This window comes from Tursiops truncatus, chromosome 7 (genome assembly GCF_011762595.2).
Source record: "Tursiops truncatus isolate mTurTru1 chromosome 7, mTurTru1.mat.Y, whole genome shotgun sequence".
Classification (NCBI taxonomy): Eukaryota; Metazoa; Chordata; class Mammalia; order Artiodactyla; family Delphinidae; genus Tursiops; species Tursiops truncatus.
In genome coordinates, this window is record NC_047040.1 from 11,124,034 (window position 1) to 11,603,862 (window position 479,829).

The window sequence follows — 479,829 nt, forward strand, 5'->3', positions numbered from 1 at the left end:
TTTGCAAGGTCCTCTAACCTAAAATTTCCAGTTTAGGGGCTTCCCTGGTGGCACAGTGGTTGAGAGTCCGCCTGCCGATGCAGGGGACATGGGTTCGTGCCCCGGTCCGGGAAGATCCCACATGCCGCGGAGCGGCTAGGCCCGTGAGCCATGGCCGCTGAGCCTGCGAGTCCGGAGCCTGTGCTCTGCAACGGGAGAGGCCACAACAGTGAGAGGCCCGCATATCACTAAATAAATAAATTAAATAAATAAATAAATAAATAAATAAATAAATAGATAGATAGATAGATAGATAGATAAATAATAAAATTCCCAGTTTAGGATACTGGACATCTTATCTGGAAAGCCTGGTAATTCCTCTCTTCTCTGAGGGAGCTACCCAAATATATTTAGTAAATGAAAAGAACAATAAGGCTTGAAAGGAACTGTACGGTTCTAAAATCGTTAACTACTGTATTCTATAAGTTTACAGTATTCTTCGGTGATAGCCTTATAGAAATTTAGTCTGAATTGTTATTTATAACCATAAGCATTAAAATGTTTGAAATTCTATGATTCCACAAAATTTTACTTAGTTCCCTCATCAAAAATTCTCTTAAAAACCTTAAAGGTTTTTAAGAAGAGCATACTGCAGAGATAACATTTGAAGATAGAACAGTCAAGAAACTTGCAGAACTGGTAAAAAGAGCGATCCAGACTCAAGAAGCACATCAAATTCCAAGCACAAAATAAAAATAAACACCCATATCCAGACACATCGTAGTGAAACTAATACCCTGCCTCGCCAGGCCCCCACCAATAGCCATTTCTAGGTTGCTATGTGTCGCAACTACAGGGTAGGGAGAAAAGATGAGCTTCTGAGCCTGAATAATGATCAGTTCAACTAAAGTATCTGAATACATTCATCCTTCTCTAACTAGTTTAAAGGGGAAAAAAATTATGGAACTAAGAGGAAATTTCTAGATTTGAAATTCCATTACAGATGACGTTATTCAGCCTGAAAGTTAAATGACATTATTAACAATAGAAAAGTCCTTGATTGTGCCTCTGTAATTTCATAACGATATACAATGTAATAAATAAAAATACAGATTTAGGTGATCCAATTAATAGTTCTAAGTTAACTTTTAGAACAATTCATAAATGAGAAAATTCAACTAGTAAACTATGGTAAAATCAACCCCACCAATAAATAAAGGCATTATTTCATATGCCTTAAATTAGCAATCATTAAAAGGAATTCCCTGTGACAACTGGAGACTGAAGAAAGAATGGCCCACATGTCTTTTTCGTATTTATAAATATTAAAATAATCCCTTTAAACAGTAATTTAGTTGAGAGGATAAAATGTTAATCCTTATAAGCCATCAGTGTGATTTTTTTTTCAGAATTTATTCCAAGAAATAACACAAATGAAAGGTTATATACAGCAAGGTACTCACTTAACATTAAACTATGAAAAATGTTAAATGACCATGAAGACTACATAGCAATACAGAAAATATGTGAGACGTACCCAAGTTCTTAAGATGTACACTCTTCACTCAGCAGTTCCATTTCTAAGAAGCACGAGGCCAAACCCCAAGTGTGCAGAAGAATAGGTAAAATTTCTGATGTTGAAAAATTGGAAACAATCTAAATGTTTATCATAGGGATGAAACATCACTGTAAGAGAATACAGATCTACATTTGAAATTGAAAGAAACCCATGATATACTGAGGAAAATGTTACAAAGTAGTAAGCATAGCACAATTCCATTCTGGAAGAAGTCTTTATATTCACTTATACATGGAACAAAATCCAGAAGTACTTACAATATACCTGCACAGGATTATAGTTTTTTAAAAAATAATTTTCTGTATTTTCAGATTCTTTACAGTGAGCATATATTATTTTTACAATCAGGAAAAATAATAAATGTAGTTCCAATTCGGAAGAAAATTATCTGGGAAAAGTACAATATTAAAAATTAACCAGCTATGATCACAATGCAAAATTTCATATGGGCAAAAAGCAAATACGGAGAGAAAAAAAACAAAACTAGATCGTTGGGGATAAGAACGCTGAGTTTGAGTTCCATTAAATGTTTGTGAAAGTTCTTTTTTTTTTTTTTTTTTAAACTCACACTCTTCTTATTAAAACTGCTGGAACTAAGAGCTTCAAGGGGGGGAATACAATATGAGAGGATGAATCTTAAAGTCAGGTAGACTTCTAGTCCTGCCACTTACTAAACAGCTGTATAATCTCGGCGAAGTAGACACCTAAATGCCAATTTTGTGACAAATACTGCCTGGAAGTTGTTGTGGCCATTAAATGATATCAATTATATGAGGTGCACCTCACTAAGTTGGTAATTAACAAATAGTGGCCACAACATTAAACTATATGATGTTGTTGATACCTGGTACTTTCAACCTACAAAAACACAAGTTTCTTATGTTCAACCGAACAGCTGTTATTCTGAAATGTCTCATTCCAAACTCCAAAGCTTAACTGTTCTCTAAACATGTATACCAAACGACTGACGTTCTACCATGTTTTACCATTTGGAAGAGATCTCACTTTAAAGCTGGGGAACTGACATCTAACTTACCTGCTTGAATGCCAGTTAACGGCAGAATTTAAGACTGAAACACAGGAAACTTGACTCTGGTTTAGTACTTTCCAGAGTCCCAATCCTAAAGTTCAGTTAAAAAAAAACAAAAACAACCATTAGCATACTACTTAAGAAAAAAGTAAGAATTTGAATCTTTCCTCATTAAATAAGTGAGACTAAAATAAATATTAGTTTCCCCCTGGTGGGAGGGGAGGGAAGAGTGGTGGGAGTGGTGGTGGAATTACTGATTCTAAGGAAAGTAAATTTTCTTCTGGGTTCTGGTGATGATTAATGAAAATAATTTAAACAACAAAAATGATAGAATAACTGAGACGGATATAGAAAAAATAATGGTGACTACTACCAGGAAATAAGATTAGGGGTGTGAAAAACTAAAACTAGTTCACTATTTGCCTTTTAAATTTCAATAGGTAGTAGAGTAACTAAAATCCAATTACAAAACATACTGTCTTAAAACCAAGCTAGACCAACATGGATTTCGAGAACATCGAAATATATGGAAAAATAACCAAGTTAAACAAAGAGAACCAAGTTATAAAACCATACATTTAAAATAGGGAGGACAGTAAGAGGCATTTAGAGAAAGAGGTATATAAAATAAATGTTAACATTTCTGAAAGACTATATAAAAACACAAGAAACTGTATTTCTCTGGGATGTGGGAATCAAGTCCCAGGAAGGAGGCATACTTTTTCACTTTGTATACTGCATACTTTTTAAACATCAAAAACATGTATTATTCTATGGTAACATATAAAAAAACCTTTAAAGTCTTTAAAAAACCTGATTGTACCCACAGCATTCTATGAAACACTGTATAACATCAATTCGCAATCCTCTGCTGCCTTTTACTTAATGGTCATTTAGTCAAAATTAGAAGGCTCCTTGGGGTGTTTGCTTTCTCTGTCCCTCCACTCAAGATTGAGGGAAATGTTGAGAATTTAGTTTAAGTTTTAACTCTCATTGCCTAAACTGTAATTAAAAAATTAATCAATGGACATCTGAATCGCCAATTTTATCTAGGATCACTTTTCCTTGTTACAAAAGCCTGAATCAGTGCACTGTTTTCATTAAACTCTACAGCCCTGTGAGTTGGACAAAAGCACAGATTTCAAAAATATAGGTAAATATATATTGAGTTTTTATCCATTGGCATAAAATAAGCAAAATACATAGAGGTTATCAAGTTTGAAAGAAAAATACATTTTTGGCAAGAGTCTTCACCAGAAAATATCATCATAAATTCAAATCCTACAGGACTGACTCCAAAATTAGAACAGCTAAGAGGTGGCATAAGAAGAGCCCTTTTATGTCTACTCAGGATTTGCCAATTCAAAGGCCTTAAAACACGTTTGAACGTTTGAGGCTCAGAACACTGTGAGTGGTAGGCTAGTGGCCACCTTGAGAGTGTGAATACCCTTCAAACTATATAAAATCGGAGTTTTTAAAACACTGTGATGGTCAAACAAAACCCAACTGCAGACAGAATTCAGAGTATATGCCATGAATGTGCAACCTCTACATTAGCACAATAACTGGACTTTTTAAAACCAGAATTCACAATACTTGGGTCTTTCCAGATTAAATACTTCAGTGCCCAGTACACTTCTAGAAGTAAACTAGTGTTCAAATATTTTCTGGATTAACAACATAAAACAAAAGGTTCTTCAAATATTGGATACAATCACCAAATAACCAGTATATTTAATGAACTGGGTTGTGGGATTACACATCAGTGCTGTGTGCTGGAGCTGGCCTGCAAAGAAAGACTGGTGTGTGTCTCTTTCTAACACCAAATTTAATGATATCAGATTGGAAGGTGAAATCAGCCATGGTGAGAGTATTTATAACCACAATGTCAGTAAACACTACAAAACAGGGCACTTTTTCATAAGAGAAAAGCATTCACCACCACAATATATGACCAGTACATCTTGGTCATATTTTCATGTGTTCAAATATACTACATAAAAATTTTAATGAATGACGTTTTAAAATATACAAAGAAAAAATTTTAACTAATGAAGATAAATTCAATACAACAGGCTAATGTAACACAAATGTTAGTAACAGCATCCTTTCAAAAGTAAATTTTACTGTCTAGGGCACAGACTTTATCAATAAAGTTGAAATGTTTCACAAAATAGGAGTCCCTGTGATACTTCAGATGTCTCTTTAGTTTAAAACCTGATCCACTAATTATCCCATTAATTTACTTGTGAAGTTTAAATAAAATCCTAGAGAATAAACCATACTGATATCAGCAAATTATGAAGAGAACCCAAATTAAAAATAATTAAGTTTAATTAGGTATATAGGATATAGAAAGCAATTCTCTCAGAATTTCCTAAGATTTTGTAAAAAATTGACTCACACATAAATGTAGACAGCATTTTAATCCAACAATATTATATTTGCTCCCCAGAGCAAAAGTTCTGTCATTAGCCTGTGCCTTGCTTCTTTCATCCTTAAAGTATGAGTCCACTTTAAGGACTGTATGAGATAATACACGAAACGCATTTAGCAAGTTTCTGATACACTGAAAGAGCTTAATAAGCCACACACTGTAATACCACCACCAGGTTCTTTTCAAGTCATTATTTTTGAAGAAATATATCTTTATAAACTCCCCTAGAGATTAATTTTCTGATGTAAGCCTGAGACTACAAGTGGAGGTCAAACATGAGGTGAGTCATTCTGAACATGAGTTCAGCAGAGGAGCACAAATGTATGGACAAGGAGGCCCCAGAGGGAAGGCACAGGCCTGCCTGAGGACGGCAGCGTGTTCTGCGGTGTGTTCCAGCAGCAGCAGCAACAGAGCCAGAGCTTTCTGTGGTGCCTATGTACCGTAAGTTACCTTTTACAAAGTCACTCTGTCTTCAAAAGAATTTTAAAACATTCTGTTTCAACGAGAAGCAACAAGTGCTCTCTCTAAAAATGGACAAGGTATAAAAAAAACACTGGGGGATAAAACCATAGCAAACCTCCTTCTTAAGAAGTAAACACATTCCTTTAATTGTAGCCGACTTCCTGGAGGGTAGTGATTTCTGTTAGAGAAATCCAACTTTCATTTTATATATATACATATATATATATATATACACACACACACACACACACACACACACACACACACACACACACAGACACAAACAAAGCTAAAATTCTTTGTTAACTATAAGCATAGGAGAGAGAAGAAATTATTCTTCGTTTTGAACTTTCTTTAGCAAGGTGTTTCAATTTTTAAATAGCTATTTGATACTCCCCCAAAACAATTTCAAAGCGGTCAGAATAGTAAAAATTCCTAAATAAACACTCATAACCAGGAGTCAGAACTTGTAATATCCCTTTTAAAAAGGAGCTATTCACTAATTTCATCATTATTGAAATACGGTCAAATAAAAAAGAAAACCCAGAAAACAGTGTTTAAAAAGTTTACAATTTCAAATGAAATTTCAATTCTCCCCACCAAGCCAACAAAAACACTTAGAAGTTCAGGGAGTAGTATATTTACCCTGAAACTAAACACTGTTGTTCCAGAAAATATAAACGTAAAGTGTAGTGTGGTCTCAGGACCCTTGAGGGTCCTCCCAAAACGCAAGGTCAAAACTATTTTCATAATACTAAAATGTTATACGTCTGTTTCACTCATGGTTCCACAAGTGCACAGTGGAGTTTTCCAGTGCCCACATGCCATGTCACATAAAAAGAACTGTCATGCAGAAGTAGTATGAGAATCCCACTGCTTCTATTAGGCCAGTTATTAAACAGATGTGCAAAATGTAAAACAATGGTCTTCTAAATAACATTTGTGGAAAACAGTAATTTGTCATCAAAAAGGGTATTTATGTTAACATGTAATGGGTTTATTATCATTATATTTAAATGAATAAACATGTTTTTAAAATATCTCAGTATTAATTTCTAATACAACAAATTCTGAGCGATATAAGTTACATAAACAAAAGCTCTTTGGGGATCTTCAATAACTTAAGAGTTAATAATAGTCCTGCGACCAAACGGTTTCAGAAGTCTTGGTACTGTGACAGGAAAGCAGCCAGTTAGTTACTGCTTCCATTTTACCAATTGACAGGAACTGTACCAACGAGGACGTGTACTGGGAGCAGGGCAAGTCACAAGTAAAGAAAGCACCGATGTGCTTCTTCACATTTACAGAAAGAATTATTCGACAGAAGAAAGTGATTACCTAATCTCTATTTTCACAAAAATGAGAGAAAAATATGCCTTTAAACTTATCAATGAAGTTTGTCACCCTAAAAGAAAAGAAAATTTTCTTTCCTCAGCAAACACAGGAGAGAAGACCTGATTCAACTAGTAAATCAGGAAACTCGAGTCTTCATCCTTACCACCTCTGAGTATTTTCTCCTCTTCAGTGCTCAACACAATTCTGACGGTCTGTGCAAAACCAGAAGCAAATCTGAAAGTCTAACTGAAGATTTTAATCCACATCAAATCTGGATCACTTCTTACAATAAGCATTTCAATTTCACAAGTTTTCATTTAAAGTCAACAAGAGTTCCCACTTAATTACAAACCTCAAGATTTACCCAGAAAAAAATAGTCTTTAAAATTATTTTATTAACAACTGTTTAATTTACTTGTTTCTCAGATGGAAAGCCTGGTAGGTTAATTGAATAATGGCCTACAATTTTATAGCATAACTTTGTACATGAGTTGATTGGGACCCAATACAATCTAAAACACAGGAATTCAAAGACATTTCTTAAGAATTCCCTCCATGAGAAGGGGTCTGGAAGGACACCCCAAAAATGCAGACATTTCAAGTATACACCAAGACACACCCAGACCTTTGCAGCATTCATTTAATTCTAAGAGGCATACTGCTCAGAAAAGGGGCAGAGATTTCCCAATTTTCTTGCTTATCAAAATAGTTCAGATAACCATACGTTCAGCTAGATATGCACTGGACAGCAATGTTTCAAGAAGTCTGGAACTCTACACAGATTTTAATATAGTATGAAAACAACTCCTGTAGTCACCATTCGAAAAGGTATTCAACATGAATAAATAATGTTTGAGGAAACTGATGTTCACCTCTTTTAATACCAAGCTTTAGAAACAATTTAAATCATTATAAGAAAATTGTTCAAACATGTATCACATATTTATATACGTAACCTCACCTTTTCTTGATGACAAAGAGTCACAGTAATAGACAATTATCAGAAGAAGATGTAATATACTGATGCCCTCTAAGCTGGGCTGGCTGTCCCTACACTAACTGGTCTTTGACAATATATGCTCTTTTGGTCTGGGAAATCTATTAATCAAAACTTCACATAAAGACAAATGCATGAGCTCTAATGTATAGACATTGTGACTTATATGGGCTGCTCAAAGGCATTTTTTTAAAAAAAATATTACAAGTTTCTCAGTTGTGTTCTGTTTTGATGAGATTGCCAGATTATCGCTGGATGAATGAGGCATTATATAAATATTTAAACAGGTTCATTTGAATATTAACATAAAGTTATAACTAAACATTAGTATTGTTGCCTTTTTAAACAAAGTATTCTATAACTTTAAGGTAACACTGGGTTCCAGTTTCTTTCCCCCTAGAAATGAACATAAACAAATGTCCTATTAATATCAGTTTGTCCAAACAAAGAAAACTGAGGTGCAATCATGTCACAGTTAATGCATGTCTGCTTCCAATACATTCAAAGACAGTATTTAAAAAAAAAAAAAAAAAATCAATAGTTAAAATAAGCCTTTTGCAGTCTGAGAATTCAAGATACTTTAAAAAATTTGTAAATACACATACATGCAAATTCTTCATATATACAAATTTTCACAAAATTAAGAAGTTGCAAAGAAATCAGAAGGATTACGGTGAATCTAACAAGCTACATTTAAATGCTTTACCACTGACATATTCCTGAACATAGCAGTTTTAATAAATTTTCTACATGGCCTTTTTATAAAATTTTCTCTTTTAGACATAAAAGTTAGTCACTAGAAGTCTTCTGAAATTCTAATTTAAGAATTCAAGATGTTCTCAATTCACTACTGATATTTAAGGCCACTTTGGTAAAGGCATTGCAGCAAGAACACAAAAACAATAGCATATTTTCTAGTATTTATTTTTTTTCACCTGCAAACTGTAGCAAAACATGATCAGCTTTATTCTGCAGACAGGTATCCCTCTACATTTTTAAAGAATTTAGGCATGTATAAATAGAAGAGCTCTTTAGAAAGGAAAAATTCAAGAATGAATAAAACCTTCCAATTCTGACTCTGTAACTTTCCAGAAGCAATGGTTAAAGTGAGTTCAGGTCATTCATTCCAAGATATATGACAGCACCTTAAAAGTGGCTGATCTATTTCCCCAGTAACATTTCTCACATAACAATGTGTTAAAGTTACAAATACTGATATGCACAAATAACTAATTTCTAAGAAAAATATGTACAGTACTGCAGCATAATGAATGTGGTATCTGCAATAACTTAATATTAGCCAATTTTTAATATACATGATACCGCTACTTTTTTTGCCAATTCACAGGTTAAAAGTTGTTACTGGAGCCCTCTGTTTTGCACATATTTCCTGGTGTTTAATACACAATGCAGGCTTTTTAAAGACTTCTCTTGTGTTTAAAGCTAAAATCAGTGAAACAAGACAACAGTGCAAGAGGCGGAGAGATGTAATGTGACCATGTAAAAGTTCGTTCCAGTAAAGTGTCTATATAAGGCTATAAGAAAGGATTGGTTGATGAGCTTCCTGTTGGAAATTGTCCTGTCGGTGCACCAGTCTAAAGGAAAACATAAGACAAAATAAATAAATAAGAGTGTGTGGAGAAAATATGAAAATATTTAATGTTATTTAATTAAACTAGATTTAATTAAATAGTATTTAGATTAGGAATTATTTCATAATTATTGGCGATCATATTTATTCATTATTGTTATTAGCAATATACTGTAATAAAGCGATAGGTATCAGGCACTGTGTTGTGCCTATTTATATCCATTATTTCATATAATTCTCATAATAGATTCTAAGAAGGGACCTGGCCCTAAGAAAATGCATTTATGATTCAAACCAAACCTGACTCCAGGATTCCTTTTTCACATTGTTCACTAAACCTACAGCCTCTCATAAAGCATTATTTTGACTAGAAAGCAGACAAGTTTCATGTCTAAAATAGCTTATTAACTGTCAGTGCTTTAATTTGCAACTGATTAATGTGTGATTAATGTGTTTTCTGGGGTATTTTTTTGAATTTTATTTTTTTATACAGCAGGTTCTTATTAGTTATCCATTTTATACATATTAGTGTGTACATGTCAATCCCAATCTCCCAACCAATTCATCACACCACACCCCCAGCCCGCCACTTCCCCCCCTTTAATGTGTTTTCTTAAAAAGGGATCGTGCACAATGGCTGCCTCGGATCTGTATAATCTTGCAGAATACCAAAGAGCATCTAGGAGGAATCACATCCTGCTTTTCCCAATTTGAAAACAATGCAACAACTTAGAAAGTGCTTAAAATTGCATCTCACTTACCATAAAAGGATTACTAGATACTCCAGCAGCTGCAACTTGACCAAAAGGGGTTACCACTGGCTTTGTTTGTCCAAATGCTGCAAAACCTGCACCTTGTTTAAAAAAACCCACCAATTATAACCATACCTCTGAGACAATCTGATGCTTATAAAGCTTCATAATGAGTTTCAGAAAAATTCCTACCAGAGCAACAATAATAAAAAAAATCAATGTTAAACTGTTGAGTCTCATGCTCTTTCAAATAGCAGTTAAACTTCCACTGGCATGTCTTAAAGAACTTACATGGACTCTCCAGAAATGGTTAATTCCAGTTTGTCTCAGCTACGTAAACTGCTGACAAAGGATTTAATGAAGAGATAAGCTTGTGACTATTTGAGAAGGGCTGTGATCCAGGTATTTCAAACTTTAGCAAATGAGTGAAATGGGCTCCCCCCCCACCAAAAAACAACAAAACCCAAAAAAAACACCCCAAAAACAAAAACTGGTCTCTAGTGAATTTTCCTGAAAACAAGTAACAAACTCCAACCACAACACAGTCACCTATTTAGAAAATGAGTTTATGTCACCAAAAAACCCCCAAAACAACAACAAAAAACGTACACAAAATGGAACAAAAACAGTTCTCCAAAACAAAACACTCTAGGTCTATAAAGTTTCCTTTTAAAATCAAGAGGCATATTAATAACACAGAAGATATAAGAAAGACACTGGAGATTCTGAGTAAGAAGAGGTACTCTTTAGTCCCTGATTTCTCCTAAACCTATAATCTGGTCACAAAAACTACGAAATCACTCAATTTTCTGTGGCCCAAATCACCAAAGGCTTTTCTATATTTGTGTAGTAAACATTCAGCAGATAATGCTACAGCATTCTCTAGGTAAGTCTTTTTGTCCAAACATTCATATTATGATACATAAAGGATACCTGCAGTGGACCTACAGCTAGCCAAATGTTAGATCTTACCATTGGGCTGTTGAGAAAAGGCTGTCTGCTGAGGGAAAGCTGCTTGGGCTGGGAAGGCAGGCTGCTGGAAGCTGCCACTAAAGCTGGTGGGAAGACTGTAGGGCGTGGGAGTCCCAAACCCCGCAGGCATGCTCATGGATGCCGTGCCGAAGGTCGCCGCTGGCAGGAGAAAAGAAAGGCTGGTCACTTACGAAGGGTAGGTTTTCGTATATATACGCATTCTCAACGTTATGAAACAGACATCATTTACCTTAAAAACAGTATGATGTATTTTAAACTCCAAAACTCCCAACAAACTTAATAGTAAGTTTTAGCTCCAGTTTAACATAATCTATATTTGTTCTCCTGAAACCAATGACCAGAATGAAACTAATAAAGCTATCATTTGAAATCACAAGAAAACTTCTCAGAGTAATTATATACAGTTAGAGTCTAAACAGCAGTCTACTTTTTAAAGTCCATCATCATGCTATTCACATGTATACTCGTATATACATTTTTAAGTTTTGTTTTGCTATATGCAGTAAAATAGTCAAACATTTAATTGTATCCAGTGAATTGTCTGCTATAATGTAATATATGTGTTCCTGGAAAAACATTTAAAACCTCTGCAAAATAATTCACTATAAATAAAACTTACAGGAGAAATGCGGTCACAGGCAGGCCACTCAAAACCTATGCAGCTTTCTAACCCAAGGCAAAAAAAAGGGGTGGGGTGGGGGGCGGTCCTAATAAAAACATTAACACAATTAAACTGAAAACATATGGACTCCCATTCCTTTTTTGGAAAGTAAATGAGCACTGCTTTGGACAAGGGGTATAAGGAAGGTTAGGTTAGGACTGATGAGTTATAGAAACTGGGGCAGAGTACATAAAAATTGAACAGAAAGTGAAATAAGCATTCTTACAAGAGACAAAGAATGTAAGGCGAATGACACTGTGTCCAATAACTTCTCCATGGCTTGCCATGTCCAGCCACTATAACTCGATGGAATAAAGCATTCATTCACAAGTTGGGGAAATGCGTGTGTGAACTACAGCTATATATATACATGGTATGCTGCCATCACTCCCCCCATTTACGAATTACTTATGAACTAATTCACATTATTACATTATCATATTATTATATTATTTATATAAACACACATAGTAGCAGAACAGTATATTACTTTTTGCTAGTGAAGATTCAAAATGGAACCTTCCAACTATATGTTGTAGGAAAAGCCTAAGTGAAATAAGAGCCAATAATGGTGCTTTTAATACAGAACACTAGAAATTACATACTGAAATATTTTCAGCATGATGCTATCAAAAAACATAACTCACTGAATTTCCTGATTTTAAGAAAAAATTACCAACTTGATTGCTGATTTAAGGCACAAGAAATTAATACTAAAAGTGCTACACATAATTATCTTTTATTTAAAAAAAAAACTAAAAATCATGTTACGGATGTTGCCCAACATAATTCTCATAATCCTAGTTTTTACAACAGTGCAATTCTCCGCAATGAACCTAATTAGATTTTCCAATTTTAAATATTACTTTTTATTATTGATAAGAAAAAAGGGGAACTAAGCCACTGGGAAGCAAGTGAATTAAAGAATAATAAGCACACTGCAAGGGAAACAGGAGGGTTTCAGAACAGACAACAATGCACTGACATAACTTTGACAAATCACTTTTTAAGAAAGCAGTATAAAGCAAAAGTTGGATACAGTTAAGCAAAACCAAACTCCATGGAATAATGTGGTAAAATGGTTTGGTGCATCGAAAAGGTGTGTCACTCAAAGTACTATGAATTCAAACTTAAGAAAAATAATTGAGAAAGCCATTAACATTCTAATGTTACCATGGAGGTAAAGCAATATGCTTTTCAGTATTAAAACGCCACAGAAGATTTTCATGTAACTTTAAATATAATATATTCCCAATGCCACACATCCATGACCACTCCATTTTAAAACATGGAAAAAACTTAATTCCACATGCAGGGATCCAGAACACCAGCAGAAGCTTCCACAAGCAGGTAGACAAATTGCCACACAAATCTAGATATTAGTTGTGGCCACCTACCAAAATGAGCGTGAGGAAACACTTGAGAAGGCATTGCTCCAGAAAGGCCTTATGGAAAGCCATAAAGAGACCAATGTCAATTAACTTATGAATAGCTACTGGCAAAATAAAAGTAAATTTGTTTCATTAAAATGTTCTAAAATTAGAATATACTGTTACAAAGTAGATAGCATAAGAATACATAATAAAGACACATCCAGCAGAGTCTTTTTATTTCAACTATATTCATGACAGTAGTATTTACACTGTCTGAAATAAAGGGGAGATTAGAATACCAGAAAAACAAAATATCAAATGAAGAAACATTTAGGAAATCCACCTTTTAAACAAATAACATTTTTTTCATGTGAAGATACAATAATACCCATAAAAAGACTTTCTAGGCCTCACCACTTACATCCAAAAATGCTATTCATAGGATCATCTAAAATGATCTAGCATCTACCTTTAGCATCTAAAAATTCAAATCTAAAAAACTAAAAATAAAATAAAACTCAAATCTTGGAGAAAGCACTTGAATAATGTTTGATTGTTTTATTTATGACTCCATACATTAACTAGAAAAGCCTAATGATAACTCAAGTGAATTAAATATTACGCAGGAAAAATTATTCAATGTAGTTCATTAGAAAGGCGAGCAGCACTTTCAGTTTAAAATATGATGGCTAAAAAGAGAAAAGAAAAATACATCTTGTGCAGATCTTACCTGGCATGACTGAGGTCAGACAGGTTACATATAAATAAATGTAATTAACAGAAAACAAATTTAGGTTGTTAAGTACCAGAACCGCTGTTTTAACCATCTGGAGTGGGGTTGTTTCTAAAATATATGGCCATGCATTTTAAATTAACATACTTAACACCAACTAAATTTGGGGAAACAAGGCGACTGAGAGATTAGAGTGGTTCTGTCTCGGTTCTGTAGTTTTCTACTTACAGGATACCACAACTTCTTTAAGCCTCAGTTTCGTCATTTGCAAACAGGGGGTGGAGGGACAGGGATAGTATAATACATATCTACTTTACAAAGCTGCTGTGATTAAAAGTGCTACAGGGTAAATATCCAAGGAGTGTTATTTTTTCTTGCTAACTTAAAAAGATGTTTACAGCGTGTTCTAAATTCAACAAAAGGCTGACTGAGGGGGAAGGGTTTTGAAACAAGCTTGGTCACTTTATCTCCTTTCTTAGAGCACTTTATAAGCTCTGAGAAATCATGCATTAATAATACTGGTTAAATTTTGTTTAACTCAGCATTTCCCATATATATTTGGGCATAGAATCCCTTTCCATGAAGCACTGATAACACCATCTCAGGACACATGTTCTACAAAATAGGCTTTGGCAAAAACTGACTTTTAGTCCACAGTGATTGTTAACCAGTATTAATTTCTGTACCTCAATCTGCAACAATGATGCCTAGTCCTGGGCTGCTATAAAAATATTTTAGACTTGTTTTAACAACTTTTTGATAATATAATTCACATATCATACAATTTGTCCACTTAAAAGGTAGAATTTAGTGTTCTTTTTTAACATTATTCACCAGGTGTACAACCATCATCACAATCTACTTTCAGAACATTTCATACCCCCCTCACTAAAAGAAATTCCATACCTATCAGCTCTCCATTTTGCCCCACCTACTTTCTATAGATTTGCCCATTCTGGACAGATTATAAATGGAATCATACATTATATGTCACTCTGTGACTAACTTCCTTTATTTAGCCTAATGTTTTCTAGGTTCATCCGTGTTGTACCACGTATCAGTACATGTCATTACTTTTTATTATCAAACAAATTCCACTGTACGGCTATACCACATTTGGTTTATTCATCCATCAGTGGATGGACACCTGGGTTGTTTCCACTTTTTGGCTATTAGGAATAATGCTGCTGTGAACATTTGTATACAAGTTTTTGTGTGGATATATGTTTCATTTACTTTCCTATGACTGGAATGAGCGGAACCAGTGGAAACAGTGCTGGTTTAGAAGCACTCTGGGTACTAACACTAGATTAGTCATTGATTAATTTTGGACCCTTAAGGTGGGGCAGGGGGGGGGAATCTTTTAAAATCATTTTTTCATTAAATGAATATTAGAAAATAAAGGTACTCATTCAGGGACAAAGGAGAGATTTAAGAGTTATAAGAGAATTTCCTAATAACCGAAAATTATATTAACTTTATTAATTAGATTTAAGGGCTCAAGTGCTCTGGAAAAAGAATGCTAATTATAGAATCCTAAAATAAAAAAGGTCTTAGGCCACATTGGCTAGTCTACTGAAGGTTTCTATATAACATGGTAAAAGAAAGCCCAAAAGCTTTGTAAATGCAGGAAAAAAGTTATTACTAAAATGTGTATTTTAAGAATGAAATACATCAGTAAAACTTTTTAAATAGTTCACATTGAACTATTATCAATACCCTCTTTCAAAAGCTACCTCAAATGGAATTTAACAATACTAATATATTTAAGAACACAAAATATTTCTAAAAAACTAATATTAATTTTGATGGTATGAAAACACTGGAAATACCTAAGCACAGTGTATTTGTCAAAGTGTTATTTATATTTCAGCTTCAGCAGAAACATGTTATATAGTTAACATTTACTTTGACTTAGTCAATTCAATAATAACCTAGTAAAGATGATCAATGTGCTAAATCAAAATGGTTTATAAGGGGAAAAAATTTTTTACCTTGAAATAAAAATTTGTGGACACAGTAGGTTTACCTTTCAATAAATTTTGCTTAGGCTAATATTAAAATTATATCATCTGAACATACTTTGTACACTTTATATTATTTCACATCCCATGTAGAACCTTAACTTTAAAGGACTTTCATACTCCAAATAATTGGGGCGGGGGGGGTGGGCCCTTAGCTCTAATAACAGAACCAGTATGGAGGTACAGTCATGAAAGGAAAATAATAGAAATGATTTACCAAGTATACACAATAATGCAAAGACCATGCATGGTGATTTCCATCATCTAATTCTCACAACATCCCTGCCAGAGAATAGTGTTCACATTTTACAGAAAAGGACAACAATAAGGTTCTGAGGAGTTACATCAACATAACCTTGGTCAAGGTATAACTTGAGTTTCCATCCTTCAGTTGTCAAATGGGGTTATAATAGCTATAAACATCTCAACGGTATCTTGCAAATAATATATCTTCCTATCACTTTTCCTCCATTCATTAAAAAAATAATATACAGAAAGCATTTTTAGGATTACCTAGCAAGTAAATCTAAATCAGCATTTGAACACAAATCTGGCTGTACCCAAAACATACGCACTTAACTTTTCTGAGCCTCAGTTACCTCAGCTGTCAAAGAGTGATTAAAACATTTATTTGATGAGAGTTAAGAGGACTAAATGAGAAAACGTAGAAAACCCTGTGTCATGAGACATTTTATAAATTCATTCCACGAAGTCAAAATAATATGCTTAGAAACAGAAATATTACATATATCACAAGTGATGTATAAATATTTTGTCCAAAACACAACAGAAATTTGAAACAATCACTGATTATGTATATTTGGATTAAAATAAACAATTTTTAAAAATCAAATTATGTGCAAAATTCAAAGTTATTAAACATCTACTGTGTGAGATATCAACAGATTATGACTGAAGACATTTATATGAAAAGGAAAGTTATGGTTCAAACTCCCAATATCACATATTCTCAAACCTTGCCAATGACAAAAAGATATGCTAGTAATTACCAATTCTAAATGGTGCAAATTTATTGTGATGTTACAAACACCTTATTCTCTCAAAATATCACATCAACAAAGGCTATAACTGAAGTTCAAAGCTTTAGTTGTAAAATTATCTAAATCTAAAAACAGAACTGACAAATTCAGTTTAATGGGTATTGGGCCATACCACATGCACCTGCTAATATTCCAAGGTACTGGCAAATAACTCTGGTGTTCAGGGTAATAAGACAAAAATCAAGGAGGTACAATACAAGAAATATGTAGCTGGCTTACACTGTGAACCAAAAAAAGGGGGAGCGATAAAGAGGATTTTTAAAAAATTATCAGAAGAGAAAATACCCAAATGTTATACCACAAATTAAACCAGTTTCCCACAACCTAAAACAATGTGAACACCTAAAAGAAATATGTACTACAAAAAGACCTCATTATTAAGATCTCATGTTAATAATAGCCATCTATTCCTTGCAATCCCATGAAAAGGAAAAAAGCAAAAAAACTTACACATTTTTTTCTACTAAGATTGAGTTATAACCAATAATTGTGAAACCAGACCAACAAATAAGTCAGAATTACAATGTTCAAGTACCATCTCTGTCATATACTGGCTGTGGGCTTTAAGGCTTTAAGTCTCATCTCCATGCTTGGGCTTCTGCACCTGAAAAACGAAAGCTTTGAGTGGTGGGTGCTAGATAACTTCTCTGGTCCATTTTCAAATATTAAATTGAAGGATTTTATAAACTTTCAGCTACTATATGTCTTTACGGACAAAACTAATCCACTTTACAGTCACTTCAGTAAGAAAGGAACCTTATTTTCTGATGCTCTTCACATGGTGTCTTTGCAATATATACCTTTTCCAAAGCTTACTGTTCTATAATTTATATTTATTTCTTACCTGTTGCTCCTCTGGCATTGGTCTGAAATGGATTTGTAGAAGATGCCACAGAAGGACCAGCAGCAGCAACAAATGGATTTGTGGAAGGTGTAGCTTTAAAAAATTATAAAATACACTATAAAATCCTAACGCATTTGTATTCAATTATTTAAAGTATTTGTTCATATATTTCTGAAGATAGAAAACTAGAGCTTTCTGATAATAAACTGGTGCTTTGATTGTCTTCTGGTATCCCTACGAAAATGCGATACAATATGTATTAGGGTTCTTTATAAAAACCAGTATATATATACCAGAAACACGTACCTCCAAATGGAGCAGGCACACTTGAAGAAGCAGGCTGTGTCTGTGCAGAAGCACCCACTGGCACTGTTCCAAAAACATTACTGAAAACAAGTATTGAAAGAGTTCATGTTTTGAGGGGGGAAAAAAGCAACGGTAATCTATCTACAAGGTTGCCATAAAATATGGAAACAAATAATATTGAACATATCATGTATCACATCAGTTCTCAAACTTTTAAGTCTCAGAACTCATTCACATTCTAAAAAATTATTGAGAACCCCAAAGAACTTTAAGTTGCTATATTTACCAATATATATTTGTACATCAATTAAAACAAATTTAAATAATTTTATTCATTTAAAAATAACAATAAAGCCATTACATGCTAACCTAAGTAGCATTTTCATAAGTAACCATATTTTCTAAAACAAAAGGAACCTAATGAGAAGAGTAACACTGATATTTTTACAAATCTCTTTAATGGCTGGCTTAATATATGATCAATCTCTTGTGATATGTTGTTTAGGTTGATGCATATGAAGAAAAACTGGCCTCACATGGTAACATAGTTGAACAAAACAGGAGAATTTTAACACCTTTTCCAGATAACTGTGGATATTTTCCTTGACATCATACAAAAAACACCAGGGATAGTTTCCTAAAGGTTAGTTGCAATATGGAATTTGAAACCATATCAATGGACTTTTATGTAAAGTAACATCCACTAGTCTATCTTACACTTTAAATGAATCTTTTACTAACTTTATATCATTTGGAAAATAGTTGATGCAAATCTTCAAAATGTCAACATATTTCCCTATGCAAAATAAAAAAATTACAATCATTAATATCACCATCCAGCTCATCAGAAAAGTAATGGGAAGTTTAATTTTAAGCCCACGGTGGCCCCTAAATTTTCCAAAATTCTACTATTTGCTTGAGAGTATGTATTTTAAGTAGTTATTTTCCTTAAAGTGACAGACTTAAAATTTCATTTTTGAGAAAATGTCTACCAAATATCGAAATCTGAAAAACCATAGTTTGTCTATCAATCATACTTTCAAGAAAAAATGGTGTTCCATAAAACAAGTGGCTGGTTTATTCCACAACTCAAACAACCACACAAACTGATTTTACTCAAGACAGCTTTATACTTCAGTACATAGCAGAACTACCTGATGCATACCTTACTTCAACACACAGAAAATTAAGAAGACATACTTAAAGGTCAAGACTTAAATTCCTTTACTGCTTCATACAGCATATTCATAATAAAAACTGCATCAAAAATATTCCTAAGTAAAACTGAATGTGTGGTGGTAAGGAATATAATGACTATTAGATGACTATTTGTACGGCTTGGTGCCAAAGCTGTAAATCAATGCTAAGGCACCAGCAAGTTTTACCTGTCATAGTTTTTGCACCATCAAAACAAATGTCAATTACTGAAAACACAAATAACCCCTCAGAATTATTATGAATTTAGGTTTTAACCTCACAGACCTTTTGAATGGGTCTCAGGTACTTCAAACATTCCATGGGTTACACTCTGGGGGACCACTTATGATGATAATGTAATACCAATAAACCATTTCATTACATATACCTGTCTATGTTTCCAGACTTTACGACCACATTGCTATAGTCCACTATTATATATGTGTAATGTAGACAACATTAATAAAGCAAAAAATATATAAATACTCTAAATTTTATTCTTTGGATTCAATTTTTCCCATCTGCCATATAGAAAATTTGTTACTGAAGAGTGAGCCAAACTAGTTAATGTTACAATCCTACCATTTCTCTCTGGAAAAGGTGCTAAAGGGAAATAAAAAGCTACTCAGATAACAAAAAAGAAGAGACAATCTGTAGGAATGGAAAACTAACAGATGGGTAAGACACTGTACAGGTAAGTCACCTGTACTTCTAGGTCTGCTTCCTTGACCCAAAGATGAAAAAGTCAAAACTAGAAGAGTTTTTAAAGACCGAACACTGTTAAAATGCAGTAGACTTTCTGCTGCCAAGAATTTCTTACACCCGATCTATCTGAACACAGTAACAGATATGTCTGTTTATAAATACCAGTATGACAAAAGAGATACAGAATTGGTCTTGGGTTCTGGTGCAAACATTTCTAAAACTGCTTATTTACAACTAAGGCTATAACATGCTACTTTAAGTGTTTAATCTTCATGACTGAGAACTGTACATTAAAAGCAAATAATTCTGTAAATGGAGTCTCTGCTGAGTACAATTAAATTTGTATATGACTATCCATTTCAAGATGTGTATATACTCTAAATCACATTTTAGTGTTCAAGGGAAAAAAGTAACAAAGCCTTCGATTAAATAAAAAAATAAAACTATGGCACTTAACTCAAGGATTATATTTTAATTAGAAAATTTAAACACAGTTTCCTCAAACTTACAAAAATATTCAGGAATCTTTAAGCCCCAAATGGTCATTACTTAACAGCATTATTATTCAGCGTTGCAAAAAAGTTTAAGAGATAAAACACAAAGCAGGAACACAGACTAAGACAAGCTACCTGCTAGCATTACTTGTGGAAGAATATGCGTTACTGGAGGTGGCCGCGGAGCTGAAAACGCTGTCCAGTTCTGCCAGGGCTGCATACTTGTCTGAAGATGCACTTGACTGACTGGGAACTGAAACCACAGAACCAACAGGAGCTTTACCTGTGGTCCCAAACCCACTACCCTGATCACCACCTGTGAACAAACAAAAACATACTACATCAAAACTTTTAACTGATGCTTAACTTAATGCTTTCAACTTACAACCACATTTGCCATGAAACACATGTAAATTTAAAACCGATCTGGAGCTTAGCAAATAAATGGACATGATTCTAGAGTCTTATCCAATAAATAATCCAGAAAATATTGGACAAGATTAGTGCTATACATACCACTCTGATAAAGACAGCATACTGTTTCTGTAACAAAAACTAAGACCCAGTACCAATAACATGTCTAGATTACACATAAAGAAGAAATTCTCAAAGTGCTACATTAAATCTGCAAGACGGGGACATCTCATTCAAGTGAACATATACACTCATAAAATGCTTGAACTATGTGAAGAGTCTATTAATAATATCATTTTCCCAGGGTTGTTCATGAAAGAATTAGAGATAGTAGTAAGAGAAAACATTCACAGAGCACTTACGATGTGCCGGGCACTGTTCTAAATGCCTCCCATGCAATAATACATATAATACAACTTTTTAAGTTCAATGCTATTACTATTGCCCTCGTTTCGGAGGGTAGATGAGAAATCAGGCTCAGAGATTAGGATGCAGAATCCAGTCTGAAAGTAGACCCCTGCTGTTCCCCCACTACACTACGCACTTTGAGAGGCAAAAATACTAGCCTTAAGACCAAAACTAGTTATAAAAATACACTGTAAATATCTTGTTTCTTTAAATAAATACAAAAATATTAATAGAACATAGTTCAAAACAAATATATCACAGAACCTACCAAATAATCCTCTAGTCATCTCTATTAATAGGATTTCTTGGCCCTTTATGGCCTTAGAACAATAAAGCATGGTTTCTAAGAAAAAATTAAATTTTTGTCAATTATTTTCTTTTAAATCTAGACGTTTACAAATAGTTTCTAGGCCTCCCATTGTGTAGTTATTTCAGATCCAAAATGTGCCAAATAGTCATGAACATTTAGTTTAAACTAAACATCTATACAACTAAGAAAAGCACATCCTCAGATTTTAATAAATACAACCAAATTTAGAGGACTGTTTAATATACAAATTTGTATTCGTCTGTTTAAAGGTTGATACCTTGCCCGGCACTGAAGATATTGTCTAAATTAGCAAGTGCCGCATATTTGTCTGTAGTCTGTAGACCAGCTTTGTTCGCTGAAACTTTACTAACAGCTGATGCTGTTTGATGACTCTGGGAAGTATTGAAGGTTCCAAAATCAGCACTGGAGGATTTGGGGAAGTTATCAAAATGAGCAAAATTAGCATTTACTGATCCAGCACTTCCACCTGTAACAGAACAGACAGAAAACTTGAAATTGCTAGATTTTTCCCAATATCCTTTGATAAAGGTTATATGATCATTTCTTCCTAAATTAAGTGTTCTATAAACAATCCTAAATTCTTAAAATTAAAAACTGGCAAATGGCATTCAACTTTTATTATCTACACGTGACTTTCCATAATTTACAAAACTAGATTTTCAAAGGCCCTGGCAACATACAGGGCAACAAGTTTCTGTGTGTAATTTTCTATCCTGGAATGAAGAAAATAATTCACAGGAGAGCGTCTCCATGCTACCTAATTTGAAACTCAGTTACTTCATAGAACATTCAGCTATGTATACTATGACCTTTTACCAATTCTCCCTAAACAAACTCTGTAGGCAAGATGCAAAATATCTTACACTACAGAAGTTTTGTAGTTCCAACAGAGATCTGGTTGAAACAAATCCCAGGGTAGAGATTTAAAATGTTTACAATGTACTACTTTGATCCAAATTTCTTAAAAGGTGGTTTTTGAGCTTTAGACTTATTTTACTTGAAGAGCTATTACTTAATTCCACATAATAATTTAATGTACACACAACACCACAATGTCTTCAGTAAAATTATGCCCTAATATATAGCTCAAGGAAAAAATTATTACATCAACTTTATCCTGCTAAGATTTTAAAGACTGTTCTGTATTCTAGAGAACTCCCTAAGGTACTACTAAAATACTGAAACCAGTATATATTCATTCTACACTGTTGGTGCTACACTTTTGATGTTGATTCTTTATGCCTAAACATTAGTCTTAGCAATCAAGATAGTAGATAGATATAGATATTTATATATTAAAGTGAGAGCAAAGCACACTTATAGGTATTTCAGAAACAAAGGTTACACCCTATTTTTTAAAAAACCACAAACACTTTCCATCAATCAGTTTTTTATGCATTCTAAAACAAATATATTTCTTTAGGAATTAAACTCTAGTTGTTTTCGATTAAAACTAAGTAATGTTTGTATTTAAAAGACTGTGATCTGTTACAAGGAGCTGATGAACAAAGTACATACTGAGCTTTCAAAATCTGTATGAAGAAATTTATTTCAAATTAATAAAAACTGAATTATTAAATCAACTAACTCTGTTATGGTATACTACTATGTTCTCTGAGTTTAGCAATAGTGGAGAGAGAGTAAAAGTGAGACTTTCTGAAGGATTATCGTTAAAAGATGATTAACATTCTATAATTGAAAAACCTAAAAAATATAGCACAAAACATACAAATTAGTAAAAGATGCCTACGTGACAACAGAACTTACTGTTGGAAGCCTGGAGAGGAAAAGCTGAAGTAAATTCACCAAAACTGCAGCTAGATGAAAGCATTCTAAATGCTGGACAGCCAGATATTACGTAAATGATGAAATTTAAAGAAAAAAAAGAAAGAAAATTGAAAGAAAAGGCTTTAAGACAATACAGAGTTAAAAGCTGAACGAAAAATAATCAGCCAAAGATCTAAACAAAGGTTCAATGAGTTTCTGAAAACAATACAGTTTATGGGAGAGTATTCAATTTTTAAAGACCAATTCCTGCACAGAAAACTATTTAAAGTTTATTAAAATGACTGTTAAATAATCTACTCAACTAATAATATTTATTTTCTGAAGCTTGTTGCCCTGAAAATTACTTAACGTTTTTAGTTCTATGGAAGCAAGCAATCAACTAGCTTCCTTTATTCAGAGCTTAAATCGTAATGTGTTTTGTGAACCGAAAAACTTTTAGTACTTTAATACCTCTGTGCCTAAGAAATTTAAGGAAGATTCATGTGCAGGAAAAGGAAAATAGATGTGAATTAGACAAAATACTAGCGTTCAGAAAAACGAACAAAGAAAAATATAAAGATTTCAGGTTTCCCCAGAGCTTTGTAAGACAGAACTAATTTAGAACCAGATAACCACAGAATTTAAGTTTAGAGTAATGTTCCAAAACTACCTCTAGAGAGTTTTTTATTTTTTGAAGTAAACATTTAAGCATAATGCTGGAGAGCTCTACCTGTAGATTGGGGCTGAAAAGAAGAGTGGCTTGCTGTGGGGAAACCTCCAAAATTACTCGAACCACTAGACTGTCCAAATGCATCAAAGTTTGCAAAATCTGCATTTGCAGAATTCTGAGCTGTAAATGGTAAGGAACAATATATGTTAATGAATATGAAAATTATAAATGAAAAATATGATAAATGAATTTAAGAATTTTATGAAAGTTTCTATGTCTCACAACTTACTTTAAAGAAAACTCATTTAGAAATCAGATTTTAAATTCTACCAGTGTTTATCTCACCCAACTTCAAGCAATTTATTAAAGGGTATCCAGGAATTTCCAAAAACGCTTTGTACAATGATAAATTTGTACACAACAGCCTTTGAGTGACCTCAGGAATAGTAAAGTGCCTCTATTAAAGGAAACTCTGAATTAAGAGCACTAAATATTTAGTTACAGTAAAGCAGACAGAGATGCAGGATACATGATACATTTGGAAAATTCAGATTTAAAATAGTGATAAGTGATTCATCAGTTATGTGAACCTAAAATAATGATACAAAGATGGCTTAATTACATTAAATCTTTTGGTTGCTTTTTGAGTTTACAACGATGTCACACCATAGCATATTTAAAAAAAGAAAACTCGAGTGTATAAAAAGAAGGACATGATCACCAAATACATTGAAGATACTCATATTTTATTAGGAGGCTGCCATTTTAAAACACATATTAAAACTTAAGAAATGATAAAAACGTAAAAATCATAGCATAAATGCACCTCATACCCAGTGAAAAAGACCAACTGGTATTTCCCAACTGGTCACCAACCTAAGAGCAAAACTCCAGGCTTCCCTAAAGTTAAAATATGTAAGTAAAACGAAATAACTCAAAAGACTTTTTTTAAGGCAAAACAGATGCTGGATAAGATTTTTATAGAGGATAAGATAAGAATAAGAAGTGGTTGGTATGCAGGAAAGGGAATGCTAAGTGGTAAGAACAAAAAGCACGTCCAAAAGATGGAGAAAGATTATAATATGTCACCAACAAAGTGAGTGAGCCACTTAAATCCTCTGCAGGCAATTCTACTTCTAGGTAGTTTTTGTAAAGAGATAATATTGCAAATGAGCATGGCTGAATCTAACAGCTAAACAATGTGTTTTTTATAATAATGAAAAACTTAGAAACTCAAATGGCCGACGAGAGATCACTTAAATATATTATGGAACATCATACAATGGAATATAATGCAGTCATTTAAAAAATTCATGTAAAAGAATATTTAGCCCGATACAAAAATACTTACAGTTAAGTAAGTAAGATAAATAGGTTAATAAATTCCAGATACATTTTCATCTGCTAATTTCATTAAACATGGCATCATGTGCATAGAAAATCTGCATTTTAGTTAAATCAAAGTAGTGAGATTTCAGGTAGGTATCATTTCCTTCTTTGTTTGCCTGAGTTCGCTAAGCTTTTTCAATGAATATGTACTCTACTTGTAAACAAAACAAAAGAAGTCACTAAGCAAAAAAATTTTCCATTAACAAAGTAAAACATTATTCTAGGAAGAAAATCAGGAAAACTTAACAGTATTTCATGTAATTGCTGTTTTATCTATCTAAATGGATATGACGGGGGCGGGAGAGGAATGTACCTAGAGTAACCCCCTTTTCCTACACACATGTACCACTTCCCTTCTAGTGTCTTCACACCTACCACTTCTGACGAGTGGAGTGCTATCCCCACATGTCACTGCTCACACTGCGTTCTTGAAAACCTTTCTGAAACACATCTGACCTGGCCCTTAAGCACTACACACTAGAACCTAAATTAAAAGGCTGCTTAACAATATTGCTTAACAATATAAATTCTGTATTCTGGACTCCCTACAATATTTTGTCTGTTTTTACTTAATATGATAAAATTCAACTTTTTTACAGGCTGAAATTTTACTCTCCCCAAAAGAAATATAATGAAAGAAATACTAATAGATAAATAATAAATTTTAAAAATAAATTTCCTAAAAAATATTTTGAAAGGAATATCTATACCAGTTTAAATATAAGTTTAAATAGTTACCATTTAGCATTGCTGAGAACACCAGTAAAAAAGTACAGTTTAGTGAAAAGGGAATCTAAGATAAGAATCAGGGAACTCCATCCTAACATAAGTAACTGTAAACCATTGGACAAGTCCCTCAATTGTTCTGGCTCTACCAGTATTCTCACTAACAAAATGAGAAGATTTGCTAGATGGTCTCTACTAGCAAAACCAACAAACACTATAATTCTACAACTTATGAAACAACAGAAATAAATGTCTTAAGAGCTTTGAAATACTAAGCCAAAGAGAAGAAAATTCTACTAAAAGACAAAATAAGTTTATTAAGGCCAAAATAGGTAATAAATAGATAATATAACTATAAACCAAATGAATAGAGAACACGATATAGGAAATTCTCAAATTTAGAGTGGATTATATTCCAAAATGCAAGTTTCCAAGTTTTTTGAACACTTAGCTGTACAGTTGAGAACAACAAATGAAACATCTGTCCCTTGTAGAAACAAGAATTGGTCCCTAAGCTAGTTTGTGGCTTATAACCTCGAACATATGTGTAGCCTATAATAATACATATTCTACATGTAACTTGTATTTAGAACATCATATGGGAAAATTTTACATTTAACGTGTTTCAAACAACATCAGGGGAAAAAAATCAGTTCAATGCAGGCTTCCCTGGTGGCACAGTGGTTGAGAGTCTGCCTGCAAATGCAGGGGACACGGGTTCGAGCCCTGGTCTGGGAGGATCCCACATGCCGCGGAGCAACTGGGCCCGTGAGCCACAACTACTGAGCCTGCATGTCTGGAGCCTGTGCTCCGCAATAAGAAAGGCCGCGATAGTGAGTGGCCACCGCTTGCCACAACTAGAGAAAGCCCTCGCGCAGATACGAAGACCCAACACAGCAAAAATAAATTAATTAATTAATAAACTCCTACCCCCAACATCTTCTTTAAAAAAAAAAATCAGTTCAATGCAATCCATTTTGTTGGGCAAGCCTATTTTATCACATTTATATTTTCCCAATGATTTCCCACCAGAGCACCAAACACACTCATCAAATACCTATTCACTATAGCAAGACAGGGTTTTGTAATACTTCTATCCGTTTTTATTTGTAGACACTGAATCTACTGTCTTCAACAACTGATTATAGTAACTTTTTAAATCTGTAAAGGGTTGCGGAATGAAACTGATAAACACAACTTCGGAAATTAAACACTAATAAATTCAGTAAACAAAAATTACTATCTGGAACCTCAAACAATCTCTACACAAAGAAATCCAAACTAAAAAGAATGTGACAAAATAATAAAGATGCTTTTTACACAGTCTTATTCAAAAAGTACAAAGGAGTCAACTCAGAATTTAGAATTTAAGGCACCAAGTTAATGAGCCTGAATCTTGCCAAGAGTTGTCTTTACTCTTCGGTGAGCAACAGATACTCATGAGAAAGGAAAAAAAAAAATGTAGAGGCCAGAGGATGGAAACAGGCAACCCTCATCAAATTCAGCTGACAAACAGACTTTGTTTCACCTATATGATAGTTTATTTTCATTAATTCCTAACATTTAAAAAGAGAGCATTTCACATTACATAACAAGTTTTCATACTTCTCTTAAAAGAAAATCGGTGTATTTAGTAATCCTGAGCCTGTATTTTCATGTGGCAACAGGAGATTATAGACCATCCCCCTTTGAAAGGGGCACTGCATTATATTATTCATTTGTGTTAACTGGGTGGCAAGGCAATTGAGTTTGACATCCCTCATATAAGGTGTGGCCAAAATCAATTACAGTTTACAGTTCACAGGTTTTGTGATACGTTTATTACCAAGCAAAATAACTATTACATGCTGTAGTAAATTATGTTTCTAACTGCATGCCTATTTCTGTAGAAGATGACTTTTCCTGAACATAATACTGACCCCACCACTGACACATATCCACACACACACCAACTCAGCCAGAATGTTCAAATAAAGAAGGGTAAAGACTTCTGGCTTTTAACCCACTGAACTATCTGCAAAAGAACAGTTTTCCCTTTAAAACAATGCCGGCCAGATTGGCGTATCTGAATAATTACTGTTTGCTATTAAAAGTTCCATTTGTCACATCAATGTGTTCAGGAGAAAATTTTCACCTAATGTATTTTTTTTTTTAAATGATAAGTTCAGGGTAAAAACTCAGCTATCAATGACTTTGTATCTATGAACCATGTATGGAAAAGTAAAAATTCAGAGTGCTTGCAAAGGCTCTGGAAAAAGACATTTCAGATTGAACTGTGACACCAATTTAAAACTTACTTAAGGTAAAATGTGAAAGATGGCATCAACTATACTAGAAGGGAAAATAAATGAGTAATTTTATTAGCTTGTTCTTGCAATATCCATATATATTTTATGCTCCTGGGATCAATCAAATGAAGTAAGAAAAGAGTGATCTGAGTAGTCATCTGTAAATACAAAAGAACTTCAGGCTAAAAAACTATTACTCTCAGGCAACCTGAACTAATCTACATGGTTATTCAACTAATTCCTCACAGACACATCTGTCCTACCATTTCTGCCATATGTGGAAAAGAGACAAAATAGTTAAGATTTACTATCTTCTATCAATCTGATAAAATCATACATTTCTCTCTCTCTTAACATTTTCTACAATTAAATAATGACAATTATTTTCAAAAAGCATTTTAGGGGAGTTATTAAAAGTATGAGGGTAATCACGGTACAAATTAGTCTGTGGAGCTGCACTGTCTTGTCTATTTTTGGCTAATATGATTACACAGAAAAGTGTAACATCAATTCCCTGACTTGCAAATATTCACAAATTGCGTTTAGAGACAAAAACACAAAACAAAAACACACATACACACACACAAGGGAAACATGAAATAAGTCATGAAATAAGCTGAAAATTTACAAAAGAGTTTGGCAGTTACTTTACCATCATTTCAAATTACATTTCCATAAACCTAAACCTGAGATAAATGCAGAATACTCATAAATTACAGAAGGTTCACTCTCTATTCACTGAGTCTTCCACCACCAACTCTTTTGGCCACCATTCGAAAACCAAGAGGGGGGACAGAAGCTAGGGCTCCTGTCTGCTCAGAGAGGGAACTGGCTTCCCACCTAGAGTATGAAGGGAAGAGTCTCCTCAGCCTCCTTCTGGACTTCTGGGCTCAGCCAATGTAAAGCAGATGGAAACCTACCACAGCCCTAACAGCGCGAGCCTCCCGATTTCTTACCCTTCTCAGTACAATCTCTCCTGAAAGAAATTCTCATCCTAGAATCCCTTTTGAAAAGCAAACACACACACACACACAAACATACATAAATCACACCACAACTTCCTTCTGTAGCATATTCTTAGAAAATGTTTCCACTGGTATTTAAAACAAAAAATTCCTTCAATGCTTGATAGAAATAAATGTGGCTGAAGAGCAGGTTTTCTATAATTTTCCAAACTATCTCAAAAGGCACATTTCTGGATGCATATATACATGACATACTTTGTACCATTATTATCCAACTATAAGCCAGGACGTGAAATTGAAAGGAAAAAAAATAAGTGGGATAGCATCACAATTTCATAGGTGAATAAAAGAAGGTAAAATAAATCCCAAAGTACTAATAGTCAATTCAGTAAGCACTGGCTTCAGTTATGCTTAAAAAACAGTGAAATATATATATGCAAAAAGCAGAAAGCAAAGTTTCAAATTATCAAATAAAACTGCTTCAAAATGACCAAATCAATTCTTAAATTAGTGTACAATATTTAATTTGATGATTATTCAATCACTCTGGCAAAAGCTGCTGGGAAAAAACTTACCTGCATGACTGTTGAAATGTGCAAAGTTTGCAAAATTGGCTGCAGCTGTTGACTGAGGTGCTGGAGCAGCAAAGATGTCTGAGCCAAGATCACTTAAAAGGTCAAACTGCTTCTTTTCCTGCTGCTGCCCTTGAGAGCGACCTACAACAGGAGACTATAAACCACATATTAACTATAAAGAGCTTCCAGTCAGATCTGCTGAATTTTTATACCACTACTTCCAATTCACCAAGCTTAAAACACAGTTTAAAGATTACATAATCTTCCATTTGTAGAGTTTTGAGTTCTTTGATGTTTTTTGAAAAGCACAAATTTTCAACATCTATTCCCATATTATCTTTCAATGTTAAGTACAGAGTCAAAAGCAATGAAATATAATTACAACAGTTGTTACACCTCATGACACGAGACAGACTTACTGCTAAGACAGTATGATGATAAGGCTTTCATAGAACAAATCTTTTATCCATGGGAAGAGTTACAATATACTGACTTTACCCTTCTCTTCATTTTCTACTCAGACCTTTGATGAAAGTGGAGCAACTTATCTAGATGCCCTAGTATGTGCATTATTTTAAAAGGTGGAATTTAATTCAAATAGTACCATGCCTCAGAATCATTCTTGTGTAGGACAGACATTATAATGCCACATAGTAACAGATCTGTCACAGCTCGCTGACTATCACGAAGTACAGAAGCATAAACTCTAGACACCAACTGCTGAAAAGACTTCAGTTTTTTAGAATATGCTATGTAATGCAAAGCCACCTGCGTTTCAACGATAAACATGCTTCACAATCAGGATGGAGAAAAAATTCTATGCTTGAGAAATCCTTTCCTGTAAAAGAATATCACAGAGGCCATACTGTTCTAACTCTGATGGTCACCACAGATTCATGTTTTACCACTGCATGTTATATGATACGTATGATACATATATGTTGATAGATAGCTATAACAATGTTCCTGTACAGCTTTACAAACTCGTATTCACAATAGCATTCGCAATAGCAAAAAGAACAAACATAGACACATTCCAACCACTTAACCAAGTATCTTTTAATGTATTATAAACCATTAGGACACAATGCTACTGGTATATAAGGTTATGCAACTGTCTTAATGAATTCCCAAATTCATGGTACTCAATCCTCCTTAAGTAGAAGCCTCTACAAAGACTTAAAAACTACTCACCTGACTAGGTGTGCCCTTATTTAAATGCAGTGCTGGTGCTGAATCTCCTAAAAGAGATTTCAGTGGTTTGACCTCAGGTGTGCTGCTTGTGCTACTGGCAGAGGACCCTGAAATAGATGCATGAACTGATGCCACCACTTTGGCTTGTTCTGGTGGGACATACCTAAAACATACGAAAAGTTAAACAGGCAGTTAACTAAGGAAGATGTACGGAACACTAAGCTCAAAATGATAAGCTTAATTCTAATTTGTACAAGACTGTTTTGATATTAATCTTATTTCAAAACCGTCTTAGAACTGATAGCTTAAGACTACACTTAATTAAAATATTCAGAGAAAGGGTAATAAAGACTAACCACAAAACTTGTTTCGATTATTTACTTACAGTTTTTCTAATAAATACAATATATTAAATAACTGCTTTTTTAAAAAAAGAGGACTCGTAGTTAATCATGATGATAGTTAATAACTCTAATTTTTAAAAACCAAAGTATCGTATGCTCATAAATAACGTTTGAAAACAGAGAAGGAAGGAGAAACATTTATTATATTACACTTAGTAGCACAAAATATAAAGGTCTATTACAAATCTATAAGATTAACAACACAATTTTTAAATGGACAGAAGCAATTCACCAAGGGAGACAAAGAAATGAAAATACTTGTAACCGAATAAAAATGTAAATTAAAATGACATTCGCATTTGATCTGAGTATAAACTTTACAAACTGTGTTACTCTCTATTAAAATACATAAATAGGTATACTCTGTGCCCCAGAAGTGCCATTTCTAGTAACTTATCCTTAGGAAATAATTGACTAACTGTACACACATAAATGTATACGTAGGTTATCACAGCACTCCTTAAAATTTTAAAAATTGGACAATAAACCAAAATCCACCAGGAGAAAAATGCTTAAAAGGATTATACTAACATCTATATAATAAAATAATACATAGCTACTCTGTCTTGACATGCAAAGATGTCCATAAGACTTTACAGGTCTTTCACGTTTGATCTCAGTCATGTAAGAATTCACAGGATCAAGGGAGTAAAGGAAGGAAAGAGAGGTAGTTAAGAATATACTGCCCAAATATTGGCAACGCTAATCTCCAGAGCTGGGATTATGTGAGAGCTTTTCCTCTCTGTATTTCTGGGGTTTGTTCTACCTACCCTCCTTCCCCATATTACACAGGTGGGAGAAGTAGAAAAACAGAGCTTTTCTACTCTGTTCCAGAATCTGAGTTCAAATCCCAACTCCATCACTCGATAGCTATGAAACGTAGGGCAAACTACTTCAACTCTCTGTGCATCCAAATTTTCTTCTAAAACACTGACATATGGTTGTTATGAGGTATAAACAAGTTAACATTTATGAAGTACTTAGAACAGTTTTCTGGTACAGGTGTTAGCTACACAAGTGTTGGCAATTATCAAATTATATAATAATCACGAACAATAAAACTGCTTTGTTTTTTCCAGTATATGGGAGAAAACAGGAAGTCACACTTTCCCATAATTTGGCCTATCAGTGATAATGCCAATTTCTGAGTATAGCCAAGTCTTATTAACGGATAAAATCAGATAATAGTCTTTGGCTCAAAGGCTTGCTTAACTAAAAGTAAAACAGCTAAGCATGTATAGCATAGGAATTGAGTCTGAAAACTGGTTAAAAGAACAATTTCAAAATCCCTTTAGATGACAGCAACAGTCTCAATGTTCTAAGTGCAGTTGCCCAGTGAGGCTTTTTAGGGAGAGTGCATTTGGATAGTGCTTATGCCCTGTTAAAAACCCACTGCCCCACTCCAGTGACACGTCACAGGTATGCAGGTATGCAGGAGTGTGAGTTTAAAATGCACAGGTCCCAGCCTAGCTGAATGTTGGTCACTCCCTCTCCCCTACCCAACAACTGAAGTTTTGGGTATTTCTCTTATTAACTATCCTTATTTGTATTGTATTTCTCTTATTAACTATTTCTCTTATTTATTAACTATTTCTCTTATTCTCTTATTAACTATCCTGTTTCTCAGGACAGAAAAGATAACACAAATTATAATTATTTGAGGTTTACAATTATTTGCTTACTGTTTGAATGAATTATTTTTATTTTGTTATTATTATTAATGTGGGGGGGGTTCCTGGTTTTAATTCTATAAACCTTATTCACACACACTTTTCTCTTAGTAGTTGAAGCTAAACTATTTGAAATCCCAGCTAAGTCCTATTCAAACTAACTCTGAGCTGGTAAAAGTAAAACTGTTGGGAAAATCAAAAATTAGGCCAAGGCTATCAAGCAGAAATGTCTTAACTACAGGAAAGGGTCTAGGAAAAGGTCTAAGAAATTAAGAATTAAAATGATAAAAAGATAATTATACACTTCATTTTAAGAGAATCATTTATGGCACCATGTTTTTACTATCACTGCATCTTCTAAGTTTTTTCTTTCCTGAACTAAAATCTCACTAATATGTTTTCTTCTACATTCATACTTAATGTTTCTAGTAATGCTGAATATATAGCCCTGGCAAAAATTAGTCTCCTCTAGGGAATACAAAGTTCACAGAACATACAAATCAGAGCCACTTCTTTCTACCATGCTCACTTAATGTAGGTAGAGATATCTCACTCATAACCATGGCAAGTATTCCCTCAACCAAAACAAGCTCTTGAAGATATCCTCTGGGTTCAAATACAGCTCCTCAGGGAAACAAGAGGCCATGTACTTCCTCATTACCTATTCCTTCTATTTGTGACTCTCTCTCTCATCTTCTTAACGTCCCAAGAAGGAAAATATACACTACTGAATACGGATAAAGAAACAACCAAGAATTCATCACTGAGTTTCAGTAAACTGACTTAAATTGTACTCATACAGGTAAAAATGAAGAGCTCAAAGTAACTGAACACTACTAGTTCTATGAATATACCCCCTGCTCTGCTTTAAAAGGCTTACTAGCCAATACATACCTGTCTTAATTCCTTTTTAAAAATTAACATCTGACAGATTTAGTTAAAAAGGTATAAAATCTTCCTTCTTAAACAGGTAGAGTAAAATGACTTCTTGGTTGGGCAGTGAGTGATATTTTGAGCAAAGAATTACTACAACATGCAATTAAGTGAATGAATAGATTGCTTCATGAGTGCTTTAGCATAGTGCCTAGTATATAAAAGATAGTAAATAAACACTTGCTAAATGAAGGAAGATTTCCGCCCCCTCAGTGGAGCTGGCAGAACATACACATTTATTAATTTTGCTCTTACATGGATGCAGTTCGTGGTGCCCAAAAAAATTACAATATTAAATCAAAGATCACTGATTACAGATCACTGATTACAAAACACCATGACAGATATATAAATAATGGAAAAGTTTGAAGTATCTGAAGAATTTCCAAAGTGTGACAGAGAGAAATGAAGTGAGCAAATGCTACTGGAGAAACAGCACTAAGAGACTTGCTCAGTGCAGGGCTGCCATAACCTGCAATTTGTAAAAAAAAAATCTGTGAAGTACGATAAAGTGAAGCACAGTAAAATGAGATATGCCTGTATATTGCACTTCTGTCATTCCCAGAATTGTGCCTGTGTCCCTTTTCAACCAATCTTTCCCCATTCGCCAACTGAAAAACATTTGAGTTATTCCCACTTTTTTTTTTTTACATCTTTATTGGAGTATAATTGCTTTACAATGGTGTGTTAGTTTCTGCTTTATAACGAAAGTGAATCAGTTATACATATACATATGTTCCCATATCTCTTTCCTGTTGCGTCTCCCTCCCTCCCACCCTCCCTATCCCACCCCTCTAGGTGGTCACAAAGCACCGAGCTGATCTCCCTGTGCTATGTGGCTGCTTCCCACTAGCTATCTATTTTACATTTAGTATATATGTCCATGCCACTCTCTCACTTTGTCACAGCTTACTCTTCCCCCTCCCCATATCCTCAAGTCCATTCTCTAGTAGGTCTTTGTCTTTACTCCTGTCTTACCCCTAGGTTCTTCATGACATTTTTTTTTCTTAGATTCCATATATATGTGTTAGCATACGGTATTTGTCTTTCTCTTTCTGACTTACTTCACTCTGTATGACAGACTCTAGGTCCATCCACCTCACTACAAATAACTCAATTTCGCTTCTTTTTATGGCTGAGTAATATTCCATTGTATATATGTGCCACATCTTTATCCATTCATCCGATGACGGACACTTAGGTTGTTTCCATCTCCTGGCTATTGTAAATAGAGCTGCAATGAATATTTTGGTACATGTCTCTTTTTGAATTATGGTTTTCTCAGGGTATATGCCCAGTAGTGGGATGGTAGTTCTATTTTTAGTTTTTTAAGGAACCTCCATACTGTTCTCCATAGTGGCTGTACCAATTCACATTCCCACCAGCAGTGCTAAAGGGTTCCCTTTTTTCCACACCCTCTCCAGCATTTATTGTTTGTAGATTTTTTGATGATGGCCATTCTGACCGGTGTGAGATGATATCTCACTGTAGTTTTGATTTGCATTTCTCTAATGATTAATGATGTTGAGCATTCTTTCATGTGTTTGTTGGCAGTCTGTATATCTTCTTTGGAGAAATGTCTATGTAGGTCTTCTGCCCATTTTTGAATTGGGATGTTTGTTGTTTTGTTATTGAGCTGCATGAGCTGCTTGTAAATTTTGGAGATTAATCCTTTGTCAGTTGCTTCCTTTGCAAATATTTTCTCCAATTCTGAGGGTCGTCTTTTGGTCTTGTTTATGGTTTCCTTTGCTGTGCAAAAGCTTTGAAGTTTCATTAGGTCCCATTTATTTTTGTTTTTATTTCCATTTCTCTAGGAGGTGGGTCAAAAAGGATCTTGCTCTGATTTATGTCATAGAGTGTTCTGCCTATGTTTTCCTCTAAGAGTTTGATAGTTTCTGGCCTTAAATTTAGGTCTTTAATCCATTTTGAGCTTATTTTTGTGTATGGTGTTAGGGAGTGTTCTAATCTTATACTTTTACATGTACCTGTCCAGTTTTCCCAGCACCACTTATTGAAGAGGCTGTCCTTTCTCCACTGTACATTCCTGCCTCCTTTATCAAAGATAAGGTGACCATACGTGTGTGGGTTTATCTCTGGGCTTTCTATCCTGTTCCATTGATCTATCTTTCTGTTTTTGTGCCAGTATCATGCTGTCTTGATTACTGTAGCTTTGTAGTATAGTCTGAAGTCTGGGAAGCCTGATTCCTCCAGCTCCGTTTTGCGTTCTCAAGATTGCTTTGGCTATTCAGGGTCTTTTGTGTTTCCATACAAATTGTGAAATTTTTTGTTCTAGTTCTGTGAAAAATGCCAGTGGTAGTTTGATAGGGATTGCACTGACTCTGTAGATTGCTTTGGGTAGTAGAGTCATTTTCACAATGTTGATTCTTCCAATCCAAGAACATGGTATATCTCTCCATCTATTTGTATCATCTTTAATTTCTTTCATCAGTGTCTTATAATTTTCTGCATACAGGTCTTTTGTCTCCTTAGGTAGGTGAAGGAAGATTTTAAGAAAGGAGGCTTTATAAGACTAAAATGTCTAGAGAAGCTAACAGGGATAGAGATGGTTTATAAGGAAGAATCCCTAACTTCCCCCAAAAGGGTAGGAGGCCTGGTGATAAGAAACAGGCTACTGCTAGGCACAGATGAGTTAAGATAAAGCAGAAGTAAAGGTCTGTGGAAACCAAATTCAATAAAAAGCCAAAGTATAATGAGTATCTACCTATTTCCTTATTCCCTATCTACCTACCTACCTACTTATTTCCTTCCTCCTATACTAATCTTACCCATAATTAATGTGATTTGGGGAGGCTTTGCTCTAAATACAAACTATTCACTCACCATCTTTTCTTTTCATATTTTTCTTGTAGGAACTCTTTCACTTTTTGTGGATCCCTGAAGTCTGGAATTGCTGAAGATCTATCATCAAATAATCCTAGCCAAATCTGTTTACAGACCTTTGGAAAGAATTAAAAAAACAAAAGTGTTAAATTCGACATCTTAACTTAATGAAATTTTAAGATAATTAAGATTCTCTCAGAAAGATAACCTACTTAATTTTAATAATATTGCTTTCAATGAGGATATTTATCACAATGATCAATGAAGAAGCAACAAATGAAGGAACTAAATTTATTTTAATGTTACATAATGCAGTAAAATCTTATCAACAGTATCACAAAGAACAGCTCCTCACAGGGAAACAAACAGTGAAATGGCATTTAAGAGGACCTCAGATTGTTTGGTCTTAAAATAATCATACACTGTAAACAATCAGCAAAGTCATGTAACCTTTATGAACCTCAGTTCCTTCACCCCGTAAAACAAAGGAATTAGACCAGTGAGTGGCAATTTCCTGAATCCTTGACAAGTTTAAAAATCAACCAAAAAGAATAAATAAAAAGTACTAGAATCATAAGTAATTTGCTATTAAAGTATAACAAAACACAAATACAAGGCAGATACAACTCTAGCTTTATAATTACCTCCTATGCTTTTTTCCTTAATGGCTAAAAAATGAGAATCTGAAATTTAAGTTTTCAATAAAATCAAAGAAATGAAATGATGCAGAACTCAAATAAGACACAAAACATAAAGAGAAGTATAAAGAAAACATTTATACGGTGGGCTTCATCAAAATTTACAACTGTTGCTCTTCAAAACATTTAAATGAAAAGGCAAGCCATCAACTGAATAAAGGTAGTTACAAAATGTATAAAACCTTGAATTCTTAAAACTCAGTGATAAAACAGACCCCAAATCAGTATTTTTTTTAAAAGACTGGGCAGAAAAGTTGGCCACTTCACCAAAGAAGGTATACAAATGGCAAATAAGCATCCCAACATCATTAGTCATGTAGAAAATGCAAATTTAAAAAACACAGACCCCACTACACAGACACCCATACATACCACTAGAATGGCCAAAAACAAAAAGACTAAAGAAAGGCAAAGCAAGGCTTTTTTCATGAACTATGTTAATCAAAAATGCAATGGAGGGCTTCCCTGGTGGCGCAGTGGTTGAGAGTCTGCCTGCCAATGCAGGGGACACGGGTTCGTGCCTCGGTCCGTGAAGATCCCACGTGCTGCGGAGCGGCTAGGCCCGTGAGCCATGGCCGCTGAGCCTGCGCGTCTGGAGCCTGTGCTCCGCAACGGGAGAGGCCACAACAGTGAGAGGCCCGCGTGCCGGAAAAAAACAAAAAGAAAAAAAAATGCAATGGAGAAAATGCTTCATTAGAATTTCCCCTAGAATAATTTTCTTTCTCTCCTCTATAGACTATTACCTCTCTTGTGCCATTTGTAAGTTTTTTTGATACATAAGAACTTTTGGAAGTTCTTATGAATGAAATGTGTATGATTATTGAGGTACTTGGTGTTTTGACAAATATTTATTAGAGTCATCCAGAAATAACTATTCTAACCACCTCAAGTTACATTGGATGGTTATTTCTGAAATAATAACGGTTCTAGCCAGGAAAAGAAAAAAAGACTGGCCATATCATATGCTGGTGAGAATGTGGAACAACTAGAACTCTCAAGAATGTAAAAATGGTACAACCAGTGTGGAAGACAGTTGGTAGTTTTTTAAAAGTTAAACATATACCTACGATATAATCCAGCCATCCTACTTCTAAGTATTTACTCAAGAAATATAAAGGCACATGTCCATACTCAGATTTGCACACAAATGTTCACAGCAGCTTTACTGCTAGTAACTCCAAACGGAAAACAACCCAAATGTCTATCAACAGGTGAACGGATTAATTGTGGAATATCCAAGTAAGATACTATCCAGCAATAAAAATGAACAAATTATTGGGCTTCCCTGGTGGCTCATTGGTTGGGAGTCCGCCTGCCGATGCAGGGGACACGGGTTCGTGCCCCGGTCTGGGAAGATCCCACATGCCGCGGAGCGGCTGGGCCCGTGACCCATGGCTGCTGAGCCTGCGCGTCCGGAGCCTGTGCTCTACAACGGGAGAGGCCACAACAGTAAGAGGCCCACGTACCACAAAAAAACAAAACAAACAAACAAAAAAAATGAACAAATTATTGACACAAGAAACTACGTGCATAAACCTCAAGACAATTATGCTGATTGACAGACCTCAGAACCACCCCCTACAAAGTACATACTATGTAATTCTATTCATTTAAAATCTTAGAAAATGTAAACTTATCTATGGTGATGGAAAGCAGATCAGGAGAAGCATTACAAAGGGGCACAAAAAACTCTTGGGGATGATGAAAATGTATGTTATCTTGTTACTGTAATGACAGTTTAACATATGTCAAAACTCAAATTGTACACTTTAAATATTTATTATAATTAATTATTCCTCAGTAATGCTATAAAAACACATCCACAAGTTTCTAAAATTATATTACTTTAAAAAATAACCAGTTGTAACACTGCGAAAAGAAGGCAGTATCTAACTTCAAAAGCCTGACAAAGATTTGAGAAATCAGAGACAGAAAGGTAGCACCCTTCTCAAGCTTATGTCCTCACTGAAGTGGGTAAGAGAGAAATAAAGATCGGAAAAAAGGATTCACCCTTTTCCTCTCTTATTATGTACCCCAAGCATGTTTCAAAACAGCATTTCTTGTGGTTCCTTCCTACTCCAGGCTCAGTACAGATACTACAAAGTCATTAAGGCAGTAAAACTGACATAAGTGAGGCCTAGGTGACGGCACAATCTCATTATAAAAACATTTCAGTGGCAAAGCCCAAGAAGTTCAGATACCCAGGAACGGTAATGCAACTTACGCTAGAAATTCTATATAAACCCTGTAGAGGGCCAGCTTCTCCAATAAGTATTTAGCTACTTTTAAAAAACCACATGATCCAAAAGTACACATGCACCCCAATGTTCACTGCAGCACTATTTACAATAGCTAAGATATGGAAGCAACCTAAATGTCCATCAACAGAGGAATGGATCAAGAACATGTGGTATATATATACAATGGAATACTACTCAGCCATAAATAAAGAATGAAATAATGCCATTTGCAGCAACATGGATGAACCTAGAGATTATCATACTAAGTGAGGTCAGACAGAGAAAGACATATATCATATGTCACTCATATGTGGAATCTAATTTTTAAATATGCAAATGAAGTTCTTTACAAAACAGAAACAGACTTACAAATATTGAAAACAAACTAATGGTTAAAGGGGAGGGGCGGATAAATCAGGAGCTTGGGATAAACAGACACACACTACTATATATAAGATAGATAACCAATAAGGACCTACTGTACGGCACAGGGAACTCTACTCAATATTCTATGATAACCTATATGAGAAAAGAATCTAAAAAAGAATGAATATATGCATATGTATAACTGAATCACTTTGCTGTACACCTGAAACTAACACAATGTTGTAAATCAACTATACTCCAATAAAATTAAAATATTAAAAAAAAAAACAGGGCTTCCCTGGTGGCGCAGTGGTTGAGAGTCCGCCTGCCGATGCAGGGGACACGGGTTCGTGACCCGATGCGGGAAGATCCCACATGCCGCCGAGCGGCTGGGCTGGGCCCGTGAGCCATGGCCGCTGAGCCTGCGCGTCCGGAGCCTGTGCTCCGCAACGGGAGAGGCCACAACAGTGAGAGGCCCGCGTACCGAAAAAAAAAAAAAAAAAAAAAAAACCACAAAAACCCACATGAGACTCTCCTTAGGAAAAGATTCTGTGGCTTTACAATTACATTCATAAAGCGAGAACTGGTAGTTTCTAATTCTTTTATTTTAAAAATTCCCAAGTGAGAAAACAAGAGAAATTTGCTCAAAGACTTATTGACTGTAATTGACAGAATTAGTTTAGGACACTTCATGACATTTAGTCTTTGTATTCCAAAACCCCTATTAACTAACATATACAATTTTAACTAAAAACAATTAATGAATAGTAAATAATAAACATATTGATACAAACAAATAAAAAGGAGATGGGTTAAAGACATCATAAAGTTACTGTCTTGGCATTCATCATGGGAATACAAAGCAAAGATGGAGTGCTTGATGATAAATTTTATACATATATGACATTAGCAGCCTGTAGGAGTCACTCAAAATTCTGTACTAACTGCTGGTGGTTCTGATCCTTCTCTGACAGGTCAAACTGCTAGAGAAAATCATTAAAACTCACTGATTGGGTCCACTACAAATTCCTGCTATCTTACTATCAAAGTTCCATGATGTTGTTAGTCAGCTCTTATTTCTTCTGACTATGCTATCCCATAATAGCTATTTGCTATATTGCTCAAAATCCTAACTGTACCTGCCACTCTTGGCAGCTGAATTCTTACTCAAGTGAAGTGACTCTCAAAATGGGATTCCCCAATTTCCTGGACTGGCAGCATCAGTGTCACCTAGACACTTGTTGTAAATGCAAATTTTTAGGAGCCACCCAAGACCTATGAAATCAGAACCTCTGGAGGTGCTACCCAGCAATCAAGCCCTTCAGGTGACTGTGAAATAGGCCGAAGTTTGAAAACTAATGATTTAGTAAAATCTAGGCCAGCAAATGGAAACTTCCTTTCCATATAAATACTATATATAGTTTTCAGCACTTCTCAAATTTACTTAGCCACTAAACCTCTTCTTGAACAAGATTCATTAAATAAAAACAGTGTTCCAGAGATACATCTGGGAAAATGTCACAGTCCCTATCTCTTCTGATCCATTCACATTTTAGTCCCTGAAAAGTTGGCTTCTGCTCCTACCATTCTCCTGAAACTGCTCTTTCAGGTTTGTAGATCTGCTGATAGGAAAGTATAAAGTTCTCCTTTCTCCATGTTTGTTTTGGTTTTTTTTTTTCTTTTAAAGTAAAATAATAAACACCATCAACTGAAAAGGGAGGGTTTTTCAGAACTGAATAAAAATGGGAGAGTGAACCAACTAAAACTGCAGACAGCACTAAGGTTTTGAGGTCACAAGTATTTAAAGTGAAACTAGTCAAGACAGTGGTGTGTTTTCCACCAGTCTCATCTGGTTGTTTAGGTACAAAGTAGGTAGAGTATTGGCTTTAATCAGGTAAAATACAACAGGAGTTAAAGTGAGTGGTTATAACAACAGAACACAGAATCAAAGCTAGCTTAAGAAAAATGAAAACACAGTAAGGATGATACACAACAAAGAAATTTAGCCTCAGTGGACTGGAGGTCTCTTATGGTTGTCCCAGAACTGCTGGAGTACGAAATTAGAGGGAATGAGCTGGGAAGAGAGAAGCAATGATGGTCAGAGAACAGGATGCTTACACTTGAAATCTGAGAAGTAATACAGTTACTGATAAATAAAGTCTAAAACAGAAGGAAGGATTACTGGACATAAGAAGTCAAAGAATTCCAGAGGCTGAGTTATCTGTGTAGACACTGGGATTGGCAGAAATGGTTAACACTAGTGGAAGAAAGACACTCACTACGTGAAGTGCTGAAATCTATATTGAATGAGGGGGGCTAACTCGTATGACTGCAACAGGATGACAGAGCAAGTGATAAATTCTACTGGCAAGAGGAACACAGGGCTGCAGGCCTTGAAACATCACTGAGGAGCAACGAGGATACCTAAAAGCCATCATTTGAAAGGGCTGCATATATGATGGATTTATTTTGATGATCTCTCTGGAGAGGTGGATAATTAGTTTTAATTAGAGAATAATATTGTAGGTATGGTAGTTATGAGCCTAGACCAGGAAATAAGACTGCCTTAATGTGAATTCCAACTCAGGTAAGAGAACCTGCCTCACTGAGATGTTGGAAGGGTTAAATGAGTTAATATGTTGTCTACTCAGAACAGGTATATATAAGTGAATTTTAAATAGTATTAGTTATTCTTACTTTGGAGCCTGGTATCTTATGTGGTTTGCATTGGTGTGTTATGGGGTGATGAAGTAAGCAAGGACTGGGAAATACAGGCCTTACCAGAAACACAGGAAACTGTAGGTCTCTCTTCAGTCCTGCTGCAGATGGACTCAAAGTGGTCTTAATGGAACAATCACCCTCTCTGGACTACTATAGCACTTGTAATTCTCACATGAAACTTACCACAAACTGCTTTTTATTAGAATTACTGAGCATGTGTCTCACCTACTTCTGAATTCCCCACAATGCTTAAAACAATGGGTTGTGCCATATTAAGTGTTCAGTAACCAGGCCAATGCTACCCAAAACCACATCTTATGGAGGAATTAAAAATAAAATCACACATCAACCAACAGAATAAGTTCATGAAACTGTCAGAATAATTTTCTCCCTTATTCTAGTGCTAATCCACTTTAGAATTGCAATCACAATAACCACTGACAGAATCTAAAATACTTTAAAGTACATTTATCAGTCAGGGTTGCCTTAGGAAACAGATGGCACACTCAATTTGGGTAATTTGAGAAGTTTAATAGAGACTGTTTAAAGCATAGGTAGGCTGTAAGGAAATCACAAGTGAGAGTATAGTGTCCCAGGATTAGCAACAGGAGGACCTACCACCACCCGTTGGCAGTGAAGGTAGAAGGAAAGGAAGTGGTTGGCAACCTTAAAACTAAGAGGGCTACTTGATGGGAGTTTTGACCTTCAATGAAAGGAGGCAGCCAGGCTACAGAAATCCCACATGAAAGAAGTTAAGAAAGTAAATATCTTAACCTTTCCCTCCTTCCTTTCTTTGGTCTGCTGACAACGTTCTCCATCAGCTTGAATGAACCCCCCACCCCCACCCTGCCAGAAGCCAGGAAGCAAGAAAGCCCATTTGCGTATCCAGACAAACCAGGTGCTTGGAGACAGAGCTAGAAGGGCAGCTGAAAGCGATGCAGCACTGAACCTAAATCATGATAGTAAATAACATGCAGTGCAAGCAGTTTAACCAACTCAATTATGAACACCAAAAATAGGGAACATCCATACTAATTCTCAATTACTCACATATAAAAGGAAGAGTGAGAAAACAGTGTTGCATCCATCAGACAAATAGATATGAATAGAGATAACATGTTACAGTTTTATAATCCTCTCAGGGACAACAAAATAGAGTGGAAACTTGCAGGAATGGATACTTACCTTTAAGATTCAGACAACCCCTTATTTTCATAAAAGAGATACAAAGAATACACAATGTGACATGATCCTGCTTGCAACCTCTAGGTCCAAAGATATAAAAATAAGGAAAGGACAGAAAGATTCTCTGGAAGTAGAGACTTTTTTCATTAAGCCAACCTATACACATCAACTAGAGTTCAGACTCCTTTCTGTCCTTTCTCTCCTCAGTAGAGAGATGGAGTGCCTTCTTCTGTAAGATAAAATTACAGCAGTTAACAGTACTGTCCATAAAATATAGGAACAAATAGGAGACTTAAAGAACTGAAAAAAATTCATGAGCAAGTAACTAACATCCACTTTTTGGAAGCAGAAAGAAAAATTTAACAGAAATAAATATTAACATTAGAAGTTCTCTGGAGAGTTACGATAGACCTACACAAATTCTATCAGCAACATAACATTTTTCCCTAAAAGGGAAAACAAGGGTTTTTTTTTTTTTGCCTTATTTTGTCCTAAAAACTAACAATCAGAAACAATATCTCATATATATGCCATGATTTAAGTTAAATACTGAAAAAACAAGTACATTATTAAAATTTTCTACATTCACCCAAGTCTACATGAGCATGACTATGCTAGTATTTCTAGGTCAACAGCTGACAGGTATTTCTCAGTGATGACCTATCTATAAAGGATTTATACTCATTAATAGTGTTTAAAGAAATAACACTATCCATATGCCTTAAGCAAAGAAACAGATAGTCCTGCAATTATTTACATCTTTTGAGGACTGTATGGTATATTCCATCTTAAAATTTGGTTTTACAAAATGTTTTAGCAAGAATTAGAACATATGCAACTGAGTCATTGAAAACAGGCAATCACAAGCTGCATGTGCAGACCACCGAGACACCAGAGCCTTTGTGAACCAGACAGATAATTTGGGTATGTGAGGGAGTATCAGATTTATGAGACATCAAATCCAATTTATTTAATCCTAGTTTGTTGTTGTTGTTTTTTAATTTAAGCACAAACTACTTTATAATGGCTTCCTCAGCCTAAGAATCAAATTCTTCATCACCACCTGTTTAGGCCCCATAGGATCTCACGCCTGATTAACTCTCCAAACTCATCTTACATCATCGCTCTTTCCAGCCACAAAGGCCCCCTCATAAAGTCTTCCCTGACCACCATTCCAAAGGGGCAACATTCCCCACACCAAAACTAATATAAACGTTATCACAATGTATTATTTATTTTCACAGACCTTTATCTCACAACTTCTAAATGTAAATTTCACGTGGCAGGAACCTTCTCTCCGATTTGCCACTATCTGTATTCTCAGTGCCTGCCAAACATAGAGCAGACACTAAATAAATACCTGGTGCATGGGTGGAAGCAACTTCCTAACAGCCCTGAAATATATGTACAGTGGAAATTATCTTTTTTTCCCCTTCGTTCTGTCTAAAATATACATGCTGACCTAGAACATTCAGCTTACCAACTTACACAGAAGTAATAAATTCACTGATCCAAATTCTCAAATCAAATTTAGGCCAAAGGTTAGCAAATTACACCTCCCAGGCTAAATCTGGCCTACAGCCTGTGTTTAAAGCTGAAGTTTCATTGGAACACAGCCATGTCCGCTTGTTTATCTATTGTCTAGGGCTGCTTTGCTAGGTAGCTGCAACAGAGACTGTATGATACAAAAGCCTAATATTTACTATCTGGCTCTTTATAGAAAAAGCTTGCCGATGCCTGAATTACATGCAACGTGGACTTACTATGATACCATCCCAGCATCCAAGAATAATAATGATTTAAATAGTATAATAAATAAAAGCCTGTTTTTGAGGTCTGTGCTATAATGTGCATGGGGAATAACAACAGAGAGATGAACATAAAATGAAAGAAGCCCTTCCCTGCAGGAAGAACTTTCCAAGAGTGAGGACTATCTAAGGGCCAATTTATTATACAAACCCATTCACTTGAGAATAAAGGAGAAAAGTACCAGAGTTTGAGTTTCAGGGAGAGAGTAACACTTTTCAAAATAACTGATAATTGGGGCTTCCCTGGTGGCGCAGTGGTTGAGAGTCCGCCTGCCGATGCAGGGGACACGGGTTCGTGCCCCGGTCAGGGAAGATCCCACGTGCCGCGGAGCGTCTGGGCCCGTGAGCCATGGCCGCTGAGCCTGCGCGTCCAGAGCCTGTGCGTCCAGAGCCTGTGCTCCGCAACGGGACAGGCCACAGCAGTGAGAGGCCCGCAAACCCCAAAAAAAAAAAAAAAAAAAAAAAACCAAAAAAACCCTGATAATTACAAAGAAATAGAAAAGATAAAAGAAGAAAATATTTAGGATACTAAAGAGAAATTAAATGAAGTGGAAATAGCAATAAACCTTAACTGCAAGTGTTTGTGAGTTGTGAAGGAGACCGGCAGATCTAATTCAAACACCTACGGTAAGTCAGTATATACAACTCACAGCACACTCCCATGCCTTGTTTCATTTAATGTCTCTAATGTCAGAACTGCATTCCAGGTAGGTTGCAAAGAACCAAAACTCAGCCACATTTGATCAGATAAAACAAGTTTATGCAAAGTGAACAGTAACACTTAAAACATGGGAACCTGCACTGCAAACAGGAAGCCATCTGGGACCTAGGCAGTCTGATTACCTGTTTCCAAAGCCCTTCTCCACACCCCGCCCCCTGCAAACACATAGTTTATCACTTTTGTTTCTCATACTATGTCTAATCCCTGCTCTTGCTTATCTTAGTACAATTTTTTTTTTCCTGTTTACTTGTTAAGACTGCACATGGCCCAACTACATACTGCCTTTTCGGTTAAGTGATTCACCTTTTCAGTCCAGCCTCTGTGAACCTTAATTCAATTTCGTAAAAGAGAGGATCTGATTAGTCCCTGGCCCCTAGGGTTAGGCATCCATTCTTAGTCCAAACAGCTGTGTGTTTTGTGTGTTTTGTGTGTGTGTTTTGTGGTTTTCCCAGGAGAGGGAGCCTTCCCGCCTTTCTTCAGTAAGGAGCATGAGCTTGCTAGGCTGCCCCCCGCCTCCTAAACACACATCTATTCATGAATGTGCTTTATAAATTATAAACAGCTTTAAAAATGTAAGATTTAGTATATTAGCAAAGGGACAAGTAGTTTGGGGAAAGATTATCAACTGCCCTATTTTATCAAACTAAGATGACATACGTAAATTACCCTGTACCCGGTATTGCTCTGTCTTTCAATTTTGTATGCCATGTCTTTAGTAAGTTTCCATGTTTTAGCTAAATTTGCCATTTTTACTTTTGTGATTTCTTCCATTGCTTTTAGTCTATAAAGTCTCCACACATTTAAATGTTAAATATGTAGTCAGCTAACCTTAAACACTACCATTTAGTTTTGCCTGCCTTTTAGTTATGAAATAATCTGTTATACAGAAAAGTTGCAATTGTAGTGGAAAGAAGTCCCATGTACTGTTTACCTAGAGTCTCTAAGATTAACATTTGCTTTATCATTCTCTCTCCAAAAAAAGTTTTGGAACCATTTAAAGGTTCAGACATGAACCTTTCACCTCTAAATGTGTATCTCCTAAAAATGAGGATATTCTTTCCTATAACCGTAACACAATTATCAAAATCAGGAAATTAACACTGTATACTATTACTATCTAATCCACAGACTAACCATTATCTTAACAGTATCCTTAACAGCAAATGGAAAAAGTTCTCCTGGTACAGTATCCATAACTGTCTTGTCTCCTTTAATCGGGAACCTTTCCTTAGTCTGTTTTTGTCTTTAATGACCTTGACATCTCTGAAGAGTACAAGTCAGTTATTTTATAGTACGTTCCTTAATTTAGGTTTCCTCATAATTACATTTATGTTACGCATTTTGGGAAGGAATACCACATAAGTAATGTTGTATCCTTCCCAGTGCATCATATCAGGAAGCACATGATGTCAGTTTGTCCCATTCCTGGTGATGTTAACTTTAATCACTTGGTTAAAACAATATAGGCCAGATTTCTCCACAGTAAAGTCACTATTTTTCCCCTTAAGATTAATAAGTATCTTGTAGGGAAATACTTTGAGACTATTTTCTATATTTTTATGGCTTCCTAACTCTAAAATTTTTCTGAAACTTATCTTGGCGTACCATGTCAGTTAACATTCTAATTGATTCTCCATTTATTGAATAACGAATTCCTTCCACAGCAGACTGATGAACTTAATTTATTTTATAATAACTTCATATACATATTTAATATACATAAGGATTATAGTATATCTCAGGATCTATTCTACAGATCTAGTCTACTAGGCCCTGCACTAGCTTCAGATTACTGTAATTAATTACTTCAAGTTTACATTGCAAATTACTGCCTATAAACATAGAGACACATTTAGTATCTACTAGAGCCAATCCTATTTACTCCTTGCTTTATAAATTCTTTCCAGCTAGTTTTACTTTTTTTTGAGCTTTTGGATAAACTTTAGAACCATTTTCTAAAATGGTATTAAAAAAAAAATTCCCACCAACGTTTTGGTTCCATTTGTTCTAAACTTAATTTGTGAAGTCTCTTAAAGCAAAGCATTCTCATTCCCTAAGACAGTATGAATCTGATAAGCAAGCTTGCCAAGAAGGAAAAATTACCAAAGGTTTATGTTTCTCTCCCTACAGGGCAAGTTTTACATTTTTTACATTTTTCAGAATATAACAAGAATAAACACAGAGGTGAGCAAGGGAGAATTGGGCAAGTTGGTCTGATACTTCATTTAGAACTGAATATTAAGAAGTTTTATTTACTTGTCTTGATATGAAGAACTGTTCGTGGATTATCAATGGTTTAGGGATAGCATCAATACCAGAGCACCACCTCTAGCATGAACACTACTCATCCACTGTTTAGCTTCATCTAAGGCTCAATAATAGTGATTGATTTGGACTGACATTCTATTGTCTGGTTGTCCTGGTGACTGAAGGCATGCATTTGCCAGGCACTTGACTAAGGTTGGGAATGTAGCCCTTGGCAAATGAACAGAGAGATTAACTGGCCCAAATGCAAAACAAGTCTCTGAAGTAAACGTGATCTGTACCATATTCTACATAAATCCATCATGAGAAGAAGAAACATTTAGTTTTCTTTGAATATTTGAAAATAGACAGATGGCTCACAGGTTAATATAAGAAGAGGAAAAGGAAAATTTAGGGAAAGCTCTTCTAAGTAAAAATGAGATTTGCAGAAGTTATAGTAGGTTTCCAAAACAGATTATCTCATTGTCCAAAGGGGACAACTGAACATCAACAAGAATAACTGCTACTGACTGAAATAAGTCAAATAAACAATTTCACAATGATATCTATACATGACCAATTTATTGTATACACACACACACACATACCCTGACTGGTCACTGTGAGAGATGCTACAGAACTAACTCATTTTGAAAACAGTTAAATGTTGAGGACCATAAATGGCTTTGTTTATGTGCACTCTACTGATATTTATGAGAAACAGTTTTAATGTACTTCTTTTTTACTTTTTAGAAGCTTTATTGAGATATAATTTGTATAACATATAATTCACCTATTTAAAGTGTACAATTTAATGTTTTTAGTACATTCAAGAGTTGTGCCACCAGCACAGCTCAATTTTAGAACATTTTTATTATCGTCTAAAGAAATCCCATATCCATTAGCAGTCACTCTACATTACCCCTACTCCCACATCCTAGGCAATATTAATGTACTTTTAACAGCAATAAAACTATTGTATGTTAATGTAACTAACTTTTAATTGTAAAAATAGCTATATTTTCTAGAGCAAAAATTAGTGAGAAGAGTGGCACTGCTTTATATTTTTGCAAATTTCATTAATACCTGTTTAAATAGAAGACAGCTGATTTCTGATCAGCTTCTGCATTGTTATGTTATGTAGCTTCTGGAAAACTCCACTGTATAATCATGAGACTGGGAGTAAATACAGCAAATCAAGTCTTAGAATTATTATTAAAAAAATTTTGACCTCAGAGAACCCCTGGAAAGGTCTCAAGGATCCCCTTACAGGTTCCCAGACTAAGTTATCACCATTTTACAATCCCTACTAATGGACGTAGGCATAGAGTATCAGCCACCCCCTCTCAACACAGACAAAAACACGAAAATGTGTTTCTCCACAAAAGAACACACCATCTAACCTATGAAACACTGAGTCTTCCCTCTTCCCCCAATTAAATGTGAATCTTAGGAAGCTACTAGATCCGACTATCAATTTATAGGCAACTGAGATGACAGAGGAACACTGACACTGCATGGATGGAATCAGCAAAATCGTGATAGTGGGACACTACTGAAAAATGACTGAGTTGAGAGAAGGAAAAAGGGAGGGGGAGAGAGAAGAGAAATAAATAACTGAAGGGGAAACTTATAGAATAAAAAAAAAAGTTAAAAGACAAGCAGAGCAGGTTCCACTTCCAGTAACGTCAGTGTAGCTCAAATTAAAACCCAGCTCCCAGAAATTAACAACTATAAACTCAGCACACATTATAAGGATTATCAGAAGACACTAGAAAGCAACCACAAGGTAAACAGATTCTGGAGAAGAGTCAACACCTGTAAGAAAGAAACAGCACTAAGTATCTACTCTTTTTTTTAAAGATCATCATTTGAAAGCAGACCTCTGCCAAGCAGAGCTGCCAAAACTCAAGGAGAAATACACAAATCTAAAAGGTTAAAGACAGAGTGCACAACCACAGCAACTGTAAAGTGAAGGGTATGTCCAAGAAGGGAGAGCTGCAAAACTTGCATAACAACTTTGCACAAATCTCTGGCTCACCCTTGATCGAGGAATGTACAGGGACAATTCAAAGCAGTTCAATTAAGGACTAAAAGAACTAAACAGAGATTTCAACTGGCTCCCACCAGGAAAGGCAGAGTTTGCTAAAGTAAAAAGTGAACAAAACAAACAAAACGAATACTTTCTGGACAAACAAGACAGAACCCAGAGGCTCTACAACCTACCATTTGCTGATGCTCTAGATATAATCCAAAATCACTAGATACACAAGAGAGTGTGATCCATAATCAAAAGAAAAGGCAATCAGTAGGTCCTTGCTGATTATCTATTTTATATATTGCAGTGTGTATATGTTAACCCCAAGCTCCTAATTTATCCTTCCCCCTCACCTTTCCCCTTTGGTAACCATAAGTTTGTTTTCTAAGTCTGTTTCTGCTTTGTAAGTAAATTCATTTGTAACATTTTTTTAGATTCTACATATACTTGATATCATATGATAAGTCTTCTGATTTACTTCACGTAGTACAATAATCTCTAGGTCCCCCATGTCTGCTGTAAATGGCATTATTTCATTCCTTTTTATGGCTGAGTAGTATTCCATTGTGTATATGTATCACATCTTTATTCATTCATCTGCTGATGAACACATGTTGTTTTCATGTCTTGGCTATTGTGAATAGTGCTTCTATGAACATAGGGATGCATCTATCTTTCTGAATTATAGTTTTGCCTGGATATATGTCGAGGAGAGGAATTGCTGGATCATAGGACAACTCTATTTTTAGCTTTTTGAGGAACCTCCATACTGTTTTCCATAGCAGCTGCACCAATTTACCTTTCTACCAAGAGTGTAGGAGGGGTCCCTTTTCTCCATACCCTTTCCAGTATTTTTTATTTGTAGAACAAAAAAAGCATTCTTAATTATTTTCTTTATACGAGTATGAATAAAAATCAAAACAGTGGTTGCCTCTGGAAAGGGGAGGGACTGAACAGGAAGAGATGTTAGGGGAACTCTGGGGGAATGATGGTCATGTTCTATATCTTTATAGGACTTTGGGTTACCAAACTGGATACATTTATCAAAACTCTTCCAAAGGTACAATTATGACTTTTACATTCACTGTGCATAAATTATACCTCAAAAAAATCTTAACAAATATCGAATTCTAATTAATGATATATATAAGATTTTAGGGGTGATATGAACTAATGTTTGCAAATTACTTTGAAATGCAAGAAAAATATAAGGTGGATGACCAAATGGAGACACACACAGATATTTGCTAGCGCAAATACAGCACCGTGTTTAATGTGCCTGCATAATTTTTAAAGTTTTATGTATTTCTCATAATAAAATGTTGAGAGGTGAGGGGGCAGAAGACAGCCAAATATGGCCATTGTGTTGTGGCTTTGAGCAGCCTCTGCCGGAGACAAGATCTTGCTATGGCCATCCATGAGAGGGGGGTATGAGAGACAACTTAGCAGATAACCCAACCAGGCCCCCCTCAAGCAGAGCAGCTACAGCGCTCACACTACCAGGAGGCCTTGCTCACCTTCAGTAAGACTTATGGCACCATACTGCAGTTAGGCGGCACAAGGCAGGACAGGTTCCAGTGGCAGAAGATGACTGCTCACAGCCACCCCATCCTTGGAAAAATCCTAGCATCACAGGCCAGTAAGAGATCATCCCTGGGGAACTGGTGGAGCCCATGGTCTAGGAGAAAACTGACAAAAGATACCATCTAAATCTCTAAGAAGTTCCTGCCGGGCATGGCCTATGGCTACTACTACCCAAAGATGATCTTGCCTGTGCAGGATGGCTTGAATTTCATGAAACAGAACCAAAAAACCTTCGATGTCATCACCATTTCGTCAAAAATCTATGGCCCCAGAGCTTTTCTTAAGTTCCTTCTTACCAGCTCATTAAGCACCCTGCATCCAGATGGAATCTTCTGTTGCCAAGATGAATGCCAGTTGTTGGCTGTTGGTTGGTCCTAGCAACCAACTAGCATTCCTGCTCTATAGTAAGAACCCAGCATTGATTTTCAGCAGCCTGGTAGCAGGTGATGCTGGAGCAATGGAAGACACATGTGAAAGACTACAACTCAGATATGTACCGGGAGAACTTGTACTATGAGTTTGACTGCAAAGCTTGGAATTCACCTCAACTGCTATGTTTCCCAGGGACTTGAGCTGGAAGGGCCCCCAGTTACAGTGTATCCAGCCCCAGAGTAACCACCTGGTCTGAGGCCCCCACTGTCCTGGCACAAACCTGACTCTATCCCACAGACCAAGTGGTTGGTACAGGCCCCAGGAAGTTGCCTGGTCCCAGCCAGGCCTAGGCAGGCCAAAGTCTGACCCATCCAGCCTCCAATCCTTTGTCAGAGTTTCAAAACCCATATTAACCACTCATAACACGTGAGCCTTACTTGCATCTCTATTCAAACACATGCTTAAGGGAAGAGAAAAAAGGAAATTTATGAAATAAAAGGAAACTTGAACACTGGCTATGTAATTAGATTACTATTAGCTTCTATGGATATGAAAACGATATGGAGTTATATATTCTTTTAAAGTCCTTTTTTAGAGATCACATCTAGTTCCTGAATTTACAGAGGAAAATTGTATGTCTCAGATCTGCTTCACATAATAAAAAAGGGACAGGAGTTTGGTACATTATTCTGTCTGCTGTGTAGATATATGAGCAGCTCCACAACAAAAAGTTTAAAAAAGAACAAAAAGAATGAATAATTTTATTTTTAATTAGATTCAAGTAAGATTTAAAAAAAAAAAAGATAAAATACTTAATGGCAAGAAAGAAAGAACCAAAAGCTGAGAGATGAGAGGAAGCTAGAATGGCTGAAGCAAAGAGTTAGAAGGAAATAAATAATATGACCTGGGATACAAATGCAATAAAAAGTTAAATGCTCAGAGTAGTTACAAACTACCGTCCAGCTCCTTCTACAGTACTCTTGAGTTTTCAGTCATCACTCAGAAAGATCAACAAGCTACAATATGTACAAAACAAAGATAACATTTCCAACATTCTTTTTGTTAATTAGTATCATTAGATATTTCTCTGAAAGCCAACAACTAATATCAAAGAATGCAATCTGAATATTTTAAAGATTACTATGTCATTACTGATTTGATTCAGCAGAATTTTTAGAAACTTAACACCTCGCCTTTCTTTCAAAATAGAGGCCAGACTTTAAAATATGTGTTTCTTCATAAATATGCAGGAGTTAAACAAATAGCCTCTTTAATACAGAACATGCTTCGATATTTTAGCTAGATGGTTTTAAACCTCAAATATCTCACTAGGAAGCTAGTCTCTCAAATAATTACATATTTTTAGTTAAAATTTTTTGAAATGTTACTATTATTATTGAATTAACTTTTCATACTGATTAATACCATCATATTGACTGTAATTCTGCAAAAATCTCCCTTAACTAAATTCAGTTCAAAGCACACCATTTTCCTATATACTTTTTTCCCCCTGAGCTTAGAAGTCAATGAAAAAGTACATTTGCACTTAAAACTGACATCTTACATCTACATAATACATCAGTTTTCAAATGTTTTCACACGTACTACCTTCAAATCAACCTCATCAAATAGGCAGGACAGGTACTTCCCATAGTGTACAAAGGAAAATGAAGCTCAGGGAAAAGTAGTTTCCCCAAGGTAACAAGGCTTATCAATTAGTGGTGCCGAAACTAGACCACAGATTATTTTGAGTCTAGACTGGATGGAGCCTTTAGTTACTGTACTGGTTCTCTCAAAAGGTGGTCTGTAGCCATCAGCAACAGAATCACATGGGGCTTCTGGCTGAAAATGCAGACAGACACTCCTCTGCCCCACCCCACACCCAGGGTCAGAATCTCTGAGGAGTAAAGCCCAGGAATTTTTACAAATATAATAATAATAAAACAAATAAAATTAAAATAAAATTTAAAATAAACACATTTACATATATGTACACACAAACACACACATTCATACATTCTCACTGCTCTAGGTATAATGAAGAAGTATATAAGATTATGCCATGGAAATGTCTATAATATTTTGACGGTAATAAGACCAATACAGAAGAAACTATGAGAGCAATAAAAAAAAAAATTGTGTAAAATCTTAGAGTCAATGCTATATTAAAAAAAAAAGCTTAAAGTATGGGGGACAGGGGGGTGTTAGTCCCTGTGGGCTAAAATACTCCTGAAAGACTTGATGGAAGGGTAAAAACTTTGATAGGTCTTGAAAAACAGATTCAGGATAAATGATTCAGCTTGAGCAAAATGGCAAGAAAAGTGGGATACAGAAACCACTGGCATTCAAACATTTCTATTGGTAATGAAGCAAGAAAAAGATTAACTAGGAAAAGAAGCAAGGTTATAAAAGAATTTATATTGAGAACTGAAAACTTTGGAATTCCATAGACCAGGAGTCTATAATCAACCACCTGCAGATCAAATTTGGGTCACTGGCCTATTTTTGTACTGCCCCTGATCATTTGGTTTATGCATATTTAAAGGGTTACTTTTTAAAGATTTTTTCTAACAAGAATATACAACAGAGACTGTACGTAGGTGGCCTTCAATATTTACCATCTGGCCATTTACAGAAACAGTTTTGCCAACCTCTGTACAGACAGCAAAGTAACTGTAGATCCTGGATTAATGAGTATGTAACTTAACTCTGCCACTCAATAATGACATTTAATATGCTGTTACTAAAATAACTGCCAAATTTTACTAATATTATTTAAGCTCAGCATATAATTAAAATGCTCCAAGAGTTTAAATACATAACCTAAAATTAATGTAAATGATGCTACTGTATTCTAAGAAAACTGAAAAATTCCCCTAATGAAACCACTCTGAACAAAAAGTCAAAAAAAAAATATTGATAATCCTCTATACCTTCTACTATCTTAGATTCTGATTCAACAAACATCTGAATATCTATATTATTCTATAAGAAATATGCTGGGAGGGCTTCCCTGGTGGCGCAGTGGTTGAGAGTCTGCCTGCCGATGCAGGGGACACGGGTTCGTGCCCCGGTCCGGGAAGATCCCACATGCCGCAGAGCGGCTGGGCCCGTGAGCCATGGCCGCTGAGCCTGTGCATACGGAGCCTGTGCTCCGCAACGGGAGAGGCCACAACAGTGAGAGGCCCGCGTGCCGCAAAAAAATAAATAAATAAAAAAATAAGAAATATGCTGGGAACTTTCACAGGTTGCTTGAGCTCAAATTATTCTAGCCTTTCTATATTAAGATACTGTTATTATTTTACACTTGTAGAAACTGAGGCTCAGAGGCATCTTGTCCATCGTTCTCAACCTTCCAAGTCCAAATCCAATCCTTTCTGCACAAGACCACTGCACTTCAAGTACTCTTTTAATAGGCCCAGCCCAAATTTTATCAATTTCCCTAGAGAGCTGCAGTTGGGTTAGATTGTTTAGTTTTTAATCAAACTTAAAAGAAATGAATACAACACTTTGAAACTACCTGACAGCTCCATGCCCTGATTCAGGATTAATTCAAAAGCTCATTGCCTTTACTATGGTAATGGCCTACGGGCTCTTTCTGATATTGGTCTTCTACTTTACAGAGTCCACTGTTCTGTATTGAGAATGACCATCACTTATTATAAGTTTATAAGACAGGATGATTTAGGAAATAACCACTAGTGTCCTATTTAACAGCATAATAGATTGAGTATAACATATCATAAAATGATACCTGAATATTCCAGCAAAACTGTCACAGCATGTGAATTTGGAACTCTAAATTTTTTAGGTATCAAAATATTTTTCTTTGTGGCAATGCTTGTTTCTGATTATAAAATAACTCCAATCTTCCCAAAGATGCAATTTAACTACACAAAAGGCCTAAAGAGCTGTCTCATAAAACAAAGCCTATTTAAGCCATAAGTATAACTTCTTGAAAAAAACTGTCTGCATAATCCCAAGCATTTACAACTCTAAACTGAAGCCCTTTCTCACTCTTATACCAAAATGGAACTGAAAAAAATGATTTTTACTGTCTCTCTCCCCTAGTAGACTGTAAACTTTACCTGAGGGCACGAATCACAGACAGTATCCCTAGCACCCAAGGACAATCCCTGGCACATGGTAGATGATTAATAAATCTCTGCTTCAAGAATGAAGAATGGGGCTTCCCTGGTGGCGCAGTGGTTGAGAATCTGCCTGCCAATGCAGGGGACACGGGTTCGAGCCCTGGTCTGGGAAGATCCCACATGCCGCGGAGCAACTAGGCCCGTGAGCCACTACTACTGAGCCTGAGCGTCTGGAGCCTGTGCTCCGCAAACAAGAGAGGCCGCGATAGTGAGAGGCCCGCGCACTGTGATGAAGAGTGGCCCCTGCTCGCTGCACTAGAGAAAGCCCTCGCACAGAAACGAAGACCCAACACAGACAAAAATAAAAAATAAATAAATTAAAAAAAAAAAAAGAATGAAGAATGAATCAATTATGAATGTTAACCAGGGAAAAAGCACACCTTACCTTATGGGTCTACTGTTTAAGAAGGATTTTTTTAAAGCTTTAGCTTCTGGGTTGGGGGTTGTTTTTTTTATCTAGCATAAAGATGATCAAATACTGTCAATGAATGCATGATTTTATTTCTACATGTAGATTTTATGCCTGTGGAGCATCAGCAGTAACCCTTTTACTCTCAGTCCTGAAACATAATTAGGAAGATTAATTTATTACTAGAAAAGAAAAACTGTATGGTTCAAAATAAAATTACTTCTACATTTTCCTTTTACTGAATTATCTATAGCACTGTTAGCCAGCCTTCCTTCCATTAAGTTTGATAATCAGAAGTTAACCCAATAGTGAAATTCCTTCAACTAGAGGACCATGGTTGACCCACAACATCATAAAAGAGGACATATGGAGCAAACCACTAAAGATTTTTTTTAAGTAACATCATGATACAAACGAAAGCATTACAAGATAAATATGTGGAAATTTTTTGTGAAATATCTGACTTTTGGAAAAAATGTCAACACCAATAAACACAAAGTGCTTTGTTATAAAATATTTTACTAACATCTGGCAAGTATGTTCTATATCCTGATAATGTACGTATCTCCTCCAACGAACACACTGTAGGAGTCTAAGAATTCTAAAGCAATATTCAAGTAACTTGTAAACTACATCTGTAGATACTAATGATATGTTATAAACATCAAGGGTGTCCGTGATACATATTTATAAATACTAATAACATCATCTGCTTACCAGTTACCAACTCAGACCAATTCAGATGTACTTTATTAATGACTCAAATGCCGTGAGTAGTGCTGCCATCAGTTTTGTGACTTGCCAAAAACAGTGAACAATTCTTAGTAAAGTTCTCAATGAAAAGTGAAATCTTTCCCAGATATACAAATGTGTCAAGTCACTGCATCGACGGTCTCAATTAATGGCTTCCTGTATCCAAGCCCTCTGCCCTGTAACTTGGTAGTCCCCTCCCACACTTGATTCTGGACTTGGCAGCATGACTTCTGGCAATAAGTTGTTCACGGCTATTAATGAAAGCATATAAAACAGATTTAAGTTATACATGCAGACCGACTGTAAAAAGGTTTTTCCCACTTATAAAGGTCTGGAGGAACATCCAAAGCATATGGAATATAGGTTAACTCTATTCAACACCTTGTGAATCATCCAGCAACCATGGTGCTTGTCTGCTTAAGCCAGCAACGTTCCCTAATCGTAACAACCAAACATGCCCCTCAGAACGTTAAAACTTCCTCATAGGGGTAGAAGATCCAAGACTTCTGGCAGTTAATATACTTTTTGATCTTTTAACTTCAGGCATGAACCCATTCATGCACAAGATGTATGACAGTACCTTCTTTTTAATCCAAAATTTATATGATTGAGTATGGTCCTTTTCAGACTACTGAGAGAGAACACACAGTGCAAATATGGCAACATAATTTGAAACAAAAAATAAAGATCTGTATTTTTTCTCTACGCATGTTATACTTAAGATTTAAATGTTTAAATAAGATAAACTGATAATAAAGCACTTGTACTTCAAGTCTGTAGTTTTTTATTAAGTTGTACCAATCATCCTGCATTTCATGATATCAATCTTCACCTTCTATACATCTCTTGAAATTTTAAGAACACAGATATTGCTAATATTGTAAAGAATCAAATATACCTAGTCCAATACTTTGGTTCTAAGATGTCCTTAGGGACACAAGAAAGTATGTTTTTCTCTCCTAACAAGTAATTAAATGGTTGGTACACTTTCTAGCAGTAAGAAACATTGCAAATTTCTCTTTTTCTTTGTGCACTGTGTTTGCTCTGCCTGCAATATCTTTTCCTGCCAGCCTAAGTCCTAGTCACCCTCAAAAGCCAGCAAATGTTCAGCCCCCTCTGTGAGATCTTCCCAATCCCCTCCTTTTCACCAACAGATTGAGTCCCTCCTTCCACATTACTTCTGAAACTTCTTATTCTTTATCAGTAATTATCTAACACACTGTTGTAATTATTTGTTACATACCTGTCTCCCGAACTAGACCATGAGCCCTATGTCAGCTAAGCCTATGTGACATTTCTATAACTGTATCCAAGTACCTAGTACAGTGACTGCCATGGTGAGGGCTTTAAATGGCTTATTAATTCGCATGACTCTTTTTAGGATTTAAGATTCATAAATCCATTCCAGTCATCTCTATTGTTTGTATTTTGTTTCTACTATTTGATATAATGAGTTACCTAAAATTTCTTTTCATATATTCTAAATTTATTTTGATATTACAGCCTTAATAACTTCCTTCAGAAATCCTGTCATATGCAACAGCACGGCTGAACCTTGAGAACATTATGCCAAGTGAAATAAGCCAGTCACAGAAGAGCAGTACTACATGACTCCACTTAAATGAGGCATCTAAAACAGTCCAACTCACAGAAGCAGAAAACAGAATGGTGGTTGCTTCAATGGGTATAAAGTTCAGTTATGCAAGATGAGTAAGTTCTAAAGATCCATTTACAACACTCTGCCTATAGTTAACAATACTACATTTTACACTTAAAAATTTTTTAAGAGAGTACATCTCATGTCAAGTGTACTTACCACAATTTCAGAAAAAAAAGGTCCTTCAATCGTAGTATTCTGGAACCAGTCTCCACCTAATCTTATCTACTGACAGGTTTGAACGTTTTTTACTTACTTCTCCAATGCATTGTTTGTTACCTTTCCAGTTCTACTACTCTGACTTTATCTACTGTCAGTTGATTTTTAATCTAAAAACAGATAATATTTTTTCATTTCTGACTCCATTCTGATGTCCAAAATTTTGTATAGAAGGCCAAAATTCTAAGGAAGTAATTTAAAATATGCACTACTAGGCTAATCCCAAACTTTATACAAATAGTTCAAATTGTCTTTTAATCCAAAAATATATTTCTACACTTACTGTCATTACACACCTTCTGCCCTTTATCTTGCTTTAGATTTTCCTGTAATGTACCTACATCAGTCTGGAACTTGATTACTCAAGATAATTTTTTATCGGCAAAGTCTGGAAACTTCAAAGTGTGTGCTCAATTCTCTAAATCATGTATTTAAAAATATTTCATAATCTTAAATTTATACTTCTTTACTACTTTAGAACCATATACACACATGAATCACAAGTAGACAAGCAAGTTTAAGATGCTACTATCAAACTGTTAGGGAAAAAAAGAGGCAGAGTACAAAACGCTTGTATATCTCTTCTGAGGGTGAAAAAGAAGATTGAAATTAATAAAATCTTAAGACTTAAATTCTTTTCTGTGTCATATCAAAAACATGCCAAAAAAACCCAAAAAAACATGCAACCACTGTAGTACAACTAAAGTAATATTTCCTTTCTAGGAAGTGATTAAAGTGTCTATTAAATAATAATGGCTATTACTGATCAATTGGGTTGACTGGCTCATCCTTGCCCCAAGATTATAAAATATGCTTGCTTTCGCTGTTAATTTTATAGTTTTTTTTTTTTAAATAGTAGACCACCAATTTTACTAAGAAAGCAAACAAAATGGGAATTCCTGAAAGCCCATTAAAGCAGAGTAGAAAGAAAAGGCTCCCCTGCTCATCTTTACTGAGTTCCTCATGACGCTAGGCTGCCCCCTCAGCACTACTAACCTCCTCCCTACTGAGCACTGCTCAATATTAAACATCACATACATCTAAAGTTAAAAACGTAAAAAGCAAAGAGGGGTCCTCAAGTGAAAGCTGATCACACAACAGCCTAACAAAAGTTTACTACAATACCACAATGTTAATTCCCTTTCTCCCTCTCTTATTTTGTCTTTTAAAGCAAAAACTAACAGTTACTCCAATACTAGATGTCCTCCAAAAATGCCTTTTATATTCAATACTGACAAAGTTTACACACAGGTTTCATCTCAGGTTTAAGGTAAAATATTTACGTAGTAGACATTAATTCTAAACACATTATTAAATGAGTACTTTCTACAACATCTAAATATAGAATACAAAAATAACTTTTTAGACAGTGAAAATTCACCATTCTAAGCAACTTATTAAATCTTATTAAAATGACTACCAACAAAAAAGTTGAAAATTGTAAAAAACACTTACTTCATTTCCATGTTTTTGAAGGAATTCAATTTCCTGTTGTGTGAATGTTGTCATGGAGATGGATTTCACCCTGTGTGGTGGATTTAACCCTCGCCTGAAAGATAAAATATTTTACAGATTTACTATTACAAACTATAGTATTTTAAAAATTATGTATCAGATAATTCAAAACATTTTTAATTAGCACATTTAAACTTGGAACAGTGTTTTCATTCCATAAACTACAAATATTTAAAAGTTATCTTAAACTATTAATCCCCACAATAGTTATGTCAATGTAAATTTAGTCAGACCCACACTAAATAATATATTTAAAGATAAATTCAAGTAACCACCTAGTTAGAAGCAAACAGTACCTGTAACACATGAGCTTCTTGGAAACACAAATATTGCTTTAGTGTATGTCTGATGGAAGGAGAATAATATATATATGAGGGGCTCAATGGTAAAGAATTCAAAGTTATTACTTAAATATTTTCATATTTCCTAAGAAAGTGACAATGATATGTCAGGTTTGGACGTTATCTGTTTCACATTTCGAAGTGGAGAAACGTTAAGTTAGGTTTTGTTGTTTTGCTTTAAGTTCTAAACTAATAAATTACTTTCCTTCCAGCTCTTGGTAAGTTATAAAATACAGTTATGAAGATTGCACAGTAGGAGAAACTGAACACAGCAATTTCATCCTAGTAAAACTTCCAAACTTAACTATGAAGAAACAACTACCATATGAATTACTTTCAAGTACCTTTACAACTAGCAATCACAAATTAAGGCTTTAACGATATCATCTAAATTTCCAAAAGTGAAAATTTAGCAAAGTCATTATTATTCCTTTAAAGCAGGACATTTTGTTTTCCAATTCATCTGTATTATGAGAATAAGACTAAATTCATCATATTCACAGCTTATTCATTTATGATATTTATCCTAACAAGTCCTATCTTGTTCCAAAACAATTTGAAAAGGAATTAACTTATTATTGTTCTCTCAGATTCCTCTGCTCCCTCCCTCACATTTAGCAACTTTGTCTCTCCTTATTCCCTAATACTGCCTCTACCCTTGTTCCAGCCAACCCTCTACCCTTCCATCTCCCTTATAGTATCCTTTCAATAAAAAAAGCAAAGGAATAACTTTCTAACAAGGAAATGTCAAACACTGCTACAAGGGTGTATGTTTGAATAAGAAAGTTTGGAGCAATGAATTATATCCCTGTACTTCTCAAATCATCAAATGAGGGAACCCCTGACTCCTAAAGTTACATACAGATGTAATCTCATGAAAGCACTGCACTGTATAGCTTACTCTCTCATACATCTCAAGGCCCTACCATACCACAATGCCCATTTTTGCATAAAGAAGGTATTCATATTACTTAAATAAGTGAACAAATTTTCTCACTTATGAAACAAACAAAACCATAACATACTCATAACCAAAATATGACAGGACATTTTCCCACTTAACAAGAAGACCTATTACAGAGCTTCTTTAAATGCGCTCTCAGGGCACTTAAAATAAGATTCAATTTACAAAACTGGTAGACACAATTTTGCAGGTCAGCAGATTACTTACATAAATTGAGTAACTCCAAGGAAATTTTACATTTGTTCATATTGGTTTCTCTAATTACTCTTTTATATTCCATTAATTCTGGTAGATTAACTGTATCTTCAGTGCAAAAATTTTTCCTTTTTTAGCTTCCAAAAGCTTTGTATGTGGATATAACATGACTATAAAATAGTTTGGTAAAAAAATAGAAGGCTGACTCTATCAATTTCCTAAGAAGAATGCAGACTGATGAGGCTGTAGTAAAAAATGTAGTCTCATACACCGATGACAGTAGGATAAATTCACCAACCTGTGAATAACCTTATTCATGCGTTTTGACCCAGTAATAACCTTTTAGGAATCTATTCTAAAGAAGGAATCTGAAACTTAACTATGTACAAGATGTTCATCAAACATCACTCATACTAAAAAAAAAAACAAAAAAAAAAACTTCATTATCAAAGGGGAAGTGATTAAGCGACAATAAAACTGTACAACTATGCATACTTATGCTTGGTTTTAAGATGAAAATTATATAGTATTCTCAAAGCTATATTAAAAATATCTGCAAAGAAAACAAACTAAATACCCCAAAATGTTAACAGTCTTTGCTTATAGATTATGGAACTGAATGATTTTTTTTCTATTTATAATTTTCTATTCTCTCCAAGTTTTCCACAATGAAAACTTGTTACTTATTCTGTAACAGAAAAAAAAGAAACTGCAAGAAATAATAAACAATTCAATTTAACTAGTAGTAGTCAAAAAATTTGGACTTTTAGTCCTGGCTTTATGGATGTGAATGTCTGTGCTGAAGAATTACAGAAAGTAAACGAGAGAACAGTTGTTAAGGCTTTCTTTCAGTTTTTCTAAAAAACCTGGAAAACTTTCCTCCCAAATATAGCCACCAGCATCAACAATGTATCTTTACCTCATTTCTCTAAATCAGGCACTACCGACATATTAGGCAAGAGAATTCTTTACCATGAGGGGGCTGTCCTGTGCACTGTAGGAGGTAGGGCAGCATCCCTGGCCTCTACCCACTAAATGCCAGAAGCATGCCCAACCCAGTCGGAATAATGAAAAATGTTTCAAGATACTGATAAATGTCCCTCAGGGGTGTGGGATGGGACAGCAGAGTCCTTCTACTTGAGAACCACTGCTCTAAATATACCAAATATGTTAACTACCAAGTGAAGAAAGAAGCAGAATTCTTTTGGATCACTACTGAGATATAAATTCTACCTAGGTTCAATCTTCTACAGAACATTCTACACATTTACCTCATATACAACAAAACACTTAAATTTTCCCATAAATTTACTATTTCCAGAATAGCAGAAAATAGAAACCCTTAGAAGAGATTAAAGAAAGTGTCCACAAAAAGTAACCATATGATGTCAAGCACACTTACACAAATTGGTAGGCAAAATATAATTTAATAAGACAGAAGGAAATTAATATTTTTAAAGTAACCTAGATTGCCACTTTGCATATCTAATCTCATTAATTTCTACTTACAATAGTAGAGCAGACTAGATATTTTAAAAGGTTCCTCTGCTAAAATATGACACCCCATAAATTATTAAAAAAAACCCTAATTGTTAACATTTCTAGAAAGTAAGGGGGCTCTCAAAGAATCCCCCCTTCCCAAAAGAAAAGACCAAAAAAAGAGTGAGCTGAAACCAGAAGAGTGGCCCATGTCATACAAAAAATTCAGTGTTGCTCAGAAGGCAAATACCAACAATAACTAAGACAAGATGAGAGGTAAACCTGAGATATCCCTGTTAAACCCAAGACCCTGGATGGAGAATTAAGTAGCTTCAGGGTGGTAGTATCCCTAGATCACAGGAGAAGAATATACAAATCCTCTCAAGAGAAATGCATTTCTGGACTTCCCTGGTGGCGCAGTGGTTGAGAGTCCGCCTGCTGATACAGGGGACACGGGTTCGTGCCCTGGTCCGGGAAGATGCCACATGCCACTGAGTGGCTAGGCCCATGAGTCATGGCCACAGAGCCTGCGCGTCTGGAGCCTGTGCTCCGCAACGAGAGAGGCCACAACAGTGAGAGGCCCACGTACCTCAAAAAAAAAAAAAAAAGAGAGAAATGCATTTCTAATTTATAAATTATGCTATCAGGATTTGAAAATATTAATTTCAATAAAAGATGAGATTATAATAAAAATCATCACACAACAAAAAAACAAATCACTGAGCTTGAGTCAGTAGAAACAAAAGCTTTATGCCACCTCTTCCCAAGACTTTAGCCATTGGATTTATCAAATACAAAATACAAAGTAAATATAGCATGTAGGAAATGTTAAAACAAACAAAAGATGGAATAAAAATGAACAGGAAATTGTGTAATTATCAGAATAACAGTTAAATTTAAAAGTCAGAACTTTCAGAAATGAAAAATTATAAATGTGGAAATTAAAAATTCAACAAATTAGTTAAAGAGCAGATAAGACACACCAAAAGAGAGATTTGGTGAATTAGAAAACAGAAATAAGAAATAACCCAGAAGGCAGCACAGATACTTAAGGAGACGGAAAAAAGCAAGTGTTTTTAGAAAAGGAAACAAAACAGGGGTGGGGGTGGCTATTCTTGCTTTTGAGAGACAGAATTGAAAGAATGAAGGAGAGGCAATATTTGAAGAGCTAACGGCTGAGATTTTTTAAAATCCAATGGAAGTCATGCGTCTACAGATATAGGAAGCACAGCTTATCAAAATCAGGACAAATAAAATTCATACTTAGAAACATTTGGGTGAAACTTCAAAGATAAACAGAATATCTTAAAAGCACTCAGGGGCTTCCCTGGTGGCACAGTAGTTGAGAGTCCGCCTGCCGATGCAAGGGACAGGGGTTCGTGTCCCGGTCCGGGAGGATCCCACATGCCATAGAGCGGCTGGGCCCGTGAGCCATGGCCGCTGAGCCTGAGCGTCCGGAGCCTGTGCTCCGCAACGAGAGAGGCCACAACAGTGAGAAGCCCGCGTACCGCCCCCCCCCCAAAAAAAAAAAAGCACTCAGAAAGAAAAGACAAAGGAAACAAAATCTGACTGAAAGACTTTTCAATGGAAACCAGAAAATAGTGGAATATTATCTTTAAGTAGTTAAAAAAAAAGTTGTTAACTCAGCAAAAATATCTTCGAAGTCTAACATCAAAATGACATTTCCAGATAAACAAAAACCAGAGTCTACCCCCAGGAGATCTTCACTAAAGAAACATACAGTTGGCTCTCTGTGTCCCTGGGTTCTACATCCAGGAATTCAACCAACTGCAGATGAGAAACACTGGGGAAAAAAAATTCCAGAAAGTTCCAAAAAGCAAAGTTGGAATTTGCCATGTGCCCAGCAACTATTTACACAGTATTCACATTGTATTTACACCTATTTACATAGCATTTACACCTATTTACATAGCATTTACATTGTACTTATGACCATTTACATAGCGTTTACATTTTATTAGGTATTATAAGTAATTAGAGATGATTTAAAGTAAACAGGAGGATGTGTATAGGTCATATGCATCTTACATAAGGGACTTGAGCGTCATCAGATTTTGGTATCTGTGGGACATGCTGGAACCAATCCCCCAAGGATACTAGCGGATGACTGTATACACTTTAAGAAAAAAAATAACCCCAAGAAGGTTGTGCGATGCAAAGGGGTGAGCAAAAAAACTGGGAAACACATTGGCAAATCTAAACAAATAGCATCTGATTTCAAAATATCCTATGTATGGTGGAGAGGAAGGGGCAAATTTAACATTTTACCAAAAATAGCACTTAAGTGAGAGTACTCTGTATTTTTAAAGACTTTGTATTATTAGGGGAAGGTTAAAATACTGATTAAGTCTAGAATGTTAGGATGGATAATAAAGTTTCAATGGTGACCATAAAATAACATAGAATTTACAGTTTCCTAACCAGTATAAAGGGGAAATCAAATCAAAACAACCAAAAACACTGTCTTTTTTAAAAAAAAAATTAAACATACACTTACCATAAGACCTAACAATTCCACTCCTAGGTATTTACCCAGGTGAAATGAAAACTTGTATTCACCAGAAAATCTGTATATAAATTAACTGTATGAAACAACTGGGTTGTTTCATATGTAACAAAAACTGGAAACAACCCAAGTGTCCCTCAAATGAGGAACGGGTAAACTCCCAAGCAATGAAATACAACTCAGCAATAAGGAGAAATGGACTACTAGAATATGTATTGGGTGGGCCAAAAAGTGCCTTCGGTTTTTTAAGTAAAAATAAAAGACACATCTTTCATTTTCACCAAGAACTTTATTGAACAAGGTATTCACCCTTTTGTTCCACTACCTTCTGCCATTTTTCAGGCAACTTCGTAATTCCATCTTCCCAAAACTCTTTATCTTTTTGAGCAAAGAACTGTTCCAGGTGCCTTTTACGGTCTTCCAGGGAATTGAAATTTTTTCCATTAAGAGAATTTTGTAAAGACCGAAATAAATAGAAATCCGAAGGTGCAATGTCTGCTGAGTACGATGGATGAATCAGAACTTCACAGCCAGGGCTTCCCTGGTGGCGTAGTGGTTGAGAGTCCGCCTGCCGATGCAGGGGACACGGGTTCGTGCCCCGGGCCCGGGAAGATCCCACATGCCGCGGAGCGGCTGGGCCCGTGAGCCATGGCCGCTGAGTCTGCGCGTCCAGAGCCTGTGCTCCGCAACGGGAGAGGCCACAACAGTGAGAGGCCCGCGTACTGCAAAAATAAATAAATAAATAAATAAAAATTAAAAAAAGAACTTCCCAGCCAAGCTGTAACAGTTTTTGCCTGGTCATCAAAGAAACATGCAGTCTTGTGTTATCCTGATGAAAGATTACGCGTTTTCTGTTGACTAATTCTGGACCCTTTTTGTCGAGTGCCGCTTCAGTTGGTCTAACTGGGAGCAGTACTTGTTGGAATTAACCGTTTGGCTTTCCAGAAGGAGCTCATAATAGTGGACTCCCTTCCAATCCCACCATATACACAAAGTCACCTTCTCTGGAATGAAGACCGGCCTCTGGTGTGGTTGGTGGTTCATTTCGCTTGCCCCACGATCTCTTCCATTCCACATTGTTGTAGAGTATCCAATTTTCATCACCAGTCACAATGTGTTTTAAAAAAGGAATGTTTTCATTGCGTTTCAGTAGAAGATCGCATGCGGAAATATGGTCAAGAAGGTTTTTTTCACTTAACTTATGTGCAACCAAAACATCAAAGTGATTCACGTAACCAACCTGGTGCATATGATTTTCAACACTTGATGTGGATATTTTGAGTATGTCAGCCATCTCCTGCGTGGTATAACATCAACTGTTCTCAATTATTGTTTTGATTTGATCACTATCAACTTCAACTGGTCTACCTGGCCATGGAGCATTGTCCAATGAAGAAATCTCCAGCGCGAAACTTTGCAAACCACTTTTGACACGTTCAATCAGTCACAGCACCTACTCCATACACTGCACAAATCTTTCTGTGTGTTTCAGCTGCATTTTTACCATTTTTGAAATAATAAAACATAACATACCGAAAATGCTGTTTTTCTTCCATTTTCAATATTAAAATGGCCAATTTTGATAAGTCTTTTTAAATGCATGCTGATATGACAGCTGCCACATACAATCTAACAAAATTGTGTCAAATGAAGTTAAAGACAACTAAGTGCTACTAGAGCCATCTTACAGAAAAAACGGAACAAACCTTTTGGCCCATCCAATAACAACTAACCTGAATTAATCTTAAAAGTATTATGCTGAGTGAAGAAGGTAATCTAAAAAGGTTATATACTGTGTAAATGACATTCTCAGAAAGAAAAACTATAGTTGTTGGAGAATGGATCAGTAGAGGCCGGGGGTTAAGGAAAGACAAGGGTTAGAGAGTCTTGAGGGGTAACTGAACAGGTCCATTCCATGTTCTGATTGTGGTGGTAGTTACATTAATCTATACAGATATTAAGACTCCTAAAATTACACAACAAAAATGTTGGTTTTAATGTATGTCAACTTAAGAGTCCATGTTACTATCTATAGAAACCACAATTTTTACACAAACTAAATTTTTTTCATCGGCAGACTACCTTCTCCATCTACCAAATTTGATCACTTAAATGAATGAAATCCTCAATCAAATCTGAATTACTCATTTATTTAGTTATTTTCAAGATATATTCCTGGAAGCTGCTGCCACTTCCCCTTTTCTGCTAAGCCAAGTTTAGCTATCATGTGAATCCAGTGTTTATAAAACACTTTACTGTAATGACATTAGTCATAACTATTGGATGAAAGTGTTAGGCAAGTAAACCACATCATTTTTACAGTGCCAATACTGAAGTACCACCCATTCTGGATCCTAAAATACACGTTTTAAGTCTCCAGTTTAGTACAAAAGAAATTTTTTTAATGACTCATTTAATAACAGCAGTATTGATATTTTGAAAGCATGTTTGTCACTTAATTGGTTTCAAGAAGTTCCAAAGTCATCTACTGGTGGAGCCCAACATGCTTCTGCAGTATAATTAAGTCATATGCAGATTCCCAGGAGTTTTAGTTTTAACGACCACCACCCAGGTATGACTGCAACCAGATGGTGTGACTCATTCCATATGTCCATCAGTATGCTACTCTTAACTACGCAGCAAACAATCTTCCAAATAGCCATTTGTCAACTCAAATTACAATGTGTGCTAGATGAATAAGTAAGAAAACTTATTTAACTAGTTTTATTAATTGTTTTTCTCCTGCTGGGGGAAAAGCTGGTTAAAATATTTTACTAGGCTGTGGAGATTTAGGTGGTTGTTAATGTTGGCATAAAGTAATAAAGCTAATCTGGCATTTAAATCTATTCCAATCTTAGTTATTTAGTAAAAATATTATATACAATGTTTCATATTATAAAAATTATACATTTAAGGGCTTCCCTGGTAGCACAGTGGTTGAGAGTCCGCCTGCCGATGCAGGGGGGTCCGGGAGGATCCCACGTGCCGCGGAGCGGCTAGGCCCGTGAGCCATGGCCGCTGAGCCTGCGCGTCTGGAGCCTGTGCTCCGCAACGGGAGAGGCCACAGCAGAGAGAGGTCCGCGTACCGCAAAAAATTAAAAATTAAAAAATTAATAAATTATACATTTAAAATCTACAAATGGAAGATGCCTTTAACAGGTTATCAAAAATCTACAGACTTTTGATACCAAGATATGTATTAGATAGTCCAGAATGTTAGTTTATCCAGAACACAACTTTAAAACACTGAAAATACACACACACACACACACACACACACACACACACACACACACACAGTGCAAACTATAATTGTTATTTTGGGTTTTTGTTTTTGAAAGCCAGAAACACTACACTCACTGTAAGGTCCTTGTAACATTTAGGGCAAGCACCTAAAAAATAACACCCAAGTAACAATTTAAACCTAATTAAGGTATTCTTGCTAAAAGTGGACAAAACCCAAGTTTTAGAGAGTTTACTACCTCTCTAAGCTCTACTGAAATGACAGCAAAGGAATAAAAAAGCATTAACCCACAAAGAGAAGAACAGAGAACAAAGAAGGAACCCAAAGGCATACCAAAATCTAGAAAATTACCAGCAGTAACTGACTGTGCAGACTAAAGAAAGCCAAAACAGATGCTCCTGTAGAGGTGGGAGAAGCCAACTAAAGATGATTCCCACCACAGAACCCCTGGAAGATTCATGAAAGGAATCAAGCCACAAGTTGGGGAATTTACATAGGGTCAAAAATAGATTCCCAGTTTCCCTACTTCCATAAGACTACCCCTAAGAAGTCCTAGGCAGAAGTCTGAAGGAAAATCTGATCTGGAGAGGCTATTCCAAATAGGCTCTGGACTCAGGCACAGCTGAGGATCGCTACTGGGTACTATGCTAAGAAATGGAAGCCAACGGGACAAGCCACGACGGCGAGAGGCCCGAGTACCGCAAAAAAAAAAAAAAAAAAACAATTCACTATAGGTTCAGAATAGTAGGGATAAAAAGATCATACATACTCTCAAAGAGGGAGTGGAAAATAGGGCACAAAGAATGAGTAATAAGAATAGAATCAAACTTCTCAATAGCAGTACTGAAGGATTAAAGACAATTAAGCGGGACTTCCCTGGTAAGAGCAGTGGTTAAGAATCCACCTGCTGATGCAGGGGACACAGGTTCGAGCCCTGGTCCGGGAAGATCCCACATGCCGCGGAGCAACTAAGCCCGTGAGCCTCAACTACTGAGCCTGCGTGCTAGAGCCCATGCTCCACAACAAGAGAAACCACTACAATGAGAAGCCTGCGCACCGCAACAAAGACCCAACGCAGCCAAAAATTAATTAATTAATTAAAGACAATTAAGCGATGCCTTAAAAATTCCAAGGGTAAAGTATTTTCACCTTTGTGAATGTGAGGGCAGAATAAAACACTTTCAGCCATGTAGCTCTCAAAAATGCTCTCCCATTAACCTTGAATCAGGAGGCTAATGGAAATGCGGGGGTCCTGGAAAAAGAGGTTGCAACACAGGTTAGGCATGACGGGAATTTCCACAATGAAGGCAGGAGAAAGTCCCAGGATGACAGCTGCGGAGCAGGCCTAGAGAGCAGCATTTCCAGACCAGAGGCTGACAGAAGTACCCAGGAAAAAAAGAAGTACCTGACATATCTGGTCATATTGAAAACAGTTATATACCTCAGCCAGAGATAATTTATCTGGGGATATAATAATGATACACACATGGAAAACAATGCAAATGAAGTAACCTAGACAATTACAAACTTCAGGGGGAAAAGGTTGTACAAGAAAGAAAATGTAGTAGTAATATACTGTATGACTTAGCTGAGAACAGTATGTATATAATGCAATAAGGTAAATACTAAATAGTGATTTAACCAAAAATTGTGATGTTATATTGAAGGAGTAGAAGCAGAGTATAGGTGGAGAGTGAGAGGAGTGTTAAGAGGGCCAAAGCCTTATCTTCCCTCTTGTACAGTAGAGAAGTCAATAGATAAAAGCAAAAATTGAAAAATTAAAAAAATAGCTGTAAGCATGCTAGCCAGAAATACTAAGGTAAGTAAAGAGAAAAAGAACCGACTGTCTATGGTAATCAGAAACAGAGAAAGGGAAGAGACGACTGCTGCTGCTCGTTATAAGTCTTGGCCTTTTTAAAACTATGTGCATATATTCTTCCGATAAAAATTAAAATTCAATTAAAAACTAAACATAAAAAAGAATGGAAAATAAATGGTTCTTTCCCTTCAAAATCAAATTTAACTGACATATATGTAGGCTGGTTTCTTTGATGAAAAAACATTCCTAGAAAACATGAGGAATTCTTAAAATTTTAAATCCCTCCTATTTCAAAAATGCCAAGTCTCTTTACTAGACACTAGCAATCTTTTTATAGAAGTACCTACTGAGCACAACTGTTCCAAGTTAGAGCCACCAAGATTCACAGAGTAAGAGATAAAGATTAGAAGAGAGAAATGAGGAAGTTTTCACATCTTCCCACATTATTAGTTCTGCTGATTTTCATACTTCTCCCATCAAAGATCTTGCAAAATTTAACCAAAAAGTGGGGGAAGAAAAGAATTTTTAGAATCTGACACTACAAGGAAAATTCCTCTTCCTTTTCTAAACATGTATGTTTCTCTGTAACTTCCATACCTGGTCTTGTATCTCCCCCTACAGAATAAACCTATTACCTCTTCCACATAAATGCCTTAATTTACCCAAAGACAGTGACTAAGTGAACAGCTCCCCACCCTCACTCTCTAGTTTTTTCTTCTTTAAGCTAATAACACTTCTGGTCCCTGCAAATATTCCTCTCATACAGAATTTCAAATCTCCTTATCCTAACCAACTGCCTTACACCATGCTCCAGTTTAATTCATCTCTTAAAATAAGCAACTAGAATAAAAGCAAAGTGTTAACTATGACTTCCCGCCCTCGAAAAAGCAGTTATGGTACCAATCAAAGAGAGACCATGTCTTACTCAGGAGTCTTTGGAAAAATATGTTCTAACTTAAAAACAAACAAAAACTCACTCCCCATACATAGAACAATTCAAATAAGGTTCCTATCCCTCCTATAAGTTAATAAATTTCATTCTCATCATGTCTAATCAGGTGTCTTTTAGGGCAACAGCTCTAATGTGTGAGGCTGTAAAGGATGTCCCAAGGAACCTATTAACGAAGTACCCAAAGTTATGAATGATTTATTTTAATATACATTAGAAGAACCAAAGGTTTATATTCCTAGATAATCATCGATTTGACCATGTGGATTGGGAAATGCATTACTGAGTGGAGGAAAAAACAGGAAGGGTAATGGCACCTAGTCCTGAATATTTCCACAGAAGCTTCTCAAGAATGTAAGCATTATGCATGTTGCATAGAGAAGACTGAAAATTGTCAGTCTGAGGATTTGCTTATTTTCCAAAGAGTGTACTGAAGTTAGATACAGAGCTTTCTAAAGAGGCAATAAATTTTAAATTGAGGTCCAGAGATCAGCAAGTTCCTTAAAAGAATGTTTTAATTCTTTTTATTTGTAATCCAACTCACAAAATTTTAATATAGATTTAATCTAGATAAATTGTACAACCAGTACTTTGAAACTGACTAAAGGTCAAAGTGTTTACAATCACACTGATCCAAATTCACAGACAAATGAGAGAAGAACAGATACGAACTTGATATAAAAATGCCTTGGTAGCAAGTTATAAATGCCTTGGTACCTATGTGCCAAACTCAAAAAAATCAGTATCAGAACCAGTCAGCACCATATCCCATTACACTCACAATACACAACAACAGTTTCTAAATAAGTCAATGAACAGACATTTGAAGCTAACTAAAACTATTTAAAGAAAAGCATGACATAACTATAAAACAAAAATGTGTGATACATCCATAAACTACCTGTCCTGCCTCTTAAAATCCAATGAAGTAAAATCTACCATTTAAATCCCTCAAATATAGAATTCACAACAATTTACAGCAAGCATTAAGAGTGTAAGCTACATTTTACAATTTAAAGTTGTGGAGGGTAACAGTACTTTCCTTATATGATTGTTACTAGAATGATGCCTGACACAGAGTGAGCAGTCAGTAATTCTAAATAGTAGTTATTATTATCTTATTTTTCATTTCTTTAATTTTTGTTTCCCCAACACATGTACTAGTGCCTGGACTTAATGAATATTTGTTTAAAAAGGGGGAAAAAAAGGAAAAAAAAAACTCTGCCCTTCACAATTGAAAAAGTTATCAGTTTTCCCACTCACACTAAATTGAAGTTGTACTACACTGTCAAAATATCTCCCTGAATGTAGCCATGTTAGAGTACTAAAAAAAGTGAATTAAGGATATAAATCACCGCCAACTGTGAGCTCATGTGGTACTGAATATTATAAACAGAGTTCCAAAAGGGTATTTGATTGCAATCCACTCAAATGTTAATGAGTGTATAAAAACAAATGCCTCTTTTCATCTGTCCAACTTTAAAGTCAAAATTCTTATAAGACTCACCAAAAGACTCAAAATGCACACAAAATTAATAGAGTATAAGTTACTATCTGTTTACATTTATCCTCCTGTGAAATTCCAAGTTTAAATGCACTGTTCACATAAAAGGGCTGGTATTAAGTGGGACACGGTGTTTCTCAAATGTTATTTTTTATTTTTATCTAAACTCTCTCTGAAAAGTTTATGAATCATTTTTAAAGGATAAAACAACTCTCATATTATTTACTGATTACACAAATGCTAAAACTCTCCACAAAATAAATAATTTGGTCTAAAGCTAGTCTTTAACTGTAAGTTCTTTAACATGAAGGTAATATTTTATGTTGGCTGTAATAGAATGCCATTCATAATTCTAAATATTTCTGTAGACAGAAGCATAAAGAGTGACAAATCAATCTGTTAGAACAACCCCATTCTACCTCAGTGACAGTTTAATACATCTATCTCAAGTCTATTTTAAAGTTTCACAATCGGAATTCAGTTACATATTCTAAATAAGCATCATACAAGCACAGAGTGCAGTCATCTGAAAGAAAAAAACAGGAAATAAAAGATCAGCTCTGGGCTTCCCTGGTGGCGCAGGGGTTGAGGGTCCGCCTGCCGATGCAGGGGACACGGGTTCGTGCTCCGGTCCGGGAAGATCCCACATGCCGCGGAGCGGCTGGGCCCGTGAGCCGTGGCCGCTGGGCCTGCGCATCCGGAGCCTGTGCTCCGCGGCGGGAGAGGCCACAGCAGTGAGAGGCCCGCTTACCGCAAAGAAAAAAAAAAAAAAAAGATCAGCTCTGAGTCTAGTAATATTAACAATAAGATACTTGTTCGATTTATTTAAACAAAGATACTGCTAAATATATGATAAAAGGCATGTGACTATCCCAAAATTTTAAATTCATGATAGTAGATACCCTTTACTGTGTATCAGCATTTTTTAGGCACATCAAGGTTTCTGACCAGCAGCTAACATGACTCAGTTCATATATGTACATCCACTGCTTAGCCCCATACTCAAAAATAATATATGTTAAATAAATATTCAATGAATTGTACCATTTAATCCTCAGAACAACCTTAAGCTATATATTACCATCTTTTATCACAAATAAAGAAACTGAGGCTGAGGGGATGGGTTCAGGCCAACCTACACATAGTGGCCTTAATACTTTGCCCTAAGTCACAAAGCTAGTGGCAGTGTCAAAATCTGACTTCAAAATTCATATTCTTTCAATTATACCATGGCATCTAAATAGCAAAGACATTATTATTAAACTCAATAGTTATATTATTCTTATTTTCCTATATTATTGCTTTCCAAAGAAAAAAATCCTCAGGAATTACTGTCCTTTCAGTATTTCTGCAGCAGACATTTGATTCAGGATCCATTCTTTCCTTCACAAGTATCCCAGATTTCTGAGTTGGGAACCCTATCTTGGAAATCCTTGTTGTTCCAATAACGTCATGATAGAACGCATCCAATGAGGGCACTGGTTCTACTTAGCCATATGACCTAAGCTAATCCAGACTGAATCACAACTTCTGGAAAAGTTGTAACAATGATATAAATTAAGGCAGTATGTAGCCTCAGGAGCTGGGAGCAGCCATCTTTGGATGAGGGAAATCGAGGCAACATCATTAACCACTGGATAAAGTCTTATTTAAAAACACACAATAAATTCCCCTCATATTTTCAAAGATTTTTTGATGTGGACCACTTTTCAAAGTCTTTATTGAATTTGTTACAATATTGCTTCCGCTTTATGTTTTGGTTTTTTGGTGTGGAGGCATGTGGGATCTTAGCTCCCTGAGCAGCGATCAAACCTGCACCCCCTACACCGGAAGGCGAAGTCTTAACCACTGGACAGCCAGGGAAGTCCCTCCGCTCATATTTTTAAACCAACTTGAGTCAGGTTTTGAGTTACATCTAAAGAATCCAAACTGATAGATTTTTTTATAAAGCTGCTTCTCATTTCAGCATCCTTCACATATTGTTCCCTACTCATGGAATATCCTGTCCCCCTTGTTAATAATGCCCCTCATATATTGGGGAGCTTTTGATATTATATATCCCAGGCATCATGTGAGATGTCAAACATACACTATCTCTAATATTGAAAACTAATCTACAACCCAAATGTATAAGGTAAACCTTATCCTCACCTTTTCATAGATGAGAAACTTCAAACTCAAAGAGACTGACATTCTCAGTACCACACAGTAAGTGGAGCCAGGATTCAAAACCAGGTTTATCTAGCTCATAAGTATTTGTTCTTTCAACTACATGAAGCTACCTGCCATGTGGATCTTGTCTTTAAAGGTCTTTGCTCAGGCATCAAATCTTCTGTGAAGCTTTCCCTATTCATTTACGTATTTCAGGGATAGCTCAAAGCTATGAAACATTACAGTGTATCATAACTATGTTTACATACTTAGAATGCAAGCTCCTTAAGGATAGTGGGATCCAAGTAGGACCAGTGCCTCCCACAGTACATGACACAAGCCAGTGAGCAATAAATATTTGCAGAATCACCCCTAAACAGAGATATGGAGTCCTATCTGTTACAGATTAAATTCCAATAAAATAAACAATTGTCATGTATAATGAGATATCCTTTCATATATAATGTTTCGGAAATGTGACCTCTAGAAGAAATTTGTAAATATTTTTCATATTACACATTTGCTGCAACAAAGTAAATTTATACTTGCAAACGGCTACACAGAAATGTCAGAAATCCAGAAGAGTAAATATATACATACTTTCCAAACTAAATACTTGAAATGTATCAAAGGACCTTGTGTTTAGTAAAAACACTGGCATACTTATTATGCACATAATGCAAGTATACTCAAAACAAATTGGACTACTGGCTTCATTTTAAAACCAAAAGTTGCCCACAAACTAAGTCTTTATTTGTAAATGAAAAGAATGAACCAGACTATCTCCTAAATACTACCTAGCTCTAGGATTGTGTTGTACTTCAGTAACAACACTATCAACTTCTCAGAGTGCTTTCTTGACTCTACAATCTAAAACTAACCTCTCCGGCTTCCCTGGTGGCACAGTGGTTAAGAATCCACCTGCCAATGCAGGAGACACAGGTTCAAGCCCTGGTCTGGGAAGATACTGAGCCCTCTGGCCACAACTACTGAAGCCCGCACGCCTAGAGCCCATGCTCTGCAACAAGAGAAGCCACCGCAATGAGAAGCCCATGAGTTGCAACCAAGAGTAGACCCCACTCGCCGCAACTAAAGAAAGACCGCGCGCAGCAACAAAGACCCAACGCAGCCAAAAATAAAATGAAATAAATTTTAAATATATATATATAAATAAAAGTGACCTCTCAGAGAAGGTCTCTCCTATCATACTATTTTAGTGCATACTTGCCCCTGACATTTTTCTCATTTGATTACTTATTATGTGTTCCCATCTCCTCCACTAGAATGTAAGCACCAAGAGAACAAGGATTTTGCTCTAATCATCAGCACAGTCCAAGGCTTTACAAAGAACCTAGTAGGCACCCAATAAATGTTTGTTGAAGAAATAATAGTCATGGAAGAGTAATAATGCTTCTTTGCCCAACTTAAGAAGAAAACAAAACAAATCATACTCTACTAGGCATACCTTGCATTTTCCAAGAATGAGTTTTCTCATATACCCATTGCCTCAGTATTACTCTTACAAAGTTTTTTGGGGGAGAAGTGGGGTACCAAATTACTTTATTTCAAAGAGTGGTACAAGTGAAAGAACTTAAGTAGATATTTGGTAGACCAAAGGTTTTACGAACATTTAGTAACTACCACTTCGTCAATAACTTAGTGAATACAAAATAATTTAGCATATAAAAGCAACTTATTCAGTTCCAAAATCATCCGCAAACTCTCCAAAAGAAACCTTCAATCACAGCAACAAAAGTCTTATGAAAACGCAGCTTAATGGAGCAAAGAGGAAGAAATACAAACCATCCCAGTAATTCAAGACGGTGGTCTCCCTTTTTCTGAAACAACGCTGTCTTTCCATCTCTCCTCATTTCTGTACACAGCCAGGACACTTAGCTATTGACAGAGAAATCTTACAGATACCACTACCCTATTTACAATGACACAGCTCCGAGTCAATTCCTTATTTCCACTAAAACTTCCCCCAAACTCCTCAAGACTCTCTTTGGACCACAGAGCTAAAGCCCCGCAGCCTCACATCTGCTTTCTCTGCCTCCCTCTCCCGCAATTAATCTTCTCTAACTTTTCCCTTGGGAATCACATCTCTGCCATCACGACATTTTAATCCCGCTACTATTCCTAAGTGCCGGCTTCCTCCCACTGACCTAGGTACTCTTGACCCGAGGAAAAAAAACCCAAGCTAAGCGTCCCTGCTCTCTCCCACCCCAGCTTCTCCCCCACCCCCCAACGGCGCCCGGCAGGTGTATTGCTCGGGACCGCCGCGCCCCGGAGGAGAGGCGGGGCACACAAAGGACCCGCACGGCCGTCCCCAGCCTCCTCCCGTCTTTCCCCTGCAGTCCCGTCGGGTCAGCGCCCAGGAGAGCCGAGACTCGAGGGAGGCGGCGCCGGCTCCGCGAGGACCAGAGATGCTCACGCCGGGCGCCCCCTCCGGACCCCAACCCCGCCCACGCCCCACCCACAAAGGCTGCCCCGGGCCTGGACCCTCGCCCGGCGAAATCGAAAGCGCATCCCCAGCCCGGCGGCCCGGGCCCAGCGCATCCCGGCCCCTGGCCTCGACCGCCCCACCCCGCGAGCCCGCGCCCCAACCGCCGCCGCCGGCCGGACCCCCACAGGACCCCCCACCCAGCCGCCCGCTCCCCACGCCCGGGGAAGGGCCCCCCGCCCGCCCGGCGGCCCCGCACTCACAGGCTGCCGGAACAGGAGGTACAGACGAAGGAGCCGACCGTCATGTTCACGTAGGTGGGGCCGCGCTGGTCGCAGTCGAAGCACTTTCGGTTATGCGGGAGGCCGGTCATGTCCCGCAGCATCTTCAGGTGCTTCTCCTCCTGCTTCCGCTTCGCGCTGGCCGCCATGGCTGCGGCGCCGAGAGAGGAGGCCGGCAGGGCCGGGAGCCGGGCGGCGCTGCGCCGGGGACCCGCGGTCCCACCGGCCGCCCTGGCCGCGGCCGCCGCCCTCCGTCAGCGCGCGCCGCCCGCGCCGGACCCGGCCGCCGCGGCGGGACTCGACTGGGCTGGGCGCGGCGCGGACGCTGCGGAGCGCGGGCTGACTGGCCACACCAGCCGGCCCACCTGGGACAACCGCCACCACCACCACCACCGCCACCGCCGCCTCCGCCTCCGCCACCTTCCCGACTTCTCCTGAGGGGAAAAGACGAGGAAGGAGGACGGCAAGAGGAAGCCCGCCCCGGGCGGCCGGAGGCCAAGTGTCGGCCGGCGCCTTCTGCTGGCCAGGAGGAGTTACTGCGGCCACGCTTACAGGGCTAAGCGCATTACTTGGGTTACCTTCCCCCGCTGCCTAAAGCTCTCCAAGGGCTGCCCACTGCTTTGGGGATAATTCCAAGTTCCTCACCGTGTGCCCTAAACAGCGCTCCATCATCTAGCCCAGGCTGCCTCTCTCACTTCATCCTGGGTTATTCAGCCACAATGGATTTCCATTTGTATCCGAACACAGCAAGCTCCCTCCTGACTCAGGACCCTTGCCCTTGCTGTTCTCTCTATAGCGGGGTTTCTCAACCATGCCACTGTTGACGTTTTGGACTAGTTAATTTTTTGGTGTGGAGGCTATCCTGTGCGATGTTAGGATATTGAGCATCATCCCTGGCCTTTATCCACTAGATGCCAGAACGACCTCCCCACCCTTCCCACAGCTGTGGCAACCAAAATTCCCCGGACATTGCTGTATGTGGAGCGATGATAGAGGGAAGTGAAATCAACGGGACTGCGGACCATTGCTACACGTGAAAGACCACGGCATCCATGCATCCATGCAGCCTGGAAAGTGCAGTATTTCCATGTGAATATTTCCACGTTCCTGGAAAGTCACTTTCCATGAAATGGCTGTGTTTTATTGTCTTCAAGGTTCTAGCTGTTTAAAATCCTACTCCTTTAGTGTTTATTATGTTTTATCTGGGATCTCCCTTTAGGCTCCAAAAACAGCCTACACCCCAGTGTCTTCTTCACTACTCCACCCTCTGCCCCTCCCAGAGCTGGAGGCTAGGTGCTCAGTATTTATGGAATGAATGCATTAAGTACCTCATTTAATCTTAACAAGATCTCTTGTTAAGGTAAGCATTATTGTTCTTTCCATTTTACAAATCTGGAAGCCAAAGCTCTGGAGGATTAAGTAATTTACCCTAGGATACATGTGGGTTGGCCCAGATAGTCAGACTGTCGGACTCAAATCTCTTAATCACTCCAAAAATCCACAACCAGCAGGACGTTAAAAATCATCCCTGCCCCTCATTTTCCAAAAGAATACAGGGAGACCCAGTGAGTCCAAAGTCATTCAGCCAGTGAATGACTGAAAGTAAGATTAGAATCCAGGTTTCCTAATTGCCAAGGCCAGCCTCCAGATCTCCCATGAAAGTGACTGGATAAATCAACCGAATGAGACTTCATATTAATATAATACTGAGAAATGGAATATTGCCTGCCATATCAGTAAACAAAGAATGTCACTGTCATCAGTGATTGCAGCCACAGCCGATGGTGGGCTGGTGACCCCTGAGGAAACTCAGGAAGGAAAGAATACCTGCCATCTAGCAGCCATCAGACGGCAGCCACTCCCTGCGGTGAGCCCTGAGGGAACTCAGGATGTGACAACATGGGATGTCGGCCCCAGATAGCTGAGGTGCCTATCAAAGGAATGATTTCAGTGAGCCCAGACTCTTGCATCTTCTCATACATAGAAAAGCGCTAAATTCCTTAACTTGAGATGTCTGGTTTTCTTTAACAATAATCTTTTGATGTTCTGACTACCTGCCCTTTGTTGCAAAACTCCTATATAACCTGGTTTCCCCCCTCACCTCACCTCCTTGGAGCAGTTCTCTCAGGGTTACTTGAGATGCTGCCTCCCGGGCTTGAAGTCCTAAAAATTCCCGCTGAATAAAACATAACTCAGTTTTAGGTTGTGAATTTTTTTTTTCAGTCAACAATACTATTAAAAATAATCTTTTTTTTTTTTTTTTTTTTTTTTTTTTTTTTTGCGGTACGCGGGCCTCTCACTGTTGTGGCCTCTCCCGTTGCGGAGCACAGGCTCCAGACGCGCAGGCTCAGCGGCCATGGCTCACGGGCCCAGCCGCTCCGCGGCATGTGGGATCTTCCCGGACCGGGGCACGAACCCGCGTCCCCTGCATCGGCAGGCGGACTCTCAACCACTGCACCGCCAGAGAAGCCCAATAATAATCTTTTTAATATTAAAAGAAAGGGATCAACAGATTTTGGATTGGCCAATGGATTTTTTAAATTTATTTATTTTTTGAACTTACTTATTTTATGTATTTATTTTTTTGGCTGCACTGGGTCTTCATTGCTGTGCACAGGCTTTCTCTAGTTGCGGCTAGCAGGGGCTACTCTTGGTTGCGGTGTGCGGGCTTCTCATTGCGGTGGCTTCTCTTGTGGCAGAGCACGGGCTTCAGGTGCGTGGGCTTCAGTAGTTGTGGCTCACGGGCTCTAGAATGCAGGCTCAGTAGTTGTGGCACATGGGCTTAGTTGCTCCACGGCATGTGGGATCTTCCCAGACCAGGGCTCGAACCCGTGTCCCCTGCATTGGCAGGCAGATTCTTAACCACTGCGCCACCAGGGAAGCCCCAACTCCCAAGTCTTTTTGACAAAACCCTTGAGTTAAGGTCAACTGGAGTGTCATTGCCGCAGGATCCCTGGCTGTTTAGGAGAGGAGAGTACTGAAATGTTCAATCCTGGACTGATCAAAACAAGGCTTACTCAGCCCCCCTCTGACTAAACGTGACACCCAGCAGCCTGTTATTCATCACCAACAAATGCACTCAACCCACAGCCAATGGCTTACTTGTTTCTATGTTTATAACGCTCGCTTGTCATTTGTATGTTTTCTGTTTGTTCATCTGTACATGGTCTATCGTCTGATAAATGCCAAAATCAGAAGGCGCGACTGTAGCCCTGTTACAAACAGTTTAATACATGGTTGTTGTATTATTGTGTTGTTGTTGAGTCAGGAGAAGATACTTCCAGACTGTCGTTCTATAGGAAGGTGAAGTCCAAAATGTTTTCTCCAAATAAAGCCGAAAGTGGTTATGACCTGCTGAATTTTAGCTTTCTTATACCCCATATAATATCAAAGTAGGCTTCTACTTTCTCAGATCCCAAGGAGAGTTTGCAGCGTGTCAAGCAAAACTATTTATTTTCTTTAATTTTCTTAACCCTCAAAACAATGCAGAAGGAGGTATTATTATCCCCATTTTATATACGAGGAAGCTGAGGCTCTGAAATGCTGGCTGGCCCAAGGCCTCGCCATAAGTGAAGCATGAAGCTGCAATGCAAACCCAGATCCGGCTGCAAGGCGCCAACTTCTTCTTCCAATAACTGAATACCGATCCTGCCTATTGGATTTGCAAAGCAGAAGTTACCTTCAGAGGAGTTAGCTCTGCAGCCAGAGTGATCTTTCCAAATGCAAATATGATTCAGGCATCCTCAGTCTCCTCCCCCTGCCTTTCAGAGACTTCCCATTGCTGATAGGAAGATAGAGACCCTAGGAGACCCAGAGGCCCTGTGGTCCAACCCCAGTTCCTGTGCCCGATGCACAATGAAGCCAAACAAACTGAAACGTTGAAGTCTGGAGCAGAGAGAAGTTTATTGCAAGGGCCACGCAAGGGGAATGGGTGGGTCCTGCCCAAAAGACCTGAACTCTTAATGGTTTACAGGGAAAAGTTTTCATAGGCACAATTTGGTGGGAAGTCTGCAGGGTGCATGATCTTCCTCTGATTGGTTGGTGGAGAGGTAACACAGTGGTGTTCCAGAACTCTCTATCATCAGCTTTCTGCTTCCTACCAGCCTGGGGTCCATGTGCTGTATTCAGCCTGAAGTTACCATCCTCCACGTGGGTGGTGGCCTTAGTTCCTGTAGAAGAACTCAGAGATTCCTATCAGATTGTTGTGCATATCCCTTAAGGAGGAACTAGGACCCTGCCCCATCACTGCAGTATTGTTTCTGACTGCCTTTCCCTTGTTTCTGCATTCCCTCAGGCCTCTAATTAATAACAGCATGAATTTGCCCTTTGGAACTCAGGAAAGGTCTAGGAGGCTGAAACCTTTTCCCTACAAACAAGGAATAGGGGACAAGCCAAGGCTTTTGTGCCCCGTAGGGTCCCACAAGGTCTTGCTGGGTTTCAGCCCTGCACAGGCAACCTCCTTCCTGCTACCCATGCTGGTCTCCCCGACCCTGCCCCAGCTCCACCCTAAGTCTCCACCAGTCTGCTCCAAGCCCTCTGCCTTCTAAGTTTTTTATATTCTCTTCTCTCCCACTGCAGGGCCTTTGCAAATGCCATTGATGCGTCTCAATCCCTCTCCTCTTTCCCTTCTCATTTCTCAGATCCACCTCAATATCTGTTTTTCAGAGATCCTTGCCTGTCCTGCCTAATCAAGTCAGACCCCATAATATGTGCTCATGGTACTGAAACAGGAGGGCAGGGCACAACATCTAAAAGAGTGACATAGCTCTTGAGGATACGACATAAACTGGTTAGAACCTACTAGGTCCAAGATGGCGGAAGATTCCACTTCCAGTGGACCTTGAGCCGCATTATGCGCTCACTGCTATACATTGCGTCCAAATTACATGCCTACAGGTGCCATGACAGTTCCTAGGCTAACCATAAAAGGTCAAAAAGTGGGCAGTAGCCCAATTCCTGGAAATCTCCGGCCCTTCCCCCAAACAGTTGGAATACTCCTCCCAGTCGTTAGCCTGTGAAATTACCCAGCCCATAAAAACTAACCACCCCATATTTCAGGGCCTTTTGCCTTCTGAGTGGCCCATACTCTGTGGAGTGTGTTTCTCCCAGGACCGCTCTTGCGTTTTTAGACAGACTACGTTCTCTCTATAGAATGTGTATCTCTCTAAATAAATCCACTTCTTACCTATCATTATGCCTCTCGCTGAACTCCTTCTGTTCTGAGACATAAAGAACCTGAGCTTCATTTAGTCCTGAGACTAGGTGTGCGATTTTAATTAAAAGACAGTGGGCGGCTTCCCTGGTGGCACAGTGGTTGAGAGTCCGCCTGCCGATGCAGAGGACACGGGTTTGTGCCCCGGTCCGGGAGGATCCCACATGCCCCGGAGCGGCTGGGCCCGTGAGCCATGGCTGCTGAGCCTGTGCATCCGGAGACTGTGCTCCGCAGCGGGAGAGGCCACAGCGGTGAGAGGTCCGCGTACCGCAAAAAAAAAAAAAAAAAAAAAAAAAAAAGAGTGGATTTGGGCTTCCCTGGTGGCGAAGTGGTTAAGAATCCGCCTGCCAATGCAGGGGACACGGATTTGAGCCCTGGTCCAGGAAGATCCCACGTGCCACGGAGCAACTAAGCCCGTGCTCCACAACTACTGAGGCTGCATGCCACAACTACTGAAGCCCACGTGCCTAGAGCCCTTGCTCTGCAACAAGAGAAGCCACCGCAATGAGAAGCCTGTGCACCGCAACAAAGAGTAACCCCCGCTCGCCGCAACTAGAGAAAGCCCACTTAGCAACGAAGACCCAGTGCAGCCAAATATTAATAAGTAAAAATAAATAAATAAATTTATTTTTTTAAAAAAAGACAGTGGGTTCAAGTCCCAGTCTGGGTTTCGGCTGGGTTCGAGTCCCATCTGAGTTGTGCGGTTTCAGTACCACGTACCTCTCCTTTAAAGTGTTTGCAGCTGTGACTGCTTTGGGATTATTTTCAGGTAGGGTTCCTAGCCCCCCTCTCTCCCCAATACACTGTGGGCTTCATCAGGATGGGGATCTGGTCTGTGTTTGCTCAGCACTATTTCTCCAGCTCTTAGCATGGGGCCTGGCACTTAGAAGGGGCTCAAGTCAGTATTGGTTGAATGAACAAATAAATGCAGCAATGGGAGTCAGAGAATAAAGCTTCCCTCAGTCTTATGCAGTGGGTTCCACGTTCTGTTTATTGCTGTCTCCGCTGCTTTGGCTCCCAGAATGACTACAGTTCTGCCAAAGCTACAATAGTTTTGTTAAGGCGCTTGCACATTCTGAAATCAAACCTCTGAGGGTAAGAATCTAAAACCTGACTTGCTTAGAGGCTCCCGCCTGTCTTATCACCAGGGGTGACTCAGAGAAAATGTCCTGAACAAACCCTGGTGTTTAGAGAGGCCCCATGGAGCCAGCGATAGAGCTGCCAACTCATCCTAGGCCGCCCCACCCTCAGGGCCTGTAGGCGAGGCCCAGAGAGGAGGCCCCTCTGAGTCTTCTTGGGAGCAAAGCAGGACAAGCAATAACAAGTATCAGAACAGCAGTGGCTTGGTCGCTCAGGGTATCTGAGTGAGGAGAAAAGAGTCCCCCCATTTTTATGTGAAGGACTCAAGTTTAGACTACTGACAATATACCTGAGTTACACACAATGTCGAGGAGACCTACTGACAGAATAGAAAGAAAATGTTGCCGGAGACACACGCATGGCCTGTGTGCCCCTTCACAAACTGCAGCGCACTCTGAATTCATACTTTTAATAAGTCCTGGATTTACCTTGTGAATAACACAATTGCTTTGTTTGCTTGTATATTAAAAGTGCTAATCTGTTGCGTGTAATTATTTAAAAATACGCCGCAGTTTTTGTGGTCCTGTTTGTTTTTTTTTTTTTGCGGTACGCGGGTCTCTCACTGTTGTGGCCTCTCCCGTTGCGGAGCACAGGCTCTGGACGCTCAGGCTCAGCGGCGGTGACTCACGGGCCCAGCCGTTCCGCGGCATGTGGGATCTTCCCGGACCGGGGCACGAACCCGTGTCCCCCGCATCGGCAGGCGGACTCTCAACCACTGCGCCACCAAGGAAGCCCTATGGTCCTGTTTTGACAGCTTTCCATGTTTTGATATACTGGGAATTTTGAAAAACTTGAAGCGGACGTGAACCCTCCCTGAAGCGAGCCCCCTCTCTCTCCAAAGCCCCCAAACCCTCAATCGGCTCTGCCCAGCCCCAAACCTCAGAAGCTCCCCAATCCTCCCTCAAGGCGGCGCATTTCTCAATGCTTGGGGTCTTCTGATCCTCCTTCCCCTCAGGATCCCTTGATGCCTGAAGCTGATTTTCTTTATGGAGAGGAGTTCCCTGATAGCTGTGATCATTTCCAAGGTAGGAAACTGGAGCTGTGGGTCTTCCCCTTTTATTAACACTCTTCCCTCTCCAGAGGTCCGGCTTGTGACCGAGGAGCCAATGCTAATTTTTATGGCCCATTTAAGTAATGGCAAAGGAAAGTCACAGCGGCCCATTAACTCCCCCAGACCGCGGCAGGTTTCACAGAGTGAATAATCACAGGGCCTGGGTACAAAGCGCTGTGGAATAATACTCAACTCGATTTTTTCCCCCTTTTCTTCTTTTGATACCGCCTTCTCTTAGCTGTGGTTTGATTATTTTTACATTGCTTCCTGACTTGCTTTTTAACTTGCAAGAAACAGCAACACAGAAAGGGAAGAGGGAAAGAACCTACAGAGAACAGGCAGTTGGTGCCTACTTCCTGGAAACATCGGCGTGGTTTCTGGGTACACTCTGCACAGAGCCCTGGGAAACCACGCACCTGAAGGGCAATGCTGTGGAGCTGACAGGCAATCGGTCACCTGGCCTCCTTCTCCCGGGAGATCCGCCCCCCAGCTGTCCCCACCACCATCGAAGCCCTGCTCCTCTGTCTGGGTTCATTTTACTCTGTCCTTTGTGAGCTTTGTCTCACCAGCTGAATGGCATCTGCCCATACAGCAGGTCCTAAGCTCTGTGTTCCTAGTTTGCCGGGCCACAGAAGGACTGTGCCAGTTGGTTGACCGCTCTAATCTCAGGCCGCTCTGGAAACCCAGAACAATTGCAACTAGACTTCAGTTATCCATTTATCAGAAAGGCACTTTCTGGATGTTAGAGAGAAACCAGAGGCAGTTTTCAGACATCATTCACCTATTCATTCATTCATTCAATTAATATTTCTTGAGCACCTACTCTGTGCCGGGCACTGGGGACTCAGCAATGAATAAGACAGAGTCGCTACTCTTCTGAAGCTTGTGTTGCCCGTGAGATGGAGACCAGACAGTATCTATGTTAATAGAAATGGGCCAGGTGATGCTAAGTGCTCTAACCCAAAGTGAAGCAAGGGAAAGGAATAGGGTGTGAAAGGAGAGGATGCTGCCGGGTGGTGGGGCAGGCCCAAAGGTTGGTGAATCAGGGAAAATTCTAGGATGTGCACCTGTCAGAAATCACAGGACGAATATCATATGATATCGCTTATATGTGGAATCTAAAAAAATGGTACAAATGAGCTTATTTACAAAACAGAAATAGAGTCACAGATGTAGAAAACAAACTTATGATTACCAAGGGGGATTGAGGGGGGAGGGATAAACTGGGAGATTGAGATTAACATATACACACTACTATATATAAAATAAATAACTAATAAAAACCTACAGGGAACTCTACTCAATATTCTGTAATGATCTATATGGGAAAAGAATCTATAAAAGAATGGCTATATGTATATGTATACCTGATTCACTTTGCTGTACACCAGAAACTAACACAACATTGTAAATCAACTGTACTCCAATAAAAATTAATTAAAAAAAAAAAAGGAAACCACAAGTCATAGGGCCTGGTGTGGAGACCCTGCAACCGAGCAGCCCCCTTCCCTTTGTCAGTTTGTGCCAGAATCAGGAATCCTGGCCTCCCCGGGGTCATCTATAGAGAACATGAGTCTTCGGAAACCAAGGGAGAGAAAAAAGGTCCCTGCGTCTGCAGCAGCAAGAGAGTCTGGGGTAAGAAACGCTCCATTCATGGCGTCAATGGAACGTTGTTCTTGCCCATTACTGAAAAGAGAAAAGGGACCTTCCCTTCTGGTCCAGGGTAAAGAATGGGGCTCCTGTGGGGAGAGAAACCTGCTCTGGCTTCAGAAAAGAAACACCAGCAGGGCTTGCAGGGCTGCCCAAGAGGAGAATGAACCCTAGCTGCAGCCGTCCATTTTGAAGGGGTTAGACGGAGATGTTGTAAAAGTGGGTCTCTAAAAACACTCATCTTCTTCCTTTTCCTTTTCTCACCAAATGCCAGCAGACAGGTGATGGCTCCTATGACACGGGGTGATCTGAGCACAGAGCATATCTCTTGAGCCCAGCTGACTGGCGTTGCCATCACACCCCAGCCCCTGAGAAGGGAAGCGATCGCACAGAATTCCCTGTTGATGCCCAGTAACGATGAAGAACATTTCCTGGGACAAAGCACCAGACACTATGCAAAGCACGCTCTGCAGAGTGACTCCACTTATCCTCACACCAGCCTTCAGCGGTAGGCTGTATTAGTTATGCCCATTTTACAGATGAAGAAACTAAGGCTGACGAGTGGAGGACCTTGCCAAGGTCCTACGACTGGGAAGTGATGGAGCTGGGATTTGAAGGTCAGTGGGGTGACTTCAGAGCCCAGGATTTAATGTCTACAGTCAGCACTTCGCTGTCTGTTAGATGCTCTTGTCAATCAAACCTGGCCCTACGTGAGAGCAGGAAAAGACAGGAGTGTGTGCCTTCCTGGTCTTGATCTGGCCTCTGGGGGTACAAACTCCCTGGAATACAACCGGGCTGGTCTAGCCCAAGGTTTCTGCTTTGAGAGGATGCCACCCCACCTCCAGAGCTTCAGGCTGTGCACTTGAAGGACGTATTTTCATTCAAGAAGTTATTCAGATGAGGGAAATTACCGGAAAGTTATACACACTAAGCTTCCCCCAGTGAAAATGTCCCAAATATTCATTTAGGTAGTTGTTGCAGTACAGATTTGTCCTCACAGAATGTGCAGACAGCCACAGAGCAAAGTTCACTTCAGAGGTGGGAGAGCCCCTGGAGCAGGTTTACAGGAACAAGCCTATAGTCATTTTTACCATAAAGAAAACCTACTGTTTTATTACTAGTCACCCTCCCAGACCTGGGGCCAGCGATGATTCAGAAGGTTTTCGTAAGGATTGAATGAGAAAAAATATTTAGCCCAGCACCTGACATTTTAATGTAAGTACTACAGTCATTCTTATTATTTTAAAGATGCCTATTAATTCCCTTTTCTTCACTCAGTGAGTATTGCTTGTGCTGTACAAGTAATGCAGTTTAGCTGCAGTTCACTAGAAGCTACTGTAAAACTGTAAGTGAACCCCCCTTGGGTACTTGGCTACTTTGACCAGAGCGACATTGCACTCTGACTGGTTGAAATCACTTGTGGTCTGAGTGGTCTGCAAGGCAGTCGGTGATGCTCATGGACATCTATATTTCATTCAGTTCATACTAGTCTTTGTTTGTTCTCAGTGAATATCTGACAATGTCTAGTTCAATGGATTCTGCAGATGCAATGCTCCAAACACATCTAACCATAGAAGCAACATGTTCCTTTATTATTATTGGATTTGGAGGGAGATGGGGAGGATGTGGGTCTGTGTGTGTTTAGGTGACTGGTTTCTTGAATCAGACCCCTATCTCCCATGTCTGTCTGCATGTGAAGAGACAGTACAGCAAGGGCTGTTATAAGCACAGCTTCTGAGTCAGACTGTTTGGATTCCAATCCTGGATCTCCCCTGGGAGTTTAGGCAAGTAACTTAAGTCTTCTGTGCCTCAGTTTCCTCATCTGTAAAATGGAAATGATTGTATCACCTACTTCATAAGGTTGCTATGAGATGAGGTGATTTAGTATATAAAAAGCACCTAAAATAGTGTCTGTGTCTGTCAGATAGTAAGCACTCTATAAGTGTTAGCTGTTATCATAATATTCCTCTCTCTTCCCATCAAACACTTCCCCTACGATCCAGCCAGAGTAAGCAAGCAAATGTGTGTGTGTGTGTGTGTGTGTGTGTGTGTGTGTGTGTGTGTGTCTTCTTATAATACACTTTGCTGTTGTTGTTTACTTTTGTTTGTTAAATTTATTTATTTATTTATTTGTTTGTTTATTTATTTTGGCTGCACTGGGTCTTCATTGCAGCACGCGGGATCTTCATCACAGCATCTTCAACGCGGCACGCAGGATTTTTAGTTGTGGCATCCCAACTCCTTATTTGCGGAATGTGAACTCAGTTGCAGCATGCATGCAGGATCCAGTTCCCCGACCAGGAATCGAACCCGTGCCCCCTGCATTGGGAGCATGGAGTCTTACCCACTGGACCACCAGGGAAGACCCTCCATTTGTTTTTTAATATCCTAAGTAATACATGGATACAACCTCTTTTTTTAAAAAAAAGGAACTTCAAACATTACTGGTACAGTGGCTGAATAATGTCCCCCATTCACCCAGAACCTCAGGATGTGACCTTATTTAGAAATAAGGTCTTTGAAGATGTAATTAGTTTAGGATCTCGAGGTGAGATCATCCTAGTTTAATAGAGTGGGCCCTAAATCCAATGACTGGTGTCCTTGTAAGACAAGGGGACACACACAGACACACAGGGAAGAAAGCCATGTGACAACAGAGGCAGAGATCGGAGTCATGCTGCCACAAGCCAGGGAATACCTGGGACCACCTGGAAGCGAGGAAGGATCCTTCCTCAGAGACTTCGGAGGCAGCTTAGCCCCGCTGACACCATCATTTCAGACTTTTAGCCTCCAGAGCTGTGAGAGAATCAATTCCTGGTGTTTTCAGCCACCTCGCTTGTGAACATCTGTTACAGCAGCCCTAGGACATGAATACAGCCGGCACAGCAAGCGTTCTCCTATCCACGGCACGTGGCCCCCACCCACGTCCCTTCTCCCAGCACAGTGTCATTTTGTTACCTTTCCAGACCTTCTCCCATGCCCTTATACACATAGCCAACATATTTTGTCTAATTGACAACAACATTTGGCAACTGTGGCTAACCGTGTTCATAACATTCTACAGCACTGATTGCAGCCGAGCGGCTGGACCACATCCAGGATGAGGACTGCTGCTGTGCTGCCTCTCCCAGGGGACCACAGGAACCATCTCCTGTGTCTCCCCTGAGCATTGCCTCTGACTGACAATCATTAAAAGACAAGGGAATCCTCTAGAACAATGTCTCCTTTTTCCTAACTCATGAGCTCTCAGGGAAATTTTTAACAACCTACTTCCTCTCATGCAGGTTACATTTTTGTCTACCTTAGTCACCTTCTACAGATCTGATGAATATGGGTCCATTAATATTAATATGGGTCCGTGCTCTGTAAGAACTGGAAGTTGCCGTTTGAAGAGTGCTTTGCCATATCTTCAGCTGTGAGCATGATACAGAGTTATCAATTACATGAAAAGGGATCTTCACATACAAAGTTTCAAGTTAAAAGAATATTCCAAGACTCCTAACTCTTAAGAATCCTATAGGGATTTCCCTGTGGTCCAGTGGTAAAGAATCCGCCTTCCAGTGCAGGGGACGTGGGTTGGATACCTGGTCAGGGAACAAATATCCCAGGTGCCGCTGGGCAACTAAGCCTGCGTGCCACAACTACTGAACTCGTGCGTCTCAACTAGAGCCCGAGGGCCGCAAACTACAGAGTCCACGTGCCCTGGAGCCTGTGTGCCACAACTGGAGAGAAGCCTGCATGCCTCAACGAAGATCCCGCGTGCTGCAACTAAGACCCGACACAAGCATAAATAAAATAAATAAATAAATCTTTTAAAAAGAAAAAAAAAAAATCTGATAAAGATGCCAACCCCCTCCCCTGAACTGTGCACCAAACATATAAACTAGAATCTCAGGCCAGTCCTTGCGCCCAGGTTAAAGTCCCCCTCATTTTACAGTTGAGAAAAATCAGACTCCGAAAAAATAAAGCAAAAAAGGTCTCAGAGGGATGTGGTGGTAGAACCAGGATAAGAACCCAGATTCTGCGTGACCTACCATCTCCCTGTGACTCTATGTTTCAGTCAGAAGACCCATTTGCCAGCAGACAGGACAAAGGTGGGGAAGAGGGTATTGTGGGAAGGAAGACCCTGATTGAAGGAGCCAATGGTCAGAAGCAGGAGAGAGAGTTCAAGGTCTCCACACAGATGGTGGCCAGGACACCACGGTGGGTTCCTCAGACATGGCATTCTTCCAGTGTCCACCAAGGCCAAGTCAAAAGAAAAGAACTTTACATTAAAGCAGCAAGGCCTTAGCTAACACAAGGAAATTTAATTTTAAGTAACTATCTTTGCATTTCTAAAAGAAATTTATATGATGTCCTCTGCAGGCCTCAAAAATAGAATAGCATCTCCTCATCTATCTAAGATGATTTGAATGTAGATAGATATGGAGACAAGAGGCTGGTCAGGAATGTTAAATACATTGTCTGGGCACACCATTCCTACCTCCTTAGCCCCAAGCAGACATCACTCACCCTCGTTGTACTATTTCTAAACCAACACCAGGTGTGGCCTCGAAATCCTTCACAACTCAGTTCCTCCTAGTTGGCAATAAGGTCTACAACCTATATGCCATCCTATGGCCAAATGACCTTCCAATGTTCTTTCTAGTCTCTTGTGATTAGGGATTTCCCTGTAGGGATTTCCATTTAAACTTTCTGATGGCTTTACTCAGTTCAGCAGTGGCCTAGGGACCTCCCTTTCTAGGGCAGGAATCTCCCCTAGGATTTCTTCTAATAGCTGTACTCCTACATTATCAGTCATGTGAAATAATTAAGAGAGCCCTAAGAATCCTTGCTTATAACTTATGTTTACCTAGTCCACAAAGGCAGCTCTTTAAAAGTTTCAAGTTCAATATTATTATTGCCTGTAGAGCTTGGGTCTTGATTTCAAAACCCTCTTTTGTATCAGTGCTCCCTGTCTACCTCTCTCTCTCTCTCTCTCTCTCTCTCTCTCTCTCTCTCTCTCTCAACTACATCCCTTATGTTAGATTTTGAAAAAGAAACAAGTAGACTGACACAAATCTAAGCTGCATCATGAAGTTCAAAGACAATGACAGGGTGAGGTACAGTGTAGGATTTTACATCTTGTCACCCTAGACATTAAAAGGGAGCTCTCTGCATACATGACATTGATTAGATACATAGAAGGTAGAGCCCAGTGCTGGGCCCCTTTCTTGCCTCTTTTCTTTGCTTGCATCACCAAGCATTCCAGAACTACTTCTGGAACTTTCCAACCTTGTGCTTTCCTCAGTGCCCCTTGACGTGATGATTTGTCTTCTGCAACACAGCAGTACTGCCCTCGAAGGGAACAAGCGGGCTTCCCTGGTGGCGCAGTGGTTGGGAGTCCGCCTGCCAATGCAGGGGACACGGGTTCGTAGCGGCTGGGCCCGTGAGCCGTGGCCGCTGAGCCTGCACGTCCGGAGCCTGTGGTCTGCAACAGGAGAGGCCGCAACAGTGAGAGGCCCGCGTACCGCAGAAAAAAAAAAAAGGAACAACCAAGTTAACTTATATCTCCAAACTGGAAGAAGCCATGTGCCAGGAATGTTGCAACCTGTGATGGGAGGGTGGTCAAGTTCTCTGTGCAAGAGAGGGACTGAACAGGAGGTCGTGTTGTGTTGTGTTTGGTTTAATAGTTGTAAGTCTAACGTAAACCAAGAAGGTTTTAATATTTTGTGATGTGACTTTGAGAAATCCTTTCGTCCCCCTGCTTCCACACTCATGTTCCTCTACTGTCCATCCTCCACCCAGTACGTGGGCGGGGGGGGGGGGGTGTCCTTTTAAAACCGTAAGTCGTACCACGTCACGTTGCTACTCAAAATTCCATAATGCCCGCCTCCACGCCTGGCTACCCCTTCTACAAGGCTCCTCTTCTTCCTCTCTCTGCCCAGCCATTCTGACCTCGCCACATGGGGAAGGCAGCAGGCTCCTGCCTGGGGCGTTTCCTCTAGCTGTCGCCTCTGCTTTAAGCCAGATGTTTGTTTGGCTAACTCACTCATCTCCTCTCTCTATCTCACTTTCTCAGCAGGGCGTGTCTCGATGACCCTATTTAATATGGCAACCAGCCTCACACATACACACCCCAGTTCTCCATCTCCTTAAACTTGCTCGCCTTTATTTTTATTTTATTTTATTTTTTTCCAGAGCACTTATGAACTTCCTAAATACTATATTGTTGTTACTTACCATATTTATTGCTTATTATCAACTATCTCCCATGAGAATGTAAGCTGGAGGGGGGGTGGGGTGGCAGGAATGTTTTACGCTAATTGTCTTTTTCACTAATGTATTCTAGGTGCCTTGAATTGTGCTAGGTAGTTTAGGTGCTCAATTAATAGTTGATAAATAAATGGTTGAATGAATAAAGAAATGAATCAATAAAGCCTTTGTTCTGGGATGACTGCCGATTAGTAGCATCTAGAAACCTCACCTCTAACAGCGTTTCTAGAGTAAGGAAGGGGTGGGGGTGAAATCAACATTGTAGAAAAGTCTGAACACGATGAGATGATCGATAGCATTTATTTCTCTGCGTAATACATACTCACTGGTGGTGGTGACCTATTTTTATAGAAGCAAAACTGACACAACTTCCAGCAGGTACTTTTAACAGTAACTTTTTTATAGAGTGGTGATTTTAATATTTGATTTTATTTTATAAAAGACGGCTGCAGCAGTTCTCTGGGTCTTTCTGGCAAAAAAAAAAAAATGGTAGCCTGGACTACTCTAATAGCACTTCAGGTTTTCCTTCATTGGACAGAAAGCAGAAATGCATGGTGCAAGGAAGTTACTTAAAAGGCATGAATATTTTGCCAAAAGAAAGATGCTTTTGTGGTCGAATGATGGGATAATTTATGCTAACTACCTTTCAGCGACTCTATTTTTGCATGTGGAGGTGAGCTCATGTCACCAGGAGCCAAAAAGCCTTAGTAAGACATGCTCTCTGGACGGTTAATGAAATGACAGGCCGAAGGGTACCACCAAGGCAGTGCAATGCATCATTATCAAATAACCATCATCCCATCCAATTAACTTTTACAGAGGAAGCAACCTTGAATCTAAATGCTAACAATACTGGGCTGTATAAAGACAGCATGATTCTATTGAAAAGAAAGTTGACACTTGAGGCCCAATGAAACCGTGTCCATAAGACTCTGAATTTGAGAGAGGAGAGGAAATATGCAAAATAAGATGACAAAGTAAATGTACCCTGAGTCTGTATGCTTCAGAAGGAAAATGTGCATTTTTATGGCAATCTGGGTTTTAAAGACCCCTTTAGGGTGTTTATTGTTTCCTTCCATGTACTTTGCAGAAGTGCTTTTCACAATCTAGATGCCGACATGATTAATTAAACATGCACACAATGACACTCTACTGTGTGAGCTTAGAAAAATTGCAAGGCTAACCTTTTTAAAAAGTGCACCTAACTGCTAACACCTAATGAGAGGCGACACCAATGAAAGATTTTCAGATGAATCTCTGGTTGAAGTCAAAAGTCACCAGCGTTCCGTGGGCAGAGAAGGGATTAACCTTGGTTTCTTAGACAAGAGAGCTTCCTAAGAAAACCTAATGCCGAAAACTCAGCCTCTGTGGACCAGTGCCGAATCAATTCCTGCAGACAGATTCTCAGAGACAGGTGAAGTAGAAAAGAAGAGCTTTTTTGCTTTGCCAAGCAAAGGGGGACACAGCGGGCTCATTCCCTGAAAAACTGTATGTCCCAACCTGGGAGGATTTGGTGAGGAGTTTTCTAGCTATGGTTCAAGCTCGGGGCTGCTGAGTGTGCAGGGCCTGCACTCCTTTAATCTGGCCTCAGGTGGTCTCCGAATGAGCTTCTCAAGGTTATCAAACTGTTCCTTCTCTCTGGAACATCTTCCATTTGGCGGGGGTTTTAGTTCCGCAGAAGAGCTGAAAGATATTGTTAGGTGTGTCCCTTGAGGCCGAACCAGGACTCTGCCCCAAGGCTGCACTATTGTTTCTTGACTACTCCTCCCTTTTCTCTGTATCCCTTCCTGATTAGCAACTGTTGAAAGGCTTCCACCCCAGGAGCCCCACAGCATCCTGCTCGGTTTCAATACTAGCCACTTGCTACCATTTTCTTCAAAGGCAGAAATCGATTTATCCTTCAAGCCTCAGACTCGGTCTTAATCTTCTGTAAAACCTTGCCAGATTTTTTTCAACCAGATGTAATGGTTCCTGTTTAGTTATTTGAACCCTTGTAATACTAGGTTGGCGCTTTTCCTATCCCCTTGGAAAGGTACCCCTTACCAGGTAACTAGATATGTCAGGTACTGAGCTCAACACTTCATGTGTATTGTCTTATTTGCTTTTGAAGAGCATGTATTACTACTTGCATTTTACAGATGAGGAAACCCACCCTCACAGAAGATAAGCTACTTTTCCAGATGCACAAAGCAAATGTGACTAAACTTATGTGTCTCCTTAACTTCACTTCTAGATTAAATGCTCTCTGAAGGCAAAGTCAGCATCTCTTACTCAACTTTCCACACCCTGTGCCTCACTTGGAGAAGGGGTTCATAAACACCAAGCATTGTTGATTTGAAGTGAATGTGTGGTTTGGATACCAGAGTCTAGTGATGTAGTAAAAAGACACAGCAAACATAGCATTGTACGCTTTCCAGTGCATTTTCACATACATTATCTCATTAAGACCTCTCAACAATTCTGTAAGATATGTATTGTCTCCATTTCTCAAGTGGAAGACTGGGAAGCTAATTGGCTTTCCTCAAACCAAACTGTCAGTTGTGGCAGAGCAAGGACTCCAATTCAGGTGTCTGTCCATATGCCATTCACTAGAGCAACATTACCTCCCCGCTAGTCCCATCTAAAACCCAACCAATGGCACAATATCTTGGAGGCAAAAGAACCTTTATATGAACCTCAAATACTGCAAAAGAGGCAATGACCACAAATTAGCAGAAAACCTGAAACTGTTTTGCCAAAGTTCAGTTCTTTAGAAGGAAGAAGGTAGATAAACCCAGAGCCAGGCCAAATGCAAGAAATCTAATTCTCATTCTGTGGGAAGAAATAGTCAGCTCAAATAACTCCTTTAATCTAGCTATGGATTTATATAAAGTAACAAGACAGCAGGTTTTTAGGAACTCTGAATGTTGAACATTCTCATTTTTAAGAATTCAGTTCTGGAGCATTCTTCCTTTTCTTTCAGGAAGGTCAGGCGTGTCATTTCAACATGTCCCTGGCAGTGGTAGCCTCACAAAGGGGTTGGGCTAGATGATGTAACCATTTTTATATTTCTAAATATGAAAGCACAGGTTGGTGTGTTATACAACAGTGAAAGAAAAAGAACGGCTGTGTCTTTAGTAATGTGTCCCATTTCAAGAAGCAGCCAGGGGGCTTCCCTGGTCGCGAAGTGGTTAAGAATCCGCCTGTCAATGCAGGGGGCACGGGTTCGAGCCCTGGTCCGGGAAGATCCCACATGCCGCGGAGCAACTAAGCCCGTGCACCACAACTACTGAGCCCGTGTGCCACAACTACTGAAGCCCACGCGCCACGAGCCCGTGCTCTGCAACAAGAGAAGCCACCGCAATGAGAAGCCCGCGCACCGCAACGAAGAGTAGCCCCAACTCGCCACAACTAGAGAAAGCCCGCGTGCAGCAACGAAGACCCAATGCAGCCAAAAATAAATAAATAAAAAAAATAAATTTATTAAAAAAAAAAGAGAAAGAAGCAGCAGCCAGGGTTTAGTAGGGAGTTTGTTCACCATAGAAAGAAAGAATGGAAACAAAAACTGCTGACACACATTTGCAAAGGGAACGATTGCAACATTAGTCCAGGGAATGGAACTATAACTGGACTTTGTCTTTCTTCAACCTGATGGGGCTGGAGAGGAGCTTGATTGCATTATCTTGCTGTCCAGAAAGACTTCCTCGGGGTAGAACAAATATCAGACGTGGACTCTGTATCTAAAAAGTCATTTACTTAACTTGTGATCTGAATGCCGTGTACAAAGTCCTAAGTCACATGGTATAGGAAATACAACAAGGAAGTAGAGGCAGATCCTCCCCTCAAAGGGTTTTCTGGTTAATAGGAAAGGAGCATAAATGACCTCAAAGCAAGACAGAAAGGGAAGTGTCACAAGAGCGGTGAGATACTGTGCTAACGCAGTTCAAAGGAAGGTGTGATTCCCTCAGTCTGGGAGAAGAAGGGAAAGGAGACTTCACAGAGGGGTTGGCAGTAGAGGTGGGCAGGATTTGGAGGGCACGTGGCCCTGGGAAGAAAGAACATCCCAGGCAGAGGAAACAACCCGGGCTAAGGCTGAAAGTAGGAAATACAAGAGGCAGAGCCAGAACAGAGAATTGACTTCGTCCATGATGTAGGATGCTTGAAGGTCAAACTTCTTCTAACAGTAATTTCTGTTAATAAGGCTTAGAAGGCATGATGAGGCTGTCTTTCAATAAAGTGAAATTCTTCTCAATTACCCAGTCACTTGTCTGCCCCTCTCTTAGCAATCCTAGTAGAAGAAGATTTTTTCACACATTTAAAGCTACATGGAAGGAGTAGCCAGTGGGCCAGGCACCCACTAGGAAGCACTTCATGGAATAATATTTAGATTTTACAACCAAGTACCTGTCCTTGGTTCGTACAATATGAAAAGCTCTGCAAGGTTCAAGGAAGCGTGTAAAATGCACACTTCTTTATAGAACTTGCTAAGGCAGCTGTTGGATTTTAAGTGTTCAATTGAACATTAACACTGTGCAATACTTGTACTGACACATCCATGCCTCATGCTTGATTTCATAATCCAGATGTGTTGAATCAACTTTTCTGTTATGCATGAACACTGTAATAAGAAAAAAAAAAGGGAAGGAAGGAAAGAAGGAAATAAAGAGGGAGAGAGGAGAAAAGAACATTGGCTTCCTTTGTATCTCCAAGTCTCAATTTCTGCATTTCATAATTCAGCTGAATCTAGGAAGCATAGTGTGATGCCTTTCCCAAAAAAGAAAGAAGGTATTTTCCTGCCAAATTGAATATATAGATTTGGATATGATGTTTAAGCCACGTGGTAACATATTTCAAGAGTTCTCCTTTTGTGACTGTCTATTAGCTCCATCTATACACAAATGTGTACTGGACTTCACTACCATAAAAAGGATACCTTTTTATTTCATCCTGAATCTCTAACTTTTTCTACCTTATGAAACATGTACACTGCAATGTTGTGTTTGGCTCAGTCTACTAAAAAAAACCAAAATCTTTCTTCAGGATAATCTGACCCTGTTCCCACTGTTTTCTCAGCATGTTTTCAGCATCAGCACATGGATTGTGCTGTCATTAGCCAGAATACTGAGACAGGAAAGCGATCTATTAGATCATCAAAGTCCATTCCTGGAGTGGGCCTAGGTCTCCTGGGAGCGCCTGTGACATAGCATCTTAAGCAGATGACCAAGGAGAATGTAGAGGCATGTAAAAGTTTACCTGCTACAGTTTTTAATTTTTGAAAGTTTCTGAAATAACTCCCAGGGACTGAAACAACAGCTCAAGCTGAATTTAGGTCAGTGGTTCTCAAGTGGGGGCAGTTGTGGCCCCCAGGAGATATTTGGCAATATCTGGAGACCTTTTTCGTTGTCACAGCTGGGGTGGGGGGTTGCTACCGGCACTTAGTGGGTTGAGGCCAGGATTGCTGCTAAACTTCCTACATTGCACAAGACAGCCCCCCTACGATGAAGCATTTATCCGGCCTCAACTGTCAATAGTACCCAGGTTGAGAAACCCTGGTTTAGGTCCTTTTCTAACTCTTTTTTCCCTGAAGTTTAACTGTTCACTCAGCTCCAGGCAAGTCAGATTGCTTGACGACGTGGCACCGAAGAGCACACACTGTTCTGAAATAAACTATTTCAAATAAAATCCCTACTAATTCCTTCTTCTTCAGCATGCAAGCAAGTATTAAGAATCATACGGAGAAAACAAAAGCACCTTTTCTAGTGATTTCAAGAGTTAGACTGTGTTGAATTTCAGAAGGCTCCAGATCTGGTAAATAACATTCTAGAAACTTGAGGCAAAGGAACCATTACACGCTTTAGGAAAAAGAAACCATCATACTTTCCTAAATCATTAGAGCCTTATTGTTCATCAGAAGCTTATATTTTTGTTTCTACATAGTCTTCAAATGTTTATAGGCAGAGTAGATCTTTAAACTCAAAACCTTAGGTGAAAAACTTTTGGTAACAAACAAACAGCTCAGAGTACTCGACAGATACCCTCCTGCCCTTACCCCAAATCATATCCATCATTCATTCTTTTTTAGGAAGTAAAGAAAGGGAAAGAAAATATAAGATAGAATGGAGGGATAGAATAAGGGCAAGGTAAGGAGAGGAAAGGAGAGAGGTAAACCAAAGTTTTGTTTCTGCCGGTTCAAATGGACCTTGGCTGACAGAAACTTCCGGGTGGGTTGTTCAACACCCAACTTTCTGTGGGACGTAGCACCGGCCTTGGCCTTACCTGTAATGTAGATTTCAATATTGCACATCAGGGAAGTTTGTAAAGGGAAGAAATGGGTAAAACATTTAAAACAGTTATGAATTGTTAACGAAATGCTAGCATCGAAAAAGTAAGCAGTATTACAAATATATCAGCTTAAGCTTATCCCATGTCATAATATTTTCGCTTGCTTTGTGTTTCTAGTATTGAGAATCTAATTTGAGTTAATATTTTCAAAGACCGAAGGAGTTGTTACAAATTCCAGATTAGCTCAGAGGCTTTGAAAGTGTGAGAAGCAAGCCAGATCCACTGAAAATCCTTTTTAAATACATGGAGCTTTGTTTAGCTCATTGATTTCAATAGCAAAATGACACCTGTGCATTTGAAACATGAAAGCCGTTTACTCTTTGCCTATTATGGAGTCATTCCTTTTTTGAAACTGTGCCTTGACTATGACATTCACCCTCCTCCCCTGCCCCAAACAGAATCAAGGTTGAACCTTTCTGCACTATTAGGATAACTTGAATTAAAATCTGTCACTTGTGTTCAGTTACAATTCTGTTGTATTTCCTAATGAACTGTGTCTGATCTTCCTGCATTTCCTAGGGGATGTATGAGAATGGTGCAACTAAGGCTTAGGAGAGACTTCATGGTGCTATTTAGTATGTGAAGCATCTTTACAAAGCATACAGTCTAGAATCGTCATTCTTTCTTGTTATTAAAATCAGTCACCCACACTCCTCTCCTACTGCATGAGTCATGCCCAGGATAGCTCAAACACGAATTCTTCACAGGGATAGGACTGATCGTAGCAGAACTGGGAACTGATAAATCCAGTCCTGACTTTCTCTATAAACCAGGAATACATTTAATAAACTCTTTTCCTTTCCTTTTATTTTACTGAACTTGTACAAATTACAACAGTCATATAAGCTCATGATAAATGAAAAAGTGTCTACCACACAGAATGGTAGTGAAAACAAAATTTCCTTTCTCTATCTGCCCAACCTCCAGCCCCATTGCTCAGAAATAGGCACTATTAATAGTGCTTCTTCATGTGTTCTCCTAGAAGTTTTCAGAGACAAGAATAGAGAAAAAAATTTTTTTTCTGTGCTCCAATTCCTTTTTTTTTAATTTAAAAAAAATTTTTTTTTTTCAGAGCTCACAGTACTTTATATCACCACTAAATCTTTACCAGGTCAGTCCCATAAATATCTCAGGCAATTCTAAATAAATTAGAGAGCTAATTAAAGAAAATAATTTCTTAATATTAGTGGCAGACATTAAATAACATTTTCCCCAGCCTTCAATGGTTTCTCTCTCTGTTTATCTGTTTTGTTTTGATTTTTTTTGCGGTACGCGGGCCTCTCACTGTTGTGGCCTCTCCCGTTGCGGAGCGCAGGCTCAGCGGCCATGGCTCACGGGCCCAGCCGCTCTGCGACATGTGGGATCCTCCCGGACCAGGGCACGAACCCATGTCCCCTGCATCGGCAGGCGGACTCTCAACCACTGTGCCACCAGGGAAGCCCTTTCTGCTTTTTAATTCAAGTCCCCAAGTTCATTTTGAATTTTGTAGCTGTTTTCTTTCATTACACAAAGGGCTTCATTTAGTGAAATTAAGTGGAGACAAACTAACATTGATCCTGCAAACCCATGAAGACAGTGTGGAAATAGGGTATTCATTAGCAGGCCCACAGATCTGAATGTGGTGCTCTGATAGTCCTGAATATCTTGTTGCTTCAAGATGCTGTACTCTCACTATTTTTATTAAATCCTGAAACAGGAATGCATCACGCCCCTGGTCTGTCTTCCTGGCCGATTTCCTGTTCTCCCTGGACATATCTTGAACCTTTTATGTTTTTAAAACACATACCACTACTGTATCTAGGTTTGACCCCAGCCTTTTTGTTGAGTCATTCTGGCCTCGAGACTACTTTTAGGGAAACTCACCAACTTCCCCCAAGTCACTAAGGGGCTGCCACTAGGTGATAGGCCCCTGTCTTTCTATTACCTGCGAGGCACTCGCCACAGCATGAGGGAGAGCTGACAGGAAGATCAGGATGGATTTTATTATTAGCCCCCATCACCCCTCCTGAAGAACCCCAGTTTTGCTCAGGACAACCCTCAGGTCCTTGGGAGCAGCTGAGCCTCCAGGATGGGAGAAGGGCCTGGCTGGTCTGTCAGGAATCCCATCCCCTCCTCCAGCAGTTGGTTCAGTGATGGGCTTGTGAGAGGAGAGGTTTCCTGCAGCATCCTGCAAAGTCTCCTCACTCTAAGGAGAAAGGGAGAGGAACTAAATACTAACTAAACTAAATACTAACTAAACTAAATACTAACTAAACTAAATACCAACATTGCTGTTCTGGTCTTTCTCTTCCTCTGGAACGTCTCAATATTCGCCTACAGATGAGTTCAGCCCACAGGGGAATGCAGAGCCCAAGGGGATGGAACTAGAGCCTGTGGATTCAGTCAACCCTGACCGTGTCCTATCAACGCTCCAGTTGTGGGAGCCAAGACAGTTTCTCATTGTATAAGCCAGTTAAGTCCAGTATGTGTTACCGGACACCGAAAGTGTTCTAAATGATACAAAAATAGGGAAGCCAGCATCAAAGGAACAAAAACAGAATTTCTACCCCACAAACCATATTTTGTCCTCTTGGGCAAAGTAACAGCTTTGGAAAAAAGCACACTGTGGGTACTTTTTAATACCCTTATGGTTTCTTTGAATTTCTATAACATGTATTTGTTTTGGCCTGCTGTGTTTTGTTTTCTTTATGAAATGAAGACCCAAATTGTGTGGATTTTTTTTCTTTCTTTCTTTCTAATTTAGAACCATAGGACACAGCTAAATGTATATATATATTAATATCAGTAAGAATAATAATTGCATTTAAAGCACTGGACTAAATATAGTGGTTATGGAAAGAGGTATAAAGAAAGATAAATAACATTGTGCTAGACTTAAGATGTTCTCATTCTAGTCCTATCCCCAAAGAATCATGGAGAAAGAGCAGTTAATGTAATTCTAACTGACAATAGCCTTGAGCAGAGGTGACATTTGACCTGAGCCTTAAAGCTTTTTTTTTTGCATAAAGGAAATTCAAACATAAAAAATACAGAGAATTACGTACTAAGCACTTGTGTCCTCAATAAACTTTTTTTTTTTTTAATAAATACTAACGTTGCTGTTCTGGCTTTAGATTCGTTTTTTAAATTAATTTTTAAATTTTGAGATAATTGTAGATTCATATGCAGTTGTAAGAAATAATACAGAGATTGATGGGGTAAGTTACACGTTAAGCTTTACTAACGGCCAGGGAGATTGGCGAAGAATACCAATTCCCCAGCCTCGTGTCTCTATGTAAAGGGAAACTGTTGGAAATTATAAGATGCCTTGTTTTAACAGTTGTGATACCTTTAATAAGAAATAAAACAAATTCAAATTAAAAAATAATAATAATACCAAGAGATCCCCTGTAGTCTTTCCCCAGCTCCTCCAATGGTAACATCTTTTTTTTTGGAGGGGGGAGGTATAGTTGCTTTACAATGTTGTGTTAGTTTCTGCTGCACAATGAAGTGAATCAGCTATAAGTATACATATATCCCCTCCCTCTTAGGTCTCCCTCCCACCCACCCTCCATCCCACCCATCTAGGTGGTCACAGAGCCCTGAGCTGAGCTCCCTGTGCTTTATAGCAAGTTCCCACTAGCTATTTATTTTACACATGGTAGTGTGTGTATGTCAATCCCAATCACCCAGTTCATTCCACCCACCCACCGCCCCCGCCATGTCCACATGTCCATTCTCTACGTCTGCGTCAGTAGTGGGATTGCTGTGTCATATAGTAGTTCTATTTTTAGTTTTTTAAGGAACCTCCATACTGTTCTCTGTAGTGGCTGTACCAATTTACATTCCCATCGCAAGAGGGTTCCTTTATCTCCATAGCCTCTCCAGCATTTATTGTTTGCAGATTTTTTGATGATGGTCATTCTGACCAGTGTGAGGTGATATCTCATTGTAGTTTTCATCTGTATTTCTCTAATAATCAGTGATATTGAGCATCTTTTCTTGTGCCTCTTGGCCATCTGTATGTCTTCTCTGGAGAAATGTCTAGGTAACATCTTGTAGATGTAGGTAATACATTACCACAACCAAGACCTTGACATTGATACAGTCAAGATATAGAACATTTCCATCCCCCCAAGGATCCCTCCTGGTGTCCTATTATAGCCACACTAATATCTCTCCTATTAGGACCCTCTCCTTAAATCTTGGAAACCACTATTCTGTTCTCCATTTCTACGCTTTTATCATTTTGTAAATGTTATTTGGATGGAATCATAAAGCATGCAACCTCTGGGATTTGCATTTTCACTCAGCATAATTCCCTGGAGATTCATCCAAGCTATTGTGGGTGTTAGTAGTTCATTTCTTTTCATTGCTGAGTCATATTCCATGGTACAGATGTGCCACAGTTTGCTTAACCATTCAGTTTTTGGTTATTACTAATAAACTTTATTATTATTGCTACAAATATTCATGTACAGGTTTTTCTTTTACATCTTTATTGGAGTATAATTGCTTTACAATGGTGTGTTAGTTTCTGTTTTATAATAAAGTGAATCAATTATACATATACATATGTTCCCATATCTCTTCCCTCTTGCGTCTCCCTCCCTCCCACCCTCCCTATCCCACCCCTCTAGGTGGTCACAAAGCACCGAGCTGATCTCCCTGTGCTATGCGGCTGCTTGAACATGTCTTTATTTCTTTGGGGAAAAATGCCCAGGACTGCAATTGCTAGGTCATAGTACTTGCATGTTTAATTTTTTAAGGAACTGCCCAATTGTTTTCTAGAGAGACTGTACCATGCTAGATATCCACCTGTAGTGGATGAGTAATCAAGTTTCTCTGCATTCATACCAGCACCTTGAGTTGTCACTATTTTGTAGTTTAGCCATTCTAATAGGTGTTTAGTGATATCTCATTGTGCCTTTTTTCATTGAAGTATAGTTAATTTACAATGTGTTAGTTTCAAATGTACAACAAAGTGATTCAGTTATACATGTATATATATTCTTTTTCAGATTCTTACCCATTATAAGTTATTACAAGATACTGAGCTATAACAGTAGGTTCTTGTTGTTTACCTGTTTTATATATAGTAGCAGGTATATGTTAATCCCAAACTCCTAATTCTCATTGTGGTTTTGATTTGCATTTCACTAATGAATAATGATGTTGAACATCTTTTCATATGCTTATTTGCCAACTGTATATCCTCTTCTGTGAAATGTCTCTTCCTGTCTTTTACCTGTTCTTTAACTGAATTGTTTTTTGCTTGTGTGTTTGTTTGAGTTTAGAGAGCTCTTTACATATTCTATATACCAGTCCTTTGTCAGATATATGGTTTGTGAGTATTTTCCCTCATTCTGTAGTTTGTCTTTTCATCCTCTTAACAGGGTCTTTTGCAGAGAAAAAGTTTTTAATTTTATGAAGTCCAATTTATCCATTTTTCTTTTCAGGGATTGTGCTTTAGTTGTCAAATTTAAGAATGCTTTGCCTAGCCCTAGAACCTGATGACTTTCCTATATGTTTTCTTTAAAAATTTTTGTAGCTTTATGTTTAACATTATGTCCATGATCCATTTTGGGTTAATTTTTTATAAAGTTTGAGGCTTACGTTAGGTTTCATAGTTTGGGCTATAGATGTGCTCCAGTACATCTGGAGCTCCAGCAACATTGGTCAAAAGGGCTATATTTCTCCGGTTGTACTTTTGTCAGACATCAGCTGGGCATATTTGTGTGGGTCTATTTCCGTTACCTTGATCTCTGTGTATATACTTCCACCAATACCACACTGTCTTGATTACTGTAGCTATATGATCAGCTTTAATATCAGTTAGGCTTCTTTCTCCTACTTTATTCTTCTTTTTCAAAACTGTTTTAACTAATCTGGTTCCTTTTCCTTTCCATATAAATTCTAAAATAATCTTGCCTCTATCTATAAAAAAATCTTACTGGGATTTTGATAGGAATTGTGTTAAAACAGTATCCCAGACCAGGGTTCGAACCTCAGACCCTCAGCAGTGGAAGTGGGAAGTGCAGAGTCCTAACCACTGGACCATGAGGAAATTCCCCATCATTATCTTAAGTATTCCAATTCATGTACACAGCGTGCCTCTCATTTTTTTTAGATTTTTAAAATTTTCTTTCATTAGCAGTTTTTTCAGCATGCAAGTACTGTACATGTTTTGTTAAATTTACATTTTTTAATCTATTGTGAATGGTATTGTATTTTTAATCTCAGTGTCCATGTGTTCATTGCTAGTATATGGAAATACAATTGATTGTTGTAAGTTTATCTTGTATCCTATGACCTTTCTAAATCCACTAATCACTTCTAGGAGGTATTTTTTTGTTTGTTTTTTCCCTGCAATTTTCTACATAGACAATCGTAGGATCTTCATGAGACAAATTTTGATATGTTGTTTTTCCATTTTCATTCACATCAAAGTGTTTTTTTTTAAATTTCCTTAGAGACTTCTTTAACCCATGGATTATCTAGCAGTGTTTAGTTTCCAAAAGTTTCAAGATTTTCATATTATCTTTCTATTTTTGATTGCTTGTTTGATTCCATTGTGGTTGGAAAACACACTTTGTATAATTTTGATTCTGTTAAATTTTTGAGGTCTGTTTTGTGGCCAGGACATAGTCTATCTTGGTATGTGTTCCACTGGTACTTGGAAAGAATGTGTATTCTGAAGTTTTTAGGTGGAGTGTTCTATAAATGTCTGTTAGGTCCTATTGGGTATTGGTGTTGAGTTCTACATCACTGCTGATTTTTTATTTAGTTGTTCTATCAATTGTTGAGAGAAGAGTGTTGAAGTCTCCAACTATAACTGTGGATTTGTCCATTCCTTCTTCCAGTTCTAATGTTTTCTGCTTCACATATTTTGCAGCTCTTTTGTCTGGTGTGTATACATTTAGGATTGTTATGTCTTCTTGGTGAATTGGTCTCCCCCTTTCTTTTAATTATATAATGCCCTCTTTATCTCAGGTGATTTTCCTCTGAAGTCTATTTCATCTGATATTGCTATAGCCACTCCTGCTTTTCTTTGACTAATGTTTGCATGACATATTTTTTCCATCTGTTTACTTTCAATGCTTATATCATTATATTTCTAAGAGCATACAGTTGGGTCATGTTTCTTAATTCAAGCTACCAATCTCTGTCTTTAAATTGGTGTATTTATATCATTTATTGACATGTTAGAGCTTAAATCTGGCATTTTGTTGTCATTTTCTCTTTGTTCTATCTGTTTTTGTTTTTGTTTTCTTTTTTCTATCTTCCTGTGGGTTACCTGAACATATTTTAGAATTCCATATGTTTTTGAGTATGTCTCTCTGTTTAGCCTTTTTAAAGGTTTCTCTAGGTGTTGCATTATATATAGTAACTTATCACAGTCTACTGGTGTTGTCATCTTACCAGTTTGAGTAAGGTGGAGATCCCTAACCTCCCTTTACATCCATTTCACTCGCTGTTTACGTTATTATCTTAAATATTTTCTCTACATACATTGCAAATATTAGACAGTGTTATAATTTTTGTTTCACTTGAAAAACATAATTTAGAAAACTCAAGAGGAGAAGGAAAGACTCTTATATTCACCCATAGTTTATTTACCACGTTCTTTCTTCCTTAAGTTCCAAGGTCCCTACTTTTATCATTTCCTTCCTTTAGTCATTCCTTTAGAGTAGGTCTGCTGACAATAATGTCTCTTAGTTTTCTCTCATCTGAGAATGTATTGATTTCCCCTTCATTCCTGAAGGACATTTTTGGTGGATATAGGACTTGGGGTTGACAGTTCTTTTCTTTCAGCACTTGGAAAACATTGTGCCTTTTCTTCTGTCCTCCATGGTTTCTGGTGACAAATATTCTGCCTTTCAAATTATCTATCCCCCTATAAGTAATGTGCCATTTTTCTCTGGCTGCTTTCAAGATTTTTTTCTTCATCTTTAATTTTCAAAATCTTAATTATAATGTGTAATGGATTTCTTTGGGTCTATCCTATTTGGGATTCAGTCACCTTCTTGAATCAATAGGTTTATGCTTCTTGCCAAATTTAGGGAGTTTTCAGCCACTGTTTCTTCAAGTATTTTTCAGCCCTGTCTTCTGTCTCCTCTCCTTCCAGGACTGCAATGACATGAATGTAGAAACTTTTGTTATAGTTCTAAAGGGTCCTTAGGCTCTGTTCATTCTGTTTTTTCAATCTATTTTGTCTCTGTTATTCAGATTTGGTCAGTTCAGTGTTCAATCTTCCAGTTCACTGATTTTTTCCTCTGATCCCCCCATTCTGTGGTTGAATCCATGCATTTGGGTTTTTACATTTTCAGTTACTGTAATTTTCCCTTCTAAAAGTTTTATTTGGGACTTCTGGGTGGCATAGTTGTTAAGAATCTGCCTGCCAATGCAGGGGACACAGGTTCAATCCCTGGTCCAGGTAGATCCCACATGCTACGGAGCAACCAAACCCGTGCACCACAACTACTGAGCCTGCTCTCTAGAGCCCCACGAGCCACAACTACTGAGCCTGCACACCACAACTACTGAAGCCCGCACACCCTAGAGCCGCATCGCAACTACTGAGTCCACGTGTTACAACTACTGAACTAGAGAAAACCCGTGTGCAGAAATGAAGACCTAACACAGCCAAAAATAAAGAAAGAAAGAAAAGAGGTAGCACAAGGCAATGTGTGTGTGTGTGTGTGTGTGTGTGTGTGTGTGTGTGTGTGTGTGTGAGAGATGAAACTCTTTTGTATCTTGATTGTAGTTGTAATGATATAACTGTATGCATTTGTCAAAACTCAGAACTGTAGGGACTTTCCTGGCAGTCCAGTGGATGAGACTTTGCACTTCCAAGGCAGGGGGCATGGGTTTGATCCCTGGTTGGGGAACTAGGATCCCACATCCCAAATCCTGCATGCTGCATGGCACAGCCAAAAAACAAAACCAAAAAAAACCACTCTGAACTGTATACCAGAAAAGAGTGAATTTTACTATATGTTACTAAAAAGTAAAGAAAAAAGTTTACATGAGTGTTGTCATCCTTCTGCAACATTCTTATTCACTCAACATTGTTTTATATCCAGATCTACCTATGTCTTGGAAAAATTCCAGTATGTAGAAGAATGCATTCCAAGTAGTAGGACTATTAGGAACAAAGATTCAGAATTGATGTGACCTTGGAGCCATCTATGCACTTGATTCTAAAATGAAAAATATCATCAAATGGAGCAGGTTCAGATGATCCCCTGGGGAACATCACTTTGACAAGAAGGTTGACAGAGGTTATCCATCATAAGCCATTGACTCTAAACTTAAAGGCTGTTATTCTCAAAAGGTGAATTCTTCCAGGGATCTCAGCTATTTCAACATTAAGTAAAAAACATGAGGGAACTAGTCTCTACATTTTCTCTCATTTGTTTTTTTCCAATCCTGTAAAAATCAAAGTTATTTATCCATACTGCATTGGAAAAAGTACCCTATAAGTTCTAGTCCTATTTTACCAGCTAAATAGTTGGTGATGTTGGCAAGTCATTTAACTACTCAGAGTCGCTTTCCTCTTCCTTAAAAATTTGCATTGTGCTAGATTATTTTAAGTCTCTTCCACCTATAAAATACTATAGGATATTAATCAAACCTCTGAAGTATTCAATTGTCCAGTCAACTGCCTGATGTGTCTCAGGAACTTATCTAGGTGCCCTAGATACAAATAAGAATAAGGAAGAGTCCCCAGTTGAGTGTGGACAACAGCACAGCCATAGAACAATGGGTTGGTTGGTCAAGGTCTTGGGGGAGAACCACGAAGAGAGCAGTTCATGGCCATTTTGAGAGTGGGGAGAGGATATGAAGGATGAGAATGCCAAATAAGTATCCAGACACCCTCAAATTCACTGCTGCTTCTCTGCTCTCCACCTCTGATTTCATTTGAGAAAGGAAGAGGACTTTCCTCTGCTTCCATTGGTCTGTCCATGGATGTAAAGGAATAAGAAGCTACAGACTTTCAAACGTACTTAATGCCCAGATGTATATCCTCTCAAATCTTCATTTCTTACTTAACTAAACATATAATGAAAGCATCTGAAACTGGAGGACCTAGTGCTTCAGTAAATGTAACGCTCTAAAAGCTTTCCCAGTGATGAGTAAGCATTTAGAAGCTGGTCATTTCGTTGGGGTTTTTTTTGTAAGTGGTAACAGCCTAGCTTTGAGAAATGTGTGTAGCACATTTTCCCACACATCTTTTAAAGAAACAACAAAATAAATAAATATTCTGGAAGATGATTTTAGAGAATGAATATAATTCCTGCCCTTTAATTACCACATGATTTGACACCAGGAATGTTCATTTAAAAACAGTTAACCCAGAAGCTTAAGTGACAAGGAAAATTATTGTGATGAAAATCTAATGGTCCATTAATACAATCTCACATGAATGTGGAAAAGCTTAAAAAAATTAAATATGGAATAAATGTTACATTAATACTAGGAGTATATTTGTCAAAGATTAAACAGGGTTTCTGTGCATGCTAGAGAAACTCCGTTAATCAGAAAGCTTCCATTCAAATTTAAATAGGAAATGGGAAAATTTTTTCTACCACTTTTACATCTATTGTTGAAACTCTTTCTAAAATATAAAAGCTTTCCTTACTTTCTAAGCACAGAAAAGTTATCACAGTTGAGTTAACCCTTGAAGATTGACATATTGAAACATCTGTGATGATGGCTGAGTACAGCAGATGCCAGGATTGAAGACCAGCCCTCAGACCCTCAGGTGAATCCTAGAGAATCCTTTTGGAGAGATGAATTCCTGATCCCAGCTTTAAAGCATTAAGTTCTCTCCTTTCACCAGGGTGTAGGGATCCAAAACCTAAAGTTTGGCAAAGGAAAACTTCCACTTCATCGACCCTGGCCAACTGAGATTTTACTGTCTTCAGAGAAGAAAAGCTCATGAGTTGAGATGCTGAATAATGTACTGGATCTCAAAGAATAGTCCCTCCAAATATTTTTTCATTATAAAGGCTAAAATAGTAACTTTATAGTGGGGAAACCTGCAAGATAACACCTTAACCAAATGACCAAAGATAACCTTGCAGCAATGGAACAAATGTATAGCATGTGTCTCCTAATAGGATACTCTAAGAAGAGCTCAGTATCACTCCTGTGGGATTCTTGTCCAAAGTATGTTACCTGAATCTAGTCATGAGAAAACAACCAACAAACCCGACTGGAGGGATGGTCTACAAAACAACTGGACTATACTCTTCAAAAATGCCGATGTTGTAAGAAAGAAAGACTCAGGAAACCATATCTGATCCTAGGAGACCAAAAGAGACAAAGAGACAAGATGACTGAATTCAAATGTTGGATAGTTTTTACTATAAAAAATACTGTTAGGGACAATTGACAAAAGCTGTAGATTAGATAATAGCATTGTTTCACTGTTAATTTCCTGATTTTGATCATCATCCTATAGTCATGCAAGAGAATCCATGTCTTTAGGAACTACCAACAAATATTTTGTAAAAATAGGGAGTAAAATGTCATCATATCTAAATTTACTCTTAGGTAGGTGCAAGAAAACTTTCTGTCTGACAAAAGAGTTCCATATCTTTTTTTTTTTTTTTTGGTACACGGGCCTCTCACTGTTGTGGCCTCTCCCGCTGCGGAGCACAGGCTCCGGACGCACAGGCTCCGCGACCATGGCTCACGGGCCTAGCCGCTCCGCGGTATATGGGATCTTCCCGGACCGGGACACGAACCCGTGTGCCCTGCATCGGCAGGCGGACTCTCAACAACTGCGCCACCAGGGAGCCCGGAGTTCCATATCTTGACCGTGGTGATTACAATGGTTACATGAATGTATTTATTTGTCAAAGGTCATCAAACTTAAGTGCATGAATTTTATTGTTTGTAACCGTATCTCAATTAAGCTGACTTGTTAAACTGCTGTTCATTTTGATATTGTATAGTATTGTTCGTGAAGTAGTTATATAGGTAATAAGTCATATGAACTAAGTTTCTGGTTTTTTATGTGTATGGTTTCGTAATGATTGATTGATTGGTTGCCTAATCTGAGGCATGAAATTCACTAAGATTGTCACTGAACTTTTTACAAGCCCACCCTCTCCATTATGTCATTTTGTGTCATCTATTTTAAGAAGTTTGCAACTACACATGCAAGTTCTCATTCAAATCTTGCTTGCTTTTTATTTTTTATTTATTTAATATATTTATTTATTTTTGGCTGTGTTGGGTCTTCGTTGCTGCACAAGGGCTTTCTCTAGTTGCGGCGAGCGGGAGGTACTCTTCACTGCCGTGCGCAGGCATCTCATTGCAGTGGCTTCCCGTTGCGGAGCACGAGCTCTAGGCGCATGGGCCTGGGCTCAGTAATTGTGGCACAGGGGCCTCAGTAGTTGTGGCTCGCAGGCTTAGTTGCTCCGTGGCATGTGGGATCTTCCCGCACCAGGGCTCAAACCCGTGTCCCCTGCATTGGCAGGTGGATTCTTAACCACTGCGTCACTAGGGAAGCCCTTGCTCCCTTTTTTAAAGATCTGCAAATATTTTCTATCTAAAAACATGTCTTCTTGTCAATAAAAGGTATCTCCAACCTAAAACAATTCCTTTATTTTGTTTTATATAAAAGTGAAAAAAGAAGAAAAGCATGTTGGCTGCTTCAAAGGAAATGAAAACTAGGATTGGGGCCATTTCTGATCATTAAATAATAGGCACAGGAACTTAGCTATTAACTCAACTTAGGAAGAGGATTGCAGAACAGACTGCTTCTTGTTGGGAAGAGATTCTGATGCCTTTACATGGCAGCACCAAAGGCTTGAAGAAAGGTGAACAGCCAGGGTCAGCAAACACCATAGAAATTGGCTCTCAAACCTCAGGAGGGAAATCGTGAGCACAAGTTGAAGCGATTCTGACCGACACGTGGATTTGGACCTGACCCACATTAGCAAGGCAGGGGGAGGCTGCAGCCTGCCTCCAAGGGCCAGAGCTTAATGAGAAGTGAGCTGAAAAGGTGAAGGCTTTCCTTTGTCCTGGCTCTACCGGATTAACTGAGCGTCCTTGTACCACGTTCCCTCTCTGTGCCTCAGCTTCCTCATCTACAAGATGAAAGGCTGCAGCAAATGTTCTTCACAGTGAGCATCCTTTGATTCTGAATCCCAGCATCTTCGATGTGGAACACAGAGGCTTTTTTCTGCTTCCTAACTTCTGCCTCTTCTCTCCCCTTGCTTACCAAATCTGACAACATTGTTCATGCTCATTGTCTATAGTGCTGCTTGGGACATTCTTGGGATGAGAGGAGACATTTAAATTGTTTCCATTGTGGTTTTTGCTTACTGGGAGATAGAAAATATTTCTCTCTTTGTTTTTTCCCACTAATTCCTGGGAATATCCATAAAACCGTCCACAGCATGTACAGACATGCTGAGGAATGGGTACAAACACAGCTAAGAAATAGAAATAATTTATGTTTGCTTAACTTGCATCTCCCGGAATTTCTCAGTAGTTGCGTAACCTTAACCGGCTGGTAGTAATATTATCTATGTGAAGGAGCCTATAGGTTCTCTTATCATCATTTACAAATTAACAGATTCTGGATTTGAAATTGAGGTACTGGATGTGGGAATATTCTTAGAATACAATCAAGAAACGCATCGAAAAAACCATTCCAGGCAATGTAAGAGGCCAGTTCAAGATCCAGCTTAGACTTCACACAGCTCTACCTTATGGTGAAAATGGCTACTTTAAATATGCACCAGCTTTTGAAGCTGAAAAGTGTTGAAGGGTACCGAAATCTGCCACCCCAAAATATGACTCTTTGGCATGTGGATTATTTTAAGAACCACAGATGCAGGAAAAACAGGGCACACAGCTTTCTTTTGTAAAGGAAATTTACATTTACAAAGGAAACTTCCATTTGTAGAGATGTTTCCCTCTGCTGCACCAAGAAGAAGGGGACTCAACTTGTATCAGTGGAGAAGGCCCCATAATAAATGTCACAGCCCTTGTTTTTGCCTCTCCATAACTTGTCTCCCCTACCCAGAAGCCCAAGACCCCTTTTTCTCGGTTTGGCCTACAATGCTTTATAAGTCCAAGTTCTAATCACCCCTTTGGGTTACTCAGCACTGGCTGCTCCCCTGCATATGCGTGATGCGCACGTTAATAAATTTCTGTTTGTTGTCTCGTGTTAATCTGTCTTCAGCCAGTCTAATTTCCAGGCCCCTGTGGGAGAACCTAAAAGGGGTGGAGGAAAAGATTTTTTTTCCTCCCCTACAGTGCTAGAGTATTAGACTAAAATATTAGAATAAACATTTTTAACCTTAAAGAAGAGAAATGTGCCCAGACTGATGGAAGAAGCCACTTTTCGTTCCTTTTGTGATTGCACTGGGGCACTGTTTGTCAAAGTGTCTTCCTGAGAACAACAGCCATGGAAGATAGATGTGCAGAGAAAAAGATTCTGAGATCAAGGAGACAGAGAAATACTGCATGCTCTACCCAGTATGGGAGAGTCACAGTCCACACTGCCCATGCAAGGCTCTGAGATGTTCTGTATTCATTAAAATACAATTAACTTTATCATTAACGTGGAGCATTTCAAACCTAAGTGACCTCAGAACCCTTTCCTGTTTTGCAGAACACACTTTGGGAAACCCAGCATCAGGGTTCATTTTACTAAGAGTCCACTCGAGATTTGGTAATAAAATAGGGTTGCTCGTGGAATTTGGGGTTGGGCCCTGAGTGGGTTCTGCTTTTTCAGCCTTTTGAAAGTCATATATTACAATCAGGGAATATGTCGAAAACTGAACTCAATTTTCTTTGCAATATTGCTTCTTCTGTTCCTCCCCCGCTCAAGCCCACCTGGCCCCCTTTCTCACCTACGTCCTTATACACATATACACCTGTTAGAAGTTTTTTTAAAAAATATTTTTATTTATGTATTTATTTGGCTGTGCCGGGTCTTAGTTGCGGCATGCAAACTCTTAGTTGCAGCATGTGGGATCTAGTTCCCTGACCAGGGCTCGAACTCAGGCCCCCTGCATTGGGAGCGCGGAGTCTTAGTCACTGGACCACCACGGAAGTCCCAACCTGTTAGAAGTTTTACCGATAGGAAGAACGTGTGGCACACAATTTACAAATATAATAAAACACGCAATAGTCTTTACTGTAGATTCCATGTGGTCTATCTATTCTTAGCAAATGCTTTCATTGACTTTTACTGGCTTCTTGTAACCACAGCCCTCCTATGGTACAACTGCTGAAGGAGTGTGGCTCTGTCACCCATGCTATGCAACCCAGGCCCCAGGCGCAGAAACGGTGTTTTCTTTTTTTAACCATAAAAGCTAGTTGTGTTTTATCAACAGGATGCCACAAAGGCCCGTGACAAAACCAGGCTGAACCAGCTAGATCCAAGATGGCGGGCAAAGCAGGCTAAAGGTCCCTGCTTTCCTTGTCTTGATTTATCTCTGTGTTTCCATACCAACCCCTGAGAGCTAAGGGACACTTACCCTGATTTATTTCTGTGTTTGTTTTCAAAAATACCTGGTGTCTGGCAGAGATGCTTTGCAGCTGTACTTTGAGACACATGCATTGAGAGATATAGGATGGTCAGCTGCCTCAAACCACATCTGACTTGACCACAGGAACGCACCTGTGCAGATGAAAGCTGGAGGTGTCCGAGAGTTACCTTTGCTTCATTACCATGCTACGATCTCCACCCAAAGCGGGCATTTGCACTCTGCTAGGCACAATTTGTGTCGTGTGCAAAGAAGTGTGGAAGGCTGTGCTTGCCCCTTTCCTAGAGCCCTGATGACCTGTCTGCCTCCTCACCCTAAAAATTCCCTTATTCCCATCCCGTTTGGGAGAAGGAGCTTCTAGAGCATGGGCTCCCCCTCTCTATCCTCTGGCCATTGAATAAAAGCCTGTCTTGCTAGCACCAAACTCAGTTTCATCCTTGGCACTGTAAACCTGAGAGGGAAAGAACTTCGTGATGGAGCTGACGGCCTTCAGTCCAAACAAATGTTGGCTAATATTTTTGTTTATAACAGTGAATATGAAGCAGAAGGCGTATATTGAACTTCACTTGTTCATCAGTGATGCAACTCACTTCTTAGCTGAATCAGATAATAGATCTAAACATTGGAAGAATATTTCAAGTTTTTACACTATTATGTCATGGCTACAGACATAAAACCCTTTAGAGTTTAACTTACATTATTAACACTTTCTGTATCACTTTCTAGTCTAGAGCAGGAACTGGCAAACTGGTTTGTGGGCAAAAAACCAAAGCAAAGGGCTTCCCTGGTGGTGCAGTGGTTGAGAGTCCGCTTGCCGATGCAGGGGACACGGGTTCGTGCCCCGGTCCGGGAGGATCCCACATGCCGCGGAGCGGCTGGGCCCATGAGCCATGGCCGCTGAGCCTGCGCGTCCGGAGCCTGTGTTCCGCAGCGGGAGAGGCCACAGCAGTGAGAGGCCCGCGTACCACAAAAAAAAAAAACACAAAAAAAAAACCACCAAAGCAAAAAAACTGGCTGCTGCCTATTTATATCAATAAAAATTGATTGGAACACAATCAAAGTTATCTTTTATGATTGTCTATGGGCACTTCCACACAACAACAGCACAGCTGAATAGTTATGACAGGGACTGTGGAGCCCAGAAAGCCTAAAATATTTTCTATCTGGACCTTCATAGTAAAAGTTTGGTGACCCTTGAGCTAGAAAATCAACAAAACAACAAATTGAGCCCTAATTTGTAGCTTTCACCAACTTTTGTGTTTATATATTTCCACCATGGCAGATTTCAAGCTACTAGGGTGACATCAGTGATGGAGTCAGGAAGAGAGACGCAGAAGTGCACCAGGAAATGGTAAGTCCATCAGACAGATATGGTAGATGCACGTGACCTCCAGAGCTTGGAGAACAGTAAAATCTAGTAAAATAATTGAGGTGATGACTTCTGAGAATGTGTTACCATTGCTTTTAATAAAATTAATTTTATTGGGCTTCCCTGGTGGCACAGTGGTTGAGAGTCCGCCTGCCGATGCAGGGGACACGGGTTCGTACCCCGGTCCGGGAAGATCCCACATGCCGCGGAGCGGCTGGGCCCGTGAGCCATGGCCGCTGAGCCTGTGTGTCCGGAGCCTGTGCTCCGCAACGGGAGAGGCCACAACCGTGAGAGGCCCGTGTACCACAAAAAAAAAAAAAAAAAAAAAAAAAAAATTAATTTTATTGTAAATGTATTTAATGTTTAGTGACGGCAATGTAAACTTACAATTGGATCACCTGCTGCTTCCAGCAGGCCACTGCTGAAAGGACACGTGAGTACCCCACCTCCCTCATGCCAGCCCATCAAATTGGTCCCCAAGTCCTGTAATTCCATCCCCTAAACCTCTGTAACATCTGTTCTCCTTCCTCGGTGCTAATGCTTTTTACCTCTGGGCATCTTCGTCTCTTGCCCAGACTATTATGATACTTTCTGAAATCCTCTCTTGAGTCCAGGAGGCACGCCTCCAACCCAACTTCTAGACAATGCTTCTTAAACTACGATATGCGCCTGAGTCATCGGGATCCTTGTTAAAATGCAGATTCTGACTCAGCACATATGGGAGGGGCCTGAGATGCTGCATTTCTAACAAGCACCTCGGCAATGCTGATGTTCCTGGTTCTCAGATCACACTTTAAGGAACAAGGCTGCTAAACACTCCTGCAAAAATGTGAATCTGACCGCATTACTCCCCTGTACAAAGCTATGTATAGTTCTCCAGACAGAACAGGCTGTTTCACACCTCTGTGCTTTATTAATATTGCTCCCACTGCCTGAAATCACTCTGCTCCCTCCTGCATCTACCTGGGAAACGCCTTCTCTCCCAAAGCACAGCTGTTTGGCAGCCTCTTCTGATGAGCACCCTCCCCTCTGTCCCCCTCCCCCATCCCCGTTCCAGTCAGTGCATCCATCTTCCTGACATTGTTGCATTTATTTGTTTGCATGAGTCTCTCCCTCATTAAACTCTGTCAACCAAAATTCCCTAAGCCATATTCTGACCTCAGCTCAAATGTCATTTCCTCAGAGAGTTTCTCTGACATCCCCAAGAAGCCCTCCACCCCCTACCTCGTCACTCTTTACACCCTGCCTGTAGCTTTTAGAGCGCCATTCAGAGCCTGTGATTATTAGTTTTTAGTAGAAGCAGCCTTATTTGACACAATTGATACCAGTAGTTGGTAAGTTGATTAAAAGTTAGACACTAAAATTGGGGAATCATAAAAAGTGACATATGCGTATGTTAAATATTTTTGTGAAAATATAAATAAAGGCACGTTCATTTACCGTGGTTTTAACCTAGAGCCAAGACCATCACCCTGGATGGAAGTTTGTTGATTCAAGTTCAGCATCATCTTTCTTACATAAACTATATCCATAAAGCATTATCTACAATTTCCAGTTTCAGTTTCTTTAAAGTGGAGCATGAACATAAGGAAACTTGTAAAGCAAGATTGAAAAAAAATTTCCATTAATTTCCTAATTTTACCAATTAAGTCTTGCCCACCCCTAATTTAACAGCATTGTTTAAAAGCAACCCATCATTATCTAATCTTCCAAAGAGTGTAATTTAGCACTTTTTTTTAAACAAACATTTTATTTGGGGGTAATTTTAGATTTACAGATAAATTGCAAAGATAGTACAGAGAGTTCCTGAATACCCCTCACCCAGTTCTCCCGGTCTTTACCGTCTCCATTTGTCAAAACTAAGGAACCAACATTGCTACATTATTATTAACTAAACTCCAGGCTTTCTTTGGATTTTACCACTTTTTCTATTGTCTCTTTCTGTTCCAGGGTCCAATCCAGAGTGCCACATTGCATTCAGTTGTCACGTCTCCCCAGTCTCCTCTGGTCTATGACAGTTTCTAAGTCTTTCCTTATTTTATTTTATTTTTAATTAATTAATTAATTTATTTATTTAGGCTGCTTTGGGTCTTCTTTGCTGCGTGCGGGCTTTCTCTAGTTGTGGTGAGCGGTGGCTACTCTTCGTTGCGGTGCACGGGCTTCTCATTGAGGTGGCTTCTCTTGTTGCGGAGCATGGGCTCTAGGCACGCGGGCTTCAGTAGTTGTGGCGCACGGGCTTAGTTGCTCCGTGGCATGTGGGATCTTCCCAGACCAGGGCTCGAACCCGTGTCCCCTGCATTGGCAGGCGGATTCTTAACCACTGCGCCACCAGGGAAATCCCAGTCTTTCCTTATTTTTCATGGCCCTGACAGTCTTTAGAAGTACTGGCCAGGTATTTGTAGAGTGTCTCCCACACAAATATGATATCTAAACTAGTAATTGTGAGAGGAAGAGAGTACAAATGCAGGATGTTTGAAATTCATTTGAAATTAAGAGATCAGCAACCTAAAACAATCATGTTTATTTATAGAGAGCTATATCAAAACCTCATGGTAACCACAAACCAAAAAATCTATAATAGATATACACACAACAAAGAAAAAGGAATCCAAACACAACACTAAGGAGTCATCAGAGCACAAGAAAAGAGAACAAAAGAGGAAAGGAAGAAAAAAATACCTACAAAACCAAAACAATGAACAAAACGGCAATAAGAACATACATATTGATAATTACCTTAAGTGTAAATGGATTAAATGCTCCAAGCAAAAGACATAGACTGATTGAATGGATAAAAAAAACGAGACCCGTATATGTGCTGTCTACAAGAGACGCACTTTAGGGCTTCCCTGGTGGCGCAGTGGTTGAGAGTCCGCCTGCCGATGCAGGGGACACGGGTTCGTGCCCCGGTCTGGGAGGATCCCACATGCCGCGGAGCGGCTGGGCCCGTGAGCCATGGCCGCTGAGCCTGCTTGTCCGGAGGCTGTGCTCCGCAACGGGAGAGGCCACAGCAGTGAGAGGCCCGTGTACCGAAAAAAAAAAAAAAAAAAAAAGAGACCCACTTTAGATCTGGAGACACATACAGACTGAAAGTGAGGGAATGGAAAAAGGTATTCCATGCAAATGAAAATCAAAAAAGGAACCTGGAGTAGCAATACTCATTATCAGACAAAATAGACTATAAAATAGACTGTAGAATGTCTCCCAATATCTGATGTTTTTCTCATGATTACACTGGAGTTATGGATTTTCAGAAAGAACACACAGAGATGAAATGCTCTTCTCGGACACATCATACCTTCTTGCGTCACTATTGCTTGTAACCTCCACGTAATTTAGTTTTTATAAAATAATGCTCATCCTTTGAGCACTTACGTTTTATTGGTTTACATGTGATTTCATTGAATAATGTAATCAGAGACATAAATAAAAATGGCAGACACGGGATTGGGAGCAAACACAACTGACTCTGGATCACTGTGGTTTCCACAAGTGGGAGCAGAGCGTTTGGCATCGTGGCTGTCAGCCTGACAAGGGTATCCATCAGTGAGGTTTATGATGATGTGGAAAGCAATGGCTACTTCAATTTTATAAATTCATTGAGAAGCTAAAGGAGCATTAACCATTTACATTAGAAATTAAGAGTTTAAATCTCTCCCTGCGGTAAGTGGAAGTGCGTTAAGAGATTCCCCATGCTCGTTAATTGCGTTTATCTCTCTCCCCACGAAGCCAAGGAACTTGTCTGGGTTATTCATCTCAGCATCCCCAGGACTTAGCACAGTGCCTGGCGTCCGGTGGGAACTGATTACATGCTTGTTGAATGAATACACGAACAGAGCAAACTTTAAGAGTAAGTCAGTCAGGTTCCAGTTAAGAAATATTTGAATTGAGAGGGCTTAATTGTTAACAAAGTACAAATCTGTAGACTAGAAACCAGAAATGGCAAAAAGATTGCACCAAATTATCAGGGAAGTAGCAACTGTAGGAAACAGCTATGACCCCTAGGGCTTGGAGAACAAAGAGACGAGGCTGAAATGATCGAAACTTAGATGCTTGGAGGAAAAGCCCCACAGAGCTGCAAACCAACCCTCAAAGAAGGACGCCAGCTGGCTGGTGCTGATGTCTCTGAGGGCATGTGATGAGACCAGCTCTGTAAGTGTTGAAAATACCGCAAACTGGATTTGGTAGTTGCCATGGGCAGGAATTGCTGCTGCCGGGGTGAAGAAGCGTCGCCGAGGTGCTGCCCCCAGGAGCAGGAAGCAGTCAGGAGGGAGCATGACCTTCTCCATCCTCCTTGCAGTAGCCCCCTAGGATCCCCCCACAGGCACAGCTTTACAGGAAGCCACCTCCAAAGCAAAAATGTGGTTTGCAGACACCCAGCCCCAGAATAACAAAGCAGAATGGAGAAGGTTGGCTTCGGAGCCGAGAGAAGATAGCTTTAGTGATCACCTCGGTACAAATTAGTTTGCAGTAATTTATTTTGGGGGGGCGGTGGGGCATGCCGTGTAGCTTGCGGGAAGTTCCCTGGCCAGGGATCGAATCTGAGCCCTCCACAGTGAAAGTGCCTTGTCTTAACCATTGGACCATCAGGGAATTCTCACAGTAATTGTTAATACAGCATTTCACTACCTCAGTTTCCCCTTCCTACCCATGCCAATGCAGGGCATCAACCTTATTTCTTGGTTCCTCTCCCTTCTGGTATCTTGGGGGTCTCTAGACATGTCTCAGCTACTGTCGGAAGATTTCAACCCTGCCCTTGTCTCCAGGTCAATGACCAGGGTTATGATGATCCTGGCCAGTCTCATCTCATTCCTCCCATTACAGAGCCATTCCTCCTCTTCTGGGTTCTGCTGCCTTATTTAAGGCAGCAGAAATGAGTTACTTGGACCCAAGATGTAACGTGGTTAACTACACTATTCTTTTCTTTTCTTTTTTTTTTTTTTTTGGCGGTGTGCGGGCCTCTCACTGTTGTGGCCTCTCCCATTGCAGAGCGCAGGCTCAGTGGCCATGGCTCACGGGCCCAGCCGCTCCGCAGCATGTGGGATCTTCCCGGACCGGGGCACGAACCCGTGTCCCCTGCATCGGCAGGCGGACTCTCAACCACTGTGCCACCAGGGAAGCCCTACACTATTCTTTTAATTCTATATAAGGTCCTTTCCTCCCCAGGCCATTGACACACCTCCATTTTCTGACTGGGTCAGGTATAGGCTCAAGGACAGGCGACTCCAGATTTAGGACCTACTTTCTTTCTGGATAATAGTCACAAATGGAACAGGCTGAAGTCAAACCTTGACTATCTATCCCACTTCTGGAAGCCCATTCAAACCATGAATCTATAGACATTTATTTTGACAATAAAATAAAATCCAAGTTGATGCATTTGTAAACAGTTGAGAATGTGAACCCACACATTTAATATAAAAGCTGTTTGGCAAATGTTTTTGGAGGAGATTTTTCTTAATTGAGATCTCCTAAAATATAAATCCAGTAGACTTTGGACTGAAGATCCCTTTTTTTTTCCTGGTAAATCTGCTCAGCAAATATAGCTGTTACTCACTGCAACAAGGACTTTCCAATTGAATTAAAAATTAGGATTATCTTTCTTGAAAAAATATAGGATTGTCAATATGTTGAGCACCAAGGCTTCCAAGTATTTTGAATGGTAAATGCTGGGAGAAGGGATGGGAGGGGAAGTACTAATTCCATGAAGTTCCATGGCTTCACTAATCCCTCGCAAGCTGTTTCACAAGGTTAACTGCCTAATGCTATTCAATAATTTTAGTAACCTTTGGAGGAAACCTTCTTGGTTCCTATATCAGAATCTGCAGTTTCTCCCTGAACTCTGCTGGTGATGCCAACTGGTTCACTTCCTAAAATGATCAAATCATTCTTTACTTGGGCTACAAACATTTTAATGAGCCTCTTCTTAACCATTTCAAAGTTAAAAAGATAATGCCGATAGGCAGAGCACAGAGGGTCTTTAGGGCAGTGACACTATTCTGTATGATGCCATCATGGTGGATACATATCATTATATATTTTCATAGAATGCACAACACCAAACGTGAATCCTAATGTAAACTACGGACTTTTGGTGATAATGCTGTGTCAGTGCAGGTTCATTGATGATAACAAATTAACAAAACGGTGTGGGATTTTTATAGTGGGGAAAGCTGTGTGTATGTAGGGGCAGGGGTATATGGGAAGTCTCTGTACCTTATGCTCAATTTTGCTGTAAATAGAAAACTGCCTTAAAAAATAAAGTCTAGGGAGGGATAAATTGGGGATTGGGATTGACAATATGTACACTACTATATATAGGATAGATAACTGAAAGGAACCTACTGTAGAGCACAGGAAACTCTACTCAGTACTCTGTAATGACCTATATGGGAAGATAATCTAAAAAGGAGTGGATAAAAATATATGGATGGATGATTCACTTTGCTGTACAGCAGAAACTAACACAACATTGTAAATCAACTCTACTCCAATAAAAATTAAAATAAAGTAAAATAATGCCTTTGCTGAAATCATTTCTTGGTTTACAGGTATCCACCATGATGAATTTTTCTCCTAAGGAACCCCATGGTTTCTCTTTTCCTTTTAAATTGTTATTTATCCTGTTATGCCCTTTGAATAAAGCTTTTTAAATTCCCATGAAATCAGTAAGTATACGTGTTTTAGAGAAACTGAAATGGGAAGGTGTGAGGTCTACTTCGTGCTGCATATTGGAAGCCACACCTTCATGAGGAGACATGGTTTCCCTTTCAATTTAGTGTCTATTGTTCACCTCCACCCTTCCAAGCCACATTTATCAGAACTAGGAGGTAATGGCGAGGGAGAAGGGTCATGTATATAGGAGTTGTGGTCACCAGACAAACTTTAGCTTTTGACATCTGGGAACCCATGTCACCATAGGCCTTTCAATGGTAGAGGCCAGGTCTGATTTATCTTGGCTTTCCCATTACCTAACATAGTGACCAGCACATATCACTTGCTTAATAAATGTTTAATGAGTGACCGAATAAATAAACAAACAAGAAAAACAAATGGAGATTCAAGAGTTGAGTAGAGGCATTTAGTGGAGAAAAGCTTTGAAGGAAAAAGAACGGAGAGATGACAAAGTTTATATTTTTAGTATCCTTTCTTCTGTTCCTTGGCAACTCTGATGTGAAGAGCGACAGAGATTGAGTCAGGAAACCTCACTCCAGGTTTAGAAAACATTGTCAGGGTGACAGAAAAAATCTAGTCGCATCCTTCCTGCTGGTCTAGCTCAGCCTGATTTCTTGCTTGGGAACACGCAGTTCAGAAGCTGACATTTCCTGCGACAGCAGCTTAGAGAACCCCAAGAATTTCAGTCTCCAGAAATAAAGGGGAGAGAGAGAAATTGGGTATGAGGCTGGATGGGTCAGATACAGCCGCAAACACACACGTGCAGACCCCACCCAGAAGCAAGGTTTTGAAATTGGTAATGACGAGCACACGTGAGTTCAGAGCAGTTTTGACCTTCAACTTTGCAATACAGCCTGGCCAGGGCAGGAGTTGCAAACTGGGAGCCCATGGCTGGATCCAGCCCATAGACAAAAAAAAAAAGTCTGGCCTGAGTGGTTTTTAAAAAAAAATTGTAGTACATTGCCAAGATTTAGACATTGGGAAATTTCAGATCAAATCTGGATTTCCGGCTTCTTGTGAAAAAGCAGATCTGGGAAGAGCTGGCCCGAGTTTCCTCAGGGCCTCATGTGCTAGTGGGGGAGGGAGCGTTCACCTGACTGGCCTTGTTCTTGACCCCAGCAGCCTGGCCTTGTGGACGCTGGCATTTGCGCACACACACACACACACACACACCCCACCGCCCCTGCCTCTCTGGGTTCTTCCAGGGAATGAAGCTGGTGGTGAGGGCAGACATGTGTGATATATTCCTGAAAGGATAATATTACACTGATGAGCCATTCTGTTTAGTAGGAATCGAAGCTTCCTGGAGCCTTTCAATTATAAGCTCAAATGGAGGCTGTCACAGGGTCATAAGCGTATTGGGTGATTTAAAGATACAAAGGTCAAATTCTGTAAAGAGGACCCATGGCTCCTCTCTTTGCTCTGGCCCATTTGACCTGTTCTAAATGGCAGGAAGAATGCCTTCATTTTTATATCACATCTATACCTGGGCCAAAGGTCCAAAGGAAGGTAAGTTTCTTCCACATTGAACATTCCACCCTCTTTCAAATTAAGGCAAAATTGCTATGAGAAATAGTCTAAGAAATTGGCTGAATTATGAAATTTGCACTTATTTGAAATACCATTTCCTACTGACATTCCCCTTCTGGCTGCCTTGGCATTAATGTAAGAATTATTTATGACTCAGCATTTCCCCACAGCAGCTGCCCATGGGACAGAACATGAACTGAGGAAAAGGAAAACACGGCTGACTCCACTCTCTTGACTGAGAAGAGACAGCACCCGCCGGGGGACGGGGTACAGACTTCAGGGGGGCCAAGCTGGGTGCAAACCCTGACTTGGGAACGGACCAGTTCAGTGACCTTGAAACTGCTGTCTACAACAGGGGTCAGCCAACATTTTCTGTAAAGGGCCAGCTAATAAATATTTTCCACTTTGCCAACCTTTGTAATTTCTCAACTCTTAGCAACTATCGTAGCCCCCAAACAGCCAGACATAATATATTAATCTGCTACTGCTGCCATAATGAAGTACCACAGGCTGGGTGGCTGAAACAACAGAAATTTGTTTTCTTACAGTTCTGGAGACTAGAAGTCCAAGATCAAGATGTCGGCAGTGTTGGTTTCTTCTCAGGCCGCCCTCTGTGGCTTGTATATGGCCATCACCTCGCTGTGTCTTCACATGACCGTCCATCCCTCTGTCTCTGTTGTCTGCGCCCTAATTTCCTCTTTTTATAAGGACACCAGTCATATTGGATCAGGGCCTACACTAATCAGCTCATTTAACTTAATCACTTCTTTAAGGGCCCTATCTCCCAACACAGTCACATTCTGAGATACTGGGGGTTCAGACTTCAACATATGAATTTTGGTGGGGGGGAATACACACACAATCCAGCCCACAAAAGATAGCAGTATATCCAATAAAGATGTTAAAAAAATTATTAAATTAAATTAAAAAAAAATAGCAGTATGCGGTTGAGTAGGTGGCTGTGTTCCAGTGAAACTTTCCAGAACCAGGCCTGCGGCCAGATTTGGCCTGTGGATCCAGGTTTGCAGATGGCTGGTCTCCACTGGCTTCATTCCCTCCCTTCCCACCCCCTCTTAGCCAGCTCTCACTGGACTCTCACTCACATCACTCCATCTAAGACCTCTCCTAAGGTCACCCTTGGCCTCAGCTTTCTTGTCCCTCAACAGTGTCAGTTCACGCAGGTGACTTCCTATTGAGCCTTTCCTCCCTGGACTCTAGTGAGGCTGCACTCCATGGACTCCCTCTTATTTCTCTGGCTGGTGCCTCCTCCCCTTTCCAGCCACTCAGTGTTAGACTGTCTTAAAGCTCAGTGCTGGGCTCCTTCCCTTCTTGCTATATCATTTCTTCTAAGGTGATCTCATCAACACCCCCAATTTCAATTACCCTCTATAAGATGAAGACTTCCAAATATATAGCTCCAGCCCACACCCCTTCTCTGAGCTCCTGCCCATGAATCTAACTACCTCCTTCACATTTCCTCTTGTCACTGTTCCTGTAATTTTTTTTTTTTTTTTTTTTTTTTGTGGTACGCGGGCCTCTTACTGTTGTGGCCTCTCCCGCTGTGGAGCACAGGCTCTGGACGCGCAGGCTCAGCGGCCATGGCTCACGGGCCCAGGTGCTCCGCGGTATGTGGGATCCTCCCAGACCAGGGCACGAACCCCTGTACCCTGCATCGGCAGACGGACTCCCAACCACTGCACCACCAGGGAAGCCCTCCTGGGCCTCTTAAGATGCCCCCAGTGACCAAGAGTCCCCTCTTGGAGTACAATCAGGTGGATCTCCAGCTAGCTTTTTCCCTAGATTTCAGTAACAAAAGAACTCATCTTAAAAAACTCTATTCCTTTATTTTTGAGAATTGAGGCTTTTCCCTCCATTTCAAAGGGGTATGACTAATAGCCATAACTAAGAAGTGATGAATTGGATATTAAGGGATAAGAAACATGCTGTATCAAGAGGAAAGGGGTGGGGAGGATAAATTAGGAGTTTGGGATTAACAGATACACACTACTATGTATAAAATAGATAATTAACAAGGACTTACTGTATAGCACAGGGAACAATAGTGAATATTTTGTAATAACCTATAAGAGAAAAGAATCTGAAAAAGAATATATATATTATACATATATATAACTGAATCACTTTGCTGTACACCTGAAACTAACACAATATTATAAATCAACTATACTTCAATAAAATTAAAAAAAAACAGGAAAATGCCGTATCAGACTCCAGAGTACCTAAAAGATTTCCAGACTGATTACAAGTTCAGTCACATTTCTGTTAAAGCAATTAAAACAAAAACCAAACAAATTATGTGGTCTAGCCTCAGGGCTTTCATTGGACAAACCATTTTGGTACATTTATTGTATTTTAATGTATCTTTTATACATTGCTTGCAGAATGCACCTGAATTTAGAAAAAGATACTTTCAAAAGCCATACAAAGAATATCTCTGCTAATTTATAAAGAGATCATCTCTAGGAAGATTTAAGACGCTGCTTCTATTGAGGAACCAGGTTCCTGGAAAACAGGCGATGGGAATGTGGAGGTTCCCCCCATACTCACATTTGAACTTTTTGAATTTTGTACCATGTATACAGATTACCTACTCAAAAATAAGTAACTTTTTATTACACATGAAGAAAAAGCTATATATTTATTTTTGTCAAGAAGTCACTCTCCCACCGCTTTTCTTCTAAAGAAATTCTCTCAAAGACTGAGGAAAATGATGAATTAAACTTTCTCTGACAGGAAAGGCAAAGTCTGAAAATTATGCCTGATGGAGAGAAAGAAGAATCCTGGCAACAGACACGGTGCTGACAGACGAAAAAAAGCACGTCTGACAGAATTTGGACTATACACGGAAGCTGAGCTACAGCCAGAAAGCGACACGTGTTTAGAATGACATCGTCCTTCTAAGTGTCAGTTTACTCAAGTAACCAACCCACTTTTGGGTCATGGCACCTAGTCTTCATCCTCTTCCAACTAACTGTGTCTTTTTTCATTTCTTCCAAACTGATGGACACAAAAGTTGAGTCCCATTTTTGGTTGGAAACACAGTGCTGTCGGGATGCATTTTTCACTGCACGGTGGTTCCCAGTGCCCCAGGGGTGAGCTGTGAATGCCGCTGTCCCAAAAATTGGAAGATCGAGAGATGCGACAGAAAGTAGAGGAAAGGATTAGCAGCAGAACTGCCCGCTGTAACACGTGGCGGGAGGAGAGAGGTGTGCTTTCCTAGGACTGTTTGGCAGAAATGTGCAAGGTTTATGTATTAGGTCACAGCTAATGCGTTGTTTTTGCTGTGCCCTTTGATCCTTTTTGGAAGGCGAGCCACATGCCATCAATGACACACCCCGAACTTGAACATGCACACCCCAAACTTGAACTCAGAAGAGACAGCGAGGTGCTGGGCATCACGGGGCCCTATGGGCTTTGGGCTTGCACCACTCACGGTACAATGACAGGGTTTTCATGGGGAGGGTCCATGGTATTACCATCTAATGGGTGTTATCTGGGTAAGAGATGGGGGATGGTTTATGTAAGAGATGTAGCCTGCTTCTCATTTCCTCAGATCCCAATTTTTCAAAGAGATAATGGCCGAGCAGACTCCAGGACACGAAGAAGCTGGCAATGTAATAAAACAGGATGCTACGGGCTGGGATCTGAAATAGCCATGATCTCCCCCAAAAGTTCCATGTTGTATGGGATGCGAGGCGTCAGAGTTTGCTGCTGGATAAATAGGTTAGGGACAGCTCCATGCAAGAGGGAGTAAGCATTGTTCACTTTGTTGAGTGAACCGTCAAATCATTTGAATGCAAATAGGGGAGGCCAGAGACCACCTCTACGGCAAAGACTGAACACTTCCATCATCCCCTCTCATTTGGTAGAATGTTGTCGCAATCCCCACTCTCTACTAAACAGTCAGATCACTGCAGCCAGATGGTATCTCTAAAAATGTGGCCCGCAGCCATGCTTGGGAGTCGAGTGTGTGACTTGCACTCTCTCTCGGAATAAGAATACATAATGTAACCTCATTAAAAGCTTTTGTGCAGCAAAGGAAACCATCCATCAACAAAATGCAAAGACAACCTACTGAATGGGAGAAAACTTTTGCAAATGGTCTGACCGATAAGGAATCAATATCCCAAATATGTAAACAGCTCCACAGCTCCACATCAAAAACACGAAGAAGCAGATTTAAAAATGGGCAGAAGACCTGAAGAGACGTTTTTCCAAAGAAGACACACAGATGGCCAAATAGGCACATGAAAAGATGCTCAAAATCACTAATTATCAGAGAAATGCAAATCAAAAGCACAAGGAGGTGTCATCTAACACCTGTCAGAAGGGCCATCATCAAAAAGGCCACAGATAACAAATGTTGGCTAGGATGTGGAGAAAAGGGGACCCTTGTGCACTGTTGGTGGGAATGTAAATTGGTGCAGCCACTGTGGAAAACAGTATGGAAGCTCCTCAAAAAACTATAAACAGGGTTACCATATGACCCAGCAATTCTACTCCTGGGTATATATCTGAGGAAAATGAAAACACTAATTTGAAAAGATACATGCACCCCAATCTTCATAGAAGTGTTATTTATAATTGCCAAGATATGGAAGCAACCTGTATGACACACAGACACACACACAAAGGAATTTCAAAAGAGAATGAAATTTGGCCATTTTCCACAACATGGAGGGACTTGGAGGGTATTATGCTTAGTGTCAGACAAAGAAAGACAAATACTGTATGTTATCACTTATATGTGGAATCTAAAAAATAAAACAAACTGGTGAATATAACAAAAAAGAAACAGACACACATATTGAGAACGGTTATCAGTGGGGAGACGGCCATGGGGAGGGGCAAGATAGGGATAGGGGATTAAGAGGTACAAACTGTGTGTAAAATAAATAAGCTACAAGGATATATTGTACAGCACAAGGGATATAGCCATTATTTTATAAATGAAGTAGAACCTATAAAAGCATTGAATCACTCTGCGGTACACCTGAAACTTACATAATATTGTAAATCGACTATACCTCAATTAGAAAAACAAAAACAGATAATGTAGACAGCGCTGGTTGGGAGCGGCTGAGAGAGAAAAGAAACTACAGGATGGGACACTATGTGACTGAGGTTACTGATTCGTGCCCTTGTTTGCTCATCCCTCCCTCCTATTGGAAAGTAAGCTTCAGGAGGGCAGGGCTGGCACTGTCTGACTCAGGGCTGCATTTGAGCCCCTTGACTCATGCCAGGCACATAACACGTGCTCGGTAAGTTTTCCTCAAATGAATGAGGGGCTTTCTCAGAATGTTTTCTGTGATCGGGGACAAGACAGCGGCAGATTCTCTGCAGTCGTGAAGTCTATCTTTTCTGAATATCTCCACAGAGGCCGTGTCTTGATTACAACCATCGTGAGCCTAGATTGCTACGCAGACGGCCACGGTTTCAAACACAAGGATGAGAATTCCTCCCAGCTCCTGCCAGGCTGCCTCCTCACGCTGACTTTACGTTCGGGCCTCTTTGATTAGGTCTGGGGCCAATCTTGCCCCTTGCAAACGTTATTTTATGGGTCCCTTCTAGGTCCAGGAGTTAAGTCAGACATTCCTGCAGAGGGTGGATGGCTCACCCTCGCCCAGGTTGACTCCTGAGAACACACCGCCCTCTTGTGTCTATGATGCATTTGACAACATAGCTTCCAAGGGCCGCTAAAGCGCAGCCAGATGAAGCCCTTTGTGGCTCTTGGCAGAAAGACCTCAGTATTAAGGGGGAGGGAGAACAAACACGCCCAGTTGCCGTGAATGTCCAGAATGTTTTGAAGATGCTACTAATTCAGAGCTTTGAAAATGAAAACAAAAATCAGGCATGAGAAAATTCAAATTCAAGAGCTCATAGACAGAAAATTCTACCTTCTAACGGGGCTGGGCATTTCCATAAACTGACACTTAGACTATGAAGTAGAAGCATGAAGCTGCCCTCTTAGCATCTTCATATGCCAATGTATTGCCTTTTGAACCATCTTCCACATATTTTGTGTGTGTGTGTTGTCCATTCACACCACACACAAACACACACACACGCTCACATATGCAAGCTGTGTGAGGGTACAAATATACCCGTTCCATGGGTTCGTACACCCAATCACAGGGTAAGACTGTTCATCTTACTCGCACACCTTGTCTCGGGGAGAGAGGACCTTGGATCTCTACTGCAGCCTGTCCTCTTCACTCCAAGCCTTTCAGCAGGTGCAAGGGGGGCTTCTGGCACAGCCAGACAAACACCTGAATCTGAAATGCGCATGTTCACTGCCCAAGTGTGGTCTGGGTGAGACTGGTGAACTGAGCCTCTATTCTATTTGTTTTTAAAGTAGAGGCTAGAATGAAAGACACTTCCATCGTTGACATTATAAAAATCATCTTCTGAACACTCGATGGTACGTGGTCTTGGGTTACATACTGCAAAAAAAGAGTAAAAAAGACACACTTTGTGTTGTAGGAATCTGCATTCTACGGCTCCACCCCTCATACAGGTGCACCTCACCTTCAGAAAACTGCAGTTAGGGCCTCTGCAGGAGGCCCTGGCTGCGAAATAAACACCCCCGAAGGTGTGCAGTGCACAACCTGAACATCCTTACCAAGCAACCCTGATAAAATACCTTCTCTAACAAAAGAGCACGAATGTTTAGACTATGCCTTTAAAACCCCGTTTTGCTCACTACTCAGAAAATTCAAGAAGTAAGTCAGGACTGGGCTTTCCTACCTCCCCTCTTGGATTCTCATCCCACCGGTACTGTGTCTTTCCTTATCGATCATTATGCCTCCTCCATCCTTTGTCTTTTTTTTTTTTTTTTTTTTTGTCTATTTACCTTCATTTAGGTTACAAAGGAAGCCCATAGTTTTTCCAAAAAGTTCAGGGAATATAGTAACGTAGGGCTTACACAGTAAAAGTCTCCTGTGTTTTACTTCCAGAGAGAATCTATTTATATCAACAATATGGCATATATTGCCCAGACCTGAGAGTACTAACGCATGATATCCACATAAATACAACAAAAATGCTGCTATTCACCTTCTCTTCTACAGATTGCTTTTTCACTTAACAATACTCACAACTGACTATACAACCTGATAATTTTGTAAATTATACATGCATAGAAAAAATAATAAGGGGAAATATAACATAATGCCAATAGCAATATTCCCTGGGTGTTAACATTATAGAAGAGTTTTTTCATTGTATACATTCTTTGCCTTCTGAATTTTCTTCAATGGAAGTAGTACATTATTATTTTTTTTTGGAGTATAACTGCTTTGCAATGTTGTGTTAGTTTCTTCTGTACGATGAAGTGAATCAGCTATATGTATACCTATATCCTCTCCCTCTTGGACCTCCTTCCACCACCCCCATGCCACCCATCTAGGTCATCACAGAGCACCGAGCTGAGCTCCCTGTGCTTTATAGCATGTTCCCACTAGCTAGCTATTTTACACATGGTGGTGTATACATGTCAGTCCTAATCTCCCAACTTGTCCCACTCTCCCCTTCGCCCCCCCGTATCCACATGTCCATTCTCCACATCTCTATTCCTGCCCTGCAAATAGGTTCATCTGTACCATTTTTCTAGATTCCACATATATGCGTTAATATACAATATTTGTTTTACTCTTTCTGACTTACTTCACTCTGTAGGACAGACTCTAGGTCCATTCACGTCTCTACAAATGACCCAATTTCATTCCTCTTTATGGCTGAGTAATATTCCACTGTATATATGTACCACATCTTCTTTATCCATTCCTCTGTCGATGGACGTTTAGGTTGCTTCTATGTCCCGGCTATTGTAAATAGAGCTGCAATGAACATTGTGGTACATGTCTATTTGAATTATGGATTTCTCAGGGTATATGTCCAGTAGTGGGATTGCTGGGTCATATGGTAATTCTATTTGTAGTTGTTTAAGGAACCTCCATACTGTTCTCCACAGTAGCTGTATCAATTTACATTCCCACCAACAGTGCAAGAAGTTTCCCTTTTCTCCACATTCTTCCAGCATTTATTGTTTGTAGATTTTTAAAAAAATAAATTTATTTTATGTATTTATTTTTGGCTGTGCTAGGCCCTCACTGCTGTGCACAGGCTTTCTCTAGTTGCGGCGAGCGGGGCCTACTCTCCGTGGCGGCGCACGGGCTCTCACTGTGGTGGCTCCTCTTGTTGCGGAGCACTAGGTGCGCAGGCTTCAGTAGTTGTGGCATGTGGGCTCAGTAGTTGTGGCTCGCGGGCTTCTAGAGAGCAGGCTCAGTAGTTGTGGTGCACAGGCTTAGTGGCTCCACGGCGTGTGGTATCTTCCCGGGCCAGGGCTCGAAGCCACGTCCCCTGCATTGGCAGGCAGATTCTCAACCACTGCGCCACCAGGGAAGCCCTGTTTGTAGATTTTTTGTTGATGGCTATTCTGACCCATGTGAGGCGATACCTCACTGTAGTTCTGATTTGCTTTTCTCAAATAATTATTGATGTTGAGCATTTTTCATGAGCCTCTGGGCCACCTGTATGTCTTCTTTGGTGAAATGTCTATTTAGGTCTTCTGCCCATCCTTTGTCTTTCAAGGTGCACCCTGCTTCTAACAGGGCACAATCCCTTACCTCAGAGGAAAAAAGCTCTGCTGGTGACCAGCAGGTAAGGGAGGTATTTGGGGTAGCATGACATTTCTGATAGCCCTTTAAGCAGGCTTTCTATGCCTGTCTCTGTCATCTCTGTGAAGAGAAGCCTCTCTTTCTCTCTCTCTTTTTATTCTCTTATCCCAGTCTCACTGATCAAAGGACAGTTGGCCCAGTTGCAGAATAGATCTGACCTTTCCCTCCAGGGGCTCGAAAAGGCAATAGTGATCACACCAGTGTACCTAGGATAAGCGGAGTGTTGTTTGCTCTGAGCTAAATTATTCCAGGAATTGTTTTTTCTGATTTCTCTTTAGCGTAAATTGAGGCTAATGGTAAAGGGCAGGGCCCTTGGGTTCATAGTATTCTTCTGTAAAAGGGATTAGATTAAAAACATAACAACAATTTCGTCTCCAGGCTGGCTCATAAGGTGTAGGGAGCCCAATCGGGTTGGTTGATTGGCATTTCAAAGTGGCTCCTGAAGACAGTTCCCTTTTCTGAGGCCTGAGAGGGGGCTCTTGTTGGGTGAAGAATCTAAGAGAAGTCTCAATATACCACTTGTCTCCATTCTTCAGCCCACACTCGTCAAGCCCACCACACCATCCCACGGCTCCTTCCTGGTCTCCACGTTGCTAGATGCTGTGCACCATGTCTGGCCTGCCTCACCCCTGTGCTCTCAGCGTTGCCCACCATCTCCTGAAGACTTTCTCTTTCTTTGGCACTGGCAGCCTGCCTGCCTGGTTTTCCTGCCACCCCTCTGCCTCTCCTTCTGTGGCTCCTATGAAGCCTCCTTCTCTCTGGTTCTCTTCTGGTCCCAGGCCTGACCTTCCCACAGCCTGCTTGATATCGTCATGCAGACGATGCACTGGTATTTCCAATCCTCCGTGACTGGCTCGAACGTCACAATCTTGCCCTCACCCCAAACAACCCCAGCAAGGAAACGGTCTTCCCACACCTGGTCACTCAGAACCTGGAGCAATCTTGACCCTGCCCCTCCCTCCTTTACATGTCCTCCTAAACATGTCCTATACCCATTCACTCCTTTCCAGAGCAATTTCCTCCCCTAAATCTAATCCATCCCACCTGCCTGCCTATCGCAGTGGCTTCCTTTCTCCCCATCTCCACCCTTTTCCATCCCATTCTCCACATGGCAGCAAAGGGGCCACTCACTGCCAGGCTGACAGCATACCCGCTGCCCCCAGGAGAAAGACCAGGATTCTCACCGATCCTGCAATGCTGGGCAAGACCTGCTCCCCACTCTCCCCCTGCAGTCTCACTGCAACAAGTGCCCCTTCTTTCTCCACAATCCACATCCTCCAGCTTTCTTTCAAGTCCTCTAATTCCAGAATGTTCCTACCTGAGTCTCTGAACCTGTTCTTGCCTTTGCCTGGAATGCTCTCACTCCCACACGTTGGTGGCCAGCTCCTGTTCAGACTTCAGCCGGCAGCTGTCTCTTCCTGGGGCACCTTCCCTGACCCACAGACTTGGTTAAGATCCCTCTGCTATAAGCCTCTCCTTCCCAGCACCCCTCACCATTGGAACCAAAATATATCTTTCGTTCTTTGTAACCACAATTGCCTTCCAAGGAGGGCAGAACCTATGACACTGCTGGATATCTTAAGGAGTCTGACTGTGAGAGTGTACGGGAAAACTAAAACATTTTACCTAATACAGTAACAATGACAACGCTGGATTTCTCGGAGGTATCCAGAAACAGGAGCAATGAGGGATGGAGGGGTGGATGCTATGGGACAAAGGGTACAGAGAGGGCCCAAGCGGAGTGACTGGAAAAGCCCTTTGAAGAACAGAGTTAGCATACTCTTAAAACATTCTATTTACCCAGGACTACATCAACAGATCTACCTGTCTGTGTCAAAGACTTCTCCCTGGGTAACTTAACTCCTATTAAACTTGAGTCCAGAAAGAATGTTTTTTCCAAGTAACAAGGACAGCTGTGGCAGGAGAAATGTCTGTAGGAGCTGACATGATCAAGACAGACTCTGTGGGATGGATGTCCACTCTACCTGACCATCCTCCTGCAAATGTCCACACGGCAGACTTGGTGGAGGAGGGTGGGGGAAGGGTGGGGGCAAAACAGGAAGTAAGATAACTGGGGCGGCCAGGTGCAGAAGTGGCCAGCAGGGAGGGGCAGGCAGGGCGGACTCCAGCCTGTACCCCGCTTTCGTCAGACAACAAAAGCTGTAAATATTACCTCGGAAATTCCCCAAGATCAATGTTAGCTGAAGCTCCATCCAGTGTTCCTGAAGAGCTGCTGTTAAGGCCTATATGTAGCTGATTTATATGTCCCCAGACCCACCCAGGAGCAATAAATCCCAGGACGATGACGGAGGTGAATACGGTATCGATCCCACGTCAGTTTCTCAAGACCTATTCGACTGGCTCACTTGTCCCTGTTTTAACAGTTTCTGGAAATTCTCCCAGAACAATAATCATGTTTTCTTAATTAAGAAAAACGTTTCATTCTAATCAATCAAGTAAACCACACAACAGTGTAAGGGAGATTAGACCTTTAGAACAGCATCACAAACTTCTCCTGTCAAGGGGCAGGTAGTAAATTAGTCAGGCTATCTACCATCTCTGCTGCATATTTTAATTTTTTCTTATTTTTACAACCCTTTAACAATGTAAAAACTATTCTGAGCTTGGGGACAGTACCAAACCAGACCAAGGACAGATTTGGCCTGGGGCCATAGCTTGCTCTTCCTTTCTTTAGAGTAAGGAGAAACGGTGACAGGGCCATTTCACAATTTTTGATGCCCTGGGAGGGAGTTCAGATGGAGAAGCTGAGCTCAGAGACGTAAAACAATTCCTCCAAGTTCTATAACCCGAAAAGACAAAACCCAGATTCAAACCTCATCTCTGTGCCGGCCTATAGCTTCCAAGGCTCCTCTCGCCATGAGGCTGTGAGAGGCAGGCCATAAAAGATGACTCAGCCACCACAAGCACGGGCAGAAGTCTCACTTGTGAGCAGCCGTCCAGACAAAGGAGTCCTGAGAACACGGCCTGAGGCACTCAAAATCCACACTCTTCGCACAGTTCGTCTACCAAGCTTGTGCATCTTGGAGAAGTCAGTTCTGACTATGTGGACTGCCTATAGAATCCTCCAGATGTGGCTCTGAGTAGGGGCTGGGAGAGGCACTGTTTATCCTGTTTCTGCTCTATGTCAGGCACTGTTGTGGGCACCGGGTCTACACAGTGAGCTCAGAGTCTACACTGTGTGCACGATCTAAGGTGCGTGCGGAGTCTACAGCTGTGAGGCGTCCTCTATCACTGCAGGGTAGATATACATATGTATGTATACGGGAGGCCCATATGCTTCCTCTATGGGGCAAGGGGAACGCGTGGGCTTTGGCAAACGCGGGGCTTGGCCTTGCATGTGTTGCGGCTCAGTTTCCCTGCCGGTCCGCCCCCCCCCGCACCCCACACTTGGCAGTTGTGCCCATCAACAGCGGTTCCCTGATCCCCCTGGTACCTGATGCTCAGCTGTGGCTGCAAAGCTAAGAGCAGCCATCCCCCTCCAATCCTTTCATCCGACGAGTCGAAACCTCTGAAGGACATCTTTCTCTCCTTCAAAAACAATTGCTAGAGGGGCTTCTCTTTTCCTGATTCGATTCCAGCTGACAAACACAGTGAGTGCAAAGTCCTGAGGTGGGAACACATGTATTGCAGAGAGAGAGAGGCTGGCAGGGCTGGAGGAGGAGAAAACGATGCCGGAGTGGGGAGAAGCCAGAGGTAATTTACACCCACCCGGAGAAGGGCCCCGTGAAGCATCCTAAGAAGTCTGGATTTTATTCTGGAAGCTCTGGAAAGGCACTGTGGGGTTAAGGCAAGGGGGGAATTAAACAGGAAAGGGGAGAAGTGGGCAACACCAGACTGAAGAAACAGAACTAAGGAAATATAAATAAATAAATAAAATAATGAGACAGAATAACATGTTCTGGAAAAGAAAAAAGTGACTAAAAGGTACTTTAGTAATTATTTGTCAACATCTGAAGGGCTCTTTTTTTTTTTTTTTTTTTTTTTTTGCGGTACGCGGGCCTCTCACTGTTGTGGCCCCTCCCGCTGCAGAGCACAGGCTCCGGACGCGCAGACTCAGCGGCCATGGCTCACGGGCCCAGCCACTCCGCGGCACGTGGGATCTTCCCGGACCGGGGCACGAACCTGTGTCCCCTGCATCGGCAGGCGGACTCTCAACCACTGCGCCACCAGGGAAGCCCTGAAGGGCTCTTTCTGATTTTTTACATTTGCCCCATGTTTTCCATCTATTCCAAAGACAGAGGAAGGCCAGCCAGCCTCAAACCATAGAAGCGTTTAGGTTAGTGACACGGGAAAAAAATCCCCGACTGTAGAAAGAGGTTGAATACCCTCTTTTCTTGAGAATGTACACAAATAAGATAGACAGCTAGTGATTTTTAGCTGGGTGAAATCCAATTTGAAGACAGTTGTCGCGTGTCCCTAGCAATTGGATCCACACAATCATGGATCATTTGGTCTCATGTTTATATTCACTCTTGGAAAATTTAGCCTTGCTTCTAACACTGTGTGTTGGTTTACTCTCTGTGTGCTCAGAAAGGCTAGTTTCTCAGTCTTCCATAATAGACAATCTTCATGTTAGGGAAACAAAGTCTGGAAATTACCTTATAACATTGTCATGACTCTGTTATGAACTGTGTTAACAGTGATAAGAAATCACCAGTCATTGCATCTTGAACATGTGAGAGGTCTGTGGCAGGAACCCAGGTAATGGGGTATTGGGACCCAGAGGCAGGCAAGGATCAAGGGAACAAGGTAGCCACAGTCGTCAATAACCAGTCAGCTCTCCCACTGACGCAGGCGCTCGGCTGAGGTCACAGCCTTAAGCTAATCACGATGATGTCACAGGAACAGAATATGGGACGTGACATCCAACCCTCACACACCCCTCATCTGTCAGCTCTGGGCCCAGAGGGAGAGTGGCGCATTCGAATCAGGTCCCACCAGACTAGTGGTCTCCACCTTGAGTTGGGAGGGGTGGGACTTGAGAGAGAGACAGAGCATTTCTGCCCTGAAGGTAGAAGCCGGGAAAGCAGACCTAAAACTGGACCCCGGATCCTGAGGCCAAATGGAGTGGGAGGCACAGGTCTGGGAGAGAGGATGAGAAACAGGAAGGGGAACAAGTCCTAGAGCAGGTGGGCTGGAGCAATGCCGCAGGTGCCGGCCACCCCGCCCTGGCTTCACGCCCAGAATGGACAGAGCCTGAACCTGACATCACTGAGACCTGGCCTAGAACCCCGGCTCTAAGTCAGCACTTGGGGGATGTGGGGCAAAGTACTTGACCTCTTTGAGTCTCAATACCCTCCTTTTTAAAATGGGAATACTGGAGGTCTTCATTATCTAGGGATAATTGGTACAGGGGGAAAAAACTTGAATCTATTTAGACAGGAAATAAAGTTTCACAGCAAATAATTTAGTAACATGATTGATTGCAACCCTATCTTTAAAAATGAGGCTAAAAATGATGCATATAAATTATTTTGTTTTATGGTTAATAAAATATAGGTTATGATTACCACTGTGTGCTCATTTCTAGAATGACAAATAACTCAGATTTGATTGCAGGGTTTTGGCATATTTTTCCTGACAACATGTTGGAGGGCTCCATCATTTCCTCTAAGCATTTCTCCTAATATTTTGATAGGCAAAGAATTCCCTCCCCATGATGTGGCATCCTATTGTCAATATATTCCTTTCAAGAACGGATAGGGAATGAATCAATTAATTGTTTTTAACTTTAATTTTTTATAGCTTCTTTAAAAACTCTATTGATCATTTCCATTTCTGGCAATATGGTAGGCTAGATACCCCGAAAAGCCTTCTGTCTCTGCAAAACAGTTAGAGATTCTGCACAAAATATAACAAGCTCCCCTTTAAGTGTAGAGTTGGCTCAGGAGAGTAAAGGCAGCCCCGAGGGGAAGAGATGCAAGAGGGCTACAAATTTGACATGCAGCATCCTTGGGCTGGGCAAAGGGGAACTGAAGCAGAGGCCCCTGTGGGAAGTGTGGACCCTCTAAGTGTCACCCTCAGTGAAAGGAGGGCTTGGAAAAAACCCACCCAGGACAAAGCAACCTATCTAGTGTCTGCAGCGGTTTGGGTGGTGGGTAGATGGGAGATTCGCAGAAGCGTGTTTTGGTGTATATCTCTTCAGATCTTTTCAGACACACGCACATACACGTCTAAACGAATTTCTATTGTTCTGTAATTTGTTTTTTTCCTCTTAGTTTTAGAGAGCTTTCAATGTGTACTATATGCATTTATCTCATTTTCTAAAAGCTGCATAATAGCCTATATCATGGCTATGGTTTAATTTGAAATTACAAAACCACACCACGTTTGTAATTTTCTTTTACTTTTCCGTTGAACTTAGCACATTCTAATGTACTCAATATTTATCCATTAATATTTATTTTCTGTTTCCTCCCATGAGCATGGAAATGTCAGGTGGCAAGGATTTGTGTTGGGTTTATTCACTGCTGTATCCCATGTGCTTAGAACAGAGCCTATCACACAGTAGATTCTCAAGTAAATACTTGCTGGATGAATTGAATTAAGCAGTGAGTTGTACTTCAACCAATTCCCCCATGACTTATACGCTTTCATGACTCTAAAGAATACGACAAACATCATCATATACGCTTCTACATACACAAAACCGCAGTCAAATCCTCTACATCTAATCTACGCTAGTTTAGAAACTATATGGAAAACTACCTCTATGGGCAAAACAGCTCGCTGTTATTTTGCTCGTGATTATTTATTGCAGATACATAATAAACAACTCTATTAGAACTGCTTCTCAGATCTTTTCCTGGAGGTTTTCCATTTTGCTCTGCCACAGTCGAGGCACACGACTCTAAAAGAGCTACTCATTTACTCCCGTTTTCCCCTTCGCTCTAATACAGAGGTATGTTCCTCTTTCCTCTGGGATAAGAAGGTGGAGAAAGCAAGCTCTTGTCTGCTTCATTTTTATTGCTCCAAGTTGAGCCTATGGGCAGAGTGGAGCACTTTAGGAAGTTGAATGTCAAGGTTCATGGTGACTGTGGACTGAAACCAAGATCCCATTAAATTAACAATGTTTATTTTAGCTTTCTATTTTATAGATAATAGTGTGTAAAATAGGTAACTGATAAGGACCTACTGTATAGCACAGGGAACTCTACTCAATACTCTGTAATGACCTATATGGGAACAGAATCTAAAAAAAAGTGGATATATGTATATGTATAACTGATTCACTTTGCTGTACCGCAGAAACTAACACATTGTAAATCAACTACACTCCAATAAAACTTTTAAAAAACACACTGTTTATTTTCTGTGAGAAAATATACCACATCATAGCAACATGAGACATGAAGAAGAAATTGTTTGTGAGAAAGACACATGAAGCAGAGGGACCTGCATAAGCCAGACAGCTGGAGGGGCCACCTCACATCACCAGTGCATTTTCCTACTGCATCATGACTTCCTTCCAATTTCACCTTCCACAACATTTCCCCGAAGGGTGTTCAACCCGATAGCATCCCATGAACAAACAAGGAATGACCAGATATTCCGTTTGAAAGAACACACTCTCTTTTAATATTTTTTGTTGCCTCAGGTGATGTAGGGAAGAACAATAATCAGTCCCCACTTCTTTATGGGGCGGGGGGTGGCAACTCCACATGAAAGCAAGATTTGCAATGAACCTTTCCAAACCCTACCTCCCATCCTTCGACTGAAGGGCATCTTTGGGTTTCCCTCCCAGTAGACATGGTTTTGAGCATCCTAACTGACTGCTCTGCAGGAAGAACATCTCACCCATCCCCTGGACTGCTGGGACTTCCTCCTCCCACACCTAACTTTCCAGGGCCGCCAGTCCCCACGGGATGAGCACAGACAGTTAAGAGTGGCTTTCAGGCCTCTCTGGACTGTGACCCCTGCCACCCCAGCCCCTCACTGCTCCTTGGACTCCAGCCACACACACCCTGACTATCCCAAGCCTGCCCCATTCTCCGTGTGCCTATTTTGTACTTCGGCTCGGATGCCCTCCACCTTTGTTTGCATGCATCCCAGCCCTAACGTTTGCAGGGCTGAGACTTGGGTACAAATGGAATTGCAGACTGTACAGTCTCAATACTATAAAGCAATAAATCATGTTAACAGACTGTTACGATGTGCTCTATCCTTTTGCCTGGTCAGATATACCATCATAAAAACCATATGAAAGGGCTTCCCTGGTGACGCAGTGGTTGAGAGTCCGCCTGCCGATGCAGGGGACGCGGGTTCGTGCCGGGGTCCGGGAAGATCCCACATGCCGCGGAGCGGCTGGGCCCGTGAGCCATGGCCGCTGAGCCTGCGCGTCCGGAGCCTGTGTTCTGCAATGGGAGAGGCCACAACAGTGAGAGGCCCGCGTACTATAAAAAAAAAAAAAAAGAAAGAAAAAAAAGAAAAAAAAGAAAAAAAAAAGGAAAAAATATGTATAACTGTGTGACTTTTGGCAAAATGCCAAAGACAACTGAATTTAATCACTACTGCATTGTGTCTGGGTATTATGTTGATGGGTCAGGATGTCGGATGAGTAGTAAAATAGAGATACACATAATTCATAAATTATTATATGTTTATTACAGAGTGTTTTTCCTTACCTTCATTTCAGCAAATTATTAACTATTTGGAATAATAAAGATTAAAAAATAACTTCTAATCTATTGACAGTAATGATCTAAAGGTTTAAAAATGAAATGTAAAAGTATTCAAACTGTACAAAATTTAAATATATTTTCATCAAAAAAACAGAAAGTGTAAAAGTAAAAAATTTAAAGTTTTTTTCACATGCTTAAAGCTTAACTTTCTTGGAAAAAATCTTCAAAATTACCTATAAAGTTAAAAGATAAAAATCAAATTATAATTAATGAACATTTTAAATTAAAATTATTTAAGTAAAACTAAAATATTTCTTTCAAAAATATGTAATTAAATTTTAGCAGATACATTATGAGAGTAAAAGCCATCACAAGGCTAGTGTTTAATGTCCATGTAGTGCCACAGTAAAGAATCAATAGCCCATTTCATGCATGTAAACAAATGTAGGGAAAATCTGTGTTGTTTAATACTGTAAACACTGCTCAGCAACCACATGCAAATGTTGTGGACACCACAGGGACATGTGAGTATCTCCAGGACAAGGAATTAGAACACAAAAGAAGATGCAAAAAAATGGATGCTTGCCACTCCTTACGGAAATGATACTTTATGATACAAGAATATTCTGAGGAAGCATTTGACAAGTCAGTCAGACGCTTCTCTTGCCTAAGTGTCTCTCCATCCCACAAATCCTCCTCCATGCTTTCTGAAGCAATCAGCCCACAAACCTCCACAGCAGTCGTGAGCCCCTGTTTCCAGGACATAGGGCAAGGGCTGTGGACACCATTGCCCCAGGGCCCGAACAGTGTGTCATCTCGCAGCAGCGAATGTTGAGGATTACGGGCCAAGTTCTGGATCCTACGTGGCAGAGGGGCCCTTGTATTCTTTAATAGATTTATGTCCATATGCTTTTGGTATGTGGGACCCTAACATGCAGGGCCTCAGGCCTCTTGCCCAAATCTAAGGGTGCTGCTGGGTGCATGGAAAACTCCTGTGATTATTGACGAATCACCCCCATGGAGACCTCCTCTGGGAAGGAGGGACCACCACTGGGACTTGACTCTAAAACAGGACTCAGCATGTGGCACTGAGATGGCTTGTTTGTACATGAGCTCTCACTCCCCTGCAGTCTCCTTGAGGGCCCATAGCTTAAAACCAAAATTTACTGGTACTTTGCTGTGTTTCCAAGGTAACACATACTCAATTTGCCAAATACAAAATTATACTGAATCTGTTTTTCTAGCTACTCCTGCCATCCTGTTTATGTGGCCGGGTGGAGAGCCACCATGCTCTTGGAAAGAGGGTGTTTCGTGTTCCGGGGCCGACAGGTCCAAACGTGGGTCTGTCTACAGGATCTGATTCATGCTGTGGGATTGCGTCTGGTTTCTGTCCACCAGCTGGTTCATCTAAATATCAAGTTTACAATTGAACAGAAAGACACCCGACTGGAAGTTAGAAGTCCCAGCCTAACCGTGAGTGAGTCACCTTAGCTCCCCTGAATCTGACTGTCTTACTTCTCATCTATAAAATACTAAGGTTGAGCTGAGAATCTCTACAAGCCTTTACAGCTTTAGCAGCACAGGAGTCTACTGAGTTCTCAAAATTAAATCCACAGGTTCTCTAGCCCACAGACTCTTGTATATACTTTGGCTACAGTGGGCATTAAAATTTGTTTATGTATATATAAACAACTCTCAATCCAATATGATCCATCGGTCAAAATCTGCCCTGCAACACAAATAGGTCACAGCCTGGTTCTGAGGGTGCAAACATTCCCACTAATGGGGTCAGCGGAATGAAATGATACTTTTAAATATATTTCATTCTTTTGAAACATTTACTTTTCTGTTTGTGGAACTTCTGCACTTGTATTCCTACTTATATTGGTTATATACAGTAAGTATATAACCAGTACAGTATATTTCTTACAGTTTCTAATGTTCCCTAATCTTCCTAATTTCTGAATAAAACTCTAGGAAAATATGGTATCTCAGTGTCTTGTTTTGATTTGTTTTTTTATTTATCTTTGGCTGCATTGGGTCTTCATTGCTATGCGCGGGCTTTCTCTAGTTGGCGGTGAGTGGGGGCTACTCTTCATTGCGGTGCACGGGCTTCTCATTTTTTTTGATGTTTTTGAGGAGGGGTGGAAATGATGGAGTTGACTTTCAGCAATATGTTGCAAAGGTCTGGAAGGTTTTGAGGTGAAAGACAAGGGACACACTGAATTCATTGGGGTAATGCTAGCTACTCTAACATTGACACAAAAACATACTATGAAAAACATACAATGACTTAACATAATAGACATTTATTGCTTGTTGATGTCAACTATCCTGAGCAGTCCTAGGTGGGCAGAAGGGGCAGGGGTTGGGGCCTCTAGCTGGTACAGATTTAGGTCCGTGGAAGCTGATATTTTCAGCACATGACTTCCAGAGTAGCTTGGTTGTCTCCAAACTATAGATGGAAAAGAAGAAAATGGATGCCCTCCATCACTTTGTAATCTCCTTAGATGAAAATAACTTCCCATTGGTTAGAAATAGTTACATGGCCCAACCCAGAGGCATGGGTAACTGGGAAATGTAGTCCGGGGCTGGGTGGACACTTCTCAACCACTCTACATGAAATGTAAAAACACAAATGTTAGTGGAGAGTTAGCCATATCTGTATATAAAGCCCAAGTTTTTCAGTCAAATCAGCCTCAACTGATTTGACTGAAGTGTGTTTAGAAGAGGACGCCTGACATAACATGGGTGAATGTTTAATACCCATTCATATCACATGAATTCCTCCTGGGGTAGTACGGTCAGGCATACTCAGTGCATGGTTGGGGCTACTTAACTCCAACCATGGAGTGAGCAGAAGACAGTAAAAGCTAGAGAATTTTAGGAAATGTGGTCCCTGGTGTTTGACTACAATCCTTACTGCTCCTAGGTCCGTGGTGTGCAGTGGGCTAGGAGAAGCAGCATTAGGTCGGGCGGGGGGAGGACAAAACAGAGTGCTTTTGCTTTACCTCTTGTTTTCACCAATGGCACAAATATGACTTGGCTGTGACTCCATTCTCTCTCATATATTAAGTCCTACCCCTCGAAAAACCATATTTTTCTAATATGTTTTCTTGAGATGTGTTCTCATGTGAATCAAACAGGTAGTTTTAACTCGTTTTTAAAATGTTACATGTCATCCTAGACATGTAAGTATATCTAGACATTCTAGACATCTAAGACATGGAAGAAACACAAACATGACTGAAATCACTTAAAATGGTACATAGTAATGGTAATCCCAGCTACTCTAGAGAAAGATTTTTCCATACAATTTAAATGAAATCACCCTGGTGAATTGTCTTCCTCAATATTCATTTCAATGTCATTCTAGTATAGCTTTCGGTACAGTAGAGACTGGAATGATTACCAACTACATTTTCCAGGGACTTCCCTGGTGGTCCAGTGGTTAAGACTCCACACTTCCAATGCAGCGGGCATGGGTTCGATCCCTGGTTGGGGAATTAAGATCCCACATGGGTGGCAAAACTACATTTTCCAGAATACTCTACATCTAAGTCTGGATATTGCAATAATTAGATCAATCCTTGAGCGATATTGAAACGGAGCAGGACCCTGCGGTCCTTGCCTGCCCCCCACCCCATGTCCTTAGCCTGCATTTTGTCTGTAGAAAAACTTTAGAAAAGAGTAAGTTTAATCAGAGAAGTGAGAACATGCAGCAACAAAGGAAAAGAGTCAAAGGAGACCAAATAATAATAGTTTGGTCATTAAGCAAAGTCAAGGACGTTTAGTTCCTCCTCAGGGGCTATAGATAATATTCTGAGCCGTATCCTGTGAGCTGTGTTATAGATACTGAAAGCCCCATCAGGTGGAAGAAGTTAACTACGTGATGACCAGGCTGTAGCCACGACATAAGCTGCCACAATTCCGAGAACAGGTCTCAAGGCAATGGGAACAAACCGACCCTGGAACTGAAGATTAACTGTACTTAAAACAATCAAGATGACCCTGGTCAGACCACTGAATGACCAATTTCAAGATGACTCTCAGAACTGACTGTGCTTTTTCTGCATGTAGCCCCCAGCCTCCGTCTATAAAAGCTCTTGCCCACTGATTGTCAGTGGGGTGGGGAGTCGGCCTTTGGACAGGAGTCCGCCCTCCCCTCGGCAAATTTTCCTTTCCACCAACATGCCTCTTTATTGGCTTCTGAGTGGCGAGCAGCCAGACCCCACTTTCAGTAACAATATGGAAGACAGCAAGGAGGTAGAGGCCCTCTTTCTGCTGCTTCTGTCTGTGGCTGTGAAGGAAGATGGGGGGCAGGGGTTTTGAGTTTTCTGCACAGCCGCAATGTTCCTGGGTCCAGATACTACTTTCACGGAAGCTAAGAAGAAGTTGCAGTGGCAGGAGAAGTCAAATTCAGCGTTCCAGGGTCCTGTCTACCCTTGAGGTTGTGGAGGGGCAGTGGCAGCAGCAGTGGCGGTGGGTTCCTGGACTGCGGCTGCCGTGGTGTATGCATCCCAGAGGTGGCTTCTTGATTTCCCTGCCTTTGTGAGGACTGCAGAGGCAGAAGTTCCCCTGGGGCCATTCAGCAGTCATGTCCTGGAAGGCATTCCTGGAGACTGCCCCTCCAGCCCTCCCAACAGTTTTGTACTCGATTCCCCAATTATCCTTCTTCCAGCTTAGCACAGCTAGAAGAGTTTGGGTTTTCTGCAACTGACAGTGGTACATGAAATACCTTTCTGACCATCTTTTTGTGTCAAATTCTAGCCATCTTCCAAAGCCGAGAGGAATCCTGCTTCTTTGCCCATCTTGATAGAATCCTTCCGTTTTCTTGACTCCTTTTGCTATTTTAGTATGGCAAGTTATTTGTATACTTTTCTATCCTTGGTTTTAGTAACTTTGGCTTTGTTTTCAAAAAAAAAAAAGAAGCCCACTTAAAGTACTAATAGGGGGATAATTTATTATGAGAATATAGAGGCATCTCACAGTAAACAGACACAGGACCAGCAGTCAGTCTTCATAGGGTAGAGACCAAGAAGTAGAAAGCCTGTTTTGTGTGTGTGAGCATACAGCCTGAAACTGAACCCTAACATTTTGACTAATCAAGAACATTGGCAGTAGAGAAAATGTTTTCTCCCAATCTCATATATATTCATTTTCTTGTTGAACCATTTCAAAATAAGGATCTTCCATAGCTGGTAATAATATCAATACAACAAGAAAAATAGGTTATATTAACTGGATATTCTTGTTTTTACTTTTTATATGGCATACTGGTATAATGTAAAATATGTTAGAAGGGTGTATTTTAAACCCATTTTTCTTATCTGCTGATTTTCATGTATAAATTTACCTAGTAGCAACCACAGATTTTTTTCCCACCTACCTTCCCCACCCCATGGTAACGTAAAATCGTCCTTACTTCCTGCAATACTCCTCATAATAATGTCCTGCCCTACTGGACTCTGAACTCATTTCTGTAATTTTTTTTTTTTTTTTTTTTGTAAGTGCTGAGCTTTAACTAGAAAGCTCAGGATAAAAGGCAAGACAGTGCCACAAAAACAGCCACCCTGACAGGGTTTCTCCTCGAACCAGGGGGTGACCATGACCTGCTGTGAAGGATGGACAGCCTGCAATGGATTCAGCCTGCTGGTTCTACTTCTGTTTGGAGTAACTCTCAATGCAATACCTCTAATTGTCAACTTAGTGGAGGAAGGCCAAACTTTTAAAAACCCCATCTCTTGCTTTGAATGGTTGTTCCCTGGGATTATTGGAGCAGGTCTGATGGTGAGTGAAATTTATTTGACTTGATTTGGAGCTATTTTACTGAACACGGTCTAAAGACCATCTTGCAGCCTTGCCGTGAGCTATGTCTTGGCTTAGGATATAGTGAGGATCAGTGAGTACGGTATTAATTTATATTGGCATCAGTGAAGAACAACAATTTAAATGAACTGTGGTACAGGCTAGGGAGCTTGGGCAAAAAATAAGATATTGATAAAAATTGGGCTTCCCTGGTAGCGCAGTGGTTGAGAGTCCGCCTGCCGATGCAGGGGACATGGGTTCGTGCCCCGGTCCAGGAAGATCCCACATGCCGCGGAGCGGCTGGGCCCGTGAGCCATAGCTGCTGAGCTTGCGCGTCCGGAGCCTGTGCTCCACAACGGGAGATGCCACAGCAGTGAGAGGCCTGCGTACCGCAAAAAAAAAAAAAAAAAAAAAAATTGGTTGGGTAATTACGTATCATACTTCTTCGCATATAAGGCTGCTCGTCCAAGCTTCATAGTTAGTGTTCGGGACTTTTTGAATTTATTCCCTCAGCTTTCCTTTGCCAAAACCAGCTCTGAGTATTCACAGGGAATACGGCAAAAGCGAGAAGTGCTCAAGAGGAAGGGCAAGAACATTCCACGCCCGATGAGTCTCCTGGATGATGACGGTGAGGCATGAACATGGCATGGCCTGCACCGAGGGGAGCTGGCCCGAGAGGTTGGGGACTTGAAACCCTGGCTTTCTGACCTCAGGGATGTTTTGATTCAGATCTTTTACAACCCGTACATCATGGTGCTTGTTTAATGTTCGATCATTTTTAACAGGGCTATCTTTGTTGAAGTCCGTAGCAGAGCAGTGTAAGATAGAACTCCCCAAGGTACCTGGTCATAAGCCACCCGAGGCACCTGTAATACGTGCAGATTCACAGACCTTCTGGGAACTCTGACTCAGTAGGCCTGGGTGGTACCCATGGTGTAGAGCAATAAATCCTGTTTTCAGACATGACAGGATATTGAGATATTCTGGTTGTATATTCTCCAATATACTACTGTTAGCAAATCATTTATCCTGTGATTTTGTTTCCGTATCAGTCAAATGGGGATGTAATTGAAGTTTGAAAATTCAGCATTCAAGAGCCTTGTTTTTGTGATACCACTTGGGTGCTAATAACACCCACTTGTGGTCTCGTTAATGCCAGAGAAATGCGCCTTTGCTTGGATGTATGTGTGTGTGTGTATGTGTGTTACAATGACGATCAGTTATTGCTTCTAGTCTTATTCTAGTCTTATCTCCAGACTTAACATGAAAACACTTGTAGGTCATTATATATGAAAGAGAGACCACTGTTAAGTGCTAACCACTGGGTTCATACATTACACTATCTTATTTAAATGCTATAATAACTTGGCTGAGTAGTTATTAACATTTGTATTTTAACAGACCAGCAAACAGAAGGTTAAGAATGTTAACAAGGTCACATAGTAGGTGTGAAACCCAATTCCAGATTTATCTGACTCCAAAGCTCTGTTTTCCACCAGTATTAGCAACATAATCCTCATCACCTGTCTCAGGCTGACAAAGGGGAAAGACAAGATCTATAACTTAACCCATAAACTTAAGTGACCAGGAAACTGAAGCATAGAAAAATTATATAAATATGAAATCGTTTCAGAGAATCTGGACTTTTTTTTTTTTTTTTTTTTTGCGGTATGTGGGCCTCTCACCGTTGCGGCCCCTCCCGCCGCGGAGCACAGGCTCCGGACGCACAGGCTCAGCGGCCATGGCTCACGGGCCCAGCCGCTCCGCGGCATGTGGGATCCTCCCGGACCGGGGCACGAACCCGTGTCCCCTGCATCGGCAGGCGGACTCCCAACCACCGCGCCACCAGGGAAGCCCTGGACTTTTTTTTTGCAGTACGCAGGCCTCTCACTGTTGTGGTCTCTCCTGTTGCGGAGCACAGGCTCCGGCCCGGGGCATGAACCCGTGTCCCCTGCATCAGCAGGCGGACTCTCAACCACTGCGCCACCAGGGAAGCCCTGGACTTTTCTTGTTCCAGGATTAAGTTTGCTTTATCACCTCAATAAATATTAACAATGTGCTGGTATCACGCCAGGCTCTTACTATTACTCGGTATTGTGGAATATCTTCAAAGTATCACACAACCCTTTGAAAAGTTCAATAGACATTTTATAGCTAGAGCCTCAAACTCTAGACTAGGCTCACAAGCAAATAAGTGGGTGATAGAAAGGTTATTTTCTTGATCCTTGGCTATATATAGAATGTGGAAGAATATCTTTTTTCAAAGGGAATTGTGTCCTTTACATCTATCAAAATACTGACTTAGTTCAAAACATTGAACTCTCAATATACTTGTAAATACACAGAAAAGTTAATGAAGAAATCACTGTCGTGATAAGCACTTTTGTCATAGTTCTTGAAATCTTTCTAATCTGTAGCATTTTAAATTAGTATTGTTTCAAAAACAGGGAATTTTGCAGGAAGTAGTCAATAATAAAAACTATGGAATTCATTATCGATTACTCCATAAAATACAGTCATTTTATGGTTTTATGATTTACCCAAAACAGAGGTGAACCTTGTCATCTTTGAAACCATAACTAAGAGTAAAAATGTTACGTAATTACCTTCACCTATTATCTGCTAAATGGAAAAACCCATACACATTCTTTTTCCAAGTCCTGAAAAAACGACTTGAAACGTTTCCTTGAAATGTTTCCTCTAAAAAATAAAGACCATTTTATTTTATAGATTAATTGTAAGCCTAATCTTAATCATGCCTATTTACTGAGTTCACTTATTGTGTAATAATTCACCAATTATTAAAACCTTAACAGAGAAGAAATTGTTGAACGTTACATTAGAAAATATTATGTCTAACAAAAATTTTCAAAATAGATTTTATATAATGAGCCACTGTTTTGTTACTTTCATGTTCAAGTACTTAGAGGAACCCTGAAAGTTTGAATTCTATTAGAGTTGTAATGGTCTAAAGCTCTTCTGTACTTCACTGATGAAATCATATGCCTTATTTCTAAAACTGGATGAAAATATGGATTTCTGTAAGGAAAAATAAACAGTGCTACTTCTTTTCTTTATAAAAACAAACGATTATCAAGAAAAAGTTTCACAAAAACTCATGCATTCAAATGTGCTTAGGAATTGAAGAGAAAGATTATTCTCAAGATTACTTACTTGTGCAGGAGATTATCTGGAAGACTTATAATTCAGTCACATACACACACACACTTTCACATTTTAATGTTCATCCTATAAAGAGCCCCTCTAATTTCCAAAGCTCTGAATAAGCAAAATGCTTGAAATACAGAGTTATCAAGTTACCCATAATGATGTAACAAAGATGTGTCAACATGCCATGAAGTCAACCAGGTGAGGATTCATACATGATAAGCTATTATTACTTTATAAAATTCCTTTGCAAGAGAAGCGAACTATGAAAGTATCTCTTTCAGCATCTCTGAAATAAATTAACCTTCAAGAAAGTTAGCAGAGTTTAATTTACATCAATAAGGAAAATGGAATGATTTATCCATTTTAATTATAATTTAATGTTGCTCTTTCTTTTAACAGATTAAATTTCTAAATCAGGGGTTAACACGTTTTTTTCTGCGAAAAGCCAGGTAGTGAATATTTTAGCCTCTGTGAGCCAGTCTCTCTCACAATAATTCAACTCTACTGCTGGTGCGCCAAAGCAGCATGGATAATAAGTAAGCGAATGGGCATGTCTGTTTTCATAAAAGTTTATAAAAAAGAGGCAGTGGGCCAGTTTGCCAGTTCCTGTTCTAAATGATTTGTTCCTTAAGCTCAGAAGGCAGTATCACTTCTAAGTACAACAAAAGAAATTTAGCCCATGAACACTGACACCTATTTGGGTACATACATTTCTTTTCCCTTTTCTTCTGGGCTCTCAGCTATGCCTTGAATGGCTAGGCTGCCATACATACACGTGCCCTTTGAATTATAAGAGTGTTGGTGGTCAAGGCAGTATGCAAGCAAAGCTTGATAACAATACAGTGTTTTCCATACGTGACACGGAGTCAGCACATGGTCAGAGTGGGGTGAAGTCTGTCAGGAAAGCTGCCTTGTAAGGCTGTTCAATCCGAGACCTGCTCTGAAAGGACAAAGGTGGACATGGTCTTGGAAAAATGGATTGGGGAAGGAGCAATTAGGAGGAGGACAATGAGATGAGTGAGGGGGTGATGGTGGTGGGGAAGATGAGAAGGTGCAAGCTCTAAGGAGGAACAGAGAATTGCTAGAATCGGCCAGTGTGACTGGAATAGTGGTTGAGTCTGGGCTCTGGAACCCTAATGCGCAACTGTGACTCCCAACTCTTCCACTTTCTTAGGCAAGTTACTCAAGCTTCCTGTGCCTCAGTTTTCCGACCCAGTAAAATGGGGATAATTGGCACCTACCTCATAGGATTTTTTTTTTGTGGTACGCGGGCCTCTCACTGCTGGGGCCCCTCCCGTTGCGGAGCACAGGCTCCGGACGCTCAGGCTCAGCGGCCATGGCTCACGGGCCCAGCCGCTAGGCGGCACGTGGGATCTTCCCGGATCGGGGCACGAACCCGTGTCCCCTGCATTGGCAGGCAGACTCTCAACCACTGCGCCACCAGGGAAGCCCTACCTCATAGGATTTTTACGAGGCTGTGAATGAACTAAAACACGTATAGCACCTATAACAGTGCCTGGTATGTTGTTAGAACTCAGTAAAATGTTAGAAAACAAGAGTGGAAGGAGAGAGAGAGAACTACTCAAGGGCAGCTGTGCTGAGACGGCAAAAAACTTATGGCTAAAATATCTTAAGTGTAAGGAAGTAATCGACATTCAACCCTTCAATGATACAAAACTTCTTTCATGAAGAATTTCTAGTTATAGCTGCTGACTAGTTATTAGTAGAAATTTTAACCTAAGGCCTGTGAACATGGCATCATTTCTTACAGCTTTCCCCAGCAATGTGTGTTCCCTTGACACAGAATGTAATACAAGATTTCTAAACATCAGTGTGAAGTGAGATCATTCCATACCATGGATATAGGAGTAGAAAGGAGAATGTAGAACTAAAAGTAATTCTCAAATCATAAGTTTGGGGAACTACTGAGCTGGTGGTGACCCTGGGAGTGAGAGGAAAGTTAGGGAAGTGGGAGAAGGGTAGTGACAGAATTCTTAGCTCCCAACTACCAGGCAGACAAAACCATCGAGTTCCTTTCTGAATCCTTGCCAGATTAATTCACACTATTTTGGGGAAATTGGGTAAGTGGTTGCAGATTATAGTAAAAAAAAAAAAAAAGTGAATTTTGGATGATGCAGCCATTCCTTCAGAAACATTCCTCCAAAATAATGAATAAATAACTTTATTTAAAATCCAAGTCTCTCTAATGACTCAAAGTAAAAATGTAGATGGAAGTTTTAAATTGCTATACTGAAATCCCCCATCCTTTCCCCCTTTTTAATCTTTATGGTCCAAACGGGGATCATTAAGGGTCACAAGATCAAGGACATTGTCACATCTCCTTTTTATTCTCTTAAGCCTCTTGGCTTCCCACAACTGCTGGCAAGTAGAAAGTGAAGATTATTGCTTTATCAACTGATGAGAAGTAATAATATTCTTTGTTCCTGTTGATGTAATTTCCAGGTCATTCCAGCAACAACGATGTCCTTAGCGGCGAGGAAAAGAGCATGCTGCAATAACAAAACCGGGGTGAGCACAGCACAGCTGGTCTGGTGCATAAGCAGTTACCGGCATCTCAGCAAAGCCGCCGAGGCGTCAGCATCTCCTGAATCACCGTGTGGCTCCAGTGGCAGGGCTGGTCCTAGAAACACGTTATTTAGAATAATTTATATGATAATGCTGAAAGTGTGAAGTTTGTCTTTTTGTTTTCCCATAAAAATTTGGTTTTGGAGCGAGCTTTCAGACCTCTCCTCAATCTTCGGTTTCAGTCTAAAAGTTTTCAAAGAAAGGAGATTTATGTCTGCACTCAGGGCTGTAATCAATTTCGTAATACTCAAATACTTGTTACTTTTGTGGTGTGTATAAAATACTTAGGGAAAAAGTATCCTCAGTTCTCTTATGCATGTGAAAGACTGGTTTACTAGGAGCAGAATGTTAATTGTCCTTATCCAGTTAAGTTAAAGGAGACAACACTTATTTTTTCAAACATTTGGCATGTATAAAATTGTAGCTATGTTAAAAGTAAAGGAAATTAATATTTATTAACCTTCTCTCACTATACTCAGAACATTTTCAAATACGCTATCTTATTTTTCTGAAAACCCATACGTTTTATGATCTGTTTTACTGAGAAACTGATCCTCAGAGAAAGCATATAACCTGCCAGTGTAGCACAGTTATTAGGTAGGTTTGTATCCAAATCCATCAGACTCCAAAATTCCCAGTCATCATACTTTTTATGCCATGAACATTGTTACGAAGTAACACTGAGGGCTCTCATAATTCTTTAAGGAAGCAGGTAGATCAATAAATAAGAAATCACAGTAAATATTCCTGACTGAGCTTGAGGTTTGAAAGCAATGGTTCTCAGCCTGATGGGAACATTAGAATCACCTGCGGAAAATCTTAAAAATACCAATGCCTGGTGGCCCCCCTGAGATTCTGCATTAGTATCTTTCAAAAGCACCTTGTGTGATTCTCATGTGCTCCCAGGGGTGAGAGCCACTGTTTAAAAGGGTACATATTTATAGCCATGAGTTTGATTTATTTTTTAAATTACCTTTTCCTGACATTTGGTATTCATATAGGATTATAGTTACTTTGCTAGTTATTTACAGTCTATCTTTGTTCCTGACACACTGTAGTGGTCCGTTGAAATGGACAAGGTTCACGTAGAGCATAAGAGTTCAGGTTTTTCAGAAACAGTGGCAAGACCAATGATCTTTTAGCAAGTCTAAAGAAATGGCAGGCACTCTGCCCTCTGCCTTCTTGTGTAAGTCACACCTAATCAAACTGTGATCTTAAGATCTAGGACTGTAAGGTGTCAGCAGAATGGCAGCAGCTGATGATAAAGACTGCATGTGCTGCTGAAACTAGAAACAGACAGGCAACATGTAACAACATGTGCAAATGTGCCTACTTTATTTTTCAGATGTTTCTTTCATCACTTCTGAACGTGATCACAGTCACTGGAGCTGCATACTGCCTGACGGTGTCCATCCAGGCTCTCGCGGAGGGCCCTCTCATTTGTAACTCTCAAGGCAACAGAACTTCCAGTTGTGAATTGTCATTTGAAAACTTAACGTGAGTAACCTTTTGCCGTCTTACACAGCTGCAGCTAGTTAGGTTAGGATAGTGTGGTGCTGACCCAGTGCCATGTTATCTGGCGTGGGACAGATTCTTAGGTATTTAGCACATTAATCCCAATTGGCCCAATCGCAGAGAAATGGAGGAATCACTGCATTCAGAGTGCTTTGGGTATGGTCTCCTCTAAAAGGAGTAGTTGACTTAGATGGATTATCCTTGTCCTTTAAAAATCTACAGCTGCATATGTGCATGTATATTAAAAAGTTCTGGAAATATACACCAAAAACTTAACTTTCATCTTTGGAGAATGGTAATGGAGGATGCCCTGGGGGAAGGAAGGGAGCACTGACTTTCTCCACTTCTGATCTAATTTAATCTGTAGACCCTGGGACTTCCCTGGTGGTCCGGTGGGTAAGATTCTGCGCTCCCAAGGCTGGGGGCCCGGGTTTGATCCCTGGTCGGGGAACTAGATCCCTCATGCATGTCCCAACTAAGAAGTCTGCATGCCGCAACTAAAGATCCCGCGTGCCACAAGGAAGATCCTGTGCACCGCAGCTAAGACCTGGCGCAGCCAAAATAAATAAATAAATATTTTAAAAAATTGTAAGCCCTAAGCATATATTACCTTTATAATTTGATAAACTGAATAAAAACACAATAAGTAAAAAAAAAATCTAGAGGCTTACCTATAAGCCTTAAGAAAGAAACAAAGCAGCAGCCAATGGAATCATGCAAACATAATAGAAACACAGTCAGCATGACAATGAATCAAAAGTTTAACTCACAGAGTAACAAATAATGCTGAAGAGTTACATGGAAATGGCTCATTTCAGTCTTGTAAGATGGTTCTGGGCCTGAATCTAGGCACAATTTGTAAAACTGGAAGAAAAGAACAACCTAATTCATTCGTTACCTATATATTGTTCAGTATGGAAAATAACTAGAATTCACTTTTGTAGTTACATGAAAATTTTTTTTTTCCCTTTTTCCTTATCTCGCTGCATTAAAAAAGAAAAATCTCTCAAAATTTGCCTACCACAGCTGTTGTGGATCAAAATCCAAAGAAACTCCCTTTACTAGTAGAGCTGGAGTAGAAAATTAGAGATTTCAACCACACATGCTATACACATTCAGTCCTCAGCGCATGGCTACTCACCATGTACCAGGCGCCAGGCCAAGCTGGAGGTCACAGCATCAAGGTATTCCCACTCTAGGTGGGGAGACAGACAGTTACGGAGAGTAAACAATTACAGAAGAGTGACCCTACGCTCGCTGCAAACTGCAATGAGCATACTCATATTCCACGTGCTGACATGCTGTTGTTCTTCCCAGGCTGCACATCAGTTGCTGGTATGCAGAAATGCAAACTCTCTAAGAACACTTAGTCCTACTGTAGAAAACCAAAGATAAATCATGTCAGGACAGATGTGTTAGGGCTAAAAGTTTCTCATTCTCCATACCTTGTTACAACAAGGTTTTAACCAGACATATTTGAAATGCCTTTTGTGAGTAAACATTGTACATCGGGTTTAAGAACAGACGCAACACACCAGTTTTGCACTAAGAACTGAGCTCCTTGAACGGGGGAGCTTGTTTTAGTTTCTTTAGCCAGTAGAAGAGTGCCTGCATGAATAGGTGCGACCACAGGAAACTTAATATTCAACCCTTTCTGACATAGAAAATTTCATACAGTTCAACCTAAGAGTAGATCCTCTGTAGATGCTTGTTGAGTGATGGGATATACGATGTCAACGTTTTACAACTGTTAAGAGTACAACGGCACATGCTCAGAAACCCTCACCTTAGCTATAGTTTCTGGGCACGATGTTTCAAAAGCACTTTCTGTTTTACCATACATGTCCTTTTCTAGGCACAATGCTGCATTCTTTAGACGGTCAGTGGTATTCCTGGATATCTTATCATTATCATTTCTTTCATTTTGTCCAGTGCCATTCATCCAGAATCCTTCGATCTGCAGTGGTTCTTTGACGACTCTTGTGTTTCTCCTACGGATTTCAATAATCCCTCCAACAACAACACAACAGCCAGTAACTGGAGAACATACAGCTTACACTTCAATTCTATGGAAAACAAGCATAGGATTATCCATTTCTCAGTATTTTTAGGTCTACTGCTTGTGGGCATTCTTGAGATCCTGTTTGGGCTCAGTCAGATACTCATCGGCTTCCTTGGCTGTCTGTGCGGAGGAGTCTCTAAGCGAAGAAACCGAATTGTGTAGTTTAATAATAATAAAATGGAAATACTAGTTTGAACCATTTTAGAATGACATTTACAAGACATGCTTTTAGAAATTCAATAATGGAACATTATCTAGAAAGCTGTGGATGAGTCAGTTTAATCCAAAGGTTGTTTTTAAAGTCACCTTTGATGTACTTAAAAAACAAGTCAAGCTTCTACACTGAAGCATGTTGGTAAATGCACATTTTCATATGGAAAGAAAAATATCATCAGCGGTTGACTTTGGGGAAAAGTGGAGAGAAGCTTTCAATTTGTTTTGTGTCTTTCTGTACTATTCGGATTTTCTAACTATGTTCTCATATGTGGAGAAAGGAAGGGAGGGAAGGAGGAGGGTAAGCAGGAACAGAAGTTATACTGGAAGCCAAAGTATGGGACCTTTTTATTGCATTTCTTTATACTTCAAAAAGGTTAAATATATACAGTTGACCCTTGAACAACACAGGTTTGAACTGTGCAGGTCCACTTATAATGCAGATTTCTTCCAAGAGTAAATAAATACTAGAGTACTACACGATCTGCAGTTGGTTGAATCGGTGGGTGCAGAGTCCTGGATACAGAGAAACGGAGCATATGGAGGCCCAACCAAAAGTTACATGTGGATTTCTGACTGCGTGGAAAGCTGGCGCCCGTAACCCCTGAGTTATTCAAGTGTGAACAGTAATCTAAATACAATCAAGTTTTTAGACCTAATTCAGCTTACAGAAAATCCAGGGAAAGAGGACATTATTCAGACAAATTCAAAAGGTGGGACAGTAAACAGTCAATGGTCCCCTGTTTTCAACAAGAAAATGTAGTATAAGAAAAATAAAAGGTTGGATGGGTGGAGGGAACTATTCTAGATTAAGAGAGCAAAGAGACAGACATGATTCAACCAAATAGATTACGTGAACCTTGTTGGGGATAACTGGGGGAACCTGCACAAGGACTGGTTTAGGTAATATTAAGGGCTTACTGTTAGTTTTTTTATGCCTGATGATGGTTTTATGGTTATGTAGGAAAATGTCCTTATTTTTCAGAAATGAATATTTATGTGTTTGGGGGAAAATGCCATTTCAGTTAAAAAATGAAGCAACTGAAAAATGTTACGTTTAGGTGACAGGCATATGGCAATTCATTACACTCTTCAATTTTCCTATGTTCGCATTTTTCGCAATAATTAAAAAAACAATAAATATCTAGGGAAAAAAATCAGTCTTTCGAAATCTGGCTTATATATATGCCACACTTTAAGACAGGATAACGAAACAGCGTATTTACCATATTAAAATGTTATAAAATAGACAAAACTCAAAATCTACAATTTTCTGAATATGATCATTCCTGCTTTTTTTTCAATTATTTATATTCACTGGGCTTAAGATTTTAGAAATAATTTACAATACATATATTATAGCTGTCCCCCTCCCCCCAATCAGTAACATCAAGAACTTATAGGCATTTTTTTCTGAACCCATTTACTGTATAAAGACCTTCTTCCTATACTCCTATAAATACCTATTTATCCTTAAGGTCTAGCTTAAAAATCTACTATTTGAAAAAGCCTTCCCAGAGTGCATGATTTCAACAAACTAAGTTAGCACTTACCCAAACCACGATTATCATACCTGTCACAATGTAACGTAAATATTTTTGTTTATAAATCCATCACTTTAACACAATTTAAGAGAACAGGGACCATGTCCTTCTCATCCATTTATTCATTAGCTCTTTCCTTCTTCAGGTCCTCAGCAAGGCCTCTTCTCTGCCCAGCTCCCACCTCTCACTCCCACCTGTCTAAGCTCTGGCTAAATCCTCTTCATCTTTCAGACTTCAGCACAAGTATCACTTTTTCTGAGGCCTTCCCTAACAGCCTAATGGAAGGCAGGCTTCCCTTTACTCTCTCCTTTAGCGTTCTTTCATTTACAGCAGGGGTCCCCAACCCCCGGGCTGTGGACCGGTAGCGGTCCACGGCCTGTTAGGACCCGGGCCGCACAGAAGGAGGGCAGTGGGCGCGCGAGCGGAGCTTCAGCATCCGCCGCTCCCCGTCGCTCTCATTTCCACCTGAACAATCCCCCACTACCCTGTGGAAAAAACATCTTCCACGAAACCGGTCCCTGGTGCCGAAAAGGTTGGGGACTGCTGACTTAACAGTACTGATCACAATGGCAACAGCATTTTAATGTGTACTTGTTCCTTAAATTTCACTCTCCCCCATAAGACCATAAGCTGCATGGGTACAGGGATATTTTTCTTTTATTCACTCCCGGGAGAGTCAGTACCAAGTACCGTGCCCGATACAAAGTAGGGCCACTACGAATATTTTGTTGAATGAATTAATCCTATCTTTAGTACTCAGCTTTTAGCCAAGACTCAACACTTACTAAATGAATGTCAAACTGCCAAGAGCCACAAAATTAAAACGCAAGTAAAATAAACACGACAGCTCACTGTATTTGACTGAACAAGTCAATGACAGTGCATATAATCTTCATTAGCCTGGAAATGGGTGAGAGATGACCCCAGTTTGCTACAGGGTCATGAACAGAGACGTGAGCCTCTCATGTCAGAGGGCAAAAGAAAGGATGGTTGGCAGTAGCACAATCAGCTGAAATAGCTGGCAAGTTAGTTCTTTGCAATTTTGGTCTTGTGGAAACTGCAGCCTTGATTAAATGCCTAAAGCCGATGGGCCACTTGTGGTGAGGTGGCTCTTGGGGACATGCCATCTCCACCCCGGTACCTAAACTTACAAATGCACGTCTATACACCCCCCCCCCCCCACATACAACATGCACCTAGTCATCTACAAAGCTCATTGTTTTTTATTTCTCACTTCCATTCCCATGTTCAATCTCACGTTGGAATCTTTATACTTTTATTTTTTTACTGCATCCACCATCTGAAACACTCTCTCCCTGTTCTTGGGCATATATCTCAAATTCCTTCTCCTTCATAAAATTATTTTTATAATCCTCTACTTCTTTAATAAGCCTTATTTCCCTCCTCCTCCATTAATCTGTCAATTCCTTAAGAGCAGGGCTTGTGGTGCATCTGCTATAACCGCTTACTACTGAGGTCAGTGCTGTGCACACACGACTCTCTACTTACTGACACGATAATACATTGTAAGTAAAAGAACAAGTTACGGTAGTTACATTTTTCCAAACTTGAGGCCAGAAGAAGTTCAATTTCAGTATCAAATATGATCAAGAAGCTGGATAACAGACATTCATGCAGGAAAAGAAGGAAAGCTCTCTTGCAAATATATTTTCATAAAATTATCCCTCAAAGTGTCAATAACCAGCAAATGCTTCAACAAGTATTCCTAGAAGTGAAAAACGCCCAACCATTAAACAGAGTTCCGAAAGTAGTGGCACAATGTACTTGGCTACACTTGTACTTGCTACTTAGTTGTATGGCACTAGTGAGTATGGTAGGTTGATTACTGTTACTGGCCCTGACTGTATCCTTTTCTTCCACTGTTCCCTGCATCTGGAATCTTTTCTTCATTCTCTGCTTGTTGAAATCATATATTTATTTATTTCAAGGTTCAGCTCAAATATCTAAGAAGTATTTCTTGACCATCCTGACCAGGAGTGAATCTGATCCTCTCAACTCCCAAACCACTTTCTTACAATGATGAAAAATGACTTCTAGGGAAGGGAGGCTGGCATAGCTGGACTTGGTTTTGGAGTTAGAGAGACTCAAGCTCTTTTGTTTTTAGATCTGTGACAAGGTGAAGACATGTTTCTTTGTTGTCCCCTTTTGGTTGCTAAGTTGATTTCTCATTTACCCTTTCACTGAGGGTGTAGTTTTCTGGGGTTTGAGTTTCATGCAGGAGTCTCCTGTTATAGCTAATGCCTGCCTAGGAAGACATGTAATTATATCTCCTACCCCCGTATAGCCATTAAGAGAGAAAGTTCTAGGTCTCCAGTGTTTGGTAAAAGTCAATAGGGAGAAAAATAGCTTTTGTGCTTATCTCCTGGAATTCCTGCTCATGTTCATTTTTGACTTTTATGGAATCAATCCTTTTCATGTCTGCCCAACAAAAGAGGTGTTAACTTTATCCACTATTCTTTTTAATTTAATTTAATTTATTTATTTTTGGCTGCGTTGGGTCTTCGCTGCTGCATGCAGGCTTTCTCTAGTTGCAGCGAGTGGGGGCCCCTCCTCGTTGCGGTGTGCGGGCTTCTCATTGCGGTGGCTTCTCTTGTTGCAGAGCACGGGCTCTAGGCAGGCGGTTATCAGTAATTGTGGCTTGTGGGCTCAGTAGTTGTGGCTCGCGGGCTCTAGAGCGCAGGCTCAGTAGTGGTGGCACACGGGCTTAGTAACTCCACAGCATGTGGGATCTTCCCGGACCAGGTCTTGTACCCATGTCCCCTGCACTGGCAGGTGGATTCTCAACCACTGAGCCACCACGGAAGCCCTTATCCATTGTTTTTTAAATCATTTTTGTAGTTTCAATTATTCACAGAAATTACCTTGAGATATACATATAAAGATAGAATATAATTAATGACATCATTAGGATATTATGAAAGTCAGAAGACTTTCATGGGTAAAAAAAATTGTCACCAAACTCAGGATAAACCCTAGGAATTAAAGAAAAGAATCCTTCCTCCAAGTATTTTTTTTTTTTTGGAAGGACAGGAGAGAAGCAAGAATAGAACAGTTCAATATACCTACATCTAAGGAATTTCCCCTAATTGTCTTTCTCAAAACTCACTGCCTTGGTAGAAAGACACTGAAGATGTATGGAGAATACTGCACCTAAGTAAAATTCTATCCATTTCTGAAACAAAAAAAGGAAAAAAAAAGTTTGGGAACTAAAGGTTCCCAGCACTTGGTTTCATTGATGCATTTAATCTCATCAGATTTAGTATATCAGCTAAATACAATGGAAAAAGCAACACAACTGAAGGTTTTTTTTTTTTTTTTTTTTTTTTTGCGGTACGCGGGCCTCTCACTGTTGCGGCCTCTCCCGTTGCGGAGCACAGGCTCTGGACGCGCAGGCTCAGCGGCCATGGCTCACGGGCCTAGCCGCTCCGCGGCATGTGGGATCTACCCGGACCGGGGCACGAACCCATGTCCCCTGCATCGGCAGGCGGACTCCCAACCACTGTGCCACCAAGGAAGCCCAACTGAAGGTATTTTTAGCTGAACCACTTTATAGACACTACAAATTACAAAAACAGCTGTAACAAAACCAGCGCCTACCACTACCAGGACGAAGATCTGAAAGGAAGCAAGTGGGTTCTTACTACCTGCCAAGTCATTAATTGCTTTCCTTGCTCCAGAGCCGGGAAAACTTAGGTGCATATAAAGAAACATAATATGGAATATAGCTCACAGCACAATATGATGAAATAAAATCTTTTGATACACAAATATAGCTTTGGTTGACAGTTTATTAAATACACTACATTTGTACCTTATTCTGTAGTTTTTTAAATCATTCACACAAGGACTTAGTAAAAATGTACTTTATAGAAAACCATCTGCAAAACTAAAATAAAAATAAAAATGCACATTTTGCCCTCATCTTAAACTGCTGAAAATGTTAGGAATTATTTTATTGAAGGTGATCCTGAAACATGAGGTGACTTGAGTTTATTAAATCTGACACCAGACCATGACTTCAGTAGTGTTAATGTTGAAATGTGGATGCAAAAATGTCTATTAACTAAACTGTTTAATCTAACAGTGTTTGAGAAACAGGACAATATAAAGTATTATTTTTCCTTTACAGACACTTCTCTAAATCCATTTTCTGTACACTTTTTTCTCTCCCATTCATAGAATTAGCTATGCAGACTGATGAGGCAAAAACAAAACAAAACAAAACAACAAACAAACTAGGTCCTATTTACAAAACATGCAAACGGAGAATTTTAAGTAGGTGTTATGGCAGAACTGGTTAAAACTAAATACAGTCGAGTGACAGGACATACCTTTACTTCTGCAAATACAAGTCTTTCCCCCATCCTTTCTGGGAGAAATACATTTTCAGGGTGGGGACTGTAAAACGGCATACAATGCAAAGACAGAAATAAAGAGGTTTGCAAATTCTTTATATTTCCAGCTGTTGAGACAATATTTTTGAGAGTTGAGGTTACCTCTAGCGGCGAAACCAGAGCCAGCTATTAAGCAGCCAGAATGCTACTGTAATTGAATACATGACCATTTCTCTTTTAGCACGTTCTTTGTTCTCCTCTTCCAGAAGTTGTAGACGTCTATTTAGTTTGATTATCTAAGTAAAAAACAACATCAAAAAATGAATAGAAGCTTCAATGCATGATGCAATCAGATTCTTACAAAGTAGTTTAATTTGTAAAAAGAATGATTACAAACATGAAGAGTTTCATTTGGAGCAAAATAAAGAAAGCTATATATAGAAAAAATGTTACCCACGACAGCTTAAATTCACTTAAATTCTCTTCTCTTATGAGCTTCTGTCACTCAGCTTCAGTTTTTCACCTTTAACCTGCTTTAACTGTTTTATGCCTTCTCTGAGTTACTAAAAGGATCCCAATAATTAACCTACTATAGTGGGCCCTGTGACCTGCCACCCTTCAGGACTAAAAGGCTAATTCTCTACCTGTTAGGAGTGTCACTGGTTGACAGCACTGTCCTCGGCTTTGGTCCCTACTGTGAATAGCTCTGGGCTGAACAACTGTCTTGCCCAAGTTCATGCTCCCTTATGAAGGCAGCATGAATCCACCGACTGGTCTGTGATGGGGTTAAAAGGCCCAGGCCGCTTGCTCCAACTGTGAAGGGTCATCTCAGCTTCAGAGCAATTTATGGATGCACTGGTTTGCTTAAAATGTTAGGATTCTTTGTTATTGGCTAGAATTACGTCAATCCATTTTGGTAATACTGCTTTATGCTGATCAAAACATGTAAATAGTAGTTTAATATGTCTTTAATCAAAATGGGAAAGTCAATTATGGTTTAATAAATAGTTTGATAAAATATTTTAATCCATGGGTTCCACTGGACAGAAAATGATAAAATGTTAGGAACTACCACTTTAAATATTATATGAATATAATTTAGGATTATATGGTATTTGGTACATTAAATACCTGTCGTCTTAATGAAGCTGCATCTACAACAGTCATGTCATCTGAGGTTCCTTCAATCGTTGTATCTATATGTGAAATGCCATACCTAGCAGATAAGAAATAAAAATATGATTTAATATTAGAATAGAACTAAAAGTACCTGGCAAGTCAAATCATGTAATATATTGTGTAATGCTCAGAGAACTGTTAAAAAGACTGGTATTTAACAGTACAAATTACTAAAATATTTACCAATCTGAACGGGTACTAACAAAGGAAAGGAAAGAGCTTAGCTTAACAACTACCTAGAATACTAGGAAGGTGTCCTGAAAGTTTGAGAAAGAGAAGAAACCCTGACTAAAGATATAAATAAGGAGACACTTTTCAACTCAGAGGGATGGGCAGTGTTAAAAAGGATACCTGGCTGAAAAGATTTGAGAGCTGCTGTGCTAGCATATAACGAAATACAATTCTCCCGCCATCTGATGTCTGTATGTGGTTCCTCAGAAGTCCCTGCTGAGACTCATGGCAGGGAACACAAAGTAAACAAACTCCAGCTGAAAAAGGAAGACTCTGATCATGTTTTATTTCTCCTACTCTTCTCAGTGCCTCTTCTCTTGCCATTTCCACTCTTCACTTCTTATTTCCAATTACTTATTCTCTACTGTGTCTCCATAGAAGCAATTATAAAATCACCTGAATACATCCTGTCACTACATTCAGATCCAGAATTTAAATACTATAATTAAGAAGCGGTGTATAAAATAATACTGGAAAGCCACTAAGACAAACCTTAGAGAAACATTAAAAAGTATTTCTTGTTCAAATGCAGTTACTTCTAAAGGCGCACCGATTTTTAAATGAATGACAATAAACTTCTGAGATACAAATGCACACAAATGCTATTATTCCTCTTTGCCCAGATTTCCACTTTTAAAATATATTTTAATTAAGATACAATTCACATACCATATAATTCACCTCGTATATTTATATCCTTACTATTTGAATCCTGTATGGTTATTTCAGTAAAATGGCACATTAACTTTTCCAAATGAGTGGATCATAAATAAACTGAATTTAAAAGTTACTCCTATGTAATCTACAGAGTTGGCACATAGAGCGTAATATTGATATTTTTAATATTTCAAGCAAGTCCCTATTACAAAAAGCATATTACCACACAAACGTGTATGAAGAGAATTATATTTTTCCTCCAGACACGTTAAAGACAAGTCTATTCAGAAAATCCTTTTGTTACAAATGCCACTGAAAATAATTCAAAAATACTTTAATAAATAACATAAAACAATTTTTAATTGTATAATCCTGCAGTGTCATCATTCTGAACGCTGATTTTAATTACACAGGTTGCAGTTTCAATGATAGATGGTATGTACTGACTTTAGATAATCTAGAACAATCTCTAAATGTTCTTTTTAGGGCTAAATTAACTTACTTTCTCCTAATCTGCCCCTTCCTTCATGGGAACACAGCAAATATACTGGAATACCGAGAGTAACGGCATCAGATAGAGAAGTTAGCTACTAAGTTGGTAGGTGCTAAGAACTATGGCTTTACAAACATCTGAGTTAATTATTCCTTTGAACATTAAGCAGAATTCTTAAACAATTAGTGGAAAACATAAGGGTTGAAGATTCCTCTTCTCTACACTTTATCCTCAAAATAAAACTCTTCTATTTGTGAGGTCATACATGAGATAAATAATTGGGAAAAAAACAACAAACAGTAGAAGCAATTGCTTCAAAGGTAAAGGGACCCAGACTGAAGAGAGAGAATGAAGTATAACTGAAAGGGACTCCCCACAATTTAGATCCTGAACTAACTAAGGTTTTAAATATCTGTAAAGGAAATCTTCATTTGCTAAGAAAGCTAAGGATATGACAAAAGACTTTACTTGTATAATTTGACTTAAAACTAAAACCTGTATTGATCAGAGCTAAAAACTCTGTAAGAAATCTAAGTCAGATCACTGCCTGAAAATACTTTCACAGAAAAATAAAAGGATCACAAACTTACGAGAAATACACAAGGAAAAACTTAAAACGGACTGAGTTAATATTGTAAAAAGAAACAAGTCAGCGGAGTGGAAAGGGACCCCTAAGGACACACTTTTCAATTTTCTAACCTAAATTCAGTATTAATGAGAAAACAGTATTTCCCTCTTTTCTTGCCTAAAAATGAACGTGCCAGCTTGCTTCCTCTCATCATAGAAATAATGCTGCCAGTTTTTTTTGTCTGTTTTTTTCTTTTGCGGTACGTGGGCCTCTCACTGTTGTGGCCTCTCCCATTGCGGAGCACAGGCTCCGGACGCACAGGCTCAGCGGCCAAGGCTCACGGGCCCAGCCGCTCCGCGGCATGTGGGATCTTCCCGGACCGGGGCACGAACCCATGTCCCCTGCATCGGCAGGCGGACACTCAACCACTGCGCCACCAGGGAAGCCCCTGCTGACAGTTTTAAATCTACTGCTACAGATAATCAATTTCTGCTTAAAATAAATAAAACTGGCTCTGAAAAAATTACAGAAATGCTATCTGTAAATACTAACCAATTTTTTTTTTTTTTTTTAACCCAAGAAGTTGGGAAATGAGATTTTGGCACCTGAGAACCTCAAAGTATTCGTATGTGCCATTCTATCTGTCCTTGTGCATGACAGGAAGAAATAACTACTCAGGCTAAGCATATCTGAAAGTGTGAAAGGGACAAAAATAAGAGAGAAAAGCTTAATCAACGGATGACAAAAATTCTTAAAACTAAATTCTCTTTCTAAACATTTAACTTCTCAGGTTACCAATGCTGATTTAAGATGATGCTTTACAGACACATTTATCTACACACTGGAAGTGACATTACAGACAATTAACAACTAAAAAGGAAATGCTGGACAGAACCTCAGGCAACAATTAAAATGATGCACATAAAACAAGGTTTAAGATTATTTTTTTCTGTGTTTTAGTATGACCGCCAATAAGCTATTAAAACCATGTTTAAATACCCTGTCTCTGATGTTCCCATGATAATGTATCATAACTATTTTTCTTTATACTCTTTTGGCCAAATGTCATGAATGATTAGACTCACTGTTCTCAGAGAAAAACAGGATGTACTCAGAGAAAAGCTGTAGAGATTCAAGCTATAATATAAAGGCGTGGCTGCTACATGCATTACGTCCTGCAAACTACACGTTCAGTCAACTCTCTACCCTGGTAATTACAAAGTCTCAAAGTTTACCTGGCGTTGTCATGATGAGGGTTAGAGGTGGCGGCAGCAGACCCACCACGCAACACAGGTCTAAGGCGGGTTTTTGCGGGAGAAGGCACAAGACAGAATCAGGAACCAGAGAGTAACAAGATAAAAGCAAAAATAAGACAAAAATAAGACAAATAAATGTCAAATATGTTTGTATGTTTCAATATAATATATTTCAAACACTTCAAGTATCTTTGTCTCACTGTCCTCCACTTTATGATTTTCATAAGTTTAGTATCTTACAATGTGTTAAAAAACAAAGGGAACCTACGTTTTTCATAACAAAATAGCACCAGCATATACTTTTTTTGGTGCTTATATTTTGATTTATGAAATTCAAGACAGAGGACAACTCTGTTCAAAATGTACACTTTCTCTCTTCTAGTTGGAAAAAAAAATCACCAGCAACTTTAGAAGCATGTCAAGAACTGGTTAGTAGCACCTGCATCATCATGGTTGCTCATCTGATATCAAAGCTCTATCTCAAAAATTTCAAGAAACTCCCATTTCTCACAATTCCTTGCCTCCCACCTCATTAATTTTGCTTAGTGCCTGATACCTTAATATAGTTGTGTCTCATTCAAACCCTCAGCTCTCAAGAGCAAAACTGTAAGCCTCAGCTCTGGAGCTAAGGAGATCAGGGACATGCTCTGAGGGGCATACTGCAGCACATTACAGGAAGTGCAATCAAATATGTGAGTCTGACCTTGAGACAACCAGAAGCGACATACAGGACTGCTGAAAATGAAGATTAAGGTGCACTGGATTTTCACCGAGTACATACTTTGATTCTAGAGGACAATTAGTTCTCTACCTAGGTAAGCAGTAACCTTTCCAATAAATTTTGTTTTATTTTTTAAATCAGAAAACAAAAGCTCTATGTGGTCACTGGTCAATTCCCCAAAAAGTAATCAGCAATATTTATAACCAGAGAAAGGAGACTGGGGTATAGAACCCATATAAGGATTTGAAGAATTATTACATTCTATTTTGAATGTCTCCTACTCTACAGACAGATCAGGTTTTGTCTGAATTTAAGTATCAAGACAATTCTTACAGTAAACACTTAGTACCAAATGCACTATTTTTTTTCTGCAAGTTGGCACAGCTGTAGAATTTTGGTTACAATACAAATCACTATTTTATGTCAGGTCAGTTTATACAAGAAAATTTTAATGTTTAGCTTGTATGTTTCCTAAAGGCACTACTGGTGCTTAAAGAAAATTTCCAGAGCCTACAGGATAAGAGACTTTTGGGTCAGATGTTAGACTTCTATTTTGTTGGCTAAAGAACAGTGAAAAATTACATATGCTTGAGACAGGTTTTCAACTCATCCCATCCTACTAATTAATTTATTCTGTGACATTAGGAAAACTTACTTAACTACAATCCTACACTACATTAACATAGGAAAGGTTAAAAATGAAGCCACCGCTTTGTCACCTAAAGCTTTTTCTAAAAAAATCATACATTGCTCAAAAGGAGCTGCCATATTCAACATATTCCACCACAGAGATTCCCCTTTTATGATGCAGAGCCAGAAAATAACACAGTTACCTTTCACAACGTATTTCATTTTGTCTTCTCACACTGGCAATTGACACATATAATATAAAGGTAAATTAGAGAGGTATTTGGCAAAGTTAGAAACTTCAAGTACCACTTTCTACTCTAACTATGACTTAATACATTAAAAAATCTTTTTAAGTTTGAAAATATGTTTTGTAATTAAAGTGGCAAAAGGGAATGAGACTCAAGGCTCTACAAGTTCCCGCATTAACTTGTATACTGACATTTTTGAGTAAATAAATGGTCTGACTTAGTAGAATATGTTTCTTTGCTAAAAAAAAAGGAAAACTTCTACAGTAAGTAAACAGTTTGGATGTATCAGGAATTATATGAATATTTTAAAAATTAAAAATTTAAATTTAAAAATGATAAATAACAAACACTGTTTCAACTGCAACTTTGCATTTCTAGGTCTTCCAAATAATATATTTATATGGATACCTGCAAAAAATATAAATTATTTACATACTGGTTTCTTATTCTGTTCATTCAAAGCTAGTATAATCTGTTAAAGAAATAATCAACCCCCCCCTTTTTTGGGTCATGCCACGCAGCATGCGGGATCTTAGTTCCCTGACCAGGGATCGAATCCTCGCCCCCTGCAGTGGAAGCGTGGAGTCTTAACCACTGGACCGCCAGGGAAGTCCCTCAAGCTCCTTCTAAAAGTAAAACTTAAGCATGCTGAACATGACTCATCTGTCAATACTTAAATCATGTTCTTTCATAGGGACTAACGTTAATACGTTAAAACGTTAATATTTTGCATTGGCGAGTGAGATACAGAGCTCTAGCAGGTGTCAGAAGACATGAGCATCTCATAACCAGCAAGGACTAAACAGCATTTTAAATGCAAAGAACACACCTGGTGCTTGTCCCAGGTGTTTTGGTGAATTTTTGACACCTCAGTTTTCCAAATGCACAGCACTTGGAATGTAAATAAACCTTTGTAAATAAACCTTTCTAATGTATACCTAGGATTTAACTTTGTTTTCAGATGAACTTGGTTTTAGATCATGTAAGTGCTCAAGATGAGAAAACAAAAATACATAAACCTTTCAACAGTGTCCCTCAAAGTATAAACTAAAAATAGTTCTCATGCCAAACAACTGTGAAAATGCATTATTTTATGATAATAAAACAGGCAGACAGGTTTTTTTCTTTCATTCTGCCACATAGTTCTAACTTAATTTAACTATACCTAATGTGATGGCTTAAGACCAAAGATAAGATATTGCATTAGCATAACAGCCAGGAATAAAAAGCAGAAAGGAAAAAATATGATGTACAGAGCAAGGGACATAAAAGCACTTAAAACTTTATAAGCAGTATTATTTTATAGTCATGCAAATAGAACATTATCCAAATTTCACATTCCTATTTCTTGTATCTGGTAAGTCATGCTAGACAGTTCTCGTAGTAGAAATAAAAATTGATTTGGCACTTACAACTCTGATTAAATCCTGCTGAACATCTGATCATAAGAGATTTCAGTGCAACGGGGAAAAAAAAACTTTCAAAATTGAAAGCATCCAATAACACTAATGAGAATCTAATCCTCCAGGCTCCAAGGTGTGTATCCAGGAGCAAAGAATTATTAATACAACTACTTTATGAATTTTAAAAATCTCATTTAAGTGAATAAGAAAAGATACTTCCTTCCCAAAAAAGGGAATTTTTGTTATCAATTTATTACAATTAAAAAAAAATCACTTAAAGCTCAAAATAGTTTTTTTATAAATAAAAGAATACAAAGTAAATTTTATAATTAGTAAGATTTTTGTACTTGTGAGCTTGAGGCAAAATTTTTCCATTAAGGAGTAAAAAAATCCAACTATGTTTCCATATACTGCACTGAACTGTCTATATGTAGGGGGATGGGACAAATAATTTTAACATACTGGGGCTTTGTCATCTAGCTTTTAATCTATATAGGATTTATAAACATCTTTCTCATTCAGATATTTTCACTATAATAGCATTTGATATGATGTAATTTGACCTAATAATCCAGTCTCTTCTAAGGACCTATTTTAATTAAAAAGTTAAAGAGGATACCTGGTGAAGAATAAATCTATGTTAAGGAGGGAGGAGAAAACAGGGCTTTGGAAATATTAGTCAGGTGCCAGGTACTTTATATTCAATATCTTTTTAAGGATCTCCCATGACACTAAATAAAGAATTTGAGTCCATTATCCCTATATCTTAAATAAAAGCAGGAGGGGGGGAAGATTCCTCATAAGAATCCAGAAAACTAGGTTAATATTAGTATTACCCTTCTTTTTTAAAAATAGATGAAGAAAATGAGGCCCAGAGAAGCTAAGCAATTCGCCCAAGGCCATCATATAGCTATAGCTGTTCAGTGGGGTGGATCAAGATTAAATCTGACCCCCTCCCTTGATCCATATTTTTTTCTTCTGAACCATGATGCTTCTTACAGGCTCCAAATATCCTAAGATAGTCCTTGAAGCTTCAAAGAGATAAGAGGGACTCTATACCTTTGGGGAGGGATATATATATATATATATATATATATATATATATATATATATATATATACACACACACACACACACACACACACACACACCCCACATGCATACACACCTATACATGAATACATATGTCCATAGATGTATATATAATTTTCCCCCTGCCATGAGTTTTCTCTTTTATGCTCTTTCTGGTACAGCTTTAAGTCCTTGGACCCACACGTATGGGAGCCCTGGGAAGGGTCAGAAACACTAGTTGAGCAGCAGGAGATGAAACACCTGGGGCTTATGTGAGGGTCAAAAGCACTTAATAAAAAGTTTGTTCAGAGCAAGTCATAAGACATATCAGTTCCTAAAGTAACAAAAAAGGTTTACTGAAGGGCCAGCTGAATTTATTGGGAATTCTTCAAAATGCAAAATTAACAGTCTAAAAAAATGATCATGAAAATTCAAACACTGACTCACAGAGTTACTACATAAAATGTTTAGAGTTGAAGTGAAACTGACTGTACCTTCCTCATACTATGCCAAAAAAGCTCCCAAATTCCATCTTTTTAAAACACCATCTAGTAATGAAGCAAGGAGAAAAAAGTATTTGAAATAATGGCAAAAAATTTATTTGAATGAACAAAGTCTAAGTATACACTACTAATGATTTTACTTGGAGATGTTCGAAAGTTAGATACACTATCCATACTGAAAAAAAATCAGCATTAAAAAGACAACAGCACCTGGGATTTTCAGTACAGGTGTGGAAATCCCTAGTTAAGAGGAAAGAAAAAAATCGTCCTGGCAGCTACACTGATATCATCTTCTCAGATTTGCTTCCTAATCCAACCACATTAGTAACATAAATGAGTGAATCAAAAGACTTACTGAAGAAAATGAGTACAGTTCAGTCCAACATCACACACTCAATCCAAAAGTACCCCTCAGCATATCCAAAAATGGAATCAGGTACTTAAAAACAGGTCAACAAAGTCTTGGGAAAAAACCCATTATACTTCCTGTGTATAATTAGTTATTAACTGAATTCCCTCCCTGACTGAAGAGAAGCTAACAGAACCTTGTGAAATGTGAATTTTGGACAATAATTTCAAATTAAAAGAAAGCAAAGCAAGCTGTTTTAAACCGCTGCATCTGAGAAAGAGACAAAGGCGCGAACATAAAAGGAAGACACCACAGTCCACTCATGAGGAGCCAAAAGACAGGCGGTAAAGTTGGCGCGAATCACAGGGCCGATCACCTGCGGCTTTCATCCAGCACATCCAGGATCTGCTGGCAAGCCCTACGAGTGGAAGACTGGATAAGCGACAAAATGCCACGAGCGGAGGAAGGATTAGCTCCATCTTCAGGTAGCATACGGGGAGGACAAACCCGAACCTGTTGTGGCGATGGTGTCACACTGTTTACACAAGCACAGCAAATGAAGAGAAAAACACTCAAGTCAGATTTGTATAAAACTTCAGCTCAGCAGTTTCCCCAAAATTTTAAGAATTATTAAAATTCTTAATTTTATAATTATTTAATTTAATAATTATTAAAATTATTAAAATTTTAAGAATTTCCCCAAAATTTCCCCAAAATTTTAAGAATTATCGTTTTCTTGCCCATTTTTCCCACCCTTCATTTTCCCCCAAAAGAGTCAAGCCAAAGAAGTTAATAAACATATTAAATTGCTTTAAAAAACAGGCTACCATGCAGTATCTGTAACTGTGGCTTTAAACATCAAATTGAGCAAACTGAATATGAAAGAACAACTTTAAGAGGGAAGAGAACTACGGCAAGGAGTATATTTAACCCCCAGCTTCGGAGAAGCGGCATTCTTTGCTTTGTGTGTATATTCCAATTCAGTAAACCAAGCCTCTAACAAACAACACTGCACTGCAACTTATGGATGGGCAGAACAGTCAGATAGAGAATTCTATATAGGCGTCAAGGTTTACACACATGAATCCAACGTGATTCCATGAAAATGCCATTTCAAATACTTCACAAAGACAATGAAGCAATCTGAGTTTATGAGGAGTAAATTTAAAGATGAATTAAAGTTTCAGAAAGCTAACAAAAGCATTTTGATTACTTAATTACATTAAAGCATATGTTCCCTAGCTAAATGACTGAAACATAAAACTACTCCCAATTCTGTGAATACAGTGAAAAGGTAAGGATGGATGTTAAACAGCTATTTCTGGGTTGCTCAGTGACAGGGATCTTAACCATTCTTTCACACGTGAGTTGCGATTCACAATTTCTTTGGCTCCCCTGACAGCACCTCCTAAAAGCTGAGAGCATTTGAATGAAGCAATTTTACAATTCTAACCTGAACTCTTTACTTTCAGAGGCCTGTCTAATGTTAGAGCATGATCAGCCATATGAGGTATCTAACTGATATATGGACTTGGCATCTGGTTTGTTGTAAGAGGTTTTGTTACAAGAGGACTATGGGAAGTGGGCTCAATATTTTTTCTCAGTGTCAGGGCAAGAACGCCTTAGACTAAACCTCATCCTTTTGTATTCTGCACAAAAGGGTGAAAGTGGAGCAGACAGTGAACAACTGAAAAGATAAAAGATTTTATTTTGATTTGTGTAAATCTTTTCTAACTTAACATGTATTTGTTTGGGAACCACAAAATAAGTGCAATAATGTTTGAAGGGGTAACTGTCGTCTAATATTATTCCCAGAGTCCCAGAAAATTAAAAACAAAATCTTCTCCACGATTTTGTGAATAACTTTCAATGTCTTGATGATCCAAAGTGAGAAGTACAATAAACATGAAAACCATGTTTTCCAAAGACTACTTAAAAAACAAAGATGTAAGCCAAATCTTGGCATACTGAGAAATTAATCTGTCAGGGTTGATTCACCATAGGAATTAGGCCTAATCGTGTCAAGATAAATGCAATTTTTCAGACGCAGGCTCATGGATGGTTACCTTAAACATCTGTCCACAGACTAGGAATCTTCTGTAATATATATAACGTATCAACAACAGTATATATATATATAGCTTATCAACTGACCCACGGTACTTGGCAAAACCCACCCTGCGTGTCCAAGAAGAGTAAAAGAATCAGTATATCTGGGACTCAAAGTCTAGGTACTAGCCTTGCACTCATAATTCTCTTTAGGCAGCATGGAGAAAACCTGAAGCTCTTGCTCTTTGTGAGAAACCAGACTGAATTCATGTTAGAAAAGTGTCACCAGAGGCAGGAATGGAGTGGCCAGTTCTGCGTCAACATAAACAGGCAATCCATCTTACACTCTTCTTGATAGCAGTGACAACATACCTGGATAAATTTATACTTAAGCAAGTTTTAAAACACTAATCAGTACAATATCTATTGATATAATTAAAGCATTTGTCTTCGTATTTTGGGGCTAAATTGAACACTTCACATATCACTTTGTACTAGTAAATAAATAACCTACATACATATTAAAGTCTATAATGATCAATATTTAGAATTATAATCTTACAGCAAAAACGCCGACAAACAATCCAAATCCATGAAAAAAGTTTGATGCATTTTTGCCCATTAAAATTTAAAAGGAAAGAAGGCTTCCTTTTTTTTTTGCGGTATGCGGGCCTCTCCCTGTTGTGGCCTCTCCCGTTGCGGAGCACAGGCTCCGGACGCGCAGGCTCAGCGGCCACGGCTCACGGGCCCAGCCGCTCCGCGGCATGTGGGATCTTCCCGGACCGGGGCATGAACCCGTGTCCCCTGCATCGGCAGGCGGACTCTCAACCACTGCGCCACCGGGGAAGCCCAGAAGGCTTCCTTTGATAGAACTCATTTTGTCAGAAATAAGCAGTAGGAATTGTTTATTTAAGTTCTAAAAGTACAAGTTTTTCCTGTCCCTGCACAGGAAATCAGGTAATCTAGAATAAATTATTTTCAGATTAATTGCAAGGAATTCTTAACATGGAATGCACAGAAGACTGAGTTTTAAAAACAGTCTATAAGATCACTTTCAATTCTAAGATTCTATGATCACATAAAACTGGAATATGGTATTAAATGGAAAAAAATCCTACCTGGTCTGTAATTGTAACTTAATAAGAAAACATGTTTATGAAGAAAGATAAAAGTTAAATTAAGTCTTCATCAATACTAGTAAAGATATTTCATCAAAGACTAATATCAAAAACATATTTGGACTTCAGGTTGTTTCTGAAAAGAAATTCGTTTCAAAGATTAGTAAGAAATCTGACTTTTCATTAATGTACATGGCAATCTTTCATAAACAGCAAAAACAGGGTAGGAAGCATTTTATACAACACTTTAGGCAGTGTACATATAGATTAAATGCCCTTGATTGTTAATATTTATTTCTATCTACAGATGAACTGAATGATTAAATCATAAGATGACCACAGTTCACCCGAATTAGAAGAAACAGTCTAGCAATTCTTTCTTCTTCAAGCTTTAAGCAGTCTTGCAAGTCTCTTTACAAATAAAAAAATTTAAACTCAGCCATAAAAAGGAACTAAACTGGGTCATTTGTAGAGATGTGGATGGATCTAGAGACTGTCATACAAAGTGAAGTAAGTCAGAAAGAGAAAAACAAATATAGCATATTAACGCATATATGTGGAACCTAGAAAAATGGTACAGATGAACCGGTTTGCAGGGCAGAAATTGAGACACAGACGTAGAGAACAAACGTATGGACACCACGCGGGGAAAGCGGCAGGGGTGGTGGTGGTGGTGTGATGAATTGGGAGATTGGGATTGACATGTATACACTGATGTGTATAAAATGGATGACTAATAAGAACCTGCAGTATAAAATAATAAATAAAATAAAATTCAAAAATTCAAAAAAAAATTTAAGATCGAAAAAGAATAAGCCCCATTTTAGCAACTGGTCTGACGCTAGCTGGGATGTCCAGCACTGGCATCAACTGTGACAGGAAACAGTTCAGAGTTGAGTTTCATCTCTGTCCACGCATCCACCCAACCAAAGTGGACTGACTTTCTGGCTTTTTTGTTTGTTTGTTTTGACGCATGAACTACTGTGAAAAAGTAAACATATTGCGAAGGCACTGAGATTATTTAAGCAGAAGGTATAATATTAGTAATTTAATAAAAATGCATGTTGATGATAAATTGATCCTAGTAATGTTATAAAACAGCAAAATCTGTTTTATCTCTTTCTTTCATAAAAGATAAGGACATTTTCGGGCTTCCCTGGTGGCACAGTGGTTGAGAGTCCGCCTGCCGGTGCAGGGGACGCGGGTTCGTGACCCGGTCCAGGAAGATCCCACATGCCGCGGAGTGGCTGGGCCCGTGAGCCATGGCCGCTGAGCCTGCACATCCGGAGCCGCCTGTGCTCCTCAATGGGAGAGGCCCATGTATCGCAAAAAATAAAAAAAAAAAAAAAAAAGGTAAGGACATTTTGAAGAAAGCACTTACATTTACCATGCTATTTCATTAGTAATAGTTCTCTCTCATGCTTACAGGAAATCTTACTACACAACTGCTGAGTAAACAACACTAGCCAATGTCAGAACTCAAACTTAAAAGATTTACTTGGCATAATTATGTCATTATTACAAGGTAAGTCCAAAGTCAAACACCTCTTTCTGCGTGGGTTGTCATAGGAACAGTGTTTCTCAAACTGTGAGGATTATCTCTTTGGTGAGGGTCCAGCCTCTTCCAAAAATACAGTAAAGGTAAAACAGTAAAATGGGGGAGAAAAAATTCTCACTGAAACACAAATTCTGTACCATTATGGTACAAATTCTGTACCATAAAATTTCTTTTGAAATTTTAAATAGAGAGAAAGCTTTAATTTGTTGCCACTAAGGTAACTGACTAGTTCTTAGAAGCATAACAAGAGAATGAGAACAGGAGAAAAATCATTGGTTGCCAGAGTGGCTTCTGATACTTGAGAACTACATTAGCTGATGAATCTTATACTGCACGCCAAAGTGCCCCCTCCCCTTAGGAGGCCAGTCATTCCCACACCTAGTTCTAGCACATGTACAGAAAGAGTGGGTTTAATGATCTCAAAATATTCTTCCAAAGCATAATTTTAATCTATGGAATTTAAAAAAAAAAACTTAATGACAAACTACACTCAGACTCTTTGTCCTTCTGGGTGAAAATGAACAAGAAAAGATAGTATGCTAAAATTTTCAAAAAGATTGGGATCACTGAACCTCGTTCAACTGAATCTATAGAGGACTAATGTGCCAACCAGAGCAAAATGAAGGAAATGTAAAAGGATGCTTGGTGTAAATTATTCCCTTTTACTTTCACCCTTATACCCAAAATCATACATAACTTCCTTGGTCTAGTTATTTCTTTTCTTGACAAAGTGTATGATGACAGCTTGAGAAATCCTGAAACAGAGGTACTAAAAAGCCAAACAGTAAAAGAATTAGGGCATTACATGCCAATTACCTGGTGAAATATTAGTATAACAAAAAGCCTGCAAAATTAGAACAACTCCTATTTGTGAAAAGCAGAGCAGATAAAATCTTACGTGTACTCCGGTGCAGAAATCGGTGCCTGGAACCTTGAAATTTTATTTCTTGGAGCAGAATCTGATCTGTGCCACCTTAAATAATAATTATGCTTCTTTTTATATATTCAGCTTTTATAACACAAACAGAAAGCTAAATACGATTCTACTGGTTAATCGTTTCTGTGTCAATAGCTGACAATAATCAATCCTATTGTCTCTTGCAGGTAAATAAGAAAACAAAGGCCAGTGTTTCTGCTCTTATACCCATATAGACTTCTATTCTTAAGGCCAAGGAATAAATAAAGTGGAGGCAGGCAATGGTTTGTGCACAATGACACATAAGTAATCTCACATTACAAAGAAAAGACTACAGAAGGTAAAGACAGGAAGAGTCTAATAATTACTTTGGTAGAGGTAAAATACAGCCATGTTATATTAATAGTTTCTTCCTTACCACATTGCCAACATTAAATACATGATGTGCTCATTATATTAAAATTCTAAAGTTCACTCAATGTAGATTCTTAAAGATGAATACAATTATAAATGATAAAATTAATAATGGTAGGAGAAGAAAGGGCAAGGTTACATTATTAACAAAAAGATGGTTAAGTATGTTACCAGGTAACGGTAACATAAATAACTACTAAAACAAAAAGTATGGTTGAGTAATGTAAGCATTTCATTGCAAAAATTGTATAGTTAAATATTCATGTTATTTTTACTACCAAAAATTAAAACATGAGATTCTGTTTTATTTAAAAATGCCATTAAGGCAACTTAAAGAAACAAAGAATTCAAATATTAGTTAACTTTGTTAACCTTTTCTGTTATGAGGACTTAGATTATAGGTAACTGCAAAAATATCTATGAACTAATCATTTACTATAAATCATACTTCACTGGGCTGGTTTTTATATATAATAGAGCTGTTTCCTTTCTCTTCAACTTAACTCAGCTATCAATAATATATACTTTGTGGGGAAAAAACCCAAAAATGATGCTATAGTAAAACAGTCCTGTTTTTATTTCACTAACGGGAAGTTTCAAAGTAATTACGGACCTAAACAATAAGCCATATCTTTATATAATAGGAAAGTTTATTAGAAACTTTTGGTGCCTAGAAAGTATTACAAATAGAAAATAACAAAAGCCCTCAGGTGTAAGTTTAATCATTCTGAGAGGGTACTAAATATCAAGAAGCTACCTTCACCATAAATTATATGGTCTTTTCACCATTTGTTAACATAATCGAATATATTCTAGAAAAACGGATTCCATGGACTGGCTGACATCACTGTAAGCCAGGTACCTTCAGGGAAACATACAGTTATCATAAAAACTTCATATTAATAATGGTTGAACCTTGCAGATAGGCCTTCCCTGAAGGAGACATATATTCTTTTAAACTTACTATCTTCCTATATACCCCTTCAGAATAACTCTAACTACTTGAGGAGACATTTAAAGCTTCCCCAAGAAATGAGAACTGTTATAGTTCTCCTTTGCACCTAACACGAAAAAAGAGAGATCCTACCCCTATCAAAATCCCTTCTGCATCCTTATACTCTTTAGTCAAGTCTGAATTAGAACTTGATATGGTTTAACAGAAATAGTATAATTGCATTGTGCTCTAGTTATTTTGTATGTAAATTTAAATGTTTTGCTTTTACCTAGATTTGCAAGCTCTGTGAGAGACGTATCATCTGATTCTTTGGCCGTTCCCAGAGAAACTAATATGGACTTTCCTGGTGGTCCAGTGGTTAAGACTCCACATTTCCAAAGCAGGGAGTGCAGGTTTGATCCCTGCTCAGGAAACTAAAATCCCATGTGCCGTGTGGCCAAAAATAAAAGTCAGTTTGAGAAGCTAATATGATGCTTGATATCAAATATGGTTCATGGTGAATGAGCTTATGAAAACTGACTGAAAATTTAATGAGGAAGAAACATTAATTTACATTAACAATCTAAATCATCAATGGCTTTGAGACTTAAAATTCTGACCAGTTTTTTAAAGGGATATTTTATTTTTAAAAACCCATTAATTTTAATAAAACAACAAAAAGCACTTGCCCAATTTAAAACATCTTATAGAGGGGTAGCTTTAAGATCAGGGTATAATGTAACCAAATGAGCAAGAAAGGTTGACACAAATAGTCTGTTAATGTATTTAAATTTTTGGAAAATGAAAGGGATCCAAGAATTCAATGACTCAGTGGCAGAGAGCTAAAAATTAATCCTGGAAAGTAAAAAAGTTCGACTTGCTTACGCTACATTGTTTACCATGGCTCATAAGAAGCAGAGCTGGAAAGGGCTAATCCTGTGATAATCTTATGACAAACTGAGTAACTTGAAAATAAAGATGCTTCCTTAATAAATTGTTTTCCTTTTATTTTATATTTTTCCCCCCAACCTATATGCTAGATAAGCATTTTGGAAGGCTACATAGAACTGAGCACTTACTTTTATCAATTTTTCTTAAGTATACTTTATAGGAGATTTCCAAAATAAGCAAATCATATTTATAGAAGACTATCATACACATAGAAGAGGATAACAGGATTGAAAATTTCTCACAACTAACAAAATGGTCAGACTTTAAGGCTATAAAGAGTATTGAAAAAATATAAAGTTGATGTAAATGTATAGTAGATTTCAAACACTATTAGAATTATTTTTTTCTCCAGGTTCTTAGGCATAAAACATACACTTCCTCCTCTTTTTTTTAATATTTGAGTTTAAAAAAGGAAATACATTATTTAGAAAAGGATAGGACAGACAGTATATGGAGAAAACTTAATGAAGGAGATACAATGCTTAGTGGTTCTACTCACATGGAGTCAGTCCTGACCAGCTGTCCATTTTGGCGAACAGCATTTTCACTCATAGAGCGTTCTCTTTTTAGCCTGCCAACTGCACGGATCTGTTAGGCACAAAGAAGGGGAAAGGAATAGAGAATATTCTTAATAGCCTAGTAACTGCTTAGCATCAAAAGGACCTTTATCAAAGACTAGCCACAAAATTTACAAAGAAATAACCAAGAATTGCTACCAGGTATGTGTATTATACGTAGACATGTTAAAAAAAAGAACACCCTACTTATTATAATGCAGATAAACTTAGGAATGCTTATCTTCTTTACAAAAAAAGTTAATTCTAGTTTCTTTTTAAGTATCAATCTTACTTGGTACAATTATTAATATTTTTATTTATCATAATTTATACAATATACTTACATTATTTAAGAACAATTTACAATAGTTTTTAAAGGCACAAACACTATAGGACATGGGATATATTTGTACTCAAGTAAGTGTTCCTGGCTTCTGGGGTTAAAACAAATTCAGATTTGGTTGGATATCTGAAAACTAGACTTAAAAAAAGTTTTACTAGCTTAAAGGTTTTAGCATTCTAGAAATAGCCACAATCTTCCATCTCACACGCTCTTCTTACAAAATGTTATCACTGACCTCTTTCCATTAAGGAATAGAATCTATGTTCCCTTCCCTTGAAATTGGGTACTCTAGTGACCGCTGCAGAGATGATACAATGTGACTCCTGAGGTTAGGTCATAAACAACAATAAGGCTTCTGCCTTTTTCCCCTTCCCCAGGGGAGCTGTTTGAGATTCGAACAATGACACCATGACGTGAGGAAGCCCAAGCAGCCACACAAAAGGCCATGCGTAGGTGCACCAGCCAATAATACTGGCTGAGGTCCACACAACAGGTAGTATCAACTGACATGTGAGTGAGTAAACCTTTAGATGACTGCAGCCTCAAGCTGTGTGAGTCATAAACAGCCTTTGATACTTCCTAGCCTAGGCCCAGATAATATACAACAGAAATAAGCTTTCCTCATTATTCCTGATGCAAATACCTCACCCGCAGAATCCATGAGCAAAATTATTTGTTTTTGTTTCAAGCCACTAAGTTTAGGGTGGCTTATTAAGGGGCAATAGATAACTAGAACAATGGTAATCATTAACTTCACTTCTTTTTTAGAATTTTTTTTTCGTCTTTTTTTTTTTTTTTACTACAAACACCCATGGCAACTTAATGGTTAAAGAAAAATTTGAACTTTACTGTAAAGGACAACTGGTGTGTGAAACAATGGACTTGATAATTAAGATTTTCAAAATGCACACCCAGTATCTATTAATGCTCAAAGACTTGGGAATAGATTATCAGGTTATAAGCACCATCAAAGCAGATTAAATCCTGTATTTCATGCCAGCAAAACTTAAAACTACTATGCAGCACATAATTTCAGAGACTGGTTTAGATTTGGTTATGGTTGTAAACCATTTACCCATCCAAACAAAAGAAAAAAAAAAACAGAAAAGGAGTCGGTTCAGAGCCTACTGCAAGAGTTCTTTACAGTTAAACCAAAAATCAAAATTACTTGAAGGCATTTATATATAAAAACTAGCACCTCCACAATCAAATACACTTTACTCATAGTGAGCAGTACTGGGTTGCTTTGTGAGAATCCCACTGATGCTTGCCTGCCTACCTACTGCACAGTTGTGCTTGCTTTTTCTAGAGAACTGTTCTTCCACGTTGTAGGGATCAAGATGAATTTCCTACTATATTAGAACTGTTCCTCCTGCTATGTGGTAAGAACTAACATTCAGCAGATAGGAAGAGACAGGACAAGACAAATTAGTCTATGACTCCAACATAACCTGACAAAGTAGAGGATCCTAGGTCTGTTATTTTCGCCATTTGAGACCCGATTTAAATTATATCTTAACAGGAACATTAAGCTCGACATTACTAACATATTGAGGAAAAAGACAACATAAGACAAAAGCATATATTTGTTATGCCTTCATATGACCAGCCTGTATACTGTAATACCAAAGAACTTTGATACTGCCTGAGGTGATAAGCAACACGGTGATCTTTAAATACTTTCCCCTTTAGTTCACAATCACGATGGTTGTTTTTTTCAATTCAACGATTTTTTAAAATTAATTACATTTGTTCCCAACATTATTGAGATCCAATTGACAATTCAAGGTTTTAAAATGTCATTCAGAACCATCCTGCATTGATTACCCATTATAAAACTTACATGCACTCCTTAGGCTGAGAAATAAGTTTCCAAGCTTCAGGTAACTTCCTGGAAGTTAGGTCACAGGGTCTTCTGTGTCTAATTATAGGCATAAAATTCTCCTCTAATGTGCTTATACTCTGAGTTACTTTCGATTGTTCACAGAATCCTGGACAAATCAGTGTCCCCGAGGTCTTTGTTTACTGGTTCTCTAGATTTATCTAGAGCTTGTCTCTCCTTCAAGAATCTGCTCAGATGCCTCAGTATTTTCCCCTATACTGGTCCCTGTTTTTATTTTTTTATATAATTTTTAAAAGTTACACTCCATTTAGTCACTACAAAATGTTGTCTATATTCCCCATGTTGTACAATACATCCTTGTAGCTTATCTTACACCCAATAGTTTGTACCTCTCACTCTCCCATCCTCATATCCCTCCCACAAACTGGTAACCCTAAGTTTGTTCTCTATATCTGTGAGTCTGCTTATTTTTTGTTATGTTCACTAGTTTATTGTATTTTTTAGATTCCACATAAGTGATACCATATAGTGTTTGTCTTTGTCTGGCTTATTTCACTTAGCATAATGCCCTTCAAGTCCATCCATGTTGCTGCAAACAGCAAAATCTCATTCTTTTTTATGGCTGAGTGATACTCCATTATGTGTATGTGTGTATGTGTGTGTGTGTGTGTGTGTGTGTGTGTGTGTGTGTGTGTATATATATATATATATGGCACGTCTTCTTTATCCATTCATCTACTGATGGACACTTAGGTTGCTTCCATATCTTGGCAACTGTAAATAATGCTGCTATGAACACTGGGGTGCATGTATCTTTTTCGTATTGGTGTTTTTGTTTTTTTTCGGATATATATACTGATTCCCGTGTACTCCCTTTTTTAACAAGACACTTGTTTTACTTCTCAACACATACAAAATAAAAAACTGTAATTATATTAAAACAACCAGTAAGTATTACAAGCACATAGATCCTACCATAGCCTAGTTCTTCATAACCACTGTGATTACTAAACAACCCTCAGAAAATCTGTAGCAAAAACTAAGATTGAAAACTGATTTCTGAAATGTTTGTGTTATGCCTTTCATTTAGGCAGTTTTTTATTCTTTTTAGTATTTTTTAAACAATTTTACCTTTTTAAGAAAAGGATTTCTTTTAATTCTGTCCAGAGAGAGAAAGGGAAATCCTCCATTTAATCATTTGGTATAATCTCAGTGAAAAATGGAGATTTATCCTCAAATAGTATGTAAGTTAGTTGCATTTTCAGTTAAGAAATAAAAAAATATAACTATTGAATAGAATTATTCAGCAAATTAATGGATACTGATCCTCTTTTTAAAAATAATAGTTCAGAGACATTAATCTGTGAATTGCTGTGGGACTTTTATTGGAAGAGGTAAAGCAGAGTTAAAAATGTGGGCCAAACAATCGGGGTGAACAGTCTTACCCCCCAAAACATATTCACTGTCCAAAATTTAAAATAATAAACTACCTGGAAAAATAATTAACCCAATGGGAAGGAAACATGGAATACATGTGTCAGCAGTGAATACAATGCCCATGCGATAGGGCCATGAAACAGTAACTGCACAAAGGATGTGAGTGCACATCTCTGAATCTTCCATGGATGAATGTGCATACATACATACAATTAATTAAGCTGTTCTTTTTCCTCTTCTCTCCCTTTTGCTCCATTCTACTCATCACAGCCCCAGCTCCTCTTTCCACAGGAGGGGAAAGGAAAGGGAGTTAAACAAACCATCACCAAATTGTGATCAGACCCACATTCATCAGCTTCTCAATTTTCAGAGCTACTGCCAGGACCCTTTTAAGTCCTTCTGAGTGTCCGGGAGTCCTTCCGCATTTCTTTTTCGTTTTTTAATTTTTATTGGAATATTGTTGCTTTACAATGTTGTGTCACTTTCTGTTGTACAGCAAAGTGAATCAGCCATATGTATACATATATCCCCTCTCTTTTGGATTTCCTTCCCATTTAGGTCACCACAGAGCACTGAGTAGAGTTCCCTGTGCTATGAAGTAGGTTCTCATTAGTTATTTATTTTATACATAGCAGTGTATATATGTCAATCCCAATCTCCCAATTCCACATTTGTTTTAGGACGTGCCATATGGCTAAGTCACTCATTACACTTCAGGTCAACTATGTACTTTCACTTCACATCCTAGAGGTTGTCATGGCAATTGAACTGGACCATCACCCGGCACTGATAACCACCTGCTACGTCCTTACAGACTGTTGGATTACAGATCTAGAGCCCTCTGTTAGACACCCATGGCCTTTGTGTTGTCCTTAATGACAGCTTCTAGAGCAGCTGCTTTCCAAGTGTATTCTTTAAAGCAGTCAGTTCTAGCTGGATATATTTCCTCCTAGCCCTTGAGCTAGACACTTTGTACATGGTTGCTGTAGGATTTGGCATCCTGTGTAAAGCTTGCATGGCCTGGATACACTTCCTTTTCTGAAAACATTCATTGCCTTTGTTCTTTTCCAAAACCAGGTCAGGGTTTATACAGACCAATCTTCCCAATTCTTGGGACATTTGGGGTTCACTGCTGTTCCAGATTCATTGCAAAAATGAATGGCTTTCTCATCCTTCTCTTCTTTGAAGTAGAAGCTGCCAATTCAGGCAAAAGCTCTTATAACCTGTCTTTAGTCCAATTTGTTTCCTCTTCCCACTTCAGTGGTCTTCTCACAAAGCTCTTGGCCATTTATTGTAATTGATTTTTTCAAAGAAAACCACTGCTTGCGTGATGGGATATACTGATGGAGTCCAAATTTTTTACTGGGTCACACTGCTTCAAAGCTGTGTCAAGTCCTCATATTTTTCCAACTCTTTTTCTTTACAGTTCTTCCTTTTTGTTCTCTGCAAGATCTTCTCTCACGGGCTCCCATCTGGAGGTAGTGTCAGTGTCACAGCCTCTTTCTCCTCATTCACACTGCCTAACCTATTCTAAGAACACTGAGAGCTGTCATGATTTGTGTACTTTGCAGTTCATAGCCAGATCAGATGGTTTATTGCACAGTTGCTTTATTAGTTCCCTGTAGGTAGAATCACCAAGCAATGGTCCTTCCGAATATTAGCAGAGATTAGGCATATTGAAAGGTTCATCAATTTCCTCTACCTCCAGATTTTATAAACCCTCTCTGAGCTAGGGGGATTATATGCTTCGTGTTTTAAGGCCTCTTCATATGTTCACTTGGATACTTCAAGCCAGTTTAAGAAGTCAGTACGTTATTTTCTGCAAATTTATTTCTTGTATCAGTCAGGCTTTTAAACAAAAATCGTATAGCGTTCCTCGTAAGTCACCTTCAGGTATTCTTCTTTCTTGCCACAGGCCAGTGGTTCTCAACTGGGTGTGATTTTTTCCCTCCAAGGGACATCTGGCAATGTATGCAGATCATCTTTTCTGTCTTTTTATTGTGATAAAATAGACATAACACAAAACTCACCATTCTAACCATTTTAAAGTATATATATTATACAATTCAGTGGTATTCAGAACATTCACGGTGTTATGCAACCATCACCACTATCTAGTTTCAGAACATTTTCATCCCCCCAAAAGGAAACCCCAAGATTACGCAGTCAGTCCCAAGTACTCTCTCCCCTAAACCCCTGTCAACTACTATTCTGGATATTTCATGTAAGCAGAATCATACAACATATGGCCTTTTCTGTCTGGCTTCTTTGACTTAACACGTTTTTAAGGTTCATCCATGTTGTAGCATGTATAAGTACTTCATTCCTTATCATAGCTGAATACTACTCCACTGTATGGATATACCACATTTTGCTTATCCATTCATCAGCTGAAAGGCATCTGGGTGTTTCCACCTCTTGGTTATTTGAGACATTTTTGATTTTCATGACTTGAAGGATGCTACTGGCGTCTCGTAGATAGAGCTCAAGAATGTTGTTAAATATTTTACAGTGCAAAAGGACAGCCCTCACCACAACAAAGAACTATCTAGTCTAAAATGGCATAGTGCTGAGGTTGAGAAACCTTGGCATATGTTGTAAAATGATTATTACAGAATAAATGATTTAGGGAATCTTACTTGATATATTCTAAGTAGCATCCGAATGAATAATCAATGTTATCAGCACTCAGGGCCTTACTACCCTTCCATTTCAATCCATTTTGTAGAAGCTACCAGAACTCTGGTTCCTTCCCCTTTCTCCTCTGCTCACTAGTTGATTGCCTCTTGAGGGCCACCTGACCCTTCTATGGACTGAAGCACAGATCATCACCTTTGCTTTCCTTTTAATAGGGAACTAGTACTAATATCGGAAACTCCTCTCCTACATCTCAGGATTTGGCCCCTGCCAAAGGTTTTTTTTTTAAATTGAAGTATAGTTGATATACAATATTACATAAATTAAAGGTATACAATATAGTGATTCACAATTTTTAAAGGTCATACTCCATTTATAGTTATTATAAAATACTGGCTATAGTCCCTGTGTTGTACAGTATATCCCTGTAGCTTATTTTATACATAACAGTTTGCACCTCTTAAACCCTTACCCCTCTACTGCCCCTCCCCGCTGGTAACCACTAATTTGTTCTCTATATCTGTGAGTCTGTTTCTTTTTTGTTATACTCACTAGTTGTATTTTTTAGATTCTCAGACTTACTTCACTTAGCATAATACCCTCCAAGTCCATCCATGTTGTTGCAAATGGCAAAATTTGATTCTTTTTTATGGCTGAGTAGTATTCCATTGTGTGTGTGTGAGTGTATGCCTGTATGTCACATCTTCTTTATCCATTCATCTGTTGATAGACACTTAAGATGCTTCCAAATCTTCTGCCACAGGATGTTAATTTTCACAACAATGATACTTGTACCTATTGAACTTTTCACATCAATTAGAACATGTGCTAAACATACTACACATATTATTACATTTAATTCTCTCAATAATCGTATGCAGTTGGCATTATTCTTATCATTATTTTAGAGATGAGCCTTGGAATTGTTAAATAACTTGCCCAAAGTTATGTGGTTAATAAGTAGCAAAGTAGGCCTTCAAAATTAGGTTAATTCTCAGCCTCAGCTTTTCACTCCAGTGCTATACACTTTGGACATTTATCACATTTGACTATATATCAATTACAGCAGGAGTAAACCCCACATGGGCTTAAAACCTAGGTCTCCTGAGAGACAGTACTCGTCTTGTTTTCAGTTGGTTATTCACACCAAGTAGGCACAAGTGTCTAAAATGGTGGGAACATAAAGATCAGAAGACAGACAAAACCTGAAGAATATCAAAGGGAGGGTTTCTCTCCTGGCAGAATCCTCATTCCAAGACAATATTATTCACAGACCACTACAAAGGAACCATGTCTCACTGCACAGTGTCTTACACAAAAGCTCAAAAAATGTCTGTTAAATAAATATCAGTACAATTCTGCAGGTACCTTAGTGCCTCTTCATCGTGTGAACATTCAAATTTAGTACTCTTCACCGAGTAAATACCTAGAATGTCTAAACTGGCACCTAGGAGTGTATTATCTGAGTCACCTCAGCTCAAACTTCCAACCTAAGAAAAGGTCATACCTAGTACTAGGAAACTGCACTCCCGTAGGTTATATGGGTGATTTACCCTCTTAGGAAAGGATTATATGAAAAATGAAAGACAAGGGCAGTTCCATTATCAATAAAAACACATCTTTGCACACTGTTTTATACTAGCATCATGACAACACAGGAATTTAGAAGTTATAATGAAAAAGTTGCAACTACAGAAACCACAGAAAAGGAGTCTTACAAGATTGGCCCTGAATCAACAGCAAAGGCAAGATTTGAACTTTGCAACTAATACCTTATTAGTCCATATACTATCATATTTAGGTCAACAAGGCCATTAACACTACACAACACGGTAACTAACTCAGTAGAAACTTTCCAGCAAGCAGGGAGAATAGGTAGTATCAAGGGGAAAAAAGAGCTTTCTCTGCCATTTGCCAGACTGCTTTTATAACAAAGTGATGCATTAATTTTTTCCCATGCTAAACTTCCCAAATTTTTCTGTATTGCTTAAAGTGTAACTCCCAGCCATAAAAGCTCATCCTTCAAGACCACATGAATGTTAATGATTTCCACAAAATTGTCATTTTCCTGAAATATAATATTTAAATTAAAAAAAACCCAACAGCATAGTATCTCATTTGGGGTATTCATAAGCCAGAATTTATAGTAATCAATGTTCCATGCAAAAGGATTCCATTACATATTACCAATGATATGATTTATAGCCTCTTAACTCCTCTTTAACTTTTGCTTCTGTCTCTATTACTTCAAATTCAGATGATGTTAAAACTCTAGCACTTACTTCTTCACTTTGAGGGGTTGGAGGAGGTTTTTCTAAATCCAGAAAATCTAGTGGTCTCTCACTTAGCGTAAGTACACGAGGTGGTGTTTTTAGTGCCAGAGGTTTGAAGGGAGTTGACTGTATAAGGTCAAGATCTGCTGGCCTTGAAAATGGAATGTCTTCATTATTTCCTAAGCGTAGGGGGGAAAAAAAAAGGAAAAGAGGGAGATTTTTAAAAGACATAGGTTTTATTAAAATGTATTTGCCATTACACACCCACTAGCAATAGCTAAAATTAAAAAGACTAACAATACAAAGTGTTGTTGAGTGCAAATGAAACTCTCATATGTCACTGATGGGAATATAACAGGGTACAACCAATTTCAAAAATAGCTTGACAACTTTTCATAAAGTTAAACGTCATAACTTATAATATGATCTAGCAATTCCACTCCTAAGAGATATGAAAACACATGTCTTCATAGCAGCTTTATTCCTAATAGCACCAAAAAGGAAACAACCCAAATGTCCACCAACAGGTGAATGTATAAACAAATTGTGGTTTATCCACACACTGGAATATTAGAAATAAAATGGTATGAACAACTGATACAGCAACAATATGGAAGAATCTCAAAAACATTACATTAAGCAAAAGAAGCCAGACCCAAGAGTATATAGTGTATCAGTCCATTCATATGAAACTCTGGGAAAGACAAATGTGATCTCTGGTTATAAAAAGGAGATTATGGTTGCCTGGAATTGAGGGGTAGGAACTGAATGAGAAACCTTTTTGGCGGGTAATGAATATGTTCTATATCTGGACTGTGGTGGAGGTTACATAGGAGTATACATTTGTCAAAACTCATCAGGCTGTACACTTTAAAATTAGACCATTTTATGTATGTAAATTATATCTCAATAATTAGTTGAATTATTAAAAAATACTAGTTGAAATTTCAGACTATTGTAATTTATAAACTTTTTGAAGAAAATGTAAAGTTGCATTTCCCAACCCCTTTTCTAAGTAACATTTTGAAAAATCCCAAAAGTTTTCATAAAAATATATAAAATACATTTATCAGGCAACTTTATAAACAAATATAAAATACCTGCTACAACAATTCTCTCTGGAACCTGCATAATCACACTAGCATTTGAAACTCCTTCTTGGAATCCTTGTTCCAGGTCAGCATTTGGTGGTGCTACCTTTAATTTTTCCGGGACCCTCATTCGCTGACTAATACCTTCGGTGTATTCCATTTCATATTGAATTCGACTAATTTCCGCCATCTCAGCAGCACTGGGAGAAGGAAATGCTGCCCCACTCACTCTGCGGGCAAAAAATTTAGACAGGGTGACTGAGTGTTAAAATGTCAGTCTTTTCTATGTAGTGAAGTTAGGATATCTTTTAGAAAGAGCAAAGGAGACTTCTCATTTGTGAGTACTGAATACATCCAAAGGAAAAATAAAAGATCAAAGAAAATGTTCTCCTCAACATAATACCTTCTCACTTAGTTGAAACTGCACCTTGAGGATATTGCTTAGGAACAAATTTTTTAAATTATTGTATAACCACAAGACGAATGTGCACACACATACACTCTCTTCCTCCCTGCATAAAGAGATATGCATGCTGCTTACATAACTCAAAAAATGCCTAAAATAAAACTTAAATAGAAATTTCCTAATGAATTATATGAAGGGAAGCTGCTAGAACTTTATAAAAATGAAATTAGAAATTCCGGTCATGCATGGAAAAAATAAAACCTTTTAATGACGAATATCAGATTCATATGGTAAATAATGTTAATTCTAAATTTACTAAAAAAGAAGCAACCCCCTGAATTTCACAAAATAAAAATGAAAACTTCTCTTATTGAATGTATATCTGATGACTGAGATGAAATGAATACCAAATATAGAATATACACTAATAAATCCTTAATGTTTGCATTCATTTTGAGGAACTATAGTGTGAAAGTTTCACACTATTAATTTGTACTCAGTATCATATTTACATGTATATTTTTAAAAAACATGACATGCCTTCAAACAGAAAGACAGGACAAATGCATTGAGAAACCTAAATCAGAGAAGGATCCATGCTCCAGGGAAATGCAGCAGAAAGGAAGTTGCCCCAAGATACAAAATGCTGACAGAAGTGTAAAGGAACAGGATTAGCCTATGGGCAATCAGCTTTAAAGCAACTATGTCTCAAACCTATAATGTCATCAGCTCAACTGAATAAAATGTCACTGACCTTCCTAGTGATGTGTCATTGCTTGTTCGTTTACTCATTTTTAATACAGTAAATACACGTTTATAATAGCTATTAAAGTACTGCCTCCCTGTAGTTCAGTTTATTTACACAACAATTCCCCTAAAGATCTGAATTTTTTTGGAGGTGTACATAACAACACGGAAACTGCTTTTCCAGCTGTAAAAAAGAAAGAATAAAAATCAGTATTTCAACAATTCATTTCATAAGAAAACTATCAATAAAAGTAAATATCTACTTAAAATTATTTTTGGATTTCGACCAAAATCAATTTCCAAATCTCTCCTAAAAAGAGTTATTCTATACCTCAAAAAAATATAAAGACTGTTTTAAGCATAGTCACTGTATTATGATTTTGCAAACGGGATAAAGAAAAGCTAATCAAATGTATATACAAATGTGAAGTCAGATTAAAAGAAAACATTTTGCCATAAAACTCCTCTAATTATTATATTCTAAAGGGGGAAAAGATCCTTTTCTTTTTCAGCCTAAGTACAAATGAAAAAATTATGAAAATAATGTAAAGGGCAGAAAAATGTATTTGAAGTAACCTAATATTTGATGTGTAAGTAATGGTTTCTTTAAAAGGAAATAACTTTGAAAGCCAAATTACACTACATTTTCAGTAGAAGGTATTATATATAAATCCAGGTCAATAAAAAATTAAAGACAGTATAAATGTAAGCCATAGCTGGGACATTTCTTAAACTCCATGTCAGAGATATATCACACATTTTAAACTCCACCTTACTGACATGCTTTGGAGGGTTCTTAGAGGTTGCTAAGGGGCTAAGCCCTGACAAATGGTTACTTATGACTGCTAACTTGCACCCTTCATTCTTTACCAAAATGTGTGAATTTTCAGGATTTGCATACAAATGGTTTAAAGACTAAGAAAACAGAGCCAAAAGAAAATTTTTACTCACAAAAGTGTACCAACTACTGCTTGCTTTTTGGCATTATCTGTTTCTGTGCTTCATATTAAATCCTTTAACTTGCTTCAATATGCATGTGCTGGATTTAGAGCCGCTTTTGTCCCTGGGGGAGAAAAAACAGGAGCTAACTGAAAAACTAGATGATACTACCATTAGGGATTCATTGCTGGAAATACTCCAAATAATGAAAGTCACCAAAGATGTACAACCTTACCTTAAAAAAACCAGTAAAATAAATAAAGAAAAAATGAACAAGCTTACCACCAATTTTAGGCCTAGAGACAGAACCCTACAGCCATTCATTAGTTAATGCAAGATAAAAGACAATCATTGTTTCTGATTTGAAACAAAGGAAAACATACCTGGTGAAAAATACTTATGTTTAAAAGAATCTTAATACTTATGTGTATAAATAAGTGTATATATATACACACAAATTAAGGAGGAGCAAATGCATTGGCTAAATTTTCATCCAGCTATTTTCATTCAGTATTTAATTTCATATTTGTTTCATTTCATTCCCAACTTTAATTTGGTATTTAATTTGAACCAGTAACACACGCACATGGTACAAAGTACACAAGAACACACAGAGATGTAGGGCCAGAAACTATAAAACTTACAGGAAAACATAGGCAGAACACTCTATGACATAAATCACAGCAAGATCCTTTTTGACTCACCTCCTAGAGAAATGGAAATAAAACCAAAAATAAACAAATGGGACCTAATGAAACTTCAAAGCTTTTGCACAGCAAAGGAAACCATAAACTAGATGAAAAGACAACCCTCAGAGTGGGAGAAAATATTTGCAAATGAAGCAACTGACAAAGGATTAATCTCCAAAAGTTACAAGCAGCTCATGCAGCTCACTATCAAAAAAACAAACAACCCAATCCAAAAATGGGCAGAAGACCTAAATAGACATTTCTCCAAAGAAGATATACAGATTGCCAACAAACACATGAAAGGATGCTCAACATCACTAATCATTAGAGAAATGCAAATCAAAACTACAATGAGGTATTACCTCACACCAGTCAGAATGGCCACCATCAAAAAATCTACAAACAATAAATGCTGGAGAGGGTGTGGAGAAAAGGGAACCCTCTTGCACTGTTGGTGGGAATGTAAACTGATACAGCCACTATGGAGAACAGTATGGAGGTTCCTTAAAAAACTACAAATAGAACTACCATACGACCCAGCAATCCCACTACTGGGCATATACCCTGAGAAAACCATAATTCAAAAAGAGTCATGTACCACAATTTTCATTGCAGCACTATTTACAATAGCCAGGACATGGAAGCAACCTAAGTGTCCATCGACAGATGAATGGATAAAGAAGATGTGGTACATACATACAATGGAATATAACTCAGCCATAAAAAGAAATGAAGTTGAGTTATTCGTAGTGAGGTGGATGGACCTAGAGTCTGTCATACAGAGTGAAGTAAGTCAGAAAGAGAAAAACAAATACCATATGCTAACACACGTATATGGAATCTAAAAAAAAAAATGGTTCTAAAGAATCTAGGGCCAGGACAGGAATAAAGATGCAGACGTAGAGAATGGACTTGAGGGCACGGGGAGGGGGAAGGGTAAGCTGGGACGAAGTGAGAGAGCAGCACTGACATATATATACACTACCAAATGTAAAATAGATAGCTAGTGGGAAGCAGCCGCATAGCACAGGGAGATCAGCTCCGTGCTTTGTGACCACCTAGAGGGGTGGGATAGGGAGGGTGGCAGGGGGACACAAGAGGGAGGGGACATGGGGATATATGTATACGTATAGCTGATTCACTTTCTTATACAGCAGAAACTAACACAACATTGTAAAGCAATTATACGCCAATAAAGATGTTAAAAAAAAAAGAAAGAAAGAAAAGAAAAAAAAAAGAATGCACAAAGAAAATAAAGTGTCCCACCAGATCCTATCCTATAACCACCTAGGTCCCCATAGGCAATCTCTAATCAATTTCTGTGCATCATTCTAAATGAGATACTCTTCTTATAATTGTGCCTATATATCTGAAGCACAGTAAAAGCTTACAGTTAAAACTAACACTGAAAAGAGATACCTCAAAAGGAGTATAGCCTCGGGACATCATAAACTGAAACTTTATAATAATAAACAAGGGACACAATTGCTAGAAAAACGTTATCTCCCTGAAATGTGCTATTCTCCACATTCCATTTACTACATTTCAGCCTTCTTATTAACTTTCCACTAGTATATCCCACGGGTCTCAACATTTCATTTTACAGCAACATCTTCTCTTACAAGACTCTCTGAGTTTGCAAAGTACCCCAGACTTAGATCATAAAGGTGGACAATGAAAAGACAACTTCTGGAAAAAGTCAAATTCTCCTGTAGCCAATCTGAGCTACTGACAAAGTAGATGGAACTTTTCTACTAAGATTTAACATTGTACTGTTCCAATTACTGGCTTTTCTGCTTAAGTAAAATAGATCAAAATCTAATTTTTTTCTCCCTCATTAGACTGTGACATTTTTGTTAATATCTTTTGGCAATAAAGAAAATAAATTTCTCATTTGGAGTTAAGATATTAACTCCAATTTTGTCACTTACAATCTACTAGGCAACAAGTACATGAGTCTCTGTGATATAACTAAGGAGACAAAAGTCTGTCTCAGAATCATAGATGATCTTATATCTCTACTTTCTAAGCCCGGTGGTTTCCAACCATCAGTAACTTACCAACTTCATGCTTTTTTTTCCCATACTCACACAGTACGTTTACGCTCAGCTATACTTAATCTTTTCTTTAACTCAATTTTTAAAAACCTTAAGTGTATTTTAAAAGGAAATTTTACATTACTATTTTATTTTATTTATTTATTTTTTGGCCATGCAGCTTGAGGGATCTTAATTCCCCACACAGGGATTGAACCTGGGACCCTGGCTTTGAAAGTGCTGAGTCCTAACCACTGGACCACTAGGGAATACCCTTACATTACTTTTTTAAACCATGGACTTAATGTACATATATAAAGACAGGTAACAAAAACATAACTCTTACAAAAAACCCTCATCTGCAAACCACCTAAAGTCAAGTCACATCCCACTTGTGGAAAATGTCCCAATTTGGGGACACAATGATTCAAGCCTGACTTTCTTATTTTCTATATCAGAACACTGGGATGCAAAGAGGTAGCCCAGGAAGTCACAGAAACAACCTGGGTCAAACTGACTGTGGTTGCAAAGATTTATATAATTCTCCAATTACCAAAAAAAATGTTGGGTTGTTTGTCGCTTATTATGTGGACCTAGTTCAAGGCTTTTATACAGTCACCCTGTTTCAGTTCTCTTTTCAAGCAACTATACTTAAAGAATGGGTGTATGAGAAAATCACAGTGTAGTACCCAGGATTAATTTTAATTTTTAAAGAAAAATCACTGAAAACTTGGAAAAATACAAATTAACGAATTTTAAAATAAGGTTATCGATCCACAGAAAACAAGTTTCAACACAAGAAGGGAGGACAGTAACAGCTAAACTTTGTAATCATAAAATAAGGCAGCCCTATCAGACAGGAAGGGATAGAAAACACAATTTCCTTTTGGAAAAATCCAGCAAAACCAACTCACGAGTGCTTGAAACCAAATAGATAGCAGGTCCCACCCACAATTTAATTACAGGGGAAGAGACTACTAGGTACAACTAAATCGCTCTAATTGTTTCTGAATCTATCCTCCTCAGGGTTTTTCCTTTGGGATATCAGACACGGAAACAAATGTTTTTCATTTAGGGTGAGAAAACATTTAAAATCCTTCAGTTAAAGTCTCAGTGGGGTGAGAGGCCTGTAAACAACTGGTTCTATATTTGGGAACAAGGGCCCTAAAGCTTTTATCTTTTGCAACTAAAAGACGCCACCACTTTTGAAAGCATTCTCCTCCCTCGAGAATGCCCCCTGCTCTAAAGTTGTAGGCCGCACCCGAGGGTTTTCTTCTAAATACCATATAAGCGGAACTGCACCTGCAGACGAAGGTCAGAGGCTTGTCGGAACGGGAATCCGAGCTTTCCCCATTTCCCAGCTCCTGGAATGAAATCTAGGAGCATCTCCGGGCATCCACACCTGCGAGCAAGGATGCTTACACAGCGGCCCGACCAGGGACCTCCCCGAGGTACCTGGGCTTCCAACAAGGCCTTTCTTTTCGAACACGTTCTTTTCCACAAAGTAAAGACAAAACAAACCAAAAACTACTTTTAAAGACGGCAGGCATCGGGTTCAAGGTCATACTAAAAGGTACCAGGACCTTGGCTGAGAAGGATGAGAGAAGACTACCAGCCAAACCGCGCTTGAAGCTCTCAGGACGCCCTAAGGAGGAGGAAAGCCCAGGGTTGAGGACAAGAGGCTCTGGGGTCGGGCCTCCGGCCAAGACTACGCTACTAACGGGCCGGGGCCGCAGCGGGTCCCTCCATCAACGGAGGGTCAGAGCCGCGGCGCTAGGCCCGGCAGCCGGCTCGGGCCGCGGCTCCTGGGTCGGGAAGACGTCAGTACTCACCCCTGGGCCCGCTGAAGGTCCCTGGCGAGGACCGCCGCCCGCCGGCTCCCGGGGCGCTCGGGTGGGCGCTGTCAGAGACCGTTGGCCGAGCGCACGGAGGCGCCCGGGCAAATCACCGGCCAGAGAGGCCCGCAGCGGGCGGGAAAAGACGCGAGAACTTCCGGGACTGGCCCCTCCCAGGAGCCGTAGTTGAGGCAGGTTTGTGGTCATGTGACTCAGGGAAGGGCGGACGTACGGCCCACGCATAGGAGCGGGGGCAGTACGACGCCGATGAGGCGACATCTTTGTTATGGGCAAGGTGTGCCAACCGCTTCTCCTGTTTACAAGGTAAACCTTCAATAGCTAGTTAAATAACTAGTTTTCAGGACTGTCTGCATCAAAATCAGGACTGGTGTGAGGCCTAAGAATCTGCATATTTCGCCAGTTCTGCAAGTGATTCTTAAACACTATAGTACAATTTTGACGACTTTTCAAGCCCTCTATGTCTTCCTTAAACAGTGACCCCTGCCCTGACTGGATCCACTGATCCTTAAAGATGAGAATCACCGAAAAGGAGAAGTTAGGGTTCACAGTAGTTAGCAGCCTTGTTTAGCTTCCAAGAATTGTCTACATCTAACCACTTAACCACTAACTTTCCGGGGGAAAGTCAGTGCCATGCTCATCAACGTTGGGAGGGACTGAAGCCAATTCACAGAATACTTTGTGTGCCTCGACGTTAACAAACAGCCAAAGACATACACATGAGTAGGTACTTCGCTAGAGTCTAAAGATACTCCAGAGATGTTACCATTCTTTAAAACCATTTAGAAAGTCCTCTGAGAATTTCGTTTTGGGGCCCCTTCTTAATAGTGACAAATCATCCTTTAAGAATAGATTGATGGGCTTCCCTGGTGGCGCAGTGGTTGAGAGTCATCCTGCCAATGCAGGGGACACGGGCTCATGCCCCTGTCCGGGAGGATCCCACATGCCGCGGAGCGGCTGGGCCCGTGAGCCATGGCCGCTGAGCCTGCGCGTCCAGAGCCTGTGCTCCGCAACGGGAGAGGCCACAACGGTGAGAGGCCTGCGTATCGCAAAAAAAAAAAAAAAAAAAAAAAAAAAGAATAGATTGATTTTAGGAGTGATCAGACATTACAAGCCAAACTTTCGGGGGGAATTTAGAGACCAAGCTGAATAAGCCCACTATGACCAAAATCTTTAGAAGTGAGGGTCTTCCTGCTCCACTAGTATTAATATCTTTCTATATCTTAATTACTTGCAGTTTGGTTTTTACTCCTGTCCCTTACCCTCCAGGAAAATCGAATTCACTTTCAAATGAGGATTGTGATCCAATTACCAAATCCAAAGTCTTCTCCCTTAATCTTGATAATCCATAATCTTCCTGCATCAGTTGATTCTGTTAAATTAAATTAGACAAGATTGTAGTATCAATACATGAAAGCACCTACCAGTTACACCTAACTGGTAGTAAATTCTAAAAGAAAAAAAAAAGACTCTTTCTCTCCCTTACCTGGAAACTCTGCTCCCTTTTTTTTTTTAAAGTAAATTTAGTTATTTAATTTACGTATTATTTTTGGCTGCGTTGGGTCTTCATTGCTGTGCGCGGGCTTTCTCTAGTTTTGGCGAGCAGGGGCTACTCTTCGTTGCGGTGCACGGGCTTCTCATTGCAGTGGCTTCTCTTGTTGTGGATCACGGGCTCTAGGTGCATGGGCTTCAGTAGTTGTAGCGTGTGGGCTTCAGTAGCTGTGGTGCTCGGACTTCAGTAGTTGTGGCTCGCGGGCTCTAGAGCGCAGGCTCAGTAGTTGTGGCACACAGGCTTAGATGCTCCACGGTATGTGGGATCTTCCCGGACCAGGGCTGGAACCCATATCCCCTGCATTGGCAGGCAGATTCTTAAGCACTGTGCCACCAGGGAAGCCCTGCTCCCTTGTTTTTTGTAATAAAGCTTCATGCTGGGTCTTCTGTCTCTTCTGTCATTAATGTGGGCATTCCTGTTTATGATTCAATCCATCATTGACTGTCTTTTCACCCACAGTTGCCTCAAATCTTTTGTGGGAAAAGGTGGTATTTAAATCTAAATAAAATTAACAGACCATTTTGTCTCATCCTGTTACAGTAGTTCTAGCCATTTCTTCGTAAGTGTCCCATTGGAGCTTTGATCCCAACAGGGTTTCCAACTCAAATTTTCTCCCTCTTCCTAATCCAGATAACTTCTGAATTTCCTTGTTCAGTTGATGGCAAGATATTTTTTACAGTCACCAAGATTCAAGATTCTGAAATCACCTTTCACTGTCCCCCATCCTTTATATTCTCCCACCTCGGGGCTAACTGTCCGCTTTCTCTGTCATTTCTCTTCCCGCTACGAGACCATGACCAATCATCTGGACTGTTACCCTTTTAACTGGCCTCCCCATTTCCAATATTTTTCTTTCTCTAATTATTCCTGGATATTGGATCCACAAAGAAACTATTTTTACAATTTGTGACAAAGACATCCCAAATTTGAAGCCCCAAATACAAAAATAAATTGATGACTTATAGTTCTCCACAAATTCAAATGTCCGTACAGCAGTACAGTAATTTTTAAAAACACTTGAAACTGGAAGGGTAGTATATGAAATATTGGATCTTCCATGTTACCATTTGTATGATCATTCTACTCTTTGGCTCAAAATCTTCAGTGGGTCTCTAATGCCAACCAATGATGTGCAAGTTCACTTTGGTGTTCTAAACCCTAATATGGCCCTCACCTCCTGCTATGCCACTTTATTTACCACTCCTTGTGTGTGTGTATATGATATATATGTATATATTCCATGTATTCTTGACCATTAATTGTTCTGTGAGATTGCTTCATGCTTTCCTAAGTACTTACTTTTATCTATGCTATTTCTGCCACCTAGAATGCCATCCTGCCTCTGATCACCTTCTGTTTCTTGAAATCCTAACTGCCCTTAAAGGACCACCTAAAATGTCCTCTCTCTTATGATTTCCTGAGGGCTCCAACTTTTGAACCACTGTTTGTTGACTCTTACAGTACTTGTCATATTCTGTTCAGTATTATAATTATCTATGTATTTGCCTTATTTTCCCTTACCAGATGGTAAGTTCCATGTTTGAGACCAAGGTCTTTACCTCACTCATCTCTCTATCTTTATGGAGCAGCCATATTGAGCATGTTGTAGGTCTTGGGTTTAAAGTAATGAGATCTATTTCCCTGTTTGACTGATAAATTGGAATTAAAGATAATTCCGAAGCAATAGTTCTAAACAGGTTTTGAGCAGTGTTAGCATTTTTAGAAACACCATAGGGCCTCCAAAAACCTAGAGAGGGTCATATTTATCTGAATGTTTAAGTTGAGCCCGGTTATTCAAAATCAGTTACGTTTCCTCCTGTGTTTGGTTGTCTCTTAGTTTCCAGTAAGCAGAGAAGGGATTAGGGTGAGGTGAATTAGGCACTCTTAGTGCTCTGCAAGTGCCCTGTCAGTAAGTTGCAAAGAATCCCTTAGAGACTGATCAAGATTCTTCTTTTTAAACAGGCTTGTAAGTAGAGAGAATGAACTCAAATACAGCACTCATTGTTCTACTTGTCAGCAGTAAAAATAAGTTCATTAAAATAGATGAGTATATTTTTTGACTCAAAATGTTTTCAAATTAGACTTTTTTGTCCCAATTATGAGAGTGTTTCTAAATATTTATTTGAGCAACAATTTTCTTGGCTTTCTTAGAATTATTACCCAGCATCACTATTCATTCATTCTGTTTTTTCCTTTGATTGTACCTTTATTGTCATTTAACACGGCCCCAAAATTTCTTACCTATGAGAGTTAAGATTTTGTGTATTAAAGGCATTCATCTTTACCAATTCTCTACCTTTGAAATTTTATGACTATTTTTCCTTGAATAAGGAGTATTTGCATTATAAATGGGGAACATTTATCAAAATATATGACCCATAACTTCTGTAATCTGTATGTTTTCCTATTGACTTGTAAAAACTCCTTAAATATCTCAATAGGAAATGATAAAGATATTAGGCCTTTCACAGTAAAAAAACAAAACAAAACCACGCACTAATTAAATATACTAAATTAAAAAACCCAGATACTAATTTAAAGTGATAAATATTCAGCCTCACTGGTAATGAGCAAAATGTAAATTAAAATGAGACAGGCAAAATTACAAAAGAATATCCAGTATTGATAAAATCATAAGGAGATGGGTGTTTTCATTACATTGTATTGATGCAACTGGAAATTCTAGCAATGTTCCTGGAGAACATATATATATATATATGTATATGTATATATACGTGTATATATATATGTATATATATATACGTGTATATACATATATATATATATATATATATATATATATGTATCTCTCTCTCTCTCTCTCTCTCTCTCAAAGGCCTAAGATTGCAAGTCCTTTGATTCTTCAGTTTTCCTCCTAGAGATTTATCCTGAGTAAATAATTGGACAAATGTAAGATAAAATGTGTATAATATGTCCATAATAAAACTAAAATAAATGTCCATCAATTCATTGATTTATGTAGGAAATCCATGTAAATAATGATTAGTTCTTATCTATTGATGTGAAAATATGTCCACAGTGTATTAAGTTTGATTAAAAATTTTAGTTTCAAGACAGCATGCTTTTTATTCCATTTTTGTTTAAAAATATATTTACAAGAAAAAAGTTGGGTGGGGCTGAGGGTTAGATCATGGCAATTTTTATATTCTTCTTCATAATTGCTGTTGTTTTTACAGTGAACATATACTGCTTTTACAATCCAAAAAAATTTGTTTATATTTTGAAAAAAATAAGACCAGATATAATTTTTTCAATTTTATTCTTAGACAATACAATAAAATAATACTTAAGTTGTAATTACAGAAATATTAGTACATTACAACATTGTAATTTTGTCAAGATATAATATAAAATATTCAATATATTTTAAATATATTTCATTTGGTTATAGAGTAAATATTAAATTAAGTTTAGTAGCAGTAAGTTACATTGGATGCATAGAAAAATCTTTGTAAGTTAAATTAGCAATAAAATTCAAATTTAGAATTATTGTAATACTTTTATAAATAAGTTACTTAATAATGTTTATCTTGTAAAAAGACCTTTGAGAAATCCACTATTTCAGCACACTGTGAAATTCCAAAGTTGAAGCCCGAAATTTAAAAGAAACAAGTTATTTACATTTATCTACAAAGTTAAATCTTCCTAACCTTATAAACTACTGATAGGTATCTGGAAAGGAATGCACATGAACTATCTTTTAATGCTCAGTCTTAGAAGTGGGACTGAGCAACTGTTAATATGGCTTCATTGGAATTTAAGGTTTTAGCATCACTTGTCTTCCTCAGAAGTTAAACACTGATAAGAGGGCAAGAAAAGATGGAGGCTTGGGGACAAGCAGAGGCCAGTCATTTGGCATTAGCACCAGTATAGAGCATTTACTTATTAGTAAAATTAGATGACCTTAAGGTCATTTGTGATTTTGGACTTTAAAGAGAGGCATGGATGGAGCAATGATACTGGCAGTGAACCAAAGCCAGCTGTACCTGGTAACTGTCTGTAGAATTGTTTCTTGAGTGTTTGCCTAGAGCAGTTCTTCCCAATCAGAAATCACCTGGAGGGTTTGTTAAAACACAGATTTCTGGGCCTTACCCCCAGCGTTTCTGATTCTAAAGGTCTAGGATGAGCCCTCGAATTTGCACTTACGGCCAGTACCCAGATACTGCTGATGCTGCTGGTCTAGAGACGACATTTTGAGAATTGCTGACCTACACAGGGTTTGTGGAGATCAGCTAGCCCTATGCCGTGATAGTACAATTAAGAGAGTAGGATATTTTTAGAGCAAAAGAAGTCTTAGTATCAGATGAGTCTGAAAAAAAAATGAGTCTAAGTAAATAAGTAAAATGCACTTCTCAGTTTAAATGTAAAAATGGCTTGACAGTAGTCACATGAGCAGTGAAGGATGCCAACCAAGGTCACAGTCTGTGCTGTCCTCTGGGGTCACATCTTCACTTACAGAGCAACTGAGGCTGAAGCAATAACCTGAATTTAAATATCAGCACCACCAACTCCACCTAGGTGGATCAGGAAGCATAGTTGACATACAACTGCCAAACTATACAATTCGTACATCAAGATTTTTACACAATGGACTCTTTCAATGGTTTGTAAGAATATCAAAAACATGTTTTTACAAAGGAAGAATTAGACAGTTAACAAGGGAATAAATCTCTGAACACCCAGTTTAAATGGAATATTTAGAGCAAAGGAAAAATATTCTGAGCCTGATCAGCTAACAAATGACTTTTCTTCCATGGATTGCTGAACTACTATTTTATAAGGTATGCACCAAGATTTATAGGGATGGGGATAAAGTGCACATTTAGGAAGTAGTGTCCTTGTTATTTGTGTGGATGTAATTAATTCACTAGGGTAAAAATTGTATCTATTTGAATATAAGCAAGCTATATTGCTGCAGTGAAATGAATTCAATGGACAAACAAAAATATCTTTTAAAAAATGTAAACCAAAACCAGACAGTATTTCCCAGGCTATTATGATTCCACTCAGAGCAACCCCCTTTTGGCCATAGTCTTGGGTATGTTTGAAAAAGCACTAGAAAAATCCATAAACCTCAGTTCAATTCTGGTTCCCTTAGGCCTTAGGTTACTCACCAGGTTTGAAAGTCCAGTTTATTCATGATGCTCTAGTATTCCACTTGTCTCCATCCCCTTCCCTACCCTGGGTCTAAAGCTTTAGGAAGCGGGTGGTTGGGCAATCTAAAACAGATTTAGCCTCCCTGAGTCTCAAAGACTGGAATAGAAGGGGGGCAAATCCTGGGAATCCAGTAGACCAAATAGCTCTTAACTTGTAGCATCAAACTTTATACAGTCACCATTTACTTAGTGCATTGGATACAAATGGAATACAATTTCAGTGATATTTTGTGAAAAGTCTACTGCCTTGAGTTAGGGAACTTTGACACAGTACAGATTTAGAGAGCAGTATCACAGAACTAACTTAAAAGAATGCTTTGTTGTGTGGGGAAACAAATAGCAACTTTGTACTAAGCCATCATAGGGCGATACTGTTCGGTTAGAGAAAAATACTTAAATAACTGCATGTTCTTTATCATTACTTGGTTATTTAGGATGAAAAGTCACAGTTCTATTTTTTCTTTATTTCTTCAATGTCTCCTCTTCATGCACACCTGACAGCGACTTATTATCTTTTCTAACTCCCCAGCTTTCACAGTTGACGGAATAGGTTTTCTGAAATAAAAAACAAAACAAAACTAAAAAAAAAAACCCACAAAAAGTTTCATCAATTTATAGATAAAAGGGAAATACTTCCTGGGTTCGAGTTTTATTAATGAATATTGTAGCTCATCTAAACTTTATTATAGGGAGGTATATTTCTGAAAAGGTATCTATGTCAGTATTTTAGTTGTATTTAGTAGCAACTTGCAGGTGCAAACTTATGGATCATTTTTTCTGAAATAAAAACTACTCCTATCCTTTCAATACTCTGTATTACTCACAAGTCTTCCAATACAGTAAATTAAGATTAGCAGATCATTTAGTATTGACAGTTTCATTCAGTAGTCTATAAATTCATATATAAATATTAAATACATTTAGTGATGACAAAAATCACTTTTTTTTGGTCTTTATTGGTACAGTAGCACAAACCAGGGCTACCTGTTGACTCTAGACCACTTGTAAACTGGATTTTATTGGCTCAACAGGCTAAACAGGATTTTATTGGCATGGGGAGATGTTTTAGATGTGAGTACGTCAACACACAGGGCATGAAAATCTAACATAGGCAAGCTTTGAATCGTTATGCAATTGAGTCATCACATTAAACGTGACTGTGAATAGTTACCTGAACATTCTTCTGGGGTCTAATGAAGCCAACCAGAAACTGTAGGAATTTGAATAGTAGTTGCATGTTCCTCTTCCATGACATTCTATAAATGGACTGGCTCGGAATTCTTCTAAGCAGGAGCCAGGGGATGCCAGTGCCTGCCCAGCGCCCTCTGAACCTGCACTTGTGAACTATCATAATAAAAGTATCCAAATAAGAATTCTTTGCATACTGCTCACATTTTCCATGCTCGAAAATGTTCTTTGTTGTAATAGAAGACAGTAAGAAAAAAACCCAGAAGGATGAATTAAACCTCTTGTGCTTCTTTACCCAAATTTACTAACACTCCAGCTACCTTCCAACTTGAAGGATAGCCATCAAAAATAAAATAAAAGCTATTTATTTTGCCTGGAATGCTCTTTTCCCCAGGTCTGACTGGTTCTTCCTTGTCATTCAGGAGTCCGCTTAAATATAACCTCCAAAAAGATTTCCTCGACTTCATCCCTATCAGTCTCTCCCCTTATCTTGCCTTATTTCCTTCCTAGGACTGTTCACCGCCTGAACTCATTACTATTATTGTTATTTTGTCTTCTTGTTTATATGTCTATCACTAGGATATAAGCTCCATGAGAGCAGGAACTTTGGTTCGCTGCCAGTATCCTTAGTACCTAGAATGGTCAAGGCATATAGTAGGTGTTAAATAAATATTTGTTGAATTAATGATTGAATGAATGGACGTCTGTGAGTAAAGAAGGGGGAAGAGTATATCATAAATGATGCTACACAGAATATGAATGACCACTAGCCACGTTTGTGCAGGTATCAGAATCACAAATGTTAATCCCTAGATTTCTTCACTTAGTACTTACATCTCGGGAATTTTTCTTTAAATCCTATGAAGATGGGAACTAAAAGAAACAGCCTTTAAAAGGCTGTTCAAAGTTCAACGGGTCACAGTATAAGGCACAAAGATTTTGGAGCAGACAGGCTCAGATTCAAATCCCAGTCTTACCACTTACTAGTTGTGAGGCCCTGAGGAAATTTCTTTACTTCATTCTTACTTGTAAAACTGTAGATGATAGAAACTACCTTGCAGGGTTTTCAGAAGGCTTTTGGAGGATATATAAAACAGCTGCCACATTTTTTAAAAAAGGCATTCTATTACCAATATGGTAGCTACTCTTCACTTAAATGTCTTACTTAGAATTTGTGGGTAGTCTCTTTCTGAGAAGTCTATTTTTTAAAATGCTCCATTATTTACCAAAGAACAACTTACTTGAAGTAAAAAAAAGTATATTTGCAGATTTTCAAGCAAATATCCACAGCACATTGTGCATATTGATGTCAAGCAATATTCCTGGGGCCATGTCTCATCCAGCCCAATGTAAGATTCCACAGATTATCTTTACTATGAATTTACTGTTCCTTTTCTCCTTACCATGATGAAAGAAAATCCTTTCCAGAGAGAAATCCAGCCAGGAGGACATGAGGGGATATCAGTAGTTTGGCTGTGAACAGCTACGGCAATCGCAGGACCTTCACAGACAGTGCATCTGTAACACGGAACAAAGAAGGTGGCAGCATCTCCACTTTCTGCACCATGACGTGCTGCCTTACATTCCATTACAAACGAAGTGATTCAACTGCTCCCATCACGAAACTAAGGGATTGGGATTTTACCTGCTAATATAAGGCTCCAGGGCCCGGCCAGTAATTGGAGCCATGTCCACTGGCATCAGAGCTGGTGTTGACAGCCAGTATGAATAATCGTTTCGAGATGCGAAATTACATACGTCATTGATATTGCAGAATAAGAATGGCATCGTAGTAAATCTCTGCAGGCAGCTCCCAAGAGTTCCTAATAAAACATCAGACTGGGTGTCACCTTCAGTAAGTTCAAATTATTTTGATTATCATTACTAGACAGAGGCTAATTAAAACACAACCTATGGCAAAAACTGGAGAAGGACAACACAAAAGAGCTATTTACAAAATGTGTGATTGAAAAGTTTTAATACTGGTAGAAATTAAAGATCCAATAGGGAAAGAAATCCTCCTTCGTTCTTCCACCTTTAACACTTCCTGTGGCCGTTTCTAATCAGTCTAGAATTTAAGGACTAGCAGAGGTTGCTTGGAAAAATGTCTGCTTCAAAGTATTCCCAGTTCTTCATATGTATATGCTAGCCAATAACCAGACAAATCTTTAGAAAAGATGTTACTTTGAAGATTAAAAAGCAGACAGGTATTTTAGTGAAAAGTCTTTGCGTTGCACAGGATGAGCTAGATTGACATTCATGAGCCAGGCTCCTTCTAGAGCTAACATTCTGGAATGAATATTAGACAGGCCAACATCCTATTTACTCTCTTTAAAAAGTGCTGTGAGATACTCAGGTTGTTTATACTTAACTTCAGAGGGAAGTACCCCATGCCATAAAAATGTAGAGTCTGCATGTGGAACAAAGTAGCTAGAAATGAGAATGAGGGCATTACCCAGGTCCTGACCATGGGCTTGTTCATTTCCTTGTACAAAGAGAAGAGAAAACCCACTATAGAGTGGTTCTGTCCCTTCTGGACAGGAGGGAATCGCCGTGGTCTGGCTGTGCCGGGTGAAGACAAAGCCCCTCATCGTTGTCCCCCTTGCAGGTGGTCCAGTGTCTCCAGGTTTCCCCTTCAAGCCCGGCAGGCCATCGGATCCAGGCGGTCCTTTAAAAAACACATTAAACACGTTGCAACACAAATGAAACCTCAAACTTGTCTTTCCAAAATAAGAATTTAAATGTTTATATATATTGATTAAGCCTCAAATACAGAAAGGAGTCCTAAAGAATAATGGTTTATAAAATGGCCAAAGAATATTCTTAAATGTTGACTATTTTATTACAAATGCCTCTTACGATAGATATTTGTGTATATCTGATGATGAGTCTTTTGAGATCACGTTTTCATCTTCGTATTGCCCTGTGGTGCCTGACCTCAAGACAAACTCTGTCTACTTGTGAATAATTCTCAGCACAGTTTGTGTTGTTGTAGCCTTGCTCTTGCTTTGGCCCCATTCTGTAACCCAGACTTGGTCAGTAAAGTTTTTCAATTTATGGGATTATTAATAAGAGTTTTATTTTTTACCATTTTGAAAAACACATTTTTAAGGAAAGTCGAATGATTAATAATGTTTTAAAGCACTCAGGACAATTCTAAGTCATGAGTGATTATGCAGTTAATATTACAATTAATATTATTAGTTAGCATATTTAAAGACAAATCTCTAGTCTTTACAGTTGTATTATAGTAGATCTGGGCATATGTCAATGAATTCGAAATCACATTTAGAGTTTTCTCTTACTTTAACAAAGTCAGCAATCCTAAAAAATAAGATTTGGAGAGCTGGGTATTTTCTAGAAAGGTGCTTTTGAAACTTTTGCAGAAGGTAGGTTTTGATCCGGGCATATCAAATTGACACATATAAGTTTATGTTCAGACTAAAGTACTTAAAGAGGCCCCCTTTTGGGACACGCACATGAGTTGTTGAGTTAGTATTCAAGAATGGCAAAGTTAAAAGACAGCTTTCCTAAATAGGGATACTAAGTTGCTCTTCTGTTCATATCAAGGTAATGTTTTTCCAGCTATGTACTTAGGTGCTACTCTTACAAGTAGATATTATCAACTAAGTACACAGTATCTGCTTTTCTGAAAATAGAACTGGTGTTTCATTAGGCCTGTGTGTCCTCAGGTTAAAAATTTGAAGTACATTTGTCCAGTTAACAGATAGGAAGAATGGTTTATTCCAGTAACTCTTGATTTTCTGTCTTCTTCCGAAAGAACATTTTGCCCCGGCTTTTCGTCTAATCTGCACAACACAAATTGAAAGATCTAGATCTAGATCTTGATCTAGATCTTATAGTCACAAATTTGAACAAGGCTCCTTTCTCTGTATATATATGGGTAATAGCTCTCCTTCAGTGAAGGAGAACAGCCAGCTGTTTGTTTACCTTGCTCTCCTTTACAACCTTTGTTGCCTTTTTCTCCAATTGGTCCAGGGGTTCCTGGTAGTCCATCCTTGCCTGGTTTACCTCTTGGCCCACAGGGTCCTAGGCAAAAAAAAACAACATTGTATTGAATGGATCATATAGAAAAAAATGCAGGGTGGCCGACCATCCCAGTTTACCCAAGACTTCTACAGTTTCAGCAATAAAAGTCCTGCAAAGAGAACAGACTGGGCAAACTGGGACAGCTGGTCATCCAACATGTTACACTCTACTTCCCAGGGGGGAAAAAAAAAACCCTGAAAAGTGAACTAGGAGTACATGAAATACAGCAGTTTAAAATTGTGCTACCATTTTGATTTATGTCGCTCCAGAATTCACTATGCCCTTTTATTGATCAAAGTAATAAATCGTCTCTCTCTTATCTCCCAGGTGATTCAGGCAAACGTAGAACACAACAATTCCGTTCAGAAGTCTATTACAATATGCTAAGACTATAAAAAAGGGTTAGTCAATTTCCATGAACCAATATTTTGAAAAGATTTCATAATATTAAGCATACATTTGCATTTACTACTCTTCCAAGTACTGTACAAACTGTTAGAAAAGTATAAATACCTGAAACTCAGGTTTATTTGGGCAATCACTTATAAATAGTCAGAACTCTAAGAATGACAGTTGTCAGAGAAGATAGACTTCATACTTTTACCTTAACCAAAAAAATCCTGAGTTTCCTAAAGTGTATTTGTTCAAGTTTATACTATACACAACAGTTTTCAATAGACTCAAAAGGAGTTTTATTTGCTGGTCAAGAGTAAAATGAGCTCAATGCTAAAGCTGATTATTAAAAACACTGTAATGTGTAACATTTTCTGAGAAGTTGTATCATTTGTTTCCAAAGCTCTTTACAGGTATTTTGGTTCAACTGCTTCCTAGTGGTCCCAGTCAATGCTGCCAGTTCCACACCTGGGTTTCCCGGTAGCCCCGGGGGCCCAGGTTCTCCTTGCATCCCTGGTTCTCCAGCTGGGCCAGGTGGGCCTGGGCTTCCTGGAAGGGAGATGATCTTCACTGTGCCAGGGTCTCCACGTACACCTATTGACATGAACATATAAGAAGATGATGGCTTTCCTGATGAGTTACTGTTTCTTCATGGACAGCAATACTAAAGAAATCATATTTACCAGGTGGTCCTTTTGGCCCAATTCGCCCTGGAGGTCCACTTGGTCCCAGAAATCCTGAATTACCCTTCTCCCCTTAATAAAAATAAAAAGGCAATGTGATTCCACATAGAACAATGGGTTTCCTAGCTCTTTAGGTTGATGGTCGACTCTAGATAATGGCAGTTATGACCGGAGGTCATGAGTTCTGTGACAATGGCTGCAACTTAGTTATATTTGTGTGGGTTGTGGAATTTCATTTGGACCCAATTAGCCATGTAGCCATGTTTAATGTCTATTAAAAATATATTCTAGAAGTAGGCATTAAGAACTAGTATTTTAGCATTGAAGGGGAAGGATTCCTAAGAGTTCTTTTTAAGTTCAGAAACCTATTCAATTTAATATTTAAGGTAAAATATGAAGTGACATTAAAACCTATTTTAGCACTTCCTAGTGAATTATATTTGTTGTCAATAGTTATCTACTTTATCAGCTTATTACTCTAGCTTTACTAGTAGCCCAAAGTTAGTTATGTCAGAAACTCTCATGAGCTCATATGGAATATCTACTTTGACGTAAACTATGAAAGTGGTAAGATTTCTCTCCCAAACAGTCTTTGACATGAATGAAATGTTACCAAGAACCATCGATTGGGAGAAATATTCTCTTTTAAAAAATCTTGACAAAATGTAGACATTACATCTGATTACTTAGAAAGAACTTAATACTAAACATGATATTCATAGCAGAAATATAATAAAACAATTATATTACCCAAAGGTAACTGGCAACTACACTATAAATTATCCACTGGATATCAGAACTTGAGGATAGTGTTAACATTTGCTTACATCTACCAGAAGAGGCCCAAGTATTTTTCCCTTTGGGGATTAAAAATTTCCACATAAAGAACTGCAAACTCATAGGTAGTGCCAGATGACAGACAGTCTTATTCTGGAATCTAAGAGACTAATTGAATGTGTTTCATGGAACATATTCCAAAGAACTGATTTTACGAATCTTCCCTCTATATACCTGTAAATATTTCACCAGAATATTTTTTTCTTTAGTGGGGCCTTTCTATAAGTTTTCAAGTCTTAGCTGCTCCTGTTCTGAGACTCGGGGCAGTGGCAGGTGCACACCTTTTCCCCAGGCTGTCTGACAGTGTTCACCAACCCAGTGTCTAGGGAGACTCCTCAAAATCACTTGCTTTGATTTCTTCTTTGCTATTTTGCTCCTTGAAGAGCCAGTGGTTGAAAGCATTGAAAAGGCTCTCTTTAAACTCCAGCTTGTCCTCCCTCAGATCTGGAAAAGTTTGTCTTTCACAGAAACATGGTTTTGTTCACTTTGGTTGAAATTCTTGTGTAGCATCTATTTAGTCTACGATAATAGAGTCCCTGCACACACAAAACAATAGCAGTGGATTTAACCAGCTAAGACAACACATCCAATATTCAAAATGTCATTTGAGGTCATAGCACCCTTATGGAAGATTTGAGAATTATTTTCTGAAACCTGAAGTTTAAATTTATGTGTATGAACATTTTAAACTTAAAATCTCCAAATTACATGTCTTCTCTGATTAAAAACATAATACATGTGCCCCATAAATAAACAAGTGCTTGAATCTGCATATAAAAATTTACTTACCCTCCCCCATTATCAGCTTGGTGAATATTCTTTTAGATTTTCAGCTTCTTAAAATTATCACACATACACAAAGCAAAATAAACCATTCAAAGCAATACTGTTGCTGCTGACGTAGTCCCTTATCCCCCAGCCCGACACACATCAGTACTCTCAAAGGTAACCACTTTAAACTGTTCCTGTTTTGAGTTTTTCTATAGTTTCCATCCTTAAGGTATGGTTTAATTTTTAAGGCCCCTGGGGTTGTGTGCTGGTGAAGTCTTCCTTCTTCGTTCATACTGAGGTCCTATTTGTATCCCAACTGTCTGTGGTGACCGTAGGGGTTCAGTAAACATTTGTGTACCCTAAAATATGAATCATGGTCATTGTCTTTGCATCCAAAGAGTAGTGCACAAAAACAGTACCTTTCATGCCCGGAAATCCATAGAATCCAGGATCACCTCTGACCCCTGGCAGACCTGGGGCACCTGGTACTCCCTATATTTTAAATAAGAAAGAGCAGAACAACAGACATATTTTTAAAATCACAGTACTCACTACAGTTTGTTTTTTTTTTAAAGCATATAGGATATAATACTATGTTGGGTCAGAATGAGTTAAAGTTGTCAGACATCATTTTTACATTCCAATCCAGTATTTCACCTCCTGTAACTCCTGTGCCACCTACCTCACCTTATGACTGTCATTTTCAATAAGAAAGAAGTAAAAACTACCCTTAAGCCCAAGAGCCAACATAACTTCTCCTGTTAAAGTGTGTCGGTGTGAGTATTGGATACAATTGGATATTCTGTATTCTAAAGTGAACTGCCCAGTATTTGAAGATCTTTCAGGAAGAATAGGTACCAGATTGCCAGGATGAAAATTATAATTTGTATTTGTAATTCTTGCAAAGGCAACAGAGTTGCTGTTGAATTGTAGCACCCACCATCATTCTAACTAAGCCATCAGGGTTATAACTTACTCTGGTCAGAGTGACAGAAGTAAAGGTTCCAGGGATGGGAGCATGAAGGGGTTGACAGGGGAGTTTTGACATGCATGTTTGGCAAAGATGCAGTGGTCTGACCGGGCAGAGATGCTCCCTCCTTATGAGGTTCAGACTAATTGCTGAACCTCAAGCAAGATGCTCAAGCAAGGCCATCGGAGGAGCAGGGAGGAAACAGGGCTTCCGAAAAGAGTTCTATGTCAGAATGTATATTGCATCTACTCTTATACTGTCCATATGAATGAGACAGAATGCTATTACTTGAAAACAATGAATTGAAGGTCATGGAAAATGCCGACAATAACAAAACTGGTCTTTCAGCCTGCTGTCTTTGGAGCTAGAAGATGAAAGAAAGAACAGTCCTATTTCTTAGATAAGGTGGTGTGAGGTTAAAAAAGGAGAGAGAGGGCTTCCCTGGTGGCACAGTGGTTGAGAGTCTGCCTGCCGATGCAGGGGACGCGGGTTCGTGCCCAGGTCCGGGAGGATCCCACATGCCGCGGAGCGGCTGGGCCCGTGAGCCATGGCCGCTGAGCCTGCGCGTCCGGAGCCTGTGCTCCGCAACGGGAGACGCCACAGCAGTGAGAGGCCCACGTACCACAAAAAAAAAAAAAAAAAAAGGAGAGAGAGAAAACAACCATGTGATCAAGGAGTCTCAGGCTTCTGAAGTCTGGCCTGTTCTCCAGTGGTAAAGATAACCAGGGAGGAAGCTCTGGTGCCAGGCCCTGCCCTAGGGTGGAGAAGAAGCTGCTTCCTGCAAGGAGAGAGCGGTTAAGGGCAAGGAGTCAGTTTAGATATCCATCAAGAAGAATTTTCTTTCAAGCGCAAATGTAGAAGCCTAGACTAACCTTGGAGGCACAGGGGATTTAAGAGGGATCGCATTTCCAAACCAGACTTTCCACATCCCAGTGTCCTTGGAAGGACTTTCAGTGTGATCATAGGATTAGTGTTTGCCACTTTCAAAGAATCACGGAGAACATGAGAAATACCTAAGACTGGAGTTGGGCAAATATCTCACTTAAAAAAAAAGTTTTAAAAAGGTAGATTCTGGAAACCAAATACCAAGAGAGCTTAAGAGAGTGTAACATGTTTCCTGACAAGAAGCCATGCTGAAGAACCTCATTACCCATCACAAGGAAACACAGAACATCTCTGACATAACCGATTTCCTCATTAGTTTCCAAGAATTTGATGTAAACAGAGGGATCAGGTTTTTCAAATATGCTGTTAAGAGAAAGCTAGGGAAGGTGCCATAGTGTTGAGTGAGATGCTGTGAATTGAGAGATTTTAATAGGCTGGAAACATGAGCCTGAAGGAACAAGATGATAACTAAGGAAGGTAAATGTGTAAGTTCTGCCCTTATGTCGCAAGTATACAAATAGACAAGACAAAAAGTAACGGAGAGGGCTTTCCTGGTGGCGCAGTAGTTAAGAATCCACCTGCCAATGCAGGGGATGCGGGTTCCAGCCCTGGTCCAGGAAGATCCCACATGCCGTGGAGCAACTAAGCCCGTGAGCCACAGCAAGTGAGCCTGTGCTCTAGAGCACGCGAGCCACAACTACTGAGCCCACGTGCCACAACTACTGAACCCAGCGTGCCTAGGGCCCGTGCTCCACAGCAAGAGAAGCCACTGCCGTGAGAAGCCCGTGCACCGCAGCGTAGAGTAGCCCCACTCGCTGCAACTAGAGAAAGCCCACGTGCAGCACGAAGACCCAACGCAGCCAAAAATAAAAATAAAAAAAAAAGTAATGGAGAGAACTTAGTAGCAGTTCATGAGGAAAAGGCACAAGGTCTTTCGTTGACTATAAGCTCAATGTGTGATGACTGTGTGGTAATGAGGCTGCCAAACAGCTCGTGGAATTTTAGGTTGGATTATAAAACAGAATGTTCAGGATAGTGAGACTCTTCCATCCTCTAGCCACTCCGTGGGGTACTGAGTTCTTACTCCTGTAAGGTGTTTGTCCCAGGGGCTGCATTTTTAAGGTATTGACAAACTAAGATATATTCAGAATAGAGGCAGAACTGATGACATCTTAAACTGAATTTGAGAGAAAAAAAAACCATGTATTTATTGAGAAAGAAAATAGAAGGAAATGGCAGTTATTTACAAATACTGGAAGGTATGTCATGGGGAGAAAATAAATAGACATTTAGGGGATGGCAAAGATAATTTTTTTTTTTTTTTGGCGATACGCGGGCCTCTCACTGTAGTGGCCTCTCCCGTTGCGGAGCACAGGCTCCGGATGCGCAGGCTCAGCGGCCATGGCTCACGGGCCCAGCCGCTCCGCGGCACGTGGGATCTTCCCGGACCGGGGCACGGACCCGCGTCCCTTGCATCGGCAGACGGACTCTCAACCACTGCGCCACCAGGGAAGCCCGGCAAAGATCATTTTGAAAGCATATTAATAGAGAAAAATTATGTTGTCATCTAGAATGGAACTGTTCAGAGTCTAAACAAGAAAAGGTCGGGAATGACATAGAGAAGGGTCCCATATGGACCAAACTTTCAGAGGCCTCTTGGAGACCAAATCTGTCCAACTCTTAAGATTCTTTGAACCTTCTGGACTCCATCTTTTTTGGGGTGCACTACACAGAAGCATCACAAGTGGGAAATTTTTGTTGCCTCCAGTTACATCTGATCCTGGCAATCGATTTAGAAGAATCTAAGACGTCAAAATAATTTTCCACACTTACCGGATGACCTGGTGGCCCCATGTCTCCTACAGTTCCAGGCGGACCTCTTGGGCCAGGTTGGCCCATAAATCCCTTGTCTCCTTTTATGCCTTCTACGGGACCCCCTTTAGGTCCAGGGGGACCAGGCTCACCTGAATTTACAAAAAGCCTGTCAGTATTGCCACTCAGGGGGCTTTGCAGCTCCTGTCAGTTACCCTTTTGAATGAAGAGCAAACTCTGTACTTTATCGTTACAGCGAACATACTTTGCCTCGTGGGGTGTGACAGGATTGTGAATGAGATAATGCCAGCCAAGCGCCTGGCACAAGGCAGGAACTGCTTCTCCCTGATGATGGTCTGTTAGAGCAGGGTCTGTGTCTAACCCAGTACCTTATACAGAGTAGGAACTCAATAAATATTGATGAATGGATGCATCTCTCTCTTCCAGGCTCATTAATTTGGTATGTACTAATTTTTCAAACAGGTCCCTCTGCCTCAACACCAACAGCCTTACTGCACCCCATGTGAGGACAGGTGGGCATGGGAAGCCAGAGGAGACCAGAGGGGGAAAGAAGCAAGATGGTCACGAGAAGATTGAAAGACATCAAATGTTACTTTCACTCTTTCATCGTATTTAGAAGTAGATCCTCTACCTGGGTTTCCTCTTCTGCCAGGTGGACCTCGATCTCCTTTTTGGCCAGGGATGATTGAACCAGGAAAGCCTGGTGGCCCTTGAGGTCCTGTCATGCCAATGGGCCCTCGAGGCCCAGCATCTCCCACTGGCCCTTTCCTGCCAGGGAGGCCCGGCAAGCCTGGGGCTCCCCTGTCTCCTTTGGCTCCTGCAAAGAAAAACGCCTGGTAAGTTCCTGTAATGCCCCTATATATGGTGTTATAGTTTGTGATTATCCCTAATAATGTAGGCACTTTGATTAAAGGTGTTAAGCTTCACAAGATAATTTTTTTTAAGAGGCTGACAAAAGAGATACAGGTCTACAAGGACTGGGTCTAGACTAGACTCAATTCTCACTCCACTTAGCTGTTTGATCCTGATAAAGTCTCTTCACTGTTACAAGTCTCCGTTTTCTTATTTAAAAAATGAAGGTGAGGCCTCTGGCCTTCCAAGATGGCCCACACTCTGTCTATGGAGTGTGTATCTCCCTGAATAAACCTTCCTTCACTTTACTGTGTCTTGCTCTTGAATTCTTGCCTGCACAAAGCCAAGAACCCACACTGGGCGGCCATCCCAGGGACTCGGACATGACTTGGGATGTGACCATCCTCTCGCACCCCACTCTCTTTCCTGTAGCATCTTTTCTGGCACCCAGTGTGGGGCCTCCAAGGCCATAATCTCCATCCGCCTGTTGGGCTATGGCTCCCCTCTGAAGGGTGGCTGGGCCTTATCCTGAGCCACGTAGATTCGAGTAGCCCGTTAAGGGGCAGCTGACGTCACCTGCAGGATCTGCCAGAGACCAGTTCTCTGGCTGTGAAGAAGCGCACTGAGGCCAAGGCTTTTCCCCCTCAGTCTTTCTCATTCTCCTATTGCTCTATCTCGTGAAAAGATCCACCCAGATGACCACCAAACATCCAAATTAAGACTGCGCGGCAAGTAATTGACAACTTGGCTGGGTCTAAAGAACTCCTGCCAGGGGGCTTATCTGGTGGCGCAGTGGTTGAGAATCCGCCTGCCAATGCAGGGGACACGGGTTTGATCCCTGGTCCAGGAGGATCCCACATGCCGCGGAGCAACTAGGCCCGTGAGCCACAACTACTGAGCCTGTGCGTTTGGAGCCTGTGCTCTGCAACAGGAGAGGCTGCGATAGTGAGAGGCCCGCGCACCGCGATGAAGAGTGGTCCCCGCTTGCCACAACTAGAGAAAGCCCTCGCAGAGAAACGAAGACCCAGCACAGCCAAAAAAAAAATAATAATAAAAATTAAAAAAAATAAAAAATGAAGGTGATATCTGACTTAACTCAGTTTTTTAAATATCAAGTGAGAGAATATACAGATGGAAAAGCATGGTGTAACCTTTAAAGTACTCTGTCCATGTAAGCCATAATCATTATTATCTGGTGATATTTAATTACAATGATATTATTCAATCACTGATAATTCAATAGAGCACTAAAAAGCTAAACTTCGGGACTTCCCTGGTGTCACAGTGGTTAAGAATCCACCTGCTGATGCAGGGGACAAGGGTTCAAGCCCTGGTCCGGGGAGATCCCACATGCTGCGGAGCAACTAATCCCAAGCCTGCAAGCCACAACTACTGAAGCTCGCGCGCCTAGAGCTCTGCAACAAGAGAAGCCACCGCATGAGAAGCCCACGCACCACAACGAAGAGTAGTCCCCGCTCGCTGCAACTAGAGAAAGCCCGCCCACAGCAACAAAGACCCAAGCAGCCAAAAGTAAATAAATAAATACATACATACATTAAAAAAAAAAAAGCTAAACTTCATGGCTGGTTTGTGCATTTAAAGTGTTGCCCAGACAAACCCAGAAAAAGGAACGACAAAGTTGCCATCCCCATTCTGTCCTCTGATTCTCCCCCATAACACAAACACTAGTCTGGAAGGGACAAATGTGGCGAGAGGTTTGGATTTACCAGAGAAGACCCTGCAAAAGGTCACAACTTAATACTAATATTTTTCATCTCAGAGAACTTTCAAGAAATTGTGCTTTGACATTCATAAATGGAAGATGTTGCTTGAATTGAAAATAATCTCTCCCTCTTCTCTCCCATCTTTGTGTTATTCTAGAAGTGGTAAATGGCATGAAAATGGGAGACAGAAGAAAGGAAGAAGGACAAGTGAGGAGGGGGCTGGTGGCACAGGAAAGGGCTTTATGCAGGGAAGGCTTAGGAGGATGATGAAAATAAAAGTGATGACTATTGAATATCTAGCCCTTTGTCTATCATGTTCTTTAGCTTTTTTTATGCCTGCAATTTATACTTTTAAAAGAAAGTATTTAGATGATTTCAGCTCTCTTCAAGCTCTGAAATGCTGTAATTGTACGACAGGGTCTGGCAATGGTCTGAGGCACCAGGATGTTGTCTTGAGTTGTATATTCCATGTCCATGAAGATGCTTCCTTGTTTTACAATATGATTTCTTTTTGGGATTTGGGAGAATTAAAACTAATTAAAAGGATTCATACCTTCCAAGTATCAATGACCTCGTCTCCATATTTATTTATCCTAGAGGGACTGAGGTGCATAATCATTTGCTTTCATAGTTAGGCTATTTGTTGTTTTTAAAGGCTTTTTAATTTAAGATTTGATCGTTTGGTATCAAATTTTATTTCCAATTAAATGCTAAAGTGTCCTCATTACACATGGTTAAACTGTGAGCTTAGCCTAGGAAAATGAACGGAAACTCCCCTTTTGACCATAATTCTAAAACTAGGTTATGAAAAGCCTTTATGTTCACGAGGGAGGGAAGGGTCTGAGAGACGTGCAGACATTGAGCTCAACCAAAACGACTATCGCATCATCCAGAAACAGGAAAGAACGGCTCTTGTCTACTTTCACGTTGAGCTGGGAGGTCAGAGCAGTTCCTGCCCCGTGGGGTTTCTCTGTAGCATCAGGCTACTCTTTGCTGGTTCTTTTGAGCATCAATAACCAGAGGCCGTCACTGGGCTTAGGAATCTTTGCTAATAAAATACTCCTACCTACAGGACCTACGGCTGAGAAGGGTCAATAAAAGGTACAAACAATCTAGTATTTCTTCTGGCAGGTTTCTATACAAAATGGAAAAAGTTAAAAGAAGCTGCTTATCTTATGAAACACTGGCATGAGAAATCCAGACTGGCAGTCTGTCAAACAAAAACTTGTATATTCTTTGAATGACATATTCAGTAAGTTGCCGTGTCTGAGACGCTGAGAGAGTTACCGGGAATCCCTGAATAAACAGTAACCCGAGCCACAAGCTGGCTCTGGGAGGTTGGAATCAGACCTATGAAGATAACAAGGTGGGAAAGGATTAGTGTTATTACTGCATTTCAGAACAGCAGGGAGAGGAAACTCCTTGAGAAGCTATCAATTCCACCTCCAACTTTTTAGGAGGTGATACATTTAAACCATGCTAACAACATCGAAGCAAATACAGAAGTCTTTTTCATGTTTAAAGACCTTCATGGAAGGAAATTCCAAAATTGGATCACAGTGTTTAGTTTGTTCATTTCGTGGTGATGGTAATAATGAAGCATTTTTACTTGAACACTAAGAATATACATATGCTATATTACCACTGGGACTTCTTTAATTCAGTATGCTAAGTTTATTTTATCTATCAGGCATATTAAATTAGATTCTATCCTTGAAAATGTATATCACCAGGTTCAGGAAGGAAGAACTGCTCACCTTGAGGACCAGGTTTCCCTCTTGGGCCTGGAAGTGCTCCCAGCAAACCTGAAAGAGAAAATTTTGGCATTTTAATATTCTATACATACAGTTAATTTATATATACATATAAAAATGTATATGTATTTATATATATAAATTGTGAAACTGACCAATGTATATAAAATTTATTCCACTTGGTCAATTTCACTTTGGTTACAGAAAGAATTATCACATACCCAGAACACATTAAATATCATCAGTTCCGTCAGGGAAGAATTTCTAGAGCCATGAAGGATTACAGTGACACTAATTATTCTACGAAAAAGAAAACTAGTGTATCCAAAATGATGAGCAAGTGGTACCTGTTTCTCCTTTTTCTCCAACTGGACCAGGAATTCCATCACGTCCTTGATTACCTCTCTCACCCGCTAGTCCAGGATTTCCTGGGAATCCTGGAGGGCCTGGAAAAAAAAAGCCATTCAAAGAGAGGACTTACTTCCTATCAGTGGCCTAATGTGAACCCCAGATGTGTGGAATTCTGCGAAATGTGTTCATTTTTCAGAACTGAAGCTATATGAAGCTAAATTCACAGTGAAAACCATGGACAGGTTAGTGCTACCATGAGGATTTTTCACTTTGGAACGTGTAGATCAGCTGATCTTTGAATTAGATCCGTATAATACCTAACCTCACTTTTCTGCATTGTCGTCTGAAGACTGGGTAACTGGGAGCTACCTTCTAAGGAGCAGTCATGGGTCAGAGGTACCGGTAGACAGAGATTCCAGCCTCAGAAGAAAATATGCTTCCCTCACAAAAGGGAACTAGACAAAGTACAAAAATGGAACCTGGAGGGCCTTTTATTCCTGGAGAGCCAGGGAAACCTTTGATTCCTTTAGACCCCAAATCACCATCAGGACCGGGCTTTCCTATAAATGAAGAGAGAGGGGAAGGAAAAAAAGAAAACCAAAAGATAAATGATTCCAGCAATGGCTGAAACAGTCAGCTCTTACAGTCAACTGCGCTCAAGCTGGCCTTCAAGGGGCACTCCTGCGACCAGTCACTTCAGGCTGTTATTTCCCCAGAGAAGCACAGCAGAGACATGGCCAATCATTTTCAAAGGTGTGCATACCCCAGCCCCTTGGACCGCTCAATATCTGATTTATTACTTTAATTGGGAGTTAGCAGCAAAGCCACTGAACCTTTCCGTGTTTGAAAAGATAGTTTAAATATTGTCTTTAGGTAAGACTTGAAGCTGCAAACCAGTGGCCTGGCAGTTGTTTTTGATCAAAGTGAAAACTTCAACCCAAATAACAAGCAAATAAGGAAGCAAGCCGATGTTTAAACTGGAAACAGCAACAACAAAACCCTTAGAACAACAGTGCTATGGGTTAAATTGTGTTGCTCCCAAATGCATATGATGAAGTCCTAACTCCCTAGTATTTCAGAATATCACTGCATTTGGAGGTAGGTCTTTATTGTCTTTTTGTTTTTTCTTTCTTTCTTTTTGGCCATGCCACACGGCTTGTGGGATCTTAGTTCCTTGATCACGGATTGAACCCAGGCCCCTGGAGGAGTCCTAACCACTGGACCATCAGAGAATTCCCAGGTAGGGTCTTTAAAGAAGCAATTAAGTTAAAATGAGGTCACCAAGGCAGTACCTAACACAATATGACTGATATCCTTATAAGAAAAGATTGGGACACAGACACACAGAGGAAAGACACCTGGAGAAGGTGGCCACCTACAAGCTAACAAGAGAGGCCTCAGAAGAAATCAACCCTGCCGACACCTGGATCTCAGACTCCCAGCCTCCAGAACTAGGAGAAAATTAATTTCTGTTTAAGTTACCCAATCTGTGGTATTTGCTTTGGAAGCCCTGGAAAACCAATACAAATATAAAGTTGGACAACAAGCTAACATTTCAGGTCTTTAGGCTGAATTCATTGAGGCAGCACCCCCGAAGTTTTGTTTACAGGAGGAGGTTTTTAGATTTCAGGTCACCAAAGTCGACTGAAATGGGCTCCTTGCGATTCATTTGCCATTTCTTAGTGTCTTCGAATTTGAAGATCAGATTCGAATAAAATCAATTGCAGTACAAAAGCCTAAACTGCTTTCCATTTACTATTCTAGGAGGCAAGGGCCATACCACACTTCTCGCTTGCAGCTTTCGGGTTGCAAAACCAGAGCTCACCTGGGTGGCCAGGGCTTCCGGGATTCCCAGGAACTCCCTCTGGTGCAGCAGGGCCCGAACATCCAGGTGTGCCAGGTGGCCCTCTACCTCCTTTCTTTCCCATGTCACCTGGCAATCCTGGATCTCCCTTAAATTCAGTCAAACACCTTTAAAATTCTCATAAGCAGGATATGTGATCAGAATTAAGTATAAACTAGGTTGGTTTCTATTTATGTATTTATTTATTTAGCAATTCATGGTAAGTGTCTGCTGTGTGCTACCACCCTGATAGCTGCTGGGAACAGGATGGCTACATAATTTGTGGGGTGCAGTGCAAAATGAAAATGCAGCTCTCCTTAAAAGAACTTTTAAAAAGTAATTGAAGACAGAAATGGCAGAGCATTAAACCAAACATGGAGTCCTTGTCAGCACGGGACCTCTGTGGCTACACGAGTCCTGTGCCCAAGAAGCCAGGAATATAATAGTAACCATGTACGAATATGTGATGGATACAGTCCCTGCCTTCATGGAGCTTTAGAGACCAGTGGGAGATAGACACTAAATAAGGAGGTCAGAAAGAAATAGAACAAATGGATGTGTGTTCTTCATATACTCTGCATGCAGATAAACGTATGTCAACCACATGTAAAAAAAGAAACAAACAAAAACACAAACTTCCCATGGTTTAATATTCCTTAAATCTGTACTTCACTTTTATGATAAGCCAGAACATATGGATTTCATAGTAACTTACAAAATCTCGATGGTAGCTGACTAAGATTCATTATTCTGTTACTAAGATTTGCCAGCATGATAAAACCAGCACATTTTGTGTTCAACGCATAGTTTAAAAAATTTCTCCTGTGGTTATGAAAACTTTAAATGAAACTATTCATTAATTGAATGTGAATTAAGTCAAATATGATTCCTCACTCAGGAAAAATTTCAGCGGAAGGAGTCTCTTTCTGGTTTTCTGAGGACCTCGTTAAAAATAAAGGGCAAAGGAAATTTGTTTGAACTCCAAGTAGTAAAGGGTTACTTTCTCGGGTCTTTGTGGTTTCTAAAAGTTTTCTTTCTTGTTGTTTTACAGCTGGAGGAAATCTTTAGGAAAGGTGGTGTTTTATAGGCTCAAAAGAGAGTCAGGGAGAAAGTCTCCTAAGTAATGATTTTTATACTTTTTGGAAGTCTGATGAAAAATAACAGACTCCTAAAAAAAACAAAAACAAAAACTGTATCCAAACAATTTTCATTCGATTTCTTTGGATACAATAGTCTTCCCCAGGGATCCATGGAATCCCATGTGAAGAACCCCGCTTGTGGGAATTTCTGTTAATTATTCTCTATCGCTCTAGCTCTGGCCCTTGTGTAACTGCTATATGCAGAAAGGATGGAAGAAGATAAACCTAAAAGAACAGCTGAGCCACACTGAAACGTTTGGTTGCTGCATGATACCACATTCAAGGGAAGGCTTTGGCATCCAGTCTCTTAGTTGACAGAGCACAAGCGCTGAGAACACTGTGACAAGATAGAAAATCTTCTGTGTAATGCAACGACAAGAAACTTTTAAAACGATTAAGAAAGATAAATGTATATATCTTAGGATTTTTTTTGGTTTTGCTTTTTAATAATGCTCTAAATTTATTTTATTTTTCACCTTTTATTGTGTTTAAGAAGACAAGTATTTTTTATTACAAAGTTGGAACATTTATTTTTGTAAGCCTGTGTGAGATGAGTCTATAGCAGAGACTGGCCACTTTGTAGCACAAGAAAAACAAACACTGCCCCGGCAACTTGTATGGGCTTGTGGTCACTACCTCCTCCTGGTAGCACACTTAAATTGCAGGGTTGGTTATGAGAAATTCCTTGGGGGTTAAAACTGGAGGGAATAAACTCAGAAATTGAAGTTGTGTGATAGGCATCCTTAGTTATAGAAAGAGGGGAGAAAACCTCAAATAACTGTCTGAAGATACAGTAATATTTTCAATTTTCTTTGCCCACAATGTTGATATTTAAAGGGACTCATTCCACCACCAAAACATAAATACTTCAGTGGCCTATATACCTTTGGTCCTGGTGGTCCTGGCCTTGTACCTTCTGAATAACCTGGCTCTCCCTTATCTCCTTGGGGACCATGAGTACCCGGGAGGCCTGGTCTTCCAGGTAGACCTGGGAATCCCATAGTTCCCTTCATTCCTTTAGTACCTGAAATTAGGAAAGAAATCAGGTAGATTAGTAAAGGCAGAGATCTTGAAGGGTTCTACTCCTCACCTTTTCACAAACCACCTTTCTCCCAAGAAGCTGGTTTTTCAGAAGCACTGATGTGTCAGATAGTCTTTTTTTTTTTTCAATTTTTTAAAAATTGGAGTATAATTGCTTTACAATGTTGTGTCAGTTTCTGTTGTACAACGAAGTGAATCAGCTATATGTATACACATATCCCTTCCCTCTTGGACCTCCCTCCCACCCCCTCATCCCACTTATTAGAGAAATGCAAATCAAAACTACAATGAGGTATGACCTCACACCAGTCAGAATGGCCATCATCAAAAAAGATCTACAAACAAAAAATGCTGGTGAGGATGTGGAGAAAAGGGAACCCTCTTGCACTGTTGGTGGGAATGTAAATTGCTACATCCCACTATGGAGAACAATATGGAGCTTCCTTAAAAAACTAAAAACAGGTAGTCTTAATGGATGATTTTTACACAATGTAAATGTTTATTTTGTTCTCACTCATGTTCTGGTTGCATACAGTATATTTGTCTAGAAGCAAATCTAGTTGTTTCACACCAACTTTCTACCAAGTAGAAAACCAAAATGACAACACAGAAAATCTAGAATTAGGACCCATCTTGAGGCTGTAGGCTCGTAACAGGACATTATGCATTACCTGGCACCCCCATGTTTCCCATGCTTCCTGGCACACCACGTGGTCCTGGCTCACCAGGATTCCCAATGCTGCCTGGATCTCCTCTGGAGTCTTGAGAACAAATAAATAGTCATACGCTCTGTGTAGTTCCTGGACATAGTAGACGCTCAATAAACACTTGTTGCTTGCACAAATGAATGAATCCAGCGCAGCCAGACCATCTGGTTTAGGTACTTGTTTAGCTGCATTTATGCCTTCAAATAAGGAAGGGACTGGTGACTCAGAAAATGTAAAATTAGAGAAAGTTAGATTTTTGTCAGCAGGCCTGGATTTCAAACATCAGAATCATCCTAGGACCAAAGCCAGCAGGAAAGAGGGGGCTCCTGTGACAATATAGTAACAGATTTTCCAATGCAATATGGAAATTTTATTACAATGCAATAAATTTCATCACAGATGTGGTCACGGGGAATGGGGGCTACATTATTTGTTTAAAAAATGACTTTGCAAACTCAATAACTTGTTTAAAATAGAAAGAGGCAAATTTGAAAACCTCTAAAGCATTATCTTACTTTCTTCTAGGATATATGAGGTTGTAATAAATTATAGTTTAGAATACATATCAGCTATTTCAAAATAAAATTTTGAGTGCAAAGCAGAACTTCACGTAGGTTAACATTTTTTAGTTAATACAGGCTGACTACAATTTGGTTAAATTATAAGAAATATAATTTGGTTAAATTATAAGAAGCAAATTTCTGTTGGGGCAGAATTCATATTCTAGAAACACATTTTTGTTACATTTAGATCTAGGAAAACTTAACACCTGATATTTCTATTAGAGAATCAGCTATACCTGGTGATCCTGGTGGTCCAGGTGGCCCTTGGAGTCCTTTGAAACCTGGTAATCCTGGAATGCCTCTGTTTCCTTTCTCACCAGGCTTCCCTGCAAGTCCTAAAGTTAAAAACTATGCATTAAAAATACAGGTTAGAATTTTATCAGGCTTATCCATGTCCTGATTAAAATTTTTGAGCTATTATTGAAATACAACATAGCATATTTGTTAAGAGTATGGGCAGATTTGGGCTTATATTTTATTTAAAAGGAAGATTAAAAGAGGTAATACATGAAAAGCATTAGCACAGTGCCTGGCATGAGTTAGTTCTCAAAGAACTCTAGCAATTTTCATAACATTTACACTTTGAACCAACATTTTAAGAACTAGTGGCCTAAATACAGGCTTCTTTTTTTTTTTAAATAATGACAGAGGATTATCTACTACTATTCTTGTCTGGACTATTTCATTCTTAATCCATTTATTACAACTATCATTTATTAAGTAACTGGTTTATGGAAGACATTATTTCCTTTTATTTATCTTATTTAATCTTCAGGCAACCTCAGTGTATTCTTGAGCCTTTCCAGATAGGGTGTAGAGATGAGAAAATTGAGACTCTTTAAGAAGTCAATGAAATAATATAGAGTCACACCATCAGTTAGTGGTAATGCTGGGACTTGAATCCAGTTCTGCAGGCTAGAAATCTCATAAGTTTCCCACAACACCATCCTCCCTTCCCTAAAACATGGCTTTGATCACATTCTCCTGCTCAAAAATATTCATTGAACCTCTTTTGCCTACAGAGTAAATGACAGACTCCTTTCACTGGCACTTGAAACATTCTACAACCTATCCATGGCTGCAACTTGTGCCTTTTCTCAAGCAGATTCACTTCCCTTGGCTGTTTCCCTGCTTACATATTCATTCATTGACATACGTATTGAGTACGTAATTAACAGACAGCTCTTGTTCTAAGTGCTGGAGACATAGAAAAATCAAGTTCTCTTTTCCCAAGTTTTTAGTGTTTAACTGGGGAGACAGCCAAGTAAAAAATTACCACCAGTGAGATAGTTTCTGTAACAGAGTTGGGCACAATAGGCTACAGGGAAGAATTTTGAGAAGAGGGGATTTTTTTAAATTGTAGTGTGATTGCTTTACAATATTGTGTTAGTTTCTGCTGTATAGTGAAGTGAATCAGCTATAGGTATACATATATCCCCTCCCGCCTGGACCTCGCCCCCCATCCCACCCATCTAGGTCATCACAGAGCACTGAGCTGAGCTCCCTGTGCTATACAGCAGGTTCCCACTAGCTATCTGTTTTACACATGGTAGTGTATTTATGTCAAACCTAATCTCCCAATTCAGCCCACCCTCCCCTTCCCTGATTGTGTCCACATGTCCATTCTCTACCGCTCCGTTTCTATTCCTACATCACTAATTATTAGAGAAATGCAAATCAAAACTACAATGAGGTATCACCTCACACCGGTCAGAATGGCCATCATCAAAAAATCTACAAACAGTAAATGCTGGAGAGGGTATAGAGAAAAGGGAACCCTCTTGCACTGTTGCTGGGAATGGAAATTGGTACAGCCACTGTGGAGAACAGTATGGAGGTTCCTTAAAAAGAGGGGATTTTTTTTTTTGCGGTACGGGGGCCTCTCACTGCTGTGGCCTCTCCCGTTGCGGAGCACAGGCTCCGGACGCACGGGCTCAGCGGCCATGGCTCACGGGCCCAGCCGCTCCGCGGCATGTGGGATCTTCCCGGACCGGGGCACGAACCCGTGTCCCCTGCATCGGCAGGCGGACTCTCAACCACTGCGCCACCAGGGAAGACCAAAGAGGGGATATTTATAAGCTCAGTGTTGAAGAGCAAGTGGGAGCTAGCTGGATGGAGAAAGCATGGAGTGGGACAGAATTCTTAGGCAAGAAAATAACATGTGCAGAGGAGTGGTGAGTAGCAGGGAGTTAGAATATTTTCTTTTGTAACTTTTGGTTTTTTTCCATTTATATCCTTTATCATAACCTAAAAATATAGATCACTTAGTTTACTCATTTGCTTTGGTTTTTAAGGGGCAAACAACCGCCTGTGGGCCAAACTTGGCTTGATGTTGCATGGCTGGAGAGCTAAGGATGCTTTTCCTATTTTTAATGGGCTGTAAACAGACAAACACACACAAAAGAAGAATAGGCAACAGGTGTCATATGTGGTCCACAAAGCCTAAGATATTTACTACCTGGCCCTGGATATAAATTGTTTACAGAGACATTATTGTTTCTTTCTCTTATTAAGCTGTAAGTTTCCTCATGACCAGAACACTACCTCTGCTTTGTTCACCTCTGTGTCTTCAGGACATAGTAAAAATGTCTAGTCATAGGTACTAAAAAATAATTGCTAAGTAAATAAAGGTCATGTGGCTGGAGAAGTAGGCAAAGGGCAAGTGATAAAGAAACCTGGATGCCAGTCAAAGAAACCTGAATTCTTTTTTTTTTTTTTTTTTTGCGGTACGTGGGCCTCTCACTGTTGTGGCCTCTCCCGTTGCGGAGCACAGGCTCCGGATGCGCAGGCTCAGCGGTCACGGCTCACGGGCCCAGCCGCTCCGCGGCACGTGGGATCTTCCCGGACCGGGGCACGAACCCGTGTACCCTGCATCGGCAGGCAGACTCTCAACCACTGCACCACCAGGGAAGCCCAGAAACCTGAATTCTTAAAGCAAGGGGAGACTTGGAAAGATTTTAAGCCGAGAGTATCCCTTGCTCATCGGAAACCTACTCATAATTTAAATCCTTCTTCATGGAGGCTTCTCTTTCTTAAAATTTATTTTATTGAAGTATAGTTGACTTACAATGTTGTGTTATTTCTGCTGTACAGCAAAGTGATTCAGTTATACATGTATAAGTTCTTTTTCATATTATTTTCCATTATAGTTTATTACAGGATACTGAATATAGTTCCCTGTGCTCATGGAGGCTTCTTTGACTACCCTGGTTGAGGTGTGTTCTGCTTTGCTCATGTCCCACAAGGCTCACTGCCAGTGGTACCCAGCTGGCAGCACAGTGAGAAGGCTGAGTATGGACTTTGGAACCAACAACATCAGTGTGAGGTCCATCTCTGCACTTCCTATCAGAGTGACACTGAGTAATGTGACCTTTCCATTTCCCATCTATAAAATGGGATGACAGCAATAACCTACTCCTAGGGTTGTTGTGAGAATTAAATGAGTCAATATTTGTAAAGCTTGGAACAGTACCTGCATGTGGGAAGGGCTTCACAGGTCTTTGCTAAAATAGCATAACAGTTCTTTTGTATTATTCTTTACCTTTTTGTACATATGTCTAAATCTTCCATGCAGACTCCTTGAGGAGAGGACGACTTTGCTTTTCATACCTTCAATAGCTCTTCCACATTTGCAGTGGATGTCTTTAAGTCAGAAACTCAGACGATAAATGAATCATATAGAAATTAGAGAGGCCTAGATAGTATGATCTTTTGTTGTTGTTGTGGTCTATCTCTGCTCCTTGGTTGTGGGTTTGAAAAGCCAAAAGGAAACATGTAGGACAGCTTCCATGCACCTTGTACTTTGCTAGAAGCATAAAAATAGCATGTGTCCCTATATATTTTACAGGAACAATTCTTTAATTGTAAATTAGTACCCATTGTGCATTCATGATGTTAGAGTCAAATTTTAGTTTATGTAGGCACAGATATGCTATTCATATTTTTTTTCAAAATGTTTGCAACACTACCTAAATCATCTAGAATAATCCAGTGAAGTGGTGTCTGACAGTTTATGAAGACTGGACACTTGTGTCAGTATTTTTTTTTTTTTACATCTTGACTTAGACCAGTTCTAGCAGAATTTTATAAAATTCATACTACTTTCTATTCTATTGTTAAAAATGTAATGCAGTCTTCTGTTCGCACCCAGAACTAAACCATCCCTTGGACAGCAGATTAAAGGGGGACTACCCAAAAGGCCTTTACTTGCTAGTTTTCCTTTATAGAAAAAAATCTGATTCTTTTCCCAATGATTATCCTTTTATTTATTTATTTTTAAAGTTTGTTCCATTTGAGGAATAGCAAAAGGCCAGAATGGCTATTTTATTTTTATTTATTTTTTAAAAAATATTTACTTATTTATTTATTTGGCTGCATTGGGTTTTAGCTGCGGCACGCGGGATCTTCGTTGCGGCTCATGGGCTTCTCTCTAGTTGTGGCACGTGGGCTTAGTTGCCACTAGGCATATGGGATCTTAGTTCCCCGACCAGGGATCAAACCCGCATCCCCTGTGTTGGAAGGCAGATTGGATTCTTAACCACTGGACCACCAGGGAAGTCCCTGATTATCCTTTTTTAAGTTAGCAAATTAGTTGGATTCAATCACTCTCCAGAACCCTGCTCCAATGTCACCTCTGTGAAGTCCTTCCTGATTCTGGGAGAGACAGCTATTCAGTCTTGCCAGCCTGGTCTACAGAACTCTATCCAGAATTTTTAAAGCAAATCTTACAATCTAACTTCTCAAAGTTGATTACAAATTATTCAAAACTTGATATGGTTTTGCAACTACAAACACATTTTTCTTTTATTCTTCCCTGCTATAGAAGTTTGATCTGCAAACATTTAATTTTACCCAGAATTCCTTTGTTTTATTAAAGTTACTTGGGGTTAGGCTGGATCAGGAAGACCGCAAGGCAAACCTTAAATTTTGATTTGATATTGGCTGTATTGATCATATAAAAAAGCCTGTCATACAAAGTGCTTAAATAACTTGAAATAATTTGAATGGGTTTGAATTTGAGCTTAACAGCTCAAATAACAGCATTGTTTTGTTTTTTTTGTTTGCTTGTTTGTTTTGTTTTTTGCGGTATGCAGGCCTCTCACTGTTGTGGCCTCTCCCGTTGAGGAGCACAGGCTCCGGACGCGCAGGCTCAGTGGCCATGGCTCACGGTCCCAGCCGCTCCACGGCACGTGGGATCTTCCTGGACCGGGGCACGAACTCGTGTCCCCTGCATCAGCAGGCGGCCTCTCAACCACTGCGCCACCAGGGAAGCCCAAATAACAGCATTTTTAAGGCACTGATTTGTAATCAAAACATATTTTCTCTTTAGTAATTATACTCCAAAGGATTCTGAGTGTAAGAAGCAGTTTTTAGATGCAATCAGAAAAATTCACCCTAGCAGCTGATAGAATAGAGTTGAATTTGGGGTGGAGTTTTCTACTCCAGCCAGGGAAGTTTTTTATGTGGAATTTTCTAAAGGTTTAATTTTCACCATACTTGGCAAAAGGGGGCTTTGAGGCTTAGAATTTAAAGATTGGCTAGTGAAAATTTAAAGACAGCGGACCAAAATGAAGAATTAACTTGGAAATAAAAAGTTACGATTTAAGGAGGCAACATATTACTGTTCAAGGCACACAAAACCCAGTTCTAGTCCAACTCAGTCACCAACTGGCTTTGTGAGCCTGGGCGGGAAATTAAACCCTGGTCCTCACTGTTCTCTTATGTCAACTAAAGGGATTTTCCTGGATAATTTCTTAGTCCCAGAATCAGAACGTTTGTACCTTTGAGTCCTGGTTCCCCTTTGTCCCCGACTAAGCGTAATATTCCAGGAGGCCCTGGAATTCCTTTATCTCCTTGTTCCCCTTTGGCACCTGGGGCTCCTCTCTCGCCTTTTACTCCTGGAATTCCAAAGCTCCCTAAGAGACAGATGTAACAACATCAGTTCCTTAATTCTTTAAAAGTTCATGAGGATTCAAAAGTTAACAGTGCTTACCATAAAACAAAACAAGACAGATAAACCAAAAAAGGTTAACAGGGCTGAGAACTTGATAAATAGTTGCCCCCAAACAGGCAGCCACATGAGGGTAGTTGTCTAAGCCTGTAGGGAGAAAATATGACTATTCAAAAGGGACAAAGGAATACAGAAAACTGCAAAATCAAATATAAGGTTTTCTCAGAACTACTTTCTCCTCAAAGAATAAAATATAATTTATTTTTCTGCTAATTAAATGAACATTGTTCATGCCTCCTGATAGCTGGAAAGATATTCTATCACTTACCCCTCTGTCCCAGGGTGCCTGGCTTCCCAGGAGGCCCCGGAGGGCCAATGTTTCCGGGAACCCCCATCATCCCAATCGTTCCTTTTTCACCTATGGAAACAAATTAACACAAGGCAGCACATGCTGTAAAGAATGAGAAAAGTGAAATACTCCATAAAATAAAATGAATTATACTTAGAAAGAGAGAAAGAGTGTTGCAAAAATGGTTTCTGTAAACAGGAAAATAATCCCACTTGTCTAGGGATGGGTCAGTAAATGGTCTTTTTTTACATCGTGGATGTGGAATTTGGTAGCAAATCACAATTGTGGATGAGGAGAAAATATGCTGAAGGTTTGGAGCATTCCCTCGTCCCAACCCTTGATCAATAACTTTGTTATATTCCCTTATTTTACTTTCTTCATAGCATTTGTCACTAGATGAACTTAGCTCTTAAATGTGTTTGTTATCGTGTTCCCCATTGTTCGAGGTGGAGTCTTATCCACCAATGTGTCTCTAGGGTCTGGAACAGTGATGACATATGATAGTAGCTCAATAATATAAATGAAAGGTTAATTAGCAGATTAAGTTCTTATTCTGGACTCTTCTCTGGAGGAGAGACCAGTGAGGTCCTTATGCCATGAGAAGACTATTGAAATATTCTCCCCCAAACATATAAACCATAATAAGTGATGAAATAAAAGAATTATAAGGGAATACTATGAACAATGACAGGCCAGAAAATCCAATTCTTAGAAGAGGCACAGATTACCAAAATTGACTCAAGAAGAAACAGAAAATCTGAATAGATCTATAAGAAGCAAAGAGATTGAATTAGTAATTTTAAAACTTCTCTCAAAGAAAACCCAAGCCCCAGGTGACTTCACTGGTGAACTCTATCAAATATTTAAAGCATATCAATTCTTCACAAACTCTTCTAGAAAATACAAGAGGAGGAAACACTTCTCATCTTGTTCAATAAGATAGCATTACCCTGATACCAAAACCAGACAAAGACATCACAAGAAAACAGACCAGTAAGTATCCCTTATAAATATGGATGCAAAAAATTTCAACAAAATACTAGCAAATACATTTCACTAGTAATATATTAACAAGATTATACAGCAAAAATAGTCATATTGTGGGTAATTGTGAAATTTGACCATCCCACTACCACCAGTTCCCAGCCCTCTGGCTCCTTGCAAATAACTCAGAAGAAAAACTTATACTAAATGAAAGAGAAGCTTAGAGTCAAAAGCCGATGCGGGTCTCTAGTTTACACAGCTACCTTAAAAGGAATATGTGGAAGAACAGAGAAGAAGAAAAACAAAAGCACATAAAGGGTACCTGGTGGCCCTAAAAATCCTGGATTTCCTGGATATCCTTTTGTACCAGGTGGTCCCATCTCCCCTCGATGACCCGGCATTCCTGGTGGTCCAGGTTCTCCAGGAAATCCTGACCTATCCAAGCCTGGAATACCTGGGTCTCCCTTTGGCCCCGTTTCGCCTCTTCTGCCTATATATGAATGAATGAATGAATGAATGAACACACGATTGCTTTCCACAGCAACTCCAGATATATTTTATGGCTGTAAATATTTAGCTCTGTGATTGTGGGCAAACCACAGACTTTTCTAATTGATAGATTTAGGTCCCCTTTTGTAAAATTCTAAGATCCCTTCTGGATTTAACATTCTGTGTTTCAATGATTCATGAAGTAATGATAGTGCAGAATTTAGATTTATTTTCTAGTCCTGCAGGCACATCTTGGGAATGCACTTTCTGACCGTGGCGCAGTCTTTAACTGGCAGAATTCATACAGAGCCACTCACGTGGCGGCAAGCCACCAGATGCTTCTAGAAACAATAGCAGCACCACTACAACAATTAACTTCTTGGCCAAAATTTTGTTTGTGAACATATAAGAAGTATAATAGGCGAGTTCTAAAGGATTTTTTACCCAGAAACAGTTCACAGATCTGGTTGAGAGGAGCGAAAAAGAGGGTAAGTTTCCCATGACCGCCTAGCTTTCATAATTTAGATTTACTTTCATACCCTTTCTTTTATGTTGCTTGTAAAGCAACCAACTATGTATTTTAGTTTGTAACTTGTGAACATATACCTTTGCATACATTCACTCTGTTTCAATAATAAGGATACATTTACCGCTTTAATATACCTATGAAAGTATTAAAGATAAAAGTTATTTGAGAGTTTATATGTATATATATATATATATATGTAAGTATACATCTGTATATATCTTCATTGTTCATATTTTCTTGCATACAAGACACAAACCAATCTTACTGTAGTAACTTCAGGTCTCTTACTCTATAGTTGGTATTCACTGCAACAAGTTCGTGACAACAGGTTTTTGTTTCTGAAATCACTTTTCCCATTGAACAGTGGTCAGGACTTGTTACCGGATAGTTCTCATGTGAAGCAGCAAAACTCAAAGCAGGAGTCCCATGTCATCTGCCCGCCTGGTGACTGGTTTCAAGGGCCTCCCCCTACCTTGTTGCCCTTTCAATCCATTTAAGCCTGGAAGTCCTTGAGCTCCACTGAGACTTTCTTTGCACCTTCCTGGGGGGCCTCTTTCTCCAGGTGGTCCAGGCTGCCCTGGATCCCCTGCAAAATAGAGTCCAAGAATACAATCGGGTGGCAAAACTCAAGGTCCTAGTATTGCTATCCCAGTCATTCTCTTATAACTTTCCCTCCTGAATCGAACTTAGAGTTAATACCATTGATATGTCTTATAGAGAGGACACTCATTAAAAAGGAAAGAAGGAAGAAAGGAAGAAAGAGGGAACAAAGGTAGGGCAGCAATGGAATGGAAATTTGAATGGAAAGTTAATTAAGGCTCGCAAGTTCAATTTATTGAGCTGGAAGTTTGAGAAGAGTTCTTCACCCCTAGAGCACCTACACATTCAATCTGCAGCATTTTAGCTGAGCTCACAGTGGAGAAAAGCAATCACACTTGCTATTTTACCTCGTGGTCCATCAAGCCCTCCAGTTCCTGGAATTCCAGGGAGACCTGGAAGTCCAGGGAGTCCACTTTCTCCCTTTTCCCCAGAGTTGCCTCTTTCTCCTGGCAAACCTGGTGCTCCTGGCTCTCCAGGCATGGCTAGCCCTGGTTCTCCCTATAGCACAGAAATTACGTTAGTTTTACTGTATCATGCTTGCAAATCCTTATCGACTATTGACCGGTCTTTAGGGCTATTTACGTGAAAATAACGTCTCCATGATGGAGGTTCTATGTCCCTTTTGTACAGTCACCACCATTCCATCCACTTTCCTTTTTCAATTGTAGTTGCTGACTTTTTAAATAAAACTGTGCTTAGTAATTCTTCATAGCCTCCACTTTTTAAGAAGACTGTGGAATTTTCTGTAAACAGTCTAGATGTCTCTCCTTTTGATAGTTTTTCTCATAGATATCCACGTCTGTTTCTAGAGTTTTCCCATTTTAAGTACTCTGAATGTTTCTGAAGATTAAGGAAGAAATAGAGAGGCAAATTGGTCTTCTTACACCTTCTATTCTCCTTTCTAAAGGGGAGTGATGGTTCAGAGAAACTTTTAAAAAAGTCGGCATCTTCATCATCTACAAATATATTGACAATTTCTACACACAAAGCATCCTAACTGACTGACTGTAACTGCCCCTCCCCTCCCCTCCCCAATTATCAGTCTGAATTTTAATTCTCAAAGACCTTGACTCCTGGGAGGCCTGGCTTTCCAGGTAACCCTGGCTTTCCCATTTCTCCAGGACAGCCTGGTGATCCTTTTGTTCCTGGAAAACCTCGGTCTCCTACAAAGAAAAAGATAACAAAGGTTGTAAGACAGGTCTTAGAAGATTCTGAACAGTAGCTCTTAGATATTTTTATGAAAGTTTAAATGATGAGAATGCCAACCGCTAAATTAGCACTTTAAAAAAGTCAATTCCAAATCAGATTAAATTGGTTCCCAGTTTAAAAAATTACCTTCTCCACTCTTGTTGTTTAGCACCACTAAAGTTTGATTGAGCAATTCTTTAAACCACTGATACCGAATGACCATTTGGGTGCCTTTTTTAAAAAGTGTATTTTGCATACTGTGTACAGCCAAATGAATTTTTAAATGTGTCTATATATCTACTCAAGCATGACCCAGATCGAGATATAAAGCATTTCCAGCATCCAGGTAGCCTTTCTTAACCTGGGTTGCTCAAGAGAATTACTTCCTAAAGCTCTGTAATAGCCACTGAACATTAACTTCTCTTTTACGCATTTATAATAGGAGAGTTGAGAAAGGAGTTAACACACATCTTTTTCTCCGGTCTGTGGTTCAAAAGAGGAAAGCCTGGTAGAGCAAGGCTGCGTTCAAAGAGTTCCTTTGTGCCCCTAATTTGACCAGTTTCATTTATTTATTTATTTTAGCCATGTCGGGTCTTAGTTGCGGCACGTGGGATCTTCTTTGTGGCATGTGGGCTCATAGTTGTGGCATGTGGGCTTCTTAGTTGCGGCATGCATGTGGGATCTAGTTCCCCGACAAGGGATAGAACCCGGGCCCCCTGCATTGGAAGCACAGAGTCTTACCCACTGGACGACCAGGGAAATCCCTAATTTGACCAATTTTAAATTCACAGTTATTTCATGGGATTTATTAGGTTCAACTGGGAAATTCTGAATCTCCACTTTCAAGAAGCCCTTATGCTAGTTCTGTTTCCCATAGTTTACAGTCTCCTCCCAGAAGGCAAATCCATAGGGTGACAAGCTAGGATGCAACGTCTCAAGGCAGGGTCCACGAAGCACCTGGCTAAAACATGGGCCAGGTTGCATTACTTCAAGATCACTGGGAAGAAATCTAAGAAACTGGAGTCAAAGCCATTCTTGGGACCATGTGAGAAATGTGACTATGTTTTCTATTTCAAATACTCATAAACTGAGATCAATATTCCTATATTTGGGCAGAACTGATGGGTGATAAACATTGCTGACATGTTAATGTAAGAGTTGAAGCACCAAAAAATGGATTATATTGGGATAAGCACTTTCAACAATATTGAAACAAACATGAAATTATCATAAAATCTGAAGTTCTATGGGACATCGCAGGGACTGAGATGACTCATATGCCATCCTGGACAGGACTTTGATGTATGTGTCAGCAGGGAGCCTCAGGTTACTGTTTGAGTTCTTAGCATCTGGATTTCTTTGGAGTGTTTTCCCGCTTTGATGAGAAACAGCATTTTTCCCTAAAGGAAAATAACTTCCATAATTTATTTGGGAGTATATAGGGAGATCAGCTATCTGTGATTTAACAGTTTTTTTTTTATTATAAAAGAAATGTATAAGGTGAAGAAATGTGTAAATGTACAAAGTACAGGCATTTATTAAGAAGAATAAATTCCTCCTAATCCCACAATCAAGAAGCATCACTATTAGCATTTTAGTGAATTTCCTTACGGTTTTTTTTATGTACTTTAAAAAATATGACTGCGATGAGATTGCATAAATCAATGTGAATTCTCCCTTTTTCGCTAAAATTATTGTAAGGTTTCTTTCCCATTTAAGACTGGTGGAAAACATCATTTTAAAGGATTAAATGGATATTTCCTATATTATTCATTATACGCATTTATATTTTATAAATATCCACAATGAACCTTACGTTTAAAAACTTTTTAAAATTTACCCTTAGGTCCAGGAGGCCCAGGGAATCCGATTCCTGGAATTCCTGGTTCACCATCGGGCCCAGGAAGACCCAGATCACATTTTCCTGTGGATCCAGGGATACCTTAAAAACATGCATACATTTACATCAGTGCCTTCCCTTTATCTTGCCTTAAAACAAAATGTTTGTTTCTCGGTCATCCCGGATCTTTTTGAAAATTAAGAAATAATAACCCCACCTTCCTCCCCCTTTCTATGCAATGAGCTAATCATTAGGAGGTGCAAATAATTTTGAAAATATAATTTAACTCCTAAAAAGAAATATTCTCGATATCTTGAACTATATGTCTCCCTCCATCAATGCAAAGTTAAGTTTTAGACGATGTTGGCAAAGAAGGTAAGTTTTCAAATGAAGAAGCTGTGGGAACTGTCCTGATTAAACACCAGCCCACATTCCTTGCTCCTCCACCAAAAATCCATGCAGATTGTTCTGCATTCCAACTCCTCTTAAGTAATGGTAGAGATTCTGTTTTGGAATCAGAAGTACTAACAGGAATAATCTGGGGAACCTCATAGGACAACAGCAAGTCTCCTGTCTGTTGGCTTGTCCCTTCTGGCCTGCACTGTTTTTTTTGGAGCCAGTGACTATATGCTTTCCTTAGAATGGGAGAGTTATAACTAGGAGAGTCAGGGTGCCATCTGATGCCATGTACCAGATGTGGCAAAGGGATACTCACCAGGTGGACCTTGGGGGCCAGCACGGCCTGGGGCTCCAGGAGGTCCTGGGGGCCCTGGAACTGGTGTCAAAACACCGATTTCTCCCTTAGGACCTTAAGAAAATTTGCATCATAAGATTGGTGTGCATATTGAAGCTTTTCTTTCTTCAGAAGGGAAAAACACAATTATAAGGGGTTCATAAACATACCCTAAGGAATATAAAAACTAATCTGCTTCCATAGGCTTCAAAACTGGCTTAAAGATGACCAGCTCATCTACTATTGTCTAAGCCTTGTTTTAATTAAGAGCCCAACATGCTGGTCTATTAAAAGAGAGCCTATTTTTAAAAATATTGATAATATGGAATTCAGCCTAACTGCTGGTGAATACTAGTAGGATATTTATTTATTGGGTGACTAGTTTTCACAGGAAGGCAGTATGGTTTATTGGACAAAACATGAAGTGAGGCCTAACAAGTTGATCTGGGCTTGATTCTTGGCCCTGCTTTTTTTTTTTTTTTTTTTGTGGTACGCGGGCCTCTCACTGTTGTGGCCTCTCCCGTTGCAGAGCACAGGCTCCGGACGCGCAGGCTCAGCGGCCATGGCTCACGGGCCTAGCCGCTCCGCGGCATGTGGGATCATCCCGGATCGGGGCATGAACCCGCGTCCCCTGTATCGGCAGGCGGACTCTCAACCACTGCGCCACCAGGGAAGCCCGGGCATGTTTTTTAACATAAGTTCCTCATGTGTTGAGAAAATAATGCCTGTGTCACTGGTAAAGATTTGAGATAACATTCTGACCACAGTGGCCAATATTAAAAACATGTTAGTGATCAGTATTGTCCATATATTCATATATTTATAGATAGAATAAGTTTACAGTAATGTGATGGGGAAAATTTGGTAATAATATATTTTATGACAGTGGAGTCCTTCACTAAAAATTCACATTTAGAAAGAACAGAAGAAGATTTGAAGATGGATTAGAAGAGGGCTGAGTAAACTTTTTCAGTAAAGGACCAGATAGTAAATAATTTAGACTTTATGGCCCAGGTGGTTCTCTGTTGCAATTACTCAACTCTGTTATCCTAGTGTGAGAGTAGCCAGGAACAATCTGTAAATAAATGAGCATAGCTGTGTGCCAATACACCTATATAGACACTGAAACTTGAATTTTATATAATTTTAACATGTCACAAAATATTATTCGAAAGGTTTTTTCCCCAATCATCTAAAAATATAAAAACCATTCTTAGCTTGGGAACTATACATGAGTGGGAGGTGGGCTGGATTGAGACTGAGGTCTGCCATGGTTTGCCAATCCCTGGATTAGAATAGCAGCCTCAAAGGTAAGGTGCAGAAAAAAACACACATGTATGAATAATCACAAAATAAGATTTACATATGTGTGTGGACAGAAATGCATGCATACAATTTATAATATACTGGTGACCCTTGAACAACACAAGTTTGAACCACGAGGGTTCACTCATTCGCGGATTTTTTCAATAGTAAATACTAGAGTACTACATGAACTACAGATACGGAGGAACCACACATAGGAGGGTTGACTCTAAGTTATACACGTAGAGGGTTGCCCGTCCTAACTCCCGCGTTATCTGAGGGTCACCTGTATGTGAATACTGCTGGGGATACTGCACTCAAAATTTTATTCCTGGTGACGGATGCTATAAAAAGATTTGGAGACCAGTGGTTTTTTGGGTCTCTAGAGTGATTTTAGAAGTAAAAAACGACCATGGTAGCATTATTTGTTTAACACTGTCAGTAACGTGAAATTCTCATCTTTCGCCATGTTCTCCACCACGGATAAACATTGAGGTTCAGATCCCTCCTGAATCCCGCAGGTACGTTCAGTATACGTGGATCCCAAAATTAACGGGACTTTATTATCAAGACAACTTTTCTTCATTTGTCTTAGATACTTTGAAGTTTTATTTAGAAACCATTTATGAGGTTATGAATCAAAAAGAACAAATTTGCAATAACATGAGTGGGCCCTGGGCCCAGGAAGAGGCTTCTCAAGTTCAATCCTATAGGTTTTTGCCTTCCCTTTGTTTATCGTAGCTAACTTCCGCTCATCTCTTAGGATCTATTCACTCCGTGTATTTATATCAGTAATGAAATTTCCAGTATTCCTAGGAAATATCAGCTGTACTGCTCACTAACAGGGAAAAAAAGGATTATCTCTACCATATCCTACATGTTATTTCCCAGTGTCTACAAGTTGACATCGTCTATTTACTAGAAGCATGTTTCTATTCATTAGTCTTGAGGGAGTTTCACTAGCGCTAGGAACCATCAACCCACTCCACAGGAAAACAGGACTGGAAAGAAAACTAACCAACCGGCTTCTCCAGGTGGTCCAGGGGCTCCAGGAAGTCCTTGGGTGCCCTTTGGACCAGGCTCTCCCCAAGGTCCATAGTCTGATGGTCCAGCCGGTCCTGCAGGTCCTGGGGACCCAGGGATGCCAGGATCCCCTGGAAGACCCTGGTCTCCCTTCTCCCCCCTCAGGGCCTGTATCAATAGAAATATGTTTGGATAGTGATTCGTCCAGTATCCCTTTACACAGGCTAACCTCACCGTGAATATGAATACCAGTTAGGTTGTCATGGAGAAGATCTTGAATTAAAAAGCAGTTGTTACCTGAAGGGCATTGTTCCTAAAATAAGAGCACTGAATGATGTCTGTTGTTTTGCCTTTTGGAATCCAGCAACATTTCATTAACTCTCTTGAGTCCCACTTAAGGTGTCCTACAATGGGATGCCACATATGACAACAGCCCCAAAAACTTAGCTCAAATTGGCCAACAACTCAAATGGCATTAGAGATGACATTCATGTTACTGGCACATTTCTAAAATAAAACCAGTACAGCAAACTTTAATTTGATTGGTTTTTCACCAGGTATTTTCATTATAAAGGAGATATTCTATCTATAGTAATTTTTTTCTTATAAAATATTTTTTTTGTTGTTAATTCCATAGTCTGTCACTTTGAAAATGAGTTGTTTATTTTAAAGAAGTTGAATTTGACAAAATAATCGAAGTTCCCCTTCTTCTCCAACATGGCCCCAAATAATAAATTTGACTGGATTTTTCATTGTTTAGTGTCAATGCGGGACTGAGTAATCCTTCTTTCATAATCGCAGGGTGTAAGACTCAAATCAGTTCCTTGATTTTCTCTTACTTTCTGGGACTTCTTTACTGGAACTAATAAAAAAAATTAGGGCGATGCAAATGGAAGCATCACGTGAACTGTCTTGATATCAGACCAAAAGAGTTCCCAACCCCAGCCCTCTTTAAGGATAACCGCCACTCTGGAGGGGCCGCTGACAGTTTGCCAAAGAGAGTCTGAAACATTGGCCCTGCTAGCTGCTTCCACTCAAAAAGCGTTTTGTAGTTAAAAGGTTTAGGAAAGTCTGCATATCATATCCACAACCTGGGGAGTCACCACTCATATTCTCATACTAAAGGGTCTGTGAGTGAATCTTTAAATTTGTTTGACGAGTTTCTCTGCTTGAGGTGAAACCCTTTGTATTGGATGACACTGATTAACCCTGGGAGAAACTGGGATTTTATAAAACAGGCTGGGCAGCATGCCTTGCAAACTTCTCAGGTACATGCGATAGGTTCTCAGCCTCTGCCTCTATGACATTTAAAAACAGATTCTGGGGACGAAGTGAGAGAGTGGCATGGACTTATATATACTACCAAATGTAAACTAGGTAGCTAGTGGGAAGCAGCTGCATAGCACAGGGAGACCAGCTCGGTGCTTTGTGACCACCTGGAGGGGTGGGATAGGGAGGGTGGGAGGGAGATGCAAGAGGGAGGAGATATGAGGATATACATATATGTGTAGCTGATTCCCTGTGTTATAAAGCAGAAACTAACACACCATTTTAAAGCAATTATACTCCAATAAAGACGCTAAAAAAAAAAAGATCCTGGTAGGAACCTCTCACTTGAACGTGTGAGAGATTCCATCCCATGAAAAGAGACAGAATTATATAAACTTAAATACGGTAAATGATAAAACATTTACCCAAATGACAAAGCCCTAACTATTCTGTCCTCTTATGCATTTATTTTTACTTAAAAGAATGAACATTGTCCCCCAAATGTTGACTAAAACTTTCCATTATTAATCATTTTCTGAACTTCCCTATAAACTCATTTGATACAAATGTGGAATTGTAACTTGTGTATGAAACAAGGTCATTATCAATGTGGAATTTTCTATGGGCTAAAAAAACCATGGAGTGCTATTTTTTTTCGTCAAAATACTATAAATATTTGTTCGGGTTATTACTGCTCATTTGAAGATGCCTAATCCTGCAGTTAAAGGGATGAACTGTGCTGAATGGCCAACAATTTTTTGAAAAGAAATCATCTGATGTCTTAACTTTAGAGCCCTTCATTCAGAGGGAGGGTAATTTGAAAAAAGTGTCTAGATACCAACCGGTTCTCCCTTAGGTCCTGGTAATCCTTTTACTCCCGGAGTTCCAGGAATTCCATCCAAGCCCTTTCTTCCAGGATGTCCTCGGAGCCCTGGATCCCCTGGGGCACCCACTTGTCTCTCTGGCCGAGATGCTTCACCTTTTTCTCCTTTAAGTCCTGGATGACCCTGATCACCCGGCAATCCCTAGGGTGGTACAAACATGAGTCTACCTTGCATTTGGGTACAGTTCTTGTGTCAATATTTAAAAATGTCAATAAGAACTTTTCAATTTTAATGAACATGAATTTTTTTCCAGACCCTTTCTTTGGCCCATAAGTAAAATTTCAAGCTATTTGGCTTTATCTTTTTCTTCCAAAACTATAAAAAAAATTCAATTAGTGTAATTCAATGCAATATATATACAATAATATAATTCAATATGATACAACCTTCATCATAATTCAGATTATGTTAGAATACTGGTAAATTTCAATATACATCTATGGATAATTTGATTTAAATATATTTATCCAAGTATAACTTTCTGACTTAAATTTTTAACAACTTTATTGATGTATAATTTACATATTATAAAATGAATCTTTTGTAAGAATACAATTCAATGATTTTTGGTAAATTTACACATTCATGCCACAATCACCACCGTCCAGTGTTAGGATGTTTCCACCACTCCTCCAAATTCCCCCAAATCTATTTGCAGTCCATCCCTGTTCCCAGCCTCAGCCCCAGGCAGCCACTGATCAGCTTCTGTCTCTGATACCATTTGAAATGATTATAAATTCATTCATTCATTCACTTATTCTTTCGCACATCATTCATTTATTCATTCAACCAACAAGTATCTACTAAGTGCTTTACTATTAAGTGCTCCTTGCCAGGCACCAAACTGACAACCTATATGGGGTGCAACCATATTTCCAGAGGGCTCCATTTTCCAAATTGAAAGTAAATAAAGCGTTAAAACCATGAAATCTTACCGGAAATCCTGGAAGACCAGCGCTTCCTGGGGACCCTGGGATTCCTTTAATGCCAGCTGCCCCTTGTCTTCCTGAAAGCAGTAAATTATTAAGTATACATTGAACACAAACTCTGAACACCTAGGGTAATGCAGTATGTGAAGAAAATAGGATGTCTTCTTCTGAAGAAAGAAACTTTCTTTATTAAAACACACAGTGCAAGGTAAGAATGGGAGTAAATAACTGGAATAAGAGAGAACATTCAAAACAAGAACTCTTAAATTTTAGCTTCCTAAAATTCTTGTCTTTATCATTTTAAGGAGACACATTTTTTCTTCTAATGATAAAAGTAATGGGTGTTCATTGTAAAAAAAAAATACAGAAAGAAGAGAATAAAAATCACACATACGGGGGCGGTTGTGGTGTGATGAATTGGGAGACTGGAATTGACATATATACACTAATATGTATAAAATAGATAACTAATGAGAACTTGCTGTATAAAAATAAAATAAAATAAAATTCAAAAAACAAATCACGCATAAATCTACCACCAGAAGACAGTATTTGCTAAAATTTTCATGTGCATTACTCATAAAATTATATATCCATAAATGCATAGGACTCATAATACACTTTTTTGGAATCATACTGTACATATGTCAATAAATATGGACTTACAGCTTCCCTTTAAATGGCTGCATGGTAGCCTATTGTATGGGTGAACCATCATTCATTCAGCTAACAGCTATGTTTAGACATTTAGATTGTCTTATTCAACTTTAGTTGTTGTAAACAGTGCTGTGATAAATACCTCTGGATATTTAGTTCTGCAAATTTATCCAAAGATTTCCTTTACAATAAATTGCTAAAAGTGTAACTGCAGGTCCAAACAGGTACAAATCTTTCTGAGGCTTTGTATATCGGTTGCCATATTGCGTTTTACTGTATGATTTTATTCTTCCTCTATTTAACTATCTCTGTAAAGAGGATCCCTTTAGAGGATCTTTTGGACGGATCTCAGGTCAGTTTATTAACAAATGTTTATTCAGATTTTTTTTTTTGGCAAGATCTAAGCCAGGAGAATGTTTTGTATAGTAATCCAAACAGTTTTACTGCTTATGTATCTCTTTGAGCTATACCTGTAGTACCTCAAATGTAGGAAAACCAAGGAATATACAGCAATGCGACCGGTTGGTTAGCAGCAGTGAGCTACCTGCCTGCAACACTAACCTTGGGCCAGAGATCGCTCTGGGGATGTAGGAAAATTATGATGGCTTTCCTTTTGTTCTTTACCTTCCTCCCTTCCTTTTAGTTGTTGTTTTAACATTTCCCCCAGAGACTTGGGCCTCAAATAGGAGCTGTATGAAGAACACTGCCCCCTGTTCTTTGCCCCATCCTTTCCCGTCAGGCTGGTCTCAGGGAGTCAGGGGGCAGTGACTGCAAAGCAACTAAGGCCTTCATGAAGAAGTGGGTAGGATTTGAGGGTGACAAAGGACCCCTGCCCCAATGCATGTCCTCTACTGGCTGGCCACAGTGCTCGCAGCTGCCACCGTGAGCCTTTCTTCTTTGGACTGAGACCAAGCCTCCCCGAAGACTCTGTGTCAACGCAAATGTCTACTGGATGGTGGTAACATGCAAACATGCTCTTATCTCCAAAGGTAGAGCTTTTGGCTCTTAGCTCCTAAGGTAGAGCTTTGGATTAACTTGGCTCAAAGGGCAGCGCCTGGTACAGCAATTAAGGGGTTCCAGTGTAGAAGGCGGGAGCATGTCTCCAGAGGAGAGTGTCTGGACTGGAGTCAGGCTCTACCGCTTATTAGCTATGTCATCTGATACCTCAGCTTCCTCTGTTAAATGGGGTTAATGTAACACTTGGCTCTAGGGTTGACATGAGGACTAAGGGATGGAGGCACAGAAGACATCTAGAACCATGCCTAGGGCACTGAGCGAGGGCTCCGTAACTTGAGAGCTCTTAGTAGTTAATGAGAAATCATTTGAGGATGGTGTCTATAGACCAAGGTGCTAATGGCAGAACCCAGATGGTGTGTGATACCACGTGAAGGCCCTGGGTGGCCAGCAGAGTGGCACAGGGGCAGAGGAACCCAACTAATAAAATAGAGACTTTTTTCTACTTCAAGGCTTTGTCCATGGTCATTTCTATGACCAGGGAAGGGGAAGGTAGGAGAGCCGAGGCAGAGCCAGCCTGGAGCAACAGTGCTGAGGTGGAGAGCTCTAGTCCGGCACAGAGGTCGACAAGGGAAGCGACATACGCTTTATTTAGTCCTCAGGGTACTGGCCTATGAAATGTTTTTTCCTTCAAAAGTTGACGGCTAATTTTTTTTAAAACATGAGATTTCAGATAAAAAATCCCAATGTTATTTCCCATGAAAGATTGGAAGATTTATTAGCACAGAGCCTAAAAGGCTGCCAAGTAACAACAGGGTGGAGTTGAGCGCCTCGTGGCACCTTCCCGTTTACCGCGGAGCCCCTTCAGTTTACTGAAGTCCTCACCACTCCCTATCTTCCCCAGCACTGGGGCCACGGGTGAACTTTGTTATCGTGCTTGTACGGTTAAGCATAATGTGAAATAGTGCATGTGCCCAGGATGATATCAAAAGGGGGCACATGAAAAATTAGACTGAGAAGGGTCATGTCTCTTGAAAAAAAGAATGGGAGACAGTTTCTTGCATTTTTTTTTTTTTTTGGCCACGTCTCTCAGCTTGCAGGATCTTAATTCCCCAACCAGGGATCGAACCCTCACCCCCTGCAGTGGAAGCCCAGAGTCTTAACCACTGGACTGCCAGGGAAGTCCCAGGGGCTTATTTCTTTATGGAAGAAAAAAGTGGTTTGTGTTTGGTATGGCTGCTTCACTCCTCCGAGTTACCAGCTGCTCCCCTGTAGAAAAGTGAGTTTACAATTCCTGGATAACACAGTGGTTTGCTAGAGTTCAGCAACTAAGACGGAATAAGGGGAAATGCCAGCTTTTATGGGATTTTTGGCTTACTTTATGTTAACAGAGTGTGTTTCTGAAAGTCTCCCTCTAAATTCATATAAACCACATCCTGACATCTAGCAGTCTGATGCCTTTTTTTCCTGCCCAATGAATCGACCCTTTCGGTACTTGAAAAGATACTTGTGTGCAAATTGTCTGTACCTGGGAATCCTTTTACGCCATCTAACCCCGGCAATCCTGGGGGGCCTGGAGGCCCCGGGACACAAGGACACTGTGTGCACAAAAGGCCTGGCTCCCCTGCAATGAGAACACACTTGCATCACTCACAAACCCATGCCGAGTCCTTAGAATGGACGTATTTTTGAACCACACGATCATTCGTTACGCCTAAAAATTTTTTCATGTATTGAAAATCATTTAGGACATTGTACATATTAATAAAAACATCATTCATCTATTATACCTGCTTACTTTATCTGACCTTATTTTTTGGGTTCTGAGAGAGGAAATCCCAAGAGCCTAGTATTAAATATTTACTATTTCAGTGTTTCTCTCCTCGAGTGCAGGCTACAACCCACATTCTAGGAAGAGCCAATGATTTATTGCACAGGTGCTAAATAAATGATTCATTTCCAGATAAATAAATACCGTTAGGTAATCCTTTTGGAAAAGAAGCCGTCTCTGACTGTCTGCTATTTTGGGGTCATTGTTGTCTCAGGGAAATATAAAATCAGTGATAATAAAGATGATGAGAATGGCTTATTCTAGTTGAGAAACATCACTGATTGAACCAACCTTTGGGCCCATCGACTCCCGGGATTCCTGGAGACCCTGTATGGCCTGGAGGTCCACCAACTCCAGGGGGACCTCTGCGAAGAACAATACCACCTACAAAGAGAAAACACCAAAGCTAGTTTTTTGTTTTTGTTTTTTTTGCGGTACGGGGGCCTCTCACTGTTGTGGCCTCTCCCGTTGCGGAGCACAGGCTCTAGACGCACAGGCTCAGTGGCCATGACTCCGGGCCTCGCCGCTCAGCGGTATGTGGGATCTTCCCGGACCAGGGCACGAACCCGTGTCCCCTGCATCGGCAGGTGGACTCTCAACCACTGCGCCACCAGGGAAGCCCGAGTTTGTCATTCTTAAAGCAGCTTTTCAAGAAAGCTGTTCCCAGTCTTCCACATACATCTGCTATTATAATGGTACGGTCAATAGTTAATTCTCTCAAATTGTTGTGTTCTATGATCTAATTTTTGGTCTTGCCATTTCCAATATAGGTTGAAGGCAATGCTGATGAAACTAAATATGTACAAACAATACCTATAGCTTCCCCCAATTTCAGAGCAACAGGTAACAGTGGAAACATTTAATTTGGATGGAATATGTATGTGTTATATTATGTCTGTTCCATTATGAAAGAATGCTTATTTTGTGATCCAGTTATCTGTGTCCTTAAGTTGAATGGGTAGTTATCTCTGAACAGTAAAATCTACTTCCACTTCTAAAACAAATACATCATAGGGATGAAATATACAGCATGGTAACTATAGTTAATAATACTGTATTGCACATTTGAAAGTTGCTAAGAGAATAGGTCTTAGAAGTTCTCATCACAAGAGAAAAATTGTAACTACGTATGGTGACAGACACTAACTAGACACTGTGATGATCATTTCATAATATATACAAATATTGAATCAATATGTTGTACGCCTGAAACTAATATAATGTTGTACATCAATTATACTTCAATAAAACAAACTGAATTTAAAAAATAGAAAAAAAAGGAAAATCTTATGGCACTTTTATACTTAACGTAGACTCATGTATACTTTTACACATTTGTGGATACTTATACATTTTCATATTCATTTCATATTTAACTCAACAAATATTTGAGTACCTACAATGTTCCAGCCCCCATGCTGTATGCTGGGCTTCAAAGAGTAAATGAGACACTCCCTGACCTCAAAGAGCTTTGAGTCTTATAGGGGAAACTGACTCAGACAAGCAATGTGGAAAATTCTATGATCAGGATAAACCTGAGTGTTATAAGAGGTAGGTGGGCTCAGTGAAAACTTTCTGCAGGACTTTGAAGCTCCAACAGGAAGGACAGATAGGTGTTGCTTAGAGAAGAAAGGGTAAGAAACAAGAACAGTCTCTGAAGGGCGAGGGAGCATGGTGCCTTTGGAGCGGGAGCTGATCTATGGCAGGCGCCCTGTGGGCCAGATTCTGATTTGAACATTCCTGAGCTTCGTGAGCTGTGCGTATCAGGCTTGTCATCGATAAAAGGAGGACACAAAACCTACACCTGGAGAAAGACTTGGAGGGCTAGAAGTTGTTCAAACCCCTGATATACAGTAAAGTATTTTTGTTGAGTTTTGCTTTGCTTAGTTTTCCATAGATCCACTCCATAGCTTAACAGCTTGTTCTTAGACATTGTCTTCTGTTAATAGGATAATTTCTTAGATTGTTGTTAGCCTAAAGGAAAGCTTTTATTTATTTATTTATTTATTTAGGCCGTGATGCGCTGCTTCTGGGATCTTAGTTCCCTGACCAGGGATTGAACCCAGGCCACGGCAGTGGAAGTGCCGAATCCTAACTACTAGAACACCAGGGAACTCCCTTTATTTTTAATATTACTCATACAACTAGACACTTAACAGAATTATTTTATTACTACTAAGAGTTTTCCAGATTATTCTTTTTAATTTTCTATGTTTATAATTATATTGTCTATAAATAATGTTTCTTCCTTTCTTAAAAATATCACTGATGCATGGAAGATTCTTAAGGCTAGGAGGAGGGTTGGGTATAAAACACAAGACCTCCCAGGAACCTGCCAGGAAAGGCATGTAAAAATATATAGAGCGATCTGTATGTTCCTGAGGTTCTATATCCCTATCAGCCACATACAGAATGCTAAGTGGCTCTATCAGGGGATGGAGAGAAAAGGATAACTTCATCAGAACTTCCAGGTACCGCTTCAGAGCCTCTGGGCTGCAGCTCTGCGGTTTCTGACCCACTTTTCCTGGCAGCATCTTGCTTTGGTCCATGTTGCACACCTCTAGCCTCCTGTCCTGGGGCTCCCCTGCTGATGACAAGCCCCAGGACGCCCCAGGAGCCATGCCAACACAGCCTGGAAGTGTGTGTCTGTGGGGGGACGTGGATGGGGATGGTAGGGTGTTAGTCCCGTCCTGTGGCGCACAACTTTGACCCATGCGAAATAGGGTCTGGTGGGGAAATTCTTGCCTCTTTGTCTCCCCAGGAAAGATTATCCTGAGACGAAGTTATACAGCTTCTTGGAAGATAGTCTCCAGGGACTGAATGAGCAGTTGCGCTTGGCCTAGGCCAACTTGATAATGGTCATTCCTTCCCTGCTTCTCTCCCCTTGTTCCTGTTTCCTGCTCCACCCTCTGTGGGAACTCAGGCTAACACTGGGCTGCGCTTGCAAAGTAGCCCTGCCACCGTAGCTGCTTCCACAGATAGTTAATAAAATGAAACTCCAGTGGAAACATAACTCCTACAGTCCACACTGATGGCCAAGCTGCGTGTAAGGTTCATCGCCCCCGATGGGCACTTCTCTGTCACCGGGCAACGTACGCAAAAGGGCATCTTTACCTGGTGGTCCTGGAGGTCCTGGCAACCCTGTAGGGCCTGGTGAACCAGGACAGCCAGGGGACCCGGGAAGCCCCACTGCGCTCTTTCCTGGGGGTCCTCGCTCGCCTTTACTTCCTTTTGCTCCTGGTACTCCAGGGGCTCCTTGGAGGCCAGGCCTTGATGACCCTTGGAGAAAATAATCATTTATTGTTTTTTAGATGTTTCCCTGATTAATATACATTTGTTTTTCAATTGCAAAAAGTGATATATTCTTATAAAAGTTGTACAATTGAAAAGTATATAGAGCATATAAAAGTGAATTATCTGATGTCCCTTATCTGTGGCCTTGTTAAACTATCACAATACAGCAGAGCTCAGACCATTCCATTTCAAGAAGATAATTTATGTGACTTATTACAAGGGGCTGAAACAGAGGCTGGGATGCACTGTAGTCTCTTGATTCAAAAGGACTTCAGGAGAAATTCTTCAGTATATGTTATTTTATAAATTCTTTTTATTAGAGACTAAAAGATGCCTATCTTTCAGGGTCTCCAATGAGAAAGAGAGAAAATTGTAATTGGACGTTTTTCTTGCCAATCGTCTTAGTTATATTAAAGGGTATCCTGGGGGAGGCAGGCATCTCCTGGGGCAGAAGCCATGCCAGGTGATACAAAACCCCCTTCTTCTGTCCCTTCTAAAATGACCCGGATGTGAGAAGGGCAGTCTCAAATCTCTGCCTCATAGTTAAGAATCTCTGCTGAGAAACCAGTGGGGGTAATATCCGATTATTTCTGATTATTGAGCTTGAAGATTTTGGCCTAAAGGCTAATAATCCTTCGGATTGACATCTGTTTTAGAGCTTTTTAATTTTCACTTGCTGGCTTTTTAAACCATTCTATTCATTACTTGGAAGGAAGTCTTTCTTAATATTTGGTCAGACCTTTAAAATCCCCTTTTGCATCATTTCGACTTCAAGAAATACCTGCTGTTAAGAGTTTGGTATATATTTTTCCACGCATATGCAAGAACACATAATATTTATCCACTGATCTTTTTCTTTTGCAATAGGATTATAATATACATGTAGTTCTTCAGTCTGTTTAATTTTAATTCATTTTCAAAATTATGAAATAGTTTAAATATACAGCATAGTACAGAGAAAAATATAGTCAATGGCAGGGCTTACCAAATCTTTGCTATTTTGTTCTTAGTTTTGTCTCCTTTACAAAATGACACATTACGGTACGACAGTTATAACTGAGGCTACGGTCGTTGATCTTTAACCATCCTTGATCCTATTCTTCCTCTCTCAAGAGGCAACCACTCAAATGACTCACAGATATTTTCTCCACTTCACAGAATTGTCTATGTACCACAAACAATATATTTTTAAAATTAAAACTTTACACAACAGCTGTAATCTATGTGTCTTTAGGCAACTTGTGATACACTACGAAAACTATCATTTTAAGCAACCTAGTTGCCATAAAATTATTGTTTTTCTAGCTCTGTGCCTCTTCTGAGTTTCAAGCCTTCTGCTCCTTACACTGAAGTTACTGTCTTACACTTAGTTAAAACTACTGAGAAGTAAAAAAGAGCATTTCTCTATTACTTTGTGTCAGTTTCCCAGTTTCCACTTCCTTTTCCCCTGCAGGTCACAAAGTTAACGATTAAGACGTTGGAAACACTTGTATATCAATGAATGAAACATTTGTCTTATGTAAATACTGTCGACTCACTAGAGAGCAGTGTGTTTTCCATTTAATAGCGTTTCTATTGGTATCCTGAGAAACATGTACGTACCAGGACTTCCAGGGGCTCCAGGGGGACCACTGGGACCTGTGAATACATAATAGCAATTAATTGTTTACAAAGATGTAAATATCCCCTCCCCCCGGTTACTGAAATCTTGGATGACGATATAATAATAATATAATAATACATTTTTCATACTTTTTCTCCACTCTCACAGAGGTAAATACGAGAAAACTTCACTCATTTAAACAAACTGTAAAGAAGAAACTAAGTTCATCTTAGATGTCTAGCACTCAAAAAGGGGGAGGGAAGAGAGACAGGGGTAGGGGATAAGGGACATGAGCTACTCTGTATAAAATAAATAAGCAGCAAGGATATATGGTACAGCAGAGAGAAATACAGCCATTTTTTGTAATAACTTTACATGGAGTATAATCTACAAAAATATTGAATCACTATGTTGTACGCCTGAAACCAATATAATATTGTAAATCAACTATACTTCAATTTTTTAAAAAAAGTAAATCATGCTACTTTATCATCTTCAAATAATTCAACAAGACACTTCCTAAGAGTCTGCTCTGTGTTTGGCATTTTGCTGGGATGATTCAGATGCCAGAATATTAAATAGCTGGAATTGTCAAGAATATGAGTTTGGTCTGGATCCGTCTCAGATCGCTTATAGCTGTAACACTGCGTAGGGCTCTAATTCTTTGATGTATATGAGTGATTTATAGTAAGCATATCAGATTTTTAAAAATCTATGTCTAATACTTATCTGTCCATTTGTTTAAGTACACTGAGACTTTTACCCCTCTTAAGTAAAATTCTTTGAAATATTATTTATATCAATAATTTTCCTAGATCAGTGGTTCTTAATCCTGTTGCACGTTAGAATTAATCTGGGGAGCTTTAACGATCTGCCAGTATCCAGGGCCTTCCTCCAGGCAATTAAATCAGAACCACAGGGATGGGACCTGGACGTGGTTCTTATTTAGCAGTTCCTGGGGATTTTAATGTGTAGTAAGAGATAAGAACTATTAGCCAGATCTTTGCAATCTATCAAAAGGGATAGAACGTAAGTAAATGTGACTTTAATTCATGATGCTGGAAGTCAGAAAACCAGGACTTCAGTTCTTTCTTGTCACTATTTGTGTGGATTTGCTCAAATCATAGCTTTTCAGGGACTCCATTTTCTCTTTTGTATCCCACTGAGATTGCTGGTTTCGGACACTCCCACCTCCTTCTCTCCAGCCATGTTTGTGTCTTCCTACCAGACTTGAACGTTATGCTTTCCTACATAAAGATAATTCAGTTACCTTCTACTGTATACCACCTATGGAATTTTCTTATGAAAATTAGGAAACACCAAAAAATATCACCACCTATGAACATTAGGAGACCTCCCTTCTCCTCTTGCCAATTCTGGGTCTGTAAACACACGCTATACATTTTGCCTTGAAAGAAAGACATGGAATGATCAGCAAATGCTTTAGGAAGAAATTTATTCTCACCCTGTGGGCCAGGAGCTCCCTTGGGCCCTGGTGGGCCTGGAATTCCTTCATCTCCCTTTTCCTGGTACGCATCATAATATTCTGTCTTAAAGGAAAAAGAAATTAATAAAGAAAAAAGACAGTTATTTATGGACAGCTCGCCAAATGCAATTACTTCAATTCCTTCTTTTTTGGCTACAATGATAGTTTCCTTATTTTCCTGAATTCATAGGTTTATGTGTTAGAAGGATATGGCAGTTAAGTATATGGGATGGATACATTTAAAAATAAAAGTTAATCTGGTATCATGATATCATATATTTCATGGGCTTTCAATTAGAAATACATTTTATGATGTGGCCCAAATCACATATACACATTTCAATATACACATACATGTCTATATATGTGTGAATATGTATGCAGAAATTAAAGTTTCACAAAATAGTGACTTCTTACAACATATGATCAACTCTGATATTTTTTATTCTATTCTATTTCACTTTTTAAAAATGCTTGTCCTGAGGACTAAATTTATTTCAAAGTATATTGGGACCTACACATCAAAAATACTTTATTGATTGTTTCTTTACATTTCAGGACACTGTTGACCTTCAGACAAAGGTTTCCTCAGTCCAAGGACTCAGGACTATTACGTATTTCTTTTTTTTTTTTTTTTTTTTTTTTTTTTGCGGTATGCGGGCCTCTCATTGTTGTGGCCTCTCCCGCTGTGGAGCACAGGCTCCAGACACGCAGGCTCAGCGGCCACGGCCCACGGGCCCAGCCGCTCCATGGCACGTGGGATCCTCCTGGACCGGGGCACAAACCTGCGTCCCCCGCATCGGCAGGCGGACTCCCAACCACTGCGCCACCAGGGAAGCCCGACTATTACGTATTTCTGAAGCGATCAGTGGACCTACTGCTGGTCTCCTTAACCATCTACTTCCAAAGCAGAACTTCCTCTGAAGTTAGCAGAAGCTGCAGAGTTATGTGGTATTGAGCATGAGAAAAGAAGATAGAAAGAAGATGGAAGTATAAAAGTTTTTTAAAAACTTAGTTTTTTCATATGCTGCCTGGGGCCAATTAGTTCACTGACTTGTTTAAAGAACAGGTAACTAGAGCTTTGTGGTTAAGCAGTATAAAATCACAAAAAAGAATTACTACTAATCATAGTACTAATAATGTACTAATCTCCTCCATCATAAAATCCATAAAGACATGTGAGTACCTTCCACGTAAGTACTTTCACAGAATAGCCTCTTTTATTTTCCCAGCAACCCCTTAAAAGTATCTTGGGATTACTTGCCATCTGAAGCATTTGCTTGTAGTGTAAAGAGGCTGATTTCTGGGACCCTCCTCCGGTTACTGAGTTGACTTACTTAGCCTGAAGGGCCTGAGAACTGCGTTTGTAACAACACGCACACACACTCCCCCAGTGACTCCCTTGCCACCATGGAGGAGCTTTCTGTCACACCTGCATAGTCACACTGAACGTGAGAACCACTGTCTTTTGAGGCAGGAAAGGAAGAGGCCAGACCTCAGAGCCTGGGTCTTCTGCACTCATCTCCTTAAGCTGCAGAGTCACGGTATAAAATGTAGCCACCCTGCAGTCAGGAGCTGACAGACATCAAATCCACGTTCACGCCGGGGAGGGGAGGACACAGCCTGCCACTAAGGAGCATGGGCTGGGGTCGTTGGTTTTTGCTGGTCCTGTATTAAACCCAGGGCTGAGCTGCTGCTGCCTCACAGTGCAGGGCTGTCTTAATGGGGCCCAGCTGGAGACGGCCACCCTGCTGCCCATGCTGTCCTCCTCTGCTGCCTTCCTGCCCTACTTAAGGGCAAGGGATTACTTACCTTGGGCCAGGCCTGATTAGACAAAGGTTTTCTTCTCTACAGCCCAGGATGGGCATGGCCAGTGCATTCCAGGGACCAAGTAGGACCAAAGAAAAATACTTGTCCATTATCAAATGGACAAATAATGACAACAGCTATTTTTTTTGCCCCGGTTTGATGAAAAGGTAAATACTGTAATCTCTATCATAGCAGTCAATAAGAGACAATGATTCAAAATTTCCTTGATATTTTGAAAGACTTGATCAAACATGACCTTAAAATGGTCTTTAATTACACTTACTGGACCACGAAATCCTGGAGGGCCCATGTCTCCTTTCCACCCCTATGTTGAAAGACAGTTAGAAATTATGAGCACATTAATCAAAAGTATTTACATGTTAGGTATACTAGAAACCAAAATGCACAGTTAAACAAATCTATGTTAAAATTGATGTTATTTCTATGAAATGTACAAACCAAGTTAACATGAAAGGGATACTACTTGTGATTATCTTCCTGGAGGGCCATTATCTGAGTCAAGAATCTTATCTACAAGGTCTGGAAGAAGTGGCTCTTGTTGTCTAGGTTTCTTCCACATCACTCCCTTCAAAGGATGTTTGCATCATTGCGTGCTCTCCTGTTCCTACCCAGACTAGAGGCACAGAGAAACCAGGCTGTGGGTTGTAGGCAATTCCCAGTGTCCCAGCTATAATCAAACTCCTTTCTTACCTACTCAGGAAGGCATTCCAGAATTCTACTGGAAGTGATATTAACACAGGATAAAAATCTTGAATCTGCATATATACCTACGTATGAAAACTATTTGAAAATATCTGTAACGTGTTGTCAGAAACAATGATGTGGAATACGGTCCACAGTTAACTGATGATGACCTTTCAGTACATCATGACCCAGGTTGAGACTCACGGGGACCAGCCTACCCTTGACCTCTGATGACCTGAAACTTCCTCCAATCGCAGGTCCTTTCCAGCTTCTTCCTCGGGGAGCTGAAATCTCAAATCTCAGCTGAGAGTGAGCTGAAATCTCACTCGTCCAAAGTCAGCTTCTACTACACAGGACAGGTGTAACATCTTTCCCCTTCAAGTGTTTAAATATAGTTGCCACATCTCTTGTTTCTTCTTAACAAATATGCTAAGATGTTTTAGTGAGCTCTAATTGCAATTCCTTGTACCGAGTTTCAGGACGTGTGGGGAAAGGGTGACCAAACCCAACCAGTTAAAAAAGCTGAAGATAGATGTTAGGAAGGGAATTACCTTGATGCCATCTTCGCCCCTTAACCCAGGGAAACCCTTGCTGCCTTTGGCTCCCTACGGAGAACAGTAAAGTGCGTAGGTCAGAAGACACATTGATAATCAATCTCTTCTGTAGGAAGCAAAATGCTTTAAACTCCTTTCGGGAAAAAAAATGTGCTCAGATGACCTCTCTCCACAGTGAGGGTGTAACACTATGATTCTCAAACATAATTTTTAAAAGCTATATGCTTTTTGTTTGCTTAAAACTACTTAGTGACTCTCAAAAACCCTTCTTTGTCTAATAGGACCGACACTTTCACTATATTAATGGGCCACGTCACGTCTTTACCTCAGTGCCAGGGAAACCGGGGGCACCATCTTTTCCAGGCTTTCCCTAAAACAAAAGCAAAACAAAAACACGTAACTTCATAAATATGGGTAATTTCAATAAACATGAAAAATTAAATGATATGATCATCTCTTGACCTTAGGCAAGAAAGCCTGACTGAGGTTTCCCCCACTTATTAAAAGGAAAAACTATTAACCACAGAACAGGTGATGACTTTCTCTTGCCAGGGAAGGCAGAAGCCAGTCAGAATGGGAAATTAGGGAGGGTCACTGGAAAAAGGAGAGGATATTAAGAGCTAAGCTTAAACTAGAGTTAACACTACCCATCAAAGCTTAGAAGGAAAATCAAGGAAGCACTGAGCAGAGAATCGAACAGGAAAATCCAGAAAGAGGGAGGCGTTCACAGTCTATTCATTTGCGGTGTTGGCAATTCCCTGAACTCCAGATGTGCCTATATTTAAATATATGCATAAAAGGTATTTTGCAGCATTCAAACAGACAGGGCTTTTGGGATTAACTATTATGATAAAATAATAAATGATATGATAAAATTAAAAATCATATTAGTTGAATATTTTTTCTTAGAAAAAAATATTTTCCCAGCGTATAATTTTTAGAGTTTTTAAACAATATATGTGTTTAAATATTTGCAAAATAGAGCTGGGTGGGAGAGTGAGCCTCTGTTACTTCTACATTCTCCTCTTTTTTTACCCATCACCCCCTATATGGATGAAGATCGTTTGTCAAAGAAGAGGATGAGGCTGATACACAGAGAGGAGCAGAAGTGAAATGGACAGAGTCCTGCCCATTTCATTTCAGGTTCAGAAGTCCTTGAAGCTTGTTTTAACCTTGAAATTCTCAGATACTTGAACAAATAAATTCTAACTCCCAAATTTTTTAAAAAAGTTTAGAAAATCTAAGCTAGTTTGAGTTAAGCACCTTATATTCACAACCTCAACAGTCCTGAGTACTTACTAATTTAGGTTGCACATGACACTGAATTTCCAAACTCACCTGCGGGCCTGGTTCTCCAGGAGCACCTTTTTCTGATCCGTAAGATTCTCCAGGTGGCCCCTGTATTAATGAGAGTTAGGTCAAGTTTTGTAAATTATTGATTTTTGACTTACATTGATTTTTATTAACTTTTCCCTTCTGTTAAAAATTTTTGAAATGGTGGGTTATCTAAGAAGGACATCTTATTTATGAATATTAATTTAAACACAGATGCTGAAGATAAATCATAAGATGGGTGCCATTGGGTACATGTAAAACGGTGCAGGGATTTCAGCCAGAAGTGGCCATAAAATAATCCTAGTATTTACGATCTCTGCGGTAAAATACTACCGTGCTTTAGCTAATATTAAGATTTAAAGGTAGATCATACATCAGAATATGCTCTAAGGTTCTACTTTTTGTTTCAAGGGAACAACATGATTCTTAGTGACCTACTGAGGGTCCAGGGCGTCCAGACTGGCCCATGGCTCCCTGGTCTCCCTTCTCCCCCTTGAGGTCCTGTCACAAAAACAAGTTAAGGTCATTACAAACAGATCAAACAAGATATTATTGACTATACTTGCAAAAGTCCCCTATCTGTTCAATGGATTGGATTTTAAAGCTACTTATATACCTCCTGTTAACACACCACATTATCAATTTTCACATTTTGAATTTTATACCTGGGAACCCCCTGAAACAATATACAAACTTTTTGTGTGCTATATTTTATTTAATTTTTAAACTGATGTATAGCTGATTTACAATATTATATTAGTTTCAAGTGTACAATGTAGTGATTCAAGATTTTTATACTCCTTTTATAGTTACTATAAAATATCGGCTCTATTCCCTGTGCTGTACAATATATCCTTTTTATAACCTTTTCTTTTTTTTTAAAAAAATGAAAGTATCCTTTAGATCAAACTGTATTAAACTAATTTAATTCTTGAATCAGTTTTCTATAAGCACAATTAGATCATTTCTTTTTTTTATTATTTTTTTTATTTTTTATTTTTTTTTTTGGCGGTACGCGGGCCTCTCACCGTTGTGGCCTCTCCCGTTGCGGAGCATAGGCTCCAGACGCGCAGGCTTAGCGGCCATGGCTCACGGGCCCAGCTGCTCTGCGGCATGTGGGATCTTCCCGGACCGGGGCACGAACCCGCGTCCCCTGCATTGGCAGGTGGACTCTCAACCACTGTGCCACCAGGGAAGCCCAGATCATTTCTAATGTAGTCTACTTTCATTTTTAATATACTGAAATTATTTTCACTGAGATCAACTATTTTCTGAGTAAATGTTAGGAGGATTGAATTCATTAATTAGGTTTGTTTTGCCCTTATCACATTTTATTTATATATTGTGAAAATATAATTTTCAAAAACAATTTTTTCCCAATGTGAGTATCCTCCTGAGGGCATCATTTTTAGAAATAACTCAATTTTGTCCCCTGGGTCAAATCTTCCAGATCTTGCTTTTGTCAAAATAAGATTTTTTCCCATCAATTTTCAGCCAATAGAGCTTTAGACTATTAAATATACTTTTGTTGATTAATTCTGAAAAGTTCAGTTATTCTCCTCAGCCAATTTTTTTCCAGTCTTCAATGAGAGTTATTATTTTGGCCATATAAAACTTCCCCATGTTCTGTTTTAACTCTTCTAGTTTTGTTTTGATAATTTCTATCATTAAAAATTAATTATATTGGAAAGAGATGATTAAGGGATTTCTTCTGGGGTGATGAAAATGTTCTAAAATTGCACGTGGTTATAGCTGCACAACTCTATGGATATACTAATAGCCACTGAATTGTACACTATATAAGTGAATTTTATGGCATGTGAATTATATCTCAATAATGCGGTTAAAAGTTAATTATAATTAAAACCCATGAATTTTATTCTTTAAAAGGGTGAAAATTATGGTATGTGAATTATATTGCAATAAGCTATTATTAAAAACAATTAATCATTAAGTTTAAAGGAGAAGGATGATTTATGTTTATTTCTTAGTTAATCCACAAGAAAATTGTTAGCTTCCCCCTCACTCCCCATTCCCCTTCCCAGACATTCCAGGATCAACCTGGTGTCTAGGATTGGTGTATGATGTTGTGATGCACTTCTTCTGAGCATCTGATTCAATTCCATCCTCTGGTCCTTCTAGCTACCCCAGTGTGGGAGCAAAAAGCACATGATAATGTCAAAATAACGAGTCACAGTGCCCTTGGAGGGGAGTGGGGGGCCACACTGCCTTGGGGTTATGACGGCAGGGTAAAAATGTCCCATTTGATTATGATACTGCTCTACCCTTATCTTTAGGTCATTGCTATCCAATTGCATCAGAGCCACACACCATTTTGCTACTGTTTATTCAAAAATACTCACCATATACCCACCCTATGTTAGCAACAAGGAGAGGGATGGGGATAATGGGTTAGCAAAATTAGATCTAGGCTCTTCCTTCAAGAATGTTGGGAGTGGCTTGCCTTGCATCTTCCCCATTTCATGTTTTCTAGTTCTCGAGTAAAAGATGGAGAAGGAATAAAAGTCCAGTTGGCTGAGCTGGGCTTAGGTGACAGAGCTTATAAAAGAGGTAAGGGATCAAAGGACCTCATCCTAGAAAGGGGAAGGCGCAACCTTAATAATAAAATTGAAGAGTTACCGTTCTGTTAACCAGGCCGGTTAGTGTCACGATAACTGTTCCTGGTGGTCCCGGCGGTCCTGTTAATCCTTTCATACCCTAAAGACAAATACACTCAGGAATAAAAAACTAAGCTTGAGAGATCTACATTTCCTCTTTAGTTCTTACCTAGGAAGATAAAGCACATGAAACCTGAGACACAGGAAATACTTTCGTTTCAGTGTGACTTAGTGAATCAATTGTGTAAGTTGATTGCTAGGGAACTTAAAATATCTTGCCCACAGATAAACCACAGAATTTAAATTACCCGCTCTCCTTTTTGTCCTATCACGTTATCGCCCATGTGACCCTGTAAGAAAACACAAAACCAAATTTTTTTTTTTAAATGAACATGAATGTATAGTCTAAACCCATTAAGGTTCAATGTTTATAATTGAACATTTATATTTTAACTGTAATGTTACTATCGTGAAAGTTATTTTAGCTGTTTCTTGGAGTGGAGTGGCAACATGTTTCTTTTAAAAGTAGAGATCTTGAAGGGCAGAAAGCTTAAGGGGTTTACTTAATAGGGCAAGTGATAACAGGAGATGCTGTGGGCCAGGGGAAGGAGCCCAGCTCGGAGGACATTTTTCTGGCTCAGCCACCAGCCAATTTTGCTTCCTCTGGCTGGTAACTTCCTGATGCCCTAGTTTCCCCATCTTAAAAATAAGAGGGATGTGTAGCTGATCTTCAGGATTCTGAAATTCAAAACTTAATAGAGAACTAAGAATAGAATTCAAGCAACCTGACTTCACTAGTAAGTTAGTGACATGAGATAAGTCTGTGAATCATCTCTCTTCAGTAATCTATCATTTCAACCAATGTGTCTGTGCTTTTCTGCTCTTGAGTTTGCAGATTTTCCCCCAATTAGGCCACAAGCTGTAGAGAAAAGCACTTAACCTGAACCTATTCATCTCACAGGGTATGTATGTGTGTGCACGTGTGTGTGTGTGTGTGTGTACACATCAATGAAACAATAAATGTGAAAGCACCTTGGCAAGTACCCTACACACAAAGGCTATCTGACAGTAAGTAATTTCCTGGTGGGGCTCAGCCTTGCTCAACATTTTCTTACTTAAAATAATGAAGGGGATCAGAATATGCCACCCCCAAATATACCACTTTGGCAGAAGAATTATTTTGAGCTGAAGGCAAGTGAGAAACAGCAAATGCAGATAAAGTTCCTTGTTCTCCCCCATCTGCCTCAAGACAGGGCCTAAATTTCCCTTTGTGAAGGTGTCACCCTCCCCTCTCCTGTACCAGGAAGAGAAGACAAGTCATCACTGGAGACAATACACACTTAAGTCTGCATAAACAAACTTTACTGAAATAACACTTATCTTCCGTTAGTTTCCCCCATATATTGACCTTTCCACAATCTACTGCCCCTTGAAGCTCAAAACCCTGTTCCTTTGTCCTGTCACTCCTCCACAAATTTATCACCCTTTGTTAAAATGGTATACAAGCCTCTGGGTCTGACTGCTTCTTTGGGGTTTTTTATTTCATTTCTGTGAGGTTTCCACATGCATATGAAATCAAACTTTCTTCCTACAGTTAACCCACTCACTGAACCTAAGAAGATAGAAGAAAAAGTTTTTTTCTTCCCCCATACTAACAGTTGGCCTTTGTAATAGAAAGAAATGCAGGACTGTGCTTAACGAGTCCATGAATAGTCATTTTTATTTACTAGTATAAAAACAGGTTGGCTTTGGGAAGCAGCCCAGTAAAAAAATATATAAGGTAACGTGTTGCGGGAAACATAAAGAGTAGGAGTCCTTGCCCTTTTCCTGATGAGGAACTCCTTATAATTGAATGAAGACGCTTTGTATCAGAGATCAAGTTACTGAAGTGCAGGGAGAAGGGAAGTAGGAGGTGCAGAGCTGCTAGCCATGCTTACTTCCCTGCTGGGAATCCTTGTGAGTTCCAGAGGGGTGCCCAGCAGTGACCCACATGTGGAATCAGACTGAGTTTGGCTTTTAGATCGGTTAGGATGTTCTGGCTGACACAACATACGAATTGTCATCTACCTTAGGTCCTGGAGGTCCCATGGTTCCTGGAAAGCCCTAGAAAAATCCACCAGTTAAAATTACAGCAGGTAATGAATCAAGCCTAAAACTCTGTTTAAAATTTTAGGCTATAATTCTTTTATTAGTTACGATGTGTACAGCAATGGTGGCTTCATACTCACAAAGAATCCTGGAGGGCCAGGGGGACCAATAGGTCCAGGAAAACCTGGAAGGCCTGGCAAACCCTTTAAATTAAGAGAAGAATTAGAATAAGTTTAAATTTACTTCTCACTGAAGAACGATGTCCATTAGTTAAATGCATTAAACTATTTTAGAAAAACCAGAGCCTAATGTTTCTTATTTATGGCTGCAATTGATTTCAATAGAGGCCATGTGTAACATGTGTTGCCATGTATAACAGGCTACCGGGATCAACCTGATGGTACTATTTCCAGGAAAATGACCAGAGCAGTTGCTTTACTTAAGAAGAGTTTTACAATTTTTAGAAATGTTTCCTCTCTCTCTCTCTCTCTCTCTCCCTCTCCAAGCACGCTCTTATCTCTGGGCCCTTCCACCTGCTCTGCCTCTGCCTAGAATCCTCTTTCCCCCGATATCTCTATAACTCACTTTCTCTCCCTTTTCTTATCTTTATTCAAACGTTATCCTTTCCATGGGGCCTTCCTGCCCATCCGACCTAATGCCACAACCTTCCTTCTAATCTGGACACTTCCTATCCCCCAACCCTGCATTATTTTTCTCCTTGGCATTTATTACTATCTAATACAACATATACTTAGTAATTTACGTTTTTAAATATTTTCTGCTTCTAGAATGTGCCATGAGGGCAAACATTTTTGTTAAACTATTTTTGGAGGTTTGTGCACTGTGGTATCCCCAGCACCTAACTAGCCCCTGGAACCTACCTGGCACGTAATAAGGATTTCTTGTATGACTGAAGGTCCCACTGCTATACTTTCAGCAGTAGCACAATGCGGTACACGGCCAACACTCAATACACATTGAAGGGATCCATCCGTGTCCCAGATTGCTACTATCTCCTCTTACTAGATGCCCTGCCCTCAGCATCTGGCTCCCTAAATGCTTCCTAAGCAAAAACACAAGAGCCATCATATTCTGCATCTTTTCTCAAAAGCTTATGCGGCCCCGAACCGTGTCATTCTTCAGTTTTGCAGCCCATCATTAGCTGCCATGGCTCACCATATAGATGTTCAACAACCTTAACTCAAACTCTTTGACTCACCCAGGCAAATTCCTATCTCTGCCCAGGAATTTCCACCTATACTTCTGAATTAAGTTAAAATATTTCTGATTAATTAACCTAAAAGTTAGTATCAAAAGATCCCCCCCCCTTTTTTTGGCTAAGACACGTTTATTTTTCCCACTTCTTTACAGCAAGAAAGCTTTTTGAGGGCCTTCAAAAACATATACCAATCAAATAACTTATCATCAAAAGATGCTTCTGAATCACAGAGTAAAGTGCACACAGCCACCAAATAGCTCTTTCCTTGTATCTATTCTGGGTCACCCTCCGGCTACACACAGAGAGATCAGAAAGCAAACTATTCAACAGGAGAAAGGTGCAGTTAAATAAAATACTACTATCATGCAAACTTTACAATAGGACTGTTACGTAATATGACGATTTTAAATTGTATTCAACATGTAATACAATCTTACCCGGGATTTCAACAAATACAAAGTGGAACACAACCATTCCCTGAAGGCTCTTTCTTAGATTTAGTAAAGCTTGGGTGATTGAGACTTAAGAAGAGGCTAAAAGACATATGTACAAAATCACGTTTTTTATATGAGCTAAATGTAGTTTCTTATAATGAGGTGAATGTGTTAGAATAAAATGAGGTAAATATGTAAATAGAAGAGATATGAATATCTATGAAGAACATTTGTAAGAGAGTGAGAAAGAGATAGAGGGAGAAGAAGAGAGAGAGAGAAGAAGAAGAAGAAAAAAGAGGTGGAAAGAGAGATACAGAGAGAAAGAGATGGAGAATGATAGGGATCTTCTCTGAAGTGAGTACCTGGAATCCTGGAGCTCCTGGCAACCCAGGGTCACCTTTTCCATCAAGGGCTACGCCTTCTCCTTCAGCAGGAGCCCCCTTGAAAATGAAGAAGTTCATCAAACATAAGCAATGTTATATCTTCAAAACTCCTCTAAATGGTTATTCAAGGTCATACCGCTTCAAGGATAAAAGCGCTTTCAGGATATATACTTAGAGAAATGCTTTAGGATTATTTAGTTATTCCATTTTGAAGAATTTAAAGCATTTTCGTATTTTCTAAACTTGACCATTTACTGTGGAGGGAAGAAAGACACAAGAATAATAGACCATTTCCCAAGACACCAAAATGAGTGGCAATTCCTTATCTAGAATTTGGGGCCCTGAGCATAAGTTCAGCTCTCTTTTCCCAGACCCTATTTTCCTAAAGAATAATACAAAACTTGTATTCCTGAAGACATATCTATGACAAGAAGTAGAAGTTGTTCAATAGGAATAAATATCATGTCCTAATTCCTATGATTTCTGAATTAATCATGAGATCTGATTTGTAATTACTTATGTCTTATTGTTTAATACAAGTCCCTTTCATATGTACAATTAGAGATTTTTTGACAATCACATGCCACAAATAACTTACTTTCTCTCCTTTCAAACCAACGGCACCCTAGGAAAAGGAGTGGCATATTAGCAACCAGAGGCAAATCAAATACACAGCATCCCTGCTTTGTCCTCCCTGCTATTCTGCCTTCTCTCCCTGCTCTGTACTTCCCACTGGCTTTTAAACATGCTCAAGTCTTTCTCATCTAAACAAAGTCTCCCCCTAAATCCACCCTCCCCATACTGCCTTGTCTATCTTTCATGTCATCGGCAAACTTCCCACTCTCTTCATCTCTCACATCTTTCTTACACTCACGTCTATGTCCTCCCTCCACCTGTCATGGAAGTTAAAGTCTGCAGTGACTTTGATGTTACTGAAACCGACGACAACACCTTAGTTCCCGCCTTACTGGATTTCTCAGCAGCACTAGGCAGCTGTCTGTCACTCCCCTTTACTGGAAATTGTTAAAAAGGAGATGGGTCCAAGATGGAATCACTCCTGTTAGGTCCACAGCAGCAAACCAAGACTTAATACCTAACCTGACTACGGTTTTAACCTACCCTAGGAATGTGACCTTTGACCCGCCAACCTGGAAATTCCTGGTCTGCACTGATAAGATATTCCACCCAATAACACCTTCCATTCCCCTTAAGAGGCAGCTTTGCCTAACAAAATGCCTTCTTTGTTAATAAAACAATACATTCTTTGCTAATAATGTCATTTTTTCCATTCCCTCTCTGGCTTTAAAAACCTTTCCTATCTATGGTCGGATGCAGCAACTCTCTCCTTGCTAGATGGGGTGCTGCCAGCCTCGTGAATCATCCACTAAGGCCAATATTAGATGGTCAGATTTATTCAGTCAAATTTTTATTATTTAGCAACATCTTCCCTGGGCTTCCAGAATACACTCCCTGCTTTCTTCTACCTTAAGGGCCCTTCCTCCTTTACAGGCTTATTGTCCTTGATCTCACATTACATGCTGAAGCTCTCTAAGTCCCAGTTCCAGGGCCCTTTTCTCCTCTCTTCCATCCTTGAGTCACCACAATCCAGGCCTTTCCCACTGTCTAGTTCACATCTCCCCTTCAGTGTCTCAAAAGCAAAACAAAGTCTCAAAGTGCATTTATTCATTCATTTCTCAACTATTAGTTGAATGTCTACTGTCGGCTGCTTCAGACTTCCCCAAGGTCATGACAGATTTCTGTATGTGGTCATTCCAAAGGAAACTCTTTGTAATTGTACTTTATGTCTTGGATGGGGAGTTAGAAATATAAACGTACCGGGATGCCTGGGTAGCCTGGTGTCCCCCGAAGTCCTGGAAACCCTTGCTCACCCTGGAAGACATACAGAGCTTGTCATTCTTCTTAGTTGTTCTAGAACAGCCTATTGAGATAATTTCCCTGTTTCTCTCTTCCAACCCTGCAGTGGTAAATCTAGACAAAGTAACCCAAATTCCTTACAGCTACTGGGTCATGAGGCTGAAGGCCAGGAAACCATTATCTTAATTGAAAACAGGATTAGAATCTACTGTTTCTCAAATTGTGCATAAATGGCAAAAGGCTAATTGTGCCAAGAACTTTTCAATTGCTGCTTCCTTGAAACTTTAGTAATTACTCCTTTCATGGCCACCATTCTGGGGAAAAGGAGAGTGCAGTCAGGAAACAAAGGAGATGAATGAACATCGAAAAGCTCAGTCATTCTATTCCAAAGACCAATTTTGCATTCCAAGCCTTAGTTTCTGATTTATATATACTCACAACCTCAGATGCAAATAACCATTTGAGCCCCCAGTTATCTTTCGGTGGGAAAGCATCAGAGAACTTCCTTAAAAAGCAATCAGAAAGCAAGGTGGGGGGGACTTCCTTGGTGGTGCAGTGGTTAAAAATCCGCCTGCCAATGCAGGGGACATGGGTTTGAGCCCTGGTCTGGGAAGATCCCACATGCCGCGGAGTAACTAAGCCCATGCACCACAACTACTGAGCCTGCGCTCTAGAGCCTGCGAGTCACAACTACTGAGCCTGCGTGCCACGACTATTGAAGCCCGCACACCTAGAGCCCCTGCTCCGCAGCAAGAGAAAACACCACAATGAGAAGCCCGCGCAGTGCGACGAAGGGTAGCCCCCGGTCGCCAGAACTAGAGAAAGCCCGCATGCGGCGACGAAGACCCAAGGCAGCCAAAAATAAATAAATAAATTTTTTAAAAAAGAAAGCAAGGTGGGGGAGGGGAGGGGAATTGGATGCAGACACTCCAATGGTACTCCAAACTTCCAGTTATAAGGTAAATAAGTACTAGGGAGGGAATGCACAACATGCTAAATCTAATTAACACTGCTGTATGTTATACATGAACATTGACAGCGTAAATCCTACGAGTTCTCATCACACACACAAATGTTTTTTCTTTCTTTAATTTTGTATCTATAAGAGATGGTGGGTTCACTAAACTATTGTGATGATCATTTCATGGTGTATGTAAGTCAAATCATTATGCTGGACACTTTGAACTTATGTATTGCTGTATGTCAATTATATCTCAATAAAACTGGAAGAAAGTAAAGAAAAAGGCATAAGAAGAAAGAAAACCATCATATGTCTGCCCTGAAGACACATACCATCGGTTCTGGCTAAAAGAATATTTCAAGGAGAGTCTAGCCTGTCTTATTACTACTTCACCTTGATTTATTCATTTAGCAAAACGTTAACTAACCATCTCCTGTGTGAGGCATACATACCTTAGAACCATTGCATCCTGGCAAACCGACAGGTCCATACGGTCCAGGATGGCCTGGGATGCCCTAAACAATAGAGCAAGTCTCAAAAAGGAGAGATAATCAGGCCCCGGGAACAGGTGGAAACAGTGCAGAAACCATGGTGGGAAAAGATGGGCTAATTTAGATAGTTCTTTAAGTACAAATGGTTATTTAAATAAAGTAGTAAATTAGTTATTTTAGATAATAATTTAAATAAAAATCATAGCAAATAAAATAGGCTAATTAAAACCAAAAATTATCCAGTGAGATATAGATATTTAAGATAAAACAAAAGGTCTTTCTATATAAAATAATTCCATTAGCACGCTGTGTTAAGCTGGCATAAAGGAAAGAGAAGAGGGAAGTGTGCACAGAGGTAACTATTTTATTATTTTATTATCCTGTGCTATCAAGCAGAGTTCATTCTATTCTATTCTATTCTATTCTATTCTATTCTATTCTATTCTATCCCATCCCATCCCACCCCATCCCATCCCATCCCATTCTATCTCAATCTGTTCCATCTGTTTGTATCTCAGGAAATATACTTTGACTTGTATGTCTTGTAAATCCACACTCTAATACACTATGTGATTCTGATATTTTCATCATGAAGCAAATGTATCAGTACTCATTTTCTTGTGCTATTGCTTTAACATCTTTATTAAAATGAGCTTACTTCTTATTATTCCATTTACACATTTTTCTCATTACTTACTGGAAGTCCAGGAGGACCTGAAAATCCTGGTAATCCAGTTGTTCCCTAAAGACATAGAAAACAGAGAGGGCGGCAAGAAAAAAACTCTTTAAAGATGTTCAACCTATAATCAAAAAATGATTTACCATGCCAATAACCCCGTTCTGCAACTATAATTGGGAACACTAAAAACTATTTGAAAAACAAAAAAAGGCTTGACAAACTTTGTAAATCTTCCATTTATATAACTTTTAAAAGAGATGATTAAGATTGCTTTGGGCCTTTCTTGGGTAGCTTATTTCAGGTTTCATTTGCATACAGTAAAGTGCTCCAATCTTCCACAAACAGATTGAGGAATGTTTATATATGTGCATATGCATATATTGCTGATACTGTCACCCCATCCAGACATAGAACATCTCCAACACCCCAGATGGTTCCCTCATGCCCTCTCAAAGTCAGTTAACACCTACCCTCAACAAAGTAAGGACTGTTTTGACTTCTACCATCATAGACTGGTTTTACCTGTTCCTGAGTTTCATCTATAGAAGTGTATCACACACAATGTACTCCTTTGTGACATCTGTATAACTTTTACAGTGCAGATTTCTTTTTTTAAAAAAAAGAATTTTCAGCAAACAGTCAGGCTAGACTGGTTGGACTACTAACCCTCACGCCTTTGGGACCAGTGAATCCTGGAAGTCCTGGAGAGCCCTAGATCCAAAGGAGAAAACAAAAGGTAAGCACTGTGACAATTATTTGGCACTAATAAGCCCATAAATGAAAGGTCCCAGTTTTATTCACACGCCAAAGAGTTTTGCTCTTGCGATTATTTCATCGTTAATACGGTTCAATTGCTTGTTGTTTCATTGGCGCTGTAGTATTTATCCGAAAGGACAAACAAAAATCCATTCATACCCTTGCTACTCAAGGTGCGGGATCCAACAGTAGCCTCATCGGGGAGCTTGTTAGAAATACAGCTCCCTCACCTCCCAGACCTATTGATTCAGAATTTGCATTTCAACAAGATGTGATGATAATTCTTGCTCACATTAGTGTCTGAGAAGTGCCTCTGGAAAAGCCCCACATTAGCCAGACAGCTGCCGGGGGCTGATAAGGATGAATGACACGATTACAACAGTGGATGAGAATGGCAGCCAATATTTCTGTGCATGAGAAACACTTTATTAGCAAAATGTCCCTGGTGGGCACAAATAAATAAATAGCGAACTAAGGACTGCCTGAACCAGAGATAAACTTGCTTCAAGAACACGATGAATACATTTGGAGGTCCTGTTTCTTAGAGAATAACCACAAACAAAACTGTTTTCACGAGGCCACTTGGTGTGAAAGTTCCATTATCCAAAAGTTTTTCATCATTCCTGAGAGTTTCAGTATGTTTTGGTATTTCTGATTATTTGAGGAAAAGGTTGTTACAGAGCCTTCTGAGACTGGACTGTCAAGGCCAAAGTCAGCCTTTCCTGTCTGAGGTAGAATTCCTGGGTGTGTGACCACGGCCCCCTCCTCTGCAGGATGCTGTGTCTAATCTGCAAAGGCAGAAGCGTGACTTGCAGGTTTCACATCCCCATTATAAATTTTCTCTTATCTTCTATAGGAGAATATATAGAAAATATTTAAAATTAAGACATTTATAAACCTGAAAAATCTTTTTGGTCAGGTTTTAATATTCTCTGATTGTCTGCCTTTGATCAGATTATCATTTGTGACTACATCTCTGAGCTATACTTTAACATATGAACTCATGACAACATACGTTTCTGGATGAACTTTAGGAAATACCTGCACACCATGTAACCTATACGAAGCACCCTGTATTTACAACTATAATTTTAATTTATTGCTGGCTTCTCTAAAGAAATGCTAAGGAAACCAGCAGAGTGGGGTGCAGAGGACAAAATAAAAAGGAAGGAGTTGGCATTAAGCTGATCCTGAGTCCAGCGTTGAAGTGACAACTTCATTCTACCAGGAGAATGGAGGGAAATCTGAGGCCACACCCTGAAGGAACGCAGCGGAATGTTCAGACACTAAACATGTCTGAAATCAGACACCAAATGTCCAGAATCTGAATGACTTTTTCAAAATTAGGATCAGAGGAAGGAGAAATGAAGAAACAAAAAGCATACACAAATACAATAAAGTAGAATTCCTGGGAAATAATAAGCTTTGCAGTTTTACTTGGAAACAGTAGGTGTGGGTTTAGTTTCTTTGGCTGTAAGAGTTTGATTCTGGCGTCATCTAATACTGGATTTGAACTGTGATTTTGTCACCTATTAGCTATGTAATCCAGAACAAATTACTTAAGTGCTCTGAGAATCAGTTTCCTCATCTCTAAGATGGAGATAATAATACGTAACTATAGTCATGATTGATGGGATCAATGTGAGGGATAAATGAGATCTAGTCAAGAATAAATGTCCCAATGCCTGGCTCAGAATAAATTAGCAGAAAATGTTGCCTAAATAGTCTATACATCTGAAATTTAAAAAGACTCTGTGTGGATCAATTATAATTGCATTTTCGTAATTTATTAGTTAGTTCACAGCTCCCTGGAAACCGGCAGCCAGGGGAGCGACCCAGTGGATGCGTGAGAGCCCAGGCTTAAGTCCACAGCAGGAAAGAGCCATCAGCAGATCTAGTGGTTATACAGTTAGTTAGCAAATCCTCTAGGGCATTTATTGAAACAAAGCCCTTTGTTGTATCACAGACTTTAGGATAAAAATCTGTGATGAGTGTGAAGGGCAGTAGGCTCTGGTAGGAACCTTAGGATGCCTGATGTGTAAGGGACCAGCTGAGAAAGAGGAAAGCAAAGAAAAGAGGATTCCAGAAACAAAGACATGTGTTTCAAGGAAAAGAGAGTGATCCACACAGTTGGAAACAAAGCAGAGGGGTCCAGGTCAGATAAAGACACAGAGTATCCTTCTGCATTGGCCTTTTGGAGGCCATGGGTGACCTGGAGGTCATGGGTTTTCAGGGCAGTGGGCAGGAAGCAAATTGTTGCTGGCTGAGGAGTGAATAGGAGATGAAACACAGCCAGTGTGGTTAGTTATTTTATTTTTTTAAAAGAAGCTTGACTGAGAAAGGTAAGACAGGGAAAGGATGGCAATCCTTTGGTTACAGGACCTGAACGATCTAGAGGAAGTTTATATTGGTACGGGTTTTATATTTGCATGCTTAAGGATGGAAAGAGAAAAACCAACATCAAAAGGAAAGTTGAAATGGCTGAGAAAGAGGACACACCATCAGAACAGGGTTCTAGTAGGAATCCCAGCGACCAGGATACCGGTAGAGGGATAGGTCCTGAATGGAAGGTAAAAAGAACTCATCCTTTCATGTGGGACGAAAGAAGGGAGGGGCCGATGCAGGTAGGGAGACTGTAGCTCAGGGAGGGGGATGAGGTAGAGCAGGGAGCTTGAAGATAATGATAATCATTTGAATCATCTTGGAATAAGATTCAGTTCGGAGGGCCCAGCTAAGACCGGAGCAGGAAATTACCAGAGCGTCCATCTGCTGCGATGTGGAATTCTCTCCAGGTTCTCAGCAGCCCTGGGGTCAGCATAAAGAAGGTTAAGTGGACTGGGGATTTTTTGAACTCACAGACTGGCATACCTTGGGTCCCTGTGGTCCAGGCAGGCCTTCCGGACCTGGGTATCCTTTCTGGCCAGGAGGCCCAGGGGGTCCGGGAAAGCCTTTCTCCCCCTGTTAAAATCAAAACAAGACAATAAACACAGAGAACAGCAATTCCCAGGAGTAAACACACCCATAACCATCATTTTCTTTTCTTTATGATGTAATGATAATATCTTGCATATTTTTTCCTTGGATTAAAAAAAAATAGCCCTCAGCAGTAAGTACAAGAGTAACTCTAAATTTTCAGCTGTTAGTATTTGTCTGTAGGCTTGAAAGTGTTTGTCTTTGGTCTCCTGGAAACTCTACATTTACCCAAATGGTAGAGCTGCCCAGAACAGAGATTAAGGGAGCATGAATCAAGAACTGAGGGGAAAGCCCAGCTAGAGAGATGGAGGTTGGTGGAGTGTGTTTTCTGGGAGATGGAGAGACAGTGAAAATCAGGCACAAGAATGTCTTGAGAGTGTGCATAATTGCTATGTAGCTTGAAAGAACCACACACAGGCTATGAGTTTTAGTCCTTTCTTGATTACACAGGGATTAGGAATTCAATCTGCTGTTTGTGGAGGAGATGCAGGAGAGATATCGAGTGGCAAAACGAAAAGTGTGAGCTAAATAGTTAAGAGATGATATTACGGGAAAGCCCTCAGGGATGAGTGAGTAATTTAGTAATTTAGGCCCAATGAGGGACATGTTTCTGCCACAAATAATCTTCCCGTGGACACAGATCCCACGGTTCCTCTTTAATGGTAAAGGCCACAGGTTGATTCAGTCAATCTAGTTACACAATTAGCAAATTTGATTTTTAAAAGAGTGATCAAGTCAGCGATTTCACAGTGTGTGTGAAATCCAATAAAAAGAGAAATAAAAGCATTTGCTAGACCCGTCTTAATACTCCATTACCTTCACACACCTGGAACAGCATCTCACCCAGAGTAGGGATTCCATAAATGCTTCTTGAATTCGAGAATGAATCATAGCTTTCCAACATGGATCTGAATATACTACTTTCATAGCTTCAGGAAATACCCTAAGTCAAACTACACATGAATTATAGAATACTTTAAAATAAATATGGTAATTTTTATTATTTTGTCTAAAGAGCTTAAAATATGTTCTAAAAATATTTTTAAGCAGTCATCTTTCAATATTGTTAAGCAATTCATTAGCATATCTGAGAAAAGGGTTTTGTAAACAAAGGACAAACTTTAGTTCTGCCTCTGTCTTAATCATCACAAATTGAAAGTTAATGGAGCGAATTAATGAGATTTCACGGCACTCATTTTTCACTCCAATTCTACAATGGAGATGCTTTCCTCCGCCGAATTTTTGCCTCAGCTAGAGTGCTGATGCAAGATTCTTCCACCAGGGGGCGCCCTCACACCAATGCTGCAGGGCAAAATCTGCAGGTTTCAATGTTTCTGCCAAAGTGAGGCAATCAAGTTGTTTTCAGTTGTTCTCTCGCGTTTAGCAACAATGTAAATAGGGTATACACACGGAGGCATTCTTATAAACTCTGTTGTTCTTTAACTTACTATCTTTTCTTTACAGATCAAGAGAGTTACAGTAACTGCCGGTATTTATACAAGTTATTTGAAGTTTCCCTCCAAGGCCTTTTTCTACCACCCCAGGTTCATGTTTATATACAGCTACTTTGAAATTGGACTTGGGGAATGGAATATCATACTGCTGATCTTTTTGCTACGAATGAAAGAAGAGTGTGAATCCTTTAATGAGCTCTCTGGAGAAAAGAAGCAGAATGAAGGTTTTGTGTTTACCTTCTCCCCTTTGGTCCCATCACAGAAGCACTGGCCTTTGTCTTTACAGACACAGCCCTAGGAAGAGGGAAAGAGAAAGGGTTTTGTTTAAAAATGGCTTAATAGAGCCCAACTGACAGAACAAAAGCAAACATATTTTTCTGTTCTTTGAGAATCAAACACTATTTAGCAGGATCCCTGTGATACTGTAGCAATTTATCAATAGAAATAGAGTAGAAAAGTGAGATGTACATAGAACTGTGGAGAGTACATCATTTTTATTGTATTTAGGAATTTCAAGTAACTTATTTATGCAAAAAACCAAGTCAACTCTCCTTTTTTTCAGAACAATATATAGTTGAACCAAAGACCTACTGTATAGCACAGGGAACTATATTCAACATCTTGTAATAACCTAAAATGGAAAAGAATCTGAAAAAGAAAACATATATATGACTGAATCACTTTGCTGTACACCTGAAACTAACACAACATTGTAAATGAACTATACTTCAATTAAACAATGGTTAAATAAATTTAAAAAAATATATATATAGTTGAACCATATGAAATTTCCATTGTTGTAGGTAGAAAGTGGTCTAATGTTTGCAAATTTCTTAGGTTCAGCAAAATGAACATATATGTATTTGTGTATACTAATTGGTGATATCTTCTATAGGTAATTCTAAGGTTTTCTTTTCCTGAAATAATGTTCAATACTGAGAAAAGATTATCAGTACCCGTCATGTATTTTAAAGAACAAACTAATTAACTGGAGCTAATATCAAAATGCTTTTTCTTATTAAAAAACAAAACCAAAAATTTAGCTGTGAACTTGGGAACTCTTACCCGTCTAACTAGTCACTTTGACACACTTACAGGCCCAGCTTTCACATCTCTGCACACACCGACTCTAATGAAGGTCAATTTTTAAATTCCTCTCTGCCAGCAGAGGAACAAAGAGAAACAGATTTAAACAGTGGATTTAAAAAAATTTTTGACACACCTTCTATAGTTATATATTTATCTTTTTGGGGGCAGTGTTAATATTGACTGGAAATCAGTTTATTTTCCCCAGGAAAAGATAGTAATTGACAGCAGAGGCAGGGCAAGGCTAGGAGATGTGATGGCTGGTAGGAAAAAGAAAAAGAAATTGCCTCAGATATTCCCAAAGTGGGGACCCTGTTTGTGCAATCAAAATAAGAATACACAAACATCTTTAATTGAATATATTTTCTGAGCCGAGGGCAGTAGGCTATGCTGTTATTCAAGAAAAAGGAGGGCTTCCCTGGTGGCGCAGTGGTTGAGAGTCCGCCTGCCGATGCAGGGGACGTGGGTTCGTGCCCCGGTCCGGGAAGATCCCACATACCGCGGAGCGGCTGAGCCCGTGAGCCGTGGCCGCTGAGCCCGTGAGCCGTGGCCACTGAGCCTGCGCGTCCGTAGCCTGTGCTCCGCAATGGGAGAAGTCACAGCAGTGAGAGGCCCGCGTACAGCAAAAAGAAAAAAAAAAAAAAGAAAGGGGAGTCCATAGTAATTTTCATACACTCATCATTGATCCTCACCACATTTACACGCATCTCAATTTATATGAATGGAAAGTAATTAACCGAAAAGGAAAGTCTATATTTTTCCCAAGGTTGGCTATTTGGTTTTTTTTTTTAGAAGACTGAATTTTTCCGCTTTTCCTCCCAGGTGCTTGGGGTTATTAAGTCATACCTAGCTTAATTATTTTAATCTTGTCTTTCTAGGTTTTTAAACGTTAGTGTTCATTTCAGTCACATGTTTAAGTATACTAAGTATATACTAAATCTAATATACTAATTTAGTATACTAGTATGCTGATACCTACTAAAGCGGTAGTTCTCCAAGTGTGCATTTCCAGACCAGCAGCACCAGCATTATCTGGAAACTTCTCAGAAATGCAAATTCTCGGCCCTACCCTAGATGCACTGAATCAGTAATCCTGGTGTGGGTCTCAGTAATCAAAATAGGCCCCCTGGGTGACTCTGATACTACCAGTCTAAACCAATAGCTAAATTCCCAGTCTGTAGGGTAGAGCTAATTCTCTGAAGATTTCTGAACACTATGCCATTTGAGACACTCATTTGCACATCCGCTCTTTGCTTATGATGCCATTTCTTCTCTCATTCCAGGAAAGTAGCCAGGCTTGTATGCCCCTCACTTTCGGGATGCTTTTGTCACTGGACTGAAAGCAAAAGCTGCCTGAAGACAAGATTTCTCCTGGCTTCTGTTTCTGGAGTGTAGGGACCTGTTGACCATTGGCCCCAAGAGTGGAAGGGCCAGCAAGATGTTCCCACACGGTGTCTGGAAGAGGCAGCAGGGCCTCGGGAAGGAAAGTCCGAGTCCTACACCCAAGGGGACCAGATACTGGGGCGAGGAACTTCAACCTGGGCAAGGAGCTGGGGCTCAAGTTTCCACAGCAGTGTGGCCACTGTTTTACATGGTCAGAGACCATGAGCATCTCTGATTCTTCTGCCTCCCAGACACCACACAACACCTGGATTCCAAGCATCTCTGGACCACAGGTAAGAGGAGGCAACTGGGCAGTCCTCTAACTCCAAAGAAGACGCATGCAGGTCATCTTAATTTTATTTCTTACAGTAAAAGTCATAGTCACTCTATACTACTGGGAACCTTTCAACCTTAGCTTGAACAAATAAATGTTTGCTGAACTCCTCCAAACTCCCCCTTCTTATATGCTCCCCTGGGCCACTTGCAGTTCTATGTTTAATGTATATTTTCCTTGATGGCCCTAAGTCCCAGGAAAGAAGGAATTGTCCAGTCTTGTTCACAATGGCAACTGGGGCATATAACATGTCCTGAACAAATGCTTGTAGATTGACTGAATGGATAAGTGAGTGGATGGAGCGCTGGTAATTTGTTTACATCCAGTTTGGTCCTGGAATTTCAATGCATGTGATGTCTATGGCTGTTGTTGGGCTGCCATGACTAAGATATTTCCTATATAAATGTATATAGATTCTATATGTATGAATTCTGAACAACTGTGATTGAAGTGGAAGAGAATGAAACTAGAAGCTTTGGCTCTTTTAACACATGTTAAAATTAACACAAGGCTAATTAGTTGTTACTTGCTTGGATATAAATTTTTTTCTGGAAAAAATTTAAATCTTCAGAAGATTGAAAAACAGTACAATGAACACCTATGTATCTTCTCACCTAGGTTTCTCAACTGTTAACGTGCTTTCCCAGCCTTTACAGCTACACACACGCACACACACACACACACACACACACACACACTTTCTTGCCAAACCGTTCAAAAGTAGACTGTAGACACCATGACACTTTACACCTAATACTTCTGCATGCATCTCCCCAAAACAAGAGTATATTCTTATCCAATTACAACATTATTTCCAAACCTAAGGAAGCAACATTGATAAAATAACTTAGAGTTACTAGTTTTTAAACAAGATCTTCAGCTTTACAAGACCCTTGATGACCATTAGAAAATGAAAAGCTATTTAATTTTTAACAAATCTTTTTTTTACTTTATATTTATTTATTTTATTTTATTGGCTGTGTCGGGTCTTAGTTGCAGCACGCAGGATCTTTCATTGTGGGGCGCTGGCTTCTCTCTCGCTGAGGCGCGCGAGCTCAATAGCTGTGGCGTGCAGGCTTAGTTGCTCTGTGGCAGATGGGATCTTAGGTCCCTGACCAAGGATCGTACTCACGTCCCCTGCATTGGAAGGCGGATTCTTTACCACTGGACCACCAGGGAAGTCCCACAAATCTTTTATTTCATACCAGAGATTTGGTCTTAATCAGTGATTTCACATATAATCAATACACGAGGTCTGATCTTAACAAGTGACCGTCACAGATCCAAGAAGCTGTAGAGCCGACACGGCTGCACCTGGAGGTCAGGCGTGGGACTCTGAGTGTCAGCCCTCGCTCCTCTGAATTCCCTCTTGCCTGGGGACTGGTCGCCCATCAACACCAACAGCAACTCTGATCCTTGTTCTTTGTCATCAAAACCATGGCACCTGATTTTTTACATTATTGCCCTTGAGTTTGCTTGAATCTTCAAGGGGTGACATATTTAGCTTTTGTTTGTATTTGGTTTCATTGTTTGCACACAAGGGTGGAAGGCTTATTTAATGGTTTGGAGCCAGCTGGTCGGTTAGTTGAAAAAGTTAGTGAAAGTGAGGAATCAAAAACAAACTAACAAAAGAAACGTAAACATGTTAAGCATTTTATTTTAACTTAAAACATATAAATGCACAACAATTCTTCAACGTTGTGAAATGGGGCCCAGGTCTTTTTTTGGGGAATGGGTCTGCTATTGAGAGGTGTAGGGCATCTCTTTCTAAGTCACACGCGTAATGCTCCACCGACATTTCCAGTTTGAGTTTCTTTGAAACAGGCCAGTTGCTTAAAGATGCTTGTGGAGCAATCTGAGTATAGAGTCCTTCTAGATACGAATCCATGTTTCCCTCTAACTTTTTTTTTTAAATAAATTTATTTATTTATTTTTGCCTGTGTTGGGTCATCCTTGCTGCGCACAGGCTTTTTCTAGTTGTGGCGAGCAGGGGCTACTCTTTGTTGGGGTGCAGAGGCTTCTCTTTTTGCGGAGCACGGGGTCTAGGTGCGCAGGCTTCAGTAGTTGTGGCACACTGGCTTAGTTGCTCTGTGGCATGTGGGAGCTTCCCGGACCAGGGCTCGAACCCGTGTCCCCTGCATTGGCAGGCAGATTCTTAACCACTGCGCCACCAGGGAAGTCCCTCCCTCTAACTTTTTAAATGTTTCCTCAGACACACTTAATTGAATAGCAGTTTTCTATCAGTTTTATCTTTTCAAATCTTCCAACCTAGTTTTCACAGAAACACGTCTTTAAGAATTTTCTTATTTATTAATTTACTTTTTAAATATAGCAGTGTGTACCTGTCAATCCCAAACTTCCAATCTGTCCCTCCCCACACCCATCCCCCTGGTAACCATAAGTTCGAGAGAAGCATGTCTTTTTTATGCATTTGTATTTAAACAATTTGTTATTTAATATTTAATCAGATGACCTTGTTATAATAATAAGTACAACTGGCAGAAGCAGCTAACTCTTGGCAATCGTAAAGCTCCACCGTGGAGTGGGCATATGTCAGTGTGCTAGGGAAGCCTATGGGTGTCAAGGGGGCAGCAGACAGTGGGCATCAAACTGGTCTATCGTATAGAAGGTATGGAGAGTTCTGGTCAGTTGCTGAAAGTTAAAAGGAGAGTCATTGAGAGAGGGTCTACTGTATTATCTACTCATTTGCAGTGTCATCCACGGTGTAGATGTTCAGCCCTGTTGGCAAGACTCCAAAGCCAGGGCTAGGGCTGTGTTTCTGTGTCCAGTTGAGCAGAATTGCTCCAAAATTTTTCCAACTTTAATTTTCAGTGAAACTGGCAAGGCATCGCCTGCTTATATATCTGCACAATGGAACTGACTAGGATTTCAGAGGATGTGACAATTTTGCTGACATGTGGGTGCTCCACCTGATTGAATAAACTCATAATTATGGTCTGGGCAGCTCTCTGGCAGATGTTCAGCTGCTTCTCTAGAAGCAAGTGCTGCAGAGAGCTGAGCAGAGGGCCATGTGAAATAAAGCACTTCGCTTTTCTTGGATATGATGACAGCAGCCCCAGACTCAAGAGATCCATTTCTCTTAATTGTGCTGCTTTTCTTGAAATAAATTTTTAACTTTGCAAATGTGTTTTAATAATTCAATAATTCAGATAGGTTATTTGACTAGAAGATAATAGTGGCCATATCTTCATTTTTGTTGAGTTTGATCCACTTTTTTCGACTCCCTTTTAAAACACCATGATTATATTAATGGAATATAACCCATTAATTACTACTCAAATGCTAAATCACTTGAAAACCAGTACGGCCAAATGCTATGAACTCTTAAGAAAGTATAACGATGGATATTTCTTAAGCAACATTTTAATGATTTTTCCTCTTCCAACAATAAAGTACCTCTTAGTTTCCATGTAACTTAATGAAGTGAGAAATCATTTGTCATGAGCAGAAAGCTCTTAATAATGATTTTATGGCTTTTCTCCCCCTGCTAACCATTAACACATCAGGAAGTGATCCAAGATTACATGACGTTTTAGCACCATTGCATATTAAACAGTTGAACTTGTGAGACCCATTCATTTAATAATCACATTCATTTTTTTATGACCTCACTTAGGATGCAAAATAAACTTTGGTGGTAGAGAATCTTAAAAGCCTATGAAGTCCAGAAATTACACGCCTTCTGCCAGATCTGTAAGGGATCTATTTCCAGATTTGCCAGTTACTCTCTGGAGCTTTGGACAAATTACTTAATCCTTCCAAGTTATCTCACCTGTAAAGGAAGCAATTGGGCTGGCCAAAAAGTGCGTTCGGGTTTTTCCGTAACACCTTACAGAAAAACCTGAATGAACTTTTTGGCCAACCCAGTATAATCTCTATAGGTCAACAGGGTGCCGGTAGAGTGTCCTGCATTCAGTAGCAGACTCAGTCACTGGGGGCAGCCACTCTCTCCTTTTTGGCTGCACAATCCTGTGCCAAAGCACATACATGCTAATTTCTGATATTTTTTTTCCAAACTAGCCACCGCCTTCCCAGACGTTTCCTCCTGAAGTCGTTTGTCCACTGCCAAATAACGGGTCCTGAGCAATTGGCAGAGAGACTAAAACGTATTTTTGTTAAACTGCAAATGGATTAAGTAGTATTTGTTAATAGTCCTCTTAGAGTTTGCTGAATATATTAGCTGATTAACCAATTATGATTTGTACCTGAGCACAGAAACAATTTGTTTTATTTATTTAATAAAATAAATATTGGGGTTTGAAACATCAATTGTATTTGATGCTTAAAAATGAAAGGTGGCAGATCAGATATATTACAAAAGCAGTAAGCACTCTGGGAACGCTCATCAATCAGCTCTCACACTTTTCTCTCTGTTTCAACTCCCATCGTGACCATGTATTGCCCGTGTGTCACCTGCAGACTGCCTTCTGTTCGGGGACAGTGTGGCAGAAAGGTAAAGGGCACTGGCTCCAGGGCAGATTTCCTGGGTCTAAATGCCAGCTCTGCCAAGCCACCTGTGTGACTTTAGGTGATCTCTGGTGCCTCAGTTTCCACATCTGTAAAATGGGGTCAAATAGGTTAACACTGGTAAAGCACTTAGAAGGGTACATAGGATGCCTACTGAGGGCTGTGAAGGAAACCAGAATGTGTCACCCAAAATTCGCCTCTTTGATATACAAATATTATTTTGAATTGAAGGTAATTAAGAAATACTAAATGCAGAAAAAGCTCCCCCATTTTGTGCCTAAATTCAGGAAATAAATTCTCCTTTTAATAAAGACAGAATCTTAGCCCAGAGATAGCACTAGAGGAATCTGCATATAAACCTCATTAAACTAGCCCTTATCTCCTAGTTACTCCTTCACCATTTACTACCTCTAGCCCAAACCTCTTTGTCTTATCAATTCTTCACAAATTTACGGTTTCTTTGTCTGAAAGGTCTAAATGCTTCCTCCTCCGGTCACTTCCTTGGATCTTCATTCTCTTGCAAATGCTCCCATGCACATGTAAAAATTTTTTTAAAAATGTGTATGCTTTTCTCCTGTTAATCTGTTTTTGTCGGTTTAATTTTCAGATCCAGCTAGGAACCCTAAGAGGGTCTAGGAAAACTTTTTCCTCCCCTACAGCTGTTACAGAGGGCTGTCCATAAGGTGGGCTATTACTAATATATTAACTTAATGTTGCTACTTAAATGCCCATGAGCTGAGGGCTTATTACATTTACTAGTCTGCAAGTAGGAACTGGGTCTCACAATCTTTACATCCCTTCAGCACTGGCAGGCAGTAAAAAGATTATCTGATTTTTACTCTTAAAGCTAATAAAGGATCTAATTATGCACATACATTTTAAAAAATTGCTCATGAATAAACCAGGAAACAATTTCCAAATGAGCTTGGATGTTTCCCCTTTCTACTCTCAAAGCATCGCAGGCTCAGCGATGCATGTGCATCCCTGTGCAACAGACGTGGCCTTCCCAGCCCTCCCTCCAGGCTCCCCTCCCCCTCACGCAGCCCAGCCTGGTTTAGCAGAAGGGGAAGTTGGCAGCGTTCAAAGCTGGTTAACACTCTACTGAGCAGCTCTGTTGATTTTGCATTATGATTATTGACCCCCCTGCCCAGCCAATAGCCTGAGGCCAAAGTTTCTGTGTGTGAAAAGAAGAGCTGACAGACTGCGGGCCGGCGGTGCCAGACAGACTCCAGTGCTGTTCTTTGCAGGGTCCCTACATCCGCGTCTGCCTTAAGCAACCAACTGTGAGCCTTGGCAGCCTGCCCTCCAGTGACCGAGGCTGACATCCATGTGCTGCTTTCTGTGGTGTCCCCTTCTTCCCCGCCCAGGAGCCACTGTCCCCGCACTTGTGTATCACAGGGATCTCACTGCAACTGCCACTTCCTATCTTTCTGTCCAGAGAGACAACACTAGTCTAGACTTCTAAACCAGCCACCCGTTTGTGATTTTCTGGACGACAGCAAATGCACAGATTACTGGCTCTGACTAAGAAGGTGGCAATCAGACGTCTCTTGGTCCACTGGGGAATAAACTCACATAAAGCAGTGAGTGGCTTTTATACCTATAATCATTAACTCCCAGGTTTTAATTTTTTTAATTTTTCTTGCCCTAAAATGTTTTGAGTTCAGTAAGACTATGAGGCCGTTGCCATTCATGTAAGATTAATAGACTCTACAGTATCCTATGTAAAGGATGCTGTGGAGAAAATGAACTTCGATCAGGACTCTAATGATACCAGGAGGCAGCATTTTGGGAGCACTGCTCAGGGCGCACTGCCTAGTGCATGATCTGATCCACATTTGATAAAAGTTCTGTGAAGTAGATGCTATTATTAGTCTCTTCTTCCAGATAAGACAACTGGGAGATTAAAAGGCTACAGGGGGTAAGGAACAGAGCTGGGGAATCTGAACCCAGGAAGGTTGACCCATGCCATATTCTCAACCCTATGCCCTGTGTCATTATTATTATTATTATTATTATTTTTTTTTGCGGTTCGCAGGCCCCCCACCGCCGTGGCCTCTCCCGCCGCAGAGCACAGGCTCCGGACGCGCAGGCCCAGCGGTCACGGCTCACGGGCCCAGCCGCTCCGCCGCACGCAGGATCCTCCCGGACCGGGGCACGAACCCGCGCCCCCCCGCATCGGCAGGCATACTCCCAACCACTGTGCCACCAGGGAAGCCCCGCCCTGTGTCATTATTGACCGGCTCTGTGGGCTACCGAGACATTGGGGGAGAGAGAATGCACATCTCCTGCCCTCATCTCGTCACTGCGCTGCAAGGATGTCATAAAATCCCAGCAATAAGCATAACATGGTTGCTCATGAAATCAGCTGGGTTGGCTAGTGCAGTCCACAGCTCAAATCCAGTCTGCCCTCTTTTTCTGTATAGCCTGTGAGCTAAGAATGGTTTTCATACTTTCAAATAATTGAAAAAAAAATCAAAAGAACAATAATAGTTTGTATCATGAAAATTATGTGAACGTCAAATTTTGGTGTCTGTAAATAAAGTTTGGTGTTTCTTCACTAAAGTATTTGTGGGTATTTGCTTTCTGTCTTGTTACGTAGGTATCTACATAATAGCCTTGATTTTGCCTCTTGACCCTTTATGGAAAAAGCTTGTTAGCCCCTGGTGTAAATTATCTTGATTATATGTTTTGTGGCAGTACAAAAGTTACATAAAAACATTAAAAGAGAAACTAAGGAATTTACCAGCTCTGAGCTTAGGTGAGAGATGATTTTTCTGCCTCCAAATGTCAGACAGGAATTTCTCTCTTTTCCTCCCATCCCTCCCTTATTTGCTTTTTCCTCCATCACACTTAAGCCCAAGATAATGCAATTTTGGGACTGGAAGAACCCTGAAGATCATCTAATCCAGAAGTTCCTAGTGCTTTGGAATTTACAGAGATGTAAAATACATATTTTTTAATGGACACAAACCTAGGCCTGTCCTATTTATAATTTGCTCTGTAAGGGCAATGGCCACCTACAAACACAAACAAACAAATCTAACCTCTCACTCACCAATCTGTCATCTACCACTGTCGTCATTCTGTAAAAATAAATGAATTAATTAAAAAACTATGAAGGAAGCAAGGAAATGCTCACAGAGTACAAGATGTTCTTTTAAAATGAAAACAAATAACTTTTTCTTCATAAAAAATCTCTACACTGTTCTTATTTCTTTCATTTGCCTTAGTCTGATGAAAGTCTACACAGATATGACCTTGTGAAGAGCTAAACTAGGCATGACTGCCCCCTCTCTCTGCCCCCATCCCCTCTGGCTGGCCACTATTTGCTTAGTGACGTATTGCAGCATGGTCTTCTGTTTGAGAGGTGACAGGAAGTTAATCTCATACTGCATAAGGCACGCTAATGAATTAATTTTTAAAAATCTGACGCATCTTTCAAGAACCAATGCCTTTTTTTGTTTGCTTGTTTTGTTTTTTTGTTTTTGAAGAACCAATGCCTTTTAACACACAAACACAAACCCCTGCCACAAATGCCACAAATGGTAGAAAGTTCCAACTTCAGACCCACAGGTGGAGACACATGTTGGGGGATGGGGCCCCTTAGTTTGAAAGCCTGGTTTGCCTGGGCATAGGGCCACATCTTTCAGATAATATCTTTGATAATACTGCTTAAAAAAAAATAAAATGTAGCTTATATACAAAACTCAGCTCTCCCATTTTCATTTGATAATCTGTGAATAAGCACTTAATAGGATTTTACCTGTTTACTGACAGTTGAACCAGGCACTTAGGGTTCTGGTTGATCTTTCCAGAATGTGCTGCTTCAGATGGGAGTAAATCTCCTGGGAGAAGCTGCCCTTAGCCCTTGTCCATGTGGAGAATGACCACATGCCTTTCACCACTTCCACAAGCTGTTACTTGGCTAACTACACCAATTGTCAATGGCGAATCTAAAGTGCATTTAAAAGTTTTACATTTTTCCATTTTGGTTCTGGGACAGTTGTTAAGAATTCTTAGAAACCTGGTACTTAATCACAGAAATGTTAAGACATTTTAAGGAAAAATCCATTTTGTATCCGTGAACTTAAAAGTATGAAAGAAAGAAGAAGCTGTATCCGTGAACTTAAAAGTATGAAAGAAAGAAGAAGCTGTATCCGTGAACTTAAAAGCATGAATGAAAGCAGCAGCTCAGGGTCACCCATAAGACAAGGCCACTTTTCCAAATGGAAGCCTTCTTTGGATTCTAGGGAAGATTCTGATGTTACATTATCTGGAAATATGGACGCTGCTTGAGTAGCAATACTATTCTGAAGAAAAGCAGGAAAAACAGGTTCGCTCATATGAGAGTTAATCCAGAAAGACAGTTGCTTCAATAACTTCGTATGTGCCCTCTCCTTTTGAACACCAGAATACGATGATGGATAAAGAATTTTAAAAGTATCAACTCACGAGACAAGTAAAATGGGTGAGAAGACAAAACAAGATTAAAAGTGTCAATTAATTTTTGGAAGATGGAGGTGAGCGGAATCTTCAAGTCAAGTGGGATGGTACATTTATGAATACACTGGCACATAGTCTCTGTTCCAATAAAAGATAAGATATAAGAATAGAAAATAAAACAGACAAACTCAAAACACAAGATGCATGTTCCCGGTGAGCAAAATGCCATGGCAACATACAGCAGTGGGAGAGGCCAAAGCCTTAGGTGGCTGGACTGAGTCTGAAGCCCACTGTGGTACCCGGGAGACTGGCTCCTGGACAGAAGAGGGAGCATGAACCAAGAAACACCATTTTAACACTATTTGGATTGGGGTCCTGGAGGACTCCCAAGAAAGGCAGCCCTAAAAAGCTTGGCACACACAGAGGAGAAAGAGAAAAGAAACAACAAAAGTTGGAACAGAGCTGTGGCAGCCAGCCTCCAAGATGGCCCCAGCGATATCTCGTCCTGGTGTCTATGCTGTTGTGTGGTCCCCTCCCACACTGAACCAAGGTTGGTCTGTCTAACCAAATAGAATAAGGTAGATGTGATGTTATGTCACTTCTGAGAATAAGTCATAAAAAGACATTGTGCCGTCTGCTCTCTCTCTTGGATTACTTGCCTTGGGAAGCCAGCTGCCTTGATAAGTCAAGAAGCCTTAGGAAAAGGCCCATATATTGAGGAACGATCCTGTGAATGACCTATTTTCAAGCTCCTCTTCCAACTCTGTCAAGCCTTAGATGACTACTGCTCCAGTCTATAGCTTGACTGCAGCTCCATGGGAGACTCTGAGTCAGCACCAACCAGCTAAGCTGCTCCCAGATCCCTGACCCTCAGAAAACGTATGAGATAACCAGTGTTTGATGCCTTAAAGTGCAATATTGTAGGATGACTTGTTAGGCAGCAATAAGTAATACAGGGGCCCAACTAAAATTGCAAGTTTGATGGAAATGATGAAGGAGAAATTCAGGAAATCTTCCTAGAAAATAGGACAAAAGGAAGAGAGGTGAATAAGAAAAAAACTAAGGTTTGAACATCAATCCAGGACGCCCAGTGTCTGTCCAATAGGAGTTTCAGAAAGATAAAAGAGAGAAGATAGAAAGGAGGAAATTATTAAAAAGATAATGACAAGAAACAATTTTCTCAAGTGAAAAAAATAAATTTTCAGATTGATAGGGCCTAGGAAATGTCTTCCTCTCACAAACACACACATCTGAGGCACATTATCATAACAATACAGAACACTGGGAACCAAGATCCTAGGAGTAAACAGGCAACAAGAAGCAGTCGCATACAAAGATCTTGGAGTCGAAAAGGCATTGGATGTGTCAACAGCAAGATCACGCGGGACATATGGCTTGAGGCCTTCAGAATTCTGAAGGAAATTGATTTTCAACTCACACTTTATACTCACCAAATGATACATACGTTGGAGAAGACACAGACATTTTCAGATGTGTAATGAACAAAAATATTACCTTCCAGGCACACTTTCAGAGTAAACTACAGGAAGATGTGCTCCACCAAAAAAAGAGAATTAGGTCAGGAAAAGGGAAAGATATGAGATCCAGGAGAGAGACCTAACTCAGAATGACAGTCTCAGATGACGATGGTACACCTGACCCAGATTGGAACCAGAGGATTGGGGCCCCAAGGGGACACCAAGGAGATAAGACAATTGTCTGACGACTGAGACAGTAGGAAATCTGAAGACTTCGGGTAAAACAAAAGTTTGTCCAAGAAAGTCTACAAACATGAAAAGTAGTGGCTCAGCAGTGGACAAAATTTCCAAAATCATTCACTACTGATTTAACCAAAAGTTACGATACAAGCGTGTTGAGAAGATTTAAGGAAAAGGAGGGAGGTGGGTCATGGGAGTGTCCTCCCCTACCAAACCGCAAGTCGATAGATAATGTCAAAAGTGGCAAACTGAGAAGTAACTCTATAAGCCCATTTTTCAGAAACATGGAGGTGAATAAATGGAAGAAATAGACACAAGAATTGAAAGTGGTTGCCTCTGTGGAGGGGAACTTCGGAGAGGGTAACCCGAAGAGGGGCTTTGTTTTTGTTCTGTCTTTTATATTACAAGTATTTTATCATTATCACTATTATTTTTTTTACTATCTGCATACTTTATGTTGCTAAAAATTAATAGTAAAAAAATAAAGTTCACCCAGAACAATAAAAAAGTTCACCTCAAAAACAGAAAATTTCCTGTTCCTTTACATTTAAAGTTCTATAATTTATTGTATTCTCAAACAAAGAAGCATTCTAAGTTCATATTAAGTGATGTTTTCCTTCAATTTGGAAAACTACCAATTTAGCTCTGACTTCCCGGTAGAAAAAAAATACAGTCAGAATAAACACAGGAAAATTTTAAGAAAAATGATTCAGACACATGATGAAGAAACCTCAAGCTGACAATTCTCTGAGACAAAAATAAATCTGGAGGTTGCCTGAGAGCTCAGTTGCTGGTAGTGGAGACCTACGTTCTCCCTTGTTATAAATCACGGAATATTAAGACTGCAAGAGGCCTTAGGGTCATCCGTCTCATACTGATTCTGAGGTTGGTCCAGATTTTATCTAGAGCCCGGAACTTCTAATTTTCCCTTGGCTAGAGGAGCTGACTGCCTTTTGGAGAGACTGCAAACTTCATGCACAGAGACGGTGCTGCACACAAGCTCTCCTGCCCACAAACCTGCAAGCTCACCGTAGAGAAGGAGAATTCTCTATGGCTGAATGGTGCGTGGGCACAATTCCTGGCTTAGCTGGGTCACCCCTATGAAAGTGTCTTCTCCGTAACAGCGGACAGTAGATGCTGTCCAATTAACATTTTGATTAGGGTTGGACATAAGCCAATAAATCATGAATATAACTTTCTATAAAGCATAAGAAGAGAATCTGATACCCTGAATTTGCTTTTGAAGACGTATAATATAAACCTTTTGGATGGTTTGTTGCCTTTGTTCTGATTAGCATCCTTATTTGATAGCCCCAATTCAAATCTAATTGTGATTCAGAAAAATCTCTCTCTTTCGTTTCATGGTACTACAACTAAAATTTAGGATAACAGCTCTCAACTTTTAGTATCTATAAATTACCTGGAGCTCCAGGTAGGCATGCTTTTCCCAGGATCCCTTCCTCACGAGTAAGTCTGAGGGCCTAGCATCTGCATTTGAAACAAGCGGCTCAGAAGACTGGGTTCCCCAGACCACACTTTGAGAATCTCCTCAGCATATCAAGCATGAAGCAGGAACTAAGACTCATCTGGAAAACTATTATACTAACCTCTGCGCTATTGATGAAATAATGAAAACAGCATTTATTTTTAAAAATAGAAGATGGTTGGATTAATTACCAACCCTAAATAGATACCCCAAATTGCATTACATCACTTCCCCTATTAAAATTATTTGTTCCTCAGCACGATACCCATCAGCAAGATGTATGAGGCTCTGTGTATTCTGGTCCCTCTATTTCCCCAGCCTCAGAGGCCACCGCTCACCCTCGCTCTCATTCCCATTCCTGTGCTTTTCCACATGGTCCTTCTTTGGCCTGAATGCGCACTTCTCACCACCCCTTACCTTGCTTGGCTAAGTTTTGCTCATTCGGGAGCAGTTCAAAGTTTACTTCTTTCTGGAAGATGACTTCCCTAAATCCTCTAGGTAGTTAGTGGCTCTCTCCTCTGTTTTGTGCATAACTGCTCTCATATTACATGTCTAATTGCATTGTAGGTATTTGTTTACATGTCTTCCTCTATCACCTGACAAGCCTTCTCATAGGACGCCACACTTTACTCGTCTCTGTGTTTCTGGCAGTGGGGACAGTTCCCAGGGCAGGTCTGGGGGGGAGGAGCCGTCCTCCCAGGGGAGAAATTGTCTCCTTAGCTGTGGCACAGGACATAAGGGGCCCCTTCGCTTATAAACGAGGCCCTTTAGATACACCAGAATGGTGGGAGTGGTCCATATGTATGGAAAGGTAAAAAGAGTAATGTAACAAACACCCCTTTGCCTACCACCCAGAGTAAGAAATACCACAGTATAAATACAGTTGGAGTCCCCTTTGTTGTCTCTGAATCCTCAGTTAAGTTTGCTCTATGAAACTGTCTTATTCTGGGGAAAATTGAACAAGTGGCTCTCTGTCCTGCTCTGATCCACGAATGGAACAAGAGAAGTGGAAATTGAGATGCTTGGGAGATTCAGTCTTTAGCAAGCACAGGAAATCAGAAGAAGAAGCTACCAAGAAAATGCAGACTCCAGGGAATTTGCAGAAGTCTTGGGCAGAACTTGGACTTCCCATGGATTTGAGATGGCATTCAAAGAATTTCAAGTGGTTTTAAACCTCAGAGGATAGGGTACTCCTAGATAGCACTGGGGCTACAATCGCAAACAGTAGATGCTCAATATATGTTGACTAGATGAAAGACAGATTACAGGTTGCTAAATACATAAAGATGGTACATAAAATTGGTGGTAGGGGTAATTTATACAACTATATAAAATATATAACTCTAATTATAGTGATGAAGGAAGGTTAAAAATGAAACTGGGCAAATATTAAGAGTAATACAATGTTTCACAGCTCTGAAAACAGACCATGGAGAGATAAGATGGGAATATAATGATGACAGCTAGAGTGAGACATCCTACAAAAATAAGTAAGAAAGTGTAGGGCTTCCCTGGTTGGCGCAGTGGTTGAGAATCTGCCTGCTAATGCAAGGGGACACGGGTTCGAGGCCTGGTCTGGGAGGATCCCACGTGTCGCAGAGCAACTAGGCCCGTGAGCCACAACTACTGAGCCTGCGCGTCTGGAGCCTGTGCTCCACAACAAGAGAGGCCGCAATAGTGAGAGGCCAGCGCACCGCGATGAAGAGTGGCCCCCGCTCGCCACAACTAGAGAAAGCCCTCGCACAGAAATGAAGACCCAACACAGCACAAATAAATAAATTAATTAATGAACTCCTACTCCCAACATCTTAAAAAAAAAAAAAGAAAGTGTAAGCTATGTCTCTGGAAAAACAAACATGGATATTTTAGACATTTTAATGATTGACGGAATATCTCTTCTCATCCACATGACTAATGCCAAGTAAATAAAATCGTAGGAGCAGATAAATGAGAAAGCCACGGGAGAATTAACCAGAGTCCTTAGGATTAGCACTGGGGAAAAAAAATCCATTAGCTGGCAGAGTGTAGTATTATAAATAGGAGGGGCACTAAGAGAAGAATAAACGCATGAGCTGGAAAGCAGAGTAAGAGGAAAAGGCAAAGACGAGAGAAAAGCTGGGTCAGAGGATAGAGATTTCATTCTATGCTATTTCATTTTTGATTAGAAGATGAGAAATTCTGCATAATGGTGGTATCTGTTTTGCAGGAATACAGAAGGATATGATAAACGGATTTTTAAAGTTAATTCTGTATTTCAGAATAAGAAATACAAGCAGGCAAAAATAACATAATTTCGAATGCAAACAATTGAAATTTGGATCACTAAATTTCTAACTGTTAAGCATCAGATATGTTTTGGAGCTCTCTGAGATGATTCTATTTGCACACCAGGAATTCCTAATGTTTGCTTTGCTTTTCTCTTACTATTAAAAATATCTTTGTGTTGTTGCTGAAATAAAGTTTGCTTGTTCAGAACAGGCATCTAGATAGCTTGCTTCACTGTTAGTTTTGGAATGAAGACTACAGAAAGAACAACAAAAGTGCATTTAAATTAGTTTTCTTAGGACAGAGATATAATCAGTATCACATCCTAATAAGAAAGGCAATGTTTTTACATGACATCTTTTCAAATGTGTGATTGCATTTAGAGAACCCTAAAAGGGGTTTAGCTATTCTGGCAAATTCAAAATAATTATGTATATAATGTATACATATATATACACACACAATTTATACACAACATGTATGTATATATATATGCAGACACGTAAAATGGTGTGGCTGTCTGTTAATAGGACTTTGGCAGTCAGGGTTCATGAGAGCTGCAGTGTCGCGGGCTGTGCTATAGTCATTATACAATGTTGCTATTCAGTCACATTCAGGTTTTTCAGAAGTCATTTACTCTGGGAGTTTGAATGTGGTTTTTTTTTCTTTCTTTCTTTTTTTCTTTTTGCGGTACGCGGGCCTCTCCCGCCACGGAGCACACGCTCCGGACGCGCAGGCCCTGCGGCCACGGCCCACGGGCCCAGCCGCTCCGCGGCACGCGGGATCCTCCCGGACTGGGGCATGAACCCGTGTCCCCCTCATGGGCAGGCGGACTCTTAACCACTGCGCCACCAGGGAAGCCCTGAATGTGTATTTTAATGGATGAATGTGGCTATCACAGCAGCCCCGAGAGCATCTCCTGCCCTTCGGCAAGCACAGTCTTGTTTGCAGAAACACGCTGCCCAACGGAACAAGCAAAACATTCAAAATAATGTTTAACTCGAAGGCCTCCAAATATTGTTTTAAACATTTTTTTGATGTGGATCATTTTTAAAGTTTTTATTGAATTTGTTACAATACTGTTTCAGTTTTGTTTTGGTCTTTTGGCCGCGAGGCATGTGGGATCTTAGCACCCTGACCAGGGATCAAACCCGCACCCCCGGAATTGGAAGGTGAAGTCCCAGCCACTGGACCGCCAGGGAAGTCCCTAAGCCTCCAAATTTTAATACTTCACCTCTAAAGAAAAATACTGAGGTCCCATCAGAGACTGCACTGATCAAGTCTTTTTTACAAGCACACTTTTCGTGAACAATGATCTCTGCTATTGAATTCAGTTGCTGAAACCACAAGTTTCATTTCTGAATCTTCGCATGGTAAATACACTGCTAGATGACATATTGATAATTTTTCACAATTTACAGCTTCCCCGGAAATAGGGAGGAAAGCGCCAGAAGTCACCGTCATGTAGTGATGTAGTGTACAACAAGTATTATTCTTTTTCTGTCTGATATCAGCTTTTTCTACAGCCCAAATCTATAAAGTGTGGTTCTTGGCACAAATACCCAAATACAACAGGGCTATAGCCAAGAAAACAATGTGGCTAAAATCAAGACACCCTGTTGCAAATGTTTAAAACTAGCAACTATGCCTTCATAACCTGCACACGGGCTGCTTGGTGAGTACCATGCTTACGAATTGCTCCGTTACAAAAGGAGCAAAGTGGGTGAGGTAGCAAGTCACGTCACTAATCCATATATGATGATTAAAAAAAGTCTCATTTTGACCCAGGGTTGTTGGGAAACATGAAATATTCTAAGTCTAATTTCTAGATAACTGGAGTTTATGCCTTGAAGTGCCCAAACTTTGATCATCTGTCATTGTATTACACACTCCTCTGCCTTTGTAAATAGATTTTAAGTGGCATAATCTTCCTTCTCTAAACACTACTGCTGTCACTGTCAACATTTTCATATCCTAATGGATTCTTGGCAAGTCACTGATAATTAAGAAATATTTGTTGATTGATGGTATTACATGTATAGAGAGGTCTGCATCTATATCATTTGACTACAACATAGTATATGGCTTCAGTTGTTAAATATCCTTTTTTTTTTTGAGGAAGGATTTTTTTGAAGGCATTCTGCCTTTCCTTCTTTCTGCTGTTGGTTTGCTGCCTGTAGCTGTCTGTATTTCTTGCTGCATTTCTAATTGTTTCATATGTGTTATTAAGAAATCAGGTAACTAGAGTTTGGTAGAATTGCTTACAAATTCAGAATAAAAAGACTCTGGGTAAAGTCTGAAGGCCTCAGCTGTAAACGAAGTTCAGGAGATTTGCAGTCTTGTCCAGGTTTTTTATTATCTTCTAGATAACTGAAATTGCTAGGTAAGGGTGGTGTTTATATAACTAATAAGTAAATGTTACATTTTTATTAAATAAAATATATACAGTCATCTTTTACATATCCTCTTATTTCTAAAAATGTTTGGTTGTGGTACAATATACGTAACATAAAATTTACCATTTTAACCATTTCTAAGTGTCAGTTCAGTAGCGTTAAGTGCATTCACATAGAGCAGTCAATCTCCAGAATTCTTTTTATCTTGCAAAATTGGAACGCTATACCCATCAAACAACAGCTCCCTGCCCCCCCACCCCAGCCCCTGACAGCCATCATTTTTTCTGTCACTATGAATTTGACAATTCTAGGGACCCCATATAAGTGGACGCACACATGACTTGTCTTTGTGTGACTGACTTATTTCACTTAGCATAATGTCCTCAAGGTTCATCCATGTTGTAACATGTAAACACTCTCTTATTTGCTTTATCATGATTAAAATTTTAATATCAGAAGAGTAGTACAAACATCTGTCATTGAAAGCCAAGGTCACAAAATGCATACCTGCCTACATGAAGCTAGGAAACACTGAGGGAGTATAAATCTGCCCATAAAAGACACAAGATTTCAAAAGGGGTTGGTTACATACATTACAGCACATCAGTACAGTGGAGTATTACGGAAACACATAAAAAGACAAGGCAGATCCATATGTATTACCTCGGAGAGAAGATATGACATTAAGTGAAGAAAATCAATTGCTAAAGCAGCATGGTCATATTTCACATTTTTGTATGAAACATATCTACATATGTGTAGAAATTCTGGAAGTATATACATGAAATGGTTAAAAATGATTATCACTGGGGGTGGGATATGCTTTTCAACTATGCCTTTCATATTTGACTTTTTACTTTCTTTAATTGTTTTAAAACTTTTGCATGTACATTACTTCCTAATCTGGAAAAGAAACAATAATAACAATTTTCCTTTTTTTTCCAAAAAAAAAGAAATAATGATGATTATGAGGGAATGGTAGGCTGTTGACTTATCCACAAATATAAAAAAAAATTCATTGCTGAGAAATGTCTATGTTTTAGGTTCAGCTTATGTTAATTTTTCATTTCAGTCCTACGTTCTAAGACAACTAAACAACAACAACAAACCCCAAAATTCAAATACAAGTTTCACACATTCAAGAATGAGTCAGTCTGAAAACAAATATTTTCATGCACGCTTTTCATTTTTGTGGAGTGGGTAAATAGTGCCCTTGGGTAATGATGTGATATGATAAGAGGTTCTTAAAGCAGACGCCCAGACTGCAGAGCTCTATGGGTTTACAAGAAAGCTCTTCAGAATATGGGGCGCTACATAACGAGAAGGAAGCTAACAATGTCCATGACCATATTTCAAAGGGCTCGGCAGTGACTCTCAAGTTCTCTACACGCAGATGTTTGCCACGTTTTCCACTTTACACAGCCAGTGCCTCTAATTCGTAATGAATAGGCATTTGAAGAATGGAAAGCCAGTCGTATACCAGGAGCTATAGCTTTAGGATTGTAATGTGTTTTACAGGCTCTGGCTTATGGAATAAAAACCGAAAAAAGACACAATTCTGAACACACTCTATAGTCATCTGGCTTTAGAGAAAGAAACAGAGAAAAAAGGTTTGGATGCTAAGCTGTCATGAAAATGCAACTTCCTTTAAAATGTATGAGACAAACAGCATATGTCTAAACCAGAGAAGATGCGAATGACAAAATCCCCATCAAAGAAGCCATCTCTGATAGAACATTGGAAATATTAATGGCATGTCTGATATGCTTTCCAAGTGTGCATATTTAAGGGATTATAATACTAAGACATTGTGTTTTACTAGGTTATCAGGGATTTTCACATCAATTACCGTTCTTCATTTTGTGGTTTGGTACCTAAGAGTCCCCAAAGCATGCAGATTTCTCAATATGTGGAAGGTAGAATGAACCAGAATCCAATTTACTCAAGTCATCTTCAGAACTGATTCTCAAATAATATAGAATTAGTGTCTTTCCAGGAACATATTTTCATCTGTGGTTGCCTGTAAAATGCAACCAGACTCTTGTTCCACTGGGGCTCTAACTTTATTTTCATATGCCTCTTATCACCAAAAGACTGAAACAAGAATTTACATCTCATAGGTGTGGTTTAGAGCAGGGGTAGAAATACAGCCTGCAGGGCAAACCGGGTCTACCACCTGTTTTTGTATGACCCTCGAGCTAAGAATCTAAAGATGTAAAAGCATAATCAGCCTTTCCAGGAGAGCAGTTGCTTAAAATATTTACTTTCTGACTCTCCAAAAAGAGTTCGTTGGCCCTGGTATAAAGTAGAAAGGATTGGAACTAAACAGAGAGCAAGAAGACTTGAGTTAGTTTTCAGACTGTGTGATTTTGGGCTGGCTAAGGACCTTCTCTGGGTTTCCATATTCCTATAACATATGGTCTCTTTTAATTTAATTCTAATTTGTGTTTCCGACAACACTGTAGCTATTTAAGAAATTCTAACAAACCTAATTTGCACAGCACCCAGAGAATAGCACTGTAACCTCAATTTGCTTTGGAGGAAGCCAAGCTGGGTCAAGATGAAAGGAAGTAATTATGGTGTTTACAAGTTTCTAAATGTCAAACCAAAAAGTTTGACGGAAACAGGTTGTTTATGAATGGCCAAGGCTATACTGATTGAGTCAAGAACCATCTCTAGTGCAAGGGTCTTGAGTTTTACTTTAAACAGGTTTATAGCCTTCAAATAGACAACAGTGTCTCGACTCTGAAACCTCTCAATGACTTTCACCAGGACCCTACGAATCGTGGATGTTCACCCCACACTATGGCCTGACATTTGAGGCCTGGGAGTAAGAGCTGAGAATGTGCTTTTAGCGGTAAGACAGTAGCAATACGCACCAGGGATGACCAAGAACTACAGTAAGTGAGAAGCATCATTCTAAAATGTACATGGAAGTGTAATAAGCCCACAGTAGCCAAAACAGATCTGAATAAAAGGACCAGGGACTAAGGACTAATAAGAACCTGCTGTATAAAAAAATAAATAAAATTCTAAAAATCCAAAAAAAAAAAAAAAAAAGGAACAAGGAGGGAACATGCTGGTGTAGATTTCAAGACATACGATATAAAACTATAGTAATGAAGCACTGTGTTGTTGGTATAGAGATGGACAACAGACCAGTGGAACAACAAAGAACCTAGAATAGACCTGCAGATATGGAAACCTTGTATATGACAGAGTTGGCATTGTAGAACCCTGGGGAAAGGATGGTCTATTCAATCAATAGTGCTGAGTCAATTGGTCATCCATATAGAAAATAATGCAAAGTTTCTCCATCTCATGTCTTACAAAGGATCAATGCCAAATGCACTAGGGACTCAAAGGAACAAGACACAATTTTTAAATTTTAGAAGAAAATTTAAGAGTGTATCTTTATGACCTTAGTAGGGAAGGCTATCTTAAACAAGACGCAAAAGCACAGATTATACATTAAAAAACTGATATATTCTACCATATTCAAATGAAAATTTTCTCTTTCCCATAGATACCATAGAGAGAATGAAGAGATAAGTCATAAGCTGTAATATGAGATGTGCAACACACAAAACTAACAGAGAATTAGTACCCTGAGAATCAAAAAGAAAAAGACAAAAGAATAAACAACAGATATGACCAGTCATTTCACAGAAGAGGGAACATAAACAGTCCATAAACATGCACAAACATGTCCAACACCATTATTAATCAGAAAGAATTATTAATCCAAATTCAGGTATGACTTCACATGAATCATTCTGGCAAAATTAAAAGTGGGTCCCAGACCAGTGAAAATTAAGTCTGACAGCATCAAATGTTGGTGAAGATGAAGAGAAACCCAAACTCTCATAACCTGCTGGAGAGAATATAAACTGTTTTCCAATGTGAACGTTGGAAATGTTAGCATTTCCTAATCAAGATAAACATGCACAGCCATGACAATTCCATGCCTAGGATACTCCTTACAGAGACCCTGACACACGTGTACCAGGACAAGTGTACAAACATATATTCACAGCAGTACTGTTTCTAATAGTAAAAACTGAAAATCCCCACATATACTTCACGGAAGGATGAAAAAATAAACTTTATGACATTAGGATGGGATATTATACAGCAATGAAAATGAAGAGACCACAGCTTTACAATAACAAGGATGACTTAAAAACACACGTAGAGTGAAAAAAGCAAGTCACAGAAAATTCATACAGTAAGATTCCGTTTACACTGAGTTCAAAAATAGGCAAAACTAATATATGTATAAATGTATATATATATACACACATACGTTTGTTTGTTTAGAAATAACTGTGTAGAACAAACCTATAGAGAAAAATAAGGAAATGACAAACATAAAATTCCGGATTGCATTTGGTGGTGAGGAGACTGTGGGAAGGGAACATAGTCGTGGTCGATCCCACTGGAGTTTTAAATGCACAGGTGAAGTTCTGTATCTTAAGGTGGATGTGTGTGTGTGTGCATGCACTTGCCTGTGTGTTTATTGTGTCCTCTTTACACTGTGTGTATGCAATATGCACAGTCTTTTATGTGTATGCTGCATTTGATAATGCACTGCTTGTTACAGACTTACAAGGATACTTTGGAACCTTTGTCCCAATTCTGCGACAACAGCTAACGTCAGTTTGGGTTTGTTTCAGTAAAGGTAGTCAGATTCATGGATAACACTTACACAGCTTTTACTAGGTGCATCGCAATGTATTAAGCACTTTACGTCCAGTAACTCATTAGATCCTTACAACAACCTTTTGAGAATATAGTATTATTCCCAATTTACAGACAAGAAGACTGAGGCAGACGACATTAAATAACCCATCAAGCACCTGAGGGTTGGTCAGGACATACCCATTTATATGTGGAATCTAAAAAAAGGGTACAAATGAACTTATCTACAAAACAGAAATAGAGTTACAGAGGTAGAAAACAAACTTATGGTTACCAGGGGGTAAGGGGGGGGAGGGATAAATTGGAAGATGGGTATTGACATATACACACTACTATATATAAAATAGATAACTAATAAGGACCTACTGTAGAGCACAGGGGACTCTACTCAGTACTCTGTAATGGCCTATATGGGAAAAGAATCTAAAAAAGAGTGGAGAGATATATGTATGGATAACTGATTCACTGTGCTGTACAGCAGAAATACAACATTGTAAATCAACTATACTCCAGTAAAAATTAAAAAAGAAATAAAAGGATGACAAAGGGGCCAGGGTAGGTAAGAGTCTCATCTACTTGTCCTAATTCATAGGAAGTGAAGATCACATAAGATAAGGTTACAGAGGCCCCACGGAAGAGGTGGAGCTACAGCTGGCTTAGAGAGACTGTAGGATTCAAAAGAAGGGAGCTATGGGGGAAGATACATCAGGAAGGAAGAATAACAAGCAAAGGCTAGAGGTGAAAAAATACAAGGCATATTGAGGATTTCATGCTATTGGACCCCACTGGCTACAGTGAGGACAGCAGGAAGGGAAGGCCTATTTGGTCCACTGAAAAAGCAGGTTAGACTTCCAGACAACTGACATCGGAATCGAGCATCCTGACACAGCTGGATGCAGCCTGGACCATGCATTCCTAGGGAACTTCCCAGGATTATCCTCGGATAACCTTCCAAGTACCCCAGCATGTAACAGGACCTAGCATTGTGCTGGTGACTTATACCACGTCGGTGACATATGACCATGGTTAGCAGAGCTGCTTTTTCTCAAGCCATATTTTGCATTGTTCAAAAATAGCTGGCTTATGGGCTTCCCTGGTGGCGCAGTGGTTGAGAGTCCGCCTTCCGATGCAGGGGACAAGGGTTCGTGCCCCGGTCTGGGAAGATCCCCCATGCCGCGGAGCGGCTGGGCCCGTGAGCCATGGCCGCTGAGCCTGCGCGACCAGAGCCTGTGCTCCGCAATGGGAGAGGCCACAACGGTGAGAGGCCCGCGTACCGCAAAACAAACAAACAAACAAAATAGCTGGCTTAGGCCAAAACTTCGGTTATTTTTTAAGTTTACTTTTAGTGCCCTCCTCCCCCTCTGCTTTCCTTGGGGAATTTCTCAACTCTTATCCTGTTCCCTTTCCTTCCTTCCCTCATCATTTTTTTTTTTTTTTTTTCGTTACGCAGGCCTCTCACCGTTGTGGCCTCTCCCGTTGTGGAGCACAGGCTCCGGACGCGCAGGCCCAGCGGCCATGGCTCACGGGCTTAGCCGCTCTGCGGCATGTGGGATCTTCGCGGAACGGGGCACAAACCCGCGACCCCTGCATCAGAAGGCGGACTCTCAACCACTGCGCCACCAGGGAAGCCCTTTCCCTCATCATTTTTAAGTAATAATGATCTCATGAAAACTTTAGGTAAAACAATTTTAATGTAGTAGAAATATCTGGTATCACACAGGTTCTTTTGCTTTTTGCATGCCTCCTATCCTTTCTTCTTTTGCTAATTTGACTTTGTTTATTTTGCATCTTGCTCCTCTTTCTAGAATCCTGTGTCAAGGTAACTTCTATATGTGCAACTGTGTGTGTCAGAGAGAGGAGGGAAGAGACAGGAAAGTAAATAAGAAGTGAAGAGAGGGAAATATTTGGAAGACATTTATTTTGTGTTATACTAATACGCATGTCCTTTTAGTGTGTGTTTGATTTTTATTTTAAGTCTGAGTGACTAGGCATTCCATTTGTACGGGGGTATTATCTTTTGTTGTCATTTTCCTAGAACTTTTCCTCTAAGAAGTTCTTCTAACTAATTAGAAACCTGGAGTGAAAGCCCAGGGGTGACAAGAGAGCAAGCCCCCTGGGGTTACCCCCCTAGGGCTCTGGCAAGGGGTGGGGAGGTTCTTGCCCATTCACAGGCCTGCCGTTCCTAGTCCAGGACTTAGGCTTTCACTTGGGGATATCTCAAAGCCCCTGTCCTCCAGGGTGTCCCATAGACCCCCTTCAGGCCCCCTTCAGAGGTGGTGACATGTTATATGAATATGGGCAAGAGCTTTGGAGTTAGGAGTGTTGGGTTCAAATCCCTGCTCCACTACTTTCTGGCTGAGCAAACTACCAAACCCTCCTTATTTTCAGTTTTTCATTTCAAAAATGGGAATGATAAAGAATACTTCCTTCTGGGTTGATAGGAGGCTTAGCTGAGATGAGAACATGTAAAATTGCACACCAGTGTACAAACCTCAGCGGTTGCCATCATTGTTGTCCTGTGACCTAGCCTGGGATTCTCAAATCTTACTGTGAGTATAAAGCACCTGGGGGGCTTCTGAAAATGCAGATTCTGATGCAGTAACTCTTGGGGGGGTGGTCTGCATTTCTAATAAATTCCCAGGTGAAACCCAGGGTGTGAGTCCACCAGTCACACTTTGAGCAGAAGAATTCAGCCAATTCCTTCTCCTGTTGTTCCCACAATAACTCACTTTTGTTGACCTCCTGGCTCTCATCCTTTTCTTCCTGCCCTCTCCCTAGTTCCCAACCCAGTCTATCAAAATGTTATCCATTCTTCAGAACCACACTGATTGTTGGCACATCAGAATCACCTGGGGAACTCTTAAAACCCTCCAAAGTCCCAGGCTACACCCCCAGACCTCGTGAATCAGATCCCCGGAGGCTGAACTCAGGCATCAGTATTTTCAAAAGTTGCCCAGTGATTTCCATTGGTAAGACCCAGGTGAGAGCCACTGCCCTAGAGCCTCAGCTGAGCTGCTCCCAATGTCCCCAGACATATGGTTGACTCGCCAGCATTTCCATAGGCCCCTTCATGTGTGATGGTTTTAGTAATGTTTGTGAGAGTCCCTGCCAGGATTATAGTAAAGGAGAAGGGGGAAGGGTAAAGGGAGAAGAAAAACGTGAGGTAGAAGGAAAGAAGGAGAGAGAGAAAAAGATAGAAGCAAAGGAAGAAAAGATCAAGTAAAGGTAGTATCGGGTTATACCTAAAAGTAATAGCTTAGAGTTATTGAACATTCATGTGCCAGGCATCGTTTTTTGGTTTTCTTTTAATTGACGTATAGGGACATCCCTGGCGGTCCAGTGGTTAAGACTCCATGCTTCCAATGCAGGGGGTGCAGGTTTGATCCCTGGTCTGGGAACTAAGATCCTACATGCCACGTGGTGTGGCCAAAAAACAAAACAAAAAAAACATGTAAAATTGAAGTATAGTTGATTACAATGTTGTATTAGTTTCATGTATACAGCAAAGTGACTCACATATATATATATATGTTCTTTTTCAGATTCTTTTCCATTACAGGTTATTACAAGATATTGAATATAGTTCCTTGTGCTATACAGTAGGTCCTTGCTGTTTATCTATTTTATATATGGTACCATGTATATGTTAATCCCAAACTCCTAACTTATCTCTCCCTCCCATCCTTTCCCTTTTGGGAACCATAAATTTGGTTTCTATGTGAGTCTATTACTGTTTTGGGCATTGTTCTAAATATGCTATTTCTATTAATTCATTTAATCCTTACAACATATAACAGATTAAAAAACCTGAGGCGCAGAGAGACTAAGTAATTTTCCCAAGGTCACCCAGCTAGGAAATAATGAAACTTGGATTTGAGTTCAGACAGTCTAGATCTGCTGTGTGAAGATGCCACCCAATGATATTCGTGCTGCAAATTGCCCTTCTCATGAAGAAGGTAACCTCCATACTGTCAAGGATCTTAACATTTTCCACTACTGTATTCCCAGGTTCTATTTAAGACTGTGAGTCAATGAATATTTATTCCCCCCTTACTATGTGCCTAGCGATGAATGGTGCCAGAGATCCAGCTGTGAACATCCCACCTTCAAGAAGCTATATTCTAAGCGAATGTGCTTGTTATGTGATAAATATTCGTGGAATATTACTGCTGGAGATAAAAACGGACTTTGCTCCCGTGATATACGGCTTCTTTTTTAAACACAAGCATACCAACATCATCAGTCCAAAACAGAGAGCAAACTTGGGGTGCCAAAGAAAGACGGCCATAGTTATAGAAATTAAGGCTTCAAGAAATACATATAGTATGTAACAAATGGCAACGTTTGATTGGAAGGATAATTAAACATGAAAGAAACACATGGGAATAGTCACAAATGCAGACAAGTATAAATTACTTAGCTGTCTGAACACAGGTGAGTTACATACTGCAGGCAAGCCAGAACTTGTGATGCCTTGATATTGACACTTACAATGTTACATCGGGTTGAATACGTGCTGTATTCAAAACATCAAATTCAATGAACCTGAAATAGAACATAGTAATACAATAATTCTGGAAAGGAATTCTGCACATGGATTTTCATGCTGCTAACCAACCCTGAAATCAAACTATTAAATAGGGCTTAGTGCACTGGCAAATCTTGAAGTCTTTTTTTTTTTTTTTTTTAAACCAGCGTTCAGGTTAATGGTTAAGGGTTGGTATTTAAAGTATACTATAGTTTCCTTTTAGTACTTTAGTTAATCATACATCATCCTTTGGTGTCTGAAGAATCGGTCAAAACAAGTAATGGCAAACTAGACCAATACCTTATTTGGGATTAGGGAGTGTTTAGGACAAAATGAATCTGGTTATCCGCTTCCAATAGATAGGAGTCATTAATTTCAATAGGAGAAATATCAATACATACAACTGGAATGCTTGAGTCCCATAGATGGTTTTAAATCTCTGGTACCATTCAGAATCCTTTCTATTTTACAGAATCCTTTCTATTTTCTATTTCTATTCTGACTGCTGTCTGTAGTAACATCAGGTATTTCTCAGTATTTAGAATGAACTATTTGTTTCTTTAAACACATGACCCCACACCTTGGATTTCACAGTCTATTGAAATCGAGGTCAACTGGAAACTAATCCTCTGCTTCCATTCTTCTTTTTTGCCTTCAGAGTTCAAGTAAAACCACTGACTGAGAGGAGAGCCCCCAAATACAATGTAAGCCTGGATGTGACAAATTTGCTTTTCCTACCCAAAATATGTTGGATTTTCGTTCTTTCATTTTTCTTATTTTGGATTTTGCTTTTTGAACCCACTTAACTATGTCCCTCCTATTAAACTACTGTTAAAATTTTACCAACAGGGGAAATTTTTTCCTCCTCAGTGGAAAAGTTTCATGTCTTAAAACTACTCATGAAGTTGTAAATAAGAGGAGATATATATATATAAAATATTCCCTTGCTCTTTATACAGATGTGAAGTCAATATTGTTCAACTTTTACCTTCTTGGTTCTTCCTGGGGGCTGACTGGCTCTAGAACGGAGATTCATCAGGGTAACATTTCAATCTAATTAACGTAGATGTATTTGTTCAAGCAAAACTATTTTTAAAAACATTTGAGACATTTCATGATGTTTACATTAAAATGAAATGTAAAAAGTGTAATTTTTAACAGTAAATTAAAAGGAAAAACTTTTTCAAATTTTCTGAATGTTTAACAATTTTTATAATAAAATTTTAGAAAAAATACAAAACAACCCCCCCCAAAAAAAGCAGAGATTTGACCGTTTTAGTTGAACATTGAAATCATAAACTTAATTGTAATTAACATCATGTAACTGATTATAGAGACAAGTTTACAAATACAAAGCACAGAGAACTAAAATGTTCTTTTAGAGAACCCTGCTTTGGGAAGGTGTGCACAGGTTTCTAGAATCTAGACCCCAGCACATTGTAGCTATGTTTGTGCTGCTGAAGGGGATCAGAATACGTCATCTCAAAAAATTCTACTTTGGTGTAAGGATTATTTTGAGCTGAAGGCAAATGGGAATGGATATAGGAAGTGCCATCTGCCTCAACACAGGGCCTTTATTTCCCTTGGGAAGGAGCTCTCCCCTCACCCATTCCAGGAAAAAGATAACTTCCCTTATCACCAGAGACAAAGCACCAAGATGAGTCTGCATAACCTTAACAAGTAACCTTTATCTACTATTAGTTTCTCCCATATATTTACTATTTGTAGAAACCCCCAAACCCCTTTCTTCTGTCTAGTCACTTCTCCACAATTTATTGTCCTTTGTTAAAATAGTATATAAGCCCCCAAGTCTAACCACTTTTTCACTTCTTTTTCACTTCTTTTCTGTGAAGCCCCCATGCGTGTAAAAAAAATCAACATCAAATAAAAGTTGTATGCTTTTCTTCTGTTAATCTGGCTTATGTCAGTTTAATTCAAAAGACTCAGGTACAAACATAGGAGGGCAGAGGAAAAGATTTTCCTCCCTAACACTGCCAAAGGGTCTACTATGAATGGTTTTGTGAGTCTGAGCCGTTCTGAGTCCTAGCTCGAGTGCATACTAGAAACAACCACCATCATCTTTCTGGTTTTCTAAAATTGGGTAACTTTTAAATCTACATGCATTCTTTCTGCACCAACCATGTGCAGTAGCTGTGTTTGGAACTATGAAAAAAATTCCATAGTGGGCCAGCCCTCAAGGAGTCAAGGATTTAGAAGAGAAGAGGATGAGAACCAATGAGAGAACAAAGAAGGGTTGAAACCCTATGTGGAACCAGTACTATGTGAGAAATGGAGAACAGTTGGGTGCCTTGGGCTGCTGACACCCGGGAAGGACTTTGTGAACACTTGAATCCAATATTCGAATGGAAAGTAGCTTTAGACTGAAAAAAAAAAAAGCCCTTGCTTAGAACTAGATATACATATATACACCATGTAAAGACACAAAATTTGTTTCTGCTCTTTTTCTTCCAATGACTATCCGGATCACAAAAAGTAATGTCTGAAGATGGTAAGGTGACGGACAAGGCTCAGCCCACAGTCTGGCTCTGCCAGCATTTAGCCATGAGCACATGTTAAAGACTTCAGTCTTTCTGACACTCAGCTTCCTTAGATTGGTCAAGGCCATCTCTATGGTTCCTTCTACTTCTAGCATGCTATTGCGAGGTCAAACTATTCTCATGCCTATGAAATGTGGTACCTTCAAGGCTGTGAGTAAACATGCAGAATAATTTATAAATTAACATATAAAATATAAAGATAAGCACTTGCCTCAACCTTCCAATTTTCTTAAAAATCATCGAAGGCGTGACCCATCCTTCATACTAGTTTTCTAACATTTTTATGTGCACGGGAATTACCCAGGGAGCTTGGTAAAAGCACAAGCCCTTCTGGACTTCTGTTTCCTACAACCAGTCTTCATTCTGATTCAGCTTAAGTCTGGGAATTTGTATATTTAAGAAGTTCCCCCAGGTGATGTTGATGCCATGGTTGTTGTCCTGGAACACTGAAGCAGGGGATTCAGCCTGACCCTGAGTCATTTCTCCAGCTGAGTACTTTCAGGGACTTTAGGAAAGTTTCAAATCAATCTCTTTGGAATGCTTCAGATTAGAGATAAATCCCTTAGATCTGTTTTGATCCAGTCATGGTTGTAGGCTGAGGCAAAATAAACTACAAAGGGGACATTGATTACCCAGTTATATTTAAATTTCTTACATACTTCTTTTCTAGAATGATGGTGTGTCAGGGGCAAAAACTTCCAGAGGCAAAATTGTCCAAGCGGTGTCAGTGACAGAAACAACCCAAGGCGTAGTGGGGAGGGGGAGGATAGACAAGGAAATTAGTAACTAACTCTGCTCTAAAACTACAGAGCTTGCAATTACCCAGGTAAATCCTCCAGAGGAACATGGAATTCTTCCTGTGATAAACATCTCAAGATGTTTGTTTTTGAGATGCCCCATTGCTATACTTCCCAGTCTTCACTTACTGGTAATGTGCTTCTTTGTGCCTCACCTGAATTTTTATTCCTTAAGTCATTTTTCTCTGGTGTGTCCTTGGTTAAGACTACAGCTGGTACTCTCCAGGGTTAAACCAGCAGAGGAAAAGTTTCAGATACATGGAAAATATTAAGGTAGCCCTTTGATTTAGTCATCTTATTTTCAAGTATTGTGAGCACTATTTTGTTTTGTTTTTATACAATTACAGTTATTACAAAATGTTGGCTATATTCCCCGTGTTGCAAAATGCATCCTTGAGCCCATCTTACACCCAATATTAAGTACCTCCCACTCCCCCACCCCTACCGTGAGCACTATTTTGGATCTTCTGTGAACATTCCTAAACTTTGCAGAGGGGCGTCCCTTGTCCAAAGTCACACCCCCTCTGTGGTTCGGACTGCACGCCACGATGCTGTGGTAAGACGGGGTGGGGTATAAGTCCCAGGCTCCTTGCTTTGATTCATTTGATTCAGAAAGACCATCCTGGTTCCTGCTATTTCCAAGTCATTCAATTTCCTTTCCAGCCATCCTTTATACCGTCACACTGTCTTGAAAATGTAAATCTATGTTGATTCCCTGCTAAAAACCCTACCTTGCCTTCAATATAAAATTGAAATGCTTTTACATTGGAAAAAAAGAGGGGCTTTCATAAATATAGAGTACATCTCCCTCTTCCTCTCCCCTTTCTTTCTCTTTCTCCCTCTCCCTCCACCTCTGTACAAGAACTCTGACCTTCAGCCAAGGCTGCCAGAGGCTTTTCTCTCCCATCTTTTAATTCTTATGTCATTTTAATAGTTTTACAAGTAGTTTGGAAACTTTTCCATCTACCACTGTAATGGGAATTCCTTGAGGTCAGGGATTTTTTTTTTCATTCATCTTCATATTCCCAGTACACGACCTCGAGTGTTCATTAAATGAATGCATTTAAAAAAAAGAATGAAATAATTATTTAATTATCTCAAAAAATGATGTATATAACTCATGTGCTTCATTTGAAGTAATAATACTATAAATACAAATAATATATTTGTAACAATGTATTCAATTTTACTTGGTTCATTTGAAGCATAAGTAATACTTGATTGACAAGATAGTTTATGTTCTTAATACATGATACATTATATTTGAAATTTTTTTTTTTTTTTTTTGGTGATACGCGGGCCTCTCACTGTTGTGGCCTGTCCCGTTGCGGAGCACAGGCTCCAGACATGCAGGCCCAGCAGCCATGACTCACGGGCCCAGCCGCTCCGCGGCATGTGGGTTCTTCCCGGACTGGGGCACGAACCCGTGTCCCCTGCATCGGCAGGTGGACTCTCAACCACTGCGCCACCAGGGAAGCCCTATATTTGAAATTTTAAACAGTAATTGTGATAATTTAAAAAATCCAAGTTTGAGGTTAAGAACCTACTTCTAGTCAGACTATGATGGCCATTCACAAATCCAAGTTTGCTTGATAAAACCTGGATGCAGGAAACAAACATCTCACTTCCAGACTTTGGTTTCAATGCCATGAGTGGTTACAAAATAAAGATAGCTGCCCTGCTATCACTTACAGAAGATGATCCACATAGATAGCCAAGAACTGAATTAAATCTATTCTGACCAAGAGAAAAATGCAACAATCCCTAGAACAACAAGCCAACAAGCTGGGCCAGTGACTCAGGTAAGAGTCAAAGGGGGGCTATTTCCAAGAAACTTGGCGTTTTGCCTTTTCTTCACCTGGGCATAAATATGATTTCCACAATTCACAAAGGACATGGGAAAGGCAATAAACTGGAGTGATGATACCCACCCAGAGTTCTAGAGCCAGACTGCCAGGCTAACATCCCAGCTCCACTGCTCATCAAGCCTGTGACCCTGCATATTTACCTCATTAGTCAAATGGGATACCTCATGCTGTCACTCCCTCATTAGTCAAATGGGATAATAACTGTAACCTATCTCATGGGAGTGCTGGAACATTCTAATTAATACCCATAAAAAGCTTGCCACCATGCTGGCATGCTGGCCCACAGTAGGTGGGCTCAGTAAGTATTAGCCATTGTAATTTTCCAACTGCTGCTTCTTTTCCAAGGGGTGTGTGTGTGTGTGTGTGTGTGTGTGTGTGTGTATTGTGAGAAATGACTGGAAAATTTTCAAATGCTTTCTAGTATCTATAGGGATACGGTTATGTTTTTCTCTTCTGAGTTATAAACATGGTCAATTTTATACATAAAAGCATTAAACAACTTTGCATTTCTGGAATGATACTACTTGGTCTTGGTGAAAATATACTGTACTTTTATTATTTTATTTTGTTTTGCTAATGTTTTATTCTGGACTTTTTCATCAGGATACTTACATGATATTATGATTTTATTTTCCTGTGCTATTTTGCTCAAGTTTGCAATTGATTTACGATGATTTGTAAAATAACAAAAATGAAAACAAAAAATCAGGACACCTATTATTTTTCTCTATGCATGGAACTGTTTAATAGCCTGAAGCTTAACTATTTCCTGGAATATTTACTGAATTTTCTCCTTCTGATTTAATTTTCTCTATTTGCATTTATTAAGAAACTTTTTGAGTTGATTGTTTCCTATATTTATCTTCTTTATTTTGATAACAGTGTGGCTTGCAGCAGAGGCAGGTAATTTCCAGTCCTCCTCCAGGCTTGCCCTCTATCCTGGGAGGCTGATTGTGAGGGCCAAGGAGAGGAGCTCACACAATGAGGGGCTTCTGAGCTGTCAGGCTTCTGGCCAGAGATGGAGGAAAGGAGAGGTGGGGGGAGAGCAGATGAAGCCAGGGTCTTTATTTTCTTGTCTCCCTCCCTGCTGGGTTGCCTTGAACTCCGGGTCCCTCTACCTATGACCCCGGAACCCCTCAAAACAGTGGTCAACTTGGTACCACTGTATTTCAGGGTCCTGGGAAAGGAAGCAGAGAGAACTGGAAACAGTTTGCCTGCTGTACTATCTCTGATGGCTTCCCTGGACCTCATCCTTGTAAACAGTGTCTCCGTAAATAAACTCTGCTCAAAGGATCTGAATTTGAATGTGCCACGTGTTTCTTATTGGGACCCTGACTGACGCAACAGCTATGCATTTTCCTCGGAGGACGCTATTGAATACATCCCATATAATTTCATTCCTCGTCTTCTCATTATCAATATTTATTTAAATATCCTGCCATTGTGACCTTGACTTCCTCCTAAAGCTAAGAGTCATTTAGGAGGAAGATGTAAAGTGTACAGGTAAGCTTTTTGTTGTTGTTTTCTTCTAATTTGATTTGTTTGTAATTTTATTGCATTGTTAACAGATTTTGATTCTTACTTTATTTGTAACATTTGTGGGATTCTTTCAGTTATTCTTTGTGCTCAAATTATGTTTGATTTTTATAAATATTCTATGCACACTGGAAAAGATATATATCCTTGGATGCAGGAGATAAGAGTTTGACATATCAGGTTAATTACTAATTGCGTTATTCAGTTTCTCTAATACAGTGCAATTCAAAGCATGGGTCTCAGTTTCTCATCTGAACATGACAAAATAATATCAGACCTTGAGAGGCATTTAGAAAGTTTAGAGCAACTTGACAGAGCAATTTCATGATGGTTGAATCTAAAATAAAATAGTTGGGCTTATATTTTATATCTTCTTTATTCTACATTTTTTAAAATTTATTTTATTTTTTGTTGTGTTGGGTCTTTGTTGCTGTGTGCGGGCTTTTCTCTGGTTGTGACAAGCGGGGGCTACTCTTTGTTGCGGTGCGTGGGCTTCTCATTGCGGTGGCTTCTCTTGTTGAGGAGCACATGCTCTAGGCACATGGGCTTCAGTAGTTGTGGCACGTGGGCTCAGTAACTGTGGCACATGGGCTTAGTTGCTCCGTGGCATGTGGTATCTTCCCGGACCAGGGCTCGAACCCATGTCCCCTGCATTGGCAGGTGGATTCTTAACCACTGTGCCACCAGGGAAGCCCCTATTCTACTTTCTTATCCTTCATATTCATTAAATTTTACACAAGTATTGGTCCACGATAGAATGGAAAGTAAAAGCCAAAAACAAAACTGTCCCTTCACCATAGAAAGATTGAGAAACATTGCTCTAAACACTTATTTACTTTGGTTAAATTGGTTGATCAAGGATCTTTTATTCACTCTTCACTATTGTCACACAGAGGATACATAACACCTCTCTCTGCCTTCCAGGCCACTTCTAACCCACCCAGCTCTCCACCACACACACACACACACACACACACACACACACACACACACACACACACACACACACACACACACACACACACACACACACAGAGGGAGAGAGAGAGAGAGAGACAGAGAGACAGAGAGACAGAGAGCAAAGTTCCAGAAAAAAGGGACACGTTCAGAGATTGAGGATTTGGGGCACCCACACCTCAGCACCACTCCCGGGACAAGAGGATCATGTTTATATGTAGGACACCATTTGATCCCCACAATGAGCTGAGATGTAATAAGAGTGGATGAGAAAACTGAAGCCTAGGGGTTGGGTTGGTACTTATCTTGTTCTTTTGACTTTATTACCCCCTCCTTAGGTTCTGGAGAAAATGAAATAAGCAAGTCAAACGAGATAGTGTACACTAAATCACATTTAATGTTTCAAAGTATTTTGCGCACATAGAGAAATTAAATAAAATGATAGGGGAAAGATAACAACCACACACAAACCTAGCCTTCTTCACAACCCTATAACTAGGTTTGGACAAGCTATTCAAGATGAAATATGATATCAGCACCTGGAGCCACACTTGTTTGGGATAAATTAACCATCCGTCTTTCAAATACATTTTGCATCTGAATGGTAAAGGCATGTCTTGCTTTTCAGCCTATAACCTGAGTGACAAAAATGAATAATTTAGAGCAATTCTTTCTTCTAAAAGGCGTGCTTTAGAGAATGAAGAAATTAACAGTGCTACGTTCACAGTTAGGTAAATTGAAGCAAATATAAATTTCTTTCTTCCTTCAATCATTGGGGGTTTTTTTGTTTTTGTTTTTTTACTCTTCATGAGTATCCTTAGCCTGTTTTGATAAGGGCACTGCCTTTGAAGAAATTATCAAGTTTATTCCAAAGTCTCTGTGCTGTACAAGAGCATTTGTAATACTCTTAATTTCTCACTATTATTAGTGTCCCAAAAATGAATTATGAAAAGAATCTTTATTTTTAAAGATTCTTAAAGTCTTTAAAGTCTTTTCAATGACTAAAATAAGTGGTTTTCACTAAAAGTTCACAATCTATTTCTATTAGAATTACACTGAAATTTCTTGAAGTTGAAGGCAATAGTGTAAAATTATAGCCACATCTGCCTCCAAGATGAGTTATTAGGCTGACTTTGAAATCTGATAACTCTGTTTTGCTGAGTCACTGTAATCTTCTATTGCAGCCCCTTGGCATCCTTGATATGGGGCCTGGCCACCAGGGGGGCTCCATAAATGCTTCTTAGATGGAACCATTCAACATTTTTATATTGCTGATGCAGAGTGATTTTGTGGACTGCTTTTCAAAACACTTTTCTAAAGCTGATTATATTTCCTGCTTTCTCACTCCCTTTTTTTTTTTTTTTTGGAATAAAGTCCAAATTCAAAAAATGGGTCTTTGTATACATCAAGAATTTTAAACTTTCACACCCTTTCATACCGGAATTCCATTTCTGGGAACTTATACAGAGAATATAATCCAAAATCTGAAGCAGAGTTTTATATACAAGTATGATTACATGCAGCATTATTTACAGTAATAAAAAAATGTGAGAGGACTTCCCTGGGGGCGCAGTGGTTAAGAGTCTGCCTGCCAATGCAGGGGACACGGGTTCGAGCCCTGGTCCGGGAGGATCCCACATGCCACGGAGCAAATAAGCCTGTGCGCCACAATTACTGAGCCTGCGCTCTAGAGCCCGCAAGCCACAACTACTGAGCCTGAATGCCACAACTACTGAAGCCTGCACACCTAGAGCCCGTGCTCGGCAACAAGAGAAGCCACGACAATGAGGATCCCATGCACTGCAACAAAGAGTAGCCCCCGCTTGCTGCAACCAGAGAAAACCCGCGCACAGCAAGGAAGACCCAATGCAGCTAAAAATAAATAAATTAATTAATTTTAAAAAATGTGAAAGGTTCTAAATCTGCTAAGAGAGAAGTAGTCAAGAAAGCATGAATGTTAAAAAAATATGTTTTCAATACAATGTAAATATTTATGGAGTCTGTTTTTGCAAAAGAAAAAGGGGCATAGAATTGTACACACAATATCTTTACATCTATATTTTAAAAAATTCTATACATAATAAAAATGCTAGAGGAAAATACTAAAAACATTAATGATATTGACTTTAAGTAGTGAAATTATGATTGACTTTTTTCTTTTTAAATCTTCAGAATTTTGCACATTTTCTTTCATTAGCATACATTACTTTTATAATAGAAAATCATCAATACATTTTATTTTTAATTATTCACTATATCTCAGCCTCAATATAGAGAATATACAAAGTCCCTCATCCATAAGATGTTTGGACCTGAAAGAAGAAACTATGTATGTTTCTAGATAATATGTTAAATACCTTTATCTATTTATGTGTTTGACTTAGACTGCAGCAGTATTTTGATTTTAGTTATTCAGGAATAACAGACTGCTGTGAGAAGCATCATTTTATGTCCGTGCTTTCAAAGAGTATCAGAATCTGCAAAAGACGATATTCAAGGCATGTTTGTACAACCAGCAGAGAAAGTAAGAAAGAGTCATGGGGCATGTGGACAAGGGTGGCAGTGAGGCAGAAGCATAGCTCCGTCGAGTATGCCTCCAGCTCTGGAGGGAAATGCATATACTTTGCCCTAAAAGATGAGAATTTATTTCAAAATCTCTTTGGTGAATATTTCTACTCATTTACAGCAGTGACGGCAGTTAAGATGCAAAGGGAAACGTGCTGAATGTAGTGGATATTTGCTTTTTTTCCCCTTTCCGCTGACATCCTTCTTCCTTCCTCTTTTCCCTTCCATCCTTCTCCCTGGCAACTGTGATTGCTTTAGAGCATAGGACTCCAAAACATTTCCTGGAAGATTTTTGGGAAATGAAAATTCCTGATTTGGGGGTTGGAGGGGAGGAATAACTGGTGGAGATGATTCCTCTTCATTGTGGACATAACACAACAGGGAAGTATGCTGTTGAGACCATGACAGAAAGCAACCTTAGGAGGAAGCAGACATCATAAAAAAAGCAGGGGCCCAAGAAACCAGGTCTTTCATGATACTGAAGCATGACCCAGCCTCACCTGAAACACTCCTGACACTGGATTTTTAAGTTATGGGAACAAAAAAATTCTTTTTCTTGTTTACATCATTTTGAATAGAGTTTTAGGTTACTTACAATTACAAGGCTGCTAACTGGAATTCTGGGTTATTTAATTCTTACTTGATAAAAGGAATACATACTAATTCTTACTTGATAAAAGAAATACACACTAACATAGTAAAATAGACAAACTCTTCACTGACACTAATTGGAAAATGAGTGTAGCACAAGTCCTTATTCGAGGTCAGTGCTTTGATGATGACTTGGGGTAGATCTGAAGACATCCATCTATCATCAAGTTCTATTGATTAGATATAAAAAACTCATAGACCTGCCTGCTTCTCTCCACGCTCTTGACCTTATCCTCCCTGGGACCACCTCCATCTCTCATCTGGATCACACCATGCCTCTGATTCTTTTTCCACACCACAGCCAGGGTGCTCTTTCCAAAGCATAAATCTGATCATATCTCTGGTTTCTGTGTTCCCCATTACTCTCACGACCAAGTTCAAACTCTTTAACATGACCCTGCACGACGGACCCCTGCCCACCTCTCCAGCCTCCTTCCTTCCTCACTCTACCTCTCTATATCCAGGCAATTTCATCTTCTCTTGGGGCCTCCAACAGGAAGCCCTAGTCCAGCATGGACTGCTCTCTCTACTGGAAGCTTCTTCCCTCCCATGCTTCCTGGCTGCCTTTTCCTCATCTTTCAGGTCTCAGTGTGGGTATCACTTTCTTTGGGAAGCCTTCTTGGACACTCTTCTGTGTGCAGGCATCCTCTACTACCACACTGCCCTCTTATCATATGACACTGCAATTGCCTAACTCCTACTGGACGGGAAGCTCTGTGAGGGCAGGCCCACCTTTCTCACTCTCACGCCCCCAGCTGTAACACAGCACCTGGCACACAATAAGTGCTTTAGAAATACTTGTTGAATGAGTGAATTAATTAGAAAATTATTCATCCGGTAAACCCAATACATAATACCATATGTATCTAGCAACGCAAAAAACTACATTCTGTGTACATATATTTGTGTCTAAACCAGAAAGTTATTTCTCAGGTATGGTAGCACATTTAAGTGAAAATGGTTCCAGCTTTAAACAAGTGAAAAACATTTCATTTGGGTTTTCATTTCATGAATCACAGAACCTGTGCCAATTTTCTAAGTGAACTGCTGTAACTCTGTTACGTGAGATGGTGTCGGGGAGAAGGCTTTAAAAATAGCTGACCGGATATCCCTCTTGGTGGCTTGGGTTATGTAAAAGTATTTTGTGTTAAGCCAATGTCTCACAATGGATCGCTGAGCTTTGAAAAGGCTATTTGGGATCCTTTTTTCAGTGTTAAATATCTGCTTATCAACAGAATCGGACTAAAAATCTCCTAGAGAAAGGGTACAATGTCCAAATAGTTATCACTTTTTAACTCCAGATACTTCAAAAAAAAAATCCAGTGCTAATACTAAAAGTGACTTTAAAAGACGGAAGTCCTTTAACGACTTAGTGAGAAAGAAACCAGGATTCCTATAAAGAAAGGTTGTTAGATTTGGGCTTAAAATACTTTTTTTTTGGAGCAGACCAATCAGATAAATATCCTGTGTTACTAACATTTACTCTAATTTTTAAAAGGAAGTAATTTTGAGACATTGTTCTCATAAGACCCCATAAAGGCAAAATAATAGGGATTGTTGTTTGAGAGTTTATTACGGACCGCGTCCTTGGGCACAGCTGGTTGGACCAAGGTGGGTGAATCCATTGTCCTGTGATCTGCCCTGACCCAAAAGCTATGTCAAGGCAAAGATGAAATGATTAGCTGGACCAATCAGATTCTCCTTGGGGTGGGGAATTAGGTGCTTGGTGATGGGAACAGAAGCCCAGAACAGCACGCAGAAGGCAGAAGGGAGAAAGTCTGGCAGGAGAAGATGTGAATGAGCAGAAACCATGAGGTGGAAGCTGAGTAAGCAGAAACCAGGAGCTGGAACACACACAGGGAAGACGGTGAAGTGGTTAGTTAGCTGGGGCAGGAACAACAGAAGCAGAAGCTTCTACAGAGTTGCTATAATTCCTACTGTTCAAGGGACAGTGAGGTGACTTGGTCACTAAAAGTGCACATTCCTAAAACATCTTCCACTATCCATGAGACCTGCCTCAAGATTTAGATCCCTCTCTGGGAAGGAAATCCAACAAAGAGGGGATGTATGTATACGTATAGATGATTCACTTTGCTGTACAGTAGAAACTAACACAACATTGTAAAGCAACTAGACTCCAATAAATAAACAAATAAATAAATAAAAATAAAAAAAGAAAGTTCCTCCCCCCAAAGAAAAGAGGAATCTACATTCCTGTTTTTCTTATTGTTCAGTGTATATATTTACAGAGAACAATTTCTTGAGATACTGGGAGAATCTCTGTTCCTCATCAAAAAAGCATCATCCACATATATGTATATATATCTCTATCTATCTATCTATCTACCTATCTATATATCCAAAGAAGCATGCAGACTCATTTGGGTTGTACAGGGTGCTTCCCTTCTGCCATACTTTTCTCTTGCCGTGGTCACACCATTCAAAGCCCGTTTTTGCAAAAGCATTGCCAGATGTACCAGTCTCACCCCAATTAGAGGAGTGTCATCACCATCTTTCCCCCATCCTCACTCTCACCCTACCTCTGATTTTCTCAGTTGGCAGAAGAACCCATTCAGCAACTTAGTAAGTCAACATCTGAAAGGGTGCTGCGATCCCTGATTCCTGAAGAAGATGGAGAATTATTCAATTATCCTGGGTCAGGTACTCTGAACTTTTAAAGACAATATGTCAGTTGATTACAAGGATCGAAGAAATGCACTGCTAGGCACCTGCCGTTTTGCCATGTGTAGTGAAAATAACTGGAAGATGTCTAGTAAGTGAGGAGACCGCCACCAATGAGAGGAGTGGCTCCAAGTAGTTTCTAACTAGTCGTTCCAGGTAGAATTTTCCGTCCCCTTGAGAAGCACCTAAGTTTATGATACTGTCAAGAACTAAATTTTCTTCATTTTCTCTACATTTTGGCTCTGTGTTGCTAGTATTAATGTGTTATTTAATTTTCCTGCTATGTGTGTTAGAGATCCAGTGTATAACAAATTAAATGAAATATATATTCCTTTTATAGTTGAAGATGAACTTTAAACCTCCATTTTGCATTGCTTTTCCAGTAGTAATGACAGCTTTGCCTGATAGTCAAGAGCAGGAACAGCTTGTCAGGTTGCTCTTTTTCTCAGACGGCTAGAAGTGAACCAGTCCACCTGGAGATTTGATCTGTTCTTGGTGTCCTGACTAGCAGCACCATGCACTGGTTATCTACCTGGGGTAACTGCTGACAGCCTTGCGGCAAATCAGCTCAAGCCACCCATCCTTCATTTCATCAATCATCAACTAAACCTTGCACTTGGCCAGAAGCTTTTTATTTTTTACAATTTGGTTGACTGAATCCACTTCTTTAAAAAAAAAAATCAGCCTAATGTCAAGAGTCAAACAAGTCAGCTATGCAAAGTGAGGGTCAAGAATGTGTACACAAGTTTAGAGAGAATTTTTCCAAAATGTGCCTAATGAAAAAAAAAAGATTAGACTTTTTATAGAGTAAAAATGCCCTATTCGGTTTGTTTGGTTCTGAGTATGAACTTTAAACACGTTCAAATTAAGTTATTTAAAGCAGTTAAAATATTATCACTGGTGGAGACGAAAAGGGAGGCCTTACAAAGTAAAAGGATATATTTAATGAAAATAGACTTTGAAATGAACACCAAAATATAGCAGTGCAGCAAAAATGTTGACCAGGTCCTTCTTGTTACAAAAAGCAAGGACCATAACTTCTTGAGGGCTGAAACCAAGCTGGCAAACAAGGTTACCTTCATGAATGTGCTAAGTCAAGTAGTTATTCCAAGTTACATCTCTTGGGAAGAGGTGATACTTCAATAGTTCCCGTTTCTTTTATCGATTGATTGAGTCAATCTTGATTTTACCTGGGCCGGCTCTCATACTGGATGCATACAAAACAGTGCTTCATAATTCGGTGATAAGCACTGCTTAATCAGTAACTCAGTTCTCACATTTCCCAGTCCATCCTGGGTAACCGCCAGGTCAGTTTCCTAGCAAAAGTTCATCCATGTGCACTTGCTGGCCTGAATTTGTTGCTGCTGAGGGGAACTCTCTCCTCACATGTTAATATAAGAGGCTCCTTGACTGGGGTAGAAGGTTGCTGACCCACCAGTTCTGTTGGCCAGACTGGTGTCTGGATTCCTGAGTTCTTTGGTGGCAAGCAACAGAAATTATTTAGGCTAACTCAACGATAAAAGAGGAATTTGCTGGAATGACATGGGGCAGCACACAGAAGTTGAAGAAAAGTTAAACAAACAGGCCTCAGAAAAGACCAGCCTCAGGGCTGTGGTGAGGATCAAGGTACAAAAACGAACGGAAAGTTTTTCTGGGCGCTGCTGTCAGGATGAATAAGCTCCCTGCCCTTTCAGCTGAAGATTCAAATTCCTGGGAGAGGGCACTTGACTGGCTCAGCCCAGGTCATGTGCCAACCCCTCGCTCAGGGACTGTCAAGCAGCGAAGGGAGGATACTTCCCTAAAGTAAAATCAACGTGCCACCCCCAGAAGGAAGAAAGGAGAGTGGTCAGGAAAAAAGAGCAGATCTCCACTGCACTCTGTTTTCGGGTGTTGCCTGATTTCCATCTGTCTGTCTGTTGGCTTTGGACATACTGTCTCCCCTTAGTTTGGGTCCTTCTGGCCAAGGTTGATAACCACCAAGTTTGAGTCAATCTTCTACCTGGTTTGACCTAATTAAAGAGCCCTCTGGGGCTTTCCTGGTGGCGCAGTGATTGAGAGTCCGCCTGCCGATGCAGGGGACACGGGTTCGTGCCCCGGTGTGGGAAGATCCCACATGCCGCGGAGCGGCTGGGCCCGTGAGCCATGGCCACTGAGCCTGTGCGTCCAGAGCCTGTGCTCCGCAACAGGAGAGGCCGCAACAGTGAGAGGCCCGCGTATCGCAAAAAAAAAAAAAAAGAGCCCTCTGATTTACATCTCCCTCATTCCCACAAACTCCTTTGCTCTGGTCTCTGGTTGGAACATTCAGATGTTTCTGGCCTCTGGCTTCTGAGAAATTCCCCAGATTCACCCTGTCCTTATGCTGGTCACTGTTATTCTGGGCTCATTTGCCCCAAATGGTTATTTTAAGGAGAAAAATTCAAGATGTTTATCTATACAATTCCAATTTTTTAAAAAATGGCAAAACAAGCAAGCAAACCAAACCACTCTCCTCTCTTTGGAAATGCATAACCCTTAAGAATCTATCTACTTAGAAATTACTTTATATCTGTTTGAAAGTCAAATCTTTCATAAATCCAATGCCTATGAGTACAATGTCATTAGGAACAATTCTAATTTAATTTATTTTTATTCCTCTTGGTAAACTGAAATTTAAAAATTGAAACAAGTACCTTGTGATATAACCAGGATCTCATTTTTAAAAATGAGCAGCTCAACAGTCCTCTCAGTATGCCACAAGAGATTGTAAAGTAAACTAAAGGAGTTTGACTGCTGGGTTCTAGTAAGTAAAAACCAGATGCTGATTTGGTCGAAGACTGCCCAATACCACCGCCCACTGCCATGAACATGTACTGAGCTCCCAACGTGCCAGCCATGGTGTTAAACATTTATAGACTTTGTCTTAATTAATCATCATCATATATAGGAACCTATAGGTTTGTAATATTATTCCCATTTTATAGATGAGGAAAATAAAGTTCAACAACTTAGCCAAGGCCAGACAACTAGTTGTTGGTGGACTGAGTTATATAATGATTGAGTTTCTATCATCTCAAACAAGTTTGGGTCTGTGAAAAAGTTTTACATGAGAAAAGGGGCCTCCGATTAAAAATGATGAATTCAGTGTTGAGGGAGAAACTATGATTGGAATTAACAGTCTCTTAATTTTATTCTAACGCATAGCTATGAACGCTTGTATTTCTCTACAAGGCCCCACAGATGGGCAGTTGGAGATCATCTCCTGGGGTCGTGGTTCACTGTGGTGGTTTTGATGAACATGATCATCTTCAATTTGCTTACTGTTAGAACTACCACTCTAATTTTATTTATTTATTTTTTTGCGGTACGCGGGCCTTTCGCTGCTGTGGCCTCTCCCGTAGCGGAGCACAGGCTCCAGACATGCAGGCTCAGCGGCCATGGCCCACGGGCCCAGCCGCTCCGCGGCATGTGGGACCTTCCCGGACCGGGGCACGAACCCGTGTCCCCTGCATCGGCAGGTGGACTCTCAACCACTGCGCCACCAGGGAAGCCCTACCACTCTAATTTTAGAAACAAAAAGCACCATCCTTCTTCATAGTGAATAAACAGGAAAACTCTAGGCCAAGAAAAGCTTATAATAACAATGAAGAACCCACTCTATTTAGACCAATTCAGTGATTTATTCAAATGAGAAAGCACAGCATTTTCACATTTAAAAACAAGTCTGGCTTTAGCGAAGTTTTTCTGACTGCTACTTTCTGAAAGTGAACTTTATTGAAATAGACTCCCAAGTAAATCATTTACAGTATGTTAGTGGGTGGATGTTGAGAGTCATTGGTATTAGTCTCCTGGTTTTACAGCAGAAAATGCTAAACACATTGCATTCATGTTAACTTGCTTAAAGAAAAGTTCTTGAATCCTGTGTGTGATGATTCAAGAGGGGTCTGACTGATACTGTGTTTCAGTAGGTGCAGGTCAAATTTCCATTTTCCTCTTTTACAAAATCGTGAGTTTTCAGGTCTTTTATTTATTTCAATTCTGTTTTTCTCTGCACTGTTATTTGCATATGAGATTATAATGCAATCATTATATAATCTACTCCTGGGATTATAATATACTATAATGTTTATCAAGTTACTGCTCAACTTGATATAAGGAAATCAACTTAGTTCTAATTTAGATGCATGTTGTTTAAACCCGATTGGCCTTCAAGACACCTAAAAAAAATCTAATGGATTCTTGGCCCAAATGTCACCTGCTGGGAGGTCATAAAAATGCATGAGAGAGGCATGAGGAGATAGGGTAGGTAGAATGAAATTGAGAGGAAAAAAAATTTCATTGATATTGATTGGAAATAGCTCATTCTCTCCAAATGCTTAGAATGATCTAAAACCAATGGGATGTGCTATAGGGAGGGTTAATGGAGATCTTTGAGTCTAACCTCATTCTAGGTTTACAGCTGAGGGCGAGGGTGGAGGGGTCACTGAGAAATGGTGGGCTGACTGAGGTGAGCATCTTTAAATCTATCTAACACTAGGCTGACTCCAGGTCTATTCCCTAACAAGGAGAATAACTGGTAAACCCCATATTTAATCTGTGGCCATTAGCTGTGTATCTCATTCTCAGATCTGTGTTCTAAGAAAATCCTGACTCTATTCAAGATATTCATTTTCGGGCAGAACTGAGATCACTAGAATTCAGTGGGAGATTGGTAGATCGTTGCAGAAATGATGTTGGGAAAATTGGCTAGTTTGGAGAAATTTTAAAAATCTATATCCTTTGCTCACATCATACACCAAATATTTTGGATTAAATTAAAAAATAAGATAGAACTTATATCAAAATGTTTACTCTAGTTACATTTACATGATAGAATTTGGCATAATTTTGTTTTCTTTTTGCTTAGTATTTAAACTATGTCTATTGTTGGACAAGTAGAACTTGTATAAAAAAAGAAAAACATTATGCCAGTTGATCTAATTAATAGTTCTAACAATATATGAGTCTGTTATAAAAAGAAATTATAAAGAGTCAAGAATTCTTCATAGTTTTGTTTATAACATCAAAAATTTAGGTTAGGGCTTCCCTGGTGGCGCAGTGGTTGAGAGTCCGCCTGCTGATGCAGGGGACACGGGTTCGTGCCCCGGTCCGGGAAGATCCCACATGCCGCTGAGCGGCTGGGCCCGTAAGCCATGGCCGCTGAGCCTGCGCATCCGGAGCCTGTGCTCCACAACGGGGGAGGCCACAACAGTGAGAGGCCCGCGTACAGCAAAAACAAAAACAAAAACAAAAACAAACAAACAAAAAAAAATTAGGTTAAATTATGGTATATAAACATGATGAAATGGTATGCATTAATTTTTAAAAGATATTTATTGATGTGAGAAAATACTAGCAATATAATGTCAAAAAAGCAGGATACAAAATGCCATATGCTGTATGACCTTATTTTTATACAAATATACCAAAATATTAACACTGGCTACCTCTAGGTTCTTATGTTAGGAGTACTTTTTGTTTTGCTTTGTTTTTATACTTATATATCCTGAATGTTCACAAATGGGCACATATAGCACTTTTACTGTTAGGAAAAAAAGCAACATAGAAAAAATATTTTTGTAGGTCTGATAACTGGTTCGAGCAACTTCATCTCGAAACTCCTCAAGGATCAATCTTCTGTTTGAAAGATAGTCCAAGAGTTTCCTTAGCACAACACATTGCATCTAAGGTGCTCAGTGAATGTGCACAAAATGAATTTACACTTTCTACCCTGTTGCAGCTGATTACTCATTAACAGAATTTGAGGGAGGCTGTGTGTCAAAGCTGGTTACATGGCTTTTCTTTTAAAGACAGGCCCCAAAGCCTATATTTTAAAGATAAGAAAGGAACAAATTATTAATATGAAATGCTATCCAGGACTATCCCTGTAATTAACAGGTATTTTAGTTGAGGTATTTGGCAAGTCACCAGAAAAGTGATGAAATCATCGCTTGAGTTTTAGCATTAGTATTTACATGGGATGTAAAGTCAATAAACTGTTCATTTTTTGGTGGAGACAGTGCTAAGGGAGGATGTCATTTCTGCTGATGTTTCCAAATAATGTTATTAGAAAATACCAGCAGCAAAGAATGCACTGAATAATATTTTTGAAAATAAGAAACTCCTTAATACATTCCAGGAAGTTGATACTAGGTCACAACATAATAGGAGAATTAAATGAGTATAAGAAACATATTTGGACTACTGCTTTCCTGATATTGAAACTCATTCCTGTCTCAATACTACTTGGCATTTGTAGCATGCTTTTACTGTGTGCAAAATGTGTTCCATTGTATTATTTCTGGAGCTAGGAGAGAGAGGTTTTATTACCACGTTTTATGATTGAGGAAATGAAGAGTCTTGGAATTCAAGTGATTTGCCCCAGACTGTCACAACAGTGTCTTCCTGCTGGCACGGGATGAGGGGTTCTTACTGCTGCCCAGTGTTGCCTCATTGGATGGCAGGGAGCCTCAGATGTCCTTACCTGCAGGACTGCCCTCTTAGGGTCTGGAGATGTTGCTTGTTCCAGTCTCATGGGCTCTGAATGCTTCATCTCCAAGAGGTCTCAGCAGGTCTCAGTGAGCAGAAACTCTGACTAGTTCTGTGGGCACAGCCCCAGGCACATGCAGGACTGGATAAATCAATCCCTTGGCTTTCTCCAGCCTTATCTGCAGCAACTAGAGAGCGTTGGCATCTTCAGGAGCACATAGTCTGGCTTCCAATCAGTAGGAACCTTATCTCATGAGATTTCAGATACAGTATTGTTCTTAGATTTTTTTTTAAGATTTTTTTTTGATGTGGACCATTTTTAAAGTCTTTATTGAATTTGTTACAATATTGCTTCTGTTTTATGTTTTGTTTTTTTGGCCACGAGGCACGTGGGATCTTAGCTCCCCGACCAGGGATCAAACCCTCACCACCCCCCCGCGCTGGAAGGCATAGTCTCAACCACTGGACCGCCAGGGACGTCCCTGTTCTTAGTTTTTATCACTTTTTGGAAGGGACTGTGGAATCCAGTCCATGTGCGTAAACCTTGCGGGCACAGCTGCCGAACGCTGACCAGAGCTCCAGCTGAGACAGAGGCTAGAAGGTGAAAATACCACCGGTAACTCTATGAGCTGCTTTCTGCACTCATTCCAACCTTATTTTTAGTACTCTACTTTGAGGAGAAGCTATGTGTTTAAGCCACCGAAATCTTACTATTTCTGGCTCCATTGCCATCACACACTTGCTTTATATACAGCCTGTATATTCGATGTTCTGTACATTTGCGGACCTTTATTCTTCCTTCCCAACTCCACTTAAATTTCGCTTTTGCATATTTGCCCTGTTACAGCATGTATAATTTTATTGCTATTGTCTGCATATTTATCTAAACCCCTCACTTGGTGACATATTCCATAAAGGGAGGAGGGGCTGTGTTGGTTTTATCTTTGTTCCCATCGTCTTGCTGACTTAATGAATGAAGCATTCAATATTTCTCTTGAACCACAAATAAGTGTTGGCAAGGATGTGGAGAAAAGGGAACCCTTGTACACTGTTGGTGGGATGTAAATTGGTGCAGCCACTATGGAGAACAGTATGGAGGCTCCTCAAAAACTAAAAATAGAACCACTATATGATCCAGCAATTCCACTCCTGGGTACATAGACAAAGAAAATGAAAACATTAATTGGAAAAGATACATGCATCCCAATGTGCATAGCAGCATTGTTTACAATACAAGATATGGAAGCAACCTAAGAGTCCATCAACAAACGCATGAATAAAGAAGATATGGTATATATATACACAATGGAATACTACTCAGCCATAAAAAAGAATGAAATTTTGCCATTTGCAATAACATGGATGGACCTGGAAGGTATTAAGCTTATTGAAATAAGTCAGACAGAGAAAGACAAAATACTGTATGTTATCACTTATATATGAAATCTAAAAAATAAAACAAACATTGACTATAACAAAAAATAAACTGATTCACAGATATAGAGAATAAACTAGTGGTTACTAGTGGGAAGAGGGCAGGGGAGAAGGGCATGTTAGGGGTAGGGGATTGAAAGGTGCAAACTATTAGGTATAAAATAAATAAGCTACAAGGATATATTGTACATCAAGGGAATATAGCCAATATGTTATAATATCTATAAATGGACTATAATATTAAAAAATATTCATCTGAAAAATAATGCTTTATTTTTCTTCTTATGCCAAAGGATCAAAAGATCTGTTAATTCTTTATCAACCTTTTTGTTTTAGTGTTTAATAAAATGTACATCCAATTCTATAAACATTCATTGAGGACCAGTAATACTAAGTGTGTTGTCAAGAGCTGGAATAACAAAGATGGGAAAGACACCTGTCTGCAAGAAGTCCAGTAGGGAAAGCGACATGGAAATAGGTTAAATCCTTTCTAGATTGGCAAGATAATTAATACTTCAGTAAATAAAGGTATTCTGTCGGTGTTTTGATTGTAAAAGGATAGCGGTGTCAGGAATCAGTCATTCTGGATAACTGAAGCGTTTAAAAAATCAATCTTGGGACTTCCCTGGTGGTCCAGTGTTTAAGACTCCACGCTCACAATGCAGGGGGTGCGAGTTCGATAACTCGTTGGGGAACTAAGATCCCTCATGCCATGTGGTGTGGCCAAAAAATAAATAACTAAATAAAAAAATCAATCTTTTCTCAAATAGTACTTAGTTATTTAAATGATGGATAAAGTGGCATCTGACACTCTTTTTCCATTATCTGTGATGTTTTTGGTAGTAAAAAGCCCTACTGAAGAGCCCTAATAAGCATAACTCCAAATTCTAAATCCACTCCCTCCACTGACTTGATGAATGCTCTTCCATCAGACCGTCATCTGTAAATCAGAAATGATATCACCTTGCCATCTAACTCTCAGAAAAGCACAAAATCAGACACTTGATAAGAAACCATCTACACACAAAATTATTTAAAATATAATTTTAGTGAATGTTTATCTCCAAGGAGTTCCATTGTAACATTATTTCTAAAGAATTGGAAATAACCAAAATATTCAGTAGAAGGGCATTACTGAAATAAGTTACGGTACCACCTATAATGAAGTACTCTGTAGACATTTAAAATGATATTTGCAATAATTAAAGACTCAGAAAACTTTTTCCAGTCTATTCTTAGGTGAAAAAAAAGTAGAATGAAAAAAAACGTCTGGAAGGAAATAGACCAAAATGTTAACAGTAATATCTATGGGCAATATGATTATGGATAATTTTTATATTTCTTTTTGTACTTTTAAACACTTTCCAGATTTTGCACTACCCGTACAACTTCTTATTTTTAAAGCCAGCATGTGAATTCTTCAGCTTTCCCAATTTCATACATAAATAAACAGCATAAAATTATCCTATCATCTGGTTAAACAAAGAAAATGAATATTAGCCTTGTTGACTCTTCCCAGACACTCTTCCCTTTGTCATTTGATTCAAAGGGATAATATTGAAGATTTCTCAACTTTCCACTTTGTAGAACTTTTTGTTTGAAAAGTTCATGTAACAGCAAAATATACGGGTGGGAAAAAAATCCAGTGACCTGACTGTTTTGTCTACATAATGATAAACCTCCCAAGGTTTCTAAATAACTTGAACTTATTTTTAAATATGGGGATCACTTCTCTAAGAAACCGATTTAGAGAGACAATCTAATTAACAACCATCAATCTTAAAGATTAAAAATGGAAAATTCCCAACTTACCCCAAAACTACTGTCAGAAAAATAAAATATTTTTATATGGTTACATTTTAAATAGCTCTGAAAATTACACTTTTTTAAAAAAAAATTAAATCTTAACTTTATTTCTATTTTATGTATGTTCAAAATGTTTATATATATATATATATATTTTTTCACATCTTTATTGGAGTATAATTGCTTTACAGTAGTGTGTTAGTTTCTGCTTTATAACAAAGTGAATCAGCTATACACATACATATATCCCCATATCTCCTCCCTCTTGCGTCTCCCTGAAAATTACACTTTTGGGGGGGGCCATTATCTCCCTACAACAATTAACATAAAATTCTGAAAATATAAGCTACTCTTTAAATATATTTGTGTGTATATTTATATGTACACACACATACAGACATACATAATACCTACCATGATATGTGGAAATATTTTTTGATAGTGTGATCTTGTATATACAGAGCATTACACCATGGACTGGATTTTTTTTCATGAACTGGATTTTTAACCTTCCTCTGTTTGTACATAAATAATTATCAGATTAACTGCACAATTAACAGGGACAGACTGAGCGACTGCTATACTGGTCTAGACTGGTTCTCCTCCCTTCCTCTCTTTCTGATTTTCAAGGCACCAGAATCCAAAGAGAAAGCACCAACAAGACTTGTTTCCTGCTTGGTTACTTCACCTTTACATAGGCTGGGTTCCCAAGGACAGAACAGCCAACCCTCTCCAGGGGTCAGCCATATAAATCTTTAAAATAGGGGTCATGTCACCATCCTTCTGAAACACTCCAGCACCAATCACATCACAGTTTGAAGGACCCTCCAGTGTCCTTATCAAGGCCCGTACAGTTCTCAGACAATAATATGCCCAGGAATCCCTTGGATTGGTTAAAATGCGGATTCCAGTTGGGGAGGTCTGGGGCAGAGCCCGACATGACATTCTGTCTTCCTAACCCACACCCAGGGGAGGCTGGTGTTACTGGTCATTTGATTGAGGAGGTCTCCAGGTCCTTAACTGGGTTTCATCCTTCCCTGGCCTAGAGCCTTCCCTGGACTGGGCCTATGTCAGCTGAGACAGGGACTCTTCGGCTCAGCTTTACCTCCTCACAGCCACATTTGGCAAATTTAGACCCGTCTCGGTGAGGTTGAGAAGAAGATGAAGAGACAGGAGCAGAAGAAGGTTTTCATCGCACCACTTTACATGTGGGCCCATTACCAAGCCACAGTGTGAATCTGTTACTCATCCATGACTAATGTGCCAACTGTCCTGCGAGTAGCGTAAACACATGCATTGTGTCTTTTTTGTTAAAATACAAATTTGTTGAGTGCAGACACTAAAATCATACCATGATCAACTACATACAGGCCTGTGGACTTACCCCACCCTATTCTGCAAGCAATTTTCCATCCTTAATTAGCAGGACCGCCATGAGCTGGCCCTCTCTGGGGCCCCTGATGCCCTGCTTCCCATCCCTCATCCACCTCTAACAAAGTACTCAGCATATTCCGTCAGGCGCATGCGTTCCCTTGGTGGTGAGTAAATAAACTCAGCTTTTTTTTCTCCCTTAAAAAAAAAAGTTCTCTTGGTCTTGGTTTTATTCTCTGACCACCCAGGAGCCATAAAATTGGAAGTGTCTCACCTCTCCTCACTGTCCAGAGGTCCTGGACCATATTCCTCAGTGCTTCCCAAGGCACTCTCCATGCTGTTTCCCTAGGCCTTAGCCTCTATGCTGCTCCCTCAGAAAGGCGGGTCCCGACCACCACTAGCTACAGTAGAACCTCTTCTTCTCCATCACCACATCCCATTCTCTCCCAGCAGGTACCAAAATCCATAGCTGCACATTTGTTTACTGAGCTCTTGTTTCTCTCACCTATTCCACTAGAATCCCAAATCCATCATGGCCAGGGAGTCAGGCTGTTTGGTTTATCCCCAGCACCTTGCCATGTGCCTGTGTCTCTGTCCTATTCTCTCCTTCCTGCTTTTATTAACGATAACAAATTGACTGTAGCTAGAATCTAAAAGCTGGGTACTTATTTTGTACTAAAAACTGTACTGAGCACTTTACCTGTAATAGATACAGTACCATCATTTTCAGATAGGGAAGCTAGTTTGCTTTTGGAAGCAACTTGTTCAGGGTAACACCCTGTTACCTGGCTGAAGTCTAGTGACAATTTAGTCTAGACGAAAGGCTAGGTGTGGCATGATGGTGTTCAATATATTTCTCACCTTCTCTATTTCTTTGGCCAAGTGTTTGCTGTTTTTGTGATGTTTCTTCAATTCTTTATGCACATAACTTACTCATATTTTGATAATGGATCACTATAATTAAATTTGTACGAGTGGTAATTTGTTTCGCTTTAAGCATTGTAGTCAAGGCCAACTATCTTAATTTTCTGGAGAAAAAGTTGCATACATATTCAGGCACAACCCATGCTGATTTATTGTCTTAAATTAAAGTTTATCATTTTGCCACATGTTTATTTCTTATGGTAAATAAACAAAATGTGTTCCATCCAGAGGTAAGTCCTTATGGACTGTAACCCTCTCTCATATCTGGATGCCATTTACCTAGATCTTTGCTGTCCAGAATGGTGCCCACATGTGGCCATAGACACTTGAAATGTAGTTAGATTGAAAGGTTCTAAAAATGCAAAATAGGCACCAGATTTTGCAAACTTAATAAGAAAAAAGGATTGTAAATATCCATTAATGTTTTTAATAGTGATTACATGTTGCAACAATACTGTTATGGATCTTTAGAATAAATAAAATCTGTTAAAGTTAATTTCACCTGTTGCTTTTTCTTTTTTAATGTGTCTACTGGAAAATTTAAAATTACATATGTGGCTCCTAGTTATGGCTCACAGTATATTTCTATTGGGTGACGTGGACATAGATATTTGTTTATCTGAACTTATGAAAGTGAGTTAAGTGGAAAATTATAAAGCTGATATAATTTAATTCAGTCTTGGCTAGAAAATGTACCTGAAGCCAGAGGTCTTAATTGGCGGTTACCGAAAGAACCCAGGAGGAATGGGAAGACTGACACAGGTGTTTAGAGAAGACAAGAGCCAATGATTAGATCTTGTGGGATGAAGTAGAACTTGGGGTAAGATGCTTTCTTATCAGATCTTTAGAGATGAGGACAACTCTGAGAGGTTAAGTTCAAGGCCGTGGTGGTGGTAGGGCTGATAACGTAACATGTCTACTCTGTTAAGAAGTTGATATAATTTTGGTTTCCTTATTTTCTCAAACTGAAAACAGAGGTGAAATAAATGACCTATGGTGAAAGTCTGTTATGATTCAAAAGTTTAGACTGAGGCTGGATATAAACTTTGTAGAACAGAAATGCTCTGAGCACCATGTGTTTGAAAAATCATTGACTCCGTGGTGGATGGCTGCTTTTTGGCTGAAGGCCATGACATGAGTGTGGTTAACTGCACATGGCTGAAGGACCACAAGGTGTATGCAGACCAGACTGCCCTGCTGTCAGATTCATACACTTATAGGTTTGAGGGTCTTAACAATTGTAATATCTAACAAAGTTAATCTTAGTCATAGGTAACACTAAGCAGTTATTACTTTGTTCTGGGTAACACGGCCATAATGATAAGGGAAATACAAAGACAAATTGCATTTAATTCACAGATTTTCCATGGACAATGCCTGAAAACATACCAAGGACCGAAACCCCAGAGAAACGCTAAAGGAGAAAGACCCTTAGTCTGGTTAGAGAAACAAAGCTGGCGGCTTTGCTTTGTGGTCTTGACCCTGCCCCACCTCATCAAATATGAGTCTAGCATGTTTGGAGGGAGTGGGTAGTAGGAGGGGACTGGAGGAGGGTGACCCTGAGAACAGGAAAGGAGACACCTTTGGTGCGCCCCTCCCCCCAGATCATTACTACATCAGTCCATCTTAGTGGGGAAAATCCCCTGGAAGCCTCAGAACTCCTTTGCTCCTTTTTCTTCCAGGGCAGGACAGCTCCAATCTGGGAGCAAGCTGTGATGACAGAGAGGCTTATTTTCCCCAAATCTCTCATGTACATAGTCTTCCTACGGATGAGAGTCAGTCAACAGACTGAAGAAACAAGATAGACTCCCAAATCTTGAAATCATACAAAAAGAATCAGAAAGATAATACAAATAAGTGCAAAATGACTAAAGTCATAAAAAAGAGGGGAAAACCCCTACAAAAAAGACCAAAAAAAACAAACCCTAACAAGTCAGAAAACCCCAGACAGACTTAGACTCCAAAAAGCACATCTAGAAATACGAATAGTCATTGAAATTAAAATTTAATGAATAAAAATAATCATATTTAACATTTATGGGATGATTACTATGTGACAGGCATGGTAAAGTATGTGTTGTATGTGCTAAATCATTTGATCCTCATAAAATCCTGAGGTGAGTCTCTTACTTCCAGTTTAAGATGAGGAAACTGAGACAAAAATTTTTAAAAAGCTGGTAGCTAACAGACCTGGGGTTATAGCCATTGTTGAATGGTTCCAGAGTTCTTTTCCATCATGGAAAGTTACAGTAGATTGAAAATCTACTGAACATTACAAACAGCAGGAGAGAGAATTAAACTTTGAAAGATGGATGTGAGGACATGTCGCAGGATACAGCATGGAGGGAGCAGCATGTGAAACAAAAGCTCAACACGTTACAATTTGGTCTCAAATACAACTGATGATGGGTCTCCTGGAGAGGCTGTGAGAACCTCTGCACTTTAGGACCGTTCTTCTGGGGGCAGAAGAGAAGAATTTATCCAATGGCTTCCATCTCCCACTGGTCAGAGATTTGCCCTGCAGGTGCTAATGCCCTGCACTTCCGGGGTGCAACAGGAAGACGTGGAAGAGAGTCTCAAGGAACACGAGGCTGTGCCTGTGTGAAGTCTGTGGCCAAGCTGACCACTGGGGGAGAAAGTGTCCAGAGCCCAGGAGCAAGGAGAGGCCAAGCGGAGCTGAGTGGCACAGGAAAGGTTATCTGACATAAGAAGGAAGGAGAACTGGAGGACGAGAATGAGAAGGCCCAGCTAGCATCCTGAGAATGCCAGGAGTAGAGACAGAGTGAGGAAGGAGAAATATAAGAAAGGAATGTCTGAGAATGTTCAAGATTTGATGAAAAAGAGAGAATCTCAGGTTAAATATCCACTGAGTAGGATTTATAAAAAACACATGTGTACCTGTATCACAATTTTAATAACATGATAAAAATCTTGACCTAATTGACATATGTAGAAATCTTTGAAGTCAAAATATCATCTCAAAATAAAAATAAAAATTAAAAAATAATAATAAAAATAAAAGAGAAAAAAATATATCATCTCTACCACAATTCAGTGAAAAAAATAACTAGAAAATTTCTGTATGTTTGGAAATTAAGAAATAAACAGTTAAATAACCAATAAGACAAAGGAAAAAATTAGAAAAGATTTTGAACTTAATGATATTAAAATTTGTATGATGCAGCTAATACAGTGTTTTGGGGGAAACTTTTTAGCCTTAAATGCATTTGAACTATTCAAAGTTGCTTGATCAAAGCCAAAACATAAAATTCAACTATGTTTTGCTGTATCTTTACCAGTTAAACTATAAAATTTAAAAAGTATATACCATTTCTAATATAATAGCACTAAAAAATGTCAAATACTTAGAAATCAAAAAAACAGAAAACTCTAAAATGCTGGGAGAAATTAAAGCCCTAAATAAACAGACTCATGTAAGAATACAAACAGATCATACATGAATGAGTTCTTGGTACACATGTTTGCAGATGTAACACTGAAAAACAGTGAGAGAAAGGATGGACTGTTCAATAAATAATGTTGGGACAATTCATTTTCTATATGGAAAAAGATAAAATTATAATCCTGGAAGTAGAAAACAATTCCAGGATTATGAGTCTTAAATGTAAAAGAATTAAACTGTAATTTTTTTTAAACGTAGGAGAACATTTTTACAATCCCAGGGAAGGAAAGGATCTCTTCAACAAGACGCAAAACACAAAATCAAGGAAATCAAGGAAAAGATGGATAAGTTTGAGATTATAGTGAAAAATATTATACATTAAGGTACCAATAACTAAATGAAAATATAAACCAAAGATTGGAATGAAATACTTGCTGCACATTTAAATAGCAAAATTTCAGTACCCAAATATATAAATAGCTTCTAATTAATTAGCAACAAAAAGGCAAAGGCCACAAAAGATAAATATGCAAAGACTTGTTCACGCAATTCACTCGGAGAGAACTATAGACTGTCAATCAAAATATGCTAAGATTCCTAAACTCACTAGTCAAAACACGATCCTATTTCACACCCATTAACATCTAAGCACACCAAGTTTTGCTGAGGATATAGGGAAACAGGTACTCTGGCACGATGTTGGTACAATCCTTTTGGAGTCAATTTGACAATTCCTAAAAAATTTAAAATACGCTTTCTCTTATAACCCTCTGAATTCCACGTAGGAATTCAAAATCTAGTTGTCACGATGGTACATATACAAAGATATAAATTCCAACTCTGTAAGCTGAAAGCATGGAAACAAATTCACTGCGTTTAGGCAGATGGAAAAATAAACTGCTTTATTTATGTAACTGGATACTAATGCTCTCACATCTATATGTATATAAACAAATCGCATCTCTATGTATCAACATGGATAAAATCCAAAAACATCATACTGACTGATACAAGCAAGCTCCAATAGGTATGTATCATGTGAAACCATTTATTACATTTGAAGGACCACAAAACAATAATATTTATTTTTTATGGTTACTAACACACACACACACACACACACACACACACACACACACACTCACACATACACACATATCCATGGAGTATAAATATAAAACCATGCATGGAAGATGAGGCAAAGGAGGTGTTTAGGACTTTCTGTATTTATCTGTTATTTTCCTAAGGGGAGAGAAGTGAGAACAAACAGGTCAAAACTTATTAATACTTGCTTAATCTCAAGGGTGGATACATTGGAGTCTGTTACATTACTTTCTGTTTGTTTGAAATGTTTCTTAATTCAACTTAATTTTTTTTTTTTTTTAGATTTAAAAACCAAATCAGTTGAGAAGTCTCCTCCCTAAATGCAGCTGTTATTCAGCTCCTGATACTTGATTTCTGCCTTGTCTGGAATTTTAAGTTAAAAAGAGGAAGGATAAACCATGATATCTCAAACCATGAATCTCACCTTCTCTAGATATCAGAGAAGGAGCTTTCCCTCTCACTCTTCTCCCAGACCTGTTGCCTGAGGCAACAGCACAGTGCCTCCCAGTTTCAAGTTGATGAGCTGGGCCTGGTAATAGCTATAAAACCTGGGGATGTGCTGAACAGCCAGGCCTGGAACCGAATGCCTGCAGGCAAGCAGCAGAGGGATTTTACGCAGGGCTCTTCAGAGCAAATTGTGTGGGTGGACAGTTCCACCCCGCCTGAACTCAGAATAAGGGGTGAACAGCACTCCTATTTCTTTGAGAAATGCTAACATAAAATTACAGGAATTTAGAGCAAAATATGTCCTTAACTATGCAGCACAAAGTTGATAAATATTATGTCCCAAAGACTACATTTAGCTCTCACTTATACAGAGTTTGTTCCTTTTTCCTAACATTTAGAAATTGAGAGATTTCTCATGGAAACTAGATTACCAGCTTCTTTTCTGAAAAAGCTGGATTCTGGTATTACTGAGTCTGAATTCTAGAATGTCAACAATTAGCTGGCCCTGAAGACTGCCCCCTACCTCAAAGCCTCACTCAATTAACCTTATCTACTGGCTCCATGAGGGGTTTCAACTCCCTCGTTTTACAGATAAGACTGAGGCTCAGAGAGGTCAAGAGGCTTGCACAGCATCAGAGCTACCCCGTGGAGGGAGGCATGCTGGCACTGTGCCGACCAGTTATCAGTTAATTTGCTGTGATTCCATTTTTCTACACGATGAGGGTACGTTTCATGATTTCTAATGACATCGTCTGTGTAACTGAGCAAAGTTTTAACAGAGACTTACTTCAAGGGCTGTTAAAAATAATATGAATGGATTAATTGTAGAATCAGCAGGAAGCCTCCAAGATTTGGCCAAACTCAAGACAGAAAAATTCTTATGTAAAAAATAATAAGGGAATATGACAGTATGATTGAAAATTGGTATGACTAGAGGTTGAATGATTACAGAGGATCACTTTTTCAGGCTGATCTTTACCGGTGTGTAATTCTTCCCCTCTTTCTCCACCGTCACTAATCTCCCCTCTTCTTTGAACTCTAGAAGAATGTGCAAACCCTGCTCTGGAACTCTTCCCCAGCCCTTCCCACGACATACATACACTTCCTTTAGTTTTTTTTAGTTGTTGGATTTGTTCCTGGATTAATGCTGGTAGACATTCAATACTGACTTAGATGAGTTCTAACCATCATGCCCAGAAGTACTGAGCTACCTGGGTTGGGCATTCTTAGTCTATGCAAAGCACATTTTTGTTAGAACTATAACTACATGAAGGGATTACATGGATTACAAAATCCTTTAGAATATAAAACACTAAATAGCCTAAATGTAAATTGGTAGGGGAATGGCTCAATTAACTTTGGCATATTCATATCATGGAAAACTATACAATAATGCAATAAGGCAAAAAGAAAAGAGGTAGATCTATCTCAAATACTGTCATGGGGAGACATGTAGGATGCAAAAGGATATATACAGCATAGGTATATGGTATCGATTATGTTAAAAAATACAAACAAAAAACACATATTGTTTGTAGGTCCATATATGAATACATAAATGCCTAGAAAAATGTCTGAAAAGAAACACAAAGTGGCGAGAGTGGATATATTTCTTTAGACAGGGTGGGGTAAGGTATGGAGGTGATCAAAGGGGGTTTTAGCTTCACCTGTAATGTCATAATTTAAAATTTAACTTAAATGGAAAATACTTGTATTTCCTGTGACTGAAAGTTCGAAAAACATTTTCACGTTAACACATATTTATGTGACTATTAATTTCCAATCACAATCTTAATCATGAAATTTGAAAAACATCTGATCATTCTGGGAAACGAAACTTACACTGCGTTGTCATCCCAGATTAAGTTTTCTGTGTAAAAGTCACAGAAGGCGGCTGAAAAGTTACATTGCACTTTTACCAGTTAAAATCAAGTAAGTCAACTCTAGGAGTCATAACAGTTTTGAGGACACTAATTTATCTTCGCAAAGAATAAGAAATATACGGGTGGATATAAATGAATCCAGGAGCTCTCAAATTTTGAATAGAAATCACAGCGACAGATTGCTTAGTTTATCCTAACATGAGTTCTATTTCTAAGGTGCTATTAAATTTTCAGTGACGGCATTTGCTTTTCTCAACAAAACTGATGGAACACTTGAGGGCAAGTATTGACAAGGAGGAAAAGCGAGCCCCAGAGAGGTCAGAGTTCAGTGTGAGGTGACATCTAGGAAGTGGCAGGGCTGGGACTCCAGCCCTCTGTCCTCTCTGCCAGGCCATGTGCCTGCTCTGATTCACCGGTGTGACATCGCGCGTCTGTATATCCCGTGTTCTCAAGCGCTCATCCCTGGAGATTATCTATCTTTCCACATCTCTATATCTACCTGCCTGCATATCTATCTATCTATCTATCTATCATCCGTCTACCTACCTACTTACCTATCTACCTCTGTCAGGGCCTTCTCCATCCCTGACCCCTAGGAGCCCTCCAAGCCTCCTCCTCGCCCCTCCCTCCAGCCCCGCGCATTCCACCTGTTCCCGTGCATCCCCGCTTGCCCCCGTCCCCACGCTGCCCCCCGAGGTGTCTGCTTGGCGCCCGCAGTCACCGCACGCATCAGCAGAGGGTGAAGGGCAGCGCCCCCGCGGGCGGGGCCGGCCTGTCGGAGGACGCGGGGTGGGGGTCGCATCGCCGCGTACTCACCTTGCCGGCAGTGGGCGCGGCCACCAGGAGCACCAGCTGAAGCAGAAGCAGCAGCGCCGGCGGCCTCGGCGCCGTCCCAGGGCGCATCGTGGGCGTCCGCTAGGAGCCCCGGCGTGTCCAGGGCCCCGCAGGCTCTTGGGCCGCCGCGTGCCCTGCGCGGCGCGGGTTGAGGGGCCCGGCTGTGAAGCTAGCCTGGCCCGCCCGCCCGGGGCGGGTTTTGTAGGGCTCAGCCTCCCCACCGAGGCTTCAAGGGAGGGAAGAAGTGGCTTAGGTCCCGCCCCCGTTCCCCCTCCCAGCCAACTCACCGGGAGATGTCCCTCCGACCCAGGAAGCGTGCCAGGAGGCTGTGAGAAAGGGCTGCGCGCCTGCGGGGCAGGTGGGTGCGGGGCCAGGGTCAGGGGTTAAAGAGGTGACGCTCCCAAGGTTCAGGGGCCTAGGCGGGGCAAGGGGCTGCGAGTCGGAGGTGGGGGGTTTGGGGGGTGAGCGTTGTGGAGGCGGCGGAGCACGGGGGAGGGAGTGGCCAGCGGCCCTGCTCAGATTAAGCGGGAGGCGCGCCGGGCGTCTGCACTCGCGCGGCCCCGCTCGCTCCGGCTCCCGGCCGCCGCCGTCTCGCCTCTTTCCCCTTCTCAACGCGTCTCCAATCCGGCAGCCGCCGGACCCGGCGGTGAGCGCGTGGGGAAGAGGCAGCCGAGTCGCCCGCGGAACTGGGCGCGGTGGGAGGTGCGCGCCGCGCGGGCGGGCGCAGTCGTGGCTCCCGGGGCGGCGGGCGTCCCCACGAGGTAAGGTGCCCCCGACCCAGTCTGGGCGATGGATGGCAGCCCCAGGGCCCGGGCCACCCGCCTGGAAGCGCGGGCGGTGGAGGGAGCGTGGCATCCCAGGGTGGGGCGCGCGGGCTGGCGGGCGGGGCGGGGGAGCTGGGCTGGGGGTCACCAGACGAGAGCTTGTCTGGCTCCCGGCTTGTCTGCCTGGGCTTGAACTGGGCGCTGTGTGTTTTGATTAATTTGGAGGCTCGAGTTACCAGCCTGGCAGTCTGGGCACAACGAAATGCCAAGAGCAAGAGGCAGCTGAGGGTAAAGAGAAAGCCCATCCATTCTATTTTCTGCCGCGTTGAACTGGCTTTTTCACGTTAAATCTTATCTGCGGAAATGCAGGGAAAGCCAAGAGCCAACTTTGTCGGGGTGTCTCCCTCCTGAGAGGGCCCTTCTCGGAGGTGGCCTTGGACGCAAACGTGCAATATCTGGCTTGTTAGGGCACCGTCCTCAGAGCAGGGCTCGTGCCCTTTTCTTGTGCCACTGACCACATTGGATCTGATGAAGCATTTAGATCCTTCTTAGAATAATTCAGTTATCAGAATCAGTTTAACTTTGAATAAATTATCAAAGTATTAAAGTCATGATATAGTAACATAGGTGCATCATTATTATTGCACTAAATACCCAGATCTAACAGCAGATCTATTAAACAATTGTAATCTCAAAGTACTGATGACTGCAAAACTGAAATGTGACGTGAAAATACCAGTGGGTGCAAACTCTCAAGAACTGCTAATACTATTGTGGTTTGTTAGCTGTTTTCATAACTGAAGGAAATGCTGAACTTCCAGGAAAGTTTAGTGAAAGTAGAGATGTAATATTTGTTCCCATCTAAGTTCACAGACCACCTGAATTCCATCTCCAGGTTAAGAACCGCTACTTTGGATCAGCGTTGCTGATGTAGTCGGTCATCAAACACACAGTGTGAAATATGTGGTTTGGTCACTGATTGTGGAGAACCATTTGCTTGCAATTAGAATGTGTATTAGACCTATGTAGCTATGTAGGTTGGCGAAACCCTGACAGTGAGTGAATGGAGATGCACACCCCCCTTTTTGGTTGTAGAGTGAACATTATACACTTCCCTCTGTTTATATATATATATATATATATTTATTTATTTTTGGCTGAGTTGGGCTTTCGTTGCTGTGCACGGGCTTTCTCTAGTTGCAGCAAGCGGGGGCTGCTCTTCATTGTGGTGCGCGGGCTTCTCATCGTGGTGGCTTCTCTTGTTGCAGAGCACGGGCTCTAGAGCGCGGGCTCAGTAGCTGTGGCTCACAGGCTTAGTTGCTCTGCGGCATGTGGGATCTTCCCGGACCAGGGCTCCGACCCGTGTCCCCTGCATTGGCAGGCGGATTCTTAACCACTGCACCACCAGGGAAGCCCCTTCCCCCTGTTTTTTATGCCAGTGATTGTCAACTCTGGCTGTGTATTAGAATCTCCTAAGGAGCCTCTAAAAATCCTGAAACATCCCAAGTCAGTTACACTGGACTCCCCAGCAGTAGGACTCAGGTATCTGTATTTAAAGCTCTCTGGAGATTACCATGTGCAACCAAATTTGAGAGCCACTGTTTTCCATGCATAGTTCAGTTAGTTGCATTGAATCAGGGACTCTTCTTCATAGAATAATAAAAAGGACATGTATTAAACTCTTTATTAAGTCCTGTGAGTGCCCAGACCACAGATGTTGCTGTGTGGTATATAGTAGCTTCTCGCCATTGATAGGGAGGGTTCTTGTGGAACCTTCTCCTGCCATCCTTGTTAGATAGGACATCAGGTGCTCTGTTGATAAAATAACAGTGTCCAAGAATTCTGAGGCATATGACAATCTTGCATGAACTGACATTACTTCCTGGACAAAAAAAAAAAACCACCCTCAATGCTAGAGTTAAATTTTCCTTCTTTTTGCTGAATTCCAGAAGATTTTTTAATTTGGATTTCAATTGCCTTTGAAATGAAACCAAGTCATTCTGATAAAGACTTGGCTTTATCGACTTTAGAAAGGGGAGGCAGCAGTCAACTGCAAGTCACTTCCAACACTGCAAAAGAGCAGGAAAGAAACTTGTGATGTAACCACAGCAAGGAGGAAGCAGTGGTTAAGAGTATGGTCTCTGGAGTAGACTCTAGATTTTGAATCTTTTCCACACTTACTCATGTGGCTTGGGGTCTTCTCTTCTATAAAGCGGCCATAATCAGGGTACCCACCTCAGAGAACTGTAGGAATCTAATTCAGTAATCCATTAGAAGTCCTTTGTCCAGGGTCTTCATAAAACAGTCACATACTGGAATCTGATTCTCCAGTTTTGTAAAGGAAAACAAAGGAAGCTGATGAGAAATAGTGGCACAGGGTAGAGATGCTTTTCTCAGCTCAGCAGTGAAGTGGCAAGAGTCAAGCATACTCCACCAGCTCCCTTGAGGTCAATAGACTCTTAAGTCATCTGGAACCTTGATGCTTGGCCTCCCTGGGAGCCGCAGCTTTGGCATCCTGGAGAGCTGGTTAGAAATGCAGAAGGGATCTCAGGCACCACCCCAGACCCACTGAATTAGAGCCTTTTTTCACCAAGCTCTCCAGATGGTTAAACGTTGAGAAGTGGCTTGCCTGTGAGTCAGGTTTAACCAAACCCCCTCCTCACTCCCCACATATATACACTCTGCTTTAGTACAATGTTGGTATGTTCACTAGGTGTTAATTAACCAGAAGTTTTGATTTTTAAAAAACAGTCTTAGAGTCAAGAGAGTTTCCCAGTTGGTTCTTGAAATGTGATAAAACTAAAGGAAAGTGAGGATGGTTCTCTTTTTGTAAGTACAAAGGACACACAAATCTCTGCTTTTGATTTGGTGCCAGGTAAGGGTTTTGAACAAAGGGAAATGGTAATGGCCTTTGACAAGCCCTGTCTTATTGTTTTTGCCCCCTTTTCATAATCACAATATCATGTCTGTTTTTCGCACAGTGCTTAAATGTGTAATGCTTGCTTCCCTACTTTTGAAGGCTGACTCCAATAGGACAGTGGACTTTTTGGTGTTCTTTAATGTTATTGAATGAATGAAGTTGTTTATTATTTGCTGAACGAATGAAGCTGGATGACTTGACAGATTCACTCAGGATTCACACCCAGGTCTGATTTCTTCCAAAGCTTATGATCTTTCTATAGCCTTCCCTGTGTAGGGATGTGCCTCAGCTTTTGATGTGATGTACTTTGCCAGGCTGCCTGTAGCTTCTCCTTTAATCTTTTAAAAAGATTAAATTTAATCTTAATTACATTTTAAGTTAATCTTTTTTTTAACTTCATCTCCCCACTTAGTCATCTCTCTTCTTTCAAGAACCTTCTCTTTTCAACACCTCTAAAACAATTAGACTCGGGTTCTTTTACAATCTCGGAGTCATTTTCAACTCGCCATTACATCTCCAGATTCTTTCTCCTCTTTTCTAAGATCATGGCCCCTGTCCCAGTGCCTGCACTTATCATCTGTGGATTACGGTAGCCTTCTAGCTAGTCCCCTGCAGATTCTTCCCTTTGAAATCCACCTTCTATGTTATTGTCAGAATAAAAGTGCACATTGTGTCAGAAGGAACAGGTTACTTTGGGGGCAGTTACAAACAACCCCCGAATTTCAGAGGCTTACATAACAAGACTTTTCTTATCCCTTTACAGTGAGTATTCATCACAGGGTGTGGGGAGGTGAGAAAGGGGGAGGGGCTCTGCTTATCATAACTACTCAGGAACCTCATGGAAATTCCCACTCAAGGTAGTTTTCTCTGATCTCTTCCAAAGGGGAAGAGAATGCGGCAAATCAAAAACTGCTCTAACAGCTGCCACCTGGGTGTGACACTCGATACATCTACTTCACCATCTCCTTGACCAAACTGGTCACTTCATTTTGAAAGTGATGGGGAAATAATCTACCACATGCCTGAAAGAGCTCTGGAAATATTTGATGAATGTTAGTAATGCTCATCACATCCATCGTGTAACTCCCTTATTTTAAAACTTCCAGAAGCTCCTCTTTTTCTTTACAGCTTATTTCACACTTCTTAGGATAGAAGAGAGTGGTCCAAAGTCAACTTTTGAAAAATCTCCTGTGTCACCCCATACTTCTCAAGTTCACCGTACAGCCTTCTTTACCTCACGCTTTTGTACTTGCCATTCCCTGCACCTTGAGGGACCTCCCTTTCGGTCTGTCTGGTGCAACCCTTGAATTTTGAGACCTAGATCAAAGGTCAGAGATCATGGTCTCTGTGAAGACCTTTGTCCAATCCTTTATTATGGATCACAGAAACAGTGTCATGTATTTTACTCTTCCACACTACAAGGCCTTTGAGGGCAGGTACAGAGATTAATTTTTTTAATATAGTAACTGCGGCATTTAAAAATAAATTTATTGAGGTTTCATTTATGTACCCAAATCTGTACCTAGTTAAAGTACACAATTCATGGAGTTTCACAGATGCATACAGCCTGTGAAATCAATAGCATGGTCCTGATACAGAGCTTTTCCATCACTCCCTGAAGTTTCCTCCTGTCCCGTTTCAGTCCATCTCTCACTCCCTGTCCATTCCCAGGCAACCACTGATCTGTTTCCTGTCGCTGTAGGTTGGTTAGCATTTTCTAGAATTTTATGTAAATGGAGTCGTACAGTGTGTACCCTTTGGTGTCTGGGTTCTTTGGCTCAACAGAACAATACTGAGATTGATCCATGTTACGTGTATCAGCAGTTTGTTCTGTTCTATAGCTGAGTAAAATTCCATTGTATGGACATCGCTTTTTTAAAGATCCAGTTACCTGTAGGACATTTGAATTGTTTCCAGTTTGGGGCTACTAGAATACAGCTACTATGACTATTTTTGTACAAGGCTTTGTGTGGACATGTGTTTCCACTTCTCTTGAATAAATACCTAGGAGCGAAATGGCTGGACCATAGGGTAGATGTATATTTAATCATAAAAGAAAGAGTTTTCCAAAGTAGCTGTATCTTCATTCTCATCAGCAATGTATGAGAGTTCCAGTTCCTCCATGTATTTTTGGTGCCTTCTTTTGGTATTGCCAACTTTTTAAATTTTAGCTATTGAAATGGTTACACAGTGGCAGTTAACGTGCTTTTGATTTCTCTAATAACTAGAGATGTTGAACATCTTTTCATGTACTTATTAACCGTTCAGAGAACTTTCGTGAAGTGTCTGCTCAGCTCTGTTCCCCATTTAAAAAATTGGTTGTTGTTCTTACCGTTGAGTCATAATAGCTACTTATATATTCTGGATACAAGATCTTTGCCAGATGTATATATTTTGAAGATTTCTCCCATTCTGTGGCTTTTCTTTTCATTTCCTTATTGGTGTCTTTTGAAGAGCAAATGTTTTTATTTTGATGAAGCTTGATTTATCAACCTTTTCCTTATGGTTTGTGCTTTTCCTGTTATCTGAGAAATCTTCACCTATGCTAACATTGCAAAGATTCTTCTTTGTTTTCTTCTTTTATAGTATTTTTACATTTAGATCCATGATCCATTTTGAGTTAATTTGGGAGTATGGCGTTAGGTAAGGATCTATTTTCTAACATTTTTTTCTGTATGGATATCGGGTTGTTCCAACACTATTTGTTGACTTTTTCTGTTAAATTGCCTTGGCACCTTCATGGAAAATCATTTGATCATCTCTGTTTGGGCCTTTTTATTCTATTGATCTACACATCTCTTTTTTTTTTTTTACCAATACCATATTGTTCTTATTACTATAGCTTTATAGCAGATCTTGGACTCAGGTAATATAAGTCCTCCAACTTTATTGCTCTTTTTAAAAATAGCTAATGCTATCCTAGTTCATTTGTGTTTACATAAATATGTAATTTGCTTTGCTAATATTGTGTTAAGGAGTGTCGTATTTATGTTCATTAAAGATATTGGTCTGTAGTTTTCTTGTAATATCCTTGTGTGTTTGGTACCTGAGTAATACTAAGCTTGTGACCAACGTTCTCTCTTCTATTTTCTGAAAGAGTGTGTGACGAATTGGTATTATTTCCATCTTAAATACCTGATAGAATTCACCAGTGAAGCCAACTGGTCCCGGAGTTTTCCTTGGGGAAGGTTTTTAACTACAAATTTAATTAATTATGAATTTAACTGTTATAGGGTTATTCAGATTTTCTATTGCTTCTTGTGCCAGTTTTGATAATTAGCATCTTTCATGAAATGTGTTCATTTCTTATACATTGCCAAGTTTATTTGTCTATATATCTGTAGTGGTTTTCTCTTTGTCATTTATGACATTGGTAATTTGTCAAGTTAATCTATTTTATTTACCTTTTCAAAAAAAACCAGCCACTTTGGGTTTTATTGATTTCTCTTTATTGCTTGAGTATTTTCTCCGTTATTGATTTCCTCTTCTATCTTTATTATTTCCTACCTTTTACTTTAGGTTTAATTTGCTCTCCTTCTCTTAGTTTCCTAGGATAGGAACTTATAATTGATGATTAGACTTTTCTCTTTTCCTAATGTACACATTTATAGATCTAGTTTCTTTCTCTGCTCTGGGTAGGTTGTATCCCATAAGTTTTGATATGTTGTTTTCATTATCATTTAGTTCAAATTATTTTCTTCTTTGGCCCATGGGTTACTTGGGGTGGATTAATTTCTAAATATTTTGAACTTTCCTATATGTTTTATTGTTGAGTTCTAATTTAATTCTCTGCAAGATTTTAGTCTTTTGAAATCTGTTGAGACTTGTTTTATGTTTTATTATATAATTAGTTTATCTTGGTGAACATACCATATCTACTTGAAAAGGATATATACTCTGCGGTTGTTGGGTGTAGTGTTATATATAAATAAATTAGGGCAAGGTAGTTGATAGTGTTGTTCAGATCTTCTGTGTCTTGACTGATATTTTCTACCTTGTTCTATCAGTTACCAAGAGAAGAGTTATTCTCCAACTATGTTTGAGAATTTATTTATTTCTCCCTTTAGTTTTTCAGTTTTTGCTTCATGTATTTTGAAATTCTGCTCTGAAGCCCATATGTTTGTAATATTTATCGATTTCTGATATATTAACTTTTTGATCATTATTGTCACTTTCCATCTTGAGGTCTCTTTTGTGTGCTATTAATATAGCTCGTCCACCTTCTGAGATGGCCCACACCCTGTGGAGTGTGTCTCTGTAAATAAATCCACTTGTTACCTTAAAAATATATAGGTAGCTCATCTGCTTTCCTTATGCTTACAGTTTGTGTGGTGTATCTTTTTTCAGCCTTTTGTTTTCAATCTATTTGTGTCTTTTAATTTAAATTGTGTATCTTGTAGGCAGCATATACTTGGATTTTTCTTTTTTCTATTTTAAATCCAATATCTTGCCTTTAAATAGGAGTTTTTAGTGCATTTTCATGTAGTTGCTATAGTTGTTTTTAGGTCTGCCATCTCTCCATTTACTTTTTATCTATCTCATCTGTTTTTTGTTTCTTTTCTTCTTCCTAGCATTGTTTTGTGTTAATCAAATATTTTTTAGTGTTCCATTTAAATTTTTTTTTGACTTCTACTTATATCTCTCTGCATTGTTGTTAGTGGTTACTTTAGTGATTATAATATGCATCTTTAACTTTACCCAATCTACTTAAAAGTGATATTGAATTTTTGAATTCAGTTGAATTCAAATTGAATTCAATATTCAGTAAGTTGAAAATTTGATTTACCGAATATTGAGTTCAGGTAAATCAAATTCACTTTTGTATCCATAGTGCCTAGTGCCTAGCATGGCATTTGATACAAAATGGGAAACTGACATATATTGACAGATATTTCTTGAATGAATAATAATCATAGGTGTTTTTTATGTTGTATCAAAGTTATATGGAGATGATTCCAAAAAAAATTTTTTTTTGGTTAATGCCAGGCTAGTTAATAGAAAATCACTTTAAATTTTAACCGTTATTATATATTTAGTGGATTTGAATTTACAAATCCTGTAATTTTCTTATGTAGTTAAGATTCTATGTATTATTTTGTTTCATTCCCATATGTGTAAAGTTGTAGTTGTAAAAATTTAACATAGACCTCTTCTTATCCTTAATTTCTGAAATTTCAAAAATTTCTCATTTTCAAATTTTAGTGGGGAAATAATCTTACTTTAATAATGGAATTCTTTGTGGTTCTGTGAAACTTCCACCCACGGATTGTCTTGGCCATTCTGCCCACATGACATCCGTATCCAGTACACAGCACATTCTCTTGGCTTTGCTCAGTTATTTTCCAATGTGTAAATTTGACGCTGAAACACTAACTGTGTTTTATGGTCTGTAGCAGACTACAAGATGGCATAGTTTTGAAGCCCAGGTTTGAGGGATGCCCTTGAATCTTTTATTGGGTTCCAGAGTGGCAGAAGCATTCCTAGAGGAGTCTAGCTCCAGGTCTTGTCCTATAGGGAGGAAGCCACTAGGAGACTCAGTCTCTAGAACCAACTCCTGCCGGAAGCAAGGCAAACAGGGGTGGGCACAAGACAGGATGCAACCATGAGGAAAAGCAGGTGGTTAAGCTCTCCTTAGAAAGGGCCCAAGATTCACACCAAGGCGGTTCTCCTTCCCCACTGAGACAAAGCTTTTCTCCTCTCTTGGAACCAATTGGACACCTGCCCCAGTATTTCTGTTTAACCTTAAAAGTTCATTTGAACACTTTTGTGAAATCTCTCTCTCTCTCTTTCTCTCTCTCTCTCTTTTTTTTTTGGCTTACATATCTGCCTGAAATGCTTTAACTTTCCTATAATCTAGTTAGAAATGGTGCCTTAAGATCTCCAACTGTCCTACAGGAGTTCTAGAGTTGAAATTCCAAACATAAAGACCTTCACAGGAGAACTCTAGTTTTCTGGGATTCATGGGAAACTGAATGTCTATGTATCACAGTGCACTGTTTTTTTGGGGTTTTTTTTACATCTTTATTGGAATATAACTGCTCTACATTGGTGTGTTAGTTTCTGCTTTATAGCAAAGTGAATCAGTTATACATATGTTCCCATATCTCTTCCCTCTTGCGTCTCCCTCCCTCCCACCCTCCCTATCCCACCCCTCTAGGTGGTCACAAAGCACCGAGCTGATCTCCCTGTGCTATGCAGCTGCTCCCCACTAGCTATCTATTTTACGTTTGGTAGTGTATACATGTCCATGCGTCTCTCTCGCTTTGTCACAGCTTACCCTTCCCCCTCCCCATATCCTCAAGTCCATTCTCTAGTAGGTCTGTGTCTTTATTCCACAGTGCACTGTTGCATTTATAAATGACTTTCCCTGCTACTACTATATTGAAGGCTAAAGTTGTTCTTTCCGGAGACGAATTCCCCGAAACTTACCCATGAATTTTGAAGCTGTGCAGTGTAGTGGTTAATAAGGGAAACTTTAGAGTTTGAGCCCTGGAAATGTCTCATACTAACTGTCATTATTTGTAAAAGGACATAGTCATATTACTTACCTTGTGGAGTTATTGTGAAGATTGAAGATCTGTGTTAAACCTTTAGCACAGGGCTTAGCATATAAGTTGCCTGCTGAAAATGCTGCTTATTATAATTTCTTACGGCGAGGAAGATGATGATGGCTTTCTGGTTGATAAAACCAGATACTGACCTTTTCCTAAGAGTCCTCTCAGAGTCCAGTTAACTCTGATTCTGACTAGACTTGTCCTCCTGTATACCTTCTTCTACACCAACTGAAGAGTCATCCCTCTGGATAACTTCTCCTGACGTTATCAGAGGTACTTTAGGAGAGACTGTCACAGCTTATTTCTCCTTCTCATTTGCCCAGATCTTCCTTCCTTCCCAGATCAAGTGTTGCCCCCCTCCTGAGGTCTGCCAGGCTTGCCCCACTTCCCAGTTTTCTAACCCTTCTCTAATTTATCGGGAGCTCGTTTTGCCTGCGTGGCAAATTAGGAAGGAAGGACATAAACATTTATCGAGCTGCTACCACATGCCAGAGACTGTGCTAGGCACGGATTGTGACTCAAGTAATTCTCTCAAGCATTCATTTTACATACTGAGAAATCAAGAGCTCAGGGTGGGTACAGACTTGCTCAGGGTTATACTGGTAAGTGATCAAGATCTGAACACAAGTCTTTGTAACTCTACAGTCCTGCATTCAGTCCCTCACCACGAGACCACAAGGTACCAGGAGAAGAAGGCAGCGGGTCTCTAGGGAGGAGGGAAGACGTCATCAAAAGCAAACGCGAGCCTTTCAGTACGTTGGTTGCGGGTGGGCACTTCCCAGTGGAATCAAGGGCTGTTACTGCCAGAGCTTACTCCAGAGGCAGCTCTCAGAGGTCTGAAAGGTCTAGGGAATCCAGAGTCGCTCCCCCTGCAGGTAGAATCACAGACCAAGAATAACCTGGGGGAGTAGTGCTTTTGACAAGAGACATCTAGCATTCTGAGTTAAGAATGTCATTCTTAACTTGGAGGTAAAGGGAGCATCTGGTTTTGAAAATCAGTTGTGTATTTGTGGAACCTATATCACCTGCATGTGTTTCCCACGTGGTGACATTATTAAGACTGTGGTCAAATGTTCTGTTGGTTTTGGGAGGAGACCTCATGGAGAAAAATGGTAATAAAGCCTATATTGGCAGAATGGTGGATTAGCTGATATATTGTCCATTTGGCCCTGGACTAGCAAAGTCAACTCCAAGGTCAACTGAGGCCTGTGCAGCACTCTCAAACAATTCAGCTGAACCTAGGGGGAAGGCAAGGCGGGGGCAAGCCTGGCCGGAATCCAGCAACATTCTGGATTGGAGCTCACGTTGGAACTTAGAGATATTCTCAAGAATTTACTTGAGCAGTTCTCAAGTTTTCCCCGGTTCCTTCTCAGGGAACATGATGCTCCAGCCACATTCCAGTAGTGCATGGACCACACAGATTCGTGACTTGCTTTCAAAACCTTGTGATGTTTGATGGGATTGACTGTTTTCGCTAAAAAGCTGAAATCAACCTGAAGGCTTTGAAAGTCTGCAGGTAGAGTCAACCCAAAGATACGGGGTTTTAGAAAGTAACCAACTTGGATGTTGGGAAAAGGTCAGGTGACTTAACAGGGAAAGCATGAGCCTCTAAGTAGATATCCAGCCACCAGGCATGCCATTCTTTTTCTGGGAGCGTTTTTCTAACCCCTGATGCCCCTTGCTTATATCTTTAAAAAAGCTGAGCCTTTAGGAATTCTATTTTGGAAAGATAAAGGTATACAAAAATAGGTGTTCAGACCATCCAAAAAATTTAGGCTTGGAAAGAGAGTCTTCAGATAGCTCAGTGTCAGAAAGTCAGAGGAAAGACCATGTAGTCAGTGAGTTAATAAGAAATGATTTCCCTGAAAGAACAAATATTGTTAAAAAGAGCTCAGAGACTTAATGTTACCTGGGAAAAGAAAAGACATTATGTTTCTGCTACCTTTTGTGACTGGAAGATTCCACTCCTCAGTCTCCTGTTTATCTGGTCCTCCAATCTTGGCCATTGCCCCCCGCCCATCCCCCAATTGATGAGAACTCCAGCACGGTGTATTTCTATTCAAGATTGGGTTGCAGAGAAAACAAATTCCCCATGGTACAGAGAATGATTTGGAAGATCTCAGATCCTGTTCCCAGACCTAGCCTTTGGAAAATTTTGGGCACAGACTCCTAAGCAGTCCCAGGGGAATTGGAGTCCAGGAATTTTCATAAAGGAGTGAAGAAAAAAAAATAATCCCAGGGAGTTGGAGGAAGAGAACACAATGATATCTGCTGAATATGCATGCTAGAAATTACTGATATAAATACGCTGCTGGGCAAGAGCCTATGGATTTGGTCAGTGAGGGAGATGGATGTCAAAGGCCCAGGGCACGGAAGTTCAGCTTCCCTGTTGCGGGTGGGTGGCTTCAAATGAGCTCCCTGAGGTATGTCGCAGCCTTGGGAGCAGCTGTGATGAGGACAGTGCTTTTTATCGGACTCTGCTGCTTGAGAGGTCAATTTGCTCAAGAAAAGGGAATTGACTGCAAGACTGCGTCAGGAATTGGGGGGGCTCTCGGGAAGGAGCCGGTTTTTTCATCCTCTCATGAGACCATCTGTCTTTCTCTTTTTGCGTTTTCCTCTCTTGGAAACAGCTTTTTCTGATTACTTAGCTTATCTGTTTCCTCTGAACTGGGGCTTGCACTTGGCCTTGACTTGTCCCAGTTTTCTAACGCCTGGCTGTACTTCAGGATGTACTGGATGCGTCCTTCCTCCCTCATCTCCCTTTCTTCTCTCAGTGTCCTAATTTCAGAGGACTGGTTCAGAAGATGTTTTTGTACCATCTTCTGGCCCAGAGTTCTGTGTTACCAAGCCAAGCTCTGGGTTGGGTCAAGCTTTGGTTATTCCCCAAGTTTCCGTGTGCCTGGGGAGATGGAATCAGGTGGTGAAAACCTGGTCGTGCCCCCAATTAAGAGCCAAAGGTGGGGACTTAGGGGGCTCTGATACAGCACTCCATAGCACTCAACACTCCCTTCTTGAGAATAACAGTTGGCAGAATAAAGCACACCCTTTGAAAGGTACAGAAGCTTTGAAAAAGTTTCCAAGGTAGGCATTCTCCCAGAGCTGTTGTTTCTATATGTTTTAGTGGCATTGCATTTGGGTTGTTTAGGCTTTTTTTTTTTTTTTTTTTTGATAGACTCCAATTAGAAACATACTGTCTTGGCCACTCCTATGTGATGACAGCCTTTTATTTATGAGAAGATAAGTTAGAGGGATGCTGTTCTGGGGTGTTTTTATTTGGTGTCATCAAAAGCATGGTTGAGACCAAAGGTTTTTTGCTCTTAACACAGGCAGTTGCAACAAAGGAAATCCTCGTAGACTGTTGTGGGTACCATGTGTGACAGCCTTTTGGGAACTGTAGAGTGCTGTACACACCGCTGTTCACGGTGTCTAGCTGACAGCCAGATGGGCCTTTACTTAGCTGTGACCTAGGAGCTGCACCCTAGGCTGGAGAACAGTCCTAAAGTCTCTGCAACTCCTCTGTAGCTTTGTTTTCAGGCTAGACAGATGCGTGGAATGAGCAAGTAGTCATGCTAGGCTTTCTCTAGGTAAAACAGTGAACAAGGCAGTGGTTTTCCTTTTTGCAGCTCGTCTAAAGCACAGAGCCCCAAACTGAGGTACATGTACCCTTGGGAGACCAAAAGATTCTTAAAAGTTATGCAAGCAGCTTGGACAAGTAATTAAAGGAATTAATTTCTCAACTGTTACAGATATTATTTCTTAGGGTTGTTCTATCTGAAAATGGACCTTTGGACTAGGTTCTCACCACCGCTTTCACAACTGTCCTTCTACTTTTCAAAAGAAAGGCATACCTCCACCCCATCCCTCTGCCCCATCCATCCCAAATGTTACCAGCCTGCTTTGTCCAGACTGTGGGGCCGGATGAAGGGTGTTGAGAACAGAAAGCATCTACCTTCTGGGCTGCACATCCCCTGGGCCACTTGGTTTCCCACTTTCTGTTTTCATCACGATTGAAGGAGGACTCTATCAAGTGGTAGATCTTTCAAAATGATTCCTGAGGATAAATTCTATATTGCTTTTGATATACAACTCAAGAGAAGTTCTCAGAATTGAGTGACATTTGTGTTACAAATTCCTTCCATTCATAACTTCTGAACTTTGTGAATAAGTTTTATTAGGCTTTACAGCTTTAAAAATTAAAATGGAAGTAACATTGTTGCTGAACCTCATTCCAGTAAGAAGTATTATTACTCTAGGGCTAAATAAACTAACTGAGAACAAAAGAGCCCACTTCTTTCATTGCCAATGACATTTCCAATATAATTTCACTTTTAATGTTTAGTAATTGTTTATAAAGATTTAAATTTATTTATGTCTTTGATGAATCATATACTACTAATAATCATAACAATAAGTCAATCCGGGAGAAAAATCTTTTTTAAGATTCAGAGATTTGTGACTATAAGAAATTAAAAAAATATCGAATTTATATGTATTTTTGTTGCAGAGAAGTAGTGTGGGGTGATCAATATGATTTTCAAGTATAAAATTATATTGCACAAGGATATATGTGGGGGAGTGGAATGGAAAGACAAAATCATGAAGAAAAATAATGTTAAAAACCGTGTGCATATATTTTATACTGATGATGGTGAAAATCAGATTGCCTGGTATTGTGATGTACTGGCTACAGCTAAAATAGTGCTGCAATAAAAACAATAAAATAGTTTTTTATTTTTTATAAAAAATAGTTTTTTATTTTTATAGTTTTTTAAAAACTATAAAATAGTTTTATTTTATAGGTAACCATTTACAATGTTCCAAATTATACTCCTTGCAATAAAAAGATTAAAGATTTTATATGTTAACTTTAAAAAAGGAAGAGAGGGTTCAAATAGGTTTTTCAAAATTCTGATGGGAGTTTGAGAGCAGAAAAGTCTGAAGGCTGGGGTGTCAGTTGGGAGAAGGGACATATGTTGGAGTCCAGAAATCCAGATTCTGCCATTTAGTAGCTCTGCAACTTTGCACAATTAATTAAATTGATCCAGTGTCCTTTTTTTTTTTTTTTTTTCGGTCGTGCTGTGGGGCTTGTAGGATTTTAGTTCCCTGACCAGGGATTGAACCCTGGCCCATGGCATTGAGAGCGCGGAGTTCTTAACCACTGGACGGCTGCCAGGGAATTCCCCAGTTTGCTTTTCTTACGCAATGAAAATAATACTTTTCTTGCTAAACTGTGGTGAAAAGAGGTGACTTGATTGTGGGCAACACTCTAGGCAGAGGGTCCTACGTATAATCAGTAAGTGTTGGTTTCTCATTACTTCTTCCAATGCCATTATGATTTTTCTCTCCATCTCCTTCATTCTCCCTTCTTCTACCCTCTTGTATATTCAAAATTAGCCTCATCTTACACCCCCTATTAAATATATTTGATTCACATTTGAAAGGTCCCAGAGCGTCTTCTATAAGTCCATTCATCCAACAGATATACATTGGGTACTTATTATATTTCAGAGACTATTATGGCACTGGGGATAAACGTGTGAATAAAAAAAGATGAAATCCCTATTGTCATAGAGCTTATATAGTAACTAAGTGCATGGTGATGGGAATGCATTGGCTACTCCCAGCATAGCAGTGTCCTCTCACTGTTAGTTAATGTCCTTTCACATTGGACAGTCCCACTGACTAATGGGAGACCAGTTAGGTTCCTGCAGGTTGGTTCAGCTGTCCATTCATGCATCTATCCACCCAGCCATCTTTTCAATTAAAATGTACTGAGACACTCCTAGATGTTAGGGCCACCATCAGACATTCTTCCTCTGAAAGGTGACCACAGCAACACACTATTTTAACAAAATCCCCTTGATGAATGCTTTACCACAATACGTCTGGAGACTAATTGCATGATGTATCTATTTTTTGGTTAAAATGCAAATACCTCTGGTTTTCTTTAATTTTTGACCGTGTTTCCTATTTGTTTAAAATATCAAATACATTTTGAATGATTCAAACCAATTTGTATTCCTCATAAAACAATAATTTGTTTTACTGAGACTTGCTTCTGGAATGCAAGTAAAAAAATATTTTAAATGATGGATTTAGGGATGGGAGAAGATCTAGGTACTCAAAGTGATTCTGTTTCTTCTTGGTTTTGAGACTATCATGGAATGTTGTTCCACCACTTACTTGGAAAACTAGTCTTTCATAAATGCAACACTGAGTTAGTTTATCCAGATTTTATCCAGAAGTTTAAAAATAGTTTGTAACATTCTACACTCCCAGTTTCCTTTTCTCTACCCAATTCTTACAGATACAGGTCTTCAGAGAAGCCAAAGTTTTAAAGATGAGACATTTCAGTTCGTTCGGCCAAAGAGATCTTTTATCAAAGCATACAGTTCTTCGAGTCAAAATATTTTTTCTTTTTTAAAATTGGGATAAAGTTCACAAAATAAAACACCCCATCTTTACTCTTTTAAAGTTTATAATTCAGTGGTTTTTAGTGTTCTTAGAATGTTGTGCAACCATCACCACTGTCCAGTTCCAGAACATTTCCATCAACCCAACTCTCCCCTTCTCCAACCCCTGATAATTACTAATCTATCTTCTGTCTCCATGAAGTTGCCTATTCGGGACATTCCATATACATGGAATTATACAGTATGTGATTTCTTTCACTTGGGATAATGTTTTCAAGGTTCATCCATGTTGTAGCACGGATTGGTACTTCACTGCTTTTTATGGTCGAATAGTATTCCATTGTATGGATGTAGCATGTTTTGCTTATCTATTCATCAGTTGAAGTGAGTCGTTCCCACATTTTGGCTATTACAAATAATGCTGCAGTAAATATTCATGTACAAGTTTACGTGTGAACATAGGTTGTCAGTTCTCTCGGGTATATACCTAGGAATGAAATTGCTGGGTCATATGGTAACTCTATGTTTAACTTTTTGACGACCTGCCAGAATGTTGTACCATTTTACATAAAAACATGTTTATATGTATTTGCTGTATGTAGGCAAAATGTGTATTTCTATACTAGGGGATTCCTTTTTAGTTTCAAAAAATAAAAAAAGCACTTGAAAGAATTGTAGCTTGGATTTTTAAGAGAAAAGATTAAATAGAAGAAAATTCCCCTTAGCAAAATGAAGCAATATTTTTTGTACAAGCATTACATACATATATCTTTTCATTTCTCAAAAATATATTTATGCTGTAAAGAATTTGAGAATATTTTTACTTCTAAGAATTAAAAATTAAGTATTCAGTTTAACCATTGCTAAGAAAAGATTGTTATGTCAAAACACTGTTGAAGTTCCCCTTTAGAAAATATTTCCATCACTGACTCTGAATGATGAAAGTAATTATTTTCAACATTATAATGCATACTCTGTTTTAAGAGATATATTTATATTTAACATATACAGACTTTAAACCCAGGACATAGAACCTCACTTGTAGATGAGAGTCTTCTGGAAGAGAAGAGTGGCAGAATTTTTTTTAAGTACCAAGATTTGACTATGAAGTAATTCGTGCACATGGCATTGGTAAGGCGCTCTTTCAGGTGGATCAAGCCCTTGGCCACAGATTCCTGGTGAGTGTCCTCAAGTACGATCACTGGTTTTTATTTAATAATTTCCCCTAAAGGTTGGTTCTGCAGGTGTAAATTATCTGAATGCTTCACATGTCCAAAAGCCCAATTGTTCCAGAAATCTATGGATTATGCCTGCTGCCGTTCTGTGATTCATTTTTATTATTAAACAGCAGTCCTCTCTCCTCTCCGCCAGTTGCACCCACATGATCACCCAGTGGGAGGACGCACAAGGCTACAGATTCTTGCTCTCCTATTCACTGGGTTTGAATAGCAAAAGCCTTCTCATATGTCCAGAGCAGCAGGGTCCCTATAACTAGGAGAGTTAGGACAATGCACTTCATGAGTGGGGTAGGCAGAATAATGACCACACCCTAATCCCCAGAGCCTCTGAACGTGCTCTGCTATGTAGCAAGGGGGAATTATGGTTGTCGATGAAATTAAGGTTGCTAATCCACTGACCTTGCCATGGGGAAATTATCCTGGATTATCTGGGTGGGCCCAGTATAATTAAAAGGGTCCCTAGAAGCAAAAGAGGAAGGCAGAAGAGTGAGAGTCGAGAAGGAGAGGTGATGAAAAGAGCAGAGGTCAGAGGGTTGCAGCAAGGGAGAGACTCAGCTGGTCACCGCTGGCTTTGAAGGTGGAATAGACCATGAGCCAGGGAATGCAGGCAGCCTTTAGAATCTGGAAAAAGCAAGGAAACTGAGTCTCCCTTGGAGCCTCCAGAAGGAACACAGCCCTGCCAGCACCTTGATCTTCTGCCAGTGAGACCTACTTCAGACTTCTGACCTCCAGAACCATAAGAGAATAAATTTGTATTGTTTTCAGCCACTGAGTTTGTGGTCATGTGTTACAGCAGCAGTAGGAAACTAATATGAGATTATTCGAGGTGACTAAAAAAAATTTTGGGAATTAAGACAGGGAAATGTTAAACGGTGAAAAATGTGAGAAGTTTTGGAGCTGATGAATATGTATTGATGGGCAGTGAAGGGAGAGAGGGGGATGGGAGGGAGGACGCAATTCTTTCAGAAATGCAGCCAAGTCTTATTTATTTGGAGCGAATGTGAAGCAAACTGCAACGTACTCTTAATTTTGAATTGTTCTTTAAAGAAAAAAAAAAAAGTAACCCCACTCCTAAGCATATATCTGGAAAAGATGAAAATTCTAATTCAAAAAGGTAACATGAACCCCTGTGTTCATAGCAGCACTATTTACAATAGTCAAGACATAGAAGCAACCTAAGTGTCCGTCGACAGATGAATAGATAAAGAAGATATGGTGTAGATATATGCAATAGAATATTACTCAGCCATAAAAAAGTATAAAATAATGCCATTTGTGGCAGCATGGATGCAACTAGAAATGATCATACTAAGTGAAGTCAAGCAGAGAAAAACAAATATCATGTGATATTGCTTATATGTGGAATCTAAAAAAATGATACTAATGAACTTATTTACAAAACAGAAACAGACTCACAGACATAGAAAACAAACATATGGTTACCAAAGGGGAAAGAGAGGGAAAGGATAAATTAGGAGTTTGGGATTAACAGATGCACACTACTATATATAAAATAGATAATCAACAAGGACTTACTGTGTAGCACAGGGAACTATATTCGGTATCTTGTAATATATATTGGAAAAGAATCTGAAAAAGAATGTGTGCATATATATATCTGTATCAGTTTACTGTAGACCTAAAACTAACACAGCATTGTAAATCAACTATAATTTAAAAAAAAAACATAAAAAATAGAATTGCCTTATTTTTTTAAAAACGTGCTGTATTAAAAAAAAAGGAATTGCCTTATTTTTAAATATATTAAGCAGCGGGAGGAACAAATGGGGGATGGGGTGGGGGGAGAAGGGACAGTCACAGGGATTCCGATCTGTTCGAGTGCCACCTCCCAGCCACTCTGCCTACAGCCTTTTGGGCACGTTATCCAACATTTCTGAGTCAGTTTGCTCTGGTGTAAAATGTGGAAAAACCTACGTTGCCTACAATTTTAATGAGACTATATATACGGAGGCCAAAATTGCTATAAGATGTAACCTGTCCTTATTTACAGATGTCCAAAGGGATAACGACCTGATTAAACAACAGTTGTTGTAAATACTTTTTGATTTAAAACAGTTTATTCCCTCTATTTAACACGTCTTTCCCCTTTTTCTTTTCTGATTTACTCCATTACTACACTGAAATGCCACCCTGGCCTATACTGGAATTGTCATGAATTCCAAGAGAAGGGTCGCGGAGAAGGGGGACTTTAGTGTGGAGGCCCGTGAGTGTGGGCCGGACCCACTCCCAGTCCCCCATCTCCTAGCCTGGGTCTCACGCAGAGGCACGGCTCTGTAGGTTTCTGTAATGCTTATCAGCATCTCAACGCAAGAAGAAGGAGCCGAGGATGGAGAAATAAGCCTCCTTTGGACAGGAGGTTTCAGAGAGGAGAAGGCTCTACACGAAAAAAGGGACAAGGGTGGCAGAGAAATCACAGCCCGAGTCTGGGCCCCAGTTCTCCTCCCATCCAAGCTCTGTTTTAAGGATTCAATGCGATGACGGATGTGGAAGCTCTTGGACGGTCATAAGCCCGAGGCAGACATATGCAGTTTTGAGTGGTTGTCCTAGTCACTCCAGGCTGCTGTGACACATACCATCGACTGGGGGGCTTATGAGCAATACAAATTTATTTCTCACAGTTCTGGAGGCTGACGGTCTGAGATCCGGGTATCAGCATGGGCATGTTTTTGTGAGGACGCTCTCCTGGGTTGCAGACTGCTGGCTTCTCATCGTATCCTCACATGGGAGAAGGACTGAGAGAGAGCTCTCCAGGTCCTTTTAGAAGGGGAATAATCCTATTCACAAGGACTGCACCCTCATGACCTAATACTCCCAAAGGCCCCACCTCCTAATACTATCACATGGGGCTTAGGATTTCAACATATGAATTGGGGTAGGACACACACATTCAGTCTTTTTTTGGTTGCATCTTTCCTGTTAAAATTTCTCTGTAATAATGATGTTACCCCAGTTGGATTTCTGCCTCACTTATAAGACCCTGAACTACCTAACTCTCCCCTGACTTGTTCGTATTGTTTCCCAAACCGTCTCCCCAGTCCGGTTAGGTTTCTTCCATCCTCCCTCCTTCCGGCTGGTTCCACTTAACAGCATCCAGGATACACTAGTCTTTGCAGCAGTTCCTGGACAAGGCTGCCTCCTTCCAGCTCTCCTCTAGTTTTCATTATGAGAGTCGTCTCCCTCCAATCATCCGTCCATCCAGGTCTCACCTTCCAAGTGTCCCCACCGCACCCAGCACAATGAGGACCACACCAAAGGTTGTGAGTACTTGACTGATTAAAAGGAGGAAATGTAGTGATGATATCCAGAGAGAGGATAACATTTACCTTGTCACTTGTGACAATCAACTGGCAACAGTAACCTTATTGGAAACTAAAAAAAAAGGTTTCTGGAGTTAATTCTTGTGTTCTTTTTCTTTTTAGTTTGTTTTGCATTAAAACCAGCAGTTTAAATTAATCCGCGTTTTTGCTTTTTCGTAGGTTGCTCATACTTATTCTCTTTTCTGTACAACATGCGTACGGGGTAAGTCCATTAATGAGCTCTGATTGCATGTTGAAAATTCACTGTATTGAATGAATCATTTTTATTATACTTTTTTAACCATTTTTAAAAATGCAAGTATAGTTAATTTACAATATTGTGTTAGTTTCAGGTGTACAGCAAAGTGATTCTGTTTATCTATCTATCTATATCTTGATTCTTTTCCATTATAGGTTATTACAAGATATTTAATATAGTTCCCTGTGCTATGCAGTAGGTCCCTGTTGGTTATCTGTTTTATATACAGTAGTGTGTATATGTTAATCCCAAACTCCTAATTTATCCCTCCCCTCCTTTCCCCTTTTGTAACCATAAGTTTGTTTTCTGTTTCTGTGAGTCTATTTCTGTTTTGTAAATAAATTCATTTGTATCATTTTTTTAGATTCCACATATAAGCGATATCATATATTTGTCCTTCTCTGGCTTATTTCACTTAGTATGATAATTTCTAGGTCCATCCATATTGCTGCAAATGGCATGATTTCATTCTTTTTTATGGCTAATATACCATTTGTTTTATATATATATATATATATATATATATATTTACCACATCTTCTTTATCCATTCATCTGTTAATAGACATTTAAGTTGCTTCCATGTCTTGGCTATTGTAAATAGTGCTGCTATGAACATTGGGGTGCATGTATTTTTTCAAATTAGAGTTTTCTCTGGATAAATACCCAGAAGTGGGATTTCCGGATCACATGGTAACTCTATTTTCAGATTTTTAAGGAACCTCCATACTGTTCCTCATAGTGCCTGAACCAATTTATATTCCCACCAGCAGTGTAGGAGGGTTCCCTTTTCTCCACACCTTCTCCAGCATTTATTATTTGTAGACTTTTTTTTTTTTTTTTTTGCGGTACGCGGGCCTCTCACTGCTGTGGCCCCTCCCGTTGTGGAGCACAGGCTCTGGACGCGCAGGCTCAGCGTCCATGGCTCACGGGCCCAGCCGCTCCGCGGCATGTGGGATCTTCCCGGACCGGGGTATGAACCCGTGTCCCCTGCATCGGCAGGCGGACTCTCAACCACTGCACCACCCGGGAAGCCCTATTTGTAGACTTTTTGATGATGGACATTCTGACTGGTGTGATACCTCATTGTAGTTTTGATTTGCATTTCTCTGATACTTAGCAGTATTGAGCATCTTTTCATGTGCCTCTTGGCCATCTGTATGTCTTCTTTGGAGAAATGTCTATTTAGGTCTTTTACCCGTTTTTTATTTGGTTGTTTGGCTTTTTTTTATATTAAGCTGTATGAGCTGTTTGTGTATTTTGGAAATTAATTCCTTATCAGTAGCATCATTTGCAAATATTTTCTCCCAGTCCATAAGTTGTCTTTCCATTTTGTTTATGGTTTCTTTTGCTTTGACAAAGATTTTAAGTTTAATTAGGTCTCATTTGTTTATTTTTGTTTTTATTTCCATTACCCTAGGAGGCAGATCCAAAAAAATTTTGCTGCAATTTATGTCAAAGGGTGTTTTGCCTATGTTTTCCTCTGGGAGTTTTATAGTATCCTATCTTACAATTAGGTCATTAATCCATTTTTTTTTAACATCTTTATTGGAGTATAATTGCTTTACAGTGGTGTGTTAGTTTCTGCTTTACAACAAAATGAATCAGTTATATATATACATATGTTCCCATATCTCTTCCCTCTTGCGTCGCCCTCCCTCCCACCCTCCCTATCCCACCCCTCCAGGTGATCACAAAGCACCGAGCTGATCTCCCTGTGCTATGCGGCTGCTTCCCACTAGCTATCTACCTTACATTTGGTAGTGTATATATGTCCGTGCCTCTCTCTCGCTTTGTCACAGCTTACCCTTCCCCCTCCCCATATCCTCAAGTCCACTCTCTAGTAGGTCTGTGTCTTTATTCCTGTCTTACCCCTAGGTTCTTCATGACATTTTTTTTTCTTAGATTCCATATATATGTGTTAGCGTATGGTATTTGTCTCTCTCTTTCTGACTTACTTAACTCTGTAAGACAGACTCTAGGTCTATCCACCTCATTACAGATAGCTCAGTTTCATTTCTTTTTATGGCTGAGTAATATTCCATTGTATATATGTGCCACATCTTCTTTATCCATTCATCTGATGATGGACACTTAGGTTGTTTCCATCTCCAGGCTATTGTAAATAGAGCTGCAATGAGCATTTTGGTACATGACTCTTTTTGAATTATCGTTTTCTCAGGGTATATGCCCAGTAGTGGGATTGCTGGGTCATATGGTAGTTCTATTTGTAGTTTTTTAAGGAACCTCCATACTGTTCTCCACAGTGGCTGTATCAATTTACATTCCCACCAACACATTAATCCATTTTGAGTTTATCTTTGTATATGGTGTTAGCGAATGTTCTAATTTCATTCTTTTACATGTAGCTATCCAGTTTACCCAGCACCACTTATCAAAGAAACTGTCTCTTCTCTGCTGTACACTCTTGCCTCTTTTGTTGTAGAGTAATTGACCATAGTACATGGTTTTATTTCTGGACTTTCTATCCTGTTCCATTGATGTTTATGTCTGTTTTTTGTGCCAGTACCATACTGTTTTGATTACTGTAGCTTTGTAGTATAACCTTAATTCAGGGAGCGTGTTTCCTCCAGCTCCGTTCTTCTTAAGATTGTTTTGGCTATTTGGGGTCTTCTGTGTTTCCATACAAATTAAACATTTTTTTGTTCTAGTTCTGTGAAAAATGCAATTGGTAAATCGATAGCGATTCCATTGAATCTGTAGATTTCCTTGGGTAGTATAGTTATTTTGACAACATTGATTCTTTCAATCCAAATACATAGTATATCTTTCCATCTGTTTGTGTCATCTTTGATTTCTTTCATCAGTGTCTTATAGTTTTCAGAGTACAGGTCTTTTGCCTCCTTACGTAGGTTTATTCATAGGTATTTTTTTTCTTTTTGATGTTATGGTAAATGGGGTTGTTTCCTTAATTTCTCTTTCTGATATTTCACTGTTAGTGTATAGGAATGCAAGAGATTTCTGTACATTAATTTTGTATCCTGCAACTTTACCAGATTCATTGATGAGCTCTAGTAGTTTTCTGGCAGCATCTTTAGGATTTACTATGTATAGTATCATGTCATCTCTGCAAACAGTGACAGTTTTACTCCTTTTCCAACTTGGATTCCTTTCATTTCTTTTTCTTCTCTGATTGCCAGGACTTTCAGAACTATGTTGAGTTAAGTGGTGAGAGTGGACATCCTTTTCTTGTTCCTGATCTTAGAGGAAATACTTTCAGGTTTTCACCATTGAGTATGATGTTAGCTGTGGGTTTGTCATATGTGACCTTTATTACGTTGAGGTATGTTCCCTCTATGCCCACTTTCTATAGAGTTTTTTTTATCATAAATGGATGTTGAATTTTATCAAAGGCTTTTTCTGCCTCTATTGAGATGATCATATGGTTTTTATTCTTCAGTTTGTAAATGTGGTATATCACATTGATTGATTTGCAGATATTGAAAAATCCTTGCATCCCTGGGATAAATCCCACTTGATCGTGGTGTATGATCCTTTTAATGTATTGTTGGAGTTGGTTTGCTGGTATTTTGTTGAGGATTTTTGCCTCTGTGTTCATCAGTGATATTGTCCTATAATTTTCTTGTTTTGTGATATCTTTGTCTGGTTTTGGTATCAGGGTGATGGTGACCTTATAGAATGAGTTCAGAAGTGTTCCTTCCTGTACAAGTTTTTGGAATAGTTTCAGAAAGTTAAGTGTCAGCTCGTCTCTAAATGTTTGGTAGAATTGGCCTGTGAAGCCATCTGGTCCTGGACTTTTGTTTGTTGGGAGTTTTTAAATCACACATGCAATTTCAGTACTTGTAATTAGTCTGTTCATATTTTCTATTTCTTCCTGGTTCAGTCTTGGCAGATTGTACCTTTCTAAGAATTTGTTCATTTCTTATAGATTGTCCATTTTATTGGCATATAGTTGCTTGTAGTAGTCTCTTATGATCCTTTGTATTTCTGCAGTGTCAGTTGTAACTTCTCCTTTTTCATTTCTGATTTATTGATTTGATCCCTCTCCTTTTTTTCTTGATGAGTCTGGCTAAAGGTTTATCAATTTTGTTTACCTTTACAGAGAATGAGCTTTTAGTTTCATTGATCTTTTCTCTTGTGTTCTAGTCTCTATTTCATTTATTTCTGCTCTGATCTTTATGATTTATTTCCTTCCTTTATGATGAAAACCTTTGGGTTTTGTTCATTCTTCTTTCTTTATTATACTTTTAAACAATTCACTCTCTGGGATTATTCTCTCATCTGTAAAAATGAAGTGTTGGATTAGATGAACTCTAAGGTTTCTTTTATATTCTACAGTTAAGACTGATTACCAAATTGCATAGGTATTAGAGATTTTTTTTTGTTTTATGATATAACCCTTTCTTCAAAACTTTTTTCAGAGTGGGCAGGAAGCAGCCGGGCCATTACAAGATTAAATCAAGAAGTATAAGATTAAATTTGAACGTTTTAATTCTGGAGAAGGATAAGCCTAGAACATTCCGTAATAAGTCCTCTTTCTTCTGCCTCCTCTCTAGAGAATCTAAGTTATTAAACCCAACTTCAGACATTTCTAGGAAATCCTACTAGAGGCAGCCTTTAGTCAGGTTCATCTTGAGAAAGCCAGACTGGTTTAAGTCACGCTAGTGAACACACGTCTGTCTATCCGTCCGCTAGCTTGGATCCACCCGATCCAACTTCGGTGATTTCAAGTTATCATAGGTCTTTGCAGAGCGAATCAAAATAGAAAGTTGCCATGCATTCTCCTTTCCCTTTTAGTCAGGAGCAAAAGCACATGCATTAAAGAATAGGACGCCCTAGGTTTTTGGCTTTGCCATTGATTCATCTCTTAACCTATTCAAGACTCAGTTTTCTCCTGTGGGAAGTGGGCATGATAAAATTTGCCCAACTTAGTTCACAGGCATTTCAGAGAATCACCTCAAATAGTGAACAGAAACATACTGAAATATTTGTGTGTGAATTATTTTTTCTCTTATCTGACTTTTCTAAGTTTCTTTTGTATTACATTCTTTTTTTCATTACAAAAGTCTACAGAGCGCTAAATTTTACTTCCTTTGTTACTTATGTCTCATATAAGTGCATATAACTCCTGAACCAAAGATTACTCTATCCTGGACCTTCCTACCAAAGTCTGGTATGCGAAGATTCCAGAGATTTCACACAGAGAGTGGCTATACTGTAGGTGGGCTTTAAAGGGAGAGAAATAAATTGATGCAATCTCTATTAAAGGCAATTTGGCATTATCTATCAGGATTTTAAATGCACATGCCTGTTGACATAGCAATTTCCCTTTTTGGAATTTATCATACATATTTATTCTGACTTCTGCATAAAGGTATATGCACAAGAATATTAGTTTAAAGGTAGTGTTTGATAGCAAAAAAGGGAGATAATGAAATGACCATCAATAAGGACTGATTAAATGGTACTTTGTTTGGTGGATAGACATATGTATTAATTCAGAATGATTAAGTGAGAAAAGCAAGGTACAAAGAAATATACCATTTGGGTAAAAATAAAACAAGGACAAAAATCACCAAAAGTGTGTGTGTGTGTGTGTGTGTGTGTGTGTGTGTGTGTGATCATTGTGTAAATATGCTCATAAATGCCCAGACACGGGTTTGAAGAGAGCGATTACCTTTAGGGGAGGGAACCGGGGGCCAGAGTTGGAAGATAAAATATCTTTTTTCCGTTACACTATTTTGTACTGTTTGAATTATCATGTGCATATGTTATTTGTTTTGCCAAAAAAACCCAATAAAAGTAAAAAATGCAAGACTGATTACTAATCTGGAAGTTAGTAAAATATTTTCTTTAACTTTCTATGCAACAAATATTTGTTTAAAAATATCTGAGATAAAATAGATAGTGACTTTTCTTCTCTTTGAAGAAGAATGACACTGGTTTTTGAGAATGCCACTGTATTCCCAGTGAATGTGGTTTATATTTTGGATGTTGACTTGTCTGAGATATTGTCTTGATCTCTTTTTAATGGGATTATACAATCTGTTTCTGAGGTGCAGTTTCTTCCTCTATAAATGCCCCCCCCCTTTAAAGTGATGTTTTTGGGGATATGTCTGATGTAGAAGAACTTTGTAGGGACTGAAATCACCTCGCTTTTTTCTTTTATTGGTCCAAGTCAAAGCTTTACATGTGTTCCTTTATTAGAATTCTGCTAATCTACTTTAAACTGATTCTTGTCTGAAATTTAATTTTGCTACAAACATCTCAATGATGCTTGGCACAATTAAGTTAAAAAAAAACAAACTTGCCTTTATTTTCAAGCCATCTAATCAACCGACCTTCTTTTTTTCTCTGGTTATTTTGATATTTCACTGAACACATAGTAATGAATCCCAACCTTAAATGAACCCAAGTGTTCAGCCTAGTTATTTTAAGTGCTTTCATGCTGTCCTGACCTGGCCCTGAGCATTTAAAAAATTATTTTTACCTAATCAGGGTTTTGAACTTATTGTTTCTGCATTTATAGATAACAGGGTTCCTCAAAATTCGAGAGGCATATGTTTCTGAAACTTCAAATACATTTTTTTAAACTTATTGCTTGGCTCTTGTCAAGGTTCGCATTTTTATATACTTTTAATGACCCATAAGCATTATGTTTATAAAGATGTCCTTTTTATTAATGCTTAAGTTAAAGGCTTTTTATTGTGTCTGCTCATAGTTTTCAAGAAAAAAGAGGTCTTAATTTTATGATTGAAAAGAAAAATGAATGCTGCTCAGACTCCTTTCCCTCCCATCACATATACATTCGTATGTATACATTTGTGTATTTCATGTGTACATATGTATATTCATGTATATTTATGTACATAAGTATGTTTGTATATTTATGTATATACATCTTCTGTCAGAACTGTACATATTGGTTCAGTTGCTTTATGTTTCCCCGTTATATGTTGGTCTAAAGGCTAAAGTCTACAGTGTCGTTAGTTTTAAGAGATCTATCGGTTATAGAAGCGTGTGGTCCTGTCCACACCTTCGACTCCTGGCACCGAGAGCTGCTTTACCACATCCTCCCTCTCAACGTGCACCCCTGTCTGTGAACAAATGCTCAGTGCATTTGCACTGCAGGTGCATGATGCTGGCTGTCGTTGAGGATCTACTTATGGAAACAGTTCCTCTGGGACTGCTGTATTGAAGTGACTGATGACTCACCATATACATAGAATTTGTGAGAAAAAGGGGCTGATTCTTCCCACGGGGCGTGCGTGCGTTGTGCGTGTGTGTGTGTTAAAGTTAAGACGAGATGCGACTGTGGGGTCATTCTCTAAAGAGAGTTGAAGAAAAGCTAGCTAAAAGTGGGGAAAGTGCTCAAGTTATTCAAGTCCAAGAGCCTTCTGGTTGAGACACACATTAGAGGGAGCCATCTTGGAGCAAATTGTAGGAAGAATAATCTTAATCCGAGTCCAAGGCTATGACTGCAGTTCTGACCCAGGAGGGCCTCCCTGTGGGACACATACCCTAGCTGATCTTGGAGATAAAGTAAGAGGGTCTTACTGAAAAAAAGCCAAGCTTATAATTTAAACTTGACACCACTGTGGTGTCTAGTTGTGTACACAACTACATAGTTAACATTCTAAGATTGTTCACAACTTGGTAAACGAAATCTTACCAAGAGAGAGATTGCAGAAGATTCTGATTAAAGCAGCGTAGCTTCAGAAGGAGTTTTTTTTTTTAATCCTGGCTCACATAAACTTTTATCCTGCTCACATAACCATCAACTCTTTTATTATCAAGCCACAATGTAAGTTTTTTGCCTTTTTATATATCAATGTTAGTCGTTTCACAGTTTCAGAGGTAAAATTATACTGTGACATTCTCATGAGTTAGATAAACCAACAGTGCTTGTTATAAGGTATTTACCATGTACCCATCGAGGTGATGAATACTGGTAAACTAAAGCAGATTCTTCACTTTCTAGGGTGGAAAGAAGTTTATTGGTCCCTGCGGGGGAAGAGATTGCTCTCTTTGCCAGTGCTTTCCTGAAAAGGGGTCTCGGGTAAGTGATGTAAAAATCAGCATGGGAAATGGGAGCGGGAAACGGGAAATTACTAATCAAAGGGCATAAAGCTTCAGTTACGCAAGATGAGTAAGTTCTAGAACTCTTCCGTCCAACGTTCTACCCACTCTCAGCAATAATGTTTTGTTCACTTAAAATTTTGTAGAATCACCTTGTACAGAAAGGATCCTGGTGCGAATGGTCCATGCCGGGTCGCCATTATTGATATTCATGTTGTATATCAACATTTTAAAGGCTCTGTCTGAGAAATTCTGCAGTGAGTTAAAAAAAAAAAAAAAAAAACCTACTTAACTTTGTTTAAAGTAGTGTTTCCAGACATTTGACCACATGACTCTTTTTTGGACAGCACCTATTAAAATCCCGTGGAATAGTGTTCTGTAATCGGAGTGAGAGCTGCATTTATCATGTGCTTCTTATGTGCCCGGCACTGTCCTATGTGCTCAAAATGCTTTAGCTCACTGATCCCACACAACAACTCTCTTCCCATCTTATGGTACCATCTTTGCAGTGTCGAAGACTTCAGCACAGAGCAATTAAGTCCACCCAGGATGGTGCTCTTGATGACTACACCCGATTCTCTGCCCTGAGATGCACAGTAACCCTGACAGTATATAGGGTCTCTTACACATTTATTTATGAACCTCTCTCATATATTCTGACAGCAGCAATTGGCAGGCACTAACTCATCTGTGCTGGAGTATTAGATCAAACCATCCTTTTGATTAAAAATACTCCCACAATCTTCCAAGAAAAGAGTATGTTTCAGAAGTTTTGGACAGTTTTTGAGTCAGATCAGTGATCATTTTGAAACATGTCCAAATCGATCCCACAGGGCTGTGTGTGACACTCAGAAAACACAAATCAGTCAAGATGAGTCAACAAGGAGGTGAAATGTTACCTTTCTGAGAGAAAGGACCATTTTTTCTCCCACAGCATTGCTTTATTGTCACACGAGTTGTGTGACACATGTGCAGGTCCTTCGTTGTGTTCTTGCTGTAAGCAGCTACCTTGTTGAGCTGAAGTTATGGCAGATCGCTTTCTACTTAAACGGATTTGTTTCTTCTTCAATAAAATTTTGGTGATCAGAATTTATCTCGAGCTTTTCCCAGCCACTTTCATGATACAATTTAAAAACTGCATTTCCAGGAAACAAAGTTAGGGCCCTAAGAAAGAGCAGAAGTGCTTTAGCTTTTTTCATGTCAATGGACACAATGCTCAGGAAGAAAGCCTGGCATTTGTGTGAGGTTGTCCCTATAAACGTGCCAAGATTTTAAGACCCTTTGAGCTTGAGGCCCAAGAAGAATGTAGTGATCAGCTCCGTGGCAGGAATGGGATGGGGACACCACAAAACAAAGAGGGACAGTTGTTTTGATGAAGCCGGCTAGGTGTGGGCCTCTGATTTAATGATGTCGAGACATTTTTTTTTTTGCTGTCACAGCTGGATGGAGGGGGGTGCTCCTGGTTCTAGTGAGTCACAGACCATGGATGCCCTTCAATATCTACAATGCACAGGACGGCCCCACATGAAAGAACTGAAAGAACTAGCCATCCTCGAACGCCAGTAGTGCCGAGGTTGAGAAACCCTGCTTTAATCCTACAGCAACTCTGCGAGGCCAGTAGGATTATTACCAATATTTCCATTGGTCAGTACAAGGAATCTGGATTTACAAGAATTTTAAATAACTTGCTAGTATGTGGAAGAGGCAGGAACCACCTCCTGGTATTTGGTCTCAGCCCCCGAGTTTGCCCCGTGATCAATGAGAAGAGGATTACACTCAGGTTCAAACACCAGTTTTAGCCCTAACTTTTGGGAGCCCTAGTGGCGGCTTGAATCTGCCCAAGCCTGGCAGTTTCCTCTGCCCAGTTTTCTCATATTTACCTGCCTGGTGCTTTGTCTTCTGTGTCCTTGGGCCCTAAAACCATCGTAAGCATTTGCACGTGTAGAGGATGCTCTGTCTCTCCCATCACACAGTCTTCAGCGCCGTGGGTCAGGAGGGCTCACGGGGGTGGGCTGCGCCCCGCCCTGCTGTCTGCGTCCCTGCTTCTGGGTGGTCAGGGGGAGCTGTGTGCGGAGCACCGCCAACCTCTGCCCTTCCCGGCACAGACGGGTCCTTTGTGACGGCACAGGTTGCTGGTGATGTTTTCCAGCTAGGAATTTGGGAACGTGGCTTGTGCATACCCGGCAGGTGGTTTGGAGGCGACCAGCCAACTCGCACATCATCTCTCGAGCCGCCGTGACAGCTCGAGGTGCACTATAAAGATAGGAACGTACCGAATTCCGAGGGTTGAGGCTCTGCCCGAGGCGGCATAGCCCGTGAGTGGAACAGCCAGGCCTTCCTAAGAGGGAAATGATTCCTCTCGTATGGTTGAATGGCTGAGTGAGTGGTTTGTTCAGCCCCAAATCAAAACTGCTGTGTCTGCAGCGAGGGTTGGGTGCCAGGCTGGGTGAGGGGTTCAACTGGAGATAGAAGCTGGGGTTTGAGGGGGAGTTGGGATGCATCAAAGGGCAGGTGCCAAGGGGGGGCTCCTTCATCTCACCGCTGTACCGCTGGAGGCTCACAGCCCAGCCTCAACACGCGTTCTCATCAGTAATCACTGTGACCTCCCGTTGGACCATCTCCTGCTGCATCAGCTGGGCCACTCACTCTCCCTTGAACATAATCTAAATATTCCCACCTTTTCATTTTTTTAAAAGAATAATTATAGTAGTTTTTATTGTACTATTCATATATGCTTATTATAGACCATTTAGATAATACTGGAAAACTAGAAGGCACAAAATAAATCATCCGTGGATTCACCACCAGGAAGCAATCACTCAATATTTATTATTTATATTATTTTATGTATTATTATATATTATTTTATATATATTATATTTTATAATATATATATTTTATAAAATATAAATATAAGATTTTATATTTTATTTTATATAAATTTATATATAATATATATAATATATATATTATATAATATTATATATATTAATATATATTATAAATATATATTTTATTATATATATTATTTATATATATATTATATTATATTTTATAAAATATATTTTATAAAATATAAATATAAAATTTTATATTTTATATATTTTATTTATATTTATATTATATTTTTATATTATATTTTATTATATATTATTTATATATTATTTTATATTATTATTTATTTTTGACGTACCACCTCTACCGTTTTCTGGAAAGCCTTCCCACTTCCACTCGGCCTCCATCTTGAGCCCTCCTCAAAGGAGCTCAGAAGAGACGCTGCCCCCATAAGGCCTCCTGCCTGTCCCAGCCAGTGTGGACGGGTCCCCCCGTGTGAACCTGCTTCCCTCCCATGACGCTTCTCGTACCCTGACCTGGAGCTCTGCTTGGGTTCGAGCGTGGGTGTGTCTGACCCTCTGGATTGGATTGTCAGCCCATGCTCCTTAAAGGGGGCTGTGTGGACGTGTGCGAGATGCTCACGCTGGCTCCCGGCCCACCGTGGATGCTCTAGAAATAGAAGTTGCCTATGTCTGTTTCTCCTCCTTGAGGGAAGGGGGTCCTTTTTTGGTATTTCTTTGAGGTGATCACAGTAGATGGCACCTAACAGGTAGTTAATAAATACACATAAATCAATAACTTAAAATTCAGAGTTCAGCCTGGACAGGATTTGGGAGCCTGAGCTGGTGGCCACATGCAGCATGTATGTGGGGACACCCGCCAAGTCCGAGGGAAACGGGAACGGAATTAGTGGGAAGTCTCTCCCCTCCGCGTCTTTTTTTCCCACACACAACATGTAAACCTGGTAGTAAGTGACCATCTCACAGAGTTCAGATTTTCTTGGAATTTCAGGTAGGGCCAGAAATAAGCACTTTGAGCCACAGAAAGGAGCATGACCGTTGCTGTACTCAGACCTTTTAAAGGTTCAGTAGCATCCTGCATTCTCAGTGTGGGACACTGGGGATTACCTCTCTGGTCTTTTTGGTTTTCAGAGCCCTCACCTGGGAAATAAGGGTTTGTACTGGAGGGCTGGCCCTGTCCCTCCCAGCCCTAACACCCTGTGGTTCTGTGATGTGCGGCACGACTTTTCACACGTGACAGCGATTTAATGGCTTCCAAAATACTTTGTGACTCTGCCTAACGTTTACCCAAGCATCATTATGGTCCCTCTTTAAGGATATGAATGAGGTGGACTTGGGCAGGATTTTAAATTATTCTTTATCTGTTTCAAGGGAAGAATCCCTGTTTCTTTGATGGAGGTCTTCTTGTAGGGAAAATTACATGCCTTCATAGACTAGGATGGGACCTTTTGTAAGTTCTGCTTTAGTAACTAGTTTGATAATAAAGACACCTTCTGTACATTTTTCCAGAATAAAATATATTTGTATTGTTTTCCATTCAAGGGAGTCTAGTAACTGTTAAGTCAATAGAACTTTACAATTTGGTAGTTTTATACACAAGAAGGTCAAATGGCTTAAAACTCAAGGCCTGTCTTAGTTTTTTTTCGTTTGAAAACCAAAATCACACATCAGCAAAACAGTCTTTCCTTTGGGACTTTTAAATCACTAAAGTATATACAAGTATTTTTCCTGCCGTTTCATTCACTTGTCCCTCACACTCCGAAGAGCTTGCATTCCATTATAGAAATGGAATTTCCTTGGGTAGTTTTAACTGTTGTTAACATTTTTCATATCATTAAATTATTTGCACACAAAGTTCTAGAATTCAACCTCTTTATCACTCACACAGCTGCGTTCTAGTACACTCTCTAACTGTAGCCTGATAAATGGTTCAGAGCAATTATTTTCATGTCCCAAAGTTTGCGTAAGTCAATTATGTTACATTTTGAAGGAAGCAAGTTCCAGTGACAGTGGAGAAGTTGGCACATTTGGTCTGTCACCACCCCTTCGTGTTTTGGTTTTGATTTCTTCTTTTTCTTGCTGCTTCTTTCTCCTCCAAGCGCCAACTCCCTAGCTCATTGTGTCTCTACTGGAGAATTCTCTGATAGATGCTGACACGCTCAGCGGCCTTCAGGGGACAGCAGGTGACCTGAGTGAGGGGCCCTGGGAAGGGGCCTCAGCCTTGGGGACTATATGAGGAGCAGAGCAGTGCGCTTGTCATGTAAAGGCATCAGAATTCAGAATTAAACAAACAAACAAACATAGTGCCTAACAATTAAACAAATTTCCTGGTAGAATTCAACCCGCCACGTGCCAGCTTGTAACTGGTTTAGCTTGTTAAAGTGTTCTCCTTGTCATGAATATTAAGCTTAAATTTTGAAGAATAGAAAACTTGCAGAAGTTGAAAGAATGAATCTTTTATGTCAGTGCATGAGGAAGTATTTCTGAACAGGGTATGGGAGACCCGGGGGGGTAGAGGGGGAATATATGCCTATTATTTTATATTATTTGGCCTGTTAGCTGTCACTAATAGCTGATATCTATACAGAGGAATAACTACAACTAATTAACATGGCTTTCAGCGTGCTTGACAATCTGTCTCTTTAGATCCAGCGTTTGTGCTTGAAAAAGGAGAGAAAGCAAGCTCATATCTGCCTGCTACTTTCATTAAATAATTTGCCAGTATTATTTACCAAACAGGCCAAGTGTACAAAACCTCACTGAGGAATCCTAGTTGCAGAGGGCGTCTGAAGGTAGATTTTGGCATCTCTACCCCAGTCAGTCACCTCATTAAACGGGCAGTGATTTGCAGCCTGAACCCTTGGTCTCCTGTGTGGAGTTCAATCCCATAGCAACAATGATTGCTGAGCTCTGCGACCCAGTGTGAACCGTGGCCAGGCGGGCGCAGAGCTCAGCAAATGTGGGGCTAGGCTGAACTTGAGAGGATCAAGGTCATTACCAAAGTGGAGTCAGCCTTTGTTGTTGGTGAGAAATAAGGCGCATCTCAAAGCAGGGCGTATTCCACGCAGGAACACAGGGAGTGGTGTTTGTGATTCTGAGAATACCTCTCTAGTGCAAAGGCAGCTTCCGACTAAACTAGTTGAAATGCTGAATTACAGAGTTTTAGGAAAGAAAAGTGTACTTCTCCTTTCAAATACCATTTTCAATAAGTTGCCAGGAAATCCACAGGGAAACATATGTCTCCAGGGTGCTCTTTTGCCACTCCTCTGTCATACATACATGAACTTGCAGTTCACTCAGCAAATAAACATTCATTCCTTCCGTTCATTCAGCAAACAGCCGTTGAGCGTTCCCCGTGTGCCAGGCGTCTGACGAGGCTGTGAGGCCTCGGGGATAAAGAGCACAGTCCCTGTGGCCTGGAGCTCGGGTTCCAGCAGGAGAGACAGGTTCACCTCCCGGCTGTTATTTCTGGGTGCCTGACGAGTGCCAGGCGTGGGGTGGTCTAGGTGCCTGGGATGCATCAGGGAAGAGGACGGACGAAGATCCTTGTGCCCTCCCCAGGTGGATATTTGGTGCCCTACCTTGATTTTGCACTGGAGCCTGTGTGTGTGGTAGACAGTGCCGGGGAAGCTTGGACCTGGTGGAACCGGCGGTCAACTAGCAGTGGCCTGGTGGAAGCATGGTGTGTTCATTCCTAGGGCTGCTGTAATAATGACCACATATCTGGTGGCTTTAGACAACAGAAATTTATTTTCTCACAAGTTCTAGAGGCCAGAAGTGCACCAGCAGGGCGTCACCGTTGCCATACGCTCTCCATAGGCAGTAGGGGAGACCCCCATTCCCCGCCTCTTCCAGCCTCTGGTGCTGCCGGCGTTCCTTGGCTTGTGGCTGCATCACTCTCATCTCTGCTTCCATCTTCACATCAGCTTCTCCTCTGTGTGTCTGTTTCAAATCTTCCTCCATGTCCCTCCATGTCTTATAAGGATACATATAATGGCATTTATAGATAACGCAGAACAAAATCCTCATCTCAAAATCCTTAACTTTCCCACATCGTTTGCCACCTAAGGTGATATGCACGGGTTCTGGGGTTAGGGCGTGGACATATCTTTTTGTGGCCACCCTCCAAACCACTGCAAGTGTTTGGGCAGAGAGAACAGCCCCTACTGAGGCCCTGAATTGAGAAGGAGATGGGGTGGTATGTTTGGTGGACCAAAAGGTGACCGGAAAGGTTGGATCCTGCAGGTGAGGGAGCAAGCGGTAAGGGATGCAGTTGAAAAAGCAGAGACACAGTTTATCCTGAAGAATAAGCAGAGGATTCGAAAGACTTTAGGAAGAGTAGAAACAGGTTGAATTTGCGTTATAAGAAGATCGTTCTGGCAGCTCTTTGGAGAATACAGTGATGGTGGTGTGGGGTGGGAGCAACCTTAGGAAGGACGTCAGGAGGCCGCCGTCGCTGCCCCGGTGGAGGTCACGGTGCCTTAGCAAGGGCGTGGGCGTGAGCGTGGGCGGGGTGGGGGAGAGGATGGGTGTCGGATGTTTGGGAGGCAGACTGGTCGGGAGAAGGAGGCTCCATGCGGGGTGGTCGAGGTTAGGGTTAGAGGCGCCCAGGATGCCCAGGGGCGTGAGAGCAGCTGTGTGGGTGGCGGCCTGTGGCCGAGGAGCACGTTTTGGGGGATGATCCTGAGTCCAGCTTTGCATGTGGACGTGTGGCCGGGGCTCCTGAAGGGCGTCCGGGTGAGCGAGGGAAGTAGAGGGGGTGCTCAGAGTTGGATGTCATTGACCCCATAGAGATGGACAAGTTTGCCCAAGAGAAAGCGAGAAGAGGGCAGGGCGGTCCAGTGGAGTTGCAGGGGCAATCCCACCCAGCCCGCCTGCCCCCAGAGGAAGGGCAGCCAGCGCGGGAGACACAGGCAGGAGAAAAACATGGCCAGGGCCAGGGGCAGGGATACCAGGAGAGCAGAGCAAGGAAGAGGGAGGGAGAGACGCCTGGGTTCAAGCTTCTCAGACGCCGACCAGGAGCTCTCGGCGCTGCCTGTTCCGTTCCCACAGCAGGTGTGCGATGCTGGGCTGATGTTAACGCCGTTTCTAAAAATGGGAAAACCACTCTTCCGTGACCTGGCTCAAGGGGTGACCTTATTTTCTTTTAATTGAAATATGGTTGATTTACAATGTTTCAGGTATACAGCAAAGTGATTCAGTTTTATACACACACACACACACACACACACACACACACACACATATTCTTTTTAAGATTATCTTCCACTTTAGACTATTATAAGATATTGAATATAGTTCCCTGTGCTATACAGTAGGTGGGGGACCTTATTTATTGTTCGGTGGCAAAGCCGTGTCTTCTAGTTCTCAGTGCAGTGTTTTTTTTCCCATTGCACCAAGCTGCCTCTTAAGAAAACAGCTGATCTTTTTCTTATATTTTGTATCTGTGTCATAGGAGATGATGGATGTTCACTCCACTTATTGTGACAGTCATTTCGTGATATGACTTAAATCATTATGCTGTACATCTTTTTTATCTTTTTTGTTTGTTTTTTTGGTGCACCGTGCAGCTTGCAGGATCTTAGTTCCCCGACCAGGGATCAAACCTGGGACTCAGGAATTCCCACTGTTTTACTGAGATATAATTGATACACCACCGTGTAAGTTTAAGATGTACAGCATAGGGAATTCCCTGGTGATCCAGTGGTTAGGGCTCCACGCTTTCACTTCTGAGGGCCGGTTCAATCCCTGGTCAGGGAATTAAAATCCCACAAGCCGTGTGGCACGGCCAAAAAAAAAAAAAAAGAACCTGGAAGAAAAAAAAGATACAGAAAATATAGCTTATTAATCGAATAAAAAGACATTAATAAGTGAGTTTTACCTGAATGGTTTGGAAGACCACCTTACTGTCCTGTTTATATTTATGAAAAAAAATAGTATTCACTTTACATCCATTAAAAAAAAAAAAGAACACAGCTGAAGATCCTGAGTCAGCGTTACTACAGGCTAAACTGAAAAATTATGCCCTCATTGAGTGAGGTGAACTTAAGGTACAAGAAAATACTCTGCCATTGCAGTCCGGTCTCCTTGGATTGTCTACTCTTTGAGTTAAACCTTTTTGTTATTTATTTTATGATCCTTCTAGATCTCCAGCAGTCCTTACATCTGTGATACAGGAGGGCCCTGGAGGCACCAGCTCTTTAGCTGCGCATTGATTCCCGTTTGAGGGTTTAAGTGATGTTATAGTGCCACCTAGGGGCTGAATGGTTGAATTACAGTCAAGTGTTAAAAAGGCAGAGGGGTGCTGCCGAAGGCTTCTTTGTTGATTTTAATAATAAAAGGCCATGAGTATATGTTTAGAATTTATACTGTGTAACGCAGTAGCCAAGGTGCTGAGGTGGTAATAAAAATTTACACAGATTCCTGGCCTCAAAAATCTTACTGGACGACATCACCCCAAGCAGATATTAAAGTAACATGCACAAAACAATAATGGAAAATAGATGCTGAGCCTATTTAGGTATTATGTTAATTGTCTGAGGGTGGGTATGAGAGTTTGTACCAGAGTGAGATTAATAAGGACTGGGGTGAAAAGGGAAGCATGTATGACTCTGCTTCCCCCAGGTGGCAGCCAAGTGGCCTTGGGTCACTTGCTTCATCTCTCTGAGGCTCAACTTCCTCATTTCAGAATGAAAAAGTAGATACAGGATGACTTTTTGCTTTAAGGGTGTAAGGATTCCATGAGAAGAATGCACAGTGCTGTGTCAGTGCCCAGAATGGAGTAAGTGCTCAGTGAAGGGTACGCTAACATCGTCATCATCATTTTCATCATTGCTGTCATCATAGTTTTGGTTGGAGGAAGGTTGAATTTGAGCTACCGATGGACAAAGGCTGCTATTGCCTCAGGCAAACAGAAGACGCAAGTGTAATTGGAGCAGAGGGTGTAGGTGTGGACACACAGGGACTAGGGTTGGCTGGGGTGGAGGAAGGTAGACTGTGCTCATTGCAGGTGTTGATGGAAGCAATAACACAGCAAAGGGAAGACTGAAGGTCAGTTGACAGTTACATGTGGAAATGGGGAGGAGACTGGAGTTAGAGAAGCTGGGGAGGCTGGTGTTTGTGTCCCGCACCTGAGATGACCAGACCACGACCCAGGGTCTCCACGATGAGACGAAAGAAAGACAGACACCTGAGATTTAATTCAAAGAAAGATGTGATAGGCTTGGTCTTGGGACAGAATGGATAAGGAGGGAAAGGGGGATCACCAAAGCTGACAGCTGCGTGGGGAGTTTAAATGATGGAAGGAACCAAGTTGCCGTCTGCTGAGTCAGGGAAGAAAAAGGCAGGGAAACTAGTCTGGGATGATGAGCTCACCTCTGATATGATGAGTGTAAATTTACAGGGAAGAAGATTCAAGGTAGTTTCTAGAAAACAGAGATAGAGGATGGGACTAGAAAACTAGATTTGAGAACCACAAAAATGGAGGTCTTTAACTCATTTGATGAATACTATTGTTTCCCCCCAAAAAAAACTTCATAAGAGAAAATAAAATACATCAAGATAAAATTTTTAAAATGTTTACAAATAAGATAAGGCTGGAAGCAGTTGAAATGTCATGGTAGAGCAGAGTGTCATAGGCAGAGCGTGAGTGTGGTTTAGTGCAGGGACCCTCCATGGTGCCAGGATGATGCCGTGGAAGGAGGTGAGGTTTGGAGAGAAACTGACTGATCCAGGTATGAACTCAAGCTCACTAGGCACCTCAGTTTGAGTAAGCTGTACCCCCCCTAGACTTTCCTCATTTCTACAGGGGTAAAAATCTCAGTGTTGCTGGTTGGTTTAAGTGAGGAAAGGTAGGACACTGGGAGGCGCATAACCAAGCTTAATAAAGAAATACCTTCCCCTTCCTGTGACGCTTTTGATGATCAGTGTCATGATCTTATTGACCAAGGGTAATTTGGAAATTTATTTGTAACTAGTATAATAAAAGCATCTTTCTTACTCATTTGTTCATTCATTCATTCATTTATACTTCCTTGCACTGATTCTCTGGTTAAAAAAGAGCAAGAAGTAGTTACACAAAAAGTGTGTTTGTACATGCATTTGTCATGGTATATCTGTAGCTACTTCTCTCAATCCTCATACTGCTAAAATGACAAAGGATTTCTTAGATTTTTGTCATTCCCCATAGGGTTTGGGCCCTGGAGGCAAGCAGATCTGTGGCAGCCCAAAAGGCTCTTGTGGAGATTTGCGTTTTAAAAATGTACATATTCTCTTATCTGTTGGTCTCGTCTACCTAGTGTTGTGAAATAAAAATAGTTTGATCTTAGCCCAGCTCCAGAAACGTGCCTGACACAGACGATTAACAAGGCAGAATCCTAAAGGAATGTTCCGGCTTCAGAGAGCCAGGTGTAGAATTCCATGTCCACTCCGATTGCCTCCATCCTTTATTTGTACAGCTGGCCCGAGAGCCCAGTGCGCCTGTAGCCACAGTGGGGAGGCGCGTATAACAGGTTTGATGACACGGTGTCAGCCTGGCCTTTGGGTAGAAGACGATGGCCTGGTGGCTTCCCATGGCATGCCAGAGCTTCCTCAGCTGTCAAGCCGATTGGCATTTCTGGATTTAGTGAATCCGTTTTCTGACTTCATTGTCTCTCACAGAAAGTCGGAAACCACAGAGGCAATTCCATGCAAAAAAAAAAAAAAAGAAATTCAGAGATCCCACTTCTGGAAGCCAGCCATTCCCCTGGGCATTTTTTCTCTTTGCTACAGTGACTTCAGTGCAGTGGTCCATTGCCTATCGTGGGTGGAGGGTGCATGGGTAGGAGTGGACTATTTCTTTAAAATTTTTTATTTTAAAGATGCAAAATTCCTGTGATTATTTAATGATTCTGTAGTTATAGAAATGTCTTTTCTGGGCTTGTTATTTATGCCCCTTCATCCCGAAGTTAATTCTGGTGTAGTCTGATAAATTAGTAAGCTCAACTATTTACTTTTAAACATCGTCTTTTTTTCTTTTACTGACTCCTTCTTTTACATGAAATAACTTAATGAAAGTGGAATTGTTCTCTCCATCACTGTGGATAAATTATTTGCTCAAATTGGGTGAACTAACAATGACTATTTCAAAGATTGGTGTTTGGGAAGTTTCTGTGAACAGCTTTCTGACACATTTAATACTGTTATACAAGGTTTAGAGTATTTTTTACATTTATCCTATAATAAAATACCTATTAAGAGGAAAAAACAGCACTGCATAGAAAACAAACCACAGTCTGCCCCGTATAAAAGTAGGCATTTAGTGCTTTCTGTTAGTTTTTTCGCTTTTCAAGGTAGGGGTTGTGTTTGCCATTTAGCATGGTTGAAAAGAAGATGGAGGACACCTGTGTCATATCTCAACAACAATAGACACCAGACATTACTGTGTTCACGGCCACTTGCTCTGCTCGCCCCAGCGTGGAATCATCTCAGATCTGCATAGCTGTTCTCAGCCAGACTTCCAGGGATGTCAGTTTAGAGACAGGATAAAGCAGATCCTTTTCCTCCTTTACAGTCTTCCTTTGGGTTGGGTGGGTGGGTCTGACATTATTTTATTATTTAATTAAGTATTTATTAAGATTTTAATTATTTTTATTAATTATTATATTTTATTTTTAAAATTATTTTATTAAGATTTTATTAACATTATTTTATTAAGTATTTATTGTTCTCTGCCTGCCTTAACATCGTGGCCTTGGGCACCTAGACTCTGTCTTCCAGGAGCTCGCGGTCCGGTGGATGTAGGCCTGGGAACTTACAGACAAAGCGGTGATCACAGGAGCCAGTGAGAAGTGTTATTATAGAGGCGGCTTGGAGAGGCATTTAATTCTGAAGGGTTTGGGGCCAGGGCAGGAGATCACTGGAGTCTTTCCGGGGCGGGGGGAGGCGGGGATTGAGAGATGACATGGAAGGCATGGGAGGGACACTTCAGGGACAAGACACCGAAGTCTGTGAAAGAACAGAGCTTGTTGAGAAACGGCAAGGATATCGGTGTGACCGATCAGGGCTGGGGGAGGAGGGGGAAGGGAGGGAGGAAGAATTTAATAATGCAAATTACCATCCCTCGTCGTACTTCTGTTCGTGAGTGTTTTAGATGGCGCTTTCTCAAACCAGGACACATTTCTATGTTGAATGGAGTGTTTTGTTTTGTTTTTTTTTGCGATACGCGGTCCTCTCACTGCTGTGGCCTCTCCCGTTGCGGAGCACAGGCTCCGGACGCGCAGGCTCAGCGGCCATGGCTCACGGGCCCAGCCGCTCCGCGGCATGTGGGATCTTCCCGGACGGGGGCACGAACCCGTGTCCCCTGCATCGGCAGGCGGACTCTCAACCACTGCGCCACCAGGGAAGCCCTTGAATGGAGTTTTATCATTCTTGCCCCTGTGCTGAATATTTCCACTCCTTTTTGTTTTCTCCCCAAAGTTCCATTAGCTCCCTGGATCCGGCATCACGTGTCTGAAATGAAATACATTAAAGAGAATTATAGCCAGTGAATTGGCTGTCCACTCTGTTACCCTTTATGTTCAAACATGCATTTTGTTGTTTTTAAATAATACGTTATTGTGAAGTACAGCATTCACAAAAGATAATTTAGGAGTTTGTGTGAATTATATGTAAGACACAAAGATAATTTCCATATTTAATGAAAAAGCAGTTATTTCCTGAGCCTTTCATTTAGGAAAAATGGGAGCTTTTCACTCATGGTAATTAATCTAAACCAAGTAAGATTAATTAAAACAGGTAGAAAAGGTCAGCTGAATTCATTATTTATTCTTGCTTCTAGATTGTAGTTTAAAAATTGTATAATACCTAGAGAAAAGTAAGATGCCCTCAGAGTGCCCCCAGATGGTTTGTGCCCATAGAATTGACTTTATATATTATTGTTGTCTTTTCTGTAACACATAGTTATACATTTAAGCTTCCTTGAAAATGCTGAGCTTTTAGTATTTTTATGGATACTCAAGAAATAGTAGCTATTATAATGATGATGAAAAAGCATGAGGAGAAGGGAAAGTACAAACAAAGTATGATTTTGATTTATAAAATTTAGGCAGATGTTAAAGTTGGTCGGTAATGTTAGCAAGGTCAATGACTTAATGATGAAAGAAATCGTAATTAATCTTTATTATAAAAGTCACATTTGCTGTTGGTAAGATGCTCACAAAACAGACTTTATCATTGCCCTGGTTTGCATTTCTCACTCTTGAGATGTGGTAACGTGCCATTTCTTGTATATCCGTCTAGAAATGTTCGTTTACAAACATATATGTTAAGAAAATGTATGTCCATTTGTTTCTCTATCGGGGGGATCATATGATACATGGCTTTTTTTTCCCACTTAACAATGAACTATTTATAATAACGATCATGTATAATAACGATAGCTAGCATTACTGTGCAGGCACTATGCTAAACACCTTACATGCATTGTTCTTTTTAGGTCCACAAGCCACTGACAGGTAAAGAAGCTGAGGAGCAGAGGGGTTAAGAAACGTGCCCAAGGTCCCACAGCTAGTAAGTGTGGGCCTGGGCTTCACACACAGGCGCTGACTGCAGAGCCTGGAGCTCAGTCACTCTGTTTCTTCTTCATGGGTATCACAAGGCTGTTCTATATCCATCCAGAGAGACCTACTTCATCCTTCAGTGTCTGGGCCCTGTGCATTTCCCTGAGGCCTATTACTTCAGTGCTCCTGTTTTGGGGGGGAGTTAAGGGGGGGTCTCCAGCTGCCAGTCTCTTCATCTCTTTGTCTGTGGGCTTTCTCAAAGCCCCAGGAGCAGACACTTCCCACCCACCATCAGTGGCCCTCCACCAGTGAGGTAAACACCCTAACTCCCTTACCCCGGGCCGGGTAATTCTGAGGTGTGTATTCTACCTTGACACCCAGAGTTTCTGCTCTGGGTTAAGCTCCAGTAACCCACGGTGGTAACTGACTTGATAGCACAGCCTTAGGGGCTGCCTTTCCTTCTCTGTGTCACATCCCTGCTCCTTCATCCCGTCTCCTTCTTACCATGTCTCCTTTATTCTCAATTAAACTGTTTGCATTGATGCTGTGTCCTAATTTGCTTCTGGGGCACCCAGACTAAGACAGCCTGTGCGGTATTTCATTGTATGAAGATACCATAATTCATTCAATCAGTTTCATTTGGGATTTTTATGGGATTTCCAGTTTTTCTTGATATTACCAAAGATGACGTGGGGAATATTCTTGCATTATTGTCCTTAGACCAGGACAAGCAGGGCTCCTGACCCCAGGCCCCGCCTCAGGCAGGGCCTCACTGGGGACCAGGACCGATGGGTCCCAGCATCTGTTTCTTCCCTTTAAGGTTGTTAAAACTCAAGACAGTTTAGGTGGTACAAACAAATTTTATTTAACACCTCATGAAGTGGGCAGCCTCCGTTCCCGAGGATCCGGAGACCTGCAAAATGGGGAGAAATCAAGAAGCCTTTATAGGATAAAGAATAAGGAACAAGGAAGAGAAAAATAGAAATGAATAAGGAACAAGGAAGCACGCGTAGAGCCCGAAGTTGGCTTGGCGTCTGGCCATTAGCTGCCTGGATGCATTCCATTTCTGTTTATGAGGAGCGTTTACAGGGGCACAGAAGTTACATAAGTTTGCTGAAGTGGCACCCAGGCAGCAGCGGCGTCATCTTGGGCTTAAAAGTAGTTTCAACAGGATGCTCTCTGACCCTTTATCCAGTGGGAGTTGACCGCATGAGGAGCCCTGGGGTTCATGCTCTTGGGCTGGGCTGGGGCCCCATGGCCGGGCCCTGGTATCCAGAGGGTGGCCGCCTGATAGGACAGCCTCCCTTGCCCGCTTGTGGGATTTTGTTCTTCGTTCATGGAATCCCTGAGATTGGGTCACCAGAATGACACTGATACACTGATTTCAGGTGACTCAAATTTTTATGTAGGTGGGACTCTCCAAAACATATTTTTCCCTGGGCCCCATACACCCAAAGGATAGCCCTACATTCTTATACAGGGTCCCGTGCACGGTTACAGTTGAGCACTAAGGTTGAAATTGCCCAGAGGTTTAAAAGTTCTAAGCAGATATCTCTTGAAATCCACTCAGCTTTTCTCTCCACATATCGAGACTTACTTGCTCTCTGAATGCAGTTATCCGTGTTGTTTGGGTCGGGAAAGGGGATATTAAATGATTTTTTCTTAAATCTTTGGAAAATTTTTAAAAAGCATAAAATACTTGCAGGTGACAGCCTGTCTTCAGATGAATACAGAGTGTTTTCAAACTGTAGTGAAATAAAGCATGGATTTTGACATGTGTTAGACAACACAGCTGGACACATTAGCCACCACAGGGCATGGTGTCATGTGACCAGATCACCCTGCATCGGCGAAAGCCTTGTTATAAACGTCTCAGTATAAAGCTTCTCTTTATTTAATCTAAGAGTATTATCTTAGGAATGCAAAAGCGAGTTATTTAAAAAAACATATGAATCTGAGATACTTTCTGCGCACATCAAATTATAGACAGAGGTTGAATGCTGAGGCTAGAAGTATCATTTAGAAACCCTGATTTTAGATAGACAGAGATTGAATGCTGAGCCTAGAAGTATCACTTAGAAACCCTGATTTTAGATTCTTAAATTCATTTGGAGAGCCTCATTGTTCCCATGAGTTGATTATTTCATAAAAAGTAAACAAGTTTGAATGTGTAAAATCAATCTGTATGTCATAAAGATTACATTTGATAGAATAACTTTTTGCAGCATTCAAAAATCACGTTCCTGATCATACAGGGCCCTCGTATAGAGTGTGTCTGGAGCGGATGGGTGGTCAGGCTGGACCACTAAGCCTGTGAGCATAGTCACTGCCACGTCTATCCCTCATTCATTCATTCATTCCTGAGCCAAAGGCCACGGTAGATGGTAGATGGAAGACTTAACTGGTGAGCAGATATCCCTGCCCTTATGGTGCTAGTGTCTAGTCGGAGAGCAGACAACAAACTAATGGGCAAATACATAATTTAAAAAATGTGAAATGCTAAGATGCTAAGAAGGAAGTGGACAGGATACCCTGAGGGAGACTAATGGGGGTGAGGATGAATTGGAGATCCTGCTTCACTGGTGGCAGTTTAGGAGAGATCCCCGTTATGTGCAGATCTAGAGAGAATGCTCGCACCGAGGCCCAAAGACAGAAAAGAGCAGCGTGGCTGGGACTTAGTGAGTGTGGGGTGGGCACAGCATGGGGTGCAAGGGAATCTGGGGCCACACCCTGTAAGGTCTGGAAGGGAGGAGCACGAGGTTTATTCTACATGGAGTGGGAAGACAATGAAAGTTTAAAAAGCAGAGCCATGCCATGATCTGATTTCTGTTTTCTTTGTCTTTTTAATAAATTTATTTATTTATGGCTGCATTGGGTCTTAGCTGCTGTGCACGGGCTTTCTCTAGTTGCGTTGCTGTGCGTGGGCTTCTCGTTGCGGTGGCCTCTCCTGTTGTAGAGCACCAGCTCCAGGCATGCGGGCTCAGTAGTTGTGGCTCACGGGCCCAGTTGCTCCGCGGCATGTGGGATCTTCCCGGACCGGGGCATGAACCCGTGTCCCCTGCGTTGGCAGGCAGACTCTTAACCACTGTACCACCAGGGAAGTCCCTCTGATATCTGTTTTAATGTCACTTGAAGAGAGGCAGGGAGGAGGGTTAGAGGAAGCTGGAAAGCCATTTGGGAGCCTGGAACACCGGTCTCACTGATGCTGACCTGCAGGGTCACAGCAAGGCAGACAGTGAGGTGGGTGAGTTTCAGACCCATTTCGGGAGTGAAATGCTAGGAATCGATCATGGGTTAAATGTAGGTGTGGCAGAAAGAGGAATATCCAGGATGAATCCCAGGATTCTGGGGCTGGATTCTGGGTAGACAGAGACAGTGGATGGAGAATCAAATTTGGGGGTAAAATCAAAAGTTGCATTTTGGATTTTTTTAAGCTGAGGGTACCATCGTATTCAAGGAGATGTCAAAGAGGCAGCTAGATACGATCATCCGGAAGTTAGAGAAACTGATGCTGAGACATACCAACCTTCCTACTCCTAGGAAGAGCTGTGAGACTCCCTGTCGTAACTGAACATTCATTCACTGCAACAGTGCATCTAAATGCAACGGAGAACAGGCTTAAAGGGAGCAAGGAGTTCCTCATCTTTGTCCCAGAGATGTTCCCACTGTGGGTTTAGGGGGAGAACTGAGTTCCTGAAACTTCTTTGCCTAAAATAAAAGGTGATGTTTTCATTTATGGAAAGAAAGTTGGATTGCGTAAAAATAATGCGACATGGAGAGCCTGATTCCAAATTATGGATAAGAAATTAGCTAAAAGCAGCTAAGAAAGAAATGTTTCTCCCTAAAAGGGCAGACAAATTATGAGCCATTTGAAGTAAATAAAATATCTGGCACTTTTTCCTCACTCTTACCTTGTGTCACTTACATAATGCTAATGAGACCTTGATTTTTAAAAATTCCTTACTGCACTAAACAGCTCAAGATTTATAAATTTCAATGACAGAATGAAAATAGTAAGAGAACTATAATCAGTTTATAGATGTGTGTGTACATTCAGTAATTCAAATTTATCGTACAGCTTTGATTCAGATTGAAAAAGGCAACATTTTCTTTTTTTATAATTAATTGATCGTTCGTGCTTCTATTATTAGAGTTTGCTCCATCTTTAATTTTCCAGTCTTCTGTAAACCCAAGTCACCATATTTTTTTGTTAGAAAATATTACTTAAGAGTCATCCATCCCCCTGCCTTTTTAATCTTGCTTCTTAGGGTCAACCAGGACCACCAGGGCCACAGGGTCCTATTGGACCCCTGGGGCCACCAGGACCCATTGGAATTCCAGGAGAGAAAGGGATGAGAGGTGACAGTGGCCTTCCTGGAGCAGCAGGTGACAAGGGTGATAAGGTAAGCCTCTTCTTAAGTGAAAGATTCATATTAAACCCTCACCAGAATTGCTATGCCAGATTTTTTAATAATCACGAGTAGTACCTACCTGAACCTTAGAAAAATCAAGTCTAAACTCCTCTTCGATATTCAGTCCTCATTCCTAACCCCTTTCCAGAGGAGCATGCCTTTCTGGACCTTTTCTAAGCACTTAAATACATGAGTTTACCCAGTAAGGAGTGGTTTTCTTTATGGCTTTTTAAAACAACCTAACTGATACTATATGTATCATGCAGAGCCTTTTTTTTTACTCAAGCATATGGCTTGGAGATCATTTCATATCAATTTGTGTAGATTGAATTTACTCCTTTACTCTATGATATGCCATAATATGGATAAAACTATAGTCTATTCCCTGTTGATGAGAATTTGAGATCCTAGTCCAACTTCGTGTAGTGCAAGTGTGCAAAAACAGTCCTGTAAATTACCTGTGTTTACATTTAAGAGTTTGTTTCTCTAGGATAAATAGAGTCTGAGAAGTTGAGTTTCCAGTTATAGGGTATTGAATGTATTCTTTGAACTAATATTGCCATGTTGGCTTCCTAAGTACAAAACGAAAAGCACAAATGGTTGATTTCCAAATGTTGGCATTTGAGCTCCTTAATGTAAAAATAGATGACAATGACTGATAAGGTTTTGTTTTTAAAACAAGTTATTAATTATTAATGTTTTTAAGTAAATTAACCTGTTAATCTAATAATTTAGTAGCTTTTATATCTTCGTTTTATTTTCTGGGATTTTAGGGTCCAACTGGTGTTCCTGGATTCCCAGGTTTGGATGGGATACCTGTAAGTATCCTTAAATTTTCTCCATTTATTTTAAAGAAGGGAGGGACACTCATCAAAGCCCTTAAAATCACATGTTTTGTATATATATAAAATATATTTATATGATATATATTATATATAATATATATGGCAAACTCTTCTTTATTTTCTTATTTTAGTAAATGGAAGGGTGCTTGCATTTCAATTTTGTGTAATAACTCTGCAACCAGAACATTTTACTTGAAGAACAAGGTTTTCAAAAAGATTGGAGAAAAGCATTCCAAGATATGAGCTCGTATACTTGTCAGGTCAAGTACAATGTTCTGGAAATAAATTTATACTCATTACAAAAGTTTATATTTGCTGGTGAGTCCTAATGGTGGGAGTGGGCTCAAACCTCTCATTGCTTATACGAAAACCAGAGGAAAGAAGGAAAAGGTATTTGGCAGGGTTTATAATTAATTAGAGTCTTTCTAAGGATTTCAAGGAAGATTTCCTCCCTGATCTCTGAAAATACTCCAGACTAAATTAATTTAAATTGGGGTATATGAAAATAGATTTATTTATTTTTACTATGCTACGTAGTTCTTGTGGGTGGGGAAGGAAGTTTCACAAAACTGAACGACATGTGAGTCACAGTTGCCATAATTTGGGGACCCATATCACAGAACCTTTTTGTTATGGTATTCTTGCAAAAATGCTTCACCTATCATTTTGTTTCTTGTAGGGGCACCCAGGGCCTCCTGGATCCAGAGGCAAATCTGGCATAGATGGCTACAACGGCTCAAGAGGTGCTCCAGGCTTTCCAGGAGAAAGAGGAGCTCCTGGCCCACAAGGCTCCCCAGTAAGACAGCCACAGTTCAGCCTAGTGGGCATCTTAAGTGAAAAGGCCCTCCAGTGGGAGCAGGCTGGATGTGTTCGAGAAACAGAGTTATTGCAAGCGTACTGGGAGCCTGGTGAACAAATGCGGGTGACTGGAGGATGAGGACAGAGAGTTGGGCAGGACTTAGAAGACACGGGGCCTTGTAGACTATGGAAGGAAGCTGGGTTTTCTTTTCCATGCCATGGGAATGCACTGGATGGTTTTAAGGAAGGAAGAAATATGATCCGACTGATGTTCTATCATGATGCTCCTGGCTGCCATACAGAGAATGGATGATAGGGGAAGGGAGGCCACTTAGCAAAGCTTAGGTTGTTTATCATTCAGGGTTCACTGCAGATACATAAACCCCTCTAGGTATTTCCAGACGAGAGGAATTTTTTTTTTTTTTTTTTTTCTTGCGGTACGCGGGCCTCTCACTGTTGTGGCCTCTCCCGTTGCGGAGACAGGCTCCGGACGCACAGGCTCAGTGGCCGTGGCTCACGGCCACGTAATATAATATAATATATTAGTAGATATTCTGTCTTAGGAGATTCCTCAGTAGATCTTAACCAAATATAATATGACAACCTTAGGATGATAATAAAAATGAGAATAAAGAAATCTCCACTAGTGAAATATGATTATAATGGTAATTTTATTGGTGAGTAATATTTCATTTGCAAAAGAAAATACAGAAATAGTAATATGCTCTTTTCCTCTCTTAAAGTGAATATTTTATTTTCAGGGCCTTCTTGGGAAAAAAGGAGAAAAAGGAAATTCAGTGTTCATTTTAGGTGTCATTAAAGGTATTCAGGTAAGCTTTACAATCAGGATGGGTTTAAAACAATTTTTTTCTATATAAGTAAACCCATGCAGAAAACACATGGACTGAGATTTCCTTTAAAATGGCTCTGAGGATACTGGTTTTGATCATTACCCTGACCCTCTGGGATGACCCATACTTCTTGTGTGAAGGCACTTGGCTTTAGCTTCTCTGGCTGCAGAATTCCCCTCCCTCCCTACGATTCTCGCAGAGTTGCAATGAATACATTTACTTCAGAGTTTCTCAGCCTCGGCACTGTTGACATTTTGGGCCGGTGAATCATTTGTCGTGGAGGCTGACCTGTGTATTGTAGGATGTTGAACAGTTTCCCTGGTGTCTACCCATTAGATGCCAGTAACACCCCCCTGACCCCCACCCCCCACACCCAAACAATATCTCCAGACATTACCAGATGTCTCCTGGGGGAAAAATCACTTCCAGCTGAGAATCATTAATTACTTTGTAGTTAAAATATTGTGATATTAATATTTACCATTCATGTTGATAGAAGTCACCACTATTGAACTTGAAAATTGTAGAAACCTGATAGCACTGTCCTTAGCAAAAGAAATGCTTCTGTGTTCTTCACAGAGAATGATGTACAAATATTCAGAAATAAACTCTTGAATGACCACCGCCTCTCTCTAATCTGAGTAGCCGTGGATGAGCAGAAGGAGATCACTAGATACGATAGACTCAAGAGGAGAGATACAGTACATTTTCAAGACATGGTCATTTCTCTTAAGGAAAGATATTCTACAATAATTAGATAAAAGTAGTCCTAGATTGCCTCTATCAGATTCCAAGTTCTGTGCCACCTGGAGTGGCCACACCTGAGTGGTGATCCCTTAAGTGAGCTTACAATGTGTGTTTATAGCCTCTGTGCCTATTCTTACTTGTTAGACAGCAAGCACTGTGCTTCTATTTATAGCTTAAATGATACATTCATAAACTTAGCTTCAAAAACAGGGTCATTCTAGGAACCAGTATGATGTGTTGGAAGGAGTGAACTGACCCTTACCTACTACTGTGACTTTAAGCAACCCCCTCAACCTCTCTGAGCCTCATTTTCCTTAGTTTTTTTATTATTTATTATTATTATTATTTTTTTGCGGTACGCAGGCCTCTCACTGTTGTGGCCTCTCCTGTTGCGGAGCACAGACTCCAGACGCACAGGCTCAGCGGCCATGGCTCACGGGCCCAGCCGCTCCGCGGCATGTGGGATCTTTCCGGACCGGGGCACGAACCCGTGTCCCCTGCATTGGCAGGCGGACTCTCAACCACTGCACCACCAGGGAAGCCCCTCATTTGCCTTATTTGTGAAAGGAAATTAATATCTACCCTGCCTTCCTCTCAGTGCTGATGGTCTGTTATAATAGTTTATACTGCCATGTATTGTAAAGTATGATGAACAGTACAATATTAGTTATGGTGAGTAGTTTTTGGTAATTGTGCAAGAAACAACAAGCAAGACAGAAAGGGAGATGAATATAGAGAGTTCCTCATCTTAAAGAGAAACAGAGGATCCCTAATGAAAGTGGCATGCAGATCGATAACCTTGGAGAAACAATGGTCTTATTAAGAGCCTATATCCACTTCCTACCCATTTGGATGATTATTAAAAAAAGAAAAAGAAAAACAACATAATGTGTTAATAATTATGTGGAAGAGTCGGGACCCTTGTGCATTGCTGGTGGGAATGTAAAATGGTGTAGCTGCTGTGGAAAATGGTAGGGTGATTGCTCAAAAACTTAAATGTGGAATTACCCTATGACCCAGCTATTCTACTTCTAGATACGTTCTCCCAAAAATGAAGGCAGGAACTCAAACAGATATGTGTACACCCATATTCATAGCAACCTATTCACAATAGCCAAAAGGTGGAAGCAACCCAAGTGTCTACCTACTGATGAATGGATGAACAGAGGGTAGTATGTACACACGTACAGCTCAGCCTTAAAAAGTCAGGGAATTCTAAAGCATGCTACAACATGGTTGAACCCTGAGGTCATTATGCTGAGTGTAATAAGCTGGTCACTAAAGGACAGGAAATGTGTGATTCCACTTAGATGAGGTCCCTAGAGTAGTCAAATTCATAGAGACAGAAAGTAGATGGTGCTTGCCAGGGGCTGGAAAAGGGGGGATGGAGGGCTAGTATTTAATGGATACAGGGTTTCCATGAGGAAATGAAAAAGCTTGGACAATGGAAGCACAACATGGTTGCACAACATGGTGAATGTATTTAATGCCACAGAACCGTACCGTTAAAAAAGGTTAAAATGTTAAATTTTATCATACGTATATTTTGCGGTATATTTTACATTTTGGAAAAAAAAGGAAGAGTCTGTATTCAAGAGAATATACACCCCTTGATCCTTTAAAGTGAGTAGAGTCTCAGGGCAGAGTCGAGTCACAAAGCGGTAGGTGTGCACAGCGGCAGAGAGGGTTTCCACACGAATTCCCTTTACATTTGCTCCTGGGTGATAACAGGTGTTAATTAAGGGAGGAAAGGTCTGCCAATCAGATGACAGACAGTTAAACTGATGAAATGGGACCACTGGATCGAGAATTTAGAGCTTTGTTTTTTTCTTTAGAACATTTTAAACTGAAAGATGAAATCTCATCTTGATTCCATGTCCTCACGATTCCAGCAGTCTTTCCCTGGTTTCAGCTGGGTAGAAGTAGAATTCAGGGCTTAAGAATGGAGACAGGAAAGCACCTCCATAGAGCCCTTCCACAGCTGTCTTTTCAACACTGAAAAACTGAACAAACTGCACAGACAGTCCAAATAAGTCCTGTGTGTGTGTGTTTACTTTTATGTTGTGTGTTTTAGGGAAATGGTGTTGCTCTTCTAATGCAATGTCCTGATACTATTGCAGGGTGACAGAGGGGACCGAGGACCTCCCGGCTTACCAGTAAGTCTTCTGGGCAGGCCATGCGCTTCTGTTTGCTCCTCAGATAGCCTATGGTCTCCACTAGTTTGCATCTCAGCAGGACCAGCTACCTAATTTGCAGGGCCCACCTGGTGCAAAATGAAAATGTAGGTCTCTTGTTCAAAAATTATTACAAATTTTAAGATGGTGACAGCAGAGCATTAAATCAAGCGTGAGGCCCTGTGTGACTGCACAGGTCCCGGGCCCACAGAGCCGCCCTTGAATCTCAGTAAGCTCCGGCTTACCTTTCACTTCTATCTTGCAGTGATCATTTGGTATTGCTTGGATAGCTATAGTCGCTTAATATTTAGGAAGATAATTCCGCTTAGAAACTACCTAAATAATATATGTCCAGTGAAAATGATTTTGCTTGCTGAATCAGTAATTGTGTATTATGTTTAGTATTTTGCCCTATCTTCACGTTCCTGGAATTTGTGATTCAATGATTATATTTGTCTTTGCAATTCATCAATATTCACAAGATTAAAACTGAAAGCAATTTGGCCTCCTAATGGTTCACCTATAATTGTGTTTGGTAACTTCTGGCTGTTGACAGGATTACTTTCTCAGGTTGTTTTTTCTTTACTACTCCGGCAGCTCAGTTCTACGTTATCAGTGAGATACCTTGGTGTCACTGTTAAAATAAATACCAGTTCATTCTCTAGGAGAGAGTAATGCCATTGCACACTCTCAAATCATTTGACATGGGCAAGGTGAGTGGGAGAACAGAGCCCCTTTCTCCATACTTCTAGAACTGCCCAACTATAACCTTTCCTTGTGAATTTGTGTGTTATTCTGCTGTAACTTAACATGTTGCAGGAAATTGTTTATGGCTTAATTACCTTGATCTTGAATTGGGGACATTTCTATTCACACTGATCTTACAGGGCATGTTGAAAGGATATATTAGAGTATAACTACATTAATAATTTATTTAATGCTAAGTAATATTAATATTGTAAAAGCATTTTGATGTATATTAAATTTATAACATATATGGAATTTAGGAGTAACAAGGTTTCTTTGTTCTCTACTTTTGCTACTACAAGATTTATTTGTGAATAAGTAGATTGATCTCTGGGTCTTAATCCCAAACGTAGGAGTTAGTCACACTCACCAAGTGCTACTGCCTGCCAGCTCTGTGCCCTTTTCCCAGCTCTATCAGAGCTACTGTTCAAGATGACGCAGCAGGGCAGGTGTGGCCGGGACTGTGCTTTCTCCGGAGGTCTTTATCCAACTGGGATTACATGCAGCTCTCCCGTGAACGATGATTATGGTTTCTGGTAAAGAATTTACTGATTTTTCTCATGTTTAGGGCTCAAGGGGAGTGAGAGGACCAGCAGGCCCAGTGGGATATCCAGGAGAGCCGGGGTTGGCAGTAAGTACAGCACTGTTGATTCTGTCTCTCCAAAAGCCCTGACTTGATATTTAAATCAAGCAAAAGAAAGCAGAATTGCAGTCTTGGGCAATTCAGGCCGAGATACACCCACCATTATGAGCGTAAGTCCCTCCTGAAGCACGGGTCCCTGGAGGTGGGGGGCAGGAGGGGGGTGGGGGGCAGGAGGGGGGTGGAGGTGGGGGGCAAGCAGCCCAGCCATGGTAGGAAGTCCATCATGTGTGTTTCAAAATTAAGCGTTTCCTAAAGAGGAGCTTGGGACAACCAATAAGGGCACAGTCTGATCTCCATCACTGATAACTGATTTGTGTGTTTTTGCTGTTGATTTAGGGACCTCCAGGCCCTCCTGGGAGTCCAGGTTTGAAGGTAGGCGGCCGTGAGTAAGATACACAAATGAAGTCCATGTACAATGAGATAACTGACACTAATATTTGTCAGAATCATGTCTTCCCTCTTTTTAGAATTCCCGAACTATTTAATAAATACACTTCAACAAATTGCTTAACCAGAAGTCTTATTACTTGTAATTACTTTTTAATATTCCAAAGCAATTAGTTTCCTTTTTCTTTTCTTTTCCAGGGTAATCCTGGCGTGGGAGTAAAGGGGCAAATGGGAGACCCGGTAAGAACTCCCTTTTGCGTGGAGGAGCACATGTTAAAATGTATGGGCTACCCGGGTCGAGGAGACGATTCTGATTACCACTTAACTTGTGTTCGTTCTCTCGTCACTGTCCAGCTTTATGGCTGAGAATTTGTCTTTGCTGAATTATTATGACACCATTACCCTTGACTATAAAATGACAGTTCTGACAAAACCTAACAGTAAATTCAATTTAATTTATATAACACACTTCCCCCTAGCCCAAAGACATGGAATATTTCTGATAATATATCCAGGGTAACAATTTGTTTAATTATGGATTTGTTTAGCTTAACTTGCCAAATTTCATCAGAGTCCTAAACTTCACACATAAATAAAAATATGAATAACTGTGACCCAAAGCATTGAGCAACACACCGTCCACCCCTCACACCCATAGTCCTTTCTGCTGAAACACAAAACTAGGTAAGGATAAACTTTAGAAAAGTGCCTTAAGGTGGAAGCTCATCTGGAAACAATCTGAATGCTTAAGAGTCGGTGAGGGGCTCTTTCAACAACTGTGGGTAAATAGATATTGAGCATCTACCCTGTGCCAGGCTAGTATTGGTGCTTGGTGTGGGGATTTGGCGAGACAGACCTGAGCTCCGCTCTCATGGAGTTCCAGTGTGGTTGGGAAATTTATGGTACAGCCTTTTAACACGCTTGCCAAAAATATACTGGAAGACGTCATGATGTGGGGAAATTCCAGGTTCTAGTACTTATTGGGTTGGCCAAAAAGTGCCTTCGGTTTTAAGTAAAAATAAAAGACACATTTTTCATTTTCACCAAGAACTTTATTGAACAACGTATTCACCCTTTTGTACCACTACCTTCTGCCATTTTTCAGGCAACTTAATCATTCCATCTTCTCAAAACATTTTATCTTTTTGAGCAAAGAACTGTTCCAGGTGCCTTTTACATTCTTCCAGGGAATTGAAATTTTTTCCAATAAGAGAATTTTGTAAAGACTGAAATAAATGGAAATCCAAAGGTGCAATGCCTGGTGAATACGATGGGTGAATCAAAACTTCCCAGCCAAGCTGTAACAGTTTTTGCCTGTTCATCAAAGAAACATGCGGTCTTGCATTATCCTGATGGAAGATTATGCGTTTTCTGTTGACTAATTCTGGACGCTTTTTGTCGAGTGCCACTTTCAGTTGGTCTAATTGGGAGCAGTACTTGTTGGAATTAACCGTTTGGTTTTCCGGAAGGAGCTCATAATAGCGGACTCCCTCCCAATCCCACCATATACACAACATCACCTTCTTTGGATGAAGACCGTCCTTTGGTGTGGTTGGTGGTAGTTCATTTCGCTTGCCCCACGAGCTCTTCCATTCCACATTGTTGTACAGTATCCACTTTTCATTGCCCGTCACAATTTGTTTTAAAAACAGAACTATTTCATTGCGTTTCAGTAGAGAATAGCATGTGGAAATATGGTCAAGAAGGTTTTTTTCGCTTACGTGGAACCCAAACATCAACACGATTCACATAACCAAGGCTGGTGCAAATGATTTTCCATGCTTGATGTGGATATTTTGAGTATGTCGGCCATCTCCTGCATGGTATAATGTTGATTGTTCTCAATTATTGTTTCAATTTGACCGTCTCAACCTCAGTTGCTCTACCTGACCATGGAGCATCATCCAGTGAGAAATCTCCAGCACGAAACTTTGCAAACCACTTTTGACATGTTCGATCAGTCACAGCACCTTCTCCATATACTGCACGAATCTTTTTGTGTGTTTCAGTTGCGTTTTTACCTTTTAAAGCATAATATGCCGAAAATGTTGCTTTTTTTCTTCCATCTCCAATATTAAAATGGCTACACAAAAATTCACCAATTTTGATGTCTTTTTTTAAATGCACGCTGACGTGACACCTGTCACATACGGTCTAACAAAATTGTTCCAAATGAAGTTAAAGACAACTAAGTGCTACTAGAGCCGGCTTATGGAAAAAACCGAACGAACCTTTTGGCCCACCCGATGTGATAGGAAAATGTGCAAAAAATAGTGTTGTAAAATATATTAAATGATTTTAAATTTTAATACAATATAAACTATATTCTACATTTAAATTATGTTTATTATTATATAGTATTACTTATATATATTTTTTATTGGGGTATAGTTGCTTTACAATGTTGTGTTAGTTTCTGCTGTACAGCAAAGTGAATCAGCTATAGGTATACATATATTACCTCATTTTTGGATTTCCTTCCCATTTAGGTCACTGCAGAGCATTGAGTAGAATTCCCCGTGCTATATAGCAGGTTCTCATTAGTTATCTATTTTATACATATTAGTTTATATATGTCAATTCCAAACTCCCAATTCATCCCACCCGCCTTTTCCCCCCTTGGTGTCCATACATTTGTTCTCCACATCTGTGTCTCTATTTCTGCCTTGCAAACAGGTTCATCTGTACCATTTTTCTAGATTCCACATATATACGTTAACGTATGGTATTTGTTTTTCTCTTTCTGACTTACTTCACTCTGTATGACAGTCTCTAGGTCCATCCACGTCTCTACAAATGACCCAATATAATTCCTTTTTTATGGCTGAGTAATATTCCATTGTGTATATGTACCACATCTTCTTTATCCATTCATCTGCTGATGGGCCTTTAGGTTGCTTCTGTGACCTGGCTATTGTGAATAGTGCTGCAATGAACATTAGGGTGTATGCGTCTTTTTGAATAAGGGTCTTCTATTAGAGTTTCAAATTATGTTTAACACACCATTTAGTCCCATATACATGTATGCACACATGCATATTATGCACATATGTGTATATGTAGACATATGTATACATGTGTGTATACACAGTTATAGACCCACACATACATACAAGCACACACACACCACAAAGAACTGCACCAAAGTTTTAATAGAGATTACCTCTGGATGGTAGGATTATGGATTACTTTTATTTTTTAAATTCATTTTTAACAGTATGTATTATTTATGAAAAACAATAAACATTTAAAATTACATTATGTATTTGCCATAATTTTTATTTTAAATCCATGACATAAAGGCTTGTAAGCATTATACCACAATATGTGGGTGAAAGTCTTCTTCGTTTCCATTTTTATTTCAAACTAAAGTTAATATGAAATTCTTATTATCTTGATTTTTTTTAAAGGGTGAGGTTGGCCAGCAGGGTTCTCCAGGACCCACCCTTCTGGTGCAGCCACCTGATTCTGGTCTCTATAAAGGAGCAAAGGTAATTCTCAATCCATATATGACCTTGGTAAAGTAGTCATAGCCAACGTTTTCTGAACATGTTCCCGTGCCAGCGAAGAGCTGAGCACCTACATGCAACGCTGCCTTGATCCCAGGGTAACCTTTACAGGTTGGCACTATTATTAGTTTCATTATAAAGAGTTGAAAAAGTGAGACTTGGAAAGGTTACCAGGGTTCTCAAGTTTACCCGGCTGTTGAGTGGCAGACCTAGCTTGGGCTGCTAAACTGTGACATGTCCTCCAGGATATAGTCCCCCATTCATGTCTTTGATATGGTCGCTGAAAATACCACTGGAAATCCAGCTGTCCTTTAGATGTTACATATGGATCTGATGCTTTGGTAATTGAAAGGTGACAGAGGCATAGAACCGAGCATGTAATAGACTCTTGGCAAATATTAATTCCTTTGTCACCCTCCAGCACTGATGTTACTGATGTCATGTGCACATTCTCCCATCAGTTTTCAGTTACTGGATTCAGTTTCACTACCTTGCTCAAAAGGAGCCTCTCCTCTCAGTGGCTGCATTCCCAGCTTGCATCTGCTGCCCTGGGTCCATGGTGGCTCCCCCCACCGCTCTGCTGTCCCACGCGGCCCAATGCTACACCTTTTACACAGAACTGGCCTCCTGAAGAGTGTCAGGTTCAAAGGTGCGCTTGGATCTTAGTTGCTAATTACCGACAGTTGACGAGTAATCCCTCATTAAAAAATTAGGAGAATGGCTGTTGAAAGAGGTAATTTCTTAAAGAGATGGAACTCAGTATGTTGAATAAAGCCGGTAAGCCAGATTATATTCATTGTGATTTTTAGGGTATTAAAGGAACGCCTGGAATCATTGGACCTCCCGGACCACCAGGACCCAAGGTAATTTATTTAAAGAACTTAAAAAATTGTATGATGTGCTATCTTAATTTAAAATTTTTACATGGTTTATTATCACTGCTTTAAATGCCGATATGTTACTAGAACTTTTCAATATTTCATCATAATTCTGTAGGAAGACTATTTCCAAAGTAGCTGTTTTCTTAAGCTGCTGGCAATAATTTTTATTTCTCGTTTTGTTTTTGCATTCGTATTGCTGAAATACTGTTGCTTGAACTCCTCTAAAAGTGTCATCTCTTTAAGGGGGAGCCCGGTATTGGGACAAAAGGAGAGAAAGGTATTCCTGGGTTTCCAGGACCTCGGGTAAGGATCATTTTTGGCATCCTTAACTTCAGTGAGTTTGGAGGCATTTCTCTCTCACATTTTTATAAGACTAGATCAATATTTCTGAGAGTTCAAAAGTGGAGATTATCTCTAAGAGGAATGCTATATTTTGGTCAGCAAGAATTGTGTAATAGCTAAGTGCCCCAGAGCATCCCTTTCATGGACATCATTTGGATAAAACAGACAAGCAGAAGATGGGAGATTTGGCAGGAAGTAATGGGATCGTGGCATTTTCTTACTGGCTCAGTGTCAGTGTGATAGTAGCTTGGAGTTGTTCTTTTAAGCCTATTTGATAAAAGAAGGTACTGATCTAGGAGCAGTAACTAGAAAACAACTATATAGCATCAGGCCTCAAACATCTCCACACATGTCACTAATGGGATCCCCATTCATAGAGTCACTATGAAGACCAGACCTTGGCGAGCATGGGCATTGAGTTTATCTCACTCAGATTCAGTACTTAACAAGACAATATTGACTTCCGTAGTAATTTTCATTGCTCATAATGCATAGAGCAACTATTAATCTCTAGACAAATTATATTGCGATGATTCAAAGATATTTAGCCCAGTGCAAGCATTAAATTAAATAAATTGAAATGGAAGAACAGCAAAAACAACACAACCGTGTTCTTAATTTAAAGCACTGTCAAGGACATTTATTTTTTTGAATAAGATTAAAGATCAATTAAAATAACAAATGTTATAAAGAAATGGAATCTCTTTTATATTTATTTCCTTTATCCAGCTACCTTTGCAGACAAGATTAAATACCAACGAAGCAATCTCCTAAGGTGAAAAATGATTCACTGAACTGGTTTATGGATTTTGTTTTAATTCTGCTTGTGTTGATTCTTGTGAATTTATTAGGGGGACCCTGGCTTCTATGGCTCTCCAGGTTTTCCAGGATTAAAGGTAAATAAACACGATTATAGAGAGGATAAATACATATTCATCAGTAAATGCAATTCAGTGTCATTCAAAAGTTGTACCGGGGCCTGTAGACTCACACACAGTAATGAGAAAGGGAACACATTTATTTTATAAGTTACATGATTTCACTGTGGGTACAAAAACTAAAGCAAAACTGTCGGATGCAACCCCAGAGCAGTGTTAAGATTCTGTACAGAATCTCGGTGAGCATGGGTCATTCAGATTAAATGAGAATGAGATAATTTGTTACCCAATCACATTTTTTAAAAAAGGCGTGTTTCATCCCTGATGTTCTGCAATTACCTTCATTGTTTGATCCTCATGAAAACAGCACTGTATATATTATGCATTGTTTTATTTCCTGTAAATTTTGTAGGTAAATATGTGCATAAAAATAAATATATATGCTTAAAAAAATAAAAATAAAAAAAGACATGTTTTTGGTTATTTGTAGGGGGAACCAGGAGTGTTTGGAGATCCTGGGCCGTTTGGATTTCTTGGTCCAAAGGTAAAAAAGTGAGCCTATTTGAGTACAGTCTGATAACATCCTATATCCCTTACGTTATCTGATTTATTTTTTTAAATATTTCAAAGAATCATTCAAAACTGAGTTCATTTTGCTTATATTATTTTAATGCATGTGGTAATGATTACCTTTTACATTTGAGCAATGATCCTTTTGAAGGTGAATAATAATGAGAGATTCAAAAATTCCCTAGGGATTATACAGTATCATGATTAAAAACAGGGAACCGTGGAGAGTCCTTTGCTTTGAACACCACTGCATTTTTTCTTTCCTTTTTATGTGACCTCACCTTCAGCACTTGTGCAGGACAAGCCATGGTGGCATTAAGGTGACACAATCAAGGGGGACAATATCTGCTGCTAAAATAAAATGTAGGTTCAGGTCCTATAGGCAAATAAACTATTTGTTCTGGAGTGCAAGTTAGACATTAATGCTCATAATAGATCCGAGAAACTTCATGGCTTCAGAGGTATCTAGTTGATGCACATGGAAGCATTTTTGGAGTTTGAATTGTTTTTGGGGGGGGAGAACTTTCCCAGTTGGCTGTTAACTTCTGCTTGTAGGTGGGAGATCTCATACTTTTGTTCCTCTTAGACCACCATGAGCTATTTATTTCTCTAGTCAGCCTACAGGCTTTGTTTCCTATATGAATGCCCACTTGGTGATGCTAATATTTACTTAGTGCCAGGAAACATGAGAAAAAGATTAATATTTCTAAGAAAAGTGAACGAATGAATGATTTCAGGGAGATCCTGGAGACCGCGGGCACCCAGGACCACCAGGGGTTTTGGCAACTCCAGCTCTTCCACTCAAAGGTTTGTGTTCCATTTTTTTTCTCTATGGATTATGCTGAAATGGGATTTGCATGGTCCCAAAAGAAGGGTTTGGCCTGGTCCTTCTGTAGTTTACACACTCAGCAGGCTACGTATACGAACTTCTGCCATGAATGTATAATTATATTAGTGCAAGTAGAGATGTGCATCTTGGTCTGTCTCTATCAGCCATAAGACACCAAATTTTATTTTAGTGGGTGAACTTCATGCTGGGATTTTTATTATGTTACCTTTCAGAAAGTAGGTTTTTTAATCGCTAGAAATGTGTGAAGCCATTTGACTAAGACCTGCCAAGATGCTGCCTCCAGGAAGAAAGCAGCCTAGATCGATGACAAATTCCGCACTATGTGTCTGCATGTGTCTGCAGCGGAGGGTCTAAGATATTGCACTTTAAACGTGATGAGAAACTGCAAAACAATCTCCTGGTGTACTTTAACAAGGCTCACGAAAAGTGATTGCGCGTGAGCCATTAAATGTATATATATGTTTACTATATACATTATGCCATTATCTTTGGCAGGGCCTCCAGGGGATCCAGGGCACCCTGGCCGCTATGGAGAAACGGGGGCTGTTGGACCACCTGGTCCCCCTGGTCCCCCTGGTAGACCAGGGGAAGTCTGTGCAGGTATGGCTTTTACATGCCAGGTTTGCTGCATCCTCTTCCACACCAGGGCCTCTCCACTCTAGCTGATATTAAAATCACCTTAGCATTGTTTCAAAAATACTGATGGCTGTGCGTACCCCAGATCAGGAATGTTGGACTCTCTGAGGGATGGAGGGACCAAGGCATCTACTATTATAAAAGGGTCCCCATACTTTTTTATTTTTGGCCGCACTGCGCAGCATGTGGGATCTTATTTCCCTGACCAGGGATCGAACCCATGCCCCCTGCATTGGAAGCACGGAGTCCTAACCACTGGACCGCCAGGGAAGTACCCACCACCCGCCCCCAACCCCTGCTTAATTCTAATGCACAGCCAGGATTAAGAAGCACAGAGCTCAAACCAATTAATCATTTAATTGGAAGAAATCCAGGCTCCTGGACTGCACCTCAGAATTATTCAGTCACTATCTCAGGGGTGTGATAAGAAATATGTATGTACAACAAGCTTCCCACAAGACTACCAGATGCAGTTAAGATGTGGAAACTGCTGCTAGGGTTAGAGTGTGTCTTTAGGTCTTTCCCACTTTCTTGGAAGGCTCTCTCTATGGACATCTACTTGTTAAAATTTAGTTCATTCACCTAGGCCCCAACTTAAATCTTCTGCATGAAATGTGGAAATACAAAATTGCAAATAAAAAAATAAAATTTTGATTCGGACTTAGTTAAAAAATAAACAAAAAACAACAGCCCTCTCGCCCACAAAAAAACCCCTATGGCTCATGGTAGTATTTGATGAAAGGCCTGAGAAATAATCCTGTTGACACACGGACTTTGAACTCCTTCAAGTGCTGTCTTAGCTAATATTCCCAGTGAGATTAAGAATGGAAGTGTAGGGAATATTTGTATTCTGTGAACCCAGGAAGACTGATTAAACGTGTGGGGAGAAAAGTCTGGTATAAATGTAATTTTATCCGGTCTGTTTCATGTTATAGTTCCTGAGGAGTTAGAAGTTTCCTGAGATATTCAACTGTGAACTACGAAGTTCTTGTTTAATGTTTCACAAAGCTAGCTTTCACTTTGTAGGATCTGATGACCACAAAGGCAGTAAATAAAGCTTTGTTTAGTTCATTTACTCTTTCGATATCGCAGCCATGGCTTAATTGACCCAGAACTATATAAATCATACAGAATACTCTGTTGGTCGGGAGGCACTAGACTCCGCTCTTACATTTCTCCTTTCGGGCTTGTTTATAATAAAATACCACCTCCAGCAGATTGAAATCAAAACCCAGTGGGAGTAAGTAACACCTGTCTCTAGCAGATTCCAAACCAAGTATAACAGGAAGCTTCTTAATTCCAAATATCTTTTTTAAAAGAATCCATATTTTGACTCCAACCTATAGTAAGAAATAATTTTATATTGTATAGCATTTACATTACATTACACACATATATGCATACCTACATATGGTTGAAACACAGATTTCACAAAATAGTATCTCTGGGGTATCTGATGCACTCTATTTTCTATTCCATTCTTTTCTTTTGAAAAAAAAAGTTTTTAATGCTGGCCACAACTGAATTGATTTCATGTCCTGTCAGTTGGTGGGCGAGGCTGCGATATGCCATACACTGTAACCCATTCTGCCTTTTGGAAGCTGGTTGAGCATTCTCCCTGGTACTGGGACGAGATAGCAGGCAGCATCTGGGACCATCCAGTGACTGATTGTGGAGATTCCGAGTCAGGTCTTAGGACTGTTATGAAGACAAGATGGTAGCCAAGTCCACAGGAGTACATGTTCATTTTGTTTTAAACATACCATTGTATGTAGCCTTTATTATACATATTTTATTTTATAGTCATCTGTAGTATTTACCATGAGATGAGTTGGGTTTTGGAGCCAGACACCTGTGATTGAATCCCAACCTTCCCAATCCGTATAGTATAGTGAAATAGTTATGCGTTTACACAATGGACTAAGAACATTCCAGGTTCTAGTACTTACAAACTGTGTGATCTTGGGCATTTATTAAACTTCTCTGTGCCTGAGTTTTCCTGTCTGCAAAACGGAGTTCTTGTTACAGCTGAAAGAAATAATATGTATACAGTTCTTAGAATACAACTGGGGATATAGTAAAGACTCACTGTGTTAGCTACGATTATTAGTATTCATATTTGGCCTAAATTTTCTGTGCCTTATCTATAAGGTACGAACTTTTCAAGGTTGTTGAAGGAGTGAAGATAATGTTTGAAAATACACGTAAAGCCCCAGCACGTATGCACCCAATAACGAAAGCCATCAACTTAACTTGCATGCTACATTACTGATGACGGACAGGGTTTCAATTGTCTGTTGCTGAACAGATAGCCCAAAACCTAGTGGTTTAAGACAACAACGTTCAGTATATTCCCCTTCACTCTTTCTGTGGTTCAAGAATTCAGGAAGGGCTAAGCTGAGCGATTATGGAGCAGGGATTTTCATCTGGTTGCAGCCATCGTGTCTGGAACTGAAACATGAGGAATGGCCAGGCATCTCTCTCCTTCATTTCTCATATAGCCTCAAGTCTCTCTGTGTGACTCTGTACTTAATTTAGGCTTCCTTACAGCATGGTGGCTTCCGAGCAGTGATATTGCTTCTGTGGTGCCTCAGGACTCCAGTCCAAGCATTTTGCTCACAAGGAAGAAGCTGAATCTTCTTTAATAATCTGGCCTTGGAAACCATATCGTGTCACTCCCGCCATACTTCATTAGTCCAAACAACCACAAAAGGCTGGTACATTGAAGGGACGGGGAACATTCCACCTCTTGCTAGGGGAGCGTCAAGGTTCTACAAGAGCGTGAGGGACTAGAGCTACCCTGGCGCCATCTTTGATAATGTCAGTCTTCCACAGAGAGGTCCTGGAACCAGACATGCTTAGGAAGAAGCAGCTCAGAGTAATGATCACTCTCACACCAAGGCTTCCAGCTGTCTTTAAGCCAAAGCCACCAGCGAGGGGGAAGTAGCATGTCAAGGGGAAGCAGGATTTAGCTGCTGCTGCATTACTTTGACCTGCTCTAAACACACTGAGCATCCAGTCGTTCACTGAGAACATGCCAGATATTGCAGTAAGCTCCTTATGTGGATTATTTTATTTAATCTTCATTACAAGCCTCTGAGGAAGATATAGAGGATTAAATAAGTTAAATAACCTACTTAAGTACCTGTGGCTGGAGAGGGAGAGGCCAGGTTCAAATCTAGCACCTCTTTGCTTTTCCACAAACCTAAGTGGTTATAGTATTTTACATCTACATAGATAATTTTGTGAGTCCCATTTTTTTTTGGCTGTGCTAATTAATTTTGGGGTAAAAGATTAGAAGACTGTCTCCATGTAAGCATATCTCAATCATATCCAAATATTACATTTTAGTATCTAAATGGCAACACCAGTTTTCTCATTAAATTCTACTAGTCAATGATAATTATAAAAACAAACAGCTTAAAATTATATACCAGGTACCTGTCTACATGATTTAATGTATTACCTTATTTAGTTTCTTCTAATTTTTTAAATTTTTTACTGAACTTTAGTTGATGTACAGTATTATGTGTTACAGATGTATAATATAATGATTCACAATTTTTAAAGGTTATGCTCCGTTTATAGTTATTATAAAATATTGGCTATACTCCGCTCGTTTTACAGTATGTCCTTATAGCTTACTTCATATGTAATAGTTTGTACCTCTTAATCTCCTACCCTTATTTTGCCCCTCCCCCTTCTCTCTCCCCACTAGTAACCACTTGTTTGTTCTCTATATCTGTGAATGTGCTTCTTTTTTGTTATTTTCACTAGTTGTTGTATCTTTAAAATTCCACATGTAAGTGATATCATACAGTATTTGTCTTTCTGTGAGTCCGTATTTTAATTCACTATATGTGCTAATGTGTTTATTCAGGTTATTTTTTATCAAGTTACCAAAGTTTTTTGATATTTTTAAAACTAATTTTAATTAAATAATATATATTTCTTTTCCAATAATCCTAAAGAATAGACAAAAAGGTAAGAAAATCTGATTCCCTAAACCTTTATTACCACTTGTGTGCTTGTTTCAAAGGAGGTGAGGCATTCTGATGGCTGGGATACTCAGTTATTTTTTAGCTACATTTTTTTTCCTTAAAAAAATTCCACAGCCTACGAAGAATGTACTGATTTTGATTTCTTCTACAGAAAAATGTTATCTGAGAGTATGTGTGGTTTTCATTCTTGATTTCTCTTGGAGGCATGATGGGACCCCCTGGGCCACGAGGGTTTCCTGGTCATCCAGGATTTCCAGGGGCAGCTGGTATTCCTGGGAGAGCTGATTCTGCTCCAGGGAAACCAGGCGACCAGGGACCACCTGGGTTGCCTGGAGTGCCAGGGTTGCCGGGACCTCCAGGATCAGATGGTAAAGTGCTCTTCATTCACATTCACTAGCATTTATGTTGCATTTGATATTTGCAGTATCATTCAGAAACCATGACTTTGCAAATTTTAAAAACGTTATCTAATATTTCATAAGCCAAGTTAGTTGTATTAAAAATACAAAAAAGTAAACTGATGTTGGACTGCCACATCTCTTAAATTATGTGAAAATATTTGGATGGGAATTTAAGTATGCTGATAGAATGTTGTAAATTAACACAATTTTACTTTTTAAATGTAGTTGTCATTTTTATAGAGTTACGTATGGACATAGCTTGAGTCAAACAGCTCTACAAAGCCTTTTGTGAAAAAACTGCTGTCCCAGGCAACCCCTTCTCCTATTCTCTCCTCCCCAGGGGCAATATTTTCCCCACAATTAGCTGGATCTCTTGGGATTTGCCTCTATATTGCCATTCAACATACTTGTGTTGCTATTTCTTAATTTTTCAGTTTGCGCATTATCTATTGACTTTCCTCTGTAGCGGGTGAATTCACCTCACACCACACATGTGCCATTTTCCACTCCTACAACCTATCAATACAGTTAGCGTCATAATTTTAGTTAAATAAATATGCAGTGTTTACACGGAAGGGTTATATAAATGCTATTCACCAGTTTAGCCATATAATAATATATGATACTACTTTCCTAGCATAACAGTTTGGTAATGATTGTCATATCTTTGTGTGTTTGCTTGGTTTTCAATATACTTATTGCTAATTCAACCTCAAACCGTCCGGAATTGTATACATCTCTTAATCATACATTTTAACTCATTACTAGTATTCTCTCTTTGAATAAATCTCATCTGGAACTTTTTGACCTGTTTAAATTAGGTCAGGTTGCAATTTTAAAAGCTGATGCTGCGACACTGCCTGGAGATCTTCCTTCACCATTATCCTAGGAATTCTCTGTCTCTATCTCTCTGTCTGTCTCTGTCTCTCTGACTCTCTGTCTCTCTGGGTCCCTTTGTTTCCACAACTCATATATTTCTTCTAATGGTTTACTCATTATACTTTGTGAGAAAATGTGTGTATTTGGGGTGTCTTCACTATTTGAAATACCTTTATTCTGCTGTGGAATTTGATTGATAGTTTGGTTGAATATAAAATTCTAGATTGGAATAATTTTTCCTCCAGGTTTTTGAAGGCATTTTCCATTGCTTTTTAGTGTCGTTACTGAGAAGTCCAGTAACCTTTAGATACTTGATTCTTTGTTTAAAATCCCTTTTCTTATTGAAAGCTTATAGGAATTCTCCTTTGTTTACAATGTCCTTAAATTTCACTGTGATTTACCTCAGTGTGGGTACATTTGCAGGCACTAGGAGCAATTTAACACAAATCCTTCATTTCTGGAAAAATTTCTTGAAGTATTTCTTTTTTTTTTAAATATATTTATTTTATTTATTTATTTTTGGCTGCATTGGGTCTTCGTTGTTGCATGCGGACTTTCTCTAGTTGCAGCAAGCGGGGGCTACTCTTCGTTGCAGTGCGTGGGCTTCTCATTGAGGTGGCTTCTCTTGTTTTGGATCACGGGCTCTAGGCACGTGGGCTTCAGTAGTTGTGGCACATGGGCTCAGTAGTTGTGGCTCGCGGGCTCAGTAGTTGTGGCTCGCGGGCTCTAGAGCTCAGGCTCAGTAGTTGTGGCTCACAGGCTTAGTTGCTCCACAGCATGTGGGATCTTCCCAGACCAGGGCTCGAACTCGTGTCCCCTGCATTGTCAGGCAGATTATTAACCACTGCGCCACCAAGGAAGCCCTTGAAGTATTTCTTTGAAGATACTTTGTCCTCCTTTTTTTTCCCTCTGTTTTCTATTTCTGGACTCAATATATTTGTCTGTTAGAGAATCAATCCTACATGTCTGTTTTTCAAATCTTCACTCTATTATTCTTCACCTTTTTATTTTTCTGCAACACTTTCTGGTAGACTTCCTCAACTCCATCTTCCAAGTCTGCTCCTGAATTTTTAAATTTCTGCTTTCATAACCATTTTTTTTGTTGCTATTGCGCTCTCTCTCTCTCTCTCTCTCTCTCTGTTGTTGTTCCCTTTTAATGTTTCTTTTTGCAGCAGCCTGTTTCTGTTTTGGGAATGAAATGCCTTCGCTTGTCTGCTTTCTAAACTATATAGTTTATTTTAAAGATTCCTTCTTACTTCATTGTCTGTTTCCTCCAGTTTTGAGGGCGTTTGTTTTTTCCTGCTGCAGTTTTTGAGAAGGTTTTCTTACTATTTAGCTGCTTCTTTGACCAATCATCCTGTTTGGGGTCTCACTGTCATTCTACTTCAGAGGTACCAATTCTTGAACTTTGGAAGAGATTTCCTAGGTAAACTGTGTTCTGTTTCCGCTTTCCCCACAGCCTGCTTGGAATTCAGCTTTTTAAGGTCTGCTAAATCTTTTTACTTTTTTTTTTTTTTTTGCTTTTGTTTCTCTTTTTCTTTGTCTTGAAAGATTATACCTTTTTATAATATTCTTTTACTGTCTGTTATCTTACTGGTATTTGGGGAGACAAGGAACTTATTGTTTGCATTTTATCTAACATTTTTAATCAGATGTCTCTGAATTTTTGCTTTTACAAACCCTGCTTTATGCTTTCTTTATTAGGTAATTATTGATAATTAAGGGGCAAAATATATTTGCCATATACTTTTAGTTTTTTGTTTATTTGTTTTGTTTTGGTATATTTGTTTGTTTTATTATCCACTACTTTGCTTGCAACCCATTAAATTGGGGCTGAGATTAGGGATAGTGTTATCAATGGTTATGGTAGCAGAAGCTTGCTGTGACAATTGTATGGTCTATTTGTATACATATTCTTATAGCAGAGAGAAAGAATCATAAGAAAGGAATGGAAGAAAGAATGGTGTTGAGGGGGGATGGTGTGAATGAGAACACACCAAGCTCTACTTGTTCTATATCAGATCTATATCAGATGTTCTATATCAGATGTTCACAAAAATTGTGTGATTCTCTCTGCCCGCCCCCTTTCCCGCTGGAAAGTTGTATATTGTAGTGCTGGGCCTCCTGGGCCACAAGGAATAAAAGGCAAAGTGGGTCCACCAGGAAGAAGAGGCTCAAAAGGAGAAAAAGGCAAGTATGCATCAAAGTAGAATTTCTAGAAAACAACATATGGAGGATTGGGAGGCATTATGAAATGTACAATGTGGATTTCATTTAGAATCTTCACTCACCTTAGTTACCCCTGTGAGTACTTAACTCACTGTGTGCTTGTGATGTGATTAGAACTTACCGAAAAGTCAAATCTATATCTTACAGCATAAAGGAGACACTTACCTGCCATGAAATTTGTCTCAAAGTGATGACTTTTTCCACAGGATCCTCTCAATTCCTTGAAAAAAGCAGAGATAGGACAGTATTGATCTTTAATTTTGGTTTCTCTCTGGGGGTCCCATCTTTCCCAGACTCATCAAATACCTATAGCTCTATGTTTCTACACCCTAAATTGTTTGGTGCCTTTTTGACCAACTGAGTCAGGTGGGTATGAGAGCTGAGGAGTTTGACTGTCCTAAAGGCATTTTTTTAAACTAAAGGTCCTGATGATTAGAAAACGCACTATAGGGAATTATTAGCTGTAACATGCAGTACAATCAATAATCCCTCTTAACATATTATTTGGATTCTTTAAATGCCCAGAGTTTATGCTCTAACCAATTTTGTTGTTGTTGTTGTTGTTTCAGCAGGAACCAAATTAAGAGACTTTGTTTTTTTTAGTAGGAACCAAATAAGAGACTTCTAAACTTTTAAAAATACGAAACTTTCTTATTTTCAAAGTTTCTTCCATAGAATCAGACATTGGCTTTTCCCCTAGATTTTGTCAGTTTGCGTTTATTAAGACAGAACACCCCATTTGTCTGGAAATGATATGTCCACCCACATAGACCATAGCTACCTCCAGGTCATGCCCTGTGCTCTCCACATCACATGTTATCAGTTATCTGTGATAAGAATTGTGCACATCAGACCCTTTTTGTTCTTATTCGCACTATTGGTTTTGTATAGTAAAGACTTTATTGGGATTTCATTCGGGAAATTTGACAAAGCTGCCTTTTATCCTCTGTGTAGGAAGCACAGGGCTCTGTGCCTGCCAGCCTGGTCCCTCAGGCCCACCCGGCCCTCCAGGACTTCCTGGGAGGCAAGGGAGTAAAGGAGACTTGGGACTCCCTGGGCGACTTGGAGAAAAAGGTTACCCAGGCCTTCCTGGTGCCAGAGGATCTCCAGGGCCACCAGTGAGTAACTCTCTCCAGTATCAATCTTTCTAGTTAAAAAAGACTGGTAGAGATAGAATTCACTTGTACCTCTCTCCAATTTATAGTGATATATATATTGTATGTTTTGAATCTATAAGTATATTCATGACAAAAAATCATCTCTATCCTTTCATTCATTCATTCATCATTCATTCATTTGTTCAGTCAACTAATATTTATTGAGCACCTACTATGTTCCAGGTACTATTCCAGGTGCTGGGGATACAGCAGGGACCAGAACACTATCTCTGCCCTCTGGGGGCCTCTACTCTGTTGGGAGGACATACACCATATAACAGATAGACGGGTGAATATAGAGTATGGCCGATGGCAATAAAGGCCATCACCATCTGGTGTGGCTTGCGTGGAGAGAGTGAGGGAAAGAGCAGACCTGAAGTCAAATGGCTGGAGGTTAGGAGGGGTTGGAGAGCATGGAGCATTGTAGGTGGGTTGGCTTCGAGCTTGTACTCTGGATGACATAGAACAGCCAGCGGAGAGTTTTAAGGAGAGAGGAGTCTGACAATAGTTTTAATTGGATCACTCAGGTAGCTTTGTTAAGAACAGACCAGAAGAGACAAGGGAAGAAGTAGGGAGATTTAGCTGGGCTATTGCTGCAGTAATCCTGGTGAAATATGACGGCGGACAGGTGTACCTATTACTGTTGGGTGTGACGGGAAGTGGTCAGATTCTGGGTATATTTTGACCATAGAGCCAACAGACTGGCTGTGAGGCTGGATGTGGGATATGAAAAGCAGAGAAATAAAGGATGGGGCCAAGATGGGCAGACAATGTGAGGAGCAGGCCTGGGGGGCAGGAAAGGAAGCAGTGCTGTTGGGCACATTTTAAGTTTGGGGTGCCGATTAGACGAGCAGGCAGAGGTCTCAAGTGGGCTGTGGGATGATATTCAAGTGGGGGATCCAGGTGAGAGATCGGGTGGAGCTGTAGATATTGGCTTCGTCAGAGTTTATGTTATATTTCGTGCCAGAGGATGCATGAAATCTTGCGGTGACTTCTATTTGCTGACCATTCCAAGTGACTCGGGCTGAGGCAGAGCGGTCCCTCAGAATAAAATCAGTGCCCCTGGGGGCCCTCCCCTGGAGGCTGGAGACAGCCCTTATTACAGGGGCTTAATCCTGGGGTGGCCAGGAGCCCAACCATCAGCCCCTGTGCACTCTTTTCCATTTTCCCCAGGAAATCTCGTGAAACTAAGGTTCCAGCCTGAGAGCCTTAAGTGAGGGTGATGGTTAAGCTCTTCCTGCACCAACCTTGTCAACTCAACGAGAAGTTAGGTCCTTAATATGCATACGTTGAATAAACATAATTGTAATTATCAATATTAAGTAGGCTGCATTTTATTGTCTGCTTCTTTAATTCAACTTTTTATAGTCATTTTTTAATTTTTTATTTTTTAAAACAATCTTTTTTTAAATTTATTTTTGGCTGCATTGGGTCTTTGTTGCGGTGCACAGAGCTTCTCTAGTTGTGGCGATCAGGGGCTACCCTTCGTTGTGGTGCGTGGGCTTCTCGTTGCGGTGGCATCTCTTGTTGCAGAGCATGGGCTCTAAGCACGTGGGCTTCAGTAGTTGCAGCACGCAGGCTCAGTAGTTGTGGCTCACGGGCTCTAGAGCGCAGGCTCAGTAGTTGTGGCTCACGTGCTTAGTTGCTCTGCGGCATGTGGGATCTTCCCAGACCAGGGCTCAAACCTGTGTCCCCTGCATTGGCAGGCGGATTCTTAACCACTGCGCCACCAGGGAAGTCCCATAGTTATTTTTTTATGTTGTTACCTAATCTTCATAATGAAGGTTTTATTGGCTCTAAAATATTTTTCTTCCTTCACATTGAGTCGCTTCTCAGAGCTAACATCTTGGAGTGTGGATTACTAGTTCAGCCAGGGTTATCCTGGCAGAGGTTTATGTAATTCAGTTGCTCCAGGACTTACCTCTTAATTTAAAAAAAAAATTTATTTTAAATTAAAGTGTAGTTGATTTACAATGTTGCATTAAACTGGCCGTATTTCTGATGTCTCTGTTCTGTGTATGATTCTGTCCATATGACTTCTCTGTACTAAATTCATCTCACTGTGATCACAGTTAGGGACCAAGTTCATACTATGGGGCACAGGAAAGGAAAGGAGGGAGGGAGGGATGGACAGAAAGAGGGAGCTTGAAGGACCCACAGACAAGCATTCTTGGGTGTTCTCACTCCGCTGTACATCTCTCTCCTCTGCTGGTCCCTGGCTCCAGAAGCCACAGATTTGTGGGAAAGTAGAAAACAGAAAAGTAGGTTTAAGTTCTTTGCAATTTTTTCTGTGGTTGGACCAAAGCCTTGTATTCATTGCCTTAGCCTGAGAGCAGTTCCCAGGATGGGGGTTTGCCACCACGATGCTCTATTGGAAGGCACAGGGCTTAGGAGCATATGGACCAAGCTTCAAATCCCAACTCTGACATTGCTGAGCTCTGTGGTGTTCCTGTAAGATGGATATAACAACACCTGTCCTACAAGTTTGTTGGTAAGAATTCAATTCAACAGTATATTCTGAGAGCTACAAGGTACACACCAGTGAACCAGATGGCCAGGGTCGCTGCCCCTGAGGAGTCGCAGCGCAAACCAAAGGTCACAAACTGCCATGGACTAAATCTGAACCTCCAGCGTGTTTCATTCTGTCCTCACAGTGTTTGCTTTTGTACTATTAATATGTTTATGGCTGCCCTTGAGAAATTGGAAGCCCATTAGCACAGATCACTGGATCCCCACCACTGCCGGAAGCTGAGGAGGTCTGGGGGCTCGAGTCTCCACCATGCCCTCTCGCCTGCTTTTCGGAAGAGCATGGCCCCCCAGTGGGCATCCATGGTTGAAGTTCCTGACCTAGACTGTGTATAAAATAACTAGTACTTGCCCGGCAGAGAGGAATTCTTGTGGCTGCTGAGATTTTGTTGTTGTGTATTTTTTTTTAACTTCTTTATTGGAGTACAATTGCTTTACAATGGTGTGTTAGTTTCTGCTGTATAACAAAGTGAATCAGCTATACATATACATATATCCCCATATCCCCTCCCTCTTGCATCTCCCTCCCACCCTCCTTTTCCCACCCCTCTAGCTGGACACAAAGCACCGAGCTGATCTCCCTGTGCTATGTGACTGCTTCCCACTAGCTATCTGTTTTACATTTGGTAGTATATATATGTCCATGCCACTCGCTCACTTCATCCCAGCTTACCCTTCCCCCTCCCCATGTCCTCAAGTCCATTCTCTACATCTGCATCTTTATTCCTGTCCTCCCCATAGGTTCTTCAGAAACTTTTTTTTTTTAGATTCCATATATATGTGTTAGCATATGGTATTTGTTTTTCTCTTTCTGACTTACTTCACTCTGTATGACAGTCTCTAGGTCCATCCACCTCACTACAAATAACTCAATTTGCTTTCTTTTTATGGATGAGTAATATTCCATCGTATATATGTGCCACATCTTCTTCATCCATTCATCTGTTTATGGACACTTAGATTGCTTCCATGTCTTGGCTATGGTAAATAGAACTGCAGTGAACATTGTGGTACATGACTCTTTTTGAATTATGGTTTTCTCAGGGTATATGCCCAGCAGTGGGATTGCTGGGTCATATAGTAGTTCTATTTTTAGTTTTTTAAGGAACCTCCATACTGTTCTCCATAGTGGCTGTATCAATTTACATTCCCACCAACAGTGCAAGAGGGTTCCCTTTTCTCCACACCCTCTCCAGCATTTTATTGTTTGTAGATTTTTTGCTGATGGCCATTCTGACTGGTGTGAGGTGATACCTAATCGTAGTTTTGATTTGCACTTCTCTAATGATTAGTGATGTTGAGCATCCTTTCATGTGTTTGTTGGCAATCTGTATATCTTCTTTGGAGAAATGTCTATTTAGGTCTTCTGCCCATTTTTAGATTGTTTGTTTTTTTGATGGTGAGCTGCATGAGCTGCTTGTATATTTTGGAAATTAATCCTTTGTCAGTTGCTTCGTTTGCAAATATTTTTTCCCATTCTGAGGGTTGTCTTTTCATCTTGTTTATTGTTTCCTTTGCTGTGCAAAATCTTTTAAGTTTCATTAGGTCCCATTTGTTTATATCTGTTTTTATTTCCATTTCTCTAGGAGGTGGGGCTAAAAGGATCTTGCTGTGATTTATGTCATAGAATGTTCTGCTTATGTTTTCCTCTAAGAGTTTTATAGTGTCTTGTCTTATATTTAGGTCTTTAATCCATTTTGAATTTATTTTTATGCATAGTGTTAGGGAGTGTTCTAATTTCATTCTTTTACATGTAGCTGTCCAGTTTTCCCAGCACCACTTATTGAAGAGGCTGTCTTTTCTCTATTGTATATTCTTGCCTCCTTTATCAAAGATAGGGTGACCATATGTGCGTGGGTTTATCTCTGGAATTTCTATCCTGTTCCATTGATCTATATTTCTGTTTTTGTGCCAGCACCATACTGTCTTGATTACTGTAGCTTTGTAGTATAGTCTGATGTCCGAGAGCCTTATTCCTCCAGCTCCGTTTTTCTTTCTCAAGATTGTTTTGGCTGTTCGGGGTCTTTTGTGTTTCCATACAAATTGTGAAATTTTTGTTCTAGTTCTGTGAAAAATGCCATTGGTAGTTTGATAGGGGTTGCGTTGAATCTGTAGATTGCTTTGGGCAGTATAGTCATTTTCACAATGTTGATTCATCCAGTCCAAGAACATGGTATATCTCTCCATCTGTTTGTATCATCGTTAATTTCTTTCATCACTGTCTTGTAGTTTTCTGCATAAAGGCCTTTTGTCTTTTTAGGTAGGTTTATTCCTAGGTATTTTATTCTTTTTGTTGCAGTGGTAAATGGGAGTGTTTCCTTAATTTCTCTTTCAGATTTTTCATCATTAGTGTATAGGAATGCAAGAGATTTCTGTGCATAATTTTATATCCTACTACTTTACCAAATTCACTGATTAGCTCTAGTAGTTTTCTGGTAGCATCATTATGTATAGTATCATGTCATCTGCAAACAGTGACACTTTACTTCTTCTTTTCTGATTTGGATTCCTTTTATTTCTTTTTCTTCTCTGATTTCTGTGGCTAAAACTATGTTGAATAATAGTGATGAGAGTGGGTAACCTTGTCTTGTTCCTGATCTTAGAGGAAATGGTTTTAGTTTTTCACCACTGAGAAAGATGTTGGCTGTGGGTTTGTCATATATGGCCTTTATTATGTTGAGGTAAGTTCCCTCTATGTCTATATTCTGGAGGGTTTTTATCATAAATGGGTGTTGAATTTTGTCGAAAGTTTTTTCTGCATCTATTGAGATGATCATATGGCTTTTCTTCAGTTTGTTAATATGGTGTATCACATTGATTGATTTGCGTATATTGAAGAACCTTTCATTCTTGGGATAAGCCCCACTTGATCATGGTGTATGATCCTTTTAATGTGCTGTTGGATTCTGTTTGCTAGTACTTTGTTGAGGATTTTTGCATCTATGTTCATCAGTGATATTGGCCTGTAGTTTTCTTTTTTTGTGACATCTTTGTCTGGTCTTCTTATCAGGGTGATGGTGGCCTCGTAGAATGAGTTGGAGAGTGTTCCTCTGCTATATTTTGGAAGAGTTTGACAAGGATAGGTGTTAGCTCTTCTCTGAATGTTTGATAGAATTCACCTGTGACACCATCTGATCCTGGCCTTTTGTTTGTTGGAAGATTTGTAATCACAGTTTCAATTTCAGTGCTTGTGATTGGTCTGTTTATATTTTCTATTTCTTCCTGGTTCAGTCTTGGAGGGTTGTGCTTTTCTAAGAATTTTTCCATTTCTTCCAGGTTGTCCATTTTATTGGCATATTGTTGCTTGTAGTAATATCTCATGATTGTTTGTATTTCTGCAGTGTCAGTTGTTACTTCTCCTTTTTCATTTCTAATTTTACTGATTTGAGCCTTCTCCCTTTTTCTCTTGATGAGTCTGGCTAATGGTTTATCAATTTTACCTTCTCAAAGAACCAGCTTTTAGTTTTATTGATCTTTCCTGTCGTTTCCTTCATTTCTTTTCCATTTATTTCTGATCTGATCTTTATGATTTCTTTCCCTCTGCTTACTTTGGGATATTTTGTTCTTCTTTCTCTAATTGCTTTAGGTGTAAAGTTAGTTTGTTTATTTGAGGTGTTTCTTGTTTCTTGAGGTAACATTCTATTGCTATAAACTCCCCTCTTAGAACTGCTTTTGCTGCATCCCATGGGTTTTGGGTCATCCTGTTTTCATTGTCATTTGTTTCTAGGTATTTTTTAATTTCTTCTTTGATTTCTTCAGTGATCTCTTGGTTATTTAGTAGTGTATTGTTTAGCCTCCATGTGTTTGTATTTTTTTTACAGATTTTTTTCCTGTAATTGATATCTAGTCTCATAATGTTGTGGTTGGAAATGATACTTGATATGATTTCAATTTTTTAAATTTACCAAGGTTTGATTTGTTACCCAAGATATGATCTATCCTGGAGAATGTTCCATGCGCACTTGAGAAGAAAGTGTATTCTGTTGTTTTGGGATGGAACATCCTATAAGTATCAGTTAAGTCCATCTTGTTTAATGTATCATTTAAAGCTTGTGTTTCCTTATTTATTTTCATTTTGGATGATCTGTCCATTGGTGAAAGTGGGGTGTTAAAGTCCCCTACTATGACTGTGTTACTGTCAATTTCCCCTTTTATGGCTGTTAGCATGTGCCTTAGGTATTAAGGTGCTCCTATGTTGGGTGCATAAATATTTACAATTGTTATATCTTCTTCTTGGATTGATCCCTTGACCATTATTTAGTGTCCTTCTTTGTCTCTTGTAATAGTCTTTATTTTAAAGTCTATTTTTTCTGATATGAGAATTGCTACTCCAGCTATCTTTTGATTTCCATTTGCATGGAATATCTTTTTCCATCCCCTCACTTTCAGGCTGTATGTGTCCCTAGGTCTGAAGTGGGTCTCTTGTAGACAGCATATATACAGGTCTTGTTTTTGTATCCATTCAGCCAGTCTATGTCTTTTGGTTGGAGCATTTAATCCATTTACATTTAAGGTAATTTTCAATATGTATGTTCCTTAATTGTTTTGGGTTTGTTATTGTAGGTCTTTTCCTTCTCTTGTGTTTCCTGCCTAGAGAAGTTCCTTTAGCATTTGTTTTAAAGCTGGTTTGGTGGTGCTGAATTCTCTTAGCTTTTGCTTGTCTGTAAAGGTTTTAATTTCTGTGTCGAATCTGAATGAGATCCTTGCTGGGTAGAGTAATCTTGTTTGTAGGTTTTTCCCTTTTATCACTTTAAATATGTCCTGACACTCCCTTCTGGCTTGCAGAGCTCCTGCTGAAAGATCAGCTGTTAACCTTTTGGGGATTCCCTTGTATGTTATTTGTTGCTTTTCCCTTGCTGCTTTTAATATTTTTTCTTTGTGTTTAATTTTTGATAGTTTGGTTAATATGTGTCTTGACATGTTTCTCCTTGGATTTATCCTGTATGGACTCTCTGTGCTTCCTGGACTTGATTGACTATTTCCTTTCCCATGTTAGGGAAGTTTTCAACTATAATCTCTTCAAATATTTTCTCAGTCCCTTTTTTTCTCTTCTTCTTCTGGGACCCCTATAATTCAAATGTTGGTGCATTTAATGTTGTCCCAGAGGTCTCTGTGACTGCCCTCAATTCTTTTCATTCTTTTTTCTTTATTCTGCTCTGCAGTAGTTATTTCCACTATTTTATCTTCCAGGTCACTTATCTGTTTTTCTGCCTCACTTATTCTGCTATTGATTCCTTCTAGAGAATTTTTAATTTCATTTATTGTGTTGTTCATCATTGTTTGTTTGCTCTTTAGTTCTTCTGTGTCTTTTTTAAACGTTTCTTGTATTTTCTCCATTCTATTTCCAAGACTTTGGATATCTTTGCTATCATTACTCTGAATTGTTTTTCAGGTAGACTGCCTATTTCCTCTTCATTTGTTTGGTCTGGTGCGTTTTTACCTTGCTCCTTCATCTGCTGTATGTTTCTGTGTCTTCTCATTTTGCTTAACTTACTGTGTTTAGGGTCTCCTTTGTGCAGCCTGCAAGTTTGTAGTTCCCGTTGTTTTTGGTGTCTGCCCCCAGTGACTAAGGTTGGTTCAGTGGGTTGTGTAGGCTTCCTGGTGGAGGGGACTGGTGGCTGTGTTCTGGTGGATGAGGCTGGATCTTGTCCTTCTGGTGGGCAGGACCGCATCCGGTGGTGTGTTTTGGGGTGTCTGTGAACTTATTATGATTTTAGGCAACCTCTCTGCTAATAGGTGGGGTTGTGTTCCTATCTTGCTATTTGTTTGGCATAGGATATCCAGCACTGTAGCTTGCTGGTCGCTCAGTGGAGTTGGGTCTTAGTGTTGAGATAGAGATCTCTGTGAGAGCTTTCGCTGTTTGATATTACGTGGAGCTGGGAGGCCTCAGAAGAAATGTGAGAAAAAAATACAAAAAATAAATAAATAAAGTTATTAAAATAATAAAACTTATTAAAAATAAAAAAGTAATAAAAAAAGAAAGATAGAAAGAAGAGAGCAACCAAACTAAAAAACAAATCCACCAATGATAACAAGCGCTCAAAACTATACCAAAAAAAAAAAAACGGACAGACAGAACCCTAGGACAAATGGTAAAAGCAAAGCTATACAGACAAAATCACACAAAGAAGCATACACTTACACCCTCAGAAAAAGAGAGAAAGGAAAAAAAATATGTATATATATATTAATAAAAAAAAGGAAGAGAGCAACCAAATCAATAAACAAATCTACCAATGACAATAAGCTCTAAATACTAAAGTAAGATAAACATAAAGCCAGAAACAAATTAGATGCAGAAAACAAACCCCAAGTCTACAGTTGCTCCCAAAGTCCACCACTTCAATTTTGGGTTGATTCATTGACTATCCAGGTATTCCAGAGATGATTTGGAGATTTAATCTGCTGCTCCTGAGGCTGCTGGGAGAGATTTCCCTTTCTCTTCTTTGTTCGCACAGCTCCTGGGGTTCAGCTTTGGATTTCGCCCCTCCTCTGCGTGTAGGTTGCCCTCTGGCGTCTGTTCCCCGCCCAGACAGGACGGGGTTAAAGGAGCAGCTGATCTGGGGACTCTGCTCACTCAGGCCGGGGGGGGGGGGGGGGGGGGGGGAGGGCGGGGCACGGAGTGCGGGGCGGGCCTGCGGCGGCAGAGGCCGGCGTGACGTTGCAACAGCCTGAGGCGCGCCGAGCGTTCTCCCGGGTAAGTTGTACCTGGACCCCGGGACCCTGGCAGTGGCGGGCTGCACAGGCTCCCGGGAGGGGAGGTGTGGAGAGTGACCTGTGCTCGCACACAGGCCTCTTGGTGGCTGCAGCAGCAGCCTTAGCGTCACATGCCCGTCTCTGGTGTCCGCGCTGTTAGCCGCGGCTCGCGCCCGTCTCTGGAGCTCATTTAGGTGGTGCTCTGAATGGGAGTATTGAGTAGTGTGTGGAGCTGTATTTTCTGTACATTAAATGGCTCCCAATCATTTTGTCCACTTTAGTTTTGATACCTGTTGTATACATTTTAGGCTTTTTCTTTGCTCTTGCTGTTTGATGCTGCCATTGTCCTTTCTCTACTTGTACCTCTACCCCCCTTTGTAGTTCACTGCTCATGAACTAATAGAGGCCAGTTAAAAAGATAATTAAGCTTGCTTGACCATGCTGTTAAGACTGTATGAAAAAAAGACAAAGTGGCATCTGTGTAAGCAAAGCAAGTGGTCTGCTCAGTCATTTTTACCTCCTTCCAAATTCTTGTCTATGTTTCTTGATCATTGAGGTCACCAGATAAGTGACCTTAAGCTATATACAGTGCTTCTATACCTATATTTACTGTAATGCTTGGTCATTCTCATATACCAAAGGTAGGATTACAGATTTTTGATATGTCTTACTATTTAATAATATGTAACACAAAACTGTGACTGAAATAGTCCAGGCTCAGGGCAGTGTTGAAGTTAAAAGATGATGAGCCCATTGGCCAAAATTAGTTGTTTACTTGCCATACAGAGGAAGTACATTGATTACAGAAAGATTCCTTCTCTTGCTCATCAATGTCCTATAATAACACAGTGTTTTTCATCACATTCATTCCTAAACCTCTGTGTTCTGCTCTAGTGCCAGCTGCAGTGGTTAACCTCTCCCCTCCTTTCCTCCCAATTCTACATGACAGCACTCAAGATCGTTAACTTTTTTAATTGTAAATTATTTTGAGATAAATTTTTATGTTATGACTCACAAGAAGTTGCACAATCATACCCAGAGGTCCCATGTACACTTCACCTGGCTTCCCCCAGTGAATATCTTACAGAACCGCAGTACATTGCCAAAACCAAGAAGCTGACAGTGACACATTTCTGCTGACTCAGGCACAGTGGTTACTCAGATTCCACCAGCTTTCACATGCAGTTCAAGAACCTCAGTTTTGTAAGGCAGGACCCCCCCTTGGAAGGTGGGGAAGAGAATGACACCAACAGTACCAAACTAGAATCTAGAACAGGTGATTTAGAAGGAAAGAAGAGAGAGGTTAGATGTATACAAATAACTTTTGACCCATCACGGTTAAACTGATTTTTTCCTCGTGTTTTTTACCAAGGGAAAACCTGGTACCTCAGGACCACCTGGCAGCAAAGGAGAAAAAGGTGACCTGGTTGTATCAAGAGTGAAAGGTGGGCATAATCAATCAGCTCCCTGCCATTTTCTGAATGATGTATGAACCATTCTCTTGCATTAATTTCTCCTGTGACTGCAGATGAATTCTATAATAAGATTTGGGACTGTTGAGATTGCTTAAAAAAAATACTCCCTGCCCTTCAGAGTCGTGTGAATGTTGAGCCTAAATCCTGTGCTCAAATCCTCGTTGTTGTGAATTGGGTTTGAAACAAGACCTCCTTTGATTTGCCTAGCGTTTATTCACTGCATTCTAGTATCCTGTATTAATCAAGAATATTTTGGTTGTAAGCGACAAAAACCCAGCTTGAAGTAGTGTCTTTAGAGAAGTAATTTATTGACTTAAACAAAATTTGAAAGGTTAGGTGTATGGTTTGCACCGGGACGACTGCATGAGAAGGCTGTCTCGGCATCTTGCATCTTTCTTTGCACCATCTGCATTTTCGCCCTGTCTGGTTTTCTCTGGGCTATGGGTACATGCCCCCAGGTAGCTCCAAGTTCTTACGGCCAGAGGTGAAAGAAGACTCTACCTCTTTCTGCCCCAGTTAGAATAAAAAAGGTCCAGGAAGGACTGGATTAGCCTGGGGCATGGGCCCAACCATGGACCATTCCCCCACTCACTATGGCCAGGGGATGGCATACCGTGTTTGGTGTCACACAAGCAGAGGAAGATGCTTAGGGATTGGCACCTCCACACACAACCTCCTTGTCAGAACAGGAAAAGAAACATTTCCCAAATAAGAGATTCAATGGGTTTGGCAATTGTCAGTCTCCCCTTTGACTTTTGCATGGTGGTCTTCGTGTGACTTTAGTCAACTGAGACTCTCAGAGGAACCTCTACCAGCCCAGGGTCATGGTCATTGCCTTTATCTTTAGTCCTTTGTTTCCTTCTACTTATCCCTTTGCTGAGAAGGGCTTGACTCTTTCGGCCTTTGTTACCAGGGCACAAAGGAGAAAGAGGTCCTGATGGGCCCCCAGGATTTCCAGGGCAGCAGGGACAACACGGTCGAGATGGATATGCTGGAGAAAAAGGGGACCCAGGACCGCTGGTGTGTATAATTCTTCTCCTGCTATAGAGTTTCACTCTCTTACATGGTCACAAAGCATCTGTTTTCCCCTTCTCAGTTTAAAAAAGCTGAACAGTAATGTGTCAACGTGCTATAAATCAGTCACCTTTGCTTCCCTGCCACAAAAAGATGGCTGTTCCAAAAGGTATGGCTTATTGCAGATGGCCTAAAATCCCGAGTGCAGTTCATCATAGCAAGAGTTTCTCTCCCTAGTCTTTATATTATTCTCGTAGTGCTTATTTCCTTCTGGGGCCCTTGTCTCTACAGAGCCCTCACTGGTTTCAGGTCTGTTCAGTTGACTCTGTAGGGTGGAGGATAGCACACAGGTCCTGATAATTACCTTCAGTTCTGTTCTCTGATGAAGAAGCACATGAGGGGAAGTGGCAAGCAAGAAAGGATGAACTAGTGCAGATCCACTGGGTAGACATACTGGCTGATGGAAGGTCCCACTGATAAATGATAATTCTGCATTTTTCAGACATGTTTTGGGTGGCGTCCACGTGTAGCTGATGAAGTTCATAAGAAAAGACTGTGAGACATAAGCAGGAACTTAAAATATCTTGGTACATGAGGTAGTTCTGAATGCTTGCAATGCCACACAAACTGAGCTAGATGTTTTACTCGTAACTGTTGTCTTCTGAGGAACAATTATCTTTGAGAGTTTACAGTAAGGAGATGGAGGCTTCGGGTACGTTACTCAAGGTCAACAATCTCTCAAGTAGGCTAAGCAGGAGGGCAAACCCAGTCTTTCTTATTTCCAGTACATGCTGTTTCCACCAGATCATGCAGCCTGCCATCGAGAGTGTTGTAAAAAGGAAGGACCATGTTCTGACTTTATAGGACTCCTATCTGATAAAATACATGTGAATAAGAGACGGAAGTTTGGAAGTTGGGTTAGATGGTATTTATAGCTTTCTGGTCTTTCAGCGGATATTGAGTATATAAATAATCTTCTCTGCTTTAGACTTGGTAATCCCTGTTTCATTCCTTCTTCCACTTAAGAAACTACAGTGGTCCCCCCCCTCATCCACAGGGGACATGGTGCAAGACCCCAAGTGGATGCCTGAAACCGTGGATAGTACCCGACCCCATACCTACCTATGATACCTACCTATGATAAAGTTTAATTTATAAATTAGGCCCTGTGAGAGATTAACAACAAATAATAAAATAAAACAATTATAACAAGATACTGTAATACAATTTATGTGAATGTAGTGTCTCTCTCTCTCTCAAAATACCTTGTTGTACAAATTTAATGCCTTTCCATCCTAACTAAGCACTTAGCAAGCACTGTGCCACGACTTCTGTAGGTTGCGGTGTGGCAGCAAGACTAGCACAAATTTCATTTTCCTTCTTCACAATCTCATGGATAGAAAAGTCATTCTTACCATAGATCTTAGCAACCTCAGCATACGATTCTTCTTTCTTTCCTTATTAAATTGAGAACGTGCACCTTTTCACTTAGAGGAAGCACTTTACAACTTCTCTTTGGCATATCTGAATTCTCAGCGTCCCTACTCTTGTGCTCTGGGGCTGTTATTAAGTAAAATAAGGGTGACTTGCACACAAGCACTGCGATACCACTGCAGGCAATCTGATAACCAGACGCTGCTAAGTGACCGACTGAAGGATATGCTGGAGAAAGGGTTGATTCATGTCCCTAGTGAGATGGAGCAAGACGGCTTCATCATGCTACTCAGAACGGAGCACAGTTTAAAACTTGTGAGTTGTTTATGTCTGGAATTTTCCATTTAATATTTTCAGACCGTGCCTAACTGAAACCTTGGCAAGTGAAACCGTGAATAAGCAGGGAACTGCTGTATTTAGAAACCAACGTCACTGAGTGATAAGTGTCATCATGTACTAACCTAACTGTGAAAAACCGAAGTGTATTTACAGATCAGATTGGGAGAGGAATTTCTATACCACCCGCTAGGGACGGGGGAATCTCTCTAGAGTTTCAGACTGAGTCTGAAACAATTCAGACTCATAGACCACATTTGGGACCAGGCCGCTCAGAAGGCTAGAAGGCGTGACCCTCAGCTTGCCTGCAGGGCAGTGTCAGGCGTTCCTCCTACACAGGAGTCCTTGCAGCTTTTCGTTCAGTTGGGGTGAAGGCAATGAGATTCTCATATGCAGAAGTGTGAGCAGCCTGGACTTGAAAGCCTCCTTCTCCACGGGAGTGTTATCTCCACCACAGGGCTAGCTTGCGGGGACCCCACAAGGAACTTGCCAGTTACAGGAGCCACCTCTTAAGGAAGCCCTGACAAAGGCTCCACACAGGTCTTTATAGTTCTTCCAGACCACATGCAAGTTTTGCAGCCAGGGATTAATTTTACCATAAGCAATGTGGTCTAGTAGCGCAGTTGACATCCATTTTTATGCAGATTCCTGAAGAGCAGAACTAGACCCTTAACCAAAGGTCACATTCTTATGCAGGAGGAGAAAGGATCTGTCAGCCCTTGGCCCACAGAGGTGGAGGGCGATAAAGTCCCTCCCTGTGTCTTACAATAATGCAGAAAAAACGTTTCTAATAGATGAGAGTTTATTTAGTTTGTAAGCCCACTACTTCCCTTAATGTATGCATTTCTATATGTTATTGTATTTGCTGTCACAGAGTGGTTCTAAATAAAATTTCTTATTCTGTATTTAAGACGTAACATATAATTTTCTGTTTTTGAATCATAAAACACACATCAAGAGCATATATATGTCTGTAGATATGTATGTAAAACATTAAGAAGAATCTTAGTTAATCATTTAAAATTGCATTTGCTATTAAGTAACTTCTAGAATTAACTGGCTTTCTGCATGCATTTTTGTAGCCTACAGTGACAATGACTGCTTTGAGTTCATGGCCTTTCAGAGGTTGGTGATTGACTCTTGATGCAAATGTTCTCAGGGAGATCATGAAGATGCAGCCCCAGGTGATAAAGGGCCTCCTGGACCACCAGGCCCCCCGGGCAGAGCAGGACCTAGGGGGCCTCCGGGACTGGGATTTCCTGGTCCACCAGGAGAGAGAGGGCAACCAGGAGCTCCAGGCTGCCCAGGCAAGAGGGGCCCTGATGGCTTGAAGGGTCAGAAAGGTAATTTTGAATGTTTTTGTGGCAGAATGTCAAGTGAAATCATGGAAACTAAAGTAAGCTTCTCTTCTGGGCAAAGTTATTACAGTTATGGTAGAACCTCTAAAATAAAATTCCCACAATTCACTGTTCAAACCTTGAATGTTGTCAAACAAATAAAAGCATTACAGCACAATCAATACTTAAAACAAATCTTTAAAATGCTAAGATGTCTTTGCTGTTTTACTGGTTTGGCAAATTGCCTTTCATTCATTTCTCAGTATCAATGTGGACAATCTGACTTAAAATTATATACATGTATATATTCAAAATCTCTCTTTTTTTACTATCTTTTGAGATTATGCATTTTATTTGAATAAAACCACTAATATTTCATTTTAAAAATACAGCATTGTCCATGAAAACCCATTTGTAGGCATTCTAGGGAGAAAAAAGGGAGGGATTTTAAATATATTTGACAGTTATTTGGATTTCAAACAATAAAGTGACTTGTAGTTTTATAGCTGAAAACTTTTTAAAAGTTTGGAAAAAGATCGATTTAAGATTTTTCTCTTTTGTAATATGTGCATATGACTTGAGTTACATAGGTACTTGTGAAATTTTATAATATAATAATATGTTTGGTTCTTGCTTTGACAACATAGAAAGACGAATACCTTGGAATTTGATATGGTTTAAGATCATGGTCTGGAACCATCAAAATATAACATTATTTTTATTCATATGGTACATTTTTTATTTAAGAGCTTATGGTGTAATACATTATGAGATGAAATTTCTGTTATAAAAGAGAAACATTCCATTTTAAAGGAGAAGAAAACTCAGAGCACCACTTTGAAATTTTATTTTCTTTACCAAGTGAAATGAAGGATGACAAAACCACATTGCAAAGTCATTAGAAAGACAAGAGCCAGTATATATATATATTTTTTTTTTTAATAAATTTATTTATTTTATTTTTGGCTGCGTTTTGTCTTCATTGCTGCACACGGGCTTTCTCTAGTTGCAGTGAGTGGGAGCTACTCTTTGTTGCGGTGCACGGGCTTCTCATTGCGGTGGCTTCTCTTGTTGCGGAGCACGGGTTTTAGGCGTGTAGTTGTGGCACATGGGCTCAGTAGTTGTGGCTCGCAGGCTCCAGAGCACAGGCTCAGTAGTTGTGGCACATGAGCTTAGTTACTCCACCACATGTGGGATCTTCCCCGACCAGGGCTCAGGCCCACGTCCCCTGCATTGGCAGACAGATTCTCAACCACTGGGCCACCAGGGAAGCCCCCAGAGACAATATATTTGAAGCACCTGACCCATGGCAGGCCCTCAGTAAACGGAAGCTGTTATTAGTATCTCTCCCAGTCTCTTCATTTGCGCAATTCCCCCACATCCAAGCTAGGAGTCAGATCTTGGGAACTCAGTGTTGGATACTTGCTCTATTTCATGATTTATCAAAGCTTCTGATTCCATTGTAGTAGATATCCATGGGTCTATACATCCATTATTTTTTGTAGGTTATTAAACTGCTATTTCTTGGAATCAATATTTTTCTTACTCCCCTTCTATTACTGTCTGACAGTTGAAGTTCAGATTTCAGGACAGATCTTCTAGAAATTCAAAATAAACGTAGTTCAAGTGACCTAATGAGACTCGAGAGTCTTCTTTTCCTTTGAATTCCACATATACCGTATGAAGAAGTATCTTGATCGAGTTGTCATTGAGATTCACGTTGCATTGGACTATCAATTATGTGAATGCCAATTTTTTTTTTCATTCCAGGTGATACAGTTCCTTGTAACGTAACCTACCCTGGGAGGCCAGGCCCACCAGGTTTTGATGGACCTCCAGGTACGATCAAGGAGAAGTTACTGTCATACACATTCCCAACTAAAAGAACTGGTAAGACAGATAAACCAATAGCAAATCCTCAGGAACTATTTAGGATATTTCTACCCTGATTATAAAGTTTTGAGGGACTACGGGAAATACCATTTGTAGCCATTCCTCTTGGGTCGCCAGTCCACCAAACCCACTCTGAATAATATTTCTGTGCAACAAAATTTACCTTGATTTGATCACATATCAGCAAAAATGATCACCTTTTGAGCATTTTAAAACTATATCTTCTTTCTTTACTTGTGCCCCGAGAGTGAAAATTGATTACTTGCTTACTGATTATAAGTTTTATTCTATTCTGCTTTCCAAGAGACCCAAATATCTGACCAGAAACATTCTGAAAAGTGCCCACGCATCTGCACCCCTGATTACACTTTCATACAACCACTGCACTTGACTCAGTCACATATTTATAGCTGAATTAAACCCTAGATCTATGTAAGGGATTTTGTCTAATTCTTTTTTATTTATTTAGAGTTCACTTAAATTGACCTGTTAAGTACTGGCATGGCCACTAAAGGTCACCTTTCTTGTTCTACGTAACTATCAATACAAAAAGTGTTTAAGCATTGAATGATGAATGGCTCTGTATTGCCCTCTATAACCACTGACTTTCACGATAGTGTTGTGTAACAACCTCCAAATTGCAGTGGGCTTTAACAAATAATATTTAGTTTCTCTGTATGGGTCTGTCGTTCAGCTGATCTAAGATGGTGTCTATCGGCTTCGTGCCTGGTCCTGGGTCAGGTCAGGTCTGCAACGGGCATCTCACTGTGAGGCCAGGGTGTGCTCTGCTCCTGTGGTTGCAGAAATGCCAGAGGGTGGGGCCCAGCTTCACTTGCACTGTTCACACCTCTCATTACTTCATGGTGTTACTATCCTATTGGCCAAAGCAAGTCACATGGCCAAGCCCCGGGTCAAAGTGTGGGAAATACGGGCCACCCACCACAAGGCAGTGGCAAGGGTGTGGAAATATAATTCTGTATCAGTGGAGTGAAGAATGGTTGGTTGACTGATTGTACGTTCATCTTCACATTTGCTGGTACCTCGTCATGGATGGATAAAAAGCACGCGTGGTCGCTTCCAGCAGCTTCAGCCTCAAGGGAAGTGAACACGCAAAGTTTCAGCTAGCAGTTGCATCTCCTTTGAAGTTCATGATTTATAAGTTATTTTTGCTTAGAGAACTCCTTGTAGGAAAACACAGAAGGTTTTTAAAAAATCTCAATTCGTTTTGCAGGTGCTTTTTTTTTTTTTCCCCCGGTATGCGGGCCTCTCCCGTTGCGGAGCACAGGCTCCGGACTCGCAGGCTCAGTGCCATGGCTCACGGGCCCCGCTGCTCCGCGGCATGTGGGATCCTCCCGGACTGGGGCACGAACCCGTGTCCCCTGCATTGGCAGGTGGACTCTCAACCACTGCGCCACCTGGGAAGCCCAAATGTGCTCGTTATTTATTTATTTATTTATTTTGCGGTACACGGGCCTCTCACTGCTGCGGCCTCTCTCGTTGCGGAGCACAGGCTCAGCGGCCATGGCTCACGGGCCCAGCTGCTCTGCGGCATGTGGGATCTCCCCGGACCGGGGCACGAACCTGAGTCCCCTGCATCGACAGGCGGACTCTCAACCACTGCGCCACCAGGGAAGCACTTGCAGGTGCTTTTTGCCTGTACTTCATTTAAGGGCAAATGCAGTAAGATGCAGGGAAACAGACTTGGTCTTTATTCTGGTGCTTTCTCATCAAGCCACACACTGGCCACCACCTCTGTCCTCTTACAAGGAAGGGTATCCTCACATATTTGTGTTTGAGACTCAGCATGGGAAGGTATCAAAAGATTCATCTGAATGGTGGTGTATGTCCCAAAGGCTTTCAGAAAGAATTCTTTATGGTATGGCTTCTGAGAAAGTACCTTAACACAATCTCTATGAAAAGCTTATTTGGAGCACAAGACTTATAAAAACCAGGCTAGGCACCACCTATACTTCCATAAAGTAGAAATACCCTAAGAAAGACTTAACATAGATTTTATTTTAAAAATCATCTTATTTTGTCCTCATTTGATTTTATTGTGTCTGTGTTTTGTTGTTTTTGTTTAGGTCCAAAGGGATTTCCAGGTCGTCGGGGAGCTCCTGGGTTGAGGTGTCTGGATGGGGAAAAGGGTCAACGTGGCAAACCAGGAATCTCAGAAATACGTGGTCCACCTGGTAAGTAAGGGCTTTTCATTTAGGAATGTCTCATGATCTTAGTCAGCAAATGGCCCAGGGATCCCTAGATGGTGGGAGAATGGTTTTTCTTGATATAGTAGGCTCTTAGCTATGTTTCGATAACTTCTAGGTTATGATACTTTTGTGATGTCTCAGGGCTCCTTAAACCTGGAGCATGAGTTATAGACTATTATATTATGTTGTAGGAACTGCTCAGTCTAGACAGACTCTTTGCTGGTAAGCGAAAGCAATTAGGGAAACGTCATTGGCTTATAGGAAACACGGAGTTACAATTCATTTTCTGACAAAAGGTGGCAAAAAACAATATTGCCTCTTAAGTTACTCCTAATTTTAGTAGGTATCCCTGTATTTTAAAACAATGTGTTTTTATCAAAGTAGTAGTCTTATATGTGTGTTGGTTCTATATCTGTACATGTAACAATTTAAACAATTTTTTGTTCAATAGGTTTTCATGGTGATATGGGAGATCCAGGTTTTGGAGGTGAAAAGGGGTCCTCCCCTGTCGGGCCCCCAGGCTCTCCAGGTTCACCTGGAGTGAATGGTCAGAAGGGACCTCCGGGAGACTCTGCTATTGGCTACCCAGGACCCCCAGGAAAGAGGGGTCTTTTAGGAGTACCAGGGTCAAAAGGACTCAGAGGTGATCCTGGACGACCGGGGGCTGCAGGTATGAGGGCTGTGCTCTTCCTGTGGTCCATAAAGCCAGCTCAGTTCTGAAACAGGTCCCTGAAGAGTGTCTAGACTATCTTGCCTTAAAAATCTAGAATTTAAAATTTTCAGTCAAGCATCTTCCTTCATACATGGGCATTGGTTACATTTCTAATAACCTGCATCCGCAGTGTTGCCTTTGCATTTTATTGGTGGTTTTCACACCCAGCTCACCGTGGCTCAGTCTGTTCAGTTTGATTCAGCAGCTACCGGACATCTGCCTGCTTTGGACTCCAGGACAGTATGTTAGCTCTGAGGGGCAGGGAGATCAGCCCACTGCCATTGCCAGGCTGAAGGAGGGCAGGACAGGCTGTCAGAGAAGAGCAGCTCCGTGGGGCAAAGCAGGGTGGGCTGGCATTCAAAGGAAAGCTCTGGGGGAGAGCTAGGCACGAGCTGAGTCCTGGCAGACGCTGTGTTCTTTGGACAGGTGAAAGGATAGAGGGACTTTCATTCCAGCAGGGGTAGCAGGCAGGGCAGTGAAACTTAAGATGGGGAGATGGCCCTGGCACTGAGTCACATCCTTTTCTGAAATCGTTATGGATTCTTCAGGATCCCCAGCAGAGGTTTTCAGATTTTCATGTACTTAAAAATACCACGCCCCCCAAAAAACAGGGGTAGAGTTGGGGGTCATTAACATCACCGTCTTCTGGGCCCCAATCTAGGAAATTGTGATTCATGACATCAGAACTGGGTGGAGCCCAGCAGTCCAGTCTGAATTTCAACCCCTGGGGGATGGTGACGAAAAGTGGACCCCAGATCAGACTTTTACAAACAGTGTTCTGGTTCTTTTCTAATGATGGATGGGCCAGTGTTTATTAAGTACCCATGATAGTACAATAGTACAGGGAAAATGGAAGGCGGGGAAATAAGCCACATTCTTGGTCCTCAGAGAGCTTATCCAATAGTTTGTAAGTCAGAAGCTTTCATATACAAAAACCCATTTAATTGGAACGTAACAAGATAATACATTATGTGAGTCAATGAAAATAATTTTGTCCCAGTAATCCCACTATCTCACTTGTGAAATGTATTTAAGGGAAGAATTCAACAGGAGATGGTTAGTACGAAAATACTGTTGCAGTATTATTCACAGTAGAGGAACAATTGAAAACAGTAAAGAGAGCTAAGTAATACGTACATACACATACTCACACACCACACTCAAAGGAATACTATTCAGCTATTAACAATTAAAATTATATTTGCAAAGATTACAATAAAATGGAAAACATTTGCATATTAACATGCAATATGAAATAACCCAACAAATGAAAGTGCACTGGGATTACTATTTTAAAAATGCAAACATATGAACCAAAATACAATGAAAACATTAAACAATAAAATAGACTTTTAGGTTAGGGTGTAGAATTATGGAAGACTTTTTTCCCCCTGAAGATCATGATGCTATCTTTCCAACAAATACAAATTTTGAGAGTTGGAATGATGAAATCGTTTACAGAATGCAAATTCAGACAGTACAAACTGGGCGTGCAAGCATTGTGGTGGTTTGGGGTAAAGCCTGCCGCAATGTTAGAGGCTAATGGAAATCAGGAAGAACTGCATGGATTTTTAATTTGCATAAGCAACTTCTACATTGTCTACATAACCTTATCAAGTAATTCTCTTAGCAATGCATGGTTTTACCGTGCACTTGGAGCTCACTATCATCTATGATAAGAAAATCCATTCAGAGGCTTAACTCATTGGAGCCCAGAGCCGGGATCAAAATGTTTACCTCCAGTATTGATATACATGAATACCACTGTAGGCCGTCTATGTAGTGTTATGCCCTCAGTGTCACAGATGAACTGTATCATTTCAGGGCCAGCTGGCATGCCCGGATTCCCGGGTCTCAAAGGTCCCAAAGGGAGAGAGGGAAGTGCTGGGTTTCCAGGGATCCCAGGTCCACCCGGCCATTCCTGTGAAAGAGGCGCTCCAGGGAGACCAGGGCCACCAGGGCTCCCTGGAGCTCCAGGAAGTCCAGGTAAGTGTCGGCAGGTGTCAAGAACTGTGACAGGTGTGGGGTTTACCCTACTTACAGAGGAATAAGCTCACCTGTTGCTCTTTTACGGCTGCTGGCAGAAGCAAGATTCTTGGGTCAGAAACAAAGGATTTGATTATTTGTGGCACTGCAAGTAGCAGGAGTTTCATGTTGGTTTGTGTCATTTCCTTGTGTCACCCATGTGTCTCTGGGGTGATATAAGAGGGGCTAGTGGATGCCGCACACATGGCGGGTTGCAGTTTCTGAGCCTGAGATACAACAGCTATACATTAACCTGCAAGACAGCTTGCTTTTCTTACTGAGGGAGACACTGTATCTGTCAGGCTGCTCGCTGCCAACACAACCTTGAGAAATAGCCCGAGTGAGGATGGGTCAGGACCCTCTGTTCTTGGAATACCCAGCAAGACATCAAAGAGACCCATGAGAAAGTGTCTCTCAACACAAGGTGCTGGGGGGCTGTTTCCAATATGATCTTTATTTCACCATCCAGATTGTCACCTGTTATTTCAATTCTGCTGTGTTTATCCACATCCAAGAATACCCCCTCTCAAAGGATCAAAACGAGATTGGAGCAAACCCTGCCACTACAGCTTTGTTTTTTATCACCAGTAATTCTAGATGACGTTGGTGATTCCTATAATGCTCTCATTACAAAGTGAACAGCTTGACCAAAATTCACTCGGCTGTAGCTTTAAGAAGCACCTGGAATGTTTTCTCCTATTAGTTCCCACCCTCTCCCCACCCAAGAGTAAATATAAATTCTTTACCCTTATCCACTTTCCATTTTAAAAGACTTTATAATGCATCTCAACTGGGAAATATTTATTCAAGTAATCTGCCTTTCTTTTTATAGCAGCCAGAAAAATATATACTTAGACTGATGGAGAGTCGCTACTGGGATTTTAGCTGATAAATATTGTTTACTTGGCCACAGATACACAATTTAAGCTACCATGGATTTTTTTCCTGCCCGTGTGTGAAGCCAGTTCTCAGTCTTCCTCCACTGTTGTCACTGCGGTTTGTCACAGGTGCCCCAGGTTGGAAAGGACAACAAGGGGACATGGGGCCTCCTGGGCCCGCTGGAATGAAGGGCCTCCCCGGAGTCCCAGGACGGCCAGGGGCAGATGGACCCCCAGGGCCCCCGGGAGTCCCAGGCCCCAGTGGGGATGATGCGCTACCTGGTCTTCCAGGCCCAAAGGGTGGGTATTGCTTTTCCATTATTCCCCCCCCCCCGCCATTTTATAAATCTGAAATCCACTGCCAGGTGAAGATAATTACAGGTGACCATACTGTGGAGTTTACTGGTATATTAGCCTGACTTGGTCCTTTCCTGTGTGACTTCTCCCTTCTTCTTGTCTTCTGTATTGTGATTTCCAGGGGCAGAATGTTCTGGTTTAGGTAAACGGGAGTGTTGGGGGGAGGGGTTAGGTCCACAGAACCTACACACACTTCTGCCCGGAGGACTGGGTGGTACTGATGGAGGGGGGAGGTCAGGGCTGATGTGCTTCCACTTTGGATGGGCCCCTCCCTCTACCCTCCCTCCCTCCCTCCTCCCTCCCTCCCCCTCCCTCCCTCCCTCCCTCCCTCCCTGCCCAATACCCAGTTCTCTATTTTTTTTTTTTAGGCACTACCTGTGTGCCAAGGCCCAGACCAACATGTTTGAACTTCTGCTTCTTTCTTTTTAAAATTTATTTATTTTATTTATTTATTTTTGGCTGCATTGGGTCCCCCTTGCTGCATGCGGGCCCTCCCTAGTTGCGGAGAGTGGGGACTGCCCTTCATTGTGGTGTGCAGGCTTCTCATTGCCGTGGCTTCCCACTGCGGAGCACAGGCTCCAGAGCGCAGGCTCAGCAGCCATGGCACACGGGCCCAGCCGCTCCGCAGCATGTGGGATCCTCCCGGACCAGGGCTCGAACCCGTGTCCCCTGCGTTGGCAGGTGGACTCTCAACCACTGCGCCACCAGGGAAGCCCAGTTCTCTTAAAGCTTTGTGGGATCTGGACTCAGAAGCATAAAGGCCTGCAGTTCAGATCTGTGGGGGGGAAAACTGAGACTTGGATGGGACAGATTGTCTCTTACAGGCGGGAGGCTGGTAGTGACTGTTCCCTTCAGCACAAGCTCAGAGTTAGGGGGAGTTCGCTTCTCCACGTGGACGGCAAGGAACACAGATCTAGGAACCGTACTAGCCTATAAAACTTTTCCCTAAAACTTAATGTTACTCCTCAGGACCCCAGGGGCTACCCGGCTTCCTGGGTTTTCCGGGAGAGAGAGGAAAACCTGGCCCGGACGGACACCCTGGCAGAAAGGGAGAACACGGAGAACAGGGTTGGCCCGGCTCCCTGGGAGACCGAGGAGTGAAAGGTGACAAAGGTAAACGCAGCTAATGGCACAGCGATGCAGCATAGATTGTTTTTAGTGTTTGACCAGAACCTGTAAGTATGATCCCTGAAAAAATAAAATGGAACTATCCTGCAGCTTGGATTCTGCTGCCTTTTGAATCTATGGTGTTTGTTTTAGGATTTTAAACAAAATGTATTTTCCTTTCCTCCCAATCTTATCCCATATAACTATGGCAAATGAATTGCTCTATTAATAGAAAAAAAATTAACAAGGGCTTTGACTTAGAGCTTTTGGGTTTCAGAAAAGCTTCTCACCTTTGGGAAGGGGGTGCAGGCAGGACTCCTGGTCCTCAAACCCTCCTTCAATTTTTTTAAATGAAAAAAACAGTTTTTTTGTTAAGGCCATATGGTCTCTGTCGAAATTACACAACTCAGCATTTGTAGCACAAAAGCAGCCTGAGACAACACGTAAACAAACAAACATAGCTGTGTTCTGGGAACATTTTATTTATGGGCACTGAAACTTGAACTTCACTTAATTTCACATGTCATAAAGTATTCTTATTTTGAGTCCCCTCCCCCAATGATTTAAAAGTGTGAAAGCCATTCACAGCTCATGGATTGTATAAAAACTGGCAGCAGGTGGGATTTGGCCTGTGGGCTGTAGTCTGCTGACCGCTGAACTAAATGAGTCCGCTTTCATCTGGGCCACGAATTGCATCTCTCCCAAGCTTCATTTAAAGAAAAGTTTCCATTACTATTTTTAAAAAAAGTTTCAAGACCACTGGTGTCAATGTTCTGTGCCCATCCCTGTTAAATATTTACTTTGATCTCTTAGCCATGAGGCTGTGGTGAGTGAAGGTAAGATTTCATTTCTAGTGTTAAGAATGAATGCTTGACAATTTCTAGAAACAAGGTTTTTGTCTTTAAAGCCCTTTGGGAAAATAGCCTCATATTTAATTCAAATTACTTTTAGTTGATTGATTCTACTATTATTTTTTGTTTTACTAGCCTGTAAATTATTTATATAGAATCGAGGAATCAGAGTCATTCTCCGTTAGCTTAGATAAGTGATGTTTGCTGTGCTATTGTGCTTCTATATAATTATCCCACTAAAAATATTTAAAATTGGGTTAATGCCAGTGATGTTCTGGTAAGCTGGCTCTCTAAAATAAAGTTTTTAAAAAATGCCCTGATTACTACACTACAGTTTGCTGATTGCCAGGGTGTAAATACTCCCACCATAAATACGCTCAACATGACTGATTTAAAACTACCGATGGTTTAACAACTAGTTTACAAAATTCTTGACTTGTTACTAAGTGGCTCTCATCAAGCTGAGATGAGCCCACTCCAGCCCACATCTACAACTGGATAGTGTTTGCAGAAATCAGGAGAAATATTGTATACCCTCCCTACCTCTTAGAATTCTCTATGTGGAGAACCAAGTTAAGTGTCTGTTCTTTTAATGTAAGGAAAATATTGGAGGCTGGTTAGGAAGGGGAAGATAAGGAACTGGAAAATATGAGATGGACAATTCAAAATTTACAGGATAAAGAGATGTAGTTTTAAAAAATTTTATTGAAGTATAGTTGATTTATAATGTTGTGTTCATTTCTGCTCTACAGCAAAAGTGACTCAGTTATACACACATTCTTTTTCATATTCTTTTCCATTATGCTTTATCACAGGATATTGAATATAGTTCCCTGTGCTATATGGTAGGACCCCGCTGTTTATCCATTCTATATACATCAGTTTGCATCTGCTAATCCCAACCTCCCAGTCCTTCCCTCCCCCACTACTCTTTCCCCTTGGCAACTGCAGGTCTGTTCTCTCTGTTTGTGAGTCTGTTTCTATTTCATAGATACGTTCATTTGTCTTGTATTTTAGAATCCACATATAAGTGATTATCATATGGTATTTTTCTTTCTCTTTCTGACTTAACCTTGCTTTGTATGATCTCTAGGTCCATCCATATTGCTGCAAAATGGCGTTATTTCATTCTTTTTAATGGCTGAGTAATATTCCATTTTATATATGTAACACAGATGTATTTTAGACCTGGAACTTTTCAAGCCTGTCTCTTTTTACTGAAGACTCTGAGACGAGTTTGGTTGAATTTAGCAAACATTCACTGAGCCCTCAGTGTACACCAGTCCCCTTTGCTGGACAAGTTGGGAAAGGAATGTAAAAGGCATGGCCCTTCCTTTCGGAAATCAATCAACAATGTTGATACTGTGCAATCTATGAACATACATACAGTTTGGCAGGTTAAATGGGGATTTGCAAACTGGGCGTGAGGAGCTGTAACAGAATAATCACGTGTGTGGTGCTTCCTTTTGTTTTGCTCTTATAAAATTAATATCTAAAGGAGCAAGAGGACCCCCAGGATATGAAGGAGAAATGGATATTATTTCGAAAAAGGGGGAAACCGGGGAACCTGGACCTCCTGGAGATGGTGGATTCCCAGGAGAAGAAGGTAAATGCTTATGTTTTTTTAACCATATCAAATAAGTTGACTTCTTTACAGGTCATTCAAACAAGCATGCATATTAGACAACTTTCCCAAAAAAACGGTAATTCGGAGATTAGGAAAGGTCATTCTTTAGATAAAAATAAAAACATACACTAAAGAGCCTCATGGTACTGTTCTTTCCATGCTAGAACCTAGCTGCAGTTCACATGTGTTTATAGATTTGGATATTCCAAACTTGAATCAGTCCAGACAGATACATGAAATACTGGTACCAGGTTTAAAGTATTCCTGGTTTTGCTGGCTGATCTTAAAATGAGTAGCACAGTGACTCTCCAAATCATTTCAGTGGATGCTATTCAACCTTCAGTGTGCATCCCTTGGGGCCCTTGTTAAAACGCAGATGCTCAATCAGCAGGTCTGGGGCCGGTCTGCCTCTGACTTTCTAACAAGCCCCTCGCTGCCTGTGCTGCTGGTCCTCAAAAACACCCCAGAGCAAGGATTTTGACAACCACATTTGTGTTTTCTTTTCCCAGTTTAGACTTAATTTGAATGGGACCTGGGTTCTTTTGTTGGCCCTCTCCTTAACGAGTTAGGGAACAAATGTTTTAAGTCCTCTGGTTAAGTCCTTCCTCATTTGTAAAATGAACATGTTAAAATAAAGCAAGTGGGCTTCCCTGGTGACGCAGTGGTTGAGAGTCCGCCTGCCGATGCAGGGGACGCGGGTTCGTGCCCTGGTCCGGGAGGATCCCACATGCCGCGGAGCGGCTGGGCCCGTGAGCCATGGCCACTGAGCCTGCGCATCCGGAGCCTGTGCTCCGCAAAGGGAGAGGCCACAACAGTGAGAGGCCCGCGTACCGCAAAAAAACCAAAACAAAATAAAGCAAGTGATGCTGCTCACTCCCCCCGGGGTAGCCTTGAGTCTCTTCATGGGCAGCTGCTTTTTTTTTTTTTTTTTTTGCGGTACGCAGGCCTCTCACTGTTGTGGCCTCTCCCGTTGCGGAGCACAGGCTCCGGACGCGCAGGCTCAGCGGCCATGGCTCACGGGCCCAGCCGCTCCGCGGCACATGGGATCCTCCCAGACCGGGGCACGAACCCGTGTCCCCTGCATCGGCAGGCAGACTCTCAACCACTGCGCCACCAGGGAAGCCCTGGGCAGCTCCTTTTACAGTGAGGTCGCGGAAGCCAGAAACCCCTTGTGATGCAGCTTAGGGCAGGAATTAATTAGGACTCCCAGTTCCTGGGAGATGGCTTTGTCTCCTATAAGTAGGACCAAGACCCACAGCCTAACTATCGCCTGTCAAGATAGTTTAACTATTCCTTAAAGTTCAAGAGATTTCCTCCAAGAGGTCTGTAACACTTCTAACCCCATCAGGTGATAAAGGCCATCCTGGGATACAAGGGAAGAAAGGAGAGCCAGGAAGCTGTGGACCACCTGGATTTCACAGAGGGGAGCCCGGGAGGAAAGGGCAACCAGGCCTTCCTGGACCCCCAGGCCCTCCAGGCTCACCAGGGCTGAGAGGGCTCATTGGCTTTCCGGGATTTCCAGGTGACCAGGTAAGCAACTGCTGTTTTGGAAGGAAAGAAATAATAAAACCTTTCTGCCTTGGGATGCCCGTAAGTCATCTTACTTTGCCAGTGTACATCACAGCCCTTCACTGGCTTTTAGAATGTAAGGAGCTGGTCAAGGGAAGAATGGAAACTTCTAGAAGGCCATGATGTAACTGTAATTCTGGCCAGTGCTTATGCCTGGTTCCGGTGACATAAATGATCAAATCACTTACTCCACATTCTACCCCCAGCCTTGTTTAAACAGCTCCATAGAGACTTGCCTGAGGACTGTTGGTTTACCAGCACAAAGAGTCATCTGAAAAATGACCCAAATTCTGGTTACTAAGCTTTCCTATCCAATTGCAGACATCATAGATTTTGCTGTAAATATACTTTATCTTTACAATCATAAGCAAAATACCCCTTGAGAACCCAGGAAGTACAAATGCAGTAGCCTACATCATAATTTCTGGAAAATGTATAATATACTTTGCTACCCATCTTTTGGAATAAAATAGATTTTTCAAGTTTTGGGTATAAATTATAACAGTTTATTTCGTATCAATTTGTTCATTCAAAACTTAAAGTTCAAGTGATGTGATGCAATTACTCTTTTGCAATCAAGTATTGGGATTTGGATGCCCCCTGTTGGTATCACTAATTCCGGAAGAGTTTCGTCAACTTTTAAAACCTAGGTGCATGTAGTAGTATGCTTGCAATGCATTTCCAATTTTCTTTACCACTGCAAATTATAAAAACCAAGTTAGTTCTAGAAAATTATAACTGGATCATGTCAAGCATGTGTCATTTGTATTTGAAATTCAATTACAATCTTATTTCTGTTTCATTAAACTATCAGGGTGAGCCAGGTTCTCCAGGGCCCCCTGGACTTTCAGGAATCGATGGTACAAGAGGACCTAAAGGTATGGTTTGGAGATACAGCAACCATCCATCAAGCTCATAGTCCTGGGTATTTGTAGCATTGTGAGCAGGTACCTCTGGCATGAAAAGTAAAGTAGATCAAACAAACTGCAACATTCAAAGAGTTCTTTTTAGACTCTACAAGATAGTCAAAACAAGACCTAAATCATCTATATTTGTCATTCAGATCTAAGGGTACCATATAGAAAACAGCATGCTTGCAGGCATAGCATAATTTCCTCCTTGGTGGGAGTACTCTCAGCTGTCCTAGTGACTGCAGCTCTATAAATGACAGCTCAGGTGCCAGGAGACAGATCCGCATTGGTGGTCCATGGCCCCGTGCCCCACAGGAGCCAGTATCTCTTCTAAGGACTCCATAGGTACAGCTTTTGGCGACCCAGTTACAAGAGTCACGGTACACAGAGAAGGCCAAAGCCATGACTTCCCACCAAGTGCTAATAGTTCAGCTAAGAATTCCTGGGCCACACATAGTCTACAGTTGAGTTATTTTTACCATAAGCCAAGGGTCAGCAAATGTGTTTTTCTCAAAGGGCCAGATCATAAATATCTTCAGCTGTGTGGTCTCTGCTATAACAGCTGTGCATGAAAGCACACACAGCATGAAAGCAGCCGTAGACAGTATGCAAACAAAGGGCTGTAGCTGTGTTCCAATAAAACTTTCTTTGCAACAGGCTGCAGGCTGGATTTGGCCTCACAGGCCTTAGTTTAATTTGGGCCAAAGACAGTATTGCCTTGTAACACAACTTACATTCTGCCTTTATCAGGTTTCCAGAGAAATAGGAACAGGAAGTTAACCCAAGGGAAAGAATGTCCTCAGAGAAAGAGAGGTTTCGTTAACCCTTTATCCAGACAAACAAAACAAACAAATCCAGGGTATCTTAAATTGCAGCGTTTACACAAAAGCTTTAATATTTTTTACTATTTTTGTGTACCATTGGGTTAATATTTTTCTTTAAATCTACTTTAAAATGATTCACCTTTTTAACCTTAGCCTTAATCTCACTATCTGTGAATTCACAGGCTTGTGGTACAGTTATATTTTATTTTAATACAGATTAAAATAAATAACTTTAAAATCAGAAACAGTAATTAGTGAACCACCTAAAAATCTTCTCCCTTACTACCAGTGAAACATGCTTTACGCTTTGAGAGACACTCCATAAATAACAGGATAATTGCTGTAAGAAAAAGTGAACTGTGAACATGTATTTATTCAGAAAGAATAACTTAGATCTTCTCTTTAGAAATAGTTACAAATAGGGAAGTTTTCATATTTTATTTTGACATTTTATAGCTTTAGTCAGTGTTCAGAACTCAGTCCTCTTCTACTCATCTATCCATTTATTATAGACCCTTTGCCTCTCTCAAAGAACAAACCTATTTCTTCTTGTTTCCTTCCTACTTGTATTTGGCCATGTTTGCAAGGAAACAAAATGCAATGAAGGTACTTGGAGTAAAAGCTGTCTCGTGGAGCCCACAGATAAGACAGTTCTGCAGGACCATAGTCTGAAGGAACCTAGCCCTTGGGAAATCCATGGATTTTTCTCTTGAGACTTTTCTCCATGGTCTGTTTTTTACTTACCTGCCTACCAATTGGCTTTATCACTCTCTATTCAGTATCCTTTCTGGATGTGTTTGGATTGCACTTGATCATGCTCTATATTAGGACATCGTGAAAATGCTTTTGATTTCTGCCTCAATAGGCAAGGGCCTCAAGTTCTTACGTTTTATTACAATTCCTAAAGGAAAGACTGGCTGACCTGGGATGGACCAGATTCATACCCTTCAAACAATTAACCACAATTATGAGTAGGGTCAGGTGGAAGAGAACCTACCATAGGTGTGGGTGGGACCCCTTAAAAGGGGTGTTCGTGTGTAGGTGCTTTAAAACATGCCTAATTAGCTCTCTTCTCTTGTAATCCCATCAATTTCTTGCCCTTCCCTACCATACCATTTTGAGTCCTCCATTTGTAATTGGCTCCCAGCTATAATGTAAGTCCTTGTGTCTGGAAGGATGCAGCAGCAGTGTGGAACAGCTCTGTGGGACTGTAGGGGTCACTGCCTACAATGGCCTACAACTGCCTACAATGGCCTCCAAAGTGCCATCTCTTGTGAAGTCATCAGTAAGATGACTTGTGATTTCGGTTTTTTACAAGGACACCAAGTTGAGCTTCCTTGAAGAGAGCTTGAAATGTGATTGCAGCAGCTGAAACAGTGACAGTTTCTGCTTTCTGTTTCTAAAAAACAATATAAGGATACTAAATGCCAAGTAATTTCTTAAATAGATCCCTAAATTTGAAATTATTTTAGAAAATTTAAAAATTTAAACTTATTAAGATCTATAGTTTCTTATGACCGTTTTGAACTATAAAATAGTGTGTGTGTGTGTGTGTGTGTGTGTGTTTAAATCACAGCTTGCATCTATGTTTCTATTTGTTCTTATGTAAGAAAAAAAAAAGCATTGTTTCAAAAATCCTCTCTTGGAATATTGAGGATAGACTATAAAGGGAAGTATCATGAAAGTTATTAAGTCACTTGTATGAACAAAATTAAACTCTCTTAAATAATGTTATGTGCATTTTATCACTTACAGGATACAAAGGGGAACCTGCAAGTCAGTTTGGCCTACCTGGTCCAAAGGGTGAGCCAGGTAGCCCTGGATATCCAGGTATAGCTACATACTTTTCTTATTAAAACAAAAAAGAGTAAGTTTGGTTTGAAAAATAGTGCAATTACTTTATCTTCCTAGCTGGCAATGGTTGTATCAGTATTATATTCTCCCTTCGCTCATTAAGATACCTATCAGAAGGATTATGTATAAGCACTGGCCTAGGAGGACACCAGGGTTATACACCAGCAACTCACCATCTTTTCTCCACCATGGCTCCCATGACCTAGGATGTTAACAACACGCTTCCCTAGGCATGCCCAGATTTTGGCAAGGTCAAAAATGATTATTGCAAGCAATTACAATTTGGACTGTTTTGCAAATCTATAACTAAAAATGATACATTAACAATAACCACCCCACTGACTGCAGCTGCAGGTTGTCATTCCAGCCCTTTCTTTCCTACTCAGAAAAGCATAGGCGAGGGACTTCCCTGGGGGTCCAGTGGTTAGGACTCTGCACTTCCCTGCAGGGTGCACGGGTTCGATCCCTGGTCAAGGAACTAAGATCCCACAAGCCTCACGGTGTGGCCAAAGAAAAAAGAAAAGCATAGGTGAATGCCCTGAGGAGTGCAGTTGCTGAGATATGATTGAATACCTCCTTTACTAAGTATCTAGTTTACTCAAAACCAAACCAAAGGAACGTAAAGCCTCATCATCAGCAACAAATTTCAGTCTTTCCAAACAGCACTTCATGTATCAGCAACAATAGGTGTGTAATCCCTCAGAACAGACTGTGATGTTCCAGGGAGTTCCTGCTCTCTGGTAGAGGTTGTGGCTCGTTACAGTGGACGACCCACAGCTGACAAAACATACACGTGCTTTTACTTAGTAATTCCACGTGTAGGAATATATCTTAAGTCAATAATCAGACAAATGTACAAAGCTCTGTGCACAGGGATATCCACTGCCTGGAAAGAATTTGTTTCTTCACAGATGATTGGTTCCATAAGTGATGCCCAATGTCATTCAGCTGATAGTGGACAGGTTAGAAGCCAGGCTTGTATTTAGATGGGTCCACTGTAAATTAAAATATCTCATATTAATAGTTTTGTGTATTACCTTAAAATTCTCTTCGGCAGTGGCCATGTTTCATTCCATACAACAGAAAGAATATCTGAGAAGAACTATTATGGGAAATTTTATTTCTTTATTTTTATTTATTTACTTAAAGAATAAATCAATTTTTTTATTATTTTTAACTTCAGAAATTTTATAGATTTTTTTTTTTTTTTTTTTTTTTTTTTTTTGTGGTACGTGGGCCTCTCACTGCTGTGGCCTCTCCCGTTGTGGAGCACAGGCTCCGGACGCACAGGCTCAGTGGCCATGGCTCACGGGCCCAGCCGCTCCGCGGCATGTGGGATCCTTCCAGACCGGGGCACGAACCTGCGTCCCCTGCATCTGCAGGCAGACTGTCAACCACTGCGCCACCAGGGAAGCCCTATAGATTTTGAGTCGTCTTTACACTCTATAAATATCCACGATTCAGTAAATTATGGACACTGGGAAGGAACATTTAAAATAAGGAGAATGAATTAATCTTTGTTTTTATACCATAAGATTGCTAAAATGGAAGTCTAACAGGAAAACAAGCTATTGCACTGGCAAAAACTTCCTTCCCCACTCCCTTTCATACGGGTCCTTTACCTCTGGCATGGTCAAATAGATTTAGATAATATAATATTTTAACTGAAATGTACAGCTTACGTGTACATTTGGAGGGGAAAATAGCTTTGAGGTTAGCATTGTGGAGGCTCATAAAAAGTACCAGAGGGAGGTCTCAGAAAGGAAAATCACTGGTTCAAAGTCAACCTCCTTTCCCACTGAGCATATGGTCTTGGGCAAGTTGCTTATCATCTTTGAGCTATTTCCTCACCTATAAACTGGCCCTATGCATATTACAGGTTGTTCTGAGGATCACATGAGATTCCTTGAAAGCAATTTATAAACTAAAAATTGCTACACAAATGGAAGGTGTAATTCATCATTGTCATCAGCAGTCAGCAAAACATGAAGAGATTTTTCCACACTTACTGGTATTTTTATGTAAACCTTTAAGATAGTAAGATTTTATAAGCTAAAAAGAGTCCAAAATGGAAACCTTTGATATTACCTAATATTGTAAGTTAAAAATCATAGAACTGAGTTATTTTATATGTAGGCTAACTTTTTCAAGAAAATTTGCCTTGGTGTAATTTCTCTGGTCTCCTGTGGTTGTCACCGTTTAAATGGTTCCCTTTCCCAAATGCCATAGCTTTTGCTTAAAATTTTAAAATTGCATCATATGTTATTCACCAGCACAGAGTTTACCTAAACATGCAATTTCCATTGGCTTGAAAAAAGCTGCATTGAATTTGAACAAGCCTATCAAGAAGGCGTAGATCTGCAGCCTGTCTCAGGGGATTTTATATGATTGTATTGGGTTCAGTTCTACCTCCCTTTTCTCTATTTCAGTGAGAAAATACAGTACAGCTTAACTCACAGGTTCTGTTCTTAATATAACTGTGATTGGAGAGGCAAGGCTTTAATATTTCAGTTTCTTAATTTGGAGGTGCGAAAAGGCTGCCTTCCCTTTACCACAGGAATATTTTCAGGATGAAGAAAACAATACACAGTGAAGCTCATAGATCTCAAATTTGATTGGGAACAAGTATATAGACTAACATAGGCTTGTTTCTCTTGTGTGTTATAATAAATAGTGACTGTGACCCCCGTGGGTTTGTAAATACAGAACCATATATTTTATTTGCAGATTCAACTGGTCATTTTCAGCACAGACTATTGGTTTATCCTACAAATATAAATTGTATTGATATTAAAGTCATACATTATAAATAAACACATGGGGAAGTCATCTTCTCTAGTAATTAAAGAAATGTAATTTAAAGGAAGTCTGAAATATCATTTCATCCTTACTAAATTAGCAAGAAAACAAATCAACAAATTAGAAAGTCCTCAGTGAACCCATGGAATGATGGTCTTGGGGCTGTGTGTGGGTGACGTGTAGGGCTGTGAGCTGGTAGAGCATTTATCCAAACCATTTGGCAACCTCTGTCAAGAACCAAATGCTGAATGGTCTGTTCTAGAAGACTCAGAACAGTTGGGCCTTTCTCTTCAGCACGTCACTGTCCTGAGAAGGGGACTGTAGTAGGTTTTTTTTAACCTAATAGATGTATCCACCAGATGTAATGTGTGGTTCTGGAATGGGACCTGGTGTGGACTCACCGGCTGTGAAGGACATTGAGGGGACGATTGAGAAAACTCAAATATGGAAGGAGGATTATATGATATTAAGGGTCATTATTAATTTTCTTGGCTGTGATAATGTTACTTTGGCCACGTAGGAAAATGTTATTTTTCAGACTTAACTCCTGAAATATTTAGGGATGAAATTCCACGATGTCTGTGATTTACTTTAAAATCCTTGAGCATTTAAAAATGCATTAAAAAGAACCAAAAATTCTACTCTTAGGAATTTTTCCTGAGGAAATAATTTAATAGGAGAAAAAATTGATTAAAGATGTATAAAGATCATTATGCATAACAGCAAGAGTTAGAAATAACATGGACGGCCAACAGTAGAGAAAATTAGATTAATTAATTTAATTAGGGTTAACTCAATAAGCTATCAGCCAGTTATTTAAAAACAATAATTAGGAAAATGATATCAAGCTTGGAAAATTACTTATGATGCAATGCTAGCTAATTAAAAAATCAGAATATAAAATTGTAGGCCTTATTTGCACATTTGTTATACATATGAAACACTGTATTAAATTGGTGGGATTATAGGTGTTTTGTTTTCCATTTTTCCTTAATGTTATCTTTTCAACAGAAAAATTGTACATGTAAAAAAGTAAGAATAGAAAAGAGAGCTGAAGTTGGAGGTTTTATAGATTCACCACCTTGAAGAGCAACCACAACTACTCAGATGTCTGGTCCTTTTTTCTTTAGGACATTTGGGAGCACCTGGAGAGCAGGGCTTGCCCGGTGTTCAAGGACCTGGAGGACCACCCGGAAGGCCAGGACCGCCTGGCTCCTCTGGACCAGCGGGGTGTCCAGGTACCTCAAAAGGAGTCTGGAGAGTTCCCGGGCACTCATCTATCTCTTGGTGTAGGGGAAGAAGCTGGCTCTGCCTTTTCCCCAACTTGTGACTTTGGACAAGTCACTTAAATGTACTATTCCTCACCTGTAAATTGGAGATAGACCAACATCACTGAGTTGGTCTGGGAGTAAACGAAGACAGCGCCTGTCACGCACCTAGGAAGATACCAGGCACAAAGCGATGGTCTGACAGAGGAAAGCTCCTTTCCAACCTTCCCTCATGCACCTACCATTCAGGAGGCTGGTTTCCTATTCTCCTTTAGACTTAAGCCAAACAGCACACATTCAACACAACATTTTAACGGCTCCTCCTCTTGCCAATTCAGAATCAAGTGAGCATTTCAAATCATAATTGGCAACTTTAATCACTCAAGTGTATTTTCTCCTCTTGAGATTAAGTTAGGAGGTCTAGAAAGAAAAAGTAATAAAACAGTATCCCAGTTACCCATAGATTAAGAATATAGATGACCTTCCCATTTCACGAAACTCATATCGTCTGGGTGTCTGCAAAACCTCCCTGTCGTCCTCAGGTAATCCAGGGCTGCCTGGGCTGCAGGGACATCCAGGAGAAATGGGGGATCCTGGGCCAAGAGGCCTCGTGGGGCATCCAGGGGCACCAGGTCTTCCGGGAATAAAAGGTAAGTCGAAAGGAGGCCCGGCGCATCAGAAAGCTCCCCCCGGTGATGCTCCCACAAGTTCACAGTGCCTTTCTAGCACCCTAATGACATGCTCTGGGGCCTGGCTCTCTCCAAGGATGCCTGTTGGCGCCTCCTGTTCTTTCTTACTTGGGCGGCGCTTGCCTGGTCTCTGGACCCGCTCTACCAAAATGATGCTGCTGCCCCCTCATTTTTTTTTAACATCTTTATTGGAGTATAATTGCTTTACAATGGTGTGTTAGTTTCTGCTGTATAACAAAGTGAATCAGCTATACATATACGTATATCCCCATATCTCCTCCCTCTTGTGTCTCCCTCCCACCCTCCTTATCCCACCCTCTACGTGGACACAAAGCACCGAGCTGATCTCGCTGTGCTGTGCAGCTGCATTTCCCCTATTGTTTCCCATGATGTTCCGGCCTTTTTATTTATTCTTTCCCCAGATAGTCAAGCTCCTGTTATGTCCTAGATTCTAGGACACAATTAATTGTGTGATACTAGGCACACAATTTTGAAGAAAATAGACATGGTTCCTGCCTTCACAGAGCTCACAGTTTAGTAGGGGAGACAGATATTAAATGTATTTTTGTCAGTTGTGCAAAGGAAAAGGAAAAGAGTAAGATGCTATGGAGAAAGAGGAATTAATATTTATTATCTTTGTTTGATAGAGAAACATTTTTTTCCTCGTTAAGTTTTTTCTCTTTAGAAGTACAGTAGACTGGTAATAACATAGGTCTGGTGGGATAGAATAGAATAGAATAATTGGTTATTAACAAATATTCATGCCCCTCCATACAGCCCTGGTACTTACTCCTTTTCAGTCCATTTCTTTCATTTTAGATTTCTTTTTTCCCATGGGTACCTTGTGTATACCTCTAGCATGACACTTACGTTGTATCGTGTTTGTTTGTTTAAAGGTCTTTTAAAAAGCAAGAATCATTTTTTTAAATTGAAGTATAGTTGATTTACAATGTTGTGTTAGTTTCAGGTGTACAGCAAAGTGATTCAGTTATACATACATTTTTTTTTTCAGATTCTTTTCCCTTATAGGTTATTTAAAAATATTGATTTTAGTTTCCTGTTCTATGTAGCAGGTCCTTGTTGGTTATCCATTTTATGTAGTAGTGTTAATGTTAATTAACATTAGTGTGTATATGTTAATCCCAAACTCCTAATTTATCCCTACACCCCTTCCCCCTTTGGTAACCATAAGTTTGTTTTCTGTGTCTGTGTGTCTATTTCTATTTTGAATATAAGTTCATTTGTATCGTTTTTTTTTTTTTAGATTCCACATATAAGCAACAGCATATCATATTTGTCTTTCATTGTCTGGCTTGCTTCACTTAGTATGATAATCTCTAGGTCCATCCTTGTTGCTGCAAATGGCATTATTTCATTCTTTTTTATGGCTGAGTAATATTCCTCTGTGTATATGTTACCACATCTTCCTTATCCATTCATCTGTCAGTGGACATTTAGGTTGCTTCCATGTCTTGGCTATTGTAAATAGTGCTGCAATGAATGTTGGGGTGCATGTATCTTTTTCGAATTATGGTGTTCTCTGGATATATGCCCAGGAGTGGGATTACAGGATCATATGGTAGCTCTATTTTTAGTTTTAAGAACTATTTTTTGTATCCTTGGAACCAGTATATTCCTAGTAAGTCTGTTGGTTGGTTATTGTAAGTATTTATTTACTTATAGAAATAAATAAAAATTTAAATATATTAATAAATTTAAAAAATTTTATAAATTTACTTTTATAAATAAATACAATTAATTAATTAATGGAAAAATAGAGAATGAACAACTGAACAAGTAGCTATGAGGTTGAGAGTCTGTCCTCACTTCGATCAATAGTTGAAGGGTCCAGCCTTACTTGGTAGGTTTCTATAACTGAGACCCCTCTCTCTCCTTCCTCCTTTTTCCTCCCACTTACCTTCTGCTCGTTGGCCCATACATACACTAAATTTTGGTCAAATAAAAAGTACTTCCTCTCAAAAGAATTGGAAATCCCTTCTTTTGGGCTTAGTCAGTCTATTGTTTTGCAAATCCAAGTAATGTTTCTCCACGCTCTCACCTCTTCACTCATCAGGTAGATTTCAAATAACTCCAGTTGTCCAGCAAGTAGTAGTGTGGTGGTAAGTATTACCTGGTGCCTCTGTACAGAGGGAAGCCGTTTAGTTTGAAGAGTTGGTATACTTACGAATTTCTACGCAGCCAAATAAGCAGACAGGAAAAGCTCCCACCACAAGATACCTTTGTACTGTCCCCCTTCCTCTTCACTGGCATTTTTAGTAATGTGAAGTATAGTGATTGGTGATAAATTTAGCGTTCCAAGCAAAATAATTTTGTATTTTTAAGAGTTTCACTGGTTCTTGTGGCTGTTTCCTGTCTCTGGCAATCCCTATAGCCCTGGCGGGATATTCTTTGATGCTCTTTTGAGTGTCTGGAGGACAAAATTGATAAAGAACCAAAAGAAAACGGTTTCCATTACTTCTGCTGCATCTCCACTTCTTCCTACCCTCCTAGTTTAGTGAAATGGCAAGGATTTTCAAGTGTCCGGGTGCCATTTTATGCACTCGGTTTGACTAAAATGACAAGGTTCATGTCGCTATGGTTGATTCTTCCTTCCCTTGAATTAGTTCACATTTATCACATAACTTCAGTATATGTTATTAAAAAACTAATAGCTAATGAATTTGACCGAACAACAAAATTACCTCCAATTACATCATAATTCGATGCTATGAAATAATAAGTTTGTTAAGAAGAGAAGGTGAGAAAATGAATATATCAACCCACATATTCATACCAGTGCACAGACGGTTGCTGCAGTGATGCTTCCTGACCATGCAGGGACACTGTTTCCCTGCAAACAGCCCAGTGAACAGCACAGTCTTTAAAAAAAAACCCACAAAACAGTGAAATACATTCCTAGGAATGAAAACGTCTCCAATATAAATCCATTGTTGCAGTTTATCATGCTGATAGAAAAATGAACCACACTCGGGCAGAAACGCTTTGAACTGAGAAGCTAAATATTTGAAGTATGTTCTAAATAAGTCAAGGGGACTGATTATCTTGTTTGAACAAACCAGCTGCTGAACTCAAAGTTGTTTGCTCCACTGGAACGAGCCATATGGACTCTTGAGTCTTGCTTGTGTTCAATCAGATTTAAACTTTAACTTCAACATATGTAAAAATGGCTTGATGCTTAGACTTAAATTTTCCAGTACCTATGCCTCTAAAAGGAAGATGCTCGATTTCCTAGTTAGGCATTCATATAAGAATGTAATAATGGAGGGCTTCCCTGGTGGCGCAGTGGTTAAGAATCTACCTGCCAATGCAGGGGACACGGGTTCGAGCCCTGGTCCGGGAAGATCCCACATGCCACGGAGCAACTAAGCCCGTGTGCCACAACTACTGAGCCTGTGCTCTAGAGCCCGCGAGCCACAACTACTGAGCCTACGTGCCACAATTACTGAAGCCCGCACGCCTAGAGCCCATGCTCCGCAGCAATAGAAGCTACCTCAGTGAGAAGCCTGCGCACCACAACGAAGAGTAGCCCCCGCTCACCACAACTAGAGAAAGCCTGTGCACAGGAACAAAGACCCAACGCAGCCAAAAATAAATAAATAAATTTATTTTAAAAAAAAGAATGTAATAATGGAAACCTAGAATGATAAGCTTTAGCATGAGAATGTGTAAAGAATGTGGACTGGGTTATTTTAGTGGGTGACAGGTAAACTATTTCATAAGAAAAAAAGCACCTAGAAATGTCTTTTGTCAGCATAGAAATGCGGGGCACCTTACAGCTATGAAAACCACAGAAATATCCTCCCTCCTTTTATGCAGCTAGTGTCCTCCCTCTCCCGCCTCCACAGCACTTACCACTCTTGAGGTAATTGCCTGTTCGTTCTGTCAAGTCAGGGATTGTTTCTCTCTTGCTCTCATTGTCTGGTCAGCTCCTGTCACTAAGTGCATTTGGGGACTGAAACTTCGCTGTTAGGGCACCATGTCTTAGGCTCTTGTGTGTCCCCTTGGTAGGCACTCGTGTATTTTCTGAATCAAAAAAGAATTCAATCTTATTTCAGAATCTGTTTTGATACGTTTTCCACTTCGTTCAACCTTTACCTGTAGTCACAAAGAAAGGTCTCTCCCTTCGGCTTTCAAGTTAGGGTGACCAGCTGTCCCGTTTTGCCTGGGACGGAGGGGGTGCTCAGGACACAGAACTTCCAGTGCTAGAACTATAAGAAAGTCGCCGGCAGTCAGGGACGAGTTGGTCACACTAGTAAAAGTGTACACCTGTTAAAGGCCCCTGGGGATAGAGTAGCATTTTCAGGCTTTAGAACAAAAGAAAACCTCAGAGAGGGAATCCAGTCACGAAGAGTCACCTGGCTCACATAGATAGAAGCTGGTATTATGATTATGGCTGGGGTGGGAGAGTAGATTCTCTGACTAGAGGGGGGGCACCCTGGCCTGTGAGTGCAGCAAGATGCGGCCTTAAATGATGGTTGTTAAGCCCGAGGATGACCAGAGAGGTGAACAGAAAATGCTCATTGCCAAGGAATGTGCTTTGTGAGACTAATTGCCTCTCCTCTGCCTGGTATATATTTTATGCATGAACAACTTTTTGATTTAGAGATGGGATGGATAAAAAAGCTTTCAGTAAAAAGGAAAAATTGCCCTGAAAACCCTACCCAGATGTAGCTGCATTCAATTTAGAAAGGTAACATTGCGTCAGATAAGGGTCAGCCAGTTCAACGATGGCGAGAGGCTGAGGCTGTGACAGTGCAGGACCTGGATGTGTTGATGTGACAACGGAGAGTTGGCAGGAGCTGAGACGTCCCACCCCCAGCCAAGTCCCCAAGCCATCAATCTTGGTGGCTTAAGCTGGAGATCAAAACACAGTGAAATAGCAGAGGAGTCTCAGAAAATGTCTTATCATTTCAGATGGATGGCAATAAGTATCCAGATTTGGCAGTTGAAGGTCTGTGTGTTCTTTTGGTGCAAACTTGAAACATTTGCTCATAAATAGGAAAGAGAATTGGAGAATAAGCTCAGCCAGAACTGATAAAAGTGGTTAGGAAATAAGAGCTTTAGGGAAAAAAAGGGTGCGTTCCCCCACCCTGCTTTTTTTTTTTTTTTTTTTGGTGCAAGACAATATGGCTTATTCCCACCAATCTAACGTTTAGATTTAAAAAATAGAATAACTGTTTCTAGTACTGATAAAAAATAAAATGGAACCAACTAACTGTTCCATCGTCCAGTAAGAAGTCTACAGAAGACTTGCTTTAATGAAGAGATAATAATTAGCACTTGAATTCTTTATATGCAAATGGATAGCACTAACTTCCTCAAATCTTACTCATCCGATAAATCTATCAATGAAAGATATGACATGCAAATAGAGATTGGAATCCACCCTTCTTTATAGCTTTCTCTCCACCTGTTCAATCCCTCACCCTCCCTGTTCCACACTTGGTCATTCACTCATTCATTCGACAAACATTTATTGAGCACCTACTGTGTGTCAGGAGATATGCTAAGTGGCGGGATAGAACAACTAATAAGACCTGATCTCACACTCAGTTAATTCATCCAAAGTAAACCAGCCACTGCAGACAGGATTGTTGTACAGAGTAGGATGGGCCTGGCAGAAGGGCATTGAGGGAGCTCTACACAGGTGTCATGGGGGTAGATGAGGGGTACTTCTCTGTGTTCGCCATAAGCTGAGGGTGTGATTATCACAAATTCGAGGGCTGGGACCCTTAACTGAATGAATGGCTGGCTGTGTTCTGAGGGGCTTTTAGCCTCAGATGAGAAAGAAAAGTTTCTGGTTGGAAGATCCATTAATGAAATAGGAAGGTTACCAGGCTTGGCCAGGGGCTGAGGAGAAGATTCTTTCTCCCCCATCAATCAGTGGGACGTGGGTGCAGCACTTGGCAGAAGCGCAGCAGCTGGGAGATGTTCTATGTCTGTTAGTTATCTGCCTCTTCCCCCCACCCTTCCCTTTACTTGCTTCCTACAAATCTATATATTTATATATGGCAAATATATATAACATATTATGTATATGCTATATGTATTATCATATAAATATAGATACAAATACCTATATATTTATCAATCTATAGATTTATCGGTGTTCGGCTTTCAGTGACAACTTATGTAAAGTCAGATTAGTAGATGGCTCCTTAGAGAACTCTATTGACACCTGACAGAAGGTTCTGGAAGAAGATGCAGGCATCAGCGAGATCCTGTCTAATTACAGAGAATGGAGTTTGCATGATCATCGTGAAATACACTTACTAGTTGCGAAGAGGCATCAGAGTGGTTCTCTTTGGAAGAAGGGGTGGCAGAGGAACAGCTGTAGCCACACCTGACCTGCAGGCCTGTTCTTTCTGAGTCACACAGGGCTCAAAAAATCAGTAGGGTGTGTATTCCCCAGGGTGCCACCGTCCCCACCTGTCCTTAACTGTCTTACTACCTTTATCCAGATAGATTCTGAAGAAACTAGGATCTGCAGACCGTGGAGTGTGGGAAGATCCTGGGCCTGGGAGGAAGGAGGAAGGAAGAGGGCGTTTGCTCCCAGCCAATCCCTTTCCTTGTCTAGGATCTTTTTTTTTTTTTTTTTTTTGTGGTACGCGGGCCTCTCCTTGTTGTGGCCTCTCCCGTTGCGGAGCACAGGCTCCGGACGCGCAGGCTCAGTGGCCATGGCTCACGGGCCCAGCCGCTCCGCGGCATGTGGGATCCTCCCAGACCGGGGCACAATCCCGTGTCCCCTGCATCGGCAGGCGGACTCTCAACCACTGCGCCACCAGGGAAGCCCTAGGATCATTTTATTGTTGTAAAATTGGAGGTCATTTCCTATACCAAGATTCAGTAATTCTAGAGTCTATCTGATTAGAAAGAGAGAGAAAGAAAGAGAGAGCGAGAGGTTCATGATACGGTCATAAACCAACAGCACTGTGTTAAAACCAAAGCAAGTTATGTGATAGGATATATGCCCGGCTGAGGGATGGCGTGGGAGTTTGGAGTTTGGGGTGAGCAGATGTAAGCTATTATATAGAGAATGGATAAACCACAAGGTCCTACTGTATAGCACAGGGAACTCTACTCAACATCCTCTGATAAACCAGAATGGAAAAGAATATAAAAAAGAATATATATATATAAAAAGTAGATATGTGTTAAGCCGTCTTAACAGAAAACATCCATCAAATGAACGTATTTAGTGATGACCACTGGCATGGATTCTGCTTTGATAGTGATGTTCGGAAGTGAGGTCTCCTGGTTCCTGCCTGGAGAATCTGTGGGTCCCCATCAGCTAACCCTCCCCTGGACTGTGCCTGCAAAGTACAGCCAGAGGATGTACCTTGTGTACTTTGTGTCACAGACCTGTGATGTGTTTCAGGTCCCTCCGGGTCGCCCGGCCTGAACGGCTTGCACGGTTTAAAGGGTCAGAAGGGCAGCAAAGGCGCTTCAGGTAAGAGAAAACCCTTTGCAAGAGGCTGAACAGCAGGCAGGGGACCACGAGAGTCCGCTGGTATTTCCTCCCTTCACAAAATTCGGATGCGAAACTAGGACAGTGGTTTAGCTCAGATTCACAATGTTGGAACTGTTTTTAGTGCTGGTGATGACATATAAGAAAGACACTTGAGAAAACCCAATTTAAGCAGGAATGGTTGGTTAACAGTGCCTTTTGTTGATACTGCTTGTGACTGTCTATTAAAAATACTCTGAATAATCGCTTAGGTGGAGCTAGCTTCCAAAATGTTAGGAACAACCAATAAATAGTCGGGATTGGGGGGTATTGTTTTGTTTTATGTATAGTCGTGCCAAGTACAACCACGTGGGTCTAATTAGTACTTCTAGCATCCTTCAATAGCCTGCTGCTAAAACAAATTACCTGAACAAATTGCTGTTATTTTTGATACCACAAATAGGCTAATCATCAGGATCTTAGCTTGTTCCATTATTTGGATAGAATGCACATCGGTTGCATTAGTTTCTCAGGAAAAGAGCTCGCAATCAGACAAGGTAGCTGGAATCAGACATGCAGATTTGGGGGGCTGTTGGAAAAGGATCGGATTGCCGTGCTGCGTGGTTTGAATCTGTTGTTGAGGAGGGACAAAACCTTGATACGGTTTGGAAGGTCAAGAAGTAATTTACCTCACTTAGGATTCAGTTAGCAGCTCTTCCAAATAGTCTGGTAAAACGTGTGGCCTCTCCAAGAAACCAGTGAAGTTCTGCCTTGTCAGCGTGAAACTGCACATTCCTTCTATTTATTTGCCGGTTTCCACCTTAAATTTCAAGCCAGTTTATTGACAGTCACTCATCGTCGGATCTCATTCGTTTCACTCTTTCCACTGTAGAGGTTGAAGGGTCAGTATTGTCAGTAAGCTGTTGTGTTTTGAAATCTGGGAAATAACCATAAAATAAATCAAAGCTATGCTGGACAAGTGTGACGGGTCATAAGACAGGAGACGGCGACCCAGGAAGGGTGTGCGGCCATCTGGGTCACCGTTACAGCCAGTGTTGAGCCTCAGCAGGACCGGCAGCATCCCTGTCACATGACTATTTAGAAGCAGTTCCTTTCCAGGCCCTACAGCAGGGACACACCAGGAGAAGATGCAGTGCTAATGCTGTTTTCCTCGTTAAGGTTCCCATAAAACGGGCCCACCTGGTCCAGTGGGAATGCCCGGGCCAAAAGGCGAGACAGGAGACCCCGGGAGCCCAGGAATTTCTCCTCCAGGACTTTTCGGAGACAAAGGTCCCCCAGGTCCCCCAGGTAAGAAGCAGCATGCTTTTCCCTTCTCTCAGTAACTAAATCCAAGCCTTCCAAATGTAATGAGACTAACAACTGAACATGTCCCTTCTCAGGGAGACCTGGACCGCCTGGTCCTGCAGGTGCCCCAGGAAGAGCTCTTAAGGGTGACATTCCGGACCCGGGTCTGCCTGGAGATCAGGGACCTCCTGGCCCCAGTGGTCCAAGAGGTATGAGAAGAATCATGGCAAAGGATGGTGATGCCCCTTTCCTTAGATGCTGCCAGCTCTGTAGGGATGGAGGAGCAGAGAGTGGCCGAGTAGAAACACCTTAGCAGCCCCATCGATTTGGCAGATGGAAACGGGGGGAGTGTGGGCAGTGGCGGGCTCCCAGGATGGGTGCTTAGGCCCCTCACACTTCTGTTTCAACTCCATCGGACCACCTCTGACTCAGAGCAAGCCTTCCCCGTTGTCGGCTCGATGCTGAGCGTGAGGGTGCAGAAGTGGCAAGCAGGAGGCCATCACGTGGGTCTCAGCGTCCGCACAGAGAGCACTGCTTCTGGCCCAGGGTGACAGGACCCAGGCCTGACTCACACACAGGAACAGTCTCCTCATGTGCTGCTAACATTACGTGTTGTTCCTCGCGTCACTTCACTGGGACAGACTCTAGCCAGTCAATATTTAACAAAGTAAGACTGGACCAGAGATGGTCAGGGGGTTGGAAAAAGACTGTGGCTCAGTGCAATTTTTTGCCAGCTGGCAGGCGATCACATTCCTGCTAGCTCACAGAACTCTTCCAGAGAGACAGAAACCTTAAAATCTTCAGCATTTTAGTAAGGGTAGGATAAAATATATAGTTCTCTTTTACACTGAGAAAAATAAAAATGCTCAAAAATGTGCTGAGAAGTTTAGAAGCTAAGTAGGAATTGAATTGGGGCTCAATTCCCATGTGTAGACTCTGGTTTTCAAATAGGATTTTAAATTTAATTGAGCGGATATTCCTTTTTCATCAGCCAGATTTTCTTAAAAGCCTATTATCTCTCTCTCTGTCCACCCATCCATCTACCCATACATTCATCTACCCATCTATCCATTTACCCATCCATCCATCGCGTGAAAGCAGCAGGATGGCAATGCAAGACAAAATCATAAACTGATACTGCCAAAAGGAGTGGCTCTGAAAGGAAGGAAGGCTTTGCTTAGCTCATTTTAACAGTTACTAACAGACTATTCACACCATTTCTCAACTTGGGCTCCAGTATTAGACAGACTGTTTCACCTCTGATACTACTGACTTAGTTATTCTAATTCCTTGCATCCCTTGCTTGTAAGCCATTAAATTCCTTTCCTTAAGAAGCTCGCAGGCAGCCAGCATGCACATTTGACTGAAAGAATCTTTTTGCCTACTCTCTGTGGTCAGGAATACCCGGGCCCCCAGGGCCCCCTGGGAGGGTTGAACTTCTGAAAGGTGAACCAGGTGACTGTGGTCTGCCGGGGCCTCCAGGTCCCCCAGGCCCACCAGGCCCTCCAGGACGCAAAGGCTTCCCAGGATGTGATGGAAAAGATGGCCAGAAAGGTATGAATGCAAGTAGTTCTTTAAGTAGTACTGGATGACTTTCATTATTTAGCCCTTAAGGGTCTGGGGTATGCACCACTTTGAGGTATTTCTCATTTCCTGTGGAAATAGTGACTACATTTCCAAAATGTCCTGACTTTCCCAGAGTCCTAAAATTTGGGTAATAGTTGGACAAGTAAGAAGAAGAAACACAAGTTCATCTTTAGCCCCTAATAACATACTTGATAATCTTCTAGACAAGAACTAAACAATAGAAATTGAATGCAAGCTACGTATGTAATTAAAAGATATAGTAGCCACATTTTCAAAGTAAAAAACAAAAGAAATTTTCATACTTTATTTTATTTAACATAATATATTCAAATATTATTTTAACATAAAATCGATATGAGTTATCAAAGGGGTAATTAGGTCTGGCTGTACAAACCTGGTTCTTGTCCCAAATAAGACACTCCTTTCTGCTGCTGAAATCTGGTGTGTATTTTACACTGACGGCACAACACAGCTTGGACTTGCCAGTTTCAAGTGTTCAGTAGCCGCATGTGGTTAGTGGCTTCTGTGCTGGACAGTTCAGTTTTAGACTGCTGACTTTGTCTTTTTATAATCACAAAAGAGTCTCCATTACTGAATTCCCCCAGTATTTAAGGCTAAAATATTTATTTTAACTAATTTTTACCTAACTGCTAATGTTTGGGGACCTTAGTTTTTGGTTACGAGAATTTTAGAGGATTATGAGGTTCATAGGACATTTTGTTGAGAAGAGACCAATAAAGCGTATCCATGTTACCTCCCTTATGTCATAAATAAGGAAGCTTGATACCAGAGAAGCAAATGTTGGGCTTCCCTGGTGGCGCGGTGGTTGAGAGTCCGCCTGCCGATGCAGGGGACACGGGTTCGTGCCCCGGTCCGGGAAGATCCCACATGCCGCGGAGCGGCTGGACCCGTGAGCCATGGCCGCTGAGCCTGCGCGTCCGGAGCCTGTGCTCCGCAGCGGGAGAGGCCACAACAGTGGGAGGCCCGCGTACCGCAAAAAAAAAAAAAAGCAAGTGGACTTGGGTTGGGATTCCAGGGAGGGCTTCCCTGGCGTGATCTGCACGCTACAGAATGAGGAGCACTTGCTGGACGGGGGGAAAGGAACAGTATGTGCGAGGCACTGAGTGGCTGGTGTGGCTGAAACTGAGAGAGTGAGGAAGAGGGGGTGGGAACTCAGGGTCGGTGGTCTCCAGACAGTGGAGCATCTTTCCTTATTTTTCCTTTCCGTCGCGGTCCTTTGACTGTCTCCAGAGAAAGTTCAAGATGACTGGGCTCTTCATTCTAATTTAGTTTTGTCTCGGTCATGGAACAATATTCCTTAGTCCGCTTGATGGATAGTTATGTTTCCTTCAGACAGAGGCAGCTCTTCTCCACCTCGCAGAAGAAACTTGGGGTCTATTCTGCACTCTAAGGCTGGCTTTGCCCTGCATTTTGCTGGAGTGAACCTCTGAATTCAGCCCATTGAGCTGTCATTATCTTTATATTGCTTCCTTCTAGTGCCCTCCTTTTCATGTGTTTGTTTTAGGACCAATGGGATTCCCGGGGCTGCAGGGGCCACCTGGAACTCCTGGGCCACCTGGAGAGAAGGGTTTACCTGGACCTCCAGGCAGACAGGGGCCCTTGGGTCCTCCAGGTAAGCTTCTAATGCCTAGTCATCTCCACCCAGCAACCTCCATACAGTGTTTTGTTGAAATATTTACGATGAGGGTCGTCTTTCCGAAGGTAATTATCCTGAAATTACCAGCAAGTTCTAATAAGTTAAGCTTTTTCTGATAAAGATTATGTTTATCTCAGGCTGCACTACAAAGTCTCAGGTTTGTTAAACTTATTTATTATCAAAGCAAGTAAGTTTGAAAGTTAGGAGTTGATTTTACATGTACTATTTCTAAGGTAAATATCTATAAATCTGTGTTCCCGCACACAGGAGGCAAAGACTGATTTGATTATTGTATGTGAAGACTGTATAGTCAATTCCTGCCCCCAAATTCCCTCCTATCGATTCTCCTAGATGTTTTATTAAACTTTTCCTGTAAAGTACATTAGTTGCTATAAAGATGAAAGGCTATTCGATTTAAGCTCTGTAGACAACAGGTTTTCATCAGAGAGTCAAAATAAGCAACGAAAGGGTTGGAAGGGCAAACAGACGTGTATTTGAGATTGGCAGAAGTAATACCTTTGAAGATCCTAAATCAATACGATGACAGTATGGTGTCAGTTCAGAATATCTTGCAGTCTCGTAAATGAGCACTCTAGTCCAAAGAATGAGTACGCTGCCCTGCTTTATGATGGATCACAGAACAGCATGATAAAGAACTTATACTATGATTCATCTCTTATTTCCTTTCTGTGCATAATCTACAAAACTTGGCAAATTAATATGGAATTTTCAGAAGCCTTCGAATGGACGGAATTTCTACATACATTAAATGGGGGCATATTTGCCGTAAGAATTCAACTCGAATTTTATATTGTGCAAGGGAGTTTCACTTCAGGACTTTCTAGATATGAAAATTCCATTAATCATAGATGTTCTTGTCAGTAACATTGATGTGGACTTTTTAATGTAAATAAGATGCTGTCATTCTACTTGTCATTTCACTTTTGTCCTAATTCACACTTTTATAATCTCTTTCTGCCGTATGAAAATCGTTGTGTGGCCTCATTGTGGCTTTGGATCTCTCCAGGTTCCAGAGGTAAGCATTGCTATAAGATGAATCATTTCCTCTAAATCTCATTTGCAGTCATTTCCGTACTTGCCTTTTTCACTGTATGTGTGAGTGCAACTTCGTTGCGTTTGTTTAGATGGGGTGCTGTAATTATATTAGGTTTTAATGCCTTTGCTTCCTCGTTACAGATATGGTAACCCCATATTAGAGTGCCCCAGTGCTGAGCCTCATTACAGGTTGTCAAGGCGGCGTAGAGACTCAGCTTATAGAATTTCAATTCAGGCACAGAGTATGAGTGCTTTCTCTGTGAAAGGCTACAGTACATACCAACGCAGGTTTCCTTTCTAAATTCTACAATATAAATACAGAGAACGTCCCTAAAATAAGTAGCATCAACAACATGAAAAGCTGGGTCCTTACTACCCAGTAAGGGGCTGTGACGAGCCTTTCCCATCACACCCAAAGTCTACTGTCAAGGAGCAAGTTTCTTTGTGTGTTAAAATGAAAATGCCATTATTCTTTTCAACTAAGTGTTCACTCAATCCTCCACAATGCGAAAGCAACATATGATTTTGTGTCTGGCATTTTTAAAGAGAATAAAAAGAGTTTCTCAAAAGAAGAAAAGAAAAATCGTGAAAGTGTGCATTTCTTCTTTCCAGGCGTCTGTTATTAACCCTAAGGAACGTTGCCCTGAATACAGACACCATTTATTATTTTTAGGGCCCTTACAAGAGATACCTCGGCCCCTTTCTTTCAGCTTCTGGTTTGTCAGAAAGTAAAGAAATGCAAAATCAGAAGTTTAAGAAATCATGCTATTTTAAATGTTTATATTTTTAAATTACTATTGTATATTTAATGAGTTTCACTTCAGTCCTTTTAGTGTCTCTCTGACTGTATATATAAACTCACTGGAATATAACATCAACATCCTAAATGTGACGTACCAGCCAAATGCCCGCCCATCCTCCACTAACCTGCTTCCTCCCCTCTACCCTCACTGGTGAATTCCCACCATAATGCACCAGATTATCCAGGGAGAGTAGGAAATACCTACATGCATCTCTCTCAAGTCCCTCAGAGCGAAAAAGCCAAGTTGTACATTAAACTGTATGTACTGTAAAAAGGTCTCTAACTTGGTGTCACTTGTGGTTTCACACGATATTTTCGAGGAGGTTAAATTCCAAACAGCTTATAGGGTTCTAGTTCATTTTTCCACAGGCAGAGTAAGTACCGTGTAGACTACGTTGTCATTGTGGCCAGGTTTTCTAGGATTTTCTCACTGCTTTATCACTGTCCTTAAAATTATTTTGCACATTTGTATGAATTTTAAGAAAACCATAAGTAATCAGTGATGTGTTTTACAATATGTTGCATTTCTTAGAATTCACCACGTAGGTGTTCAGAGTTCTCAGGGAAGGCATTATGGGGTGCGGGTGAAGAGGCCAGTTTTGGAGCAAGGATGTCTTGGAGTTTTATCTAGACTGTGCCACGTAGTAGCTTCGTAACCTTAGGTATGTTGCTTATTTACCTGAGCCTGACTTTTCTTCCCTGTAACCTTCTAATGACAGCAGCACACACACACAGGCTGGGTGGGAACATTCACTCATAAAGCACTTAGCACGAGGTCTGATGCGTGATCCAGTAAGTGTTAGCTGTTAGCATTGTGGCTTAGTGTCATTATTTCTTTTTCCTTGTGGAATGTTTGCAGGGTGACTGAATGAAGATTTAGCAAAAAAAACCCAAAACACAGTTTTTAGAGCTGTGAATGTGCCCAAGAAGAAAAAACATATTAAACCTTTAGGGCAGTGGTTCTCTAAATGAGATTCCCCACGTCAGCACCATCAGCTTTACCTGGGCACGTGTTAGATATGTAAAATGTTGCCCCGCACCTCCAGACCTACTGACTCAGAAACTCTGGGCTCTAACAAGCCTGACAGATGATTGTGATGTGCTAATGTCAGAACTGCAGCCTTCCGGTGGTGCTTCTTATCCCTGGCTAATATTGGAATCATCTGGGGAGTTTAAAAAATTAGTAATGCCTGGGTTCCACCCCCAGAGATTCCTTTTTAATTATCTAGATGGGATGCTGACAGCGGTATCTTTGAAAAGCTCTGCAGATGAGATTACTGTAAAGTCAAGCTTGAGGGCACTGCCCGGGCCACATCCTATACCAATGAAACTAGCATTTCTGGAGTGGGACCCAGAAATCAGTATTTTTATAACTCGCCTGGATAATTCCAATGTGCACTCAAGGTTGAAAGTCACTGCCTCAGTGCCTCTAGCAGTCCTGAAATTGTCCCCTTGAGTAGCAGACACTCTGGAAACCCAGGTGGCTGCAGTGTAGACTGATGAATTAGGGTGATGTTAAGCTGAGTATGAGGAACACACCGGGACCTCTCCCCATGCCACCTGTGGCCAGCTTCTGGTAAGAAATGGCCCAAAGATTGCGGATCCTGTGAAGGTCACCACATGATCCCTGTCATGGCCCATCTTCACTATTTCATACTTCTTTTGCTTTCTCTGAGATCCCATTCACTCACTCATTCAGGCATTCAGTCATTAACAGAAAGCATTCTAGAAGTTTTCACAGTGAACAAGACAAAGCCCCATCTTCACAGAGCTGACATTGGATGCTTGAAGATGCTCGATAACGTTTCAGCGTAGTGTCAGAAGCCCATCCAGCTCGAGACGGCAGAAGGACCTGGTTCATAAGCATTTGAATCCCTCACACAGGTGGTGGTTCTAATTGCAGGTGAACCTGGGCCCCCTGCAGACGTGGATGCTTGCCCCCGAATCCCGGGGCTTCCTGGGGTACCAGGCCCAAGAGGACCAGAAGGAACCATGGGGGTCCCCGGAATGAGAGGCCCCCCAGGACCAGGTATGAACCTCACACTGATTGTTTGTTACTGGCAGCATAGGTTGCTGAAATGAAAATCTGGGTGTTTGCTACGAAGCTTTTTGGTATGGAGCCGCAACAACTAGTGGGGATGAAGCAGTGGAAACCTCCTTCCCCTTAAACATCTTCTCTGCATCTGTCCAAAGGTTTAATCATGTAGTAACGGGATCGACACATCCCTTCTATTGTGATGAGGAACGCCTACTTTAATCTTTTACTTGTGGGCAGCTTTTGGGCATAAGGTATTTCTTTTTTTTTTTTTTTTTTTTGGCGGTACGCGGGCCTCTCACTGTTGTGGCCTCTCCCGTTGCGGAGCACAGGCTCCGGACGCGCAGGCTCAGCGGCATGGCTCACGGGCCCAGCCGCTCCGCGGCATGTGGCATCTTCCCGGACCGGGGCACGAACCCGTGTCCCCTGCATCGGCAGGCGGATTCTCAACCACCGCGCCACCAGGGAAGCCCGGGCATGAGGTTTTGAAACCTCTTAGCACCACCGAGTAGATGCTCTGTGAGTAGTCATTATTAGGTGTTGATGTGACCTTGAATTAAAAACAATTGAATTGGGACCCAGTGGAGCAGAACAGCCTACAGGAAGGGAGAAGGAGGTGTATCACTTGGAAGAGGAAAAGGGAAGAGGGGGAGGGTCACGATAAATTATGGCAAAGATCGCGTCGTTCATCTAACGGATCTGAGCATTGCTCAGTCATTGTCAGGGTGGCAGGATTCTTATTTAAGTATTTAAACCAAACCATTCCTTTAAAAGGTGCCCTCCCAATGGTTTATTTTCTCTTCATATATCCCCATCTCATTGGGTAATTTACAAAGAGATGAGAGAGTTTAGGCTGGTCATCTAGAGATAACTTATCTTTTTAGACCAGTGGCAGTGCCTGTGGTTCTAGATACCAAATTCTAGAAACAAATGTGCAAATTAGCCTAAGAGGCATGAAACCATTCCTCTTCCTGGCTTTCCCACTGCCCAGCTGTGGCTCTGGCTCCTTTTAGTTCAGGGCCAAAGAAATTGGAAGTAAAACCGAATCTTGCACCACCTGTTTTTCCTTGTGTTTCCCCAAACTCAAGGAGCTAAGGACCCAAGAGATGTCCCGGTCCGCTGGAGCCTGTGTAGTTCTTGGGTAGCATCCCGAACAGCTCTGGAGCCTTGTTTATGTTAGTGTGGGGTTCTGTTGTTTGTGTTTGCTGCATTGCATCTGTGTTTGTGCGGTTAGTATGGGGTTCTGTTGTTTGTATTTGCTGCATTGCATCTGCGTTTGTGCAGTCAGTTAATTGAGTGTGGATGGGAGCAACTTCCTTTAATGGCCCACGGGCACTGGGAATTGAGAGTAGTTACTTTTTTATTTTTTTTGGCACTCTTTGCATGAATAAACCCTTAGTCAGTCAATAAACTCATCACTCAACCTTATTTTAAAACCAAGCTGCCTTGTTGTGTATATATCTGCAATATTGAGGGCTGGTCCCATCCCCCCTTTAAAAAATTAACTTTCAAGTAGAAGATGTGGCCTGTAACGGGTTTCTGCAAATTCATTTCAGAGAATACTTCCAGACTCCCTCTACTCTTTTTTTTTTAATATTTATTTATTTTTGGCTGTGTTGGGTCTTCGTTGCTGCACGCAGGCTTTCTCTAGTTGCAGAGCGCGGGGGCTACTCTTCATTGTGGTGCGTGGGCTTCACATTGCAGTGGCTCCTCTTGTTGTGGAGCACGGACTCTAGGAGCGCGGGCTTCAGTAGTTGTGGCACGTGGGCTCAGTATTTGTGGCTCGCGGGCTCTAGAGCGCAGGCTCAGTAGTTGTGGCGCACAGGCTTAGTTGCTCTGCGGCATGTGGGATCTTCCCAGGCCAGGGCTCGAACCATGTACCCCTGCACTGGCAGGCGGATTCTTAACCACTGCGCCACCAGGGAAGTACGCCTCTACTCTTTATAAAATGCAGTACTAGGTGTTGTGGGCAATACAGATGTGAATGAGATGTGGGTCTCACAGCCTCATGGTAGACATAGCTGGCAGATCATAAGTAATTCTAAATAATGGGAAATTATAATTCGTGTTTTGAAGGAGTTTCAAGCAAAAGGCATTAGGAAAACGGGATGGGGAGAGGTAATTCCAGCCTGGAGGATTGCGGGACTCTTAAGACCCCAGCAAGAGCTGGCATTTGAGCAGAGCTTGTAAGGAGAGATTGGACTTTGAGGAACCAGAATTGTCCAACAGGGAGATGGCAGGAGCGCAGTTGGGGCAGGTTGGCCTAATAATCCAGAAACTGAGAACCGGCTACATCTTTGCTGCTCAAAGTGTGGTCTGAGGACCAGTGGCAACTGAGGCCACCCCCCAGACCCACCTAATTAGAATCTGCATTTTAACAAGATCCCCGGAATATTTGTATATACATTCAAGTTTGAGAAACCCTAACTATATTATATGAATGCTGTCCTCAAAAGAGTCAGGTAAGGGTGATGCCTTCTTGAGTGACTCAGTCCTAGCTCTAGGTTAAAGTCACCTGGAGGGGCTTGAAAAAATATTGATGTCCAGGGCTCATCCCAGGCCAGCAAAACTCAGAGGGAGACAGGGCCCGAGCATCAGTGTTTTGAGAAAGCTGCCTGGGTGACTGTAGCAGGCAGCCAGGGCTGAGACCCATTGCTTCACCCCAATATCATTAGAGACCAGATAGGTAGTTGGGTTCACCTACTGTGGTGGCTTTGGAAAATAACCGAAGAAAGTGACAAAGAAAAAAATCAAGTGGGCAAATTCTGCACACTTTAACTTAGTAGTTATCTTGGGCACATAAAAGATTCTCTCTGCATAGATTGTGAGCTTCTGAAAGAGGGCTGACTGTCTCTGTGGTCCAGGTGTGATCACCTGTCATCTCGAATTCCTCCTGACTTGGGGTCGGATGGGCTTATCCAGCCGCAGGTGGCCACAGAACGGCCGTCTCTGGCTTCCCGTGCCCTCTCCTTACTGACGTCACTGACCCTGCCTGCTGACAGTGGGGACACCCCGAGGCCACCGTTGTGCCACAGAATGTGATTGTTATGTTAAAAAAAAAAGTGCACAGTCCTTCCTGGCAAGCATCACCCACTTTCCCCAGCCGTCTAACAGTGTGGGCTGCACTGCTCTGTGGTCAAGCTTCCCTGGAGCTCCTTTTGGCCCTGCTGTGTACCCATTCCCAACCCACTGCTTTCTATGGGGCCCCCTCTCCTCTGAGACAGCCCCCAACCCAGCTCCTGTTGTAAAGAACCCTCTTTGCCAGCAATGTATTCCCTGGTCCCCTCTCCCTGTCTGCTCCCACTGGCCACCCTAGATGCATTGGCCGTGCTATCCAGTTACTGCAAAGTGACAGGTATATTCTAAGGGTCTAAAGTGGCCCAGCCGTGATGGACTTGCGTCATCTGTCCTTTTCTGAAGGCGATTCTTTCAGCAGGGTGTGTGGGGCTGTAAAGACCACCCCAAGGTTGGTTGTGAAGGATCAGCTGCCCCTGCAAAGTACCACCTTCGCTTAAAATGACATTGTGGTTTTCTTCCTGTTTTCCCTCAAAACCTCTTTCATTGCTAAGCTGATTTTGTATCCAAGGGCTGCCGCTGAAACCTACATAGAGAAAAACGAAGTTCTGGCTGTTTGCTACCCAGTATGAGCGGGTAATGGCCACACTAAGTAAAACTTGAGTCTGTTAAGAGCTCTCGATCACAGAAGGTCTAATGCTTCTCTACTCACACATCTCTTTTTTTTTTTTTGCGGTACGCGGGCCTCTCACTGCTGTGGCCTCTCCCGCTGTGGAGCACAGGCTCAGGACGTGCAGGCTCAGCGGCCATGGCTTATGGGCCCAGCCGCTCTGCAGCATGTGGGATCTTCCCGGACCGGGGCATGAACCCGCGTCCCCTGCATCGGCAGGCGGACTCTCAACCACTGCACCACCAGGGAAGCCCCACACATCTCTTTGATCTACAACTTTTCCTTCCTGGGTGGCCCTCAAAGGCTGAGACTTCCTGTGATGAACGCAAAAGTGGTTTCCATTCTGGTTTGAACTGTCACTGCCTAATGGACTTCCCAACATCCTGTTGGGAGTGTTTATCTTCTAGTCAACACGTGACTCTCTCAGAGGAGGGACTCCATCCAACATTGCTGGGCTTTTAGACGTAGGTCTGTTCTGTAAAACAAGTTCCAAGTAGAAAGCTCTGGGTACACAACTCGAGTTAACAAAAGCCTTCCTTCCTGACTCTCAGAAATGTCATCTGCTGACAATTTCCCTTTGTCTTCCCCTAAAGGGAGCAAAGCCTCTATTGTAACATCTGGCAGGGAACTCTTTTCCAGACGGGGTGGTGAGCTCGTCACATGTCCATACTTGGGAAGGAATGTCTGCTGCCTTGTCTGTGATACGCCCATTGCTTCACTGTCTCATTAGCCCTGGGCAGCCCTTTCCAGGATCGCACAGTAGCCACGTGTTGGAATCACCTCGTTGGGTGGGAGAGAAAAGAGTGCTCTGAGCTCACCATGCGGCCTTAGGTTCCTTCCGAGATAACGGATATTCTCTTCGAAGCTGGTGGAAAGAGATGCACCAACTCGCGTACCGCAGCGCCATCCAGGAAGAGGCTTCTGCCCAGTTAGGGGAGGGCGTCCCTCCCCTCCATGGGGAGGAGAGGTTTCCTTTCTCACTTACTGAATGGTGACCACGGAAGAACGTAGTCCAGGCACTGCAGGACGTTCCAGGAGAATTTGTTTATGATCCAAGAGGAGACAGAGTGACATCACAGCACCCCGAAAGCCAGGAGCGCCCCCGACGCCCACGCTGAACGTAGTGCGACCAGCGTCGGGTGTCGGGGGGTGGTGGCTGCTGGATGTGGGATGAAAAGAGGAGGTTTGTGGGGGCCACTCTGGCAGGCGATGTTAGGACAAAATGTAAAGGCAGTGACGTTTGGGGGGCGTGCACTTCAGATGGCTTTAAGGGTGCCTGTGTGAGAGCGGAGTCGAGTGAGATGTCTGGTCCCCTGAGTACGGCAGGCCCTATGCCACATCCTCAGGTGGCCCCCGCTGCCTTGAAGAACACGTCCCGGCGTGGAAAAGAGGGGCAGCTACTGAAGTGAGCCCTCTTGGACTTAATGGTTGGTTTTAGGCTAATTTGTGGCAGAGAGAGGGAATGGACAGAGAAGACTGATCGAGAAAGGGAGAGAGGGAGAGAGAATAGAGGTAGAGAACAGAAACCTTGAGGGACTCGTGATTCAGGTAATTAGGGGAAGGGCTGCAAAGTCCCCCGCAGGCAGGGACCAAATCTGCTACCCAGACCAAAGGAGATGGTGGCTAATGAACTTATGTCGTGGGCCAAAAGGAGCCAAACACTTAAAGAACCGCTCGAGTCTCAGTGTGACGGCTGGCCGCCGAGGCTCCAGGGAACACGCCTGAGCCCTGGTCACCAAGCAGGGTCTGGAGATGGATGGTGCAGCCTCTGCCCTCGGCCTGCCAGGCCTGTTTCCTCACTACACGTGGTCAGCACCATGGCCTTTCTTAGCCTGCGTCTCCCCACTGGTAGCCTGGCATGTGGGAGCACCTCGTCATGTGGCTCCTGTGAAGACTGAACTGGATAATTCACATAAAGGGGTAGCACCTTGTAACCCTCAACAAAGAACTGTTGTTAAAAATTGCTGCCCTGGGCTTCCCTAGTGGCGCAGTGGTTGGGAGTCCGCCTGCCGATGCAGGGGACATGGGTTCGTGCCCCGGTCCGGGAAGATCCCACATGCTGCGGAGCAGCTGGGCCCGTGAGCCATGGCCACTGAGCCTGCATGTCTGGAGCCTGTGCTCCGCAGCGGGAGAGGCCACAACAGTGAGAGGCCCGCGTACCGCAAAAAAGAAAAAAAAAAAATTGCTGCCCTTGCTTTAAATTTAACCTGACTCTCAACTAAATGCTATTAAGTTTTATTCATTCCTCCATTCAGGATTCCAAAAAATTATTCTTAAGGAAAATATTTAATTACAAAAGCCAGATGTGTTCAATGTTAAAAACAACAACAAGAAAAAACAAAAAAAAACCCAACCAGGTCAAATATACAAGACTATGAAGAAAATGTGAAAATGTCTCACTCAACACCTCGCTGCTCTGGCTTCAGATCCTGACTCTGCCCATTAATGATTCATTGGCCTTAATTGATCAAGTTACTTGCTCTCTTAGAGCCTCAATTACCCCCACTGCCAAGTGGAGACAGTATAACCCCAACTTCAGGTAGCTGCAGGGATGAAATGAGCCAGTGCAGCTTGGTCCAAATGGGAGGCCCAGGGCTGACACGAGGAATCCACGCAGTAAATCCTAGCCTAGTGGGTGTCACATTGCTGTCATCATCACCATTGTGAACTTCCCTGCAGGGTGCAAAGGAGAGCCCGGGCTGGATGGCAGGAGAGGCGAGGATGGCCTTCCAGGGTCCCCTGGGCCTCCGGGACACAAAGGTGACATGGGAGAAGCGGGCTGCCCAGGAGTACCAGGTAAGGAGTTTCGGTTTCTCTTCTTTTCCCTGGCACAGTGGATCTAAGACTGTTTACAAGATCCCCTGGCCTCTTAAGCATTTGCCTTAGACATCCACTCACCAGGCTTTAGGGAGACAAAGCAACAAGAACAGAACAGGATGTCCTCCACATTTTAACTGATACTCGACCATCATAAAAACAGGTCAAGCCATTATTTTCCCAAAACGCTGTACATTAACCTAAAAGGCTCTGCCATTTCCCCAGGTAAGCCTGGCATTGGCTGTGTGACTGCCACTGAGAGGCTGTGCTGAAGATCTTGGGGACAGTGGGGGTGGTCTCACATCTACAACTGACTGAATCACTTGGCCTCTGGTTTTCTGAGTTCAGTCATCTTAGCATACAGCCATCAATCAACTTATATAGAATACAAGGCTGTTCCTTAAGAGAAATATTTGAGAGTGGGCCTTGGATGAGAGGAGATAAGACTCTACAGAATATAAATTTGAACGATAACACACTAGGCAATATGTTAGGGCCCAAAGGCTCCCAGATACCCTCTCATCTTTGGAGAGTATCTGTCTGGCAGTACCGGGTTACTAATGAGAAGCAGGTGAAGGGGTGGGAGAGGGAATGAGGACGGGGCACTGCAAGAAAATGGAAGCTGCAGTCCAAAAGCAGCAGCTCAGCTTCGGCTCTGTAGAAGTTGTTGCCATGTAGAAATGCGGGCTCGACGTTCCCTACACTCTGCTTTTCTAGCCGGAAATCTTAACTCATCAGATCTTGGTAAGTCAAACAAAACACATGAGCACGATGCAGTCCGCGAGCTACCACTTTGTAACTTCTGGTGTATAGATGAGAAGAGCTGCCAGTCTTCCAGAAACAACACATTTTTAAAACACCGTTTGATTTCAGAGTCTAACCTCACCTTTTGCTTTTGGCAATTAGAAGTAGCCACGGGCCTTCTTCCATGGGTCAGCCCTTTAGAGATGCCAAAGGAGAGGCTCCTGCCCACATTCTGTACAACCGTTCATTTCCCACCAGCCACTTAAAGAGTTCTAGAATTCGGCCCTCCTTCCGCCTCCCTCCCTTATAAAAGAAGAGCTACAAAGCCAAACATATGGATTCCAAGCCCTTGTCCTTCTTAGAATGGAACTGACGATACGGCAGAACAATGGGACAGGTCCGGGAGGTGTCAGAAAGACTAACTTTGAGATTCGCCTTTTCAGAGAGCAGGTTCCCAGTCTAGTCGGAGGGGTCTGGCAGATCCTACATGGGGTGTGTCATTCCAGCTCTTTTCTTCTCAGCACTTATCACTTATTAAGCATTTCACAATTTACCTTTCGACTGTGCTTACTGTCATTTCTCTTCTTTGAGTAAAATGTAAGCTCTAGGAGGCCAGGGATTTTCATCTGTTTTTATGCTAATGTAAGACAAGCAGCTAGAAGTTGCTTGGAACAGGTCCTTGCTGGATGAGTTGCTGGTGTACATTGCAGTTGTGTGAGGGGGACATTCCTCTCTGCTCCCTGCGTACTTAGCACAGCAGCAGACGGGGTGGTGTTAAGAATGCTTGTTAAACTGAACTCGCTAAATGGCCTTTATTTATTTGTGTTTCTTTATTCCTCCAGGCCCTCCTGGGCCCGTGGGGGATCCTGGGCCCGAAGGGTTCGGCCCTGTATACCCCAGTGGCTTCCTCCTGGTTCTCCACAGTCAGACAGATGGAGAACCCACCTGCCCCGTGGGCATGCCCAGGCTCTGGACCGGGTATAGTCTGTTATACCTGGAAGGACAGGAGAGAGCTCACAATCAAGACCTTGGTACGTAGCTGGCACGCGGTCACCCAGATTCATTGCTTAAGAGCAAAACTTTGGGGTTAGTTTTACGGATTCATCAACATCTTAAACGATCAGTCATCTATGGGATTTTTTTTCTTTTTCAACTACCATGCTAATTCTCAACTAATTCTGTTAAACCTATGATCCTGAGAGGTGCCAAAGCAGCTCATTCTGGCTATAGTTGTTATTATCTGACTACTTATTATTAGTTAAAAAAAATAATTCTTAAGGGTAACTCTGATATAAAGTGCAATTTTTATTTCTCAGTGTAAATGATTTTGATCAGGATATGGTTGGTTCCTGAGTTTAGATGTAAAATGGTACCCTGGTGGTTATATGGTGTGGCATTAGCCAGCATCAACTCCTCAACCTACGCCAATTTTTAAAATTGAAATACATTTGACATATAACATGATGTAAGTTTAAGGTGTACAAAAGTGTTGATCCGATATATCATAAGATGATTCCACTGTATCGATAGTTGCCACCTCCCTCGTATCACATAACTATCACTTCTTTTTTGTGGTGGGAATAATTAAGATTTAATCCTTAGTAAATTGATGATTAGGATACAACATTGTTGTCTATGTTCATTCCACTGTGCATTAGATCATTAGGACTTGTTTATCTACTGTTTGCAAATTTGTACCTTAAGCAACATCAGAACTTTATTCAGGGAGTTATCCTTGGCACTATCTGTCAGTTTTCAATAGTGGATTTGTGAGCCGCAGGAACTGATTTTTAAGCCGAGGGTTGAGTCCCCCCGCCCTCTGGGTGCTGGCACTCGTGGTCTCCCCGAGATAGTGGTGGCTGGAGTGGTGGGTGCAGGAGGGCTGTGCCCACAGGGACAGCTGGTGTTAAGGTGAGTCTCGTCACGGCTCTCATTGGGCTGTGACACCCCCCCCCCCAAGTCCATAAGGGTGGTGAAAGGGTTCAGGCCTAGAGGGGCAGCTACCCTGGGTCACCTCCCCTGCCCTGGTCTAACCAGAGCCACCATGGCCTCGCTCTGCAGAGCTTTGGGAATAAAATCCAAACTCCTTAACAAGGTGGACAGAGCCCGCATCCTCTGGTCTGATTTACCTTGGGATGCCCTTGAGACAGACCCAGACCTGCTCTCCCCACCTTCCCCCCAGTGAATTTCTTTGAGTTCTTTGAGCTCCATGCCCCCTTACTACCCCTGGCCCTCTTTACTGCTGTATAAATAGGCCTTTCCTTTGAATGGTCACCACCATCTCCAGACCCGGCCAGATCTTTTTCATAATTCAGGTCCTAGCGTAGAGTCACTTTTTCCAGCCATCCTTCTTGTAAGCCCCAGTGCCTCCACTTCTCAGGGCTTGTGCTGCTGTGTTCCCAGGGCCCGTCTGCCCCTCCCGTTCCCCCATCAGGCCGGGCTAGGAGCTTCTTGAAGCTCTCGGGGAAGAGCTGTGCTCACCTCTCCCTCCAGCACCCGGCCTACTGCTTGGCTCCCGAGACAGTGACAAGTGGCCGAGGGAATGCGGGCTGGCCCCTGAGACCGCGGAGGCGGCCCAAGTGGTCAGGGGCACACCGTGCTCTCGCCGCCATAGCAGCAGGCTTTGGCCAGAGCCTCCCGATGCCAGACCGTGTGCGCGCAGATGGGCCGTGTCGGGGAGGCCGCTTCTGCACCCCGCACCCCATGCTGCTGCCTTCCCTCCCAAGGCCTGGCGGGCTCCTGCCTCCCCATGTTCAGCACGCTGCCCTTCGCCCACTGCAACATCCACCAAGTGTGCCAGTACGCCCGGAGGAACGACAGGTCCTATTGGCTGGCGAGCGCCGCGCCGTTGCCTATGACGCCGCTCTCGGAGGAGGAGATCCGCCCGTACATCAGCCGCTGCGCCGTGTGCGAGGCCCCCGCGCAAGCCGTGGCCGTGCACAGCCAGGACCAGTCTGTCCCGCCGTGTCCGCGGGCCTGGAGGAGCCTCTGGATTGGGTACTCTTTCCTGATGGTGAGCCCCTGCGCGCCCGCCGTCCCTAAGCCCCCTTCCGTCCGGACTGGACCGAAATTCTGAGAGTCCTGTGCAGACCGGACGGCAGTAGGACATGGGGTCACGAAGGCCACCACAGACTATAGCCTGTGGAGATGCAGGGCCACTCTTTTTTCTTATTGTCCATTTTTTTTTTTTTTTTTAAACTTTGGTAGAATTTGGAAGATGGGTTGGCATCAGCCCTCAGCGAAAGTGGTTTATTGTTGCACGCACACCCCTCACGTCTCCCGCGCCTCCTTTCCTCAGCAGATTGTAGTTTCTCCCTCCTGGGATGATTTTCAGGGAAAATGTAAATCAGGCCCAGACCTCGGCGTGTCACTGGATGGGTAGGGGGTTGTCTGCAGATGTCTGAGCCCTAATTCTCTCTTGTTGTCCGGGTAGCACACAGGCGCTGGGGACCAAGGAGGCGGCCAGGCCCTCATGTCACCCGGCAGCTGCCTGGAGGATTTCAGAGCTGCACCGTTCCTTGAATGCCAAGGACGTCAGGGAACTTGCCACTTTTTTGCAAATGAGTATAGCTTCTGGCTGACAACTGTGAGACCTGACTTGCAGTTTTCCTCAGCACCCTCACCGGACACCTTGAAAGAAAGCCAAGCCCAGCGCCAGAAAATTAGCAGGTGCCAGGTCTGTGTGAAGCATAGCTAGAGAACCCGCCGCTTGTCATCAGGTCACCAAGAGAAGTTTGCTAGGAGGCGAAGGCATCCTAGGCTGTGCTAAGAGATTCAGTGGTGCTCATCTTGGACTCCTGGTTTAGCTGTTCCTTCTGTTTCGATGTGGTTGTTCCCACAGTACTGTAATCCCTTCCTCCGTTTGGGACAGATTAAGCAAACGCTACACGTATGGATTTGTTTGGACCTACCAACCTACATGAAACCCGGATATTCTTAGCTGGCTTTATTTAAAAGTATGCTAATTCAGGGGAAGGCAAATAGATGATACAAATTACATTACTGAAAACGTCATTCATTGGTTAATAGCAGCTCAAACAATTGAAGTCAATTACTCTGTAATACAGTGGGCTTCTGGATGGATTTTACAGGAAAAAATAAATAGGCCAACAAATGAAACTAGAAAGTAGAGATTTCCTACGTTTCAAAATGATTTCCTCTGTAATCTGTTTTTCCATGCACTTTAATTGTAAAACTATGACCCACGGAGATTAAACAAAAATCCACACAGCCAGCCTGAAGAGTTCATTTCAAAGCAGAATGAATCATTATGCCAGGAAGGACCACGGTCGCTGTATTCCAGAGATGCGACATTAGCATAAAACACATCACAGATGAACATAAAACATTATGTTCTCTTCTGCATTTTTCAGAGAACAGAAATGCCTGCTTTGGCAACCCTTTGGAAAAGTAGCAATTATGGAAAAATATACGTCCAGTGAGGGATTAAGAGTCGAAAAGCTATTAATGAATATTAAGGCAGCGATTCACAAGAATTGACTCCCCACTGCCGTCAACTTCCAAACAGACTGCTTTTGCCCAGTCGGGGTCTGGCTTGTCTTCCAGTGTGCGTGCTAATGGGACTGGAGCCACATGGGGCCATGTTCACATAAAGCATCCTGTTCCCCTCCCTGGGGGTGCCTGCAGAGCTGCCTCACAGAGAGGGCCTGCAACGGACACTTTCCCTCCATCCACATAATGGCATCTCATACGGGGAAGTGACAGAGCTATCATTATGCACTTGGGAGAAAATTAAGGGCCGACTTAATTAAACTTAGGTAAGAAGATTCATTTAAGTCATCATCACCCCATGCCCCCAAAAGACCTAGCACTCTTTTAAATGAAACAAAGATAACCTACAACTTGAATTTTATGTTCCTGTTATTGGTTTTTACAGGAGCATCCTGCTTTTCTAATCTTAAAAACATTCTTATATTTTATATCAGTCAGTACTAGAGCAAAGCAGCAGTTTGATATTTGGCATTAATATCTTCTGTAAAAGCTTAGAAGATATGTCACTTTATAGTGAGTAATTTTCTGTATAGCAAAGGATAGGTTTTCTATTTTGCTGGGAATTCAGTGGTCTAATGCTAAAAGTTAGAAGGCTTATTGGAAAAGATTTCTAGGAAACTTGCCTTCCTTATTTAAATAAATGTTATTCTAGAGAAAACTAAAGAAATTTCTCACGAGAAAGTGACATTCATTTCAGTGCTTATTTTCAGTGCACTTAATAATTAAGAAAAACTCAATTAAAACTTTGTTTATAAGAAATGCTTTCCTTGGCAAACATTGATTGAGAGTGTGCACTTACATGCAGAATATATTTCAAATGAATTTTGCTCTAGGGTGTCCCCCGGATGGGGGGACAATTTATTTTAAGGCTACTTCCTGGTAAGAAGAAAAAATATACATTTTAAGAGGAAATATTGTCTTGATGTACCAGAATATTTCCTAGTTCATTTGACCCATTTATTAATTTTTTGAAACTCTCCTATGGCATGCTAAATATTTGGTATTGAACCCAGTTTCAACCTTGTTTATAATTACAATTTTGTTGCCACAAGTTTTATCATATATTATCAAAATTCAAGCCTTCTAAAATTTCATCATGTTCATTCATGAAATTGGTCCGAGAACACTTTCTGGGAAGAGGTAAGGGTGATCGATGGGCCATAGGAAACATATCTTGCTTGCTATTTTAAACACCTTAACTTTGGTATTAGAATTATCTTAATAAGCTGGTCAAATAAATTTTGAAATAACAGCCCGAATTAAGTGGGCACGTTCCTGCACAGTGAGTCCTCCACAGTGAGTCAGCCCCCTCCTGAAAAATAGCTTACTTTTCCATAAACTGAAATTTCAGAAATAAGATTTGAGAGATGTGACAATGAGAGAAGACTCTTCATGGAAATGTGGTATGACTTAACTCACGCTGTAATCTGTGTTCCCTCATGATCGTCAAAGCGTTCTACTATAAAATCACCTCTACAGAGTTTGTGTACCTGTTATTGGTGCTTGGGAAAAGAGGGACAGAATGGTCCACTAAAACTGGATTTTATCAAGGATTTTATTTTGAGCCTCTTAGAGATGATAATAAAGGAAATCATTCTGTTTTCCAGGAAATTACATTAGATTTGTGCTTCTATCGGCTCACCAGACTAAAATGATAATAGTTACTTTTATTTGGTGTGGCTGCAAGAATAGTGGAAAGATGTGCCTTTAGAGTTGGTTGAATCCAAGCTTCAATCCAGCTCTGTCACTCTCCAGAGGTGTTACCCTGGGTGAGTTATACCAACTCCCTGAGCCTCATTTTCCACATTTACAAAGTGGGACGTAACACCTACTCTTGCATTGAAAATTAAGTTAGATTCTATGTCCAGCAGATAGCAGACCTTGTATATTTATCATGGTCACATCTTCTATTTAAAACAAGCTGTTTAATATGAAAAATGTTTCTTGGGATTCTTTACATAGTAGAATTAACATAAGGATTCTCACAGGGCATATAAATTACTGATTAGAATTATTTATACCTGGCCAATTCTTAATGTCTTTGGGAATGCTATTTTATTTCAATTCTCAAAGTTATTGTACCACACACACAAAACTCACAATTTCCTGCAGGGTCAGTATCAGGAAGTTCTGCAGGGAACAAAACAATTGACATTAAAAGTCAGTACTCTGCAATTGTCACTGTTATTATCTGCCAGAGACTCTGCATAATGCATTTTCGACCACCAAGGCTGGCTGCCACATCTGTGTGAAATGCTTGAATTTTATGGTGCTTAAATATTTAATGATTCATAGGAAAAAATGTGAAATGTGTCTGATAAGTTGCATCCCTTTCTCTAACCTAGGGTTGTAAAGTCAAAGACTTTCAACATGTAAACTTTGCAAGATGCCTGACCTGCTATTGACATTGAAATCTTGTATTACAATTTGTAATATCACTTATTACGTATAAAAATTCTGCAATGACCTCCAAAAACAACTGTGTTTTACCTGGTGCATTAATTTTCTTTCAAGCCAAAGTGAGTTTACTACTTAACCTACCTTGTAATACAGCCTACCTTGGGTCTGGCTCAGTAGGGAAAACAGGAAAGGTTACACGTGGTAGAGGTGCGATCTGCAGATGGGAAGAGCATGTGAGCAGAGTGTGGAGAGTGACCCCCTTGGCTTGGGAAAGCGTGGGATTCTGAAGCTCCTGGAAGCACTGTCCTGTACACAGTGATGGGGTGGGGTAGACATGAAATCAGGCCTCAGGGCCCGGGCCGTCCTGCAGCAGCCTCTGCTGAGTTGCATGCACCCTCCAGCATGGGGCAGAGACCCCGCGGGTCTCAGCTGTCCCATTAGTTGAACCACCTGTTTCACAAGGTTGCTGTAAGGGTCAAGAGTAAGAGATATGATTACAAAGAGATATAAAATGTTAGGTACTGTTACTGATGACCAGAGTAACTGGCAGTTAGGGGTTTGTGATGATTATATTTTTATAGCCCACGCACTGCTGAGCACAGGGGTGGCTGCAGTGCCGATATTCACAGGTAATATTCACCTGTTTCATGAAGTAACTCTTTTTAAGTAGGAGGGAACTTGAGTGGTATTTGGTCCAACTTCTCAACAGAAAAATAATGCTGTTTAATTAACATTTCTTGAGCACCTACTATGTGACAGAAACTGTATGAACCCTGTTATAGGTGCTCCCCTCAACCTCTCAACTATCCTATTTTACAGACGAGGAAACTGAGGTTTGGAGAGAATGAATAACTCGCTCAGGGTCACACAGTCAGCACCCAGTAGAACTTGAACCCTGGTCCATCAGTCGCTAAAGATTGTATTTTACCCACACCATCACCTCCCATACTATTGATTTCATTACATAATTCTCTTCCCAAGCAGCAATATGTATTACCTCCAAATTCAATGATTTCTACTAGCAATGTTTCAGTTTTCCTTGATAAAGTATAAATCGTATGTTCCAATCTGTCAGTTCATCTGAAGATCTAAACAAGATGTCAAGATCACTCTCTCCTTGCCCCTAAAGAAGAAGAAAAAAAAAAAAAGGGTTAGCACAGACACATCAAACACACCTGCAAAAGTACAGTGGCCAGATTTGGCGGTACCCATAGGGGCTCCCTGGTGATACTCTTTGAATGTCCTGGAATCTTGAGTTTTGTGCAGTAGGTCGCAGCATTCGTGACGTGGGGCATGCCTCAGACTGACACAGGGAGGATGGAGACCTCTCACCACCATCTGGTGAGCATGCTGTCTTATGAAGTGTTGGGAAAGGCCTGGATTTTTCTGTTTCTATGGACAAAAGCTTTCTTTCAAGTGATTCTTTCCTGTGATTCAAGAAAACACACACACACACACACACACCCCCTCAACAGTATCAAGCAGCCATGGGCACCTCTTCATGTGTGCCACTGGCGATGGTATAAATGAGCTTCTGTTTCAATCCACAAACGTTTATTGGTTTTGACATTCCAGACAAAGCATTGTTTCAGGTACTGTGAAGAGATACACAGTAACACATGCAGGGTTCCTGCCCTTGTGAAGTTTACAATCTAGAGAGAAAGACAGTCCTCTCACTGAAGGATAACTAGCAATTAATTCTAAGTGGTCTGTGGTAACTGTGATGAACACCCTATAAGAGCAGATCATTCTGGGTTGTGGTGTCTGATGGCAGGACGGGGAGAATCTGGATGGGCAGAGGGAGAGGAAAAGGTTGCTTCAGTTAAGTCACAGGGTCAGGAAAGCTCGCAGCTTGGACGGCGAGACCAGTTAGCAGCACAGACTCTGTTATAGATACGGGGGGATGAGGCTGAAGGGCTGGCTGGAGCCCCATGGTTGAGGCAAATGGGTTTGACCTTTATCCTTTGGCAACAGAGAGACAATAGAAGGTACTGAGATGGTGAGTGGCATCGCAAAAGTAGGTTTTGGAAGATAACTGGCAGCGCTGTGTAGAACTGAGTGAAGAGGTATTTTAAGTATTAAGCAATGTACTGAGAGATTTTAAGGTCCTTCTAAGCAGGGAGTCTGTGACTCTAAAATGAAAGACAAGGGGCAAAAAAAAGGAAATGACTGCAATAATCCATGGGAAGGGAAAGGAAGAGATGACAGGTTTGTTTTGTTTTGTTTTAATGACTATTTGACTCTCCCAAGATGAACTAGGACTTGGGAAGTCGGTGGCAAGTTGGCCACACCCTCTGTTTTACTGTCCTTGTTTGGTGGTGGGTCTCAGCCCTTTAACTTACTCCCCAAGCGGCGGAATGTGTGACCAATATGTAGACTGGCCCCGATTCTACAAAAACCAGCCATTTACTGTCTGGGCCTCAAAAACAGACAGCTTAAAAGCACAGAGGAGCCTTGAACAATCATGTACAACTTTGGAATCACCGGCACTAAATACTTCCAAGGTCACAAAGAGGAAGCAATTTAACTGCTCCCTCATCTTGAGAACCAAGGAAAGATTCTGAATTAAGAGGTCTCATAAGTTGACTAACCACAACCAAAGTGTGGGGATGTTTAACAATCAGGAAATTACTATTAAAGCAAATAAACCAAATTTAAAACCAGCTCTAAATGCTTATTTCCTATTAGAGACAGTCGAATGCACTGGCTTTTGTCTTTCTCAATCCAATTCCAGTTTTTTGGCATAACTTTGGAGATTCCTTCTTGTAGGAAAAAAAATAAGACGGATGTTGAAAATAATAAGCACTGGTTACAAGTAAGCCTATTAACTGAACAAAGTAATTATAGTAGTTTCCAAAACACCTTTACTGTTGTGCTAAGATAACCGGTTTATATTTGTAACTAAAGTGACCTTTCCCACATCTGTAAAGTTTAGTGATGTTTCACTCCATAAATAAAGACGGCATGCATATTACAGGTACACATCTGAAATTCAGTTCTGGTGTCTTTATATCTGACAAGTGAAACAGAGCAAGGAGCTACTATTATTGGACTCAACAGCAGTAAAAATATATATACATATACGTCCATATATAGTGGTTGGACTTTTAATGCATTGAAAAAAACACTTTGGGGAAGCTAACGTTTAATAAGCCCCTACTGGGAGCCAGGCGCCAGCCTTTGGGTGGCAGGGTTGAGGCGGAAGTGTAGAGTTAACAAGACACAGGCCTCATCCCAGAGCCATTCATAACCCGCGCTCCCATGCAGAAGGCACGCCTTTCTACAGTTGTGCACAAAAAGTCGTAAGGCAAGATATAAGCGTTATAACAGAATTGCCTGTACAATGTGCTGTGAGAAGATGGCATGTTAAGAATGAGCTTACTCCGGGGCTTCCCTGGTGGCGCAGTGGTTGAGAGTCCGCCTGCCGATGCAGGGGACGCGGGTTCGTGCCCCGGTCCGGGAAGATCCCACATACCGCAGAGTGGCTGGGCCCGTGAGTCACGGCCGCTGAGCCTGCGCGTCCGGAGGCTGTGCTCCTCAACGGGAGAGGCCACAACAGTGAGAGGCCCGCGTACCTCAAAAAAAAAAAAAGAATGAGCTTACTCCCAACAGAGGCATGGGAAACAAATTCGAAGAGTTTGGGAGAAAAGACATTTAGCTTGAACATTTAAATTTTAAAATGTTTGAAGCTACGAGACTCAGAGATACAATTCAT

At 40.1% G+C, this 479,829-nt stretch overlaps 5 protein-coding genes and 1 long non-coding RNA gene across 30 annotated transcripts; 2 read left to right on the plus strand and 4 right to left on the minus strand.

Moving 5' to 3' along the window:
• Window positions 1–1,373: 1,373 nt before the first annotated feature.
• Window positions 1,374–80,086, minus strand: AGFG1 (ArfGAP with FG repeats 1). Of its 11 annotated transcripts, none has more exons than XM_073807180.1 (15): window positions 79,689–80,086; window positions 61,750–61,843; window positions 37,129–37,244; window positions 31,281–31,443; window positions 30,087–30,240; window positions 24,204–24,323; window positions 23,474–23,545; window positions 21,963–22,172; window positions 20,689–20,869; window positions 18,158–18,237; window positions 17,852–17,944; window positions 13,214–13,261; window positions 11,135–11,293; window positions 10,172–10,257; window positions 1,374–9,414 (listed from the first exon to the last, which is right to left on the minus strand). In XM_073807180.1, the coding sequence occupies exons 1-15, from the start codon at window positions 79,853–79,855 to the stop codon at window positions 9,355–9,357; spliced, it is 1,803 nt and encodes a 600-aa protein (XP_073663281.1). In that variant the 5' UTR covers window positions 79,856–80,086; the 3' UTR covers window positions 1,374–9,354. The 11 variants fall into 11 exon arrangements, with proteins under 11 accessions (XP_073663281.1, XP_073663280.1, XP_033715521.1 ...); XM_073807179.1 differs by having other exon boundaries at window positions 10,172–10,263; window positions 79,689–80,084; XM_033859630.2 differs by lacking the exon at window positions 13,214–13,261 and having other exon boundaries at window positions 79,689–80,083.
• Window positions 80,087–149,340: 69,254 nt separating this feature from the next.
• Window positions 149,341–159,054, plus strand: TM4SF20 (transmembrane 4 L six family member 20). Its single transcript, XM_004327835.3, has 4 exons — window positions 149,341–149,540; window positions 155,193–155,258; window positions 156,661–156,812; window positions 158,763–159,054. The coding sequence occupies exons 1-4, from the start codon at window positions 149,358–149,360 to the stop codon at window positions 159,052–159,054; spliced, it is 693 nt and encodes a 230-aa protein (XP_004327883.1). The 5' UTR covers window positions 149,341–149,357.
• Window positions 154,896–157,965, minus strand: LOC109548031 (uncharacterized). The gene is made up of 2 exons (XR_004527348.2): window positions 157,601–157,965; window positions 154,896–155,370 (listed from the first exon to the last, which is right to left on the minus strand). It is a non-coding gene; the product is annotated as an uncharacterized lncRNA (long non-coding RNA).
• Window positions 159,055–164,440: 5,386 nt separating the features above from the next.
• On the minus strand, window positions 164,441–199,240 carry MFF (mitochondrial fission factor). 14 transcript variants are annotated; one of them, XM_033859631.2, is made up of 13 exons: window positions 199,084–199,236; window positions 195,171–195,233; window positions 194,539–194,650; window positions 193,595–193,771; window positions 192,444–192,664; window positions 191,353–191,522; window positions 182,753–182,841; window positions 179,937–180,011; window positions 174,690–174,848; window positions 170,943–170,975; window positions 169,368–169,427; window positions 166,136–166,220; window positions 164,441–165,300 (listed from the first exon to the last, which is right to left on the minus strand). In XM_033859631.2, the coding sequence occupies exons 4-13, from the start codon at window positions 193,630–193,632 to the stop codon at window positions 165,169–165,171; spliced, it is 1,062 nt and encodes a 353-aa protein (XP_033715522.1). In that variant the 5' UTR covers window positions 193,633–193,771; window positions 194,539–194,650; window positions 195,171–195,233; window positions 199,084–199,236; the 3' UTR covers window positions 164,441–165,168. The 14 variants fall into 14 exon arrangements, with proteins under 14 accessions (XP_033715522.1, XP_019779099.1, XP_073663286.1 ...); XM_019923540.2 differs by lacking the exon at window positions 195,171–195,233 and having other exon boundaries at window positions 199,084–199,240; XM_073807185.1 differs by lacking the exon at window positions 193,595–193,771 and having other exon boundaries at window positions 199,084–199,235.
• A 4,726-nt stretch (window positions 199,241–203,966) lies between these two features.
• On the minus strand, window positions 203,967–337,872 carry COL4A3 (collagen type IV alpha 3 chain). Its single transcript, XM_073807882.1, has 49 exons — window positions 337,786–337,872; window positions 270,484–270,528; window positions 269,748–269,810; window positions 268,296–268,349; window positions 267,058–267,084; window positions 266,439–266,516; window positions 264,564–264,626; window positions 264,403–264,438; window positions 262,644–262,685; window positions 262,358–262,435; window positions 260,156–260,218; window positions 259,721–259,780; window positions 258,708–258,752; window positions 258,380–258,433; window positions 257,407–257,448; window positions 255,294–255,378; window positions 253,828–253,863; window positions 252,046–252,210; window positions 249,223–249,315; window positions 248,629–248,724; window positions 245,496–245,566; window positions 244,519–244,701; window positions 242,407–242,575; window positions 240,062–240,154; window positions 239,347–239,448; window positions 237,384–237,481; window positions 236,666–236,816; window positions 236,191–236,304; window positions 235,023–235,190; window positions 233,696–233,785; window positions 233,198–233,332; window positions 227,654–227,752; window positions 226,819–226,908; window positions 225,991–226,130; window positions 223,950–224,076; window positions 222,604–222,684; window positions 222,121–222,219; window positions 221,777–221,824; window positions 218,075–218,260; window positions 217,444–217,574; window positions 214,175–214,247; window positions 212,148–212,219; window positions 211,933–212,058; window positions 210,973–211,071; window positions 209,477–209,689; window positions 208,667–208,844; window positions 208,425–208,539; window positions 207,005–207,177; window positions 203,967–206,388 (listed from the first exon to the last, which is right to left on the minus strand). Exons 1-49 carry the CDS (start codon window positions 337,870–337,872, stop codon window positions 206,304–206,306), a joined length of 4,821 nt encoding a protein of 1,606 aa, XP_073663983.1. The 3' UTR covers window positions 203,967–206,303.
• On the plus strand, window positions 337,797–476,326 carry COL4A4 (collagen type IV alpha 4 chain). 2 transcript variants are annotated; one of them, XM_073807188.1, is made up of 48 exons: window positions 338,440–338,564; window positions 355,466–355,632; window positions 359,190–359,232; window positions 367,231–367,308; window positions 385,989–386,123; window positions 386,906–386,950; window positions 387,657–387,773; window positions 388,537–388,605; window positions 391,494–391,529; window positions 392,863–392,925; window positions 393,274–393,309; window positions 393,523–393,564; window positions 396,735–396,815; window positions 397,643–397,696; window positions 397,958–398,017; window positions 398,908–398,952; window positions 399,425–399,478; window positions 400,242–400,311; window positions 400,850–400,954; window positions 405,195–405,359; window positions 408,372–408,465; window positions 409,459–409,618; window positions 420,252–420,324; window positions 421,268–421,374; window positions 424,298–424,481; window positions 426,246–426,314; window positions 428,453–428,560; window positions 429,027–429,245; window positions 431,112–431,273; window positions 432,320–432,490; window positions 433,517–433,660; window positions 436,004–436,111; window positions 437,481–437,662; window positions 438,516–438,579; window positions 441,192–441,266; window positions 445,220–445,327; window positions 445,900–446,007; window positions 453,446–453,517; window positions 454,694–454,822; window positions 454,915–455,028; window positions 456,218–456,373; window positions 457,932–458,039; window positions 459,091–459,099; window positions 461,825–461,950; window positions 468,321–468,437; window positions 470,045–470,233; window positions 471,929–472,215; window positions 472,636–476,326. In XM_073807188.1, the coding sequence occupies exons 2-48, from the start codon at window positions 355,577–355,579 to the stop codon at window positions 472,897–472,899; spliced, it is 5,061 nt and encodes a 1,686-aa protein (XP_073663289.1). In that variant the 5' UTR covers window positions 338,440–338,564; window positions 355,466–355,576; the 3' UTR covers window positions 472,900–476,326. The 2 variants fall into 2 exon arrangements, with proteins under 2 accessions (XP_073663288.1, XP_073663289.1); XM_073807187.1 differs by lacking the exons at window positions 338,440–338,564; window positions 459,091–459,099; window positions 461,825–461,950; ... (2 more) ...; window positions 471,929–472,215; window positions 472,636–476,326 and adding an exon at window positions 337,797–338,161 and having other exon boundaries at window positions 457,932–458,194.
• The last annotated feature ends 3,503 nt before the right edge of the window (window positions 476,327–479,829 follow it).

Excerpts from the sequence above, each read along its gene's own strand:
- AGFG1 (XM_073807179.1), bottom strand. The coding sequence starts at position 79,855 with ATGGCGGCCAGCGCGAAGCGGAAGCAGGAGGAGAAGCACCTGAAGATG. Across the intron at positions 37,245-61,749 it reads TTCAAAAACATGGAAATGAA|GTCTGTAAACAGATTTGGCT; the intron begins GTAAGTGTTTTT and ends TTCTTTCCAAAG. Across the intron at positions 13,262-17,851 it reads CAATGCCAGAGGAGCAACAG|GCCTTTCTGGAGCAATGCCT; the intron begins GTAAGAAATAAA and ends GCTTTCCATAAG.
- TM4SF20 (XM_004327835.3), top strand. The coding sequence starts at position 149,358 with ATGACCTGCTGTGAAGGATGGACAGCCTGCAATGGATTCAGCCTGCTG. Across the intron at positions 149,541-155,192 it reads TTATTGGAGCAGGTCTGATG|GTCATTCCAGCAACAACGAT; the intron begins GTGAGTGAAATT and ends TGTAATTTCCAG. Across the intron at positions 155,259-156,660 it reads GCTGCAATAACAAAACCGGG|ATGTTTCTTTCATCACTTCT; the intron begins GTGAGCACAGCA and ends TTTATTTTTCAG.
- MFF (XM_019923540.2), bottom strand. The coding sequence starts at position 193,632 with ATGAGTAAACGAACAAGCAATGACACATCACTAGGAAG. Across the intron at positions 192,665-193,594 it reads AATGACACATCACTAGGAAG|AGTGAGTGGGGCAGCATTTC; the intron begins GTCAGTGACATT and ends TTTTGCCCGCAG. Across the intron at positions 166,221-169,367 it reads CCTCATCATGACAACGCCAG|GTATGGCATTTCACATATAG; the intron begins GTAAACTTTGAG and ends CTTATCTGCTAG.
- COL4A4 (XM_073807188.1), top strand. The coding sequence starts at position 355,577 with ATGGCATTGGTAAGGCGCTCTTTCAGGTGGATCAAGCCCTTGGCCACA. Across the intron at positions 355,633-359,189 it reads CCCTTGGCCACAGATTCCTG|GTTGCTCATACTTATTCTCT; the intron begins GTGAGTGTCCTC and ends GCTTTTTCGTAG. Across the intron at positions 391,530-392,862 it reads GAGGACCTCCCGGCTTACCA|GGCTCAAGGGGAGTGAGAGG; the intron begins GTAAGTCTTCTG and ends TCTCATGTTTAG.
- COL4A3 (XM_073807882.1), bottom strand. The coding sequence starts at position 337,872 with ATGCGCCCTGGGACGGCGCCGAGGCCGCCGGCGCTGCTGCTTCTGCTT. Across the intron at positions 222,220-222,603 it reads AGGAATAAAAGGCCCTCCAG|GCCCTCCAGGATTCCCAGGA; the intron begins GTTCCATTTTTG and ends TTTTTTTTCCAG. Across the intron at positions 221,825-222,120 it reads TGGAGAAAAAGGAGAAACAG|GTTTGCTGGGAGCACTTCCA; the intron begins GTACCACTTGCT and ends TTTCTCTTTCAG.